This window comes from Pantherophis guttatus, chromosome 1, assembly GCF_059756535.1.
Source record: "Pantherophis guttatus breed Tessera chromosome 1, ASM5975653v1, whole genome shotgun sequence".
NCBI lineage: Eukaryota > Metazoa > Chordata > Lepidosauria > Squamata > Colubridae > Pantherophis > Pantherophis guttatus.
The window spans coordinates 229,979,000-230,417,535 of NC_142063.1; the positions used below are offsets into that span (position 1 = coordinate 229,979,000).

The 438,536-nt window shown below is 37.6% G+C and overlaps 4 protein-coding genes and 1 long non-coding RNA gene across 9 annotated transcripts; 3 read left to right on the top strand and 2 right to left on the bottom strand.

Moving 5' to 3' along the window:
- Positions 1-23,449: 23,449 nt before the first annotated feature.
- Positions 23,450-363,570, top strand: KCNQ5 (potassium voltage-gated channel subfamily Q member 5). 2 transcript variants are annotated; one of them, XM_034431902.3, is made up of 14 exons: positions 23,854-24,594; positions 259,816-259,906; positions 286,321-286,447; positions 304,717-304,892; positions 305,482-305,607; positions 315,028-315,138; positions 319,605-319,700; positions 324,496-324,590; positions 327,346-327,372; positions 339,935-340,155; positions 358,485-358,593; positions 360,489-360,620; positions 361,799-361,925; positions 362,505-363,570. In XM_034431902.3, exons 1-14 carry the CDS (start codon positions 24,212-24,214, stop codon positions 363,453-363,455), a joined length of 2,772 nt encoding a protein of 923 aa, XP_034287793.1. In that variant the 5' UTR covers positions 23,854-24,211; the 3' UTR covers positions 363,456-363,570. The 2 variants fall into 2 exon arrangements, with proteins under 2 accessions (XP_034287792.1, XP_034287793.1); XM_034431901.3 differs by lacking the exon at positions 327,346-327,372 and having other exon boundaries at positions 23,450-24,594.
- Positions 244,146-245,849, top strand: LOC117654582 (uncharacterized). 2 transcript variants are annotated; one of them, XM_034401325.3, is made up of 2 exons: positions 244,146-245,514; positions 245,688-245,849. In XM_034401325.3, the coding sequence occupies exon 1, from the start codon at positions 244,334-244,336 to the stop codon at positions 245,465-245,467; it is 1,134 nt and encodes a 377-aa protein (XP_034257216.2). In that variant the 5' UTR covers positions 244,146-244,333; the 3' UTR covers positions 245,468-245,514; positions 245,688-245,849. The 2 variants fall into 2 exon arrangements, with proteins under 2 accessions (XP_034257216.2, XP_034257215.2); XM_034401324.3 differs by having other exon boundaries at positions 245,691-245,849.
- Positions 363,571-371,658: 8,088 nt separating the features above from the next.
- Positions 371,659-394,539, top strand: DDX43 (DEAD-box helicase 43). Its single transcript, XM_034431900.2, has 16 exons — positions 371,659-372,060; positions 374,533-374,588; positions 375,034-375,166; positions 375,504-375,647; positions 376,843-376,924; positions 379,365-379,521; positions 379,602-379,720; positions 380,235-380,345; positions 380,874-381,015; positions 383,426-383,526; positions 388,168-388,255; positions 388,814-388,941; positions 389,896-390,005; positions 391,365-391,503; positions 392,821-392,908; positions 394,196-394,539. Exons 1-16 carry the CDS (start codon positions 371,748-371,750, stop codon positions 394,307-394,309), a joined length of 2,025 nt encoding a protein of 674 aa, XP_034287791.2. The 5' UTR covers positions 371,659-371,747; the 3' UTR covers positions 394,310-394,539.
- Positions 394,540-399,389: 4,850 nt separating this feature from the next.
- On the bottom strand, positions 399,390-404,722 carry LOC132711105 (uncharacterized). Of its 3 annotated transcripts, XR_015731369.1 has the most exons (5): positions 404,612-404,722; positions 402,512-402,550; positions 402,142-402,197; positions 401,935-402,028; positions 399,390-400,135 (listed from the first exon to the last, which is right to left on the bottom strand). It is a non-coding gene; the product is annotated as an uncharacterized LOC132711105 (long non-coding RNA). The 3 variants fall into 3 exon arrangements; XR_015731368.1 differs by lacking the exon at positions 404,612-404,722 and having other exon boundaries at positions 402,512-403,097; XR_015731367.1 differs by lacking the exon at positions 404,612-404,722 and having other exon boundaries at positions 402,142-403,097.
- A 15,729-nt stretch (positions 404,723-420,451) lies between these two features.
- EEF1A1 (eukaryotic translation elongation factor 1 alpha 1) lies at positions 420,452-424,945 on the bottom strand. The gene is made up of 8 exons (XM_034431898.3): positions 424,913-424,945; positions 423,688-423,876; positions 422,990-423,169; positions 422,585-422,881; positions 422,343-422,493; positions 421,979-422,235; positions 421,660-421,894; positions 420,452-420,860 (listed from the first exon to the last, which is right to left on the bottom strand). The coding sequence occupies exons 2-8, from the start codon at positions 423,829-423,831 to the stop codon at positions 420,736-420,738; spliced, it is 1,389 nt and encodes a 462-aa protein (XP_034287789.1). The 5' UTR covers positions 423,832-423,876; positions 424,913-424,945; the 3' UTR covers positions 420,452-420,735.
- Between the last annotated feature and the right edge of the window lie 13,591 nt (positions 424,946-438,536).

Sequence of the window (438,536 nt, forward strand, 5' to 3'; positions counted from 1 at the left end):
ACTTTTATTGTTTTACTGATTTTAAGGGGGGAAATTGTAGGGGAAGATAAGACTACATTTGTAATCATCTCATAATTACTGGATTCTGGGTTAACACCATTATCTCATGCCTGATAAGGTAGGCCACATTTTGTTATTATTCTTTTAAACATGTTTTGAATCATCTTTAGCCAATGTATTAAAAATATGAAGCATACATACCTATAATTTCTAAATCTTTACATTTATAGACATTCAACCAACATATTTTGTAGTACTTTTCTGAAAAGTTTGTCTTATTTCACCGTGAATTACAGTATATTCCATGTTATCTGTCAAAATACTAAATTGCAGTGAGGTGGTGAATCAGGTGGCCTTGCCTGGTTAGCGCAGTCCAAAATAGTGCTGATGGATCATGAAATATGACTTGTTATTTGATTTGCTGAATAATACACAATAGAGAAATGGATAGAGGAGCTATTATCTTAAAAGCTGGTTTGTAATGGAGCCTTAAATTGCTTCGAGGCACCTATGAGGTGGTATTTATGTAAATGGCTGATATAGAGAGAGGGCAGAAAATAATAATAGCATAATGACATGGAGAGAAGTCAAAAAAAAAAAACCATTTTAATGTAAATTTTAGTCAAGATGATTTTACATGATCATTAACAACCAACAGAAACATGAACTGGTTTTAAACCTCACGTGTAGATGAAAAAAAACCCAAACAAGAACAGTATTGATGGGATTTGCATGTGACCATAATTATTTTCCCTGCAAATAATCAGTGCAGAGGTTCCATCAATGCTACGAGAAGGAAAGCAAGATCACATATTTTATTCCCCTTATGAACAACATATGCAGTGGGGAAATAGTGATATCACAGTGGAGACCCGGCATATCCCAGGGTCCCAATCGCAGAGAAACAGTTTGGTCCAGTGGTTAAGACACCAAGCTAGAATCCAGGAGATTGTGAATTGTGGTGAACCAGTTACTCTCGTTGAGCCAAACCCACCTAACAGGGCTATTCTTCCTTTCCTTTCCTTTCCTTTCCTTTCCTTTCCTTTCCTTTCCTTTCCTTTCCTTTCCTTTCCTTTCCTTTCCTTTCCTTTCTTTCCTCTCCTCTCCTCTCCTCTCCTCCCTTCCCCTCTCCTTTCCTTTCCTTTTCTTTCCTCTCCTCTCCTCTCCTTTTTCCTTTCTCCTTTCCTTTCCTCTCCTCCCCTCCCCTCCCCTCTCCTTTTTCCTTTCTTTCTCCTTTCCTTTCCTTTCTTTTCCTTTCCTTTCCTTTCCTCTCCTCTCTCTCCTCTCCTCTCTTTTTTCCTTTTTCCTTTCCTTTCCTTTCCTTCCTTTCCTTTCCTTTCCTTTCCTCTCCTCTCCTTTTTCCTTTCTTTCTCCTTTCCTTTCCTCTCCTTTCCTTTCCTTTCTTCTCATCTCCTCTGCCCTTTGCCCCTCTAACTCTTTTAACTTATTTTAATTAGCATGTTAGGTAGAATTTTATGTATATGAATATACTATTCTGGTCACAGGCTGCAATAAAGTTACCAATTTAAAACACAGTGAAGAGCGGCCCTAGTGTTCTATTAATGTTAAGGGTAGGTCTTCTCTTCTCCCCCATCCCACCCAAATTCAGTATTCAGTTATTATTCTTTGCACAAGCTCTAATATAAACTAAGGTTCTGCAAAACACTAGTAGAAATAATTACATGTTTAGGGAAATAAAAAGAAAATCCTTTTTCTGTGAAAACATCACATGCCTATAAGTAGAACACTATATTTGTGGACATTTTGCAATATGTTAATCTGACTGCAATTTATAACAGCATTAATCTCCCAAATATCATTTTGAGCATTTTTTTAATGTAAAGTGTACTGACATTTTATTTTTGTGTATAATTTGCATAATGTTGAAAATCAAATTCAAAAAAAGACAGATTGAATGCTTCGGTGGTTTGCATTTAATTTCCCATTATGCAGATATTTAAAATTAGGCCAACCTTTTCAGACTTGAACAGTGATTTTTTAATGCCTCTTTTAGGCAAACCTGAGGTTTGAAGAAGACAAATATTTAAAGTTCTATTAATCAACTATTTTTGAAAAATTAAGGGTGTGAAAAAATTAACACTTGACTGAAAAGCTTTTCCAATGAGGAAAAAAAACCACACCCAAAGATGGAACATTCTAAAGAAAGGAACAAGACTTGAAAAAGACAGAGAAGAAATAGAAGTAGAGTAAAGAAATGTATTTATTTATTTATTTAACAAATGTATTTGGTCACCCATCAAGATATATATAACTCTGGGCAGTAAACAAAATGTTACTTTTTTCTAAAATAAAATATTGTCTCTCTTTCCAAAATTTTAAAAAGAAATATCCTTCATGCTATGCTCCTGTTTCAGAAAATATCTACTATCGTGCTGTTTCTCTTCCTTAACACCAGAATTTTTCTACCAGTGTATGGTTATTTATATATATTTACATTTATTCATTCGTTTGTTTGTTTGTTTGTTCATTCATTCATTCGATTGTTCAATTTCTATAGCTGCCCATCTCAGTCAATGACTGAGCAGTTTATATCGGTAGTTCAAACAATATATAACAATTAAGACACTAAATCATTTTTAAACAATAAGAAACAGCAAAAACATCCAAAGTAAATATACATAGCAGTTGAGATACTTGCCAGTAAGCTATATAGTCAGGAAATGGGCCCTTGATACATTCAGCAGCCTAGGCACAGGAACACAGTTAGGTTTTTAAGGCTTTACAAAAGGCCTTACAAAAGACACCAACAAGGTTGGAGTCATTCTAATCTCTGAAGGGAGGATGTTTCATAGAGTAGGGGCCTCTTGGGAAAAAGCCCGTATTCTAGTGGCCATCAAATTAGCACCTGGAAAGTATAGAGATAGAAAATCAGACTAACTTAATTAAGTAAACTGTGCTGTCAACACGAATCTGCTCCTAAGAGTTCCACTTTTTAGACAGATTATTTTTAGAATAATATTTGGTCTTTAAACTCCCCAAACTGGATCCAGCAAGGAAACATATGTAATAAACAAACTGTGATTTTGTTTAATAAACAGAATCTGCAGGGCAGAAGTGAACTTGTAATGTTCTATTGTGCTTTTATCTCTTCAAGCGATCTCCACCAACTCCTACTGCCCTACTGTTCTACAATGCTGCTTTTGAGTGCAACCAAAGAGGGATGCTTACAACAAGAGTAGAGAAAGCGCCACCAGCCTACCTGCCTTAATAAGAGGAACTCGGGAAAATTATGTTTGTTGGGCTGAGATTGTTGCGTACTGTAGGTGGACCCATGACATCAAGCCTTCATGAAAACCATCAGCCCTTCCCAACTGGGTATGGCACAACAAATTCATCAGGGAACATACTAGCTCTAGTTTTCTTTGGTGGGTGAAATAATGATGAACTGGATCTGGAAAGACAATTAGTTAAGTTTTATTAGTATTTCATTGGTCTGTTAAAAATGATTGTTCTTCTTTTTAGCTTATATATGTAGGTTTTTATTGATTTTTCTCGTACTTAAATTTTATATTCCTTTTGAAATTCTGGCTGTCCTGTCTGTTCCTTAGTATATATTTTTATTTGTAATCTCTTTTGGTTACCTGTTTTCTAATTCTTACATGTTTTTGAAGAAATATTTAATGCCTTATAAATGCTTACATATCTGCCTACTGGCATCCTTGCAATACTGTATTAGTATTTAAATATTAATATATTTAAAAATATATTAAAGTACATCAAAAGAAAGGAAAAAGAAAACATTACTTAAATCAAGCCAAAAATCAGTAAAATATAACTCAAGCCATGATAACCATATCCAGGTTTTGGTTATAATTCTTAGATTTTTTTCCAGTTCTGGAGGCATAATATTTATTTTCAATTTCAGTATTCTTCAAAGGACCTTTAGATCTGGTTCAAAACATTCTATTTGCTGCCTATTTGGATACATGGATACATTTGTTCTTATTGTATAGCACAGCTTTCAAAATTATTTATTTTGGAACTTGAAGGGTTTGTTCCAAAAAATTGCCAGTGAGTTAGAAATTAATTTTAGCAGTCCGGTGAGTTGGAACAATGTTGAAAGGCCTGTTTTTTGTATTATTTTTCCATTGTGCCACCAAGTCACACTGATGGGTTTCCTGATCAGTTGAAAGACTGAGATGATTCAATCTCAGTATGTACTTCCATATTCCACTTTTTAAAAACTAAATAAGTAATTGATTTTAAAATTTTCTTATGACAATTAATAATTATTACTGTAGAAGTTCTTTGAATCTATGAAGTGCTATTCCTAAATGATTTTTTCCCATTATGCATAAAAAAAGAAAGTAAGACATACTTCTAATTGGTCGAATGTTCTATGATAACAGAATATATATTTTATCTCTTGATTAACAATCTCATATGTTGAAAGGCAAACTTGCCTGCTATGATGCTCTGCAACAAATAATATAATTATAATAGTATTAAAGAATCAATATTTGATAGCCACGGTTTTAAGGAAAACAAATTAGCCCTTAATTCAGATTCATAATATTATGGCGAAAAGAATAAAACTGTCTATATCTTCATGAATTTACTTCTTAATTTGTAATTCAGTTGCCAAACCTCAGTTGCTGCTTTTAAGGTATCTAATGTTAACCTTCACCTGTAGAAGGAATGGCTTTAGCTGAATCCTGAAGTCAACACAGGGAGTGAAAGCTGCAGTCCAGCACTCTTTGGAAAAGCCTGATATCTGCACTTGCTTTTAGCGCAGGGAACCAATGAGGCACACAAAGAAAACTTGTATTTTGATTACTGCATTCAAAAAGGGGTTTTATTAATATTGGTCTGTCATTCTGTTTTTAGTACCTTGGTATATATAATAATGAAACTTATTCAGTCAGGGTGATTAAGCAATTAAATTTCTTTAAAAATGTTTCACATTTCAGGGAAAGAATTATGCAGCACATCAAGAAAAAAACATCGTCTTTGTGTTATTGCTGATTAAGCTATTAGACGATGCAAAGTTGTTTTTAAAACCAACAAATGCTTTGGCAAAGTCCTTATTAAATTGTGAACTTTTCCTATGTGCTCTCCATATTTTCATTTTAAGTTTCTCCTGAATGGGAGAACAGGAGGAAAATATGTGCAAAAGATTATCAAAAGCATCCTCCTTGGAATCACTGGCCTTATGCTTTTGGACAGAAAAGATAACTGCTATAAAGTTGCTTTTTATTATATGAACTGCCTTCTACTAGTCGCATAATGAAATTGCATGTTCACTTCTGCATTCTGATGAAGAATACGAAAAGTGGAAATGAATGTTAACAAATCTAATGTAGTGCCACAGAGAATAAGCATAAAAGAGAAAAGTAAGAAGCCAAAGTCTACACTCTAAAGAATCATTACGTAGAGCAGATTATAGACATGAAGAAAATAGAATGGAAAAGTATTAACGTGTACTCAGGATTTCTTACTTGAAAAGCAAGTCTTGAAGGATGGAACTATAAAATAGAATGTCAATGTAATGAATAGAGTTGATAGACAATAGTTTTGTTATTTATCATTTTCTTCTAGAGACATTCAGCAAACAGTACTAAAGAAACCCAGAAGTATAATTTAGTTTAAGCTCTTTGGATGTAAAACTGAATGGGAGACAAGTGATTATGGAAGTTTAGAGGCAAGTTTAAAGTTTATGCAATTAAGGAATTACATACCGTATTTTGTGAAGTATCACAAAACTACCCATATATGTTGATTTACAAAATTTATAAATACGGTATCTGTGTATCACTAATGAAATTTTCTACCAATTTCATGTTCACTGACATTTGCACAGAATTCTATGACAAATACAAACTTTGTATTCTCTTTTTGTCTGTCTCCAGGATTTGTACCTCATGTGGTCCAGCTTGTTTCCATACTGACCAAGTGCTTTTTAAAAAAATCTTTAAGTTAAAGTACCACTAGAGGGCACAATATTCTTAAGGTATTTTCTTCTGGAGCCTAAAATGAGCAGATCTGTTTAATAAATTACCTGCTAAATAGAGTAATTTTTGTTTTTTTTTAATATATTTTTCCCCAACACAAGAAGCTTGCATCCTCTGATTCAGAACTATAGAATTAGTATTACAAAATAGACAAGATTAAATGTATTCTCGAACATTTCAATGTATTCCTGAAAAGTATATGAAAGCACAGGTGTGTACACATGCCGTGCAATAAATGTTTCTTACTTGATGTGTTATTCTGCAAATATTTCTTTGAAGTTCTATGTCTTCGGTGGGAATAAACTTATATTCTTGTTTCCTTAACAGCAGATAGTAGGAGTGTTGTTATACACAGTGCTGTACTTCTTTTTTTTTTTTTTTTTTGGTAGACTGGAGGTGATGACAGATCTGCCTTATGTACTATCATCTTTCCAAATAAAACCAGTCTATCTTTTTTTCATCGACTCAGAGTGCTAAAAGTTGGAACCCACTACTACATATAGTTTAATCCTCTGCCCAATGAGGAACCTACTACTGTAGCACCCCAACAGATAGCCATCTAACTTCTGTTTAAACCTTTTAATATAGGAGAGGTCACCCCTGCCCCCAGCCAACCCATTCTGTTCCCTTGTTGAACAGAATTAGGAAATTAGTTATTATATAGGAAATTGATTATTGTGTGCCATCTTCCACACTGCAGCTTCTTAGATACTGGAAGACACCTACCATGTCTACCCATAGTCTACCACCTTGCTCCTCAAACCATTCTTCCAGGCTCCTTATCATTTTCCTCTGGATATGCTCCACATTATCAATGTCTTTCCTAAAATGTGATATTCAGAATTGGGTGCAATATCCTAAATGTGGTGTGAATGTTTTTTTTTTTTTTAAAAAGGAAAAATAATTAATCTTGAACTCAACCCTGTATTCCTGTTTATACAATCTAGGACTACTACTTTTGCTTTTCTCTGCAGCTTCACCAAGACATCCAAATCTTTGTTACATACAGTACCGCCCAATGTGGTCTTTCCATTCTATGCGTATGCCTTTGATTTTTTTTTCTTTTCCACCCAGGTCATTGACCTTATCTTTCTTCTTGTTGAAATTCATTCAGTTTGTTTCTACCCAGTATACCAGCTTCCTTCTGAATACTGATTGTGTCCCACAACATTTTTGCTATTCCGCAGCATTTTTCCATCCACAAATTTGATACTTCTATTTTCCAGTGCTTCACCTAAGTCATGTATATGCATACTGAACAGCATGGGGCCTAAAATGGAATTTGGCAGTATGCTTTGTGCTACTTCCTTCCAACCGGATGCAAACTGTTAATGTAGCCACATTGGATAAGCTTGTTCAATCAGGTCCATAGGTATGTAACGGTACCATTGTCAAGCTTATATTTTGCCATCTTCTCTAATGGAAGACTTTATTATTGAAGACTTTCAGCACTGAATGTTCCCCTTGGAGAAAGAGAATGAGGCAAAGTAGAAGTTGAGGAGATTTGTTTTCTTCCCGTTACTTGTTTCTAGCCTACAAACGTTTTCATGTCAAAGGCCCATTATTTTACCTTTTTCTGTAGAGACATCAAAAAACTCCTTTTAATTACTTTTACTTTCTCTCGACCGCTTCATATCTTTTATGCTTTAGCTTTCCTGGTTTTATTTCTGCAGATAACAATTACTTGATTACTTGGTGACCACATTTCCATGTTCTACAGATTCCTTTTCAACATTTCATTCAGCTGAAAATTTCATATACATCTATACATTTTCTAAACTGCTCATATTTTTTTCCTCATTGGATTGGTGTATGATTGATTTCTTATTTTTGAGAGGCTCATGTGTGCTCTTTCTGACATGAGAATTTCTATGTTTCAGATCCCACCTAGTGCTTCCCTAAACTTTCCGAAATTGGCTGTCATGGAATTTAATGTGCATGTACAATTCTCTCCAAGTTGGCCCAGTGGTTAGAATGCAGTATTGCAGGCTGACTCTGCCCACTGCCAGGTCTTCAATCCTGACTGGCTCAAGGTTGACCCATCCTTCCATCCTTCCATCCTTCCGAGGTCAATAAAATGAGGATCCAGATTGTTGGGGGCAATATGCTGATTCTCTATAGAGGGCTCTATAGCACTAGGAAGCAATATATAAGTCTAAATGCTTATTGCTATTTTCTTTCTGGTAATATCCTTTTTTATTTTTATTAAAGGTTTTGATTGCAATAGTACAGAAAAAGTATACTAGAAAAAGGGGGGGAAATAGAAAGACTAAAAAGTGCAAAGAAAGAAAAAGAAAAGAAAAAGAAAGTAAAGAAATAAGTTTAAAAAATTATGACTAATTTTCATGACAAGTAAAAACAAATTTGATATCTCTTGCCTATTTAGGGTTACAAACAAGTAACTCTTCTGTCCATAACCCATAAACTTCCCTTTTGTATAAGCACAGCTATAAATTCAGTCCTGGTGTCAGCAGAAAATCCATGCAAGGTTACCTTGATCACAGTAACCAACTCTATATTTGTTCCTTTTAGTTCTAACAATCTTGAACTTTAATTCATTCAAATGTTATCATAGAATTTGATCCCTCTTTGGGTTTTTTTTTTCCCTTCCCCATCACAGATGCTTCTTTGAGGCATTAGCAAACTTCTTTGGTTTGTCATTTGCACTTTCACTTTCTCCTTCAAAATTTTAACCAGCTTCTTTGTATATCCAGTGAAAAGTTCTTATCAAGGTTATTCTCTTGGCTTGTAATTTCTAATTCCACTTTAACTGCCTTCTCTATTTTGTGATCCACACTTTTTTATTATCCAGTATTTCTGATTCTAGAACTTCTACATCAAATCTAACATTTTTTTACATATAGTTTATCTACAGTAGCAGACATAATTGCTGACATTTCTTATATTGTAGGTATTAATGTCTGGCCTTATTCTTCAAAAATCTTCTGAAGTATTTTTATGTCATTTTGTAATTTAATTGAAAATAAAAGGCAAGTCTACTTTCCCCTCCTTTTTCTACTTGGAATCTAATTTCTGAAATCTCAGTCTCAAGTTTTTGTTATGACTTAAGGTAGACAAAGCAATATGGTTCTCATGAAATGCTGTTTATATTATTACAGTAGTAGTAGTAGTAGTAGTAGTAGTAGTAGTAGTAGTAGTAGTAGTAGTAGGGTTAGGGTAATATAATAATATAAATAACATAAAGCCATTCATATTATAAATGCTGTTTAATTATTTCTATTGTTTCTTATAGTAAAAGTATCAATGTTCCAAAGTTATGTGAACCCTTCATTTGTTTATAACTTTCTTAGGTCAAATTTTTTTTTAGCAATAGCAATAGCACTTAGACTTATATACTGCTTTACAGTGCTTTATAGCCCTCTCTAAGCAGTTGAAGCCTTACCAGCCACCTGCGGACACATCGTGGACAGCCTGTTAGATGTCAAGGTCCTCTCTGAATACAGTGGACAAACATCATCAGAAGCAGTTTACAGAGTCAGCCTATTGCCCCCAACAATCTGGATCGTCATTTTATTGACCTCGGAGGATGGAAGGCTGAGTCAACCTTGAGCCAGTCAGGATCGAAGACCTGGCAGTGGGCAGAGTCAGCCTGCAATACTGCATTCTAACCACTGGACTAACTTGGAGAGAGTTGTACATGGGTGCTCATTTTACTGACCTCAGAAGGATGGAAGCCCGTGTCAACCTTGCGACTGGTGAGATTTGAACTGCCAAATTTCAGGCAGCCATCAGTCAGCAGCCATAGCCTGCGCATTCTAACCATTGCGCCACCACGGCTTATTTAGTCATTTGTTTTTTATTTTCAAGTCTTTACACTCTTAAACTTACAGTTACTTTTTATTTTATCAAAAAAGGGAGGTAAACTGATCAGGTGACTTTTCAAACTTGTTGTTCAGAAGATCTTTGATACCTTTAGGATAGTAAATAAGCAAACCCATCCTTGCAATTAATGTTGGGGGGAAACTGCTTCTCTTGGGAATAAAATGGGGGTGGGAATCTCCCAATGCACAATAGAGAAACTAAGAGGTGATCCACATTTTGACCACATTGGGGAGATTCTTCAATCCTGGTCAACGATCAGTAGGGAAAACGCTATTGCAGATTGCAGTAGTAGTATGTATTCATGTTACAGCAAGAGAGGAAGAAATTAAATGGATGGATGCTGTATCCACATGTGAGTGTTTAATAAATGGGAACGTTTTTTGTGTATGCAATGTGGGAAGCAGATCTGTGGGGTAGCTTCATTACCACCCATTATTACCTACAGCATATGTGGCCATTAGGGAACTCACCACCCTGTGTGAAATTGCTTTCATACTGAATCTTGAAGGAAGGCCTGCATGTGGGTTCTCCATTTTCATGGGTTTTATTGCACTACTGTTGTTGCTCTGTTTCTCCTTCAGGTAAGCCCTGTTTAATATATCTTTATAACAGCAAGCTAAAGCCATTTTCTTTAGGTTGTACAACTTGTCTTGAATTTTCTTAATACTAAGAGAAACTTAAATGGTGTGTAGTTGATTTATGTACATTGGACTTCAAGGAAGCAGATTTAATAGACCTAAAGGAATGAGAAATAGGTTTCCATGGCAGGAGAAGATACTGGGAATTGAAGTGGGTGCATAGAAGCTCCTAAAAAGGGAGACAATAAAATGCTGTTGCAAACAATTGTAGTAAGTATAAAAAAGATAGCAGAAGAAACAGCTTGACTATACTGAATATCTGCAAATTAACAAAAGGCAGAAGAAGAAATCAGCAGAGAAAAATATACAGGAATAGATAAATCTTGGATAAAAGAATGAGTTGGCAAAGAATGCTGAAAGAACTTGATGAACTTTTAACTTGGAAAAATGGATAAAATGTCAGGTGGCTGATGGAGGACAAATGGGGAGAAAAGCACAAGAAAATATAGATATGTCTGTCTGCAGTGATACTGTGAAATACAGTAGAGCATATCAAACTGATTGCTCTATAATCAATTGAAAATACTGTGATTTCTCAAATTCATGATGTATTTGTCAAGAATCACTCATATCAGACTAATCTTATTGCTTTATTTGGCCATATTTGTTGTTGTTGTTAGTCGCGAAGTCGTGTCTGACCCATCACGACCCCATGGACAACATTCCTCCAGGCCTTCCTGTCCTCTACCATATAGTCTTTTTTAATTGATTGTGGGAATGCTAAAGCCATAACATATCTTGATTTCATTTGAACATTTGAGATAAATAGTCCTTAATATTCTGATTAGCAAGCTAGCTACATATGAGTTGGGTATAATGTCAATTAAGGAGATACACAGCTGGCAGGAAAATCATACTGAACATTTTTAATAATGATTTGGATGATAAGTTGAAATAAATGCTTAACAGATCTTCAGATGACACAAAATTGGCAGGACAGTTAACGCTTTAGAAATAGAAATAAAAATAAGTTAGAGAAATAGGTTGCTGAAAATAATTGAATGAAATTTAACAGTAGCAAAGTTCCTCACTTAGAAAATCAGTAGCAGTTATAGAATGGAATATTTGGCTGGCAGTAATAGTGAAAGGTATCTTGAAATAGTACTTAATTATGAACAGTAAATGAATCAGCAATGATGCAGTCACAAAAATGCAAATACAATATAGGCTACATCCATAATAGTTTCCAAACCATCTGAATAAAGTTCTACTCTATATTTTAGTGGTCAGATTTTGATCTTTGAATATTATATCCAGTTTTGGACACCACATTTGAAGGATCCAGACAAATTGGAACATATAAAAAAGGGGTAGCTGTGATCATCAAGAACTGTTCTTATTAAGAGAAAATAAAATAACTAGGAAGGTCTAACTAGGGGGAGAGGAAAGGCAAAGATGGATATGGTAGAATTTATCATGAGTTGGAAAAGTTGGCACATAGAAGAAAGAACCTTCTTATTCTCAAAATAATTCAAGTTATAGGAATTATTCTGCTAAATGTTAGGAAATTTAGCTATAATTTAAATAATCTTTGCTGCTCTTGATAAGATTTTAAATATTTCTTGAGGTGTGGTACTTTAAAAATTGTATTTGTTGTGGTAAGAGTTGTTATTAGAGTACGAATTCTGTAGAACATTTTTCTACAGAATACAGAACTGATGAATTCTCAGATTAAATGCATAAAGTAAAGTAAAGCTTGTTGCTCAATCCAATAGGAAAACAGCATAACCATATTCTGGTAAGCATGACCAATTTTGCACTGGCAGATTGAAACAGGCAGAAACAGGTTTTGTAAAGTGCCTCTTTACAAAAGGCATTTTTGTAAAGAAGTGCATACAGAAGTGCATGTCTTCAGTATTTTATTGATTTAACTGCATAGGTTTATTTTGACACAGTACAGGTAGTATCTCTAATAGAATAGGATCATTCATAATTGAAGACATCTATTTTTCTTGACATAGCCAATTGACATTTGGAAAAAAAATAACATCGACATTGAAAAGACAGTTAGGATTTCTATTTTCCCTTCATATTTCTAAGATACACACAAAAACATTTTCCAGGTCTATTTTTTCCTCCTAGCTGTATCTGTTTTAGATTAGAAGCAATTGGCTGATCTGCATGATCATCATAAAATCTTAGAATTATAGAATCATAGGGTTGGAAGGTATCTCAGAGATCTTCTAGTCCAACCCCCTACTCAAGGCAGGAGCCTTATACCCTCTGAGTCAAATGGTTGTCCAGTATATTTTTTTTAAAAAAATATTTTTATTATACATTTTCCTTTATTATTCATTGCATTTCCAGTTTTGCAACGCCAGTGTACTGGCTGTATCAAGTCCTTTTTAAGTACAAATAGTATTATACACCCTGAGTATAACCATTATTCTCGTAGTCATACAATATAGTCTCTTTTAAATACATAATGTTGTACGTCATAGTTATAACCATTATTTTCAAAGTTGTACCATAACACTCTATACCTTTATCACTCTATACGTTTTAATCTATAATCCCGTACAATCCGATAGTACTGATATTTACGATATCTAATCCCTGCACCTGTTATCTAGACATTTGTACAATAAGTCCCATGTTGAGTAATACTCAGATTCCTCTTTATCTTTAAGTTCCATTGTTAATGTATCCAATTCAGCACATTCTAATATTTTATTACCTTTTTGTCTATAGATATACTTTCATTTTTCCAATTTTGTGCATATGTGATTCTAGCTGCTGTTATTACATGTAACATTAAGTATGTGATTCTTTTATTGTATTTCCCGGGCAGAATACCTAATAAGAATAGTTCTGGTTTTAGATCTATTTGTTGTGTTGTCATCTCTTCTATCCACCCTTTTATCTTTGACCAGTATTTTTTTGCTATTGGACAGGTCCACCACATATGATAGTAGGATCCTGGTACCTGTTGTCCAGTATATTTTTGAAAACCTCCAGTGATCACTGATTCTAGATTATTGCAAGCAGTATTGTTAGAGATTGCCTCAATGTTCATAGCATCTATTTCTTTGTATGTAAGATGATGGTTCAGTAGCTCATTTTTAACAGGACTTTAAAACTTAAGAAGTAATTGAAGGGGCAATGTTGCTTGCTTCCTAGTCAAGCAATCTGCCAATTCAAAATCTATGTGGATAATAAAATATAAGTTTTTATCATGAAAAAGAAAGAAAGAAATTACTCTGAGTTTATATTAGAAATGCTGGCTGTCTTCCTAAAAATGTAATGCAGTAGAAGTAGACTTCCATCAACCAATAAATAAATAAAGAGATATATTACTAAGTAATATATGTTTCTCTACTGAATGTAGAGAAATCCCATTCTAAGAGATTCATCCAAAAATTTTTAGCACCTAAGATTTTTTTTATAAAATAATTTTTATAAGATTTTTTTTAATATGTGCTCTTTTAACCTGCTCTTATTCCATAGAAGATGTAACCTATCTTAAGCAATGTATCACATAAAATAAAGATGTACAATTTACTTTCCTTGAGTTACTTGAAGTCTTGGATGCTACTCAGAGCAAATTTCTACCCCATCCTAATCCCTGATTATCAATTCTTTCCTAGAGATAAATTATGTAAACTGTATTCTTCTGCTGTTGGACAGTTTTTGTGGGACTCTGTATTCTTTTCTCCTTACCTCAACAATCCTTCTAGCTTAGGTTTTTTTTTTTTTTGTTAAAATACAGCTGAGAATCATATAATGACCCAATGGTCTTGTCTGATTTATTTTTATCAGCTAAAAGGAAGAAACCTCTGCAATGCTAGTTCCAATGTCTCACAATAACAACATTTTAGTGTCTCCTGCCTAGCTACCAAATACAGAGTATACTAGCAGGGCAGCTTGTTCACAAAAGGACCCATCTATAGAAATGTTGAATTTCTAAACTAGGAGTCTGTGCATTAGAGTGATAGAGAAGAGGGATACTGTACATAAAATGCAAGCACTAAATTAGAAATAATCATAACAAAAAGCAGCCAGCCTTGATCAATAATATAATTAGTGAAGAGCAGAATAGGAACCTATGACATTTCATTTGTTGCTAAATTAGAATTTCCACCAGTTCTCACTAACTTAATCAATGTGAAGAATGCAGGAAACGGAAGTTTGACCAAAGTGTTAAAGGTTGAATGAGCAGCTTGTGAAAAACTATTCCCCCCCCCCTTTCAGCATAGAATAGAAGAGTGTTAGGTCTGTAAGGCATTTGGCATTGATACACTGAACTAATCTATGTTTTAAAACCATAGTTTGCTTAATAAGCCACAAAGTGGTTGGATTTACGTATGTTAAACCACAAATAACCACAACACACACGGTGTGCAATGCCAAAAGCAAATATTATTGTAGAATCCTGCAAAAGCAGATTCTGCTGGGTTTTTTTTTCTCTGGCTTCATTCAGTTGCTGGGCATAATTCTCCAGAGCTCAAGTTAGATCTGCATTTTTAATATACAGTAGCTACTGATTTTATATTTTAATGCCCTAAAGGAAAAATAAAGCTGTTTGATCGCTAACATTACTATTTCAAACTTTAGAAAGCTCATCTTCTGGAGGGCTACAAAATACAAGTGATGCCCTGAATTTCTGAATGATGTTATTGAGAAGTGGCAAATGGTATATAGACAATGGGGGGTTTTATCAATAAAAATGTATACAAAACATAACTGTATGATGCATATTACTCATCCCACTATTGCATAGAATGTATTAACAAGAGAGCCCGAATACTGTATTTCTACAGAAATAAAATATTATGATTTGAGAACTGCTGTTATTTGTCTTCAACAAAAGACTGGTGACCAGAACATTTTTTTCCTGAACGCCATCACTCTGCTAAACAAATAATTCCCTCAACACTGTCAAACTAGTTACTAAATCTGCATTACTATTAATCTTCTCATCATTCCTATCACCCACCTCCTCCCACTTATGACTGTTATGACTGTAACCTTGTTGCTGGTATCCTTAAGATTTATATTGACTGTTTCCCTATGACTATCATTAAGTGTTGTACCTTATGATTCTTGACGAATGTATCTTTTATTTTATGTATACCAAGAGCGTATGCACCAAGACAAATTCCTTGTGTGTCCAATCATAGTTGGCCAATAAAGAATTCTATTCTATTCTATTCTATTCTATTCTATTCTATTCTATTCTATTCTATTCTATTCTATTCTATTCTATTCTATTCTATTCCACTACATTTGCAATATTGAGAGTTGTGATGATGTATACTTAAAGATAAACTTTTTGAAGATCTTGAATTGTCCTGATTTGGAATATGGGCCCATAACACAGTCTTGAGAATAATTAGGTGTGTCAGTTCATCTGAGACACTGATGAATGATTGTGAGTTTCCCTCTCTGAAAGTTACCATCTCCCATCAAAATATATTTGTACTGAAATTTGTCTTGATCACAAAAGCTTAAGATAGAGAAAGCCTTCTGGAAAGCCTTTTGAATTAATTCCTCTTAAGGATGGAAGTTTTGATACACATCCAATATCTATTCCTATATTTCATTTAACTCTGAAAGCAGTTGGCCATTTCTGAAATTTTGTTGGATTTTGTCTGGATTAAATTGTACACCACCCAGAGCCCTTCTCCAAGGGAGATGGGCGGTTAAGAAGTATGAAATATAAATAAATAAATTTTAATAAATGGAGATTGGCTTGGTTTGATTCTTCAGCTTAATTAGCAACTGACCTTACTCACATAATGCATTATTGGCATGGTGTTAAGGAAAGGAAGAGAAAACTGGCGAAAATAGAATCTCTTCCTCCCTATGTATGACACAAAAGTTGCATTCGTTCTGTTTCAGGTAAGGGTTTTTGTCATTAATCATGCAGATAGTGGCAGCTCTTCTTCTGAATTATGCAACAAAGGGTGCTTGTATGACCACCTTCTTTGTGAAAAGTGTGACATGCATTAATTTGAGTAGCAATCAGATAAATAAATATTTCATATAAGAAATAGGGCATATGGGACTTCCTGTTTGCTGCTGGCCGCCGCCAGACGTTCCTTTGGGATCGTCAGCTTCCACTGCCTGTCAGAGCCGCCTTCACAACGGAACGGCGGCTCGAAAAAAACTCCGTTCCCATGAGGAAACGGAGATAGAGCCGGCAGGGGTGGGTAGAACTCTCTGCAGAGTCCCAAAAGTTTTTCTTTTACTTTTGGGATGGAGCGGAAGAGATGCCCCATATCCCCAGCCGCTGCTCCGGGCTTTGGGAGACCTCTGCTAATGCAGAGCCAGGCGTCAAAAGCAAGCCTGCGAATTTGACAGATTACTCAAAGAAAATGTGAGCTGGACCTGTAATACTGAAGCGCAAGTATTTTACTTATCTTTTAAAAATTACTTAAGAGAATAGAGGAAGAGAAAGAGGAAAAAAGTTTCTTTTTAAAATGGCGTCTGCCGCGGCTGGAGAAGAGTTTGAGAGGGAAAGTTCTTCCGTTTTTTATTATTACAATGTAGCGGAATAAATACCACTGGCTACATTTGTAGACAAAACTCCGCTCCTGTTTTTGTTTTTCTCTTTTTCCCCTGGAGGATTGTTGCTGGCTGGAAGTCTTTTGTCTTGTTTTTTTTTTTTTTTCTTCTAACAAAGCCTGCTTAGGCGGAAACATGGCACTGAGGCTTGTGAAGTCAGACAAACAAATAGGTGGGGGGGATTCCCCCACTAAGAATTTAAAGGAACAGGTTTTAACTCTTCAGTCCCAGAAACCTGATTTTAATATAATAGAATTTCTCTTAGAGGAGATTGAAAGAAGGGATGAGATTGTGAATCAGCAACTTGAAAAATTTAAGCAGGAAACTAAGGAATTGGTGAAATCCAAGTTTGACTTTTTGCAGCAAAAAATTTTAAAATTGTCAGAATTCATGATTCGGTTGGATACAAATACTAATTTACTAGAGTCAAAAATGGATGAAATTCAAGATAAATTGGACAATAGAATTCAAAAAATTGAAAATGATTTGTTAAATATTCAGGATTATAGTTCAGAAGAAAAATTTAAAATGGATGCTGACCAAAAGTCTGGTAATGTAGAATATCTGGAACAGAGGATTCAAAAAGAGGTTCTAAAGATACAATATAATTTCACAGAATATGCAATAAGACTTAGAGGTTTGCAGGAAAATAACAGAGATGACTTAAGGAAAATATCTTCTGAATTTCTAGCTGGGATTTTAAAGATTCAACCTGAGGAAGTGTTTTGTAGGATTGACAGAGCTTATCGAATAAACTCCTGGACTGCCAAGCAAAGGCAATTGCCTAGAGATGTGGTAATCTATTTTTCAGATAAAGAAATTAGGAATAAAATTGTGCAAAATTCCTTCAATTCTAATTTGCAATTGTATGGAAGAAAGATTTGGATTTACAAGGAACTCCCACCTAAGATATTAATGGAAAGGAAGAAATTTGGCTTTCTGGTGTCTGAGTTAAAAAGGAGAAATATTCAATTCCGGTGGGACGTCCCAGTTGGTATTATATTGAGATATCAAGGAGAAAGATACCAGTTAAATACTGTTGAAAGGGCGGAAGAATTTTATCAAAATAGGTTGAAAATGAATTTAACGTCTTCAGATATAATACAGGATAAGCAGAAGGAGCTGGAACTAAAGACAGAGACTGTACCAGATAAATTGCCTTTGGATTTATCGGATACCCCAGCTGGATTATCTACAAATTTGAGAGAAGTGCCATCTGATTTTAATGTGATGACTTATCAAGGCAAGGACAAGCATGGAAACCAATTAGAGGATATACAAGGGATAAAAAAGAAATGCGAGACACAAAAAATTAGGATGGAGGTCAAACCCACAAAAAGAAAACAAAAAAAGAAATAGGTTGTACAAAAATAGAAATTTCTAACCCAAGCAACAGTGAAGCCAGTGATTTTAAAATATGAATGATTATGTGAAAACATAGAGGAGGCGACATATTGGTCAATATCATCCTGAGGATAGTGGCAGATCTCTGCATTGCCGTAATTTTGGGACATGGAAAGAGCCTCAAATTGATGGTTTTGAATTATCTACTTTGAAACTTCTTTTTGTGTTGATAAATATATTATAATTATCTTGAATTATAAGGCAAGAGAATCACATTGGGACATGCAGAAGATCGGGTTGTTACCCAATACGATGATGGAAATTAATAATCCTGATGAAACCCACAATTATTATTATATGGAATACAATTATAATGTCACTCGGGTGGTTGTTTTTACTTTTATATATATAAGAAGATGTTTACTACTGATGGGGGCAGATATGATTGGAGATTTTGAATAAACTGTTGCATCCGCAAGCTATGTCACCCTATTATGGATGTTGGTTTTAACAATCCAGTGGAAAGACTTCAAGAAGATATTATATGGACTATAAATTTAAAGTTATTGTCTTTTCTTTTTTTATTTAGATATAATGGAATATATATATATATATATTTTTAAGTAGTGTGGGCAGTGAATTAAAGATATCAAGAATTGTTGTGTATGGTAAATTTGTAAGACAGTGGGTGAATAAGCTAGCTACAGACTGATTAGTTTAAGAAAAGGGATTTTTAAGTGATACATTTAGGGGAGTGGAGGAAATGGATAGAGTGGAATAAATGTTAAATTAGATTTTATGAGCAGCCCGCTTTGAAATGTTATTAAAGTAGGACTTATTGTATAGTTTTAAAGTGGAAGGTGGTTTTGAATTGTTGCAATAATGCATAGATATAAAACACTATTATGCTAAATTAGAGTTATTTTATAATAGTTATAGTATAATGTGTTTGTTTTTTTTTGTTTTTTTTTTTCTCTCTTCTTCTTTTCTGAAATGTATGGATAAAGGGGGATTTATAATACTTTTAGTAAGTAAAGGTCAGTATTTTGAGGAGGGAGTAAGTAATCTGTTATGAATTAGGGTTTTTTTTTGTTACGAAGAAGTCACAGGGGGGGAAGGGTGGGGAGGGGGGGTTAGGGAGGGGGGGGAGGGGGGGAAAAAGGGGGAAAAATTTGTATTTGAAAACCTTTTCAATAAAAAAAAAAGAAATAGGGCATATGAGGCATATGAAAAAAGGAAAAGAAAGGATTAAATAACTTTTATATAATATCTTAATTTGTTATGAGCTCTCCCCATGTTTGATTCTTTGGAAAAGAAGCAACATGCATTTATGATATTAAATGAGCTGAAAGTGCATGTAGCAAACTCTGCAAAATTATTTTAGGATTTAAAAAAAACATAGTAATATTGTGCCACTCAAAATTATTTTCTTCCAAAAGCATGAAACAATGTTGGGGAATTTTGGGCATATCCCAAAAGATATGCAAAAAATGTGTAAAAGTTATTTAAATAGTGTTTGATGTTTATTTATTGGTGTGTATTCATGTCAGAAGCATCATAAGTAAAATAAAGCATATTAGATGACATTTAAAATATAAAATAAAATACAAAATTAAAATACGTACAAATTAAATAGCTCTTGCCTAGAATCTAGCAACACTAATTGTGTTTTGTCACACTACCATGAGGTCCTCAACTGTACACTGATCAGGGAGCAAAGGGTACATATGTGTTGTTGTCTGCATGTCACCACAATCACAGAGAGCAGATTCAACCAGATAGCCCCATTTGTTCAAAGTGTCTCTGGATCTTGTTGTTTGATACATTTTCCTTTTAAGCTTTGTACTAGATAAATTGAAATATTTGTTTATCTTATAGAGAAATTGGCAGCACTTTCATTTCTTCTTTTACTTGAGTTGCTATTCTCAAACCTCAATCTCAAAGTAACATTGTAGGAGAACCATGTTAGTCTATGGTAGTCAAAAATTAAGAATGTACTTGTACTTTTTTTGACTAACACATTTTATTGAAAGGCCTAAGCTTCCATGGAGTGAGCTGCAATACAAAAAGGTTGGCTTTTCAATAAAATTTCTTAGTCAGAAAGGTGCTATCAAATTCCTCTTGGTTTTAATGCTTAACTGACAGTGCCTGGAGTTGCATCTTTCCTTTGCACAGTAATTTAAAAATAAATTGCAGTTTAACAATTCTTATGTATGTTTAGTCAAAAGTACATTCCACCAATTTCAGTGTGGTTTATTCAGGGGTGAAATCCAGCAGATTCTGACAGGTTCTGGAGAACCAGTAGTGGAAATTTTGAGCAGTTCGGAGAACCGGTAGCAGAAATATTGAGCAGTTCAGAGAACCAGTAGCAGAAATTTTGAGTAGTTCGGAGAACTAGCAAATATCACCTCTGGCTGGTCCCAGAGTGGGGTGGAATGGAGATTTTGCAGTACCCTTCCCCTGCCATACCCACCAAGCCACGCCCACCAAGCAATACCACACCCACCAAGCAACACCCACGGAACCGGTAGTAAAAAAAATTGGGTTTCACCACTGAGTTTATTCCTAAGGAGTGATAATACTACAGTCTCAAAGAGCTGTACCAATAAACGGGAATGTTTCTAGCTCAGGGTTGAAGTGAGAGAACTGTATTTAGACATAATATACAGAATATATGTGGACATTTTTTTCAGTGTATTCTAGCTCCTTTCAGTTCAGATGTTTACAACTCTGGCAATGAAACAGCTCTCTCAAATGAAACCTGAAATGCTGAAAGCTCATTTGTACACTTAACCACAGCACAAATATGCCCTACTAATCTATGCTGTGTCCCCAGGATGTTGCCTGCATGTCATCTCCAGCCAACAGCTCTGACAATTTCAAGTTGTCTTTAGCTGTATCCATTCTAATGATACAGCTTTCTCTCCTCCCCTTGCACTGAGGATTCAATTGAAATGATGTTGATATGGCCAATGTGATCTCCCCAGTTCCTACTGGCCACTTCAGTTTGCAGCAGGCAGACACACCACTCCTATGGCTGGGGTGCCTCCATAGACATTGTGGAAGAAGCTGCCCAAAGTCAGCAGAAGCCTGGCTTCTACAGAGGCCCATGTAATGTTTGACTGGCATTTGAGAGATCACTAATCTTATGCTCCAGTGAAGTCAAATAAACCAGAAAAGAGAGTCAGATTCTAAACTGAACTGTAGGTTACTGGTTTGGTTACCAATGGGTACATTAAAATTTCTCCACTGCTTTAAACAACATGGAGCTTCTGATGGCATCACTTTTTAAAATCATTTTTAATACAAAGAGGGGATAGTTTTTTCTAACTGCTCCCTTATGGCTCTAAGGCTGCCCAAGGCTATCACAAGGACAGAACTGAACTTGCTAGCAGTGTTGCCATTTTCTTGCAGTAGGAACTAAAGATAGTTCATTATTAACCCCGCTCTCCTGCTTTGCTCTGGGCCCCTCCTCTGCAGCTGTGTCTTGTCAGTTTAACTACTTTAGGACACTTGTTCAGAAGATAATGCCCAGCTTGGAAAAAAAAAAATCCTGTTATTTCTTGCGGGTGAAGTGGCAGGAGTGCAAACAGCCACGGATATGAATATGGATATGATCCAGTAGCTTTCCTTAAGGGGTTCCACATTAAAATTGCAAGGACAGCACTAACCTCCTTAGGTGGCAGAATAGGGCTCAGAAAGGTTACCCGGGCATGAGTCAAATACTGATGGATTGGATTGGGAGGCGGAGAGCGACCTCATCTATCCCTGGCTGCACTTGGTGTCACAGCATCATTTCCTGATCTGCTTTCTTTTCTAAACATGTAGTTGCTTGTGGATGGCAGGCTTGTCTGCCCAATTTACATTTGGAAGCCAACGTCAGGCTGAGCCTTAGCAGCAGTAAGCAAAAAAGGACAGCAAGATCTAAGCTACGGAAAATATTTTCCCTGTAAAAATACTGAAGGGAGGAGAGGAAGGAAGCCAGCCAGCCTCTAGGCTTGAAGCTGGGGGAATTGTAGGCCCTTCTGTTCGGGGGTTTCCTTGGGTTTCCACTTATACTAGCTTCCCCCAGCTTCCCCCGAGGTTTGGTTTCTTACTCGGAGGAGATATTCTGACGGAGGGCGAGTGACTCGACCCGCGTCCCCGCTCAGCGCTTTGTCTCGCGCCGAAGCGACGAGGGAGTCGCTGCGAGTCACACGGAAGCGGCTCCCACTAGCGACCCCGCGTATCGTCTCGGAGCGCTCGGAGTCAATCCAGTCAGTCTCCCAAGGGCCACGGAGGTCGTGCGGTCGGGAAAAAAAATGTAAATAAGGGGTGGGGGGAGGAAAAGGCGGGTCTCCGCAAAGCCACCTGCTTCTTAAAGCGTGTGTCGCCATGAATAAGAGAAGAGCGGGAAAACGGCAGGGCTCCTCACAGGGGCTCGTTTTCCAGTGGTGGGAAAAGAGCGAGAGAAGAGACGCGGCCTCTTTGGAAGCGTAGGTTTCCCTTTTGAGGGTTGGTTTGGTTTTTTTTTTCTCCCCTTGGTCACGTTTTGCGGTTTCTCCCTCACCCCAGCCAGCCCCACCCGCGGGCGCATCTTTCTTTCGCCTCAGAGCTGGCTGAAACTTCCTTGGAAGTTGGCGAGAGTGCGCGGGAGGAGGCAAAAGGGGATCCCTCTCGGTCCCTCCCGCTCTCCGTTCTTGCTGGGCGGTTTTCGCACCGGTGCGTTTTTACGCATACGGTAATTTCTCTCCAGCTTTGGCAGAATAAATGGTTGGCGGGGTGGGGGGGAGGAGAGGCTGTGGGAAGGCATAAGTAAAGGGTGCTTGTCGCCTAACGCGACCCTCTGAACCCGATGGAGGACCAGTTAAAACTCAACAGAGACGAGCTTAATGATCAACATTCGTAACCGCCGACGTCTGAAGCTGCGAGATCGGTTTCTCCACTTTTTTTTTTTTTTTGCCCCGAGCTGGAGCTGCTGCGACGACTGGACTCGAAGCGGTTTTAATGACTTTTCGAAGGAGATTTCCTTCCTGCGGTGCTGACTTGCCTCTCTTTGTATCTTCTGCTGCTATTTGGCACGAGGGAGCGGAGACGCGCCGGGCACAGCCTCCTCTGCGCCCCCTTCCTTGCTCCTCCTATCCGGTTTATTCGGTAGCGGCGAGTACTTATCGCCTGCGTTTGCACGAGAGGCAACAGCTTGCCTGTCTGCTCGGGAAGGCTCGCCATAGCAAAATTTACTAAACCGGCCACGGATCGAAACGGGAGCCTCTCTAGCCTCCTTTTCTTTTCTTTTCTTTTTTCTTTTTTGCCCTTTTCTCGTTTTCAAACAGTTTCTGTAAACCAAGGCGGCAAGGCTTCTCGCCACCGTCCCCCCCCCTCGCCTCCCTCTCCCCCGGCTTTCTTCAAAACAGTTCCTCGTTTGCCTGGTGTCAACCGTGATTGCCCCTGGATCTCGTCTTAGGCGGAGAAGGAAGAGCAGCGCTCTGTTCCTTTAAGGAGAACTCGGCACCTTATTCTACTCCAAAGTTTCTCAATAAAGAGAAAGGCAGCTGAGGAAATGAAGCTTTGCCGAAGCCACTGAAGGAAACCGAAGCCAAGCGGGAATCTCCAAGAGGAGCTGAGTGTGAGCGCTTTTTCTCCCCCCCCCTCCCTTCCCCCCATTCCCCAAAGCCTCCACATCTTCAGCTGTGGATTACCAAGGTGGCCCCCACGGCTCCTTCTGCCCCCTTCCTCCTTGGCGGGAGTTGTGGGGAAAACGCCAGGCGGCTGCAGCCCCCGTTTCTTCTCGACCGCCTCCTTTGCCTTTCCTCAGCCCAAGGAGGAACCTGCTTGCCTCCCATCCCCAACCAAGCGGGAGCCCGCGCCGCTTGCCGCCGCCGCCGCCACCACCACCACAGCCGCTGCTTTTGCCCCTGCCGTGATGCCATGCCCCGCAGCTACAGCGGAGGAGATGACAAGGGCGGCTCCGCCGGGATCTGGTTAAAGAGCAGCTCGGCGGGGCGCTACGGCTGCAGCGGGAGCAGCAGCGGCATGAAGGATGTGGAGTCCGGTCGGAGCAGGGTGCTCCTGAACTCGGCGCCCTCCCGAGGGGACGGCTTGCTCCTCCTGGGCACCGGCGGCGGGTTTGGCTTGCGAGAGAGCCGGCGAGGCAAGCAAGGAGGAGCCCGGATGAGCCTGCTGGGGAAACCGCTCTCCTACAGCAGCAACCCGATCTACCGGCGGAACGCCAAGTACCGGAAGCTGCAGAACTATCTCTACAATGTCTTGGAGAGACCCAGAGGCTGGGCGTTCATCTATCACGCGTTCGTGTGAGTACCACGGGTGTCGGGGACAGACGCGTGCGCTCCGGTCTGCCACATGGGTGGGGGAAGTGGGTGGAGCCCCCACACCTGTCGGAAGAGTGACCCGGTGGAATGCCTTGTCCAAGGCGAGGGACGCTTTGGCGCGCGAGGGGGTGAGGTTCAGAGGTGTGGCGGCGCATCCTACCGCTGTGGAATGCCCTGGAGCCCCCCCCCCTTTTTTTTAACGCGCTTGCAAAATGAGCATCCTTTGAATTCTGTAGAAACGTGACAGGGTGCTTCCCTATGCAGAGAATCTTAGTGCTGCCAATCGGAAGGCATATTCTGCTTCTAGGCTTGCCTTTTATTCCTTCACGGTTTTCCACATAAGAAATATATAATCTCAAAGGATAGGTGAGAAAAGACGAGAGGTTTTTACATGTGGAGGAAACGTGTTGTCTCCTGCTTAAAATTCAGTGAATAAGACTAGTGATTGGGAGACAGAAAACCGGATTTGGGAGCACCTAGAAATCACAGAGTAAAGCACCTATACCTTTTGGATGACTCTGCAGGTTTGATCACCTTAAGGCATTTCCACACGTCATAATCCTTAAAGTATCTTTGAGGTATTTGACCTTAGGTGTGATTGTGGTTATATTTCCTTTTTTAAAAAAAGGGAAGAGAGGATAGAGAACATTAAAGTTAATATCCTGGCCGTTATATCTAAATTATAAATAAAAACTCAGCTCAAAATACTCCCAAACCTAAGACAATTTAAGACTTCAAAACTGCAATCCTATTCTCACTCACCTGAATTTAATTTCTTGATCATAAAGTGGACTTTATGAGCATATGGAGAATTGGGCTCCATCTGTCAAGTGTGAAAGTACGCTTTAGATGAGGCTTTTGCAAAAGTTTTGGAATTTTCATTTTAATGTATGTAATGGTATGTATAGAAAACCCCATTGCAGAGTTCTTTGCAATATATTGATGTGGCACTTGATTGTGTTAAATGACGTTTAGCTAAAAATAGAAGAATGCCAGTATTATCCAGTGACAGTGAAATAGGAGGAACTACATTGGAACGTGTTTAGAAGTGAATCATTTAATGGCTCTTCCATCTAAGAAACATTTGCAAATATTGAAAAGGTGCAGTAGGTAAAATATTGTGAAGGTAATAAAGGTGTAAAAACGTTCAATATTCCTCAGAAGTAAACAAGCTTTATTTAAAAGTTGGGAAGGAAAGATAAGACACATTGGTTATTTTCTATCAAGGGGAAAGAACTGGTAGGAATAGGTGCAGAAATGAAGCTCAACAAAGAGGATGAAGGGAGAACCTTGGTTCTGGAATAATTTAATGTAGTGAAATGGCTAAAAAAGAGATTGGGATATGTATTGTATTAGAATTCTAGAATTAAGATTCATAATAATTATTAAAGAAGACTGAAGGAAGTCTGAATTATGAATAATTCATAATTGTGGAAAGAATAGAACATATCAAACATAAATGTGTTTTTTGAGAGTTTGGTAGAAGTAAATATTTCACTAAAATATTGAGTTTTTAAAATAATATACAAGTTTCTTCATAATTCTTATTTTACTTCCAACAATAATAGCATTTACTAGAATACTTCAAGTAGTGAAAGTATCCAACAGATTTCAGTAGCCTTATGACCTGTAAGATAGGCTGGTATTAATAATCTTGTACTGAATATGGTATCTGAAGTTGAAATAATAACATTTAATAGGCACACTTGAACTCTCATAATCAAATAGTTTGCTGGCAAAATCTACCAGCAATCCTTAAAACTATAAATAAATATTATTTCTCATATTGTTGATCATATTATGAAGGTTGAGAAATAATAGTTTGAGATAAGTTTGCTACTTTGTGATAGGAAACCAGATTCATTCCCATGGTTCTGGCCTGTGACATTATATTCCACAAGTTGTTAAAACAGGGGCTTGCATAAATCAGACAGTCAAGTGTGACTTGAACTAGGGCAATGCTAGTTTCCTCTAGGCCTAAGACAAAATCTTTGTCATTACACTGAAAGTCTAAAGTTAGGCATTCCTCATCTAATGGTATGTTTCTAAGAATTCCAAGACCAACATAAGATGACAGAAACAGTACATATCTTTTGCAAATTTGAATACATAAAGTTGTTTACAGATCAAAATAAGGAAACAGACTATGGCAGATGCAGAAAGGTGGACAGTCATCCAGTTGGTTCAGGTCTAAAACTTGCTAAGAAGGCTTCTAAAAGGATTGACTCATCAGGCCTATAGTTAGCTAGGTAAAGACAACCCCATCCGTAAATAAATATTCTGATCCTTCTAAACTGTCAGGCTGCAATGGTTTGTCTAATAATCATGTATTTCTCTAAGCAATGAAAGAATATTTCATTCTTAGAAAGCAAGGAAAGGTTATTTAAAAAGAACAGCAACAATAATTCCAAATTTTCCAGCTAAATAATTTCAACTGTGAGGAACATTTTTCAGAAAAGAAGATCCAGGAGATTATGTAAGTCAATGAAAGATCTGTTGGGCAAAGAAAAATGTCTGGTAAACTTCTCCCAAAACTGCCCATATCTACAAAACAGAACCCTCAGAGATCAATACAAATAACCTGCTGAAAATTTTAATTGATGCTGGGGTTGCTGTTGTCCACAAGGCCATACCACAGCATTACTTATACAACAATTACAAAAATGTTGGAGTTATGGGGCAGAGTGGCACAAGAAATATTGTGTGGGTGGAACAAAAAAATGATTCATCCAAATGTTAACATATCCTAAAAGCTAATAACCAACAATCAATGAAGAAACTGAAGAGTTTGAAGGAAATAGTTTGAAATTAAATTGATCAAGAAGTACTAACAATAAAAAAAAGTTTTGAAATGGCCTTCATAATCTCTATACTTAAATATAATTGAAAATCTGTAGGAACGTCAGAAACATGAAGTTTATGCAAGGAGACAGGAATATTTTTGAGCTAGAAAAGTTCTGCAAGGAAGACTGGAAGGAGAAAAAAATCTAAAAAAAAATACGGTGTAGGAAATATTTGGAAGCTGTTATTTCAGGAGGGTTACAAAGTATTCATTAAAGATTCAAACTCCTATACCTTCCATATTCACCATTTTTTATTTCAAAACTGTAAGCAATAGCATTCAAATGTTCAGAAAGAATTATGTCATCTTCTATTCCCTTAGGGCACAGGTGTCAAACTGACGGCATCATGTTGCCATCATGTGACATATCGTGGTGTTTTCCCCCTTTGTGGAGCTGGGGTGGGCATGGCCTATGTATGATGCATCCAGCCCGCGGACTGCCAGTTTGACACCCCTGCCTTAGGGATTCAGTGAACTATTCAATTTGATCAGAGGTGCCTAAAGTTTTGCATGCAAGTATATATTTCCATTCAATCAGTTTTGCATTTATGGTAATAACAGTTGTATTAGCTATGATCCTTTTTTTACGGAAAGAGGAACTGAAGTAGAGATAGTGAAAAGCTACTTAGTGAACTTCTCTTCAAAAAAAAATCTAAATTGAAGTTTATGACCTGCCTTTCTCAATATGAAGTGTTGGTGTGTATTTCAGATATATTGGGAGTTCTAGTTCCATCTATTACAGAATGCTAAATTGGGAAGTATGCTCAAGACCTGACATTTATTCATTGTATTCTAATGTCCAGACAGTACTTTACTTTCACCATTTCTTCTATTGAAATGTTATACTTAAATCTTTATCTTTATAGGAAGGACTTAAATGCCTGTCCTTAATAGTAATTTGATAGTAGACAAATTACTGTACCTTGAGAATGGTGATATTCCAGTAAAAATTGAGCACTTTCCATTCCCATCAATTTAGCAGTGATGCTTAAAGTGGCAATATCATGCATATTGCACAAGAATAATAACATCCAAGAGAAACTATGAGAAATACAATGATGTAATGTCAACTATATTGTTCTACTTCTATTAATCATGTCACTCATGCCAGGTCTTCAAGAAAACATTATAATTCACAAATTACTTCTGCAACTACACATGAACATGACAGTCTGGAAAAAAAATCAATGAAGTGTTGTTTCTGTTTGAAGAATTATTTTACCATTGAAATGTGGTTGCAGAAATGCAGAATGCTAGGTAACATCACTGGCATCTCTTCCATTTCTAAATGTGCAGGACATTGATATTTGTGTATGATATATAAAACATATTAATTGTTGGTGGGCTTACTTATTTGTTTTGGTAAAACTGATCAGTTTTGAATTTCTCCTCTTTTTTGTCAGAATGTTGAAAAGAATTGTCGTCTTGACTGCACAAGGCGTGTACTGTAGCTTGTCAGACATAACCATATGTGCTCCTAATTTTCTGTAGATGATCTTGGAAGAATGGCTAGCTCTTACATGTTGTAGTTTTGGGTGCTCAAGTATAAGAGAAATTATCTCAAAGTACAACAAACGTGTCTTACAACAGCAGCTCTTCAAACACCTCCTACTTTTGTACTTTATTGTACTTTTCACCTGGCAATTGGTTCCTTCAGCCATTCCTTAATAACATAGTTTAACCTTTAAACATTTGGGGGACATTTTGTTTATTCTTCTATGAGAAGAGGGAGGGTGATAAGTTAGGTCTAAATCCTAGCTAAAGGAATAATTATTGAGAGAGCATATACAAGTTACTCTTAATACCTATTTATCCATCTGCTTCAGTTGAAATAATGATATTTACAGAAAATACATATAGTCCTTGTTTAACAACTGCTTTGTAGATTGTTCACAGTTGTGATGGTGATGAAAAAATAATATTGCAACCAATTCTCAGATTTACGACCTTCATTGGTCTGGAAAGGAAAGCTGAAAGTAAGATTGTTAACACAGTCACAATTTTCACTTAGCTATCCCTTTGTTTAACAACCTAGGTTCCTATTCCAATTGTGGTTAGACTATCTGTAATAGTTAGAAATCATAAAATGGTATTTTGATTATCGTAATGTAGAAAATAAGTACCTTGTCACTATCTGAAAGTTTTAACATCCTGAAGTAGAATTGAAATCTGAATGTTTTTAGGATACCAATAAAGTTTTTACTCTGTAACCTAAGAATTTCTGGTGTAAAGAAGCAAGTTTCAAATTATTATAGAAGTATATTTTTCACTACTTTCTTTTGAATTGATTTTATTACATCTGACATTAGCTCCTTTGTAGGGCAGCAAGAGAAAATGAGAAGCAAAAAGGATCTAATAAGTGAGCAATTGAAAGTAAATGTATTCCCTCAGGCTTCAAGTAGCTATGAATGGTTAAAAGATTACTATAACATTCAGTAATTTATTTAGTCCCTTGACTGTCTTCTATTACAGTTTTCTCTCTTCTGTAAAATATGTACTGATTTGTAGATATTTTAATAGACTTCTAGTAAGTAAGCCACTGGGTTAGAAACTGAAGGACAATGAGTTCTAGTCCCTCTCTAGGCATATAGCTAGTTGGGTGATCTTTATACCATTCTCTCTCACCCCTTGGAAATACTTCTGAATTTTTGCCACAAGCCCAGTGCCACAAATACTGACTCAAAGCCCTCTTCAAACCATTGTATCTGGCCTGAAAAAGTCTGAATAATCACAATATGACAGCAAAGAGATTCAAAAGAGCCTTTACTTCCAAATGGAGGTTATCTGGATATTTGAAACCTATATACAGTAGAACCTCTGGTGACGACCATAATTTGTTCCATAACTTTGTTGCAACCCGATTTGGTCATGACCTGAACTTAATTTCCCATTTTAAAAAATTGGTGCTTACAAAAAAAATGGCGCGGAAGGGGAAGTCAGCTGCAGCCGTGTTTTATTGCCACCCGAGTATGTGTTCGTGACCAGATTCAAAAATTTTGTGAATTTTTTGGTTGGAACCTGATTTGGTCGTGGTCAGACGCGTTTGTGACCAGAGGTTCTACTGTATATGTTAGGACTACAATGTATGAATGCAAATTGAAATCAGTAGAAAAAAAATGGATGAGGAAATAAGTAAGAGGCATTTCACATTTTGCAACGTTTTGAGAATCTGTAGTAAATACTCATTAGCTAAAGCTAAAATTAGTAATTGTTCTTGAAGTGTACACATACCTTAAATTCAGTGAAAACTATTAAGTTTTCATTCAATTTAATATTTCAATATTTCATGTAATATTTGGAAACAGAATCATTTAATTACACAATCTTTTGGATATTCATATAACGGGTTTCGCAAATAATACTTGGATTCATTCCTTATTATTGTAAGCCTTCTAGAGTCGCTGTATCAGTGAGACTGACACATAGTAATTTAATAAAGAAATAAATAAATTATAAAAGCATAGTTTCAGATTTTACAATAATGCTTAATTTTCAATCTAATTGCAATTTTACCCATTCCGTATTGAGTCCCCAATGATTGTAGTGAGAAAATAGCAGAGCTTCAGTGAAATGGACACTATTCAACAAATTCATCTTAATATACCTAAGGAATTTTTATTAAATGCCAGACTGAATGCACCACTACTCTTGAGTTTGTAATCCCACTTAATAGAAAATTCACCCTAGCCAAGGGTATTTTGTATTGCTGCTCACACCGAGTGCAAACTGGTATCATATTCTGAAGCTGTCTACCCTGAAACTTCCTCCAAGCTGCTTGAAAAGTCTTTGGCAAACACAGTAGAGGAGGTATGACCTGCCTCCCCCACATCATTCACCAAGCTTTTTGTGCTGGGGTTTACCAGGTTGGATGGTTCCAGTGAGCCTCTTTGGTAGACACTGAAGTTCTTCAGAGATGGATAATGTTCTCCTGCAATTGATTCATTAAAGCAAATCATGTTACCTCCATGGCACAAACTTCTTTTTATAGCAAATTTAAGTCACTTTGTTAACTTTGCAGGGTGCTCCAGACAAGAACTAAACACTCAGAAGTACTAGGTCTATCTTTATTGTAAGGTAAAGGTAAAGGTTCCCCTCGCACATATGTGCTAGTCGTTTCCAACTCTAGGGGGCGGTGCTCATCTCCGTTTCAAAACCGAAGAGCCAGCGCTGTTCGAAGACGTCTCCATAGTCATGTGGCCGGCATGACTAAACGCCAAAGGCGCACGGAATGCTGTTACCTTCTCATCAAAAGTGGTCCCTATTTTTCTACTTGCATTTTTTACATTCTTTCGAACTAGGTTGGCAGAAACTGGGACAAATAATGGGAGCTCACCCTATTACGCGGCACTAGGGATTCTAGTCATTGAGCCACCGCATCCCTTCATCTTTATTGTAAGATTACATAAAAGACTTTTGCAAGTCTGAAACTACCTCTGCCCCATAGCCATTACAGCCTAAGAAACTAGAGAGGGTCCCTTTGAGTCAGTTGCCACACCCCATTCCTTTGGGTTTAGCTACCTCTTATCTAACCATTGCCTAATCTGTGGCTTCTCCTCCTGTCTCCCATTCTCTTCCTGTCTCTTATTTTCCCATACCATTATAGTTTTTACAGAACTGGACATTTTACAAGAAAATAGTTGATCTGTGACTGGGTGGAATATGGAAGGGCAGGAGCTATCTTTTGGCATCAGTCCTTTTATTTACAACATTCAGAAAATTACATTTCAAAATTTATCTTTCAATCTGGTGTGTTGATTTTGTATAGAAGATGCTACAGATTTCAGAAATTCCATTCACAGATAATAAAGCTAAACACACAATTTCCCCTAAGAAACAGAATTTAGAGGATAGCAGATAATCTCTTCATTTATTTCAATGAAATTTGACAATTCTAGTGGATTGAATAATTCAAATATTTGCTGGAAACCAAAGTTCACAGTTGATTCTTTTTTACTAAATAATGAGTCGAATATAGCTCTGTTTAATGAATCTTGCTTTGGATTGGAGTATGGGAGTATGATGAGTAGATGGGGAATAAATTTTCTAAATAAATAAATGTAATTTTGGGGGACTTGGTTAGAATAAATTTGGGGCTTTCCTGAAAATTTCCAGATATCCAGAATCAATTGCTGTATCTATGTCATTTCATGTTTGGAGGCAACAATAGAATTGTTGATGTGGTGATGAATTATGACCATGTTTTGGGTTGCTATTAAATAATTATATAATCATCCACTTAATAATTATAATGTTAATCCACACGAAAAACTTAAAGCTGGTGCTAGAACAAAGGAATTATTAGGGGGAAAAAGTTTGAAAGAGAATGAAACACAGATATTAGTCTTCTATGCCAAGATTATTTGGAGTAATTTACTGGTGTTCAGTTTCACTTTGAATTTCACACAAGAATCCTAGTTGTAAAATTTTTCTTGAGCATTTTGAAAAGTGTATGCATACAACTAGTATTACAGATATAGTTTACCAAATGAAAATTGAATCATATGCTTATGTATTTGCTGATTTGTGCTATAGGCATTGCTGGAATTTTTAAATAGTCTAATAAATTTTTCATTTTGATATTATCAAGTAAGGGCTAGGAAAACAGATTTTTTCGCACTGATCTTTAAACTGAAGACAACTTTAACAATGTTAAAGGTGTTGAAATATAAATTTCTGGATTGAATGAAGTCATGACACAGCAGCACCACATAACAGAGAAGACTGCCAGGTACCTTTAGATAATTGACTGCAGGAAATGAATGCCAATTTTAATTTTAATTGCAAATGGAAATTTTGGCAACTGTGGAAATTCCAATGTACTATATATTTTCCAGAATGAACTGATTTGAAAATTCTCAAAATAGTATCATAGTATGGATGAAACAACTTCTTCTAATTCTTGTGAATTCTGACTATCAATGCAATTCTATGTTTTTGTAAATTGATTACTTTAATGTGAAGCTTCATTTCATGAACATTGGTAGGCTATCTCCTGCATGAAATTATAAAAACACGCTTAAGTTTAATGTGGAAAATATTGAGTTAATTTGATTTATATGGAATTTACTGTATAATCTCTGATAATGTAATGTATAGTATAATTTTTACATTGAAATAATAAAGTCCAGATTTATTATCTCCGATTTGGGGTGTGTGTGTGTGTGTGTGTGTGTGTGAGAGAGAGAGAGAGAGAGACTTCTGTTCAATTCATTGTATACAAGCTGCTTTGGGAACCCAATTTGGATGAATAAGTTATACATGATTCTTTAGTGAGGTTGCTTTATTTTTACAAGCATTCTTTTTTAGTACTTGTATGTTTAATTTTCTTTCAGAGTGAAGTTATATGAGTGGGTGGGTGGAGGAAGATTCTTCTCCTAGTCTTAGCTATAAAGAATATATTGTTTTAAGATATTGCTGATGTTTTATGTGCCAAAGAACCATGCGGTTGACTATAGGGTAGGCAGGGAGAATAAATATTTAACAGGAGAAATGAAATTAGTAGTCCAGGAGATGTCAGATGTCTCTTTCAATGGTTATTGCTCATTTTGTATCTTTTATCATCACATTTTAAGAACTCTGGGAAGCAGCAGCTAATAAAAGCCTAACAAAACATTGAAATGCAAATTCAAGGTTAATATCATCGCAATCAGTCTCTTCTTGCTTAATGCACCAAATTAATACTTCACTCCTCTTGTTTTGAAGTTGAATGTATCATTATGAGATGGAATGAAGGCTACCTTTTCTCAGTTGTAATTCAGTAAGGAACTTGATAAAAATTATCTTAATAAGTATTAGCACATGAAAAGGCAAGGGAAGATCTTGTTATATTGTAAGACAAGATACATGAATGTTCTCTCAAAAATTACTTCTTGGAAGTATTTCTAAAATATGTAGGTAATGACAAAAATATCACTTATTTATATTTAATTTTAAATTATTTTCATAACTTTTTTTGAGTTATTTCATTAATGGATGTAGAGCTCTGCTTGCTCTCTATCTGAAAAATATACACTGCTCAGGAAAAGGTTGAATGAGTCATCTATATTAAAACTAGAATTTTTTTTGTTTAACATTGGCATGTAAATAGAGATTCATTAATGGAAAAAAACACCTGTGAATCCTTTATATAAACCTAATCTGAGCTTCTAGATTTGATAGAACATTTTCTGGAGAAGCTACTGTGTGGAAAATGTGTTGTGTTTGCAGAAAACAAATCTTGTTCTTGTGAATAAGTCATTTGAGTTCTGAGTCATTTAAACTTCTAGGAAGGCTACTTACAGGTTAAACTTCAGTGACGTAAATAAATGTAGTTCAAGGAGTATGTGAATAAGAATACTTCCCGACACTCTATATCATGGATTATCCAACTTTAGGCTTGCATGGGCCTCACTGAGTGAAAAGAAATTGTCTTGGACTGCATATAAAATATATGATACAGTTAATGTATATAAATAACGAACTTCCTTTATTTTTTAAATAAATCTTGTGGGGCCACATTACTAGCTTTCCGGAGGTATATGCAGCCTGTGGGCCAGGATGGATACGACTGCTCTGGATGCAGGGTGGATCACAATTTAAATCACTAGTCAGTAAGGCTTGATTTAAATCATAGTTTTCTACATAAAGACTAATTCTTGCTGATATAACTTTAATATGCAAGTAGATGAAGATTTTTAGAATAACAACTTTTCATATTAGTATTTTTATCCCCAGTTTAATAGGTTAATCATTCATATTTGGACAACTTTTCTGTTGTACTTAGGAAGGAGAAAAATAATCATTACCTTAACAATTTAAATAGATTTATTCAACTGAAACAATAACATTACAGCATATGTTATTTGCTTAAACAAACATCCATGTTTGTTAACTAATTTGGACTGTCAGCCCAGCCTACACATGAAAAACTTAAATACTGTCCTCTGTAGCTCACTCATCATCTTCATCTTCTTCTTTGTTCATAATCTGGAAAAGAAAAACAAGCTTTCTTGCTTTATCAGGTCCCAAACGATTTCTCAATTTAGAATGAATGAGTCCAAAGGAAGAGAATATTCTTTCAACACCTGCAGAAGAAGCTACTGCTGTTAAAAGTGAAATCATTACTTGAACAGTCTCTAAATCAAGTGCTTAAGTGACTTTCACCAGTTCATTGATGTGACTTTCTTTAAAATATCTTCAGCAAACATATATTTCTTGAATGGTTCCCCCTTAGCTTTGAAGTTTATTATAGTTGGCATTACAGATGGATGATTGCTAGATACCCATGTCATAGCTAACTCCTCTTCCTCAGAACTTAAGTTTTGACCCTGATACTGGATATTGACAATATTTGCCAAAAAATGAGCTGAAGACAGTACTTGTCCCATTCGTTTTTTTAATGCTTGTAATTTAATTCTGTCCATGTGTAGTTCTGTTTTTAAGTGTTCACTCAGTTTCTTCCAAATTTCAACAGCATCAGCAATAAAACAGCTATTTTTCTGTATTTTGTTTAAAGCTTCAGAGATGGGTTTCAGGATGCTCAGCATATGTTCAACATTTCTCTTAAGCCCAATGTTGAGGATTTTGGCCGTGACAGTGCCATCTATTTTATCTCGATTTTCTTCACAAACTGGCATCAGAATAGGCCCGTTCTTGATATACTGCTCAAAACAGCCCACCACAGAGTTCCATCTAACATCTTGTGGGAGCGTTAGCTTGGTTCCACCCATCCTTTTCAGAGCTGCTGCAGCAAAATGATTGTTACGGAAGTATTTAGCAATTTCAACAACATTAGTCTTTATTTCTGGAACACTTAAGTCTTTGGCTAAGAGGTGCAGCAAATGAGCACTGCAACCATATGTTATTAGCTTTGTATTCCCTTCCTGCTCTTCTAAATTTCTTCTCATCTTGGATACATTTGCAGCATTGTCTGTGACCAAACTGCGTACTAGACATTTGAATTTTTGTTCACATGTTATTATACCTTTTACTGCCACTTCTTGTAAGTATTCTGCTGTGTGTGTATTTCCTTGCACAATTGTTTGTGCAAGGAAGACTTTCCCTTCTTCTGTTGTTATACAAGCTCATACAATAGGATCATTGTGGACATAACTCCACCCATCAATACTTAGGGTAACAATTCTACCCTCCAGAGCTGTTGCACATTGCTCCATTTCTCTGTCATACACTTTATCCAGCAGTTTCCCTGCAACATCTGCTCTGCTGGGTGGACTGTATCCTGGTCTTAATGAAATGTGGGTTCTCAGTCAGACGGAAAGAAGAGTTCGTTGCATAAACAAACTGGGCAATTTTTTCATCAATTAACTCTTTTTCTAATCTGCTAGTTTTTATCACAAATTTATCTATGGTGGTTCCAGGAGGGAAGGGTTTTTTCTTTCTTTTAGGTGATAGTGATATGTGGCTGTGGGTGTCTGATGATGATGATGCTAATGAAGCACTATCCTGGATGGATAACTCTGAAACTGTAGAACAGGAGGATGGTGATCTTGAAGGTGGATAGTTTCCAGAATCCATGAATTCCTCTAAACAAAAAAGTCAATGCTGTTATTTTATTGTTTATACAATTTCTGCTTATTGTACACACCACTGCTCCAAAAGGAATATTTGCTTTTCTTCATAACTGTACCAAATGACAGTAACATGCAGTAATAATAAGAAATATAATTTTGCTCAAACATGACAGTTCAAGGCAGTCTTTAGAAATATGATTCAATAAAAATGTTTACCAACCTGAAGATCCTGCCTGTTCAAATGTGTTTCTTTGGTCATCTTCATCACAGCACTTCTCATGATGTTGCCTCATTCGGGCCACCAGGCCTTGCATTTCTTTGTTGCAGTGTTTGCAGTTTGCACGCATGCCTGCCTTACCGATAGGTAAAGGAACTTCATTAAAATATTGCCAAACTGGGTCTCTTTTACGGCCTGCTGCCATTATAGGTTTTTTCCTCCAAGGAAAGAATGTGATAAACCTCATACACACAAAAAGATCCAAAGACTTGTCTGTCTGTGGCTGTGCAGTATTGTGCTCAGAAAGTTTCACTTTCATTTTGTACTGCTTGTCTGCTTGCCCCTTCCTCCTCACACTTAGTTTCACTTTCTTCTTGTGCAGATCTATTCCACTCCAAACAATCAGAAAAATATTGTTTTTCCTACTCGCCGTTCAGACACTCCTCAGTCTGGGTAACGATCACTCCTATTTGCAATGCTGAGTGTCAATCAAATCCCTCTGGAGCTGGATCCACCTCACTTCCTGCTCCTTCCTCAGACTTTTTCACTCAGCCATTGCAAGTGCATTGAGTGTCTGTTACTTATTCTCAATTTTATCTTTTTTGCTTTGTTATTCTTCTAAATTGGATCATTTTAATTCCTTTTCTGTTGTAAAGGTGCTGCGCTTTGACTATCTTCACCTAGGTGAAGTTTTAACTGCATTGCGGCGGTTCGGGGCTCCGGCCGCCGCTAGCGGCTTGGCTTGGCGGGCGGCTTAATTTTTTTGCCGTTTTGGCCGCCATTTGCAACCTGTCACTGCGCGAGGCTGCCGTTCGCTTTAGCGGCCGTAGCACCTAGCGGCTTGAGTCCCTGCCGGCTGGCATACTCATTAGCCGTTTTGAACTGTTGAGACTGCCCCCTTCGTTGCAGCTTCAGTCCGGCCGTAGGCGCTTTGTTTCGCCTGGCTTAGGACTCGTTGGGGCTTCCCTCGCGGGCCGCCATTTTGTGCCCAGAACTTCGTCAATTCTCTGAGCTGCTCCGTGGACAGGGCGACCTGGGCTTAGGTTTCCAGGGTCGCTTGGTGACTCGCAGGTTGGGACGCTGTCCTGCTCATGCCTGCGCTTTTCCCTTGTATGCAGTGGTGTGCCTGAGGATTTAAAGGGAAGTACATAATTTTTTGGCATTTGATTATATCTATTTAAAAAAAAAAAAAAAGAATTTGTTTGTTGGCGGTTGCCTAGTTATATTTGAAGCCCCTTTTTTCTTGTAAATAGTTCTTTATTTCACCTTATATATATATATTTAAAAAAAAAAAAGAAAGAAAAATTTTGATTAATTAATTAATTCATTATCTTAGAAAACTGTTAGCTATATATTACAATTATTTGTTGGGGCTATTGACATGGAGGACAGGGAGGCAGTTGATCTTTCTTCGGATATGGACAGAAGTCCTTCTCCTTCCCCAGTGCCTTCCCCTAAACAGCTCAGGGGGAGGAAGACTAAAAACAATAAACAGGGGAAATCCTCCAAATCTACGGCTGTAGATAAGGATGCCCAACGTAGGCACAAAGCCCTAGAAAAGCAGTTTGCTAAGGCCTGCCAGCAGGTGCAAGTACCTTGTCAGGGGCCTATGGAGGGAGATTTAGACCATGGGATGGCTCGTGACCCCTCAGCCTCTCATTCTATGGAGGCCTTGGCTAGTGGGCTAAGGGAGGATTGCCCATCTACTTCTCAGGGGTGTTCAATGTTTGCTACTAATCAACCCTGTGTTAGTGCCAGGTCACGCTCCTCCAGTTTTGCCAGCCAACTTTCTCAGGCTTCTAGGGCAGCTCCAGCAGCTACATTTACACCCACTGCAGCTGGCCTCCGCCCGGAGGCGGGCCCTGTGTTTGGTCAACCTGTGGATTTTCAGTCCTTTTTTACTCAGGCCATGTCCCATATGTTCCAAATGGGGTTACAGCAATCCACTGGTGCCTTGCCTGCCCCTGTTTGTCCTCCTGGGCCTGCTTTTCATCTGCACCCTCCCGGGGTACACCATCAACAAAATCAATCTGTTCCCTATGATCCTGTGTCGGAATCAGCCCGGGAAGATGACTTCCTAGATGACTTTGAGATGTCAGAGGATGAAGGGGAGATTCAGGACAAACCGGCTTTCCCGGGCCTGTTTAAGCCTTCTTTGTTTCGCTCGTTGCTTCGCAAAGCAAAAGCGGCTACCAACATGGATTCCAGCCCGCTTCAGGGCTCTTCTTCTTCTGTTCTTCTTCTTCCAGCAGGCCCTAACAGTCATTTGTTTAATCTGCCTCAACCTGAGGAGGACTTTGTTCCGTGTCCTGATCTTTTCTGCCAGGTCATTCAGAAGCCCTGGGACCGCCCCTCCTCATTGTCTGGTCCGAATTCGTTTGACCGTAAGCTTTATGCCTCGGCTCCTGCTCTGGATGCACTTCTACAGTTGCCTACGATTGATGATCCGGTGGCTAGCCTTACATCTTCTTCCATCCTGCTAGGTGAGCCGGGGGACGGCCTCAAGTTTGAGGACAAACGGGCCGAGATGGGCTTTCGTAAGACGCACCAAGCGGTGGCTTGGGCCATTCAGGCAGCAACTTCGTCATCCTTCTTTAACCGGGCATCGCTGGTGTGGCTGCGTCAATTGAAAGAACGGCTCCCGCCTGAAGACGCGAGATCGCATCAAGACCTAGCAAAACTGGTTGCAGCTGCTGAATATTCAGCTGACGCATCCTTGGACGCGGCTAAATTCGCTTCCCGTGCCTTGGCGTCAACTGTGTCTTCGAGGCGTCTCCTATGGCTCCGCAACTGGAAGGCTGACGCCAAGTCCAAGTGGCGTCTAACTGCTGCTCCTTACAAGGGCCCTGCCTTGTTTGGATCATCCCTGGATTCAGTTCTAGTGGAGAACAGGGATAAAAAGAAGGTGTTACCTACTTCCTTTCGCCGCCAGGACAGGCGCTACGTACCGTATAGCCGACAGCCCTTTCGGCAGGATCAAGGCGCCGGTGGCGCCTCTTATTACCGGCCCTCGCAACTCCAGTACCAACCGACTTCAGACAGGGCGTCCTTTCGTGACCGCGGTCGCAGACAGTCCAACTTTAGACGGCCTTTCAAGCAGTCTGCGGGTCGTTTCGCCAGACGTGGAAAGTGACTCACCGTTCCCGGTCCCGATCGGCGGCAAGCTCCAGGCCTTCTCTCACCTGTGGCCGACTACCACCTCGGATGCCTGGATTGTCCAAACTGTCACCGAGGGATTACGTTTGGAATTCGCCAAGATGCCACAGGACTTTTATGTTCACTGCCCTTGGCCGGTGCAGCCGGAAAAGCGAGCCCTTCTATCGCTCGAAATTTTCCATCTGTTACAGATTCAGGCCATAGAACAAGTCCCTTCAGACCAACTCAGAACCGGCTTTTATTCAACGTTATTCCTGGTCCCGAAGAGCTCGGGCGACTGGAGAGGCATTTTGAACCTACGACGTCTCAATCAACACATCGTCTACCGTCGGTTCAAAATGCATTCCCTCAAGTCTCTGCTTGGCTGCATCCGACGGGGGGACCTGATGCAGTCTGTAGATCTAAAGGAAGCGTACCTACACGTCCCCATTCACCAATCACACAGAAGGTACCTCAGGTTTGCGTTTGGAGACCACCACTTCCAATATCGGGCTATGCCATTTGGCCTTTCGTCCGCTCCGAGGACCTTTACAAAGTTGCTAGCGGCAATTGCGGCGTCCCTCAGGGAGATTCCGGTTCGTCTGGCATGCTACCTCGACGACATTTTGATCCTGTCATCTTCTCCAGAGCAAGCGACCCTCGACCGGGAGTTAGTACTTCAGACTCTTCAAGACCACGGGTTCACTTTGAATTTTGCCAAAAGCCATCTGGTCCCCACGACTCGTATCCTCCATCTAGGAGCGATAATCGATTCGAGCCTGTGTGTGGTCTTCCTGTCTCCAGACAGACAAGTCAGCATTCGGAACCTAGTGTCCCAAGTCTTACTACACAGGACTGTGACCTTACTGACGCTCTCCCAGCTTCTGGGAAAATTAATATCATGCATAGACATTGTTCCGTGGGCACGTTTCCATCTTCGTCGCCTTCAATGGTTTCTGCTCCCTTACCAGAGACAAGGGCGAGCGGAGTCTCTTCTCAGGGTCACAGTCCCAGCTTCTGTGCGCCTTTCCCTGAGGTGGTGGCTGTCTCCGGCCCTCGACAAAGGTTCCCCCTTCCTAGAACCAGAGCGGATGGTGTTGACCACGGACGCCAGTCTCCGAGGCTGGGGGGCTCATCTCAACCTTCAGTTGGCCCAGGGGGTCTGGTCGTCGACAGAACAGCCGCACAATATAAACTGGCTGGAGCTCAGAGCGGTTCGCCTCGCCCTGGTGCACTTCAAACACCTTGTGTATCGCCGGGACATTCTGATTTTAACGGACAATGTGGCCACCAAGGCCCATATCAACAAACAAGGGGGGACTCGCTCTTGGACACTAATGCAGGAGGCGGAGCGTCTCCTGTCGTGGGCGGAACTACACCTCTCGTCAATAAAAGCAGAACACATTTCGGGGTCTCTGAATCGAGAAGCAGATTGGCTCAGCAGAGACCAAATAGATCATGCCGAGTGGAAGCTGGACCCCTGCCTGTTCCAGGACCTGTCGAGGAGGTTCGGTCTTCCCCTAGTGGACCTGTTTGCGACGGCTCACAACACCCAATTGCCGAGGTTCTTTTCCCGCTACCCATCTCCAGCAGCGGAGGGTCTGGACGCTCTTCGGAGTCCGTGGCCCCGGGGGCTTCTCTATGCCTTTCCCCCTCTTCCAGTTCTCTCCAAAGTCATTCGGAAGGTTATTCAAGAGCAGGCGAATCTTCTGCTGGTAGCGCCATATTGGCCTCGTCAGGAGTGGTTCGCCGACCTCAAGAACCTGTCAGTCGAACCGCCCTGGAAGATTCCACCCGACAAGGTTCTGTTAACTCAAGGGGCCGTCCGTCATCCAGACCCAGCGTGGCTTCGCTTAGCCGTGTGGCATTTGAGCGCATAAAGCTCTTCAAAGACAATTTGTCTGAGGATGTCATCTCCATTATTCAGGCAGCTCGAAGACCATCAACAATTCGTATTTACAACGCCTCATGGGCCGCCTTCACGAGATGGTGCGGTGATCAGCACGTGGATCCCACAACAGCGTCTGTTCCGGACATTCTGCGTTTTCTGCATGCGGGGTTCTCCAAAGGCTTGGCCCCTGCGACTCTACGTCGACAGGTGGCGGCTCTCGCCACTGTCCTGTCCGGTGAGGCGCGAGTTCCCTTGTCTCAGGATCCCAGAATCCGTTCCTTTCTCCAAGGGGTCTCAAACTTGCGGCCTCCGCCGATTCACCGCTACCCTACCTGGGACCTCACCTTGGTGTTGCAGGCCTTGACGGGTCCACCGTTCGAGCCCATTGCCTCGTCCAGCCTACGCTACTTATCTTTAAAGATGGCCTTTTTGTTGGCAATTACTTCGGCTCGCAGAGTCTCCGAAATCGCAGCCTTGTCCATGAGAAGTGATCTCTGCGTCTTCTACCCTGATCGGGTCGTTTTACGCCTCGACCCAGCCTTCGTTCCCAAAGTGAACACTCGTTTTCATCGAGCCCAAGAATTGATCTTACCCAACTTTTGCCCGAACCCGCGTCATCCTGCTGAGAGGCGATGGCATACCTTGGATGTCCAACGGGCCTTGAGAAGATACCTTAAAAGAACTGCTTCCTTTCGCAAGACTGAGGCTCTGCTGGTGTCCTTCCTTCCCTGCTCCCTGGGTCAGAAGGTTTCTTCTGCTACAGTGGGCAGGTGGCTCAAGGCCTGTATATCTAAGGCATATGAATTAAGGGAGGTTCCTGTCCCGGGTGGTATACTGCCCCATTCTACCCGTAGCGCTGCGACATCAGCGGCATGGGCTACCCAGGCTTCTGTAGATGATATCTGCCGGGCGGCCACATGGTCCTCCCTCTCTTCCTTTGTAAGTCACTATAGGCTGGATAAATTTGCCTCTGCAGATGCTGCATTTGGCAGAAGGGTATTACAAGCTGTAATCTCTCCTCAAGGCCAGTCTACGGCTTAATTCCCTCCCTTCTTCTCTAACTTGGGTATGTCCCAGACTGAGGAGTGTCTGAACGGCGAGTAGGAAAATGGTCGTTGCTTACCTGAACGACCCTTTTATACTCGACGTTCAGACACTCCGTCCCTCCCGTATTTTCTCCGCGTCTGGCCTTGGTGGAGGTCTGCTTTCTTTCCCTCTGTAGCTGTCTACTTCCTGTGTTACTATCTGGCGGAGTTTTTCTTCATGGCTGTCCCAATGCTCTTGAACCACGTTGTCTTCGTGAAAAGTCTGAGGAAGGAGCAGGAAGTGAGGTGGATCCAGCTCCAGAGGGATTTGATTGACACTCAGCATTGCAAATAGGAGTGATCGTTACCCAGACTGAGGAGTGTCTGAACGTCGAGTATAAAAGGGTCGTTAAGGTAAGCAACGACCATTCTATTCTATTCACTGAACTTCTTGAAATTTAGCACTGAAAAAAATCTGATTTAAATAAAAAAAATCTGATTTTTTTAAAAAAATCATTGATTTTTATCCACCTGTCTGGATGGTAGATCATTAGATTCTCCTTAGCAAGTCAAGAGAAATTTAACTCTTAAAATAACTGTGAATTACCACATTGGGAACCAAAACCTATCCTTGAATGGTAAGGACAATGCATATATGTAAACCCTGACTTCTGCTGATTTATTCTTGTTCACAAAAATTTGGTATATTTGTGTGGGGGTTTTTTAAACACAGTTTTAATGTATATTTTGGAAATCATTTTATCTCTCTCCTTACTTTAAATCTTACGTGCACACTTAGAAATCAGGTTATACAAAATAAACAATAACTGTATGCACGAACAAATGGAAATGATATTATGCATGAGTTTATGCCAGATTAGAAACACCAACAGAAGGGAAATACATCCAATTACAGCAAGTTTACAAGATTAGAAAAAACTACTGTGTATAAACTTTTTTGATGTCCATAAAAGATGGACACTGTCCAGCTATCAGGTTAGGTCTCTAGTACGTTACATGCTTATTTATTTGAAATGTTTATTGGTTGCTCTAAATTTTAAATTCCCAGGACAATATAAAATAATTCCATTCAAGACAATTTGAGGTATACTTTGTAGATGGAATTTTGAAATATTTAATGCTGGCTATTAAGCTGGTAGAACTTGATAATTTATGGCTTTTGCATTCTCAGATAGATAGTCCTCACTTAGCGACTGCCTCATACAGTGATCATTCGCAGTTATAACAGATGAAGTAATAATTTTGTGACAAATCCTCACATTTATGACCTTTGCAGGTTTGTAAAGCAAGGAAAGCTGAAGTAAGATCATGACAGTTTTGGTTAATGATCAAGATAATTATGATTTATCTCTATAGTGAGGATTATCTCTAAAGTGAATTAAATATCAAAATCTATAGTGAATTAAATATCAAAATCATATTGTTTTCTAAATGACCTCCCTCCATAGTTTTCTATTTTTTTCCATTTAAATTTGCTTTTGACCTGACTTAAGCATTGAAAAAAGCCTTTGTTGTGATGATGAATGTTAGAAATAGGACATGATACACCTTGTGTATCAACTTTGTAGGTTTAGAATTTTAGGCCTTGTAACATGATAGTTACATTCCTTGTTGTAAAATAGTTTCTAAAAAGATATTATTAATTCTCTAGCAATTGTTCCAGGCATTTTCTCTGGGTTCCATTTTGTCCCAGACTTTTTCATAATTATATAAAGTTGCTGGGAGAAACAAATAAGGGGATTTCAGGAAACCACTTGCATCCATGGAGTAAGCTGTTATTTTTTATTAGGTACAAACCAGGAATGTTCTATGCGAGGAACAAGTCAGTCATATCATATCAAAAACAAAAGCTTCCAAGGCTTTTCAACATATCATATATGATAATAATCTGAATGTCTGTGGTCACTCACAAAAGCAAAAAAATCATACACAAGGATTTATACATCAGTATGTTGCTTAATCATATTTAATGAACAGTATTAAATTTAACTTATTGTGATATCTGGATATAGTTATTTCCCATTTTTACATTGTCTTACCTAGGAAGCATTAAATTTAGAACAAGGGATTAAATGTTTTTGCATGTTTTACGTAGGTTAGAATTTTATGTCAAAGCTCAGCTTTGGCATAATTTTTGTTTTCTGCATAATTTCTTTTCCTTTATTTCCTTCCTTTCCTAATTCTTAAGGTCATCTTTCTTTGAAGCTATTGATGTGTTTTACTCTTATTACATAAGAAAACTAAGGGTTGTTGCTTTCTATAGTACACTTAAAAACTAGATGGTCCTTGTTTAAAGCTGTGGTTTTTGACTTCATCTGCTTAGGTATGAAAATATCAGCTTACCTATATTATATTTGTAATTTTTTTTTATTCGTGCACAAAATACCTGCCTTTATCCTTTAATGCATCCAGTAGTGTTTTTTTTAAAATTCTGTTATTTTAAAAACCTAAATGATTTTAGAACAGAAAAAAATTGAAGAATTGTGTTTCTAGGTACTTGACATTATCAATAAATGCATGCAAAATTCACACTCCTATCCTCAGCAGCTGAGTCCAGAAGCTGAATTCTGGTTAGAAATTCAAGAGCTGTTTGTTAAACTGCAACTTGAAAAAAAACAACCCTGAATAAAGGCAACAGCAAACCACTTCCATAACAGTGTTTCTGCTGCTGTAATGAACTGGAGTAAGAAAGAGCTCACACTTTCTCTATGTTTCTCATATAATAGTCTTATGAATGGGATGTTTATTATTGTACCAATCTACATCTAGTAATGACTAATTGATTGTAGAGTTCATGTTTTGAAGATTCAAGGATCTATGCTAAAACGGCTGCTTATTTCTTCCTTCTAGATTCTTAAAACAGGACTGGGTCTAGACATTTTAGCACCCTAGATAAAGTCATATTCTGGCACCCTTGGCAGTTTGTCTCATCTTCCAATTTTGTTAGGAATTATAAAAAGGTACCCTCTTTTTTTCCCAAGCTTTACGGTTACAATTTTCAGCCCTGGATATTTTTGTTTTTTTTCTCAGGCATTTTCATCCTACTTTGCTATAACAGGAAATAATTTTAACTACATCATTTGTTGTTATCATATGGGAAGAATTCCGGGAAATTATATTTAATTCTTGTGTATATACAATGACTCACTTATAGCTTTTTTATTGTATATTTCAGAAGTTTTTAAATTGTGGCACTCCCTAAAATTTGGTGCCCCAAGCCAGTGCCTACTTGAAGTAATAGTAGCTTAGAGTTGACTCTGTTTAATATAACAATTAGGTTCTTGGTTCAACTTGTAAGGTATTATGTTTCCTTTCTAGGAATGTATCTGTAGTGATTTCACACCCATGCCTCTCTTTGCAATTATCTTGCTTCCTTATCAGATGTAAAGCAATTATTTTTGTATTTGCCTAAATAAAAGATCTCTGTAACCTTGTTGCTCTTTGTCTCTGTGGAAGAAATCAGTGAGTAGTTTTGGATCAATAAACAATTGTTTGTATTTTTTGTAGTTTGGCACTTCTTTGTGAGCTCCTTTTTCAGTAGTGTTGCCAAGATAAATTACATGACTGTCCATACATCAAGAATCAAGTTCAATATATAGGAGAGTCTACCTTTTATCTTTAAATGTATCTAGCTTTATATAGTTTGTATTATCCTATATTTCATTTGTATTCATTGAGATTAAGCATGGGCAAAGCAGTCTGTTTAGTCAGATATCCCTTTGATTGATACTCAGTTGTGAATTCTTATTTAATGTTCAAAGAATAGAAATATACTAATTTGAAATTGACTAGGATAATTAGAAAATGTGTTGGGATCTTCCAGGGAATAATAAATATACAATCTGCAAGGAATAATATCTATAAAATCTGCAAGAAATCTTAACAAATTTTCTGTATTTAAAGATGAAACTAAAGCCAAGTTCTGGTCTATTGAAGTACAGAGTAGAAGGACAAGGATAGGTGCCAAAGGCAGACTTCCTTATTGAGACAACAGTGGTTCCCCGAGCAGCAGTTATTGAAATGTCATTTATTTTAAAAATTATGATCTTCCTTATTAAAACCTGGAGGATGTAGAAAAATAGACTAGGGTTTTTCTTTTGCTTAGTCTAAGACAAATGGAGATCATATCACTTAAGAGTGGCTGGAGAAAGAAAATCTGGAATTTTAGAGACAGAAAATAAAGAAATTGATCTCTGGAAAAGGAAATAATGTGGAAAAGAATGATTTCAGGGAATTAATATGAAAGAGGAAATTAGTTGTGGAGAAAAGTGTATTACATAAATGTTCAGGGCACATAGGACAATTTTACACCACCCTGTCTTTGCAAGGTCTTTGCAGCAGTGCTCAAAATTTGTTGGATGTTGACCTAAACTCAACATTATAAACTAGATTTAATGGGCACCAATTAAAATTAAGCCATTGAATTAAAGCATATTAAGTGCTTTGTAACTTGATACAGTCATCCATGTTCAAACCTTTTATGTTCCCCTACACCTACTGTATATAAGGCTCCTTTTAGATTCTTGATCAGTGGTGGGTTGCTACCGGTTCACCCCGGTTCAAGTGAACCGGTAGTAATGGGGGCAGGAGGCTCCGCCCACCCATCCAGACGTCATCAAATAAGATCTGTGCATGTGCAGAAGTGCAAGCGAACCGGTAGCAAAGGTAGGTGAAACCCACCCCTGTTCTTGATGTTTGTGAATGTGTGGAGAGAGAGAGAGAGAGAGAAAGAGAGACAGAGACAGAGAGATTCTTGATATATTTTGATGGTTTTTCTCTTCCCTCCCCCTTATACTACTCTTATGATTGTAATAAAGATTTAATTGATTTAAGAGAGAAGTGTTTTTTTTTAAAAAAGTAATTAAAAGAGAACAAAATTGTCAGGGGAACAGAGACAAAAATTATAAATTACATAATTATATGTAATTCAATTATATTGTATGGATATACAGTACTCATATTTTGAAGACAGCATTAGTCTGTACCTTTGTGCTAAGCTGATTAAATATCAGAACATTCAGAGTTCCATTATAACAATTAGCCACAGCTATCTGTATTATGATACATATATAATGTACTCTTTACAGAAATACAATCTGTACAAGGGGACCTACGTAATGTAGCAAGTACTTTGATATTCAAGCTGCTGTGTAAATAAATAAAATCCTTGTCTGAAATTTTGGTCAGCTACTGCCATTCATTGTAGAGAAAACTACATCATTCCTTGTAGAGAAAATTGCTACCACACAAGTGCACTTTACTTAAGAGGACTCAGTTTGTTAAGGCATCAGGCTAGAAACTGGGGAGACCATGACTGTCCCAAAGGTGCTTGTTTCAAAAGGCAACGGGCCTTTTTTTTCCTTTGAAGATGTTTTGCTTCTCATCCAAAAAGCCTCTTCAGTTTTGACTGAATGATGAAGGATGGAAGGATTTATATTCATGTAGTCATCTGGTCATTAGCACTCCTTCTGAGGTTTTATCTGTGCCCTGAGGGTCACCTGAATAGTGCAAATGGGTGTGGAACTCTCTTGGAACTGTTGAAAAGACTTTATTATGAACAGAAAATAGGTGGTGTCATGTTCCTCCTCCTTTGTAGAGAGAGGACTATTCAAACTTAATGTAGATGGCCTCTTTGACCCCTCTTTCAAACCAACAGTCAGCTCGCTGTTCAGAATGTGTACTTCAAAAGAGTGACTCTTGTCTTTCAAATGGAGATGGACTGCTGAATCTTGTCCTGATGGGTTTTTTCTCCTATGTTGTGCCAAGCATTTGTGAAGTGGTTGTTTTGTTTCTCCAAAGTACAGATCTGTACATGTCTCTCTGCATTGTACTTTATATATTACATTGCTCAGTTTATGTCTGGCTGGTTTATGCTTGGGATGCACAAGCGTCTGCCTTATTGTATTTTTGGGTTTAAAGTGTGTATGTATATTGTATTGGTTGAAAATCCTCCTGAGCTTTTCAGATATTCCTGCAAGATATGGAATGACAACATTAGTTCATTTGTTGTTCTCTTCTTTGTCTGTTATGAAGCTATTGCTGGGTCTTTTTTTGGATTTGATGACAGCCCAGTTGGGATAGCCACAAGTTCTGAGAGCTTTCTTGATTTGTTTTAGTTCTTTTTCTTTTCCATCTTCTGTGTAAGGAAAATAGTCTGCCCTTCCCAGACTGTACAGTACACATTAAGGAAAACAGAAGCCTTAACACTGAAGATCACACGCACAGATCAATATTTACATTTTGATTTTCATCACGTACTGGAACACAAAATGGGAATGATCAGAACCCTACACCACTGTTTGCCTACCAGCAAAGATGGAAAATCCTTCCATACTGCATCATTCAATCATCTTGGATGAGAAGTGAAACATCTTCAAGAAAAAACAAAGTTGCCTTTTGAAAAACCATCTTTGGGACAACCATGACCTGGATGACTGAGAATCTCCATAGACATTGGGAGATCATGAGTTCAGGTCTTTAGCCTTTAAGTTTCAGTGAAGAGATCTTCATCCTGCAGTGGAATAATTCAAATTGATAGTAGCAGTGAGGCGCATGGTGGTGATGGTGGGGTAATCATGATGTTGATGGATTGATTTGTACATTGGATTAGTTAAGAAACTACAGCTATATATCTGTTATATTTAATTGTGGTTTTAAATAATTTTGCCCTGGATCTCTATTTCCAGATCCAGATGTATTTTATCATTCTCTTAAGAGAGTAGAAATTTGCTACTGAAGTTATGAATAGCTAGCTTTGCCTTTTGATATCACGTGATAGTATTACATGATAGTATTGAAATTTTCCTGAAAGAAATTGTGATTTTACAAAGGTGTCATCTTTATTTTCTTATAGCTTTACTTTTAAAAAACCCCAAAACTTTATTTAAAAACAATTCTTTTTTCATATTGTGGAAAGTTTATTGCCTTCATAATGCAACAGTGTCACTCTCACTGCTGTGATCCAATGAATGAGCAATTCATTCTTAATTTATGTTCATCATTTAGTTGCTTCCAACTGTTAGTGCTCTGAAGCACATCATTTCACCAGAATTGTTTGCCAATTACTCCTTTTTTGAGTTCTTATTGTGTCATCAGTGGCAGTATCTAGCCACCTTATCTTCTATTGGCAGTTTTTCAATTGCAATTAATTTTTTTCCAAGCATTAGAGCCTCTCTAATGACTCTTGCCTTTGCATTATGTATCTGAATTGTTTAAGCTTTAGCTTCATTATTAATGATTCCGAAGAGCAGTCTGGATATAATTTAGCTAATATTGAATCATTTGTACTTCAACTACTGCAGTTCAAAGATATCCCTTTTTGTTGTTGTTGTTTAGCTTTTCTGACAGAGTTTTTAAAGATTTTTAAAAATCAATCTTTAAATTTTTTTAAATAACTCAAGGTGGCAAACATACCTAATACTCCTTCCTCCTTCTATTTTTCCCATACAAAAACCCTGTGAGGTGAAACCCTGTGGGCTGAAAGAGAATGACTTCTCAAAGTCACCCAACAGGTTTTCATGCTGAAGTCTCCTGGTTTCTATGTCAGCACCTTAGCCATTAGACCAAACTGGCTTTCAGGGACATAAGTGTCAAAAGGAAAAGTATGATTATAACAGTATAAATCTGTGTTATCGGTGTGGTGCCTCAGCCGCACTATAATATTTTGTCTTAATCTTGTCTTGATGTTTTTTCCTGAAGAGCAGATATCACATTTGTTGGCTTAAGTTACTGTCACTGTGAATTTCTGAGCTAGGAAAATCAAGTCTGTTACAACTTCAGATTCTTCTCCACTTAATTTACATTGGGTTGGCATTGCCTGTTGACAAAACGTACTTTTTTTAAATACAGAGCAACTTTTATATTCTCTCTTTCACATTCAACAAAAGAATTCTTCTACATTCCCCATTTCTTCTAGCTACCAAAGTAATTTCATCAGCTTATATGAAACTTCTGATGTTTGTCCCAAAAATTTTAATTCCAGTTTCTCTCTCTTTTAATTTGGCATTTAAACAATATAGCTAAATAAATAGACAGTATAGAAGGCTTGCTTTACCCAATTTTGAATAACTTACTTGCTACAAATTTCATTTTCTTATTTCATCATAAAAATTCTTCACTAAGCATATGAAGTAACAAGCTTAATACCCAAGAGTAAATCCAAACATTTTCTGCAGAATTTTGTTACTGTTTGCAGCTGAAATTCTATGTCACGGGTTGTCAAACTCGTGGCCCACGGGCCAGATGCATCACACGCTGGCCACGTCCACCCCCATTTTAGCAAAGGGGGAAAAAGTTGCGCTACGTCATGTGACGACAACATGATGCTGCAAGTTTGATACCCCTGTTCCATGTATACTTTCTTGGGAATAACATTTTATTTACTATTTCACAACTGGGTTTTAAAATGCATACTGGTAGTATCCATAGCTTGAGCTACATATAAGGTTATCTGAACCTGTTATAATCGATGTCTGACACAATCAGATATTTTTGAGAATTTGTGCATGTTTTTCTTGCTATGTATAGGTGGCTTTCGGATTCACTCTATAAGGCTTTGTTATAATTTTGCACCTCCATCCATTCCCCAGCCTACTCAAACTGCTATTTTAAATGAAATTCTTGTGATTTTCAACAGTTATGGAAATATTTTGGAAGCCACAGAAACAACATTTCTGATACCACAATAAACAAGACTTCATGCTTGAATTGTGAACAGGCAGGTGTTAATGCACTGCCTAATTGTTCCCACTTCGCTCTTCCTGTTAACAGGATATGCATATTCAGACTGGGATACCCGTACACTATTTGTATTTTACTATGAATCAGGAAGTCTACCTTGCTACTTTCTTGGAAAGCCAGAGATAGAAGCCATGATTTTGTGCTTGGCTTATGACTTTCGGTTGTTTCAAAAGCAACAGATTTCTTTAACTGCACCTGTTGTTAGGAGGAACAAAGTAACAAGATTCAATAATAAGAGCCACTCATTGATAAGTTTAAAATAATTCTACCATATTGGGAGGTGCCTGAGTTATGAAAAGATAAGGAACATTACTCAGAGTGAACTGACTTCAAACTTATATGTTTCCCATTCACAAATACTATATCAGTTAATGAAATATCTTTAGCATAGTTAAATGCCAAAAGAAAACAATTATTCTAAATACTGCTAAGTTTGCAGGACTTGTTTTGAGCATGGTTCAATGAAATTGAATGTAATAAGAGGAATTAATTTATCTGTTGAATATACTTTTTGATTCTTAAAAATAATCTTAATTCTGAGCAGGGAATTTAAAACAAATCATATTACACCAATAATAATAAATTTAGAAGAAAATGAAATAGTGAATAACAAAATTTCTCAAAGTAGATTCTAAAATGACAGGAAGAATTGAAAATGGTTCTCACACTATGGCACCGAAAATAGTACAGATAGTCCTCGACTTACAACCGTTAGTTTAATGATCATTCAATGTTGCAATGGCACTGAAAAAGTGATTTATGACTGTTTTTCACCCTTAAAACCATTGCAGCATCCCCATGGTCACATGATCAAAATCCGGGCGCTTGACAACTGGCATGTATGTCAGTTGCATTGTTCCAGGGTCATGTGATCACCATTTGTAACCTTCCCAGCTTGCTTCTGTCAAGTAGAGTCTGAGGGAAGCCAGATGATTCGCTTAACAACTCCACTGGTTTGCTTAACAACTATGGCAAAAAGGTCATAAAATCGGGCACAGCTCAGTTATCAATTGTCTTAGCAATGGAAATTTTGGGCTCCGTTGTGGTTTTAAATTGAGGGCTATCTGTATAATATAGAAGTCAGATAACATTTTCTTTCTCATCTAGTTATGTCTGCCTAAGTTTCTGTTATATGAAACTGAGTAAAAGAGAGAGAAGGAAAAACAACTGCCATGCACTGTGTATATCCCAAAGGTGCTTTTTCAAGAGGCCACTGGACTTTCTGGTTTTTCTTTGAAAACGTTTCGCTTCTCATCCAAGAAGCTTCTTCAGCTGAGCTTCTTGATGAAAAGTGAAACATCTTCAGAGAAAAAACAGAAAGTCCAGTGGCCTCTTGAAAAAGCACCTTTGGGAGAACCATGAACTGGATGACTGAGAATCTCCATAGACATGCACTATATAATCTCCATAGATTCACTATATTAACAAGTGATGTAACTTTAAAAGGGAAAAGAGGGGAAAGGATCTAGGGAATACCATGAACTCAGAAAATTTCTCAGACCTGAGAAAAATCTGTCTACCAACTATGTATCCTTGATGTCCAGCAGTCAGATTATAATCATTTAGCAACCCTGTGGACAAAGGCCCAAAATGTCGCAAATCTAGATTAAGTTGGACTTCGTAAATTGTAAACATTCCATGCAGAGAAAACAATCCCCTTTTCACTTCAAAGGAGGCTAATATTATGTTAATGCAGCCTTTCACTTGTTTACAAGGATAATACATTCAAATGATTTTTAAGGTGACATTGATAATTAAAATCAAATTTATCCAAGCCTTCGCCATCTTAAATAAGATGGTTTACTAGCTTGCTTTCTTCAACACTTGTAAGCCCCATTATTTGTAACAATGTGGAATTTCTGCAGAAACAAAGCATGAGGACCAAATCATTCATATAATGATGCTTAACTTTTAGAAGAATTCTGAAGTAAATCAACATTGATTTTTAGGTTAGTGAGTGTATTGTAAGAAGCCAGTATTAAACAAAGGAATTGGTATTGACCTGTAAATCAAATAAAGAACATTGCCAGATCGTTGACTGTCCTTATAATTGCATCCTGAGATTGGAGACAAGTGATCAGAAGAATTAAGATGTAATCACAGTCAAACAATATTCTCATTTATAAAAAATATGTTTGCAATTGGCATGATTTCAGAAGGACTATATATTAACCTCATTGAAACTAGGAAAGGAATCTATTTGAAAAATTTGTCGTACATCTAATTATGGTAATAATAATCGTTAAAAAAAACCTTACAACCTATTGATTCAATAGAATTTGGTATGTATTCTTTTAATGTAGCATGAGTAGAAGTTACAATATTACATGGCTGAATGTTTTTGAAATCTAAAAGCCAGTACCTTATTGAATTTATTTCCCTTTTCCCAGTATCACTATCTGGTATAGTGTAATAAGGATTCTGCTTTGAAAACATAAACCTGTTTTTAATATTTAGCAGAAACTAGATCTCTTTATTGCTCAAGAGATGAAAGGGCAAACAGTTCTTTAGCTTTCTCCCATAGAGATTTAACTTTAACTAATTGTTGCTTTTTATAATATGAAGGTATATTACATAGTTATATAACATGAATGCATTTCTAGTAGTCTATGCCAAAACACTGATGAAATCACAATGATATAACTTCTACCCTTATCTAGTCCATTTGCTCAGTAACATCTTTATTCAACAATTATCAGGTGTCATGTCCGTAACTGTCAAGTAGACCTATGAGTTTCATCGAAGTATAGTCATACATAAAATTAATTAAAATATTCTGTCATAGACAAAAAGCCCTAAAGTATCAGAAAATTATTTATTTACTTAGTCAATTTTTTCTATACGTTTATCTATTATATACATATATAATCTGGTTCATAGTTTTGAAAATATGATTTATGCATACACTGATGTCAGTTGATACCTTGACTTAATGCTTTAGCTGAAGCTATGAAAAAGCTGAAAATGGTTCATCTACCATGATTTTTTTTACAGATACCATTAAACGCCATTTTCAGCATGCTGGTGATGCATTCTGGTTGCAGAATTCAACATATGTGAACAAAGCTTGTCTTATTTGTTACATTAACCAGTGAATCGATCGTGCTATTTCCACTGTGCATGTATGAATGTTATTACACTTCAGTTTGTATGTGTGGGAATGTTGTAGGGGAGCTGTGCCACTGGTTGCATTCCATATGTTGAACTGGATGTATTGTCCAACTCAGCCTTTATTTAAAGCATTGATTTTATAAGGAAGGTTATTATTCTCATCATAAATCAATCTACTGCAAGATGAGGAGTCTCTTCATTAAGGGTTATAGACTATGACAGTGATGGCTAACCTTTTTGCCGTTTCGTGCCAAAAGCGGGGGGAGCGGGGGGTGGTCGCGCGCCCACATGCCCACACCCATAATTCAATGCCTCTCCACCCCCGCGTATGTACATGCGAGCTCCCCATGCTCCCCCCATTTTTGGCATGCAACGGCAAAAAGGTTACCAATGGACCGTTTTTTCACTCTCCCCAGGCTCCAAGGAAGTCTCTGGAGCCTGGGGAGGGCGGAAACGTTCTTCCCCTCCCCACAGAGGCCCTCCAGAGGCTGGAAACAGCCTGTTTCCTGACTTCCGGTGGGCCTGGATGGCCCGAAAATCAGCTGGCCGGCACGCATGCATGCTGGAGCTGAGCTAGGGTAACGCTCGCGTGCCCACAGATACGGCTCCGTGTGCCATCTCTGGCACGCGTGCCATAGGTTCGCCATCACGGGACTATGATCTATCACAGTGGTCCAGTGTGGGTTGGTGGATAGATACTTTTCAATTTCCCAGTTCAGGCCTGAAAACTGTGACGGCACAAAATCATCTAATTGGCTTCCATGTCTGAGAAAGTATTTCCTGCTTCCTGCTCAGCATCTTAATCAGTATACTGCACTGGCTCTCATAAGTAGTATATGTAGACATAGATTTGATATTCCGTTAAGCAGCAGCTTCCACCATTAAACATACTGTGCCACGCTATGCCCCTATTTTCAAAATCATCACATTACTTCAGTGCCACTTACTCAGTATAAAAGCACAAAATTTGCCCGATTAACGAAAGATCACATCTAATCCAACAATCTTTTTTCCCAATTTAGCCAAGCAGGTATGTTTGAGAAATCTTATATGCAGACATGAAGGTGGCGAAGGTGGCAGCATTTGTTTACTGTTAGAACCTAACACTTACTACTGTTCAATGGCATATTGCATTTGATTATGGAAATTCTGCTATGTGATGACTAATACCCATTGATAGAACTGATCATGGGTTTATCTAATCCTCTTTTAAAGCTACTGTACATAAATTTGCCAGTCTCAGTATATATTTGATACATTTTTGAAGGGTTTTTTTGTATTTAAAATTGTATTAGTTTATCAGAATATACAATATGAAGCAAATGAAAAAAATGAGAAACTAAGGGAGGAAAAGGGAAAAGGGAAACGTGTGGGGTAGAAGGAGAAAAAAGAAGAAAAGATGTTGACTTCTGACTCTTTTTAGCACAGTAGAAGATAATTACAGCCTCAACTTTTTTACTTTTACACAATAATGTTCTATTAGCCATTTCTGTAACAACAAACCTATCTAATCAGCAAAATCAAAATCAAAGTTTCCTTTTTTTTCTGTCACAAGCACAAATCCAGAAGCAGTTTCCAAATGGAAACAAAATTAGATATGTTCTTTTCCTTTGATTAAAACAATTGATTTAAGGTACAGGATACTTTCTATTTTGCTCTGTTGGGATGCTTCAGGGGACGTGGGTAGTGTTATGAAATGATTAGAGGGTCGGGCGCTTTGAGGTGGCTTTTTTATAACTTTTACCCCTTAAGAGTAAAAATTGGTTTAGTCTGGGCAGACCTGAATGCATATCATTCCCTTATTTTTCCCCCAAACATAAATAAAGTCCAAAATATTTGCTCTGCCCTTTGGAACCTACAAATAAAGTGGTGACAGACCGCACATAGTTCAATGAGGTAAATACAGACACACAATCTATTATCCAGTCTTCTTTGTTTTATCAGTATCAGAAAGTGATTAAAGAAATTCACTTGGACAAGCATATCTGGGTGGGTACGTTTATGAATAGTAAGAAAATAAAAACGATGGCCAAATAATAATATTTTATTGGACTTATTTCGATTAAAATTCCAATGTTGGACACTAGAAGTTATGCTAGACCAACATCAGAATAGCTTGCAATGGCTGACCAAGATTTCAGACAGGAGTCTTCTGCAGGCTTACCTGAAGATACTTCATGTTTGCATTTACAGGCAGCACTAAATCCATTTTTTCTTGATCTCAAAAAGAGCTAAATTTGTTAGATCTTGATAGTCCTTCAGAGGGAGACAACCACTCGGCTGTATAGTAGATTTGTAAGTTTAAAAAACATTCCAGAAGTGAAAAGCAAATCACTACAATATTGTTGCCAAGAAAATAATTTGCAAGAGAAGTTCCTGTTTGCATTAGCTACAGCAGAATTGGGATTTTCATTGAGGCAGCAGCATAAAATGAGGCAAAAGGACCACCGTGAGGCAAAAGTGTAACCCCCAGCACCACCATCTGAAAATAACCATCCATGTAAGAGTGGAACCACCATGGTACAATCCCACACTCCAAACTCTGACAGACAGTTCAGGAAGAAACCATGATTGATGTTACTGAAAGCCTCTGGAAGGTCTAGAAAGACCAATAAGATTGCATTGATTTGTTTGATTTTATGATTCAATCATTTCAGTTAACACATTTCTTATGTCTTTTCTTTTTTCTTGTAAATGCACTAAGCTCTTCCTCCTTCCCCTCCCTTCTGCAACCTCCTCCTGAGCAGGCTGTCAGAGTTTGGGATGTGTGGGGATTGTACCATGGTGGTTCCAATCTTACTTGGATGGTTATTTCTAGACGAGGTTACTCTTTTGCCTCATGGTGGTCCTTTTGCCTCATTTTATGCTGCTGCCTCTCTGAGAATCCCAATTCTGCTGCAGCTAATGCAAACAGGATGAAAGTAAAACTTCTCTTGCAAATTCTTTTCTTGGCAACAATATTGTAGTGATTTGCCTTTCACTTCTCTAGACTTTATCTGACAGTGTATTACACTTAGGGCCCAACAGCCCATTAAGCGTACAAGGGGAGCATCTGTGTGGAGGGTGCTCTCATATGTACGGGGGGTATCTGAAACTGCCACATGCATCCTTTCAGTGCATGGGGTCAAGGTGGCGCACAAATCGGATCAAACTTTGAGAATGAGAGTGATGCGCCCAAAAGAAACTACCCAAAGAGGAGGCATCCTTGGTAGTTTACCGTATTAACTGCAGTAATTGTGTAAGCAACTACGTAGGAGAAACAGCTAAGCAGCTACAGACTAGAGTGCATGAACATGAACTGGCTGTCCGGCACAAAGAACAGTGCTTGCAGATCTGGACACATATGAAGGAACACAATCACACATTCAATTTTCAAGAGGCTAAAGTTGTTGCCTGCAATGCAACTAAAGGGGGACGCCGATTGAAAGAAGCCTGATTTTGCAACAATAACTTCATCAATAGGCACATCGACCTGCTACCGGCTTACCAAGCATTGAGGCACTGGGAAGGATCCTGCAGGATGAGCAGAGACTGGTTTCCATTGGGGAGTAGAGATCGACGGCAAACCCCCCCACCCTTTGGGCATGCAGATTTGTCCTGTGGAGGCATAGCCAGCCCAGGCTGAATGCCGAGGAGCCCGGCAGAGCAGCTTCAAGCCATAATAGACATGGATAATGAGGAATGAGCTGGGCCAGTCACAAGATCATGGGCAAAACAAACGAATTTGGTTGCTATATCAAACGTGCCTGTGAGACGGAGGAGCGGTGGTGTGTGGGAGGGAGCTGGAGGGAATGCCGTTAAAGCAATAGCTGACAGCTCAGTGTTATTCCCTAGGGATGGGCAGCCCAAGCAGTGCGCGATAGGGGAAGAAGCAACTGGAGCTAAGCCTCCGTCGATTATCATGTCTGAAGTAAAAATGACAGAGCTAATTATAGGTGGGAGGCGGGTGGATGGGCCTATCATGCACGCAATGGCCAAATTGATCAATGATGTATAAAGGCGAATATCTCTTCAATGGTAGTTTTTACACTCTGACGATGTTTCCAAATTGTTGTAATACTAGGTGTCCTGGAGATCTGCAGAATATTTTTATCCATAAATTGAATCAATTGTTCTCTCTAAGGAACAGAAGATGTAGTTTTGCTCCTGTCTTAATCTTTTCTTTCCAAAATCCATTTTATTTTTTCCCTTTGGAAGGTTGATGATGTTCTGTGTTTATTTATTTATTTTATTGGCTACCCATCTTATCACAGGATAACTCTGGGCGGCTTACAGTCGTAAAATATACATGTACTTTAAAATTAAAATTTGACGGCACGTGAGGAGGTTGGGTGACAGAGTGGAGGGAGTTGTGGGATCTGTTGTTACTCGATCAACCATCTCCACTGCCTTGTTCCCCCATTGGGGCCCCAAGCTGACTGGCAGAGCCAAGTCTTAAAGCCTTTATGAAAGACAATACAACAAGGTCTTTAAAAAAAAGAAGCAAGTAGCATTTATGGCATAATAGGAATACTGGTGTTGTCTTAACATAATTAATGGATTATAATGAACAAGTGTTTTGAGGGTTAAGAATTACACACTATTTCACAACATGTAGTATTTGCTGTTGTATATATATCAGATTATGTAAATACTATTGCTAAACTCATTCCTTTGTGTGTATATTTATGTGTGTATGTGCACGTGTATTTCTGTAAGACCATGATTTGTTGTCAATATTCATTCAGATCAAGCAGAATTCAGCTACCGTTGTAAATAAATGCTTTCATCCTCCTCTGTACCTCTTCTGTACTATGAGGTGTGTGATAGAAGTCAGAAGCTGTAGCCTGTTCTATCTTATTGCTTAATTTAACTGTAGCTGGTGAATTTCTTGTAGTCTGATAGGCTGGCTGAGTATACAGAAATTCTGAGTCATATATACCTATTTCTGGATATCCAGTATAATTAGGCACAGCCTTGTAGCACTACACTCTAATAGTGTTTCAAGTCCAAAGAATATGTTTAAGTATGGGAATAGAAAGAAAATTAATGTTTCACAGCAGAGTCCTGTGTTTGTTCCATTTCCCCCCAACCTCTTGAGTTTGGCTTACTTCCAAATGAGTATATAACCCTGCAGTTTTTTCAAATACAATCTTATGTAACTTTTAGTGTTTCATTTGGAATGGGTCTGTATCAATGTATAAGTTTGAGAACCATTTGCTGAACGTTGAAAAATAATTTAGTTATCATAAAATAAAAGCCTAATTTCATAAATAGGGAACTTAAGTCTTCTTAGAGCCCTTCCCACGAATGTCACAGGTTTACTTGCTGGTGGTCTCTTTTGCCTAACTTATCAAAGGAAAGGAGGGAGAAGATGTTGAAGCATGCACTAAAATAGCATGGTCTGCCATAAAGAACTGAAAATGTTATTACTAGGCATCCTGGAACATCTGGCTGTTTCAAGACTAAATCTGGGAATGTTGAGAAATATAAAAATTCGATCCCCAATGCATCCTGGTGATGTTAACTCAAGAATAGTCTTGTTTTCCATGCACATTTTAGAAGCTTAGGTTAGAGCCACCTGAACTGTAAATGGTTCTCGGTCTTCTCCAAAGGAGATTCAGGATAATCTTCTCCATCTCTGTTCCACAGGTTGCTTAGCAGTTGTTCATTTTTACTTGCTTGCATTTGCTCTTGAATGATTTCTTCTAGTTTAAGAATGGCTGAAGTTATATGAGGTATATTGATTTAATGTTTTACTGTAAACTGCCATGCACACTCAGTATTTTGGGATACAATAAATGCAATAATCTCAAACTGAAAAATAAAATAAATTGAAATGAAATGAAATGAAATAAGAATGGATTTAACAGTTGCCGATGCTCCATCAAGCACAAGAAAGCATAGTAGTTAGAAACTATATAAGTGGGTGTGACTGTGTGTATGAATTTTTTAAGATAGCATGGATGCATATCTAAATTTTCTATCTGGTGCTCTTAGTAATTTGTGTGTCTTAAGGCAAATATATATATATTCTTTCTATTTTAATAATTTTCTTTGCAATTTAGCAATTGGTTGATAGATTAAATGCCATGACATTGATGTTGACTCTTAGACCCGCATTAATGGTCCTTTTCCAGGATGTTATTGTCCCAACCCGGCCTTTCAAGTCTTCTAATGGTGTACCCATCACTACTGTAACTGAGTGTCTATCTTGCTGCTGATCATCCTCTTTTTCTCTTTCCTTCTACCTTTCTCAGCATTATGAGCTTCTCAAGAAGGCTGGGCTCTAATCTACATTGGAGTACTATATTTTGCTAGCATATGAAGCTGAGCTGTTTAGAAAAGGATAACTGAATCTTGATACTGATTGTAGATCTAGATGTTTAGTTACTTAACTAAGGAGGTGGTGGCAGTAATCTTTCTCCCAGCTCTGGAACAATTAGAGATTGTTCTACAGGTTAGAATGACTGTTTTACTGTTAATATATAGTGGAGTTGTCAACACGGTTCTTTTCTATACAGCCATTGGAACAGAGGGTGCTACCATATATTTGGAAGCTGCTGCCTCAGTATCTCGGTATACAGTATAATTTGGTTGCTGATAATGATAGAAAGTTTTATATATTAATGTTATTTCTTGTTTTACACTAGAGCAGGGGTGTCAAACTTGCATTGTCATGTTGTCACATTGTTGTCACATGACATATCACAACTTTTTCCCCTTCACTAAAACGGGGGTGAGCGTGGCCAGTGTGTGATGCATCCCTGCACTAGAGGTATTAGTTTAAGCTTGCTAGAGTCTTCAATGAGTGGAATGTAAGATATTTAATAAAATAATGAATTATTTGCATATTTTTGTCTAAAATTTCTGATAGCAGAACTTTTGTGATATTTGTTCTGTTGTTATTCTTTTTAAGATTGGAGAAAATGAATGGCTTCTGTGTGAATTGTATGTACACTTTAGAAATAGATTATGAAAATGTGGTATGGTCAATTAAATTGGGGTCAACATATAATGTTTATTATATGAGTTATATATGATACTCTTTGTCTGTAACTTCTTATGCCATCAGGATGCTGATCAGTCAAATGGACTAGTAATATAAATAATACAGACCTCTGTAAAATTTCCACCTACCTATCTATTCAAAAAGCAGCTGATCAACAGGATTTGATCATCTTGGGAAATCTCCACACATCTTTAAATTATATATTGTTTTAAATCGGTGGCAAAGTTTTGGCATAAACTTGTTTATCTTATATAATATCATTGGAATCAGTACACTCTGTAAAAGATCCAGCCCTCAGTTGCCAATGTGCCAAGTGGAGATTTGGCTAGTGTATTTACTCATATTTTTGAGTCTCAGTGCAGCAGTTTTGGAATAGACTATTGTGAAGGATGCTTTTTAATATGTCATAAATGGTCTTGACCTAGAAGTAAGTAGTGAGCTGGCCAAGTTTGCAGATGATGCTAAACCACTCAGGTTGATCAAATCACTCCCAACTCCAGAAGGATCTCTTCAAACTGAGTGAATCATTCACCAATTGACAAATTTACTATTAGCTTCATTTCATATGTATAATGATGGGTCAGATCTTGGAGAGCTCAATGGAGAAATCAGTGTGTTGCAGCTTTGAAAAAGGCAGATTCCGTGCTAGAGATCATTGGCTAAAGGAACTGAAAATCAACAGAGCACCCCTAGATTGCTCTTATACAAATCTATAAGTCAGCATGTGGAATACCATGTACAATACTGGCTGCCATATTTAAAAGGGATATAGAAGAGTGGAAATATATAGAAGTGTAGAAGAGGACCCTCAAATTGATCAGGGGGGCCAAAAATCTGCTATGTTTTTTAAAATAAATCTGAAATACTTAGGATTCTTTAGTTTGGAAAAAAAAGGCAAGGGGGAAGATGATTGAGAGGGAAGATGATTGAGATTTAAAAAATTACACATAGCCAAGGATCCCCTCTTTTTTCAATATAGTAGGAAAAGGAATCATTCTATGAAGCTGATTTACTGAAGGCTAGAACAGATAAAGAAAAGCAATTCATCACAAAACACTTTGAAATTCCTTAGGAGAGAGTATGGTGATACCCATTAAATTTGTTGGTTCTAAATATATATGGAAAACAAGTCGATCAAGAGCAGCGTGCTTTGAAACTGGATAGCTATATAATCAAATCAGGGAAATCAGACAATCTGTGGCAATACCCCACAGATATCTGGTTGCCCAGTATGTGACACTTGGGATGCTTGATTAAAATGTTTCTTGGTCTGATATAGCAGGGTTGGTTTTATCTATTTTAATAGATTGTATTGTTTGCTTTATTGTTTGATAGAAGACTATTGAGAAGTCCTTCCCAAATATTAATAATCTTGTATAGGAGGGTCTTGGGGTTCCATTTTTACAGGCTTTTATAAGTTAACAGTAGTGCTTTACTTCCATTGCTAGAAATGCATGATAATCCAGTGTAGCTATATAAAGATCAGTGAGACACTTTCCACATATCTCATATTAGTCTGTGAATGAATTCTAATTTCCGTTAGCTCTACAAAAATATATACACTGTATTTTAGGAACAGGAAATTTTTTAACTAGTTAGTAGAAAAGAGCCAAATGGATTTCATGGGGCAAGGTATTTTAATTGTAAATAATGTCTCCTGAAAATAACCTTAAATATACCACCACTTTCTGCGGGACATAAAAATAGTACTCTAATAAAGATAATAATGAAAAGATTGGATAGGAAGTATTACTCCTCTTTAAAAGCATTGAGACCAATGGAGATACGCCAACTATTTTGAATTTAAAAGATTTTGTCCTAAACATGATGTGCATGTTTGAGACAGGTATTTTGAATTAAAACGAGATTATTTTGACATTACATGAAATTTTTAACACAATGTCACATGATTTCCATTTGTAATCTTCTCCAGGTTCCCCATTGATTTTGCTTGTCAGACGCCAGCTGTGAAGGTCGCATATTGCAATCACATAATGATGGACATGCAACCTCAGAAGTACAAGGAGTAGTTGTAAATACCATACATTCAGCACTGTTGTAAGTTTGAACAGTTGCTGAATGAATGGTTGTTAAACAAAAATGTCCTGTGATTACTATATGGGGTTTGATTTGTTTAATGAAACAAATTACTAATAGTATTGTAGATTACAAGAAACATGAATCCATAGATGAGCTCTATTCCTATCTTGTAGTAGCATCCCAATATTCAAAAGGAACTGATTTTAAGAAGTATTAGAACTATCTAAAATGGAGGTAACTGAAACAGGTACTACCAAATTTAGGAATGGATGTAGTCATTCAGGATGCTAATTACAGGAACCCAAAGGAACCTTAAAAGGTAACGGTAAAGGTTCCCCTCACACATATGTGCTAGTCGTTCCCGACTCTAGGGGGCAGTGCTCATCTCCGCTTCAAAGCCAAAGAGGCAGCGCCATCCGAAGATGTCTCTGTGATCATGTGGCTGGCATGACTAAATGCCACAGAACGCTGTTACCTTCCCACCAAAGGTGGTCCTATTTTTCTACTTACATTTTTTACGTGCTTTCGAACTGCTAGGTTGGCAGAAGCTGGGACAAGTAATGGGAGTTCACCCCGTTATGCGGCACTAGGGATTTGAACCGCTGAACTGCCGACCTTTCGATCGACAAGCTAAGTATCTTAGCCACTGGGCCACTGCAACCCTAAAAAGGAACCTTACAAGATAAAAATTATTGTGGATCCTAATGTAAGGAGAACTAGAACTTTATTTTATTTGAATATTAATGAATATTGATTTACTTTGTCTTGTTCTCAGCATGGATTACAGTAATTAGTAACCAAAATTCAGTAACTAGTAACCAAAATTCTTTCAGCTGCAGGCTATACAGACTGAAATAGGTCTAAATAATCTGATTTATTTAGAAACCAAGAATTAGCTAAGAAATTATAATAGATTCAGTAAGGATTTTTACCTTAATGCATCGGTGAAATCCAAATTTTTTTACTACAGGTTCTCTGGGCATGGCTTGATGGCATGGTGTAGCTTGGTGGGCGTGGCAGGGGAAGGATACTGCAAAATCTCCATTCCCACCCCACTCTGGGACCAGCCAGAGGTGGTATCTGCTGGTTCTCCAAACTACTCAAAATTTCCGCTACTGGTTCTCCAGAACCTGTCAGAACCTGCTGGATTTCACCCCTGCCTTAATGCCACTGTATTATACTTTTCATGTAATTTGCCATAATACCAGATGCTTGTAACCATTAATATTTGGGTTTGTATATGCGAACTGTCATACTAGTGTGTTTGAATATTATTCTAATGGGTCATAAATGTATTCTTATAATCTAAAATAGTAAAAGTAGTACTACTGGTAGACTTTCTCAGATTGTTCTGCCCCAGCTCCGGGTTTCCGAGGATATTGACACACACTAACGGTTCTTATCAAATTTATTAAGTAGCAAGAATAAACAAGACCGGCAAAGGTTGGCAACCAGCCCAGAAAACAAGATATGGTAAACCAAAATACTCTGATAATAAAATACGAGCTGTTTCCAGCAAGAAAGCACTAGCTGCGTGTGATTTAAATAGGCTAAGGGAGTGGCCAATTATCCTCAAGCCCTACTCTCGAGTAGACCTTAGACCTCCTCCTGCTGAGTAGCCACTCCTGCCTTTTGGCAGCCCTGCGTGCTCGAGCATTGAGGAGAGGCTCCTCCACTTTGCTCTCTCCACTTGAAGGAACCTCTGGAGGTTCTGAAGGCCCTGGCTGAGTCTCTGCCTTTGGCACCACATCCTCTTCAGCCTCCTCGCTGTCCGACGCGAGCGCTGGCTGTGCAGGCTGCTGGCACGACACCACACCAGCCTCCTCTTCGTCAGGATCAGCCACGATCCGCGCAGGCCGCTGGCAGATCCCTTTTTAAAATTTGTACATCTACACAAATGAGGAAAAAAGTTTAAAATACTCATCAATCAGACCTTGTCTGTGTGCATTCTTCTTTCATGTCATGTAAATCTTAGGTACTTGAAATTAAAATTTTAATGCAAAGATTAGGTTAGGAATATCTGAAGGATTCTTCTTTATACTATAAATTTATAATAAAGCACAATTGCAGAAACTGTTTTAGATATTTTGATACTGGAAGGATTCAAACTGAGAAAAATCATGAGGAATGGACTTGGAACAGTTGTCTTTCTTAAAAATATCCTGTCTCCTTTCTTCTTCTTTCCATGTCTATTCCTTTTTCCTCAAGAGAAAGCTTTTTCTTCTTTTCTTTTCTTTTCTCTCTTTCTCTCTCTTTTGTGATTTGGAAAACATGGTGAGGAACTAGCTGGGAAGAGATTAGTGGTGGTGGAAAGTTAATTGGTCATTTCATGTTGAACAGTCAAAAGCCCTCAAAATGTTCTGTACTTTTGAGTAGAACACTTGAAAAGATGGATTCATTTTCTGGTTGAGCTGCAGGTGTTTGCACAGTTCCAGCCTTATGCTTTTCTGAAGGGAATGCTTGAATTTGTTAATGCTTGCATAGCCAGCTGGCTAGCTTTTACAGTCTTCTAGAGTTTTTCTGTTCCTTTATTAACAGTCATTTAATCTTCTTAGTTTAAAATTATGTACCAAGGGTACTTAATCCAAATAACTTGGTGGTAATATATTTCCTCTTTTTTCCCTGTTCAGTAAGCTCACTTAATAATTGTAAAATAATCATAAGTGTTAATGTATATTCAACATTTACAGATAAATTACTGTTAATTTTTTTAAGGTAGCTTGTAGCTCTATAATCCTTCGTTAGTAAATGGCTTTATGAATGAAAACCTTACTGTATATTTGAATGATCAGCATTAAAATGAAGATAATTAGAACTTCAGAAATTAATTTTTATACATTCGATGGTTGAGGATTTTAAAAGATCAAGAATACAGTCAGAAATGTTAATATTGTACAAAAATAGTTATATTTGCACTCTATATATATGAGTACATCTGTGTCACTTGACATTGTACAGTTGATGTTATTCTGATTCAATCTTTCAGTTTGCAATTTTTTATATAATGAAAAGGAACATTATTAATACATGGAAAACATTTCTTGAATTGCGTATAATTATTATAATTAATTTTAAGTTAATTAATCAAATTTGGCCTTTGTTATGGCCCCATCCAGTTTTGACAGTATGTTCCCCAATACTCAATCTCTTAAAATAGTACCTACGGAAAGTGAGAGTGAAAATATTTAGTTGTCATTGTCTACACTAAATTACCTTTTAACAATCATTTCCCATTTGCCCCATTATTAATTATCCATATCCATTTATTTATTTGCAACAAGCTTATGGTGACTATAAATTAGGAATGCCCTACTCAGGCACAAACTACTCAAATTGACCTCCTGTAGAAAAGCAATTCTTGGAATAGGTGTTGCCTTTTAAACACTTATCAGTGGAATTCTCCACAAGAATATTTTAATTTATCATAAACTATATTGTATCTACTTGAATGTTTTTGTATTTCTTACTGTACAAGCTTCTTTGTTGTATTATCTCCAAGGTTCCATTTCCCACTGATTTATCTTTGGCTTCTAATTTGAGTATGTTGAATTGGGCCTTTGACAGATTGCAAGGATGGATTATAAAGAAGTAATTCTGCCTTAAACTATTCCTTGCTGAGCAAACCATCTGTAGATGAAACAATAGCATTTAAAGAGGGGGAAAGAAGTTAACGACTTATGGATTCTGTTATGGTTTGTAAGCTTCCACCCCTCCACTCATTTCTTAATAGATGTAGAGCATTTTGGTTTCAATGTTTAAACAATAAAGTTCCACTAAAGCCTTCATTGTGTCTTCTCTGTATTTTCAGTTACAATGATGGGGATGGGCAGGAGAGGGAGGGAGGAACAGAATGGCAGAAATGAATTGAGCATAAAAATTCCAGATTCTACAGATATGCATGGCTGTAAACAAGTTCAAGATTTTCTAAACTGCCTTAAAAAATAATAAACCTTTGGGTAACATTTTTTAAAAATCTAGCATTTTAATGAAAAGTGAAGTTCATCATGCCATCAAACTGAATATGCAGAACAGTGCTTACATTTTATATGGCACTTCGTGTTTGCAGAACATTTCCTGCATATATTGATTTAGAGGTTAGCTGGTATTAACTATGATTTCATTACTTTTCAGATGCAAAGCAAGTATTAATCATAAATAATACTGAAAATAGAAGGTTAGAATATAGTCATGCAATTATTGATTTCACTGTGAGCCATATGTGGGTTTTGGAATGACTTGATGCATATTCAGCCTAAATATGAAATAATTTTTAATCTGCATACCATCTTTTTCAGTCATTACTTATATTTGCATGAATAGCATCTTTGGATTGATAATGAATTATTTAATAGGACTCCTGATGCCATCAATAATTTCTTTGCTGTTGTAACTGTTAACAAGAGCAAAGGCAGATGACACCGAACAACGTCAATTTCTTACTAGCAGGCTTTAAGAAATACACATTTTTCAGAGCTATGATACTAAGATGATGATGATTTTCTGTGGCAATATTTCAAACTGTTAAAACATTACATTCCTGAAATTTATTTTTCATAAACTGCTTACAGGTAATTTCATTGCCAGAAAATATTCCTAGTTGTATAGTTTTGATGTATGGTTAGGTATCCTAGTTTTGCCTTCACATTTTCCAAATGAGATGATATGTGTCTATGAAAAAGTCAGAAAGAAAGAAATTCAGTCCCAACAGGCGTGTTGTTTGTTCGAATATATACATTTATACTATAAACAAGTGGAAAAGCTTTTGAAGGGCACATTTCAAACTCTTGTAAAAGATGTAGCTCTTTTTTTAAAACTTTACTATCTAGGACTCTTTTGAACTTGTGACTCTTGAAGAGATCAGTAGAGTTTTCTGTGGAGTGAATTCAACTCTCTGTAAATTAGATCCTTGCTTCTCCTACAGTCCTCATTTAGGAATTGCCTCATTTAGTGGCCATTCACAGTTACAACAGTAATGAAATTGTACCTTTACAACCAATTCTTACATTTACAACCTTCATAGATCTATAAAACAAACCCAAGCTGAAGTTAAGATCATAAGTACAGTCACGGTTTCACTTAGGGACTGCTTCACTTAACCACAAAATTGTTCATCCCAGTTGTGGTGACTAAACAAGGACTGCCTTTATATTCTAGAGAATGAGTACTGAAAAGAAGATTATACCTTTGATAGAGGGGCTGTTGCCATCACATTTGGAATTAGTAATAGTGTTCCCCAGGGGTGAAATGTTTCAGGTTCGGATCGGATCACCTGATCCAGTAGCGATGGTGGCAGGTGGTTCGGAGAAACAGTAGCAAAAATCCCTGCCCCCCCCATGCCCAGCTGAGTCGCACGATCATCAGAGGTTCTGTGGGTGTGGCTTGGGGGGGTAAGGGGTAGAGACTGGGTGGGAGTGGCCAACTCTTCGGCCAGAGGTTGTAAAAAAAAATGCTTTTAAAAGGCTTTGAAAATCCCAGATGAGTTGTCTGATCGTCAGAGGCCAGTCACTACCCCTTAACCCCCCCCACCAAGCCACACCCACAGAACCGGTAGTAACAAATTTTACATTTCACCATTGATGTTACCCCTTTTCATGACCTGACCACCTTAAATTATAATTGAACAGTCTCCAGTCTGCTATTTCTTGGTAAGTTTGTTAAGAAGGTAGGTTCAAACTACAGAGAGCTCTGTATTATGTAGATCATTTCAAGTTGGGTTTCAAGACTGCCTAAGAGTCAAAGTCTTGGTGCTCTAAGAGCTTGCTTGTTTTCTTGCAGGCATTGCATTGCCTAAACTAGGTAACATCATCAGTGCTAGTAAGGAGTGCAGTTAGCTGTCAGTTTATATTCCAGTGGCCTGCCTGTAGAGTATTGGTGGAGGTGGTCTTAGAGATTCTTTGGCTGGTCTGTTTGCTGTTGGTTTCTTTGGCAGTTTCTTGATTGGGGTATGATTGTTTACTTGATTGTTGGTCTGATTAACCTTGGAGTTAATCTATGCTGATCTGGGTGCTGATTGTTGGTGGGGGAGGTGCTTGGGTCTTTTTGTTCCGTTTTTGGGCAGGGCAATCCTCAACCTTCTTTTCTGTGAAGGTTGAGGATTGGAAGCACTGTTCTTCTGTAATACTGCTTCTTCCTGAGTGGGTGGTTCAAGATGGTATTGGGAGAAAAATATCAAGCTCTTGAGCTTATATCCCAGGGCTTGACTGTGTATTCCATTCTGTTTAACATCTATATGAAATCTCCATGGGAGATTTCTCCATGAGATCGTCTGTCAGTTTGGATGATCTATACGCTGATGAAACCCAGCTTTACATTCTAGCCTAGGATAAGCAGAAGATGGGGGTGGAATTCTTGATGTAGTGTCTGGAGGTTCTGAGGGATTGAATGAAGCAAAACAAAGCTAGATTGAATCCCTGCGAGACAGAATTGATGTTAGTAGAAAAACCTTTTGGTTTCATGGATGCTCCAGCTATTGCTCCAGATAGCATCATATTGCTACTGAAGAAGTTGGCGTGCAATATGGGTGTTCTCCTGGACTCACAGTTCCTGCTGGGACAATATTAGAATCCGGGACCAGAGGAGCTTTTGAAAAGTTCAAATACTGTAAGTCTATTGGTTGTATTCCTTCTTAAACCAAGATATGCTGAGGATTTATACCCTTATCTTCTTTCAGTCAGATTATTCAAATTCACTTTATATGGGGCTGCTCCTGTAGAACACTTCAAAGTTGCAGCTGACATCAAATGTAGCCGCCCATTTGCTTACTGGTATTAGTTGATTCAGTAGAATAGTGACTATTTTGCAGCATCTGTACTAATTGCCATTAGGCTTCTGGACCCAATTTAAATTGCTGATGATCATTTATGCAATCTTAAAAAATTTGCATCTTTGCTACCCCTAGAACTATCTCCTTCAGATAAAATCTGCCCAAAACTATCTAGCAGAAAAGCATGCTTTGGTTACCTATGCCATGTCAAATCTGGTAGCTGGAACCGAATAATCTCAGTAGTAATTCCTTTCTCTTTAAAACAGTATGTGATGAGATTGGCTACCAGACGTTTTCACAAATTGGTGAAGACTTTTCTCTTCCAAAGAGTATTTGGTCAAGAATTTATTAGACAGTAATGGCTTCCTATAGTATACAGATAGTTGCCAGTTAACTACCATTTGTTCAATGACTGGTTGAAATTATGACACTGTTGAACAAGGAGACTTACAGCCAGTCCTCAAATATCACATAATTACCATTTACTACTTCCTGCCAGTTATCATAATGCCCCTGAAGTCATGTGATAGTGTTTGGGGTATGTAGCAACCACTTTACAATTACAAAAGTTGCAATATCCTGCGATCACATGATTACCATTTGCAACCTTCACTGCTAACTTCTGACAAGCAGAATCAATTGGGAAACTGGCAGGAAGTAGCAAATGGTGATCATGTGACATTGTGCCTAATGACCATGTAGGATTTGCTTAACAGATGCAACAGAAACTACCAGAACTGCAATTGTACATTGACATGGTCATGTGACATCACTTTATGACCACATCATTTAGCAATGGATCCGTTCTTAATTACTATTGTCAACCAAGGACTATCTAACAAACAAACAAACAAACAATACAGAATAGAGCTAGAAGAGACCTTGGAGGTCTTCTTGTACAATCCCCTGCTTAAGCAGGAGACCCTGCTTATAGCAACCAGTATAGCATGATTTTACAGTTGTTTTAAACTTGTAAATTATAGGCCACCTACATTTGTTTTGGTAGCTAGTATACAAATGCTGTTAATAAAAACATTTTACTCTTAGAAATGCAGTTTGTCATGTCCTTTATTCTTCCCGTACCATAACTCATTTCATGTTCTCCAGAACTTACTCACAATATTTTTAATTCTTAAAATTTAAGTAAGATTCTATGAGGTTTTAGGCAACAACTTTTATCTAGAATGTATTTTATCTCTCCATTAGAATACTGAATTACTGTTCATTCTGTATTCTCCAAGGCATTAATACTTTATCATACTTCAAACAAACATGGTTCTGATATAAGATTTCACAGAATATGTCTAAAATTCAGCAACCCCATGAGAAAGAAAGTGACACATACCTGTTAATGTAATTTACATTATGTAAGGAATCTATATAAAGGTGTTTAATAGGAGACAGATCATTGGCTTATTTATTCCATTTCTAACTTCAGTAAAATCTCTCATTCCTTTATACCAGAGGTGAAATCTACTTACCTTCCTTACCAGTTCAAGAACTGCATGCGCCCCGCACACGCGCATACTTTACTCGCTTGTGCATGCACGTCAAATGCGCGCGCAGATCCTCTGCACATGTGCAAAACCTGCGCATGCGCAGAGGGTAAAAAACACATTACTTCCTGGTTAAAACCAGGAAGTAACGACACCTGGGTGGGTGGGCGGAGCGCCACTCCGCCATCGCTACCGGTTCTCTAAACCACATGCCACAATCGCTACTGGATCACTCGATCCAGTCCAAACGAGGAGCATTTCACCCCTGCTTTATACCTGTTACAGATTGTGCCCTTGAAAACAAAGAAGTAGAAGTTTACGAAACAGCTTTTGCTTAAAGGTTAAACAATGTTTCTGTGCGTAGGATTCTGAAATTGCTCCAGTTCCAAGCATTATTAATTGACTATCCAATTTTATAAATCTATTGTGGTATTCCTTAGGTAAATGCATTATATTCAGCAAAATAGATTTATAGGAAAAACTGTGGCATTCTCTATTTTGGGGATAGCAGGGAAGATCATAGTTTAATGTTAGATAACTTAACAGAGCTACTCCATATTTATGACATTGGATTACATACTCATGTTCATTGTTCCTGAGCTGGTTGTTGTTCGATACAGTGGAAGTGCTGATGAATAGAACATTAGAATATTATTTAATGTGGCCCAGTTTAATCATATGGTCAAAAACTAGGTTTGATTTGTATGGAGCATATATTTCTTCGTTCTTCATTCTTTTTGCTTCTGTTTCTATCCCTTGCTTGTGTTAAAGGGCAAAAACAAAATTAAGGGAAAAGAAGAGGTTGGTTTTGGTATTCTGTTCTAGTGATATGTTAGGATTGTACAGAAATCTGGATCCAAAGTGCCCAAAATCACTCGTGGACACAGAGTGTCACACTTTTCCCAGGATCATGGACCGTTTGCTATATTCAAAGAGGCTGTTTCCATCTGGCTCCAGGGCAACTAAAAAAAAAAATCCTCTACTAAAGTGTCTATAAAGATATTCATCGTAAATGTAGATTTACTTCTTTGACAAAATGCAATTGGCTGGTACACTTTCTTACCTTTTATCTGATGACTGTCATGAAATTATTCTGAAGGTTGCTAAATTTATTTTGCGAGGATGTGATAGTTCAAAGTATTGATGAGAAGGATCATGAATATGTATTATTAAATACATATATTGTTTGGAGGTTGCTCATATGTTCGGCATTTATGTTTTGCACATATATGGAGATTTATAGAAAGTGACAAATAATTTTCAGTTGATTTTTATGTAACTAAAAATATTTCCTAGGAGTTGTAAAATGAAAGAATATATATGGTAACATAGTTATTTGGATAAGAGGCAATAATATAGTCTACTCTGATACAAGGGTACAGAAAGCATTTGAGAGTTAATGTAGTTATTGTTAATTAGAGTCTTATGTGCTGGAGAAAGTCTTAAAGACAGCTTTTTCTGAGAAGGCATGATGTTATTTATTTATTTATTTATTTATTTGTTTAAATTTCTATACCGCCCTTCTCCACTGTAGGACTCAGTTATCTTTTCAGTATGACCAAAACCAGCATTAACTTCCACTTTTCAGCAAAATTGGCCAGTAGTGAACAATTAGTTTGCTTAATAAGTGTGGTGTTCACTTTAAAAAAGGAATAAAATCAGATTAGTCATGTGCATATTCTGCTTTACAATCATCATGATTTAAGACTGTAATGGGTAGGCTCCATTATGATGGTAAGTTGAGGACTACCTATATATTATAGCAGGATTTCCCTTCTGGTTTGCGTCTGCAGTATTAGAAATACATAACCATAATATCTGCCTCTGCAAGTGGGATCCAAATAGAAATCATGATTGGTAACACCGCCCATTCTGATTAATTATGGAATTAAACCAGAGTAAAACAATGTAAAGAAAAGAAATAGGTTGACTCTGATGATAAAATATCAATACCTGTACATCTTGCCTAATGTTATGTCATTGTTCTTCACCCAGTATACCCTTTTTTGAATTCTCAAGAGCCTGCAGTCTTTCCCATTTCAATCACTCTTGTTAAATGATAAATACAAGATACATTATCTCACTGAAATCCTCTTGATTATGGGTTTCTGCCTAATTACATATCTGTGGTGAAAGGGGATACTGTATACTTTTCCACGTGCTTTAATCTTAAATTAAGTAAAGCCTCTCTTGACTCAGGCTGGATTCCAAGTGACTACATGGAGAGGATCATGTTGCTTTATTACTAAGGGAAAGGGAAAGGTTCCCCCGCACATGCGTGCTAGTTGTTTCCGGCTCTAGGGGTGGTGCTCATCTCCGTTTCTAAGCCGAAGACCCAGCGCTGTCTGAAGACATCTCTGTGGTCATGTGGCCGGCATGACTAAATGCCAAAGGCTCACAGAACACTGTTACCTTCCCACCAAAGGTAGTCCCTATTTTTCTATTTGCATTTTTTACGTGCTTTTGAACTGCTAGGTTGGCAGAAGCTGGGAGAAGTAATGGGAGCTCACCCCATTACGCGGCACTAGGGATTCGAACTGCTGAACTGCCGACCTTCTGATTGACAATCTTAGCCACTGAGCCACTGGTCCCGGCTTTATTACTAGTAATGTGGAAATGGAAAGATTCTGCCATAGCCATTTTCCAGATTTTTTAAAAAATTCCCCATTGTAGTCTACAACCAGGGGATCTCCTAGTGGCCTCCCTTTTAAGTCTGACCCTCCTCGCTTGAGAAATCAGGATTATTTTATGCCCATGACTAACTGACACATTATCCTTATTCCATAATCCAAGTACTTCAACAGCCCAGCCATAAGCATCATCAAGAAATGATCTTGCTAAATGGAAATTATACATGAAACTAAAATTCATTTGAATTTGTGACTCTATTCTAAGTTTAAGTTATTCTAAGTAAAAATAATTACATTCATTTGAAAATTAAAATCATTATAGCTTGCTTTTTAGTATTTCACTACAAAAAAAAATTGTGAAGATATTATTGCATTACCAAAGTGAAAACAAACATAAAATGAATATATATTGCTTACAAATATATTCTTGTTTGCTGGAGTTGAAGTGGGGTTCTCATTTCAATTATCAATTGTCAGTATTGCTACTGCCTCTGCTTTGTTCTTCTCCAAGGTCCATTAATCTGTCTAGAAACCGAGAAACAATGGATGCCACAAACTTAGAGATAGAAATTGATGTGATGTGCATTGTTTGCTACAGTAAAAAAAGCATCTTCAGGAGTGGCAATAGAAAGTACTTTGCAATCATCATTTAAGCATTCAATTTGCATGCTCAGGAAGCAAACAAACAAACCAGACTTTGAAAGCATTTGATGTGAATAATCATAAAGCTTCAGCTCCTTACAGGGAAAGCAGCATGCCTGCTCACTCTGTTTTATTCTATTTATTCTGTTAATTTCTGGAATCTGTAGTTTATTAGTATGTACTTTAAGAAAAGCTGTACACCAGGAGAGAAAATAACTTCAGTTTTATTTGTACCTTAGCTACTAACTTTATTGCTACCAAAAAAGACTTTAACATGAAGTAAGTATAGTTGGTTTAAGTTTTGGTAGTCCTTGTTTAACAACAACTCATTCATGACTGTTCAAATTTATGATGACATTGAACAAGTCAACCAGTCAGCCAATCCTCAAAGTCCAAACTCAGCATCCCTGCAATCACTGGGTGCTTGGCAACTAGCTTGGGCTTCTGGTGGTTGCAGTGTCTCATAGTCACCATGTGCAACCTTACCTGCTGGCTTCCCACAATAGCCGTTGCTAAGCGATGCAGTCACGTGACATGGAGTTTTATGATCACTTCATAAAAATTCCAGGCCCAAATACTGTTGTTAACTGAGGACTACCTATGTAGGAAGAGATCGCACAGAACAAAAGAAGTTGAATGAAACAGTATTGAACTGCTGTATAATTGAATAGGTTACACTATCTTCATTTACCTAAATTGAAGGAAAACCTCAGTTCTTCATTCCACCAGAAAATGAATTGTAAAGTAGTTACTTTCGTACACTCTGCCAAGTTAACCCCAGCTCTATTGAAAAGGAGAACATTTTGTTTCCAGAACACATTTTGTTCTGTTGATGGGTTTTCAGGACACCATCTTTAAAAACAATCATTTCAGGTAAGAAAACCAACATCCATTAATCATTTTGTATCTCAACTGTAGACTCTGTCCATTCACACACTCTCCTTTGTTTCTTAGCAGAAAGATTTTCTTCTTGTTGTTGTTCCCTTTTCCAATTCCTTAGAAGGGAAATGGGTTGGTGATTCTCCTTTAAATGTCTCTGCTATGCTAATCCCTTTTAGCTCACCTTTGGAATCACCCACTGATCCTTCTCACAACTCAACTCTGTATCAGTTTTATGCATATCATCTGCATCTTTACCTTTACATTCAGATGCTGTGAACTTGAGACAACACTGTTTTTGTTTTGGGATTCCTCTGTACTTTTGCTGACTTAAGTATTTTATAATTAAAACAAATACGTGTATCCAGATTTCAGAAGTAGCAGGAAACACTCTCTTCTTCAGAACCAGAAGTGGCAGTTTTCAACTCTTTCCCTTATAAAAAAGACTCTTATGTGAATTGGGTCTCACTGTGGCTCACTTCCACAGTGCTAAATCACATACACAGGATCAAAATGTTCTTATAGTTAAGTAGTACTGCAATTGAGTCTGCTGCATTAATGGTTACAAATTTGTAGTTGACGCATATAGAAGGGATATATAATTTTGTACTACATGCACTGCGTATTAACATAAAATGAGATTGATTTAATCTTAATATTGTGGCACTTTTGCTTTAAAATTATATTCAAAATTCTTAAGATGAACTTTCCAGGCATGTTCATTAACTGTGATTTTTAAATACAAGGCATGATTAATTTCTTTCATTTTTGATGACTTGAATAGTACAGAATTTCAGTGTATTATTTAAGACTGTTGAGTGTAGGAATGTCAGACAACTCAGGCTGCATAGTGAGAAAAAATTGCTGTACTTTGATTCTATAGATTTCAGTGCAAAGGTTTTCTGGACCCGCTGTTACCTCTGCTAGATTATGTAGCTGACATGGGTAGGGTAAACTGAACTGAACTTAAAGATGACCCGGGGGAAAAAATCCTGAGAAATTCCCACATTTCCCATTGACTCTCTATTCCCCTGTGAATTTGTGAAGAGCTTTATATGACAGGCTGATATTTTAAAGAATGATATAAATACAGAGAACAATAATGAATAGATTCTTAGATCTATATTTTTGTCCTTGAATGTGCTAAATTACATGTTTGCACTAAAGACATATGCAAACAGTCTGGTAATATATTCCTCTGAGATTGTAGAAACATAGAATTTTGAAACTGTCCTAGTGATTTAAGAGTAAATAAAGAAAATATTGTTTAAATGGCTGTGGTTGGAAATAAGCAATATGATGTTTAAAAAAAACCCTTTTTGGTGAGAAATGTCATGAGAGAGGAAGAGAGGAAGAGAGAGAGATAGAATGATTATTAGTCACTACTGAACCTGAGAAAATGATACTGATGAAGACTATTGATTTCTATCAAAATGTGGCATACAAAATACTTTTTTGATTGAGGCGACACGTTAGGAAAAAAGAATTTCTGCCGTTGGTTTGCCTTTGAGGAAATGTCTTCAGTTTGTCAGCATCCTTTACTGTTATGAGAAAGACCATGAAAGAGAGGGGAAGAATAAAATCTATAAAGTACCTTTTTTAGGCTGGGTTTGTGGATTTATTCTCACATTGGGGATTATTTTGTAGTAGAATTTTTGTCATCACAAAAAGATTTCTGTACTTTACGAATAAAAAAAAAATGGACAAGGAACTTCCGGTATTCAACCTGCAGAGTAAAACAACACAACTTTATCCAGGAGAGAGAGAGACAGAGACAGAGACAGAGACAGAGACAGAGACAGAGAGTTAGATAGAAATCTTGCCTCATAATGTAACAAAGAAAACTGCCTTGGTTATAGCAGCTGTTGACCAACAATCTGAAAACCTTGGTTTAAAGCAAGGCTGTCTGACTTTGGAAACATTCAGACTTGTGGACTTCAATTCCCATGCTAGCTAAGGAATTCTGATAGTTGAAGTCCACAGGTCTTAAAATGGCCAAGGTTTGACACCTCTGCCTTAAAGTCTTGGGTTCCATTGATGGCTAGAAATCTTTGGCAGTGTTTCCCACCTCCTTGCAAATGCCTTACTTTGGAAAGGAACTTACTTACTGAGTTCCTGTTGCATAATACTACTGTGCTACTTCTGCAGCAACTATATGGTATTGCATGAAGTGGTACATAGACTTATGGGAAACGAGAAGAGTTTGCAAAGATAGAAAGATATGAAGTGCACAGAATAATATTGGTATAAACTCATTTGAGATGTGTTTCCTTTCCTCCTCAGGTCTTTAATTCCATGGTCTCAGTGTTTCTTACTACTTTTCTGAGCTTGGCATAATAACATTGCTTACATGACAGGGAATAGCATGCTGACAAATTTTCATGCAATAATTATTGGTACATAATCCAAGGTCTGCACTTTTCATTTATTGTTGAACTTTTTTTGTAAAGCTTTCTTGGCTTTTAAAAACATTTTGTGTACCTTTTTTTACTTTCTTTGTGTAAAAAGAAATTATGGAGCTCTTTATAATGCACCATGTGAAGCCTATTTGGTATATGTAATCTGTCTATAACTAATCAGGCCATAAAGTACTTTTTATTCTAAGTGGAGTGAAGAGAGAAAAAGTTGATCTAATGAATCATTGCTTCAGATATAAACAAAATAAATTTTATGATAGGTTTCCTGAGATGACACTAAATAAGGGCACCTGGGGATCAGGTAGATTTCTATAGCAACCAGCAGGTAGCCAGGCTGCTGGATTAAGTTAGAAACAGCAGGTGAGGCCTATAGCTAAAATATATGGCCAGATGAAAAAGAAATACCTCCTGTTTAAGAGATTATTCTAATGAAAGTAGTTCATCTATTTATCAAATCACTACATCTACCTATAATAATTTAGTTGGTTGAGACTTCTCATTTATATCACTAATTTTCCACATACTTTTCAGGCTTCAGTGAAGATTCAGTGAAGATAAGCTTCCTCAAAAATTATGAGCTACATTCAATATTTCCCCCACTATATCTTCCTTATTATAGCCCAAATCTACTCAAATTTGAACTATTAAGTTCTTAATCAGTATATTTCATCAAAGGAAAATATGGCCATTGACAGAGAAAAGACAGTTTTATTTTATATCAAACAAAATATGGAGTCATACAAATAGGCAACAGAATATTCGAAATACCGTAAAAGATGAAGAGATTTTAGGGAATGCCTTAATATCAGTTATTTTATGATTCTTATACTAATGGAAAAAGTGAGATAGGTGTTTCATGGCAATTTTATTTCTTAGAAATTATGTTACTTAATTTTTATCCAGGAGCAGTATGCTGACTATTCTTCAAGGATTATTGAAATGATGAATGAACCATCAGGATATTTATTTATAGTTTTACTGCATGTGGCTTTTGTATTTGACCATAGCAATCCTTTTTATTTCTTAAAATAATATTTTTTAAATCTGCCTTCTTAAAATAAACTCTGCACAACTGCAACTGATTTAACAACATATGGGTGAATCATTTAAACTTTAAAGCATTTTTTTCCTGCTTTCCTAGCCGTGGGAATTAAAAACTGGTGGTTTTTTTTATCATAACTTCCCTACTGTCATACATATTAAATATGTATAAAGCAGCCATTTCCAAATTGGCACCATGTGGCTCTACTGGAATTTTACTCCCCAAACTCTCCACCTTTGACCAGGAGCTCCATTGCTCAATTAGATCTCTGAAGGTAGCACAAACACAGCCTATGAAGTGAATAACCCTCTTCTCCTGCTGCTCTGGCTTCATAGTAGCTAGTACTCAAGAGCACACTTTCTAAATGTGATGCGATAAGAATCCACAGTACATGTGTTGTAATTAGCATCAGAATCTTTTTATTGAAAGTAGGTCTATATTTTTTGTCAGATAAAAAATCCAAAGTTGAGTACACTATAATTAAAGAAGGGATGAAGTATATATATGTGTGTGCATTGGAAGCAGAATATGTACGTTGAGGTATGGATTATCATTTGTTGGTTCAGCGAGTACTTTTTTAAAATTTATGTCTGTCATTAACGCTGCACCAAATATGATTTAATCTCTGCAAAACCTATGTCCATGCAGTTTGATGGAATACATTATCTCAAAGCAAATTTTCAGAATAGAACTCACTCTTCCAACATCACTGGATGTATTTTTGATTAGCTGACAAAAAAAGGCCACCTACTTTTAGTTCTAGAATGCTATGATAGTGAAGACTAGAAAAATTGTTATTAGATTATATATATATATATATATATATATATATATATATATATATATATATATATATATATATATGTGTGTGTGTGTGTGTGTGTGTGTGTGTGTGTGTGTGTGTGTGTGTGTGTGTGTTTTTCTTCTAGCCAGGTTTTCCCTACGTAGCCAAGGTTTTTTTGTAGCTCCAGCTACACATAAACCCTACGAAGAAGTAAGAAAATTGATATATATATATATATATATATATATATATATATATATATATATATATATATATATATATATATGTTTTCTGAGGTTTTCGCGGGTGTTTGTATGTAGGTCTTTGGTTATTCGGGTTTTCTCCCGCGTAAAATTGGAGGTGTCTTGGCAACGTTTCGACAAAGTCTCATTGGTCATCTTCAGACTGGTGTTTTTGGCTTCCTACTTCTAGGAGCAATGTGTGTGATCGCAGCTGTTTCTTCCTTTTAACTGCTGTTTCTTCCTTTTAACTGCCAGTGGGGGTGTGAACTGATTGGGTGGGAGATCAGAACATAGCCAAGCTCCCACCCAATCAGTTCACACCCCCACTGGCAGTTAAAAGGAAGAAACAGCTGCGATCACACACATTGCTTCTAGAAGCACGAAGCCGAAAACACCAGCCTGAAGATGACGAATGAGACTTCGTCGAAACGTTGCCAAGACACCTCCAATTTTACACGGGAGAAAACCCGAATAACCAAAGATATATATATATATATATTTGTTTTCTGAGGTTTCCGCGGGTGTTTGTATGTAGGTCTTTGGTTATTCGGGTTTTCTCCCGTGTAAAATTGGAGGTTTCTTGGCAACGTTTCGACAAAGTCTCATTCGTCATCTTCAGGCTGGTGTTCTCGGCTTCGTGCTTCTAGGAGCAATGTGTGTGATCGCAGCTGTTTCTTCCTTTTAACTGCCAGTGGGGGTGTGAACTGATTGGGTGGGAGCTTGGCTGTGTTCTGATTGGGCAGAGGTGTGTTCTGATTGGTTGGGGGTTTGGCTGTGCTCTGATTGGATGGGGTGTTGGCTGTGTTTTGATTGGCTGGATGTGTGTTCTGTTTAGGTGGGGGCTTGGTTGTGCTCAGGTCAGTCTGAGTAGCAGGGGGATTTGAGCTGGTGAGCTGTGTTGCTGTTGTTTGGCTTCGCGTTCGTGGCCGTGCTATCTCTTCATGGTGGGTGTCAGTCTGCTTCATGTATGGATTGGAGGGGTTTAAGGTGGCTAATGATGCAGCTGTGGTCTGGCTTCTGGTCCGGGGTTGTGCCTCATTATCAGTGTGGGTTCGAGTCTGCTTTCTGCGTGGATGTGTGGTGGTGACATCCTGTGTGGCTCTCGTGAGTGTGGGTCTGGTGTCATTCTTTGTGTTAGGGACTCGTTTGTCAATAAGGGCGGTTTTCCAAATGGCTGGTAAGCGGGAGGTATCATCTCGTTTGTTCATGCTGTGTGGACGTTTTTCTATCTCGATGGCAAACGTACCTTATTCTACTGGTTCCTATTTTCCTTACAATACCAACCTTGTGAGGTGGGTTAGGCTAAGAGGCAAGGACTGGCCCAAAGTCACTCAGCTGGCATTCCTGCTTTCTTAGATATCCTTCCAGGTGTTCTTTTTCATTAAAGCTTTGAGATAATCTTTTTATCTGCTGAAATTTAATAGTCAAGGCAAGTAGCAAAAACAAAATCATAATAATGAAAAGTTAATTCTTAAAGAAATGATACTTCTTGAACTAATAATTTGAAATTTAGAGTGTGCGATCTTGTTGGTAAGACCTATCTCAGGTTTCATAACATTGCAGCCATTAGTATCATATATGCTGAGCTCCCAAGAGATATGAAATGTATTTGTTGTGCCTGGACATATTGTAATATCAAAAAAAATTTATCGGCTCCAACCGTAATTAATGTCAAAATTAAAAACTGCTGTGGGGGAATCTTTTTCTGATTGAAAAAGATTTGGATTCTAAATCGACTTTGAACTCCATAGTTCCTACTCATATAAAATTTTGGTTTTCCACTGCAAGAAACATTTGCATACAATCATGCTATGCGTGTATAGACAACACTTCAGTGATAGCTCCAACGTGATATAAAATGGGATGAGTTTGTTTTCTACTCTTTAGATGTTAAATTTAATGTAAGAATATATCTTTTAAATAGATATATTCTTGTCTTGCAAGAAAGTAGATCTGGTGCATTGAACTGAGATAAAACAAAACATCACTTTGCTTACACCAATCCCTTGCTATAATGTTCCTCAATTGTATCAATTTTTCTCTCCAAAGTAGGAAAACCCTTAATCCCAAGCAAGTCCTGCAAAATTCAGTGGCTATCTGGGATATTTTGCGTACTTTCTGTTCATATTTGGGAGCACACTGAGGCAAACCAGAAAGGTGTGTAAGTGTAAAAGAATATGTTGCATATGCTTGACTTTCCAAGAAAATTGTAGAAATATTTCAGAGACAAGCAAATCTCTGTGTTTACTGTGTTGTTTATGTTGGCTATACAGATCAAAATAGGCTTGCATGGTATAGTGAAATGATATAACAGGTTTTGTGGCAATCTTTATTAAATTTGGTGAATTTAACTAAAATAGCTGGGAATTCCTTCAAAAATACCTATATATTACTATGTTGCCACTCTTAATTTTCTGAGCACTATGAAACCAGTTAATGCTACTCTATTTTTATTCTGACTTTCTTATATTTCACCAATAAAGACTAAACTTTATTCATAAATTTGGTGAAAGTTCACTAACTTCTATGTAAGTATGTGTTCCCATGTACATTTATTGAATGAAGAAAGATTAATGTTACTTTTTTCATTCCTGTGTGAGTTCTCATGCTTTCACATTGCAACAAAATCACCTCCATTATCAGTTGCTTTCCTTAAGCAGAAATATGTTCATGGGAACAATTTATTGTTTCCTAATATGCTGTATACCTAGACCAGGGGTGTAAAACTAGCAGCCTGCAGGCCAGATGTGTCACGTGCAGGCCACGCCCACCCCAGCTCTGTGAATGGGGGGAAAGTCACAAAACGTCACGTGATGGCAACGTGATGGCGCAAGTTTGACACCCGTGACCTAAACATAATAAATGCTTTGAATAAGCATTTTCAAGAAAAATGGAAAAATTACCAGATAAAGTTTAATAATTAGTTTAATCCAGATAGTTTCTTTTGCAAAAGATCTGTCTGACTTGATGATCCTATCCACCCTGGAGGCATCTTTGAACGTCTAAGGAGATCAATGAGACTGGTTTGATTTGGAAATACCATTAGGTTCTGATCCATATTATTTCTATACAAGTGGACTTCTTCCATTTACCTCTGTAATGGGATGTGCATATACAAAGTTGTTTATATACTTGACTGTCTACCCATGCGGAACTGCTAGTTCATGCTGAAAATATTTGTCAAAGAAGAAAGAGACAGAATCAAGTACAAAAAAAGAAAAAAGAAGTCCAGATGCTGTAGAGAAAAATATATCTGTACATGTTTCAGATACGAATCCTTTCTCAAGGATTATTCTTTCTTCCGTTCTCCTCATGTAACCTGCATCAGCCTCCAAGCATTTTCTTGAGATCATTTACACATAAAGAATTGCTTGTTCAAGATGATTGTGCAGAAAATATTTTTCCCCAGACTACAATAAACTTCTGTGTTTTCAAGTGGGATGTGACTGGTCCTTATTTATTTCATTCATTACATTTATTTATATACAACATCTCTCCCAAGATTCTAGGCAACCATCACAATTCAGAGGTCATCTTGCATCACAGGAAGTAAGAAATAGAGCCTTTACTATAAATAGCCTAACTTTTTACCCTACTGCTACTATAGGCAAAACATATCTTCAGATATGTTACAGATACAAATGGAGATAGAAAATATTTTAGATTTATTTAGCCAGATTTCCCAGCAGCAGGACACAAATCTTAAAAGTTGGAATTAAAAATAAAAAGCTGCTGATACTGTTAGACTGTCAAAAGAATAGCAAATAAAAAGCTCTTGTTTCAGTTTAAATAAAAATGTATTCAATGACTGCGAGTTTGGAAAACTTTATGTTTTGATTCAGACTTTCTGAATTACAACACACACTGCACTAAGGTACCTTTGATTTTTCAGCCTGTTAGCTGATATTTTCCTCTAGTGTTTCCATGACATAAATTGCTGATAAAATGGACTAAGCCAGGATAATTTAATTAACAAAGTAATCCACAGAACCCAAGGGATGAAAACTCCATGACCGAAGAATTTTCAAAATTAAAGGTCTGTTGGAATAATGTTAGCAGAATGGAAAATAGAGAAGTACTTTCAGGGAAGTTCTAGTAGATACCAGGTTGATGTATTGCTTTGTTCCTGTCCAGATCACTTGTTGAAAGAATGAAAAGGGCATTAGATGTTTCTCTGCCAGTGAGTCAATTTGTGTGTGTGTGTTTGGGGGGGGGTATTTATTTCCACTCATAAAAGTCTTTCACGAAAGAAAAAAAATGTTCTGTGTTACTTGGTTGCCTCTATCATGTCCTTTCAGAGCATGTAAAGTATGAAACTAAAAGAAATAGGGCTTTTTAAATGGAAGCTTAAACCATTCAAGAACATGTTCTGCACAGAGCAAATGTCAGTGGTACACACACACACAATTAAATATGCTCATTTGGTTGATTATGGAAGTATTTGACTCAGCTAGTGCTTATCTTACATAATTCAAGAATTCAGTTAAACATGTACACTCTTGAATCACTTTTAAATATATTTTTAAAAAATACCAGGAAGAGATTGAAAATTATGCACACTAAAATATTTAATATTTAAAATATTTAACATTTTGTTGTTGTCCATTCCATGCTTATATCTCAAGTTAAACTCATTTGTGAGTGCAGTTTTGGCCCTTTTTTTGTTTGTTGTTTCTCTGAATGGAAACTGCAGTCACGAGATCCTAGCAAGGCCACTTTAGGGTGTATAAAAGAGTGCCAACAACAATATGTCTGAATGCGAGCAGATATATGCCAGAAAGCTTTCACGATGCTTCATAGAAGACAAGCAACACTGGCTCTTTTTTAAAAGATGGTTTACCAGACCTATAGTGAGATATTTCAAACATATTAGAATAGCCTTACATAATATATTTCCCAGTGGTAGCTGGCAGGCTATCAAAAACAATGCCCTTTTATTGTTTTTAAAAAGTCACAGAAATATTCCTTTACATGATGCAAAGATTTTTCCATTACTAACTATTTAAGTATTAAAATCAAAATAGCTTGAATGGTGAACTGATAAGCTGATTTTACTCCATGAGGTAAACAGTTCCTAAATATATCCCTAAAAATATTAATATTTTTTTCTCCTTGAATCAAACATATAAACAAATACCAAATGTTCTTCATAAAAAGAGTTTATGCTAGTCAGACTTTTCTGACGCTCTCTGTAAATGTGCGAATATACTAAATGCATCTCCCAACTAGTGAGATGCAGGGAAAGGCAAATTGGCTTGCAAGGTTGTTTTTAATTAGAGATACTAGTTTCCATAGTATAGCGTGAGCATGCTTTGGCTAAAATTGGGCTTTAGTTGCACTTTTGACATGTAAAAATATACTGATGCTGTTCTTACCATTAGCAGGGAATATTGCATATGGAACAAGGTGTAAGTAAGGTTGGCAACTTAATTTATACCTTTTTTATCTTAATGAAAAAGATTATATGAAAGCTTACATTAACCAAAGGCATGATTAAAGGATGATAAATGTCAATATATCTGGTGATGACCATGGCATGTGGAAAATTGAAATTTGTAATGTAAGAGAAATAAATGGTAAACGAATGAGCAAGTAGAATGAAAGGAGGAAATATATTTTTGCTAAGCTAAAAAAGGGGAAGGATGTAACAGATTTAAATGAAAGTTGCCTGATCTTGTCAAGTAGAATTGGATAAACATATGTTGGGAAATTAAAATGTACATTTAATTATGAATGAAAAGCTAAAATGTATATACAGTGTGTATGTCCATATCAAGATAGTTAATCCTAACCCTAACCCTAACTAGAAACCCATAGGTTCTGACAAATGCATGTTAGGCTCCAGTTAAAGTGGCTAATATATGAACCAAGGGTGAATTGTAGCAAAATTTGCACAACATTCTAAATTATTCTGCCTGGGGGGAGCGGGGGGGGGATATCCTGTTAGATGACATGAGAAAAGTGAAAACAAAAGAGTAAAGAAAAAAATGATTGGGAAATTGTGGAGATCCAAAAATGAATTATAATCATGATTGTTTGGTGAGTCTATGCTTAGAAAAACACATGATAGTTTAGTTTAAGTTTATTCTTCTGTAGAAAATTAATTGATTTTTTTAAAAAGCGTGATTTATTTCACAGTTTATGATATGTTTGTCATATACAGTTTATGATATATGTCATACATATATCATAATGTTCATGAAAATTACAAGAGATTCTGACTGTGTGGGATATCATTTGTTAGTGTCAGAAGTGGATCTTGGAATAGAATGGGCATGGAAAGAAAGGGAGAAATTAAGTAAAAGAAAAATGATGGTAAAAATAGAACTTCAAACAAAGGTAAAGCTAGTTTTGGAACAGGTATTCCAAAATAGATTAACCTTCCAACCAAGTAATAAATATAAAATGGATATAAGAAAAGAATATTTGGAAGCTGCTTGAAATAGAATGAAAATAATTTTTTTACAGGATCCAATGGAACCTTTTGTTGTGAGAACTATAAAAAAAGGGCACCTCGATGGAATGGCAAATGGAAAAGGCTTAAGATGAAAAAATATGGATATAGGAGAATGACTGGTGCAAAACAAATGAATAAATACCTTGTATAATGTATAGATAGAGAAAAAGGATAGTCAAAGAGAGCAAGGGAAAGTTAATTAAATACAAAGCAAATTTGACGGAATTTTAATAATGAAAGTACATGAATTGGGCTAAACAGAGAACCTCAAAGAGACCAAATAAAATGGTGGAATAATTTCATATCGAGGAATGCAGTAAATAGTATTTTTATATATACGTATATATATAATTTTATATGGGAATGATAATAACTGTTGATGAAGGCAATTCAGACAAATATGTTAGTGGATGAAAAGCAAAGAATGAAAGTTGTGAGAAAAATGTTGAAAAATGTTAACACTGCAGGTATAATAGTGTAACTAGAAAAATATTAAAATAGATGTGTAATTGATTGTGTAGCTCATTATATGTGTGAAGACTACACCTGTGCCTGGCTGGAAGAAGGTTGCAGCAAAAGTGGTTGGTTAGTTAACTCTGCCTGGGAAGGTGTTTGGCAGAATTCTAATTAAAAGTACAGAAGGGGTGATAATAAGAAAAAGTTGGAGTTTATACCTGCAGAACAGATTTTTGTGCTTCAGCAGTCCACTGAAAAATTTATTAATATAAGAATAAGAAGCTTGAATTATGGAATGTTCTGTATTAATACGGAGTTAAAAATTAATAGCTGAATAAAGTAAGAACAGTCTAAGCGGTTTTAATCTTATTTCAGTCTCAATATTGAACCATTCACTAAGTATATCTTTTATTCCCTTGTGTTTAATTATTATTATGTACTACTTTTTTCCCCACTATGTATAATGTTGTTTACCCCAAAAAGAATTAGCATGATAGTATGTATGTGTCCCTTAGCGATGGCAATTCAACTCCTGATTGTGATCGTAAACCAAGAGGTACCTGTAATTACAATTATTCCTGTGATGGATATTTTGATAAATACAGATAATCATTGGGCAGTAAAGTATTATTTTACTCAGCTTTGCTTCGAAAAGGGATTCTATTAAGACAGGCTTTCTTAGAGTAGATTTTGTGTGGACTGTTCTTGTTTTGCAGTATTTTATTAGTTTTCTTTCCCCTGGTTTTTGTGCTAAATGTCATTTTTTTCTATTGTTCCCATCACCACAGGTTCAAATATACATTATATGGAAGTTATACTCCCTGACATCAGAAGATAGAGAAGGGTATGGAAAAAATAGGATTCTGACTCTTGAAATGAGTAATGTAGGCAGAATGGAGAGAGCGGTGTGATATGCCCAACTTTCAATTGCAATTTAATCAGATTGTGTTAACAATTATTTATTAATGTATCAGCAGAGGAATTGAGGGGTCAAGTGTCTGGGAGCCTAGAATTAAATTTCAGATTCATCCATTCCTCCTCATCAATAATCATATTTATCATTTTATGTTCAAATAAGTTTCTAAAGACTTTAGAGGTCTCAATTTAGAAATTGAGGTCTCTCAATTTCTGGGATTTAACTGATATGACTACATTAGTATACAGGAGCATTTTAACATCTCAGCAGATATTATATCATAACATTCCAGAGTCTATTTTTTCCTAGCTGTATAAATGATCAAATCTGCTTCAAGTTGTTTCATGTTGAAAAACTACCTGAATTCTCTCTCTCTCTCTCTATTGTAAATGATGTTCAACAAATAGCAACAAAGAAATACTATTAGATCACAGTGATTTATTGTAAATAGCAAGCTGCTAGAAATATAGCTTGGTAATTGGCTTTTCAAAAAAGATTTTTAAAAAAAGAACAAGCACTTGCAAATAGAACTTCATGTGCCTTTGGCCACATCTCTGAAGAAACACAGTTGTAGAAAGATAGATTTTAATACATGAAAAAATATCCATTGTCACTATTAGAAATAGGCTTAATCCCTCAACAGAAATATGAAAATAACAGAAAAGGGCCAGCAGGATCCATCCTACCAAATTGGAGGGAAATAAAACTTGTAAAATAAGAAATACATATTTTAAGAAAATGCTTTAAAGTAACAGATACATTTTATGTAATTGAAGTTTTAAGATTTTATATTCAAACTTTATTATATGAGTAACAATACCACAATTATTGGTTTACATAACTGATTATTTAATTCAATTATTTCCTTAGTCTGGCATAACTGGTTACTATAATAATTAAAAGGTATCTGTTTGATATTCAAGGTACTTCAAGGCCATTTCTGCCTTCCAGTATTTCAGAATCTAGTTCAAAACTAACTCTTGTTCTTCTTCCTTTTTTTTTTTTTTTTTACTTTGAAATGCAGAAGATGATGGTTAGGAGGTAGATTTACTTGGCAGAAAGAATACATACAGAGAGAAATATTGGAGGATTTATAATAAGTACAGTAATAACATTTGTGAGAATATGTTCTTGATACTACTGCTTGAATGAAATAAAGATAAGATTAGAAAATAACATAATGACAGGAAAACCTGAAGTGTGACTAAGAGGTTGTGATGTGTTCTCCTCCATTGTGAAGATGCAGTGAATCAGGTGAACTGCATGGTTAGAGACTGAAGAGAACTCAAGTGAGGTAAATGAAGTCCTAAGAATATCACTCTAACCATTAGGTGGCATAAGCCTTTTAGACAAGGGAGATGGATAACAATGAGGATTTGTCTCTAACAATTATCTCTATTTTTTCCTCTTTTTTTTTTTTTAATTTGATTTATATGCTGCCCTTCTCTGGAGACTCAGGGCGGCTTACAATGTGTTAAGCAATAGCTTTCATACTTTTGTATATTTATACAAAGTCAGCTTATTGCCCCCGCAGTCTGGGTCCTCATTTTACCTACCTTAGAAAGGATGGAAGGCTGAGTCAACCTTGAGCCTGGTGAGATTTGAACTTGCAGTAATTGCAGGCAGCTGATGTTAATAACAGTGCTTTAGTCTGCTGCGCCACCAGGGCTCTTCCTTGGGCCAATGGTAACACTAGTAATAGTTCTGCTTTAGCAGAAAATTCACAGACTTGAGAAAGGCTAACATCTCTTCCTTTTATCTCTGCCAGTGGCTAAAGTTACTCAGAAGCAAAAGATGGACAGCCGGACCGAACTTTTCCCCTCCCTTGCCAGCCTCTTTTGCTTACCCCAGAGAGAAACTTACTTGAACTTCTGAAGTCAGACCATCCCCCTTCACACACTGGATTTGAGCAGAATCTTTTCAGGATCCTCACTGAATTGTATCATGGCCTCAAGGAGTTTGCTGGACCTAACAGTAGCTGAACTAAACCACTCCAGTATGTTACCTCCTTAGACAGTGAGAAAGCACAACTTTCCCATGTTCCTGAAGTAGCAGATTCACAACCTAGAACAGCCAGTTAGTTTCACTTGAGTGGCAGACTCAAGAAGCAGACAGAGGAGTTGATTTACTCTCCCTTTGAACTGGACAGATCCCCAGCTCCAGGAATCCATGGCTTCAGGTAGCCAAGGAGCACACTGAGCAAATCCAACAAAGTGTATCTTCCTTCTTTTCCTTCCTTGTCTTTCAATTGTTGGAGGATCCATCTATCTTCAAAGATTGGAATCCTGTGAACATGCTGCAAAGGAAACTACTCTACCTTTCTTCAATCTGGAAATATTATTTTTTTTAATTTAGGTCTCCATTCCCAAGGAAACTGGTCCCTGTTAAATAGGCATTTCTCCTTAGTATTGTTGTGGTCCGCCAGCAGCCTGCAGAGTTGGCAGCAGAGTCAAACAGTGAGGAAGCTGGGGAGGAACATGGGCCAGTCCTGGAGTCTGGGGAAGGGTCAGATGAGGACTCTGCGTCGGAGGCAGAGATGGGGCCAGGGCCATCTGGAAGTTATGTGCGGACTACGGAGCCTCCAGAGTCTGGCATCAGAGAGGCAGAGGAACAGGGGGAGCTTGTTCCTTGTGCGTGCATGCGCAGAGCTGCCAGAAGGCAAGAACAGTTAAAACAAAAGGCATGACTTGGCAGTAAGGCTTGGAGATGATTGGCCCCTCCCATAAGACGTAAAGGAAGAGCAAAGGCACGTGGGCCTTTGCAGGAAGCAACGTTGTGGGTGTTATTGGTTCGTACTTTGAAGCTCCGTTTTGACTGTGTTTCCATGTGGCCTTGCCAAGATAATTGCCAATTAGGACTTTGGCAGCGTGTCAAAGAAGATGAAGGTGGGTGTTTACCAGCCTTATCCGAAGGATTGTGGCAGACTTCTGTTGGACTATTTATAAACTCTTGGTGATTCAGCACGTGCTGTGAATAAAAGGAATTCACAGCCGTTAAAATTTTAAAAAGGGGTTTTGGGACTAATTGTGTGCTTTTTACTATATCAGGAAGCCTAGGTCAGAACAAGTATGTGCATGTGTATGAAAATTCTAAATCTTATAAATGCTTTTCCCTCTTTGCTGAGGCAGGAAACCTCCAAAATTCTGGCTTTCTAGTTGCAGAAGAGTCTCTGTATTTCTTTCTCTGTCTTTTTGAATAGCTGAACAATGTATAAAGTACACTGTGTGCTAAATTCTCACAGATTATTACTGCTTCCTATTAGATTGTTTGGTTTGTTAGCTTAATAGATGTCATGGAAGAGTAGGAAAGCACAAAATCAGCAGGATGACAGATGGAGTATTGCCATGCAAGTATTTATTTATTTATTTATTTATTTATTTATTTATTTATTTATTTATTTATTATATTTCTATACCGCCTTTCTCCCGTAGGACTCAAGGCGGTGTACAGTCAAGAAAAATATAGACACACAAACATCATAAAATTGCTACTTAAAATTATTACTTAGTTTGGTCAATCAAATAAAACCCTTGAATAGGTGTGTAAGGTCAACACATGTACAAAAGGGGCAGACTTTTCATTGACAATCCTTTGACATTTTGTTGGTTTTTAACCCTTGCAGATTAATTTTAAATATTATTTGTATCCTGTTTTCCCGAAAATAAGACCTCCCTTGATAATAAACCCAATCAGGTTTTTGAGCGCATGCGCTAAAATAAGCCTCCCCCCGAAAATAAGCTCTCCCCGAAAATATTTAAATGCAGAGCTGGAAATCAGGTGAGACAGCAAGAAGAGCTCCATCTTGCTCCACGCACCCCAAAATAATAAGATAATTATAAATTATAATAATAAGATAATTATAATTTATTATTATATTATAATAATAATAAAAGAAATAAGGCCAAACACTTATTTCGGGGTTCAAAAAAAATATAAGACAGGGTCTTATTTTCGGGGAAGCACGGTACTATGCTGAAAAATAATAACTTTTCAGTTGATTATTGATTGTATTTTTATTGTTAGTCTCAAATGTTAGCTAATGAATTGTTTGGTTATAGTGTAATTTTTGGACTTCCAAAATATAGAAACCTCTTTCATAACCTATAACATAAATGTCCTATCACAGCATCAACAGAATTGATGCTGTGGTAGGCCTTAGGTATATTATGATCATAGATATTACCGGTAGTTCTTTTGTATTCGTTGAAAACAAATCTTTTAAAAATATGCAAATATAGAAGCTCGTTTGGCACTTGGCAGATTGCCATGCATATGCATATTTCTCTTGCACCAAAAAAGTCTTTGTAAATTATTTCATCTTTGGAAAACAGCTTCTTGAATACTTCAGATTTTCCCATTACCTGCACTGAGTGAAATAATTATATGAAAGATTAAAAATAGATGTTTCATAATGAGCAAATAGAATATTATAGGAAAGATGAGAAACTCAGTTCATATAAATCTTCAGTCTATGAGTTATAACGCTCAGATGTGAAAATTAATTCTATAGAAAAGGAATTTTTCCAATATTCAACCAGAATTATTCTATTTACCATTATTGGAAGAGAGTAGGAAATGTACAGTATCAGATAAATAAGTTAGTTTGATTAAAACTTGCTAATTATGCAAACTCAAACTATTGCTGTCTTTGTATTGAAAAATTTAGAATTGTTTAAATTTCTACCAAATATCTAAATGTATCATCATTCCTTATATTATGGGAATATACTAGTGTAATAAGCCAAATAACACAAGTAAATAAACCAGCAAATTTATCAATAAAAATATATGTATTTTCATTAGCATTTTATAAAATTATGATTTAGTCCTCTTTGTGCATTACTACCTGCCATTTGGTATTGGTTTATATTTTTTGACTGCATTTAATCTGGCAAAAGCTAAAACAACTTAAAATTCATCAGTTTGCATTTCTGTTTATTGCTTAAATAACAGAAACTGCACAGTCTTTTGAATATTCTATGAATATTACAAATAGAAAGCATGATTTTGTCTGTTGATTATAAAAATAAATTTGTATCCACTTGCTGAAGTAGAAGATGAGTTTAGGTTTCCTAATCTCATTCACAAATATCCACAATCAACCACAGCCAGAAAAAAATAGATCCAATTGAAAAGAATATATATCTATATCTATATCATCTATATTTATATCTATATATCTATATATATCTCTGTCTGTCTGTCTGTCTGTCTAGATATATATTAGGGTTGAATTATAAAGTCCTTGGTTGTTTGCTTTCAGTCATGTGATTACCTAAGTAAATAACATGTTCAGTGCTAGTAAATAAGGAGTTTGCTCCTCGTTTATATATAGTAGCTTGGCCTACCAGTGTTGGTGAAATATGGTTTTCTCCTTGGTTCCTTGATTAGGGTATTGTTTTCTGCTTGATTGCTTGTCTGCTGTTAATCCCTGTTTATCTGGATGTTTTTGCTACTGGAAATGATGTTTCCCTGTTAGCTTTTTTTATTGCTTATTTTGAATGGTTTCTTGTTGAATGCCAAGCTTCCAGGTATTCCCTAGAATTTTCTTATTTTTTGATTGGTCTACGATGTTCGCAGTTCCTCAGTTGAAATTATAATTGAGTCTGTCCATGTGTCAGCAGTCAAAAGATTCCCCAACACCCCAGTCAAAAAACTATCAAGGAAAAAACCATGCCCCCACCAAACTGATGGGGCAAGCTACTGCCTACAAACAGGAAGCAAACCCCACATTCACTAGTGCTGAAGATATGACAAAGGAGGATAATGAAGCATTTCCAAGAAAACTCAAAAAGCAACACACACACATTAGAGGTGGGTTCTACTTACCTTTACTACTGGTTTGCAATGGGGCCGCGTTCTTCTGCGCATGCGCAGAAGCGTTCTGATGACGTCGGGGTCGGTGGGCGGAGCCTTCCTCTGGTTTTACTACTGGTTCTATAGAACCGGTCCGAATCAGGGACAACCTACCACTGACACACATATATATAAATAGAACAATTCAGAAAGGTGTTCCATAAAGTGTTTTGGAATGAACAAAACCCTCTCCTTGAAATATTGAGGCATCCTTGCCCTATGGAAGGATCAACATGTCTATTTAAGTATTTTCTATATTTATTTCCCCATATATGTGCACGCAGTGCTTTGCTTCACTGGACTTCCCAGTAGTTTGCACCTGCATGCACAGGCCGATCTGCCAAAGACTCCAAAGCACCCTGCTGTGCCTTTGAAGGGCAAACTTTCTCAGCATATCAAAGGGGAATGATTCCCTTGAATTTTTTTTTTTTTTTTGCAAAGTGTTTCTTTGAATGCTGTTTTAAGCCTAACAAATCAGAAATGTTAACAGTTTTTTAGAATTTAGCTATATATTGTTACATGCACCAGCACTGAAGAACAACATTGGACCAAGGTTATGGACCACTACATGACTTGGATGGTTTCAGTTAATTATGAAATAACTATTTAATGATTTTATTGTCACATTCTGAGTTATGCACATGCATAACTGAAAAATTCAGTGTTTCTTATTTAAGATTGATTTCTTGGGACATATTATTTCCCTTATTGAGAATATGTGTATACCCTACCATTTGTGTAATCTACATACACAGCGTGTGTGTGTGCTTGTGTGTACACACACACACACACACACACTTAATTTAAAAGTGCCCTGTCATGCTACTCAAAATTTTTGAGCATCAAAGTAGAAGCAGAATGCTCATTCCAGCTCTTGATTTGAAACCTGATTATAAACTCTGCTCTTCTTCTCAGTAACCACACAGAAAATCTTAAACCCAACACTACCATTGTTTTTGCACTCCATCTGTTCAGTAGATAGTCAGATGTATTTATACTTATTTATTTTGGATATTCTTATCAATTTTTACAGAGAGAACAGCTTCCAGAGCAGCATATATAAAATCAGTTACAAATGATTCAAACTCTGCTGTAGACACAAAAGAAAAAGCTGAGAAAATTTTTAAAAGGAAAACAGTAATTAAGTCCAGTAATTCTTGAAATTATACTGTACATTGATGATCAAGATAGGACATTGGGGAAATAGGGTGCTGAATAAAAAACTGGTTCCTCAGCAGAGGTGATAACTGGGTTCTGCTCCCTAACTGGGTTCTGCTCCCTGAGTAAATAAAAAATGTATGTTCATACATTTCCAGATACAGAAAGATGGAAATAATATGTAGATCTTATAAGCATTAAATTACATCCCGTAACATGCATGCTATGTGTCAGTACAAAAATAATCTTAGAGAATAGCTTATAAATTTATGGCATGGCATGGCATGATTATATTATATATTAGATGAGTTCTATTCAAATTTTAAAGAAATGAATTCTAATAAATTCAGTTTCATAACATCAACGTCTTCCAAACTGCAATGGTACCTTGGTGTAGGACACGGCTGTCAAACTCCTGGCCCGTGGGCTAGATGTGTCACAAGCTGGTGACGCCCATGTCTGGTTTAATGAAGGGGGGAAAAAGTCCCGATACATCAAGTGACGCTTCCATGACGACTTGAATTTGACACCCTGGTGTAGGAGATAACCAGGCTGAGTCCGAGGGAGGGGTCAAATGTGTGATAAGTCACAAGTCCCTGCGTGCCCACAAGAGATCTAAGTCCAACCCATCTTGAATTCCTTTCTTAACTCCCACGCATTCCTTAATGGTCATTTGGCCAGATTTTTATAGAGAGCTAAACTTGCAATAAATCTTTATACTTATTTGAACTGCCTGAATCTCCTGATTTCCCTGTGCTTGACACTTGGTACTCATTGTTAATTGGTTCCAGGAGGTGTGATGATTACCAAGAACGGTGAGTACCAAACAAATTTTTCCCATAAGGAATAATGTAGTGAGTCATAAGGCAGACGACACTGACAGGTTCTAGTTTGTGCATTGAGTACCAAATGAACACTGACAAAACTTTTGGGTCAAAATGCATTGAATACCAAATTGGATGAGTTTCAAAGGAGTTGAGTACCAGGGTACCACTCATCTATCCAGAGTAACTAAATTATGTCAAGGATGCATAGAAATGTGATTGATCTGCATTATATGTTTATCCTTTGTATAATCAAGAGCCTTAATAATCATAATGATTATCATAATTTACTTCACATTCTTAATGCTGTCAAATAAATCCTTATTCCAATTTTACAGATGCTTAATATTCAGTTATGATCCTATGTTTGACTTAATCTAATTTCATTTGGATGTTATCAATAAAAATAATAAAAATGCAATTTAGTGATCTATAATTGCTTAATTTCTTGAGGGGTTCTTTAAATATGAATCATAAGTTTCAAGTGTTTTTTTTTAAAGTGTGGAGAACAATTGTTACAAAAATAGGTATAATTTGGTCCTGTTTCTCATGTATTTAGTATCTATGAAATATATCATCATATATTTATGTAGATAGATAAATAGACAAATGAAGTTATCTGTAATATTTTAATAAAATACAATGTGGCAGGGAAACTTTTTAAAAAATACAAGAATTAATATGTTATTTGAATTGTTCAAATAAAAATAGGCTTGCCTTGAACATGTTTTAAGTTGAAGACCCACCTCCAGTAATTGGTATATAATTGTCCCCTTGGATCTACTTAAGGACTACTACCAAATGAAAATAAGGTTTCCTTTAAGCCTTGGTTGCTACTGGCAACTGGATCTGATTCCAAAAGATAAATACTGTACCTACTTAAAGCATAATGCTTACTTTGTGAGCTAAATAAAGATCTAAATTACAGAGAAGGAAGTTACTTAAATGTGAAATCTCAAGGGAGCAAACCCCAATATTATTAAGGGCATACAATTCAGAAAAGATTTCTGGTGCAATTATTGCTGTTCTTAACAGCCCCTCTTTTTAGTGGGTTGGCTTAGATGACCTTAACTTACCTTTGGTGCTCAGTTTGGTTGATCCTACAATTCCAGGAAAAATGTTTGAATGTGTTTCCAGGGTGTCTAATTTACTGCTTCTAAAATCATTCTAAGGTTTTATGGGATAATCCAATCTTGTCAGGAAACTTTTAATAATTCCACCAGCATACAGTCAGAAATCTTTGCTGGGAAATTTAACTAGAGAAACTCCAATTGCTAGTGGATTGGCTTATTTGGAACAGACTAAAATAATATATGTTTTTAATTAGTTTATCTATAATCATAGACTAAGAATGGAAACCAAATGCAAAGCATCCAGCCTAAAAATCCTGTTCGTAGAAGAAATTAAGCTTACTTATATCACATTGAATGGTTTCTAATATCTAAGCTGTAGCATAGACTATCTGAGGATTTCACAGCATTGGAATTCAATAGGTAAGTATAGAGGAGTGTAGAGATACTCTTGATTGCAGGAGTTGGTAAGAGGACTTAAGAGAAACGAAATGACCATTTTGTTCTGAGGGAAAGAAAGTACCCGAGAAAGAAATGATAACTACATTTTGATTCTGGTTAGTATTAAAATGAGAAGCAGGAAACTGGCAATCTTTCAAGAATCTGTGATTGTGCCCTACAACAATCAAGTAAAGTTGTATTTGTGGAATCTCTTTCCTGACCTGACGTACTTTAAGAGGCTGACATCAATCCTGTCCAATCTATAAAAGAGAAAATCTACAAAAGAGATCCAAAAGCAAAGAATTGGTTAAATAGACCACAATTATTCTGTTCTTCTGAAAATTGAGTCTGCCTTGTTTCTATCTTCTTCATCAAAGAATAATTAGAAATAATGACTGTATGATATGTACGTGTGTAAATATATTTAGGGATTAGACTTTTTTTAGAGGCACTTGCAAAAAGAATATTTTTGAAAACATTCAGCTAAAGAGGATGCTGTTTGAGCTGGCTGGTTCAGCAAGATACTTTACTATAAACGCTCTCTACTCTACTGTACACCACTCTACGATCTCATTAATTCTAATATACTGGGTTTTATTTCTGTAAATAGAGTTACAGTTTGTCCCTTACATTAGTACTCGATACATTCTTGTTTTATATAAAATAATAGGATCAAATGATTATTCAGTTTTTATGTTGCTTTGAACTACAGGAATAAATGAGTGTTTGTGTAAAGAAAGTGAATTTGAAAATGATACAAGCTAGATGACAGTCATTACTGTTTATAGGATAACAGCCATTAGAGGGATACATCTGTTATTCATCAGTAAGCAGTGGAATAATAGTGACAGCCAGATGAGAGGTAGATAGTTGGCATTTGTGTCTGTGCAGAGTCCCATTTATAGGGCAGCATTAAAAGAAAAGGTGCAATATAAAGATTATGAGAGGCATAGGAAAAGTTTGTGTTATTTGTCTTATAGCTAAAAGGGCTTGGAGAATGGGACTGAACAGAATTTATAAAACTCATAATGTGTAGCATCAGACTAGTGGGTACCTTAAGAAGGCACTTTTCTTTTTTCTTTCAAAATTGTCGATGTAGGCTGAATAGACTTTAGATAAGGAATGAACAACCTGTCCCTCCTTGGCCTAAACATAATTCCTATCTTCAGTAATCATTATCTTGCTGGCCAGGGTTGACAAGAATTAAAATTCAGCAATATCTGAGAAGTTTCATTTTTTCCACATATTTTTAGATGGCTTAGGAATATATATTTCTGAATGATCAGGTGTTAAAATCTAAAAACTTACATTTTCCAGGGTAGATCCCTGGAACTCTGCTTTCTGTCAGAGTTACATGTTTTACAAAATATGGTACCTCTTTGTGAATATGTGTCCTGTTGAAGAAATGGATTAGTTCTAAGAAGTTGTTCAAAAAGACTAATGGACTAATTTAGTTCATGATTGATTTGAAATATATCTTTTTCCATTTTTATAGGTCCTCTTCAGTCCTACTTCGAACATCTAACATGGTCTGAAGTAAATGAACTCTAAACATGATGGTCTGTGCTGATAATATCACATCAACTCTGGAAATCCACTGAAACCTGGAGCCAGAGGATAAAGGTCCAGGTGAGTACTGTTTTTAGTATATTGTGGTGTTTTACAAAGTGCTTACTATGGCTTTAACTGTAAGAAAAATATAATTTTGCAAAACGTCACAATATACTAAAACATTCTAAAAGTAACAAACTCAAAATGTGCTGCCCACATTTTGTTAATTCTCCTGACTCTGCATAGGGTGATTGCATACTCCAGTGGACTTCCATAGTTGTTGTGACATCATCAGAATGGCGTAAGTAACGTTTTTGACAAAACATTTCTATGGTTCATACAATTAACTGTGACTTAGAATGCATTTCCTAAAAGCAAGAGCTTATAAAAAAAGGATTAACAAAATTCATTTGGGTTTACATCAGTGGTGGGTTGCCCCTGGTTCGGTCCGGTTCTATAGAACCAGTAGTAAAACCGACGGGAGGCTCCACCCACCCCCGCCACAACATCATCACCGGTGATCTGCGCGTGCGTGTGCTCCCATTGAGAACCGGTAGTAAAGGTAGGTAGAACCCACCCCTGGTTTACGTGCATAAGGACACACTGGTCCAGTTTGAATAAACACATCACAATTTAATAAGCAGTGTAACTTCAACACCTTCCCAATATATGAACAATCAAAGCTGGAAGTTGTCAAATTTTCTGGAAAACTATTGTTCCAGATTTGAAAAAAGACAGATTATGACATTTGTATTTTAAGATAATCTCATTAATATCCAAAGGTAGAGTGATGGTGGGAGGCAGTAAGCAACAAAACATTCATGCTGTTGTAATTATGCAAAACTCATTTTTGCATCCATTGGCAGGATTCAGATATAAAAGGTGGGGAATGTGTCGTAAAGTTACAATGTATATTTTGTGTTTTTGTTATCTTGGCTAGAACTGGAACCTGTGACTCATCTAATGCCTTTGTTTGATTGCTGGTAATCATAGTTTATCAGTCTAGTGAAGAGTGAGGGGGATATTATACTTAATAATAGGTTTCCAGATTTGCTTTCTCAGTAAAGAAAATTCTATGTATGAATAAAAATGTTACTAAACCCAGAAATTATTTCCCAATTATGGCCACTGTAAACTATCTTATAAAGCTTCATTCTTGTGTATAAGCTATCTTCATGACAGACAATCATAAAGTTTACTGTAAATAAAATGCACATCAAACCAGACAGTAGACGTAAACAATGTGCTCCATTTATTCACATTTAAAAGACAAAACAAGCTTCAATTTATTCTAAATCTGGATTCAGAAGAATAGAATAGAATAGAATAGAATAGAATAGAATAGAATAGAATAGAATAGAATAGAATAGAATAGAATAGAATAGAATAGAATAGAATAACAGAGTTGGAAGGGACCTTGGAGGTCTTCTAATCCAACTCCCTGTTCAGGCAGGAAACCCTACACCACTTCAGACAAATTGTTATCCAACATCTTCTTTAAAACGTCCAGTGTTGGAGCATTCACAACTTCTGCAGGCAAGTTGTTCCACTTATTTATTGTTCTAAGTGTCAGGAAATTTCTCCTTAGTTCTAAATTGCTTCTCTCCTTGATTAGTTTCCACCCATTGCTTCTTGTCCTTCCCTCAGGTGCTTTGAAGAATAGTTTGACTCCCTTTCCTTTGTGGCAACCCCTGAGATATTGGAACACTGCTATCATGTCTCCCCTAGTCCTTCTTTTCATTAAATTAGACATACCCAGTTCCTGCAACTGTTTTTCATATGTTTTAGCCTCCAGTCCCCTAATCTTCTTTGTTGCTCTTCTCTGCACTCTTTCTAGAGTCTCCACATCTTTTTTACATCGTGGCGACCAAAACTGAATGCAAGTGTGGCCTTACCAAGGCATTATAAAGTGGTATTAACACTTCAGGTTATCTTGATTCTATCCCTCTGTTTATGCAGCCCAGAATTGTGTTGGCTTTTTTGGCAACTGCTGCACGCTGCTGGCTCATATTTAAATGGTTGTCCACTAGGACTCCAAGATCCCTCTTACAGTTACTATTATTGAACAAGGTACCACATATACGGTACCTGTGCATTTTGTTTTTCTTCCCTAAATGTAGAACCTTGCTTTTTTCACTGTTGAATTTCATTTTGTTAGATAGCACCCAATGTTCAAGTCTGTCAAGATCCTTCTGTATCTTGAGCCTATCTTCTGGAGTATTGGCTATTCCTGCCAGCTTGGTATCATCTGCAGATTTGATGAGTTCCCCATCTATCCCCTCATCCAAGTCATTGATGAAGATGTTGAAGAGCACTGGGCCTAAAACAGAGCCCTGGGGTACACCACTGCATACTTCCCTCCATGTAGATGCAGTTCCATTGAGGACTACACATTGAGTGAGGTTGGTCAGCCAGTTACGAATCCATCTGGTGGTGATGCTGTCTAACCCACATTTTTCTACTTTATCTAGTAGTAGGTTATGGTTTATCAAATGCTTTACTGAAGTGCAAGTAAATTATATCAACAGCATTCCTCTGGTCCACTAATTTTGTCACTTTGTCAAAGAATGCAATAAGATTAGTCTGGCATGATCTGTTTTTGACAAGCCCATGTTGGCTTTTGGTTATTACTTGGTTTGCTTCTAGGTGTTCGGTGATTCGTTGTTTGATGATCTTTTCCAGAATCTTCCCTGGTATCAATAAGGTCAGGCTGATAAGGTCTGTAGTTTCCTGGATCTATTTTTTTTTTCCTTTTCGTTTTTGATGGGAACTACATCAGCTCTTTTCCAATCCTCTGACAGTTCCCCTGTGCTCCAGGATCTTTGAAAGATATAGTTCAATGGTTCTGAGATCTCGTCTGCCAGTTCCTTCAGGACCTTGGGGTGTAATCTATCTGGTCCTGGTGATTTGAACTCATCTAGGATAGACAGCTGTTCACTTACCATTTTCTTCCCTATTTTAACTTGTGTTCCTAATCTGTTTTTTGTGGTGCAGTTTTTGATAGGTTGGACTGTTTTTTCCTTTTGTGTAAAGACAGATGCAAAAAATAAGTTAAGTAGTTCTGCTTTCTCCCTGTTGCTTGTCACCTTCTTGCCACTTTCTCCCAGCAATGGGCCAATTGTTTCCTTGACTTTTTTCTTGCTTTAATATGTTGGAAGAAGGTTTTTTTTGTTATTTTTTACTTTAGTTGCAAGCCTTTATAGGATACAACAATTAACCAAGTAAATATTTTCAGTACTTATGATAGAGAATCTGTTAATTTTCACTCTTTCCTTAATTTTTGCCTCACATAGATATCTTTTTTATTAGTGAAATTACTTTGAAATCTTAGAATACAAGTAGTTCTTAACATACGTGCTTTGTCAAAGTTATGACAGACACAATTATGATTGCAAATCAAGGACTATCTGTATTATGATAATTGGATGATATCCCTAATTCTAAAATATATAATTTCCTAAATATGCAAGAAAAAAAGACTATAAAAATTAAGACTATAAAAATGAAAATACAAATAAATTTGAAAAATGCTTTTGAGGTGACTTGTATTCTACAACTCATTTCAAGTTAGCATGTCACTTAAGCGTCTTGTACCATTGGAAAACATAGCATTTTTTTAAGGATTATTCAATTTTATTAGTGGAATGTTATAGCAACATTATTAATGTTATTGCATTTCAAAAACCACTTCCTCTAACATTTTAATCTTGACAGTCATGATTTTTGGTATTTGGGAATTACAAAGGAATAATGAATATATTGTGTGTGATTTTAAAAATACCATTCCTAAACCAAGATGGTTTAATGTTACCAATCTCTTTACTTTATTCCCATAGTGCAATTCTTGGACTTTGATAAGGAACAGAATAATTTATTCAGAAGGCTACATTAAATACGCAAGTTTTTAATGTAACTGTTTCAGTATAATGTTTATGCAGCACTTAAATGTTTAAATGCAGAATACCAATTGATGACATTTCAAAACAAAGTTGCTTTGGGGGATGGAAGACAACATTTATAGCAAACCTAATATTGATTATCTATCTAGAGAAATTAAAGGATTTGTCAGAATTTAACAGTGCCATTTTTCTCTTTCTGAATCTCTGCCACAGCATTAAGCAGGATGCAACATAAGGCAGAACTGAATTAGATTTTAGTCCACCAAGTTAGCAATCTATAATTGGGATCCAAGGGACTCCTGTAAAATTTTGTCTGAAATAAATATAAGAATAATTATCAGAGTGACTCTTACTTAAAATTAATAATAAATGCCATTTTATTGATACACTGAAAATTTGAAGTAAATGTAACCTTTGTAATAATTAATCATTTGCCTTACAAATCATTTGCCTTCACTGAGCCCTGGGACTATCCTTTCTGCATGATTCCATATGTTTATTTTAATTATATTTTAGTACATATGCAATACCTTCCTCTTATGTCCAGTTCAATAGTCACAAGAGAACCAGACACTTCAATCAAAACACCTGGCATTAATATCTAACTTCATCTTTCATGGGACCTCTGTTGATATCAAGTTTGTTGATCTTGTTTTTCTAGCCAGCACCTGATATATTTGGTTTCCAATCTTGCCTCAGTGGTGCATCCAAAATACTCAGTTTCTGAATCTTTTTCAGGAGCTTCGGGAGGCTGATGGTTTCTAATGTAAAAATAACAAAGATCAAAACATACATAGCTATTCCATCTTTTCTTCTTTAATGGAATTTATATGAAAGGAAAGAGATGAAAGACAGATGGGTCCGCGTCTAAAGATTGCAGATCTCACACTCTGCTGCCCATTAATATCTGTGAATGAGACAGGTATGGAATTGTAGAATCATAATCTTGAGAGAACGTCTCTTCTGTTACTTTTCTGAGTGATAATCTGGAGTTGAAATCTGTTTTGCTGGCATAGTTCAGTTTTCCAAAAATATAGTGTGGTGAGTAGCTTTGAATTGCTCTAGAACTTATTGATTTCTTTTATCCAATGTACTCAAGGAGTGAATTTTTTTTCCTAATAAACAATATATATGTGTGTGTTTCTGTGCTAAAATTTTGCATTACAAATATTAAATCTTGTATCAAATCCAATTTTGAACAGTTATGATTTCCTAGACTAAGATTTATTGCTGCTCCCCAATGGATCCTTTTAATTTTTAAAAAAATCTTTTGGGGTTTTGTTTTAGCACATACAGAAACGTGAAGAAATTACACTGTCACTGAATGAAAAACCAGAAGGATATATTAAATATGGAATGCTTGTTACTCATACACGGTGCTCCAGGGATTGCTGTTCACACAAATTTATACTGGAGTTATGGAATAATGACCCAACTTTTAAAATACAAGTTTATGTCTACTTAGTGTAAATCTCATATAAGTTCAATAATAGTTATTTCCAGCTAAATTTACTTGCAGACGTATATTCTTTTATCCACATCATACTGTTCACTAGGGCTCATTTGCCAATTTTATACTTGTTTGAATCACCTGAAAGGGATTATGAATATGCTTGAAAATAGAATACAGAAATTAAAGAGATTTCTTGCAAGATTGGCTCACAGATGCTTGAGCACACCTATATAAATATGGAAAGTCACTTAGAACAGATGTGTCATTTATAAATCATTTGAAAAAAATGCATAGGGTACAATATTCCAAATGTTCCTGTGCCATTTATTGTTGCGTTTGCTCTAACAACGTATTTTTTTCAACTCAACATTTGTTAGATAGCAGTTTTCAGAAATTATGCCATGTCACATGAAATTAACTGTTTTTTCAGTGCAATTTTTCCATCCTTTCCTGTGGTTTGCCTTATTCTCAATGATTTTCCATCATTATATAGCAGATGTGAGGGGAAGCGTGAGAAGAATGAAAATTGCAACCTCCAATTCTGCTAATAGAAAAGATAGCTTGAAGCTTGAAAGAGCAGGAATGTACTATGTGCTTTTTATAGCGTAATCTGACCAAGTATTGGACTATACATTCTATGTATATAATATATACAAGTCATATAATATGAACAAGTCAGTCCTCCCCAATTATTCCTCTTCCCATTCAATCTACCGTGACCCCTGATAATTTGCTTCATTGATGGACTTTCTGAAATTGGAAAAATGCTGTAGCTACAGACAGAGAAAGAAGTGAGAAGATCATCTTCCTCCCTCTATATTTAGTAGTAAGTGAAATCAAGATTTGGTGTTCCACAGAGTAGTGCCATTTGAAAAATCGGGGATTGATCATCATAATTATGTTAAGCAGATACTTAAAAACTCACTATGTACCACTTAACACAGATTGGACACGTCTGTTACAAGGCTAAGCACGTGTAATCAGTCATAAGAATTATATCTCAAAAAATATATTAGGCTAGGAAATAAATGTAAACAATTCTTTAAGGCTCTTTTACTGGAAAAAAGAAGTGAATAAATATAATTATATAATGTGTAAATAAGAATGAATCCTGCGATCTTCTAACAAGGATGAATGACAGATGATTCTGAGTAGATAAAACAGAATATGCTTCATGCAGTGTATCATTAATTAGAGATAGTGATGGACCATTGTGCTGAGCTACTGAAATGCTATAAAAGAGATGAAGTTTGTGGAGGATAAATTTCCAGTTATTACAGAGTTATGATGACTAGATCAGAAGCAAGATGGTTATCAATGTATTTTTTAAAAAAAAGTTATGTTCATATCTTGCTTACAAACTTTTCTCAGCCATTAAATAGATATTCAATCTAATATAGTAGGACACTAACTGTATTCTTGGTTCAATTTATTATTCAGGTATTAGAGGTTGGTTACATATTATACTGTTTGTTTGTATAAATAAGTAGAAGTTCTACTAGTATATAACTTTCAACGTCCTTTTTATAGAATTTATAAAATGAAAAAAACGATACCGGGGTTAGTCAGGGAAACAATGGGAGATATTTGATATCTGGCAGCAAAGTTTAAAAGCCCATGATAACTATAAAGCCAAAAAGAAACTTGGATAATGTCGCAAGATGATACTCCAGCCACTGTGCAAGACTTTGCCCAAGTAGAATAACTGAAATTAGAAGGGACCTTGGAGGTGTTCTGGTCCAATCCCCTGCTCAAGCAGGAGACCCATATCAGGCAAGTGGTTGTCCAATCTCTTCTTTAAAACCTCCAGTGATGGAGCATCCACAACTTCTGAAGGCAAGCTGTTCCACTAATTAATTGTTCTCACTGTCAGAAAATTTCTTCTTATTTCTAGGTTGGTTCTCTCCTTGCTTAGTTTTCATCCATTGTTTCTTTTCTTGCCTTCAGGTGCTTTGGAAATTAAGTTGGCCCCCTCTTTTTGTGGCAGCCCCTTAATTATTGGAATACTGCTATCATGTCACCCCTAGTCCTTCTTTTCATGAGACTAGACATGTGCCTAGTTTATAAAGTCCAGACTCAAGCAAATCTGGGTATCAGCAAAATATTGTTCTATGTGGTCATAATGATCAAGACATAGCTTCTCAGAGCAGCTTTTACCAGTGGTGGGATTCAAAAATGCTTACTACCGGTTCTGTGGGCATGGTTTGGTGGGCATGGCATGGCTTGGTGGGTGTGGCTTGGTGCACATAGCAGGGGAAGGATACTATAAAATCTCCATTCCCATCCCACTCCATGGGAAGGATACTGTAAAATTTCCATTACCTCCCCACTCCAGGGGAAGGATACTGTAAAATGTCTATTCCCTCCCCACTCCAGTGGAAGGATACTGTAAAATCTCCATTCCCTCCCCACTCCAGGGGAAGGATACTGTAAAATCTCCATTCCCTCCCCACTCTAGGGGAAAGTTACTGCAAAATCCCCATTTCCTCCTGATCAGCTGGGACTCTGAAGGCGGAGAATAGATGGGCGTGGGGCCAGTCAGAGGTGGTATTTACCAGTTCTCCAAACTACTCAAAATTCCTGCTACCAGTTCCCCAGAATTGGTCAGAACCTGCTGAATACCACCTCTGACTTTTACCCAGGAGAATGGGTAAAAAAAGTGGTTATCTGAAAAAAAAAGTGATTCTGGATGACAGATATACCATTGCAGTAAGAGAGGACAAGAACAGTTTTACTTCTTTTATCGCCATACATCCATACTTGGACAGGTTCACTTTTCATCCTTCTCCATCTATGCTCCAGGTGTTCCTTCTACTTTTTCATCTCATGGAAATCCTCCACAAACCAAATAGTTTTTTCAATTTCTTAAATTAATCTTCTCTCAAGATCAAGTGGTAAATGCATGATCATAGAAGAGGATTAAGCTGATTTAAGGAATTTCAGAGGGGCTCAACATGAGCACCCATGCCTGCTCTATGGCACATTTTAATTTCAGTCCCAACATGCTGCAGAGCTCTCTTCACAATGCATTGTTATACTGTGAAATTCACTCCATCAGAAGTGGTTATGGTTACAGTTTATATATTTTTTTAAATTGACAGATTGAAAGATTACTGTTAAAGGTTGTCAGCTTCCAGAATTATGGCTAGCATGTCTCCAATACAAGCACCAGTGGAAATAAGCTTCCATCCTCCTATCCAAGTATAATAGCTTCCTGGCTATTCATGTTCCTGACAAGCTTTTTATTGTTTACATTTTTTTTTTGTCTGTCCTGCATTTTAAAATGAATATAACAGCTTACTCTCTAGAGGGAGAACTGCCTTTGCAGATTGTAGTTTGAAAGTGATGGTTGTGAGGCTGAGAAAAAAATTGCTAACTGCCATGCTATACTTTAGCAAAAGAATAATAATATGTAATGTGTGTTGGCAAAAGAAAAGTTAATCAATTTTACTTCATTTAGCAACATGTTACTTTAATTATGCCGGTAACAGACTGTGTACTGTAATGACAGCTTGCTGAGTAATTTAATAATTTGTACACTCTGCTTTTTTCAGTTTTCACATAAGGTATCTTTCATGGTATATTGTAGAAACACATATAGATGGATAACACAGAATATCCTAGAATTTCAGAAAACCTCATTACAGACTTTTCAAATCATATCTTTATAAAACATTGATATCGTATTCAATTTGTAAGCTCTTAAGTAATTTCTGTAATGAAATATATTAAAATAAAAGATTAACATTACTCATTGAATGCTGAATAAAATCAGTTTCCTTTAACAGCAGTGAACTGGATTAACAAAGGTGGATTAATAGCTTCTCCAAAGCATGATATTTTTTTTTAATGCAGCAATAATCTCCATCTTCTCTAATATTAAGTGCTTAATACATAGGTATGAGTTAACAATTGATTCAAGAATTATTGTGAGGTACACTCTACTGCTCCCATCTCATCCAATTATGCTGAAATATTTAAGAAGATCCCATTCATCCGTAGAGCTGCTATAATTAAGAATTATATGGGCCTTGAATCATCATTCAGTTGTGTTAGCGGTTCAGATAAAACTCATTAAAGGAAGCTCAGGCCCTTTTAGTGTGGCCTTTTCAATGTTTATTCCTGAGAACTAAAATGGAAACAGTTTTTCTTCCTCTAGAATTTCTCTTGATTCTGTACTTTCCTTTTTTAAAAATGAAATTTGAATGACCATGATTGAAAAGCCTGCATTCATATAGCTACTTACAATCTTTGATCTGCTCTAGTTATAGATGATTCTTAAGGTGTATTGTGTCTGAATGCAGTTAAGATACAGGAAAAACAAGTACCACAGACAGTTCAGTGCATTGAGTATATTGTAAAAATCCATACTCATTGTTTAAAATTTTGCATTATTCCTTTATTCTTCTAAATTGTTTTATCAAGTTCACAGTGATTTCTAGGTATAGCCTTTTCCAGCATAATGTCTTGCTGGGTTCACACCTTGCAGTAGAATATACTTTGTTTAGCCATTGTTTGTTTAGTAAACCCAGTTAGCTGGATTTTTACATCATACTAAGCTGTAATATTTGACATAGGTGCCATTGTGCCTGAAAGTCACAAAATGCACCAAATTGTGGCTTAGCATATTGTGTAAATTTTGACTGCTTCTGAGAGGCCTATAAAGAAACGTCAAGAACTTTAAGATAAAATTAAAATTTTAACTGTTCTATACATGAACTCCAAACTATTCAATTTTCCCTAAAATTCCAAAAGTCAGAATAATAAGCTTGATCTGAGAGTTTAGCTGTCTATATTTTTACATTCAGTTTTACAAACTGCTAATTTTCACCTTTTTAATTTGAGAAAAGTAAGTTTTTTCAACATTTCCAGTACATTTTTTCCAATAGAATATATATATATATATATATATATATGAATATTGAAATATTAAATATTTTAAAATAGAAAAATACCTTGATTTTTTGAGAATCATAACTTGCTACTCCATTTCTCAGAAAGCTTTTACAGTCATCAACATCACATCACTTATTAATGTTGTGCTTCAGGCATCTCGGTAGAATTATTGTTGTGAGTCATATTTAACCTTTGTACAATTTCTTACAAGCAGAGGTACAGTTGAAATATTTTTCATCCTGAAGTACATTGTTTTTTTTATACTGGTAGGAATCTGACACTACTAGGTGAATTTATTGATTAAAGTACGTCATTCTTTGTTTCGTATTTGGCAATTTGTTACGGGTTTTAGTTTAATATCAGAATTGTTCCAGTGATGAAGAAGCAATAAACACAAAGCCAATTTTAAATGCAACTATGCATAGAAATAACAGTATAGAAATAACAGTGTAGAAGTATAGAAATAACAAGGCTGGATAGAGCATATGTTTTAGCATTTTGGTAAGGATAATGAGTAATAAAGAATAAAATGTCTTGTATAGCATTTGAAGTAATAAAGGTGTATCTAATTTTGACATCTCAAACTCTCTGGCTGTTGCTTCTGAAACGTAGTTTTCCCCACCTAAGAATGTCTAAGAATAAGTGTTATAAAAATTTCAGTAAGGTTATTTATGAGTCAGATAATTGCATGAGTTGTTTGGCTTTCATCTGATATTTTTATGATGATTGTAGATGAATGTTTGAAGATGTGGAGACATCAGTCCAGTTTTCTTCTCAGGTGATGAGATGTAATTCTATCCTTACCTGGAATAGGTGGGCAACTTCCCTTTATCAACTTTGTTGGGTTGTGGTGATTGAGTTGTTGGACCAGAGATAGATTTGAAAAGGAAGATAAAAGAAAGAGAAGAATGGAAGGAACAAAAAGAATGGAAGCCAAGAGAGAGTAGATAAGGAAGGGACTAGATAATTAGAGGAAGAAGGAATGGTTTCCTACCATTCTACTTGTTGAATTCTGAGATTTGAGGCACATGTTGCTACTTCATCAGTTTATACTACTTCAGATTTATAAATAGTAACTGCACTTCATTCATTTGGAAAGGCATCTCCCAGCTTTTTATTTATTTATTTATTTTGATTTATATGCCGCCCTTCTCCAGAGACTCAGGGCGGCTTACAATGCGTTAAGCAATAGCCTTCATACTTTTGTATATTTTATACAAAGTCAGCTTATTGCCCCCACAAACTGGGTCCTCATTTTACCTACCTTAGAAAGGATGGAAGGCTGAGTCAACCTTGAGCCTGGTGAGAATTGAACTCGCAGTAATTGCAGGCAGCTGGAAGCTAAATACTACCTTTAACAGTAGCATTAGTCTGCTGCACCACTCAGGCTCCTGCTTGCTTTAAACCTCCCAATATTAGAATGCAAATTTGATTCAAGGCTATGCAGAAGTTTCTTACATTTCCTTTAAGATGTTTGCCATATGCACACACAGCACATACTCATTAATAAAAGAGGCTTCCTGACTTAATGTGGCATAGCCATAATCTCATTCCTCACATGTGATGCTGCTTATATTCTTCAGCTGAAGCTTGTCTCAGGATTCTTCCACGGCAGTCAAAATACTGAATGCATCCTGACTGCCAGCTTATTAAATTGAAATCAAAGTTCTGCAAGCATTTGTAAATATTACACTTACACTTACATGCGGTGAAAACAGTATGCACAATTTTGTGTTCCACAAGACTATGTACCAGATGTTAAGGTTGAATTCCAAAAGTAAGCAAGGTCGGAGCTACTTTTGGAGCAGGAATTTATAGGATATATAATTAAGACCAGGCAAGACTTAAGATATCCAGTTTCCTTCTTAACTATCTGAGAACTCAAAGTTGTTGGGTTTTTTTTCAAATTTGAACTTCTTAAGTCCATCCACTCTGAGAAGTTTTGAATGCATCAAAAAGAATACTGGCATCCATGCTGGAAATTTTATTTTTTTCCCAACTGTTTAAAAGTTTTCAATGTTCTATTCTATGAACGAACCCATTCATTCTATTATATTAGTAAATAAATATACTGAACATTCTCTGTCACATTTGTAATTTTCATAGCCATGAAATAACTGGGAAAATGGTAGGCAGTGGAAAAACTACTTGAAATCTTATAAACATGGTAAAAATACAATGCTTTCAATATTATCTGGGATTAAGAATTTTTTAAAGTGTGTTATAGTCCTCAATAGTCTCAAATTAATATACATACTACAGTAAATCTGTTTAGCTCAAGATGGATTCACTAAATAATACAAGATACAGTAGAGTCAGTTATATAATTATCTTGTATTTCCAAGACCTAGCTTTCTAAACATTGTTTTACATTTTGATTGAATACATTTTAAATTCATAGCAACTGTAGTATGTGGTTTATGATGAAAATTTTAGGCATTTAATCTTTATTGCCTTAATGTTTGGGGACAATGTTTCCCAAAAGACCCTGTCAACTTGTCCTCACATTAAGATATGACTTGAGGCATTACTTAAATGCCTAAAAATATGGGCATGAGGGAAATGGATTTTCCAAGGGAAGTCCCACGGGTATGTCAAGTTCAGATGACCTTTGTAATTTGTGAGAATTTCATTCCAGCATAAAACCAGGGATAACAAAAGTTGAAACAATGGGAATTTGAGTGAGTTGAATTAGATTTCAAACCCTCTGGCCATTCTTTCATAGAGACTAACTTTACAATATATTTCTCACTCTTTACTCATTCTTTTACTTTTACTGTGAATTAGAGCAGTTTGCTCAACTAACAATGAAAAGAATTACTCCACCTAAACATGTATCTCATGCTGTTTGCTTGGTCTTGGGGTAGACTCACACGATGCAGTCATTGGAGCAAGCTACCAGCAATAGGGAGGGCCAGTGGCACTATTGAGAAGCCTCTCCATCAAGATTATTAAAAACAATAACATGTAGAGTGGAAAAAAATCAGCAAAAGACATTTGCTCAACGTCCCATTAGATGTGGCATTCTTCTGTAAGACAGTGCTTAAAGCTTTTGCCAGTCAGGAGCTTAGGAGGTGGGGGAGAGTGGGCAAGAGAGGGCAAATGATAAAATGTGAATAACTATATTATTAAGTGAATGCCATCACTAATGTCAGACATCAAAAAGCATAAATATAATTGTAACATTTGGGTAAAGATGTCATTGCATGCTATATTGGTTATATTTGTCTTTGCTATGAATCTACAGTTAATCCATTGTAGTTATATCTTTGTTAGTTTTATTTATTTGTCATTTTATCCATAAAAAGCCATATGCACAGACAGAAATGTTACAATTAATTGATATTTTAATAACTTTAGCAATACAAAAAAACATTCTACAGAAGATTAAGTTGTGATAGTGTTAAAATTAGAATTCAGTTAAAAGGTGCAGATGGTTGTAGTTAAATGTAAACCCAATGCCTTGCCTTCTTAAGATTTCTCAGTCTTGTTGAACTGGAGTTATTACCCTCAGTCACAGAATGTTCCAGCAGTCAACTATATTCCCAGATATTATTGCCCTTTAGTCACACATTTCGACAAGTAAACATTCTGTTACAGAGGTTTCAAAATATTGTAATGCTATAGCCATAGTCAGGTTTTTGAGTCTTCACATTGCTTCTAGAAAGAACAGGTTGTTATGACTAACAGGAACTGAGATTGCATTGGTATACCTCCATCCATATATGTGTACTATTAAATTAAGTAGCTCATATTTCTGAGTAGACCTATATAAGATTGCACTGATAATTGACTATTTTAAAAAAATCAACCTCTATTTGATTTGTATTGATATAGGCTTAAATGTCCTTATTTCATTGAAAGTAAGCATTAAGGACTTCATTATATTCTTCCTTCCCCAAGGATCAAGGACTTGATTAAATTTGCTTGCTTATAGTCTGTAAGGGAAAAAAACACCCCTATTAATATTATTTTTAGTGTGCCATAAGTGAATAGTGTATTGATGAGCTGGGTCTCCGGAGAGAAATATTACAAGCAAGGATGTCTATAGGAGGCACAGGTGAAAATGATAACATGAAGATGAAAGCTGCAGCTGTACAATTAAAGTCTCACTCCATGTGTATATGTATCAATGTAATACACATATACAAAGGGGTGGGCTTTAATCATGACCACCATCTTATGATCATCCCCTTTTAGATATGCCAGATTACAACTTCAGCTATCCCTTTCCTATTGATCTTCCCCCTTATGATCACCAGTTGCCGAATACCTTCATACTTTGCCTACGAGCTTTTGTGGTATGTTTCTTTCCAAAACAAACCAAAGTCAAAGCATTGCTTTCGGTTCCTATTCCAGTTCAGTGCTCTACATTTTATAGTGCCTTTAAAAAAGTAAAGGTTTCCCCTGCTCAGTTGTGTCTGACTCTAGGGGGTGTTTCTCATCTCCTTTTCTTAGCCAAGGGAGCCAGCATTGTCCGAAGACGCTTCTGTGGTCATGTGGCCAGCATGACTGTACGCAAGGCACACAGAAAGTTGTTACCTTCCCACCGAAGTGGTACTTATTTATCTGCTTGCATTTGTATACTTTCTAATGGCTAGGTTGTCAGGAACTGCCTTTACCTGGTCCTATCTGACTACGCCTCTTAGAATAAATGTGACTACAATATGTTAAATAAAAATATTGATACAATAACATTTTATATTGGTATTCACTTGATTGGTTGTATGAATTCTAACAAGCAAGATCAATTTGAGGGGAGATGGAGATACCCCATTCTCATCCTGAGAACGCTCTTAAACACCCACTTCCAGCAATAGAATAGAATAGAATAGAATAGAATAGAATAGAATAGAATAGAATAGAATAGAATAGAATAGAATTGAATTGAATTGAATTGAATTGAATTGAATTGAATTCTTTATTGGCCAAGTGTGATTGGACACACAAGGAATTTGTCTTGGTGCATATGCTCTCGGTGTACATAAATGAAAAGATACATTCGTCAAGAATCATAAGGTACAACACCTAATGATAGTTATACGGAAACAGTCAATATAAATCTTAAGGATACCAGCAACAAGGTTACAGTCATACAGTCATAAGTGGGAGGAGATCTACCTGTTTTATACAATCTATAAAAGAAGGAATTTGAAGATGTTTAAGACACTTTAATAAGTAGTAGTGAGAGTTCATATTAAGTACTGTGGAAAAGATCAACCTGAGTCAGAAACGAAAGAGTTCTATACCTAATGTTATGCATTTGACATAGATGGCCTAATGCTGAAAGGGTTTTTAATCTATAGAGCTGATAACAAACAATTTTATATTACTAGATGCACAGGGCTTCATCTGCAGAGTAAATTGATGTCTTTAGCAGACCTTGCATGCTCAAAGCTGGAAGTATGTTTGGGCAGTCCCTTACTCTTGTGGTTTATCAATTCCCATAATATGGGAATTGGGTGTTTATCTGTTTTCTGAAAAGTGTTGCAAAATTGGGTACCATTTACGTTAATCTTCTTTAGGATTTCTGTTGTATTTTATTTTGAATGCCTAGGTGGGATGCTACCATTTCTAAAACTAATGCCTGTGACTTAAGGCATTTATTTTTATTCTATTCAATTACTTCTTTCTTCCCTTGTATATATTCCTATACACAAAGAGTCTGTTATGATAACTTGGAAATTCAGATAAAGCAAAATATCCCATCTAGATGAGGGGTATTATCTAAAAAGGCATAAACCAGTTTTGACGATTTGTCAGATTTGTCATTCAAAATGAGAAATGTCAAATTACTTAATAATTAGGATGTAATTAAATTTATAGTAATTAAAAAATAATTTTTTAAAGATGGAAAACAATAAAATTAAATTATAGTCATTTTAATAATAATTCCTCACATTCTCTTTATTTTGGCTACATTTTGAATCTGTAGAGTTTTGCACCTAGATTAGCACTTGTTCTGTGTTACCTGTGCAGCCATGAGTTTATGTATAATTTGGCATTTAAGCAGTCAATCAATTTTTCCAGAATTTAAGCTTCTTTCCTTTGTTGCAGTATCATTGATAAATCTACCTCTGTCTCACTGCTAATTTCAACAGTATATATTATCTTCTTGGCTTTAACTATGGTATATGTTCTAAAAATGCAGTTCCTTTCACATTATGATTATCTATAAAGTTGCAAAAATCATGGCAAATTTATCTGCCAGCTCGGTATTTTACGATTTCTCCATGATTTCTCCAAGAACTATAGAAGATTTTGACAAACGTAAGTGTGGATACAGGAGTGATTATGAAGATTGTAAGCACTCTAAAACTAGTTGCAAAATTATAGTTGAAGCATTCCACTCAGAATTATCATTAATAAACATCTTTGCAGAGGAGTTGAATTTTATGGGGAAAATATAATGCATAATTATATAATATGATTTTAAAATATGTAAATGTACTACTAATATAGAACATTTTCAGATGCTTATATTTTTATGATTCTAACTATCAAGTTTTACCCAAAATTCAATACATATTAATTTAGCTAAGTCTTTACTCTTTAGCTATGTTCTGTATGATTGAATATCACCACTGAGGAACAGTCCTAGACTAAATAGTGAAGGGGAGGGGTTCACTCTCTGTGTCAGGGCTTGCCCTGTGGAGCAGCAATCCCCACCCAATCCAGATAGTCCTGACTCTCTTAGGCTTTCTTAATGGTCACAACAATAAAACCACTAACTATAAAATCATAAACCATAAAATAAAAAAATAAAAAAATAAAAAACTTGGAATCTCAAGCATCCCATTGGGATGTGCAACAACTAGCTCCAGTTATCGTCATTCTAACCTGGATGAAAAGCCATGTTTTTAATGGCTTGCCAAAAGGCTAAAAGAATAGGTGGGAGAGAGTAGGGGCATAAGGTAGGGGCAGCCATGGAAAAGGCAAACTTCCAAGGTTCCACTAGGTGGCAAAATCTCAGGGAAGGGAGTCAGAGTGTGCCTACCCTACCCAGTCTAATAGGATGGGCAGATAATAGCAATAGCACTTAGACATATACCACTCCATAGTGCTTTATAAAACTCTCTGCACGATTTTTGATGTCAGCATATTGCCCCCAACAATCTGGGTCCTCATTTTACCAACCTCAAAAAGATGGAAGGCTGAGCTGGTCAGGATTGAACTCCAGGTTTTGGGCGGAGTTTATCAGCAACACTGCATTCTAACCACTTCCCCACCAAGGATTATCTGCCTATTTGAGTCAGGAGTTAGGCAAATTCTGCTGTTGATGTGGTTTTTCATGATGGATTTTTTTTTAATTTGGGCATCATGGTTTATTGATAGTAGCTAATGTTTCAATCCCTGTAGGCTGCCCAAACTGCATTCACCATTAATTACTGACTCATAATGGTTTATTATGTCTTTATCTTTCTTATATCTTATATCTTTCTTATTATATCTTACATCTATATTTCACTGAAACTACCAACTAGGGATATTTACCATATAGTACCAGCATGACTATGGGACATAAACAGTTCATGCTGCCTGGGTGATAGTCATGCTGGTTGTCCTCCTTCCCTCTAAGACTGGACCTGCTTTTAAATCTTGCTGATGGACCACTGAGAGTATCTTTGGTTTGATACAACAAAGTCCATTACATTTTTTGACAGCAATTATCTACAATGGGAAGGACAGAAGGAAAGGAAAGGAAGTGAAGGGGAGGGAGGGAGGGAGGAAGGAAGGAAGGAAGGAAGGAAGGAAGGAAGGAAGGAAGGAAGGAAGGAAGGAAGGAAGGAAGGAAAGAGACATTAGAATTATCTTTAAAGTGATCGTTCTTTTTTTACTGTCCATTTCTCTTATTTCTTTTTTAATCACTATCATACTGGTTCCTGTTATAGACGAATAGCAGCGAATAATATATTCTGACATTTTCTTCTGTCACCTCAGAAACCCAATTGACAAAACAGATTTCTTGAAATAATTTCTAATGAAAGAATGAAAGTAAGCTACAAATTTGATTACATAGCTATAAATTTAATTTACTTTCAACACTTAGAGAGCATTTTGTAGCAAATAAAACTTGATAGGTAGCATTGGTTCTGTAAGTAGAAGGAATTTGATACAGTTATTTATTTCTCTTTTATTTCTTCTCCTACTCCCATACACACTTAAAAATTGTGTCAGGCAGAACTGTAGTGTTAGGACACATTGCCCGAAATCAAATCAGTTGACTTTCCAGAAGGGCTTGTTTTATTATTAGGGAGGTTTCACTGGGAGAGAGAGGGAAGATAAAAGTTTTTAAAGTGAGCTGCTTCTACTTTAATGCAATCTTCTACTTTCCAGTCTTCAAGTGGCATATCAAATATATATTACGATATTCCACTGATCAGGCAGAGCAAATCTGAGAGCATTTGGGAGGGATGAGCTGTAAAGATGAAAAATAAAGGAATGCTTTTTGCCAGCAGAATCCATTTACTGAAGGAAGAACACTTAAATACCTCCTGATACAGAAGATTGACAGCTATTTGGTGTTTAACGACTACTTAATATTTTGGGAAGAGTGAGCACCATGGACAAACTGAGGCTTTTTTCATACTACCCATGTTAGTATTATTACCCACATCAACATGATCGGAAACTCAGCTAATTTTCAGCAGTTTGTACCACGGAATTCAGCCATGCAATCAAATAAGCTTCTAGGAGCAAATAATATACATATTTGACTATAAGCATCCTATCTTTTCCATACTGTTGTATAGCATATGATTCCACAATGACATTGCCCTGCCTTTATTTATATGATTTTATTTCACATCTTATTTTGGTAATACCTGCATGAGGTGTGCTACCAAAAAGAATATTTTTTAAAATCAGTGCTCCTAAATTAGGAGCACTCCTAAAAGTGCTCCTAAAATTCACTGTGATGATGCCTAAATATGGATTAATAAAGAAGTTGTACAAGTAGAGAAGTTCTCTACAAGTAGAGAAAAGATAGGATACTTGCTGTCAAATATGTATATTATAGGTAGTCCTCGACGTACAACCACAACTGAGCCCAACATTTCTGTTGCTAAGCGAAACATTTGTTAAGTGAATATTGCCCCATTTTACAACCTTTCTTGCCACAGTTGTTAAGTGAATCACTGTAGTTATTAAGTTAGTAACACAGTTGTTAAGTGAACCTGGCTTCCCCATTGACTTTGTTTGTCAGAAGTCACAAATGGTGATCACATGACCCCAGGACATTGCAATCATCATAAATGTGAGTCAGTTGCCAAGCGTCCGAATTTTGATCATATGACCATAAGGATACTTGCAATCCTACGTATGAAAAACAGCCATAAATCACTTTTTTCACTGCTATTGTAACTTTGAAAGGTCACTAAATGAACTGTTGTAAGTCAAGGACTACCTGTATTTGCTGCTAGAACCTTATTTGGTTCTGTGGTTGAACTCCAGTAGTGCAACTGCTGAAAATTAGCAGAGTTTTGTTGAGATGGTTAAGTCTAAAATTATTCTCACAGGTTTCACTAGATCAGTAACTGGTGAATGACATAAATTACCATACATTATTGAGGGAGTATTTCTTTTTAAGCTCTTGGAACCACTTTATCATAATATACATTCTGTAATGTAAATATTTACCATAGAAAATCAAAGAAAGACAAAGTTATTTTATTTTCCCATCCACCCAACCTCTATTTCCTGCCCTCTTATTGGTAATTGATTACACAGGCTTTTAGAGAACAGTTCAACATAATCTGTTTAGTACAAAAAAAGGCATGAAAAAAGTACCAATTGTTTTAAATATTCCTTTCAAAACAATGGTAAAATGCCGGCATAAATTAACATTACTTAACATACATACATATTCATCAAACAGTTTTCGTGTAAGGTATGTAAGCCAAGAAACAAACACCATGTGATAAGAAAAAGAAAGGTTTTATAGTTAAAACTAGATTATATCAACATCTACTAAATCTATCCCTTTCTATCACTGCAACCACCAGATGATGCACCTGATCCACTAATTCATACACTTCCTTTTGTTCTTTAAATGTCTCACCTCTCTCATTTTGACCTTATCCAACCATAGTCTTCTACATCTTTTTCTTTCTCTTAATCCATTTGTTCTAATTGTTTCATACTGGTCACTCGCTTTTGTATTCAATCAACATGCATTCAGTGCTCATTCCCCGTCCCCCACATATGCTTCTTAAATTATTTATTATCATTAAATTCATCCTTTGTTTTTTCTGGCAAATCCAATTCTCACTTCCAAACAGTAAAACTAGGCAGGCCCACATTCTTCCAGTCAAAATATGTACTGTATAAGAACTTTTATATATTGGTTGCTTCTTTTTATAAATAACTTAATCTCATATTAATTTTTACGCAAGTAATTCTCTCAAACTTTTTCAAATCCATAGTCTTTTTTCGCTTTGCATTCTACCTGGTGTCTCTTTTTTCATATTTCCCATTAAAGCAACTCCAAACCTTTCTGGATCGTTCTGTAACCTAATTATTTTCAACTCTTCCAAGCAGCTTCCATCTGTCATTTCCTGACATCTACTTTCCATTCATTCTGTTTGATATTACTTTCTTTTTTAACACTTACTTTCCCTTCCTGCATTTGTTCTACTTTCACTCTTTCATCCTTCACAAATTCTATCAGTCTTTCATCTTTAAAAAATCTTGATAAACAAATCAGTCATGTTCTTGACCATGGGTGTCAAACTCACAGCATCACTGCCGTCATGTGACATTTTGTGATGTTTTTCACGGAGGTGGGGTGGCCATGGCCTGCGCATGAAGTATCCGGGCCGTGGGCCGCCAGTTTGACACCCCTGTTCTAGACTAGTACTCATTCTTTTTCCTTGCTTGTGTGAAGATATACAGTAGTTATGTTTAAAGACAAGCTTAAGATAGAGATTTTTCTAAATGGATCGGCACCAAGTTTCTGTATAATGTCTCATCTCACTCCCACCCATTTCTTCATATTCAATATTGTTTTCTTTTCTTTTCTTTTTTTTTGGCACTCTTCACACTGAGTAGTTCCCCCCCGCACACACATTTGTTTCTTCTCCCTTTATCACTATTCGCTAGAATGTAACATGCAACTATTAAAAATTTGTTGTTGGGCAAAAAGGTGAAGAACGTGTAAAAGTATGGATTCAGTACTGTAACACTCTCTTTCATTGCTTTTATGGAGGCAGAAATAGAACTATTTCATATTTTACTCATGTATATTAAGATGGTGACACAGGTCACGATTTTAAAAAATGTGCAATAAAATCTGCAATCCAGGATTCAAGTAATAATTTCCTCAATATTGTTTGAAAGGTTTTTTTCCCCCCATTTTTGTTTTAGTTTCAGAGCATCCAAGCTTTTCTGGTCTTGTAGGCTGGGCTGCCAATTGCTTTTTAGCAACTGATGGCATATGGGGTTGGGCTAACATGGCTGTTTTTAAGCAAAATTCTAGCACAATAATTCTTGATCATTTAGAAGCAACCAAATATAACACAAGCAACAGTCATGATGTACATGTGAAATACAGTCAGGTCCAGAAATATTGGGACATCGACACAATTCTAACATCTTTGGCTCTATACACCACCACAATGGAGTTGGAATGAAACAAACACAATGTGCATTAACTGCAGACTGTCAGCTTTAATTTGAGGGTATGTACATCCAAATCAGGTGAACAGTGTAGGACTTACAGCAGTTTGTATATGTGCCTCCCACTTGTTAAGGGACCAAAAGTAATGGGACAATTGGCTTCTCAGCTGTTCCATGGCCAGGTGTGTGATATTCCCTCATTATCCCAATTACAATGTGCAGATAAAAGGCCCAGAGTTCATTTCAAGTGTGCTATTTGCATTTGGAATCTGTTGCTGTCAACTCTCAAGATGAGATCCAAAGAGCTGTCACTATCAGTGAAGCAAGCCATCATTAGGCTGAAGAAACAAAACAAACCCATCAGAGAGATAGCAAGAACATTAGGCATGGCCAAAACAACTGTTTGAAACATTCTCAAAAAGAAGGAATGCACCGGTGAGCTCAGCAACACCAAAAGACCTGGGAGACCACGGAAAACAAGTGTGGTGGATGACCGAAGAATTCTTTCCCTGGTGAAGAAAACACCCTTCACAACAGTTGGCCAGATCAAGAACACTCTCCAGGAGGTAGGTGTATGTGTGTCAAAGTCAACGATCAAGAGAAGACTTCACCAGAGTGAATACAGAGGGTTCACCACAAGATGTAAACCATTGGTGAGCCTCAAAAACAGGAAGGCCAGATTAGAGTTTGCCAAAAAGCCTTCACAGTTCTGGAACAAGATCCTATGGACAGATGAGACCAAGATCAACTTGTACCAGAGTAATGGGAAGAGAAGAGTATGGAGAAGGAAAGGAACTGCTCATGATCCTAAGCATACCACCTCATCAGTGAAGCATGGTGGTGGTAGTGTCATGGCGTGGGCATGTATGACTGCCAATGGAACTGGTTCCCTTGTATTTATTGATGATGTGACTGCTGACAAAAGCAGCAGGATGAATTCTGAAGTGTTTCGGGCAATATTATCTGTTCACATTCAGCCAAATGCTGCAGAACTCATTGGATGGCGCTTCACAGTGCAGATGGACAATGACCCAAAGCATACTGCAAAAGCAACCAAAGAGTTTTTGAAGGGACAGAAGTGGAATGTTATATAATGGCCAAGTCAATCACCTGACCTGAATCCCATTGAGCATGCATTTCACTTGCTGAAGACAAAACTGAAGGGAAAATGCCCCAAGAACAAGCAGGAACTGAAGACAGTTGCAGTAGAGGCCTGGCAGAGCATCACCAGGGATGAAACCCAGCGTCTGGTGATGTCTATGCGTTCCAGACTTCAGGCTGTGATTGACTGCAAAGGATTTGCAACCAAGTATTAAGAAGGGAAAGTTTGATTTATGATTATTATTCTGTCCCATTACTTTTGGTCCCTTAACAAGTGGGAGGCACATATGCAAACTGCTGTAAGTCCTACACCGTTCACCTGAGTTGGATGTACATACCCTCAAATTAAAGCTGACAGTCTGCAGTTAACGCACATTGTGTTTGTTTCATTCCAACTCCATTGTGGTGGTGTATAGAGCCAAAGATGTTAGAATTGTGTCGATGTCCCAATATTTCTGGACCTGACTGTACATGTTTCAGGAAAGCAATCCATACTACAAAATACCTAGACTTCTATCAAATCAGTAAGGTTGCATCAGTCTCTTCCTTGTGAAATTAAATTTATTATTAAATATTGTGGAATATGTGTAGTCAGACTAGTGAGTTCCTCCACCAGAATTTTTCTCTTCTTGGCTTTTCTCTAAATCGCCACTCCTTTTCTTCCTGTTTCTGCGCCACATTTGGCACTCCTATTTCAGTTGTTCTGCTAAGTCATGTGTTTACTGACTCTGGGCAACATACAACAATCCAATAAAACAGTAAAAAAAATAAAACAAGTACTACCTAAAACCATTATTAAATTATTAAAGGTGCATTAACAATTATAAAAACAGAAACGGGAAAAGAAAATAATAAATGGAATTAATACAAGTAATCTTCGACTTACAAGCATAATTGAGCCCAACATTTCTGTTGCTAAGTGAGACCATTGTTAAGTGAATTTTATCCTATTTTACGACCTTTCTTGCCACAGTTGCTAAGTGAATCACTACAGTTGTTAAGTTAATAATACAGTCATTAAGTGAATCTAGATTCCCCATTGACTTTGCTTGTCAGAAGGTTGCAAAAGGTGATTGCCTAACCCTGGGATACTGCCACTATCATAAATACAAATGAGTTGCCAAGCACTTGAATTTTGATCGTGTGACCATCAGGATGCTGCAGTGCTTGTAAATCACTTTTTTCAGTGCTGTTGTAACTTCGAACAGTCACTAGATGAACTGTTGTAAGTTCTGCAATAATGGAGCTGTCTCATGAATTCTCCCATCCCCTGGAATCCCCAGGCCTACTGGCATAACCAGATCTTGAGGTTCCTGGTCTCCATCTGAAATTTTCATTCAATCATCATCATCATCATCATCATCATCATCATCATCATCATCATCATCATCATCATCATCATCATCATCTATTATTATTCAAGATTATTCAATAATAATCTTGATTATTAGTTTTATTGCTCTAATACAGCGGTCACCAACTGGTGGTCCATGGTCCACTGGTGGTCCACGAGAAAATTTTGGTGGTCCACTGAAAAATTATTTGCATTTTTTATATTGCACTATATCAGGGGTCCTCAAACTACGGCCCCTGGGATGGATACATGCATGGATATGTTTGTGTTGCTGCAGAGAGTCTCCCCCTTCGGGGTCTTTTTGTGCGGGTCGGAGGGGGACAGAAATTCTGACTTGGAGACTGCTTCAGACTCCTGGTGCGGGGCTTTGGCCAAAGGCTGGAGGGAAGCACCGCTGATGGCAAAGAGCCAGAGGGCCTTGTTCCAATGGGACTGCATCATGGCCTGGAATTGGCTGATCATCTCAACCCGTTGAGCCTCCAGGCACTGGCACTTGGCCTTGCACTCCTGTTGATCTTCTCTCTGCTTGGAAAGCCTATGCTCATAGTCCTCAGTGAGGTGCTTCTGCTGAGCCTCCATCTCGGCCAGATCCAACTTGAACTGAGCCAGCTGTTTTGCCAACTCTTTCTTGTGGTGGATGCTTAGCTCCAACAACTGCTTCCTGTTCGGGCCCTAAGGAGCCCGGGCAGGCAGGCGAGGAATGGGTGGGAGGGGAGGGGCGAGTAGAGGCTGGCAAGGTGCCCCTCGACATGAGTGACATCAAGTTAGCCATGCCCACCCCGTCACATGATCACCTACCCACACCTACCCAGCTGGTCATTAGGCAGATAATATTAGTGGTCCGCGAGATTTAAAATTATGAATTTAATGGTCCCTGAGGTCCAAAAGGTTGGGGACTCCTGATCTAATACATACTTGATCTTCCAAGTGATGAATGTGCTAAAATGACAGAATCCATGTTTAGTATTGTCTGTCAATGATTGTTCTTGGATAGGGCTTTGAGGTGATTACGTCTAAATATTTAAAATTCTGTAATCAGCTTGCTGGATAATTTGCATGTAATTAAGGACAGATTGAACTAGCCTATGCATCAGCATCTTCTTCTGCAATTGTGGTATTAGAAGTCCTGCCACGCTCAAAACAATTTCTGTTCCTATATCAGGACTTAACTCAAAACAATTTAAATCTTTATAATCCATTTCAAGCAAGAATCCACACTTTTAAATTAATCTATAGTTCATTGAACTATAAATTGTTCGGATGCAAGATGTTTTCTATTGGACTAATACAATTTCCGAGGAAACAAACAATACAATTACTCCTTCTTCTAAAGAAACTGGAATGATTCTTTGTCTGAATGAATGTTGACAATTTCCTGGACTAAGTTTATCATCTCCTTTCTGTTCGATTGAATGAGCCATGAAGAAAAAGAAATAAGAATACAAATCTTTGGCCAGGTTTAATAGTTATTTTTTAAAAATAGCATGAGGCCTAATTAAACAAGTTAAGATGGGAAGGTCTGTTATGTTGACTAAATAGACTTAGAAATTAAGTGTTTGTCTAACAGTCATTTTAGATATATGTTTAATATAGAGAAGCTTGCCTTTTCTTTAAATTAACTTCATATTCTTTTACTATGCATATTTTCGTTTGTGGCTTCTATTGTGACCAACAATTAAATATGTTAAATTCATTAAAGTATTACCCTCATATACAGAGGCCTCTGAAAATAGTGATAGTCTTTCTATACTGTCTTATCATGTGATTACTGATCATCACCTTAATTTGATGGTTTGTATAAAATAAGATGTGGAAGCAGGGGTGAAATCCAGCAGGTTCTCACAGGTTCTGGAGAACTGGTAGCGGAAATTTTGAATAGTTCGGAGAACTGGCAAATACCACCTCTGGCTGGCCCCAGAGTGAGGTGGGAATGGAAATTTTGCAATATCCTTTCCCTGCCATGCCCACTAAGCCACACCCACCAAGCCACACCACGCCCATCAAGCCACGCCCACAGAACCAGTAGTTAAAAAAAATGGATTTCACCACTGTGTGGAAGCCTCAAGTTTTCCACATGTTTGGAATTGCAGTTCCCATATTTCTTAGCCATCATGACCAGTCACCTCCACAGGGAAGTATAAGATTTGAATCTTCCTTTTGATGTGTCCACTACTATAAAACCATACTAAAGTAAAATTAGATATGAGTATTAAAGGTTACTAACTTTTAAACAACATAAATTTATGTTTAAAAATGTATTTCTGTAAGTCTATTATCAACATACAGTTAAAAAATATAAAATTGGTGATACATTACATCTTTTCTTCAACTATCCAAGGATAATCTATGAGACTAAACTCTGCTAAAATGGAAATGCAGAGGTCACTTCAACCTGCAGAGTTATCACCAAGTAATTTGATATCACATAGTCAAGGGAAAGTGATTTAAATGTCTAGGTATTGAAGACAGTCTGACATAAGACTGTAATGGAAAAAGGTCAACTAAAATCCTTGAAATTCATACAAATATGAATTTCATATGCTCCGGTAGCAACACACAGGCTGAGCAACAGGAAGCATTATATCCCGTGGGATGCTGTCAAATCAATAGATCTTATGACTGTGTCAGTGAAAATATAATCAAGGACAAAGCTCATCAAGACCCAGAACAATATATCTCCAGGGATTTAGGAACGTAGGATGCGTATTGATTGCTTTTTAAAAAAATAACACAAAAGGAAGAAGAAAAGAAACAAAACACAAAGATAATTATAATGGAATACATACAAAAATATGCATACCATGTTCTTAAAAAGAAAAAAAATAAACAGTATATACATTTCTAATGCATTTATATAACTAGCATTCTTTTTTAACCTACTGTATTTTATATAAATGAGGGGCCCTTGGTACTCTCTGAGCTTGCTTGTTTTCTTACAGATGTGTCATTACCCAAACTAGGTAACATCATCAGTGCAGTTACCTAGTTTGGGTAATGAGACATCTTCAAGAGAACAAGCAAGTTCAGAGAGTACCAAGGACCCCTCATTTCAACTCTGAGCTACAAATATCCTCCTTTTTTTGTATAAATGACTTCCATATCTCATTATACTTGTCCATACAATGTCTATGTCCATAGACAATGCAATGGTAGGTGGTAAATTAAATCAGGTCTTCAGTCCATTGATGGAATGTGGCGATATACTTAATTTTCCAATGCTGCAACATAAATTGCAGCATTGGAACTTATGGTAAGGACACAAAGAATTAACAGAATAATAGAGTTGGAAGGAATCTTGGAGGTCTTCTAGTCCAACCCCCTGCCTAGGCAGGAAACCCTACACCACTTCAGACAAATTGTTAACCAATATCTCAGGGGTGAAATGTAAAATTTGTTACTACCGGTTCTGTGGGCGTGGCTTGGGGGGGTAATGCGCCTGGGTGGATGTGACCAACTTTTTTTTTTAACTTTTCAAAGCATTTTTTCTAATGCTTTGAAAAGCTTCTGCCGATCAGGCAACTCAGCTGGGATTGTCAGAGACTTTTCAAAACATTTTTTTTACCACCTCTTCGGCCAAGAGGTTGCAGAAATAAATGCTTTGAAAAGCCTCTGATGATCCCAGCTGAGCCGCGCGATCATCAGAGGCTTTTTTTTTTTTACTTTTAAAAGCATTTTTTTCGTCGGAAAAAGTTTTAGAAAAAATGCTTTTAAAAGTAAAAAAAAAAAAAAAAGCCTCTGATGATCGTGTGGCTCAGCTTGGCATGGGGGTGGGGGGGCACAGGGATTTTTGCTACCGGTTCTCTGAACCACCTGTCGCCATTGCTACTGGATTGGATGATCCAGTCCGAACCGGGAGCATTTCACCCCTGCAATATCTTCTTTAAAATGTCCAGTGTTGGAGCATTCACAACTTCTGGATCAGTTGTCCACTGATTAATTGTTCTATTGTCAGGAAATATCTCCTTAGTTCTAGGTTGCTTCTATCCTTGATTAGTTTCCACCCATTGCTTCTTGTTCTGCCCTCAGGTGCTTTGGAAAATAGCTTGACTCCCCCTTCTTTGTGGCAGCCCCTGAGATATTGGACCACTATTATCATGTCTCCCCTGGTCCTTCTTTTCATTAAACTAGACATACCCTGTTCCTGCAACCAGGGCCGGATTTAAATGAAAAGAGGCCCTAGGCTATTCCACTTGTGAGGCCCTTTCACCAGTGGTGGGATTCAATTTTTTTAACAACAGGTTCTGTGGGCGTGGCTTAGTTGGGGGTGTGGCTTGGCAATCATGTGACTGGGTGGCGTGGCTAGCTGGTCACATGACTGTGTAGGCGTGGGTAGCTTGTCATGTGACCGGGTGGGCGTGGCTATGTGCATAGGGACTACTCAGAGGGGTGAAAAAAGTCATTTCTGACTGGGCCTCGCACTTTTGACTGGTCCTCACACTTATGACCATCCTCACATTTATGCCCGTGCAGCTTTCTTAACAACCATGTCACTCATTTCACAACTGCTTCTCTTCACCATGGTGACAAGATAGGGCAAAAACGTAAAATGTGAGGACAGTCGTAAGTTTGAGGACTGGTCAAAAGTGCGAGGACCAGTCAGAAATAACTTTTTCAGCCCTCTGAGTAGTCCATATGCATAAAAGGATTCAGCAATAGAGAGGGATGAAGGAAGGGAAGGGAAATTAACGTAGGAGTGAGGGTAAGAGAGGGAGGAAGAGAGGAGGAGAAGGAGAAAGGAAGAGGAAGTAGGGAGGAGAAGAAGAGGGGGAGGAAGAGAAAGTAAGAAGGAAAGAAAAGAGAGAGGTGGTAGGTTTGAGGAGAAAGATTGCTGTACAATAAAAAAGATGAAAGGGAAGAAAGCCAACCCCAAACAAATATAAAGATATTAAGATAAAGAATGAATTGTTAAACTTTAAAGAATAAAAGAGAACAAATATGAATAAATAACAATAATTAGAAACACACATACAAACATACAATGTATTTTCTTTGAACAGAGTATTTGGCCGGTTCACAAATTTAAACAGTGTTTAGTCATTTCAATTAAATTTACAATTTCTATATTTCCTTTTTGCTATATTTATTCCTCATCTATTTTTGTAAAAAACCAATATTACCCTTCATCCTCATCTCTAATCTTAATCAAATTCAATTTTTCCCTTCTATTCTATATTATACCCCTTCCCATTGTCATCTATTTTTATATCCATCCTCACATTGGTTAATTATGTAATATTAGTTGTTTAATATAAATTCAACATTTTAATATAAATCAATTAGTTATATAACTACCTGTTTTGTATATTAATCAATATGAACATGAATGTTTATGCAGCCCAGAACTGTGTTGGCTTTTTTGGTAGCTGCTGCACACTGCTGGCTCATATTTAAATGGTTGTCCACTAGGACTCCAAGATCCCTCTCACAGTTACTACTATTGAGCGAGATACCACATATACTGTACCTGTGCATTTTGTTTTTCTTGCCTATTCATTTACATAGTCTGATTGTTATATTCCATGTACTAGGTATATAATTCAAGAGAATATTATCCTTTGAAAATTTTAGCTTTTGTCACACAGTCATACTTATATAATGTACTTTCTTAAAACTTAGTAAGTATAGGTCTATAGGAAATTGTAAAAATGTGTCGTAGAGAAGCAATACCCTAAGGGGAAAGCTGTATTAGAGCAATTCAAGGATTTAAATAACATAACTAAGATAACCTCATCTTTGGAGATTTGCTAAAGGCTAATGTTTTCATTAAAAAATTGTTTAATATATTATTGATAATTCATTTTTATCGTTTTATATTAAGTTAGCTTTTCAATGTAGGATTTACTATCTTATTTTGAAGATAGTGTCACAAAACAACTGACTATTTTCAAACTGGCTGCTCTAGCAAGATTCTTTGCCATCTATATATGTAATTATATATATATATATGTGTGTGTGTGTGTGTGTGTGTGTGTGATAATACTGAGACACAATAATTATTATTGCTTAGTATAGAAAATGATAAATGATCTTAATACAATTGTTAATAAGACAAGGCTCTCAAATGCAGAATGTATCAAGCAAAAATGTTTAACAAGAATAAAACCATGTGCTACAAAAATTGGAATACTAAATGGGAAGGAAAGAATTGAATGAGTCACGATGGCAACCTGAAGTAATAAACCCTAAAGCAGTGTTTATGTCCACTCTGCTGAAATATACTGTATATTAATTTGATCAAAAATATACAATTCACAATAAAATAAAAGTTTGAATGTAAAAAAATGTATGGATTTAATTAAGTTAAGAAGCATCATATTTACATTTATATTCTATCATAGTGGTTTAATAAGTATTAAATCAGTTTTGTAAAAGTCTTCAAACATTTTGGCCCATCATTGGTGAACATAGAACTGAGGCTACAGTTTTGTACTGAAGAATGAAATACACACCCACTTGTGTGTTCTTTTTCTCTTTGTTTATTCCCCAGAAATAAAAACAGATTAGCTATTGATCTTTCTGTTTTCCTTACATCAGTTGAAGAGAAAACAGTACTCATTTCTTAGAATGAATCGATCCATGTTACCAAACATCTATCTCAAAATTGAGTGAGTGAACGATTGATGCATGACTTATATATGGCTCAATTATAGGTGATGTTCCATAATGCCTGCACTAAGCTGAGCCATAATTGTCTTAATACTTCTGTAAAAGTTGTTATTGGCATGCTTTTTATTTGCTTTTCAAGCCAGTTTAGGAAAGTATCAAGCTATGTGTCCATATTGATGTGGGAATGGGAGACAGATGCATTCCATATAGTGTGGGTTTTTCTGTTTCCTATAAGCACTAGTATAGGGATAACATAACTTTTAGCAATAGCACTTAAACTTATATACCGCTTCGTAGTGCTTCACAGCTCTCTCTATTTACAATGTCAGCATTTTGCTTCCAACAATCTGGGTCCTCATTTTATTGACCTCATAAGGATGGAAACCTAAGACAATATTGAGTTCTGCCAGGATCAAACTCCAGACTCTCTATGGTCACATTTGCAATCTTTACTGCCAGCTAGCAAAGTCAGTGGGGAAGATGCAGGAGTTACAAGTCACAGTCATGTGATGTCATGCTTAATGACCGCACGTGATTTGCTTATTGACCATATGCAGAATTGTTGAAACTGCTATTTTAAATTGGTATGGTCACTCCTTCTAACTTCTGTATTTTTTTTTCCTTTTTTTTTTTGCACTTTTTATTCTTTCTTTCTGATCTCTTTTCTTTCTTTAAGTTAGTTTGTATCAGTTTATACTACTGTAATCAAAATCCTTTAAAAATTAAATATATATATGCATGGTAGTGTCATTTTTATTTTATTTCATTTTGGTTTATGACTGTGTTGCTTAGGGAGGGAATATTCACTCTCAATTACTGTCATTAACTGACAGCAAGTAACTAACCTGTAAAAGATAACATTTGCTGTCACCATTCTTCCATTATTTCCACTGGGAAGGATTCATGGGAGGCAGTTAAAGTCTGACAAATATCTATTGTGACATATGAATAAAACAAGAGAAACGTGAAAATAAATTCTGGACTGTTCAGATTAGTTTTTATCACGTGTTTTACATGTCAGTGGAATCTGGAACTGAATGCCAGGAAAGATATCACAACAGTCAATTTTTGTTGTTTCTTTTGCCTTAACCCATGCCTATTCATTGAAAACAACACACACAGGCACATATATATGAAATAAGTTATGTGTATTGGATTCTAAAATAATATAAAATATAAAGATACTAAATAACGAATGGTAGTGTTTTGTGTGTCTTGTTTTTCATGATTTTGAGAAAAAACTTCATATTGCCTAAATACACATTGCAAGGGGGAAATATCCAGCTAGTACAATATAAATATTGTTACACTTCAATATAAATATTCTAGTTTTCTTTCATTAGCTTAATCTCTTAAAATTTAACGACAGTAATTTATACAGTAGATTAACAAATGTCAGATCTGAGACTTTATTTTGACCATATTAAGAAAGGCTGAACCAAAGATGGGGGAAACATCTATTGTGCTCAGTAGGGCTTACCTTTAAAAACATGGATAAAATTTGTCATCTAAAGCTAGTTAATCAATAGAATAGTTATTCCATTGATTTAGTAGCTCTAGATGACAATCTTGGAATAGTTATTCCATTGCTACTTTCTTGGCATGGCATGTATGAGTGACATCCAGTGGAAGATTAGTTTTCCCATTCCATTGTCAAATTGGTATAGGACTAATATTTCTTTTTTTAATTATACCACTTAAACCAAGATTCAAAGGTAAAAGTAATACAAATAATATAAAAATGTATGCCTGTTGTGTTTTATCCATATGTCATCTATCGTCATCAGATTAAGGTTTGAGGAAATGTGTCTGATAAAGTATGGAATGCATAATGGTGAGCTTTCAGCAGCTGAGGCAAGCTTTCAAATACAGTATCTTGTCCAAAGTACTTGGTCAAGAGAATGCTGGAGAATGCCATACATCATGGAATTTAAATAATTATGTTTCTGAAATTCAAAACAGTGTTCATTATAAGTTGTTCAAAAGAGGCTGAAGAAAGAAAACTATCATGACTGTGTCTACCTGTCAGATCATTCATGTGTTCCTGAATTTCTAGATCTAAAAATCTTCACATAGCACCATTAATAATATATATTAATGCATTAAGATCTGAGCTGTCTGAGGTGTCTGTAACTCCTTTTATTGCGCTCTACACTTTCCTTTGCATTGTTCTTTCATTTGTACAAAGAAGGCTATAGACTAGAGTGATTTTTATTTGTTTGTTTGTTTGTTTATTGAATTTGTTTGCCACCTATCTTGCTGCAAGACAATTCTGGGCAACTTACAACATCAAAATTTAACGTAGGAGACAGGTAGTCCTCAATTTACACCCACAATTGAGCCCAAAATTTCTGTTGTTAAATGAGACACTTGTTAAGTGACTTTTGCCCCATTTTACGACTTTTCCTTCCACAGTTGTTAAGTGAATCACTGCACTTGATAAGTCAGTAACCTGGTTATTAAGTGAATCTGGTTTCTGCATTGACTTTGCTTGTCAGAATGTTGCAAAAGCGGATCACGTGACCCCAGGATCTTGCAACGATCATAAGTATGAACCAGTTGCTATGCATCTGAATTTTGATCACATGAGCATGGGGATGCTGCAAAGATCATAAAAATGGTCATAAGTCACTTTTTTCAGTGCCGTTGTAACTTTGAAACGTCACTAAATGAACTGTTGTAAATTGAGGACTACCTGTATTCCCACGTTTCTAGACTATCAAAAGTTAAATTTGGTGGGTGTTGTTTCTGAATAAATATACCTAGCATTGACTGTTAAGTCTGTTTTGATTTCTCTAACTTTCTCGGCAGATCCCCAGTATCAAGGAAGTTTTGCTGTTTTCTCAGCCAAGCATATGTCAAAACAAAAATAATGCAAGCATTCATTATCTATTTGACATTCTTGTTGACATGTTTGTTCGCTGTGAATTGATGGAGAGGCAATACCAACCAGCAACATGTTTGTATAAATAGGGCACAGGTGTTGATCTCAAGTTATATCCTATTAATCTGTGCTATATCAAATCTACAGTAGCACTTTTCAAATACTGGCATACATTTTTTAGAGAGAGGCTGGTGTCCCCAACAGGTTTCTTGTAGGTATCCTTTTGCATATTTGTCCAGTCTCATACTGTTGGTTTCAGACAGGTTTCAGTTGGGTTTCAGAGTTTAGGTCTCTTCCCTAAAATTATTTATAAATTTATATCAAATTGATTAAACTGATTCATTAATCCAATTAAAAAAATGACCTCAGCCTTTTGTTCTGTTGCTATTTTACTTGATAAATTGATATTATAAACAGTGAAAAATCATTCAGCCAATTAAGTAGTAGTTTTGTACCATATGCTTAAGAAGCATAGAAGTCATGCCAAGAAGCAGCAAATAACATTCCCAATAAAATTATTTTACCATTATTAATAAGGCCTAGGATAACTCTAGATAAAGTCATCACATCATGAGTTTGTCAAGCTAATCACAAAAAAAACTCCACTCTAGAGTTACAGAATGATACCTTCAGATCAGTGCTGGGTTGCTACCAGTTCGCCTCAGATTGGGGGAACTGGTAGCGGAGGCGGCAGGAGGCTCCACCCACTCGCCCGGACATTTCTGCGCATGCACAAGTGTGCGCACACCCACAAGCAAACCAGTAGCGATGGGTTTTAAAACCCACCCTGCTTTAGATGTATGGTTAGATAAGTTTCTGGTGGTTATAGGATATCATACAAGATGTATTCCATCTAATATTTCAAAATCTGATATGAACTAAATCTGAACCCCTTAATGTGCTCTACATACATCATTTTTAAATGATGCATGCATGTGGTAAATGTTATTACATGGCAAGAATCCATTTTGAGTATGGTAATGCACCAAACTACAAGTCAAATTATGTATACTATCCGATACCAAAACAGACGGATTCAATATTGGAAATGGTAAACATATATGATTGTTATAATAATTAAAATTAAATATTCACATGTATGCAGATGCTAACTGAATCCATTTTTGGTTATGTGAATTGGCCCTACCAAATAATTGTTATTTTCCAACTTGAGAAATTAAGAATTGTCTTTTTTTTTTTTTTAATAATTTTTATTGAATATAAATATTAAAAAAGACATACGTAACATATACACAACGAACATTTATACAACATATACACAAAAAGAATATAATTTCTTCTTAAGCATTTTTTCAGAGTGACGTTCTACAATTCTACTTATAATATATTCCTTCACCTTTCTGTAATCTAATAATATTTTTATTACATATATATGTATCAATCGGTAATATATCCCCTATATTTTTTGTGTATTTCTAATTTTTAACCAATTATACCAACTATTCCATATTTTATAATAGTCTGATTCTTCTTTTTCTTGTAATTCTTTGGTTAACCTATCCATTTCAGCGCATTCTAAAATTTTCCCTATTACTTCTGTTTCACTTGGTATTTTTTCTTGTTTCCAATTTCTTGCGTAGATTATTCTTGCAGCAGTTAATATGTGAATTGTAAGATATTTAATATCCTTAGGGTATGATTTGTTAAATATTCCTAATAAAAATGTTTCTGGTTCTTTTTCAATCTGTGTTTTTGTTATTTGTTCCAACCATTTTTTGATGTTAGACCAAAATTTCTTTGCTGCCGGGCATGTCCACCATAAATGATAGAAAGTCCCTTGTGCCTTTTTGCACTTCCAACAAATTGGGCTATTTTTAGGTTGTATTTTTGCCAATCTGGTTGGAGACATATGCCACCGATAAAACATTTTCAGTTGGTTTTCCTTGTACGCCGTTGCTTTCGTTAATTTTAGGTTTTCCTGCCAGAACTTTTCCCATTTTTCCAAAGGTATTGTGTGTTTGATATTTTGAGCCCACTTAATCATCGTTTCTTTGACTGTCTCTTCTTCCAATTTATAGCGTAGGAGAAATTTATAAATTCTACTAATTAATTTATTTTCTGAATCTAATATAATTTTATCTATTTCTTGTTTTTGATTGTAAATTTCATATGTTTTTATATGCTCTCTATATTTAGATTGTATTTGAGTGTAAGTCCACCAGTCTATTCCTCTGTGTAAATCTGTCTCCAATTGTTGTTTTGTCTTTAGTTTGCCTTGATAGTCAATTATATCTTTATATCTAATTATTTTTGTCTTATCTGTTAAATTTGGGTGTCTAATTGATTCCGCCGGTGCTAGCCAATTTGGTATCTTCATATAATGTTGTTTTTTAATTTTAAGCCAAATTTGTAATAGTGAGTTCCTTATTGTATGTGTTTTAAAATATGAATGTGTTTTGTATTTCTCATCCCACATAAAGGAGTGCAGCCAGTTTGAAGTTCGTGTCCCTCAATTGTTAAAGTTCTAGAGTCCTTTAATTCTATCCAATCTTTGACCCACGATAGTACTGCTGCTTGGTAGTATATCTCCCAGTCAGGGAGTGCAGCTCCACCTCTATCTTTTGTATCCTGAAGCAGTTTAAATTTTATTCGTGGCCTTTTCCCTTGCCAAATAAATTTAGATGTTATTTTATTCAGCTTTTCAAAAAACGGTTTATCTATTTTAATTGGGGTGACCTGAAACAAATATAGAAATTTAGGTAATATAATCATTTTGATAGCCGAAATTCTTCCTAGGAATGAAATGTGTAAATTTTCCCATTTTTCTAAATCTTTCTTTGTTTGTTCTAGTAATTTATCATAATTATTTTCTTTAATTGCTGATGTTCTTGTGGATAAGCAGATTCCTAGATATTTTATTTTTTTTGTTGTTTGAATTTGTATATTATCTATCAAATCTTTTGTTTGGATTTCCGTAAGGTTTTTAACAATTAGCTTCGATTTATTTTTATTAATTTTTAGTCCAGCCACTTCTCCAAATTCTTCTATTTTTTGAAACAAATTAGGTATAGATTCCATAGGATTTTCTGTCAAAAACACTAAGTCATCAGCAAAGGCTTGAACTTTGTATTCTTCTCTATTAATCCTTAAACCTTCAATTCCTTGATCTTCTCTAATTTTTTTCAACAGGGTTTCCAATGATAGAATATATAGTAAGGGGGAAAGTGGACAGCCTTGTCTAACTCCTTTTGTTATATTAAATTTGTCTGTTATATCATCATTCATAATTATCCTTGCTGATTGCTTGGTATAGATTTCTGCTATAATTTTCCCAAATTTTTCCCCAATTTGCATATTTTGTAGTTGTTCAATCATAAATTTCCAATTTTGGTTATCGAAGGCCTTTTGGGCGTCAAGAAAAACCAACACTGCCTGCTTCTCCGGGTGTGATTCATAGTATTCTAAAGCATTAAGTATTATTCTCATGTTGTTCTTTATTTGGCGTCCCGGCAGAAATCCATTTTGGTCTGGGTGTATATATGTATTTAATACTAATTTAATTCTTTCTGCCAAGATTGCTGCAAATATTTTGTAATCGGCATTCAATAATGAAATAGGTCTATAGTTTTGTATTAACTGGAGATCTGTGTCTTCTTTTGGAATGATTGTTATTATGGCTTCTGTCCATGAATTTGGTATCTTGGCTTTCTCCATAGCTTCATTATATAATCGCAACATATTCTCTCCCAATACTTCTTGCATTGTTTTATATATTTCTACCGGTAGCCCGTCAGGACCCGGTGTTTTATTGTTTTTTTGCTTTTTCAGTACTTCGTCTAGTTCTAATTTGGTTATTGGCCTATTGAGAGTAATTCTTTGTTCTTCTGTGATTTTTGGCATTCCTGATTTCTCTATGTACTGTTTTATTTTATCTTCCTCTATTTTCCCCTGATTATATAGATTCGCATAAAATTTCTTAATAATATCTTTTTTGGCCTCTTTACTATGTTGAATTTCTCCTTTATCATCTTTCAATTGGTATATCATTCTTTTTTTCTGTTCTTTTTTCAGTTTATAGGCTAGCCATCTGCCCGTTTTATTTGCGTGCTCAAAATAGTTTTGTTTCGCCATTTTTATTTTTTGGGCTAGTTCTATTTGGTTTATCAAATTCAATTTATGCTTAATCATTTCCCATTCTTCTCTTATTGTTTTGTTCTGGGGCTTTTCCTGGAGTTTTTGTTCTATTTGTTTTAGGTCTTTCTCTAATTTATCTAATTGTTTTTTCTTCTCTTTATTCTTTTTCCTCGTATATGCTATTACTAGGCCCCTTATATATGCTTTTAAAGTATCCCATGTGTTTTGTAAAGAGGTTTCCTCTATTTTATTTATCTGAAAGAATATTTTTACTTCCTTTTCTAACATCAAATTAAATTCTTTTTCTTTACATAATCTTTGGTTCATTGTCCATCTCTTACGTCTTCTTTCCCCTTTCCAGTTTATGAATAGTGGATTGTGGTCTGCCCATTGGTTTGTGCCTATCTCAATTTTTTCTACTTCTGTTTTGATACTTGGGGTCATCCATGCCATGTCCAATCTTGACCAGGAGTTATGCGGATGGGAGTAAAAGGTGTATTGGGCCTCTTCTTCATGTGTTTCCCTCCATACGTCTGCCAAGTTTAGTTCTTCAGCCATAGTAAAGAATTCTTTTGGAAGTATTTCTTTTTTCTTTTGTTTTTTTTCCCCAGTTTTGTAGTCTTTCTTTGCATTTACTATTGCATTATAATCCCCTATTACACAAATATCATCATATTCTAATTCTGCTAATTTTATATGTAGGTCTTTAAAAAAAACCTGTAGTTTTTGGTTAGGTGCATAAATCCCTACAATTAACATTTTCCTTTTTCCTATTTCTAATTCAACCATCACCACTCTACCTTGCTCATCGGTATAAACTAGTTTAGATTGTATTTTTTCTTTTACGTAAATCACTACTCCTTTTTTCTTTTTTGGGGCCAGAGATAAATATAATTTTCCTAATTTGGGGTTTTCTAGGATTTTTTGATAATCTTTTTGAATGTGTACTTCTTGCAGACATATTACATCTGCTTCTAATTTTCGTAATTTTGTGAAAATTTGATTCCTTTTCTTTGGGGCATTTAAGCCATTAATGTTTACCGAAAAGAGTTTGATCTGTTCATCCATTGCCTATTATATCTGTTTTTTGGTGTTTCTTGTTTCCATCCGTTCTCTAGGTTTTGCACCTTCTCTCTGTTCTCTCTTTTTCTTGCCTCTGTCTTATTTCTTTTTCTTCCTTTGTTTCTATTGGTTCTTCTTCTTGACTTTTACTATCTGTTTCCTCCTTACTTTCCTGTTCTACTTCTAGTCTAAAATGTGTGTTATGAAATTCTCTTGCCTTTTCTAGAGTATCTATTTTATATCTTTTGTCTTCCCACGTAATTAAGATCCCCTCTATTGGCAACCATCTATACATTATCTTGTATTTGATCAGTAGTTGTGTTAAAAACTGATATTGTTGTCGTAGATTTCTTACTCTTCGGGGTATCTGTTTTAAGATTATAATTTCTTTTCCATTATAGATCACCGTTTCTTCTCTAGATTTCTTATAGACTTCATCTCGGATTGATTTTTTTAAAAATTTAACATGGACTTCTCTCGCCAATCTGTGTCTTCTTATATAATTTGTTTGTACACGATAAGTTTCTTCCAATTGTCCTTTTATTTCTTCTGGCTCTTTTTGTATCATTCCTGCAATAATCTCCACCATCTTTCCTTCTAAGTCCTCATTTTTTTCTTCTGGGACATTTTGAAAACGCAAGAAGTATGAGGCCTTTTCCATTTCGAGCATGGCCAAGGAATCTGACATTTCTTTGTTTAGTTGTAGGGTTTTTTGTTCCATTGCTTCTACTTTTAATTCCACGTGATCTATTTTTGTTTCCGTTTTCCTAATTCTCTGTTCATTTTCTGCTATAGAATTTTGAATGCCCCCAATTTTATCTTTCATGGTCTTAATATCTTCCTTAACTTCTCCTAATTCATTTCTGATCTCTGCATGGAACGTTCTCATTTCTTCCTGATTTTCAGCTATTTTTTCTTGTGTTTGAAGCAGTGTTTCCTGGATCTTTTGAAACATATCTTGTATTACATTAGGTGCCATTTCCAGTTTTTCTTTTTCTTTTTCTTTCCCCATCATGCTATCTATTGTTTTTTGTTGTGAGGGGGAAGGAGTCATTACTAACGTACTAGTTGTAGGTTTTTTCCCTGTCTTTGTTATGGTGGATGTTGTAGACATTTTTAATATTCGTGTAAAGCTTTCCAACCTTAACATCAATTATTAAGTTATTCCTTAATATCTCTTTTCCCCTCCAAATACTACTTATACACCACACAACTTATATATAGTTATATTATATTATATTGCCAGTTATCCCAATTAAGCAATTAATTCTTGTTCACAGTATAAATCTATTTACTTATCAATCAGGATTTTAATTTAATTTTCTTAATTTTCTAATTAGCAATCTTTTCAGTTACCCCCTTTTTTCAATCAGTCTATCTCAGAGATATATAAAAATCAGTCTTTCGCTTTAACAATAATTCCTTATCTAACTACAATTCCACAATACAATTTATAGCTATAAAAATATTGTCAACTTATATATTTCTTTCAAATATTAAACTTATTAACTAATTAAACAGTTCAAAATTAATAATTCACTTAATTTTTATTTTCTTTAGTCCTTATTGTCTTCTTGCTTTACCTCTCTCAGTCTGTTCTTTCACAATCATGAAAAACGCAATCTGTGTCGTCTCAGTCTTTTTTTTTTTTTTTAATTTCTTCTCCCAGTCATCGGATCTCTGCATTCAATTTTCAAATCTTTTTTTTTTTAAACTTGAGTTCTTATAATCCAAAGTTATTTGTAAATCCAGAGTTCGAAATCCCGACAGATCTTCTGTATCCGTGAAATTCACCACTTAGTCCGGTATTTCAGTCTCTGTATTCGGTTTCCAATGTTTGGGGTTTGAATCAGTTATAATTCCCAAGATCAAACAGCTTGTCTCTATATCCACAAAGTCCACAGGCTGCTCCCTTTGATCAGCTGTAAAGGTCCGCAGTCAGACCGCTTCGAGCGCTATTTCTCCTTTTCTTATATTTGCTTAGTCATTCTATGGGATTCTCTCTTCCGCGCTATAATTATTCCCCCTTTTTTCCTTCTGCTCTTGTATCGCCGCTGTTGTAACTCACTTGTCTTTCTCTGATTCGCTCGCGTGTCCCATTTGCCGTCTCTGTTGTAGGTGATCTATCTGACAGTCACTCGGATTTGCTTCCACTTTTTGCTTCGATCTAGGCGGGCGCCATCCCTCCTGTCCGCCGATAAGGCCGACTTCTTCTCCACCAATTTAAGAGGTTGATCGCTCGACCTCCCTGATGACAGCGCAACACCAGGGGGCTTCGCGAATTCCTCTTTAATTTCCCGATCCCTCCAAGTTCGGGAATGCCCCTAAAGAGCAATTAATGAGGAAATTTGGGTTTCAGAGACGGAGCCTCCGTTTCCTCACCCATTCGTGATGACGTCACCGCCGGAAGTCTCAAGAATTGTCTTTTGCAGACCATTTAGATAACCAGATTTTAGCCTGAAGAATTTCCTGTTTCAAATCAATACCAAGGAAAGTAAAAGACACAAGTACATTTCTAGAGTGAAACATTTTGGCCTGAGATAAAAGTGAAAACAAGGAGTTTTAAATGAATAGTAATACCAGAATGCTATTCTGGCTGGCTTCATGTATGTATTTAGTATATATACACAACTAACAATAAAATATGATCCATAATTCATTAGACAAAAATGCTGCATTGAAAATTAAATAATCATTTAGTATAACACCTTATCTTTAAATAATAGCAATGGATTTCTTTTTGCAATGTGTAGGTTTAACAAGAAGTATTTCTTTACAATTAACTCAGATAAGCCATTTCTGATTGTTTTATATCCAATGTAGCAGTTTATTAAACAGGTTGCTATATTCCAGGTGGATTCGATGAGAGCAATGAATTTCCTTTCAATTAGGTGGAAACATCTGCAGAAGAGTCGGATTAATTTAAAATAATAATTGGTCCAGTACCAATTAACTTTAGTGTCTCCTGTTTTGGCACAGAAGAAAAAATAACTGACTAAAATGTACTTGGATGAAATTTACCTGCCATATTTTGATTAAAATCAGTTTTGGATAGATACATATAGAATTATGCTATTAATTTTTTCAGTGCTTGAAGAATTAACTATGTCATATTTGAACTGTATTACATTCTTACTGAGTAACAAAAACATCTGTCAAAAATAGCCAAAAGTAGTTTGATTAACCAACAATTCCTCTTTGTTATTAAATTCTATAGCAGGTTACTTAAATGCTTGTTTTATTCTTCAAAGAAATCTCATCGAAAACTATTTTGGTTTTTGAAATAAGATTTTGCAGACACTTTCTGAATGACTGGAATAATGTATAATATAAAATAAAATAGTTTTCACTATGCTATTGAGAATGAAAATATTCAATTTCTTACAAAACCTATTCTCAAGTGATTATTTCTTTTTTAAGTAAAGGAAGAAACTATTTTGATGTGAATTTCTTTGCATGTTTTAATTCACATAATAAATGCATGAATGTTATGGTAATTAGTTTCTATAGCAGATTGATTAAGGCTTAATAACATTTTCATAAAATAAATGCTTTGCAATTATGTAGGAACAAAATGCCATCTGGGTTCTTCCTTTCATCACCTTCAAATAGTGTCTTTTCATTAAATATTTTTGAAGCTGAAGTATATATTGCCCAGATTACTTAACAATCTTTGAATAGAATCCTATGAAATTTGATTTAGAAATAAATTCAGTGAGACTTACTGAAGTGGTTCGGGAATAACGAGAGGCACAACCAAGCAAGTGACAACAGCTCTTTAATTTACAGTAAGACTTCAGCAAAAACTCAGAGGCTGCAGCCCTCCTTGTATACAATCCTGGAGGGACTGTCAGCCAATCAGAAACGTAGGCAGGTTTGAAACTCCCGCTCAAAAGTATCAATACATAACACCCCTCCCTTCCCAGAAGGCACTGTCATTCAAAAATTTACATAAGTACACACAAAATCTCGCAGGTGCCCAGGGCGAGTTCTCGTCCTAGTTGACCTGCGCAGTTCAGTGTTTGGTGGGGCGTTGAGCTGGTCGGAGGGACTTTCTGCCTCTCCCGGCTCCGCCAATGGAACCTCCTGGATTTTGTCCGGGGCGTGGTTATCCCCGGTTGGGAGTGGCGACTCGCTGGGGCGGCGCTGGAACCAGGGCTTGTCAGCTAAGTATTCTCGCGAACCCGGGCTTGAGTTAGCTGTTTTGGGAAAGTTGTTATAGTTAGGCTCGGATATGTCTAAATTTATGTTTGCTTCGCCGACTACCCTTTTTCTCAGCTGGTCTATGTGGCGCTTCCAGAGTCTGTCTACCCCAACGTCTACCGTATAAGATTTCGGGCCCGTTATGCCCACTATGGTTCCTGCAACCCATAGAGGTCCGCTGGCATAGTTACGAGCGAACACCGGGGACCCAACCTGAAACTGTCTTAGTCCGGAGGTCTCTCCCTTGAAATTTTCATGTGAATAGTTGGGGTGAAGCCTATCTAACACGCATCGGAGCTTCCTGCCCATGAGGAGCTCTGCTGGGCTTCTCCCTGTGGCTGTGCATGGTGTGGCATGCTGGACAGCTAAGAATTGATCTATCCTGGCCTGCCAGTCCCCATTATCTAGTCTGGATAGGGCCTCTTTGGCCGTCCTTACAAAACGTTCGGCCAATCCGTTAGAAGCCGGGTGGAACGGGGCCGATAGGGCATGGTGGATGCCCAGTCCGGCCAAGTATCCCTCGAACAGGGTTGCTGTGAACTGAGGGCCGTTGTCAGATACTAGGGTATCCGGTAGGCCATGTGTGGCGAACAGCTTGCGAAGGGCCTTAATAACAGCCTCGGCTGTGGTAGAGGGCATTAGAATGATTTCGAGCCATTTCGAAAAGGCATCTACTACAATTAAAAACGTTTGCCCGTGGAAGGGGCCAGCAAAATCAATATGGATCCTCCCCCATGGTCCTTTTGGTTTCTCCCACTCTCGGATGGGCGCTACCGGGGGATCGGGGCGAGACTCCTGGCAGGGTCTGCACTTCCCCACCCACTCAGAGATAACTTGGTCCATGTTGGGCCACCAAACGTAACTGCGGGCTAAGCTTTTCATTCGGACAATGCCCGGATGCCCTTCGTGCAACAATTCTAAGACCCTCGTTCGTAGTTTTGTTGGCACTACCACCCGATCACCCCACAACAAACAACCCCCTTGCGTAAACAGTTCGTTTCGTTTGTTTACAAAACCTTGATAGTCCCCCCCGTCCACCTTGACCGGCCACCCTTTTAGCACCCACCCCATCACAGTACGAATGATCGGGTCCCTGGCTGAGGCTTTAGCCACTTCGGCAGAGGAAATAGGTCCCAAAGTTAATGTGTCCAGTAGAAGGACGGAGGCCTCAGGTGTCGGATTGGTCAGTAAGTCAGGTAGGGGACAGCGGCTGAGGGCATCCGCGTGACCCAGGGTCCGTCCAGGTCGATGCACAAGCTGGTATGAATAGGCCGAAAGAAAAATAGCCCATCTAGTCAAGCGTGGGGACAGAGCAGCGGGGGTGGGCCTGTCGCCTGCCAAAAGTCCTAGCAAGGGCCGGTGATCAGTCACAAGTTCGAATTGCCGGCCAAAGAGATATTCGTGGAACTTTTTAACCCCCGCAATTGCAGCCAGAGCCTCTCTGTCCAATTGGCTATAGTTTCGCTCTGCGCTTGACAGGGTGCGAGAGTAAAACGCAATGGGCGCCTCTAGGCCGTTCGGAAGTCTATGGCCCAGGACGGCACCAACTCCTACGGGGGAGGCGTCACAAACCAATACAAGCGGTAGCGCTGCGTTGTATTGGATTAGGAAACTGTCTTCTGATAGAAGTCTCTTAACTGCCTCAAAAGCAGCTGCTTGTGGTTTCCCCCAGACCCATGGTACATTCTTCCCCAATAGTTTGTGTAGGGGATCTGCGACGGTAGCTTTGTCTTTCAGGAACATTGAGTAAAAATTGAGCAGTCCAAGGAAGGCTTGGAGCTCAGCTTTGGTCTTGGGGGCAGGTGCGCTCTTAATTGCTCTCACCTTGCTTTCGGTAGGGTGGATGCCTGTGCCGTCCACCCTGTACCCCAAAAATTCAACGGAGGGGACAGCGATCATACATTTATTTTTCTTTAACCTTAGTCCCACTTCCCTAAATCTAGAAAGGACGTTCCTTACTCTGTCCCCTAACTGACGTTCGTCCTGAGCGCTGACTAGAACGTCATCAAAATAGGGCACCACTCCGGAAAGCCCTTGCAGAAGGCGCTCCATGGTGCTTTGAAACAGGCCGGGTGCGACGCTCACCCCAAACTGGAGCCTGGTGCATTTGAATGCACCCCTATGAGTAACAATCGTTTGTGCCTCTGCCGGGGCATCATCAACTGGCAATTGTTGATAGGCCTGAGCCAGGTCTAATTTGGCAAAAAATTTTCCGGGCCCCAGGGAGTGTAGTAGATGATGCACGATCGGCACCGGATAGGCGCTCGGCTGCAAAGCCTTGTTGATCGTGCACTTGTAGTCGGCGCAGATTCTAATTGAGCCGTCAGACTTTACTGGGGTCACTATAGGGGTTTCCCATTTTGCATGGTCAACGGGAACCAACACCCCTTGTTTAATCAGTTTGTCCAGTTCCGCATCGATCTTTGGTTTCAATGCGAAGGGCACCCGTCTGGCCTTGAGTCTTATTTGGGCTACGTTGGGGTCTAAATTAAGGGAGATAGGGGTCCCCACATACTTGCCCAACGTGTCCCCGAAAACATCCTGGAACTCGGTCAGGAGACTGTCTTTTAACGATGACTTGAGCATCTGGTGGACGCCGGTGAAGCCCATGCCGAGGGCTCGGAACCACCCCATGCCGAGAAGGCTGGGAAGCTGCTTCATGACGATGGTCAGTGGCAGGTCTCTTTCGTAGTCTCCGTAGGTGACTCGGAACGTGCCCACGCCTTCGAGGGGGACTCGGTTCCCCTGGTAGTCTAGGATGCGCAGTCTCTGTTTGGAGAGCTGGTCCTTCCGGAACGACGGCAGGAGGGTCTTTAGGGTCGCCCAAGACATTATGGAGAGAGCCGATCCGGTGTCGATCTCCATTGAGCATGGCTTGCCGTTGATTTCGACCACCGTGCTGACTTTGTCCTCGATTTCCGCGCTGGCCTGGTCTATGTGAATGCTGTGGCCATCTCGAGGTTCAAATTCGCGCCGTTTTTTCGCGCCGCCTTCTCTCGTTGGTTGTTTCTGGCGCGTTGATTCTGGTTGGCTGCGGCGCTCACGTGGTTGGTGTTTTCTGGGCAGAATGGCTCTACAGACTCGCGCCAAGTGCCCTTTTTTCTCGCAACGCCTGCAAATAGCCTCCCTATATTTGCAGGACAGTCTGTCATGGTGCCCTCCACAGCTGGGACAGCTTCGCCGGGGGCTACCAGTGTCCTTTCTCTGGTGCTCCGTTCGGAAGACGTCTTCATCCGACTCGGACTCCGAGCTGGATCCGGCGTCTTCTCTGTGCACCGGGGCAGACTTGGGGTTGTCTTTGCTGGTCAGCGGACGCTGCAGCGTTTCTGCGGCTTTTGTGGAGGCTTCATGAGCCCTGGCCTCGTCTAGGGCTCCAGCAAGCGTTAAATCAGGCTTGGCGAGCAGGCGCCGTTGCAGCCTAATGTCCCGGACACCACAGATGAGTTGCTCAAGCAACGCATCGTCCAAATCTCTATAGTCGCAATGGGTTGCGGCTTTTCTCAGGCTGGCCATGTATGCGCTGACCGGTTGTCCCTCTCGCTGTACGCGCTGTCTGAGTTGGTATCGTTGCACGAACTTGGAGGGCACGGGAGCGTAGTGAGCCCGGAGCGTGGCCATCAGGGTGTCCCAGGAAACGGTCTGGACCGGCGTTGGCTCGCACAGTGACTCTGCCATCTCGAACACGTCCGGTCCGCAGTGGCTTAGGAAGAGGGCCCTCTTCCGATTAGCGGAAAGCCCTTGCATGTCGCTGGCTTCGAGCGAGCATTCGAACCTCGTCAGGTACGAGACCCATTTTTCGCGGGTCGGATCAAAAGGCTTGGGCGGAACGTAGGCAGACATGTTCGGTATGCCTCCTATAGTTCGCCTCGTCACCTAGCTGAAGCTCGTGGTCTCACTGGTTCACTTGTTGTGACCTCAATCCCACCTTCGTCACCAATGAAGTGGTTCGGGAATAACGAGAGGCACAACCAAGCAAGTGACAACAGCTCTTTAATTTACAGTGAGACTTCAGCAAAAACTCAGAGGCTGCAGCCCTCCTTATATACAATCCTGGAGGGACTGTCAGCCAATCAGAAACGTAGGCAGGTTTGAAACTCCCGCTCAAAAGTATCAATACATAACACTTACTGTCTAGTAAATGAATTTACAATGAAACCAGAGTTGAAAAAAGCAACATATAGATTATATTTCCCTATGTGTTGATTTTGCTTCAGAAAGTGAGAAATAGAACTTGAGAACTGAATGTTGCAGCTTGCATAGAAATAACTGGAATTTTGTCACCCCTGCTGATATTCCAGGGGCTAAAAAATATATTTTATTGTACAGATGATAGGCAAAAATCAGGTGATTGGGTTGAGCAAATGGCTACATTCCGTGAGTTATTCAAATTAGAAGTATCTATTCATACAAATGCTGTTTGGTGAAATCAGTCTTTCTTACCTAGAAATAGACTATCGTCTATTTTTAGTTTGTTGCCTTTACTGATTGCTGTGAATTGCCTAGGATGACTGTCAGAGGCCAATTTATACAGTACACAGTAGTGGCCAAAATTGTAGAAACCTTTTGGTTAAGTGTATTTTTGAGGTTTGAGGGCTAATAACACCACTTTTGGGGGGAGTTTCAGGATAATCACATTCCACTGCTGGAATGGCTTGGGAATAGCCCAGACCTTAACCCAATTGAAAATCTGTGGAGCCGACTAAAGAAACTTGTTAGTCAGAAGCGACCCAGCAATAAAACCCAGTTAATAGAAGCAATCATTCAATCTTGGTTTCACTTATAACAGCTGCAGAACTAACAGACTTGGTTCACTCCATGGGAAGATGTTGTACGGCCGTAATTCATGCTAAAGGTTATCCAACTAAGTATTAACTGACATGGTGATAATTTTTGTATAACTCGTTTTTTCTACATGTTTCACTTTTCTTTTTATACTTCTTTATACTTCTTCTTTGCTATTCTAATAGCAAATCCTTCATAAAAACTATTGCATTATATTCTAGATTAAATTATCTTTCCATTGATATATAATTTTATGGTACTACTCCCAAAAAAGTGGTGTTGTTAGCTGGTTTTACATTTCCCAAAAGGTTTCCCCAATTTTGGCCATTACTGTAACTTCTTTAAATAAATAAATAAACTTAAGTTAAAAACAGACAAAGCATATACAACCCACATCAATGAATAAGTCAGGAACCAATTTAAAAAGCAGTCAAAGATCAGAGAACCCATTTGGGAAATGGAAGAGGATAATAGATTCCAACCCTACCCAAATGCTTGTTGAACAGTCACATTAATTTGCATTTAACTATTTTGACAATTTGACTGGATCGAATTATTAATTAAAACACGTGGTATATAGATTATTTATTTAAAAGAAATTTAAATAACAAAAACAACTTTTATCCTTATTAAAAAACCATCTGTGGCTATAATAAGGCAGAAAAACAAAAAAAATCTTTATTTTCCTGTCATTCGACACCATGTTTTTCATTCACAGCTTTCCATCATTTTATATTCCGGAATAAAATCTTATGTTCATATCTTATCTACTGTCAGTAAATAGTTTTATCATTGAGATCTTTGCTTTTCTGGTGCCTCTCTTAATTTTCAAATTTTGTTCAGCTTTGGACACTTTTCTGCTACACAACGTTTCATATACTTGTCATTCCCAATAGCTAGGTAACATTTCTTTCTCTGTTTGTCCCTATATCTATCTAATCCTAACTCTTCATTTTTCCCAACTGTTCTTTCCCAAATATAGAGTCCCGAATTTCCTTTATCTTTCTCCTTTACCAACAACATAGATTTTTCCCAAAGCTCAAGGTTTACCAGGATTTTCTTTCTCAGCAAAGACTTATCTTAAGATACAATACAATATTAAAGTTAACTCTGTTTGGTACTAATAATTATTTCTTAAACAATTAAAAATGGTCATTTTATTTGGAATGTTGATTTGAGTCATAAGTTAATCGATAGTTAACTTGCTAATAAAGTTCACAGTATCCCACTTACTAATAAGAAATTTGCAGTAAGGAAATTCTGGAAACATTATTCAGAACCTCAATCGGAAATACAGAACTTAAGTTCTACCATATGTTTCACAAAATATAAAATAATCTGACAGAAATAGTATCTATGTACTGCCCTTCCTTTCTTCCTCATAGGGGGCACAAAAATAAGTTTTATATGCTATCAATGCATATATGTTATTTTGCAACTATAATAGAGTTTTCCTTTGGTCAAATCAGTTTTGTGCTTTGCATTCAGAAAATATATCAAGCATCCAAAACCTCTAAAATAAATAAGTCCATACTTCACATTTGTAAATAGAGAGAAAAACCCTCTTTTTCTTGTGTATTTATTTGTGATGCAAAGCTTGCTAAATACTATAAAGATCAGTTGTCCTCAAAGGAATGAGGTATTGTAAACACTGGTTTTATGAGACAGTTTAAAGAAACAGTGTGGGAGTCACAATTACAGATTCAAGAACCTATTTTCTTCTTTCTCCTCCACACTCTCATCTCCTGTCTTATTTTCTCTTGCTATTTTGTACATTTTCAGTGTTTTTTAGAATGCCCTTTTATGTATGTTAACTCTATATATAAACACTGAAAACAAAACACTTTTGGGAGAGCTTCTGTAAAACTTGCATGAACAAAGATTGTCTTGAAACATGAAATATGTTTCAAATATTCTCTCCTATTTCATATTAAGATAATGGAGATGCTGTGTGCTTTGTCATACTATAATCTTTATATGGATAAACTAATTCACACACCAAGCTAAACCTTCATTTAACTATGATTCATTGGCTAAATCACTATTGGCTAGGTTTATTTAAAATATTAAGCCATGAACCATGGTTTATATTTATAAATCTATATGTTATATCAATCTTTAAGTGGTTTATATAGAGAATCTACATAATATATAGATTTATATTATAAATCTATATAATAAATCCATCTACAAGTTCTGGGAGTTGCTAGGGTAGCACATGTAACACCCTGCTCTGTGGACCAGTTGCTTCCTGGTCCAATTCAAAGTGTTGGTTATCACCTTTAAAGCCCTTCAGGACATACGCAAAGGTTACTTGAGGAACTGTCTTGTTCCAATTACATTGACCTGTCCCACCTGGTCAAACAGGCATGTTGCAGATCTCATTAGTTAAAGAATTTCAACTGACGGAATCCTCTGTGCTTTTGTCTACTCTTAGGAACGTCTTATCCCCAGAAGTGAGACAGGTCCTGGCTCTTCTGGTCTTCCAGAAGCATGTTAAGACCTGGCTCTGCCAATTAGCATTGGGATCTAAGAATGCTATGCAACCCTAGGGATGGCTGGTGGTTTGTGGGCACTCCCTCCGCCTTGTTAACCAGTTAGCATTTTTAATTTTTTTTTTTACTTTGGTCTTTTAACTTTAACCTTGTTTTTAACTCTGTTCTAACTGTGCTTTTAGTCATGTTTTTATATTATTTTATGATGTTGTTTGTAAACTACCTGGAATCCCTTAAGCAAGATGAATGGTGTAGAAATGTGATAAATAAATAATGCCATAATTCATTTAATGTAGAATCATTGGTTTTCATCCAATCCCCTGCCCAATCCTCAGATCATCCCAGAAAAATGGCTGTCCAATCTTTGAAAATTTCTAGCATATCTATCAGCTGACTAGGTGGCTCAGTGGCTAAGACACTGAGCTTGTCGATCAGAAAGTTCGGTGGTTCGAATCCCTAGTACAGGTCTCCTGCGTGAGCAGGGGGATGGACTAGATGACCTCCAAGGTCCCTTCCAACTCTGTTACTCTGTTATCTGATAGTAGGATGATCCCACCCCACATTGTTCCATTTTACCAACCTTACCAAATGATTTACAGAGGTGTAGATCTTCTGCCTGTATTTCAGGACTTTTCAAGGATCACATTCAGTAGTTCTGAAAACATATCTGCCAGCATTTTTAATAACCTGGGATGTAATCCATCCAGCTCTATTGACATAAATTCATTCATAGCAGCTAGGAAGCCTCTCACCACTTCTTTGCCTTTTCTGATTCGCATTTTTCTTTTGCACCTCCATGATGCAACTTCTGACAGGTTGGAGTACTTTTGACGCTTGCTGTGAAAAAAAAAATCCATTACTGTTGTAATGTCATCCATTACTATTGTGCAGCCGTCTCCAACCATTTCATTGATCATTTCGTTGACTTTCCTTTTGCACATATTTCCCAAAAACCATTTTTTGTTGTTGGTAGCTTATACATCATGCTGATCTCATCAGATGTTCCTATTGTCTTTCTCTTTGATATTGTTGTTTATGTTCTGGCCTTAATTATCCCATATTTTAGAATTTTCCTCCCTCCCTGAACTGTCCTTTCCTTTTCTTCAGGATTTCCATCAAAGGAATATTTTCTACTTTTTTCATATCTTATTGAAGTCAGCTCTTCTGAAATCTAGAACATTAATCTAACTACTTTCATTTTCTCCTGCCTGAAGTATGGTGGATTTTAATAACATACAACTACTCTTTTTACAGTTCTACTTTCTCAACCATTTCTTACTTATTAGTAACTATTGAATTCAGTGTAGCTGATTTTGTTTGGACAATAAAGTTATCTGCAAGACACATCAAGAACCTGGTAGGTCTCTGACATGCCAGAGTTCTATTCCCAGATGATATTAGAGTAAGTGAAATATCTTATCAGCCTAATGTATGTTCTTCCTGGACACTTCATCCATCTGATTTGCAAAGAGTTCATCAGAGTATTCTGCTTAGTGGTGTAGCGTAGAGCAGAAACCCCCAATCTTTTGGGCTCCAGAGACCAGTTCAATGGAGAGTGTTTTTTCCATGGACAGGAGGAGGCACTCTTTTGTGTGCTGCCTGCATGCCGCAGATGGGTCTTTGCTTGTTTGTGCAGCTTGGTTTCTGGCATGCCACAGATCAGTACCGGTCATGGATCAGGGGTTGGGAACCTCTGGCATATAGTACATGCTCACAACTGACATTATTGTTTCTTTTTTCCTTAATATGCATCCAAACACTTTCAAAAGTATTTTTGACATTGGAATCACAAATTTTCATACACATGTAGTTATTTTTTATATGTCATGCAACTCACCTCTCTCTTTTGAAAGATGTTGGGTTTTTTTGAAAAATAAGTATTATATTCCAATCATAGATTTTACCCAACCAGCTTTCAAGAACATCAAAATCAGACTTCAAGTCCTCCCTATTTGTTTTCCATACTCCGAACATTCCGTTCATACTAATCCAGCATGATGTGTAAATCTTATCCTTCCTTCCTTCCTTCCTTCCTTCCTTCCTTCCTTCCTTCTCTCCCTCCCTCCCTCCCTCCCTCCCTCCTAGTTAGTGATAATCCCTGGCAACTGTCTGGATTTATCCCTGCAGTTTTCTTGGTAAGGTTTTTGGAAAGTGGTTTTCCTTTACCTTCTTTCTAGGGCTCAGAATGACTGGCCAAAGTTCCCCCAGCTAGCTTTGTGCCTAAGCTTGGACTAGAACTCACAGTCTCCCAGTTTCTATTCTGATGCCTTAACCACTGCACCAAGCTGTCTTATTGTGATGTAGAAATCTCTTTAGATGTATTCATTCTCCTCCTGATTATCAAGAATAAATATGAATAGAACTAAAGTTGTTTTCAATTTATGAAGAGGGAGTTGGCTAAAAGCACTTTTTTCAGTCCTCCCACACAGGGACATAACAGTCTTTCTATGCCAGTATTTCTCAAACTCGGCAATTTTAAGATGTATGGATCTTAGCTCCCAGAATTCCCCAGCCAGCTAAAGTTGCAAGTTTGAGAAACTTGCTTGAAAAACTTGCTGTTCTACACCATTATGACTGGTGTATTTTGCAATGAACTTTAGGTGTTAATAACTGTTACCACGGTGTGGCAAAGAATGAAGTGCACAGCTGGTCACCAGGGAAGGAATGTAAAAACAAGGCCAAGGGCGTTAGGTCAGAAGAAGTGGAAGGAAGAAAATAACAAGGAAGTTTTAGACATCTTGGATCTATAGTTCTGATTTACTTTAAGTGCATGAGTTATGTTGCTGCTCTTATACCCTAGTTGTTTCATAATTTATGATAAATGAAAATATTTTGATTCAGCTAACTGTAAAATAAACCCATGTTGGTTTTAATCCGGGACTCTATCATTTAGACAGAATCAGTGTTGGCACGGTTTGAACCCTTAATCTCTATCTTCGTACTAATTGATTGTATGATTGATTTTGCCATTTTTACAGGCTGCCCAAGACTCCAGGCTGGTTACAACACATTAACATTATTTTTTTAACAAAAATATCAGCAAATAATTCCTCCTCCAAGATAAAAGCCAGTAAAAATAAAATAAATTTGATCTTCTAAACTCCAGAAGAGAATATGCTTTATGAACCTCTGGGAATATATATTTGCAGAGTATGGGGGCCACCATAGAAAAGAACCGTCATTTCAGCTACATCTATCTGACTTTAAGATGTGGAGGACTCTTAGTTGGCTTTCCTGAGATGTTCCCATTAGTAGGGCAGTGCTTGTTGCAACCCATCACTATACCTTTGGGAGCTTTAAGAATAACCACAGACTAAGGCTGTGTGTAGAGATCCAAATCTGAAAGTCAAAAATGTGAGTTGCATGATAAATGTACACAACACATACAAAGGAAGATCACATAATCCAAGAAAAGATGCTTTAAGGTGTTACTTAGAGAAGCCACTAAATAGGGATCCACCTGTAGCGATGTGAAGTTGCTATTTCAACTACTTTGGAAGTTTAACCAAACTTGATAGGTAGTTTTGCTGAAAGCTCAAACTACTTCCAAAAATAGTCTGGTTTGTACTTGGAGCAGAAGCTGCATTCTTAAAATGGGGTAACTTAAGAAGTGATTGTAATGAAACAGTTCAAACATCCCTAACCTTAATGTGAATGACATACAGGTAGTCCTTGATTTACGACCACAATTGAGCCCAAAATTTCTGTTTTTAAGTGAGACATTTGTTAAATGTGTCTTTCTTCATTTTTATGACTTTTTTTGCCACCATTAAGTGAATCACTGCTATTGTTAAATTAGGAACATAGCTGTTAAGTGAATCTAGCTTGTCCATTGACTTTGCTTGTTAGAAGGACACAAAAGGGGATCACATGACCCTGGGATACTGCAACTATCATAAATGTGAGTCAGTTGCCAAATGTTTGAATTTTGATCACGTGGCTTTGGGGATGCAGCAATGGTGGTGTGAAAAATGGTCATAAATCACTTTTTTCAGTGCAGTTGTAACTTTGAATGGTCATTAACTGAACTGTTGTAAGTTGAGAATTATCTGTACTATCAGAAACAATACTATTATTTATTACACAAGAAGAGTCATGTTAGTTTATGGTAAACAAAAATCAGAAGATGTCAAAAAAAACTTTCAATTTGTAGTATTTTTGCACTCTCATCCAGACTCTCTTTTGTGCATTGCAGTTTCTGCATTGAACTGTAAATGTGATTTCTTGAGAATCAGTTAAATATGGATGTAACAAAGGAAATTTCTTCAGTTAATGGAGAATCTTTGATTTCCCTGATGATAATTAGATCAATGCACTTATAAGAACTTAATAGGTTAAAGACTTAATATAGCTGTAAATTTTTTAAAAGCCTGTATCTTCCTAGTGACTTCCCTATGATTACATTATAATTGGATCCTTGCTTTATTTCAGGTTCTTCAGGCATTTAACATTTTATTTTCATGTGGCAAAACTTTAAAGACAAGATCCATTTGAATAAAAAAAAAAAGTTCTAAATTGATTTCATAAATTTGTGCATCAAAGAAATAGGTAGGTAGTAAAAGCAATTTTCTTTATGTTATGTCTATTTTGAGAAATAGCAATAATTTAAAGATTATTTTTAAAAAGCATCTAATAATAAATGAAAATCATAATTATATACCTGTAATTGTATATCCAATAAATATATTTGGATTAGGAGTATACTAGGGTTTTGTATTCTAGATTTATTCTCAGATTACTTTAAGAAACAGATATATATCTAAACTTGTGGACTCTTCTGATATTTAAAAAAAATTACACTGGAATAACTATAAAATACATCATATTCTCATTTGTTTCTCTTAGTGTCTACAATAATAAAAACATTATTATAAACTGAAATAAATTATCTTACTGCTATACAAGAGTAGAATAATAATGATGTGATTCAACTGCTGTCTATTTTTATATTATCCAAATTGTTGTTCATATACCTTCTTTGGTTCAAGTGATTATGTATAATTGATGCAATGCTTCCATTTCAATTGGTTATGCAAAGAATAATCATATCCATCCTATCAAAATGAATAAAGAATACACACAACATTGGTTCAAGTGGATCGATTATGCCTATCCACATTGATGATACTGTGAACATTATTTAAAACCTTATGAGGGAAGGATTAATTATACTTTACCTAAAAAGCAATTTTTCTATGTTTTTGTGTGTTGGACTTGGCATATAATGTTTATGTTAATTATACAGTTTTAATGCTGTAAATTAGCATTTAGATTACTCATTTTATCTAGTGTTAATAGATGTCATGTGGAGAGCTGAATATTGGTTTTGGAGAGGGCAGAAATGTGAGAAACACTGATTCATCAAGAAAAATACAGCACCTTCCTTGGAAATATACCATATCATGTGAAGGATGTTGTTTAAATAATTCAAAAAAGTAACTATTCATCAAAGCCTGAAAAAAGCTGTATTTTGTAAACTTTAATGAAAGCATTTTTCAAAGCAGGGGTCCCCAAACTCTTAATTCATCAATCCTTTAATGAAGTTTCAGATTGTTCATTGGCATTCAGACATTTATTAAATTTTGTACGCTGCCTGAGTCACCTATCTATGAGTTGGGTGGCCATACAAATTCATTTAATAAACAAATTATATGAAAATACTTGACCCCAACATATTTATTATATAAAAATAATGCAGTAAGTACTATTTTCATAGTCCTGCAAATAATAATAGAGACAACTCAAGTCTGCTCTCACCGATGGCTGGCCATTTAATCCTGGGTAACACTGTCTCACGACTAGCTGCCTCATTTTCAGGACTGTTGTTGAGCACTACATAAATCCTTCACAGTTAAGTGACCTTAATCAGCCTTCTGCTATTTATTGACCACCTGTTGACCTCCAGCCATTTATTTGGAGAGTCCCAAGCACTTGGGGGAGCCCTCATTCAACACAACAATTACTTTATCAGACTGCTTAAATAAAGAACAAGAAGGGGCTTTTGCAAGGTCCGAATTATTTTCCTGAATTATTTTCAAAGCCTGATAAGACCTAATTTTCCCATTAGGAAAGTAAAAGATAAAAATTTCACATCGTATCTTAGTATTCTGATATACACTTTGTATTACGGGACTTGTGGCCTTTTTCATAGTTCAATGACTTCATAAAATATACATTATGGAACGTAATATTCAAATATTGAATATTTGTGAAATTGATTAAAGTAGCTTGTGTAAAAACATTACTTTAAAATACAGAAAGCTATATTAAAAAATTTTCAAGACTACTTAAGACTACTGTTTAAAGATTATTATTACAGTATTCAGTTGACCTCGATATTTATTTATTTATTTATTTATTTATTTATTTATTTATTTATTTATTTATTTATTTATTTATTTATTTATTTATTTATTTATTTATTTATTTATTTATTAGTTCAATTTATATGCCACCCTTCTCCGGAGACTCAGGGTGGCTTACAATGCATTAAGCAATAGCCTTCATACTTTTGTATATACCTGCTTTGTAGAGCTTTTTGCCCCCCCCCAAGTGGTATTCTATTTTATACAAAGTCAGCTTATTGCCCCCACAAACCGGGTCCTCATTTTACCTACCTCGGAAGGATGGAAGGCTAAGTCAACCTTGAGCCTGGTGAGAATTGAACTCACAGTAATTGCAGGCAGCTGGCAATTGCTACTTTAACCGCAGTTTAGTCCGCTGCGCCACCAAGGCTCTTATTTCCTCAAACTTTTGAGGAAAAGTTTACAACTAGATATTAAATTATAGTACAGTGTCAATTAAAATTGTATATCTTTGCAATAATCATTCTCTGGTGCCATTCTACAGCCTGATCAGTGATTATCAACATTTTTAAAAAAAACAGAGAAAATAGAGGCATATGTTTTAGTGGCATTCAGCACAGAAAGGTCTTCAAATGAATGCAGTAGTAGTGCATGTTTGACATAAAGGAATCATTTACAAGTGTGGTAAAATTTACTGGAATGACACCATACTACTTGTTTGAGTTATACACCTATATGCCAAACAGCCCATTTCCTGACACATTCCAGCAAATTCCTAATGACTGGTCTCTGTGCAGACAAATTCAAAAGTCATGGATAGTTGCCTAAATGAGAACAGTGTTTTTAATATGCAGAAAGTAGGTATATTCCTTGAGGTTTTAGATTTAATGTTTTTAAAAGAAAAACTCGCTTTGCTTCAGTAAAATTGTAACCAATTACCAGTTATAAATCTTTACTGAAAAATAGTCAAAATATTTTCTGAGATAATAAAGCTGGTGAACAAAAATGTTTTCCCTGTGAAGAATAGATAATATTGTACTTGAAATATCAAGTATCAGGTATAAAGATCCCTCAAGAGGCACCCATAGACATCTGGGACTGAACTAGCATTACTGAAATTCAGTTAGAACTTTTGAGTTGTATATATATATATATATATCAGGGGTGGATTCTTCTTACCTTTACTATCAGTTCGCAACGGGGCTGCATGCGTGCGCTCACTTTGCTCACACATGTGTGCGCACTTCTGTGCATGCGCCAAAGCTTCCTGATGACATCGGGTCAGTGGGTGGAGCCTCCTGCTGGTTTTACTACCGGTTCTATAGAACCGATCTAAACCGGGGGCAACCTACCACTGATATATATGTCCTTGTTTATCATTCTTGATTATGAACTTGACTATGCAAAAGATTGTCTAGTTATATTAATGTATATAGTTTTATGTGAGCAAGATTTAATTTGGTGAGGAATCTTACTACATGCAGAAAACGTCTTTTGTATTAAAAAAAAATGAATGGTACCAATCTGGTCTGATTAAATTTCTGTGTCTAATTATGTGAATACTATATATGTTTTGTATCGAACATCCAAAAGAATATTATACTCTAAATTTCTATATGAAATTTGAAGTGCTAAAACTAATACAAGAACAACTTTGTAACGTGATTTGGTCAATATTTACTGCAGGCATATCCAACCTCTTGGCTTGCCTGGGCCTCATTAAATGAAGAGGAATTGTCTTGGGCTGCAAATAAAGTATACAATATAGTGGATGAATAGAGATAGCAAACTTCCTTTTGAAAAATATTTTTATTTTTATTACAATCTTGCGGGACTGCATTACTACCCTGTTTTCCCCAAAATAAGACAATCCCTGATAATAAGCCCAATCGGGCTTTTGAGTGCATGGCAATAAGGCCAAGCGCTTATTTCAGGGTTCAAAAAAATATAAGACAGGGTCTTATTTTCAGGGAAACACAAGTAGCTATTCAGGGCTAAATGGGCTGTAGGTTGGATACACCTGATTTGGTGGAACAATAACCATCAACAATCCGATTTTTTTATATTAGTTGTAGATGTTATTAGGCAATGCCATATATTATACAGTGTCTCCCCAAAATTTATTTCCTAAGACTCCAAATCTTTTTTGTATAGTTGTGAGGAGCCATTAATACAATAAAATACTTCTATTTGCATAAATATTATTGCCATCAAGTGGAAATTACAGCAGAAGATGGTAGGTTAATTGTTTCTTAACACATGCTTTAGAAAATTATCTTTCCATATGATAATTATCTCTGTGCAGGGATAATTGAGTGATACAAGTTTAAGTTTTCTGAATTTAATTGCTGCAAGGGGTGGAATTTTTAGGAAGACAGAGTTAGAGGTTAACTTCTTATTGGAGTATACTGCAATATTCTCTTAATAGTGCCTCCCTCAAACAATACACATATACCAATGATGATGGAAGTGAATAATTAATCTTATCCATGTAGGAATCTCTTTTTTAGTACCCAGCATTTATTTTGTGAATAGTCATTGTTAAATCCATCAATATGTAAACATCATATCAATTTCTCTGGAGATTTTGCTAATGTTAAGCATGTACTTTAGATTGCCAAACCAAAATCCATGAGCTTTGACAAATATTTAACTTATCCGCATTGTGCACTCAATCATATTGTCTTTGGAAATTAATAGTTAAGCTTGCAGAAAAAAATAAGTACTTGTGTCCTTTTTATATCATTCTTGAATGGATAATGTTTGAAATTGTAAAACATTTTAATATAAATAATGAATATCTACTGTACACATTTTGTGGCATTGCATCACTCTTGAGGAATATTACTTTCAATCTGTCCCTATATAAAGACTAAGCTTTGACAGGCTTACTGGGTTAAACTTAAATGGTGGATTAAATAAATTAAAATAGTAAACCTACATTGTTTCACTTATTTTAAAAACAGCAAAACATTATAAGGAGGTCTAACTATGACTGGCATCAAACATTCTGTTTATGTGGTCAGAATATGTTCTGTTTTGAAGTCACAGCAAAATTAATATCTTCCACCAAGGACACGTGACACCTTTTCTCTCTGAAGTTTCATGAGCAGAGACAGTCTACGAAGATTTTAATTTTTTTGTTTTCTGTGGGACTTTCGTGAATTTTCAGGGATCAGTATATATACAGAAACAAAGATTTAAAAAATAATACAATCTAAGAAAAATATACAAAGGAGAAAAAGTAAAACATGCTGAAAAAGAAAAAGAAAAGAAAAAGAAAAGGAAGAAAGGGGGGAAAAGAAAAGATATATAAATTCCCTTCTTCATCAAGGCAAGTAAAACCAATTTCACTAACTTTATCATTTTCTCTGATACTTCAAGATCTCTTCTTTCCATATGTCATCTCTTATCTATAAACAATTTTATACTGGGTTCTGAATAAACAAATTGTTAGTCTCCTTGTGATTGGAGTCCATGACACGTTTTATGGAAGAGGCTGTATTATGAAGTAAATAACTTTTTGAGCTGGAAAAGATATTTGGATTTTTGAGAATAGGCTCCTAGCGCATAGTCACAAAAGGGCTAAGATGATGGATGTGCACAATCATCAGAAAATAAATTGTGAAGTTACTACCTCATCTAGTCCATTGGTTCCTCCAAAACCTATCCTCCCTCCCTCATTTTCTCTCTCAGGATCAGAGTAGATTGTAACCATTCACTATTTTCTGCAAGTCTCAGATGCATAAGAGCAATACGGAAAGTGACACTTCATTTGAAGTTCTCCTATTTCCTTTTCTCTAAAGTACAGTATAAACCTTCTAGACTTGTATTCACTCTGGAAGCACAGCATAATACATTTCTCCTCTTTTTTCCAGAAATTACTTAAGGCTTTTTTAAAATGAGTCTTTGAGGTCGTGATGTATAATTATGGGGATTTATTGATTATTTTATAATCTACATATTTATAGTCATGTGCACAACCAAAGTCAATTGATTGGGGTAGGTATACAATTGTGTGCATTTGTGTTTATAAATGAGAAGCAGAATAGTATAGTTGTTAAATTGCTGGACTAGGAGCAGGGAGACCTAAATGCTAGTCCTCCATTAGGCACAGACTCCAGCTGGATAACTTTGTGCCAGTCACTCTCTCTTAGTCCTAGAGTGGGAAGTAAAACCAAAAATATAGATCTACCAACCTGTACTGAACCAGCATGGTAGATTATGTCCATAATCTTCACTGAAGGAGCCTTGTGACGAAATGGGGTTGAGGGGTACCCCGGACCGTGAACCAGCTCATGAGTAAACACACTGAGACTGAAATGATTCTGACAGAGGCGTCTTGTGTAAAAATATAATTTACTTTAAAACATTTAAAAAGCACTACGTCTTTAAGAAGACACATTAAAAACAAAGTCTTATCTGGGTATGTGAAACAAGGCTATCTCCCTAGATCCCTCTCCACAATACCGAAAACAGTTCACAAAAGAATAAAGCTAGCATGAAGGTAAGCAGCTTCGGCGTCGATACATCATCAAGGCCATCATGGTGGGAGCAGCACGAGCTTCACAGCTGAAAGTCACCTGAAGTAAAAACAGTTCAAAAAGCAAACATTGCTTGAAGCTTGTGGGAGGAAGAAGGTCCAGCAACAGCAGTCCCGATGATAGCTTGCGTGCTACAAAACAGCAAAAGGCAAGCATCCGTGGGAGTCTCTCTGTAGCGGCGTCTGGAGTCCTTATCTGCATTCTTCTCCCATCTGCGGCATTGCAACAAGCTTCCTGCAGGAGCTGTGCATTTAGGCCTAGATCAGACTAGGCCCAGGCAGCAAGCAAAAGGTCCTTGCTTATATAGGGAGTCAACCTGCAATTAACTAGGGCGGGGAAGGCTTGCAGGTAATTGCCAACAGCAGATGGCTTGATTAAAACCATACTGTTTGTGAGTAGGCAGATAGCCACAGCAATCCTGGAAACACTCGTGACAATCCCCTTCTCTGCGGCTATTTGACTGGTTAACAAACATACATTCTACACTGGGTACATATATACATCAATGGTAAGTACATTCACATAGCCATCGACATTTTTCCCAGAAGATAGAGGTGTTGGTCACGGGGCAGCGGTTTGGTAAACACGTCCGCTACCTGTTCCTTGGTTTCACAATACACAGTCTTAATGAAACCTGTTTTCACCAATTGCCTCACATGTTTGTTTTGTATATCAATATGGCGCGATCTCTGGCCTACAGCATCGGCTTCCGATATGTTAATGGCAGCCATGTTATCCTCATAGACTTTTATAGGTTGCATGGGCTGCCTCCATAAGCTTACCAGAAGATCGTCAAACCAAACTAGGTTATTGGAAGCTTTGGACAAACTCACATACTCAGCTTCCGCTGTGGAGGTTGCAATTAACTTCTGCTTCCCAGAGTACCAATACACGGGGCTACTATTTAGGTATACAATGTACCCCGAGGTACTTTTTCTAGATCTAACATCCCCTGCCCAATCGGCATCCGAAAAACAACTCAATCTTAATTCTCTAGTTGCTTCTGGTTCCAATAACAATGAATAGTTCACAGTACCTTTTAAATATCTCAGGAGTCGTTTGATTCCGCTCCAATGGTACTGTGTGGGATGTTCAGAATGTCTAGATAACACATTTACACTTAGACTGATGTCCGGTCTAGTCCAATTTGCAATGTACAACAATGACCCAATCACGGACTTGTAAAGGGTCTTATCCTCAAACTCCGTACTCTCAGTGTACATATTCTTAAGGAAGTCTGTTGCCATAGGGGTATCGCATGGCTTCGCCTCTACCATGCTACACTTTTTAAGCAATTCCTGAATCTTATCTTCCTGAGAGAGCCGAAACCCCTTCTCGGTTTTTACGAATTGCACCCCTAAAAATTTGCTAATGTGACCTAATGGTTTTAAGGCGAAACTCTTACTTAGGTCCTCAGAGAACTTCTTAAGCCTGTTCTCTGATCTACAAATATATAGTATGTCATCGACGTACAACAGTACTGTTTCCCTAATACCCTGATCTTCCTTGACAAAAACACACTCGTCAGCCGATGATGGTAAAAAGCCCATCTCTCTCAGGCTTTTTGTGAGACACTCGTACCATCGCTTACCAGATTGTTTTAAGCCATATAGGCTCTTGTTCAACAACCACACATCGTCTTCCCGATGGCTTACTCCCTGAGGAATCCTCACGTACAGCTCTTTGTCTAACTGGGCGTGCAGGTACGCGGTCTGAATATCGAACTGATATACATGTTCGCCTCGCATGGTAGCGATGGTGAGAGCTGTTCTCACGCTCTCAGGGCGCACCGTGGGCGAGAAGGTGTCCTCATAATCGTCAGGGAATCTCTGCGAAAATCCCTGCGCCACTAGTCTCGCCTTATAGATAAAGCCCCCACCTTCAATGGGCTTTTGCTTGAAAAGCCACCTGGTGCCGATCACCCTCTTGTCCTTGGGCAATCTTGTTGGCATGAATACATCGAGCCTTCTCAGGCTGTCTAATTCTGTATCCATGGCGGCCAGCCACTTCTGTCGTTCATGGTCAGGTAAGGCCAACACATCCTCATATCTCTGAGGGGTGGCCAAAACCTGGTCGACTGAGGTAACAAAGTCGTCGTACCTCTTAGGCTTATTGCCCCTGGTAACCCTAACTGGTCTGCCTTTAGGGGAGTCACTTACATCAGAGTCGTCCGATGAGTCATCTACCTCGTGACTATCACTATGCGTCTCAGAAGCTGGGCGCCTATCCTTCCTGGCTACCCCCATCTTGCGCTTCAATACCCCTTTCAAGGGTGCCTGGGATGCACGCTTCCCAGAACCAGATGTATCCCTATCCTTGGGTAGGTTTTCCGATACATCCTCCGATTGCCTATGACGACTACGGGAAGGGTTCCGAGTAAGAATCTCATTGGCATGGATCTTACTCCAGTTGGCCCCTTCGTGAAAAGTGGCAGACCTTGATATCATTAATTTCCCGTTAGGGTAGGCAAACCTAAATGCCTTGGAGCCCTGCTCATAACCAACAAATCTCAGTTTAACAGAGATTGGGTCTCCCTTTCTCCTGAGCTCCTTCGGGACATGAACATCGGCCATCACCCCGAAAACATGGAGGTGTGCCAAGCTAGGCTTATGGCCGTATAGCACCTCGTATGGGGTCTTCTGCACCACGCTAGACCACACTCGGTTCAAGGTGTAGTTCGCGTATCTAATTGCTTCTACCCAGTACGCGAAGTCTAGTCCGGAATCCTCTAGGGCGCACCGCATCATTGTTTGTAATACATCGCTGCGCTGTTCTGCAACGCCATTTTGAAACTTAGAGTAAGGCGCGGTGCGTAAGTGGACTATACCCTTACTCCTTAACCAGCTGGAGAACTGCCTGGAATTAAATTCAGTCCCCCTGTCGGTTAAGATCTTCTTAACTCTGACCTGGTGCTGGTTCTGGACTAAGTTACAAAATTCCTTAAACTTAGTCAACGTTTCACTCTTGGACATTAGGGGAAAAACGAATCCAAATCTGCTATGGTCGTCTACTATGGTAAGAAAGTACCGTCTCTTACCCACGGAAGGTGCGAATGGACCCACCAAATCCATGTAGACGAGCTGAAACGGGTGTTCAGAGTACCTCTGAGACTTCTTGGGCGCAGATTTCGCCTTCAACTTTGCACTCCTACAAATTGAACAGTCTAGGAATGTGTTACAGTCATTGATCTTGGTTCCCCTTGAGTGTTCGGTTACCTTCTTTACTGTAGGAAAACTCACGTGACCTAATCTACGATGCATCAAGTGAGCACATTCATTATGCAACGGCTCGCCTGTAGCAATTGCATTAGCATTTTCAGGTTTCCTACTATCTGACTCTAAGTTAAAATTTAAAAACTTTTTATTAACTTTACATTTGTCTTTACAAGGCTTCCTCTGGTGAAAGTCTTGATCCTCATCACCTAGTTCTAACTGTGATTCATTGTTACTACCAAATGAGATAGCATAATTGCTATCACTGCAGGACTCAGCATTCGTATTGGGGGAATAATAAGGCAAGCCACCTATCTTCAAAACCTCCCCAATCACACATTTGTTGTTTTTGATCACAGCTGTTCCTCCTGAGAACAGAATCTCCACTCTAGGGTTCTCAGATATCCTCATCAGGCTTAGCAGATTATGTTCTATCTCTGGTACATACAATGCTCCGTGAATCTCCCCTATCCCAGGGATATAAACATCTCCAATGCCAACAACATTCACCTTTTTACCGTTTGCAACTTTGACCATGGATTGATGCCTTCTCATATTAGCAAACAACCTTCGGTCACTGACAACATGGTTACTGGCTCCACTGTCCATTAACCATAGTTGCTCTCGCTGTTCCCTTGTAAGCTCTGACTCAGTAGTTTCCACTATACCTACAGAGCTATCATTAAACCTGGGATTGTTCCCTTTGTTGCCTCCATTTGGCTTTTTACCCCTTCTGTGGTTAGGAACATCTATACTTGGCTTTCTACCAGGAGGCAATGGCCTCCTTTTACATTTATTATCAGAAGGTACCTTTGAACATGCCCTAGCATTCACATTTTGTGGGCAATCCCTTCTATAATGTTCTCTTGAACCACAATTGAAGCATTCTCTGATAGTATATGCTCTATCTGAACTATCGGGCCTTCTTAAAGGTTTTTCCTTTTTGTGAAAAGCCGCCCTGCATTTTCGCAAGTTATCTTCAGCAATCAGTCTGCCAGATAACACTTCTAAAGATAAGTTATTACAACTAACATTATCCAGTTGCGATATAAAATTATCCCAGCTAGGGTCAAGGGAATTGAGTATAACAGTAATGAGGGTTTGTTCAGACACTGTTTCCCCCCTCAACATCAATTCCTGCCTTAACCTGTTTAACTCACATAAGTGTTCATTAATATCTACTCCCGCCTTCAACTTTGCGGAATAGAACTCCCTATAAACTCTGTTTGTAACATGGGAGCTTTTTGAACAAAATAGCTTATGTAGTTTCACCCAAACTTCTGTTACGGTCAGGTTACTAGGTATACTGGGATATAGTGCAGGGTTAATGGACATCAATAAAATACAAAAGGCCTTATGGTGTAAAATATCAACTTCTAAGGACCATGGTCTAGGTGGGGGTTTTAACAGCAACGATAAAACATTTTCCTTCATTAAAATTACTTGAATACTTTTAACCCATTCCTTAAAATTTCCTCCACCCACACTTAAACTTTTAAAATTAGGAGGAAGGACCTGTACATTATTAAACATGGAAATAGACATTAATTGATGTTCAAAATGTGGTCCGTCCTGGAACGGGCAATAAGGCATTGGAATGGAAGCACACAGCACAGTGTCTTCCATTTGGCATTCTGACGATCGTTCCTCCCCAATGGGAGGGATTAAGACTTCACGTTGTGCGGATGCTAAACTCATCCTGGCTTGATCACAAAAACTCGAGGGTCCTCTCTGGTGCACATCTCTAGGAATTTTTGGACGCGCTCCCTATCTATCCTATCTTCAGTTGAGGTAGCCTCCGGAACCGTCCTGGATGTCGATGTCATCACGGATGGATATATCCCACTCGTGGCATGCGCTGAATTAGTCGCAGACATCAGGGGGGCTTTGGGATGCGCAGCTCCTATTTGTTGAGCCGATGGTGCCTGCAAACCATCGCCTAAAATGGTTGCCAAAGTCTCTATCACACTTGCAACCTTACGCTCAACATGAGAGTCTCTTAAATTTTTAGCAGAAGTCACTGATGTCATCAAAGGAGCTAAAGTCTTTATAGCCTGATCTATGATGGCTTCAACAGCAGGTGGCGCAATGTCAACTTGGCCATGCTGGTTTAACAAAGAAGCAGGAACATTTGAATCAGGCAGTCTGTTATCCCCCATTACCCACTTATGGTCTGAGGTGGGGGTTTTAGGAAAAGATTGAAAGTCTCTTACCGATCCGGTGTTTTGTAGGACTTCGATCTTCTCTCCTTTCACGGCTGAATTCTTTAATAATTCACTAGAATCAGCAGTCGGGTTCTGACTTACTGTGGGCAAACCTAAAAACTGAAGGATTGCCTTCCTAAACTCATCATCCACCTCTGTATTTGTTTTCAAGACCTGAAGTGGCGTTCTTCCAGTCTCTACTCCTTTTGGTGATGATGGTTTATTCACTATCTTAGGCCCTTCAGAACTTGAGGCCTCTGCTCCAAAACTTATAGCTACACTATTCTCTAAGTCAATTAGAGTTTGGGGTTTTTCAGCCAAAACATTTTTGGCCTGAGCCCCAGACAGTCCAGTTTGTGACTTCATACTTTGTGCTGCTGCTGCTGCCCTAGTCAACATCTATTCAACTGCAGACATTCAGTCTAGCGCGTTACCACATGAGCGTAAGTTCGTTAAACCATCCTCTGCTACCAACTGTGACGAAATGGGGTTGAGGGGTACCCCGGACCGTGAACCAGCTCATGAGTAAACACACTGAGACTGAAATGATTCTGACAGAGGCGTCTTGTGTAAAAATATAATTTACTTTAAAACATTTAAAAAGCACTACGTCTTTAAGAAGACACATTAAAAACAAAGTCTTATCTGGGTATGTGAAACAAGGCTATCTCCCTAGATCCCTCTCCACAATACCGAAAACAGTTCACAAAAGAATAAAGCTAGCATGAAGGTAAGCAGCTTCGGCGTCGATACATCATCAAGGCCATCATGGTGGGAGCAGCACGAGCTTCACAGCTGAAAGTCACCTGAAGTAAAAACAGTTCAAAAAGCAAACATTGCTTGAAGCTTGTGGGAGGAAGAAGGTCCAGCAACAGCAGTCCCGATGATAGCTTGCGTGCTACAAAACAGCAAAAGGCAAGCATCCGTGGGAGTCTCTCTGTAGCGGCGTCTGGAGTCCTTATCTGCATTCTTCTCCCATCTGCGGCATTGCAACAAGCTTCCTGCAGGAGCTGTGCATTTAGGCCTAGATCAGACTAGGCCCAGGCAGCAAGCAAAAGGTCCTTGCTTATATAGGGAGTCAACCTGCAATTAACTAGGGCGGGGAAGGCTTGCAGGTAATTGCCAACAGCAGATGGCTTGATTAAAACCATACTGTTTGTGAGTAGGCAGATAGCCACAGCAATCCTGGAAACACTCGTGACAAGCCTTCATCTAGCAGTGGTATAATAAAATAAAAAAAATGACATAAGAAGGTTGCATCCAGGAAAGCCTACAGATTCTATGACTGGAAGCAGTTGGGTTCTTTTTCCAAATTGCAATCTAAAGTGGGTGGGGTTAAAGTGGGTGGGGCAAGGGGACCCATTGTGTCCAAAGTTTACCCAGCCTACCAGCTACTTCTTAATTATGCCAGTTCCAGATTAACCTTTGTGGGGTGCCTTGTCTTTAAGTTGATATTGGAGGTCTTTGGTTCTTGTGCAATAAAACCACATTTTACCCAACTTGAGAGCAGTTAGTGCAATTAAATGTAATACTCTTGACTATTGGATTTTTACTCATGGAGATTTTGAGTTTACAACAGCGCTTCCACAGCTAATCTAGTGAAACTCCTTTCTCAAAGAAGATGGGAGCACTTTGGAATGTTCTGCTCAACAGGGACAATTAAATTATATTCAGCAAAGTAATCCCCATTGTAAAGCCTCTATTCATCATATAAATACATATGAAAAAAAGGCTTGAGTACGAAAGATGCTTCTATTTCTGAAGAAAAATGCTTGCATCTGATCTACATTTATGTAAGGACTTTGCTCCTCCTTTTTTTAAAAAAAAAATAAGGCTACAATAATATTTAGGCATCAAAATATTGTTTTTCTTAAATAAAAATTGTTGTAAATATCTATACAGAAGAATTCAATCACATAAATACCTGACCTCATCCCACTATTCTTCAGTTGCAACCTTCTGATAATTGTAAGTCTTCTACCACAATGCTTATGAATTAGTCATTAGTCACATATTCTCAGTGCCCTAAGGTCAGAAACATGACAAATAGACTTTTTTATGATAAATTGTATGTGTGCCAGTGCACTTCTTTAATTTTCATCTGGGGGAAATAGTTGTTTGCCTCTCCTAATAAAATAAACAGTTTTCCCCACATCAATAAAATGATCTGATTAATGTTGTTGTCACTTTTGCAACTAATGCAACAATTTTTGATTCCATCTCTACTGCAGACACTGGATCTAATAACCAGTTCAATTATTATTAAGCAAGGTATTTTTTTGCTTATTTCAGATCCTTCGGGTGGACATGTTAGCAATAATGATCATAGAGATGCAAATTATATGGAAGAAAGTGAGAATGAAAGTTGAAGGAAGCATTTTCAGTTTTTAATTCCCATATTTCTTTTTATTTCAATCACTTTTTAAAAAGAATAAGAAAAACTGCTAATCAGATCCAGACGTGTCTAGCGAATAGGCACAGATTAAGGGAATACATCAATTATGAATGAAGTAAATTCAATCAACTTATCTCTTCCCCAACTATGAATAGCAATAGCAATAGCACTTAGACTTAGAGAGGGCTATAAAGACCCTCTCTAAGCTGTTTACAAAGTCAGCATATTGCCCCCAACAATCTGAATCCTCATTTTACCGACCTCAGAAGGATGTAAGGCAGTGTCAGTGTCAACCTGGAGCAGTTCAGAACTGAACTCCTGGAGTAAGCAGTGAGTTAGGCTGCAGTACTACATTCTGACTACTGCGACACTACAGCTCTGAAATTGCCAATTTTAGAGTTTATCCTCACTATATTTCTCTCTCTCTTCATTGAACTCTTAAGAGAACGGAACAGGGATTTTCACTTAACAGCTTTCCTGAATATAAGTTCCATGAGGTATTTTCACTATGTTAGAAGCTTGTCCTTCAGATAATATTAGAGGGAAAGTGTTTTGAGGTTTCAACTTAAGTTGGTTACTCAGTATAGCGCTATAACTGTCTAAAGAAGTGAAATTTACTTCTGTATATACATAGTTCTGAAGTGTCATTTCCTAAATTCAGGTTTATGTTATTTTATATAGCTTTTAAAATTATTTCAAATGTGACCTTGTGATGTGTGAGGGGCCATTGTAACTCTAAAACATTTTGGGTAAGTCCTTCATAACTTCAAATGTTTGTTAAGTGACTGGTTGTATGTTGAAGACTACCTATATTTTTCTTTGCTCCTTAAAAAAATTCTGGAATACAGAATTGTATTCCAGTATACTGTACCCAGAACTCAAGAAAGGAAAGCCACAATGCGTTAAAAAAAGGTGCATATTGAAAACTAAGGGCTTGTTTTCCTCCAAAAAAATTACTATAAAAGTGGAAGAGTCATCTTTAGGTTCACTAAAAATACAGTAAATTAGGTAGACAACTTTTCTTTTGCACAGAGGTAGTCATATTAGTAAACCCTTAACCAAAAGGTAGAACGTTGTAGAAGAGTAACATTGTTTGGAAAATAAAAGGATACGGGACTTATGCTTTTTAATTGTAATACAACATAACTGAATTTTCTCTTTAGCATGATTGTGTGGTTGAATAGTAGGATATGTTTTCTTTTTCTATTCCAAGAGTTGTATTTTCTATCATTTTATTTTTTACCTTGGAATTCAATTTTTTATTATTATTATTATTATTGGAGAAAATGGAAAAACGTAATAATATTTTTTCAGAGAAATGCATTAAAATGTTTACAATAAAACACGAAAGAGTGTTGTGGCATCTTAAATGTGGATTTATTATGACAAATATTTTCATGAACTCACATCCTCCACAAATAAACAAAGTCATGCATTTGATGAAGTATACTGAAATACAAAAAAGTTTATAAAATATCACAAAACATATGTGTGATTAATTCCTATATGCCTTTACCCTACCCCTAAGTTATGCAGTGTATCTCTTGAAGTCAGTTCTGGCTCTTCTGAACTTATGGAATAATTGCATCATACTAAATATACTAATTTTTAAAGTACAACATTCTTCACTATTTGTATCTACTGAATATGTTCAAGAAAGATCTAGAGTTCTCTTGTCTCCAAAGCAGAATTGTGAGAAAGAGAACTCAGAACATAAATGTGGCAAGAATTTTTTTCATACCTCCACAATCATATAGAAAGATATAAGTCAAACACAATTTGTTTGTACTGTAAGTCCCATGAACATAAGAATTTCACATGCCTCCAGTAGAATGTCATTCTTTTCTCAAACATCTGTTAAGAAGTCATTTTTATGGGTATGTTTTCCAGATGCTTCAGTTGCTACTATTAATGTAATCCAAATGACTAGATCAACTGTTGAGGTTAATTGTATGCTAGAAGCAATAAACGTTGGTTAGAAACATATTTTGAATTATATGTTATATTTAAACTGGATTTATGTTTATTATCCCATTGTGATAGCATTCTATTTGCTCTTTTTAATATTTTGTGAAAAAATTTATACAAAAAGTTTGATGGATTGAACTATTTTTACTAATGGCTTTTTTTTTTTTGTGAATACCATAATACATGCTTAATAAATAAATGTAAATATGGAGTATTTAAAGTTTATGTCACTGGTAATATATTTTTATGGGTCTGCAGTTTTTCCACCATAATTTAATAAATAAAATAGGAATAAACAATTGAAGAGTGGATTTTAAACAAGTGAAAAGCTGTTATATTATTACGTTTTGTGTGTGTGTGTGTGTGTGTGTGTGTGTGTGTGTGTAAAATGTTGCACTGGTCTGTGTTAAATGTAAGAAGGTTCAGTAGGAGTTGATTTGCACATGAAGCTGAATGAAACCAAAGCATTGTGGAACTGCTTGGTCAAGGAAAATTAGCCATCACATTCAGCCTAATATGGGCTTGAATGCTTTTATATATATCGGAATCCTGAACCAAAGGAGGGGAAGTAATATTAATAAACTCTCCAAAGGTGATGGAATATTTGATAGTTGTCGTTGTTTTCTGCAATGGGGATTTTGTAATTGAATAAAGCTACTGTTACTCGTGGCAAATTGATTTTATATACTGTATGGTAACTGCAGCAAGACTATTTATATGCACAAAGATGGACAAATACAGGAATACCCATAAAGAAAGAGTGGATGGTGAAGATGGCAGAACATGCAGAAATGGCTGAACTGAATTGTTTAATTAGGGAAGAAGCCAGTGGTGAAATGCAACTGGTTCTATCCGGCTCAGGCGATCCGGTAGCGCTGGCGGCAGGAGGCTCTGCCCACCCGCCCAGACGTCATCATGTCCGTTTTTGACCCTCTGCACATGCGCAGAAGCTCTGCGCATGCGTGGAGGAGGCGTGTGCCCCCATTTGTGAACCGGTAGCGAAGGTAAAAGGATTTGACCCCTAGAAGAAGCCATTACTACTGTTAGACTAGAAACAGTTTGTGGATTTTTTGCTGAAAAGGGATAAAAATTAACTGGCAATCTCTGGATTTACTGACTAAACGGGGTGGCATATGAGAAGAAGGGAACTATATTATGTAATTTGGAAGGGTAGAAACAGTATTAACTACTTTTGTAACTGCTGCAAAGATTGAAAGTTGCTTCTTTAAATTTTTCTTCTTTCTTTCTTTCTTTATATCTTTTTAATTTTTCTATATATTCTATTTCATATTCTACTCTGAACTAAAATTCAGAATTCAAGCTAATCTTAACGGACAAATACTTGAACAATTTGTGCTTTATATCAAGACAGACTGTCTTTTCTTTAGTTTGAAAAATCTACTGAATAATAAATATCCTTTCTAAGCAACACAGCCCTGAAAAAAAAATGAACTTTGACATTCTGCGGCATTCATAGAAACATGTCCAGCTTTTTAGCTTGCCTGGACAATTCCTCTTCACACTGAGTCTTGAACCACATATAAAATGCAGTATGTAATATGGAAATATATAATATAGTTAATGTATATAAATATTTTTTAAAAATTTTGTGGCAGTTTTGTGGGGCTACATTATTAGCTATGCAGAGTTACGTGGGCCGTGAGTTCAACATGTCTGTTCTAAGCTTTGTAGCAAATAGTGTACTTGCTGTGACAGAATGGAAATAAACAAATTTCTTGAATATTTCTTGGTGTTTTGTGGAGGGGGAAAGAAACGGTAACGCTTCTTTCATGGCTTTGTGGATTAAGATTTAGTATATCCCACTGATTCTGTGAAACGTTTCCTCAATTTTACATTCAGCATTTGGTACTCTCAATGTAAAAGAGGGTATAAATACTGTGTTGTAATTGGGTCTAAATGAGCTATGTCTTTGTAGGTAAGAAGTGCTAGTAATTTCATGTCGAGAGGGAGGGTGACATTTTCTAAATGATTTGGAAATCAATTTTGTGAAAAGCTATGGGGAAGAGGGTGGGGGTAGGCAATAAAGTTGAAATCAGCAGGAAGCCCCAGTGAAAATTTTCCTTGTTATTGTAAGTTAAGCATATCCAATAGCATATTCTCATTAGTAACTCGTAAAATATGTAACAGATGCACCTGGTGAACAAAAGGTTTGTGTTTTTGTTTTGTTTTGTTACTTGTTGTTTTCTTTGCCGAGAGACCTTTGTATTAAGTTGTTGGTACCCGTACAGAGCACAGTCCTAACATGCATACTGTATTTCATTTTCTGCATTATGTATAAAATATTTCTTTAAAAGGCTGTAGAATTATTGCCATAGAATTTGCAAAAGAGAAAACAGGAATATTGTTGTCCTTTTTTTTTTTTTTTAGGAAACCATGGAAAGCTTCTGAGGCATATTCTTTCTGATTTCTGCAAGAAGAGTCTAATTAAATAATTTTTAGGAATAGAATATCATTTGAGTAATAACATCTTTTTGCCAGAACTTGTCACAATGCAAGAAGCTAAAACTTTTTAAAGCCTATGATAGAAGCAACTGTTATCCCTCTAGGATTAAAAAAAAAAGGTTGGAAATGTAAAAGCTACAAATGAATGTGAAAACTGAGTACCAGCATAAATAAATCAAAGCCAGACTTGGATTATATCTCAAAACAAATACTTCATTGTCAAATTTTCCTGTAAACCCAAGTTTACAGTTTACAAAGTGATGCATTAATTTGAGTTCCTGAAAATAATGGACAGTTTCAGTTCTATTGCTCTTCAGAAACTTCGGCTTATGTCTTTGTCTTTCAACTGTTTTTGCTCCACTTTAGAGCAGATGAAAAAAAAATCTCTAAAAATTCCACAACAAATACTTAACACACACATTCTGACTGAATTGTCTGCTTTTCCTTGATTTAAATGGCTAGCTGTTCCCACAATATACAAGTCTTATAGTCGCTTTACAAATAGTTCTCTTCTAGTGATAAAATTGAGAACAACAACTTCATTGCTAAGTGAAGTAGTTGCTGAGTAAGAAATTATGCCAGCCCGAATGTGCTTTCCTTTTCCCCACTCTTCCACTGTTAGGAGTGCTCACCCTGATGGCTTGAAACTGACAAGATTAATAAATTTCACACCTTCTATTTTGTTTGCCTCCTAGTCACTCCCTCCTTTTGGAATATTCATCCCAGCATTGAGTTAAATAACAAGAAAGTAAATAATATTTGTATTTACATTCATTGGAGAGGTAGGGATTACAAAAGACTAATCTCTTTGACGGAGGAACAGGTCAAGGACAGGAGAGATTGTCTACAGAAATTGTTTCTTTTCCCACACCAGAGTGGAGAGATTGAAGAGGAAGGGATTATAAGAGAGTAAACAGGAACACAATAGAAACTACCAGTGCATTGCTTTTAATGTGTACTCAACACTGTGTGCCTATTTACTCTGTTATAATCCCTTTATTTCCCATCTCTCTGGTCTGCAAGGGGGGTGGGGAAGAAAGCAACAGATCAGGCATAGAGCAATGTACTGAGTGTAATGTGATCATGTGACTGAGAGATGACGTAAATATCATACAGTAAGCAGGCATTGGCCATAAAAGTATTTTTTCAGCATCATTGTTTTGAACATTTGCTGAATGAGACAGTCAGTAAGCAAGGACTAAATGTATTTCTATTCCTCCCTCATCAATTCTTTATTTGTCTTGTGATTGCTATTGAAAAACACTTTCTCCTAATACCTCTCAAACCTTCAGTACAGTCCTCATAAGTAAGTTCCGCCCCCCACAAAGGGGAATAGTTGAAAGCAGAAATTGTATTCCCTGCTTCACATGGTTGAACCAGCACTGTCTCACTGTTTAAAACAATGATTTCTAGAAAAGTTTGAATTAAAAAGAAATAGATCACGTTTTAAGTCATGCGGTGCAAACATCATGCTTTCCTGAATTAACCACGTGCAAAGAAAAGTGTTCCAATGCTTATAGCAATAGCACTTAGACTTATGTACCGCTTTACATTGTTTTACAGCCCTCTCTAAGCAGTTTACAGAGTCAACATATTGCCCCCAACAATTTGGGTCCTCATTTACCAACCTTGGAAGCATGGAAGGCTGAGTCAACCCTGAATGGGTGAGAATCGAACTGCTGGAGTGAGCAGTGAGTTAGCCCTGCAGTATTGTTAGCCCTAACCACTGCACCACCACAGCTCTTACAGTTATTGTTGCACAGATAGTAGGTGCTACTTTTAGGCCAGTTTGGTGGAGTAGTTCAGGCACCAGACTAGAAAGCAGGAGGCTGTGAGTTCAAGTCCAGGGTTAGTCATGAAAGCCAGCTGGTGGCCTTGAGCCAGTCACTCCCTCTCATCCCACCCCACCTCACAGGGTTGTTGTTATGGGGAAAATAGAAGTAGGAAGGTTATGTTTGTAGCCTTGAGTTATTTGTAAAAATAATAAAGGCAAGATACAAATAAATAAATTAAATAAATTAAACACATAAATATATAATTTTAAATCCTATGGGCCATACATGTCACTGAAACTCTACATTTTAAGATGGGATTCCAATTGGAGTGTAGTGTGTTGCTATACCAAATTGCTATTGTAGTATTTTATTATTTTGCACTGTATTTAGTGATAGGCACATCAAAAATAAAGCTATTACTTTTAGTACTGTGTTTCCCCGAAATAAGACCATATCTTATATTTTTTGAACCCTGAAATAAGCGCTTGGCCTTATTGCCATGCACTCAAAAGCCCAATTGGGCTTATTATCAGGGGATGTCTTATTTTGGGGAAAACAGGGTATCTAATTATTAAACATAGTTGCATGATGCCACAATCAAAACCAACTCTCAGTACACCAACCTAGAAACAATGCAACATAAAACCCATACAAAAATGAAAGCAATGCTATAAGAATAGAAAAAATGGCAACAAGAAATGAAATCGGGAAGTATCTCGGGGGGGGGGAATACCTCATTCTTTAGGAACTTGCAGAAATTCAGCAAAGAGGGAGCTATCTTGCTCTCCAAGGAGAAGGTATTGCGCTAGGTTGGTTCTGCAACAGAAAAACTATTCTTCCTTACCTTGACTTCCAAATCACCCAGAGTATGAAATCTACGGCAGTTTTTCCCTGCTGGGTCCAATTGGTTGTGTTGAAGCTATCTGGAGAAGGCCGTCGTGCAACTGTCCAAATAATGTGCCAAACAATGAAGGGTTTTATACTGTAGATCAAAATCAGCAACTTAAATTGGACCTGGAAACCAACTGGCAATCAATGCGGGATTCACGAAACCAGCGTTAATGGCTTCTCAATGTTGAAACCTTGAAAATATGCAGTTCACTGCATTTTGAACCCACTTCTGTTTCTAAATACACTTTAATGGCAGCCTTAAGTAAAGTGCATTATCTAGTCTAGACAGCTGGTAGTAAGGACATGAGTTACATTTGCCAAGTCCTCCTGCCCCAGGAAAGGCCCCAACTAGAGCCGTAAGTGGAACTGGGTGTAGGCCTTCTGGCCAAGACTTCCATCTGCTAATCCAGCAGGAACTGTGAGTCCAGAACGACACCCAAGTCATAAGCTGGTTCCCGGATGGGTGGTGCTCGCACTTCACAGAGTAACTCTGGCGGCAGCAATGAGGACCCTGATGGATCAGCAGCAACTCTTAACTTGCCAGGGTTCAATTTCAGTCTAATCTTTCCTATCCAGGAAAGGGACTGCTATTATTTACAGATTTCTTCCACAAAGTAAGATATTCATCTTGATAAAGTAGTCAAGGAAACAGCTTTCCTTGTTTGAAAATAATGGTCCTGTTTTCGGAAATGAATATTGGTGGATACATGTATTCCCTAAAACTCTTAATTGTACAGATGGTTTTTTTTTAAGAAGTCCTTTTGTGGGGGATGTGAAGTGGGGAAATAATCTAGCTTCATGCATCTTTAGATACATTTATGAGAGATTTGAAAATGTATTTAATAAAGAGACTGGTGGAAAGTTATGATGGCCAAAATCTGAGAAGGGCAGTTAGTAAAGCTGGATTGATAAAGGAGAATGTTTGCACTTCAGCTCAGGGTTACATTCTTGGTGCTCTCTGAGTTTAGTTGTTTCCTTGCAGACTTTTCATTATTCAAAATAGTGCATTGTACACTAATGATGTTATCTAGTTTGGGTAATGAAATGTCTCCAATAAAACAACCAAGCTCAGAGAGCACTAAAGATCCCTTAAACCTGTATTGGTCACGTTGCTTTCTTTTAAGTATTTTTTTTTTTTTTGAGAAAAGTTAGATTGCAGAGTTTATAGGTTTCAGATGTTATACTTGTGTATTTTTCCCCTGTGACTGTAAGTATATGATACATCAATATATATTGATTGTATTGCTCTTGTGTAATTATAACTTAATTTTTTTATTAATTAATTTTGAATGGAGCACATTATAAATAAAACTTCTGCTTGTTTGAAGGGAAGAGTTTGCAGCTCCCTCTAGAAAGAACTGTACATAGGGACTACCCCAAAAGAAGCTCTACCCATAAGGGTTGGTGTATCTCCTGGCTTCCAGATTTTTTATCAACCACAAGGTATTCAGAAGGTTAGCGCTCCCATCAAACTGCCTTTCCTTAGTTTTTGTTGTTGCTTTTTAATTACATCTATGAGGCAATTATGAATCATAACAGTTGATTGCAGGCTTTCTGGCTGCTGAAGAGGGGAGAGAAATGTTCAACAGAATGTGACCTTTTCATTCAACAACTAGTGGTCGCTTAGGAACCAGCCTTCTTCACTGTTAACAGAAAGTTACGAGGGCAAAAGAGGGAGGGATTTGCATTTGAATGCTTGAAATGTTAGAAAGCTTTTGGACCATTTCTTAGCTCTAAGGTATGTTTACTCTCCGTTTATTATAACTAAATGAAAGCCTTAAAAAGAGAAACAAGACTATTCAATTTAATGCTTTTCACATTGCTGTATGTGGCCGATTGCTAAAAGCTCCTTTTTGCAGCATAGTTATTAAACCTTCTGAGATTTGTAGCCTTTTAATCCACCATACTGAGAGGACTTGTAATTAGGGAATTCTAAAATTAGTCCTGGGGCCCTTTTACCGAATTGGAAGTGACTGATGTGATCACATCTATTTCAACCCTTTTTCGTCCTAGGACACAAATACAAGGAATAAATTTACTGGCCATCTTGCTCTGGAGTCTTAGTGGAGAAATGGGTCACCCGTGCTGGTGCGGGAAAGTGCATAAGTCTTCAGGCTGAGGAGAAGAAATCCAAAGAAGGCCTATCAAATATCTCAGTTCACCTAAGGTTTTAGCTAACTTTCTGCTTGTCAGTCCTGCATTACTCTTTTACTTGCTAAAATTCTAGACTTCTCAGAAAGAGGAATATTGCTTGATTGCCTATCTAATATAGGTTTAGTGCAGACAGTTAGATATCAGTAATATCAATCTGATGGCTCTTCTCCTCACTGCTGTTTAGCATCTTGTACAACATAAATCTTCAGCAACTGAACTACAGGATAGATTTCCTAGATTTACACATTACACTGAATTGTAGCTTGCTTTAATCATAGTTAGAGTAGCTGGATTCACACATTGTACTAAGTCATAAGCAAGCCAATTATATTATGAACTTAACCTAAAGAGAGTGTTCTGCAGCCATAATTACATTATAGCTATAATTCTAACCCTAGTTTTTGGGTTTTTTTTAATTAGATTTATATGCCACCCTTTTCCGGAGACTCAGGGCGGCTTACAATGCGTTAAGCAATAGCCTTCATACTTTTGTATATTTATACAAAGTCAGCTTATTGCCCCCACAAACTGGGTCCTCAATTTACCTACCTTAGAAAGGATGGAAGGCTGAGTCAACCTTGAGCCTGGGGAGATTCGAACTTGCAATAATTGCAGACAGCTGAATGTTAATAACAGGCTTTTTTAGTCTGTTGAGCTATCCAGGCTCCTTGGCTTAGTTGTGGAGAGCTTGATTCTGAAGAAAGAAATGAAATACAGATCATAACAATTATGATCAGGGCTTAGGCATTTCAACTTGTCTCCTCATCCAAAATGAGTAATTCTCATGAGGGATGACAAAGAATGAATATGTGCAAATGCGTATTTACATCAAGCTAATCAGTGATAGCTTGGCATGTTGTTTTTTTCCACTCCCTGGAGAAGGAGGGAATGAGCAAAACACCAAATGCCCAGTGATCGTGAAATGGTCTTGTAACTGGCTTCTTTTCAGAGGGATGATTAAAATGAAAGAGGAGAATGTGCATTGGAAAAATAAGAGACATCTGAAGGATCATTTAATGCAAATTGAGCATGACTGGGCTCTGTTATAAGCAATGTAGAGCACTCGTAAACTAAAATAAATCAGGGAATATGTTCCGAAAAGGAATGGATTGGGTTATATAGGAATGCTGTGTAGGTTGGTAACGGTACTTCTGAAAGTTCAAGCTCTTAGTATTATATTGCATGAGCCTCAATTGTGAGAATCTGTGCTAATTGTACAAGTGAAGTACAGTGACCAGCTCTTTCAGGTTATCTTTGGTCTAATGCAAATTATGTTTCAGTTGAGCCAGGTCGTCCTAGTGAAGTTGTTATTTTGTGGGAGCTTTAAATCTAATGAATTGTTTGACAGGAGGTTTTTTAGTAGCAGCTTGCATTTGGGACATTATATTCCATATGAGATATAACACAACATGACATTATCATTCCTTACTCCATAACACAATTTACGCCTTTTCTCTACTAACAGACAAAAATCACAGGTATGGTAAGTTATAGTTACATCCTTGACAAACTGGTACTACCCCTTCCCAACAAGATATTCTAAGAGAATTAAGGAACTTTGATATTAAAGTAGCATTTTTATCACACTGACAAAGTGACACAAACCTTTCCTAGTAGTGTTTTTTTCACAAAACAGTTGCTGCTAATTTCACAGCTTTCTTGGCACTGGTAAACTGTTACGTTGTCAGTGCAATTCCATGTACATCTATTATGAAACAAGCCTCACTGACTCTAATTGGAATGACTTTTAAGTAGATATGCAGACAAATATGTTTCATCCTAAGTATTATATTTGCATAGCCGTCCCATCTCATATGAAAGTGACTCTAGGCAAGGTACAGCATTGAATTAAAGAAAACAAATACATAGAAACAGTCACAATTTAAAAAAAAAATCACTATAAACAAGGCACACAAAATAGGAGAGGATGATATTAAACACAATAAGGGAGCCGTCACTAAATTTCCCTGGTCCCAAGGCCTGAGATCTTAGTCAGAGATTTACAGAAGGTTGAGAGAAATGGAGCTAATCTCTAATAATAGTCTTTTTCTTTCCCTGTGGTAATATTTTTATTGGTTGATTCATTGATATTTCGTCTTTCGGTGACATAGATTAGGCATAATTCTAAACCCTTATTGCTATTCAAAAGTGCAATTGATAATGTTTCTCCTTTTCATAAAATGAGTTCCTTTGGAATCTGTTCTTAATGCCTAGGATTATTATGACACTACAGTATTATAGTACATAGCTTTTCTTTTTCTCTGGGAAATAATAAACAGTAGTTATTTATGCTTGATTGTGTAGCTTCTTTCAAACAAGTTGAAAAAAGAGCTTGGAAAAAAAGGGTTTGCATTTGTTTTTAGAACAACTTAATAAAGAAAACTTTTCAGTGTGCTCTGAATATACTGTACACTATGAATTGTTTTTGCAAATGTGAAGATATCATTTGTTTCAGAATATTGTACTGATTTGGTGTTCAAAAAGTATATGATATATTTTGATCACAGAGCTTCACAGAGCTTATAATGCAATCAAGTAAATAAGTACTGTATAATGAAATCAATGCTATAAAATAGTATATCTGTAAATGTTTGTTTTATCGCTGAACAGGAAGTGTACATGCCCCATGCTTCATTTAATATAAACAATTATCATTAACTCAGCCAGGACAAATACTGTATTGAAACTAGAGGTTCAACTGTTTGATAGTTAAATAAGATAAATAGAGAAATAAGCCTATTTTTCATAGGTATCCCTTCTAATTAACTGATATTATTGATTTAACAGAGTCTATGCTCCGTCATTAGATAGACAACTTTAACAGCTGTTGCAGACAACAGACTGGGATGAGAGATGAACTGAGATATATAATCCATTATCCAGAGAACCAAGAGCCATTGCTGTCTAACTAGCTTGGACTGTGAGAAGACCATAACATTTGTGCGCAACTAATTCCAGATCACAATACTGTACATTGGTTTGTAGGAGGCATCCAAGAGTGAGGCTTATTGACAGGCCAGCTATGAAGCAAGAGGAGTAAAGTACAGAGGAGAGGAGTAATGCAGAGGAGTAATTAGAGGAGAGAAATGCCAGATCTATCTCCTGTTTTGTGGCCATCCTCTTCTTGCCTACAGTGGTAAATCTTCTAAATCCATTTAAGAGGTTCTTTGAGAATTTTAGATTTAGTTGAAAGAGAGAGTGCAAAACAACATTCCAATCCCGGCCCCCTTTTAATTCCAACTATTGATAAAACATAGCAAAAGCAGTTGTGTTTCCATCCACAATTTACAACTTCTAATTGCTGTGTATACCAGTACAGCCAGTTCATCATCCCCTTCTTCAGATAAGACAGTGTTTCAAAAATAGAAGTGGGAACATTTTTTTCTGATCTACAACATTCATGTCCACTCAATTCTAAGCATGTACATATAGATATGTAAATTAAAATACAAGTTGAATACCCTAATGTGCTCTTCTCGCTTTACCCCTAAGCCACTGTCCTTTCATCTTTTTTTTACGTTTTTTTATTTTTTAGACAAACAAACATTTAATGCATCACTTTTCTCTTCCCTGTGACTTCTCGGTGTTATCTTCCAAAGTTCTTTCTTCTTCTATATAGTTGTCATTACTTCTATCTTGATCCTTATCCAGTCCACAATATCAATTCATCACTAACATAATATTCAACTCATCACATATTTTACATACTTATATAATTAATCATTTATGTCTCTTCTCCAACCAATAATAAAAATCATTCCATATTTTAAAATATTCTTAGTCTTCTCTATCTTTAATCATCAGAGTTAATCTATTCATTTCTGCACAATCTTAAGATTTTTTTGATTACTTCTTCTTCCAAAGGTATTTTCTCCGCTTTCCAATTTTGTGCAAAGACAATCCTTGCAGCTGTTATTACATGTATTATCAGATAAACTTTTTCCTTGCTAATTTTTTCAGGTAGGATACTCATCTTGAATGAAAGAAGGAGTTACAAATGTGCCAAGGTTTCCTCTTTCTTTGGTTCAGTCAGATGAACTTCAAGCTAGCCTTGATCTAGCTGGTAAACATTTGACAAAATAACTTTATCTTGCATCATCTTCAGGGCTGTCAGTGGTTTCTGAAATATGTAAAAAATGTCCTGCCCTGATTCTCTTTCTATTCAGTACTGTTCTCCCTGATTGACCTTAATAATATTGTGGTAATCCAACAATTAATATGCCCTCATATGTACTATATTAGGATATTCTATATTAGATCACTAGTTACATTTCTCTAGACTGAAGCCAACAGCCCATATTCAATAGCTATTTTAGCTTCCAGCCTTTACTTTTACTTTTACTGTTCCTTTTTCACAAATGACTTGTCCTGGATTTTTTAAGTCTTCTCCTTTTGCTATCCCATATCTGGCATCCCTCTTCCTTTTCAAACTATCTCCTTTCTGAATCCAAACTAATATTTATTCCCAACTCCTTATCATATCTGCAAAAAACCTGTTTTTGGGGGGTATCTGCATGAATACATTAAAAGCCTGTGGAAGCTGTGGTTGAAAGCAGGGTCATCCCACCATGTCTCATGCAGTGCATCTGATTGACATGGTCATCATCAATCTTAATGAGTACTTTATGATCCAGATCGTAATGTTCTTCACCCACACTTTGGTCAGCATTGGCTATCTTTACTCAAAGCCCTTGTCTATCATCTGTATTTGCAGTGTGCCTGTTATCTTCCTTACTCTTTTCAATCCCATTGAAAATTGAGAATTGTGAAGCTTTATTCTTGTGCAGAGTACTCAGTTTTATCACTAATATTTATTTTAAAACAAAAATAGGAACTTTTTTTTAAAGCAAGAAACTTAGCTGTCTTTCAGATACGGAGATGACAGGTAATTTGAAATCAGAGTTGTCCTTTTGGTTTAGCATCTGGAATAATAGGCAGACTGTATCCCATTGGCAGGAATTCCACATCATCATAATTCTTCAGATTTTTGCAGCCACATCTAGATATTTCTCATTTTTTACATACACATCAGAGGGTAAAGTGTTTTTTTAATATCCCACAAAAATAAATGATGGCAAGGTAAGAATGGGAGCAAGGAATATTGGTCAATTAGAGAATGGAACCTGGATACACTTAACATCATAAATTTCTTGCAGAAGGTGAGATGTATGATGTTTCTACAACTGTATCAAAAAGTGATGATGACAAAAACAAATAGGTACAACAGGAATGAAAGAAAAATAAATGCTTAATCAATTAAGTGTAATGGAAAGCCAAATGCTTCAAAGAGATCCAGTCATTAAACCTTTTTATGTTCAATTGTACCTTTGTTTTGCCACAACTGCCCAATAAGTTTTTCCCTCCAAATTGATAATAAATTGTTTTCAATTATTTTTATGTGCAACCTCTATCCATTGTGTGATTAAATGCATATTTCAGGAAAAAGGGATGTTAAAATGCCTTCTTTCTTTAATCCTTAAATCAACTTTGATTTTTTAAAATTTGTTTAAAAAACAGATTCAAAGTGATTTGCAGCTGATTTTGTGCTGAATTGTAAGTTTCAGGCTGCTTTTCACATGAATTATGGCATATTTTCAATTATTTGTTCTTCTAAAATGGGTGCATAAGAGTGCTGTTTTAAACCTTCCAATTTGAACTGCTTATATTCACTACAGGAGCTTGTCCTAAGACAGTTTCCACATACAGGTAGTCCTCGACTTACAACCACAATTGAGCCAAAATTTCTGTTGCTAAGCGAGACAGTTGTTAAGTGAATTTTGCCCCATTTTACAACCTTTGTTACCACAATTGTTAAATGAATCACTGCGATTGTGAAATTAGCAACAGGGTTTTTAAGTGAATCTGGCATCCCCATTGACTTTGCTTGTCAGAAGGCCACAACAGGGGATTGCATGACCTTAGGGCACTGCTACTGTCATAAATATGAGTCAGTTTCCAAGTGTCCCAAGTTTTGATCACCTGATCCTGGGGATGCTGCTACGGTGATAAGTGTGAAAAATTGTCATAAGTCACTTTTTTCAGTGCTATTGTAACTTTGAACTGTTACTAAATGAACTGTTGTAAATCAAGGGATACCTGTACATAGATGTGCACCAGGGGTGGGTTCTACTTACCTTTAGTACCAGTTCACAACAGGGCCGCGCGTGCGTGCTTGCTTCGCTCGCGCGCGTGCGCACTCTTCTGCGCAAGTGCAGAAGCTTCTGCACATGCGCAGATGCATTTTGATGATGTCGGGGTTGGTGGGCAGAGCCTCCCATTGGTTTTACTACCGGTTCTATAGAACCGGTGCGAACCGGGGGCAACCCACTACTGATGTGCACACTCAGATTTTGCAGGGTCTTAAAATCTCTTATTTACTAGTGAGCTGCTATAGATGTAATTCAATACCTTACACACAAGATTTGTTGTTGTTAGTTGGGAAGTAGTGTCTGACCCATCATGACCCTATGGACAGACAAGATAAATAAACCATAAAACAGTTTCATATGGCACAGATGTTAGGTTTCCTAGGACATTCTGTCTCATTCCTTGAAATAATGGAGCCAGTTTTGCTTCTGGTGATGTTAATGGGCCATATTCAAGGAATGATCAATTAGGCTAAGATCTTTTTTGTGTTAATACTATTGCGAGGGCATTATCTGCCTCTAATAATTTATTCTCTACAATCCAATTTCATAGAACTTGTCTTCTGAGATCTTACATTCTTCCTGATTTCTTTTATTATGGCGATTGTGTTTACATAACTTTTTCTTGCTTTCTCTCCTCACTTTATCCTTTAGACAGATTATTATGGACTGTTTTTTAATCTCACAATTTCTCTCTCCTTCATATTCTCCATATGTTTTTTCCAAAAGATAGGCTGTACACACATGCATATTTAAATATGATGAAATACTTTGTTTGGTACATTTAGGGACATTTAGACTTTGTTCATGAGGTGCTAGATTCTTAATAAGAATTTTGTTTTTCCAGACACCTACAAAATATGCTATTTTTCAAATTAAGTTGCTTAGTAAACCTCTTAGCTTCAAATTATATTTTACATTAGTTATGTGGAATGTGGCTGATTCTGGTGATTTTATTTAGTGTAGGAAAATGGAAGGGAGTATGAACTGCTCAACTTGCCTGCCCAGCTATTTGACTCAGAATTTCCGAATCCCTTCTATGGTTCTTAGTCTAGATAAGACTCAATAAAATTTCTGGGTTAAAAATATTTTCTGCAAATTATGGAATCTTACAGGCCACCCGGACTGGTGTTAGAAAAACTTCTCCAGGAAGATAATTCTATAAGAATGATGTCAACAAGAAAACCTTTTTTTTTTCATTTGCTAAGGCAAATGTTTCTGTTGTTTTTATTTTAAAAACTGTAGTTTTTACAGTTGTATAGATGTACACATTTATACATAGAAATAGTATAGATGTGGTCAACGCATAATATCTCAAGTTGCATTTTTAACATAATAAAAAAGAAAAGTGTCTGAAACATTATGTAAAAGTATGAAATATTGCATACTTTTCTGCTATATTAAAATTACCTTGGAGTAAAGTAATATCCTCTGGGTATACAGATATAATATACAGATATTATATAAAACATACCGGGACACTGATTAATGTTAATTTCCCTAATTCTCCAAGGGGAAAAAGTGACAAAAGTGATAAAGTGCCATTAACAACATGAATAAATTGTAAAAATAATACTAATACTAATAATCCAGTCTGAACATCTGGCTGACTGTGCGACAAACCTTAATAATAATAAAAACCTCAAAGGACAAATAGTGTTAAGTATCTGCAGTTTTTCACTCCCAATAGGGTATATAGAGGGCAGATAGTTCAAAAATCATTTTTCTGCTCCCTTAATTCAGTCTCTTTACCCTAATTGACCCTTTTTTCGCCTATTATACATATACAGTTCTCTTAAAACTGAATAAATCAGTTGCAAATATTTAAAGTATAGTCTACTTTTTGTAGGTTCCAAACATAGTGGAATAAATATAGATAGCAGAAAATTCAGTATCATCATTAAAATAAAATATCAATTAGAAACAATCAGGGGTATAAAAAATTTGTGGTTTTAAGCCTTCCTTAAAAATGGTGTTATTTCAGCTCTATAACACACATATTTTCCTTTTACTTACGGTACTCTACATTCATAGATTGGCTAAGGAACTGGGTTTACTTTTCAAAATTTCATCATTGCAGCAAATGAGAGAATTGATGCGGTATATTTAATCTGACAGATTCTCAGAAGCTAGAAAACAGATCCAACTTTCACTGAAGGAAATGACAAGATTTCCACTGACATTTCTGAAAAGAAAATTAGTGTTTTACTAAGCAGATAATATCTGAAATAAATATAAATGATAGACTGGTATCCTAATCAGGCCATAAATATGGCCTGAACCAAAATGTATTTAAAGCATCAAGTGATGGAAGAGAGATTCAATTAATTGAAGAGATTCAATTAATATAAAATGTTAATCATTTAGCTGCAAGCAGAAACAAAGCTATTTTGACCTTGTGCCTGAAGTTCAAGAGATCTGGTACATGATCTGCAGCCCTCCCCACAATCACTGCAACATTTGCATCTGAATTCAATTTTTTATGCAATAGAAGGAGAAAATACAGATAATCTTATTAACTATATTTAGTTCAGTTCTCCCTCTCCCCATTTTTTCCCCCAAAAGAAATGGGTGCTGCCCATTTTTGCACTATTATAGTCAACAATGCTGTTTAAAAACAACATTATGGCACTCTTGCCCCCATAAAAGGTTGTGCAGACTTCCTCAATAATTTCAATTACAGCTAAATATTTGTAGAAAGTATTGTAAATTTAGGATACTACTAGAGAAGAATTTCTTTGCCAGGGACCTGCTTAATTTCACAAGAGAGGCACACAGCATTTGGGAATCCTTGGTGCTCTGTGAGCTTGGTTATTTTCTTGCAGACATTCAAACTAGATAACAACATCAACCTGATGATCAAACCATAATCATCATTCAACTCTAAGCTAAAAATGTTATTTTATATTGGTATGAGCATTTGATTTATACATAGTAAGAGACAAGAAGCCACTTGGGAGTAAAATACTGTAGTAAAATGGATGGATTGCCTAGCTTGGTCCTCTAGCGGGTTGCCTAGTTAGTTCCTCTAACAATGCTATAGCTCAGGTGTGTCAAACAGGGTGCTTAGATCTGGCCCATGGGGCCACCCTGGAAACAGCAAAGGACTGGCCCGCGGTGCCTCTGCCAGAAAAAACAGAGCGCGGGAGGACTGTGTGTGGCCCGCCCAGCTCCATTTTCGCCTGTGACAGCCTCCTGTAGCCCTCTGCCAAGCTCCGTTTTTGCTGGTAGAGGGTTGCAGGAGGCTGTGTCAGGCCTGCCTCCATTCAAATCTCAAGAAAGAAAACCCCTGACTCAGGCTGTCACAGCCGAAAAAGAAACTTGGGAGCCTGTTTTCGCTGGCAAAGTGCTCGGATGAGTGATGTCAAGCTGGCCATGCCCACCCTGGCCACACTCACTCTGCTCTCCCCCACCGAGGTCAAACAGTACCCTGATGCAGCCCTCAATGAAATCGAGTTTGACACCCCTGCTATGGCTAGTGCATCTTCACTTTTGCTGTCCTTTATTGTTCCAATTATTACTTCTGCATAAGCCATCTTTTCAGTATTGTGCCATGGCCTAGGTTTTACCCACCCACCTCAACAGTCCTGGAGATTGCCAATCTTGCGTCAAAACAGCAACATCTCACCAGATATCAGCGTTCTCATCACCAAGTCCCATGTAAACTAACATAATACTGAAACCCCATGAAAGTTTGCACAAGCATGCTGAATATTTTGTTGATCCTGATGTAAGAGCTGCTGAATCGTCTCTTCCATTAACATATCTCCATCTTTGCATCTTCATTTCACAAAACTTTGGATATTCCAAAGGTGGTTTTCAAAAGACAATTGGATTTTCTTGATTTTTTTTTTCCCTTGAAAACATTTTGCTTATCAGGGGTGAAATCTTTTTTTTTTTTTTTGCTATCAGTTCTGTAGGTGTGGCTTGGTGTGGTGTGGCTTGGTGGTCATGTGACTGGGTGGGCGTGGCCAGTTTGACATCATTCACGTCGCTCTGCTGTGCATGGGGCGCTTGGAGAGAGAGCGAGCAAGACAGCTTTCCAACCTGTGTGTGTGTGTGTGTGTGTGTGTGTGTGTGAGGGAGGGAGGGAGGAAGGGAGCGATCTGAAGCCGGGGCACCCAAACTTCTGGCAGCGGCAGGGCAGCTTCTGAGCAGCCAGCTCCACCTGACCTACTCCCTGAGTCTCGCCATTCTCCTGCCCCTCCCCTCCAGCTTAAGCAACGGCAGGCTCTGCAGGACAACAGGACCTCTCATTTTTCCCACAGCACAGCATATGCTTGCTACCTTTGCTTGTCTGCTTGCAAGCGATGATCTTCTCTGCTTCTCGGGATGCTGGTGCGGGCACCATGGATACATAGCTTGTTGGGGCTGAGCAGGGAAGCCGCTGCTCAGGGGTGGCAGGAGAACGGTGAGACTCAGGGAGTAGGTCAGGTGGAGCTGGCGGCTCAGAAGCTGCTCCGCCGCTGCCAGAAGTTTGGGTGCCTTGGCTTCAGATCGCACACACACACACACACACACACACACACAGAAGTTGGACAGCTCTCTTGCTCGCTCGTTCTCCAAGCGCCTCATGCACAGCCCATTTGAGGAAAGGGCACGGACGGCTGGGCGCATTTGGCTGCAGAAGGAGGCACAGCGCAATGGGGTTGTTTTGTTCACCAAGGTGGTACTTCGGGTGAACGGCCGTCTGCAGCTGACAATTATAATGAATATGTCCACCTGCCCTCCTGAAGCACCACCGCAGCGAACAAAACAACTCCATTGCTATGGATGCATAGCTTGAAGGGGCTGAGCAGGGAAGCCGCTGCTTGGGGGGGGGACTATCTCCTTCCCCGCAGCCCTGCCATGCTTTTCTGCCTTCCATGTGGACTTCTGCTTACCTGCCTTCTCAAGCTGGCCACTGGGACGCCAGGTGGGCCATGAATCGGTTTGGGGGCGTGGCCAGCCAGCCATTGCTCCCGGTTCAGCGAACTAGCCTCAATCTCCACTACCTACTCGTCCGAGCTGGTCCGAACCGGGAGCATTTCACCCCTCCTTCTTATCCAAGAAGCTTCATCAGCTTTAACTGAATGGTGGGGAATTCAATTAGACGAAGCTTCTTGGATGAGAAGCAAAATGTTTTCAAGGAAAAAATATCAAGAAAACCCAGTTGCCTTTTGGAAAAGCACCTTTGGGACAACCATGTCCTGGATGATTGAGAATCTCAATAGACAACAGTTTGTATGTTTTTGCTTAAAACGTCTTCTCCCCTGAAGATCCTTCGTCTCTGTAAAAATGAGCTGAAATCAATATTTTCATTGGCTAAGTATGTTATTTGCAGCCAGTAATCTACTTGTTATACCTTTGTGCCAATTTAATTTTCTTTGCACTTTTTCTGTATGGATATTTCTAGAGCATGGATAATTGTAGCAAGGTGAGATGGTGAAGAAATGTTTATATTGATGCAGTCTAGTCATACAAAATGAAATCTAAGCGTATCTCTGAGCCATAAATGAATCACTTGTCACTGGGAATAAGACACCTTCTAGTCAAAGAACCAGAAAAAAATTGTTTCACTTTATCGTTATTCATTATTATTTCGTTTATTATTCCTTATTCAGCTCATTGCTGACATGTTGAATGGATTAAGAACTGCCTTCTGCTTCAGTAGAATCCAGTGAAAAACTTAAAATAGATTCCAGGGTCCACAGCATACTGCTATCTACCTTAGGCTTTCCAATGTATATGTGAGTTTGTCCTAGGTATAATTGTGCTACTAATAATGTTTGTGGATACTCAGGAAAGGGTGTGTGTTTCATACAGTTACAAAAGCATATCATGTTACAGATTACGGAATAACATAGTTGGAAGGGATCTTGGAGGTCTTCTAGTCCAACCCCTTGCTCAAGCAAGAGATCCTACAACATTCCAGACAAGTGCTGTCCAGTCTCTTCTTAAAAGCCTCCAGTGATGGAACATCCACAACTTCTGAAGGCAAGCCGTTTCATTGGTTAATTATTCTCACTGTTTTCCTTGGTTCTAGGTTGTTTCTCTCCTTGATTAGTTTCCATCCATTGCTTCTTGTCTTGCCTTCAGAGGCTTTGGAAAATAGGTTGACCCCCTCCTCTTTGTGCAGCTTCTCAAATATTTGAACACTGCTATCATATCACCCCTAGTCCTTTTTTTCACTAGACTAGACAAACGCAATTCCTGCATCTGTTATTCATATATTTTAGCCTCCAGCCCCCTAATCATCTTTGTTGTTCTTTTCTCCATTCTTTCCAAAGTCTCAACAACTTTTTAATATTACGGTGACCAAAACTGGATGCAATATTCTAAGTGCAGTCTTACTAAGGCTTTATAAAGCAGTACTAATACTTTATGTGATCTTAATTCTATCCTTCTGTTAACCTAAGATTGCAATGGCCTTTTCAGCTGCTGCTGCATACTGTTGGCTCATATTTAAGTGATTATCCACTAGGACTCCAAGATCCCTCTCACAAGTAATGCTAGGTTTGAGCCAGGTTTCACCTAATCTGTACCTGTGCATTTGGGTTTTCTTGACTAAGTGTAAAATCTTCTTTTTCTTTACTATACATTGAATTTCATTTTGTTAGATGGGGCTCAGAGTTCATGTCTGTTGAGATCCATTTGTATCTTGAACCTATCTTCTGGGATGTTGGCTATTCCTGCCAGCTTAGTGTTGTCTGTAATTTTGACGAGTTCCAGTGGTGGGTTGCTACTGGTTCAGCCCGGATTGGGTGAACTGGTAGTGGTGATGGTGGGAGGCTCCACCCATCCACCCCGATGTCTCTGCGCATGCACAGAAGCATGAGTGTGCATGCGCTGAGCGAACCGGTAGCGGCTGAAATTAAAATCCACTACTGACAAGTTCTCCTTCTCTTCTCTCATCTAAATCGGTTATGAAGATGTTGAAGAGTACTGGGCCTAAAACGGAACTTTGGGGTACCCCACTGCTAACTTCTGTCCATGTAGCTGTAGTTCCATTGAGACCTACTTGTTGAGTACAATTTATCAGCCAGTTACCCATACATCTGGTGCTATCCATCTAATGCTATCTGTCTCACATTTTTTTAGCTTATCAAGAACTAGATTGTGGTCTAACTTTGTAAATGCCTTACTGAAATCCAAGTATACTATGTCCACTGCATTTCGCTGGTCCACTAATTTAGTCACTTTGTCAAAGAATAAAATAGGATTTCTTTGGCATGATCTGTTTTTGACAAACCCGTGTTGGCTTCTGGTTATAACTTGCTTGCTTCATTAGTACTAGATCTAAAATATCCTGATAAAATAATTGGCCAAGAAAAGCTCTAAGGACATTACTAGCCATTAATACAGTATGTGAAGTCTTAGCAGGTTGTAGTACTTTAGCTAACTTTGATTGAAAAAAAACTAAGTAGTGTCATTTAATAGTTAAATAGACAACCACTAAGAAATCTCCTTCCCTAAATCTAGGGACTTTTTTTTTCTAACAGAAACCTATGAGAAGGCAAATTATTCCCATACATTGCAAAGAAAATTAAATGAGAATATCCACACATTTACAGAACTGGATTTGACTTGATGGAGTTTTTAGGTTTTAATTAGGAGAAATTGCAAAGATAAATGCATAAAAATGAATTTTTCATTGGTTGTAAGGTATGTCCTTATTCATGAAAAAAATAGAGAAATTAGAAGAAACACCAATTTCTTATGTTACATGCTTCCTTTAAATAGACAAGGATTTTTTTTCTTTCCTACCAAATAGCTCATAGCAAAAACTAATTGCTATATTTGAAGGATTGAATTGTTCACTGTGAACAACTGATTCTTTCTTCTCTTTGGAGCTTTTATTAGTACAAATAATATGAATATTATCAGCATCTATATTTAAAGACTGAACATAGATGAGGAGGAATGTAAAAACGTCCCTTGGGTACAATAATGGAAAATAAAATATATTGCAAATTATTATCTCCAATAGGGCATTTAAACTGTAATTCTAGAAACTTATTACAGATTTGCAATAGAACATAAGATAATAGATTTCATCTGTTTACTTTTTAAATTCACTGCATATTTGTAATTAGGGCTGTTGTTAATTTAACCTCAGTGCTATTATCAAGATTTTCATATTGAATATTATGGGGGGTGGGGATTGAAATAGAGTTTTAAAAACTAACAGCTAATGCTAGGGGGAATAAAGAAGTTTCTGTGTAGTAAATGAGCACTGATGCAGAAAACGTCCAAAATTCAAGACTATTTGCATATATTAAAAATTCTATAAATCAAACCACCTTGATTCCTCTAGGTATTTTCTTGGCTTGGTGCCATTGCCTTCTTCTGAGATATTTATTTGACTTCTCAATCTAGCCTTTAGCACCAATCTATCAAAATTGTGTTACAGGAAATCTTCAAGTGAATCTTCAAGTAAATCTTCAAATATCCAATATTAATATACTGGATATTTCTCACAAGCAATATATTAAGGACAACAGTGTGATATTTATATTAGTAGAATGAATTGAGGTGAGGCCAGATCCTAGACTAGTATCTTTCCTCCTTCTGAAGTCAAGTGTGTCTTTCTGGAAAAAAAACTGCAATTACTCCGAAAAATGTGAGATAAATGGAGATCTTGGGTCTCTTAAGTACTGTAATTAGCTAGGATTATTATTATAGCATATAAGAAAGGAAGAGATGAAGAAAAAAAAAAGGGCAGTGAAATTAAAGCTCTGCAGAAGTCATGCCTGCAGCCCCTCTCTATTAATCTGCTTGGCAGTCCTATCCCAAATGAAGGCCGTGTTAATTACACATTTGAGCATCTGTTATCTTGACATTTCTTGGAAGTTGAAATGAGTTGAATGATGGACAGCAAAAGATTAGGGTTCATTCATATAACTAGGACAGGCATGCTGTGCTTCAGCAAATAACTTCTAGTAGCTGTCCATCAACACTTTCCTACCACCAGAAATTTGGCAAATGGCTACTGGGGGCGAGGGGGGGGGGAGAGATTTGGTTGCAATCTTCCAGCTTTTTGAATGAAACAAAAAAGTTCATTTTTTTTTCCATATGATATTTTCATTACCAAGTTAAACTATTACGAAGGCAGGTATTATATTGAAAAAATATTGTCCTGTTACAGGTCTTAAATACTTGGGGAAAAAGTACAACAAAACATGTAAAAAACAATCCCGTGATCTAATCTTGGAATGACTTTTTGCACTTGGTGGCAGCTGTACGAAAATTTACAGTCAGTTGCCAAAAGTCAATGTGAGCTGGGCTCAGCAATAATAGGCAGCATCAGTTGGAATCAGTTTGACCCACAACAACAGCCACAAAAAATACATAGCAGCAGCAGTGGCACTACAGATGAGACAGGCATGCCAATTCATACATTATGTTGAACAACATGACTTTCAGAAGCTTTGAGTGGCTCTTAATTCTTTTTGAATGCCTCACCCTGTAATTGCCTTCAATTAAAGTAGAATTCAAGTGAGAATTTTAGTAATCTTCTCATTGCAAAGAACTTGAAAACATGAGGTACTTGAGTGTCTGCAGTCTGTGCAATTAAAATAACCTTCTGAACTAGTGCTCAGAGCAGAGGATCAAACATTTATGATATACCCCAACATGCAAAAAATTGTCTTGGCTTCATTGACAATTATATTCAGATCCATTTAGAGATGCCAGTTATACATAAGCACACATACATACTAAACCCTGCCAGTACTGGCCCCAAATCTGTGACAAAGGAAGTAGATGTTAATTATACTTTATTAACATCTTTTTGCAAGTGTATATGGTAGAAGTACATATATTTATATACACATTACAGTTTCGTGTTAAATGCAGTAGAAGCATTACAATTTCATTGAATTCCGTTTCTTGCTGTATGATTGAGAATTAAATTACTCAGTTTATGTAAATTTATGTAAAAAAGCGAAAAATCTGGACCAGGGAAGAAAACACCTCTATTATGAAAGCTTACTATCAGTCTGAACCAGCAAAACATGGATTTCAAAAAAGAATGTATCAGATTTGGAAGATGAACCATACGGACTGTGACACCAGTGAACAAAGGTTAATGGACCAACGACGTGTAATCCTAAACCACAAATTTTTCACTACAGAAGAATTAATAGCAATAGAAGAGAAAGCAATTAATGGTCTGAGTACAACAACAAAGAGGAGTAACATCAAGAATGATTTCCAGACTCAAAAGCAAATTGAGGAAGAAAGGGAAGAAGAGGATACTGAAATGGATGAAGATAAAGAACAAGGAAGCACTAAAGAACAAACACCAACAGATAGTGCTCAATTAGCTGGAAAAATAAAGCACCAAATGGAAGATGATGAAAGAACACGTTTGCCAAAGCTGAACCAAGTGAACCGGAAAGAATTGAGAAATGTACTAAAAAAGGTCAATGAGGCTGTGCAAACTATTCGAACCACTACATTAGCCGAAACTAACCAACTGATGTATGCAGCAGCTGTCATAACCACCAAAGAACTGGGGTTGAAAATACAAAAGAACCAAAGAGGCAAGAAGGGGAAGCCTAAGTGGAAAATTCGGTTAGAATTGAAGATAAAAAAAGTACGTGGAGATTTGAGCAACTTGAAGAACCTAAGGCAAGGTCAGCTAAAGAACAAGCAGGTCAAAAGCAGCCTGGAAGCAAGATACAATCTAAGGAATAAGGAGATTGCAATAGTAATTGAAGAGCTGAAGCAGAGGGTTGTTGCCATCGCTGAAAAGATTAAAAGGTATGAAAACCGAGTAACTCAGTTCAAGGAAAACTCACAGTTCAGAGCAAATCAGCACCAGTTTTATAAGAATTTAGAAAATGGAAATGGAGTAACAACAAATGAAAAGCCTGATAAAGAGAAAGCTCTGAAATTCTGGAAGAATTTGTGGGAAAACAACAAGAAGCACAACAGAAATGCAAAATGGATCAAACAGGTTGAGGACTCTATTAATATGCATAAAATGGAAGACGTGAAAATAACAAAAGCAATGGTGCAAAGACAGTCAAGAAAAGTGAAGAACTGGAGTGCACCTGGACCGAATGAGCTGCATGGCTTCTGGTTAAAGGCACTTACAAGTCTGCACAAAAGATTGGCAACCCAGATGAACCAGATCCTAAAAACACCTGAAAATGATGGATGGATGACAACTGGAAGGACATTTTTGATCCAAAAAGATAAAGAAAAAGGAAAGGACCCTGGAAACTATAGGCCAATCACCTGCTTGCCAACAACATACAAGCTTCTTACTGGTATCATTGTAAACCAAATCTATGGATACCTGGAAAGAAATAACTTGCTTCCTGTAGAACAGAAAGGATGCTGCAAAAACTCAAGAGGAACAAAAGATCAATTGCTGATCGACAAGCTAATCCTAAAGAACTCAACGAAAAGACGAACCAACCTGTTCATGGCTTGGATAGACTATAAGAAAGCATTTGATTCAGTTCCCCATAGCTGGATCAAGAAATGCCTGGAAATATTAGGCATCAGCAGCAACATACAAAAATTCATGGAATCTTCAATGAACCTCTGGAAAACAAAACTTATGGCTAATGAAGAAGAACTGGGTGAAGTTGAAATTAAACGAGGCATTTTCCAGGGCGATTCCCTTTCACCCCTACTTTTTATACTCTCAATGCTACCACTGACAATCATTTTGAAGAAGATGAACTGTGGATATGAACTTGCAAAGAAAGGACTGAAAATCTCGCACTTGATGTACATGGATGATTTGAAGCTGTTTGGTAAAACAAAAGCTGAACTGAATTTATTAATTGAAAACACAAAAGAATTCAGCCAAGACATTGGTATGCAGTTTGGAATTGACAAATGTGCAACAATAGCAACCAAAGCAGGCAAGATCATAGAAGAGGATGGAATAGAACTAGAGAATGAAGAAATGATAAAGGCAGTAAAATCAGAAGAAGGCTACAAGTACTTGGGGATTTTAGAAGCCTCTGACTTAATGCATAATAAAGTCAAGGAATTAACTTCAGCCAAGTACATTCGACGAATTCGTAAGATATTAATGTCCAAATTGAGTGGAGGAAACATCATAAAAGCCATAAATACCTGGGCTATACCTGTGATTAGATACTCTGCAGGAATAATTGACTGGACCCAGATGGAGTTAGACAATTTGGACAGAAAAACAAGGAAGCTTATGACAATGAATCATGCCTTGCACCCTAAAAGTGATGTTGACCGATTATATTTACCAAGAGCAGAGGGTGGTCGAGGACTCCTACAAGTAAAGCAGACTGTGGAAGAAGAAAAATGCAGCTTGAATGGTTACATCCAGAAAAGTGAAGAACCAATGATTAAGGAAGTAAATAAAGGAGGCCTTTTAAAGACAACTAAAACAAAAGCAGAATATAAGAAAGAAGTAATTGAGCAGCGAGCTGAAAATTGGAAACACAAAGCTCTGCATGGCCAATACTTGAAAAGTATTGAAGGCAAAGCTGACCAGAAACTAACTTGGAACTGGTTAAGATCAGGAGTACTGAAAAAAGAAACAGAAAGCTTTATTTTGGCAGCTCAAGAACAAGCCCTAGCCACAAACTGTATGAAGGCAAAAATTCAACATGTTACCACCAACAGCAAATGCCGCCTCTGCAATGAGAAAGATGAGACAGTCGACCACCTGATCAGTGGGTGCAGCAAAATTTCACAAACTGACTACCTACAACGCCATGACCGTGTTGCTAAAATCATTCACTGGAAATTGTGCCAGAAGTTTGGATTTGAGTACAGCAAAAACCACTGGGAACATCAGGTTGAGAAAGTTTTAGAGAATGAGAAACTCAAGATCTTGTGGGACTTTAGGATTCAGACTGACAGGCACTTGGTCCACAACACACCTGACATAACAATAGTTGAAAAGAAAAAAGTATGGTTCATTGACATTGCAATACCTGGTGATGCACGAATTGAAGATAAGCAGCAAGAAAAAATCACAAAGTACCGGGACTTACAAATTGAAGTTGAGCGACTGTGGAAAAAGAAATCGTGTGTTGTCCCGATTGTAATTGGAGCCCTTGGAGCAATACCCAAAGGGTTACCCCGCTATTTAGAAATTCTAAATTTGCCGGACTTGAACATTTTGACTCTACAAAAAACCACCTTACTCGGAACAGCTTACATCCTCCGACGATACCTTAACAGTTCCTAGGTCCTTGGTTAGGACTCGAGCTGCTGAGCTATTAACCAGCCTCAAAGGCTGTGAATCTCACTAAAGATTAACCAATAAATAATAATATAATATTATAATATAATATAATATAATATAATATAATATAATATAATATAATATAATTAATATAATATAATATAATATAATATAATATAATATAATATAATATAATATAATATAATATAATATAATATTATAATATAATATAATATAATATAATATAATATAATAATATAATATAATATAATATAATATAATATAATATCTTTATTGTCATTGTACGTGTATACAAAGTATATCCATACAACAAAATTCACTTAACACCCAAAGACCAGGTCCAACACACATAACAATCCCCAAACACACCCCCACCCACCACAAATTCCCCATCCCTAAACCACCCAAACATCCACACAGCAGACCAAACAATGCTGTCCAACAGCTCACTGATGGTGGCCCTTTAGTTCATTGTTGAGTGCAATTACAGCTCTGGGATAAAAACTATTCAGAAAATGTCTGGTCCGAGTTTTAATTGTTCTGCATCTTCTGCCAGAAGGCAACAGTCCAAAAAGATTGTAAGCAGGATGGGAAGAATCTCTGAGAATGTTATGCAACTTCCTTAAACAGCGAGATTCGAAGATGTCATCCAGGGCTGGTAGCTGGAGCCCGATAATATTCTGGAGAGTTTTAATGATTCTCAAGGATATCTTTAATGATATCTCAAGGAGGAAAAGATATCTTTTAGATTAACATCTTATTTTTCTATTGAATGCTAAACAAACTTGAAGCTTATGTCTTATTAGTGAAACCAATCCAGTTTCATGAACTATAAATATGACATGTTTTCAGTATCTGCTGTTCAATCCAGCCACAGTTTGTATAACTTTAGATGACATAATGAGCTGTGGTTACTCAGAAATGAACATGAAATTTTCCTTGAAGCAACTGTCCCACATTACCATGGTGGGAAGCTTGGCTTGTTGTTGCAGTGCCAAATTATGGTTTAACACTAGGTTCAATCCAACGCTCTTACTCCTAATACATTTCACCAATTAGCAATTTCAAGTAGCACACAACTGTTAATTTTCACCAGTCTCAAAACTGTTGAGTGAATTAACCAAATGTCAGGATGCAACAGCTTATTAGCTACTTCTTAATGATAAGTGTGCACTACAATCTGCTCATCTGATGTTATAACCTCTGATGGGAATTCCAGGATGAGTGTAAAATTCATAATTAAAAAAAAAAGTGGAAATATTTTCAGTAAGGTAATAGCTTTGGGGCTCTATTTGAGCTCTCAAATATTTCTTGGAGCTTTGATAACTTAAGTACTGTTCTTCTGAAATATTCCATCCCATCAGAGGATTAATGGCGAGGCTGGCACACTTACTGTTAAGTTAAACTTCCAATAATTGTGCATGTAATAGTACTTGAGAACTGGTAACTTTATTTTTTTAAAACAAGCCAAATTTTGTATACAAGTACACACAGGCATATCACATCACAGAATGGAGTTAAAAAATCACCTGGAAATTCCAGGTTATTGATTAGACTGGGGAGATGAAAAACCGCCATTTTGGAAAAGTAACACTGTAATGCTGTATGAATACAGTCAACAGAATCAAGCTCAACTCAAGGTGTTCTTATTTTATCAGAACAGAATACATGGGACAGATCCACTAGGATGATACACGTCAGGGGTGGGTTCTACTTACCTTTACTAGCGGTTCACAACGGGATTGCACGTGCATGCTCCCTTCACTCGCACGTGCGCCTTGCTTCTGCGCATGCGCAGATCACCGATGACAACATCCGGGGCAGTGGGCAGAGCCTCCCACCAGTTTTACTACCGGTTCTTGCGAACTGGACTGAACCGGGAGCAACCCACCACTGATACACGTTCATAGTCCTAGCCAAAGAATTTCAGGAGATTTGGGTTTTCAGGCAAGTGAAGTTTCATGTTGAATTTGCAATCTGTCCATACAATGGACAATGGAAAACAATGACTTACAGTCAAGGGAAGAGGTTTGCAAGAAATAAGTTTTGGGCAAAAAGCAGTAGGCAAATTATATACTGTAGGGAATGAGTGCAAGAAGGGCTGTGTGAATTTTTAGTTTGTGATACAATCAAAACTTCAGTACGATCTCTGTTTGAGAAGATGACAGCAAGACTCTGTACTTTTGTCCTAAGCAACATTTTCATTTGTCTTTTTTGTTACACAAGAAAAGAGTGCATTAACTCTTATGAGAGTGCATGGCTCGAGGCTCATGATTTAATTAGAGCATCAGTCGGAACCCTGACACCTGTGGCAGGAGAGTCTTGGAACTGAGAATTAGCTAGGTCAAGAAAAATATAAATGTACCCTACATGATGTTGTGTAAGAAAAGACAAGTCGCAATGATGATAAATGAATGTGAACAGAATACAAACACATTAATGAGTAGCATTAAAATAGTATGTTAAGGTGGATTGGTTGTAGAGAATAAATGAGTATTGAATTACAAAACAAATATATATGAAGAAGCTGAGAGAAAGACTGAATAAGTCATTGTTGAAGTAAAAGTTATGAGATCCACAAAAGAAAAAATAAAGTCTAGAGTCACCCCAAACAGCAAGATGATGGTATATATAAATTTAATAAATTAAAAAAAAGGTGAACAATTTAAGGAACAAAAATCAATCAGTGCATGCCTGTAATGGATGCAGAGATGATTTCCAATAATAGGGATGTATGGAGTAATATAATGAATAATGTTATTAAAAATGTTTACTTTTACTTTTCTTATCTCCTATATCCAATTTTCTTGTTTTTTCTTTCTTTCTACTCTCTCTAAAAGCATAAAGTTGCTTACCTAAAAAGAAATAGTGTGATAGGTATGGATGGATGGATAAATATACATCCAGGATCAAAGTAAAAATGGCTTTTAACAGCTCTGAAAACCCAAAAATCATTAGCTCCCAGGCTGACAGGCTCATGCTTTCACTGAACAAGTAAAAAAGGGGAAATACTAGCTAAGCCAATGCATAACTACTAACTGCTGTTTAGTGTGGTTCATATAAAACTTGCAATTCTTTTTTGAGTTATTTATCCTGATGAATATCTTAGACAATTGTGGAATTTGGTGCTTTCTATTTGTAATGTTCACATTTCCTCATCATTTCTATTATTTCTATTACTGAGGCAAAATATAAGGAACATTTTTAGGGAAACTCCTCTTTATGATGCCATTCAGACAATTACCATTTGCATTATTTTTAAATGGAAATTGCAGGTGTGGGGAATAACTGGGAGCAAGCGATGTATAAATAAATAAATAAAATAATTTGGATCTCAGTTAAAGAAAGAATATAGTGTAGCTTTTTACCAAAGCTGTCTATTAAAATTTGGCAACACATTGGGCCTTCTGCTTATGCTTGAAAATTTCCTTTCATTGTTGTAAATGAAAATTTCAATGTAGATAGCAGGTCTGTCACCAGATAAAATAGCATGGAGGGATAACACACCGTTTATTCCTTCCACAATCAGACCCATGCCCAGTATATTCACAATTGCATGAATGGTAAAAAAGCTGTCATTTCATAAATATTGTATCATGTCCATTTTGTATGTATGGTCTTGCAGTCCTACTGCAAATTCACTCTTCCTGAAATCTAACAATAGTTTAAATTCACACATATGTACACATTTTGTGCAAGAAACTTTAATATGCCTTATTGTTAAACTGTCATTCTAGATTATAGATAATACTTCACTGTTTTGGAAAGAAAGAAATACTTCGTATAACCACTTGACAAACAGGTTATTCTTAAAGAATATTTTAAAAACTTTTTTCATAACATTCAAAGTTGAAATCCACCAATATAATATATTATTGTATTCAGTTATATACCGTAGTTGAAAAATATCCCTTCACATAGATCTCATTACAGTATCTACAAGATGTGATGGCAATATTTATCACCAAGAATGACAGATGAAAAAAAAAAACCTTTCACTGATTCTCTAAAACAGGGAGCCCCAACTTGTGGGCTGTGGCACACTACCGGTCCATGGCCTATTCCCAAACGGGCCATGTGAGTGGCTGGCTGGTGTGCTCATGTGTGCGCACATGCACAGCTTCACTTGCACAAGCTTTGCAGGCAACCGTGGCCCCACTTGTGCATGTGTCATGGGGACTTGGGGCCTCATTAGCATGAGCATTGCAGGGGTTTATGGTCCCACTCACATGACTGTCATAGGCGCTTGCAGCCCTACTCGCAGGAGCAATGGGTGCTTGCACGCACAACCATGCATGCTCCTGCCCCTCCCACAAAACCATCTTTCCCCCCATCCCCCTGTTCCAGGCCACCAATCCAGAAAGGTTGGGGAACTCTGCTCTAAAACATTAAAAATTTATTTTTAGCTGCTATACACAATACCTATTTAACTGTCTATTTTGTTCTATAGCAGAGGTGGCACGCAGAGCCCTTTGTTGTGGCCCACCGAGTCTGCTGGCAGCAGACTCAGACAATGAGGAGGTTGGGGAGGAATTTGGGCCAGTTCTGGAGTCTGGGGAAGGCTCTGATGGATGCTCTGTGTTGGACGCAGAAATAGAGTCAGGGCCATCCAACATTTCCCAGCCACCCGAGAGGCAGCTGCCTTTGGAAGCTGAGATGAGTGAGGAGAAAGAACAGCTGGGACCTGTTCCAGATGCATGTATGCGCAGAGCAGTTAGGAGAGGTGAACAATGGAGGACAAGAAGTTGACTCGGGAAGCAAAGCACACATGGATGCTGAATGTCCCCTCCCTGGCTGGGGAATAAATAGAAGGAAAGGGGAGTGGTTGTCGTAGGAAACAACAGTTTGTATTTCTGGAAATTTTGCTCATTGTGTTTCATGCAACAAAGACTGCTTACCAGAACTTAATTTGCAGCCTTTCGGCTGGGAGCTCACAGCCTTACAGTTATCACAAGGAACTGATAAAGTCTGTTGCTGCCGTAGGACTCTTGCCTGTACTTTTCAGTGGGTAAATGTAATTAATTCACAAGAGGTAAATTAAGAGGGGGTTTCCGTGACAAGGAGTTTCTTGCTTCTGCTAAGGCTGGGTCAGAACAGCTTTCTGTGGGCACGTGTGCAATCACCCGAGCTCTGCCAGGGTTTCCGAGGTGCGCATGCACGCTGGCCATCTGGTTGTCGGGTTTCCAGCGCTCTGGCATATGCGTGAGCATATGCGCACGGCTTCCAGTTTGGGCACTCTGTGCCTAAAAGGTTCGCCATCACTGTTCTATAGGATAGGAAATAACAAGCTAAAATAGACAAAATAGTTCTTAAATCGGGATTAATGCATCCAAATCCATGACAATCTTTATCTTTCTCATTTTGAACTCACTTCATAGTTTTGCTGCAAGGACAGTACCAAAATTCTAGGGAGTCATTTACAACAAAAACAGGTCAGGTATGATAAATGTTAGAGCACAAAACCAGTGATCACTGCTGATTTGTAGCATTCCGCTTACATAGGCCAATTCAGATTTCTTACATGGGCTCAGACAATTGCTCTTCCTAGTTATCAACAAATAATGCCCTATAATGTTGACTTGAGGGAAGAAGTTGAAATAGTTTATGTCTAGGATGTGAGAGATCTGTAGATATTTTCACAGTCCTCTTTTTGGCTCATGCAGTATACAGGTACTCAATGGAAGGCAGGCTGGTTGCAATTATTTTTACTGCAGTACTAACTATCCGTTGAAGTCTATGTCTGTCTTGCTTGGTTGCTGTGCCAAACCAGACAATTATAGAGGTGCAAATGACAGACACAATAATTTCTGTGTAGAACTCTATCTGCAGCTCCTTAGGAAGTCTGAGCTTTCTGAGTTTAAATCAGATTTAAAACACATTTTTGAAGAAGATATTAAATTAATGTGAATGACTAAAGCTTGCCAGGATTCAATAGCTTGGAAAACATAAAATCACATGTAAAATATTATGCTTTAATTATAATTTAGATTTGCATTTATAATTACTTTTTAGCATAGAATGACTAATCTTGCATACTAAACTAAATTCTATACAACCAAGCTACTGTATACCTATTTTTATGTCCTGCTTTAATTTTAGTTATTAAATTAGATGCTTTTATCTGCATATGTTTGGATAAATTAAAAAAGTTTTGCAACTTTTTCCTTAATATATCTTTGTGAAAACAAGTTTATAACATTTTCTGCAACCAAGAACTATCAAAATAAACTGAATATATTACACTTCAGACTCTGAAATAGGCCATGCTGTGTAAACTCACAAAGATATATAAATTGAGCATTAAGTATAAGAGAAAGAAATACCATAATAAAAACTTGTTTTCTTTTAGTATTTTCAGATTATTGAATTATTGATTATTGATTATTAAAGTGAATTATTTCTATAATATTGGAATATATTTAAAAAACAATGATTCTGACAATTATTTCTTTGTTTGGGTAAAATGTAATTGTTTTTGACAAGATATTATTTCAGTCTTGAACTGGGGAGGAGCTGCCCCATGTGTCCCACACCTGCTTACCTTAGGATCGCTGCAGTCAGGCCTCCTACACCCTGACACCTGTTGCACCACTGCCTGACTTCATCTGTGGCTGCTCGCAGCCGGATGCCATGCAGCGCATCATGCAGCTGCTGCCTCTTTCTTCCAGAGGCCGCATGGCAGGTCGCACCAGTGCCACTGCTCTCATATACAATGAGCCAATACACTATACATCCTCCTGCCATGACTGGTGGCACTGGCGCAACGAGCCAGGAGGCATCTGGCTGCGAGCAGCTGCAGAAGAAATCGGGCAGCAGTGCAACAGTTGTCGGGGCTTGGGAGGCCTGGCTATGGTGTCCCTAAGGAAGGCGGGTAAGACATTCCCTGAAAATAAGACCTGATGCTTATTTTGGGGCCCAAAAGAAAATAAGACCGGGTCTTATTTTCGGGGAAACATGGTATTATCCTTCTCATCTTTCCTATTACCTATTTCCATAGCTTCTTTTCAATATAACTTTGTTGTTTGTATATTATGATTTATGTTGAAGCGAAATGTCTTCGAGGAAAAATAAAGTCCACTTGCCTTTGAAAAATCCCCTTTGGGACAATGTGACACAATGTTTAGTAAATTCTCTGAAATGAGAAACATTTCTTTTGCATTGTAGTTAGGAATAAACTATATGTAACGGTAGGACAGTACATTCTGAAAAATAAAAAGTAAGTTACGTTGCTTTGAATTACGTAATACCTACTAATACTTTGGTAATAGTTTAGTTACAATTGAATATAAACACAGAATCTTCTCTCTCTCTATAATTGTCATGGTAACTTAAGTATAGAGAAGATAATTAGAGAAAGAAGCAAGAAAAAATTTCATTTGCGACATTCATTTCTGTTTCTAACGATTACCTAACAAACTCTATTGGCTTTAGACAAGAGGCTCCTGTTGACATCATTTAAAATCACCCTTTAAGCAGATATCTCAAGAGGCATTTTTATTCTTAGTATGAACGAAATGATTTTTAGTTCTCGTCCATTGCTGAAAGCTGATAAAAATGGGGTACATTTCCATTTTGAAATGAATTATTTCATATGAACAATACTTATCAAGAGGTGTTTCTATCTCTTCATTATCACCATTATTCATTATTGCTGTTGGTCAATAAAGACAGGAGTTTTCTGTTTCTGATGGGCTTGTACTTCCTTGTAAGGAGAGACCCACAGCTATTTACAAGTAGTAGCTGTGATGAGAAGTGTATTTACATAACTATACCTAAGAGCAGGAGTTATGATTTTTTAACAGATTAACAGAGTTGGAAGGGACCTTATAGGTCATCTAGTCCAACCTCCCCGCTCAAGCAGGAGACCCTATACCATTTCTGACAAATGGCCGTCCAATCTTTTCTTGAAAGCCTCCAGTGATGAAGCTCCTACAACTTCCGAAGGCAAGCTGGAATAGCCTGGATAGCTCAACAGACAGAACTCTGTAATTTAACATCAGCTGTCTGCAATTAAAGTAAGATCGAATCTTGCCAGGCTCAAGGTTGACTCAGCCTTCCATCCTTTCAAAGGTAGGTGAAATGAGGACCCAGATTGTGGGGGCAATAAACTGATTTTGTATAAATATACAAAAGTATGAAGGCTATTGCTTAACGCACTGTAAGCCGCCCTGAGTCTTCGGAGAAGGGCGGCATATAAATCAAATTAAAAAAAAAAAAAAGCTGTTCCATTGGTTGATTGTTTTCACTGTCAGAAAGTTCCTCCTCACTTCTAGGTTGAATCTCTCCTTGGTCAGTTTCCATCCATTATTCCTTGTCTGGCCTTCCGGTGCTTTGGAAAACAGCTTGACCTCCTCCTCTCTGTGGCAGCCCCTCAAATATTGAAACACTGCTATCATGTCTCCCCTGGTCCTTCTCTTCACTAGACTAGCCATGCCCAGTTCATGTAACCGTTCTTCATATGTTTTAGTCTCCAGTCCCCTAATCATCCTGGTTGCTCTCCTCTGCACTTTTTCTAGAATCTCAACATCTTTTTTATCCAGAGTACTGGATGCAGTACTCTAGGTGTGGTCTTACTAGGGCTTTATAGAGTGGTATTAGTACCTCACTTGATCTTGATTGTATCTCTCTGTTAATGCAATTTAGGATTGTGTTGGCTTTTTTAGCTGCCGCTGCACACGGCTGAGGAATGCACACATTCCTGAGCTGGTGATATTTGTTTACAGTAACAACAAGGCTTTTTTAATATAATCCCTTCACCACATTGGTTGCCTGTTGCTTACCATTTTAAATATTGATATAAATCTCATAAACTGCCTCATCTTGAGGCTTTGTTAAAGCTTGCCTCAGACTTCTGTGCCATAATGTGAATAGTAATAGTTTGAATAGATTTCCCATCTGCAAACTGATAGAGAATACAATGGATTTTTATATAGAACATTAAATGTCAAGTTATTTAACCCAGTCTGATCTAATTAGCTGTAATTAAAGCAATACAAACATATCTAGGTGAACTCAAGCAATGATAACATTGAATGACTGTACATTGGAATATAGCAGACCTATAGAAAAAAAAGTTTGCTTATTATTTTGTGTTGGTTTCTCGTTAATCTTTTGTTGTGGTAAGAGAGCACAGGGTTTCATAACACACATAAACCAACTCCTGCATTTCCTTTTAAGAGAAGGAGATGGAGATTTGATTGGGATCTTAACCCTTTTAGAGGAGATTTTACCCTTTTCCCCACTCAATTTTCCTAAATTAAATTGTTTTCCCCAAGGTGCAATTTGCATCATTTGCCAAAACAAAAAGATTTTTACTCCATCTGCCCTTCAATCCTATGTTGATAATCTAATATACACGCTCTTTGCATGTTTTGTTATATTATGTTGTCACCACTAAAACCACAAAAGAAAGTTCAGTGACATAATACAAAGCCAATGAGTCCAGGGAGAAATACATTGAGAAACCTATACTCAGACCCTTCCATAGGTCTGGATGCATTAATGATTTCTAGAAATATTTACAATTGTTTACTAAATATAGATGATGTTGGTTTTAATACATTGCAAATTTTACGTTTCCTTGCAGACTTTCAAAGGATCACACAGTAAAATCATAAAGTTGGTTGGTGCTTAGTGCTAGACCAACACCTGCTTGTTGCAAGAAAAATTTAGTAAAATATTTCTTTACTACTCTTACTTTAGAGATTTCCAGTGAAGAGTAACATACCACTTAATGAGGTAGCCTGTTCCAACAGTTGACAGTTCTTAGTGAGAAAAATCTTAACATCTAACTTGAGTCAATTTTCTTTTACTTTCAACCCATTACTTCTATAATAAGTCCCTTCCCACTTCTAAATGACAGTTCTTTACACATATGAAAACTTTTATCATATTGCCCTTCATACCAGAGGTTGTATTCAGCAGGTTCTGACCAATTCTGGAGAACCAGTAGTGGACATTTAGAGTAGTTCGGAGAACCGGTCAATGCTATCTCTGACTGGCTCCGCCCCCATCTATTCTCTGCCACCTGAGTCCCAGCTGATCGGGAGGAAATGGGGATTTTGCAGTAACCTTCCCCTGGAGTAGGGTGGGAATGGAGATTTTACAGTATCCTTCCCCTGCCCCGCCCACCAAGCCACACCCACCAAGCCACGGCCACAGAACCAGTAGTAAAAAATTTTTTAATCCCACCACTGCTTCATACACATGATAAACAAAGTTTGTTAACCATATCCTGTTCCTTTAAACATTCCTGATAGGACTTGATTTTTGGACTCTTCACCATCTTGGTGTGGTGTTCAAGACTGGAAACATTGTTCCAAGAATAGGGGTTGGAGATATAGTGGAGAAGGACAATTACTTCATGCAATCTAAACTCTGTGCTCCTGTTAATTCCCCTCAAAATAAATTATGCCTTTTTAGCAGTTTCATCACACTGTTAGTTTCCTTTGCAACCAGAAATAGAGTAATTGAAAGGGTTAGCATCATCCATTCTAACAAAACTACATTCTGTTCTCAACAACACAAACCATTCAAAGATTATTTCAGCTTGTGGGCACCTTATAAAGAACCAGGAGAGACATTCTTGGAAGTTGGAATGGAAATTGTATTAACAGATTAGAATAATTGGTTTCAAAAACTAATAAATTATTGAACCTGTACAAACCTGCTGATTAATTCATTGAATTAATTTGATTTGCAAATTCAATGAATTAAATTGAATTATCTTCATCTACATAGAATCCCAAGGCAGTATAAATAAATAAATAAATGTAATATAGGTTACACAGTAAGAGGCACACAAATTATCTATTATAAAACAAACTTAAAAATGTTTGGGAACAAATGAATATTGTCTACAGACCTGAAGTTAAATTGATTAAAATTAATGTTTTAAATTAGCAGTGAAAAATACTGGCTCGCATTTTGAGCTAAACTGGTATAATTTTGATTTAACATTGTGAGTTGTAAACAGAAGTTAATAATTTAGCAGAGGGGACAACTTTGTGAGATAGAGGATATATTTGGAATTTTGACACCATGTTACAGATATTCTTACAAATTGCATGATATGGTCATTCATAAAGCATAAACACACACACACGAAAAATTAAGTGCACCCTATGTAAAGATCAATATTTATCTTCATTCAAACAGTATATAAAGGTAATGTAATTGAAAAAGGGATATTAAAAATGACTTTGCAATAATTTACTCAACAAAAGATTAACAAATATGCTATATCTTTCTTTGGGAAAAGTAAATATACCTTTTGCTTTAATACCCTGTTTTCCCCAAAATAAGACATCCCCTGATAATAAACCCAATCGGATTTTTGAGCGCATGCAACAAGGCCAAGCGCTTATTTCAGGGTTCAAAAAAATATAAGACAGGGTCTTATTTTCGGGGAAACACGGTACCTTTGGCAGAAATAATGTCAAATAGGCCTTTCTTATAACTATTACATCAGCCTCTGACATCAACTTGGAGAGACTTTTTCCTACTCCTCCATGCAGGATATTCTTAGCTGGGCAATGTCCCCATGTATGTTGGTCAAGATCAGCAGGGACAAGGCCAATCTAATCTCTGAAGGGAAGATATTCTACAGGGCAGAAACTGCACCAGAAAAGGCTTTCCTTCTTAGGCCCCATGAGATAATATTCCCTGGCAGATAGGATCTGGAGCATACCTGTTCTGCCTGATCTAATGGGATGAATAGATGTGATTGGAAAGATGCAATTTCTTTAAAAACCCAGTCCCAAAGCATGAAGGGCTTTATAGGTCATCACTAGTATCTTGAATTGTACTCAGAAGCACACCAGCAACCAACCAAGTGTGTGCTATTCCAACTCTTTCCCCAACTCCTGGGTGCTATTTCATTCATTGGCCTCCTTCAGTCTCAAGAGACTATGGTATCGTGCTCTGGAAAGAGGTCCTAAAACAGCACCTAGTGTGACTAAAAAGGCCAATTTGAGAGTGGCAATCCCTTCCACACTGAGGGCAGATACATTCTGTTCCCTGCCCAGCCCCCAGATTTCACTGGTTCCGGGACTACCTCTTTGCCTTAGCCTGCCGAACAAGTATCTCTTCGAATTGGAGAAGGCCATGCTGCGTCTTTAGCCTCCAAGCTGAACGATCGGAGGTCGGGTGTTATTTCATCTGATAAAAATTTTTGGAACTCGAGAGCTTTCAACTATTTCATAAAATTTCAAGCGATCTAATAAAGGCATTGCCTATGTGTATTTTGGAGGTGTTCGTTTCTTATGTTCAGCATAGCTGAGTTTTTACACATTTGTGGCAGTGTGTGGGCATATGTGTGTATGTATGTATATATGTAGCTATGTATTGTATATATTGTGTATATGTTTTTTGATTTAGAATAGTGCATAGGTATGTTGTCTCTCTCTATATGAGAAAGTCCAATGATGTGCATGTATGTGGATACATGTGGATATGTGCATATATTATTTCATTGACCAAATTCTGTTTTCAGGACATGCTTCCCTGCTTTAGTGCAATCTTCCCAGTTTGCTGCACTATCTCAGGCCAATTAGCACCTTCCAGCTTTTATGCAATGAAGTATTTCGAGTTCTGGGTGCAGGTATGTAATTCCCTGCTCAGAAGCTGCTGCAGCTATTTCCACAAGTTATAGGATTTTGCATCATTGTGGATGTGTAATCACTGCTGAGATTTGGGCTCATTAGAATGGATGAAGATGCTGCTCTTTTCAGTTTTTGCCCAAATTCTCATTTTGCTGATTGGTAAACTTGGGGGGGGGGGATATTCTTTTTTGCATGACACTAACTGACAACCCAGCATTGCCAGGGTTTTTATTTATCCCAATCCTGTATTAGACAGGAAAAGCAACTTCACTCTGAGCCCTGATTTCGGCGAGAATTAAATTAGTTAAAAAATTTTCCTGTGCCCCCAGAAGTATAAAGTAAAATGATACCACCTTGTTGTTTTGCTAGCTGATCCATGATCATTTGATATGCTTTTTTCTGATCTTGATTTAGAAGTGGCTTCTTGTCCGCAATATATGCACTAAGCTGTTCAATATTTTTCCTCAAGAATAATCAAAGTCTTGTTGAAAATGTCCGGACCAAATGTAATTTCTAATATTGGATTTTCCCCCTTACCATAGGGAGCCCCCTTGTGGAGTACTGTGAAGCCGTTACCATGGCAACTCCACTGTGCTGCACAGTAGAAGTCATTTTAAGGCAGTACAGTAGAAGCCATTTAAAGGCACAACAGGCTATATCTTAACAGAACACACACACCGAGGGGTGTTAGAGGTATCTTACCCCCATAGTATTTCTTTCCAGAAAGTAAGTTATCTGTGTACCATGTTTGGTTGAAATTGCTTGCGGCATTCCAGAGTTATGCTGGAACATACACACACACAGAGTCATTTTTAGAGAGAGAGAGAGAGAGAGAGAGAGAGAAGATTAAATGTTTGGAAAGAATGTTTATCAGATCAGTGGCAGTTTTGATCTTAAACTAACATTGTAGTTAAAGCATTACACCTACTAAGCCATAAACATTTCATCCCTAGATCTTATGTATGTGTTTTGAAGAATGGCTTGATATAAATTTAAATGATAGCCTTGGCAGGACCGTACTGTAACCATCCAATTCTAGATACATAATAGGTCACATTTTGTCATGAGAACTGCTATTTCAATCCCCATTGAAATTAGCGTGAGTTCTTAAAATATGATTTTTTGTGGGGGGGGGAGGTGCACTATTTGGCAAATGCTTGTATTAAAAGGGGAAATAAGCAGCCTGTTAATTGTTGAATATTTCAGCAGTTTTCTCATTAAAGTTAACAGGAACTGTCCCCCAGGAGCAACCAAACACCCACACATACACTAGACAGGATTTTGTTCCAATAGATTAAACCAAAAGATTAAACCAAAAGTAGATCTGGCTTTTATTGTTTAGGTCATAAAACACTTTCACATAACATACAGTAAAAGACGTAATACAAAGATTAACATCTCTTCCTATCTTCATCTGCTAATTGTGAATGGTATACTATATAGTGCTATAAATAAAAAGTATTTATAGCTTTGTGGTGGTATTTTCAAAGCGTGGGTTGCATCCTGAAGTCCAACCAATAGAAATCTGCCTCAGTGAATGTTTTCCCACCAGAGAGAAGGGAAGTTGTATCCGCTAAATCTTGCTTCCCTTACAAACTTTTTTGTTATCTGTACATCTCTTAAAAGAGACTATGATGGTATTCCAGAAGTATGTCAAGGTATTATCATTTAAATAAAGGAGGGAACCCCAATAATGAAAAAAGAAAATATCCAGGTTCTGCATGATTACTGTCAATTATCTCTGGCATTCTAGTTGATGCATCATCAGCCTTTCTGCTCTGTATTCATCCCCACCGCTGACCTAACTTGTTTAATATTTTACTTTTTTTTTGTATTGCAGTCTTATTTCTTTTCATTCCTTACATTGTAGTTAGGAGCTGTGATATCATGCTAGCTGCGCATGTTAAAGCATTTTCTTCCATTTTAGTTTTTTCTAGCCTTATCTTCCATTTAATTACATACAGTAATTTGTCCCTGAATATAGATTTTATTAGAGATACAAATAAACAGAAAGACTAAGAATTTCTGTCAATCGATACTGTAACTCTTTTGGATATTCTCATGTAAAGATGTGCTGCCTTACATAGTGATATTGAAAAAAGATACTAACTAGGAGCAAAACTGGAACTTCTAAAATACTCCCATACTCTGAACAAATGTTTCAATATTCTAAAACTATTTTGTTTTCTTCAGTGCCATGACATAGTTATGCAAAACAAATACATTTAAGAGCAAACCCCCATCTCTTCTTAGCAATATGCACATTGTTTCAGGATTGTTCTTAATGAAACCTGTGTAGAAAAAACTAATTTCTTCAACTCCGTTGCCCACTAAACTATGCTTTTATCATTAGGGAATGTGATACTGTCTGCTCCAAGAACATACAACTATTTCAGGATGGAGCTACCTTTCAAAATTTTGAGAGGTACTTTCACAAAGTGTCTTATCATAATGTATTTGCTTTTAGCAGAATGATTACCATACTGTAATGATTATATATAGACAGTAACGAAACATTAATTTACGAGAAACTAAATTAGACTCTCAAAATGGGTCTGTGATACTAGTCAGACATTTCAGGGTTTCAAGAGGCATTGCTTTGCATTATTGCATGCTGGTTTCTATTATAATAACATAATCATTGTTAATCAGATGAGTCAGAAAGTCTTATGGGTACTAGTGGAAGAATCTCAGGGCACACTGATGCCCTCAGGCAATACATTGGTTGCCACTAATTGCTGTTTCTCTGGTCTGCCAAAAATGCTCCAAGTGATCCTTCTTTTGGTGTTTAAACAGCATCATCTCTGAGCACATATATAAAATGGATGTAGGCATGGGAGCCATTTAAAGGAAGGAAGGCGGTAAGGAACAGGAAAGTGAAGATCATGAATTTCTTCAATGCAACACCTCCCTCCCCCAACTTTTCAGGGAGATGATAACTTTTTCTAAACCTTTGAAGAGTGTCACCAAAAATGAATATAGAAAGAGAAGAATGGCCTTAAATTACAGAAAGACAGATTCTGCACTAATACTAGAAAAGACTTTCTAAGAGTGGTCCAACAATGGTATTAATTGCTGGGATTTGTGGTGTGCTAAAACAGGGGTCACCAACCTTTCGGACCTCAGGGACCCCTAAATTCATAATTTTAAATCCCACGGATCACTAATATGGATTTTTTAAAAAAAGATAAATAGTATTTAGTGCAATATTAAAAATGCAAATATTTTTTCTGCGGACCACCAAAAATTTCTCATGGACCACCGGTGATCCACGGACCACCGGTTGGTGACTGCTGTGCTAGATGATGTTGAACCAGAACTGGGATGGAGTCTGTGAACAATTTGGATTCTTGCACTGTGTATAGAAAGTCTCCTTTTAAATCTAGGATTCTAGAATTTTAAGATAAGGGAAGGAGGTGCAGAGGCTTGGCAGGGCTTCAAGAAGCTAGTTCAAAGAAAGGTAAAACAGGCGGCAAGAGAGTGAGAAAGAAAGACTTGTATTTTCTAAATCCAAATTACACGTCTTTCTGTTGAGACATAAATAGTGCTTAATTTTTAACAGTTTTGTGCACTATGTATGAATTTAGATATGTATTTGGGGCTCTGTGAGAGAAGTCAGGTGCAAAGAGATAATTTGGAGGAAATGGTGGGAAACAGCACTCCTGGCCAAAATTGCTGCTCTGATCCTTCCAGAAGTGTGTTTTCTCATGTGAAAAAAAGGCTGACAGCTTAATGCTACTTGCATCAGCATATAAAATCCTTCCATATCTCAAAAACCGAAGCTTCATTTCACTGAGTTCATATCGGTAACTTTTAGAATTTCTTCAAACCACTGCTTAATGTAAACTCCTTTCATGATGCATCTGTTTCATGCAAGGTTTTTTTCGCCCCCTCAGGACCAGCAGTTATTGGCCAATAACACCTTAGAAAATGTATGAGTTTTTGCGTTAAAGAGTTGTCTTTGAAGTTGCTTTACACACATTGAAGTTTATATCTGAGAAATATGTATGTCACCCCTCAAAGCCAGTTTTGCCAGGACAGTTTACAAAGCCTAAGTTTTATGGTACCAAAAAAGCACTTTCCTTTGTCAGTATACAGTCTCTACAGATAAGGGATGAGAAAGAGAGATGAATCCAAGAAAAGAAAAAAAAATTAGAAGTGCGGCAGTGTTCATAAGAAGTGGGAAGCTAATGAAAGGAGACATTTGCTACACGTGGTCCAATGCATAACAAAGCAGGCATTTGGTTCTAATCTGCCTTCAGAAACTTCCTTCAGATTTGTGTGCAAGAGCCCTGTTGCTCATCTGCAGGCATCCATATATAAAGTTCATTCAAATTACACCTTGGGAAGAAGTCACACTGTTCAATTCATTGTCTTTACCCACTGACATTTTACCTAGTCAACACTTTGTGATTGAGTAACCTAAGTTCCCACCTTCATTTAGAAAGCAATCTAAACAACTTCCTATACAGTAGAAACATGGCTAAACTCAGTTAAGAGTTTTGGACTTTTATGGCTGAGTCTGGAGTATTGTGATAAAGCATCCAAAGGTCCTAGTAAACAATATATAGCTAAAATGTAAACTGGTCAAACTGAAATACAACAATGCCTGAATTTAATGCATCCTAATTCAACAGATGCCAGAGCCAATAGATCACATTTCTGTCTGCAAAATCTACTGCAAATCTACTGCATCTAAAATAGTCCGAATGAGTGAAATTTACATTAATGTTACATTATCCATGGTGATTTATGTCATTTGCATTCTGGTATTATTAAACTGGTGAAATGAATGATGTAATTTGTAATCTAATAGACATTTAGAAATAGGAGATAACCTTCCCCACAAGTGGTCCAGTAAACTGAGATTTCACTATATTTGATCTAGAGAAAATAGAATCTTGATTTAACGCACTATTTTCTGGTGGGTAATTATTAAATGTAAGCTTACATCTTTTATGTCAATGTGTATCGTATGTGTAATTACCCACAGTTTCATAAATGCCTTCATTTGCAATAAAACTTCAGTTTAATGGAAAAATCTTTACTTCAATAGATATTAAATGGGGTGTGAAGCCCAAATTAAAAATGTGTCGTTCATGTGTAGATGTGTGTATATGTATATACATATATACATATATACATACATACATACATACTTGGTCCACAAAACTGAGATTTTAGTGTACAGTGTTCAAAAATATGTAGTTTATGTATAAGAGGAATCCATAACTTGTAGCATCTACCAAAGAAAGAAAAAACAATATGTCTGGAGAAGAATTAGATGTAGTATACCACTATGTATGCCTTGGCCAATGGATCTCAATGGAAGGTGATACAATAAAGGAAATTGTAAAGGCGTGTTAAATGTAGTTGGCAGGCATTCGGCAAGCATAATTTTCAAGAACAACCTCCCCCTATGTCTGAGTAGAAAAGTTTTTGATCATAGAAAAGTTTGTGTGCTACTTGCTCTAACACATGCTGGTGAAGCATGGATACTACAATTGATACAAAAGCTACGAATTGCGCAAAGAGCCATGGAGAGATACATGCTCGGCATCACAAGACAAGATAGAAAGACTTGCACACGGATTATTTATTTATTTATTTGTTTATTGGTTCAATTTATATGCCGCCCTTCTCCGGAGACTCAGGGTGGCTTACAATGCGTTAAGCAATAGCCTTCATACTTTTGTATATACCTGCTTAGTAGGGCTTTCGCCCCCCCTCCCAAGCGGTGTTCTTTTTTATACAAAGTCAGCTTATTGCCCCCACAATCCGGGTCCTCATTTTACCTACCTCGAAAGGATGGAAGGCTGAGTCAACCTTGAGCCTGGTGAGATTTGAACTTGCAGTAATTGCAGGCAGCTGGTGTTACTTAACAGCACTTTAGTCTGCTGTGCCACCAAGGCTCTTGCTTTGGATTAGGGAACAAATGAAAATATACAATGCCATCAAGACAGTAAAAGAATTGAAATGGAAATGGGCTGGTCACCTAGCAAGAAGAACTGATGGCAGGTAGACCAAGGCAGTCATAGAATGGATCCCACTTGATAAAAAAGGATGAAAGAAGTGGCCTTCATCCTGCAATGGATAAACAATGGCTAAAATGTAATCTTCTCTACAATACCTGTTGCAATGAATAAGAGTTGTATTTAACATATAGTATGTTATGTACTTATAAACTACATGCACACACATACACACATGTGTGTTTTTCTATGTATGTAGTATATAAATACATAACATACTATATGTTAAATACAATTCTTATTCATTGCAGCAGATTATATGGCATTGACTTTTCAATGCCATGTATTTGACTTTTCAGAATATATATTTAATGTGGGATTTCCACATTAAATATATATTCTGAAAAGTAAAATACTACAAAAATCAAGTGCTCCCTTAGTTTATTTTTCTTAATTAAGATAAATACAGATAATCCGCATTTGAAAACCACAATTGGGATGGCAATACAATCACTAATTTATATGATCATTAAGTTAAAAAAAAAATCACATGATTGTTTCTGTGCTTCTGACTATTTCAGCTTTTCCTTTTCCCTATTCCCCTGGCCTTTGGAACACTCATCCCAGCATTGGGATAATTAGCAAGAGGAGAATTAAGACTGCTAACTTTGATCTGAGAAATAATTTTCCAGATTGGTATTCAAATAATTCTAATACATACCTTCTTTAAGAGCCATCATCATCATTCCAATGAAACTGATGGAATCTGAAATGATTAAGAATATTAAAAGTATTTTTCATTCTTTACTAATATAAATCTCAGATATTGAAATATATTAATACACAGAAATACACATATTTCTAACAGAAATACAGTTCTGTGTAGTTCATATCCTTCAATTAACTCAGCCAAAGTAATTCTATTTAAACTCTGGAACTTTACTTTACTTTACTTTACTTTACTTTATTCAAATTTCTATACCGCCCTTCTCCTTTCGGACTCAGGGCGGTGAACAGCCAAGATAAAAACATCTATACAAAACATCACAGTTAAAAAATAAAGTTAAAATAATTTATAAATTTGGCCCATAATTTAAAACTTGTCAATTTAAAATCAATATTAAAATTTTAAAACTAACCCTAAAATCAAGACAGACCGGCTAACTGGAAAAAATAAGTTTTTAGGGCCCGACGAAAAATCCGAAGGTCGGAGATCACTCGTATCTCTGGGGGTAGATTGTTCCATAGGGTAGGTGCCACCACAGAGAAGGCTCTCCTCCTGGGGGTCGTCAGCCGGCATTGTCTGGCCGACGGCACCCTGAGGAGGCCCTCTCTGTGGGAGCGAACCGGCCGGTGGGAGGCTATTGGTGGCAGAAGGCGGTCCCGTAAGTACCCTGGCCCTAAGCCATGGAGCGCTTTAAAGGTGATCACCAACACCTTGAAGCGCACCCGGAAGTCCACCGGAAGCCAATGCAGCTCGCGCAGGAGAGGAGTCACATGGGAGCGCCCCGTCGCTCCCATAATCCCCCGCGCAGCCGCATTCTGCACCAGTTGGAGCCTCCGGGTGTACCCCAAGGGGAGCCCCATGTAGAGAGCGTTACAATAGTCCAGACGAGAAGTGACGAGTGCTTGAGTGACCGTGCGTAGGGAGTCCCGGTCCAGAAAGGGGCGCAACTGGCGTATCAGGCGAACCTGACAAAAAGCCGCCCTGGCCACGGCTGTCATATGCCCTTCTAAAGACAGCCGCGCATCCAGGAGGACACCCAAGTTGCGGGCCCTCTCCGTGGGGGCCAATGATTCGCCCCCAATAACCAGCGATGGCGTCAGCTGGCTATACCGGGACGCCGGCAGCCACAGCCACTCGGTCTTGGAAGGGTTGAGTCGAAGCCTGTTTCTCCCCATCCAGACCCGCACGGCCTCCAGGCACTGGGACATCACTTCCAAGGCATCATTGGGATGGTCTGGGGTGGAAATGTACAGCTGAGTATCATCAGCGTACTGATGGAACTCCACCCCAAAACCACGGATGATCTCACCCAGCGGCTTCACATAAATGTTGAACAGGAGGGGCGAGAGGACCGACCCTTGCGGCACCCCACAAACAAGGCGCCTTGGGTCGACCGCTGCCCCCCTGTCAACACGGATTGCGACCGGTCGGAGAGATAGGAGGAGAACCACCGCAAAACGGTGCCCCCCACTCCCAGTCCCTCCAGCCGGCGCAACATGATACCATGGTCGATGGTATCAAAAGCCGCTGAGAGGTCTAATAGGACCAGGATAGAGGAAGAACCCCTATCCCGGGCTCTCCAGAGATCATCCACCAACGCGACCAATGCCGTTTCCGTGCTGTACCCAGGTCTGAAGCCGGACTGGAGCGGATCCAGATAGACAGCTTCATCCAGGTACTGGGGAAGCTGTCGCGCCACCACACTCTCAACAACCTTCGCAATAAAGCGAAGGTTGGAGACTGGACGATAGTTAGCCAAAACAGCCGGGTCCAGGGATGGCTTCTTGAGGAGAGGCCTCACCACCGCCTCTTTCAAGGCGGCCGGCAGGACACCCTCGCTCAAAGAAGCGTTAATAATCCCCTGGAGCCAGCCTCGTGTAACCTCCCGGGAAGCCAGCACCAACCAGGAGGGACACGGGTCCAATAAACATGTGGTTGCGTTCAGCCGCCCCAAGATCCTGTCCACGTCCTCGGGAGCCACAGGATCGAACTCCTCCCAGATAACACTCTCAAGGCCTGCCTCAGTCATCTCGTCTGAACTAACCCAGTCGGCGGCCAAGTCTTCCCGAATCTGAGTTATTTTATCATCCAGATACTGTACAAAATCCTCAGCTCGGCCCTGCAAGGGGTCCTCCCGCGCTCCCAGATGGAGGAGGGAGCGGGTCACCCTAAACAGGGCAGCTGGGCGGTTATCTGATGACGCAATAAGAGCGGCAAAATAGCTAGATTTCGCCGCTTTTATCGCCACTAGGTAGGTCTTAATATGAGACCTTACCAGTGTCAAGTCAGACTCGGAACGACTGGCCCTCCAACCGCTCTCTAGGCGTCTTTTCCGGCGCTTCATCACCCTCAGCTCCTCGGAAAACCAAGGAGCTAAGTGAGTTCGGAGCCGGGTCAGAGGCCGCAAAGGCACGACCCGGTCCAAAGCCCCGGCAGCCGCCCTATCCCAGGCGGCCACCAGGTCATCAGCCGAGTCATGAGCTACCTCCCGGAATACAGCTGATTCCGGATCTCCGCACTTTCCGTAAGGCCCTGAAGACGTTTTTATTTCAGCAAGCCGGCCTGGCCTGAATAGGTTTTAGGGGTTTTTAATTGTATTGCTAGGGGTTTTAAATTGGGGCGGCCGTTTAATTTAATTTATTTTTAATTATTTTAACTTTTATATTGCATGTTATTTTAATTCTCGGCTGTTCACCGCCCTGAGTCCCTTCGGGGAGAAGGGCGGGATATAAATTTAATAAATAAATAAATAAAATAAAATAAATACCCCCACATTACCTAAATTGGGAATCCTAATTTAGAATTAATTATTTCCAGATTTGGAATATATATATATTCTTTAATATTTATTTTAAATAGCCAAACTGATATTGTTTTACATTTATCTGTTCTATTCAATATTACTATAAAAATAAAGGTGAAGTGTTCTTTATTATTATTTCAGTATTCTGAAAATTTTTACATAATTTTTATATTTTGTACATCCTTAATGTGTTTTTCATTTTTTTCTTTCTCATGTTTGTTTTTCCCATTTTTTATTTTCTCTCTTATTATAAAAACTTTAAAATAAAATCATAATGAATATAAAACCTAATAAAAATCAAAACAAGGAATTAAATTCAAAGCCAAAATTAAAAACAATTATCCAATTAATTAGCAATTAAAAATACAGATAGAATAACTGTGTTCTGCAGAGGTAAATGGTACTTACATCAAATGCTTCAGTTTAATTATACTTGCTAATTAAACGGGATGTAAATTGCCAAGTTCAGTGCAAATATTACTTTAGATGCATGGTTGCTATCAAAAAATGTTTTACCTAATTGAGGATCCAGCATAGGTGAGGAAATAATGGGAAGCTGAGACCACATGGCATGTAACTGGTTCAACGAAACATCCTTCTAGGCAAGCCTAATTAGCTTACTTGTTGATTTAGTTTCATGGGGTTGCACTGAATTCTACATGTGAAAAGAAGTGACATTATGCAAGGCCTGGCAATTGGAATATATTTGTTAGAATATTTTCTATTATTTTTAGAACATTCCCAACAATATAAATATTATTCGGTGATTAATAAGACAGTGAAAACATTCTCATTTCAGTTAGCTTTTAATTTTTGGTGTGTGTGTGTGTGTGTGTGACATGACTGAAGGTTTCAACTTCGCACATTTAAATTGCAATATTTTAATATTGGGGACTGTACACACATGCACATTATTGTTTGAGTTTGACCTTAGCTCTCTGAAGAATTCTTTGTAAGACAAGGAAATTGTAATAAAATGCTTTAATTAATCAGCACAGTAGCATACAAACATACTGATCTTAAACCATTCTAAAATTGAAACAATCAAGCCATGGCAAGATTAAAATGTTACCAAAGAAGAGTTGACCAGATCAATCTTCCCAGGCAATGTGCCTACAAAAAAAGAACACCAACAGTTTGAATTGTGCTTGGGAAGAGATATGAAGCTAATTTATTTTTTAAATGGCATTTTAAATATAGAAATGAATAGCAGAAATAATCCTTTCACAAAAAGAGAACAATAATCCTGCTTTAAGTTATGATCTAGCGATCAGTAGTGGGTTTCAAATCCCGTTGCTACCGGTTTGCTCATGGATGCGTGTCCACTTGCATGCGCATGCAACACTTCTGCGCATGCGCAGAAGCTTCTACACATCCACAGAGATGTCTGGGCAGGTGGGCAGAGCCTCCCGCTGCCGCTGCCGCCACCGCTACCATTTTGCCCGATTCGGGGCGAACCGGTAACAACCCACCACTGCTAGCGATCTAGCATTAATAACCGTCTATAACAAATACTGTAGTAATTTTTTTGCTTCCATAATTTGTTTCAAATGTGGGATTTGTTTCCCTGGACCTGCCTATATGTGCCATTGTATGTGCTGAAAAATAAAGAAAATCTAAGGTACTATTTTGTATTACAGTTTCCATGCTAGTAGTATACAAATCATTTTTGCTTGAATGGAATATGTAGAATAAAGAATAACAGAATTGGAAAGGACCTTGGAAGTCTTCTAGTCCAACCCATTGTTCAGGCAGGAAACCCTATACCATTTCAAACAAATGTTTGTCCCGTCTTTTCTTGAAAACGTCCAATGTTGGAGCATTCACAACTCCTAGAGGCAAGCTGTTCCACTGATTAATTGCTCTAACTGTCAGGAAATTTCTCTTTAGTTCTAGGTTCTTCTTTCCTTGATTAGTTTCCATCCATTGCTTCTTGTTCTGCCTTCAGGTGTTTTGGAGAACAGGTTGATTCCTCCTTTATGACAGTCCCTTAGATATTGAAACACTGCTATCGTGTCATCCCTAGTCCTTCTTTTCTTTAAACTAGACATGCATATTTTTATATGTTTTAGCCTCCAGTCCCCTAATCATCTTTGTTGCTCTTCTCTGTACTAAAACAGTAATAGAGTCTCAACATCTTTTTTACAGCATGGTGACGAAAAATGGACTCAGTGTTCCAAGTGTGGTCTTATTATAAAGTGGTACTAATTCTTCATGTGATCTTGATTCTACCCAATGGTGGGATTCAAATAATTTAACAACCAGTTCTCTGCCCTAATGATTGGCTGGGTGGAAGTGGCCATGGTGGGCATGGCCAGGGGGTGTGACAGGCAGCACTTGGCCTCCTGTACCCCCCTGGGAGCAAAAACGGCCTGCAGTGGGGAGCCGCACCCCCCATGCCCCGTTTTGGGCCTAGAAGGCCTCCCTGCACTTACCAGGGAGCCAAAACGGGGCACATGGGGACTCCTGGAAGAGGCGGGGTGGGATGCGGCAGGACCAGCCAGCAATTTAACAACTGGTTTTCCCGAAGCGGCTGAATCCCACCACTGATTCTATCCCTCTGTTAATGCAGCCTAGAACCACATTGCCTTTTTTGGCAGTTGCACCACACAACTGGTTCATAAGCCAGTTAAGTGATTGTCCACAAGGACTCTAAGATCCTTCTCACATTTACTACTATTGAGCCAGCTACCATCTATACCATACCTGTGCATTTGATTTTTCTTGGTTAAATGTAGAACCTTACTTTTTTCACCATTTAATTTCATTTTGTTAGATAGTGCCCAATGTTCAAATCCATCAATATCCTTCTGTATCTTAAGCCTATCTTCTAGAGTGTTGTCTATTCCTGCCAGCTTGGTGTCATCTGCAAATTTGATGAGTTTCTCATCTAACCCCTCATCCAAATCATTGATGAAGATGTTGAAGAGTACTGGGCATAATACAGAGCCTTAGGGTGCCCCACTGCATACTTCCCTCCATATAGATGCAGTTCCATTGAGGACTACGCATTGAAGGCAGTTGGTCAGCCAGTTATGAATCCATCTGGTGCTGATGCTGTCTAACCCATATTTTTCTATGGGTTTCTACTATCAAATAGTAGGTTGTGGTCTACTTTATCAAATGCCTTACAGACGTTCATTCAAATTACATCCACAACATTTCTCTAGTCCACTAATTTTGTCACTTTGTCAAAGAATGCAATAAGATTTGTCTGGCGTGATTTGTTTTTGACAGATGGTGCAGTACATAAAAATTAATATTGGTCACTCTGAAAGAATCAAAATTCTGTATCATCCTTTCTTTGCCTGAAGTTGTTAAATCAAGGCAGTAAGATACAGCTTTGTACTGTTCTGCAAATTCCTCCAAATTCATATGTCCAAACCCTGTAGACATGTTATGCAGAGAAAAATACATTTTATTTGAGTCCTTTTAATATGCTAACCACAACCTGATGCAGCTAATCTTTAGCCCTGTTTGGAGAGCTATTTAAGCGTGCTTACCTGTATTATCGATCTTATCTTATTGAGTTGCATCAAGAAATATATGATAGAGTAGCTTCTTTATTGTTCTCCTTAGATACAAGCAAACATAATGTGATAAAAGAAGAATGCACACAGAATGTGTGAGTTTATTTACATTATACCCATACATTTAATTAATACATTTAAATGTCCTGTTCATGTTGTACATCTAAACAAGTCAGTTTCCTCTCCCTAAGGGCAACTATGTAGGATGTTTAAGAACAATTTTATAAGACAAGTTAAATTTTACAAAAACCATTCAACAATTGTTACTTCTACACAGGAATCTGAACCTCACTCAAATTTACTCTGTGATATCATGAATAAATAAATCCAATAAATTTGGGGGCTTAAATCAAATCAAATGTATAGTTAGCTTAGTATCTAACAAACATGATTTAAAGCATGAGCAATATTTCCACTTGCGTGAATGAAGTGAGTTGTACATATGTCATTTAATCTAGATATGAAAACTAAAATACACACTTTGTTCTCTATGGAATTCTTCAGACAGATGTATGGCCTAGCCTTTTTCTGCTGATTCCTAAAGAATCCATAATATATTCCCCTCTGCCTTTTATCATGAAAAATCTAGTTAACCATTTTTGCAGTCTGGTATATTTCAGGGGAAGAGGCTCACAGGATTATCCTTTGTAATCTTGATAAAAATGTCAGCCTCTTAATAGAGAGTTTCATCGCAATTTTCTTCACTGGATCTTAGAAACAGCAGGGAGAGAAGAACAGATGCGATGGAAAGACTTCGTATGAATATCAAATAATGAACAATTGTCTGTTAAGCAACACAGTATGTATTTTATTTTATCAAAGGATAGAAAAGCCTTAATCTGTTTTTGTTCCCATCCTTTGCTTCAATATTTATTCATCAATACATTTGTTCCATTTTATTTCCATGTGGATCTTTTCAGTGGAGAAAAAAAGACCATATACTATATCAATTGGGTCATGCAACAGTCATGTTTTAGGTTTTGATTTGTGCAAAACTTTGGAAAAGATGGTGTATAATTTCTCCAAGAACAGGCAATTGAATTTTGATAAATATTTTGTACAATAATAATTTGCACCTTTCTCATTGAGCCTGGAGTATGTGCAATTTTTCCCCCAGCTCTTCTGAAGGCTAGTTCTAGGAGGAAAGGGGACATGAAATAGAATTGGCGCCATTGTGGTATAGAATTTGGTAACAGTTTAGATTCTGAAGCAGATCTCATCAAATCACAGCCCTCATTCTGAGGATTAAGAAGGGGAGATTTAATCTCTTCCAGATAAATTGTTACCTCACAAAGAATTTGTGGAAGTCAGAAATAATGAAAGTTAATGAACAGTAAGTCTAAATACCTCAAAAGAGTTGAAGATCAAGGATGGGAAGAGAATAATTAATCTTCCCTTCTGAACGTGCTATAATATTTCTGTCTGTGGAAAGTGTTTCATTATCAATTAGGTAACACTAGCAACACTGATAAATAAATAAATTAGATAGATAAAATAAAACAATAAACATCACCCTTCTCAGTAATAAAAGTAGGTAATACACCACAAAGTCCAAGCTATTTTAGTAAATATAAGTTAATTTTAAAAGAAACACTGAATATTGTGCCCCAATTTTAAGATGATTTCATTAACTTTGCATTCCTATAACTGCTTTGGAATATAAAATATTAATCTTGTCTCTTTGGTACTCTCAAATATAGCTTTCCAAATGACACTGTCTGTGAAATTGATTTGGTAAAACCGGTATTTATGAGACCACTGTGTTTATCATCTATTTTTACTCTGACAATGTTTAATACATAATCACATAATCAATTACATCCTGTATGTGGGACATGACTGAATGTGTTACTGTCACATTCTATGTTGAATGTTATATTCCTTCATATAAATATAATTTATTGTATTTTTTTAAAAAAGATTCTTGCTATTGATTTAGTATCAAATGATCTTTTAAATGTCTATCAAATGGGAAACACACCCACACACACATATAAAACTATAGATTAGAATTACTTTTAAAAAAAACACCTGCAATTTAAAACTAATAGAATTGTGTTCCCTAAAATTGTGCTGTTCTTTTTGGTTTCAGCATATATAAAAAGAAAACAGTTTAAATCAAAGAAAGCCTATCCTTGTTCTTTATAAAAATCGGTAACATGCAATCCATGATCTGGAAGGTGCTGAATATAAAATGTAATGATTTCCCAGATGATGTTTATTTCATTCCCCTCTCCATACAGCCATGCATAGAAATATGTACTGTGGTACTTTCCAGATTTCCAGCTCCTGTATAGTAGCTTCTTGCCATCAGCCCAGATGAACACCTAGAACAAATGGAGAACACCAGTTGTTTTACATTGGTACATTGTTCCCTTACATTGGGGAAAGGGAAAACAGAAATAACAGGGGAAGGCAATTGTAATCCACAAAGAATTTTAAATAAGATTGTTATAATCATCTTAGTTTTACTAGTTGCCTTCTTAAATGAATTTTATTTAAAAATATAGCACTCATTCCCAGCATGGGAGGCTCCTTGTTTTTATTGCTTTCTTCTTTCCTCCTATTTTACAGAAACCCAACCATAAGTTGCTGAGCACATTGTAAGCCGCCCTGAGTCTTCGGAGAAGGGCGGCATATAAATCAAATTAAAAAAAAAAAAGTGAAAAATCAGGTTTTTGGGGGAGACTGACTGTCTCTTTGCCCAATCAAGAACAATATGCCCAACAATGTCTAGCTAGCAAATCAGAAATTATCTCAGGGCTAAGCCTACCTTCTAAAGGAGACTCTAAGGATTTACAGTGATGCAGACTGTTCTCCCTTTGGGTCTGAACATGAAGAGCACTTCTTTAAAACAAAAATTGAATTCCATCTATTAAAGGCCTCTTAGAATGGCGTTGATTTATCAGATGTTTTATGCGCACCATCATGCATTATTATAACTAGGGGTCATCAGGTGATGACACAAAGAAGATGAAGGTAGTGTTGAAAGGAGCTTCACTTATGATTCAGATCTAACTCATATGTATTCAAAAAGAGGACTTTGAAACAGCATTTAAACAGGAGCTATGGTAGAAGTTTCTGAGTAAACATATTGTGATATTCTAAGTAAGCTTTATTGGTTTGTGACCCGTTATGCGCTTAAAGAAATTCAAAAACCTGAAAATTAACAGTTTTATTATGTCCTTTAAAACTTACCCAAATTGCTCAGTAACCAAGGGATACAGTTCTCCTATTAGGAACATAATAATCTCATTCATTTACACAAGAAAAAAGCCATAAAGATTGTTTTGGATTTCTAAAAAGTGTAATGTAGAGTTTTCATACCTAAAATATAGGTTAATTACTGATACAAATTTTTAATTGGGATGTTCCTGTAAGAAATAATAAAACTTAACTAACAATTTTACAGAAAAATACCAGTAATGCAGAGTTTAGTTTTAACTAGAAAATGTAAATGAGAACCTATTAGGTATAGTAGTTAAGATACTAGACTAGTAACCAAGAGATTGTGAATTTTAGTGCAGTATTAGACATCTGAGTCTCTTAGGCCTGTCACTCTGTCTCAGCCCTAGGAATCAGTCAAGGGCAAACTACTTCTGAAAATCTTGTTGAGAAAACTGCAAGACTGGACCAGGAATCACCAGGAGTCAAAAACTGATTCAAATACAGCCCAAAAAAAGTAAAGAGAAGGTGATTGAAGTTGGAGAAACAGTTTTAAAACTGGATAGTTATGAAAGTGGTAACAGTGTCTGAATTTAAGAAGAAAAATCTGTTGTTCCCTTTCATTGCCAATTGCCCTTGTGTGTTTTCAATTAAAATCTATTTTGAGACAGCACTTTTTGTATGCTTAATATAATAAAGCTACTTATTAAAATAGATTTCCATTTGCTCCCCATGTATACCAGAAATAAATGCAAAAAGTTTTTTTTATGGCAATCTTAAAGTTCCCATTATCGCTATCTTTTGGATAATATGTGACATTGTCCTTGAAGATAGTATGTAAATTTTAATTAGCTTAAATTCTTCTTCAAATGAAGAAACTGGAAAACATTATTCCAGTCATTTTATGAAGAAAGTTTTAAATAATCTGGCAGCCCCTTTTATAGAAATCTGCCTAGAGACTATTCTCTAATGGAGCCTATTTTTTTGTACTCCCTTATTCTTTGAGAGAGGGATGCGATGGCTCAGTGGCTAAGATGCTGAGCTTGTCCATGGAAAGGTCAGCAGTTCAGTAGTTTGAATCCCTAGTGCCGCATAATGGGGCGAGCTCCCGTTATTTGTCCCAGCTTCTGCCAACCCAGCAGTTTGAAAGTACGTAAAAAATGCAAGTAGAAAAACAGGGACCACCTTTGGTGGGAAGGTAACAGCATTCCGTGCGCTTTTGGCATTTAGTCATGCTGGCCACATGACCACGAAGATGTCTTCGGACAGCACTGACTCTTCGGCTTTGAAACAGAGATGAGCACCGCCCCCTAGAGCCTGGAACGACTAGCACATACATGTGAGGGGAACCTTTACCTTTTACCTTATTCTTTGAGAAACAGTCAGTGGTACCACAGAAAAAGACCTTTATTTTGGACCTCAGAAAAGCTGAGTTGGTGGGCTTTGGGATTATTTTAGTGAGCATTTGTTCAGTTTGCCCTTCTGATGTTTAATTGCTGTTCTCGGTTTGTGTAACTCTGAATTTTATTAGTTGTAATTGTCAAGTGAGCTGCCTTGAATGGGCAGTAGCCCTCACTCAGCGACCTCTCATGTAGCAACCATTCAGAGTTACAATGGCATTAAACAAGGAGGCATCATTTTTGGCAGCATCCCCCTGTTCTCATCATTGCCATTTGCAACCTTCACTGCCAGTTTCCAACAAGCAAAGTCAGTGGCAAAACTGGCAGGAAATAGTAAGTCACGATCGTGTGATGCTGCACTCAATGACCATGCACAATTTGCTGAACAACCGCAACTGGAGCTGCCAGAATTGCTATCATAGGTTGGTGCAGTCATATGATCTCTTTTGCTTGCCAATCGTATTGCTTAGTGACTTGAGTTTCCAGTCCCAATTACAGTCATCAACTCAGGACTTCCTATAGAAAAAACAAGTATTAAACAAATATTAATAATGAGTCCATATATTATACCATAAGATCTGAGGATCCCTGAGAGGTTATATCCCTCTGGCTCCTTGCAACAATAATTACTAAAGTAATCAGTATGTCTATGAAATATGCTTTCCAGTTTGTTCTGCTCTAGAGAAGCAAACTGCTTATGGAATACTTCTGCCTCCAAAAATCAGATGTGAATTATTACTGCACACAACTGTCCCTGCAGTTGCTTTTATGGGCTTAGTAATAGCTTAACTGCACTTTCTGTTTTATAAAGTTAGCAGACTCCAAGTGTTTAATTACATTTTCAAAAGTCTTAATGGGACTAGTATGGTTAACATTATGTTTTAAATGAATCTGAAAAATCCAAGTTATCCTTCTCTTTATGCTGCAAAGGAAAGACTTAATTGTTACTACATGCACCCTGGATTTGAACAATTACTCCATTACAAACAAACTTATTTCAATATCCTAGTGCATACAAACAGCCTTATACGTAACTTATCAACTATATGAATTTATCTCTTATAAGCTACTGTATAAAGTAATGATAATTATCATAATGAAGAATGAAGTGGGACAGGACACAATTTTTTCTTTTACTTTTCAAGAGAACAACATGTCATCTGAATGCAAGTCCTAGACCCAATTTTCTGAATCTCATTAGAAAATTATTCATCCCATTCTTCATCCATCTTGTCACAATCTCCTAATTCATATAACATCTTAACTTCAACAGACAGCTTTCAATTACCACCAGTATCGGGTTTTTTTCAGAATTTTTCATCCAGGTCCTCTGTCCTAGAATTTTGAATCGAATAACAGGTATTTATAGCCAATTGTGTTTTCAAACATTTTCAAGTATACAATGAATTTGATTTTTGTGTTAAAAATCTTAAGCAAAATCATTTTATAGCTGTATATTTTTTATAAATAAATTTGATAGTGTGACACTATTTTACTAGCATTGTGCTATTGTTGGCCTATTTATAATAGTGTGGTCATAAATAATATACAAGGAATATTCAATAAAATCATGCATTGAGACTGTATGGTGCTGATTAATTAAGGATCAAATAAATATTAAAATAGTGGTGGGAACAGGAAGACTGATAATTTAATAATATAATTTAATAATTATTCAATTTCTACTTTTTCCAAAATTTCTGGTATCTTCCTATCTTTTCTCCATAATTTTTAAAGCTAGCTCTAATCTGTATGCTTGCTAAATTGTATATTAGAATTTTTTCATTCAAAGGAATTTGCAGATAGTATTGATACAGTGACACGAGTAGAAAGACATGCAGTTTACACAGTGAGTAATATTTGTGGTGTGGAAAAAGTGTTGCTGTTTTTATGGTGACCCGTAACATCAAGATCTTCACAAGGCCTACTACAGTATTATTTTTGGATTGATATCCTTGGTAGCTTTAAGTCTGATCTATTTAAAGCAACATATCATTACAGTTCTTGGCTTTAAAAAGTCATTTTTGTGGCAATTCTGAAGCCAATGGAATGCTGGCATTGACTCAGCTATTTTATGCCATCACTGCACTTGCAGCATTGCCTTACCATTTTCAGAATATCATCTTTTTGGACACTGATGTGAACCTTTTTCTATATTAGAAAATAAAATTAGCCAGTTAGGAAGTCAGAGCCAACTTCTTGCTAAAGCTGCAATAAATCTTGCCTTCTAAAAGAAGGACATGGGAATGTATAGTTGCTAAAAACAAAATAATAAACCTTCCAGTGGTTTTCAGAACTGAATATCGCATGGATTATAACCCATGTTCATCAAAAGGATCTGATAGATTCCATGTCCAGATTAAGTCAGTTTGACATATATTTAAGCACAGTGAGCCATGTGTTTTACATGCTTTACTGAGATTTATATATTTTCTTCATTAGTCCTAAAAAAATGAAACTTGAGTTGCAGCCCTGGAAATTTACTTTAGGATGTAACACTGTAGATAGATGGGGAAGGAATATTATAATGTTCATACTGAATATTATGATATGGTAAAACAGAAAACCTAACATTTTATTATACATATCTAACATTTATTATACAGTTATTATGCAATCTAACATTTATTATACATTTCAGAAGATTTGCAGAGGCATGTGTAAAGTTCTGAATTTTTGTATAATTATTGGCACTGCATATTTCAACATAGAAATGTATCTGCTACACAGTTTTCATTAAAGCTGTGGATATGCCTTGAAGCCGTGTGTCACAAAGTCCAGTGGGAAAGACTTAAAAGAGTTTCTAAAGGTATATATATTCATGTGAATGGAGGGAGTAAAATCTGACAGATGGATTTTGATAAAGTAAAATTTTGATAAAGCAGCTTAGAACTAAGGAGAAATTTCCTGACAGTTAGAACAATTAATCAGTGGAACAACTTGGCTCCAGAAGTTGTGAATGTTCCAACACTGGAAGTTTTTAAGAAGAGATTGGATAACCATTTGTCTGAAGTGGTGTAGGGTTTCCAGCCTAAGTAGGGGGTTAGACTAGAAGACCTCCAAGGTCCCTTCAAACTGTTATTCTGTTCTGTTCTATTCTGTTCTCCTCAGTAGAAGGTTAATTTCAAATTCTTGGCCTTCCTCCTTATGATTGTCCACCTTTAAAGTGGACTTGACAAGACTGTATTTAAAATAGAAAGCTATCTTTTCTAATATACAACTCCTGGAAAATCCAGGCCTAACAAGAACAAGAAAGAGGCTGGTAATGAATGCCAGGATATTTTGGTTCTCAAAGACAATTGCTCCTTTCCCCCCAGGATCCTCCTTCTACAAACCCTAGCTGCTTAAGCATTAAATAACAAATGTTTGGTTAAAAAACAAAACTATGCTATACTATTCCAGTAGCTGAAACCCTTCATTTGATCTTGTAGAAGACTAATTTCATCCTAGTTATTGTTTTGAATCTACTTTATCAACATCAGCCAGCAATATAAAGGCTACTTTGTACATTTTGTTAAAGAAGGAACCTGGATCCTGCAACAGAAGATAGATCTCAGGGTAGAATTGTCTGTTCACAATCCACTTTGACTATGTGAAGACTAGCAAGAATAAATACTTAGCAAATAGAAAGCTGGATTTGGAAAAATATGTCCAATATTTTAATCTCAACTCTCTGTGATTATCTGTAAAACTATGAATTTTGTGTTAAACAAAATGAGGAATTTGAGGCATTTTCTTTATGATGAAATACTGGAAAATGGAAAAACAATTATTTTACAACACTGGAGAGAAATGTTTCTGCCAAACTGTGGGGCTTAATGTCTATAACCACAATGGACTTACAAAAACGAAATGGCAAATGAAGAATATTGAAGGGAAGCTGCATAATGTGTAGTAATTACTGCATAGTAACAAAGAGAAGCATTTTACAGGCATTAGCTTATATCTTTTAACCAGTGGTGGGTTTCTACTGGTTCGCCCCGGTTTGGGTGAACCGGTACTGGTGGCGGTGGGAGGCTCCACCCACCCACCTGGACGTCATCACGGACCCTTTGCGCATGCACAGAAGGTTCTGCGCATGTGCCAAAGCTCTGTGCATGAGCACTCCCAGTTCCAAACCGGTAGTGAAGGTAAGTGGAACCTACTACTGCTTTTAACCCTTCCTCCCTCCCTTCCTTCCTTACAGCATCCTTTTTATAAAGATTGTTCTGCAGAGACAGGGAGGAGTTTTAAAGTAATGAAGGTTCTTTAACATTATTTTTGATGCAAATTAAAATTAAAACAAGTTACAAAATTCAACAGTTGTAGTGATTGCAAAGACAGGCAAGCGCTTTTGAAAGTGTTTAGCTGTAAATTAAACAAAGGAAGATTTAAATTAAAGGATTATGGGCCTCAAGTGTGACAAGTAAACTGACAAAGGTATAAAGGAAAAGAGTATTTGGGTAACAGCCATCACAGGAATAAAATGAGATAAGGATCAACAAAAATACAACAGAGAAGGAAGGAAAGGATTAAAGTAATGAGATGCAAGAGAAAAAGGAAACTGAAGAAAATAAAGAGGACTTCCCAAAAGTCTTGGCTACAACTATGGAAAATGGATAATAAAGAATACATTTTGTTTAAGTGCAGTACATGTTCTTCAGCCAACTTTGGTTCACGCTCAGGGAGGGAAACTTTTGCAATTTATGTAACTATACCAAGTGTGCACCCCACCAGCCCAAATCATGGAACCAATCCATGATTCTGAATCATTGGAAAGACAGAATACAAATGTCACTGCCAATTAGGATAGTGCATTACTACAGTAGCCCTCCTAAATACCTCCCAAGCTAGACCATAATTGGAGGAGGGGAATCAAAATCATTGTATAATAAATTGTAAAATATCTGTCCAAATCAGTGTTTTTCAATCTTCATAACTTTAAGACATCTGAACTTCAATTCTCAGAATTCTGGGAGTTGAAGCCCAGACATCTAAAAGTTATTAAGGATGAGAAATGCTGGTCCAAACTACTGTTTTCAGATCGTAATTGCCATCAGTCATTCATATGCATTGAATCCAGTTGAGGATTTACAGTTGCAGTGTTTTATTTATCCTACGACCCATGTTTCCCCAAAAATAAGACCCTGTCTTATATTTTTTGAACCCCGAAATAAGCGCTTGGCCTTATTTTTGGGGAGATCTTATTATTTTGGGACGTGTTGAGCAAGACGGGCTCCTCTTGCCATCTTACCTGATTTCCAGATCTGTCTCCCTAACCCTAACCAGAGGAAATGGTGGGGACCGGCTGCGCATGCGTTTAAATATTTTGGGGGAGGGCTTATTTTCAGGGAGGGCTTATTTTAGCACATGTGTTCAAAAGCCCAATTGGGCTTATTATCAAGGGATGTCTTATTTTCAGGGAAACAGGTTATCTTATTTTCCTCCGAAGTGTATCTAACTTATCTGATAGAAAACTTCTTCTTCCCAAATAATTATCTGCAAAAATGTGTGTTGTCCTACATTTCCTGAAAGGGGGAAAAACCCCACCGAAAAGGAATGGTAGGAAGTGCAAATAGATGCCTTTGAAAATTAGCTGTGGCTAGGAAAGCCTGCTTGCTTGCACAAACAGGGATTCACTTTCTTTTTGTTCCATTCTGTGGTTGCCCCTCACCTCATCTCAACCCAGTTTTGTTATTCTCATTCTTTTTACTTCTTTTCCAGAGCAGTAACTTTATCAAATCACAAACCTATTAAAAAAAAAAAAAACACTTTATATAAGAAGATGAGAAGGGTGTGTGTGCACCAATTCTTTCAGGACTGGGCATTAAACGTTATTAAATATTTATTGACTGGTTATTAATTATGGTCTCAGTGTTGGACTTCCAGAATGCATAAATAGAATTCCAAAAGGAAGGAGTCAGATAATTGCAATATTCAGCCATTAGAACTAAGAGTCTGCAAGCTGATAAAGAGATCTTAGTAATTAAAAATCTGAACGCTAATGTAACACTAGCACTTAGCTTTATATACTGCTTCATAGTGCTTGATAGGCCTCTCTAAGCAGTTTACAGAGTCAGCACATTACCCCCAACAATCTGGGTCCTCATTTTACCAACTTTAGAAGGATGGAAGGCTGAGTCAACCTAAGCCAGTGAGAATTGAACTTTTGGCAGCTGGTAGATTAGCCTACAATACTGCATTCTAACCACTGCACCACCACGGCTCTTATATAATTACTTTATGTTGACACATCTTAAAAATACTAAAGGGATAATAGTCTACAACAAAATAAAGCAATCAATGCATCAGACAAACTGAAGAAGAATTGGAAAGACAAATAGAAACCAAGATTGAAGGAAAAAAAGGGCTTTAACTGTGAAATTAAGAGAATTTTACAATCAGTGGGGAATTTATAACATTCAATTCAATGAGAGAAAAATGGAGAAGTTCAAAAAACGTGGCATTTCAAGAAATTTTTTATTGTAAAGGGGCATCTACATAATGCAACTGAAGGTGGAGAAACTTATTTCTGACATTTCTTTCTTGTTTATAGACTGGCTCACCTATTACTGTTGAATTGCAACTTCAATTTTACTGATATCCTACTCTTTTGCCTTAAAAGAGTAAAATAATTCAAACAGCTATTAAAATATAATTGTGGTTCAAAAGTGTAATTAATTATTTAAAACAATACATTTTAAACCATTTTTGCTTTAATAAAGGTGGCTACTTTTCATTTGTACCATTTGTAAAGAAATTTTCAGATTGGCAAGTCCAATCTGAAAACAGGAGTTTGGATCAGTGTTTCTGAACCTTAACCTCTTCTGCCATATAATCCATATGGCAAATGGCATGTGGCAAGTGGCAGCCATTTGCAAGTTAAATTCTGCTGGAGAGTTTTTCATTTTTAGATTAAGAATATGACAGTACTATTCTGTTCTTAAAAATCCTTTATATTATAAATTTGTGATTACATCTGCCTGTGATAAACATAAGCTGACTTTTAACTTCTTGAACCATTTGTCCAACTTTTGGCTCAGTTTTGTCTTCTCTAGCGAGCTAAGAGCAGCTCCTGAAGTGTGAGCCACTGGTCTTTTACCTGACCTGATTTCCCTTAACTGGATCGTCCAAGAATCACACCTGGAATCTCTATTCAGCTTTTTCAGGCAGTGTCTTTTGATGTACCTAAATCAGAGGTGGGTTTCAGCAGGTTCTGATCTGTTCTGGAGAACCAGTAGCTGAAATTTTGAGTAGTTTGGAGAACCGGTAGTAAAAATTCTGACTGGCCCCACCCCCATCTATTCTCTGCCTCCCGAGTCCCAGCTGATCAGGAGGAAATGGGGATTTTGCAGTATCCTTACCCTTGGATTCAGGTGGGAATGGAGATTTTTACAGTATCCTTCCCCTGCCACGCCCATCAAGCTACACTCACAGAACCGGTAGTAAAAAATTTTGAAACCCATCACTGACCTAAATGTGTTGTTCTGTAACATCTGATTGGGTACTTGCGACACAGAAAGAAGGGGGAAATGCATTCTGCCTCTAAAAGAATAGTCAGAGGCAATGAAAGAAGCATGGATTGAGAGAATGATCTGAGAAAGATCTGGCTTTGCAAACATCTATTTAAATTAACGAAATGTAAGAATACCATGTTTCAAGTACAGTATATCCGAGCACAAAATCTTAGTAGATCTGAAGGATAATGCAATTCCTGTTTATATAATCCCCACTTAAAGTAGCCAATGCTAGAGTGTTTTTTTTTATGCATTACAAATGATGATCTCTTCCAAATGCAGTCAGATTATTCAACCACAAAAGCTTAAGTATGAGGCATTTTATATTGGTGACATGCTGTTCCTTTGATCATGTATCGTGTTCTCTTCAGATGTTCACATTGGGTACTATGTATCACTGTTTCTTGTGTGACCCTATCCTCTCAACTAAGGCCAAACCTCAATTTAATTATATTTCCACAGTATAATGTTGTCTGTGGGGAAAAAGAAAATATTTGTGAATTCTTTTTAAAAAATATATCTTTATTATTTGTAACCGAACAATCGTTAATCTTAAAAAAAAGGTTAAAAAATTAAAATGCAAAATAAGAAAGAAATATATATATATATTTATCAAGTCACTGGTTTAACAATGAATTCACTATTATAATATAAAAAATATAAGATACTATTGTAAGTTCTTTAGTCCATGTTTGAAATATCCCAAAATACTCTTTTTATCGAGATACGTTATAGATTTCTGTAATAGATTCCCTCAAGCAAGAAATCAATTTAGATGCCTTTGAGGCAACCAAAGAATATGGTCCATATTGATTTTTCAGAACATGCTTAAATTGATGATACCTCCAATGTTGTGAACTGGGAAGACCAAATTCAATCTGATGTTGAGAAAAATCGTTAAAATAGTACTACATAGCAATTGATTTAAAATCATAATCCCAGCTTCTGCCCAGGCTTTCCAATAAAATAATTTCACTAATTTTCAAAGTAAATTTATTTTTCTAAAGAGTTAGATATTCATGAATCTCATTATCAAAACTCAGTTTAAATCCCAATACAGCCCAAAGATTTCTCACTGTTTGTATTCCTAGATATATGATACATTTTTTGCTATATATTGTTCCAAGGACTTGCCATAATTGCAAAGGAAATAGATATCAATTTCTAAGGAATACTACTCCACTATATTTTCATTCCACCAGCAGGTGGCTGATAAAATATTGGCCCATTTGTATTTTTCTTCAAATTGTAAAGTCAGTTTAGCTAAGGAAAACCTTAGTGATCTAACCTCCCCGAATTATTTCTTAAATTATCATTATGAATCCAAAGGAAATATTTATTTTATATTAACATAGGAATACCTCCAAGAACAAATCAAACAAGGGACAATGCTCATTTTAATAACATTAATTTAACCCAAGAGACTTAAAGGATTTGCAAAGTCTAAAAATCTCAAAAGTCCGCATGGTATTATAGGTCAGAAATAGCTGTTTGCAAGACATTGGTAAGGTAAAGATTGCACAGGGCTAAAATGCTGTCAATAGATATATATTTTTAATAGTGAGGGAATGGTTTATAGTTGTCTTACGGCTAAACTGTTCCTTTATTGATTTTGTTATAAAATGTTATATATTGACTGAAAAATATATAATAAGTACTGGAAAGTAATATTGAATGCCAGTTGATCTATTCTGAGGTTTAAACTAATCCCTACTCATTGTTTTTTATTTATATCTCTGTCAAATTAGAATCAATATTCCTGTGTTCTCAGCTAATAGGCTGAACTAGTTTTGAGTTAAGTTGTACTTTACTCTTAGCTTTTGGCTAGCTATTAGTTTTTCTGTGGTGTTAGATATGCAAATATGTTAGCCTCAGATGGATTGGCTTGTCTGCTTGTGTTGACATGCCATCAAGCTGAGTTTACCTTAAGTTACACAGGAAAGCAAGAAACGGTCAGAGTTACATGTAAATAAATTATTGTGGCATATGGAATCCTCCTACAGCCATCTGTTAGGCATTCTGATGCCAATCTTACCTTCTGCTTATAAGACTTTACACTAAAAAACCTACAGCTGCTACATTGTGCCACGGTAAACAGTTTTCCTTTTAGTGTTGTTTTCTGCCTGTTGTCTAGACTGGGTTTTGTATGAATCTGTATTACATACAAGTAGTCTAAGCTATTTGTGTGCTTTTATGTATTTTTCTATTTTTATGGACTCTTGGTTTTGAATACCACCCAGAGTCAACTGAAGTTGGGTAGGATATTACAGAATTAACAAATAAACAAACAACTAAATAAAGTTTATGTTAAAGCTCTGCCTTGAATGCAAATTCCCTAATTAGGGTCAGATTGTATCCTAGGGAAATTCAGTTCCAAAAAATCCCAAATTCCAAATTAAGAATAAAATTCTTCAAAATCAATGATGCTATTTTTATTATGTTGGTGTTTCCGCAACTCTACCTCACGGACCTACTTAAGCATGCTATAAGAATTTGGGCTTTTAATGGAAAGGCTTAAGCATCCTCCAGTTTAGGAACAAGGAGCTCCATTTTTAATTTTATTTATTTATTATTTATTTATTAAACTTATATACACCCACCCATTTCACCTAAGTGACTGTGCAGTTTATAAACAAAATATCTGATTTTATTAAAGGAGATTGTGCTATTCGTAATTACCTACATGTACACATAAACATATGCATATATAAAAAGGAGAGAAGGAAAACAAACAAAAGCTATGTAAAAGAATTGTCATTCAGGGTGCAAAAGAGCTCTACAACCAAGGATGGAAGTCAAATGCAGGAGAAACGAGGGTCATCTTGATACATCTCGATAGCTGTTATATTCTCTGAGGACAACTCTATTCTTTATATCTCAATCATATGAATCATACATATTTTTACTATACAACCTATCATTTTCTTTAATTAAAAAAAGATTAGCAAAGTAATAAAACGACATGGGGATATGCAGTTAGACAATGACAATATTTTCACACAGTAAAATTGTGGGAAAGAGGCATAGTCTACGTACCAGTTTCATTTATTAGAATAAAACTGAATCCTATTAATTTAACTTATGCTTATTTTCCTTATTAATATTTCACTCTTTCGCCATTAAGATTATTGCACTTCTCTGGCAATTTAACCACTAGCTTCTGCATTTTAAAATGTTGCTCAAGGAATTGTTTTCCTCATGGTTGGCTGTACCTTGTTATTTTTAATGCAGCACACAGGATAGGTAAGCATTTTAATTACCTAATTGAGGAAAACAGCAAATACATGATGTTTAGTAAAATAAATGGCATAACTGGACTGACATTTATAAAACTACTGAAATTATCTTTGTAGCTTGTTTTATTAGAAAGCAAGTGGCGCGTCCAAAATTGTAATTATATTATTATCTGCTTAAGATCAGACATAAGCTAGAGCCTCAAATGCAAAATTCACTCATTTCTGAAGCCAATATTGCATATAAGACTATGTGGCCATTGGAAATAAACTACTGTACCTTGGAGAAAAAAGGTTTACTGGAAATGTATTATCCACATTTCAGAGATAATTTTCCTTTTCTTGGTTATACCGTAGATATGGTGCAAAATTCAGCCATTCCTTTTAAATTATTAAAGAAAAGTTCGAAGGTATCAAGCTGACTCTTTGATTTCAGCCTTCTATGCTTTCAGTTTGAAAATAGTAAGGATTAGAGAGTAGATGTTTTCTGATGAATATAGCTCTCTTTCAATGGTGGGTTTCAAATTTTTTTACTACTGGTTCTGTGGGTGTGGCTTGGTGGGTGTGGCATGGCTTGGTGGGTGTGGCAGGGGAAGGATACTGTAAAATCTCCATTCCCATCCCACTCCAGGGGAAGGATACTGTAAAATACCCATTTCCTCCCAATCAGCTGGGACTCAGGAGGCAGAGAATAGATGGGGGCGGGGCCAGTCAGAGGTGGTATTTACCTGTTCTCAGAACTATTCAAAACTTCCGCTACCAGTTCTCCAGAACTGTTCAGAACCTGCTGAAACCCACCCCTGCTCTTTTTAGTTCTAAACCTAACCTAAAGTTAAGAACTTCCATAGGGAGTCTATGAGGAGGCAGATGCAAGAAAGACAAGGTGTGCAATAAACAACTTTTAGCAATAGCTTGGACTTATATACTGCTTCACAGTGCTTTACAGCTCTCTCTAAGCGGTTTACAGAGTCAGCATATTGCCCCCAACCATCTGGGTTCTCATTTTACCAATCTCGGAAGGAGGGAAGGCTGAGTCAACCTTGAGCCCCATCAGGATCAAACTGCTGGAGTGAGCAGTGAGTTAGCCTGCAGTACTACATTCTAATCACTGTGCCACTACGGCTCATCTTTTGGAAGCTAGATCGAAGTGCACTTTACATATTTATGATTTATTTATGTGAAAGTTCCGCTTTCTTCAATTCATTCAACTCTTAACGTGTTTGTGAGGTCCTGGATCCAATAGACAGACAGTAAGCCTTTTTCTTGTCTCTCTTCTCTGCCTCCAACTCTAAACCCACCATTGTCTGTGTTTTCCTAGAAATAAAACATTGCATTTGACCATGGTAAAAATTCAGATATAAACATCAGCTCTCATTTATCATTTTACTTTTTACAACACACAGCACACGTAATATAAGCACACATGGAAACTCTTGCAAATAGACAGGCACATATTGAAACATAGTACACGTAGTGCTCGACTTACAGTGGTGACCATTTTCGTAGCTTAAAATATGACCAACTCTGCACTCAGTAAGGTGATCTCAGGAAGATAAATCTATCTCAGCATCTACCTCTGTCCTACTATCGCAGCACCATTGAGAGTGTCCTGACATACGGCATTCTTGCATGGTATGGGAGCAGCTCTGCAGCAGACAAAAAAGCTCTACAGAGAATCATTAAAACTGCCCAGAATATCATTGGACTCCAGCTACCAGCCCTGGACGACATCTTCACATCTCGCTGTTTGAGAAAGTTGCATAACATTCTCAGAGACTCTTCCCATCCTACTTACAATCTTTCTGGACTGCTGCCTTCTGGCAGAAGATACAGAACAATTAAAACTCAGATCACACGTTCTCCTCCCTGGTTGGGAACGGCAGGCAGCGCGGGTAAACTCAGTCAGTAGACCAATCAGGACCGGGTCTGCAATGACGTTTAGCCCCGCCCTTCCTGCTGCTCTCTTCAGTTTATCGACTCGGTCGACCTGGACGGTTTAGTCTCCTGCTGTTCTTCAAAAAAAAAAAAAAAAAAAGAGCAAAACAAACAAACAGCTCTTTTAAGAGCTATCTGGGCGATCGAGAGGCCTTTCGGCTTGGAATCTCCTCCTGTTCCCTGGACGGCTCCTAGCGTCAATCAGGTTGCCGGCTGGCTCCTTATCAGGCTGGGCCCACGAGTTCGCTCCGGAGCCCTGTCCTGCAACGCGCTCGCCCCCTCTCGCCCTTGCTGACGTTTTCGCTGCTATTTCTCAAGCCTTTGCTTAGCAGCTTTTGGCGAGCCTCCTGGCGCTTCGAATTTTCGCTGATTTGTCGTGTGTGGTGCGCAGTGAGTACTGGGGCCTTCCCTCCATTTTCTCCTTCGCGCCAAAACTTGATTTGCAAGATGGCGGACTCCCGTTCATCCAGAGCTGGCCGTGGGACTGTCCCTAGTAATTCAAGGAAGCGCCATAACAGCGATCCTGGGGAGGGCACTTCAGGGCTTCAGAAGAGCCATAAAAAGCCCCATAAATCATCTCAGCTCAAGAAGGATGAACAGCGTAGGCACAGGGCGTTGGAACGGGCCGTTCAGAAAGCGCAGCTGCAGGCCGCCAAGGAGATTGTTGTTCAACCCCCTCAGGCCTCTACTCTGGATGCTAATTCCCAGGCTGCCCTTATTCATGTTCAACCCCAGGCCACGCACAGATCTTCCCTTTCACCGGATCGCCTTGAAATGGGGGCTTCTCCCTCTTCCAGTGCAGCGGCCATTCTGTTTGCCACCCTACCCCAGGAGGGTCTCTCTCATGAATCCACCATTCAAGCTCCATTACCTGCTGTTTCTTCTGTCTGCCAGCCCCCCCTCCTCCCCCCCCTCCCCCCCATCTTCTGTCCTTCCACCACCTCCCCTCCCTGCTACCTTGGAATCCTTGCCTTCTTCTATTTCTCCTGCCCTGGCTTCTCTTATATCATCAGCTATACGCCAGGGGATCTCTGAGGGCCTCAACCAGCGTGCTGAATCGGAGGTGGCAGACTACGCCAGTCAAGTCAGTGGTTTTTCCCACAGGGGAGCGGCTTCTCCCCACCTGGACAGACCTTGCTCTCCAGCTTCTGCTAGCCAGGCCTCTCTGTCCGCTGAGGACCTTGCCCTGGACCAAGAATGGTCTGATGATGAGGGTCTGGAGCCCGATCAACCTGCCTTCGTTGGCCTTTTCAAACCCCACCTATTCCGCTCCTTGCTCTTTAAGGCCCTATCTGTCACCAAAATGTTGCCTGCTCCCACTTCCCAGGGAGCGGCTTCCTCCTCTGATGACCCATCTGCTTCTCTCTTTTCAGAACAACCTAGCAGAGTGGATACCTTGCCTGCACCGAAATTATTCACGGATGTGGTAAAGAGACAATGGGCCTCTCCGGGCACTGGCCCCTTGCCCAATTCTCAGGACAAAAAGCTCTATGCTATTCCTACTGACTTTTCTGACTTGTTACAGGTGCCGGTTGTGGATGCTCCTGTTGTGGCCTTAGCCTCCTCTTCCCATCTTGCTGGCCCTCCTGAGGAGTCATTGCGTCCTGAGGATAAACGTGCCGAGCGGACTCTGATCAAAAATCATCAAGCTTCTGCATGGGCGGTAAGAACCGCTTCGGCGGCATCATTCTTCAACAGGGCATCCATTTTGTGGTTGAAGCAGCTGCAGGACCGCCTCCCGGCCTCTGACACACGCTCCCACCAAGACATTAATAAAATTCTGGCCGCAATGGAATTTTCGGCTGACGCCACCCTCAACACGGCTCGCTTTTCAGCCAAGGCCATGGGGTCTTCCGTCTCCTCCAGGAGGCTCCTCTGGCTCCGCCATTGGCAGGCTGATGCCAGGAGTAAATGGCGTCTGGCAGCTTCTCCTTACGAGGGTAGGTCCCTCTTTGGCTCCGCCCTCGACCCTATTTTGGTGGAAACCAGGGATCACAAGAAAATTTTTCCAGTTGTTTCCCGTAGATCGGATTTTCGTCAACAGCCTTATTATCGGGCCCAGTCCTTTCGTCCATCTGACAGCGGCACCTCCTACAACCGCTCCTCTCGCAGCTTCCCCTCCAGAGGAATGCAGAACCAGGACTTTCAGGTCAGATCCCATCCCAGATTCCCCCCGAGACGGTTTCCCCGCGGCGGCAGAGGCCGCCCCTTCCGCAAATCTCGTTAAAGGAATTCCAGACTACTTGGTAGGGGGCCGTCTTTCCTTTTTTTCCAGTGCCTGGGACGCCACTACCTCTGATCTTTGGGTTTGTTCTACTGTTCGGGAGGGTCTTCGTTTGGAGTTTAGTTCACCTCCTCCTCGGGTTTTCGTCCCCTGTTCTCTCTCTCGCGATCCTCCTTCCCGTGCCCGTATGGAGGCTGCTGTTGCTCACCTTCTTAAAATTAAAGCCATCGAGCCCGTTCCTCCATCAGAACGCAGGTCCGGTTTTTACTCTCGCCTCTTTCTTGTCCCCAAATCCTCGGGGGGCTGGCGGGCCATACTGGACCTGAAATCTTTGAACCGGTTCATAAAATACCGCCGGTTCAAAATGCACTCCCTTCACACCATCTTGGAGTGCATTCGTGAAGGTGATTTCCTTGCCTCGGTCGACCTGACCGAGGCCTATTTGCATGTCCCCATTTTTCCACCCCACCGTAAATTTCTCCGTTTTTACTTTAGGGGCTCTCACTATCAATATAGGGCTCTCCCTTTCGGCCTTTCCTCTGCGCCCAGAGTCTTCACTAAATTGATGGCGGCCCTTGTCGCTCATATTCGGTCCCTTCCCATTCGTATTTTATTTTACTTGGATGACATTCTCATCCTTTCCTCCTCCCTTCCCGGGGCTCAGCAGGATGTCTCTACTTCTATCCGTTTATTTCAAGCTCATGGTTTCCTAATCAATTGGGCCAAGAGTTCTCTAACGCCTTCGACCCGTCTCCAGCATTTAGGGGCTGTCATCGACACAGTGTCGTCCATGGTGTTTCTTTCCCCGTCGCGTCAGGCCAGCTTATCTGACCTGGCTTCTCAATGTCTGGACGGCCGGCCCATGTCTGTTCTTGCTCTCTCCCGTCTTCTGGGGAAAATGGTGTCCTCCTTCGACATCGTCCCCTGGTCCCGCTTACATAGCAGGCGCCTCCAATGGTTCCTTCTTCCCTTTCAGCGTTCTCTATCTGTTTCCTCGTTGCGCAAAGTCTCCCTTCCTTCGAAGGTTTTGGACTCTCTAAAATGGTGGTCTTCTTCGGCTATTGCCAATGGCACCCTGTTTCGAGAACCTCATCGGTCTGTTCTTACGACTGATGCGAGCCTTTCCGGCTGGGGGGCGCACTTAGATTCCCATATGGTTCAGGGCCTTTGGACCGCAGCGGAGAAGGACTCCTCTATTAATTTTCTGGAATTACGGGCGATTTTTCTCGCCTTACGTCATTTCCTTCCCCTTCTTCAGGGCAAGCACGTTCTTGTGTTAACCGATAATGTTTCCGCCAAGGCCCACGTTAACAGGCAGGGTGGCACCCGCTCTAGATCCCTCTTTCACGAATCCTTACAACTCGGCCTCTGGGCCGAGACTCACTTGGCCTCTCTGACGGCTTCTCACATTTCTGGCAAATCTAACGTTCAGGCTGATTCTCTTAGCCGCAATTGGGTGGACCATTCTGAATGGCAGCTTCACCCTGACCTCTTTCTGGACCTTTCTCACCGCTTTGGCCTTCCCAAGGTTGACTTGTTCGCTTCCCACTCCAACCATCAGGTCCCTCATTTCCTTTCCAGATTCCCGTCCCCAGGAGCAGAGGCGGTGGATGCCCTTCGCTCTCCCTGGCCCCGGGGGGTGCTTCTTTATGCCTTCCCCCCCCTGCCTCTCATCGCACGGGTCCTCAGGAAACTCCTACAGGAGAAGTCGGAGCTGATCCTCATAGCTCCTCATTGGCCTCGCCGGCCCTGGTTTTCGGACCTGGTCTCCCTGTCCACGGCCAGTCCATGGCGAATACCGGACGAGCGAATTTGCCTTCTGCAGGGGGCTCTGGTCCACCCAGAGCCCCAATGGCTACAGTTAACCGCCTGGAGACTGAGCGGGGATTCTTGACGAGGGCCAATATCCCCCCTGCCGCCATCAAAACCATCCAGGCGGCGCGGCGCCCCTCCACAGCTCGTATCTACGAGTCTACCTGGCGCTCCTTTTCATCATGGTGCTCGGCCCGCCAGGTTTGTCCGACTTCGCCCTCGGTTGAGCACGTCATCGGTTTTCTCCAGGAAGGCTTCGACTCTGGCCTTGCCCCTTCTACCCTGAGGCGGCAGGTAGCGGCCTTGGCTTCCATCTCCGCATGTGCTTCTCTGACAACTGTTACCAAGGATCCTCTGATCCGCCAATTTCTGCGGGGCGCTTCCAACTTGAGCCCCCCGGTCATTCACCGTTTCCCTACCTGGGATCTCTCAAAGGTCTTGTCCTCTCTCACTCAATCGCCCTTCGAACCTCTCCGGACGACTTCCCTGAAATTTCTCTCCTTTAAAGTTTCGTTTTTGGTGGCGATTACATCCGCTCGTCGCATTTCCGAACTGGCCGCCTTGTCGATCCGACAAGACTTATGTGTTTTCCATCACGACAAGGTGGTCCTCCGTTTGGACCCCACGTTCCTTCCCAAAGTGAATTCTGTATACCATCGATCACAGGAGGTCGCCTTGCCCAATTTTTGCCCTCGCCCGTCCCACCGGCTCGAGGAACAGTGGCACAAGCTCGACGTCCGTAGGGCTTTGCGGATATACCTTTCTCGTTCTGCCTCCTTTCGCAAAACCGAGGCTTTATTCGTCTCGTTCCAACCTACCACGATGGGGATCAAGGTGTCTGCTCCGACCTTGGGCCGATGGATCCGGGCCACAATTGCCTTCTCTTATGAGTCACAGTCGCTTGCGGTCCCCAACAGGGTGACTGCACATTCCACCAGGAGTGCAGCCACCTCCGCGGCTTGGGCTACTCAAGCGTCCTTGGAAGAAGTCTGCAAAGCGGCGACTTGGTCTACCCCGACACCTTTTATTAGACACTACCGTCTGGATGCCTACGCGTCGGCTGATGCGGCGTTCAGCAGACGGGTCCTACAACGGGTTCATGTTTCCTGATCTGCGGCTCGCCCGAGTACTGCCCTCCCGTTGGACATCAAGCTTTGGTATGTCCCGCGCTGCCTGCCGTTCCCAACCAGGGAGGAGAAAGGGCGTTGGTCCTACCTGATACGCCCGTTCTCTCCCGCGGGAGGGAACGGCAGGCAGCCCCCTCCCTATTGGGGCTGCGCCTTCGGGTGTCGGGGTGGGGTGGGTCGTACTCACCTTTCCTTTCTATCAGCAGGAGACACGCAACAGTCTGCAGTGATTACCTCGCCGATAAACTGAAGAGAGCAGCAGGAAGGGCGGGGCTAAACGTCATTGCAGACCCGGTCCTGATTGGTCTACTGACTGAGTTTACCCGCGCTGCCTGCCGTTCCCTCCCGCGGGAGAGAACGGGCGTATCAGGTAGGACCAACGCCCTTTTTCTGAATAGTTTTATCCCAGAGCAATAATTGCACTCAACAATGAACTAAAGGGTCACCATCAGTGAGCTGTTGGACAGTACTATTTGGTCTGTTGTGTGGATGATTGGGTGGTTTAGGAGTGGAGAATTGTGGTGGGTGGGAGTGTGTTTGGGGATTTTTATGTGTGTTGGACCTGATCGTTGGGTGTTAAGTGAATTTTGTTGTATGGGTATACTGTGTATACACGTACAATGACAATAAAGTTATTTAATTTAATCTCTGCTTCAAACACACCTATCTTCTTGTTGCAGTATAACTCATGACAGCCTCTCCCCATTCCATTTCCCTAAATCAAGCAAACAAAATAGATAACATAAAATGTGATGATAATAATAATAGTAGTCTACTACCTTACACAAATTTTTCCTTCCCAGCAGCAAAACAACAGACTGCATTTAAGTGTTATGTAAGTGCTACCCTGCACTCTACATCTTTACCTAAAATACTAATGAAGCCTGCTTTTTTTTTTTAACATAATGGTTTTTAAACTGAATTATTTACAAATTGATTCATGTATTTATTTATTTGCATAAAACAAGGACTGACTTAAGATTTCTTTCATGGATTGAGTTACTATCCTATCAGAGCGTCACTGATATCGTGCCTTTCTAAGTGTAGATAAAAGATGGGGTCCAATTTTCTGAAAACTCTGATCCCAACCATTTTGTTGATAAATGGTCCCTTACTTCTTAAGTTAGCACTTTGTCAGGCGTGTCAAACTTGCAGCCCATGGGCCGGATGTGTCATGCCCATGCCCGGTTTAGTGAAGGGGGGAAAAGTCGCAATACATCACGTGATGCCACTGTGATGCCGTGAGTTTGACACCCCTGCACTGTGTACAGTTGACAGGATCACAATTTCATTAGCTAAACACATGTAAGAATATCATTTATATCAATGATTTCTGTGCCATTTTGCAAAATCATTAAAATCCATTAAGAGAAGATTTCATCTTCTTTTGGTTGCAAAATTTCACTATTTGGGAATATAAATCCAGCTTTAAAATGTTGAACCTACTTTACTATATTGCTAAAAGAATATTATCTTCCTGTGTATGCAGTAGAATAATATCCTGTGGGGTTTTTTTTGTTGAAAGCTATAATACAATGGGGATACAATTGTCACCAATTAAGTACTATGAGGAATTGCTGGATCAGATTGTGGAAGCATATATAAGGTACAAGGTTAGAATCCATTTGCATGCTAACATGTTTTTAAAGTCTCTGTGGAGACTACATTTGGCAGTCATAAAAGCTATTTGAACACCTTGTCTTCTACCTGATTCCAGATATACATGTAGTGATTTATCATTGAGGAGAGAGGCACATTTATTTCCTCTTTTTTCACTGGTAGATGTTTTTATTTCAAGGGATTTAGAGGATTTATTTAAATAAGAAAAAATCAACCAGCATACAGATGGAGATTCTAGAATAATTGGACTTGTCTTAGGGGACCAAATTTTGTAGCTGCTTCAGTATGTTGAGGAGCTCCTTGGGAAAATGTTCGGTGTATTTAAAAGACAAGTTTCTGGCTGCTGTAGTGTTTCAGAAATTTCCAGCTGGAATCCCACCAGGATTCTCATGCATTCTTTATTTTGACAAATTAGTTTAGGAAAGTTTATAGTAAGCTGAACACTGAATCAGGAACTTCTTTTTTTAAGACCATAGTTTTCCTTTCTTTTCAGCATTCAGGGTGAGATTCATATATATATATATATATATATATATATATATATATATATATATATATATATATATATATATATATATATATATATATATATATATATATATATGTGTGTGTGTATATATATATATATATATGTGTGTGTGTGTGTGTGTGTGTGTGTGTGTGTGTGTGTATATGCTGCCAGTGTATAAGAAATTATGAGCTGGGATAGCTATAACAAGTCAGCCAATGGGAACTGTTTGATGACTAAGAAACAGGATCTGTTGTGAGCCATGGGAGATGGCTCGGAGCCTGGGCATGGCTTAGCTTAACTGGTCTGTATATAAGAGTTAGTTTGTCCTTGGAATATTGATTTGGTATTCTGTGCTTCTGGATTCTGAGTTCTGGTTCTGGCTTCTGCTGCATGGGTATTGTATACATGCATCATGCTTTATATTGTTGTATATAAAGAAGTTTCTTCTATAAATGAATCCTGCTGAATTATTTACTTGTGCGCTGGTTGGATAGCTGCAAACTCTGACATATACACACATAGGTTACAACTATAGCTCTGTTGGTCAATGGGAAAGACGAAAAAAAAAGCAAAAGTCATACTTGAGTGATCTCTTTATTATGAACAACCATGCTAACACTGTAGAATTGTTTTGAAATCTCTTATATAGCATTCTTGATTTTTTTTTATAGCAACCTGATCAATTTTAAAATATTTGGAACATTGCTTAAGTATGTAAATAAATCCTTAATTTCAAAATGTTAAAAAATACCTTTGCACAATCAGTGTCAAGGGAAGGAATCCCCACAGATTCCAGAATTAGATGCACAATAAATACTAATTCCACATAGAATTAAGCAAATAGGTATCAGCAGAGTGAATTAATTAGGTATCAGCAGAGTGTAAATAAACTAGCAAACTTTTGGATTTCTCGAAGTGAATCTTGACAATGGCTTGAAAAATTCAGGTAGCGCAGAATGATGCCTGCCAGCTACTGACAGATGCATATCTACATCTGTCTGATACTAGTTTCAAGCTTAATTCAATGTGCTCATTTTGACTGTTTAAATATGCTAAAAAACCAAGCTGAAATTCTCAGAAGATGACTTTTTTCTGACAAATGCTCAGAAATGTTAATTTTTGAGCTGAAAAAATTACAATCTATCCCAAAAGATATTCAATAAAGTGGCCTTCACAAATTCTTTAGTACAGTACTCTTTTGCAATACAGGTAGTCCTCAGTTTAAAACCATTTCTGTTGCTAAGTGTGAGAGTTGTTAAGTGAGTTTTGCCCCATTTTATAATCTTTCTTGCCACAGTTGTTAAATTAGTAACACGGTTGTTAAATTAATCTGGCTTCCCCATTGATTTTGCTTGTCAGAAGGTTGTAAAAGGTGATCACATGACCCCGGGAAACAACGACCATCATAAATTTGAGTCAGCTGCCAAGCAGCTGAATTTTGATCACGTGACTGTGGGGATGCTGCAACAGTAGTACATGTACAAATGGTCATAAATCACTGAACTGTTAATGTTATAATATAAAAATCAATAAATTTTAAATGCCATTGTAATCCCCTACTCTTTCAAAAGATTTTCTAATTCATGACTTCTTTGTGTCCACTAATGTTCACTGATCTGGAATTTTTTAGGATATGGTTCTTTCTCATCTACCCTACATTAAGTACTTTCTCATCTACCCTACATCCACATTTCCATTGTTGGAAAATTCTGCCTTTTCTCCAGCAAAATCCAGAATTCCCATTTCTTTGTTTATAGTTGGTGCAAAAAACTATAGGTCAGTGATGGTGAACCTTTTCGGCACCCAGTGCCCAAAAGGGAGTGCTCGCGCGTCTGGGTCAAAACCCAGAAGAGGAGCTGCCCAGGGTGCATGAGCGTGCTGAAGATTAACTTCTGGTTTCAGATACTGAACTTCCGGTTTCAGCCAGCTACTCTTCTCGGTTTCTGGCAAGCATGCGCGCGCAATGATCAGTTGGCCAGCATGCTTGCTCACGCAGGAAAACGGAAGACCAGCTCTTCCAGTTTCCAGCACTGCTGCATGCAAAAAGGCCAGCTGATTGTCGTGCGTGCATGCACACCAGAAACCGAGAAGAGGAACAGGTGACATCGCATATGCCAGGCAACATAGCTCCTTGTCCCACTTCGGGCACGCATGCCATAGGTTCACCATCACGGCTATAGATTGACTTGAAATGTGTTTTCCCTCATGATATTTCTCCTACTGTAGTCCTGGTTCCAATCTCTTTTGAAGAAATGCAGATATACATTATAAGAGATTCACTATAGTTAGCCTTAAACTATGACACTCATTTTTGTTAATGTTTTCTTGTGAAATTTTGAATAAAGTACTTGCTTGTCTGCTTCTGTGATATTCAGCAATTTATATTTTAACATACTGTGTGTTAATGAACTAAAATGGCTACAGTTATATGGCTGCTCAGTTTCCAAAATGGCACAACAGATTTTCTCTTGATTAATTCTTTAAGCCACTGATAACAACACTTAATTTGGTTTACCATATACATTTACAATTTTTCTTCATCCAAAATTCTTATCTTTACATTAAAGGTTGCTAGAGAAATTCAAGAGAGATTGGAATAAGGACCACTTATCCCTGTTGAGATAAAGTTGCTAGGTAACCTTGACATCAATCTTAAAAAAAAAAAAACATCTGTAGGAGGATGAATTATATGCAGGATTCAGTCAATAACTGAGCTGCCTTTGTTGGTATAACATAGTCCTGACAAAATCTACTATCTTAAGCCATTTAATAAGCTGGTCAGGACTTTCTGATTAGGCTGAGAGTCTATAATGTTTGAATCTGACTTTCTTTGGAGGACAGATTGAGAGAAAAATTTCTGTAGATAGCAAAGAGAAAGCAGTGGTGGGGGGGAGGGAAAAGATATATAAAGAAGTATCATGGGAAAGCTTCAGAAAGCAAAAGAAGCATGGTTCTATCCAGCAGGACAATCCTTCTCTTGTTCCATTAGAGAATGAAAGACATCCTAGAGTAGGGGGAGGTGTCAAGAGGAGGTCAAGCTAAGGGTTCTTGCACAGCAGGAAGCAGTCCAGATCTTATCTTCCCCAGAATCCCTGAAGCCTTATCTGACCATTTACAAGAGAATGCAGTCAATCTGGCAAGATACTTATGAATAGGCATGCAACAATAAAGAAATAATCTTGATTAGCTCACAATATCATTCTGGTTTCTTGTTCCTGACAATAAATCTGCCTAGAGAAAATAACTCTCAAATGAAGAAATGAAATTATTCACACTCTTAGACCTCATCGGAAGGTCTATTTCCAATAACAATGTGGTTGTTTTGTCACAACTGAGTTGGCCAAGACAGTATTCTATACCATCATGCAACTGACATTTTAATGTTTGACTTCATCAGCTCAGTATTTTATGCTCAGATGATGCAAGTAAAGCAATGTTATTCAAAGTTAGGGAATATAATGTCACTGGAGAACACATTTTTTCAAAATATTTGCTTCCTGAAAAACCTTTGGTGATTTTGATAGACCCTTTCCTACTGCAGTTAACTTTTAATGGCTATAATGTATTTAATTGTATAACATTTACAATATGTTGCATGAGTTCAACAGGACTAAAAGTGTTTTGCTGTTGATTTTCATTTGTACTCAGTGTCTGATGCATCTTGCTGAAGTGTCCAACAATAATCAGCCTGCATTGATGGATTACCATTGCCCTGGTACCGTTTTTCCATTGTGGCAATGCCCTGGTAAAACCTTTCATCATGTTTGTTCCTGACTGTAATTAAATTTTCAGGCAAGAAGTCCAAGTGTGAATGCAGAAAATGAATATTCAGTGACATGTTGCACTTGATGTATACTGTACGACGTTTTTTAGCCAGCTGAATGTACTTTTGTGCTCTGTAGTTACCAAGACAATTCTCAATGACATCCTTGATCTTTTTCTAGGCAATTTTCTCTGGCCCCACTAACAAATCTTTGGACCCCTTATCAACAAAAATCCTTGTGGAAACAAAATTTTAATCAGTCTGAATTTTATGTCATAGTGGAGGCAAAAAATAACTTTGTCAGGACAACAAGTGGTTCATGTGCCACTTTTTCTGTCCTGGAACCAAATTTTTTTAGAATGGCCATTTCTTTTTAATATATTGAGACTCTTGCGTGGCTATTCCATTTGCATAGGTAACAACAGCACTTGGTATATCCAAGTTGCATTCCAAACAGCAGAGCCACTATTAAATCTCCATGGATATTCCAGATGTACTTGGTATACTGGATATGCTTCAATAAAAGTCCCATGTTTTTGTATGTTTCTTTCATGTGTGCAGCATAGCCAATTAGATATTGAAGAATGTACATTGCTCTTCAATGTGTAAAAACAGAAGATCTCTATAAACCGGTACATGATAGGTTAAATTATATTATTTGTGATTACCAGCCAAAAATCTACAAGATACACCCGAAAGGGTTCAGAAAGCAAAATCTTTCTTGCCCAGTCTTCAGAGCAGATCAAAGACAAAAAGCTAGCACCATTTCATAAATAATAGAGAACTCCCAAAGACAGCATGGAACTCCAGGCATAAATCCAACAATGTGCAGTGCAAGTAATCTACTCTTGTATGATTCTTCTTTACAATGATAACAACAGCATTGATACTTAAATTGAGTTCATTGAATCTCTTTTAAACCAATTTACATTTCTCAAGAAATAAATTAACTAATTTAAAAGTCTTCTAGGGAAGTCATGGTAAGAAATACATTAGTTGTTGAGAAGCACTTCAAGAAAGAATAGAAAGCTTTCCTCTATATAAAAACAATGAATGCAAACATTTTTCCATTTGAATGAAGTTAGCAGACTCTTTTCTAAGAAACAATATAGATGATCCAGAGAAGTATGGAAACAAGTTTTCCAGGGAAAGGCAAAAAAAATCAAAGCACAAATATAATTAATAACCCTTTATTAATAAATTAATAACTTTATATTTCTGAAAAATGTTTTCACTGAAAAGTGATCAAACGTATGTGTGTGTGTGAGAGAGAGAGAGAGAGAAAGAGATTGTGAAAATAGCGGAAGTAGTCAACAGTTTAATCATTCATGTATCAGAGAATTAGTCAATGAACTGAAACGTGTTTCCCGGGCTTTTATTGTTGACATATAAGAATTACAAAGATATGAATGAGGATTTGAACCTGGATCTCCTAGTTCTTATAAAATATTGGGACTTCTAATCAAAAAGATTACTTAACTATCTTCTAATAATTTTGTTATAAGGAAAATTTGTTATGCATGCATTCTTTCGAGATAAACACAGTTTAAGAATTTAGTAGCTGCAAGTTATGAATTATATATAGATAATCATTGAAGGATTTGTCATTTAACATGTAGAGCAATGTTAAATTTTAGTCCACATCCCTACAGTAACATGTCTCAGTTCATTGGAGTTGTGGATATAATTTAACTTATGTGGATATATATGGATATACAACCTACACCAATCAAGTGCTCCCATACCAAAGTAACAACCCAACTGCCCACAAGAGAAGCATTCCATAAGAGAAGCATTCAATAATATTCAGGCAAACCCAAACACACTTTACCAACCCAGAACATCAGAAAAAAAGAAACAGATTACCAATACAACATCTTCCAATGGATGGATACACACACAACTTTATCAAAAAGTGCCTGACCACTCAACCAACACAAGCTATGAAAAGAATAGCACTGCAATACATTAAAAAAACCTCAGAAACAGCCAACAGATTATTACCACCACATGGCATCACCATAGCCCACAAACCAACTAAGTAAGATGATGAAGACTCTTTAATTTCACAACACATGGACAAAATTAACCATAGTTTCAACTGAGAAATGGTGAGCATCACAACCAGAACACCTCCTCACCAGTAATCAACACCCAGAAAAGCAGGAATTAACACCAGGAGCAACACCAGACAAATAATCAAACTGTAAACAATACCCTAACCAAGGATCTATCAGCTCAGACTAACAATAAAGCAGTGAACAGCAGCCTAATCAAGGAACCACAAAGAAGAAAATATCATCCTCACCAGCAATGACAGAGAAGGTACTGTATATACACAGAGAGAATTCCCACTCCCTTTTAGCACTGAAAATGTTACCTAGCCAGGTAATGAAATGACTGCAAGAAAACAACCAAACTCAGAAAGTGCCAAGGGCTCCATGATTTCACTTGTTTGAAGTCTCTAATTTTAATAGCTTGAATAATCTCTCAGAATCCCTCATTGTTATAACTCAGCCAGTTTACTTTAGTAGTTACATTTCTTTCCTTTTATAGACTTTAAGGCTGCTTATCTGTTGTTTTCTGGGAGATTTAAAATGAGAAAAATAGGATTAGAGCAAACATCTCATCCTGGTTCCAAACTCTGACATAAATATCCACCATGGCTGTCAAACATAGTGTCAAAATGTGAATATTAATGCTTCAGCTTGCGTAATATATTCACTTTTCATTATTCATTCCTCAAAACCAATACTGTAATTACAAAACATCAACTTTTCAGAAATGTTTCTTACTACTTTGGACTGGCTGGCTTCAAAATCTTAATTGCATTGTCCCCGCTCTACAAAGACACAAAGAGGTATTTATTAATAAATTCAACTTTTATCATTAGATTCTGTTGTTTACTGACAATTGCCATCTCAAAAAGAAAACAGTGCTCTTCTTCTTAAATATCTGTATTATCAAATAAATGCATTAATAATAACTGATTGGGAACACTCCAAACAGTCAGAACAGCGTGTTTTATAACTTTTTACATCAGAATATAGGAAAACATAACTTTTGGTAATTCATAAAATAAAAACTAGGGTGCAGCAAGGAGTGTAAGGCTCCAGTATAATATAAAAGCACATCTCCAATGTAATATAGGAAATATATCTTACTCTTAAGGTTAAAGTAAATTATACATTAATGCAAATGCTAAACGCAACTGTTAGACTAGTTGTTTAGTCAAATTCTCATTTTATATTTTTAACTAACATATCAATTAAAAAGTAGCGTACACAATGTTATGCAAGCAGATTGCTATACGATACATATTTCCATTTGTTTGCTCTCCTCTGTTCCTTCTATGGGTCTCCCAGATTGGCTCTCGAAGGTCACCCAGCACTTTGTGAGAGATTTCAGAATCAGGGAAAGACTATTCTGCTGGAAAACCTATTCTGTCAGTAGGCAAGCTTTATGAATCTACAACAGAGGTCTCCAATCTTGGCAGCTTTAAGACTTGTGGACTTCAGGTCCCAGAATTCTCTAGCCAACATCTGGGAATTCTGGGAGTTGAAGTCCATAAGTCTTAAAGCTGCCAAGTTTGAAGACCTCTGATCTACAAGAAGCTGTAGGAATCTATTTCATCAGGTTTCCTCTTCTTTTCCAATGAGAGAAATGAGATCAATAATGTCCACTTTTGCCATTCTGAAGAGATTAAAAATGAGTTCAGCATTAATATTCAATTACATACATTAATTGAAATACATTGAAGTATAGTTTGACCTAAGCTATAGTCTTGTTTATTATAAGTGAAGCAAAATTGAAAGTATATAAAAGAGTTCGGAAGTGATCATAGAAGAAACATTACAGATTGAATCTTACAGGAAGGAGGCAGGATTAAAAGGGCTTCCCAGCGCCTTTCATTCATTCTACTAAAAGACCGCTTGATATATTAGAAGATGTCTTGCTCCCTTGAGATAGTTATCTTTCAACCATTTTGATTAAATGGTAATAGTCACTAGGGATGTATAAAACAATTTGTGCACAAGCTGTTCTATGAGTGTAGTAGCTAGTTCATGTAATGTGCACCCAAATCAAAAAGTACACCTTTAGTCTATATATAGAATGATTTTTTTTTCTTTTCCATTCCCAGGAAGAATGATTATGGTTGCAGAGCAGTTTCTGCCTGCACATTCAGTAAATGTGTTTTTTGGAAATTTTTGAAGTGGTTTTCACCTATTTTAAGTTTCTCCAAAACTTTAAAGTTGCTTATTTATTATAAATAAGTGTTCATATATTGTCTACTCCTGATAGACCTGAGTTCAAAATTTAGAAACAAGAAATAAAAATAATACAATCCAGCCAATACAAAAAATAAACACCAACTAGCAGTCAGAAAACAGGATGAAAATTCCTTAATCACACAACAGATGAACAGACGTAACCATAGTTTCAATGGAGAAACTGAGCATCTTAAACCAAGCTAAATCCAAAAAAGCTAGAGAATTCCTGGAAGCCTGGCACTCTGACAAATCAACCACCAACAGGCAGATAGAAACAAACAAACAACATCTACATAATAATTTTGCAAGCTGGTTGAAGGCAGAGATCAGGTGTGATCCCTACTGTGCTGATCAGCTGATTGGAACCTTGTGGTATGATGGACCAGCAGAACCACTGAGTAAAACTTTTAAAATATCTCTGTGAATACAACTGCCATGTGTTTTGTGTTCTGTGTTTTCTACCTCAGAATAACAGAAACTGCAATTTGGCAGAGCAATTTAGGGGGATTTCAAATTTTAAAAAGGAGGCTTTTCAAGGCCTGAGATCATAATTATCATCCCAGTTTAGTGTCTAGGATAAACTCAAACATTGTGGCCTATTCTATGGTTAAAACAAATCAAGTTTGCATTTTTGTGGGTAATTATAAGCAGCTTTTCCAGTTTATGGGAACTACCCCAACAGACTTGTACAAGAAGAAATCCACCTCCAAATTTGGTAAATTTGTCATTAAAATATTTGGTTGTGAAAAAGTACTTCTGGCCTATACTCCCTATAGTTCACAGAAATAAGAGAGGCCAATTCAGACAAACTGCATCATATACATCACAGAATTAAAACAATTTGAATTTCTAATTTGGGAACAAGTTGCTATCAGGAGTTCATTCTTCCCTTCTTAAAGTGTAACTAATAAGACAGAAGTTACAATTGCCACAATCTTACTTTCCAATTGAAGAAAAGCTTAGCTATAATCTATTCTTCTTAATTATGCTACTAAACCTTTATGTGGGTAGTTCTGTGAGCTCTCAGCTACTGAAATCATAGTGTTATATAGTCTAAAGAACATCTCATTTAGCATTCATACTTATGCTTATACATTTACAAACTACCCTATATGAAGGGACGCTTATGCTACATACGATTTTTATCCAAATATTTTTTTAAAATTATAATAGCTTTGGTCAGTTCTCATTTTACTTACATAAACAAGTCACACTGAAAGTATAAGTGATGGAAAATATAATCCTCCTGGCTTGTATTATCAAAACTGTCAGTGAAGGCTAGGTTTGAAAATAGCCCATTTTAAAAGGAAGGAGTTAGCATGGAACTTAAAAGTTAATTTTCCTTGTGTAAGGCATGTATGAAATAAAGGAGTAAAAGAACTGCCACGATGTTACTATGCTTGACCTTGGTAGTTACCATGAACAAGATGTGATTAAATTCACTGTTATAAAGTATGAAGCTAGGGCAACCACAAAGGAATAAAAGATCTTAAATGCCATGTACAGCGGCATAATGAGCTTGTTAATGCACACTCCCCTCTTCCAGCAAAAGGTTTCAGAAAACCACTGGTTTTATCAAAGTGAAAAACGGTAGATACTGCACTGGGACATTTCCATTGTTAACCACTGTGTATTGCCATGGCACGATGGATCCTTTGTTATGCATGTACAAATTAACTATAAGGAAGTAACTTAGTTAGAAAATTAGCAAATATGAAGTAATTCATGCTAGATGGTAATGGTAATGTAACAGCCATATTTCTCTGGATTCAAATGGCTTGTGTGTTTCTTGCCCAAGAAAACATTGTCAGAAGTATTTTTATATGCTTCACAGCTCTTAATAAATTATGTCATGATTGAAGAGAGGGATGGATCTGAACTTCACCATTTAGGTGATTGAGATAGGACAAGAGTGATAAGAGGAGTCATTATTTTTTTCCCCAAAACCTTTCATGACCGCCTTTCTTAGTAATCAAATATCCTGCCAATCATCAGCAAGAAAGCAATAGCTGTTTGTCACACTGCATTAGAATTTACTGTTTGTTTTTGCTTTTGCATTTTAATTTTGGTTTGTTGAATAAGCTATAACTGGTTTTATTCATGTATAATACTATTCCATAAATCATGGCATACAAGCCACCAAGAATTAGGTTCACTGTGTTAAGCTAAGCATTTCTTGTTAATCAAAAGAATTAAAAATCCCAATGATATTATTTGGAGGAAAACTCTTAGAAGTTGATCGTGTTTCCATCAGTAAGGAGTACAAAAAAGTCCTTAGTCTATGGCAGGATGGTTTCATAGCCTTATTTCATACAATGCACAGAAGAACATGGCCAGTGGCCCACATGGCTTGAAGAAGACATTTCATCTTCAGCAACTATGCCACTTTTTATGCTGTAGAAGAATTTTGCAGGATTCTTTAAGTAGATGTCATGATGGGAAGGGTTGTAAAAGAAAGAATGGGTTAATGTCACTATTAAAGAGCCAGTTTGGTTTAATGGCTAAGGAGCTGGCCTAGAAACCATAAGATGGTGAGTTCAAGTCCTGCTTTAGGCATAAAAGCTGACTGGGTGACCTTGGGCCAGTCTTTCTTTCTCAGCCCAACCCACCTTGCAGGTTGGTGTTGTGCAGAAAATAGGAGGAGAGAGGAGTGTTAGATACGTTTACCAGCTTGAAATACTTATAAAAAAGTAATAAAGGCAGGATAAAATGTAAATAAGGAAATAGTTGGCTTTAAATTTAGATGTGTTTATTAACAAAATGGAAAAGATAAAAGGAACAGTTTCAACATGCATTGATTCATACAGATATGAATAAATGGAAATGGATTACTGTATTAATGTCAGGCGTGAATAACCAGGAGCATTTGTTGAATTCAAAGCACAGAAGAGTTTTATTATTGCTACCTATACACAAGAATCTACAGTCAACTAATGGTCAAAGCTAAATTGAAGCTAGATAAGGATCAATGGAATTCATGGGGAACTGGACTTGAGTCGCTTGTGGCAACGCAATGACTCCAAGCTGATGACACATTTAACTCCACCTTCCAGCTCAGCCTGCTTTTCTCCTACATTTCCACATTTTCACCTAATTAATTATAAGAATCTGTGCATGTTAAATCTGTTTATGCATATGAAGTCTGTTTATGCAATTAGTCAAGTTTATAACACCTTTCCCCATAGTTTTATCTTGACAGTCAGCTTGGGAAGTAACAGCAAAGGAAAACAAGTAGCAGAATTCTTTAGAAGGGATTCCTTCTACCCTCTTATCCCATCAAAAACCTACTAGAAGGGCTGAGGGATTCCACCCCCCCCCCTTGTCTTCTCAATATTAAACAGCTGCATCTAGACCCTGTGGCACTCCTGCCCAAGAAAAGTCCCTCTTATCTTCTCATTAGCAATCTTTTTAAGGAATGCCATGGGTGCATATACATTTTTGCTCTTTTGTCATTTGTGATATTTTAACTATCGTTGCATATTTACTTGTCTATCTAGTTTTGCTACTGTTCTTGCTCCTATTTTTGTGACTTACTGTCACTGGTTATAAAGTGCTTAGAACTTTGCAGATAATCTTCGGGATGCAGATATTTTAAATAAGTCTTGTAGATCAGTGTTTCAGTCCTGCATCTGCTGTGGGGGGCTGGGGTACAGAGCAGATTAGGGGAGGGAATGAGGGACAATTTGTTTTGCTAATGTGTCTTTCCCATGGGTAGGGAGATGTCCATGGAATAGACAAATGAACATTTAAAAGGCAATGGGATTGGGGGAGGCCTGAAAAAGCTCAATTATGTGAGCGGAAGCTTCTTTGAATGGCTTTATTTCAATCATTTGTTTAAGAGCTTTCTGAGAAAAAGTCACAAAAATAAATCATGAAGCAACCTTATAAACTTAGTATGGTTATTGTGCACACATCATATAATGCAACTTACTCCCATTGTCTCTTTTCTGCAGTGTTATCGTATCTTTAAAAGAATAGGAACATGGTTTTATATCTTTGGATGGCATTAATAAGCTCCTCTAGTAGGGTATAATTCTTTTGTTAAAAGTTGGGCAGCATACAACTTTTATTATCATTATCGTTCTGAGATCAGAATACTTCATGTATTTATAGTTCTCCTTTAGCTTTTCTGTCCTCAACTGTTTTTGTACTTTTTTGTTTTACAGTTTTCTCCTTGTGTTTGGTTGCTTGATTTTGTCAGTATTTTCTACTATTCCTGAACATACGTGGCTTGCCGCTAGTTGCCTCTTCATTCTGGTAAGTAAAATTTATAAACACATGTAAATATTCTGCATCATATAAAACATATGCATGTATCTCCTTGACAATGCAATTCTACTCATGTCTAGAAAGAAGTCATGCTTCCAGTAAATGGATGTAAGGTTGTAAATTAAATCTCTCTCTTTTTTTGTTTTTAGTTTGTTATTGTAAATGGGCTATATGTATATAAATAAGCCTGTGCAACTTATGCAACCCAAATGGAACAGCAATCACAAATGAAAATTCTTGTCAACAAAAATATTTGGAACCTCCGTAAACTGGTAATCCAAATGAGAATGAAATTCTGTTCTATTCCAATGTTCTTTAAAAAATGGTAGGGTTTCATTGCTACATAACTGATAAAGGAAAATCTAGAGGAATTTTGTTGCGATTAGAAGTCTTACCTATATTGGAGTTCAGTCTCTAAAATTCTCTAAAATCCAAAGACCTGTTCAATTAAATTCCCTGATACATTTTCTGATAAATTGTCCTATTCATACAAATACTGTACCAGTAGCATCAAATAAATAAAGTGTGATATTGATACAGCCTTTAAAGTCCAAGAGTAAATTGTTAAAATAGCAGTTTGAGAAGAAACCGTAAGAGTTGGGTCAGATAATCAGAAATAACTGATTTTGTATCCCACCTTTGTAACATTCAGAATCGAAAGACTTCTGCTCATAAGAAGAATCAATTCCCATTTTCTGACTCCTAACTTATTTCTGGTTATCCTTCCAAAACAAATTTGAAAAATGCAAGGCAATGTAATGCTGCCTAATAAAAAATATTTAAATTGGAAACGAAGCTCATTGAACAAGTTCAGCATTTCAGCTATTCCAGATGTTCACTGAAATCTGAACTTTGAACACTAGTCATGCCCAGCTGAGCTACACAATGACTATTTACAAAGATACGGAGTAGGGATATCCATCCAAGTATGAACTGTAATTTTATTAAGAATGCTGTAAGAAATTGTATCTTGACATTGGATTCTTTGCATTAAGATGCATATCCAGGTCATGCATATATTTTCTGCTCTAAGAAATTCACATAAATAAGCCTCCTTTTTGTATCTTTCCTCCTCATTTGAGAATCATTTTAATGTATTTACATTTTTAATATTCAACTTCTACTGTCAAGAATATTTTATTCATAGTTTGGTCAACAGCTTTAAAAGTACTGGTATAATCCTTGTTATTTTTTGTAAAATATCCAAAAGTAATCAAATATCTGAAATCATTCCTAAGGTGAATTGAGAGCAATGAATATGAACCTAAGTATATAAAAAAAGCATCTGATTTTTCCATATATTGTTATATTAGCCTTCTATTTTTAAACTAATAGAACAGTGTTTTCTACCCTGAGACATTATAGACAGGCAAAATAAATAAATAAAATATTGATGCTTAACAACAACAACAAAAAGATAAAACAGCACAAAAGTATGGTATTTCTTGAATTAATATTTATATATTATTGCAAGAGATCAGTTAACAAAGTTAAAAGAAATGGGTGGATAGATAAAGTTTTGGAACAGATTTCTGAATACTGAAAAAATAAACATAGAAATAGGAAGAGATGGGAAAGAGCAGGAGGCCAAATACAAAAAGCTCTCACATCCTATCTCCGTTTAAAATACATACATAAATCTTTGCACCGTTTTCAGAATGTATGTGCATCACATTCAAATTTGGTCTGAAAGTACAGTGGTTTCGTTGGTGTATTATAGTAACCAGATCATTAATATTTTGAGAATGCCACAATTTTGCAGAAGGTTATAGCATTTTCAAGACTACAGATTTTAAAAGAGCAAAGTACAAAAATCTCCTTCTGACATTATCATGGTAGTGTGGGTATGACAACTTCTTTTTTTCCCAGGTGATACCTAATGCTCCTACTCATGTTATAAGAGCCAGTTTGGCTAACCTATCAGTAGTGGAAGTGGTTGCTTACTAAGAGGTACTTGGATGAACAGGAAGAAATGATCTTACATGGCAGATGCTATAACAGCAAAAACATCCTTAGTGCCTGCATCATTTAGTCTCCTCTGCCAAAACAACCATGATAACACCTCCAGATTCCTGTAATTTTCAATTTTAGTCCCAGTAGGTTTAGTACAATCTAATAATTTTCTATTACTCTATTCTTCCAATCAAGGGCTTAATTTCTGGTTTTTGTGGATACATGCAAATTATCTTCTCTCATCTATCAAATGATAGAATTATTTTTAAAAGAGTTATAAAATCGATCATATTCTCAAAAGCATAGAAAATCATTATTATTTTCTCCTTCCTGTTCCATATTGTCGAAGAAGATTCCCTCCCTTGATTTTCAGAGGTGCAGTTTGTTTTGCTAGATACTTCAAATAAATGAGACTAAAAGCAGCTACAGCAACTTATTTGTCATAAATTAGAATGTTCAAAGTGCTTCAGGAAACGCTAAGTTCTACAAAACAGTAAAAAATAATAATAATAATCCAGCCCTGGGAAACAGAGTAATTTGGAAGTGCTTGCTTACGCAATTCATCAAAGCAAGAAACAGTGCTGCAAGTATATTGTGCAAATTAAAAAAACCTTGAAGTATGGATTTGAGTAATCTAAAATGTTTAGCCATATTTATACTCCTAGGCCTTCCCCTTGTGACGACTAAGATTGTAATATTTCAGAATAAGACCTTCAGCGTTTAAGCATAGATGACAACTCAATGGAATAGGTATCTTGGCAATAAGATGGAACAGTTTAAACTGGGTGAATACATGGAAGTAGTTTTTCAAGTAACATGTTCCCATGAATGGAGATTAATAGGGTGAATGAATATGCCTAAGAAATGCAGCAAGAATTCTCGTCTTTTTTTGAGGAATTAGGATGGCTGGGTAGTCTTAAAAAATGACCCCAAAAATAATCAACTTTTAACAATTTGATTATTGATAAGGATTGAAATATGGAAAGAGATTTTTTTTATTGAAATACTAAAGAAGTTAACTGAAAATTAACAGGAGCCTGAGTGGTGTAGGAGGCTAATGCCTCCTAAGGCAGCATTTAACATCCAGCTGCCTGCAATTACTGCGAGTTCAATTCTCACCAGGCTCAAGGTCGACTCAGCCTTCCATCCTTTCTAAATTGGGTAAATTGAGGATCCAGTTGTGGGGGCAATAAGCTGACTTTGTATAAATATACAAAACTATGAAGGCTATTGCTTAACGCATTGTAAGCCGCCCTGAGTCTCCGGATAAGGGCGGCATATAAATCAATTTTTTTTAAAAAAAATTGTTTATAATATTTGGGAGTCATCTTTTATATATCTTTTCCTTTTTTAAATTTCCTTTCTTTACACTCTTTGGACTTTTCTTTTTCTCTTCTTTTTTTTATATTTTTCTGAGTTTCTATTAATCTTTTATCTTTGCACTTTTAACTTTAATTTAAATAAAATATTATAAATAATCCAAATCATAAGATTTAAAATGTTTAAGGACCATCCTTGGAACATCTTGCATGTATCAGTGGTCAAATTGCTTTAGGAAGCAAGAACGGATCTAAGTAGAGGACTAAACAGTAATCTTTGCTTTGTGACATTTAGTAATCATTTGAAGTTCTGATGGCACTCAATTAGTGGTACTTACAATCGGACCTTGAAGTTGCAGCCATTGCACAACTACACTGGTCTTGTGATCATGATCTGGGAATTTGATAATCAGCTCATATTTAAGATGCCTGCAAAGTTCCGCATTCACACGATCATTATTTGTGATGTTTTCTGCTGGCTTCCAACAAATAAAATAAATGGAGGAGATAGAAGGGAAGGTCAGAAGTAACTCTGGTAAGTCTCCCTTGCCAATCAGCAGTCATCCTGGCTGATACTGATAGCAATACAGTATTACAATCAGTTTGGACAGTATTATGTTCTAGCTGGTTCAAAAGAATACTTATCCCCTTACGAAATAAGAAATATCTGTCCAGTGTCAGCATCTGACAATGCTATTTATTTATTTATTATTTATTTATTACATGCATTTATATGCTGCCATTCTCCCAAAGGACTCAGGGCGGCGAACACAAGTTAAGAAACAAGTACAATAAAATCATAATTTAATCCAAATAATTAATTAGTAGTAAATAATAAAGCCCGGAATCAGTCTCAGCCTATTTGTTTGAATAGCCAAGTCTTCAGGTCCCGACGGAAGGAGCGGAGATCAGGAGCTGTCCGGAGCTCAGTAGGTAATTCATTCCAGAGGGTGGGAGCACGCACATAGAACACCCTACCCCTGGGCACAGCAAGGTGACATTGGCTCGCCGTCAGAACCCTATTTGTCTTGTAGATGTATGTGCAGATTTACAACAATTCATTTAGCTACAACATTCATTCATTGACTTAAAACAATTCATTTAGCAACCTTTTGAAGTTATAATGGCACTGAAAAAAAGTGACTTACAACCAGTCCTCACGCTTACAATTCATGCAGCATCTCCATGGTCACATGTGATCAAAATTTGGTCGCTTGGCAACCAGCAGGTGTGGGTTCTAATTTTTTTTACTACCGGTTCTGTGGGTGTGGCTTATTTTGTGGGCGTGGCTTGATGGTCATGTGACAATTATTTAGGATTTAGCAGAGGTACTGGTCTACCAGGCTTTTAACTGCTTGCAGAGCTGTACCGATCTACCCATTTATTTTTGCAGGCACTGGTCTACCCATTTATCATAGCATCATATCGTCACCGCTACCGGCTTGGCGAAACCGGGCCGAACCAGGAGGAACCCACAACTGGCAACCAGCATGTATTTATAGCAGTTGCAGCATCCAGAGGTCATGTGATCATTGCAATCTTCCTAGCCGTCTTCTGACAAACGAAGTCAATCAGGGCATTCAGATTCTCTTAATGACCATATGATTCACTCAGCAATTGCAGTAATTCACTTAACAAATGTGGCAAAAAAAGGTTGTAAAATCTGGTGCCACTCACTTCACAACCATATGCTTAGCAAGCAAATTCTGGCCCAAACTGTGGTCATAAATCAAAGATTACCTAAATTCTAACCTTATGACATGCTGGACTTTGGGACAAGAGCTACACTGAAAAATTACCTTAACTACTGTAGGTAGCTTTGTGGGGATGTTTCTCTTGATTAAGGTACCCAAAATTCTGAAGTCCCTGCCCAGGAGTTCAGTTTTTCTGTAACTTCAGATAAGTGAAAATTCAGGCACCCTTCGGTGTGCCATTCCCACTGCTTTAAATATTGCATTACGTGTTCCTTTAATTGCACATTTGCTTTTTAAAATTATGTTTTTAATAGGATTACTTTGGTTGCTGGAAATAGGATTAAACTTTTGGGTTTTATGTGAACAATGCCTAGGAGAGTTCCTATAATGATTTTCAAATAGATGAGTATTTAGTCCCAAAGATGTTTTTTTTTTTTTCAAGAGGCAACTGGACCTTCTGATTTTTCTTTGAAAACATTTCGCTTCTCATCCAAGAAGCTTCTTCAGCTCATGACCTGGATGACTGAGAATCTCCATAGACATGAGTATTTAATGGTTCAAAATCTGACATGAACTACTGCTATATAGATAGTCCACGACTTACGACCACAATTGAGCCCAAATTTTCTGTTGTTAAATAAAATAAATGTTAAGTCCATTTTGCCCCATTTTACGACCTTTCTTGACACAGTTGTTAAATGAATCACTACAGTTGTTAAATTAATAAGATGGTTTTCCTGGCTTCCCCATTGACTTTGCTGGACAGAAGATCACAAAAGCTGATCACGTGACCCTGGGACACAGCAACCGTCATAACTATGAGTCAGTTGCCAAGCATCTGAATTTTGTTCACGTGACTGTGGGGATGCTGCAACAGTTGTAAGTGTGAAAACCAATCATGAGTCACTTTTTCAGGGCCATTGTAACTTTGAACAGTCATTAAATGAACAGTTGTAAGTCAAGGACTATCTGTAGTAGTATAAAATCTTGATTACTGAGTAAACTTAATCCGTTGCTTCAAATAGATTGGGTATGAGCAACCTGCATGTCTCCCACAAATTCACAGATTCACCTCAAGAGCTCCTCCAAAAATTGCTACTGAATTCTCATTTTTATATAAGAGTAATGATATTAAATATAAAGGGATTAATCCTATTAACATTTTTATTTATTTTTTAAAAAATTAATCCTGTCAATTTATACCCATTTGGGGAGTGGCCCCAGCTGAGTATATGATCTTTAAACCAACAAAATTGTATGTTCCCAATTATCAGCAAAACTGTGGTGTTGTAGAACGTAATGATAGACAGGCTTCAATATCTGCCCAAATTTCTGTATTGGGGCATCTGCACATTAAAGCTACACTTATAGAACGATCTGAGGGCAAAACAAGTTATGTTTTTGGTGTCATATTTTTGTAAAAAAAAAAAAAGCAGTAAAATGGAGTGTTTGACTTTGGCCAGAAAGAAAAGATGCCAGTATGGCTCTCGTTTTAGTAGTATCACAAGATGTGGAAAGGAGCCACAACTTTCCTCTCCACATGGGCTGTGAAAGACTAGTCCAAGAAGGCTTTTGACCACCATTAGCAACCACATATATGCTGGCTCTTAGGTCAGTTGCTGCAGTGCAGAGCCAATTAATGTTGCCTTGAGCCGGGGGGAGGGAGGGACGGACGGATGGACAACGACAGCGGGAGGAATTCCTGCTGTCTCTTGTGTCTTTGCCTATCTTATGCTTTTATTAATGTTCAGCTAAATGCTGCATAGCTCAGGATTAAGAGAGCCTCTTTTCCTGTCTTCAACAAAATGCTGTGATTCTAGTGGCGGCAACAATCCTAATAACTATTACTTTGATCCTGGACCAGTGTTAGCTCTTCAAGGTAGGCCAAGTCAAGAAAACAGACTCCTCACAAGATACTAGAACTTCACTTAGCACTTAGCATTTAGACTTATATACCGCTTCGCAGTGCTTCACAGCCCTCTCTGAGCGGTTTTACAGAATCAGCATATTGCCACCAACAATCATTTAACCGACCTCGGAAGGATGGAAGGCTGAGTCAACCTTGAGCCTGGTGAGATTTGAACTTCCAAATTGCAGGCAACCGGCAGTCAGCAGAAGTAGCCTGCAGGACTGCACTCTAACTCCTGTGCCACCATGGCTCACTTACTGAGATTGTCTATAATAATAGAATCCTGAAAGCCCGACAGTGTTTCTCCCTTCTACCTACCCACCCTGTTGTACCAAAGGGAGCCAATGTAAGGTCAAATTTAAGTTTCTTTCTCACGCTTTCCTGTTTTCCCAGGGTGAGCTCATGTTTGGCTAATGTCCTTCCCATATCTTTGCAAAGGTCATCTCTGTGTTCTCTACAATCACGGAGAGACGCACAGCAAATTAGATGCCGATGGAAAACTATGCTGCCTCCTCCAGACCACCCTCCTCATTTCCTCTTTTGAGTTGTGAAGCTCTGTGCACTCCATCAGATGTGTAGCTTAGAAGCGGAGTCATTGCAGGCTTACCTGCTGATGGAGACAAACTCAGACCCTCAGAAGGTTCAGCGATAGGGTTCACAGAACAGATTAAGCCATAATAGTGATTTGCTTGATTTTGGCTTAGCAGTGTGTGAACTCAGCCAATCTTTCCTAACCTCCTAAGGAGGATCCATTAGCAGATGACTAAAGATATATATTAGACACAGACAGATACATTTATCATGCTACAAATGAAAGATCCTAGCCAAAACAATGTCCCTCAAGCGTTGGTGTACATGTTCTCCTTGACCTCTTGGCAACAGCAACATTATTTGGAGGGTTAAGAAAATAGACTATATCTCTCCACCCTACCTTCATTTTTTGCCTATTCTGGCTCATGTCCTATGACAATTTAATATTCAGTTCTTTTAAAAAACATATGCTTCATTTATCCTTGGATTCCTATGTGATAATAAAGATGTGGCTTTGATTGCTTTTCATTCTGACAACTGTTCCCCCTTTTCTCTTCCTCCCCTTTTTGCTTCTAGCCTTTATTATTTCATTGTTTCATTTCCCCCAAATTTTAAGGATCCACTTTCAAAAGCACTTGTATTTGTGTGTTTGTATGTGGGGGGCAGGCAGAGGTCGGTTTCAGCAGGTTCAGACCAGTTCTGGAGAACCAGTAGCGGAAATTTTGAGTAGTTCAGAGAACTGGTAGTAAAAATTCTGACTGGCCCTGCCCCCAAGTCCCAGCTGATCGGGAAGAAATTGAGATTTTACAGTATCCTTCCCCTGCCACGCCCACCAAGCCACACCCACAGAACCTGTAGTAAAAAGTTTTGAAATCCACCATTGGGGATGGGATAGGGGGGGCATCAATGAATCTGCACCATGCCTACTCAGAAGAAAACATTATGATGTTTTCAAATAAACATGCATTGTAATAAAGCCTTAGAAATTTAGTACAGGAGTGGAAATGTGAAGATAAGCATTCTATCAGCAGTATGAATTATTTCCATTTTAAAGTATTTGAGCCACTTTTGAGGGGCTTAGGCTGCATTCAAAATTGTGGGGCACACCAAAGTTCAAGTGGTCAGGAAAAAATTGAACCCCAAGCGGAAATAGGAGGAAACAACAGACATCATATAAATTTGATCAATCAAGTGGCCTTCTCCCCACCCACCCCGCCATCAACCCTACTTTCGAAATGTGTGCTCATATTCTAAACATTGTGAAAATTACAGTGCATTATCTGCCTTGGACCTCCCAACAACAGAAAGATTCCAGAACTGTTATCATGAACTCTGATAGTTTTTTCCCCTTCTAAAACAGTGGCCTAAGGTTGCAAAAATCAAGAGGAGACTGTATTGAGAGTGAGCCCTCTTCACCATCTCTCCCCAACTTTATAGCCCGTGTCAGTGTCAGGGCCACTTTGCTTATGGAGGGTCATGTGCTGGACATGTTTGTATTGGAGGAGGCAGAATCAGAGATTTCTTTCACTGGTTCCATTAAATACATACATCTGAATTTACACAGCGGGTGTGAAAAGAAAAAGTTGTGAATTAAACAAGCTAGTGTTATTTGCTTTAATCCTTCCTAATGTTTATTTTCGTGTAGCCAATTAACCTTCAATCTCCATTCGATATTAGAAAATATATGAGTCTGGTTTTGATAATTTTTTTCCCCAAATACCTTCTCTTTTTCACCGAGTAACAGGTGAAAACTATGGAGGACCTCATGACCTAGTATGTATTCTGCAAATTAACCTAAGGTTAGGTTAATGTGGAGTTTTAACTATTGCTAGTATTAATTAATGGGAAAACTCATTTTAATTTTAATGTTAACATTACTAAAGGAATTTTATTGCTAAATCTACCAGACAAGCAAAACAATTTAATCCATTTGATTACTTTGAGTATACAAAATAAAACATCAAGCATAAAGAACATACTGCAAATAAAATGAGTACTTTAATGTCTTATTAGTTTAAATAATATATTTAAATATACAGTATTCCTAAAGAGATGTGTTGTCTTAGATTTTGGTCTTTAATGGCAATTATCACATTAATTGCCACCAGAATTAAGAATGCTCTCTCTGTATGTTAATGTGTGCAATCCCAGAGCTTTCTTTAACACAGCAGCTATGATTTATTCATACGTAAAAGAACTACAGGAGCTTTAGAAATATTGTACTCTGTTCTGAAATCTGTAGTTATTAATTATGTCTTAAGCAGGCAATTTGATTATTGGAATTATCTTAGGACAACTTCACTTGAATCCACAGAATTTTCGAACAGGAAAGCAAAGGTAAGTTAGGAGAGAAAATAGACCAGTGCTGAATATGAACATGCAATTAAGTTGAAAATTTTCCATTTCACATTTTGTGGTACAGCATCTCAGGTTCAGAAGCAGATCTGTCCCAGAGCAGGGGTGAACATGTCCATATTTGGCCAATGACTATGCCATGTCAGGCCAGACAAGTAGGCAAGCAAATAAAAAGCTTAATTTGGTTTGGCTGAAATCTAGATTTAATTCATATTAGATTACTTAAAACAATTGACAGGATTTCTCACATATATTTAATGGTTTCCTAATTCTGTCATGTTAAAGAGTACAATTTTGTAGTAATTTCTAAATAAACGCTTCAGGAGTCATCACGCGTTAGTCACCTCTGTTCTGGAAAACATTATGCAATGCCCTCAGCTATGAGATGTTGGCTGGATTCCTATAAATTGCACCCACTCATGGTTTCTTTTAAGCCTTATTAAAAAAGATCAGTTGCCCTGGATTTCTACATTGCATTAAGCCAGGAGGAATATTTTAGGATGAGTAGGTTCACATATTGCGAGAAAGCAAAATCTATCATTAGCATTACAGTTTAGCATTACAATATTAATCTCCTCAATTCCTAATTCTCTTTCTCATGCAACTGTTTGATAATAAAGGCATATTGGCACGACACATAAAGCCATGATTGGCAGCCCTCTGTTAGTTTATTAAAACCAGAATTGTCCTGCAGATGATCAGAGGGACAAAAAGCTTTCTTTAATTTCCTGTTACTTATGGTTCACTAGGAAATATTATCATCATAATTCCTAGTATTATGCATGACAACCTGCTTCCTCACATGACTGTACCAAAACCAGTGATCACATCTTCAAAAGTAACATGGCAGTCCTACAGAGAGAGGCGGTATTGATACATGAGTGAACAGTGAATAATTATTCCAGGCAGAATCGCTAGCAAATACAATGGAATTTCCTAAAATGGTAAGAGAAAATTCTGTTTCCTTTACCTTCCCTTGCATATAATGCCATCCCAAATATTGAGAAGCTCTTTAGAGCAAGTCTCTTAAAGTACTTTGCTGCTTACACAAAATAGAGGCACTTTATGCCTGTTCTATTTCATGATTTCATTGGATAGAGTCCAATAGATTAAAAACTCCGACTTTTCAAATGGATTGGAGTAGACTAGCAAAGGAAAACATTTGTAATTGTTGGGCAGATCATATTAGTGTGCTATTTGATAGCAATAGCAATAGCACTTAGACTTATATGCTGCTTTACAGTGCTTTACAGCCTTCTCTGAGCGGTTTACAGGGTCAGCATATTGTCCCCGACAATTTGGGTCCTCGTTGATGCAATATACCATCCCTCTGTGTAGCAAGTTTATTTCCATAGGCCTTTTTGTAACACTATACCTGTTTGGTGAACAAAGCTGATAAATTCCATCAGCAAGACCCACAAGGATTTCAGAAAGATGTTTCTAATGCTAGTAGGATAAAAACATAATTTTGAAAAGCGTAAAAGTAAATTCTCAGGTAAAATACCCCACCTCTGGATGGGGGATTCTGTTCTGTTGCTCAATTGGGACCAGCTAAGCTCCTTGTGGTTCTTCTCTACCATAACAGGCCATAACAGGCCATAACAACTTGCAAGCCATAATTTTGGGATTAGCAGTTAGACAGTAACCATGAAACATTAGAATAGAAGAATAAAATAAAAAGGGACCTTGGAGGTCTTCAAGTCGAACCCTCAGTTTAGGCAGGAAACACTACACCATTTCAGACAAATGGTTGTCCAATTTCTTCTTAAAAACTTCCAGTGTTGGAGCATTCACAACTTCTGGAGGCAAGTTGTTCCACTGATTATATTAAACCAAGCATCATTTATTTGCAGGATTTTCTAAATTTTGTTATCCATAAAGCATCATCTGCACAACACCTTAACTTGGAGACTGAAAAGGTACATTAGGGCTTAGCACCTTGTCCAAATGTATCCTATGTCATACAGTATACATTTTTTAGCATTGATCTTTTTACATTCTACAACAAAGTCACAAAGTGGGATAACAGTGCCGTGTCCTGCCCCTAAAACCTACTACTCTGAGATGTTTGGAAAGCAATAACTCTTGCAATAAATAATATTTTCTCATTTCCTTGCCACCTAAGAAACCTTATTTAATATCACATCACCTTCATTTCTTAATATATATATACCAGGGGTGAAATCCAGCAGGTTCGAACAGGTTCTGGAGAATCGGTAGCGGAAATTTTGAGTAGTTCGGAGAACCGGCAAATACCACCTCCAGCTGGCCCCAGAGTGGGGTGGGAATGGAGATTTTGCAGTATTCTTCCCTTGCCACGCCCACCAAGCCACACCACGCCTACCAAGCTATGCCCACAGAACCGGTAGTAAAAAAAAATTGGATTTCACCACTGATATATACACTATCTCAAATTTAATTTAACTAATTAACTAATCAACTAATTTGAAAAAGAATTTCTACCCCATAGTTCCATATGACAGTTTTTATCTTGCTATGTAAACATTTTCTATTTTGGGGGGTTATTTGACATTTTACTTCTTTTGCAAGTGCTTACTTTTATCAGATAAATTGGATTATCTCCATTTTTAACCCCCTGAAGTGACATTCTATCCATAGTTCTTCACATCCTACTTTATATAAAAAGATTGTGACATGTGCAGTAGAGCTTTTGCTATTATGAAGCTTAACAGATTGTATAATTAAATTCACATTTATTTGCATATGAATAAAACAATAGGTGTCAAGAAAGAACTACTCATTTTTAATATGCTGCTGTTTCACAGCAAGCTCCATATCTCTCTTCTAAGATAAAGACCGCAAGTTTTGTAATACTTTTTTTGTTTTCTGGTACAACAATATTGATTTGTGAGATGGGTGACCATATAAATCAATTTAAATAAATAAAAACATTTTCCAAAATCTGATGCTTGTCTAAAAGAGAGAGAGAAAGAGAGATGGGGAGGGAGGGAGGGAGGGAGGGAGGGAGGGAGGGAGGGAGAGAGAGAGAGAGAGAGAGAGAGAGAGAGAGAGAGAGAGAGAGAGAGAGAGAGAGAGAAAAGGAAGGAAAGAAGGAAAAAGAAAGAAAGAAAAGAAAGAAAGAAAGAAAGAAAGAAAGAAAGAAAGAAAGAAAGAAAGAAAGAAAGAAAAAAAGAAGAGAGAAATAACACCCTCTATTTCATTTAAAGATAGTATTATATTACTATAATAATTTAAATAGTTGCTGGTACCTGGATATAAAAGTTAATGCATTGACAAATTAGGAAATGACGTTAAGGGCATTTCTGATTTGTTGCTCAAACCATATTTTTGTTTTAATGTCTTTAGACAGCAGATGACATCAGTTCAATTTCTTTCCATTCTCTGCACTAAAACTAATTCTGCGGTATTCAATAATAGTGACAATATAATGGCCTCCACTATAATGATGAAAGCAAAATAAACTGTTCAGCCCTTAAAGAATTGTCCTTCAAAGCTGGTTCTCACTTCTTAATTCTCCAGTTCTTCCTGCTAATTCCCCTCAAATGGAAGAACTAATCCTAGCTATCTAGAATTCCAAAATAAATTGGAGTTTTACTTGGCCAACTGTACTTTACATTTTCAGCCATGGTATTATCTTGATGCCATCATTGAAATGTCTTTAAATAATAAGAATATATGTACTATTTTTTTTTTAAAAAAAAATTGATACCTGGCTGATATTTTTTTCTGATATAGCCAAGTCTAAATTAAAATAATTCAATTTGTGGCTTTGTAATGATTGCTTTAATTACTGTGATATGATGGGAACGAACAAACCTAGGTTTGATCTAGGTTTTAAATTAACAAATTTATTCAGTAGAAAAGATGTGCAAGCATAGGTGTTCACATATGAACTTTTATCATTTCCTCAGCCAGAAGGCAATCAAAAGGCACCCAGAAACTCATTCTTCATGCTGGTAATCACCTACGTACAGGGCAGGGTTCTACTTACTTTTACTACCGGTTCACAACGGGGCCGCGCGTGCTTCTGCGCAGAAGTGCAGAAGCATTTTGATGATGTCAGGGTCAGTGGGCGGAGCCTCCTGCCGGTTTTACTACCGGTTCTATAGAACCAGTGCGAACTGGGGGCAACCCACCACTGCCTATGTAACCCTACACTGGCACAGCGGGCAGGTTCTTTGCAGGCATGCCTGTCCACAGTTGTTTTTGCTCACTATACCAAATCCAACGGGATGGAGATGCAGTTTCATCTAACAGGGCCAGGAGAGATGCCTTCTCTATTGTAACTTAACCTATGAAGCAATATCATCCCCACTCCTTGGGATCTAGGTGGATCTAATCCTCTTAGTCTTCCACAAGCTCTAAAGACATTGCTTTTCCTTCAAGACTGGGACTGGGATGTTAGGTGAGGCTCAATTGGTTTGTCTATCTGTTATTGATTTGCAAGATGGAAAGGATTATTTGGACTGCAAGATCATTGCATTTGATTGTTTGTCATAATTATTTTTAACTATTTTGGGGTGTTGTTGCTGTTGTACATGTGAAGAACCACATTTACAAAATGGTGTCCATATAAATTGTTTAAATAAATTAATACTTTCACCATTAACTATTTGACAGATCTACTCATCTTCAAATGCATGCATGCATAGAAACCTTCCACTCTACCACTGTGGAAAAAGCCTGTCTCACTAATCTAAAGTTAGTCATTACCTACTGCTATGTCCAAACTAGTTCCCTACCCTATGAGTGCCGTAACCAGAGGTGGTATTCTGCCAGTTTGCACCGATTTGGGCGAACTGGTAGCGGCGATTGCGGGTGGGGCCCCCTCCCCCTCCCACCCCGGCTACAAGTTGTGCTATTTAGGCAAGTTTTCAAAGCCAGACGCATGTGGGGAAGGCACGCGAGTGAGCAAAGCACATGCGTGGAAGGCCGGGCATATGCACGGACAGTGTGCGCAAAGCTAGTGTGCGTGCACAGGGCGAACTGGTGGTAAAGGTAAATGAAACCCACTCCTGGCAGTAACCTTTAATACTTTCTACTAAGCCAGCAAACAGTTGATTAGCTCAGTATGTGGACTCAACCATTGTGATATGTAAACTATCAATTATGCTAAAGCATTCTATGTAAACTACTCTACTTTGACTAGTTTAAGAAACTATGCTTAAAACAAATTTGGAATAACATGATAGGTGAACTAAACCTATATATATATTGTTAATCTCAATGCTTAAAACTGAGCTTTTTATTTCAAAGAAAAAAAAATCTCAAACCAAGATACCATCTCCAGGGGAAAAGTAAGCCTCTACCTGATTAATTTTCTTGAAGATGTTGTTTGAAATAAACAGCCACTTGAAGGCAAATAGCAGTAGTAATTTATTTTTATTTTACACTGTTACTATATCAATCCCCATCCACCCTACAACACATGGCAGCTCACAGTAATTAAATAATAATAATAAAACTATAAAAGAAACAATCACAATGAAAAAATGAAGTTAATAAACCCAGCTTGTAAAATAAAACAGCAGAAGCCCGCATTTAAGATCTTAACCAATTGTTTTAAAATTCTGAATATCACTATATAAATATGAGGGTTCATTTGGAAAAATTAGCCTTCTATTCTAAATGAACTTTAATAATCATTTAATTCTGAAGAAGGGGGGATTTTTAGTACTAAAATGATTTTAGTTGGAATCATATCAGTAGTGGGTTTCAAATCCCATCACTACCGGTTTGCTTGTGGGCGCTCGCATGCTCGCATCGCATTGCATCACTTCTGCGCATGCACAGAGATGTCCAGGTGGGTGGGCGGAGCCTCCCGCCACCGCCACTACCAGTTCGCCCAATCCGGGGCGAATCAGTAGTAACCCACCACTGAATCCTATATTAGTTGGAACCATATATTCTATTAAATTGTGTGTTACGGTTTACAAGTTATAAAGGCTAGGTTCAAAAAGCATGGTAACAAAACAGACTATATCATAGTTTTCTCGCATGTTGTTGCTTATAAATTGTATGGCCGTGTTCTTTGGGGGGGGTTTTCCCCTCTCTCTTTCTTGTTGAAGTGTAGCTTGGTTTTTGTACCCACAATATCTTGCCTAATTATGAATTCATTTTAAAAAGCTAAACATATAAATATTGTAAAGTCAAAACTTTTTGTGATACAAAAGGACTGAAAATAGAGCTCAGTACCCAAGGTTTCCTTAAAACAAAAAAGCATCAGACTAGTGGTGGGATTCAAAAATTTTTACTACCGGTTCTGTGGGCGTGGCTTGGTGGGCATGGCATGGCTTGGTGGTCATAGCTTGGTGGGTGTGGCAGGGGAAGGATACTGTAAAATCTCCATTCCCACCCCACCCCACTCCAGTGGAAGGTTACTGCAAAATCCCCATTTCCTCCCGATCAGCTGAGACTTGGGAGGCAGAGTCAGTCAGAGGTGGTATTTACCGGTTCTCCGGATTACTCAAAACTTCCACTACCGGTTCTCCAGAACTGGTCAGAACCTGCTGAATACCACCTCTTCATCAGACTTGTGTGTGCATTTTCTCTGTGATATTTTTAAATGTATTTGGTATGTATTTTCTTGGTGGCAAATTATGAACCCAGAAATTTCCAACAGTTATTCAGATGATAGATTGCACAAAGGTATTTGCAAGTTTATAAAAATATAGGTTCTAAATATACATACATACATACATACATACATACATACCAGTGGTGGGTTGCCCCCGGTTCGGACCAGTTCTATAGAACCGGTAGTAAAACCGGCGGGAGGCTCCGCCCACTGACCCTGACGTCATCAGAAGCAATCTGCACATGCGCAGAAGCAAGGCACGCATGCGCAATCCCGTTGCGAACCTGTAGTAAAGGTAAGTAGAACCCACCCCTGATACATACATACATACATACATACATACATACATGCATGAAACCTTTTGGTTTGAATAGTTTAAAATATTTTTGAATATTTTGAATCTTGAATATTTTATATACAGAGATAGTGAGATAGGGACGCAGTGGCTAAGACTCTGAGCTTGTTGATTGAAAGATCGGCAGTTCAGCGGTTGGAATCCCTAGTGCCGCATAACGGGGTGAGCTCCCATTACTTGTCCCAGCTTCTGCCTAGCAGTTCGAAAGCACGTAAAAAATGCAAGTAGAAAAATAGGGACCACCTTTGGTGGGAAGATAATAGCGTTCCGTGCGCCTTTGGCGTTTAGTCATGCTGGCCACATGACCACAGAGATGTTTTTGGACAGCATTGGCTCTTCGGCTTTGAAACGGAGATGAGCACCGCCCTCTAGGGTTGGGAACGACTAACACATATGTGCGAAAGGAACCTTTACTTTTACCTTTATAGAGAGATATTTGTTTCAATATCAATTGTGAATATACCTCTTCTAACTTGAAAAGGCAAAATCTGGACATTCAGTTGACATTAGAGGAAAATCAGTTATCTTGTGTCTATTAATCATACTCTTTATATTTCAGCCTGATATATCACTGAGCTCACTAGATTGAAAAGAATGCCTTCTGTTGATAACTGCATTCATTGATTCATGTTTGCTAGAATTTGTGAAACATTATTGGACGTAATAATTCATTGAAAATTTTACATTGATATATTATTTTGATACATTGGCAGAGCTGCAAGAAACAACCTGACTTTGATCCTTTCAATGTTAGCAAATCAGTCATGAATTGGAATTCTATGAGTGGACACTGGACAGATTCATGGGACCAATTCTTACAATGCATGTATTTGTTTTACATCCAAGTATTTCTACCATGGTTAAGCACATGCTTTGGAAGGACACTGTGATTTCTTTAGTTTTACCTCAGCAAGTTAGGGGAATCACCCAGCCATTTTGGTTTTGGAGCGGAGAGGACCACTGATAGTTTAATGTGTTCTGGGAATGTTGTTACCTGCTTATTATTATTAAAAACTGTGGTTAAGCTTAACACAGCACATGAGCTGATGCAACAAATAAAACTCCTTTGTTAACAAAAGGTGGACTATATAGTCAGAGGTGCTACCTTTGGTTAGCTTGATAGAAATAGGGTTTTTTAAACAGACTATAAATATGAATAATTTATGGGAGGAAATAGTGGGAGATCACTTTCTTTGCCAAAAAATTCTTCATTTCTAATGCTTCTCCACTTATCTGGTATGATAATCTCCATTCTGAATGACTAACAAATGAAACAGCTGAAATAAGCTGAAAGAGAACAGCTTTATTCTGGACAAGGAAATGTTTTACCTGCCAAATAATATATACATCTTACCCTGTTTCTCTGACAAAGTGCTGAATAAGCTTTTTTCCAAGTACTTTGTCTGCTGCAGTTATCTCATGAACTTTTAATCATTTCAAGACAGTTTAAAGTAATTATAATATCTTAGAAGTTGTTTCCAATTCATTGCTTCTTATCTTGGCTGTTATTTTTGCATTTCTAACATACCCTATTGTGATGGCTCAGAGCACTATCAATATTTTAAAATAAAAACATCCAGTTTTTCAACCCACCATTAGAAGTGGGTTGCAGGGAAAGGAGTCAGCTTTATCTTCCTCTTGAGTTTTGCCTTCCCTAGCTAGCAAAGAGGAATAGATTCTCCAAAAGAGGGCTTATTAGTTTCCTCATAGTGATACACTCCTTCATCAGAGAAGAGAAGGTTAGCAGGGTATGGGTGTGTTGAATTTAGAAGAAGGACAAAGGTCTCCAGGACAATGGAGAGGCACCTGGAGGGAGTGGCTTCATTAGAAGCCAACATCCCAGTCTTAGAAGCATAAAAACAACCCTGTAGTGTTATATGGAATTATCACATAATTGTCAAGTTATGATAAGCAGGAACCTAAGAGTTCCAGGGAGTTTGAATTGGTGTGCCATGCAAACTTTAGATTGATGCAAATAAAAGTAAGAGTGTTAAAGTTCTGATAGCTTTTATTAGAATGTTCCACCAGCAGCTAAGATAGAACTAAGAGCCAGTAATTTAGTCAACGGCTTGCAGAGTTCAAAGATAATTTTGCTTGCCTTGTAAATTATGCCAGCCCTGAAGACTGCTAACTTGCAGACGCTGGAGACAGGATTGCCCAGAGGAGAAGTCCAAGCTAGTCTCTAGATCAGAGGCCAAAGAATTGCACAGAAGTGATCCATAGTCAATCTGAAAATCTAAACACAGAGCAAGGAGGCAAGAGGAATTTGAAACAGGTTGGAGCAAGAACCCATGTCTAGAATACATGCTTCTATAGCCAGAGTTCCTGTCGGTACGTAATTAGAGGAGTTAATGCCCCTTCAACTCAAGAAGCTATGCCAGTCATGTAGTAGCAATGGGCAACAGAGTCCAACAGAGTCAAAACAAAGTAAAAAAAAAAAAGGGGGGGGGGAGCAGCACTGGCAGCTGGAAAGTAGCTCTCACAAGACCTCAAAAGAAAATCAGAAATCCAGGGGAGGACAGCATTGCAACAATAACACTACACAAAGGAGATTAAAAGAGCTGTATCACCAAGGGTGACAGAAACCCCAAGAAAAGCCAGGAGAACCAAGTGGCAGTTGTAATCCAGCCATCCTGACAGTAGGTCTTTGCCAGGCTTAAGAAATGAACCAGCAAGAGGAAGACGACTGCTGTGTAGCAGACTGCAGGGATGCAAGGAATAGGAGCTGAAAGCAGGGGGCAAAGAGAACAAAGTATAACTATATAGGAATTTTGATGTGGCTACAAATACTATATAACCCGTTAAAATAAGAAATTGCCAGATGGAGAGAATATAGGATTCTTAGCTAAAGCATTACTGCAACTAGGCTAAGAGGCAAAAAAAAAAAAAAAAAAAAAAACCCACCCCAATATAATATAGAGAATAAAAGAATAAAAGCAAAAGTAGAACTATAGGATCAAGAAATAAAAAGCAGACTGAGCTGTAGAACAAAGAGTTATAATAATAGATCATAATTAAGAATGCATGACATCAAATAAAATCATAACGATTAGAGGATAGTGAATAATGCATAGCAATGGTATAAGAGAGAAGAAAGATACAGCTGTTTAATTGCCTATTATAAAATCAACGTTGGTTTTTATGACTTTATGATTATAATACATTTTTCCCAAAAGGAATTGGTCTGTGTCCTACCTTCCCCTGAACTATCCCTGAATATATAACAATGTTCAAAAAACAGAAATTCAGAATGCTTCTGAAACAGAGACACTGATAAGGCCTGGTTTTCACACCTACAACCGCTGCAGGATCTCCATGGTCATATGATCAAAATTTGGGCACTTGGCAACTGGCAGCTATTTATGATAGTTACACTGTCCCTGGGTCATGTGAACACCATTTGTAATCTTCCTAGCTGGCTTCCGACCGGCAAAGTCAATAGGGGAAGCCCGATTTACTTAATGTTTGCATGATTCAGTTAACAACTGCAGCGATTCGCTTCATAACTATGGCAAAAAGGTTGTAAAATGGGGCAAAAGCTAAAAACTGCCTTGCTTAGTAACAAAAACTTTGGGCTCAGTTGTAGTCATAAGTCAAGAACTATCTGTCAGTCCTGGAGGCCATCTTTTTCTTTGGATCTTCAGGGCTGCCACACTTAGTGCTGTTGGAAACTGGGAGGGCGAATTGCATAGAGTGGTGGAGATATTTAGCCATAACAACATTCCTTTCTCTGAGAGCCAAGGACATTCGGGCTTGCATCTGAAGTGGCGTGACTGGGAGGCATCTCCAGTTGGGATGGTGCATTAATTGGACCATGTGATGGACATGTGGGTGCAGGGGAAGGGACTTGGACTTTCTTTTGGGTGGGGAAAATCTGGAAGCTTTCAGATTCGGGTTTTCCCAGATGTGCCAATATGACATCTCTAATAAACTGGAACTTTGAGGAACTTCTGGCCTTGGAGCCTTCTTTCATTGGGGGTGTTATTTGGAACCCTGACACTATCTGTATAAAGCACCTTAGGTACCTCTAACTTCCAGCAGGCTTTTCTAGGACATAATATGCTATATGTGAATTGCAGCAATAATTAAATGGGCCCTCCAGCAGGATTGAAACATTGCACTGATTTATGGTTTGTTTTCATCATCATTTGTTAAAAATTTAGTTCAGTCAGCACAAGACACCAAACCATAAAACATAATTCAAACCTTAATTGCTTGATTCATATAATGTACTAAGCCAAAACCAAACCATTCATGTTTAGCTGCATAATATGTAAACCAAGCCATAGATTTTATCCAGAATCATATTCCCTCATCACAAAAAGTATGATGCGTAAATTCATCCAACTAATTTTGCAAGAGTCCAAGAAATTCTGATTCCAAAGGCAGAAAATCCAAATGGTGTCCCCATCTGGTTATAAAAATATCACAAAAAATAATACTTTACTGTTCTTTAATTATACCCAAATTTGCTGAAGGCAGGCGCATTATTCTGTTTAATTTTAGGGTCAGCCCTACAATAATTTCTTCTGTTGTCTGATCAAATAGATAATGCTAGGCTTTGAGGCAGGAAAAAAGATAGCAAAGTCTGTACAACAGAAGAAAAATACGTTCATACTATACACAATGACTTTTTAGTATCAAATCACATTTAGCTCTGTGGAGAAATTCTGCTACAAGTTGTTCTGCTCTAATAGAAGGGTCAAGCTTCATGTAAAATGGGAGATTTGAGACTGGATTCTTATAGACCTATTGTTCAAATTACTGACCTGCTGCTACCATCTAAACATTTGTATTAAATTTTACCTTCATATGTGCACCTAATGATTCCCATGTTTCGGTTATGAGATTCATTTAAGCAATGTTGGATTTAGAGCACTGATTTGCTTCACCCACTGCAGTAGGCTTGGCTTGTTTTAACTGGTTTGTTAAATCATCCAGAATAGTTTGGTTCACACATTGCCATGAGCAATAAAACATGGTTTAAACATTACAGTGGTTGGGATCACCTTTCCTACTAAAACAAAGTAAATTAAATGACTTAATCCACAGCTTCTCTCAGCTCAGGGAAACCCCACACCAAGGGTTTGGGGCTTTTAAGCATGAAAGTTTTAAACTAGAGATTCTCAAGCTTTGGTGCTGAGATCCTCTAAAATAATAAATTATTTTCTGTGACATCCCTTGATCCCTCATAAAATTATATTTAATTTTGCTTGCTTGGGCATTTAAATTATATTTAAGTGCCCAAGCAAGCATGCTATCTTTACCAGAAGCTTCCTAAAATAGTGAGTTTGGTGCCACTCATTCTTTCTAGTTCTGAGGCTATTCTCCAGGTCTTCAGCCCTCTTTCCTATCCAACCAGCCATCACTTGAGTTGTTGTCTCTTTCTCTCTTGACTACACCAAGAGTCAGAGCTGTGTTGATGTAGCACTCCCTGCTTCCCTCTATTAACTACCCAGAGCTGGAAGTGTTTGATTTCACATCTTGGCACCATTGACACCAAGTGTCAAGCCCCCTCCTGTAGTGATTTTCTTTGAGTTTAGCATGCCAGGGAAGCCCAGCCCTTGAACTTGTTTCCCATCCTAAATACAATCTCCAGAACAAGTGGAGAAGGTTGTTCAAAATCACCCTCTCCTTCCCACTGTTTCTACATCAGGGTCCTGCCTTCTCTAAAAATCAGAGCTCCAAAGAAATTGTTTCCTGCTCATTTGTCTTTTAGCTCTTCTGGTTATTCAAAAAATTTTGATCCTTTTTCAAATTTGCTCACAAATTTGAATTCGGGTCTTAATTCAGAGTTTTGAGAGTACTTGCTTTAAGTTTGTATAAGGTTTAACACACAAGTTCTTAACCGGGGGTGAAATGTAAAATGTGTTACTACCGGTTCTGTGGGCATGGCTTGGTGGGGGGGGGTAATCTGACTGGGTGGGCGTCGCCAATTTTTTTTTTTTTTACTTTTCAAAGCATTTTTTCTAATGCTTTGAAAAATCAGGAAACTCAGCTGGGATCGTCAGAGAGGCTTTTTAAAAAAATACCTCTCTGCCATCAGGCAACTCAGCTGGAATCGTCAGAGACTTTTCAAAGCATTTTTTTTACCACCTCTTCGGCCAAGAAGTTGCAGAAAAAAATGCTTTGAAAAGCCTCTGACTATCCCAGCTGAGCCGCGCGATCACCAGAGACTTTTTTTTTTTACTTTCAAAAGCATTTTTTCGTCGGAAGAGGTTGTAGAAAAAATGCTTTTAAAAGTAAAAAAAAAAAGCCTCTGATGATCCTGCGGCTCAACTGGGCATGGTGGGGGGGGGGCAGGGATTTTTGCTACCGCTTCTCCGAACCACCTGCCGCCATCGCTACCGGATCGGGTGATCCGGTCCGAACCGGGAGCATTTCACCCCTGTTCTTAACCTTCTAACTTGTAAAAAAGTAGCTGTAGGCTACAGAGCACCTGGATGATTCACTTTCTTCCTAAAGGCTCTAATGCTGTGATGACAAGCCTATAGTACGTGTGCCCAAAGTGGCACGTGGAGCCATGTTGCCTGGCATGCGCAGCATCACCCGTTCCCCTTCCGGGTTTCTGGCACGCATGTGCGCATGACGATCAGCTGGCCTTTTTGCATGCGGCAGTGCTGGAAACTAGAAGAGCTGGTCTTCCATTTTCCTGCATGAGCATGCGCGCCGGCCAGCTGATCGTCATGTGCGCTAGAAACCCGGAAGAGTAGCTGGCTGAAACCGGAAGTTCAATTTCAGGGGGGCGCATGCACATGCGCCCTGGGCAGCTCCTCTTCCAGGTTGTGGCCCAGATGCACCCTGTGCCGAAACGCATTTGGTGCCGGGTTCCGGCCCAGACGTACTCGGCGTACTTCAGCATTCAATGCCGAAAAGGTTCACTATCAGTGAAAAAAAAAAGGTTTATTTGATGTTTTAGGTTTTTTTTTCCCCATCTTGGAATAAGACCTTGGAATATTCCAGAGAATATTCCTGTTTGTAGATGTAAATATATCAATCTATTTATCCCAATTAGTATTTATATAAGTATTATATAAATAGATGGTTTAAAATTCCAATGATCTTAAGGGGAAGGATGCAGCTTGTCACAGAGAGGCTCCACTGCAGCATAGTCTTTGTGAAGTCTGGTATCCAGGTTTGGTCCACAAAAACATCAGAAATAAATAACATAGAAGTAATAATTGTAGAGCTAAGCAACTGTATGGTCAACTCGGTGTATAAACCGCAACTAATTGAGATCAAGGGTGACAAATTTAATACATTTAATAAGGATAAAATAAATTTTATTATTGGTGACTTTAATAGTCACAGCAGCATCTGGAGATATCCCAATGGCTATAGAAATGGAGAACTCTTTTAAATGACAACAAATTACCAGCATCGTTTAACAGTAGAAGGTAGTACAGGGGATGTAACCTGGATTTGATATTTGTGAGCAATGTATTAAAGTAGTTTGCCCACCTACTCCAAATTCTCAGCACCAGCCAATTATGTGCCAGGTTACCGCTGTAGTTTGACCTCATAGTAACCCCTTTGGACATAATTATAACTTTTAAAAAGCCGACTAGCTTAAATTTCAGAGACTATTGGACAGTGCTGTTATTCAATTAATACCTAAACCAAACTATTATAACAAATTTGTGGAGGCTGTTAAAAAATGCTCCTGGCTATCAATTCCACAGGGCTGTAAAACCAACTACATCCAAGGCCTTACAGCAGAAACGAAAGACAAATTGCAGAAGCATCTCACGCTTTTTGAGGTTGATCTTATGGCAGAGGACTCAGTGAGTGCAGGCCAGCAGTTAATTATTTCTATAGCTGAAGCTAAGAGAAAAAGCTGGATTAAAACAATATGAACGTAAGTAGCCACAAAGCGTGAAGATCATTGAGTCATCCCCCAACTCACTCTCGAGATTATGCTAATGTGACAGCAGACCAAATAGCCAGTCAGCTTCTTAAGAACGACAATCCAGATCAAAGGCCACCAAAACACAAGATTAGGATCAACAGATAGGAGGAGGATGAAACGACTAATTTATTGAGGCTATAAGTGTCAACATTCAGTTTAAGTATCCAGGATCAGAAGAGTAAGCTACAGAAAGCTGCTGGCTTGGATGACTCTTTTTTGAACAGATGAAGCAATTTGGACTAATGGCAAGACAGTGGCTACTAGAAATGTTTAATGAATGCTTGGAACAATGTAAGATTCCTGATATCTGGCGAAACGCTACGGTTGTTTTAAAATCAGGTAGAGGCCAATAACCCTAAGAACTACCATCCAATTTCTCTCTTGTGCCATACCTACAAAATCTTGCCCCCTCCCCAAAAAAAGTTGCACTGAACAGATCCTGCATTTAATCCAGTACATTGAAGATGGATTCCAAAAGGGCTCACGGCCACATATGATACCATCAATCTTAGAAGACTGAAGCAGAACATTTATGATATGACTAAAGATTTTAAACTTACAAATATCATTAGGCCTCTGCTTTGGAACCACATGTTTTTTGTGGAGTTCCAGGAGAGGCAAAGTAGATAGAGGAATCAAAGGAATGGCTTACCACAGAATAGTGTATTGGCTCCAATTCCTTTTAATATTTACACCAATGATCAGCCACTCCCTATATGTATGCTGATGATTGAGCAATGGCTGTACAGGGAAAAACATTTGAGGAGGTTGAACAGCCTTTACCCGAAGCCCTGGTAGAGCTGGATGGAGACTATTGTGATAACCAGTTAAGGCCAAATCCAGCAAAATGTCAGGTATGGCCTTTCCATCTTTGCAATTAGCTGGCTGCTAGGAAGCTGCACATTATATGGAAAGGGACGTTATTGGAGCATTGCTACAGCCCTAAATAATTAGAGGTCACTCTAGATAGGGCCCTAACATATAAGCAGCACTCAAATGAAAGTCAGTGGACAAAATAACATCCTTAGGAAATTTATGAGCTCTACCTGGGGTGCCAAACCAAGAGTCCTTAAGACAATAGCTTTAGCTCTTTGCTAAAGTTTGGTATAAATCAGCACATGCTGGGAAAGTAGATGTTGCTCTGAATGAAGCTCACAGAATTATTACCGGGTGCCTTAAACCATCTACCATTTAGCTGGCATTGCCCCGCCTGCTGTTCATAGAGAAGCTGCAGCACACAGAGAATGTCAAATCATCAATATCTAGACAATATCCACTCTACAGTCTGCAACCAGTTCATCAGAGATTGAAATCTAAGAAAAGCTTCCTTAGGTCAATGGAAGACTTCGAAGAATTTAAAAGCATAGAGGATCTATGGAAAGCTACAAAGAACCAATGGATGGAACCAATGGAGGAAATGGCACCTGGGTCTGGTGAAAACTGGGAAGTATGGAAATTGTTGAATAGATTGCACACGGGTACAAGAAGATTCAGAGACATTCTGAACAAATGGAGCTATCTGCCCTTTGCAATTGTGGTGACGTGCAGACAACAACACATATGTATACCTGTCCTTTATGTCCTGATCAGTGCACATTTGGGGACCTCATGGCAGCATGACAGAATGCAATTAATGTTGCTAGTTTCTGGGCAAGATCTGCTTAACTTGTACATATTTGAATCTTGTATTTTATATTTTATACCATTTAGTATGCCTTGTTTTAATCGTGATACGTGATACAGTATCCCGTATTCATTCCTTTGCTGCTGTTCTCTTGGCTGACTTCACCAGCTGCCTCTTTTTTCGTTTCCTCCTAGGAATCAGTGATGATTGTTGTCTTTGGTTTGGAATTTATCATACGCATCTGGTCTGCTGGCTGCTGTTGTAGATATCGTGGATGGCAAGGAAGACTGCGATTTGCAAGGAAACCTTTCTGTGTAATAGGTGAGTTGTTCAAGTATGACTAATTTCATCTGAAAAACAGTACTGGTATAGAAAAAGAGCCACTTTGGTGTATTGGTTAACCCACCCGAGTAGAAAGTGGTAGACCATGAATTCCACTCCCACCTTAGGCACAAGGCCAGCTGCATAATCTTGGGCCGGTCACTCTCTCTCAGCCCTAGAAAGAAAACAAGGGCAAACTACTTCTAAAAAACTTACCAAGAAAACTACAGGGACTAGTCCAGGCAGTTTGCAGGAGTCAAGACTGATTCAAAGGCATTAAAAAAAAAAAGTTATAGAAACCACAGAATTTTGTTTGCTATTATTTTGAATCGAATTCTAGGTTACATTTGACTGATTCCATTTTGATAAAAAGAGTTTTTGCATGTTCGGCTTTTGCTAGTGGTGTTGTCAAAAAACTGCAGATCTTTTCCTTTCGGTATAAGGAAGCTCATACTTAATTCATATTATTCTTGCCTAAATTAATTAATTAATTAATTAATTAATTAATTAATTAATTAATTAATTAAGGTAGGAAAAAATAGCCCCCCATAAAGTATGAGCTGAAATTAATTCATATATAAATAAAATTAAAAGGTTTCATATTATCATGAAATCCTTTATTCGCAAATGGAGCATAACAGAATTTGGCACTGCCAAAAACGTAGAGTCAAACTTATCAGCCAGAAATAGTTGAATATAACAATGATCGGTATATCCTGGGAAGTCCACAAAGAGGTGCAATATATCTATTTTTAATACTTCTGTAAAAAAGGCAATAAAAGGATTCCATTGCATGTGGCAAAGTGGCATGTATGGGAGTAAAGATAAAAGTTCCTCTCGCACATATGTGCTAGTCGTTCCCGTTTCAAAGCCGAAGAGCCAGCGTTGTCCAAAGACATTCCCGTGGTCATGTGGCCGGTATGACTAAATGCCAAAGGCGCACGGAACGCTATTACCTTCCCACAAAAGGTGGTCTCTATTTTTCTACTTGCATTTTTACGTGCTTTCAAACTGCTAGGTTGGCAGAAGCTGGGACAAGTAACAGGAGTGTATGGGAGTAATCAATTGTTATAAGGGATTCTTTTGAATGTTCCTTCCCATACAGAAGTAAGCAATAATTTAGATACGATAAATGCCACCTCTGCAGAATTTTACAGCACATTTTAATCTTTGTAGATCTAGTTTGTGATTAATTCACAATCAACTCCAACACAAATAATCCATTTGGCTATTACAGTCCCCTTCTCAAAAAAAAAAATAATTAAAAAAAATTAAAGAGACATCTCATTTTTTATTTCTAAATTTGATGAAGTTTGGAAACTTCACCTCTGGTTGATATTTTCCTAGATGAACATCATTGCGGAAAGAGCACAAGGGATCTAGAGTTTTCCTTATATATTAATGTTTGGTTCAAATTGTTTTGCCTTATTTGAATTATGAATCGTTTAATCAATTCTCATCAGTGTGATTGCTATCAAGGAATAATTATATAATCATAATTATATATTCAAATTATTATAATTAACCCTTAAATTTATCCTAGTGAAAAAATATACAATAATATTATTTATTATATGACCTTCTCATCTTTCTTCAGAAGCTCAGGGTAGTATACCTGGAACCCCCTTTTCCATTTGCCCCTAACTACCCTATAAAATAGGTTGGGTTGAAAGAAAGTGATTAGCGCCAAGACTCCTTAAGAGCTTCCACAACTCACATTGGATTGGAACCTGGACTTTGCAGTGGAATTTCAACCACTTACTCCTACCCTGTAATGGTTGTGCTTTAATGTGGTATTAAAATGGATAAATAAAAGATGATTAAAGTTCCAGATATGTCCCCATTTTTTTCCATATAAACATAAAAGAGATTGAAACATGAATCAATTGCCTTTCTTGGAAAAAAACCAAAAGGAAAGAACAGAAGAAGAAGGAGGAGGAGAAGAAGGAGAATGAGAAGAAGAAGAAGAGGAGGAGGAAGAAGAAGAGGAAGAAGAACCACCTTTTAGCTATTGGTCATTGCCTAGCTCCACTGCTTCTCAAATAAAAATCCTATAAATACCACTGTAAAGTGGGAGGAGCTATCTCCTTTTTCACTATCAACTGATATATTATAATTTGATTGTTGTGAGCTGCCCAGAATCATTGAGAGTTGTATTTATACATGGCGTTTTCCCTCCATGTATAAATTTATCCAGCATACTTACCCATTTCTTATTGTGACCTTACATGGTAGTAGAAAAAGAAAAAAAAATAGGCCTTGCTATTCGGTTTATAGTACACAATCTTGCTAATAAAGAAGGACATGGTGCTTTTCATTATTGTAATATCTGCATTAGTCATTTAATAGTTGGATTACCATTCTATGGATGAAGTATTTTACATCTTTAGTCATTTGAATTCCCAAGTAGTTAACGCTTGAAAACTGTAATGCAGAGCCAGATAATTTGTGCATAGTTAACTGAGCAGCTAGAACAGTATACAAAGAAATGAGCTCTGACTTTCCACAATTTATTTTTAGCTCTGCAAACTTGCAAAAAGAGGGGGGGGGGGACCCTAATCCTTTAAATCTATTGCATTGCTTTAAGAAGATTAGATTAAAAATGTTTCAACCACAGATTATTGATGTGGATTTTATGATCAATTGGTGTTTCTTTGATCTGTGGATTATTTCTGAATATCCTAAGTAATGGCTATAATGAGATTGCAACAACATTGGAAAAGAGTAGACAGTCATGATATGTCCCTCTTTTATATCAACGTATTTAGCATTGTAATTATTAATACGGAGTTGTGCTTCTTCTGCTGATAAATTAATACCTTAAAACCATCCCCAGGATATGATATTGTTAATTAGACATAACCAATTAACCCTGTCAAAAGCCTTCATTGCACCTAGCAAAATAGCTGTTGAAAAGCTTTTCATGTTAAATATTGTACTGAGTACTAATTAGGAAGCACATTTAATCAAATGAAATCAGGCCCACTTATGGAGTGATACTTTTCTGAATCATTGGCTAAGGAAAAGGGAGCGTATTTTGAGCAGGACAAAGGAGGTGGTGTTTCTAATCTTAAAAGCTATAAAAGCAATTCTGTTCCACTTATTCTGCAAGTTACAATCATCATTTATCTGTATTTTCCTGTTTTTATAGATGTAATCACTTTCTTCTCGTTATCAGCTTGCTTTTCCTTTTCACTTTCTTTTTTTCATGAAGCTAATTATGTTTTTATTGTTTGGTTTTGTTTTTAGCCTCAATTTCTTCTGCTCTATTTGTCAGATTCAGAAGAGTCTGAATTTTTTTTTTACTCATACTGTGTTTCACCAGGTTGTTGCTCTGTATTTCCCACCCTGGCAATATTCTTTCATGTTGCCTTCAGACTTGTAGTTATGCAACAGAAGACTTTCCAACTTTCTCATTTCAATTCAGTTTCAGTTTCTACAGATTATTCCTTCCAGTCACATTTTTGAAATGTTATTTACTTGTATTTGTTTGTTATTATTTCTTTCCTTTCTTCTTCAACATGTTCTCCTGTTTTTAAAAACTGGTCTGTCTACTTTCCTTTTCATAAAAAATTCAATTTATTATAGTTTTCTTTTTCCCATGCCATTACTAAATCACATGTTTCCTTATCAAGTCTCCAAAATGTTTGATTCTTCTGATTTAGAGATATTTAAATTCAATGATCAGTTCAGTGTACTAAGTGACAGTGCATCTTTATGCATATTTAGTCCTGCTAAGTATTTCCTGGCCTTTTTTGTTTGCTAGGCCAAGTATTTGCTTTTTATTTCTGGAATTCTAATTTTATTGTTAGATTGTTAGATTTCACGATTGCAATGGTGAAATGTTTTGATTTAGTATAAATAATGTAACTCTACTAGTTTTGCTTGTTTCACCATCATCTTTTCTCTTCACTTGCTCTACTGCTATTTTTTTTGCAAGTTGAAATTTAAATATCTTCTACTATCTCTATGCTAACTTTCCTTCTTATTTTGTATTCTATTATCTCTTTATTGAGTCTCTCATTCTTAAATTTCTAGTACTATTTTATATCATGTCACATCTCAAACTTGATTTTTTAAGGCTTGCCCTTTTTTATTATTCACTCTCTCTAAAATTACACTACTATTGATATTTTAAAAGTTTAATTTCCCCATCAGTTTGGGCTTTTAAACAATATTTTAAAGAGCTTTGTTTGTTCATTGATTCTGCGGTTCTCCCGTTCCTAATTCTCCCTAATTCTCCCTAATTCTCTCTTTCTATTCCCTTTGTAAGTTAAAATTATTAAGGCTATCATTTATTCCTGTCAATGACCAGCAAAAATAAAAAAGTACAATTCCAAAATAAAATCAAACAGATGAATTCAATGATAAGTCTGTGAGCAAGACCTGTCTTATTCAATAGGACCAGTGGTGGGTTTCAAAATTTTTTAGTACCGGTTCTGTGGGTGTGGCTTGGTGGGTGTGGCATGGCTTGGTGGGCGTGGCATGGTGGGCGTGGCAGGGGAAGGATACTGTAAAATCTCCATTTCCTCCCAATCAGCTGGGACTTGGGAGGCAGAGAATAGATGGGGGCGGGGCCAGTCCGAATTTTTACTACTGGTTCTCCGAACTACCCAAAATTTCTGCTACCGGTTCTCCAGAACTGGTCAGAACCTGCTGAAACCCACCTCTGAATAGGATGTTGTTTGGAATGCTGTTAATGCTATTTTATTACTGCTGAGAACATTGGGCAGGTTCTTTAGAATGCCATCCCACTTTGCACTCCAGGCTCTGTCTATCACATCTACTTTGTTCACTGATTTTTAGGTTAGCCATGAACAACACCGGAGAATCTGGAGATACTTCCAAGCAGGGGATTTATGATTTATATTTATTTATTTATTTATTTATTTATTTATTTAAATTTTTATACCGCCCTTCTCCCGAAGGACTCAGGGCGGTGTACAGTCAAAAATGAAACCCACAACTATATGAAAGTTAAAAGACAATTTAAAAATATTAAATAATTTGGCCGAAAGAGCTAAAATAGAAACCACCCATTAAAATAGCTTTTAGGCCAGCCCTGCTTGGTGAAACAATAGCATTTTCAGGGCGCGGCGAAAGGTGCGAAGGTCGGGGATCCTACGAATCTCCGGGGGCAGCTCATTCCAGAGGGCAGGTGCCCCCACAGAGAAGGCTCTCCCCCTGGGGGTCGCCAGTCGACATTGTTTGACCGATGGCACCCTGAGGAGTCCCTCTCTGTGGGAGCGTACTGGTCGATGGGAGGCTATCGGTGGCAGATGCAGTGGCTATACAGCAAATGTGAATTTTTTAAGTAGGGCCAAGGATTCTTGCCTTCTTCTTGTGATATTTCTTTTTCCCCAACATTCTATCTTTTATTTAATCAAAGAAAGTTGGAGGAGGGGAGACACAATATATCAACCGTTTTTTAACTGATTGCTTTAACTTAACCCCATCCCCCACCCCCTCTAGAGGAACCTCTGTCTATGTTACCTGTGGGAAGGGCAGTCAATACAATTTTATCTCAGCTGTTTATTTTGGTATAGCTTAGATTCATGAGCAGGGGTGAAATCCAGCAGGTTCTGACAGGTTCTGGAGAACTGGTAGTGGAAATTTTGAGTAATTCGGAGAACCGGCAAATACCACCTCTGGCTGGCCCCAGAGTGGGGTGGGAATGGAGATTTTGCAGTATCCTTCCCCAGGAGTGGGTGGGAATGGAGATTTTGCAGTATGCTCTCCCTGCCACGCCCACCAAGCCACACCACGCCCACCAAGCCATGCCCACAGAACCAGTAGTAAAAAAATTTGAATTCCACCACTGACTTTGAGGCATTACGCAAAGAAACTTTTAAGATGGTACAACAAAATGTACCTGGTGTGTGTCATTTCCTGGTGTGTGTGTGTATGTATATATGTATACACACACACAAAATGGGCTACAAGACAAACGAAACAACATCTGGTGCTAAAACAACAAAAATTAAAAAGCATGACAGGAAAAGCTTTGACACCAAGCATTAGCTAGCAGCTGAAGATTTGGCTCTTCTCCAGCATTCTGAAACTAAGGTAATGCTTTAAAGCATCTCCAAACAGATAACAGATATGCTGTATAAGACCAGTATCTTTGAATAATAAGGAATTGGGGTGTGAAGAAGATGAAAATAACCCTAATAAAGAGCAGATGGAAAGCTTAATTAATAGTCCTCAGCTCCCCATTCACCATGTCTCATACAAAAGAAGGGGGAAAAAATCCTGCCAAAGTTCATTCTGCTCCTGTCTAATCTCTGATCCAGTCTTATTGACCACACACACAACTTTCTCGCTGTGGAAACTGTAATTTTGATCTTTAAGCAGCTAACAACGATTAACAACAAAATTAATGAAGTGGAACAATTGCTTGAGCTATTCATGCAGGACTGTGGTGGGACGCAAAATAGACAAAGGTCTCTTTCAAGCATGAACAATGTTAATGTTCGAAAGAATTCTGGAAAAATACCCATTTCATGTGTGGGTAGCCAAACATAACTTATTGGATTGCTGGAAGAAGCCCTAAAGAACCCATATTTAAACAGCAATACTGTAGCAGTGACCCTTATTTCAGTTGAGGCACAACGTCAGAGAAGAAGCAAGGGGGTATAGGATTTCAAAACAATTCACTGATCATTTTACTTACGAGCCTGGAGCTTCAGATAATAATGAATAATACTACTAGAGGAAACGTCATGATAAAAAACTAATGCAAACTTCCTAAATGCACACTTCCATCTGGACTTAGAATTGCTTGACTTTCTGCCCAATATGGCATCAAGAGGATTTTACTAGCCTCTAAGCACACAGCTATTCTGTGGATGCTCTTAAAAAAGAACACAATTCTGAGCAGTTTTTTTGATCATTCCAAATCAAACCCTTAAGGATGTCTATAATGCCCTTCTTATAATCAAAAGGAAAGCTTCCCAGTTATCAAATAGAAGTTGGACTAAATAGTATCAGAGGATGGTAAAAATAAAAATATTTCTGTTCAGTCAGAGATGATCATTTTCTCCCCCACAAATCCATGGTCAATCTGATATACAGGGATAACAGCACTTACAAATCAATGAATGGGATGAAGAACATATATTATATTTTTTTTAAAAAAAACCCTTCTGGATTAGATATCCTAAAAAGCTCTTTTACAACAATTATGGACACTGCATAAAAACAATAATATCACAGGGATGGATAGAAGAGGCTTTAAACAATTTAGATAGAACTCCTTTGTCTCAATGTTGGGATAAAGAACATTACAGATTTTTGCAATGTATTGTAAAGAAGAAAGAGCCACTATAAATTACTGGAAAGCCAAAGTTAGGTTCTTTAAAAAATAAGAGAGACATAAATGGCAGATCAGTGGCCATGTAACAGTGCAAGAGAGGCAATATAAATACTTGGCATACAGGTAGATCACAATGGAGCCCAAAATTTATGTTGCTAAGTGAGATATTTGTTAAGTGAATTTTGCCCCATTTTACGATCTTTCTTGACACAGTTGTTAAGTGAATCAAGTTGTTAAGTTAGTAACATGGTTGTTAAGTGTATCTGGCTTCCCCATTGACTTTGCTTGTCAGAAGGTCTCAAAAGCTGATTACATGACCTCTGCAACCATGAATTTTGACCATGGGGATGATGCAACGGTCGTGTGAAAAAAACAGTCAAAAATAACTTTTTTCAATGCCATTATAACTTTGAACGGTCACTAAAGACATCAATATTTGCTGGTTTTTGAGGTGTTGTTTTTTTTTAATCAAACTGATGGCTAATTTATACCCCAACTTCCAGGTTTTCCAGAGAATAGCTGCTGCCCAACTCTACTATGCATAGATATAGACTGTATACACCTATAAAGACAAAGGCATTTTTACTATCTTGAGAAATTTCAATCTAAATGTCGAAGAGTAATTTTTGAAAAAAATACACTGTGTTTCTAATGCCATCCTATGAACTGAAGCTGTCTTTATTTCCTTAGAAGACCAGATTTGTCAAAGCAGACTTGTGTACTCTGCTGCTTTAAGATAATAAATTATGCTTAAGGCCTAGCTCCTTTAACTTTGTATAAGAAACTTCACTCCAGGTAGAGAATTTCTCTGGAATCAAAATAAGAGATTTCACCATCTCTTATGCCATCTGTTGATTTTAGCAGAACCATCCGTTGATGTGTAGTCAAAAATCCAGCTTAATGGTTTCTCCTATCCTCTGTCCAGTTATGCAAAGTATATCTGCTGGTATCCCATATGATAAATGTCCAGGCTTTTTTGGATCTGTTTTGGTAAATGCGCTATTGTGCTATTCTTCTACAGGATCTTGATATTTATTCATAGCATCTCTTCTAACCAAATACATAGGCAGACCAAATGCATTTTATGTACTCCTCCTTTTATCAGATTTAAATCCAAGCATCACCTGTAAAGTGGCAGAATCTTTTTCCACAGCTATGGCTAGTAGGAAAAAAATGGAGTTAAAGATGCTATAAAGGTGAAATATATGCTTAGATTTAATTTTGCTACTTGTTTTTTTTTCTTAGCTCTTTTTCTCTGTTTTGTGCTATTTTTTTTCTTTGACATCATTTATGAAACCAAATATTCCAAATCCAGTTTAATTGTACTAATGCCAGTTCTTAATTTATTATATCTTATTGTCTAAATAGTTTAAGAGTATTTTGTGTGTTTGTGTGTGTGTGTGTGTGTGGAGAAATAGCAAGTTTTTGACATCAGATAGAGAGCAATCGGCTGTAAGTTTCCCCATCTCTTTGACACATTTTCTAGGGCAGAATACTGCCACATCAATATGTGTTTATGGAATTGGAAATAGATACAGACAAGCAATCCTCTTTGTATAGTGGCAGTCTTAATGTCTGACAAGGACTGTAAGAAGATAAAAGTACTCACTATCAGTTTGAGAAACTCAGCTTTCACAGCTGAATAGTGAAGCTGTTGTCAAAATAAATACCACTTTCGATTACATACTAGATTACAATTTATCAAAAAGAGAGCCTATTTTTAAAAAAGAAGGGGAAAAAAAAGAAAACGTACATTCTTGTTCCTTTGCTAATATTCTGAATAGAATATGTTAGACTGGAGGTTATATAGGAGGAATGCAGTAATTTAGATTCAGCCACAACTATTCTTCGTAGCCACACTAAATTCCAAAATTAAATGGCAAATATTTATAGATCTATCAGTCTGAATCCACAATTTAATAAAAAGAAATGTGTGCTCAACCTATATTGAATTGTGGCTTGAATTGCTTTCTTCTTCAGTGATTTCCAGCTTCTGGATAAATTAACCATTGTGGTATGGATTAGGGATAACTGGGTCCATATACTTCTGACAGAGTTCTGTTTACTGAAGAAATCTCTTTTGGAGAAGGGAGGAGAGCAATTTATGCCTATATCTTCTAAACAGTGAGAGAAAAGGCATCTAGGTTGAAGAGGAAAGGGAGGGAGGGAGGGAAAGGGAGAAATCATTGCAAGTTCAGGGAGAACTTTTAGAAGAAAACAGCACTTTCTACTACTCTCTTAAGACTACAACTGTAAAGGTAGTCCCACCCTTTGCACAAGTCAGTATCAGGAATTGAATAAACAAGTCATAAAGGCAAGGAAAAAGGCAAGAGACACAGTGAGGGGAATCCAGAACTCTAAGGACAGGCCAGGAAGGTTTGGGCAACAGAACTGAGCCTTAAAAAGTTGTTCTCTGCATTTTTTCTCAGGGAGTGAAACCAACAAATAGCCAGTTCGGTGTAGTGATGAAGGTTATGTCCTAGAAACAAGGAGACTGTGAGTTCTAGTCCCACTTTGGGCATGAAAGTCAGCTGGGTGACCTTGGACCAGGTCCAAGGTTTCAAAGCCAGTTGCTACTGGTTCACTCGTGCGCATGTGCAACGCTTCTGTGCATGTACAGAAGCTTCTGCGCATGCGCAGAAGTGTCTAGGCAGGTGGGCGGGGCCTCCCACTGCCGCTGCTACAGGTTTGCCCAATCCGGGGCGAACCGGTAGCAACCCACAACTGCTTTGGACCAGTCATTCTCTCTCTCTCTCTCTCTCTCTCTCTCTCTCTCTCAACCCAACCTTCCTGATGGGGAAAAATAGGAAGAGGAAAAGTATTAGATATATTCGTCATCATGAGGTTTTTGTAAAAAGAATAATAAAGGTGGGATGAAAATTTAAATAAATAAACTGAGTCTCTGCTTAACTGCAGAGCTGAGGCCTGTTGCTGCCTGGAATTCTGCTGGCCTGCTCTTGGGCAGGCAGTCTGACTGGTAGAGCTCAGCTGTTGTATCTTTCAGGCAGCTGTTGTATCTGCTTGGGGCTGGGAGAGTAAACTTCAAAGTCTGAGACACTGAGGCAGGAAGTCCTGAGGCAGGAAGTCCTGGAGGTTGCTGGAGCTGTCTCAGCTAGAGAGGGCTGATTCCCTCCCTCTAGGATTGTTATCCCTAGATGCCCCTATTTATTTATTTATTTATTTGTTAAATTGTCTGTGCCGCCTGACTCTCTACAATTCTGAGTGGCTCTGTGTCCACCTCTTCCTGCTGAGAAGCCCAGCAGAGCCATAGCTAGTGGCTGGTTGAATTGTAGAAAGAATCATTCCATAAATTGCAAGATTCCTTTTTGCAGAAGAGTCTCTAGTTTACTCCTGGGAGACTTTGGACACATTGAGATTTTTGCCCAACAAATCCCCAACCAGGTCCATGCATCATGCTATTGATAATTATGATTTAATGACCATTTATTAAATGAACCATTCTTAATAGAGCTTGCACAGTGTTCTAGGTCATAAACCTTGCTTCACAGATTACATTGGTCCAGACAACATACTAGCTAAGCTGGAAATAAGCCATGTTATAACTTAGGGCAATATGTGATCACGGTCACTATTTCACTGCCTTATATACCTGATTTATTATGAAAGAAAAGTAGGGATCAGCCATCTATTCAGAGGGTAAATATATAATAACCTTATATTATAAGCTAAAATATGAAAATGACCGATGCACAAGGCTAGAAACAAATATTTCCTACCGTTTGCTATGACCATACCATAATAAACTAATTGAAGGCAGTATTTATGGGATTGATGTTCTAAATAAAAACTTTTACTCCAAGACTAATAGCTCTTTTATTTACAATGAATAAATCAACAACTCTGCATATCAATATCTATATAATTGTAGCATAAAATAGTATATCTTAATCATTGGACAGGGAATATTTTAAGATACTGTAGATGTTTTCTGCCATTTCAACTACAATACCATGTCTGGATAGTTGATAAATCTATTACAAGCTTTTAGTGTCTTTAAAGATTGGACAGAAATTATCTAGATCTATTTTAAGATCAAGGTAAGCTAAGATCGATAAACCATATATTCCCAGCAGTTAGTTGTTGCAGTGTGCTGGGAAACTATACTTTTGCTGCTGAGCACCACTGTATGAAGAAGGACTGGCCTTAACCAAAGGCAGTTTAAGATAGAGATGCGAGTTGCTATGTCAATATTATATAGATGCACCATTGGTACCAACACTGGGAGTGATATCTGTGGTTCATTTAGAGTTATGTGTTGGAAGTAACCGTTTTCATGTCTCTGCCATCTTGTAACAATCTCAAGAAAATCAGGACCCCTTTCTTGGCAACCCAATGGAGGTTGGTTGGTGATGCTTCTGTGCGTTGATTTCAGGGAGTGCTCAACTTACGACCACAACTGAGTCCAAAATGTCCATTGCTAAGCAAGACAGTTAAGTGAATTTTGCCCCATTTTATAACCTTTCTTGCCACAGTGGTTTAGTGAATCACTGCAGTTGTTAAGTTAGTAACATGATTGTTAAGTGCATCTGGCTTCTTCATGGATTTTGCTCATCATAAGTTCGCCAGTAAATACCAGTAAATGCCAGTTGTCAAGCGTATGAATTTTGATTGCATGACCATCAGTGGTGGGTTGCCTCCGGTTTGGTCCGGTTTTTGCGAACCGGTAGTAAAACCAGCGGGAGGCTCCGCCCACCCACCCAGACGTCGTCATAGATGATCTGGGCATGCGCGCGATCCCATTGCGAACTGGTAGTAAAGGTAAGTAGAACCCATCCCTGATGACCATGAGGATGCTGTAACATTTATAAGTGTGAAAAACATTTTTTCCAGTGCTGTTGTAACTTTGAAGAGTCACTACACGAATGGTTGTAAGACAAGGACTGCCTTTACATATATTTAGCTCTTTTTTTCCTGCCCCCACCTTTTTCTCAGTTGACATTTGTGGCACTTTGCAGTATTGTGCTTAAAATACATACGTTTCTTGCATTTTGAAAATCTATGTATGTCGTTCTTTAGCTTACTAAATGTGATTAAATATTCAGATTGTCAGAGTAATCAAACCATAATATCTCTTAGGCAAGTACCATTGAACAGAAATAGAGAACAATGCAAACTGCCACGAGGCTTTCACAACACAGAACAAAGATAAACAAGCAACCATAGACTGAAATGAATGGCCTTAGAATAGTTCTAAATCAGAGCTATGTAAAATCAGAATAATAAGCTAAATACAGTATAATTGCCTTTTGATATCCCTGCTTTTATTTTATTTTTCTTTCACATCAGCTAATGATAGGAAAATCCCAGAGCTAGAAATAGAACTCTGAGCAAGCAGCAAACTGGAAAACACATAATATATATTCAGATGAAATGTTTCCAAGTCAGCTGGAGGCCAACCTGCAAATAGACTAAATCTGTTTGATCCAATCTGTATTAAACTGTACCATTTTAAAGGATTTTTAGAGAGTACTTAATCATTGAAAAATGATGTATATTAGGGGTGAAATGCTCCCGGTTCGGACTGGATCGCCCGAACCGGTAGCGATGGTGGTGGGTGGTTCGGAGAACGGGTAGCAAAAATCCCTGCGCGCCCCCCCCCCCCCAATGCCCAGCTGAGCCGCAGGATCATCAGAGGCTTTTTTTTTAACTTTTAAAAGCATTTTTTCTACAACCTCTTCCGACAAAAAAAAATGCTTTTAAAAGTAAAAAAAAAGCCTCTGATGATTGCGCGGCTCAGCTGGGATAGTCAGAGTCAACCTCTTGGCCGAAGAGGTGATTAAAAAAATGCTTTGAAAAGTCTCTGACGATCCCAGCTGAGTTGCCTGATCAGCAGAGAGGTATTTTTAAAAAAGCCTCTCTGACGATCCCAGCTGAGTTGCCTGATCGGCAGAGGCTTTTCAAAGCATTAGAAAAAATGCTTTGAAAAGTTAAAAAAAAAATTGGCCATGCCCACCCAGTCACATTAACCCCCACCACCAAGCCACACCCACAGAACCGGTAGTAACAAATTTTACATTTCACCCCTGATGTATATGTGTGCTAAAATAAATAAAATTGAGGCTTTGCTTTGTTTTAAGTTAATGCAATGTCTCTGTGTTCATTAAATAAGAGGTATACTCAGGACAACTGGCATAATAAAACATTATTATACCTAGTTTAATATTTACAAGGATAAGAGGAGCAAAAGAATATAATTCCTCTGAAGATACATCAAATATGTACAGGTAGTCCTCGACTTACAACACTTCATTTAGTGACCGTTCAAAGTAACAGCATCTCTGAAAAAAAGGGACTTACGACCATTTTTCACAGTAATTACCTTTGCAACACCCCCATGATCATGTGATCAAAATTCAGTCACTTAACAGTTGGTTATTTATGACCGTTGCTGTGTCCCAAGGTCATTGCAACCGTCTGACAAGCAAAGTCAACAGGGAAGCCAGATTCACTTAACAACCAGGTTACTAACTTATCATCTGCAGTGATTCCCTTAACAACTAAGGCAGACAAAAGTTGTAAAATGGGCCAAACCTCACTTAACAAATGTCTCACTTAACAATAGAAATTTTGGGCTCAATTGTGGTTGAGGACTACGGGTATATTTAGCTGTTGTGTTTGCTTTTTCCTCCGCTGTATTATATCTGCACCTCCTAGTAAGAGTTCAGAGCTAACTGTGTTGACTATTAAAAGTCTTAGGCCACCAAAAGCATGTATTTGTGCCACCCTGGTCAACTGTCATATAATATGGGAACGCACTTCTACTTTTTTGTTGTTCTGAATTAAATTATTTCTTTTCCTAGACTGAGAGTGCTATAGTAGCTTCATAGAGATTGTTAAGTAGATAGTTTAGGATAGAGATCAGAAGAAAAATCAAATCAACATGTAAGATGAGATACAGGAACTACATCACAATATTCTAGGGAAGAATGTTACTTTGGTGCCTAATTGTGATGTCACTGCTGAGGTTCAACATCTTGCAAAAGTAAAGCAACTGAACACATATATAATTATTGGAGTAATTGTTCTTAGACCACATGTAAAGTGCAATTCATAGAATAGGAAATAGTAGCTCTTCTTAAATCTTGCTTGTTTTCTTCAAGGACCCGTCTTTTTACACGTGCCACATATCTGCAAAAAGGGTTATGTTGAGTGCCTGGTCATAGCCACTGTTTTTTGATATCACTGATCTCTCTTGTGGCCACCCTGGGATGCAGACTTTGGAAACCCTTTTAACTAGGGTTTTAGCATTCCTTTGAAACAGAGCTAGACTTGTGATTTAAAAACCAAGGGTGTTGTACCAAAGGTTGATTTAAATCCAAAAAGAGAGCCAGGCGCTGCTAGCTGTGTGCTGCACCACTGTCGTTCTCATAGGGGTTTCTAAAATATTCCTTCCAACATTCCCTCACTTCAGTTTTATCACAAATCATTTCCATTACTGTTTTTAAAAAAAATCCATTGGCTGTATTGGACACCCCTTCTTTAATCCTCTTTATCCACTTCCAAAACATTTTTTTTTTATTTCTAGAAAAATCACTGCATTTTCTCTACCTTTTAAATTTTACAAATAGCAATTCATTTTACTTTGTTCTGAACAAGAAATACCTTTTCTTTTTTTTATTTCCACTTTCTGTTCATTCTATTGGGAGAGGCATCTATTTTCTGGTTTGTTTGTTTTTTTCATGTAGGACATACATTTTTTTCTTCTTGCATTCTTATTTCTTAGATTTTTTTTTCTATGTTAACTTTTCCACAAATCTACCCATGATCCTATTAAAAATTGGTGCAGCCCCCACATTCATAATCTCTCATCTGTCTTGCACGCTTCACTAATTTGTTGATTCTTTCATTATAAACAACCCATTATGCTTTTAGATTGAGATTTTTTCCTTTGCCATCAGTACATTGGCCTCCATTTCTAATTAAAATGATGCCAAAATGATAAAGCATTCATTGCTTCACCATGACATACAGACCAACCTTTCATATTTGCATGTTTGCAACACTGCTTGAAAGAATGTAAGAGGCAGAGCTTGTATCACAATAGTCTCAAGCACATTTTCTCATTTAGTCCTCTTCACCCACCTTTCGGTGATTATGTTTTGTACTTGAGTGCTTATGCTTAAATCACACTCAAAATAAGTAGACCCTTTTGCAGAGTGTCATTGGGCCCCATAGCGTTTATTCCTGAATCTCTAAGTAGCCTAATTACTTTTAATATACCTGCTTGTCTCATTATCTTTCACCTATTCATGTCACATAGCAGGATATTTTTCCCTAGAATTACATTTATTCAGCATGTTACAGTTTTTTCCTCTATGGTTCTTCCATTATCACTATTCACAGAAGTGCACATACAATTATCACTACCCAATGGATTTCTATTTCTATATGCACTCACAGCACCCTGAATGATACCAATTTATTTTCTCCTGACATATACTTTAGGTTTCTCATTCATAATTAAATCACTCATTTCATTCTGTTGCAAATATTCATTAACTCCATTCCACAAGACCAGACTATATTCAAATTTATTATCTTTCTCCTGATTTTCCATACAGCATATCTATATAATTTATTTCATTCTATTTCATTTCATTTCCTTAATAATGTTTTCATCATTTATCCTCTTACATTTCTATATCAAAGTCATTCATATGCCCTGATTGTCCAAATAACCCCATGGCTATTGCCCTTTGCCACCCGTTATGGTTAACCAAGGCTTTCACATAATGCGTTTTAGTAAGTACTTATTACTTACTTATTTACTTACTCACTTACTTACTTACTTACTTACTTATGGTACTTACTTTTGTATGTACAGAATAGTTTTTGGTCTAAGACAAGTTTTATTTAATCATACATATATACATGCATACATACACTCTGTGTGTGTGTGTGTTGAAAACACAATTGAAAATACTGAGTAGTCTAGTCTGTCTGTCAGCCTATCTTTCTATCTGGCTGCTTAATCTTTATTTTATTTATTTATTAATTACATTTTTATAATAAGGTGTCTCTGGATAGGTTTATTCATTCATACTTTTTCTATTCATTTTTAATCAATAAAAAGAATCTCAAAGTGGAGTAGCTTTAAATTATTCTTTATTCAAAATAAGTTCAGAATATGACTAGATAAATTCTAGACAAGAAAGGAGGAGAAATTAAGTAATTCAGTTCATGGGGTTGTCATATTGAACACCAATTTAATGTGAAGAAAGTCTGAGTACTGTAGTTAATTTATTTTGATTAAGACAGACATAAGGAAAACTAGCATTAAATTGTTCTCTTTCACACTGTTAGAATGGTCAGGATATATTAGATGCTAAAAGTAGATAGAGTAATTCAAGTAGATTATCTAATTTTCTGAATCCTTTCTATCTTAGAACAGTATAATAGTACAATAGTAGAAATCAATTTTCACCTGCTAGTATCTACATCATTCAGGATTATTGTGACCTCTGAAGTACTTCGTTCTTTTTATCTTAAAAGACAAAGCTGTTGAAACAGGATGACAAATACTGGAAAGACTGAAACCTCTATTTCCTAAATTGGTAATTAACAAGATTCCCACATAAAGAATGCTCTGAAGAATTTGGAATTGTATTACAACCTCTGAAGGAAATCAGACAATAACATTCAGATAATTTCCTTAAGACATGGGGATCAAACCCGCGGCATCACGTTGCCATCATGGGATGTTTCGTGACGTTTTCCCCATTCACGGAGCCGGGGTAGGTGTGGCCTGCACGTGACACATCCGGCCCATAGGCCACCAATTTGACATCCCTGCCTTAAGATATATCAGTTAAGTAACTTAAGTTGCCTCTAAGCAAAATCAGTTTAAGAGAAAATGCTGCACTATATACAAAACTAAGTAAAAATATTATCAGAATATGAGAATCTGAATACTGCCTTAATATATCTTATCATACATCAAATCATGTTTATAAACTCTTTATTATGTTGTTTCCTTAATAATACAAATTGCATGCATACGAACTTAATAGACAAGTACAGGATACTGATATAATTACTTCAGTTGTCCCTTAGTTTCTTTGTCACTTATTCCAAACATATATCAATATATCACCATCACTTGAGCAGATTGTAAGTGGGATTTTAAAGGATGTTTTCAACTTTGCCACTGGGCATTTTGCATGGCTCCATCCCACAGTATATTTATGAATAAGCTTGAACAAATCATACTTATGATAACCACCTACAATCATGTGGTTATGATTGTTTTGTAATTTTTGCCATCTGGACCGTACCAAGTATCCATCAAACCAGCAAATTAACTTGGAGTAAAGCTATCAGAAATCACGTATGGATTGTTGCTACTAAATAAACATAATAATTAAAAATCAATTATTTAACTCTTTATGATGTAAAAAGAAAAACATAATCATATTTGTCTTTTAAGCATGAAATTAATTGCAACATTAATATAAATTACCTCAGAAAAGCCCATAGATTTAAAGAGCATTTTTTTTCAAAGGATATTCTTGTGTAATTGACTATAATATCTATGAGTATCTTTCTTATTCAGAGATTCCTTCTCAAAGATTACTCTTTGCTACTGTCAACTGACAATTCCTAAATGCTGCTAAGTGATTTGGATAATCTAGATAATTTCTCCTCGGTTGGTTTTTAAATAGCACACCAAATAAAATTGAACTTTAAGAATAATGTGATAGAGTTTCTATGAAAAATTCGGTAATCACCAGATATTCAACTTAATCTAGAAATGCTAGAATTTATCAGCATCAGCAGTGAACATTTTCTCTAAGAGGTGGGTAACCAATTATTTCAGTTCCTAATTCCTAATTAATCTTTAACATTAAACAACCAGTTCATCAGATGTTGGCATGCTAATTGACTATAAATGTCCCTGTCTGCATTAATATATTTTGTGATGTATTTTTTTCAGACATCATTGTTCTCATCGCTTCAATAGCAGTTGTTTCTGCAAAAACTCAGGGTAATATTTTTGCAACATCAGCACTCAGAAGTCTTCGTTTCCTACAGATTCTTCGTATGGTACGCATGGACCGAAGAGGAGGAACTTGGAAATTGTTAGGCTCAGTGGTTTATGCACATAGTAAGGTAGGGGCCCATTGATATTTCATTTTCGAATGCATGCTGCAAAAAAGAGAATTCCAAATTTAAATGAATGATCCAACTAACTTGCAATATTTTGATGTGTGTTGATCGTTCATGAATGCATGCATGCATGCATGTGTACATCTGTTATCCATCCATCACTCTATCCATCCATCCCTTCTAACTTCAGAAGTCAAAGAACCATGGAACAAATTATTCTTATTGGAAAAACCTGTGTGGTCTTATATATGAATACAATCTATACATTATAATAGAAATTCTCTTTTTAAAGTTGCAATTTTCTTTTAAAGATAATTTGAGATTTGGCATAGAAATAAGTTTTGCTGATTGAACAAAAAAATTAAAAAGCCCACTAGATATATCCAACTTCTGGCATAAATGAAACAGTTTGAATTCTGAAGCCTGAAACAGCTTGAATAATTTATATTTGTTAAATTAAGGGATAATTTGTATACTCAAGGAACTTTTCACATTTAACTAAACGAACTCTATTAATCTTATATTCCAACAAATACATGAATTCAGATAAATTATCAGAAATGTTTATTTTTTATTCTTATTTATCTTACAGGAATTAATCACAGCTTGGTACATTGGATTTTTAGTACTTATTTTTTCATCCTTCCTTGTCTATCTGGTTGAAAAAGATGCAAATGCTCAGTTTTCTACATATGCGGATGCTCTGTGGTGGGGCACAGTAAGTACAAAATCAATCAATCTTTGTAATATAAACTAACTTTCCCCAGTCTGGTGCCCTTTGGATTGAGACTACAACTTGATAAATTTCCCAAAAATGTCCACAGTTCCCACTGGGAATGCTAGGAGGTTGCTGTTTTAACGTAACTGGAGCATAGCAGATTGACGAAAGCAGGTTTATGCTTTGCAGTATTTAATATTCTTTTGAATCTTATTAAATGAATGGACCTATTATAATGTATCAAGGAAGCATTGATAGGTTGAGGGGAAGTAGTTGCAGGCTATATACTAGCTGTGATTTTAGCCAAATCCAAAACTATAGGAGCTAAAGAAAAAGTGGTTGAGATCTTGCTTGTTTGCTTTCTCCTTCTGTCTCTATCTCTCTCTTTCCCCCATCATCCATGTCAAACTCTGTCAGAGTTTGTTGCTGCACACCCAATCAGACACAAGTAAATGAACTTCAGCAGGATTCAAATTATATAAGAAAATGTCTTTATACACAATACAATACAGCAGAATTCAGCATACAAATCAGGAACACAGAAGCAGTATTCATAGAAGCATTACAGAGTAGAGAGATACAGAAGCTAATATATTGTACAGAGGCTCATATTGCAGAGGCCAAACCAACTCTTATATATATTTCAGCAAGTCTAAGCCACACCCAGACTCCAAACTGTCTCTTATGGCCCCATACAAACAAATACTATGTTTCAGTTTCCAAACAGTCATCATTGGTTGACTTATTTATTTATTTATTTATTTATTTATTTATTTATTTATTTATTGAATTTATATACCGCCCTTCTCCCCGAAGGGACTCAGGGCGGTGAACAGCCGAAAATTAAAATAACATACAATATGTTATTTTAAGATAACTAAAAATAAATTAAATTAATTGGCCTCCCAATTTAAAACCCCAAGCTATACAATTAAAAACTAACCCATAAAACCTATTTAGGCCAGGCCGGCTTGCTGAAATAAAAATATCTTCAGGCCTTACGGAATGTGCGGAGATCCGGGATCAGTCGTATTCCGGGAGGTAGCTCGTTCCAGAGGGCTGGTGCTCCCACAGAGAAGGCTCTCCCCCTGGGGGCCGCCGGCCGACATTGCTTGACCGACGGCACCCTGAGGAGGCCCTCTCTGTGAGAGCGTATTGGCCGGTGGGAGGTCTCGTAAATACCCTGGCCCTAAGCCATGGGGCGCTTTAAAGGTGAGAACCAACACCTTGAAGCACACCTGGAAGACCACCGGGAGCCAGTGCAGCTCACGCAGGAGAGGTGTTATATGGGAGCGCCATGTCGCTCCCGTAATCACCCGCGCGGCCGCATTCTGGACCAGTTGGAGCCTCCGGGTGCTCCTCAAGGGGAGCCCCATGTAGAGAGCATTACAGTAGTCCAAGCGAGAAGTGACGAGAGCATGAGTGACTGTGCATAAGAAATCCTGACTCAGAAAGGGGCGCAACTGGCGTATCAGGTGAACCTGATCCAAATAGACATAGTAGACAGAGCCTTGGTAGCACAGTGGACTAAAGCACTGTTATTAACATCTGCTCCTTGCAATTACTGCAAGTTCAAATCTCACCAGGCTCAAGGTTGACTCAGCCTTCCATCCTTTCAAAGGTAGGTAAAATGAGGACCCAGATTGTGAGGGCAATAAGCTGACTTTGTATAAATACACAAAAGTATGAAGGCTATTGCTTAATGCATTGTAAACCACCCTGAGTCTCCGGAGAAGGGCGGCATATAAATTAAAGCAAAAAAAAAAAAAAAAAATAGTCCCCAAATAGATGGCTGATCTATTCCAGTCTATTCCTGATCTATTCCAGTCTATGAATATTCATACTCTAACACCTTCAATACTTCTTCCTCTGTGATTCATGCTCAAACTGATGTGCTTTTATCCTTTCACCTAAACATAGACGTAAACAAAAATATATTCTCTACATTGTTAAGAGAATTCCATGCATATCCATTTTTCTCTCTTTTCTACTTATTCATACACATATGTCTCCCATACTATTCTTCTACCTATAGCTTCTCATTCAAACTACCCTGTCCTTCTTGCCCAGACACGTAGTCTTCTTAACCAAATGTTTACACTCTTATTGGGTTCTTTTTTTTCCATTAGTAAAATGTATCTTTTTTACAGAGTCAGGAAAAATTCTTTAAATATATATATATAATTGAAAAAGAAAAGCAAGCAAAAAACAACTGGTTTAGAATGAGGAGGCATTCTTATGGAGGTACCTCAGCAAACACTACCGTGTTCCATGGGCGCAGAGCTGAAATCACCCAGTTGTGGATAGGAGATACAATAAATCAGTGTTGGCGAACCTTTTTGACACTGAATGCCAAAACGGGAGCACATGTGCGCGTGCCAGAAACCGGAAAAGCAGCTGCCCGGTGCGCATGCACATGCCGGGAAAATGATATTCCGGTTTCCGGCACGCACATGTGCACTGACCAGGTGGTCTTCGCGCACACATGTGCACTAGAAACCGGGTGGCCAATGCACATGCACGCACCGGAAACTAGAAGATCATTTTCTCAGCGCGCGCCTGTGCACTGAGTGCCTGCTGTTCCAGTTTCCGGCATTCCCGTGCATATGAAGACCAGCTGGCTGGCGCGCCGGAACCCGGAAGAGCAATGGGCAACGGCCCGCGTGCATGGAGAGATGGCTCTGTGTGCCACTTCCGGCATGCGTGCCATAGGTTCGCCATCACGGTAATAAATGATTCCCCTGAATATGATTGTTTAAATTGTTATATAAAATTATAGCTGAAACTGACATAAGAAATTGTGCGGCTTATATTTCAAAATAAATATAGGTAGTCTTTGCTTAATCACAGTAATTGAGAACAGAAACTCTGTTGCTAAATTACATGATCTTACAGGGCAATATCACATTACTCTGCTGACCTACAACAGCAGTTACAACAGTTACAGTTGCCATTGTTAAGCGAATTCCATGGGATCTCTAAGTGCAACATCATATGATAGCCATTTGTGACTTCCTGCTGGCTTCCCCATTGACTTTGTTAGTTGGAAGCTGGCAGTAAAGGTTGCAAATGGTAAACACATGACTGTGGGACACTGTGTCCATCATTATCGCGAGTTGATTGCCAGATGTCCAAATCATGATCATATGACTATCGGGGTGCTGTGACAGCCATAACTGTAAGGACCGGTCATAAGTCTCCTTGTTCAGTACCATCATAATGGTTGAATGGTTACTGAACAAGTGATTGTTAAGTGAGGACTTCCTATGTAAAGCCTCTTTTCCTTAGGCATTATAGAAACAGACGAATAGTAGTGCTGGAAAAAGATTTTGAAAGTTTTATGTAGAAAAATAAGAATGTTAAGCCATTAGAGTTAACTCTCAAACCAGGATTTATTTATTTGTTTAAATTTTTATATTTGTTTAAAGGATGATGAAAGACTAGACTCTGAGCCATTATTTTTATCATAGCAAGAGTGTGAATTTGCAACTATCAAGACATTGAAGTCCTGTTGAAGTTCTGCAACTCTCTAAATTGTTTGTGTTGAAGTTGCAGTCTTTCAGACACTAACCCTAACTATAGTAGCTGGGCACATTAGATCAGGCTAAAATGAAGTTCTGTAGGTTTTGGTACAATACTTTGTGTGACCCAGCATTATTTTAGCATATTTTGTGAAGCAAGTCATTAGGTTAAGACATGATCATTAATTTGTTTGGATATAGCACTTCTTTTTCTAAATCTGGCTTAAAATTTAATGTGTTGAATATTCCCAATTAATCAGTCCACAATAAGATTTAAGGAGAAACAGATACAAACACACACAAACACACACACACACACCTGTATTCTTGCTTTGGAACATTTACATTAATTTGACATACTTTAACTTGCTTTGATCCATCCTGTTGCCCTCAAATAAGGCTTGGCCTAACTATTTCCATTTTTGTGTGTGTGCGAGCCTCATAGTATAACTATATATGATGGCAATCAATAGGAGAAAAGAATCTCAGTTGCAAGGTGGTACCAGCCGCAACTGAACACTGTCAGCTAATCAAACTACCACCAGTCCTGGCCTATTCATTCACCTTTGTACAACGCCTCCCTTAAAGATTGATCTTTAATCAAAATGGTTTGCCCTGAGGATTGGATTTTAATTTAACAAATAGCCAATACATATTAGGAGTCCGAGGATGGCTTTAACATTTTATTCCATCATTTTGCGGTACTCTTATTTAGGTAATGCACTGTTCTTCGGTTCTAGTGAGAATTCAATATGATTTTCCAAAAAATAAAAAATAAATAAAGCATCAAAAAACAAAACAATATAAAATGCTAAAAACATATGCTAAAATTAATACTAAATTCAGTTAACAATTTACAAAACGAAATAAAGGGATGTGTCTTTACAGATTTCAAAACGCTTGAGAGAATGGGGACCAAGCACAACTCCTAAAGAAAAGCATTCCATATCCTAGGAGCCTTTTCCTTCATGCCAGAAATGGATTTTAAGAGCCAGATTGGTTTATGAAGGGAAAGATAGTTTCTTAGATAGCCTGACCATTTAGGGTTCTAAAAGTACCTCGCAAATGAGCTGCTATATAAATTAAATTAATAAGTAAATCAGATTTAGTAAAGAGTTTATTTTTTCATTCATTTGGAATGTGTTTTCTTTTCATTTGGAATGCTTATTAAAAGATGCATCCCAACAGATGGGCACATCCCTCGAGGATGTGGCATTGCCAAATGACTGCATCATTTGTTAAGAGTGCTTCCTATTTCAGATAGCACTTGTATAATATCCTACTTAATAATTCACTACCAATACCTTGAATGTGTTCCACCTACACTTTACGCCCTGCGATGATGCATTCATAAATGTGACTCTGTTGCTTTTCTGAACCACTAAGGGATGGTGGTTCTACATGCTGGAATGTCCTATTTTATAATTGAACTGATAAGAGATAGATTACAGATTTCACTAACTATAACAGCCACGTTATAATTTTAAAAATTATACTTATATCACTTTTGAGGTTTGATTGCTCAATATATAATATAATATATTATAATAAATATAATAATTATATAATAATACTTAATTACATAATAATAAAGCAGTCATGACATTGATGTTATCCATTCAGTCGTGTCTGACTCTTGGTGATTCTATAGGCCAGGTCTCTCCACATCTTTCAATCTTGCACTACTTCTTTGAGTTTTTCTATGCTCTGATTTGTAACATCTTCCATAACGTCTTTTCAAATGGCAGACTCTTTTAAAATTAACTTCTGACTCCATTGTTTACAAACATCCTTCAGTCTATCCAGTGTTAAAGTATTCTGCTAATTCTGTATTTATAAAACAGATTTAAGTTTTCTTCTTTAATTGTAATCTTCAATTCCTCCATGTTTTTCTGTCGTGCACAACTTTTAAAGTCCTATTTTATCATTTATTTTTAAGAATTCAAAAGAACAGCATCTTCCCACAGGAAGGATTCTTATAATTAATTTCAAAATCCTATTTCAAATCTATCTGAACCATTTGTAATTTGCCAAAATCACATGCTAATCGCCCTTTTGCTGTTTATTAAAAAAAATGCTTTTAAGTGCTTCAACTTGTATTTAACTTGTATTTAAAATTATTAAGAAATGATGTCCATATAGGCTGCATTATGGCTGTGAGCTTGTTTGAAACCCTTCAACTCCCATCCACTTGATTCACAAGTAAACTACAAAAACCTCCATTTCTTCAGCCTACTCACAAGAAGCTGCTATCTCACAATCTTTCTTTTTGTCAAAGACTTCACCAACCAAAATTCATTATCTAGTCACCAATCTCCATCCTGACTCCCACTTTTTCAAGGTCATCTAGTTCTCCATGAATCCTCACTGGAAATCCTGGAATGTTTAAACATAATAAAGTGACTCCTCTGAACATCAAGCCAAGAGGCAGCAGTTAGGGGATTGACCTGATTTTGTTAGCCATCGTGGTTCATCACCCAAAGCAGTTATTTAGGCTGATGTTGTGTGAGAGTCAGACCTCATGTTCTATGCTTGTCCATAGCTACTAAAAATGACACCATCCAAATTTGTCATCAGTCCAGATTTATATTCATTGTAACACATCAGATGAAATATAGTGATATCATGGAAAGAAATTTAGACTGTTTTAAAATCTAGATCAAGAAATAATAATATTTATTGTTTACTGTATTTTTCTCCTTCAGTAGGTATGCTGCTACTTGGAGAAATACAAGTGAACTCTAGCTTCCTGCCTCCACAAAATAACTTTGAATTCAGATTTGGAATTTGAAACCTAAATTGCTTTTGAGTACATTGAGTACATCACAGTGTAAAAGAAAAATTAAATTATGTTCAGTTCTGTTGCTTAAGAACTCCTTAAGTGTTAGAAACAGGGTTCAAATGGAGCAAGAGATCTCTGATACATTTGGTGCTGCAATATTTTTTGACAGAGTTTCAGAACCTGTTGACTGTGAAAAAGAACAGAGTGGATTTTGTTCTTCAAGAAAAGTGTATTGCATATTCTTCCTTTTTTAATCTTTTGATTCTTAATTATAAAAAAATCTACAGTGCCTCTAATAGGAAGGACTCTGCTGTTGAGACTTTAATCCTTATTGTCATTAAAAGTAGGTGGCACCTTTTTATAAGCGTCTTTATTTTTCATCAGATAGATCTCTCTACTCTTTGGTGCCCGGCAGTGATCAGATGAATGCCAGATCATGCAGGTTCATTCCTGATCAAACAAGCTAATGCAGCTTTACTCAAAGAGTAACTCTGCAGAATGATTAGGCCTAAAAGAAAATAAGGATGTTGCTAGTTCTTTGTTAATACTTCAGCTCTTAATTGGCTCTGCATTCATTTTGGAAATATAATTTATCTTTATTCAACTAATTAGAGATAAATTCCTAGCACTTTAAAAACAACATTTCAGACAAGAGATTGAGCCTTTTTTAACCTCACAAATGGCAGTATGGATGCATTTTTGCATATGGAACAGCTATTCCGATGCTCAAATTCATAACTGCCTAGATTCTGATGTTTGAATCAGACATGGAAGGAACAAGCCTTGACATCTGTAATGGTACTTACTGAGACTCTGGTATGAAAGTCCATTCTAGCCCAAAGGGTTTACAAATACTGCATTTCCCACAGTGAAAAAGTTATATGTCATTACCGTATTATTTCTCTCCAAAGAAATGTTCTTTACAGTTCTCATTGTAAGATGTGCCTGCAGTGTATAGTACCAACATAAATTTACAGATCTGTCTTGCTATGCTTGTAAGTGATACTGATAAATTTTTTTTCAAGTAAGGTGCCAAATTCCTCCTTGAGGATTAAAGTAATAGCAACTTCATGGCTTTGTCCAAGTGAAATTAAAAGCAAGAGTGGTCATCAAAACATGGTATCATATAGCTATAGACAGTGCATGTTATTCATGTTCTTAGAAAAAGCTGAGATTTTAAGAAAAAAGTCCTAACCCAGAACCAAAACGTTACCTTACTGTGGTTTAAGATTGTAATGAAACTACAGGTAGTCCTTGATTTACAACAGTCCATTTAGTGACTGTTCAAAGTTACAGCGGCACTGAAAAAAAGTGACTTATGACCATTTTTCACAGTTACAACCTTTGCAGCATCCCCACGATCATATGATCAAAATTCAGATGCTTAGCAACTGGTTCATACTTATGACCGTTGCAGCATCCTGGGGTCATGTGATCTTCTTTTCCAACCTTCTGACAAGCAAAGCAGGGGTGAAATGTAAAATTTGTTACTACTGGTTCTGTAGGCTGGCTTGGTGGGGGGGGGGTAATGTGACTGGGTGGGCGTGGCCAACTTTTTTTTTTTTAACTTTTCAAAGCATTTTTTCTAATGCTTTGAAAAGCCTCTGCCAATCAGGCAACTCAGCTGGGATCGTCAGAGACTTTTCAAAGCATTTTTTTTACCACCTCTTTGGCCAGGAGGTTGCAGAAAAAAATGCTTTGAAAAGCCTCTGATGATCCCAGCTGAGTCACGCGATCATCAGAGGCTTTTTTTTTTTACTTTTAAAAGCATTTTTCATTGGAAGAGGTTGTAGAAAAAATGCTTTTAAAAGTTAAAAAAAAAAGTTGGCCACGCCCACCCAGTCACATTACCCCTCCCCCCAAGCCAGCTAGGCATGGGGGCATGCAGGGACTTTGGCTACTGGTTCTCCGAACTACCCGCCGCCATCGCTACCCGATTGGGCGATCTGGCCCGAACCGGGAGCATTTCACCCCTGAAGCAAAGTCAATGGGGAAGCCAGATTGACTCAACAACTGGGTTACTCACTTATCAACTTCAGTGATTCACTTAACAACTGAGGCAAGAAAGGTCGTAAAATGGGGCAAAACTCACTTAACAAATGGATCGCTTAACAACAGAAATTTTGGGCTCAATTGTGGTCATAACTTGAGGATTACTTGTACTCGTTAATCTGCTGATTAGTCGCTTGCTTGCTTGCTACATTTTCTCATTCATTCAGAACGCTAACACTATGTGAATAAAGAGTAAAGTTTGCAAAATTCCTTGTTTATGTGTGATGGGGCCAGCTCTCTGGAACAGCCTCTTGCTGGAGATTCAGTCAGCTCCAATTTTATCTGCCTTCCAGAAACTGAGCTTTTCCATAGGAAGTTTTGATGTTGGTGTCAGATCTAGTTTATGATTATATGCACTGCAGTTATGTTTTATTACTGGCGTTACTGTCTTTTTGTTAGCTTCTGAGAGGTTTTTTTTAATCATTGTAGCAGGATAAAACGCATTAAATGTATAAAGAAAAAAATGTAAAGAAGTAAGAATTTTAACTGTAGTTGAAGTTCTTCATCCGCCTCACGTTGTCAGCCTGAAAGCCTGACAGAATTCAGTGTGTCTCCTGAAAAGCTGCGTTCCCACTGAAAAGCTCAAGCAGAGAATGTTCAGCATGTTTTTTAGTGCAGGCCAACCCATATGGGCAAGGCATAGGAACACATACAATAACCCAACAAACAGGCTACATCAACATCTCTGTAAATGCTGGTTTCCAGATCTTTTTGCTGAAATAATGGATGAGTGTGAGATATTTTTACGTAGGAACATCTTGGCCGGATAGGAGATGTGATCATCTCTGCGCCTAGTCATTTCCCCCCTTCAATACTGCCAGCCCCTAGTCAGGCTTATATTCACCTTGACTGAAGAAAATGTATTTTGAAAATATTCAAAGCAGCTTGAGAAGCAGAGCTGATCATAGTGACTAAATGTCACTGAAACAAGGGTGAACACCCAAGAGGGAAATCCCACTGTTTCTATACTGTCTCTATACACTTTGGAGAGCTAATGTTAAAATTCTTGATATCTGTACTGTCTGCATTTTTTTTTCACCCTGGTTTATATTCGTTTATTTTCAGATCACATTAACAACAATTGGTTATGGAGATAAAACGCCTCTTACTTGGCTAGGAAGGCTGCTTTCTGCAGGGTTTGCACTGCTTGGCATTTCTTTCTTTGCATTACCTGCTGTGAGTATTTTTACAACTGTGTTTCAAATTTCAAGGACATTATACTCTGTGCTGGATATATGAGAAACAATGTTAGATGCTTATATCAATGCATTTGTAAACCCACGTTAACTTTTGCCATTGCAAAAGAATACTTCTTAAATTTTAAGGTGCTTTAAGACCTTACTTATCCCTAATAATAAGTAACCCCAAGTTTTATTTGGTAACATTGCATCCAAAACAATGTTTGCATGGAGCTTGCTAAGATGTGGTTAAGTCCATCTCCACGATGCTTTATCCAATACATATCTTTCATAATGTCATTAAAATCTCAGTAAGTTCTAGTAATTAATATAATAAGTCCATGCTAGAATAGTTTTAAATTGTAATTACATATTAAAGTATTTTTACATATAAATTAAATGTTGGAGTATTTTCCATTTCCTACACAAGATTTCTTGTTAAGAAATTTAATTACCCTTGTAAAAAAAAAATCAGAAATCATCTATAAGAAATGCTTATCTGCTAGAAGACTAAGGAACATATCGGGAATTTTTGGTCAGATTATGAGTATTTTTAATTTACTTCGGTCAGGTTAGTAATGAAGAAGTGCAGAAACTCTATTAAATATTAATTAGTAAAGTAAAGCATTTCCTAATAGAAAATATAACACCAGACAAACAAACAAGCAGCCTAATCAAGGAACTACAAGGACAAAATCACATTCCCACCAGCAATGGCAGGGCATGCTGGTGCCCTGAGTCTCCGGAGAGGGGCGGCATATAAATTTAAATAAATAAATAAATAAATAAATAAATAAATAAATAAATAAATAAATGCTACTATATATCAATGGGGGAAAACTTCACTCCCTTCTAGCACTGAAGATCTTATCTAGTCAGGTAATGAAAGCAAAAACCAAGCTCAGAGAGAATCAATCCACTGAAATGTTTGTCTAGGAGTAGATGCTGTTTCTGACCCAGCTGCTAACTAATGCTCTTCAAGAAAATTTATTGTTTGGCTGCTAAAATTCCAGTGACTTTTCACAGCTAAAAGTTAAGCTTCCTCATAAACAGATATCGACACCTTCTTGAAAATTTTTAGCAATTTCAAACAGCACTAGATGGGAGTAAAATATGCCATAAATGCAACCTAATACATATACTCTAGAGCTCTCCAGTGATCTGGATTTGAAGAGCAAAATCTGATTCAAAGCACACACGGGTACACTTAAGATGCCAGAGGAGAATACTTTAAGACAAATAGGTTTTTTTTTCTCAATGGAAGGCTGTGGTACACTGGTGCGGTGTTCCTAATAGAAGCTTCATGCGCATTCATGTGCAATTATAGTGTGCACTATAATTCATGTGAATTATAGTGAATCCTTCAAATCAGGGTCTCTGCACAGCCAAGCATGTATCTTTGATATTTTCCATTAATAATCTACTTCTAAACATATGCAAATAATATTCCACAGTACACTAAACATTTTCATTTTACTTGCATGTGGGATGCTGCACTTTTATTAAGTTGATATAAACATAACAAACATCCCTGGTTCAAATACCAAATTAACCATAGTTTCATTTAAGGTTAATGATGAATATACTAGCATTTTTGTTGTTGTTGTAATATGAAATGATAAAACTACATAACTGGTAGAATTAATAAAATAACTAAGAATGTAATTTATACATAGTAAAACAGATTCAAGCTTCTATTAAGCAGACTTCTGTTTTATTGAGGACTAGAAACCTGTGCCCTGTTAGGTCATCCTTTCAGAAATATTTACTTACCTAAACAGAATAACAGAATGACCACAGATGGGCAAAAAACCATTAGGAGCAGGAGCAACTTCTAATCTCCTACCAGCTTTCCCACTGAGTTTCCTTATGGGAGGCTGGCAGGAAACTTCCTTCCTTCCTTCCTTCCTTCCTTCCTTCCTTCCTTCCTTCCTTCCTTCCTTCCTTCCTTCCTTCTTCCTTCATTCATTCCTTCCTTCCTTCCTTCCTGAGGTGTGTGCAAGATATGCCATATGAGTTGGGTAAAGTGTACAGGAGACAGCATTGATCAAGGATGTGTGGGGATCATGGGGCTATGTGAGAAGTGCTGTACAGCTCAAGGAGAACACATTGGGGGTGCAGATAAGGAAAAGTGCCTCTGAGTGCTTGGGAGTATGTGAGAAATGTCATGCAGGTCAGGGACATTGTGTGAAGGGCCAGCTCAGTTATGGAAAATGCATAGGGTGTGCAAAAGGTACTGTGCACTTCAGGGAAGGTGTGCAGGAGGCGGTATGATTCAGGAAAGGTATACTGGGGTTCCTTCTTCCCTGTGCCTCCCTCTCATCCCTCCTTCCATTCCTTTTTCTCTATCCTTCCTTCCTTCCTCCTCTCCCCTCCCCTTCCCTTTCCAGCTGGCAGTTCACTGGCTGCTGCTGGGTAGGAGAGGGAGCAAGGGATTGCAAGACTGGATGGGATACTGCCATCGAACGAAAATGAATATCACATGACTGCAGCAGCAACCAGTAACATTGAAGCAGCCATAACTTCCCCAAATTTCATTTTCTCAGGTCTCGTGGCTCTCAGATTTTGGACACATTCTGAAATTTGAGATAACTTTTTCGAAATCTGTTGTCTTATGATGCAGTTAAAGGTCATGACAACAAGTTATTATATACAAATAACTCAAGGTGGTGAACATACCCAACATCTTCCTCCTCTTATTTTCCTCACAACAACTTGTGAGGTGGGGTGGGCTGAGAGAAAGTGACTGGACCAAGGTCACCCAGCTGGCTTTCATGACTAAGGTGTGTTCTGTCCCCGTACCACCCACACACCCAACCAGCCAGCCGAGGGTTAAGTAAACTCTTCAAACACTCAACGTCAGTGATAAGGAACTTGGCAGCAACTCCGTGGCTGCCTGCCAAGAACTTTTACTCCGATAACACAGACAAAAATACACACAGTTTGAATAGTCCAGTTTGTAATTAAATCCACAGCAAATAGGCGTTGTGTCCGAAGGTGCAAAGTGCCTCGCCAGAGATTAGCTTTGTCTGTCACAGAGTCCGAATGGCCACCACACTCCCTTTTATAGCCTGTGGGGTGTGGTCCAGTGACTCAGCTAATCTCTGGCACGCCTTCCCCTCTGCTGCACACGCTTCTCCCTGCGCCTCTGGCGAGGGTCCAGCCAGCACTTATTTTCCTTGTCACTGTCCACCTGTGACTGTGGGGACGTGCTTGGCTCTGAGCTTATCATTTGGCCTTCGCTGTTCTCAGGAGGCATTGCCAGAGAGGAGGGTCCTGGAGAGGGAGGCCTTGCCAACTCCTCCCCCTCACTCTCAGAGTCTGCATCTGTCGATAACCCAGGCTCAGGCAACGGAGCCACAACAAGGTGGGACTTGAACTCATGGTCTTTCTAGCCTGGTGCTTTAATCACTAGACCAAACTAGCTCTCTCATGCTCTGTCATTCCTTTTACATTAGAAAAGTAGTTGCTGCAGTATGAAAACTTAAACTAACAACATTCTATGTAGTTGCGTACTTAAAGAAGAGTCACTAGAAAAGTAGAGTATGATGACCAATTGTTCTCTCAGAATCAAATTGCTGATAATAGCAATAGCATTTAGACTTATATACCTCTTCACAGTGCTTTACAGCCCTCTCTAAGCGGTTTACAGAGTCAGCATATTGCCCCCAACAATCTGGGTTCCCATTTAACTGACCTCAGAAGGATGAAAGGCTGAGTCAACCTTAAGCCGGTCAGAGTTGAACTGCTGGCAGTTGGCAGAAGTAGCCTGAAATACTGCATTCTAACCACTACGCCACTACAACTCATGGTGTGGCTAATGCAACTTAAGCAAAGGCTTCCATCAGTGGGACATGAAGAGAAGTGATTTAACATTCTTCCTAAGCTATTTACAACATTCCCCCACTATTTTGGAGAGAGGATTGGGGATCTTTCCAGGATGATGTTGAAAACAAGACAGGGGCAATGAAGTGACAATAAAACTCTCTAATCAAGGAAAATTAGATTAAAAAAAACTAAGTTTGCCCGTTAATTCCCCAATGCTGGTTTTCTCAATTTTTTCCTAATAATTAAGTAGCAGCATTGGAAATAAACTTACAGTGAGAGAAAATTGACTGGAAAAACGTGGTAACAGTAATAACAACAACAATAAGGGTAAGGGGCAAAAGAAGAATTCAGAACTTTCCATATTACCCACTCTTACAGTTCTTTAAATTGTGCCTGTTTCCTGGTTTGTAGGAATTTGGCAGAATATGTCCCATATGATTATGAAATGCACCTGATGTTCTACACATTAGTAGATAATATGTCATATTATAATGTCATTTTAAATATTGAACCAAACCATGCTGTGACATACAGGTCATGTGTATAATACTTATTTTCGGTTTTTCATATTGTATGTTTTTAATTGTTACCAGAATTATTTTTCTGATTATGAACTTTTGTTGTATTGTATTTAAGGGCATTCTAGGGTCAGGATTTGCATTAAAAGTACAGGAACAGCATCGTCAGAAACATTTTGAAAAAAGAAGAAATCCTGCTGCCAGTTTAATTCAAGTAAGTAGCAAATGAAGCAGATTTTCAAAAAATTTTGATAATGAATATTACAAGCTCAGTTGTGCCAGGTTTCAAAGAAATACATATATTTAGGAATGTTCATTCCTGTTCATTCTTCTTCATTCTAATTCAGTTGAGGAAGTAAAAAACTAGGTTTATACGTCCATAATCCCAATTGGAATGAGAATCATGTGCATAAATGTGTGATCAAGCAGCTGGGCTACTTCACATATAAACTAAATCCATGTATCATACCAAAACCATTTGCTAAACCATAATTGATTTATTTTATACAACCCACAAACATCTCAAACTGAATATCTGGTTAAAATGGTTTATTGGATGACTCGCAACTAGGTAAGCTGTAAATTGTGATTTACAAACCACAAGTAGCTAAGTGTATAGAACATGTTAAGCCATAAATTATGGTTTACAAACTACATCATCTGAATTCACACAATATACTAAGCCAAATAGCCCTTAATCAAACCCTGATACTTCCCTTTAGAAACATCACAGTTGCTCTTTTCATTCATTGTTTGTTTGGAGTCTCGATTTCACTTTGTATTTTCAGCAAGTAACCTTTTCAAAAGAAGGGGGATTCAATAACTAGTTTTACAGTAAATGGAGTATAATATTTGATAAATAATGATAGATTAATGTATGATACCCTACATTTGTATATATTCAATTAATTCATAAGTAGTGGAATTCTGACAATATGCCAGGGAAAATATATTTAGTTTGAATGAAGAGTCCTTTGTCCAAAGAATTTATCACATAGCTTGCATAAGTGTACATAATGAATTTTTTTGTCTAAGGTGTTGAACGTATTATAGTAATATTGTCATGTAGAAGGAATTAAAAATACATTTAAATGTTTGAATAGTTGATGTTGTAATTGTCCTGTTATTAGTACAGTGATTCTCTCTTTTTGTTTTGAATGAATTCCTTCACTTTCTTCATACCCAGCATCCTATAATTAAAATGATTATACTCCTTTGAAGGGAGTTAGTTTATGTAATCCTTGAAGAGCACCCGGAGGCTCCAGCTGGTCCAGAATGCAGCAGCGCGGGTAGTGATGGGAGCAACATGGCGCTCCCATGTAACACCCTCCTGCGCGAGCTGCACTGGCTCCCAGTGGTCTTCCGGGTGCGCTTCAAGGTGTTGGTCATCACCTTTAAAGCGCTCCATGGCATAGGGCCTAGCTATCTCCGAGACCACCTGCTGCTACCGACGACCTCCCATCGACCCGTGCGCTCCCACAGAGAGGGCCTCCTCAGGGTGCCATCAGCCAAACAATGTAGGCTGGTGGCCCCCAGGGGGAGGGCCTTCTCTGTGGGGGCTCCCACCCTCTGGAATCAGTTGCCCCCGGAGATAAGAAGAATCCATGACCTCAATGCCTTCCGTCGTTCCCTGAAAACCCATTTTTTTCAGCAAGCCAGGTTGGCTTAAGAAGAAATTTTTAAATTCTTTTAATTAGTCTGTGATTCTTAACTTTCGGGCCAAAATTTATATATTTTTTAAATGTTTTAATATTTGTATTCTATGTTTTTTATCTTGGCTGTACACCGCCCTGAGTCCTCAGGGAGAAGGGCGGTATATAAATTGGAAATTAAATTAAATTAAATTAAATTAAATTAAATTAAATTAAATTAATGTATGATAGATATATAGGGGTACAGAATTATTCTCACATTCTTTGGTTCTTGTCATTGTTCTTCCTGTATGAGTAATCCTCATTATCATTGGGAAACTGAACCAAATCTCTTCTAAGGGAATTTGGCTTCCAAATTATGTTGGATTATGGCTGTAAAACAGAAATGCCAAATGTCTCTGCGGAGAGATTATTCAGTTTTTTGCTGGGCTGTTGTTTATGCTTCTCTTAGAGGTAATGGTTGTGCAGCCACTGTTTTCCTACTCGCAGAGTACTATTGAAAAGGAAAAATGCTTGCTAGAATTTTTATTATTCTATGAACTAGGTCTAGGCTCTCCCAGTATACGGTTCTAGGCAGTAGTGGGATTCAGCCAGTTCACACCACTTTCTGAGCAGTTTGGCACACTGGTTGTTGGAAGAAATCATTAGGGCAGAGAACTGGTTGTTAAATTACCTGAATCCCACCACTGGTTCTAGGATATGCTGCATGTTTTATACCAGGGGTGTCAACCTCAAGGCCCGTGGGCTGAATCCAGCCTGCGGGATGTTTAGATCTGGCCCGTAGGGCCACCCTGGAAACAGTGAAGGACCAGCCCACAGTGCCTATGCCAGCAGAGGGTTGCAGGAGGCCGTCACAGCCTCCCGAGCTCTGTTTTCTCTGGCAGAGCTCTCAGGCCATCATAGGCACCTTGACATGAGTAACATCAAGCTGGCCCACCCTAGCCACACACACCCCGGCCCCCAAGATCAAACACAACCCTGATGCGGCCCTCAATGAAATCGAGTTTGACACCCCTGCTTTACACTATAAAGACTATAAAGAATAACAGCATGGAAAAAATAGGTAGTGTTACCCTAGTGTTAGCAGTTATGTTAACATATACTTTGGTATTCCCAGATTGAAGGGAAAAAGAAGATATGGCCTCTCTGTCTATCTGTACCATCTAGTAACTTATATAAAGTTACTAGATGGACATAGTAGTTTTAAAGTGGGTACTCTCAGCCTAGTGATTAAATATACCTAGATGATATATATTGCTTGAATGTGAGAAGGCCAGACCAAGCAAGAGGTGAAAGCCTCTGATTCATTTGATCCAGAGTGAGCCTTGAATGTAAATTCATCTTACGATTCATGCCAGATGAACTGAAAGAGGAGGTTGTGACACACATTCTCCTTTCTTTATAGCAGCCTTCCCTATCTTGGGTCCCTTGAGTTATTTGGATTAAAATCCCTTTCATCCTCAGCCAGCCTGGCAAATGGTCAGAGATGAAGAGAACTGAGTAGAAACCATCTGCATGGATTCAAGTTTGGGAAGGCTGTTCAGTAAGGCTCTTTATCCCAAAGCCCACTGTAAAAAAAAATTACACTTGCAATGCGTCCACTCACACATATGTTCAGGGGAGTTGAGTAGGATTTATTCCCAAATAAATGAACATAGGACTGCGGAGTTGCCGACTGTACAGAAGAGTCATTCAAGAGAGCAGACGATTGCTTGAGTCTAGTTTTTCTCTTATAACTGTGTTAGATATGCATGATGAAAGCAGTTTATATTTTTGCATTTGGTGTAAATATCTTCTCTTATCAAACAACAGGAAGGATCTGAACAGTTGGGAATAATAACTTTTTATTTTAGAGGTATTAATGGGAAATTTATACTATTGGATCGTTTTGTGCACTTATATTCCGAGGATATAGCATTGCATAATGGTTAAAAAGCATTAACAGGCAAACTTGTCTGTTTGACAAGCATTAACTTGTCAAAATATATCCTGTCAGCCATGAATGTTAGGATAATGTGTCTAAAAATATAATCCTTATGTACTGTGATCATTCAAAATGGTTTTATGACCTTTGATTAATTATTTATACCAATCTGATATATTGCAACTACCTTATTTTCAAATGTTCAAAGCCCAGTTATTAACTTCTAACTTAGCCTAATGTTATGAAGCAGGAACTATTCCATGCCTCATTTGCTGGTATTTGTAAAAGCTGTGAAGATCCATTTTTAATTGGGTATTTGATGGATGGCATGATTTTTGTTGACTTATTATGGAAGGGTTACCACAGTACACTGAGTTTTGGCCTGAAGTGATTAATTTCTACATTTCTAATCTTGTAATTGCAAACTGCTTACAGTCCACATAAGCAGTATCTAAATAATGTACTGTAAAATAAGTAACTAAGATGTCTGTGGAGATTCTCAGTCATCCAGGTCACAGTTATCTCAAAGGTGTTTTTTCAAAAGGCAACTGGACCATGTTTTTTTTTTCCTTTTCCCTTGAAGAAGAAGACATTTTGCTTCTCATCCAAGAAGCTTCATCAGTACTAATGAAGCTTCTTAGATGAGAAGCAAAACATTTTCTTCTTCCTCAAGAGAAAAGAAAAAAATAAATAAATAGTCCAGTTGCTTTTTGAAAAAGCACCTTTGAGACAAATAACTAAGATAGAAAATCAGCAACAAAATATCGTGGGCATTTGACAAGTGGACATATAAAAGTACATCAAAACTTTTGAACATATCCCTTAAAAAGGAAACTGTGCATTAACAATCTCCATAATTTATCTTTCATTGTTACTCATTTTATGCATATGATAATACAGCTTATTACTAGAATGTACTGTTGCCAATGTGAAGAATAGTAAAGAAAACAAAGTCAATTACACTCATGAAAAAAATTACAGCAAAAGACTTTCTTAAAAATTTTGCTGCGCAAGGTTGCTAGCATATATAACTAAGACTTCCTTGTTTATTGTTTTCTTCTATATTTAAATCCTTAAATTTCAAATCTTCATTACATTGTACAAGCACAGCCCTTCCAAATTAATTAATCCAACTGTATCCAGTTAGAACAAAATCCAAATTTTCCATCCTATTAATAGTGCTTCATTTCATATATTGTTAGATCTGTTGTACTTTCTATTGTTTCCTCAAATCAGGCTACTTGGCGGTTTTATTCTACCGATTCAAGACGAACAAACCTGACAGCTACCTGGCGATATTATGAATATAGTCTTCCATCCCTCAGGCATGTATCAGTGCTATGAATGCTACAAAAAACAATACTTGTATCGGTTTACTAATATACTTCTCCATTTTTGTTTGCTTTTTTCTTTTATCATATATCTGCACGTAGTGTGTATGGCGTAGTTATGCAGCTGATGAGAAATCGGTTTCCATTGCTACCTGGAAGCCTCATTTGAAGGCCTTACATACCTGCAGCCCTACAAAGTAGGTAAAAATATGGCAGCTGGTGTTGTACTTGATATCTGGTTTTGAGATTATACAAATCAGTCTGTGGTTTTTGTCTTGTCTTTTTACTTTCCTTTTTCTCCACTCATTTCCTTTTATTTTCTTTCACTGAGGAACTCAGGTAGCAAACTGGGGCACATACACATCTTCCAAATAAGATCAATCTAATTTCTATTTTATTTTGCTTCTTAACAAATTTTATAATTAAACATTAGAGAATTTTGCTGTCCTCAAATCCTTGCTGAAACCTATCCTTTTAACACCATCTAGGCAGGTATTGGATTGAGTTAATTTCATCTCACTTCACATAGTTAGGGTTTATATGCATTTTTGGATGTATACTATTTATACTGACTTCCATTGCTTGCTCATACTAATTCTGCTTATAAATGGAAGAGTAAACAGGGTTTTTTTTCCCTCATTTTACATCTTGAATTTTCCACTGTTCAAATCCATGTTCCTCAATTAAGGTCAAAATATCATATTAATCTACATTAACACAATCTTTGGTTTGTAGCATTTAGACAAAAAAAAGGCTTGTGTTGATTAGTTCAACACAAAACTCTACTGCTACTCCCATTGCAGTACAATATGTTTTTTAAAAAAGAAGCTTAAATATCATCTTACTATCTATATTGTCCTTTAGAGTCATATATTTCCTTTTTCTATGAGAAACATGTAGGAGGGTGCTAGTGATGAAACTCATAATGAGTGTTTACCAATTTCAGTCATTAGTTAATCATACTGATATGATTCTTGGGAAACAAACATTTTCACTAAAAGAGAAATGTGTGACTTTATATTGCCATGATGGACTGGAGCACAGATAGATCTTTGCTATTTCTTCCGATACTGTTTTTAGCTAGGTAACAAGTTAAGCTTTTCTCACTATATCTTGTGATAGAGTGTGATCAACAAATTCACAATCTTACTTTCCTTTTTTCAAAAATTTTGCTTCCTAAAAAACTTTTGGTGTTTATGATAGAGTCATTCAAACTGAACACAAAGATAATTTCAGAATGACTGTATCATGTAAGAATCCTGAGATATGAAATTAACTTTTAATGACTGTAATGTATTTAATCTCATAATGTTTCCAACATGCTGCAAGAATTCAACAGATTTTCAGGAAAGAAGTCCAAGTGTGAATGCAAAAAATAAATCTTCAGTGACATGTTGCACTTCATGATCTTGTATGCTGTACGAAATTTGTCAACCAACTGCATGAATGCCAAGAAAATTCTCAGTGACATCCTTGAATGATTTCCAGGCAATTTTCTCTGGCCCCACTAGATCTTCACAGTGCTTGTCATTGATGATGTATCTGATCTGTGGACCAATAAAACTGCCTTCCTTATTCTTGCCATCAATTCTAGTTGGAAACATCTATCTCAAATAACGAAAACCTTAACCTTCCTTGTTCATTGATTTCATAAATTTTTTCATCAGTCCAGATTTTGTGTAAAGCAGAGGAAAAATATCTTTGTCAGGTTAACAAATGGTTCATGTGCCACATTTTTCTGTCCTGGAACAAAATTATTTTGGAGTGGCCATTTCTTTTTAATGTAATGCAACTCTCTTGCATTGCTGTTCCATTCACAACAGTAGTAGTACTTGGTATATCTGAACTGCATTTCAAAACAGCAGAGCCACTACTCTTAGATCTCCACAGATATTCCAGTTGTACTTGTTGGTATACTGGATGTGCTTCAACACAGTTCCATGTTTTTGTATGTTTCTTTCAAGTGTGAGTATGGCCATTGTATAAAAACATACGATTTTTATAAAATGGTACATGAAAGGTTAAATTACAGCTTATTTCTGTGATTAGTAGCCAAAAATTTATAAGATCACACCTAAAAGTGTTCAGGAAGCAAAAATTTTATTGTCCAGTATATTGTTCTTAGCTAGGCAACAAGTTATTGTGATCTTCCCACTACATCTTGTTGTAGAATGTTATCAACAAACATGTATTGATTTCCTATTTTTGCATAAATGTTACTTTAAATATAATAATAATGATGCATGTTTCTTGCACTTATGGTAACAAAAATGTCTGAAAGAGATACATATGCAGTTGTAACAATACTAGACAATATCTCTTATCCTTAAAACCTAGCCCAGTATTTTGCATATTTAATACTTTCTGTAGCAGAAAGAACAGTTGGGTTAGTTTTTGGAATAAATTTGTATAGCATAGCAATTTTATTAGACATCAAGCTGTAAAGGTATAATATTGGCCATATCAGTTTTCTGTTCTTATAAACAAACAATTAAGCCACAGCTCTACATATTACAAGATAGTTATGGTCAAAAAGAAATGCAATTGGTCCTTTTATAAGACATCCCTAGTCTCAGTGATTAAATTAATTCTATTTCATTACCACAGATAGCTACATTTCTCTGTTATTTGTATATGAGCACTGCATTTTGCCTAATAAATGTTTTGTCAACTTTCTCTCTAAACATGTATAATAAGCATGTTGAGCATGCATTAACATAGTATTTTTTTTTAATGTCACTATAAATAAAAATCCATGCTTGGATGTTTGTGCTTGCTTTTTAAAAAAATATTTACTTATAGTTTTTTTAAGCATTCATTTAATTAACAAATCCAATTGCAACTTAAAAATTATTTAATAATATTTGTAACCACATCATGATGGGTACTGCCAGCATAACAAATTTTTTTCCTCCCCAAAACCCTCTCTCTTCTATTATCTGACTCATGAAGGAAAGAACAAGGGGAAGCATCAAGCAGGTTTGTAGTGTTTTTATGTATATTGTTTAAAATCTTAAATGTTATTTTGGAAATTTTATACCACTTTGGGAAAGGAAATATATTACTTTACTGCAAAATAATTAAAGGCTGTGTTTGAATCCAATTAGGAGAAAGGGGGAAAACTTTTCCTAGGTAGATCATTATTCTGAAGCAGACAAAATGTCGCTCAAGTATAAAAGCCAGAAAGTTCTTCTGTTAAGAAGGAGGAAAATGACAGATTTCTATAGAATGTAGCCATAGCTTGTTAGATAATTAAGGTCTTAAGTAGCTTTTCATATCTGTTGAGATAGAGAGGATTTTAAACTAATCAGAATATTTTGTCTGATTTGAATAAATATTTGTTCTCTACTTTTCTAAAGAACTTTGAAAATAACGTCAGTGTAGGATATGCTTAAGTAATAGTTTTGATTCATTAAAAATACTATGGGCTACATTCAGAGAAAGGACCTGCCCATAGCAATCTGCCTTTGCAAACAGTGTTAGTCTTTTTAGGTTACTCTTTTCTATCATATATTCTACTGGTGTAGTTGGTCTGTTGGAAGAATGACTAAAAACCAATATACTATAGGGATTATAAAGTTGAATCAGGGTGAGGATACCAATGGTGGGTTGCTACCGATTTGCACCGGATCAGGCGAACCAGTAGCAGCGGTGCTGGGAGGCTCCGCTCACCCGCCCAGACACTTCTGTGCATGTGCAGAAGTGCCATGCGCATGCATGAGCATGCGTGTTCTGCCCCAGCTATGGATCCCAAAGAATGTAGCACACACAAACTTCGAACAATATCAGTTTACTTCAAAACACAGTCTTTTGCAAATGCAGGCTGTTAATAAAACGTTCTTAACAACCTGCCAGAAATTCCACAGATAAGTCTTACAAGAGTTGGCAGGAATCACAGAAGCCAGGTTTGCAGAGAAAATCCAAATTCAATGATTAGTGAACGAATGTACATTGTTTCCTGCAGCTTTTTACAAGTTGTGTGCAAACTTAAATAGGCTAAGGGAGTGGCCAATTAGCCCCAAGCCTTACTCTCAAGGAGACCTCCTCCTGAGTAACTACTCCTGCCTTTTGGCAGCTCTGCGTGCCCGTGCATTGAGAAGAGGCTCCTCCACTTCATCCTCTTCACTTAAAGGAGCCTCTGGAGGTTCTGAAGGCCCTGGTTGAATCCCTGCCTCTGGCACTACATCTTCTTCAGCCTCCTCGCTGTCTGACTCGAGCACCGGCTGCACAGGCTACTGGCGTAACACCACACCAGCCTTCTCGTCGTCGGGATCAGCAACAATCCGCGCAGGCCGCTGGTGGGCCACAACAATGCGCATGCGCGAGAGCGAACCGGTAGCAACAGGATTTGGAACCCGCCCCTGAGTTAAATCCACATTTAAACCCATATTTAAATCCCAGTTCATCTAGAAAGCATGCAGGATTATTTTGAAAAACTCACTATCTCTTAATTTAATTAAACCATCTAAAGTGAAAAGATGAACAAATATACATTGGTGGGGGGAGAAAGATACATGCGGTAGCTATATAGCTTTTTATCCTTATTTTGATATACCTTTGAATCATTTACCAGGCTCTTCTACATATACGCTTCTGTCATTATTTAAAGAAATAGAATATTTTGCCTGCCCTGCTAGTCAGACATTTGAAACTAGCCATCTGGCAGTCATGCAGGAAAGGCTGCTATCAGCAGATGAAAATCCTGCTGTTGTCCTCAGCTGCAGTCATCAAGTTCAACCAAATAACCAAGATCTGACAGATCCATTTATTATACAGCAGCTAAAGTATAGGAAGAATTCTGATTTGATTCAGTCTTTGTATATAACTGACTACCTGAGGATTGAGCAATCTGATGCCCATTGGATGATTAGTTATACTTTCCATCATACCATATCATTAATCATGCTGGTTGGAACAAATGAGAGTTACAAAATATTTAGAGGGTACCTAGTTGTATTCACTTGCATTTAGTCCATCTTTCTCCAACCAAGTATCTCTCAAACTTTGATCTGCTGCTGATGCACAATGGGAACTGTAAGTCAAAGTATCTTGGGGGTTTGGTGGCAGCAGCAACAGATCATAAAAATCTAATTTAGACCATCAAATTATTTCCAGTATGATTGGACAGATATCCCTGGAAGATTACTACATAAGCAGACTATAAATTTGATAACCATCCTCTTTGTTATATTGCCTTCTGATAAATACATTCTTTTAAAATGTAATTAATGGCCAGAAATAAAAGTTATTTCTATGAATTTGCCTTGTTCTTTTAAAAGTATGTGAGACTTAAGTCACTATCCCACTGGACTTCAAATATGTATGTAGGGTGATAGAAGCACTTAGCTAGATTGATTGACCATTCCTACATACTACTCAACCTTTTTGGCATCCTGAGATTCTCTCCTAAAATCCATAGGCATTCTAGGTATTTGTTAATCTTTTTCTCTTTTCCTCACATCAATTATTCTTTTTCTCCTAAAATACAAATATAGGAAGTCCTTGACTTACAACCATTTGTTCAGCAACTGTTTGAAGTTATAACGGGACTGAATGAATGGTGGTTACAACCAATCCGAATGGTGGTTACAACCAATCCTTATAATTCCAGCCATTTGCGCACCCCTACAGTCACATGATCATGATCTAGGTGTTTGGTAACCTATTCACATTTACAACCAGTTGACACGCATCCAAATCATGTGATTGCCATTTATAACCTCTGCTGGCTTCCCCAGGCAGTCAGTGGGGAAGCCAGCAGAGAAAGTCACATATTCAAACCCTCCTGCTGCTCCTCTGTGCTCAGACTCTCTTCACCACTCGCAGACCCTCAGGCACACTTCCCAACCTTTATTGCACCTCCCTCACACTCCCTCCAGCCCATTTAACATCTCTCGTGTACCCTCCCTGTGTCATACCATCCTACTTGACTTTCCCTAGCACACTGTGCATTCCCCCACTCTGTCTTCCACCCAGCAGCAGCCATTTATCTGCCTTGCTTGCAACTTCCTGCCAGCTGTTCCATTAATTTGTTGGTAGGAAGTTGTCTCACCTAACAGTCAGGACCCGGTTAATGATGACTGAGATTTCCAGGATTGCCATTGCTGAGCATTTTCGGTCATGCTTTGTGACTGCATCTCTTAATGGCAGATATTCCAATCCCAATTGCCATTGTAAGTCAAAATCTACCTGTAAGATTGGGCGTATAAATCTAAAGTTGACTAGAATGTCTTAGAGCAGTATTAAATATATTAGATCAAAGACAGTACTGGTTGTATATGGTTTGCTAATTGTTCCAACATTGTCAATAAAAAAAAATTGTGCATCAGTTCCCAGGAAATCTAATTGCCTATGTGTAAGAAAAATATTGCCAATAATTCAGTACCTTTCAAAACTGAATTTACTAACAAGATTTTCATTAATTGTTCATATTAGTATTTATAATACTGGTATTTCAAACCTGTATCATACAAATACACCTATATATTCATTAAATAAACCGCTTTCAATAAAACAAACTGCCTTTTGTGTAAGTCATAATGATCACAATTCAGGTTTAGCACTCTGATTATTGGACATTCCCTCTATGCTGTGTTCATGTTTTGTGTAGTTAATCTCATTATGCAGATGTATAGTTATTTTCTTGTTTAATGCACAACTGTTTTAAACAGGATAATCTGAATTAACAATTCCTTGCCACCAGAAGCCTTATAGTGAATATAATAACATAACAGGAATTTTAACGGTCATCTTCCAAACTGTTGTCTCGCTAGAGTATTATAGTGCCATTGTCTACTAGCATTTCAAATGTACTCTATTGGTATCAATATACAAATTAAGCATTTTAAAAGGATAATTAAACATGTGGATACAGCCTTATGATAACTTACATTAACAAACCAACTTGTCACATGAATAACTGTTTTCAAAAGATAAATGTAATATTTCAAAAAGCTACCAATATTAACATTATAGGCTTATCTGAAATCTTAAATTTTTATGTAAGATTTTAGGGTTTTTTCCTATTTTACTGCATGTTACATATTTATGACTATGACTTTAAAAAGAATTTCCTTTTCTAACAAAATAGTGCTTATTCATAAATATCCTATCTATTTTGGGGATTATTATTATACATACAGTAAGATACTGATAGGTTAATTTAATACCCAATTTTAAGCACGTTAAAATATCTATATAGTCTGAATAAAATTAATTTCCCTTGTAGGGTTTATGCTGAAAGCATAAATAGGTTACATATTCCTCAGAGGTCAATAGAGAAATGAATGTTAGGAAAGTTGGTTTCTATGCTAAACAAGTATTTATAAAATTCCCACATTACAGTAGTCATACATTCAGGGAATATAAATCTTTAATGACTTTTGAAGGTAATTTTTTAATATTCTTTATTATAACTTGTTTAATATAAACTGTAAACTTAATAATAATTTTATGAATGTTTTATTTGTTGGTTGAAGATAAAAGCAAGACTGGTTTGGCTCACATGGAAAACCTAACTCTTTTCATCACCTGGTATGCTTAGTAATGTGATCCTCTATTTCCCCTCACTCCTAGTAAGCTTTATAGTAATAAACAGAAGCTCTTCAGGATGTACACCTCTCGGAAACATAGGTATCCAGCATCCTGTCTACTCACATGATAATGGGAATGCCAACTAACATCAGGTGCATGAAGAATTTATTTTCCCTTCTTGGTGCTTTTTTGCTCCTTGAAGAATTATTTCATAATTTGGGCTGGGTTTCCCCCATTTCTGCTGCCACAGCTTCTTATAGATTTACTTGTTGCTTGCTGCCTGCAATTTTGTACCAAAATATTTTTTTTAAAAGTTTGCCTTTTATAAATTTCTATGATAGGAAAAAAATATAATCCATGCAATTAGATAACTGCATTGATTGTGTGTCTTGGTTTAAGAATAATTGTGATGTGGGGAAAAAGGTCCTATATTTTTTCTAAGTAAATAAAGCAAGATTGTGGGGTTTTTTTAATGTTTCCATAAAATACCACTCTATTTAGGTAACATTACACAGCTTTGTCCCACCTTATCTGAGCTTGGGAGGTCTGCGTACTTCTTTCTAAAAGAGTGATTAGCCCAACTGGAATCAGTGGGTCTCATTTACCAAAAAGAGCACCAAATTAAGTTTATGAATTCGTTGAAGAAAAATACTCTTGGTCCTTGAGAGCAAACAGTTACATTATTTTTCCCTGATTTGTTAATATGCAAATCAAAATAACTCTTGACATTCTTTAAAAATAGAGAAGTAAAATATAGCTTGTTCTATTTTCTTTAAAATCGTAATAAATTATTACCAACAACTGAAACTACCAGGAGGCAGTGGCGCCAAACATGTAATTAAGATCCCTTCTTCAGTAGCCTTGCAATGGTATCACAGTGACCTCTAGTGTACTAAGAGTGCAGAGAGAAAACTCAGAAGAATGTGAATTCCAAACGTAATGATTAAAATTGCATTTTCCAACAATGCTTCTCAACATTTCATTGAGGCTGTATGCCAAGAATTTTTCCTCTCAATCTCAGTGCTCACTCTGAATTATTAAGACTTGTCATTTTAACCTAAGTAGAGAGTACAAGATTGGGAAAATTTGGCCGCTAACAAGATTTTTAAAAGGAAAACTGATAAAGATGGTTCTTACATTCTAATAAATTAAAGCTAAATTTAGAGAAAACTTGCTGAATTTAGTTTTTCAGAAGTTTACAGCAATCTTAAATCTGAGCTTATGTTCAACCAAAACTACATGGTTATTCATCTCTCCAACAAAGAGAAGGCATTTATTTATTCATTTGTCAAATTTATATGGCTGCCTAACTCACACAAAGGGACTCTGGGTGGCATACAATAAAACCTACTATTAAAACCTACTCAAAACCAATTAAAAACAAACAGTAATAATAGATCAAAGCAAAGCCACAAGTGGGGAAATATCATGCATAATACAACCAATACATGGATTCCTTACCCCCAGGAGTTCTCCAGGCCTGTTGAAAAAAAAAATGTTTTAAGGGTTTTCCAGAAGTCATTAAGTATGGAACTAACCTCACCTCAAGTGGGATGATGTTCCAGAGGGCAGGTGCTATGGCTGAAAAGGCTCACCTCTTAGGTACCATCAGATAGGACTCTCGCAGACGGAATCCACAAACAAACATCCCTCTCCTGCCACATCTGATTGGATGCATAGATGTAATTTGGAAGAGGCAATCCCTCAGATAACTTGGATCCATGCCATCTAGGGCTTTAAAGCTCAAAAACAGCACCTAGAATTTATTCCAACAGCAAACTAGCAACCAATGCAGCTCACAAAGCAAAGATGTAACATCTGCCCTCTTAGGGGCACATATAACTGCCCATGCCACTCTGCATTTTGCACCAGTTGAAGCTTCCTGATACTGTTCAAGGGCAGCTCCATCTAGAGTGCATTACAATAATCGATACAAAGTATTTCCTGACCAGGGTATCTGAATATCTGTCAGCAGAGCAGAGCAGGAGTTGTGAGTCCAGAAAGGCCCCCAGTTTTCAAGTCAGTTCTATCTGGGGCAGTGCCACCTGATTCAGTACCAAACATGTTAAAGTCTCAGATCCAGAAGGCCCTAAAATCCAATCAGGATGAAGACTGACATTTTTGCCAATCATTTCCAAATATCTAAAACTGGGAAAATGTAAGGGGGATATGGCCTGCAACAAAAATGGTTCTAATAAAATGATTTCAAGTAGACAAGAGTCCATGGTTCACCCAGGCAGGAATCCAGGATGAAATGAATTATAATTCTAGGCAAAGCTTCAGGAAACCAAAATTAAAAGAACCAGAGAGTCCTTGCCTGGACAGTAAACCATCATCCTAAACGCACTTAATATCTGGAAGGTCTGACTGACAAGAGACATGGTTCACCAAAACTAAGTAGCAAAGCAAAGACTGGAGAATTGGGAATGTTAAAATGCTGGAACATCCAAGGCAATAAAGAAATGAACAACATACACTAGCTTGCCTGCCTGCTTTTTCTTTTTCTTTTTTTTCCAGGTTTCATGCTACAATAGACTGCCCTATTTGGAACTGGCTATTTTTGGAATATCTGGATATCAGATATGGGCTCAGTATGGATATCCATCACACTGAGCCCATACAAAAATAAGAGAAATTAACTACATCATGGATTCTCAATTTCCACTACTGTACATGAATTCTGTGCTAACATAAACTATCAACTCCAGGAAAAATTAGTTTGGGAAATCAAATAAGTGCCAAAGACAAAGAGCAAGAATGTAGTCCATTACTATGCAGCCTTAATATAAATAGTGACTGGAAACCAGTGAGATTGCAAAGAATGGATTGGAACACTTTTGCCATCCCTTAAAGTCTTCCTAGGCATTACAGTAGAGCAGGGGTCTTCAACCTTGGCAACTTTAAGACTTGGGACATCAACTCCCAGCAAAGCTGGCTGAGGAGCTCTGGGAGTTGAAGTCCACAAGTCTTAAAGTTGCCAAGGTTGGAGACCCTTGCAGTAGAGCATGGACATTATAAAATATATTTACAGGAGTACAATAATGGTATAACAAAACCGAGGAACTGTAGTTATAAGAATTGGTTTCCTATATTCTGAGAAAAGTTCAGATTAGGAAAAAAAGCACACCAAGGTGTAAAATTTATCTAATGCTTACAAATAAAAAGCAGCCTACTCTTGAAGCTGGCTCACAAATCTGGATATAGAATCAGTCTCAGTTGATGCTCTTTCATATAGGATTGTGTCAAAAATCTAAATGTCATGATCAAAACCAATAATCAATTCACAAGTTGATCTCAGTGTAGTCTCTCCACTCCTAGTCACTGGCAGGTTCTGCAATTTCTAAACAAACAGGGAAGAGCAAAGAATGTTGCTGTTTCCCAAACATACTGTATGTGAAACTTTAAACGGATAATTAATCTTGAATTAATTTTAATAAATATGGCAGAAAATAAAAATACGAATTATTGCTGTCATTCACCGTCTTATTTTTAAATAAAACAGTTTTAGTCCAAGAAACCAAACCATACAATATTTTAAATATTATGTCTGAAAGCTATAGTACATAGTATTTAATTCATAGACCACAACATGGTGGGTTTTATAATTCCAAAAAGCCAAACTGATCATTAATCCTGGAATTTCAGGGTGCTAGTTTTTGCTGAATATTGCTAACTTATGCAGTGAACGTAGTTCAAAATATAGCACTCACCACAATATTCATTAGCTTCACACTGACTTTGTTGTTCAGAAGTATATAATTGATTTCTCTAATCACTTTTGATACTCAATAGTTGTAAATGTAAAGCAAACAGGATCTGAAACTGGTTCCCATGGCACAGTAAAGCACCAACACTCTCATTCCATATGATTCCTTAAGCACAGTCAGGCTTTCCTGTGGTTAAATATTTCCTCTTGAGCCCAGAGCCACTGACATTTCCAGTTAACACCAACTTGAATTTGAAACCATTGTTTGTGATCGTCAAATTCTGGCTAGTGCTAACCAGAAATGTTCTCTAAATCTAGAGTGGCTTCTATGCCTACCAGAGTAATTTAACATGGCATGAAGCCTTAGGATTTGCCTTGTAACCAATAAAGTACATTAATTCTGAAAAGTAGCATGGGAATATCCTTGATGAATGTTTATGCAATAATAATTACATTGCAAGTAACAGAAATTAAGGTTGAAGGCCTTTCTCATGATTGTTTTTCTTAAAAAGTTTACTTTCTCTAGTTAAAAAGGGTAAAACAGTTCTGGAAAAGGTACTCTCTTGAATGCCACAATGAAAAGCACACATTTTTCTAATTGTTTTACTGCAGTTTTTAAACTATAATTTTAGAAATTGTCTGGCATGTGCTTGATTCACTGCATTTGGTCTCCTGCCTATTCTGCTTGTATTTGTAATAAAACATATTAAATTGCATGTATACATTTTTTTTATTATGTACCAATTTCATAATCACTGTCTCATAATTTCATTTCATTTCCTATAATCCCACAGAGAAACATTTCCTTTTTAGATTGTACCTAGTTAAAGCAGCAAGACACCGAGAATGTATTTTTAAAGGCTTTTGGTGGTGGTAGAATCCATTTCCATTTCCTCTGTTTTTATTGTCATGTTGCATGAAGATGCAAGAACCATGATTAAATAGAACAGACAAGGCCTGAACTCGATTAGCAGCTATAGCAACAGGCAGATAGGCTTTTCCATCTGTACCTTAATGGCCCAAATAATTTGCTTCTTCAGAGACAGCCTTTACTCATCCCAGGAACAAATACAATTGGGAGAGATTTCAAGTTTTCTTCTGCTTGTTCCTTAAAAGGCATCTTTATTTTTTTCCTGATTTCCTTTGAAATTACTGTATGTTGCAGAACTTAACGTACAAATCCCAATATAATCCAGTCTAATTTGCAATCTCTATACAGGTAATTCTTCCTTAATAACCACAATTGGAACTAGAATCTTGATCACTGAGCAAAGTGGTTGTTAACCAAGATGTCACATGATCACTTTGCTCAGTGACCACAATCTTGACACTCCTGGTTGCGGTCTTTAAACAATCTTAACAGGCCGTTAATAGGACAGAGTGCCAGGTAAGGAGCATGGGGTGCTTCAAGCGGGTGAGGAAGACCTTAGGAGCTTGGGGTGCAGGCTGTACACAAGTCTCTCTCTACTCAGGAGCTGAAAATCCTCCCTGTCAAAATCCACACCCTGCAGCAGGCCTTCTCCACCCCAAGGCATCCCATGCTCTTTACTGTACCTTATTGTGCTGCCTCTCTGCTCAGGAGCTGAAAATCCTTCCTGCTGAAATCAAAGGATTTTCAGCCCCTGAGTAGGAAGACACTTATGTGCAGCCTGCACTGGATCTCCTCCCCGCCACCCCCCGCCGCCCCAGGCACCCAATGTCCTTATCATGCTACCTCTCCACTCTGAGGCTGTAATTTCTACTTGGCTGAAATCCTGCTTCGATTTTAGCCACAGGCCTTTTCCAGCCAGCCCCCAGAAATGAGAAAGAATCCTCTTGTCTCTGGCAGCTGGCAGAAGATACCCCAGGCTGTAAATACTCCATGCTAAAATCCCACTTGGATTTCAGCTGAGAGCTTTTTCAGTCAGCCCACAGAAACCTGGGGGAGTCTTCTGGCCAGGCGGCAGCAGCTTGCAACCTTCCCTGCTGTCTTCCTCATTGATTTTCTAGGGAAGCTGGCATAGAAGATTGCAAATGTGATTCACATGATCACAGGGTATAGGCAACCATTTGTAGGTGCAAATGCTTTGCCAAGTATCCAGATTGTATTCATGTGATCACATGTGTATTACAATTACCATAACTTTATGGTAATTTCATAATTTTGAATTATGAACAAATAATTCAATTTGGTTGCAGAACAAATGGTTGTTGAGTGAGAATTATCTGTAAGTCATTGAGAGAACATTGACTAAAAATTATCATTTAAGTCAAAAATGATATACTTCTAAGTAAACTGAGCTATGCAGCCCTTCATTTTGGAATGCCATGCACATCTACATACCATCAGCCTACAATTTCTAACAAGAAGTAACAATTGTTCCAGGATAGCAGCTGCCGTTACAGAATCCTAGGAAAAAATCTTCAAAATGTTGCCCGCTCCTGTAAATAAATAAATGAATGAATGAATGAATGAATGAATGAATGAATGAATGAATGAATGCTGGATTGTGGTAGTTAACTCAATACAATTCATATTCTGTTATTAGTTGTAGTACACCTAAAAAATAAACAGATTTTACCTAGTTCACAATTTGTAACTCTTTTGTACAAATCAGATAGGAAGGAGTATCTACAAACAAGTAATCTATGTCCTTAATATCTCAAGATAAAAGGCAACTTTGATCAGATAAAAACTAATTATCTAATCTGCTTGTTTTATTTGGTTCTATAGCCTATTACTGGCAAATAAATAATCCCTTTCCCAGAATGTAATATTACATTTCTGTGAGCCAATCTTTCTACTGATAGACCTACTGAATATTCTGTTACTTATTCTGAATTTTGTTAGATAAGTAGACAACTCTGATCCATTGGGCCATTCTTGAGAAAAAGATAGGGTAGTCTCATGTGACCAGAAGAAGTCCAATTTTGTTTAACACTCATCCAGGGTCTCATGATCATGTAAGAAGAATATATATCATAAATAAACAATTTTAGTGGCAAATGAACTTCGGTAATGAATCCATATTTATTTACATAAACACAATGACCACAGTTGGGCAAAAAAGCATTTAGATGGTAGTGACTTCCAACTTTCTGCCGGCTTCTCCATTAACTTTGGCAACTTGGCAGGAAATCACAACCATGTGACCAGGGGGACATCGCAACAACGAAAACTTTGTGAATAAAACTGGTCTGTCATGGAAATTGCAAATCCACAGGAATAATGCGTCCCAGATTTTTTACGCATTCTTTAAATTAGCAGATTTTAGGTACCTTGGTTCAAAAAATGTTATGAGGTAATGCAGCATTTGAGCAAACATGAGGAAACAAGCAAATCAATAAACATGAGAGTTTTAGTAATATATGGTATATGTCTGTGTATGCATAGAGCTTTGGATGATAAGAAATCTGAAATGTAATGTTTGCTAATGTCTATGGGCTGTTGAAAAATGCCATGTTTGGAAGCGTGCATGAATAATAACCTTAATCTTGCTTGTCTAACTTTAACAAACTGCATGCAAAAATAATGGCACTTGAAAACTATTGATTCCATTGTAGAGCAGCTTACGTACACAGCTTATGTTGTACAATTTAAAAGCATAGTTAGAGCTGCCCAAAATTTATAGCTGAAACTTTGCTAAGTTTAAATTTGATATTTTTTTGTTAGTTGATTTTGTTTCACTCTTACTGTATTATAGGATCTTTTTCTCAGTAATAATACATTCCTCCGATGAAATCTCTAATACCTATCATATTATAAAGAAAGTGATTCAATCTGTTAGAAATGCACTTTTATGGATCCCCATCCATCCATCCATCCATCCATCCATCCATCCATCCATCCATCCATTTTATCTCGCTGGCCATCTCACAGAAGCGTTCCCTAACATCAAGGCTTTGGTATCAAGGCAGACAAATCCCACAGTTTAGGATGGGAGCTACTACGGTATCAAGGGGAGGCAGTCACATATTTTACTTTTCTTCCAATTCTTTATAATGTCTGGAATGTGTTTTATTATTATTGCGATCAGTATTAATATCACTGTGTATTTGGTCTTAATAATGCAGCTTGGTGAGCTTTTCCAGGTATGGGGATTTCCGTGATTCTTGAAGTTTTCCTACTTCCTTTTGTATCAAGAACTGACCAGCGCGAATATTTATTTTACTGGAAGGGGGGGGGAGGGAGGGAAGGGAGTTCAACACATGGAATACATTCACATCTGCATCCAAAGATATGCAGCTGAACGTGTATCTTCATCTATAATGGTACATAAATCAATGTGTGTGAAGTAAAAATGCACGTTTTTGCTTCCACAGTCAGAAGCTGAGCTTTAAAGAACGGGTGCGGATGGCTAGCCCGAGAGGCCAGAGTGTCAAGAACAGACAAGCTTCAGTTGGGGACAGAAGATCGCCAAGTACGGATATTACTGCAGAGGGCAGCCCAACAAAAGTGCAAAAGAGTTGGAGCTTCAATGACCGAACACGCTTCCGGCCTTCCCTACGTTTGAAGAGTTCTCAGCCTAAGCCAATACCAGATAGTAAGACTTTTAAAACATTAACTGTCTTATTCATTATATTTATGACGTTCTGTCACATTAAATCTTATCTCATAATGGGAAAGCCAACAAACATGGGATGGGATGGGATGGGATGGGATGGGATGGGATGGGATGGGATGGGATGGGATGGGATAGAATAGAATAGAATAGAATAGAATAGAATAGAATAGAATAGAATAGAATAGAATAGAATAGAATAGAATAGAATAGAATTCTTTACTGGCCAAGTGTGATTGGACACACAAGTTTTTGGTGCATATGCACTCAGTGAACATAAAAAGACAAGATACATTTGTCAATAATCATAAGTTACAACCCTTAATAATAGTCATAGGGTAGGAATAAGCAATCAAATCATACCAGGAAATAATCAATATAAATCGTAAGGATACAAGCAACAAAGTTACAGTCATACAGTCATAAGTGGGAGGAGATGGGTGATAGGAACGATGAGAAGATTAATAGTAATAGTAATGCAGACTTAGTGAATAGTTTGAATAGTAATGCTCCTTTGTTCACCTACAAAGATTAGGTTTGTACAAGGTACAAACCCCAGCACAATACAAGGCAACCCACTTTTACAAAACATTTATTACAATAAGAAATTGATAGGATGCAAATTTAACTTATTCCTCATTCCTGTGTTACATTTTTTAGTCATTGCACTATAAACTACAGGTTTACAAGACCTTGACTTACAACAGTTCATTTAATGATAGCTCAAAGTTACAACGGCACTGAAAAAAGTGACAGATAACCATTTTTCACATCTACAACCTCAGCATCCTCATCTTCACGTGATCAAAATTCAGACGCTTAGCAACTGACTCATATTTATGACAGTTGCAGTGTCCTGGGGTCATAAGATCCCCTTTTGCGACCTTCTGACAAGCAAAGTCAATGGGGAAGCCAGATTCGCTTCACAACTGTGTTACTAACTTAATAAATGCAGCGGTTCACTTAACAATTGTGGCAAGAAAGATCATAAAATGAGGCACAATTCACTTAAGAAATATCTCATTAGAAACAGAAATTTTGAGTTCAGTTGTGATTGTAAGTCAAGGTATACCTTTCCACTGCAATCGGTTTCCTTTCCAGAGTAATGCTTTCCAGTGCTAACTATCTAACTCCTCTGTACTCCTAAGTATGTTATTTTCCTATTTTTTTAAGTTGATCTTCATGCTATTTTCTCCTTTCTTCCTTGCTTGTGGTTTCCAAACCCAGGACTATTGTCCTCTCTTTTCCTGGTCTCACTTGCTAACGGCTAGCAAGGCTCTACTTTTAGCAAATGGTCATCAGTTACAACTGATACATAATCCTCTCTGGGTTTTCTGTTGCTCATAATAGTACTTAGAGGAGGTCCTCAACATAGGACCATAATGGAGCCTGTCGTATGACAGGACAGTTGTAAAACAGGTCGTGCATGTGACTTTGATTTTACAACATTTTTTGCAATGGTCATTAAGCAAACATAGAGTCTTAAGAGCAAATCCATGGTTCACTTTGGGTGTGGTTTTGCTGAAAACTAGAAGTGCCAGCTTTTGGCAAAACCGCTGTAAAAATGTGGTGGGATGCGGCAAACAGCCATAAATGCGGCATGTTACTGAGCACCTGAAGTGAGTTCATATGACCACAGGGGGGAGGGAAACTATTGAACTTTTGCAACTGGGTCATAAGAGGTATGACCCAGTTGCAAAGGTAGGTCGCAACTTCAATCAATGGCTACCTGTGTTGTCATCTATTTTCTTTACTCTGATGCCATCCTCTACCTGGCTTCTATACTTCCGTGTAAGGCCTTCCTGCAGCTCCTACCAATACCCTTGGGGCAGGGGTGGGTTCTACTTACCTTTACTACTGGTTTGCAATGGGATTGCGCATGCGCGCAAGCGAAGCAAGCGCGAGCACCTTGCTTCTGCGCATGCACAGATCGCCGATGATGACATCTGGGGCGGTGGGTGGGGCCTCCCGCCGGTTTTACTACTGGTTCTTGCGAACTGGGGGCAAATTGAACAGAAATCCCTTTATTTTATTTTATTTTTTGCTTGTTGCTGCAAGTATGTAGTCAATGAATTCTGTCGTGTTTGTATGTACTTGCACTTGAAGCCATTATGGATTCTCCTGTCTGTTTGCTAAGGCAACTTTTTTCTAGGTTTAAAATAGCCTTTTTGATTTGCACTGGCAAGAGACTCATGCGTACATTGCTGCCCGCCCAACATCAGTGTACTTTCCTCCCAATTCTGAGATAATTTCTTCACTCCTGATCGAACACAGAGATTTGTGAAATTCTTAAAGAATTATCATGCAGTTTTCTTTTAAGACCCTATTTGCAATCAACCTGTAGCTCAGTAATTACTTGTATTCACTTCAAAACACACTTTATATAATTGTACTGGATAACTGGTAGTCTGAGAAGCTGAAATTTTCAGTGCATATAACAGAAAGCCAACTTTAGGCCCAAGCAATTTGAAATCTAAGAATGCATAGATGTGTACAAATTTATTTGGATCTATCTCCTAAATTTTTATACACCATGATGGCTGTTACCAAAGTTGACCTCAGTTGACCTCTTGCCAGGCTCAAGGTCGACTCAGCCTTCCATCCTTTCTCAGGTAGGTAAATTGAGGACCCAGTTTGTGGGGGCAATAAGCTGACTTTGTATAAAATATACAAAAGTATGAAGACTATTGCTTAACGCACTGTAAGCCACCCTGAGTCTCCGGAGAAGGGCGGCATATAAATCAAATTAAAAAAAAAAAATTAAGTATCTTCAAGAAAGTAAAGCCATAGAGGCAACTGTATTTGAAGAAACCCAGCTCATATCCTATGAATGGAACAGTTATTACTTACCCATATTTTTTGGAGTATAAGACGCACCTTTTTCCCCCAAAAAAGAGGGTGAAAATCTGGATGTGTCTTATACTCCAAAAGTAGCCCCGCCCAGCCTCTCAAACAGAGGTTTCAGAGGCTGAAAAAGGCCTCAGAAATAAAGCTTCAGAAAAAAAGTCTCAGAAATGAAGCTTCAGGAAAAAAAAGCTCTGAAGCTGTTTCAGAAGTTTCAGAGGTTGAAAAAAAAGCAAGGCACAGAGCTCACAACCAACAAATCTGTTGCTAAAATTCATCTCTGGGAACAGCTGATTGGGGGTATTCCAGGAGGCCGATCCGCCCTCCAATCAGCTTTTTTCTTATTTTCCTCCCCAAAAACTAAGGTGCGTCTTATACTCTGAAAAATACGGTAGTTGTCCCTCTTTAAATCAAGGTTTAAAGAATGTTTTTGTTTCTTTAGTTCTATATCATAATCTATCATAAAAAGTTTTATTAGGTGAATTCTCACCTAGAAGCTGCCTCAGGGTTCAATCACATAAAGCAGGAATATCAAACTCAAGGCCTGCAAGCCGGATCCGTTTTGGCCAGCAGGGTATTGCAGGAGGTGTCTGTCCTGGCTCCCCCCCCCCCCCCGCCAGCCTGTGGAGGAGAACTACAAAGCTGATCCTGCCCTTGAAGAAATCCAGTTTGGCACCCCTGACATAAAGCCTCTGCATGCTGGGGATAGCTATGATATTCCCAATGCACAGAAGGCAAAAACTCATCCTCTTCCCTCATGTGATTATTTCAGATGTTATGAATAATCAGTTGGATGCTGCTTTGACATCTGTATGAGAAACTAAGCTGGAACATCTTTCCGATAAAGAATTCAATTTAAAGTCAAATAACTTTTTCAAAATTATATCTTATAACAAATACAAAAGGTTCGCTTTAAAATCTTTTTAAAATATCAAAGATTTAAATAACAACGAATCATTTGGAATTCTTTATGCTTCACAGGCTACTGCTGTAACAAATCATGAAGAAATGATTATAAAAATAATCTGTAGAAGTCCAACATCTCAACCTTTTTGTAATAATCAACTTCTTTCTAGATTGTTTTGAAAGGACTATAAAAACATATCACTATCTCTGTTGGCATGGCCTTTTCATTCCTTACTCCAGTCTAGCTGAACATTTTTGAAGAAACTGGAATACTTAAACTACAGTCTTTCATAATTAATTCTTTTGAGGCTCTGTCATCCATTGTTTTCCAGGACATATTTAAAAACACAGCACAAGAAATTAATTCAGTTTGTGTTGTTAGTTGGCCACATTTACTATTAAAACATTGGGAAACTAAGATGTGTCTCCCTTTGGCTCAGAAGTATTGAAAAGTGTGGGATATGGAACTGGCTAAACAAATAAACACAGCAGCAAAGGATCCTCAAGAGTCTTTTAGAAAATTGTTTTACTCATATTTTGTCTCCATCTCTTTAAACTAGATTAAAAGGATAATTCTTAATGTATTACTTTTAATTTTGTATCCTTGGTATTCTGAACAGAAATAATGCATATGGATGTTTGTGTTTCTATTCTACATACCCCCGGGTGACATGTTGGAATTTTACTTTTCTATTTCGGGAGGTTGTCCTTTAGCATGCTTTTTTATTTTAGCTTTCTTTCAAATGTAAATAAAGAGGAGGCTTTGCGAAATGGCTATTTCTAGAGGATGATCCAACACAATCAAATGGATTTCATTCTGTTTGAAATATAGTATGATTTGGGGAGGCACCTGAAGTGGTAGCAGTGATGACGAATGCTTCTTATTAGCTAAAAGTGACATGGCGGATGTCCTTTAATCTCATCTACTGCAAGATTTCTTTAGTTCAAAATACTGGTAAAGGGCTTTTTAAAAAGTATGATTGTGTGTTTCTTTATATTATGCAGTGTCCCCAATCTTTTGGATCCAGTGGGTACATCTAAAATTCTGGATTAACAACAAGGGCAACTCTGCTAAGGAAGTGGTTCAGGAAAGTCAATAAAATGGCCACAACCACATAACTGAAGTTCCACCTTTCTTTTTTATATGTGATATTTATTTTAAAGGATGGGGCTTTGACTGCACCGTCACAAGAAAACATCTTGACTTTTGCTTATCCTCCTCTATGCCTCTGTTGACATACATAACACACCACAAAAACCATAGAAGTTAAGCTTGTGAGGTTCAGAGAAACACAAAGTGCTATAAAAGACATGAGAGCAAATATATGTAGAATACTTGTATATATATTTATACATATATACAGAATAGGTAAATTAAAATTACAAATACCCTCTTTCACACTTACTAGGCTATGGCAAAAAATAAATAGGCCAGCAGTAGATCAGTATCTTTGCATTTATTTTTCCTATGCTGGTTTGGGTCTTTCCTCAGTTTCTCAGCTGGCAGGTTTGCTGAATTGCTCAGTTTCCAATAAAAATGATACGTCCATCTAGACCTTGACATCTGTAAGCTTACCTTTATTTTCTCAAAAAGCAAAGCACTGCTAAGCAAAGCAGTCAGCTACTATTTCTATTGCCTAAGAATGCCTTTGGATTAGGGGTGGGTTCTACTTACCTTTACTACTGGTTCACAACGGGAGTGCGGCGTACTTCTGCACATGCACAGATTGTCATTTATGACGTCCAGAGCCTCCTGCTGCTTTTACTACCAGTTCTAAAGAACCGGACAGAACCGGGAGCAACCCACCACTGCTTTGGAGTATTTTTAAGGGTAGAGTAAAGAATTGGGCAAGCACTGAAAATCAGTACTGTTTATAAAACTTTCAAGTAAGTAACTTTCCCACCCACACCCATCCTTATCCATAAGCAAAGCACTTTCGCACATCAATTTTAACCCTATCAGAACAGTTTATATTTGCAGCAATTTTGTCTTAAAATGTGTAGTTTACAATAGCTGAACTACACAATATTAATCTTTAAATTTGAACATAAATACTTATTTACAGTGTAAACATACATATAAATGCAGATCTAGGCAACAATTCTATATAGGAGTTCAATCCTGACCGGCTCAAGGTTGACTCATCCTTCCAACGTTGATAAAATGAGGACCCAGATTGTTGGGGGGCATTATGCTGACTCTGTAAACCACTTAGGGATAGCTGTAAAGCACAATGAAGCAGTCTAAGTGCTATTGCTATAAAGTCTAGGTGCGATTGCTATAAAATTATACAAAATAAATAATTAAATTACATGGCATAAGCGAGCAAGCGAGTTGCCGTGTTGTGTGATGTCACATGCATGTGTGGATGGCGCGTGCGCATGAATTGCCATGTTGTTTGATGTTGCAAGCATGTGTGGTCAGCGCGAGCGAGTGAGCGAATTGCCCTGTTTTATGACACCACACGGATGTGCTCACACACACACACACGTGCTCACATTTCTGGTACTAGGCGAACTGGTTGCTACAGTATGTGAAGCCCACCTCTGCATACCACACAAACAAGGACTAGATTGCTGCCCTCTACACATCAACTGAACTAGCCTCAGTGTTGTTATCCAGTCAAGGAGGGACCAATTGCCATATATCAACCATATAACCACCTCAAGGACCCTGTCCCCTTTTGTAGGACTAACCAAGCCAAACTCATTACAGATCATTGAAGTCAACTCCATAGGGTTGATGGAGCCCTTGAAAATGTCCAGAATCTCAGGGATAATCATAGTCACTCAGCCACCTCTACTCCAAGGTCATGGTCGATGCAATATTCAAAACCTGTATGGTAATATTTTAGACAGGGGACACATTCACCCTGTGCCTAACTCAGTCTCAGTAATGCATGTGTAAGGTCAGTGCTCTTGTCCATTATTAAATCACAGATGAAGTGTGCATTTGTAGAGGGCATGGCCTTGAAGAACTGGAGGAAGAGCCTCTACCAAGGCAACAGTCAGGTAAATGGAGGTTAAGCCCTTTCAAAGGAACTAATTTGAGAAAACATCTCAGACAGACCCCTCCCTAATTCATATAAAGTAAGGGAAGGAAAGCCCATTCAGACTTGGAAGATTCTGTTGTGTAGTGCTGACATACATGGCATTAGGTTTATCATCTGCTCTACCTTACAGAGCCAAGAGCCTTATTAGAGACTGAGCTGGGAGTCAGCAGACGAATCCAGAGCTCAGGGCCACCTAAAGCTTGATGACTGGGCATTGAAAGTGTGTGCAGAGGGCAAGAATACAGTACCACTACAAGACACTGCAACATCATTCCCACTCCCATTGTACATCACCATTGCAATGTTCCAGTCTTCCCCCAACTTCCCCAGTATATTAACTCCTCTCAATATCCGTTATTTCTCTCCCCTACCCCCCAGGTCTAGGCTCCATTCAGTGTTCATGCTCTCTCCATAGATTAGACCCATGATGGTGAACCTATGGCACGTGTGCCACAGGTGGCACGCAGAGCCCTCTCTGCGGGCATGTGAGCCGTCGCCCAGCTCAGCTCCACCTCGCATGTGCATGCGCCTCCCGCTGGCCAGCTGATTTTCAGGTCTCTATGCACTGGGGGGGCGGGGAACATGCGGGAGACACACATGCATGTCCTCTGGGCATACATGCGAGGGGTGGGAGGTCAATCACACAAGCGCAGGCGGGGGGAGTGTGAGGGGAACAGCGTGCCCCCTCCCACAGTCCATTTTTGGTCCCAGGAGGCTGCAGGGAGGCCTACTAGGCCCAAAATGGGCCTCGGGGGGGGGTGTCGCACACGCATGCACGGGGGGGTCACGCATGCATTGCATTATAGGTGCGGGCATGCACACGTGCTTTTGGCGTACAATGACAAAAAGGTTAGCCATCACTGGACTAGACAGTTAGGCAACTGTATTCTTCAGACTAACACTTAACATTTATGATGTTTCTCTACTCGGTATATCTTAATTATGACAATTTATAAGATGAAAGTTCTGAACAATTTTATATCTGCCTTTTACTATTAAGTAAAAAACAGAATATTGGTATAGAGACACTTGGCATACCAAACTCATTCATACAAGTTAAATGGCATATGTTGTAGGCATTTTGGGTGTCCACTAGATTCCATCACAGAAAGGTTCATTGCTCATATTTATCCGAGAAAGAGCCTCTCTTTTACACATGGAATCAGTAGCAGGAGAGAAAAATTGATTTTCCTTAAGAACCTTTTTGCTCTGTAGTCACATCATGCTGTGCAACATGCTCCCACTCACTTCTTGATGAATAGCTTCCAGAAAACTGGATTACAGAATGGAAAGGGATTATGTAGGCGGACGATAATCTCTTCTGACTTTTGTTGAAAGCCTTTTACTAAATATCTAAATTACCATATAAATGTGAATTCTACTACATCCTAGTGAGCACTCTGGCTCTAAGTGTTAGTCATGTAGTTTGCATGCTGAGGACTAGACTATGGAAAAATAAACAAGGAATCGTAGAAGGAAAGCTGTCTTACTGAAGCCTAGAAAAGTCACAAACCAACAAGCAGGAAACAACAATGTAGACCTTTCTTATTTATTTTTTAATAAAAATGCTTTATTAAAGAAGGCAGAATAAGCAAAAGCACAGGAAGAAGGCACTAAGCGGGGTAAAAAATAAAGTGCATATGGTAGTACATAAATACCTTCTTGATTACTGGTTCTAATAGGTACATAGTAAACCCTTTTACATTTACCCTTTCAAAAAAATAAATTAAGTAATAGAGGCAAGATAACATCTAATAAATACGTTTTATTTATTTATTATATTGTTTTCATCCTGCCTTTATTACTTTATAAGTAAATCAAGGTGGCAAATATGCCTAATATACCTTCCTCTCTTTTTCCCCTCAAAACAAGCCTATGAGGTGAGTTGGGCTGAGAAAGAGTGACAGGCCCAAAATCATCCAGTTTCATAGTAAAAGGTATATCAAAATGTATGTATGGTAAGTTCTATATTGCTATGGGTGCAGATAAAATTATCTCTACTTTGATGATAGATATTTACATTAGAACCTCTGGTCACAAACGCTTCTGACTACAACCAAATCGGGTTCCGACCAAAAAATTTACAAAATTTTTGAATCTGGTCATGAACACATACTTGGGTGGCAATCATACCCGGCCGCAACCAATTTCCCCTTCTGTGCCATTGGCTGCACGAGACTTTCACTCCCGCTATTAGGAAATATCTTTCCGACAATCATCGGAAATTAGGTTCAGGTCACTATCAATATACCCAAAATGAACTTGCGAAGAATGTAGTCAAAAAATAAAGTATGCTTATGATTAAAATAGGCAAAGGAAATACAGAAGGAAATTGATGTAAATTAAAATTGATTTGATTTGAACATAGATAAAGAGTGCTAAAGAGCAAGCATCCAGCAGATAAATGGAATAAGATATCAAATATATAAAAATATGAAATGGTTTGGGTTGAATGAATGCTTGAAGGCCTATTTTGGAGATTTGTATCGGAATGGTAACTAAAGCCTGAATTAAAACAAATGCTATAAATGTTAGTATTTAGGAGACAATGGAGATGAGGAAATGATAATGGGTGTGATAAAACCAGAGCAAGAAGATGAATTTGTGACTCTTGGTAGAATGTTTACTAAAAATGGGGAAATGTATAGAGACAAATTAAGGCATGCAAAAGCTGCTAGAAAGGAAGTGGCTAGGTCAGGGGTGAAATTCAAAATTTTTTCCTATCGATTTTGTGGGCGTGGCTTGGTGGGCATGGCAGGGGAAGGATATTGCAAAATCCCCATTCCCTCCCTACTCCAGGGGAAGGATATTGCAAAATCTGCATTCCCACCCCACTCTGGGGCCAGCCAGAGGTGGTATTTGCCGGTTCTCTGAACTATTCAAAATTTCCGCTACAGTTTCTCCAGAACCTGTTAGAACCTGCTGGATTTCACCCCTGGGCTAGGTCCTTTGCGAGGAGAAAATATTTGTTTGCAAATAACAGCATGCTCCTACCTGCACATCCCTAACCATGGAAGGACTCCATGAGTAATCTGCTCATTACTATCATGTCCACTGGATTTATCACTGCCACAGAGGTCCTGGTAGCCTTCTAGCCACTGAATGGGGATTACCGATTTTCTGACTTTTCTTGAATTATCTCCTACTCGGTCTCACTTTCCATCGTGTATTGCCATATCACATACACATCCGGATTATATCCATTCATACCGTTTGAATAAATTGTAAGGTGGAGGCTTGTAAGGTGGGTGCTTTTTCCTGTCACTTAATTTATCTTGACAGGTGATTAACATAGGCACAAAAATTTATGCAGTTTGGCATCACAGATTAGGGAAAAGAAAGGGGCAGAAGAGAAGCGGGGGGGGTTAACTTCTTAAATGTTCCTACTGTACTCATGTTGTATGCTCTTGCCATCCATTCTCACCATCTGTTGCAAAATCCCTTAATACAGTGCTCAGTCAGTCTTTCAGAGAAAAGATCGGATGAAAGACGGATAGTGAGAAAAGTAGAAACCAACAGGTCAGTCTGTTCCCAGGAGGCAAAACCTAGCATGTTTTTCTTCTCCCCCCGCCCCCCCCCCTTTTTTTTTTGGCACTCTCTCCTTTTCTAAAACTTACGGTGTGATATCACATCTTGTCTCTCAAATAATCCCTCTCATTTATTTTTATCCCACTTCTTCATATGACAGATGGCATTGCCCCCTTTCTCATAATTTCTCTACCTGCCTAAGTGGCTTGTTCTGCATTTAACTTCTAACAATTGGTTGTTTGTGATGAGTTACAGGCAGTCTGTTTTGATGTTCTAATCTGAAAAAGTACCAAATGGTGAATGAATAATAGAATAACAGAGTTAGAAGGGACCTTAGAGGTGTTCTAGTCCAACCCCCCCTCCAGGGATGGACCACTCACAACTTCTGAAGGCAAGCTGTTCCATTGATTAATGGTTCTAACTGTCAGGAAAATTCTCCTTATTTCTAGGTTGGTTCTCTCCTTGATTAGTTTCCATTTGTTGCTTCTTGTCCTGTCTTCAGATGCTTTAGAGCACAGGTGTCAAACTCAATCGCGTCATGTGACGTACCATGACATATCACAACTTTTTTACCTTTGTGGAGCTGGGGTGGGCGTGGCCTGCAAGTGATGCATCTGGCCTCTGGGCCGCCAGTTTGACAGGCCTGTTTTAGAGAATAGGTTGACCCCCTCTTCTTTGTGGCAGCCCTTCAGATATTGGAACACTTCTATTATGTCACCCCTAATTCTTCTTTTCATTAGACTAGACATACATTAGACTAATTCCTACAACTGTTCTTCGTATGTTTTAGCCTCCAGTCCCTTAATCATCTTTGTTCTTCTTCGAACTCTTTCTAGAGTCTGAACATCTTTTTTATATCGTGGCAACCAAAACTGGATGCAATATTCCAACTGTCATCCTACCAAGGCATTATAAAGTGGTACTAAAACTTCATGTCATCTTGATTCTATCCCTCTCTTAATGCAGCCTAGGACTGTATTGACTTTTTTTGGCATCTGCAAAAAAAAAAAGAAAGAAAGAAAGAAAGAAAGAAAGAAAGAAAAAGAAAAAGAGAAAAAAAGGGTAGGTTATACTCTTCAAAGCCAAGCAGAAATTCATGCTTAACACAGAGGTGGTATTCAACTAGTTCGGACCAGTTCGGACCTGGTTCGGTAGTGGAAATCGTGGGTGCCCACCCGCCCCAGCTCTATGCTGTCCTATTTAGCCACGTTTTTCAGGCCACGCACATGCACGGAAGGCGCACGCGAGAGCAAAGCACACACGCGGAAGACTGGGTGCATGCGCGGAAGACATGCGTGCAGCGAACTGGTGGTAATAAAATGTGAAACCCACCGCTGGCTTAACACATCTACTTTAGCTAAGAAAAACTTTCTGGCATATCGTACACCCATCAATCACTAACCATAATACAACTTAACATGCATATCTCTCGGCACCACTTTTCATTTGGGAACAGGACATCCCAAGTACACATTTGACATATTGTGGCCCTGCAATGTTTCAGAGTGCATGGGGACATAAATGCAGCACCTGTCTGCAACTTTTTACAGAGCAACATATAGCAGCTGCAGTGGGCTTACAGGGAAATGAAGGTTTAGATCTTAATCAGTGCATGATTAATACCAACATCTGGTAGCGCTCATAAAGCAAACAAGTAGATTGATAAAGTAATATTTCTGTATCTAGACTAGAGTGATATTTCTTGACTACCAATACTTTTGAAAATACAGCATTAGGAAATGAAAGAACATTAATAGTTCCAAAATTATTGCCAAAATTAAACTGCAAAAGATATTACTGAAAATAAATAATGCATACATAAACTAAGTTAGGCAGGTTTAATAGGTTCACCTGCAGGGAAGCTTTCTCCAATCTTGCAGCTTCCAGATATATTGGACTTCAGGCCCCATAATTCCTAATGACAGCTGAAATTTCATGCATCTGAGAAGCACCACATTGGAAAAAGCTATCATAAGATACTTTGTATCATGCAGTGTTGACCGTTACTGGGTATATAATTATGAAAAATATACTATGTATATGCATACCATATAAAATTATGTTAAATATATATATATATATTGGAGAAGTAGAAAAATTCCTAAATTCTATTCAAGAGCTATTTTCCATGTCTTACAGAAGCCCTGTAATTGCTATAGGAAACATCAAATAGAGTTTATAGCAGGAACTTTGACAGTGGGTACTAAATCCCAGACATAAAATAAAGGTATTCATAGACATAGAGAAGTTATTAAATATAAAGTCATAGAGAAGTTATTAAATATAAAGAGGATAATTCAATGAGCTCAGTATTTTCCATTTTTTGATAGTTTTAGAATTCTCCAGGGTTTATCATAAATACATCTAATCTTGTATTACCTAGTAAGCAGCACAGGCTGATGTTTTTTAATGAAAGTTTCCGAGTCATAACAGGGAAATGCTTTAGAAATTGTGAAAGACTGCTCATTTGTTAAGACAATTGGATTAAATAATTAAAATATATTTATGAAACTCGAGGACAGGAACTGCATTTCCTTCTACTGGTTTATATTATTGTCACTTCAAATTTTTATCATTGAGACTGGAGACATAAAATAGCTGTAAGCCACACTCTCCTCTGGAAGTTCAGGAGTTGTGAGAACCTAGAAATTGTCTAGCCAAGTTCTAGTGCCAGTAAATCAATGCCACCAAATGCTAGATCCAAAGAATTACTTATGCCATTCTCTGGGTTCCGAAGTGTATAAAAGGAGGCTGAAAGAGTCTTATTTTTCAGAAACCACTTCAATCTCTGCCTTGTAAAGCTCCCACCAGCAAGTTATTCCCTGAGATGCCTGGTATCATGACTCTGATTCCCAGGAAGATTATTTCTGCCAGGGTCCTGGCTCTTCTACTTCGTGCTTCTTTGCCATTCAACTATTTCACAGCAGTAACTAGTGTTGCGGGCTCCTAGGCCAGTGGTGGGTTCCTCCCGGTTCGGCCCGGTTTCCCTGGGCCGGTAGTGGTGACGATATGACATCACTGAACCGGTTCTGCCCCCCCGCCCCCATCCCCCGCGTTATTCCTACCTTTTATTTGGCCCCACCCCCAATCTATTGCTGTCTCCTGAGTCCCAGCTGATGGCTAGAGGAAAAAAAACTGTTTAAACTCTTGCCGCGGGGCTTCAAAGGGCCGTCCTACAGCTGATCAGTTTTAAAAGCAAACAAATGAGTAGACCGATGCCTGCCAAAATACATGAGTAGATCAGTGCCTGCCAAAATACATGAGTAGATCAGTGCCTGCCAAAATACATGAGTAGACCAGTGCCTGCAAAAATAAATGGGTAGATCAGTACAGCTCTGCAAGCAGTTAAAAGCCTGGTAGACTAGTACCTCTGCTAAATCCTAAATAATTGTCACATGACCACCAAGCCACACCCACAAAATAAGCCACGCCCACAGAACCGGTAGTAAAAAATTTTAGAACCCATCCCTGTCCTAGGCAAATCAGAATGGAGTTGTAGAGCTGAAAGAAGTTGCAAATATCCCTTTTGTCTTAGCTTCCTTGCCAATCTGAGCCCTGCATCACAACAAGTAATCCTGCTTCCTAGGAAAAGCTACAAAAACAAAAGTCAGATGAAACACAATCGTAACAGTTATGATTCACTAAGCTATTAGGAGTGAATTGGGAGCTCATATATTCCCTTCCAGTTGCACCTATCATTGTGGAATGGAAATTCACACTAAGCTGAATTTAGCAGTGCCATCAAGCTTGATTATGACTAGCTAAGATTCTGCCTTAATCACCTTTGACTTTGGCTGTTCCTGTTAGCATTGTTTAAAGATGTATGGTATTTATAACTTGTGCTAAGAATATAGGCTAGAGTGTTATTTACAGCATGGAATGCTTGATAAAAAACACATGCTACATTCAAACACATATTACAAAGCTCAGTTCTTACAAACTAAAAATCATGATTCAAAAAGTATGTTTCAAGGTGTTGCAAAAGTAATATATGTACCGTACATGCATATGGACTCCAATAAGTAGAGGCAGGTGTTATTGCCCTTGGTTATTGATGTTCTTGCAGTCATATGTCTTCCTAGCCCCGAGGCTTCCTGTTTCTTCTCAGGGTACATTTTTAGTTTTTATCTTTTAAAACCTTAAACATTTTAAAACCTTAATCAAAATACTGTCTGGCTACAAAAGCAAGGTCTTCTCTTAAGACATCACCCATTTGTATGCCTACATAGGACACATGCATCTTAGAAAATAAATACACTGGAGGTCTATAGAGATTCTCAGTCATCCAGGTCATGGTTATCCCAAAGGTGCTTTTTCAAAAGGCAACTGGACTTTCTGGTTTTTTCTTTGAAGACATTTCACTTCTAATCCAAGAAGCTTCTTCAGCTTCAAACACACTGGAGGATAGCAATCCAGTGCTTTGTTTGGAAGGGTATTGAGTGCCCAAAATGAAGACAAAGATAGACAAAAGCTAAAATTTTCAGAGGATGATATTCTTTTGAATCATATAGTTCATGAAATTTGACAATTGGACGATGTAACTGGATTTTCTGTGTCCTTACTATGGCCAAAAATTGATAGCACAGCACTGAAAAGATAAATATATGGCTCCATTTATTTAACGGATTGAAGAACCCAATTGCACTTGTCACCTATGAATGGATTGCCTAAAGACATAGACTTTGTACAGACAAGTATAATGAAATTATACTCATTTATATGGAATACAGTTGATTAAAAAAAAGACATATAAACGTATTAAACATATACACATATAAACATAGTAGAAATATACACTTATTAGAATAATATTTGCATTAGACAAATACACATAGAATTGTCACTGTTCTTATTATAATGACATACCGTATTTTTCGGAGTATAAGACACACCTTTTTCCCCCCAAAAAGAGGGTGAAAATCTAGGTGTGTCTTATACTCTGAATGTAGCCCCGCCCAGCTTCTCAAACAGAGGTTTCAGAAGCTAAAAAAGCATCTGAAAGGAAGCTTCAGAAAACAAGCCCCCAAACAGAGCTTCAGAGGCTTTTCTTCTGAAGCTCTTTTTCGGAGGCTTTCAGAGGCAGAGAAGAAAGTTTTTTCTGAAATGGAGTTTCAGAAGTTTCAGAGGCAGGAAAAAAAGCAAAAAAAAAGCAAGGCACAGAGCTCACAACCAAGGAATCTGTTGCTAAAATTCACCTCTGGGAACAGCTGATTGGGGGTAGTCCTATACCCCGAAAAATACGGTATATATTTCTCTGTCGCATTTCTTTCACTTTTTGTTAAAGCACTTTTTGGTTTTTTTATTTTTTTTTATTATTATTTTTGTGTTATTATTAACGAGCAATAAAAATACTTTAAAAAAAGACAAGGTAATCTTGTGTACCATGCAGTAAAGAGCTTCCTGAGGCTGAAGCCGGACCTAGTGAACCACCTCATCCATATTCTGTCAAATAGTTTTTTCATGAGTGCCATTATAGCAATCATTGTATGAATAGACAAACCTTTTCCACAGCATCACAGCCAGTTTGTTTTAATTGCCCGCAAGCATTTCCTCAACATTTCAAATGTGCCTGCTGGCCTGAAAAGCTGCTTAATTATGCAATACAGTAATTATGCAGCAAAACATCACAGGCATTCAAAATTTCAGCTTTGGTATGTGCAAAGTGGGCCTTTTTGATTAAGGTTAAATTGTGTATCATCCTCTCTTTTCTAAAAGCTTTTAATGTTTTTTTTCTTAACTAGAACCGAATGATGAGGCTTTAAAGATTTGTTTATGGATAAGATATGAGAAGAAGAGAGTTTTGTATTTTTAGACAAAGGGATAAACTCTGATATTATAATTGAGAGGAGATGAAAAGAAATTAATTTTGGGACATCATTTGAAGGGATTAAATATTAATATTTTCAATTAGTTTTTTTTCCCTAGAAGCTCTTAATGGAATTTTTCTTGATTAAGTTTGAATGATGAGATTTTAAAGATTTATTTATAGATACGAAATATGGGAATAAAGTTTTAGAGAAAATGACATGGTATTGTGTAAAGTGAAGGAAATAATTATGTTTAATAGATGGATGGATGGATGGATGGATAGATGGATAGATGGATGGATGGATGGATATTTCTGGTAGCTCTTAATGGACTTTTGCTTATTAATATTGAAAGATAAAGTTTTATTGCCAATAGATAAAAGATGAGATTATAGGATGAAGAGAGTTTTGGTTGAAATATTAGAGAATGTATTAAGTTTATAAATGTTTATACTCATCTTGATTAAGGGAAATGTTTTTTCCCCTTTTTATATATTTTCCCTTCCCCTCCTTTTTCCTTTTGCACTTTCTATTTTTCTTGTTTATGTTCTCTTTTGTATTAGTTTCTTACCTGTAATTTTACACTTCAATAAAAATTATTTTAAAAATCTCAGCCTTTTTAAAAAGTGACATATATGAGGTAGGGAAATTGGTGGGAAAAGTGGTTGCATTGTAGCTCCAGAAGGTCCTGGATGAAATGGATTATTTGTGGACCCCTTCCAGTCAGCTTTCAGGCCATGTTATGGGACAGAAACAGCATCTCTTGAGGGATATGGGCAGTTTAGAAACATGATCAATCAATCAATCAATCAATCATAGGTTGCACTTGTAAATGATCTCTGATGAAAGCATGATGGGGGTAGTGCATCCATCCTTGATCTCCTTTAACCTCTTAGCAGCTTTCAGTGCCATTGATCATAGTATCCTTTTGAGCTGACTAGGGTTTGGGGTTGGGTGGCCCAGTATTGCGCTGGTTCAATCCCTTTCTCCAAGGGCCAGTCCCAATCGCAGTTGATAGGGAGCAAGCAGCCCAGCCCATGGCCACTACTTTGTGGAGTACCACAGGGCTTACAGTCTCTGTACCTTTTTAACATCTACATGAAAATGTTGGATGAGATCATCTGACATCATGACATGGAATGTCAGCATGCTGATCATACACAGCTTTATACCGCCATGCCCCGTGATCCAGGCAAGACTGCCATTTTTCAATGCCTGGAGGCTATAGGGGTCTGGATGGGGGGAACAACAGGCTTCAGGTGAACCCTGGCAAGACAAAGTAGCTTTGGGTGCAAAGGACCTTAGGATCCAGTTATCATCTTTAGTTCTGGATGGGGTTGCAATACCCCAAACAAACCCAGAATGCAACCTGTGGGTTATCATGCACTCACTACTCCTGCTCTAAAAGCAGTCATGGCCAGGAGGACCTTTGTGCAACTTTGTTTTGTCTGCCATTTGCACCCTTAATGGATTGTAAGGACCTGTGCATAGTCACTTATGCCCTTTTATTTCCCGGTTGGATTATTGCAATGTGCTCTTCATGGAGCTACCCTTAAAGAGCAGTCGGAAGTTACAGCTCATATAAAATGCAGCAGTTTCTATAACACCATTGTTGTGCAAACTGCATTGGTTACCAATTTGCTTCTGGGTCCAACTCAAGGTGTTCTTTATCTTTGAAAATATATTTACCTATATGGCTTGAGTCCAGGATATCTGAGGAGCCATCTCACCCCAATGGGACTAACCTGCCCCAATTGAGCCAGTGGAAAAGGCCTGCTACAGACCCTGTTTGCTAAGGGATTCCAACAGGTGGGGGTCAAGGAGAAGAGCCTTTTCCGCTGTGCTTCCAATCCTGCCCTTTCGAACACACTGCACTGGAGGTGAAAACTGCCCCCCATCCTTTTGGCTGCCTCGAAGATTATTAAAACTTGCTTTTTCGCCACTTGGCTTGGAGCCTGAGGGGCGCTCACTGCTGGAGGTGGTTGATAGGCTAAGACTTCATGCCTAGATTGTCCCTGCAACTTTATTGTTTGTAATGAAACCCTTTCATATTACATTGGTTTAGTTTCCCTTACTGTATTTCATATACATCTGATGCAATTATTAGCTCTGTGAACATAGATCTGCATTCTGTAGCTGTACATACCGTTTATGTAAATTTTTTCTCTTGAAGCTGAGGCCAATCTTGGTGCTGATGACCTATATGATGAAAGAGGATGTCAGTGTGATGTATCAGTAGAAGATCTAACTCCAGCACTTAAAACAGTTATCCGAGCTATCAGGTAAGAAAAATGCACTCTTAAGATGCACTCCTGTTGATCTCATTAGCATAGTCTAACACTACATGTAAGACTTTTCAGAAACACATAATATTAACAAAAGAACTGAACGGGGTTGGACAAGACGTGACCTTTAAGTTCCCTTCCATTGCTAAGAATATGTGGTTATATGATGTACTGAACATCACTTATTCACTGATGTGGAAATTTACTATAAATGAATTTACTATACATCAGACCTGGGCACTTTACAACTTCCCAGGCCATATCCAGCCACATCCCTGTCTGGCCAGTGGCAACAGCAAAGGCTTGGTGGGGTGGCAGCAGTGGTGGGCCATCGGTGTGATGGTGGCATCAGGCAGGGCAGCAGTGGAGGGCCGGCTATCAGTGCAGCATGCGGGACTGAGTGGCAGCCCTCCACAACGGTCCCAATTTCCCATGGGAAAATTAATGTACCCCAGTACATTATACTAGCTAAGATAGTGGATGTTCTATCAATTAATTCCACCTTGCTTACATGATCAATAAAACAGGCACTTATATAATTATACTCAATGTAAAAGGCTTGAGGAGATATATGTCATGACTGATTTCCTCCTTTTTCCTTTTCTACGATTATTAAGCTGAATCAAGCAACCAAGCCTTTCAAGATTGCTCTTATTTCAATGAGTGGAAATTGAAAAGGGAAAGCTTTAGAGAGGTATATTCAAGGACTCTATTTTAGAATAGTTTTAAAAATCAGTGGCAAAAAGTAATTAAATAAAAATTCTGGTAGTTTAAATAAGGATTTGAGTAATGATTAATGATTAATAAGAAATTCAATCCATAAGTAAACTTACATCTTAGTGATGGTTTAGCAGTTAAAGACACGGAGCTTGTCAGCTGAAAAGCTGAAAGCCCAGGTTCGAGACCCAAGCACCACACAACAGGGTGAGCTCCTACCCACTAGCAATTCAAAAGTATGCGTGAGTAGATAAACAGGTACCATTTCGGTGGGAAGGTAACAGTGTTCCATGCATCTTGGCATACTGTATAGTCATGCTAGCCACATGACCACAGAAGTGTCTTCAGACAATACTGGCTCCCTTGGCTAAGAAATAACCCCTCTAGAGTCAGACATGACTGGACAGGGGAAACCTTTACTTGTATCTTAGCAAACAAATATTTCAGGAGCATTATGATGCATGTAAAAACATTAGAGTCAAGCCACTTTGGGTTGGCTTATTTGATAGTGCTGGAGACAAAGGCAGGCCCAAAGAGAGAAGGGATTATAGTCCTTTTGAATAGATTTATGCAAATTAAAGTATATGTGAGATTGGATACAGCAGCAAGGTATTTGATTGGATGTAACATTTCACAATTTGTATGCCTAATGTGATCAGTGAAGCTATTAGGGTACAAGTAGTCCTAAGCTTACAACCATTCATTTAGCAATCATTTGAAGTTTATGCTGAAAAAAAAAAACGACTTATGACCAGGGCTCTCACAGCTTCCCTTGCAGAATCTGGTTGAATGGTTTGAGATATATTTAAAATGAGTAAGAATAGAAGTTTTTAGATCTCTACATGATTTTCTCTCATGCTATAGCAGTACTGCATTCATTCTTCAAGGAAGAATGTTCATAGAAAAATTCATTAAGTTAATTGGGAAGGTCTTGCCAACTATTTGGAGGGTTTGCTCAGACATATTAATTATCAAAGCAATTACAGATGTTAATATCTTAAATACTTTTTGCATGGTTGTCAGTCAAAGAAAAATTAGCATTCTTAACCGATTTAGAATCTAGTTCAGTGTGTATGGCATTTTGAATGTAACCCCATCAGAATGAACTATTGTCAGCTTTTTAAATGTATAAAAGATAGATGAATTACTGATTTGAGATAATATTGCTTCTATAGAATCATGAAATTTCACGTTGCCAAAAGGAAGTTTAAAGAAACCTTACGTCCCTATGATGTCAAAGATGTCATTGAACAGTATTCAGCAGGCCACCTGGATATGCTGTGTAGAATTAAAAGTCTTCAGTCTCGGTAAGAGGACCAAAAAGTCCTTTTATAAAGGAGTCTCATCATGTAAAATACTTTTGTAGTATCACATAAATTGAGTCATATATTTGAAGACACTTGATTTTTTCCATATTTCATTTTTCATATAGTAGTCATATATTTCATTCTGTTTATGTCCAGGACATGAGAGCCGTAACATCCTGGACATAAATTGTTTCAACTTCTTCCCTCAAGATGACGCTATAGGGCATTGCACACCAAAACAACCACAAGGCATAAAGACGGTTTTTCTCCCATGCCATCACTATGCTAAACAACTAATTCCCACAACACTGTCTTATGCCCTGGGATGTCAAATCACCTAGTAGGGCCGTGTTACTATTACTATTTTCCTTCTCATCTTTCCTATTACCTAGTTCCTTAGGTTCTTATGACTATAACTTTGTTGTTTGTATCCCATGATTTATGTTATTGCTTTTATTAAGTATCTATTATGATTTATGTTGATTGATTATTTAGTACTCTATGATTTCACTGAGTGTTGTATCTTATGATTTATGATGTTTGTATTTTATTATTATGATCACGATTTATCACTTGTTGCTTGTATGTACACTTGAGAGGGATGCCCTGGAGGCAAATTTATTGTGTGTCCAATCATACTTGGCCACTAAAGAATTCTGTTCTGTTCTGTTCTGTTCTGTTCTGTTCTGTTCTGTTCTGTTCCGTTCCGTTCCGTTCCGTTCCGTTCCGTTCCATTTCTATTTCTATGTCTATTCTATTCTTTTTCCTTGGTGTGCCCTTCTTTCCTACAACCTGATTTATGTCCACTAAAACTTTTTTAGTATAATTAACCTTTATCAACTCTGACCACTGGAAAGCTGCAAGTTGATTTTGGCAGTTCCTTCTGAGCATACTCAGAGAAAAATCCTGACAACATCAATAATTCATCTGTAACAGACTATTGTATGCAGCAGAAACAAATAAATGTTTAGTCTTGGTCACATTTAGATAAACTATTTAGATTACATACATACATTTAGAAATGACCACAATGGAAAGTATTAAAATAGTCATGTTTGCCCTAAATAAAAATCTAAGTATACGTTTGCCCAATAATTACAAATATATTTTACTTAGGCCCCAAAATTATTGCCTTTTGAAGCCTTTTATGCATATTTCTATATTTAATTATCTTGCAGGGTTGATCAGATTCTTGGAAGGGGACAAATTACCACTGATAAAAAAAGTCGAGAGAAAAATACTGTAGAGAATGAGACAACTGATGACCTCAGCATGTTAGGGCGTGTAGTCAAGGTGGAAAAACAGGTAATGCAACTTAAAAGAGCATGAGGCTTCCTTATATTACTGAACAACAATTTTAGGAATAAAATTCATTGTTAATATTTGCTAGCTCATTTCCATTTTTTCATACAATAATATGACTACAAAATTATTTTAGTGAACTCCAAAATGTCAGTGGCATTTTGTACTATTATTATGAAATATACACAGAATAAATCTGGATGGCTGCAATTCATATTTTACATAATACATAGAAATATCTCATGAATTTGCATGATTTTAGTATAATTTATTAGGGGTTGGTTGGAATAAATGACAACTTGAACCATGTATTTTTCATAAAAATTATCTTTTGCAAAAAAAATCATGTAATGATTGAACAAAATTCAAATTTTTCTTTGCAATATATTATTTTGTTATGCAAATATAATATATATATATATATATATATATATATATATATATATATATATATATATATATTTGCATATCACTATATCATACATGATGAAATATGTACTGTAGGTTACAAATGTTATTTTAATGGGATGATGTTTATGAACATCAACGATCCTAAATATTTTTTTCTTCTTCTATCTCTAGGTCCAATCTATTGAATCAAAATTAGATTCATTACTAGATATTTATCAACAGGTCTTGAAGAAAGGATCTGTGTCTGCATTGACTTTAGCTTCGTTTCAAATGCCGCCTTTTGAATGTGATCAAACCTCTGGTTATCAGAGTCCTGTAGATAGTAAAGATTTGTCTAATTCTGCTCAGACTAGTGGATCTGTTTCCAGATCAGCCAGTGTCAACATGCCATGTGGCCTACAGCTTATATTGACACCAAATGAATTCAACACTCAAGCTTACTATGCCTTTAGTCCAACTATGCATAGTCAAGCCACACAGGTGCCAAGCGATGGATCCGTAACTCTGTCCACTAATAATGCACTAAACCAAATAAACCAGACATCTAAACCAACAGCACCCACTACATTACAGATACCCCCCTTTTCATCAGTAAAGCATATCAAGAGGCTGGAGCCTATTAATTTTATTCCTGTTAACACACAGGAAAATACTTCTGATGTCACCACTTGCCTTGTTGCTTCAAAGGATAATGGACAAAGTGCACAGTCCAGTGTGACAAAGGATCTTTCATGGAGAAAAAGCCTTGACACAGAGAGTGAACCTCTAGTCTCTGTGAAACCAATGGTACAAATGGATATAGGAAAATCACTGTCGGTACAAAACCTTATACAGTCAACAGCTGAAGAACTGAATCTACAGATCTCTGGAAGCGATACCAGTAGTTCAAGAAGTAGCCAAGAACTATATAGCAAATGGAGGGAATCAAAATTATTTATAACTGATGAAGATTTGGAAATAGAGAGAGAAAATGAAACTTTTGAAGCCATTACCCACCCATTAGTGGAAACAACTCTCTCTACTGACTCTCTAAGGACTGGAATGTCAAGATCATCTCAAAGTATTTGCAAGCCAGGAGACAGCACAGAGGTTCTCAGCCTTCCTCATGTCAAACTTAAATAACATTTTGTTGGTTTTGTTCAAGGCTAAGTAATCCTTTCAATCATACATATCAAGGCATGGACATTTTGACAACCCTTTAATTATTTTTTTAAAAAATAAATTAGTCCGGAAGAAAGGCACTTGTATGAGTCCATATATTTTAGTTGCATGTAAATGCATGTGTAGATGATGGAAAAATATTCTAATTTATACCTGCAGTACACTGGCATTTTCATTTAGTACAGCAGGTATAAATGAGTTACCAACAAAATTCATGTTAGTTTTATTAAACATTTGGAAACCATTGAGTTTCTACAGCTCATAAGTAAATTTCAAATAATAGGAAAGTAATTTTGATACTGGTTAAAATTAAATCTATTTATGACCTGAATTAGATCATACCTATGTTTACAAGGGGGACGGAGAGCATAATATTTGCAGCTGCTACTAAGAAAAACCCACAGTATGAGATTAGAAATGGCTGCTAGTTACAAGCTAAAATTATTCAGCTATTTTAGAAGAATTTTGATTTCTATATTCACTTGAAGGTGTAGGTACAGGATTGAATCAAAATATTTTGCACAGCACTTTTTTAGGTTTTTATGACTGAATTATTACTACTACTACTACTACTACTACTACTACTACTACTACTACTACGGTACTCCTCCTCCTCCTCCTTTACCACGTCCTTCTATGAACTGTTCAAAATTCCAAATCATCCTGGTTGATCTTCAGAGTGAAATTTTCTCTCTAACTTACCTAAATTCATAGATGATCTCCTTGTGAATCTTAACTATCTGCCAGAAATTCTGCAAGAAATAGATGCTTCCTTGAATGTAATTATTATTTAAATTATTTTCTATGGCTGAATGATAGCATAAGGGAAGTTAGCAAAAAGAGAAAGTAATGGATGAAATGAGGAGATAAAAGAAAAATGGTATTTAAAAAAGGAAATAGTAATTATAATACAATTATAATTGTATTAAATAATTATAATTGTAATAATACAATTATAATTACAAGATTAGATAAAAAAATAATTTGTTTAAAAATGAACATGTGCAGGATCAAATGAGGCCTAAAGAACATGGAAAAGGGACGCAAAACCTTATAAATTAAAGACTTTATCTCTCCCCTCATAAAAAAAGGTCTGGTAATCCAACTGATCTGATGGTGCTGAACATTACCTGTCAGGTATGTATTGACAAGAGCTGAAAGTCTGGTCTGGGTTTAGTATAAGAAATTAAAAACTGGTGCCTCCTCCAAATATATTTCTAGGGATCTCTTCCCAAATCCAATTTGTACTAATCTGTGATACAGCTTTGAACTAGCAGAAGATTTTTGTTCTTCTTCCAAACTCTCCTTTTACTCCTGACAAATACCAGGAAACAATACTAAACCAAATTGCAATTTCATAGCTTTGTGTTGCCACTGAATTATTTTAAGAGCCCAGTGGTGTTCTAATTGCTCTTCCCTACTGATAGCCAAATTTGCTACTGTATTCATTATTGACATTCACACACATGCCCAAAGTATGTCATGAGCAAGATATCTTCTGCTTGATATTCTCTCAATTCCAGAGGCATTCCATAGACTGGAGCTCAGTGTCTTGAGTCAGTCATGCTCTGAAAGTGAAGTTATACATCAAAATATCACAAGAGTCTTAATCATGATTAAATGCTGCAGATTGTGCTGCAAAATCGAACTGTTTACTCCATTAATTTCTGCCTCTTTTTATATAGATAAACTGTCTGGATGTTAACAATCTTATTCTGTGAAAGTACTCATAAATTGTAAAGTGTTTGTACTATTGCCTTCATATAAAGATGATGAATGCTATTCGAGTTTCGGTTTGGTCAAAGCTCATACTGGGATAATTTCCAGGGGAAGGTCTTGAAGCACATGGACAGTCTTTCATTCCTCACAGACTATTTTATTTTATCATTTCAGTCTTGAAAGTTGATGGTGGCAGCATATTCCGCAACATTTATAGTAGAAACAGTTCCTAAATGCCTCTGAACTAAGCTGTCCTTTTTCAATTGCTTCTGTCTACTCTAGCTGCCATACTAAATGAAAGAAGGGCATTGGTGAATTGTATACAAGTAGTCCTTGACTTACATCTACAATTTCTGTTGCATGAAAGGTGGTTGTTAAAAGATTGCACTCAGTTTTTATGACCTTTTCTGCTACAGTTGTTAATCATGCAGTCATTTAAGAGTCCAGTTTCCCCCATTATTTTGCTTATTGGAAAACAATTAGGAAGATTGTAAATGGTGATCACATGACCACAGGATATTGCAACGGTCATGAATACATGTAGGTTGCCAAGCACTAAAATTTTGAAAAATGGCCAGTGGGGGATACTACAATGCAGTGGTGGGTTGTTCCCGGTTCGCAAGAACCGGTAGTAAAAATTTGTAGTAGTTCGGAGAACTGGCCACGCTCCCAAACCGGTCGCCGCTCGCTTATCCCGCCCACCTCATCAGTGGCTTTTTTTAAAATTTATTTTTAAAAGCATTTTTTCTACAACTTCTTCGGCCGAAAAAATGCTTTTAAAAGTAAAAAAAAATCCTCTGATGATCGCGCGGCTCAGCTGGGATCGTCAGAGGCTTTTAAAAGCATTTTTTTTCTGCAACCTCTTAAGATTGTAGAAAAAATGCTTTTAAAAGTTAAAAAAAAAAGCTGGCCATGCCCACTCAGTCACATTACCTCCCCCACCAAGCCATGCCCACAAAATAAGCCACGCCCACAGAACCGGTAGTAAAAAATTTTAGAATCCACCCCTGCTACAATGGTTGTAAGTGCGAATATCAGTTGTAAGTCACTTTTTTCAGTGCTATTGTAACTCTGAAGAGTCACTAAATGAATGGTTGTAAGTCAAGGACTACCTGTTATATGGCTGTTTATAAGGATGAACAGTCTCTGCCCCTCCTCCCCTGTGAAACTTGAACCTACAGTAACTCATTCCCTTCTCAAATCTGGCAAATCTACCAAAACTACTTCCAAATAGGGGTTTATGTGCTGGGTGTCCTGCCAAAGATAGTTAAAAATATGGCCCTTCCCTCTTTCAATGTTTTATAGTGCCTTTTTATGCTTTATGTGTATTAGCCTACATTTTCATTAATGAGAGCTTATCAGAACAGCTAATGCCAAGGAACAAGGCAAGCAACCCATTCAGTCAGACATTTCCCTTTCTAAAAATACAATTGAGAGAATTAGCCTGCCATACAGTATATCTGCATGGACACCAGCATTCAAACAGTGCTCCATTTCCAGTGTCAGCAAAGTAGTTTGTAGTTTGGTGATTCTCTACTATTATTGCCTTAATTAAAAGACAAGGCTGAGTCTTCATAACGTTAATTATAATGCTGTCTTTGAAACTGAATGGCTCTTCAAGAGACACCAATCAGGAATATCTTTACAAACTTACAGCTAGCATTTCTATTACCCCAGCCCCTTGTTCACGGGAAGATTTTACAGATAATGTTCCCAAAAAAACCATGTTTTTTTTTTAATACTGCTGAAGTTTTTTTTAATGAATATATGTAAATTTTAACCCGAATAGGAGAATATTATTTCCGATTGTATCCTCAGGCTGGAATTCTTATACGTAATTGGAAATATAATAATGTTGAAATCTTTTCTCATGCTAGAAATAACAAAATCAAAGTTTAACAAAAATCCTTATTTAAGTCTTTACTGAGCCCCTTGTTATTCCCCTTTCTGCTGAGGAATGTCCTCTTTTCTTGCTGAATATTACTGACTACAATAAATGTGCAAGTTAGGGATAAAGTGGGGAACAAAGTCAATATTTCCACTAATATTCTAAGAGCTTTACAGTATATCTTACAATGCATTGCTGCATAAGAAGCTGTAAAATGGGGAAAATTTAACCTTTAAAAACAACTTGGGGATTACAATATATATCAAAGATAGGGGTCTTAATCAATCCAAACCACTTCCAGAGGCTGACTGCTATCTGTAAGGAAGTGCACCACTCTGCAGTGCAGAATAAACTGGCCCTGAATTATTCAGGGTGAGTCTGGAGGCCTGGTGAGGAAGTTCTATATCCTTGATGTATACACATCTTTTAATTTTACTGAATGTATCTTTCAGCTTTACTAGGTAGACCAGACAGGATGCAGGACCAGATGATGCCAATTCTACTATATTATAAAGCAACATTAGCAGAGTCTTCAGCAAGTCTTAAAAGTGCAATTCTCCCTTCGTCTCCTTTGCAGCAAGAAACTAGGGAGAATCTCTTCTGAGCCTCTTGCATAACCCATTATCCAGTTGCAGACTATGCTGCCTCTCATCTGATCATTCTGTAGGCAGTGTTCCTTGGCCCATTCTTCCAAGGTCTTTTCCATATACCTTTTACAAGTTAGCATTCCTTGCTTGAAGAGGGAATCGAATAGTTTTTTATTACATCCTTATAAATATTTATTTTCTTCTGTTCTAGATTTTTATTTAAATATGAATAGCATTTTCCATTATAAGGCAAAGATGATACACTTTTACTAACACTGGTCAACTGTTTATGTATACAACATTACATAAATCGACTGCTGTCATTAAATAGCGTGACAGACATTTAACTGTCTTCTGTGACTAGGCAAATTATTTTCTCTTAAAATGTGCTATATCTGGATTCAGCCTTAGCCCTAAATAAATATTCCTATTTGTTTCCTCAACATAAAGACTTGTGCCCCTTTAAAGTATAAAAGTTAAAACTATTATTTTTGCTAACCGTATCTTTAATCTGAAAATGTTGGTATTCCAATTATTTCCTGAGGAAAATTAATACTTATGTCACATATGTCACATTGACTCTGAACATTAATGTACAGAATACCAAACAGGGATAAAGGGAATAAACTTTTTTTTACAAAACGCTGAAAAACGTAGAATTTAGGAGACAAAGGAAATATGTAAGTAAAAGAATAAAGAAAGCTGAAGCCCTTTTTCTTCTATTTGAGCAACAGTGAGTTAAATGGGACTTACTTCATTGGGTGTACATTGTAGACAAATATGTAGAATGACAACCAGCTGAATTGTTCTTGCTGAGACATTATAATAAAATGTGGTAATTAAGCAAAAAGACCAATAAAGGAGAATATTTGTAGCTCAGGGTTGAAATTAGAGGTCCTTGGTGCTCTCTGAGCTTGCTTGTTTTCTTGCAGATGTTTCATTACCCAAATTAGGTAACATCATTCCTCCTAGGAAGGAGTGGCAAGCCACCAGTTTATATTCTGGTGGTGGTGGTTTTAGAGATTCTTTGGTCAGGCTGTTTATTGTTGGCTTCTTTGGCAGTTTCTTGATTATTGGTCTGATGTTAACCTTGGAATTAATCTATGCTAATCTGGGTGCTGATTGCTGGTGGAGAGCTGCTTGGGTCTTTTCTGTTCCCTTTTTGGGATGGTGGATTATCTCTTTTGCATAGATGTTGTTAATGTCTATCTGTCTATTGATGGCTTAATTCCTTAGAGTGTAAAGCTTCTAGAAAGAACCACAGAACCTTCAATAACATCTTAAAAGGAATCTTCTCTTTACTAAAGAAGAAAACAACTTGCTACCCTTCCTGGACATTCTGATCAGCAGAGACCTCAATGACAAACTAGAAACACAGGTTTACAGAAAAACCACCCATACCAACCAGGTGTTCTACTACCAAAGCAACAACCCAACCTCCCACAAGAAAAGCTGTGTAAGGACTTTATTTAGACGAACCCAAAGGCACGCAAGCCAGAATAGTAGAAAAAGAAAACAGTGCATCATTACAGCAAAATAGACATCCATGCAACTTTATCAGAAAGTCCCTGACCACTCAACCCAATACAGCACAACTAACACAAACCCTAAAAAGAATTACACCAAGAATATCTCAGAAACAGACTACTACAACCATTTGGTATCAGCATAGCACCCAAGACAATTAAAGCCCTTCAAAACATCTTAAACAAACCAAAAGACCCAGCAATCCTAGAAGAAAAAACAGGAGTCATCTACAACATACAATGTAATGACTGCAACAACCACTATGTAGGACAAACACACAGAAGACTGGCAAAACGCATCCATGAACACCAACTAGTGTCAGAAGCCATGATTTTTTTTTAATTTCACAACATATTGACAGACATCCTAGACCAAGCCAAGTCCAAAAACACCATGGAATTTCTAAAAGCCTAGCATTCTGACAAATCGGCCATCAATAAACACATAGTCATTAACAACATCTATAGAGATAATCAACCAGCCAAAAAGGTAACAAAAAGACCCAAGCACCTCTCCACCAGCAATCAACTCCCAGATCAGCATAGATTATCTCAAAGATTAACATCAGACCAACAATCAAATAAACAATATTCCAATCAAGAAACTGCCAAAGAAGCCAAATAAGGCAGATGTTTGGAATAGGGGATTAATTTTATTTCTGCTCTACTATCTCACTGATAAATATTTTAATAGGATTCTGATTGATTACATCAAGATTGCTGTAACTTTTTTAATTGTTCAAGAGTATTTACAAAGTTTCCAACCATTTAAATTTGTATTTATTTCCATAAGCAAAAAGCTACCGGTAATGCCATAAAGTGCAGGTCTGGCCCAAACAGAGCAATGAAAGCGATTGTTTGTCTAACAAAGATAAAATATACAGGATATTTCCACTGATGTTAGAATGGCTTCAACCATTACAATAAAATACAATGTTCATTGTAATTACATGATAAAATGTCCATATTATTGTTAATAAAATTGATTTTAAATATTATGATTAATGAATTGTGTTATCTTTAAGAAACAGTAGCAAAGCCTAAATTCATGTGTTTGAATGATATGGATGTGTGCCAGGCAATAACAAAAAATGATTTATGCATCTGTTTGTTACCAACTAATGACCATCCAGTTTTTTTGTTTTTTGCATCCAGTTGACTTGTTCTGAACACTACTGTTTCCCCAGCCCAAACGCTAGAAACACAAGTTCATTTAGTGACCATTCAAAGTTACAACGGCACTGAAAAATGTAATTTATGACCGTTTTTCAGTTACAACCTTTGCAGCATCCCCATGGTCATGTGATCAAAATTCAGATGCTTGGCAATTGGTTCATATTTATGACGGTTGCAGTGTCCCGAGGTCATGTGATCGCCTTTTATGATCTTCTGACAAGCAAAGTTCAATGGAGAAGCCAGATTCACTTAACAACCGGCTTACTAACTTATCAACTGCAGTGATTCACTTAACAACCGTGACAAGAAAGGTCATAAAATGGAGCAAAACTCACTTAACAATAGAAATTTTAGGCTCAATTGTACTCATAAGTCAAGGACTACCTTTAATGGCCTTGGTTGGATCCAGGACTATAGCATCTTCTATATATACATAGCAGTCTTTGGCATCCCCAAGCAAAAAAAAATTAAAGGAACTGAAGTCCCCAAGCATATGAAAATAAAGGGGAGACTTTATAGATCCTCTTCAATGGAAGAAAAAAACATTATAAATAATTTGATTTTCTGCTATCCAGCGATACCCTCTTTAGAGCCATCCTCCGGGCAAGTTTACTCGCAAGAAAAACCGCCTCACGTTCAGTCAGATTTGTTCCCAGGTAAACATTATCATTTTGTCATGTTTATGTTTGAGAGCTGCATGCAACGAGATGTCATTTTAATATATGCCGATTAGTTGCATTCAAAGTGACAATAAAGTTAGTCTTAAGCCTAAAGCGAATTGTTCGGGAGAGCTGAAGAAGCCGAAACTAGAAAAAAAAGAAATCCACGTGTCCCAATCCATCCTCCACGTGAAATTTATTTTATTTTATTTATTTATTTTCGTCAAGCATGTATTAGATAACAGATATAAGTATAAACATAATTATGAATACATGAAATAAGATAGGAAAAAAGGGAACATTAGGACAGGGACGGTAGGCAGGCTGGTGCGTTTATGCACGTCCCTTAATTATTCTGGAATTCAAACTTGCTTAGAAGCGAGGTGAACCTGGCATCCACGCGCTTACTTGCGAGTAACGGCGGCTGCTGTTTTACGATAACTTCGGCGTAGTCCCCACCACAACACTCCGTCCCAAATTTGGTAAGAGCCGCCTTCAAAGCTACCCCGGGGCATTCATTCAGCGATTTGGAACCGTCGGCTCAAAGGCCGAAGCGCTTTGGCCAATCCCCCGCCGGCATTGACGCGCCGGCCAATCAGAGCCGCTGCCGGGCAGCGAGCGCTAAACCGCCTCATGTGTAAAGTCAACCGGCGGCGCGTCAGTGTCGGCTTCTTCTTGGTTCGAGTCGTTTGCCCGCCATGTCTGACTGGGATACCGACGGCGAAGAGGACCAGCCCCGCGCTTCCCACACTAAGCTTCCCCCGAGCGAATGGTATTCGTTGGGGACGGCCGGATCTTCTACCCGGCCGGTGGGAAAAGAGAAAGAAGAGAGACGTGGCGGGAACAGATGGGGTTCGCGGCCGCCGTCTGCCCGCCAGTCTGGGACCTTGGAGTATCGGGCAAGAGGAGGAGGGAGAGGAGGAGGAGGAGGAGGAGGAGGAGGAAGGCAGCGACCGGGATCGCCCCCGTTGTGCTTCCCCCTGGATAATGCTCTCGTCGGCACCGTCATAGGTAGGTAGTTGTTACTGTGGTTTGACGCCTTTTCAATACATAACTCAAGGCGGCGAACAGACCTAATTCTCCTGCCGTCTTTTTTCCCTCCTCATAACAATAACAACAACAACAACCCTGTGAGGTGCGTTGGGCTGAGGGGGAAGAGTAACTGACCCAAAGTTCACTTAAAGGAATACGTAGTGGCACTGTTTCTAAACAGGACTGGTAGTTAAATCTGTTGCGTCTAAAATCTATTGAGTAATTCCTCGAGTCGAAAAAGTCGAGTTAATGTGATGTCGGACTTGGCCGTGGTTTGTTGGTTTTATTTTATTTGTTTGGAATCACGGATCAGGCTGGGCAATGCCCTGAATAGAAGCCAAGCAAACCATTGTCAGTATGATATATACCTGGGCTTGAATATGTAACCCTGGCTAAAAGGAATGAAAGTGGTTGCAGCAGGTTGTGGATGAAAAGTTAAGATTTGGGTGGCTTCTTAAGCAGCTTTTCCTCACTTGGCCTTTGCTAGAGTTTGCTTTTCAATTTTTTTCCTCAAATGCTAATCCGGGGATTTGGGGACCTGAATTTGTAAAACATTGGGAAGTCATTGAGTTTAAGAAGCCTCCCTTAGTTGTATGTGCCTCAAAACTTTTCTGCTTACAAAGCTTTGCACAGCTTACAAATATTTATCTCGTAAAATTGCTTGTGATTTAGTTGATAAAAAGGATAAGGAAGACATATGTGCTGTAGAATAATTACTAGCAAATTGATTTTATGTCTCCAGAATTAACTTCGTAGAACGTATTTGTTGAAAGATGGATGCTACAATTTGCAGTGCATTGTAGGAAGAATCATAGGATACCCCCTCCCCTCTAGTTTCATGCCCCCAGCGAAGGCAGAGAAAAACCATCCATAGAAGCTGAAGCAAACTCTGCCTCCCAGCCAGAATGGCCTCTAGTAACCCCAATTAGAAGACTGAGGCAGGTTGAATTAATGGGATTAAGGATTACGTCAGTAAACACAAAGCCACACAGAATTTACATTCCCCACCTTTCCCCAAGGCTAGCCTTGAAGCTGACCATCATCCAGAAAACCAGATAAGGACATTTAGAATACAGAATCTAATCTAATCTAATCAAATAAGCCCACCAGGCATCTCCATCTCAGGTCCAAAAGGGTATAAAAACCACTCTACTCCCCATGCCAGGTTGTCAGCTGAACTGATGCTGAATCACTTCACTTCTGATTCCTAGATAAATGGAGACCACTTTTCCTGTAGCCTGCTGCCAAATTCATTGGGTCCTGCTTCTTTCTCCTGGCTTGGAACCAGGTGTGTGTGAAAGAAATGGGTGTTGTGTGAGACTAGGCTAAAGCCACCATACCTAAAAGTGGTGAAGGTAGGTAAGAGAGGACAAAAGCCAGGAAAAGCTCCCTCAGGGAAAGGAGGAAGTTGGGGTTGTTGTTGTTTTTTAATTTAGTTTGCCAAACATGTACAAGATAACGAGTATAAGTATAAACATGGACATGAACACAGGAAATGAGTACAAATAAATGGGGACAGTAGGATAGGGACGGTAGGCACGTGGTGTGCTTATGCAGGCTCCCTTTACGGACCTCTTAGGAATGGGGGAAGGTCCACGGTAGACAGTTTAAGGTTGAAGCTGTGGAGGTTTGAGGATGTAACAAACATCCTTTTTTTGTTAAGGAAACAAAAAGATGAAAATTTAGTCTGAACACATGGCAAGCCCCTCTCCAAGTCTCAAGGAGTTGGGCCTGTATGGGAAATCCTTTCCCACCAACAAAGCAATAACTTGGGGGATGAAAGGGGTCCTGAAACCTACCCACTCTTTGAGTCACATCTGTCCCTCTGGCTAGTGCCTAGCAGCCTAGTAGACTTTGGATAAATGTGGATATGAGAGAGAGAGTAAGAGCAAATAGATACACTTTATAATCAGTAAAAGTTTGCTATTTTAAATGTCCATGTATTATAAAGAATTGTTTTTGCCTCAATGTTGAGTTGAAAGTAGTTTGAGTGTGGCAATTTTCCAGGCCTGTGAGTGAGTAAGTGACCATGAGTTGAACCTGAGAACACGCTTGTGTAACAGTTATCTTTATTTTTTAAAAAGCAAACCTGATTCATCACAAAGCTTATTAGTTCTAGTGCTTATAAATTCAACTACAGATCAAATTTCTGATAGTTGTCAGTGAGCTCAAATTATCTGACTATTTCATATCAAGAATAATATGAATGTCATGGGAAATTCATTTAGCCATTTTATATAAATTGGCATATTACTGCTGCAACCATTTTATAAATTTAAGTAGCTATTACAAAAAAGCATTTTGTTAATTGTGTGTGAAGTAGTTTTTTGTTAAATATCAATGTTTTATTGAATTGTAGACATTTGTTCTCTTGATTTTAAAAAATTGCAGTGTTCTCAATAGCAATATGCATGTTAAAAGATACATATGAATCTATTTCTTTTACAACAGGTCGAGGTGGAACTAAAATTAAGGAGCTTGAAGAATCATCAGGTTGCAAAATACAAGTAAGATGTTCTAATTCTTACATGTGACAGTTTCTTTGAGATAAAAATGATCCAAGTAACTCCACAAGTTACTTTGTTATTATTACTCAGTCCTAATATCCTGTCATGAAGGAAATAACTAAGAATTTGGAAGGATAACTAAGCATATACATTTTAAATAGTTAACTCTGTTAAATGATTCTTATGTGTGCATAAATCTTTTAACAAGTACTCTGTTTCCCCCAAAATAAGACATCCCCTGATAATAAGCCCAATTGGGCTTTTGAGTGCATGGCAATAAGGCCAAGCGTTTATTTCAGGGTTCAAAAAAATATAAGGTCTTATTTTCGGGGAAACATGGTATTTGTAAATGTTTTAAGTCATTTATTTTAAATCACTACAATTACAGTATGTAGACTGCTTCATTTCTAAGTTTTAATTCCTAATCTAAATATCTTGTGTTTAGGTTATAAAGGGAAATTATGAGGCTGAAGTAAAGATATTTGGTGGAAAAGATAAACAAACCAAAGCTAAAATGCTGATTGACAATCTTATTGAAAGGTATAATCAAAACAATACAGGAGAAAGAGATACTAAAGGTAAGATTCGAAAACATGGTGTGCATGTTTATATGTAGGCATCTCAGAAAATTAAATTTATTGATTTAATAGTGAAAAAATATTTAGCCACTTTGTTGTTAAGCAGTAATAAATCGAAAGCTTGTAAAATGTATATAATAGTGGATAAAAAATTTCCACCCTTCTTAAAGCTGTTCAATATTAAAAATATATATATCTTAATTGATAAAAGACTGTCTTTGGGTGACCCTGAGGTGCAATTTCTATATGATTCTAGGGTTAGATTTGTCTTCATTTAAATTGCCTGGCAATCTGATAGGAAACTTTTGATAACTGGAGCCTGATTTTGTTTTGACAGATTCCTGTAAATACCAGGAGATTGGAAATACTTCATATGGTCAATCTGTGATTATCAGTTCTGAATTCAGTAGTCCAAAACCATCAATTAACTGGGCCTCCCTTCGAGAAAACAAAGCTAAATATGAAGCCATGAAGTGGATTGGTTAGTGTAATAAGGTTTTTTTTTTTAAATGAATGATACCTTAGTAGCCTTCAAGGTAAATTATTTATCAAAAGTCATTTGTTTTAAGATTTGGATAAACATATAAAAGGTGCTCCTTCAGATAACCTGTCTCTAATCAATCGAAGGTTTTAAAGGTCAAAGTCAGCCCATTGACACCCAATAGAAACAGACCAGCAGTAAGCCTCTATGGTGAAATACTGGCATACAGATAGTTCTCAACTTATGTCCACAGTTGGGACAAGAATTTTGGTCATAAATGAAGACAACATATGACTGGACTTGATTTTGCAACCATTATTATGGTTGCAAAATCAATCATAATAAGTGGTTGATTCGTAATTCATTAAGGGAATTACATAGTTGTTAACTGAATCTATTCTTCCAAATGGGTAAATTGTCATAGGCCTGTGGGACAATATAACCAGTCATAAATGTGAGCCAGTTGCCAAGTGCTTGAAATATCCATTATGAGCCTGTCCATTATGGTTGTAAGCTTTGTGACCAACCTGATTTTATAATGTTTTTAAATAATGGTCGTTAATCAACCTTTCTTATGGGCTGGTTTTGCCGAAAACCAGAGGTAACTGTTAGTTTTTATCAAGAAGGTAAATGTGACCATGGGATGCTGGAAAACAGCCATAAATGCAGTCGCGTGATCATGGGAGGGGGGGTGGCCATTGGAACTTTAGAAAGATGATGTAAGTACTCCAAAGGAGGTCCATGGTAACTTCGGACTATCGGTACCAACCATCTCACCTGCATTGGATGAAAAAGAGAGGTAGAGTTGGGTATAATCTGTAAATTGATATGAGTGTTACACACCTGAGCCACACATATGCTTCTCTTTTGGCATAAATGTAATGCTATGTGAAAATGACCATGGGAGACAAAAAAGATGGTGCATAGGGAATGATCAGATAAAAGTGAATATAGACCACAACTGCAAAATGGGCAGAGAAAGAGACCTAGAAATGAATTTCCCTACATTTTTATATAAAAGAAATTTAAACTTCTGCATATTTATTATATTAATTTTTGCAAGCCATATTAAAACATTATTTTCTCTAAAACAACCCCACTGCAGTTGTTAGATTTAACTCATGAATAGAATTTATTTTTAAAATACTGTAAATTACAATGTGCTCTTATAACAACTTTTCGTTACGTTTAACAGATTTGCCTCCACTTGAAAAGTGTTTTTACAAAGAAGCCCCAAACATCGCTTTTATGTCACAAGAAGAAGTTGATAAGTGGCGGTAAGAATTAGGATAAGGAAATTTATGCTTTATATTTAACTGAGGTCTCTTAGATATTTGGATCTGGAGTTGTCTACTAAATATTTAGTTAACACTTCAAAGATATGGCTGGATAATTACCATGAAACCAAAATGGGCCATTTCTATATTTCCAATATATGTGGTATAGTAAAATGGTTTGCCTCTGTTGACACTTCTTTTTGGCAAAGTATTGGCATGTGCACCATGTAAACTAAAAACTGTAGCCATGGAACAACTTTTTATTTATCAAATTTGTATGTTATTATTCTGATTAGGGTAGCTAATTAGACTAATTATTAAAGTTTACTAATAATAGTACCTAGTAATACAGTTAATACAAAAAATATTTATACATTCATATTATGTAGTAATAAGGACTAGATATCTAATTAGCAAAAATCACAATTTCTCCAAAAATTATCTGGGTGATTTAAAAGTTTCTGGAAGGATAGTGTACTAGTATGCAGTGTGGGTGTGGACAAGAAGCAACAGATGGAAACTAATCAAAGGGAGATCCAAAATATTTGGAAGAAATATTTTGTGCAAAAATGTCTTCCATTTGTTCATCAGAAATGAATGAATCAACATACAGAAGTATTTTAAATATATTTTAGGCTGAGAAGTTTTACTGTTAGGAATAATGGTTTTTTTTAGTTGAAGACAATCATTTATTACGGTTTTTTTTCCATTTATTCCTACCTTTTTTTTAGTGGGTTCAAATATCTCTATATCAGTAAAGCCATAATTTCATGATTCATCTTAAAAAGGGAAGTACATATATACATAAGAGATAACTAAATGTCCAAGTATCTTAATCACCACTATTAAAGCATACTATTTAGGTTCTGGTATTTTGGATTGGAAAACCAAATATTATTAATGCCACTATATCCCGATCAAACCATTTGTTTGCAAAAGTTATAATTATCGATATTTACCAAATTAAAATTTACACATTCACTGCAACTACTGCTTCTCACAATTGTTTGATGGAATTTTAATATTGTAATATTTTTCAATGTAGGCTGGCAAATAATTTGGATTGGGGTCCCTGAGAGGGTTTTGGGAGACATCCCCCCCAGGTATCCTAGGACCACTCTAGGGTATGCCAAATAAGTTGCTTTTCATAAAAGCTACAAAATATTGTTTCAAATTCCTCATCTAAGAAACATAACTATAACTAGACTAGACCTTGATACTGAACGATAACAGAAGCCCCCATAATTTGTAGATTTGATTTCCAAACTACGTATATTTTCAGTAAGAAAAGCCCACATATGAATTTATCCATAAAGGCCACTAGAGGCTGCTCTTGCACGATGCGGAAAAGAAGATTTTTTAAAATAAAAAACTCTTTATTTTTATATAATTAACCTTGTATCTGAATTGTTTGCATCTTCAGGACCTATCATTTTTTTAAAAACTTGGTGTTTTCAGGTTGACAGAACCTTATCTACTGAGATTCTTTAATTATGTTCTCTAGCTCTCTCCAACATTTATGAAAAATGCCATTTTATAATTAACCTTGACTTTAGCTGAAATGTTCGTAATTGCTGAATGAGTTTTCAGCAGCACTACAAATTCCAAATTCTAACTCCAAATTAGAAACTTTTCTCATTTATTAGAAACTTTTTAGATTTTAACAGATTTTTATATCAAATGAAAAAAAAACTTTGAAATTTTCACATTTCTGCCTTTGGATTAAATGGGCAGAGGGGAACAGTTTTTGGTGAGAATCAATGTGTTTGAATCATTATTCTCTCACAGAGCAGACTACTAGTTTAATTTTTATTGGTATGTTGAGCATTGTTGATTGGCATAATCAGTATCATATGTTATTTGGCTGTATATACCCAAATATAAACTCTAAGCAAAGTTAGGATGAAAAGTTCAGTTTTGGAGAACCATTTGCAGATGGCTCTAACAGAAATAGAGCCTTTTAAATGTACATATAAAGAGTTATTATAGACTTAATGGCTATAACTTTTCTAATAGTATTACACTGAGCAATCTTATAAGAATAGACAATGTTTTCATTATGTATATTTTTATTAGAATTCTTTTTAAAAACAAATACTTTAAGCATCTGCACATATAAGATGAATTTGCACTGACTAGGAGTAAGCAAAACATTTCAGAGTTGAAGCATTCAGACATTTTGTTCTGTCCTCACCAACTATTGATTTCAGAACATTTTAAAGGAATGTATAGAATTATATCTTACTTTAAAAGTTTTAGACTAAAACATATAGTATTTAATTCATCTTTTCTCATTGATTTTGATTATAAATCTTTATTTAATTGTCCAGAATAATTTGTGCAATGTGCATAAAATTTCTTAATCTGACATAAACTGATAGTACTCATATCAAAAATTGATATAAAATATTGTTTCTTTGACTTTGGTTTTTTATTTAAGAAAAGAAAACAATAGTATTTCATGTGATGATTTGAAAGATGGTGAAAAACGTCGTATTCCTAATCCTGTTTGTAAATTTGAAGATGCTTTTAAACATCATCCTGACATTATGGCAAATATTAAAAAAGTTGGTTTTGAGAAGCCTACTCCAATTCAGGTATTTCAACTTTATGATCTAAGTAGTGTGAAACCATTTTTGTTTACATTTCAGCAAATTCACTGAATTTCTTATTTTAGTCACAGGCTTGGCCAATCATACTTCAAGGATTTGATCTCATTGGAATAGCACAGACGGGTACTGGAAAGACACTAGCTTATTTAATGCCTGGATTCATTCATTTGGATTCACAACCAATGTAAGAACATGTTGAGATAAAACTTCTTCTATTATATCGTAATGCAGGGGTGTTAAACAATTTTATTGAGGGCTGCATGGAGGGGGGGCATGGCCAGCTCAACATCACTAGGGTCAGCGCTTTGGTGGCTCGAGTGTTCTGGCAGCAAAAACGGGCTCCCAAGCTCCATTTCCAGGTGCAATGGCGTCCTGCAACCCTCTGCCAGGGAAAACAGAGCCACTGACTCCGTCATGATCCAAACAATATAATTGGGTTGTAAATTAGGTTGTTATGTATGCTTTTTTTATTTTTTTCTGCAATTGTGCTTTGGAGTATGGCTTTACTGTGATCTGAATTAAAGCTGAATTATGTTTGGATGCAAGTTAAATTGGAAATTATCCTCTTTGAGTTTTTCCAAGTGAGTGATGGGACTGACTGAAATTCTTAGGTGTCCTCTATTCTTTCCATTTTCACTAACTTTCTTTTCTGAGGCTATCCTCAGGTTGATTGTCTAAAGAAGTTGTACTTTTTTCAGTTCTAGAGAAAAACGCAATGGACCAGGGATGCTGGTTCTCATTCCAACTCGAGAACTAGCCCTTCAAGTTGAAGCAGAGTGCTTAAAATACTCTTATAAAGGAATTAAAAGGTACTAATCCACATCCTCTTATTTGGCAGGTATTAGGGTGGTTTTTTTTTTTTCTTGAGCTCTAGAGTGATTTGGCTAAAAGGTTAAACTGTATTCTAAAGTTATATTATCTTATTTTGATATGCAGAGTGGTTATAACTAACCAACATCTAGCAACTATTGACAGTATATTCAAAACTATTAGGAAAAGCAGAATAGACAATCAGGAACAGACCTTGAATTTCTTTACCATCACCCTATACCTTTCTTATGTGTAATGTTATATTCTTAGATTTAACTTAAAGAAGAACCTATTTTAATTAAATCAGCAATACGTTGGAAAAAACAACACTCCACTTAGTGATAAATTTTAAACAAGTTTTTCACACAAGGGATATCTTAGGGCTTGTTCAACTGTTGTTTCCTTTGCTCTTATTTAGGAAAGTAAAACATGAAAGTCTTTTTATAAAATTTCTGAAAACTGTAAAATATTAAAATACATAGAGCATGTCAGTTCAGTTCTAAATGTTGAATAAACATTCTTCCTAGCATTTGCATATATGGTGGTGGAGATCGGAAAGGACAGATCAATACCGTTACCAAAGGCGTGGACATTGTTATTGCTACTCCTGGCAGATTGAATGACCTGCAAATGAACAGTTTCATAAATCTGAGAAGCATAACATATTTGGCAAGTAGTCACCATTATGTATTAGGTGGGAATGTTAAAATATTCATATATTGGTAACTGGCTGGAACATCTTTATTCATCTATTCATCTTCGTCTATTCATTGCTATTCTCTCCTCCAGTTTTCCTTTTAAATAGTGAGCCAACATTATATAACCATGGACATGTTCAGTTTACACTTATTTGCTGAGATGAAAATGAACCCCTGTGCATATTTTCTAAAGCTGTTTTCCCTACCAGCCCAAACCACTTTGGCTACTGTTTCCTTCTTTTTATGTGTGGGTGAATGCAACTTTGGTTATAAACAGAAGTAAAATTAAATTAAATAAATGAAATAGTAAAAGCAGACCTGAAGCAAAACATTGTCATCTGTTCGGTGTTTTGACCAACTAGCTATGCTTTCTTCCATAGTTTGCAGTACCATTTTTTTCTTCATTTTTCTACTTCCCCATTCCCTAGAAGTGATCCTGGTTGCTAATTATTGGTCTGGGGGTTTTTTTGTCCCTTATGCCCTTAATTTTCTATTATCTTTGGAAATTTTTTTGTGAAGATGCGGTTTTGACTTTAGAACCATACACTGAGATCTGTGTTACCAGTGGTACAAACAGGTAACATATTCATTTAAAACTAGCTTATGTTTATTTTGTGGCATACATTGATATTAATTATCGGAAGAGTAAATCTCTGGTCCCAGTGACCAACCCAGATTCGATCTTAAATCTAACTGTAGTTAATGCCTTTTTGTTCTGCTGCCTGTTCTGCTAGTAGGTCTTCCAGATATTAGACAGATAGACAAACGTATACATACATACATTTGCGTGACATTTATATAAAACACCTCAACTGCACCAAGGCTCTGCAATCTTTTTTGTTTGTGGACACAGATAGAATTCATAGAATGTGTCATGGTTCAATTCATAAAAAGGCTGTCATGACATGTTTTCAACTCTCATTATGCTGCCTTATATAAAAGATCAAAAAATAAAAAGCTACAAATTGCAGATTGCAAGATTTAATAAAAAACAGACCATAATCCAGCAACAATCCTATAGGGAAGAAGAAAGCACTGAAATAACAAATGTTTTGTACAGCTTGAAACACAAAATAGGAAAGCCTGCTGAATAAACATTCATCAAATGTACCTACTGCTTTTGAATATTAATGTAATAATATAAAAATAAATTATTCACTTTCAAAGACCAAAAGAGCAGATTGAGTGTAGTCCAGTAAAACAGAGTAAGACCGCTAACAAACTTTTAGAGCAAAAGTAATTAGGTAATACTTGTCTAAGACCAGATTCGAATCCAGCCCTTTCAAACTGCAATCCAACCTGAACAAAATTTGATAAACTCCTGGAAATTTCTGTAGTCAGTCTCCTAATTTAAAAAAACTCAATCTCCTCTTCAGACTAACTTATATATTTAGTTAATAAGGCTTATTAAATTGGACTGTCAGGTGTGATACAAGAAGTGAAGCTGTCCTAACAAACCTGTCTGAACAAGGTGCTTTTGACATGAAATGTTACTCAAGTGGCGATCATGTGACAGCAGGACACTGCTACCATGCAGGATTTGCCTAACAATTGCAATTGGAACTACCGTTGTAAATTGACATGGTCATGTGACAACATGCTTTACAACTGTGTCACTTAGCTATGTAATGAGTTAGTTGAGTTTTTAGCAGACATATAGTTACATACTAAAACTAAAACTGGTAACAATCTTACCTATGAAAATAGCAAGCATTCTTTGATATTCTGTAAAGGGTTATCCAGGTTTTTTAAAGTGAGAATGAGATGTAATTTGGTAATAAATAATCTGTTCTTCCAGTAGATGGTGGCCTAGTGACAATTAGAAAATTGAATTCAGCCCTGTGTGATGTATGAGTGATCTTAAAATGTGGCAGCACTGAGTGCCTTCTCCCAGGTTATATTCCAACAGGAGGAGAAAACTGGAGGGAGGGATTTGAAATGAGAAACGCACGGAGTCCAAGGCAGAGAATACCTGCCCCTAACAGGGAGACAGGACTAGGAATAATTTAAAAGCTGGCGTAGGATAGTATTGATGTAATTAATTTATTAAAATATTTTAAATTCATTTTTAATTATTTTAAAGAGTCAGTTTATTCCTTTGGTCCTGTTATACAAATGTCTATTCTATCCTCTAACATCCCCATATTCTACCCAGAGTTTAAAGACTTTACAAATACTAACAGGTGGTAATATTATTGGTGATAGCAGAGCCAAAGAATAATAAAAGAAGCCCTACAACAAAGACCACATGCAACTAACTCAGATAACATATGCACTAAAATAAATATAGAAATATAGTTTACAATTAGTAATTTTCAGATTGTTACATAATTTTCATCATGTACATTGAAATCAACAATAGTTAACCATATTTTTCACAGGTATTGGATGAAGCAGACAGAATGTTGGATATGGGTTTTGAGCCTCAAATAATGAAGATATTGTTAGATGTACGTCCTGATAGACAAACAGTTATGACCAGGTAGGGTAAAATACTTGTTTTGATGGATATTATTGCCTAAATATGTGCTATGCAGAAAATAGATAATTTCTTTTATATCACTTTGCAAATAAAAATTTGTATATCTCTTTGTGGCCCTTTCATTTTAAATTGAAAACATATAGCCATTGTCACATCTAGAGTATTTGACACCATGTGGTTGTTTCCTTACCTAGAGAATAGAATTCTTTATTGGCCAAGTTTGATTGGACACAGGAGAAATTTGTCTCCGGTGCATAAGCTCACAGTGTACATATAAACAGCAAGCAATAGTCATATATATCATAGATCATTAATCGTGAGATTCAACAAGTGATACAGGGGGTAAATATCTTTAAGCCTAAGACAGTGCTGTGTGAATTAGATATTCAGCAAAGTGATGGCACAGGGAGAAAAAAATATCTGTGTGTCTAATTGTTTTGGCATGCAGTGCCCAATAGTGGCACCCAGAGGGGAGAAGTTGAAACAATTTATGTCCAGGATGTGAGGGGTCTGTAGTTATTTTCTCAGCCCTCTTTTTGGTTCATGCAGTGTACAGATCCTCAATGGAAGGATCTGTACACTGATTGCAATTGTTGTTTTTGCAGTTTTAACTATCCATTGAAGTCTGTTATTATAGTAATATCTATTAGACTATTTTTTATTTGTTTATTTCATGCTGCAGCGGTTGAGAGGGTTAGGAATAGGGGGCACCGTTCTGCAGTGGTTCTCCTCCTTCCTCTCCGACCGCTCGCAGTTCGTGTTGGCGGGGGCAGAGGTCGACCTTGAGGCGTCTCGCATGGGGAGTGCCACAAGGGTCGGTCCTCTCGCCTCTTCTGTTCAACATTTATGTGAAGCCGCTGGATGAGATCATCCGTGGTTTTGGGGTGAAGTGTCATCTGTACGCTGATGATACTCATCTGTACATCTCCACCCCAGACCACCCCAACGATGCCCTTGATGTGATGTCTCGCTGCCTGGAGTCCGTGCGGGTCTGGATGGGGAGGAACAGGCTCAGACTCAACCCGTCCAAGACCGAGTGGCTGTGGCTGCCGGCGTCCCGATATAGTCAGCAGGTGCCATCGCTGACTATTGGGGGTGAATCTTTGCCCCCCACAGAGAGGGCACGCAATCTGGGTGTTCTCCTGGACGCACGGCTGTCTTTAGAAGAGCATATGACGGCCGTGGCCAGGGGGGCCTTTTATTAGGTTCGCCTGATCCGCCAGTTGCAGCCCTTTCTGGACCGGGACGCCTTGCGCATGGTCACTCATGCCCTTGTCACCTCCCGGCTGGACTATTGTAATGCTCTCTACATGGGGCTCCCCTTGAAGAGGACTCGGAGGCTCCAACTGGTCCAGAATGCGGCCGCGCGGGTGGTTATGGGCGCAACTCATTGTGTCCGCGTGACACCCCTCCTGCGCAAGCTGCACTGGCTCCCAGTGGTCTTCCGGGTGCGATTCAAGGTGTTGGTTACCACCTTCAAAGCACTCCATGGCATAGGACCCGGGTACTTTCGAGACCGTCTTCTGCCATCAATAGCCTCCCACCGACCAGTCCGTTCCCACAGAGAGGGTCTCCTCAGGATGCCATCAGCCAAGTTATGTCGGCTGGCGACACCCAGGGGGAGGGCCTTCTCTGTGGGAGCCCCAGCCCTGTGGAATGAACTGCCCCCGGAAATACGTAAGATCTCCGACCTCCGGGTGTTTCGCTGCGCACTGAAGACCCTGTTGTTCCGCCAGGCAGCATAATAATTTTAAATTGGGGTATTTTAAATTTTTGGGGTTTTAAATCGGCCAAATCTATTTAATTATTTTAATTTTTAATCATTGTTGTGTCCTGTGTTTTTAAATTGGCTGTACACCACCCTGAGTCCTTTGGGAGAAGGGCGGTATAGAAATAAAATTATTATTATTATTATTATTATTATTATTATTATTATTATTATTATTATTATTATTATTATTATTATTATTATTATTATTTATTTTTCACATTTTTTAACCACCCAGCTCCCTCAAAGAGGGGTTCTCATATCCATTATCTTCACGTTAGGAAAGTAAGTCAACATATTGTCTACATATCTGTTGTAAACACTTATCTGTATATTTCTTTTTTTATATATAAGTTTTTTATTTTTAAACAATTCATCAATCAGTGTAACATCTGGGTACAAAAATTTTTGTGTCATATTCAACATTTATTAATTTCTTAGTACATATTTATCTTTCTTCTTACATTTAAATTTAATGTATTACAACATATTTTTCCAATGTTTCTTATTTTTACATTGTCTATTGTCTATATTCAATCTCTGTCCATTGATAAAATTGCCCCCATATGTTGTAATTCTCCGATTCTTCCTTACCACTAATTGCTAATGTTAATCTACTCATTTCTGCACATTCTAATATTTTCTTAATTAGCTCTCCCTTTGTAGGAATTTTTTCTGCTTTCCAATTTTGTGCAAATACCATTCTTGCTGCCGTTATTACATGTATATAAAAAAAATTATATTCTACTCTACTCTATTCTATAATCAAATATGTATTTTTTTTACTAAATTTCTCTGGTAAGATACCCAACAGGAACAGCTCCAGTTTAAGATCAATGTGTTGTTATATCATTTTCTCTAACCAAATTTGAATTTTTGCCCAATACTTTCTCACTTCTGGACATGTCCACCACATGTGATAGTACGATCCCGATGTCTGGTGGCATTTCCAACATTTAGTTGATTTATCTTTGAACATTTTTGCCAATCTTTCCGGTGACATGTGCCATCTATAAAACATTTTACACAAATTCTCTTTATATGCTGTAGCCATTGTTAATTTGTAATTTCTTTCTCATAATTGCTGCCATTTATCTAATTCTATTGTATATCCAAAAAATTTTGCCCATGCTATCATTGTTTCTTTTACTTGTTCTTCTTCTAATTTAACTCCCAAGTAAATAACTATATAATTTTTAAATCATTTTCTCATCTGTTCCTGTGAGTATCTCATCCAATTCTGTCATCTCCAAGTAAAAACCATATAACTTTGCATCTATTTCATATCTCGATCGTATTTGCAGTTGTGTATACCACGCCATAACAATCCCTTGTTCTACTAGTTCTTCTTTCGTTTTCAATTCCCCCTTTTCTGATAAAATATTTTTATATCTGTTAATATTCCCCATATTAATAATATTTGGATGTACTAATGCTTCCATTATTGAAAGCCATGTTGGTATTTTCAGATGTTTTTCTCTAACCTTCTCCCATACTAATAATAAAGCATTCCTTTCAAATGTCTTTGAAAATAGCTATGCATCTTATGTTTCCCGTACCATAAAAAAGCATGCCAACCTAATTGTAAATCGTGCCCCTCCAAAGTCAATAACCTTGTATTTCTTAATACAATCCATTTCTTCATCCATGATAATGCTGGTGCTTGATAGTATAATTTCCAGTTTGGTAGTCCAAATCCTCCCCTTTGTCTTGCATCTTGTAACATTTTCATATTGATTCTCGCTTTTTCTCCCTGCCATATAAATTTCATTATTATTCTATTAAGGTCTTCAAAATATTTTTTTCTTTTTCTCCCCCCCCCCCCTTTACTTCTCTCTATATTTCTTATTACTAAATTGTCAGTAGCAGGTGCTTTCTTCTGATCCAAACCCCTCTCTGAAGGTATATCAGACAGGAAAAATATGATGCATACCCCATTGGTTAAAGAATTCCAACTTGTGAGTGTAGTTAAAAAGATCCTTTTCTGCCATTACCCCTGCCCTGTGGAATATTCTTCCCCTGGAAGTAAGACAGACAGGTTTATTCTCCTGGTTTCCAAAAAGGAGTTAAGACATGGATGGTTGTGCCTTGCAGGGGAACCCAGGGAAGGATGCAGCCATGAGGTTGGTTAGTCCCCTGAAATCCGTCCCTTTGCCTTGCCACCTCTTACTTTTTTTTAATTTTTAAAAACTTTTATTTATGCTATTTTATATTTTAACATTTTATTATACATCAATTAGAGCCCCTCTTTGAGGGAGATGGGCAATACAGAAATGTGAAAAATAAATAAAATAAAGATCTCATTCGTGCTAACATAGATTGGTTCATTTCTAAGACAAGAGTTAATTTTTCACTTCCTCAGCAATATCTTATTTCCTTTGTAATAAGACCCCCTTTCACTATGGAAGTAGAATGGTGGTATCATATTTCTGAAGGTACCGATGTCTGTTTTTCTCAATTAATTGACGTGTCCATGATCAGTTGTCCAGAGTCATTAAGTTTATTATGTAATTTTGGGCAATATATAACACACTATATTGAATTGTAAATTTGAAATGCAAAAGGGCTTGGATAATTCAAAAGCTATTTTAATTTCTTTAAAAGAAATATTGGAAATTAAATCAGAATTTTTTTTATAAATGCAAAGAATGAATGCATGGAAGAAAAAGTTTATGAGATGGAAGGATGCTAGGTGCCATGACATGGAACAAAAAGTTAAACAAATCGCAGTGAAATCCTTGGGGGTATTTTTTTAGCAAGTTTTAAATGCAGCTGGATTGATAAGTGTTTTTATAGAAATAGCAAGAGAATTAGAATAGGGGAAATAATAATCTTAATTTTTTTAAAAAAACATTTTATTTTAATTCCATCAGTGCTACATGGCCAAGTGGTGTCCGCCGGCTTGCAAAATCATACTTGAAAGATCCAATGATTGTATACGTTGGAACTCTAGATTTAGCGGTGAGTTGTGCTGAGCATTAATATTATACGTATCCATAATTAATGTATACCAAAAATGTCTGATCTTACTATGCATATATGAAAAAAGACTCTTGGAGAAAGTGAGAATAACCCAAAATAACATACTAATATCCTGCTTTAAAAAGAATACACTAAAAAATTTCAAAGTGAAAAACTTTCAAATTAGATAACCTTTCTGACTAACTTTCCTTTTAGATAAATTACATAATTTTGTTTTTTCTCATTTTACTAGTTTGAGTGCATGCAATAATGTCATTTCACTTGTCAATTGCTGACAAGTTTAAGTTGTTGAGTAATTTCAGTACTATACTATCAAAATGAAATATATATAAAATAATTATTTGGGGAATAGTCCTTCAGCAATGTCCTGTCATTTCTAAACAGCATGCATATTATTCAGAAGTCTTTTAAATGTTCTCCTTTGTTTGCACATTATCTGAGTATTTACAATTCTTACAGTATAAGTAGCTTTGACAATATATGCTATAAGCCATTATTTTTCAGTCATATTTCCTTGTAATAAATTTTGTTTTACAGGCAGTCAATACAGTAGAACAGAAGATTATTGTTATTCCAGAAGAAGAAAAAAGAGCTTTCACACATCATTTCGTTGATACTATGAAGTCTGATGACAAGGCCATCATTTTTGTGGGAAAGAAACTTACGTATGTAGAAAAACTTAACACAAATGAGCTTAAATTGTAACAAACATTCTGTCTAGTCTAGTAGTTCACCTACCAATTTTCCCCCAGAAATACCTTTTTTCATCACTTCTTATTTTTAATATTTAACTGGCATTAAGATTAAAACTTTCTAGAGTAAAGCATGTGCTGTATACTTAGCTAAGTTAAATTTATGCTCTTTAAAGTGGTTTTTACCACTTCAGACTTTTTTTTCCCTTTATAATAGTAATAATAATAGAACTGACATTTGGGAATGAACTTTTTCTTAATAGTCAGAAACATTTAAAAATATTTAAAAATATTTAGCAAAAATGGCAAAATGTTTCCAAATATCAAAATTCAAACCATAATTTTAATTTAATTTAAAAATATTTAGCAGTACGATATGCTTATTAAACATTGAACATTAGTGGGGCATAATTAGGATATTGTTATGAATCAGTGTTAAAGAAAGCTGGTACGCTACAAAAAGGAAAGATTTTTTTATACACCATTATCTCCGTTATACTGTTACTAAAGAGCTCTAATAATCTAATATAAATATATATATATATCTCAGTGAGGATTTATTCTAGGAGTAGCATTTTTTTCTCTGACAATTGCAGTATGAATTATATTTCAGTTCTGCCACACATCATCTATATTTTTCAACCTCTGATTGTTTAGTGATACCACTCCCTAAAATTATCTCCACGATATCCATCTTGTGATTTTTTTTTAAAAAAAAATAGTAATCGTTTTAATAAATTAATAAAAAGTAAAATTTAGTATTGGAGTATGAATATTTAGGAAATAAAATGAGGGTTCTGGCATATGTGGTACCTGATATAAGTTTGAATGTTTATTCTAACTGTTCTATAAATATTTATTGATACATTAATTGGATTAAAAAACCTTTCTCTGTGTATTAGCTTTGCTTTTAATTTTTTTCCAAAGGGCTGATGACCTTTCAAGTGATTTTGGACTTCAGGGAATTCCTGTTCAGTCTTTACATGGCAACAGAGAACAGTGTGATCGTGAACAAGCTTTGGACGATTTCAAAAAAGGTTATAATTAATCAATTTAACATAATGTGATTATGTAATTATCAAAACACATAAACTCAAATTCAGATCTTTATTACAGGGTTTGACCAACTTAGAAAGATTTCAAAGAGAATTAATAGTAAAATCCAAGTTTAAAACTATGATGTTAAAATTACACAAATGCTGGGGCTCCATGTAGAATCATATAATATTAAACAACTTGTGAAATAAATTGTATACTAAGCAGGACTGATCTTTTCATATTAAATGGTGCTATTGATGAGGACAGGGCCATGCATTTTTCTTTCTAAGCCAGATCTAATTTGAATACTATTAATTACATCACAGATTTGAGATGCCTTTTAAGAAATAAAACACATCTCAGGATAGTGGATTTCCTTGATAGCATAGATCTACAAAAAAAGATTTTATAGAAAATGTTTGCCCATACTGGCCAAACCAGATATCAGCCCATCTATAATGAGTGAATCTCTGGCCAAGCTTTTAATTCTGATCAACCACTGTAGCCTCACTCATCAATTAGTATGAATCTTTCCAATGAACAGTTATTTTAGCCATTATTAGAACAATTATAATATTTGTAGGCAAACCCTGTTAACTATGCAATATGAAACCAGAAAAACTTAGGTTTGCCTCGATGGTAAGGCCAGCCCTGCTAGCATGTTAGTAAGATGTGCTAATGGACTCTGTTCTCTTCACTCAAGTTAGTTTTACAAAATGTTCTTACAGCACAAATGGTTTCCCCACCTTCCCAAAAAAAAGTCTCTGTCTTTCATTTATGTCAGAAAATACTTAGTGGTTTTTTTTTCCTGGATTCTGCTACTTCAATGGAGCATTCTTTTCATACCATGGATATTAGACAGTCACAATCTACATTAACCAAATTGCATCATTTAAATCAATTTGTACTTGTTCACTTCTTTTTTCATTTTGTTCGGAGAATTTCCCTGAGTTCCTTTTTCCGAGCTGGGAAAGAAAAGTGCAAGCAATCTCCCTGGGGGAATGCAAGTAAAAAAAAAAAAAAAAAGACACAGAGACTGGCTGCTTTGGAAAGGATTTCTCTGTCCCTCTCTCTCTCTCCCCCATCTCCCCCTCTCTCTCCTCTCTCAACGTGGCCATCTTGACTTTGATTATAGTTTGTTTCAAATTTGATCCACTGTGTTAATGTTGAGAATTAGCAAGGTCTGTCCCTCAAATTGTGTATATAAGAGACAAGGTGAGTGTTCCCATAAAAAATACTAGAGTCTGGAACAATCAAAGTGGGAATAGATTTCCATCTGCTGGAAAAACTACAGAAAAGTAACACTTCATTCAAATGTATTGTGAAAAATTAACCAGTTTTTATTTTGCTTGTTTTAGGCAAAGTTCGTGTATTGATAGCGACAGATTTGGCTTCCCGTGGACTTGATGTGCATGATATTACGCATGTCTTTAATTATGATTTTCCTCGTAACATTGAAGAATATGTTCATAGAGTGGGACGTACTGGACGAGCTGGGTAAGCCAAACTTTAAACTGTTTCTATGTTACCAAGTAGAAAATATGAGTGTTTTCTTCAGCTTATTCTTGTCTCTTATATCAGATGCATTAGAGTATAGGGAAATGTAGCAGTCTCTCCTCGACAGGGATTCATCAGCTGAACAAATTTATCTTTTTCCTGTTAAAAATAATTTATTCCAAAGAGTTGGAATGAGATTCCAACTCATTCCTCATTAAGGAAATGAGAGGAGAAAAAAAACATATTCCTGTTAGTAAGGATGTTTTTCTCAGAGTTAAGGATCCTGCTGTAAGTAGAGGAGGCACAATGGCTCAGCAGTTAAAGATGCTGAACTTGTCATCTGGAAAGCTGACAGCCTGGGTTCAAGATCTGAGCACTGCACAATGGGATGAGCTCCCATTATTTGCCCCAGCTCTTACCACCTAGCAGTTCGAAAGCATGCAAATGCAAGTAGATAAATAGGTACCACTTAAGTGGGAAGGCAACTGCATTCCATGCCTCTCAGTACATAGTCATGCTGACCACATGACCATGGAAATCTTTGGAAAATGCTGGCTCCCATGGCTAAGAAACAGAGATGAGCACCGTCCTCTAAAGTCAGACACAACTGAATAGAGGTAACCTTTATCTTTGTAAATAGATTGGGCTATGTCAGAAAGGAACAGAAGATGGATTGCTTTTTTATAAACTCCTTTTTTACCCATTCTAACTAATCACTTGGAGCTTCAAGGATCTAAATGGAAACCTGTTCTATAGGTGTCCCATCATTAAAGGTCTCCAAAATACCATTTACTCCAGAATGTTCATCTTCATTACCCACTCTGGCAGAGGTGGCTGAATCTGCCATTTTGTCCCCGTTGCCGCCCCCCCCATTTTGAATGTTGATAGTCCTATTTTTAAAAATGGAGCTATCCATTTGATGTTTCATGATGACATGGATCCTTTTTAGCAGTAAGACATTGTTTTTCTGTTTATGCACAGGATAAATTATAAAGATAACATGTATATTTTCTTCTCCTTCCATAATCTGCTTAACTGCTACTTGAGGAGAAATGTGATAATTACCACTGGTGCAATTTCAATCATTCAGAAAGGAGCAATCAGTTTTTATTACTTAAAAGTCTAAAGACAGAATATGGATTTAAAAATAGAACATTTTAATAAATTATCAATACAGGTCTATAAAAGGGAGTCTCTTACAGAAATATTAAACCCCATTTTATTTGGGGGAAATGTTTGGATTGATGTTAAGCAAAAATTTATTTTAAACAAAACCCAGATATGAGCTATTTATTTACTTAGTTTGCTTTTACATAGACGCAAAGGAGAAGCTATAACGCTTGTCACAAGGAGTGACTGGCGAATTGCATCCGAGTTGATTGACATTTTAAAAAGAGGAAACCAGGTAACATTATAACTAAGCTTGTTGCTACTTTTTTCCCGTTGTTCCTTTTACCCTGATTTGATTAAAATAATATAAAACATTAAATACACATTTAAATTGATTTTTAAATTTTTATTTTGAGTAGTTTATATTATATATATAGGAGGGAAGGACAAGGATTAAGATGTATAAGGCCATGGTATACATGTAGTGAGTGAAGTGTTGGAGGTCAGTTCCAAAAGGTTTTGAATCGTTTTGTTTTTAATTGAAAGAAGCCTATTTCAGAGTTTACACTGTAATTTCCATATTTAAAAAGGTAAAAAACAGACTGTGCATCATCAATTTCTGATAACCCTGCATAGATGTGGTTTGGGCAGCCAAAATAAGGGCCTATCAGGTTTTATATTTGTGAATGTAGAATAAATGGTAATTTTAAATCCCTTGAGATTATTTAAATCTCAAAGTGATTTTATCACCGAGATGAATAAAAATCTAGTTGGATATTTCCAAAATTGAACTTAAAACTCTTGTGAAATATATTTGCTGTATTATGGAATAGCTTATAGTTAAAATCTGTTGCTACTACAAAATGTGTTAATTTGCTTTTTGTTTTTTTAAGTGCTAGTTTATAGTTTTTATCTTACATTTTATATTGTTTAAAATTGTGATAGGCATTTTTGCAAATTTTAGTATCACAAATCGTTACCAAATATTTTCATATTCACTACAAATTGCAGTGCTATATTATAGTATAACACTTTATACTTAACAGTAACATGAATTCCTGGTTTAAATATATTGTTTCCACAAATGGAAGATAATTTGTTCCATCAGATATTCCTCTCCTACCCTTGTAGCCTTGAATTGTCTCCACAAAATATCACAGGAGGAAATTGCTCAAAAGTTAGAAGGAACTTAGATAGCTGATTTATACTTCTGAGTTCAAAAGTCTTCTGATATAGCCAAGAAGTTCAATATACTCCATATTTTCCAGAAAGACCTCCAAAACACAAAATGCTTTTCTTAAGATACAGATGATTTTTTTTTTAAAGATGAGTTGTATCAAGTTGATTTCTGTTTTTGCAACTACTGAAGAGCTCTTCTTCAATGTGCATGTTTAGGAGTAAATGCTAAAATCTGATTTAACCTGATGCAAACAGGGTTGTTAATATTTTAGAATATATTTATATTATTTATAGAATATATATTACATAAACTGATTTATAGAATATTTTCATGATTTTTTTTTAGTTTGTAGAAATTGAAAATGTAATAATGGCTAATTGTTGATTTATCTAATTTTAATAGGTGATTCCTGAAGAACTTATTTTGATGGCTGAAAGATATAAGCAATTCCGGTTGAAAAGGGAAATCGAAAATGGTTTAGGAAGGTCACGGGGGCGGCCACAGAAAGGTTTCTAGGCTATCTGGAAACACTATAGTTAGTGCCTATGGGAAATTCAGTAAAATGACTTTTGTGCTATTACAACAAAACTATGAAGCCTGATTTTCTTCAAGAAAGGTGCTTTTTCAGTCTTTCTCAAACTATTTGGTACCAGATTTAAAACAATTTAATATCCTCTGTACTGCTTTGAATTCTGTGATACTATGATGACTATTTTGAAAAAAATGAATAAAACTCCTTTGTAACATACTCTGGAATTTATTTGATCACATTGTCTCACTTTGGCAGAGAATATTAAAAAGCACTAACTGTTACTTCAAAAATATTTCCTCCTCTTTAATACCAGCCATAAATTATGGTGCCTTGTAATTGGTTTAAGATTGCCTCATCTGCCTTGTAAACTACTCATGCTTTTGATTTAAAAAGTAATTTCTTATTTTTATGAAATAAATTGTCATAGATTCAAGAGACGTAACAGGAGAACAGATCTTCCCCTGCCCAACTTTACTTTCAAATTAACTTATTTTTATGCTAATATATGAAAAACAATTCAAATTCTAAACATTTTCAATTCACACCAGATTGTTCTAATCTCATGCAGTTCTAACCATTTCAGAACACTTTTACCGTTCTTTGTGCATTTCATTTTATTTCAAGAGGTCTGCAAGTCAGATGTCCCTGCTAATTTTGATGTTTTGACCATAGACCAGTAGCGATACTCCCACTCATTGCTTTCTTTTGGCAAAGTTGCTGGTGACGGGGGTTTTTTTTGCAAAAACTGAACAAGGAAAGAATCCCCATCATTTTGATCCCTATTGAGTCTTTGTGGAAAGAGCTCCAAGTTAGTCTCCCCCCCCACCCCCCGCAGAATGTTTAGATAAGTTTTTATTTCAAGAGTTCTGTGATCAGACATGTCTTCTAATTTTGATGTTTGGGTAGCAAACCAGGAGTATTAGTTATCAGAAGAAGCTAATTTCATATACTGTCCTGGAGAAAGGAATAAGCCAGATGTTCAGACTGGATTTGGCATTTTCATCCATCTATTGAGTCCTTCCCAACAGACATGAGATAGGCAGAAGTTAATGTTTGATGGTTTTAGAAGTATTGTCACGGGATGTAAGCTATTGCGAGTAAAAGCAGCCTTTTGCAATCGGTTGATGGAGATTTGGTCAATGCCAATGGTGTCCAGGTGATGCTCCAGTTGTTTTGCGATTGCACCCAACGGGACTATTACTGTTAGTACTACTTTTGCTTTCTTTTACTATAGTCGTTCTATTTCTATTTGAGGGTCTTTGTATTTTGTTGTCTTCTACTGTCTCCAGGTACTGCCACATCCACTATTCAGACTTTTGTCTTTCTTATCGACAGTTGGCTTGTTATATGGCAGATGCCTGCCTGTCTGTTCGAATTCTGAGTCCCAGAGCACTTTAGCGTCTACATTTTATGGTCCCACCTGTTCTTGCTGCAGACAAATTGTATTTCTTTCAGCTCTTGCAATGCACCTTTGTTGCTACTTTTGTCAAGCCATTGTTTGTAGTCAGTTTGTGCAATCTTCTTCAGCATTTGCTGTCCGTTGCTGTATCCTGAATTCTGGCTATGTATGCATTTGTTCTTAAGGCTTAGTCTTGTGCAGCCAGAATTAGCCCCAAATCTCTTTCTTCAACTTTCCTGCTCTTAGCCATTGCCAGACCCTTGTAATTATCTGCTTTGCCTATTTTAAATGTGCTGACCATGCACTTCTTTGTCTTCCCATGTTTTATTTCTGTTCTTTATCTGTTCATTTTTGTAGCCCAATTTGGTCTCAATTAAGTACTCAATAAGTCTTCCTTGTATACTAGGATCTTTATCCTTTCAGTGGATCTTTAGTCCTTCAGATTTTCTTCCAATGCTCTTTTTTCTTCAACCATTTGATGTACTTATAACATTTTACACCCATTTATTTTCCTTGGTAAATAGAGTCTGTCAATGTCACTATAATAATGAAGGATGTGATTCATGTCATTATTTTTCTGGTCTTCCTATACATGGCCTTTAGTTTTGCTTGAAGCAGTCCATTATTCCATTTCTGTATCTAATGCTGTAGGGCAATTTTCTTTCTGTTTAGGTGGAGAGTTTGTTTTCAAGTAGATGGTGTTGGATTGAATCAGCTACCACACCATTTAGTAATTTGAAAGTTGTTGGCAAGCAGGCTTTTTATTTATTTAGCTTACAACATTTGTACATTGAGTACCAGGGAGTCTACAATGTTATTGTTAGTTTGTTTAGTTCATGCCCGCGCGCTATCCAAGGTGCCATGCAGTGGGCGAACTAGCTCCATACAGAGTGACTAACATTATTCTGTGGGAACGTTGGCGTCATTCCGGACTTTTTCTCCAATGATTTCGCTTTGCATTCAGGCAGGTCTGGCAATCGTTAGTTTCTTGCTGTCACATGAAGCGCCATTAGCTTCCTACCGGAGTACTATCTATTTACTAAGTAAATAAGTGATTTATTATTTACTAATTATTTACTAAGTTTAAAAAAAATAATAGTTTAAATTTATTATTTACTAAGTAAATAAGTGATGGAATGCTGCCGGTTTAACAACCAGTTCGGTGATAGCACACTTTGCGCATGCGTACACAATTTTACAAATACTAACCACCTGTGTTATCATTTGGGAGTAACACAGCTGAGGTGCGGCAATCCGCTCTGCCGCGCCAATCAGCTGAGAATATAAAAGTAAGTAAAGTGTAGGGGCAGGTGGGAGGGCCGGCCTGATCATCAGAGCGAACCGATTCGCTCCCAGCTGATTGTCAGAGCTACTGGTTCGCCTGAACTGGTCCGAACGAGTAGAATCCCACCCGATTTACTTGCATTTTCCATGTTTTTGAACTGCTAGGTTGGCAGAAGCTGAGGGGAGTAATGGGAGCCCACCCCTTCACATAGTGCTAGGGCCAGAACTGTAGGAGTACAGAAAGCAGATCTTTTAATAGCTTTAAGCTATTGAGTTGCCATAAGCAGGTCTGTAGTTCCCTGGTGCTGCCCCTTTTACTGGATATTTCATTATCAGGTAGATTTTGCCAGATGTTAGCCACTTTTCAATTTCACTCCCTTGCAGTATGCTGTTGAACTGCTTGGCAACCAGCGAGTGTTAGACCAGTCAGATGTTTCAACCAAAAAACATGTAGTTCATCTTTACTTGGTGCTGACCAATTCTCAATCTTACTTGCTCTTTTGTCTACCATTTCTGTTGTTACTATATGTTCTTTCATTTCAGTTTTTTTAAATTCTTATTCACCTCCTTTAACCAAGCTGTGTCCTTGTTGTATTTCGCTGGGTTATCCCATATTTGCACCCAGAAGTGCACTGTCTTCCTTGTCAAGTATTGACTGATTCACTGCAGTCTCTTCAATTGATTGGTTGGTAGATATGTTTCTGATTGGATTGAAAATGGAGATACTGCCTATAGTGTGTAATTTGAAGTTCATGTCTGCTGATCTTCTTGGCAGGAGGCAGAGGGAGTCCCAAAAAAAGAGTACAGGTGTCTTTGAAATTGAGATATAATTCACTGAAATAGATTAAAAAGAATAGAATAGAATAGAACCATGTTAGTACAACCCTGTATTTAAAGAGAAACCACATCTTATATTGAAAGTTATTTTTTCACTTAAATACTTAAATTTCTAACACATTAAATCAAACAGCATTTTTGGCCAATCAAAACTAGCCAAGTTGAAAGAGACAATAATTTAAGATGATTAATAACTTCTCAGCAGAAATTATCAAGATTTTTTTTTTATTATATTTGCCTTTGGAACAATTCAGCCAAGCATATCAAGACAAGCCATCTAAATTCTACTTCTAATTATGGAACCTCCTTGGCTCTTCCATATCCCTGGTATAGAATTCTTCAAAATTTGAAAATCTCAGAAAAACTCATGAAAAAATTCAGAAGAATTTTTTTTCCAATTTTTTTTTTGTATGACTCCAATGTAAATCTCCTATGAAACAACTGTCTCTCAGTATGATTTTTTCACATTGGTTCAATAAATGTGGCGTCTCATTTCTGTCTTATATTTGGTTAAACATTTTTGAGTAGATATACCCGGGAAATCCTGGGAATATCCTTAGAATCTATTGCGAACTTATCTTCTCTTTGTCTCATCTCGAACATGGAAGATTTTGCTGTTGTGCAGAAAATCACATGTTGTGTAGGACCTGGTGGCTCAGCAGACTAAAAGCATTGTGATTAACACCAGCTGTCTGCAATTACTGTAAGTTCGAATCTCACCAGGTTCAAGGTTGACTCAGCCTTCCATCCTTTCTAAGGTAGGTAAAATGAGGACCCAGTTTGTGGGGGCAATAAGCTGACTTTGTATAAATATACAAAAGTATGAAGGCTATTGTTTAACGCATTGTAAGCCGCCTGAGTCTCCGGAGAAGGGCGGCATATAAATTATATTTTTTTTAAAAAATGCACATATGTAATAAAAATGTAAGTTAACCATGAAACATTCAAACATGAAGTCTTAATTTAGCAACATTTCTGGAAGTTTTCCCATTTAATTCAGTAGCTCTCATCTTAGACTTTTTTAAAATATATGTTACATTTCATCTTCTGGATTCCTTTTATCTTTTTTTGTTGTACTTTTTGAACATCCCTCACCAAGACTTTCCCTTGTCTCTTCCAGATATTTACCTTTTTACCTTTTAACTGTTTCTTTTTTAGGGGGAATTTTCTCCCTTTCCTTTCTACTCTTTTTACATTCCCAAAAAAATTTCTATATTATCTTATTTTTATTTTTTAATATTTTCTCTTCAAAATTGTTAACTTCTTGCTTCTCGTTTACAATTCCCTCTTCAAACACCTCTTCACTTTCTTTTTCTATATCTTTCAGTGAATTTTCTGTTTCTTTTTAACTAATAAAGATTCACACATACTTTTAAACATCAAAATTAACTTCATATATCTGCAACTCAATTTTGTAGCAATCTTCCATGAGAGAAGGGAAATGAAACAAAATCTCAGATGTAAAACACAGTCACTCCTTAAATGTTCTCACAAATCATCTTCTGTATAATCAAGGTCAAGTCTTCCAGCTAGTATTTCTTCTGTTTTATCTATTTAAATAGAGTATTACAGTACTTTTTCTTTCCTCCAGCAGATGGCACTCTCTGTTTCTATTCTGTTACAAAATAGTCTGTCACGTCTGATTAATTATCAAAATATCCAGAAACTTCCTCTTGGGCTTTTTGTATTACAGTCTCCGTTTTTTCTTCTTTCCACATGTGTTTTCCCCCCCAAATGCTAGATAGCCACTAGTCCAAGCTCAGGAATTTCTTTTAAGATTCCAATTTCAATTTTTTCTTGTATAAATCGGCAATTATCTCACCCAGTTCTAGCACTCTGTCCAAATGCTGCTCCAGCTCAATTCTTGGGTCTGGTTGTCCCAGCTTCAAGGTGGCCACCATAAGATGGCCACCATCCCCGCTGCTGCTTCGGGAGAGCTGTTTCTGTTCCTGTGAGGAAATTGCCAATTCCTTGCAGTCCACAAAACGCCTCTCCTTTCTTCTGCAAGAGGGCTATGGCCTCTCCTATCCCTGCAAGAGGGCTATGGCTAAAAAGCTTCCCAGCAGCAGTTCATCCGGCTGGATTTCGCACGGCTCATCAGAGCCCGTTATTTTCAAGTCTGTTCCTGCTGCGCCATCAACCGGAAGTCCTCTCATCTTAGACTTTAAGTATGAATTTCAGTGGTGCTATTTGATTTTTAAAGTTTTCTGAAAGAAGAGTTCCATTCACTTACAACATAATTGTACTCCCTTTCTTGCCTTCTATCATTGCTGTCAGCATCTCCTAATCCCTGGGGGAAGGGAGCATAAGACAAAACAAAATGGCTATAAATGTGTACTGATAATGGTACTTAGCTGGGTAATGAAATATCTGCAAGAAAACAACCAAGCTCAGAGAGCACCAAGGACCCCACAGTATAACTTCTGTATCTGATTAAAACTTAATATATTTTCTTCTCCCCTTCCTTGTATGTAAAATTGCTGTAATTAACAGTAACTGCTTTCTCATTACCAAGAATCAGAATCATATGGCTGGTAGGGACCTTAGAGGTCTTCTAGTCCAACCCTCTGCCCAAAGCAGGAATTCTTATATCATTCTGGACAAATAGATATCCAATCTTTTCTTGAAAACCTCCAGTGATGGAGTACCCACAGTTCCGGGAAGCAAGCTATTCCATTGATTAATTGCCTTACTATCACTTCTTGTGATCTTGATACTATCCCCTGTTGATGCAGCCTCGAACTGCATTGACTTTTTTGATAGCTGTAGCACACTGCTGGTCCAAGTTAAGTGGTGGTCCACTAGGATACCTAGCTTCCTCTCAGTTACTACTGTTGAGCCAGATAGTGTCTATTCTATACCTCTGCATTTCTTTTCTCCTGAAAATTTGCCAAGGTCCCCTTCCCATCATCTAGATCAGTGATGGCTAACCCTTTTGCCATCGCATACCAAAATCAGGGGGAGAGGTTGCACGCGTGCCCACATCCATAATTCTATGCTCCCCACCCCCCCGACACGTGCGCACAACTCCCCCGCGCTTTCTCTGCTTTTGGCACGTGATAGTACGGTGGGCCCGTTTTTCGCTTTCCCCAGGCTCCAGAGCCTTTCTAGAAGTCTGGGGAGGGTGAAAACAGCCTTACACACACACACACACGCGCGCACACACACAGAGGCCCTCTGGAGGCCAGAAACAGCCTGTTTCCTGGCTTCCGGTGGGCCCAGAAGGCAGGCCTGAAAATCAGCTGGCTGGTGCACATATGCATGCCGGAGCTGAGTTTACATGCCCATCGATAAGGCTCGCCATCATGGATCTAGATCATTGATAAACATGTTGAAGAGCACGAGCCCAAGAAAAAAACCATTGCATGCTTCTCTCCAGGTAGATGTAGTTTCATTGAGGGCTGAATGCTGAGTGCGGTTGGTCAGCCAATTGTGAATCCATCTGGTGATGGTACTGTCTATCCAATATTGTTCTATCTTATCAAGATGTACTGTAGGCTGTGGTCTATTTTGTCAAATGTGTTACTGAACTCTTAAGTATATTATATCCACAGCAGGGATGAAATCCGGCAGGTTCTGACAGGTTCTGGAGAACTGGTAGTGGAAATTTTGAGTTCGGAGAACCGTAGCGGAAATTTTGAGTGGTTTGGAGAACTGGCAGATAGCACCTCTGCTGGCCCCAGACTGAGGTGGAAATGGAGATTTTGCAATATCCTTCCCCCAGGAGTAGGGAGGGAATGGGGATTTTGCAGTATCCATCCCCTGGAGTGGGTTGGGAATGGAGATTTTGCAGTATCCTTCCCCTGCCATGCCCACCAAGCCACGCCCACAGAACCGGTAGTAAAAAAATGGATTTCACCACTGATCCACAGCATTTCCTTTATTCATTAATTTAGTCCACTAATTAGGTTACTAATTTAATCACAGTTTTCTATTTATATAGTACCTATGTTTTCATTTTTCTTTTTCCAGCTCTGGCAAAAAAATAACAAAATAACTAGTACTTGTAAAGCTAAACTTAACAAGAAATAAATCACTTTTGTTTTTAATATGAAAATAATTAAAATGTTAAGTTAAAATTAAACTCACATCCTTGACTTTCTCTAAATTTCTTTTTCAAGGGTTTGTTTTCCTCCTCAAGGCTTGCAACTTTTCTGCCTAAGAATTTGTTTTCTTCTTCCAACTAAAATGCAGAAATTACAAGAAGCGTTCATCAATTATAGAATACAAATAAGCAGACAAAAAGAGACGCTTAAAACAGGATTGTAAGGGAAATGAATTATTTACATCTCTTACCATGGCATTTTTCTCAGCTATCTTTTGGTGTTTTTCTCTTATTACATCTCCTTGTTCTGTATTTTTATGGAAAAACACTTGTGCTATTACACAATATTCATGACATTACATATTAAGCCACCAATGATATAGCAATTTAAGACTGGTCATTAAAAATGGCACAGTGCATTTAAAATGTAATCTTGTGTGTAATTAGCATAGGGAAACAGATCTTTTTGCATCTGATTCCCATTAGCTTAAAGGGAGCCTCTCCCAAAGACAGTAGTTCTGAAGGAAGGTTTTTTTCCCCTCTGGGTACAGAGGAAAGACTGCCCTTCTGTCCCCACTTCTACTACAGGTACCTACAAAAACAATATGGTTGGTTACTCACCTTTGTCTCTTTGATGTTGCTTGTATTCTGGAGATAGTACTTGCAAAAAAAGACATTTTGAACATTGAGGGCAAACCAACTACAGGAGGAGAATTTAGTTATCCTAGTTTTCAAAATAATTTATATACCATATGCCTTTTCAAACCAAAATGTTCATATTTGTAGCTGGGACAAAGTATGGTGAATTTAGATTTTTAAGCAATCCTTATATACACTATTACAAATGAAACTGCTGAGAATAATTATTTTGCTCTATTTGTAAAAATCTGTCAGGAATAAAAATTTAATCCTCTAGCTCTAAATAGATTTTTAAAAATACTAATCTTGCATATAATCCTTCTAAGAAATTGTTTTATCTGAAAACTGGGATCTGGAAGGAACTATATTAAAATTTGATTTGAATTCTTAATACATATGATATGATGTAGGCAAAACTGAATTTGCTTGGGATTTTATTGATTTATTTGTTTATTGGGGAGGGGTGTGTCTGTTGAAGCTGGTGTGAGGACAAAGGAGCAGATTTTGATAGGCTACACAATTTGCCAGATTGTATCCATATTGTTTGAAAATAGCATGAGGACCCTCACTAATTGTTCATTTAGAGCCTAACTACAAGTACTAGCTCAGGAGTTTCACCTGGCACATCCAGGGGATTTGCAACTGGTTATCATCAGTATATCAGTGATTCTACATTCCAAATGGATGGATGACCTCACCTCAGCAGCTTCATGTACTCAAGTGAGCAGCCACTAGATTACTTCAACCTTATTTCCATCAACTGGACCATCCACTCAGGAAGTAGCAGAATCATTACTTGCTCTCAACTTCAAACCCTTGAAAGCAGCCCAGGATACTTTGCTTAATAATAATGAAGGCCCCCTAGAAATGTAAACGAACCAAGAAGGATGCACGTCTCCAAGCAGGTCCTGAGACTGTCATCCACCAGGGGCAACCAGTGCAGTTTCTGCCCAAGTCTTGAATCCCATCACTTTTTCTACAATTTCCCTAAAGAAATTGCCAAAAAAGCAGATAATGTGTCTAGCCAGATGTAATAGAACTGATATGTGCTCATAGTACCTAACATTATAAAAGACTCTCAATTCACTTCTCGACTCCATACAGACAGTAGATGTGCTGTGCTGCATGAATGTGGCCATAGTATCAACCCTATGGTTTGGCATGCTAATATTTCTTTCTGCCATTTTCCTTCCCAATTCAAAGGCCCTTTTCCAATCCATAGTCAATGCATATGGACTGAGAGGCTGCCTTTCTGAAAGTTGCTTTTCCTTCTCAGGTGTTTTGTTTGTGCAGAGGGGACTGTACTGTACCTTTTTGTGCACAAATGAGGATGTAAACAAATGGGTTTTGTTTATCATGGGAGCAGGTATATGGTAGAGGGGACAGCATCCCTTCCACCATTTTGCCTCCACCTGTCATAGCCAAAAACAGTAGGAAGGGGGACTCTCTCCCCTGCCCCACTACTTTGGGCCATCCACCTGGTGTATTGAAAAAGGGGTGAAGGACACGCTGAACCTTCTCTAGTGCTAAAAAGGGACAAGGGATAATGAAGCGACAATGTTCACTAACTGTTAAGAACTGCCCATCTCCCCCCCCCCCCGAGAGACTATAGAAGTTGTACAAATGAAATATTAAAAACATAAGCACCATATATAAAATTTAAGAGAGGCAAGCAATGTTAAAAATGAATTAGGAAGAGGGATTTAAGGACTCTAGCCAGCCCTACAATTATGTGCTTTCCTGTGCACCACAAACAAGGCCACAGAGCCATGTTTCCCAGCCTTTCTGGAAAGCTATCCTGTGGATGTGTTTAAATTGAAGATATTAACACAATTCACCAAGAAAGGGCTTGAAAGAAGATGTAGAAATATTTTTAAAATATTCGGGTTCAAAAGTTATTCTAAAAATTATTCTAAAACAATTTTGCTTGTTCCTACATTCTTCTGATTCCTGTTTTATTTTATTATTATTTATTATCCTTATGTCATGTTACCTGTCAAGTTACCGCTTTGAATCCTAAATCCTAGAGTCAGACATACAAGTTTACAAGTAAATAAATAAATAAAACAGAACATCTCTTACCTCAAAGAGAGCTTTCCCTGCATAATATCGGAATGTCTCCATGATGAAGTCAATGTCCTAAACTAAACTAATCCTAACTAAATTAACAAATATATCGTGAAGAAATAAACAAATAAATAAATAAATAAATAATTTTATTTCTATACCGCCCTTCTCCCGAAGGACTCAGGGCGGTGTACAGCCAATTTAAAAACACAAGACACAACAATAATTAAAAATTAAAATAATTACATAGATTTGGCCGATTTAAAACCCCAAACATTTAAAATACCCCAATTAAAATTATTAAGTTGATAGCCCGGCCTGGCGGAACAACAGGGTCTTCAGTGCGCAACGAAACACTCGGAGGTCGGAGATCTTGCGTATTTCCGGGGGCAGTTCATTCCACAGGGCTGGGGCTCCCACAGAAAAGGCCCTCCCCCTGGGTGTCGCCAGCCGACATAACTTGGCTGATGGCACCCTGAGGAGACCCTCTCTGTGGGAGCGGACTGGTCGGTGGGAGGCTATTGGTGGCAGAAGACGGTCTCGAAGGTACCCGGGTCCTATGCCATGGAGCGCTTTAAAGGTGGTAACCAACACCTTGAATCGCACCCGGAAGACCACTGGGAGCCAGTGCAGCTCGCGCAGGAGGGGTGTCACACGGGCGCAACGAGTTGCGCCCATAACCACCCGCGCAGCCGCATTCTGGACCAGTTGGAGCCTCCGAGTGCTCTTCAAGGGGAGCCCCATGTAGAGAGCATTACAATAGTCCAGCCGGGAGGTGACAAGGGCATGAGTGACCGTGCGCAAGGCGTCCCGGTCCAGAAAGGGCTGCAACTGGCGGATCAGGCGAACCTGATAAAAGGCCCCCCTGGCCACGGCCGTCATATGCTCTTCTAAAGACAGCCGTGCGTCCAGGAGGACACCCAGATTGCGAGCCCTCTCTGTGGGGGGCAAAGATTCACCCCCAATAGTCAGCGATGGCACCTGCTGACTATATCGGGACGCCGGCAGCCACAGCCACTCGGTCTTGGACGGGTTGAGTCTGAGCCTGTTCCTCCCCATCCAGACCCGCACGGCCTCCAGGCAGCGAGACATCACATCAAGGGCATCGTTGGGGTGGTCTGGGGTGGAGATGTACAGCTGAGTATCATCAGCGTACAGATGACACTTCACCCCAAAACCACGGATGATCTCACCCAGTGGCTTCACATAAATGTTGAACAGAAGGGGCGAGAGGACCGACCCTTGTGGCACTCCCCATACGAGATGCCTCGAGGTCGACCTCTGCCCCCCTGCCAACACGAACTGCGAGCGGTCGGAGAGGAAGGAGGAGAACCACCGCAGAACGGTGCCCCCTATTCCTAACCCTCTTAACCGCCGCAGCATGATACCATGGTCGATGGTATCAAAAGCCGCTGAGAGATCTAATAGGACTAGGACAGAGGAGCAACCCCTGTCCCGAGCCCTCCAGAGATCATCCACCAACGCGACCAATGCCGTTTCTGTGCTGTGCCCCTGCCTGAAGCCCGACTGGCACGGGTCTAGATAGATAGCTTCATCCAGGTGCCCGGGCAGTTGTCGTGCCACCACACTCTCAACAACCTTCGCCACAAAACGAAGGTTGGAGACCGGACGGTAGTTAGCTAATTCAGCCGGGTCCAGGGAAGGCTTCTTGAGGAGGGGCCTCACCACCGCCTCTTTCAAGGCGGCGGGAAAGGCACCCTCACTCAGAGAAGCAGTTATAATCCCCTGGAGCCAGCCTCGTGTAACCTCCCGGGAGGCCAGTACCAACCAGGAGGGACACGGGTCCAATAAACATGTGGCGGCACTAATCCTACCCAGAACCCTGTCCACATAAAGTGTGTATAAGCTCAACTAAAGTGTGTATAAGCTCAACTAAATTAAGTAAACAAGTGTGATATTAAATAAGATAAATTAACAAATAAGCAAACAAATATTGTAAACTAAACCTAAGCTATATAAATGCAGTTAAATAAAAATAAAATCTAAGCTACCAGTCCGCAATGAATAAGGATCTGTACACTCAGCGCGTGCACAGAGAAAAAACTCTGTGAATAGCTTTCATTCAGCCCACCAATAAGTTTTATTTACTTCTCCTTTGTGAGCTTATCTATCTGTCAGCACTATTATGAAGCATGACCTCAGAAAGGAAATCAGCAAAGCACGCTGATCAGCTGAATGAATGTTACTCAAGAGTTTTATCTATTTTTCAATATTGGGAGAAACGTAAGTATACAATCCTATTGATGCATTTGGTGGAATCAAAGGATGACCTAACAAGAAAAATGTCATAGAAAAAATAGTGTCATTGAAGAAAGGAGGAAGATCTCTGGAGAAATATGCACAATTTAGACTGAAAAAGTGGTGCAGAAGTGAGTGAACAGAATTGGAGAGATGTCCAATTACAGTATGGCTCTTGCTCCACCATACTTTATTTGCCCATTTCTCTTGAAAGAACTTCAGGGCAGCTACGGTTCTACATGTGGTGGGTCTCAGGACACGTGTCTTCTCAGTTGTGATGCCCTCTGTACAGAATATTCTTCCCAAAATTAAGTTAGCTCCATGCCTTTTGATTTTTGAAAAAGCTTTAAGAACAGATTAGGTGACCAGGACTGAATTTGAAGGAGCAGTGGGAGAGAGTTTGGGCAGCACAGAGATTTCTGAGAGCTATATCAAGAGATTGCACAGCGCCAAGCTAGATGGGGGAGCAAGGAAGAGGTTCAGGATAGGTAGCCACACGCTTAGACTCTCTCAGGGCATAGCTAGTAGTTAGGAGATTATAGCTCAAGTTTGACAAGATTCTGTCCATTAGTTATAGGAAAGAAAGGATTCATATAAATAAACCAGTCATTGGAGTGCAGTTGCAGCGTGTGTGGAACAGTGGGGGATATGGAGTTCAGCACTTCGAAATATGATGTCATTGTCATCAGTGGGGCTCAATTGATGCAACAGACTATTTCCCATGCTTAAAATGGACATTTATAGCATTCATTTTATATCAAAAACAGGTAGTCTTTGACTTACAACAGTTCATTTAATGACCGTTACAATGGCACTGAAAAAAAATGACTTATGGCATTTTTCACACTTATGACCATTGTAGCATCCTTATGATCATATGATCAAAATTCAGATGTTTGGCAACTTACTCCTCTTTATGGCGATTGCAGTATCCTGGGGTTATGTGATTGCCTTTTACAACCTTCTGAAAAGCAAAGTCAATAGGGAAGCCAAGATTCACTTTAAACCGTGTTACTAACTTAACAACTGCAGTAATCCATTTAACATAAGAGCCTGGTGGCTCAGCAGACTAAAGCACTGTTATTAACATCAGCTGCCTGCAATTACTGCAAGTTCAAATCTCACCAGGCTCAAGGTTGACTCAGGCTTCCATCCTTTCAAAGGTAGGTAAAATGAGGACCCAGATTGTGGGGGCAATAAGCTGACTTTGTATAAAATATATACAAAAGTATGAAGGCTATTGCTTAACGCAATGTAAGCCGCCCCGAGTCTCCGGAGAAAGGCGGCATATAAATCAAATTAAAAAAAAAAAAAACAACTGTGGCAAAAAGGTTGTAAAATGAGGCAAAACTCACTTAACAACTGTCATATTTGGCAACAGAGATTTTGGGCTGCTTTGTGGTCATAAATCAAGGATTAGCTGTATGTATTTCATGAAAACACTTTGATGCCCAAAGTGTATTCATATGACAAGATGAGTCATGATGATGCCATTATTTAATTCATACTACATAATGTATCTTAATTATACAGGGTGGGTTTATGCAACAATATAGACTTGTGTTAATTTGCTACTTTTTGGGATAACATCTAATACATATTCATTGTGGTCAGACCAGGGGTGGGTTCTAAATTTTTTTACTACCAGTTCTGTGGGCGTGGCTTATTTTCTGGGCATGGCTTGGTGGGGGGGTTAATGTGACTGGGTCGGCGTGGCGAACTTTTCTTTTTCTTTTTACTTTTAAAAGCATTTTTTCTACAACCTTAAGAGGTTGCAGAAAAAATGCTTTTAGAAGCCTCTGACGATCAGGCAACTCAGCTGGGATCGCCAGAGGCTTTTAAAGGCATATTTTTTCTATAACCTTTTCGGCTGAAGAAGTTGCAGAAAAAATGCTTTTAAAAGCCTCTGACAATCCCAGCTGAGCTGCACGATCATCAGAGGCTTTTTTTTTACTTTTAAAAGCATTTTTTCGGCCGAAGAGGTTGTAGAAAAAATGCTTTTAAAAGTTAAAAAAAAAAAGCTGCTGATGAGGTGGGCGGGGTTAGAGAGTGGCAACTGGGCAGGGGACCGGTTCAGGGGCGTGGCCAGTCAATGTTATTACCAGTTCTCCGAACTACTACCAATTTTTACTACCGGTTCTTGCGAACCAGTGCAAACCGGGAGCAACCCACCACTGGGTCAGACCTCACAATAATGCTGCCCAACTCATACCAAATTAGGGAAGTCTAGATGAATAGCCTGAATAGCCTGAATAGCTTTTTTAAAAAAATATTAAATTAACAAAAATATTAAAAAGGTTCAAGATCTGAACACTGTGCAATGGTGTGAGTTCCCATTACTTGCCCCAACTCCTGCCAACCTAGCAGTTTAAAAGCATGGAAATTCAAGTAGATAAATAAGTACCACTTCAATGGGAAGCTAACTGTTCTCTGTGTGCCTCAGCGTAGTCATACTGGCCACATGACCACAGAAGTGTCTTTCAACAATGCTGCTTCCTTCTGCTAGGAAACAAAGATGAGCACTGCCCCCTAGGTCTGGACACGACTGGACAGGGGAAATCCATACCTTTTTTTATAAAGAGGAGAAAAAAGGTAAGAGAGAAGAAACAAAAGCATGCAGTTATTTACAGACATACATATTTCAATTAATTAATGCCCTAATTTATTGCAGACATCCATAGTTGATCTATAATAATCTATAAATAGTTTGGAGCTACCGTATTTTTCGGTGTATAAGACACACCTTTTTACCCCCCAAAAGGGGGTGAAAATTTAGGTGCATCTTATATGCCGAATGTAGCCCTGCCCACCCACTGGCCCCCACCCTTTGGCCTGTGCCTCGCAGCAGTTACCTTCTTGCAAGCAAACAGCAAGAAAAAACAGCCCCTTTCAGCTTCAGCATAGGTTAATTAGCACAAGTTGATTAGATTGGCCTCCTGACTCTCAGCTGATTTGCTCTCAGCTGTTTTGTGCAGGGCTCTCCTGCTTGCTGCAAAAAGTGCTGGAGCAGATTTTTTTCCCTAGCTATGCTGAAAAAACGAAACTGAAAGTAAAGCAGGATCTTTGCTGCAACGTGACAAAATTAGGCAGAGAGAGATTTTTCTCACCAAAAAAGGTAGGTGCAAACAATGGGAAATTTAGGGCAAAAGAGGAGAGTTCAAGATTTTAAAACACAAAAGAAAGAAAGCTCTATTTAACTAGGGAATTGTAATAATTGAGATACTATTAATTGTATATTGTGTTGAAAGCAGAAATGGTTAAGTTGTGGTTTGGAGGAATATATGGGGAAAATTATTTGGTTTATTATTATTGGTAAATATAATTAATTGATTTGTAAGAAATTGGATTGCATGGAAATAATTGGAATATTCATGTTTATATTAATATACAAAAAACATAGTTATAACTAACTGATTTATATAAAAATATTGAATTTGTATTAAACAATTGTAATATTAAATAATTAACCAATGTGAGGATGGATATAAAAATAGATGACAATGGGAAGGGGTATAATATAGAATAGAAGGGAAAAATTGAATTTGATTAAGATTAGAGATGAGAATGAAGGGTAATATTGGTTTTTTAAAAAAAATAGATGAGGAATAAATATGGCAAAAAGGAAATATAGAAATTGTAAATTTAATTGAAATGACTAAACACTGTTTAAATTTGTGAACCAGCCAAACACTCTGTTCAAAGAAAATACATTGTATGTTTGTATGTGTGTTTGTCTAAAAAATTAAAAAAAAACTTTTTAAAAAAAACAACAACCAAAAAAGGTAGGTGCATTTTATACTCCGGTGCGTTTTATACTCCAAAAAATACGGTATATGTTTGTCTTTCTGGTGTTGAACAGTAAGTTTTTTTGATTCTAAGCCCATTTTCTTTGTCCAAAAGTCAAAGAAAAATATGTAATCCAATATCTATTGATTTTTTTAAAAGAAAAATCTCTTTATTATTAAGATACTTAAGTAAAAACAAAAAAGAATTGCATGTACATACTTAATGAACTTCTAAAAAAAAAAATTTAAGAGCAAAACAACCAAAAGGGAATTTTAAAAAATAATAAAAAGTGTGTTCTAGAAGCAACTCTTCCTCCACCAACATTTTTTCTCCCAGATACTAATTGCTACTTATATAGTTTAATCCTACTGGATATTATTAACTCATATCGCATTGGATCATTTTAATGTTATTATTAGTAGTGAAACAAGTTCCCCTGTACTAGGACTTTCTCATTTCTAAACAACCCCACATATTTTAAGCTTGCCTTGCTGTGCCATGCAGTGTATGCAAGTAGTCCTCACCTTATGACAACTGAGTCCAAAGCTTATGTTAAGTGAGAAATTTGTTAAGTGAGTTTTGCCCCATTTTACAACTTTTCTTGCCAGATCTATTAAGTGACTCACCAAAGTTGTTAAAATTAGTAACACGGGTTGTTAAGTGAATCTGCCTTCCCCACTGACTTTGTTCATGAGAAGGTTGCAAAAGGCAATCACGTGACCCTTGGACACTGCAACCGTCATAAGTATGAACCAGCTGTCAATCATCCGAATGTAAATCATGCGACCAAGGGGAGGCTGCAACGGCCATAAGCGTGAAAAATGGTCAAAACATCACTGTTTTCAATGCCGCTGTAACTTCGAAAGGCCACTACACAAACTGTTGTAAGTCGAGGACTACCTGTATAAAGCTACCCTTACTACGCGACTTAGGCTCAACTTTCGCTGAGAATAGAGAGGGTCAGTTTTTCCCTTCCCTTCCCGTCTCCCATTCTTGCGGCCGAGCCTGAACTTCTCCTCACGCAGAAACCTTGAAAAGCCCTACTCGGAGCGTCCTTGTAGGCGGAGGGAGGGGCGCTTTGCCGTTGAGGCGGAGAAAGGCCGGCAGCTCTTTTTCTCCTCGGCCTCTGCTGGAGGGAAGAGGCTGGCCAAGCGGCAAACCCAGACCGAGAGGAACTGCAGCAACCGCCGGGACTCCCGTCTCGGCCCGAATGAAGGAGGCAGCGGTTGGGCGAAGCCGTTCTTGTGTTGTGGAGGGCGGGGCTAGCGGCTTGCGCATATAGGATAGGATGGCCTGGCCTGGCTTGGCTGCCTAATGGGCCAGTTGGGAGAACAGGGCAGGCGGTTACCGGGCCGGTGGAAGGAACAGCCTAGCGTCCCCCATTTGGGGAAGGTTAGAGGAGGAGGAGGGCAGAGGGGAGCTGAGGAGAAACTCAGTCTCGACGGAGCGAGGCGCTTATAAACTGCCAGCCATTCTGCTTCCCCTTTAAGAGACTCGAGGATGAGGGCGGGGCTTGGGATTCGCCGTTTCTTGAGGTTTGCCTGGAGATTCCCAGTCCCTTGCGAGCCTCGGCGGTCTTCGGACCGTTCGTTGGTGAAGGGAGTCGGCATAACCAAGAAACTACTGTCAACCGTATTGAAGAATTAGCTTCAATAAATAAATAACCCATTTAATTAAATAACCCTTTTTTTAAAAAAAAAAAATGAAAGTGGCTCATTAGCCACTCAAAGGAAGTTAGATGCAGTGGGATTGAGAGAATAAAATAGAACAGAACGGAACAGAACTGAACTGAATTCTTTATTGACCAAGTGTGATTGGACACACAAGGAATTTGTCTTTGGTGCATATGCTGTCAGTGTACATAAAGAAAAAAATAAAATACATTCATTAAGAATCATAAAATACAACATTTAGTGATGGTTACTAATAAGCAATCAAATTGTACTAGGAAACAAATAAAAACAATATAAATTTAAAGATGCAAGAAACCTGGTTATAGTAATAAGTGGAAGAGATAGACACTAGTAAGAAAGCAGAATAATAGTAATACAGTCTTAATAAATTATTTGACAGTGTTGTGGGAGTTAATTGTTAAGCAGAGTGATGGCATTCAGGAAAAAAACTGTCCTTGTGTCTAGTTGTTCTGGTGTGCAGTGCTCTATAGCAGTGATCCCCAACCTTTTCATCGCCGCGGACCGCTCTCTTCCCAGGATCCTTTGCGCTGCAGCGGCCGGCGGCCCGGTGCCGGCCCAGGAGCCTTTGCGGAGCCTTTGCGCACGGCCCAGGAGCCTTTGCGCTGCAGCGGCCGGCGGCCCGGTGCCAGGTACTCCACGGCCCGGCACCGGTCCGCGGACCGGGGGTTGGGGACCACTGCTCTATAGCATCGTTTTGAGGGTAGAAGTTGAAACTTAAGCAAAAGAGAAAGAGAAGAGCAAAAATGGATGGATAGATGAATGAATGAATGAAAAGTTTGTATAGAAAAATGGGTGACCTATAAAGAAGTGGGGTCACTGGATCAGCTGCTTAGGGTCCTTCAGATGAGATGGGGAGCTGCACAAATCATTATCATCATCATTGCAAAAGCAGAAAAAAAATCAATTTACTCAATTATTTTTAATCTCCTGCTTTTTCCTTACAATCTCTTACCTTGGTCTGTACTTATACAGTCAGGTCCAGAAATATTGGGACGACGACACAATTCTAACATCTTTGGCTCTATACACCACCACAATGGAGCTGGAATGAAACAAACACAATGTGCGTTAACTGCAGACTGTCAGCTTTATTTTGAGGGTATGTACATCCAACTCAGGTGAACGGTGTAGGACTTACAGCAGTTTGCATATGTGCCTCCCACTTGTTAAGGGACCAAAAGTAATGGGACAGAATAATAATCATAAATCAAACTTTCCCTTCTTAATACTTGGTTGCAAATCCTTTGCAGTCAATCACAGCCTGAAGTCTGGAACGCATAGACATCACCAGACGCTGGGTTTCATCCCTGGTGATGCTCTGCCAGGCCTCTACTGCAACTGTCTTCAGTTCCTGCTTGTTCTTGGGGCATTTTCCCTTCAGTTTTGTCTTCAGCAAGTGAAATGCATGCTCAATGGGATTCAGGTGAGGTGATTAACTTGGCCATTGCATAACATTCCACTTCTGTCCCTTCAAAAACTCTTTGGTTGCTTTTGCAGTATGCTTTGGGTCATTGTCCATCTGCACTGTGAAGCACCGTCCAATGAGTTCTGCAGCATTTGGCTGAATGTGAGCAGATAATATTGCCTGAAACACTTCAGAATTCATCCTGCTGCTTTTGTCAGCAGTCACATCATCAATAAATACAAGAGAACCAGTTCCATTGGCAGCCATACATGCCCACGCCATGACACTACCATCATCATGCTTCACTGATGAGGTGGTATGCTTGGGATCATGAGCAATTCCTTTCCTTCTCTATACTCTTCTCTTCCCATCACTTTGATACAAGTTGATCTGGGTCTCATCTGTTCATAGGATCTTGTTCCAGAACTGTGAAGGCTTTTTGGGAAACACTAATCTGGCCTTCCTGTTTTTGAGGCTCACCAATGGTTTACATCTTGTGGCGAACCCTCTGTATTCACTCTGGTGAAGTCTTCTCTTGATTGTTGACTTCGACACACATACACCTACCTCCTGGAGAGTGTTCTTGATCTGGCCAACTGTTGTGAAGGGTGTTTTCTTCACCAGGAAAGAATTCTTCAGTCATCCACCACACTTGTTTTCTGTGGTCTCCCAGGTCTTTTGGTGTTGCTGAGCTCACCGGTGCATTCATTCTTTTTTAGAATGTTTCAAACAGTTGTTTTGGCCATGCCTAATGTTCTTGCTATCTCTCTGATGGGTTTGTTTTGTTTCTTCAGCCTAATGATGGCTTGCTTCACTGATAGTGACAGCTCTTTGGATCTCATCTTGAGAGTTGACAGCAACAGATTCCAAATGCAAATAGCACACTTGAAATGAACGCTGGGCCTTTTATCTGCACATTGTAATTGGGGTAACGAGGGAATATCACACACCTGGCCATGGAACAGCTGAGAAGCCAATTGTCCCATTACTTTTGGTCCCTTAACAAGTGGGAGGCACATATACAAACTGCTGTAAATCCTACACCGTTCACTTGAATTGGATGTACATACCCTCAAATTAAAGCTGACAATCTGCAGTTAACGCACATTGTGTTTGTTTCATTCCAACTCCATTGTGGTGGTGTATGGAGCCAAAGATGTTAGAATTGTGTCGTCATCCCAATATTTCTGGACCTGACTGTACATTGCTCATCTCAATGGAACTAGCATGGTATGTCTCTATATAAGTATATTGAGATTATGGCGTTACCTGGTTCAATTTTTCTTTACTATATGTTCCTATTCTAAAAGTGTATTTGTCTTTAACTTTTACAGTGAATTGGATGAAGTGGCTAATAAAAGTGAAGAATTTTATTTCCGAGCTTCAGCTTCATGGATTTTCCAAGATTTAAATTTCTGCGGACAAATGCAGTGTCAACAGTTGTTCCTCTTTAAGTTTAAAAGAAAAGAAATCGTGGACTCTGCCTGAGAAATTACTTTCCCCTCTCAGGCATTTCCAATGGTACAAAAGTGTAGAATAAATGAACATATTAGGGTTTTTTTTTTCCTTTTATGGGCGATATAGTCTCCAGCAGAGGGAGTAAAAGGACAGCTTCAGGGAGCTGAGATAAAACAGGACTGGGGGAGAAAGCTGAAGAGAAACAGGTTTGAGGGGGAGTGGAAAGAACAAAGCTGCTGAGATGGAAAGTGGCTGCACTCCCTCAAAAAGAAAGAGAGAGAGAGATTGTGAGATTGCCACCCAAGGGAAGAGAAGAGGATTCCTATTGGCCTAGAGATTCTATCCTGGCTGCCACCAGATAGGTCTCTCACTGGGCCTGAGAGCACATGTTGATGAGGCAACAGGATTGGTGAGGGGTTGTTTGGCCAAAGAGGATAGTCTTTGGGACATTTTGCTCACCATTTGAATGTTTTGTATTATTGTGATGCTTAATTTGATTTTATTTTTTAATCTTATTTTAATTAAAACTTGTAACTCCTTCCAAAGTGTATTGGTTTGTCTGGGCCGGGTCTGTCACCTGGGAAAAGGCCCAATCGCCAGTAACCCTTTCAGGGGAAGCACTACACAATCATTTTGTCAGCCTCTTGATTTGTAGGAAGCAATTATCATGGAAATGAACTCTTTTGAAAAAAATATTTTTATTAACGAGAATTTTACATAAGATTAAAAACCTAATAGGAAAAATGGGGAAAAGATATAAAAGAAAAAATAGGGACAGCAAAAGACAAAAAAAAAATCTAAAGAAGCTATTTCCAATCTTTATAGCAGTTAGTTACTATCTCCACCCTCCTAGATTGTATATCTTGATTCCCTTCTTCCCATTAACAACCCCGTTAATCAGTAAATCTGGAATTCATCCATTCTCAGCAAAAAAAGGCCATATCAAGTGTTTCCAGTCTTTTATAAATGTAGTAATGGCTTCTTCTCTAATCAAACAAGTCAATTTAGCCATTTCTACAAAGTCAGTCATCTTCACAATCTATTTCTCTATGGGTGTTTCTGTAGTTTTCCATCTTTTGTGCATATAATAGCATTACTGTAGTTACCATATTATAAAATCAGCTCTTTTGCCTTCTCTGGTTTTAGATTAGTGCTGTCAGCCGAATCCCTGGGATTTCACCAGCTGCTAGTTGTAATTTATTGATATTTGTGAAAACCAACCATGGAAGAACAGAGCTGATAGGCACTTCATCTAGGACTGCTGAGCCAGTATCTGCTACGGAAGTGCTGGTTTAAAGAAAGTTTGAAGCTACTGGTACAAGTAGCGCTTTTTGAGCCACAATCAATGAACCATGATGGATATTGCTGGAGTTTAGAATTGTAAATCTATGCACTTTGATTAAGGTATATCTTTAATAAATATATAAATATTGATAACAACCCTGATAGTGGATAAGTTGTAAAAAAAAATTATATTCACAAAAGAGCACATCACTGAATTTGACTTAAGAAACAAAAAAGGATTATAATAGACTTACACGTCTCTTACTGGAGGGGTTTTTTGTAACATTTGTTTGCATTTAATAAACTAGACTGCTTTGTGTGACTCCTGGCCACAAGAAACTGAGTATCATAGTGAATGTCTATTTTCAATCCGATTTCCCGAGTGTGCCCAGAATTTCTAGTGTTATGAAAACATACATTAACCACAATAAAGTTGCATAACAGCCACAAGGTGGTGCTAGATGAGCATCCTGCTGCTGAAGAGGCTGCGCCCTTCTGACTTCTTGACAAGGATGGAACAAGTGAAAAAAAGTAGAAAGGTAGTAACTGACCAAGTGTTCAGGTCTGGATTGGGAGGCTCAAACTTCAGTTCAATCTCAACAAGACTGAGAGGCTGTGGCTCTGAGACTCTCCTAGAACGATGACGTTTTCACCTTTAGTCTTAGATGGGGTTGTATTTCTCCAGTCAAGATTGAGCATCGACAATCGATAATAAGCATCGATGCAATCCTTAGATATGCTTATTAAATAAAGAACAGGTTGCTTATTATTAAAAATGGTGAGTGGCATTCTTTTTCGAGACAGTGAAGCATTGAAGCCACACAATTCTTTTAGGAAGTACTGAAGCCATACGTTTTTAATATATAGGGTTTTTTTCAGCGGTTCCCAAAGCATTATGTGGCTTCAGGACTTTTGTTGGGCAGTCTGTAAATATGAGCTCTTGACTTAAATACAAATTCAGTTTATTAGGAACAGAATTCATTAACTGGGGACTGCCTGTACTAACAACTAAACACCTGATGCATACCTACACTCAAATATTGTATCTTCACATAAAAGGGTTGCATTCGTGCCCTTTTAGATTTGCATTTACTGTCATTATCAACTTGTAAGCAAAATTCCTCCCTACGTTGATCCTCCCAGGATAGCTCTTCTCTCTTGGGAGATTACTAACACACCCAGGAAGTGCACATCCATAATTTTAGGAGGCATCTTTCTCTTCTCGACTGGTTACATAATTGGCTCTTTCCCTTGGGAGAATACTCAAGTTAGGATATAATAGCAGAGCTGGAAGTTGTCCAGATTTGCTTGACAGTGAAATGGGTAGCATATAAATTTAATAAACTAAGTGGCCCCAGTGAAATGCTTCAGAAAAGGCTGGTGCTTTTCTTCTATTCCTAATGACCACAGAACTGGCTTTCTTGGAGAATAAGCAATCAATAACAAAAAGTTGTGATTTTGGGTACTATCTACAAAGAATTGGGTACTTCCATCACTCATAGGGGATAAAAATGATCCTTTTGAGAACAGTCTTCTGAACAAACAGCAAATCTTGATGCTTATAGAGTACTAAGAATTATGCTCAATCCATCCAAGAACTGTCAATCTGTTCAGATGTGGGACTTTCTGTGCCTTCAGAGGAAAATACTGTATAAAAACTTGTCATCCTCAAGCAATGGTGAAAATATGCAGTCAATTTTAAGTTTTCTCCATATGCACACGTTTTTAAAAATCAAGGTACAGAATGGTTAACCTCCCCAATTCATTTTTTCCTGCATGTTGGTTTCTAAGGATTTCCTTAAATGTTAAAAATTCTTATCTCCAAGCATAACCTACCAACCTTGCCTTTTTAATCCTTAGGGCTTTAGTTATCGCACTCAATTTTACTTTTCATATTGAAGTGAGCACAGCAGCCTAGGTAATACCCAATGTATATGAATGCATTTACTTTCCATATTGAAAGTTCCAAATATGGGAATGGAATGGTTAATACATCCCAGCAGCTTCTGATAAGCACAGCTTAAGTGCTTCACTAGGCCTAAAGTGACTAAAAAACAGGTTCTTCCAAGGGCAATCACCTTCAGTGAAGGCCACCTGCTGAAAGCCTAGTGGGCTTTCTCATGTAGTTGGTCACTGCAAGAACAGACTTCTGCACTGGATGGACCAGGAATCCAGTCCAGTAGACAATTACTCATGCTTTCTTTTGAAACATCATCTTACCTGGAAAATAAAGAGCCATGAAGGTAAAGTAATTCTAGACTTAAAATTTATTTAAGATAAACTAGAAGACCAATTGTTTGCTTACAAAATTTAGTATTTTTTTTTCATTACCCAACAAGTAGTATACTATTACTGTAACATATGCAATGGAAAGCAAAACTAATCAACGTATGTGAATAGCCAGAAAGTGTTGACCAAATTAGTAATAACCAAAGGCAGCTATTTGACATAGGCAAGTAATCACTAACTATCAGTTCCAATGACAGCATAGAATTATCTTCAGTCTGTGCAAAGCTCTCTTAGCTTGGTATTTAAAATCAAAGTCCTGGCACACTTCTGTCCAAAAGTATTTTTGGGTGCAGCTCATAGGACTTAAACAGACTTTCTGATAATGCTTTCATCAATATAGCTGTTTGCCTTCTAAATTTTTCAGTGGGATTTTTTTTTTTTTTGGTCCCAGTCTTTTTAGATAAAAAATGGAGAATACCACTGGATAAAGCAGCAGTACCTTCCTCTGCCCACTTGAGACTAACAGTAAAAAATAACTTTCTGAAATTACTATTTTTCCTATTCTTTTAGACCCAAGGCTTTCATGGTTTGAAAGTAGGTTTGCGAAATACTTAGTACATGTCATTTCTTCAAATTGTTATTCCTTGAAAATAATACTTCCAAGATGTCATTACTCTTTTCACTGTTACATTTATCTAGCAGTTACAGTAGTCAAGACACAGAGAAACTGAAGGTACAATCCAAACTTTAAAACTCAAGGTTTTAGTTCTCATTTTAGAGAGCAATGCTTCACTCTCACCATAAATTCTTTAAAAATACTCAGCTGTAACAGGAGCATCAAAACAATTTGAAAGAAACCCCAGTATTTTAAGGATAGAAAAGCTTGTTATTCTGTATGTTACACCTTGTGCTGTATAGGTAAAAATAGCCAGGATTTTTTTTGACTGCATCCCTGTAGGAGACCACAAATGCAAATTAAAATTCTGAAGCTGAAATGGTGCATAGCAATGTCTTCTGTTAATGGCACTATTAAAATACCAAATCTATTCTAAGGAAATGGTACTACTGACTTCATTTACTATAGGACTTAAGCCACTAACTTTGGCATAACATCTAGAACCTGAATACAGATTACTCTCAGCACAATATTGCTTTTAAACAAAATTTTAACCGTTTAACTGGTCATGATTTTTTTGAAGGGTGTAATTTCATTTTAGAATTATAAAGGTGAAGTATAATTATCTTGGAAAATATTGTCTCTCAGAACTTACAAAGTAGGAAAAGAGCATTTGATCTTTTAGTTGATTTAATACCCATTAACTTGCAGCAATTGGCTTGAGAAAAATTCTATCAGAGGTGAATTTCTGTATCATAACCTGCAACATGATCACACAATGTTCCAATAAAAATTCCATTTAAAATGATCGAACACTAACCTATACTAATAGCATGGAAACACAGAAGTCACTGCCTACCTGTGCTTTTGAATATTAAACATGGAAAATTGAATCTACAAACTATTTTGTAGCTTTGATATACTTGAGCATATTGAAATAGCTCCTTGACTATTTTCTAATTCTTAAGATGTTGGCACAAAATTGACTGCTGCAATACTTTTGCAAACAATCTTGTTCCCCAAATCAATGAGGTATAATTACTTTCAGCTACTATACTGCTCTGCAAAGCACAATTGTTTTTGAATATCAAAGTGTATCCAATAGCCCCAAAGAACACAGAGACTTTGCATTAAACTTTTGATTTTAATGGTCTCAAAAAATGTGACAGATTTTGGTCAAGTTGTTTCCATTTTAAAAAAAAGATTACCGATTTTAAAAACTAATAACTTAGAAACTGCCACGAAACAAATGGTCCACAAACATTCCTTTCCTTCTGAAGCTTTTACGATGCATTGTAATTATTAACCAGTCTTTTACTATTAAACTTAAATGGCCAATTGAGACAAAAAGTTCTGAGACCATGCTTCCACCACTGATTAAGACTGAGGTGGCAGTTGTACAGAATTTTCATTTAGCCTTCTGAGCCTTCTGGGCAGACTTTGTGACCTTGCCAGCACCACCTGCTTTTTTATCAACAGCCTTGATGACACCAACAGCAACGGTCTGTCTCATGTCACGCACAGCAAAACGACCTAATGGGGGAGAAAAAAGGAATTAGAACTTTCAAACTACAGGAATATAAATCCAGCAATTTCCTTTTTTTCCAATTCAGATCCTCCACTACCAACTGTAAATGAGGTTGCAATTAACTTGGTATTTCACAGCAGTCCAACCCAATACATCTGGTTAAAAATACTTAGTATTTTTACTAAAATACTATTTCAGTAAATACTAAATTTATTAAAAATACCAACACAATTTAACTCCTTCAGTAGGCAAGACACTGCAACACTTTTTCCTTTAAGCAAAAAGTAAATTGAGTATGAAGTTTCTTGCACAGGACATAGCAAAAAACTCTTTACAAGAGACTAAAGGAGGGAGGAGCACACCCATCATTTGACAATGTCTGGTGAATTGGGAGTATATTTTAAGTGATTTGTCATCAACATTATGAAGGGACATAATTACAGGTACTCAACTTACGACCAATTGAGCTTAACATTTCTGTTGCTAAGCAACAGTTCAGTTTTGTTCTATTTTGACTCTTTTTCCAGTTAAGTGAATTACTGCACTTTAAAGTTAATAACAATTGAGTCCTGCTTCCCCACCGACTTTGCTTTTCAGGTCACAAAAGGTGAGATTACATGACTACAGGACACTAAATACATAAATGGACGCCAGTTGCCAAGCGGCTGAATTTTGACAGTCTGAGAAGGATTTGATCTGCTACACGTAGCATCCACGACCCCAAGATCAAGTAAACTGAAGTTTCATTATAGCTTAACCTGACAATATCAGCACAATGATATACTTCTAATAAATAACACTTACCCAGAGGAGGATAGTCAGAAAAGCTCTCAACACACATAGGCTTGCCTGGAATCATGTCAACTATGGCAGCATCTCCAGATTTGAGGAACTTTGGACCATCTTCCAACTTCTTACCAGAACGACGATCAATTTTTTCCTTCAGCTCAGCAAACTTGCAAGCAATATGAGCAGTATGACAATCCAGAACAGGGGCATAGCCAGCATTGATTTGGCCTGGGTGGTTCAGGATGATAACCTGTGGGAATAGATTTGAGTGAATCGTACTGTCCTCACGGTGGAATTTAGAATCACTGACACACTAAAACTTCTGCCAAGTTACCTGTGCTGTGAATCCAGCTGCTTCCATTGGTGGATCATTTTTGCTATCTCCAGCAACATTACCACGACGGACATCTTTTACAGATACGTTCTTTACATTGAAGCCAACATTGTCACCAGGAAGAGCTTCACTTAGGGCCTCATGATGCATCTCAACAGATTTTACTTCAGTTGTAACATTAACTGGAGCAAATGTCACCACCATGCCTGGTTTTAGAATACCAGTTTCCACACGACCGACTGGAACTGTACCAATCCCTTAAATAAAGAAATACAATTTATCTAGCCAGGTTTGTAAATGTAAATATACATCCCTAATAAGCTTTTCCAAATGTTATTTGCTGTATTGCTGTTGTAATACTTACCACCAATTTTGTAGACATCCTGAAGTGGCAAGCGTAGAGGTTTGTCAGTTGGACGAGTTGGTGGCAAGATAGAGTCTAGAGCTTCCAGCAGTGTAGTTCCACTAGCACCGCCATCTTTACGAGTCACCTTCCACCCTTTGAACCAGGGCATCTAGAAAGGAAAAAAAAGCACAGCAATTCATTGTCTGCAATCCTTTGCGATGTGACTGCAGACAAAAAAAACCCTATCAATAATTACTTACATTAGAGCTAGGCTCCAACATGTTATCGCCATTCCAGCCTGAAATTGGCACAAATGCCACCGTATCTGGATTGTAGCCGATTTTCTTTATGTATGTGCCTACTTCTTTGACAATTTCCTCATATCTCTTCTGGCTGTAAGGTGGCTCAGTGGAATCCATCTTGTTGACCCCAACAATGAGCTGTTTTACACCCAGAGTGTAAGCCAGAAGGGCATGCTCACGGGTTTGTCCATTCTTGGAAATGCCAGCTTCAAATTCACCAACACCAGCAGCAACAATAAGGACAGCACAGTCAGCCTTTGGAGAGGCAAGAAAAGGTAATTATTAACTTCAATGTTTCTAACATACAATAATAATTTTAAATAATTAATATTATATCTGACATTAGTTCACATTAATTCTCACCTGGGATGTACCAGTAATCATGTTTTTGATGAAATCTCTGTGTCCAGGAGCATCAATGATAGTGACATAATACTTGCTGGTTTCAAATTTCCAGAGTGAAATATCAATAGTGATACCACGTTCACGTTCTGCCTTCAGTTTATCCAATACCCATGCATACTTGAAGGAGCCTTTACCCATCTATTAAGGAAAAAAAAATTACACAAAGCACAAAATGTTACAAGACTACTGCTTCTCTTTTAAAGGAAGCATGCACTGATGCTCTGAAACATAATCTGCAAACTATGTTTAGAAGATCAAGCAACTGGCACAACTAGTGAGGAATTCCAAGTATCTCTCACTTACTTAACCCCTTGACAGTGCTAATCCAACTTTCCTTGCATCTGCCAATGTTTAAAGATATCCACTTAAATGCATACCCTTTCCAATCAACTTATAACACTACATTTACTAAATACAATGATATAACTATATAACAATTACCTTTCTAGTTACACTTCTCCCATACATATATAATTTATTCCTTTCTCCTTTAATCTACAAAATCCACACTATACAACTTTTAACTATAGTAATTAAGATAGAATGCTAAATAGGGTTTCAGCAGCAATACCTAAAATAAAGCAAATTACTTTCTAAGTCAAGCACCTTACATAAAAAACGAGATAAACCAACAATTCTTCAGGCCACAAACTCACCTCAGCAGCTTCCTTCTCAAACTTTTCAATGGTTCTCTTGTCAATCCCACCACATTTGTAAATCAGATGACCAGTGGTGGTGGACTTGCCGGAATCGACGTGTCCGATGACAACAATGTTGATGTGGGTCTTTTCCTTTCCCATGTTGGGTGGTTAAGATAGGCTTTTCCGTCGGCTCCAATCAAGATCCTTTACGGGATAAAAGTACACAAGGCCAAAAATAAATAAATAAAAAATAAAAGACTTTTCCAACGTAAGAGGAAAAAAAATCACTTAAAATTCTCTGGAAGTAAACCAAGGCATGGAAGGACGGCCAGGGAGTTTAATCTCTTCCTTCCGGGGCTCCAAGGCCGAGACTAGGCCCAAGGCCTGCCTCGAGCTCCTCGGCTCCACCCCTCTTCAGGTCACGGAGACAACAGGGACTCGACTCGGGAAGAGGTTCCAGCGCTTCTAGGCCGCCGCCAGGGGCATCCCAGGCGTGAGGAGGAAGGCAAAGGCCGAGCGGCTCCTTTGTGTCGGGAGCCAGGCGAGCACGAGTCGCGGAGGAGGGGGGGGAGACACTTGTTGGCGCGCCCCGCCCCACCCGCGTCCTCCATTTTGTGACGGTAGCGGCACCAGCCGCCACGGCCGCCGAGAGCGGCCATTTTTTTGTGTGAAGCGGAAAGCGGGCGGCGGCATGGATTCCAGCGAAGAACCCTCCCAACCTCGAGGCCGACGGGCGAAGCTGAGGGAGGCGCCGGGAGAAGCCGCCGCGCCACGAGTGCAGTCGGCCCCGTTCCGCCGGAACCACGTTTCCCGCCGAGGCTCCGCGGACGCTCCCAATCGTTCCCCTCATAAACCCCTTGTCGCTCCGGCCCGAAGGCATGAATGGGGCCCGTCCAGATTTGTAACCGAAACCCCTCGCGCCAGACCTGTTGCGCCTCTAATCCGGAGTGGGGGGGGGGAAGGGGGGAGGGGAAAAGAGGGGGGGCGGTGACGCGGAGAGACACACGCGTGGATCCCATCTCCCCCCCTCCCCCTCCCCCGCTTCGCAGGCGAAGCGTGCGTGGCTGCGCCTTCCGTCTCCCGAACCCCTCGCGGGCGTCGAGAACGGCTCTGGCTCGGGCCAGGAGCACGTGCGTCTCAACCGGTCCTCGGGCCTTCCTCACCACCGCCGCCACCATCCCCACCCCCGACAGGTCTAAACGCGGCTAGGCCGCGCGCACGCGCGTCGAGCAACACTCACCTCCGAAGCAGCGGCAAACCCGTAGCGAAAAAGACCGACGGGGTGAGCTGCGCCCTTTATATAGCTTGAGCAGGGAGGGCGGCGGCCAGAGGGACACGTCACGCTCCCAGCGTTCCATCCGCTGGCTCTGACTCGCTCCCCCCTCATCCTCCCCCTTACATACATACACACACATCTCAACAGGACGCCCCTCCTCGAGGACGACGTTCCGGGAGGGAGGGGGAAATGCCGCCCCCTCCTTTTTCATCGTGGCAAAGAGTCTCCTTTCGCTCGCTCGTGAGCCGGCTGGCCCTCGGCCTCTCTCTCCCCCACGAGAGTAAAGACGCTTCGTCCTCCCGAAGGCATTTGGAAGACCCGTCTCTTTCGCCCTTACGGAGAGGGGGTTGAATTAGGTCGTCGGGATTTTCCCCAGCCTTGCCTATTTCTCCCCCCCCCCTCCTTTGAAACCCGGCTGCGCTTCCCTTTTCATCACTGGAAGCTTTGAAGAGGAGACCGGACTGCCATCTTTCAAAAATGGTATAGGGTTTCCTGCTTGGGCGGGGGGTTGGGCTAGATGACCTACGAGGTCCCTTCCAACTCTTATAATTCTGATGCTTTTTTTTCTCTCGCCGCCGACTTTTCGCACCCAGCGCGGGGTAGCCCGCAGTTTCTCCGCTTCTCCTGCAGGCAGCCCACCGAGTTTGCAGGAGCCGCTGGGATCGTGCTGAAGGCAGCGGGTCAAGAGCGGTGCCGCCTCTTAACCTACCCGGGACCTTTCGTTTCGTGCCCTCCTTCCATATCTCGTCCGCTCGACCCCAGCATAACTTCAGCGCCGGTCACGTCCCTCGCGGACGGATCATCCTCGCCACCCTTCACTTCACTCCATTCACCCATCGATAGAATCACCCAATCCCCTCTTCGTCGACCATATTTCTCCCGGTTTGGTAAATAGCGATATGCTGTGAAAAACACGAAAAAACCAGTCTCCCCCTCCCCCCTCCCATTTGTTGAATGTTTCATTAGTAATTAAAAATACACGTTGTTTTATAACTACAAGAGCTGGAAGATGTGTACATTTTAATATGTAGTTTAATTTTGAAAACAAAATATTGTTTGGAATAGTCTACGGGTTTATTCATCTATTTCACTAAAAGGGTGTGTAAATTCTTTCCCTTGAACAACAACATAGAGACAAAGATAGGAAAATACTTTGTTTTAGCTGGATTATGACTTTTGCATTGGAATCTCTGGTATTTAAATAGTTGAATTTAGCTATTCACTATTACTAAGTACTAACTGAAATGGGCTCATAAAACTTCATAATTTATAACTACAGTAGCATATATGCTAATAGGCAATTTTCTGGAGCTTGCTAAATATTGTAGTATGAGGAAAAAATGACTAAAATTTTCAAAAAATCTGATAGTTTGTTGCCTTACTTTAATACTGTGGACATAGCATAGGCATCAAAAATAATCACTTGGTCAAATCGGAGAAATTTGTATTGTGTTATTAAATGATGAAAGATTTAATTATAACTATTTCAGCCCTTTCACCTGCTTCTCACAAATCACTTACAGAATGAGCTTCATCAAACTCAGTGGAATTTACTTGCAATCAAGTTAAAGCTTGCCAGACTATGCTTTTTCTCCATGAGGTATACAGTATTCCTTCACAACTATATAGTATCTGTGAGGCATGGGTTTAACTCAGGTACTCAGTCATAGGGCTCTTTGTCTTGTGTGCCTAATCATTGCACACAGATGTCATTGTAACTTTTCCCCCTGCCATCTTCATGACATGGCTTTTTTTAATTTGTACCTGCCAGAGGCTCCTCGGGCAGGCCCTAAACTGTTTCATTTTTAAAGCACGGTTGTCCCTTTTCCAACAGGACTTTTTGGTGAATATCATCTGGCTTGCTTCCCTGACCATTTGTTGATTCAGTCAAGGGTTGGGATCCATCTAGCTTTTTTTTTTGTCTGCTGTATGCATGCCCCCCCACCTGAGGTCATTGGACATTGCCCTCTATAGCTATTTTAGCTTGGTCTGCAAGAGATACCAGATGCCTGGTTGTCAGAGGCAATCTCCCCATCTCCCTGGGGCTTCCTGTGGATTTGGTTGCCAGATCCTTAGACCTCTTTTTAAAAACGTATGTTTGGAAGTAAGCTGACTGACCAGCCAAAGGGACTGCACAAAAGAGTCCATTCCACCTAGCATTCCCCACTTCAGTGGCTGCTGCTGCTGTGCCACCTCTTAAATGGGCATTTTGATAAGTGGCTAAACTTGCCTTTCTAATCCTCTGTCTAAACTCAACCCACCTCACATTCAGGAGAGTAATCTAGAGCTTTTTTACCCTCTGCTGGCAATAAATAAAGGCAATAGCAATACTACTCTATGACAGAACAGGAATGGGCAATGAGGGCAAAACAGTTTATGCCTCTGCATTTTTTACTACAGCAGGGACTGGTAGATTGCACTTTGAGAAGGGCCTGTAGATTTTCTTTTGTTAATTTTAAAGATGAACTTCTTTATTTTTCTTAGAGGAGAGATTACTGCTGTAGAATAAAAGAGGCATGTGTAACTGTACAGGTCTGTAACGGATAAAATTCACTTTCACAAAAACCATCACATTCACATAACATCTGTCTCACACTGCAAGCCTATAGCTATACTGCATATTTGGGTTTAACAGACCTTTTGATGGCAAATAAATAACATAACCAGAAAACAGGTTTACAATAGTACAGTAAACTATTTTTTAAATATGCCTACCTCGTGCAGATGGAAATTTCTGTCTGGCAAAAATAAGGTATTTCCTAACTATGGAAAATTACCTGAGTTTATATCTATATACAGAACATAATGTGTGAAGGCTATGTGAAGATACGCTGCAATTCTCTACAGACTTTCCTAGTGGGAAATGGTGTATCACAGAGAACTAAACAGAGGTTACCTCTGATGAAATGGCATTATACTCTTACTTTAGTGCAACGTTGGCAGAAAAATAGATGAGTCTGTTAGTAGAACCTCAGATTATCTGCAGTAAATTGGCAAGGATTTATCATTCCCACACAAAAAAATTGCCAAATTTAAAGTATATTAATTACATTAAATTAGTATCTGAAGAGAAGCAAGCCTGGCTAACTAGGAGGATACTTTAGTATGAATTCCATTTACCGTACCTATTGTACAAATTCCTAGTTATCAGATTTGTTTCTAAATATATATTTTTTCACCAGGGTATTGGAATTTCTAAACAAATTTCACATGTCTGAAATGAATCACTCTGGCCACAGCAGATATCGTGATTTAAATGGATATATGTAACTAATATATATATTTTGACTGCAAACTTTTTAAAAAATAGTTGGAATTTTATGTTTCTAAATTCAATTATCTATAGCTAAAATGTTAGAATGAATAGAAGAATGTAAAAAATGTTTACAGTAGATTTAAAGATTACCTTAAGGTGCACTGTTCCAAATTGAGTCAGAATATTTTCCAACTGCCTCCTGCCCAGTATTTGTATTCCTCTGAGATAATGTTGGTTTTATTGAATATTAACATTTTTAAAAATTATGTTTAGCCAATCCCCTCTTGAACAAAAACTGTACAAGTGATTCAAGTCATTATTTTTATTTAAAAGGATAATGGCATTAATAAAGATTTCAATTCAGTTTGCCTTTATCATATTTCCTGCTAACAATGCCAAAATCTTTCTACATACTGGTATTTACCTAACAGTAAGATTCCTTAACATAACATACTTTGTGCTGTTATTTTCTCATTTCATTACACTCTGCAGTGCTCATAATATGAATGAGTGTGATTCTTTACAATAAAATCAATTTATGCTTTTACCTGAAGTATTTTTACAAGATAGGTGAAACAGATGAAGACTGAACAAACTGGATTGCAGTTAATTTACACCAGTTAAGTTAAAATGAACTAAGATATACCTCTTATATGGATTTATGCTTAGTTCCCAAAATGAACTAAGATATACCTCAGGTAAAAGCATTTATAAAAATACCTCAGGTAAAAGCATAAATTTCTAACTACTTTTAGTATTATAAGTGATCACACAGAAGTAATTCCAGGGCATCATCCTCTGAGGTATAACTTAACTCACCTAATGATTTAGTGAATACACAAATCCATATAAATTTGATCCCAGTCTCTTTAAGTTAAAACCACTTCAAACAGCACCTGTAACAAGCTGGATGACAATGAAGTCCATTTAAATCAGACTGGTAGGCTGAAATTTTAATTAAGTTATAATAAACTATGTTTTGGCTGTCATGTTTTGAAACATTATTTTTTTGAATGAGTTCAAAATGCAGAGTAAAATCTAAACATACTGCAGGTAGTCCCTGATTTATAGCCATTTGTTTAGTGACTATTTGAAATTACAAAGGCATTGAAAAAAGTGACTTATGACACATTTTTATCATTTACGACTATTGCAGCATCCCCACATGATCAGAATTCAATTGTTTGGCAACTGGCATGTATTTATGACAGTTGCAGTGTCCCAGGCTCATGTGATCACCTTTTGTGACCTCCTGACAAGCAAAGTCAATGGGGAAGGTAGGTTACTATGTTACTAACTTAACTGCAGCAATTCATTTAACAACTGTGGCAAGAATGGTTGTAACAGCAAAACTCACTTAACAACTATCTTGCTTAGCAACAGAAGTGTTGGGTTCAATTGATGTCATAAGTCAAGGACTACTTGAACATTAATCCAAATTCAACTAAATCATGGGTAGCGATGATAACAGTTTATACAATGCTATACAATGGAATGTAGCTGCTAATTCTCTTCTAGCAAGATGCAGCTCCAAGTTCTGTCATGCCGGCTTATGTTGCTACATGGCAGCCAAGAAGCTGCCAAATGGGCCCCAAAAAGGCCAGGTGGTGTCTGCAACTGCATGATCAAAGCTTTTTATGCACATGTGATGCATGCAAAAAGGGGCAGGTTTCAATTGCACTGCTGCTGGCACAATCTGGATTTTTAAAAATCTCTACAGATGCTGCATGGCAATAACTAAACTTCATGAAAAAATGAAATACACTGCTCAAAAAAATAAAGGGAACACAAGCAGAAGACATCCGAGATCTGAATGAATGAAATAGCCTTATTAAATACGTTGTTCTTTACATACAGTAGTTTTATGTTCCCTTTTGAGCAGTGTATAAACTACTGTATGTAAAGAACAACATATTTAATAAGGCTATTTCATTCATTCAGATCTCGGATATCTTCTGCTTGTGTTCCCTTTATTTTTTTGCGCAGTATTTATATTTTAATATATCTCTGCCTCTGTGTCTATCCAATATGCAAAAAAGACAGACCACGTAACATAGTTCCTGTTTTATCAGAATTGGATGGCAAATAATAATGTAGTACTTGTGAAGTTGGTTTCTTTTTTCTTCTTTTGCCTTGTTTTGCTTACCTTCTTGCTTTTGAGTCAGTTTTTGACTCCTGGTGACTATCTGAACTAGTCCCTGCAGTTTTCTTGGCAAGGTTTTTCAGAAATGATTTGCCATTGTTTGCTTCCTTGGGCTAAGAGAAGAGTGACTGGCCCAAGCTCTGACTTCCTAAACTCTGGCAGTTCTTATGAAGAAAGACTCTATGGCAGTCTTTTTGCCATCGCATGCCAGGAGAGGGGGGGGCGGGGGAGGGTCGCGCGCGCACGTGCCCATGTGCATGTGTGCGCAACCCCCTCCCCCCCGCTCCTGGCACAGGATGGCCTGGTAGACCCGTTTTTCTTTCTTACCTGGTTCCAGATCCTCTCTATGTATCTGGGAACGGCGAAAACAGCCTTTCCCACTCCCTTGGAGGCCCTACGGAGGCTGAAAGGGCCCATTTCCCAACTCCCAGTGGGACAGGAAGTGACATTTTTTGCTGTCCCCAGCCTCCAGAACCTCTCTAGGAGTCTCTGGAGGCTGGGGACAGGAAAAAACGTCACTTCCTGTCCCACCGGGAGTGGGGAAATGGGCCCTTTCAGCCTCCGTAGGGCCTCCAAGGGAGTGGGAAAGGCTGTTTTCGCTGTTCCCAGATACACAGAGAGGATCTGGAGCCAGATAAGAAAGAAAAACGGGCCTTCCCCACCCCCACCCCCAGGCCCTCCAGAGGCAGGAAACAGCCTGTTTCCCTACTTCTGGTGGGCCCAGAAGGCCCGAAAAACAGCTGGCCGGCGCGCACATGCGCCCCAGAGCTGAGCTAGCGTGCCCACTAATATGGCTCCGCGTGCCACCTGTGGCACGCGTGCCATAGGTTCGCCATCACGGCTCTATGGAATCTGGACTCCAAATCTCCTTTTCTTCTCCTCAGCCTGTTCTGCTGAGGAGGGAGGGTTGCTAAAAAGTACAATTTATTATTTCTTGGAATGTCAATAATTGTTTTTACTATATTTTCCTTCAGAAAAAAAAGACCCAAAGTTACTTCCTTTAAACTTAGTAGACTGTTAGTCAACCTTGGAATTAAAAAAGGCACAATCAGAGAAAAGTCTCAACAATCTGAAACAAAACTGGATGGAGGGAATAATATACCTGAATGATGCTTGTGTTTAGCTGCTTTTTATAAATCTTTTTATGAGACAGGGAATGAGTTAGGATAGTTGGACACATGCCAGTTTTTTTTCTTCCTAACACCCAGGGATTTTGCATAAAATTCCCTCCTCAAATCTAAGTTTTATCTTCTAATCTAGGAACAGCAAGATGTACCCATTGGGCGCTCAGTGTCTCTGCAGAAGTCTCTCTGCCCTCTCCACAAATCACTTTGCTTTTCAGAGGAGACTGATTTATATGGAAGAGAATTCAGTGTCTCTCTGTCCATATATGCACGTTGATACAAGGATAACATTTTGTCTGCTCTTTGCAAGATTTAAGGTTGTAATCCTATGCAGTTTTACTCAGTGGACAGTGCTTGGAAATACGGTGTTTGTATTCAGATACAGACATGTATACAGACAGATATTTCATTTCGCTTTATTAGCCTCATCTGAAACACTCTTATGGCAGATTTGGGCTCTCTTGGCTCTTTTTTGTGCGTGTAAATAAACTTCCTCAGAATTTACACCAACTAGTACAATATGCAAAAATGTCAAATTCTGCTACCCTATCATGTCAGCTACACAATTTCCATAACATAAATGTTTCATATTCCCCACTATGATATTGACAGCTACATCTGAAATAAGGGATATTGTGCTTTTAACTATTGTTGAACATGAATGTAACATTATCAAGTACAGTTTTCTTTATGACTACATCTCCAGGCTGAGACAGGATTTACCAGTTGAATTTCTGCTGGTTGTGCAACTCTTAAGAGGCGCAAAGCTTCTAGCAGGAGAAGAAAAGCTGGAAAGAAGATAGATAATGCTGGCAAGTAGAAAGATTGTGAAACTACCTACTGTCACATGATGGGTGCAAAATCTTTATTCTGCACTTCCAAGAGCTCTCAGTGGCATACAAACTTTCCAGGCATAAACATTGTCACTGTACTGACAAGTTTGCTCCCCTTTCAAGATACTTTCCAAGCCGCAAATGGCTTGCCTCCCACATATTTGCAGGGTCACCTTTCCAGGCATGTTTCAACCCATCCTTTGAGAAGGGATGCTGAATGCTCCACCACATGAAATTAGGCAGTTTGGGGCTTGATGCCCCAATGATGCCCCTTGTTGATGCTACTCTATGGTTGCCCCTTGCCTCCTGAAGTATAAGGGCCTTAACTTCCTGGTCTTCAAGAATATACTTAAGTTCCGTTTATTTCCTCAGGCGTTTGTGCTTTTATGGCCTCATAATTATTTCTTAAATGTTCATTTTGGTTTTATATTTTATTATATTCTTACAATCCACCTTGAGTCACGTGAAGTGGGCAGTACACAAATATAGGTGAATAAACACACATCAATAGCAATGGAAAGAAATAAAACCAGTGAGAGTTTGTGGCAAGGAATGTCTTCTGGAAGGAATATACAGTTTAAATGCTATCTTCAAAGAAATGCTGATATGGGATGCATTATTTTTGAAAATTAAAGGATGCTAAAAGAAAAAAATATTACAATATCCTGAAATGGATATAGGCAAGTGCTTTACAAATGAAGGCAATATATTTACTATGGAAAATAATTTGAAAATGTATTAGTAATACTTTCCATTTCTTTTATTTATTAATTTTGTAATTTTTATATCCCTCCACAATCTAAAGACTGGGCAGCATACATGAGACTGAACCTAAAGGATCAAGTAACATTGAGTAGATTCATTGACCCATTCCAAAATGGATGATGACATTAAACAATCAGAGTTAAAAATGCCACCATATTGCTAAGAATACACTTTAGCTTGTTCTTACTAAGACCTGGACAAGTTGCAAACCTAAGTAAGTTTTTATACTTGTAATATTTGTGCAGAAAAGAGAGTCTTATTCCATTTTTCCTTTGGCTATCATAATACAGTGTCCATCTGTTGTTTACTGTGGCTTGGTAATGAATTCTTTATTGGTACAGGTGTGATTTATAAATACTAGACAGAAACTATGCTATAAACTCAAATTGTAACTGACACGGTCATTCTATGCTTGTTTTGATGCTCACCTTTCCCCCAAACTTTCTTTGTACTTTCCTTCTTGCTTCTTGTAGTGAAATTATTTCATGTTGTCATTTTTCATCTCACTGGAATGTTTTGGAACCATTAGAATTCCACAACTTTTTCCTGTAAGATAGAACATTCATTGATGGGGGAGGGAGTGGGGGAAGGGCTCCAGGCTGCAGGCAATCCAGATGCAGCTCTCTCTGGATTGTTCCAGAGGCGGCCCACGAGTTGAGCTTTGTGTGGTGATTCCTTTTAAATCCCTCTCTTTGTTTCCTCCCTCTGCCAGGAACAGAAGTGCTAAACAAAGTAACTTGCTTGTATGGTACATTAGGGACAAAGCACTTAATATCACTGTGGCTTAATCATGAATCAGCTCAAAGGCTACCAGTTAGTCTTCTGGGTGCAACTGAACTTACACTTATGGCTCCTCCACAGGAAAAGTTGTATACCTTAACTTTAAAAAAAAAGAAGAAAATCTGTCTCACAAAAAAAGTGTATAAAGTTTTTAGAAAGAATATAACTTCTTTCTGTGAAATACTTAAAGATAGTCTTCTTTTAGCCATCTTTTGCAGTTGAAACCAGTTATGACCGTTGCAGATCTGCAAAGCAAAGGAAAGCTGAAATAAGATCATAAGCAGTTACAGTTCTTTCAAGTGAGTACTTAGCTTAACAACTAAATTACTGATTGTAATTGTCACAATTGCAGTTGTTAAACAAGGACTACATGTGAATATTCCAGGAAGGTACATAAGCATTAATATTCATTGCTGTCAACTTGCCTGCACTTTGAAATCAAAACTATTGGCCCTTTAATACCAATATAAGGCAACTTCCCCAATGGCTCCATACCTCCAGAATCTGTTGCTATCTGGGACCTATCAGGCTTAAAGCAAACAAGCTTTAGGGGAAGACCTGAAGACATATTTGGTCCATCTAGCCATTTCTTCTTTTCAATTTCATTGGGTATGCGAGAGGACAGGTTGCCTACAAAATGACCAGCACCTGTGCTGTTGTCGTCCTGTCTCTTTAAGTCCTCTCGCAGCCAGTAGAGGAAATGTTGGCTATAAAACCTGATCAGAGAGGCAGCTGGGTGTGGTGGTTGTTGATGTATGGGGAAGGGGGAAAGGAGGTATGTGTGTTCCTGAAGCAACCTAAAGTAGATACTGTTCTCCAGCAGCAGGACTCATAAGTAGTAGTACCCTGTTTCCCCCAAAATAAGACATCCCCTGATAATAAGCCCAATCGGGCTTTTGAGCACATGGCAATAAGGCCAAGCACTTATTTCACGGTTTAAAAAAATATAAAACGGTCTTATTTTGGGGGAAACACGGTAGTTGGAAGAGCAGTAGGAGGAGGCATAGTAGAAATGAAAGAGTGGAGTAGTGAGTACTAGCCTCTGTGTGTTTGTCTTGCCATTACCTGTTTAGAGTCCATGAACTTGTGTACATATGACAAGTGATGGCAAAAGATGGGGTATACAAAAAGGTTGGGGTAGCCAAAAAATGTGGAATATCTAAAAGATGGGAAACTAACAAGTGGGCACCGGCACAAAGTGGCTTAAACTCAATGAAAAGGAAACTAGCTTTGGCTAAAAAAAAAAAAAAAAAAGGGGGTGGGGGGGCTGCAAAGCAAAGGAGTTTGGGCCTTTCAGAATTCAGACTTTGCAGAAATTAGCCAGTATCCTGCCTGCTGAAACTAGACTTCTTACCAGAGCTTGTACCAAACTTGGAAAAGGCAGAAGGGACAGATTCCTCCTTTGAAGAGGCTACTACTTTGGTGGAGGCAGGTGTCTGTCTATGGTAAAGCCAAAGCTAAAGGTAGACCAGCCTGAAATGGAGCTAGGCACTGATGTTTGGGGCAGTATAATTGCAGAGCTGATCAGACTGCAGCAAGAGGAAAGGCTGAAATTAATTAAAAAAGAGGAAGAGGAGCAACTTTGGAGGGAGAAAGGAAAGATTGGCTGGAATGGCAAAGAGAGGCAAGAGTTTAGGGGGCTGATAGACCTATTTAAAGGGATATTCACCAGAAGGGGTACATTCAACTCTAAGGTTTTCAGAATGTGTAGAGAATGGAGGTGGAGACATTTAAATTACCAAGGAGTCAGAGGAAAAAAAGAAATAGAAGCCTATTGTTGTGGTCTGCCGGCAGCCTGCGGAGCTGGCAGCAGAGTTGGACAGTGAGGAGGCTGGGGAGGAACATGGACTAGTCCTGGAGTCTGGGGAAGGCTTGGACGAGGGCTCTGCGTTGGAGGCAGAGATGGGGCCAGGGCCATCTGGGAGTTATGTGCTGACTCCGGAGCCTCCAGAGTCTGATGTCAGTGAGGCAGAGGAACAGGGGGAGCCTGTTTCCAGTGCGCGCATGCGCAGACCTGCCAGAAGGCAAGAATAGGGGCGACTTGGTAGTAAGGCTTGGAGTTGTTGGCCCCTCCCATAAGACATAAAGGAGGAGCAAAAGCACGTGAGCCTTTGCAGGAAGCAACTTTGTTCGTGCTGGTCGGTTTAAATTCTGAAGCTCCGTTTGGAGTCTGCTTCATGTGGCCTTGCAAAGCTAATTGCCAATTAGGTCTTTGGCAGTCTGTCAAGGGTGATAAAAGTGGGTGCTTATCAGCCTTATCCCAAAGGACTGTGGCAGACTTCTGTCAGACTCTTTACAAACTATTTGTGACTCATCACGGGCTGTGAATGAACAGAATTCACAGCTGTCGAAATAAAAAGAGGGTTTTTGGGACTTATCGTGTTTTTACTGTCTCAGGAAACCTAGGTCAGAACATTTATTTTACCAGAGCAGCTACCCCTTGTAAGCGGCCTGAAAAGGAATGGGTGGTCTAACCCAGCCCCATATTTCATGGGAAAGGCTTTGAGAGTAGTAGTCTTCCAGCGAGAAAAATAGTGAATTACTCTCATGTGAGAGATAATCCTATACAGACAGGTTGTCACACCTTACATCTATAGGCAAAGGTTGAGGAGCTACACCTATGACAGACATGAAGGGATGTGTGAATTGTGAGCAACATTGGAAGACTAGGCAAGAAATGGTTGAGGCCAGATGAAAGAAGCAAAGGAAAAGTGATAGAGGAATTAATTTCAGAACAGTTTCTATACGTACTCCTTACCAAATTGAGGTTTCGGGTGCAAAAACATAGAATCGGATCAAAGGGTGATTAGATTGTCTAAGGACTACATGGCAGTAAAAAAAGGTCAGAGGATATTAGAAAAGATTCAGAAGGAGAGAGAAAATAAGTAAAGTAAGAAAGTACGAATATTAAGGAGCTGAAAGAAAGGTGAAAGGAGTAAAGAAGACTTTAGCTTCTGCCCAAACTAAAGGAAGGCCTTGGGATGTCATAGTTGTTACACCTGTGGGAAAAGTGGCCATTTGTCCAAAGGCAGTAAAAGCAAAAAATAAATAAAATGGCTGCAGTAGAGCATCTTTGAGAAGAAAAATTATATTTGAGATGTTCCATTGGTTAAAGTCCAAGTACATGCAAGAGGGAATGGAACTGGGTAATGGTGGTAGGAGTCAACCCTAACTTGCCATGTAACCTACTAATTGTAACAGATTTTCCACTTACTTAAGGTGAGACCCAGAGGGAAAAAAAAGGATTAGAGAAAGAGGCTAAGACAGTGGAGTAACTACAAGGGTCTCGTCTAAAGCAAAGATGAGAATGGAGCAGAAGCAGGAAGGGAAGGAATCTGGGATTATTCTAGCCATCCTGATTTAATACAAATGAAATGTCCTCGAACAGAGAAGTGGGAAAGTAGTAGTAGCTTCTGAGTGCTTGTATGTGTTGCCTAGGGACTTGTGTTGTTGTGTTGGCTCTCGGGGGTTTTGGAGCCCACTGACTTGGGTATATATAAAAGAATCCATGACTCTTTTTATTTTAACGCTCCCTGGCTGTTTTAACTGCCAGGATTTGAGGAATTCCCCACACTTCTGTGGTGCTGGCTTCAATTTTTTTAATAGTATTGTTGAGTTTGTTATTGTAGGTAGCTTTGGAAGACTGAACGCAAGCTTCTATATTTATTAAATTTATATGTCGCCCATTTTACTATCAAGCGACTCAATATTATAAACATGCTGAAGCAGCTCATTTTCAGAATAAAACAGACGGGTAAACAAATTAACATGACAAAAAGATTCTACACCGTTGGACCAAGTAACATTCTCAGACCAATGGGGGAATATGTAATCAAAGAACAAAGTAAACTTACAGCCAATTTTGCAGGGGGGAAAAATCAATAGAACCAATCATATGAATAGCATCACATTAGCTGCAGATGATCCTTTGTGGGTGACAGGCAATGCATTTGAATGATGTCCTGATAGTTGTACTCCATGCAAGTTGAAAATTCCTCCATGACTTATTTCTTGAGCAGGCACAAATTGGCACTGTTGAGAAGCTTATTTTACATGGTTTCTCTTTTAAAAAATGGTTATTTACAAAAGGATAACAAAAAGTGTGGGTAGTACACATTTCTTGCCCACGGAACACCCTCTATTGACTTGTAGAAGCAAGATTAGCCTTTCCTAATGGTGCCTTCCAGATGACCACTCTCTTCATCATCTCCCAAGACTATGCTACACAGAATTAGGACAAATAAAGCCCAAGTTATCAGGAGGCATGAGATGTGAGGGAAGGCTGAATGAGATAAAGGGTTGTAAACATTCTGTACTAGAGAGATTCCAAAAGCTGGGTTTCTTAAAAATGAGAAAATTCCCACCTCATTACTAGTGATTGTAGTGTTCATATTACTAACTCAGCAAAAAGTACCAACTTCATTGCCAATATCGGTAATTATTCTAAAACAATAAGAATAAGATATTACTAAAATATTTCAATGACTTTTCAAATCTAAGGTAGAAAAGCAGTAACTGCCACTTCTTAGAAATGAAATCAACTGGGTTCTCTGAAATTATTTACAATAAAACCATGCATGATATTTTGCTGTGGAAAGGCCAGAACCCAGCAATGTGCATCTTGTCTCAGGTTTATGTTAGTTTTGGAAAACTTCATAAGCTCTTTAATCACCTTTAAAAATATTTT

Excerpts from the sequence above, each read along its gene's own strand:
- EEF1A1 (XM_034431898.3), bottom strand. The coding sequence starts at position 423,831 with ATGGGAAAGGAAAAGACCCACATCAACATTGTTGTCATCGGACACGTC. Across the intron at positions 423,170-423,687 it reads TTGAGAAGGAAGCTGCTGAG|ATGGGTAAAGGCTCCTTCAA; the intron begins GTGAGTTTGTGG and ends TTTCCTTAATAG. Across the intron at positions 422,882-422,989 it reads TGATTACTGGTACATCCCAG|GCTGACTGTGCTGTCCTTAT; the intron begins GTGAGAATTAAT and ends GCCTCTCCAAAG.
- DDX43 (XM_034431900.2), top strand. The coding sequence starts at position 371,748 with ATGTCTGACTGGGATACCGACGGCGAAGAGGACCAGCCCCGCGCTTCC. Across the intron at positions 375,648-376,842 it reads TGAAGCCATGAAGTGGATTG|ATTTGCCTCCACTTGAAAAG; the intron begins GTTAGTGTAATA and ends TACGTTTAACAG. Across the intron at positions 379,522-379,601 it reads AGAAGCCTACTCCAATTCAG|TCACAGGCTTGGCCAATCAT; the intron begins GTATTTCAACTT and ends TTCTTATTTTAG.
- LOC117654582 (XM_034401325.3), top strand. The coding sequence starts at position 244,334 with ATGGCGAATACCGGACGAGCGAATTTGCCTTCTGCAGGGGGCTCTGGT.
- KCNQ5 (XM_034431902.3), top strand. The coding sequence starts at position 24,212 with ATGCCCCGCAGCTACAGCGGAGGAGATGACAAGGGCGGCTCCGCCGGG. Across the intron at positions 286,448-304,716 it reads GAAACCTTTCTGTGTAATAG|ACATCATTGTTCTCATCGCT; the intron begins GTGAGTTGTTCA and ends TATTTTTTTCAG. Across the intron at positions 324,591-327,345 it reads CATACCTGCAGCCCTACAAA|GAAAGAACAAGGGGAAGCAT; the intron begins GTAGGTAAAAAT and ends TGACTCATGAAG.